The sequence below is a fragment of the Anoplolepis gracilipes genome, chromosome 3 (assembly GCF_047496725.1).
Source record: "Anoplolepis gracilipes chromosome 3, ASM4749672v1, whole genome shotgun sequence".
NCBI lineage: Eukaryota > Metazoa > Arthropoda > Insecta > Hymenoptera > Formicidae > Anoplolepis > Anoplolepis gracilipes.
This window is the reverse complement of record NC_132972.1, coordinates 10,733,284-11,138,180: the sequence shown is the minus strand read 5'-3', so window position 1 is coordinate 11,138,180 and position 404,897 is coordinate 10,733,284. Positions and strand designations below refer to the sequence as shown.

At 31.0% G+C, this 404,897-nt stretch overlaps 9 protein-coding genes and 1 long non-coding RNA gene across 26 annotated transcripts in view; 5 read left to right on the top strand and 5 right to left on the bottom strand.

Annotated features, from left to right (window-relative positions):
- Window positions 1–9,433: 9,433 nt before the first annotated feature.
- Window positions 9,434–30,553, top strand: Dhc1 (dynein axonemal heavy chain 1). The gene is made up of 34 exons (XM_072887796.1): window positions 9,434–9,622; window positions 10,053–10,286; window positions 10,356–10,510; window positions 10,652–10,875; window positions 11,077–11,354; window positions 11,586–11,759; window positions 11,879–12,108; window positions 12,355–12,554; window positions 12,951–13,174; window positions 13,287–13,462; window positions 13,579–13,761; window positions 13,864–14,262; window positions 14,511–14,761; window positions 15,014–15,259; window positions 15,456–15,619; window positions 15,681–15,941; window positions 16,023–16,251; window positions 16,601–17,274; window positions 17,535–18,340; window positions 18,707–18,914; window positions 19,201–19,587; window positions 19,698–19,870; window positions 19,944–20,310; window positions 20,690–20,884; window positions 20,975–21,113; window positions 21,200–21,476; window positions 21,680–22,121; window positions 22,504–23,861; window positions 23,953–27,530; window positions 27,712–27,938; window positions 28,336–28,647; window positions 28,737–29,188; window positions 29,383–29,677; window positions 30,167–30,553. Exons 1-34 carry the CDS (start codon window positions 9,533–9,535, stop codon window positions 30,551–30,553), a joined length of 13,995 nt encoding a protein of 4,664 aa, XP_072743897.1. The 5' UTR covers window positions 9,434–9,532.
- A 709-nt stretch (window positions 30,554–31,262) lies between these two features.
- LOC140663554 (protein Loquacious) lies at window positions 31,263–34,624 on the bottom strand. Of its 2 annotated transcripts, none has more exons than XM_072887792.1 (3): window positions 34,249–34,624; window positions 32,132–32,588; window positions 31,263–32,035 (listed from the first exon to the last, which is right to left on the bottom strand). In XM_072887792.1, the coding sequence occupies exons 2-3, from the start codon at window positions 32,477–32,479 to the stop codon at window positions 31,349–31,351; spliced, it is 1,035 nt and encodes a 344-aa protein (XP_072743893.1). In that variant the 5' UTR covers window positions 32,480–32,588; window positions 34,249–34,624; the 3' UTR covers window positions 31,263–31,348. The 2 variants fall into 2 exon arrangements, with proteins under 2 accessions (XP_072743893.1, XP_072743894.1); XM_072887793.1 differs by lacking the exon at window positions 34,249–34,624 and adding an exon at window positions 33,554–33,697.
- A 4,885-nt stretch (window positions 34,625–39,509) lies between these two features.
- On the top strand, window positions 39,510–41,747 carry Mrrf1 (mitochondrial ribosome recycling factor 1). 2 transcript variants are annotated; one of them, XM_072887794.1, is made up of 3 exons: window positions 39,510–39,769; window positions 39,873–40,662; window positions 40,898–41,746. In XM_072887794.1, the coding sequence occupies exons 2-3, from the start codon at window positions 40,025–40,027 to the stop codon at window positions 41,139–41,141; spliced, it is 882 nt and encodes a 293-aa protein (XP_072743895.1). In that variant the 5' UTR covers window positions 39,510–39,769; window positions 39,873–40,024; the 3' UTR covers window positions 41,142–41,746. The 2 variants fall into 2 exon arrangements, with proteins under 2 accessions (XP_072743895.1, XP_072743896.1); XM_072887795.1 differs by lacking the exon at window positions 39,510–39,769 and having other exon boundaries at window positions 40,019–40,662; window positions 40,898–41,747.
- Window positions 41,748–41,823: 76 nt separating this feature from the next.
- On the bottom strand, window positions 41,824–46,075 carry LOC140663553 (2-aminoadipate transaminase). Its single transcript, XM_072887791.1, has 8 exons — window positions 45,903–46,075; window positions 45,085–45,278; window positions 44,077–44,353; window positions 43,625–43,786; window positions 43,227–43,479; window positions 42,826–42,940; window positions 42,466–42,571; window positions 41,824–42,259 (listed from the first exon to the last, which is right to left on the bottom strand). The coding sequence occupies exons 1-8, from the start codon at window positions 45,976–45,978 to the stop codon at window positions 42,018–42,020; spliced, it is 1,425 nt and encodes a 474-aa protein (XP_072743892.1). The 5' UTR covers window positions 45,979–46,075; the 3' UTR covers window positions 41,824–42,017.
- A 1,472-nt stretch (window positions 46,076–47,547) lies between these two features.
- Egfr (epidermal growth factor receptor) lies at window positions 47,548–200,545 on the bottom strand. 3 transcript variants are annotated; one of them, XM_072888684.1, is made up of 13 exons: window positions 133,326–134,427; window positions 132,543–132,776; window positions 74,700–75,037; window positions 57,307–57,642; window positions 56,646–57,030; window positions 55,764–56,440; window positions 55,340–55,469; window positions 54,544–54,854; window positions 53,872–54,173; window positions 52,456–53,667; window positions 51,542–51,947; window positions 51,209–51,388; window positions 47,548–50,943 (listed from the first exon to the last, which is right to left on the bottom strand). In XM_072888684.1, exons 3-13 carry the CDS (start codon window positions 74,830–74,832, stop codon window positions 50,627–50,629), a joined length of 4,389 nt encoding a protein of 1,462 aa, XP_072744785.1. In that variant the 5' UTR covers window positions 74,833–75,037; window positions 132,543–132,776; window positions 133,326–134,427; the 3' UTR covers window positions 47,548–50,626. The 3 variants fall into 3 exon arrangements, with proteins under 3 accessions (XP_072744785.1, XP_072744784.1, XP_072744787.1); XM_072888683.1 differs by lacking the exons at window positions 132,543–132,776; window positions 133,326–134,427 and adding an exon at window positions 111,653–112,669; XM_072888686.1 differs by lacking the exons at window positions 74,700–75,037; window positions 132,543–132,776; window positions 133,326–134,427 and adding an exon at window positions 199,832–200,545.
- LOC140663523 (uncharacterized) lies at window positions 83,115–87,971 on the top strand. Its single transcript, XM_072887753.1, has 4 exons — window positions 83,115–83,169; window positions 83,794–85,793; window positions 85,860–86,750; window positions 87,132–87,971. Exons 1-4 carry the CDS (start codon window positions 83,115–83,117, stop codon window positions 87,969–87,971), a joined length of 3,786 nt encoding a protein of 1,261 aa, XP_072743854.1.
- LOC140664014 (uncharacterized) lies at window positions 200,515–272,406 on the top strand. Of its 2 annotated transcripts, none has more exons than XR_012046372.1 (3): window positions 200,515–200,724; window positions 201,154–201,344; window positions 272,321–272,406. It is a non-coding gene; the product is annotated as an uncharacterized lncRNA (long non-coding RNA). The 2 variants fall into 2 exon arrangements; XR_012046373.1 differs by lacking the exon at window positions 272,321–272,406 and adding an exon at window positions 258,615–258,991.
- Mesk2 (misexpression suppressor of KSR 2) lies at window positions 203,669–238,734 on the bottom strand. 7 transcript variants are annotated; one of them, XM_072888687.1, is made up of 10 exons: window positions 238,399–238,733; window positions 232,517–232,893; window positions 228,673–228,726; window positions 216,351–216,550; window positions 216,056–216,176; window positions 213,297–213,585; window positions 210,948–211,217; window positions 210,546–210,630; window positions 208,154–208,198; window positions 203,669–207,130 (listed from the first exon to the last, which is right to left on the bottom strand). In XM_072888687.1, exons 2-10 carry the CDS (start codon window positions 232,729–232,731, stop codon window positions 206,985–206,987), a joined length of 1,425 nt encoding a protein of 474 aa, XP_072744788.1. In that variant the 5' UTR covers window positions 232,732–232,893; window positions 238,399–238,733; the 3' UTR covers window positions 203,669–206,984. The 7 variants fall into 7 exon arrangements, 6 of the variants coding, with proteins under 6 accessions (XP_072744788.1, XP_072744789.1, XP_072744790.1 ...); XM_072888688.1 differs by having other exon boundaries at window positions 232,517–232,890; XR_012046371.1 differs by having other exon boundaries at window positions 206,993–207,130; window positions 208,076–208,198; window positions 238,399–238,734.
- A 40,709-nt stretch (window positions 272,407–313,115) lies between the features above and the next one.
- On the top strand, window positions 313,116–376,050 carry Fkbp14 (peptidyl-prolyl cis-trans isomerase Fkb14). 2 transcript variants are annotated; one of them, XM_072887580.1, is made up of 4 exons: window positions 313,116–313,394; window positions 368,575–368,738; window positions 373,456–373,580; window positions 374,165–376,050. In XM_072887580.1, exons 1-4 carry the CDS (start codon window positions 313,159–313,161, stop codon window positions 374,351–374,353), a joined length of 714 nt encoding a protein of 237 aa, XP_072743681.1. In that variant the 5' UTR covers window positions 313,116–313,158; the 3' UTR covers window positions 374,354–376,050. The 2 variants fall into 2 exon arrangements, with proteins under 2 accessions (XP_072743681.1, XP_072743682.1); XM_072887581.1 differs by having other exon boundaries at window positions 313,120–313,394; window positions 373,456–373,568.
- A 742-nt stretch (window positions 376,051–376,792) lies between these two features.
- The window catches only part of LOC140664241 (FH1/FH2 domain-containing protein 3-like), a 162,719-nt gene continuing 134,614 nt past the window's right edge, over window positions 376,793–404,897 (bottom strand). For 2 of the 5 annotated variants that reach the window (XM_072889184.1, XM_072889188.1), the window contains 13 exons: window positions 404,837–404,897; window positions 403,492–403,623; window positions 402,781–403,117; window positions 400,899–401,523; window positions 396,102–396,260; window positions 395,382–395,564; window positions 394,076–394,195; window positions 392,715–392,849; window positions 391,733–391,875; window positions 390,953–391,220; window positions 390,354–390,477; window positions 386,176–386,346; window positions 376,793–378,736 (listed from right to left, as the gene is read on the bottom strand). The exon at window positions 404,837–404,897 is cut by the window's right edge and continues 202 nt beyond it. In XM_072889184.1, coding sequence (XP_072745285.1) covers window positions 378,663–378,736; window positions 386,176–386,346; window positions 390,354–390,477; window positions 390,953–391,220; window positions 391,733–391,875; window positions 392,715–392,849; window positions 394,076–394,195; window positions 395,382–395,564; window positions 396,102–396,260; window positions 400,899–401,523; window positions 402,781–403,117; window positions 403,492–403,623; window positions 404,837–404,897 — 2,532 coding nt within the window. In that variant the 3' untranslated portion in view covers window positions 376,793–378,662. Of the gene's footprint in view, window positions 378,737–383,792; window positions 383,880–386,175; window positions 386,347–390,353; window positions 390,478–390,952; window positions 391,221–391,732; window positions 391,876–392,714; window positions 392,850–394,075; window positions 394,196–395,381; window positions 395,565–396,101; window positions 396,264–400,898; window positions 401,524–402,780; window positions 403,118–403,491; window positions 403,624–404,836 lie in introns of those variants that run through there. The other 3 variants (XM_072889186.1, XM_072889185.1, XM_072889187.1) reach the window with 3 other exon arrangements.

The following is a 404,897-nucleotide window of genomic DNA, read 5'->3' as shown; positions in this document are numbered from 1 at the left end:
CTTTTCTTCAGGATCATGCTGGGCTCTCATTAGCTTTTTGAACACTTATTGGGTTTATGAAATACCCTTCCTGCGGAAATCAAAATGTCGTTATATAATCTAATTCTTATTTCAGATCACGTAAGTTTTACGGGCATCGCCCGCTATAAGCTTTATTATAAATCTTATACAAGATGCTGTAGTCGGCTAGTGGCAACTTTTTTGCATAAAAGCGTAAACTATTGCGTCCAATTTTCGCACGTCTACGTGAACCATGACGACTCAAGGCGCAATTTTGAATGTAATATTTGGACAGCCTACGTACAATCTACAACTGAAACTGAAATTGTGTGGAACCGAATACTCTTTAGGAGACGGCAGATGAGAGGAGCATGTATGTTAGAGATATAGAAAAATGCGGTTGTGCAAAGTAATCTCATATGCGAAGAAAAGCGGATTTTTCGACTGCTTAAATTTATGCGAGTGCAAGAGAGATGCAGATTTTTATTGATTTAATATTTTATTTCATTTTATTTTTTTTATTTATATTTTTTGCTTCTAGACTTTTCAATATTTTTATTAATTGCAGTTTGTTTAATCAAAGATTATAAAAAAAATGTATAAACATTTTTTTTAGATTTATAGAACCTGTTTGTGTATAGGTATCGCTGACATCCAAAGGTGACAAAAAAAGAAAAACAAAAAAAAAACGAAATGCTCGTATAAGAACGCAAATGCACAAGTTGATATCAAAAAGAGTCGTTACTAAATAAAAAAAGATGTTTATATATTTATTTAATTTAATATAATTTTTATAGATATGAAACAAGTTTAAAACTATAAATACACATAAGAAACTCAGAAAAAAAATATATATATGTATATAAAAGTATCTAAAGTTTTTTTTAAGTAAAATATTAAGTAAAATATATCATCTATGTTTCGCGAGAAATCAAAGATTTCGACACAAGAAGAATTTAGCGAACGTGAATATTATTATTATTTAACGTGAGTAGATTTGTGGCGCCTATTACGAATAGCATAAAATTCTAGAATTAGGCATAGCTAAACTTCCACGTAATGTCGTTGAAATGGAAAGAGAGCAATGTAATTCGTCAATGTTTCTTCGCTGTGCTCCTGGAGTAGTGCTCGCGTGGATATGTGGGCGCGCCTTGATGTTTTTGACAAACGTTAATTATGTAAATGAGAATTAATATGCGAGCCGATGTCTAGAAAATCTTAGCTTCTATTTTTTACTCTAAACTCTATATTAACACACATTTCATTCAAACATAACACTTTTCTCTAAAAAGAATGGACAAAAGATAAGAACACTTAATCGTCGTCTAATTCGTGGCATTTAAAATATTGGAAAAAAAATATAAAGATGCTTTCTCTCTTATGAATAAAGAAAAGCAATCCGAAACATCTGCTCATTATTTTAAATATTCAAGTTAAAAGATAATGATAATTTTAACTTGTTAGGCTTTCGTAGACATAATTTGTGCAATATTAAATAAATTACAGAGAAATATTAAAATTCAAGTAAAATTGAAATTATAAATTGTTCTTGCATTTCAACCTATAAGCATAAGTTTTGTGCTTGATATATTATGACAAATACTTATAATGTACTTGATATTTATAACAAATACTTTTAAGGACATTGGACGTGGACAAATCATAGATTTTTCTGGCGATTTTGTCAAAGTAATTATTTAATATAATGAGAAGATGTAAAAGATACTATTTCTCTCTACGTGGTATTATGGTGTCTTATTCGGTTTATTAATATAATGAAAAAGACGTGAAAGATGCTCTCTCTCTACGTGGTATTTTATGATGTCTTAACTGTACAACGGAATCAAACAAAACTATCGACTATCTTCTAGTTCCGAACGTTAGCTATATAAGTCGGTTAAAAACCCGGTTAAAAAGTAACGCAAGTTCGACTGCAATTTAAGGACAATTTTAAAAGACGTTAAGGGAAAAGATCTCACAGAGAGAGATCTCCAAATGTAACTAATTATCGCATGTTTTCGTATATTATCGGTTATTGTTAAATGGATTATTGTCAGTATATAAGTAATGATGATAATCACAGATAATGAACTAATTTAGTTCCACGATGGAGAACCACAATATTGCACAGCGGCATTATTTATTGCGCTGAGAATAATAATGCAAATAAAAACCATTAAAAGCAAGTAAAATTTGTGTTATTATCGCATACGCTTCCGGTCCCAAAAATATTTCTGCGACAAGTTTACACGTTCTCGAACTGCGACAATTTTTAGCCGGGTTCATTTTATGACGCCATTAACATTTTATTGCGAATATCTCTTTATACGTATAGAATCGCTCGTGATCCGGTTTTTTCGTCCAGATCCGAATACCATAAGCTTTACTCCTGTAATTTAACGTCGCCACTGCGCAGTGGTTCGAGATAGTTATATAACATCGAAGAGGCCCTCTTTCCCCAGATGAAGTGCATATTTACCTCTCTTTTATTCTTTAATTCGTCTATCTACATATAATTAACTCTAGAATCGCAGTGAATTTTCACGACCGCTAGATTGCAGAAATTCTCGTCTTTTAAATCTGTCTAAAACACGTCTCAATGATTGTCAGATACCGATTCAATTTTTTGCTCAGTGTTTTGAGAATAAAGATATTGCTAAGATATTATAAAAGATTCTCATCGGTGATATATATCAAGTAAGATTAGGTATGTGGTTTATTTTGGACGTAAAAGACAGCGATGACAGAGCTTCAATACTGAACCCCAATCATAAGATTTTTGTAAATAAATATTTATTAAGCGAGACATACACACGATTACTTTAAACAGGATAATTTGCGAATTACATACTTTTGTTTACAATAAAGCACACATATGTGCTTTATAAAAATATTTTATACAACAATTTCTGTTTAGTGCGAGGCCATTACAATGATATAATGTTATGATTTTAATGTATATATATATATATACAATTTAAATATTTTTACAAAATATAATTATCATAACTTATTCTTCTTTGCATATAATTGTTTTACAGTTATTGAGTTATACGCGATAAAAAAAATCTCACACCACTCCGCACTCGCGAATTCGCCAAAATCGAGCAGTATTAAATTTCTCAGCAATTTTACGACATTCTAAACACGTGAAAGTCGCTCAAGAAAAAAGTGAGTGATTGTATGAAGAAGCAAAAGATCGTAGGACCGAAAAGAAAGGTAGAATCCGATCGTCCAAGTGAACTTGATTATTGCGGCATATATGCCGACAGAATTGAATTTATCAATAACAAAAAAGAAGCTAGACGACAAGAAAAATAAGAGAGAAAATGTGAAAGAAGTTGAAGAGCAGAGTTTTGGTCCCTGGCAGTTTCCCGGGCGGCCTCCATTATTAACGATTAATTACATTTTTGTACCTAGCTGCTAGTTTTGTACTAGTTTTGTAACGTATCTCACCACGAGCGTGCTGTTATTACATGTTTTAACTGATTGTTCGCAAATGGATCGTTTTGATCAATCGCATATATGTATATGTATTTTTGCGATCGCCCTGGCACCACGATTGACGATTTTCGCACAGGATCAAGTTATATGCTTGGTGTGGTAATTGTAAAAGTCGCATCACAAAAAATATCTGCGCTTATAAACCCTCCAAAAATCGTGGCACGTGCATAAAAAAGATCAAAGAATATTTTATTTAATAGCTCAGGTATATATATTAAAATATTATGATTATAAATACATATAATTTTAACTGCAATTTATAATTTAAATTTAAATATAATTTCTTTTCAGGAAAAATAAAAAATATATAAAGGTTGAATAATTAATTACAATTACAAAAAAAATAATAAAATGAGAATTTACTTGCAACTTACTTACGTGATTCATACATGACATTTAATAGACTTAATAGATATTACGAAGGATTAAATTTATAGCACTTCTATTGCGTTTATTTTTCTACAAGCATAGTATATTTATGTTGCCTGACGGTATTTTTTCGATATATGCAGCGAATTTATTCTAGAAACAAGTGTTACGTTCGATGATTTGTATTCAACATGCGTATATCAGCGATTAAGATTACCACATTTAGTATATGTATAAGGTAGAAAAAGTGATGTTTTGAGAAATTATAGATCAGGAATGCTTCGCGGTTTTGTCCAGGGCAAAATCAACACAAAATATATCGCAAGTTGTAATTTCTTCGATCATATAAGACGGTTTACAGACAAACTAATTTTTTTATTATCTAATAATTTTGTTATATGTGAAATGATAATTGTATATAATTATGCAAAAGGTATTTTTCCATAATTTTATAAAAATTCACAATGAATTTATATCTCAATAGCACAAAACGGTTCAAAAATTATTACTAATATTATTATTACTGCAGGACAATCTAAGAATATGTATGTAATAATAATGACAATATATACATATAAGACATCAGCAGTTTCTGAAAAGTAATAAAAAAATTAGAATAATTTAATAGTAAATTAAATTTGTAATAAGATTTTATTTTACAAATAATCTCAAAAAGAAAATTGAACTTTAAATTAAGCTATTTTAATTTTATACTTTAGTAAAAAATTGTCATAATTTTCCAATTTAAAGATCTAATCTTTACAATGAGGTTTGTGAACTGTTTTACTTGGCCGATGAAATGTTGACTCGCATATAGGCAATCAAAATAGATTTAATAAGTAACATTTTTTAGGACGGGTGCATTGTTAAAACGAAATTAGTCTTGTTAATCGGTTTCAATATATACGCAGAATATTATCTTAATATATATCTTAAAATTAAATTCTGTTAACAATGGTACGTTAATGTAACATGCAAAATATGTATTTATGCATCCGTCTTAAAAGTATTAATTTGTGATAAGAAAATAAAGATAAAGATAAAGAGATAAAGAAAGGGTGCGTACGCGAATCACCGTGGAAGCAATCCCGATCGGAGAGTAACAATGAGTGTACTAGCTATGTCATGACGATAACTTGATATGACTTTGATGATAATGGTACAATATTAACAATTATTGTCCTAGAAATTAGTCTAGTGAAAGATATTCCAAAAATAAACAGAGAGGGCGTAGATGCCACATATTTCACTCGATATAAGATTAGACAGTGTCTTATTTCTTTGTGATTCCATTTTTTTATCTCCTCTCATTTTAATTCAATCGTATATATTTATGGAAAAGTATAAAAATTAAGTAAAAAATAAAGTAAATAACTTTCGAAATATCTTTTATTTAAATGTAATATAAAAATATATCAATTTCGTTAAAAAAGCATACTAATTATAATACAATATACAATTATGCTGTATTTTTTTACATGTCTCATAGTTTCTCAAGTTTCAAGCATTATTAATTATTTTACATTTTATTTAAATTATTACAGCATTTTTTATGTTAAAAGGAGAATAAATTATATTTAAAATAATTTCGTAAGATACATTTTTTTTCATGCTAGCATTATATACTTATATATAGAAAACATTTTTTTTCTGTTATAAATATTTTTTTCTTTCACATCTTGCATGATTTTTGTTTATTATTTTATTTATTAGTTTATTTAATTTATTTAAAGAATTAATTAGCAATTTATACTATCTTTGTGTAAATCTATCTTAAATTTTCTCTACACATAAACGTGGGACGCAACACATACGAGTGTGTCTGACCTGATACGAACTGGTACTACTTGCTGAATATGGCGGTATACCAACGGAGAGGTTAGTATTAATCAATACTAAATGTTAATCAATACAACTTGACAATATATCTTCATTCATCAAAATAATTTAAGAAAGTTCACGTAATAGCAAAATTTACATAACAAAATTTTATAATTATTAATGATTAACAATTACATATAAAATATCTTCTTTTATGAATCAAAATCAATTTTTTTTAAAAGAAATTTCTATGACACAATTTTCTCTACACATGAAAGGCATAATCTGTTTCAAGAGAATTTTTATATTATAATTTTATATTATAAATGTAGAATTATAAATAATCTAAAATAAAATAGAATTACATTCTTAAAAAAAAGAAAAACTAGAAAAAAAGAGACAGAAAATTTAAATAAATGTTTGTTATTTAATAATAGATAAAATATTTAATTAATTAGAAAAAACTGAATTTTTATTCTCTTTACTAATATTTTTACACTTTACAGAAAAATTAGATTCACATTCAAAACGTATTCATAAATGTGTAATAGAGATGTTTAATTAAATTGGATGTTTAATAAGAAGAATAGATACTTTAAAAGCATCAGAAATTATTAATAACCTTTAAATAAAACTTTGAGCTTTGATCAACTTTCATCAATAAACATTTTATTCATTTTGGCATCAATTACAGCAAAATTATTTATTTATTTTATTTAAATAATAAAAAAGTTTTATCTATATAATACATATAATTACAATATATTAGAAATTTTAATATTTTAATTGTATCATGTTTGCTTAGATTTATACATATAAATATTGTATCAATTATTTAATATCTAATATATACAATATAGAAACAATGTTTAATTATTTAACAATGATGTACTTGAAAGACAGCATTTATATGTAAGTAATAATCAATGATGGTTTAATCAATAATCCTTTACATTATTTTGTATCAGTTGCTTCTTTAATAACGAATAATATCGGACTCTTCAAGTCAGTTTGTTATACTTTGAAATTCTTAATGCAAATTACCGTACTTTGTTATTTAACAAAATAAATATTACAAAATAAACGATTTGTCTATTTTTAGAGACACCTTACTTCACTTTGCGATATTTAGAGTGGTGGAAGAAAGCAGACAAGTGACAGAACGAAAGAAGGAGTATCGGCTAAAAGACGGGGAAACGCAGTTAATGTCGCATTACGGCACAGACTGCATAAGAACGTGCATCGATTCGCAGGGAGTCCCGTTGCAAAAGAAGATTCGTGAAAATTGGCGACATGACGGAAACCAACGATGAAGCCAGAGTAAGCAAATCGAGACCGAAACTATTGATAATACTTTACATATGTCTACTTATGAGGGAATATCTTTGACGAGTGTTATCGATTTATTCAGGCAACACGCTCGGTTCCTATCGGTACCAGGATAAGACAATGATCATTGCGAAACGTCACGCTTTTAAATTATGTCTTTGTGCCTTGTGCACATAAATAGTGTGAAATGCTGTACAGAATATATTTTTTAAATTTCTTAAACAGCAATCTTAAAAAGTTGAACACTGCTTGCCCTTTCGCGCGAATTTACGCGAAAGAGCCTGTCAAGAAGATTTATTTTCCAAACTTTGCAAAAGTTTCTTTTATCTACTTGCAACTTTATCTGTTAAAATTACCTCGCATGTACCGAAATGGGTTAAAATATATGCTCGCACGCAAACAACACTTCTCTGCTGCGTAGATGTAGAAAAGGCAATTTCGTGTATTAGTTGCTTTAAGGAAATTTGTGTGATTCTATTTGTGTATTCTATTTATGTAGAATGTGATTAGCCGGTTGTTTTGCGATATGTGTGTTATATTTAGATTTATGTATGTACACGAGATTTAGGTACCCACATCAGTGCGTCGCGTGCCTATACGATTTGATTTTCGTGATTAATAATTTGCTAATTGGCATTATATTTTTTCATTATTATTAATTTATTAAAAATTTTAATTAAACATTTTTATAGAATTTTTACAAATTTTTATTACAAATAACATTGACAAAAGAGTATGTACAAAACATTTTATTACAAATTTATATTTTATTTACAAAATTTCACAGAATGCATATGAGTAATTTAATAAATCAATTAGAAGGCAAGTAAAACAACATTTGACAATAAAATTTAACTATGTTAAGTACGTTTTTATAAACTTCTTTAAATAGATTAAATAATTAAATAATATTTTTTAAATAGATTAAATAGGATAAACTCGGGTAAGATGGCCATAGTTTTTTAAAATGCAAAAAACATACTTTTATTTTTGTTATTTTTTAATAGTGCTTGGCATATTATCTTCACTAAAGCTTAAATTACGTAATATTATCGAAATTAAAAGGCATTTAATAGAAATTTTATATTATCAAAATAGTACAACGTAAGCATTGACCATCTTACTCAACTTTTCAGAAAAAGATGACCATAGTGACGGAAAGATGGCCATAATATTTATAAAAAAATAGTGAAAACGAAAATAAAAATTATAGGTCATATAACAATTTACATATCTTTATAATATATCTAACGTCGATTACGATAGCTTAACTGTAATTTATTCGACGTTATAACAGTTTTTAGTGGACAAATGAAAAACTTTGCAGGTAATCAAAAGTCAAAATATGATATAAGATTCACAATATCGTTATTTCGTGTAATAATGTACGCACATGAACTACTGTAAATATCGATTATCTTTGATAATTACTAAAAAAAGCGCACTATGTAGCGATTATTGAAAAAAATTACAGCCTATGGCCATCTTTTCCGTATGGCCATCATACCCTAGTTTACCCTAATATTTCTTCAAATAGATTATTGGACTATAAGATCTTTATTCTAATTATATAATTACGAATTTAATGAAAAATACCTAGATCAATAGCTATTTTTATTCCACAAATTGTTTCCATACTTTGAATATCTATACATATATGATTTTACTGTGTTATTAGTACACACACATACGCACACACACACACATACACACACACAAAAACACACACATACATATATATATATATAAATGTTAATTCTCTCTGTAGACTATAGGGCTTAGTTTAATTCTATTTATATACATTTTTAATAAACAGTACAGCAATAAACAATTTTCAATATCCTAATTCTAAAAGATTTTTAAATAAAATTAAACTATATAGCGTGATTTTATATATATATATATATATATATATATATATATATATATATATATATACACATACATATATTCATACATACATATACAGAGTGTTCGACAACAGGTGGAATAAAATTTAGAAAGTTATTCTACATGATAAAATACTACAAAATAAATATGTTAATTTTCTTATTTTATCATATAGAATTACTTTTTTGTTCCACCTGTTGTCAACCAACTTGTATATATTATATATATAAGTCTAATTCTATTATATTATATATATTATTAATAATAAAAAGATAGAAGAAAGTCTAAAAAATATAACTTACTTTTGTTTCTGCCCAACGATCTAACATTCGGTGTACGACTAACATTCGGCGGCTCCCAAAGAAAATGCTTACAATGTAATGATATTGACTAGTAACAGTCGAATCGCGTGGAAATCTCCACACGACACGAAATGCGTCGGAGGGCGGTACCAGACACGAAATCGTGGCACTGTGAGCCAACCCCTCACACCACCTTATGTGCTCGCAGAAATTCGCTGAGTTCGAGGGTAGCTTGCGGTGCGGTTTGCACTTCTCTGCTTTTGTTAGTGAGCTTTCAACGTGTCAGCAAGTCGCTTGCCGCTTAGCCCACTTAAATTATGTTTGTACAAGGACCACAAATTATTAAACAGAGATCTGGCAATTCCGAAGACGATAGCGACGAAGAAGGTCCTGAAGATGTGCTGCAGGTCAATCCTTCAACATGGAGCTGTCTTAATATGTGTTTTGTGCAATAATATATTGAAAATGAGAGAAGAAAAATATACTATAGATTTAATACGGATTTATAATTTATATGGATAACTGCAAAAATATTGTAAAATATGTATATTAGATATTGATATTATAAATTAATATCAAGTTTTAATCGTGTTCTTCAGTCATATTTAACTTATCATATACTTATGCTATTAACTAAAAATATGAATTCAAATGTAAACGTAAAATTAATAATTAAAAGTAATAAGGATAAATTTAATATATAAATTTAAAAATTATATAACAGTTCGGCAAATTTAGAAATTACGTAATTGAATATTATTAATCACACCTCGCTGACTTATGTTACATTACAATTATATTACAATTTTATCTAATAAAATTATGTTGCGCCTACAGAAACGGCGAGAAGAATGCGAGAGGAAAGCCAGACGGGGGGAGATGGACCCCCGTTTGGAATTTGCCTTTCAGCTCTTGATGGACGCAACGCAACTGTCCCGTCATGAAGTCATGGATAATGTGTTCGAGGGCGACATGCTGGATGAGATCAATCAACTATTCGTACCACATATGAGATCTACTCTCATGTGGTACTATCAGGAAGTTGAAGAGCCAGACCCGCCGACTGATACGGTACAAGAATATTTTTAGACGATATTTTTTAGACAAATGAAAGAGATAATAGCGAAAATCTTATTAAAGGTGCAGCCAAAGACTATAACTTCTAGAGGAGCCCCAAATGCAACAGTATCAAAAGTGAAGGAACAAAAGGAACCAAAGGAACCACCAAAGAAAAAGCTCTTTTTAACTGATGGCTGGCAAGTGCCTTGTACAGGCATTTGTATTTTTATGTTTAGGTAACAACATTACAATTTCACACAAATTAATATATTATATTATTAATAATGCTTGATATAGTGGTCATAATTGCAATATTTATAATAGACAGAAATATATTAGTTATTACTAATCTTTTTCTTTTTAAATTATTTATATAGAATTAGCACATCTAAACAATTACCAGAAGAAGGATTTCAAAAAGATCTCTACACGGGTGTGATAGATATTACGAAAGTGGGCTTATTAACCTCTGTCCAACGTGTTGTGGACCAAGTATTCATGGATGCGTTAGCGCATCCTGGTCCAGAAGGTGAAGATGATTGTTCGATGATTAAGAGTCTCCTGCTGCCAGGCTTGAGATCCTTTTGCAGTGCTCTTATAGGTATTTTTGCAAATTAAAATAAAGTTATAAATTTTATATTCTTATATCAAAATAACATTTTTAAATATTGCACTAATTATAAGACTTATAATAAAAATAGATAATTATATAATAAATGTGTTATAAAGATATATATATATATATCTTGTTAAAATTATGATTATAACTATTTATTTAAATACACGTAATATATTTATAAAGTTTGCGAGAAGGTAGCATTTGAGGGAAGCATATTCAGTGACGGCGAACAGATGATGATGGAAGTGCATAACTTTGAACAAGCGAAAGTTTTTGTTGCAAAAGAAAACTCCGTGGAACAAGTTGAAGAAAAAGTTAAGTACTGGATAAAGAAGTTAAAGGACTTTATGGCAGAAAGTAAGCAAGTTAAAAGAGAAAACGATAATTCCGGACCGCAGCAAGAACTCGAATATTGGAAACGGCGAGGCGCACAGTTTAGTCAGCTAGTCAATCATTTACAGGTTTCACTCTACATTGGTTTTTTATATAATTTTAATTTAACTTTATGTAATAAATTATATTTAATTTTTAGTATACACTTTTTTATTATTATTAATTATTTTATTTGCGTTCATAGATTAATCTAAGATAATGGATTGTGTCTTGAATTTTTTTGTATATGTGTATAAAGTTGCTCTTTCTCTTTCTCTCTTTATCAAATAGGAAATTTTAAAAATAGGAAAAAATTGTAGGATCACGAAGTCACTATGTCACTTCTCTGTCTGCAAGTCGCGCGTTCAAAACTAATTAAAGACTGGGTCGACACGGAAGCTGAAGTGACTTATTGTTACAATGAAGCGAAAGATAATGCAAAGTTTATCCAGGCACTAGAGAAGTGCTGTCATTGCCTTTATCTCGATGAACCTGTAAGATAATTTTTTCTTTATAAAAATATATTTTTCTTTTTCTTGCATATATGATACGCAAAATAATGTTTACAAATCTACATATTTCTTAATGTAATAAAAGGATTCCATTTTCGTAGGCAAAAATGCGAGATTCCCTCGTATCACTACTGCAAACTGTTCGATTGATATACAGTGTCTCGAGATATTACAACACTTCAGAAAGGACGAGTTCCTTAATGATTAAAATCACGAATCAGATGATCGCCGCCTGTCGAGATTATGTCACGAAAAGAGGTCGGGAAACAATTTGGAGCCAAGATCGAGTAGCCGCTCGCTCAAGACTAAAACATTGTCTGCGTCTAAACAAGTACTGAAATTTTGCATTAAACATTAATCTTCCGAATCACTAATCTTATTGTTAATTAATTAATAAACTTTGTTTTTTTTATTACCACAGTAACGTAGAATGTTATCTCTCTCTTGTAAACTTTTTTCAAAAATTTTAAGTCTGTGAAAATACATGATACAATTTCTGATAATATCAATTAAATCTAAAATTTATGTTTTTAATTAAAAAAAGAAATAAATATATAATAATTAATTTTGATTTAAGAGCATATAGAGAAACATACAGATTGGTTCGATGTTCGCCAGCAGTTACAGAACAAGAATTCTCTTTCTCAGAAACCCATGTTTTCGGTCGATTTGATGCTTTCTGTGCTAGAATTCGTAAGATTCTCACCATGTTTGATCTCATACAGGATTACCAAACTCTTTTTGAAAGACGAATGGAAGGATTACTTCTCGGAGAAGGTATAGAAATAGCTTCGAGATGTCTAATTTTTGTTTTACAGGAAAATTTATTAAATATAACAAAGTATATAAGTTAATGTATTATAATGACAGCATTAATTTTAAAATTATAATAACTAATTTTACTAAATTTTTAATTATATAATTAGTTTTCTTTAAATCATATTATCATTATATTGCATCAACTTATATCCACTGTTTATTTTTTTAAATATAGATGTTTGTTTGTGTGTTAAAAATTTAAAAATTATTAAGATTAATTTTATTGTTTATAATCTTGCTTAATCGATGCAAGAATGTTATTATTCTAAAAAACATATTTTGATTATATATTAATTAAGAATATGCATATCTTAAATATGTGAAATTAATTTTAAATTTCATGTTAAATTTTAGCGTTAGACGAGGCCATGAAAACCTTTGAAGAAGCTAAAAAGATCGCGACCAGCAAATCTTATGATTATTTAGATCCAAGGAATAGTGATTTTGATATCGACTATGATGACTTTATGACCAAGACGAACGCATTAAAAGAGAATATCGGTGAAATTATTGAAAATAATTATGCCGATGTATGGGAAACGCCGCAAGGTATACGGTTTCTAACACGATTTGAAAAGGTTAATAAATATATATCCAACTTTTTTAAATAAATTTGTAAGAGGTGTATTGCACAATATTTTGAAATCACCAGTTTTCTCATTACGGTGCTTCTTTTGATGTTTTTATAAGGTTAGCGCAAAAATACCGCTAACGAAATTGGAAGAGAAGTATAATATTGTCGTGAGATATTGCGATAAAGAGATAGATCGAATGTTAAAACTGTTCAAGCGACAAAGAGATGATCCGCCGTTGCCAAGACACATGCCACCTATAGCTGGACGATTGACTTGGGCACATTCCTTGAAGTAAGCAAAATAATTAATTATTTTTACAAATATTTACAGTATCAAACAACATTAAATGTTTCGTGAGATGTAAAACCTTAAAAACAATTTACTGAGTAATATTGAAATTTCATTAGAGTACATCTGGATGAGTTGACGGCATCCGTATCAAATCATCCTGTTCTAAAGACGTTACCATTAACTGTCGACTTAATGAAAAGATATAATCACGCTGTGGCTATTCTAAAACAGTATCAGGTCGACATTGCTGAGATTTGGACGCATCAAAATTCCTGGGTCATCGAGGATTGCTTGAAAAGGTCAGATTTTAAATAATAAAAAAATGTTTATATATATATTACAAATATTTTCATATAGAATGTGATTAATATTATAAAAAAAAAAAAAAAACAATTTTATAGACCGCTTTTGGTAGTTGATGAGAAATCGGCAAAAGTAAAAGTCAACTTGGAAAACCGAGTCGTTCTTTTATTTCGTGAGGCCGATTGCTTAGCGAAAATAAATTTGGAGATTCCAATCGTTGCACTAACAATATTAACGAAAAAAGATTATTTTACACTGATCACGGACTCTCTTCAACTTATGATCGAGGAGTTTGTTTGTACCGCCAAGCGCGTAAAATTGGAAGTTCGCCCATTATTGTTACCGCATTTAGTTTGCGTTGCATCTTTATTAGAACCTGGCTTAACAACTTTGACATGGACTAAGCCAGATTGGAAGGATTTTTGTCAGAATACAAAGGAGCAGATCAAAACCTTCGATATTCTTATCACAAGAGTTCATGATGTATACGATAATAGGTATGTGTGAACAAAATAAATAGTTCTTTCTTCTCTTTAGAAGCAAACTATTGCACAATTAGAGTATTAATTTAAAAAAAATCTTATATCAATTTCAAAATAATAACTATTATAAATAAAAAAAATAGATAATAATTATTCTGATACAATTTGAGAAAGAAAGAGAAATAATACTTAAAAAAAGAACTTAGAAAATTATATAAATTAATGTAATAATATAATGTGTGTATAATTTGTGTATAATTTAGGATTTTACAAGTGTTGGAAAGTATGCAAAAAGTAACCTTGCACGCTTTACCCGATTCCGATCAACCATGGATGATAGAGGAATTTATAGAGAAAAATAAAGAGATATGTAGGATGGCAGCGATAGATTTGCATCGTAAAAGTACGATGATCGAGGAAGCGGTGGAAGAAGTATTACAGCTCGTTAGAAAGGCCACGGATAGCTTCAAAAGCACCGCCAGTTCCAATCAATTTGATTTTCTTACGAATGAAAGTAATCCATTAATCCATTAAATTTTGATAAAAATTTTGATTAAAAATTGTATTTCTTAAACATTGTAAAAAATATTTGTCAATATAATATTATATAATATTAATATAATATTTAAAATAAATATATAATTTTAATACATTTGATAATTATAACAAGAATTGTTATAAAAGTAACAAAGAAATCTATATTTACTTTCAAAGCGTAATAAAAATATGGAAATAATTTTTATTTTATTGAAAAATAAAGGAAAAGAGGGAGAGGGAGCGACAGAACAAACTGTCCAGCAAGATTGGTCCGTGGTATGGAATTGCTTCGACGATCCTCATCAATTACTGATGACACCCGGTACTTTACCCAAAGGCATGCAAGAAATGGTTCGGAACGCGGTATCCGAGATGAGGCGATATTATTCTAGGAAGATCGTGGACGTATTAATAAAAGTCACCAGAGTATCTTTAGATGCAATCAGAAAACGATTCGTTCGGGAACTCGATTCTGGTAATGTTTTAAATAATTTTTGTTTTTATAACAATGTTTTTAATTTAGATAAAATTATTCAGATTTACCAATTTTGGCAATATTTTAATGAGTTAAATTAATAACTTTTTTATACTTAATATTTAAATTAAATTAAATTATGTAAATCTACACAGAAATTGTATAAAATATCGCAGGCCATTGATTATATTTATAGAAGCTGCTCCGAACCCGGTGTTTTTATTGCACGCGACATTAATGATTCCGGCAGTAACAGTTAAGCCAAGCCTGGATGACGTTCAAGAAGCATTGACATTAGTTGGAAAAACTATCACAGGCGTCGCGACAGGAGTGGCGCAATGGAATTCCAGAGGTAGCAAGGTAATTAAAAGATCAATTATAATTTTTAAATCAACATATCGTTATCTAGCTTTGTTATTAGAACTTGTGGAAAAATCTGCCCTATTCATCCAAACGAAATCTGGCCGAAGTCGTATTACGGGCGCAAAGTAACGTTGCGAAGCAAAAGCAGGAAGAACCGGAAGATTCGAAAACCAGAAGACGAAGACTTTATAAAATTCTTTCGGAGGAGAAGCCGGTATTTCCGGTTCAGGAGAGAAATTTCTATACGATGGTTATGGACAATAAAGAAATTATTAAATTACTCGGCATGTTGAGTACTTGCATCCTGGAGTTGCGACAAGTAAGTTACGTAGTAGTGTGAGATTCTCGCTAACACATTTACTTATCGAAAAAAATCAGTTGTCATATTAAACTTATGCAGGATTTAAAAGAATTTCTCGATCGTTGGAAGCCCTATAAATTTCTCTGGAAGAATGAGCGCAGTATGCGAGAATTGCTGCAAATTTCGTTGACAGAATTTGAAACTACTCTCCGCAAACACAGTGAACTCGAGGATCGTTTAGCTACCGAGCCGGATATGATTATATTTGGCACATCTATAGCTGTATCGACAGAAAAACTTAAATATGGTCTTTACACTGAAATTAAAGGTAAATAATATTAATGCATTGATATTTTATATCGACACATTATTTAAATATTATGATAATAAATTTAATTATTCCAATTATTTTAATTATTAATTTTTTTGTAGTTTTAAATAGAATTATTTGTATATAAGTAACATGTTTAAATATATACATAGCTATTTTAATTCTTCGGCAAGTGATTAAAAAATAACATAATAAGTAAAGAACGCACATGAAAATAGTAAGATATTTATTCATGAGTGAAATTGAAAATAATTATAAAAACAAGAAAAAAGTACAAATAACTATCTTTTTTCAACTTTACGTTAATACATCACTAACAAACTATTCGATTTGACAATCTCCATAGGTTGCACACATAAAATCGGTCAAGCAATGAAGAAAAAGTATCGTCGTGAAATGGAGTACGTTTATGCGCTGATAAACGAAATGGACCGCAAATTGGATCACCAGATTCGTGATCTAGATGACGTACGTCTTATTATGGACACTTTGAAGAAGATTCGCGAACAGGAGGTCGATATGGAACTTAAGATCGATCCCATCGAAGAAGCTTTCAACATAGTCACTAGATACGAAGTGCCCGTGGATCAGGAATGCCTGGAGCAGGTCGATAACTTGCGAGACACGTGGCAGAAGCTCTTGGCGCGAGCGCAAGAAAGTCACGTGTTGCTATTGACATTGCAACCGCAATTCGAAAATGATCTGCGGAACAATCTCGATAAATTCCGCGCGGATAACGAAATGTACTGCGAGGAGTACAGATCATCTGGACCGATGCAACCAGGTCTAAGCCCTCGAGACGCTTCCGATCGGCAGATACTGTTCCAGAATAAATTCGATGGTATGTGGCGAAAGCTGCAGACTTACCAGAGTGGCGAAGAGCTTTTTGGCTTGCCCACCACCGATTATCCAGAGCTTTCGCAAATCAGAAAGGAGCTGAATTTACTACAGAAGTTGTACAAACTATACAACGACGTCATCGACAGAGTCAGCAGCTATTACGATATTCCATGGGGCGAGGTAAAAAATCCACACTTGTTCAAAAAATACAAGATATATATTATGATATATTAATAACATAAATGCGGAAATTTTTCTTTTAACATATAAAACATTATAATTTATTATTTTTAATTTCAGACTTATTAATAATAACATATTAATCAATCAATGTACAATCAATCAATTCTCTTAATATTTATTATAAAATTATATGCAATATGTTATATAGTAAACAGTATATTATATAATAAACAACGTTATAATTATAAATGATTTAGGTTAATATCGAAGAGATAAACAATGAGCTGATGGAGTTTCAAAACCGCTGTCGCAAATTGCCAAAGGGCTTAAAGGAATGGCCGGCGTTCTTTGCCCTCAAGAAGACGATTGACGATTTCAACGATATGTGTCCTCTCCTTGAGCTGATGGCGAACAAAGCTATGAAACCACGTCACTGGCAAAGAATCGTAGAAGTCACGGGATATTCGTTTGATCTTGAGAGTGAAGGTTTTTGTCTTAAAAATATTCTTGAAGCGCCGCTGCTAAAGCATAAAGAAGATATCGAGGACATTTGTATATCGGCTATGAAGGAGAAGGATATCGAAGCCAAATTAAGGACGGTGGTGAACGAATGGTCATCGCACGAATTGACCTTCATGACATTTAACAACAGGGGAGAATTGTTACTGAGAGGAGATACAACAGCAGAAACCATTGGTCAACTGGAAGACAGTTTAATGGTCCTTGGTTCGCTCATGTCAAATCGCTATAACGCGCCCTTTAGAAAGCAGATACAACAGTGGTTCACCGATTTATCTAATACAAACGAAATCCTTGAAAGATGGTTGCTCGTGCAGAATATGTGGGTCTATCTTGAAGCAGTATTCGTGGGCGGCGATATCGCGAAACAATTACCAAAAGAAGCGAAAAGATTCAGCAAAATTGATAAAAGCTGGCAGAAGATTATGCAACGCGCCCACGAAACACCAGGGGTTGTACCTTGCTGTGTGGGGGATGATTTGCTGAAACAGCTTCTACCACATTTGCAGGAGCAATTGGAGCTTTGTCAAAAATCTCTGAGTGGGTAAGTGTGTCGTAATTTTCAATAATACACGCAATCTTCTTTTTTTCTTAGTAATTAAGCTTAAAAAGAAGAATTTTTTGTTTTAACTTTAAATATAGTAGGCCAGTTAAATACAAGGTGTATATAAAAAATTAAATAAAAATACAGCATTTCAAATGGGACATATAATAAATTTTAGTATAATTTAAAATCTAATTGGTATTGTATATTTGTTATACGTAAATCGAAAGTAAAACCCTGAAATATTTTTTTAAATTTATATATCATTACTTATATACATTTACTTATATAATACTACTAGAAAGAAAAATGTCTAATTAATTTTTTGTACAAGGAATTTTTTTTAATAAAAATGCATTGTTTTAGCTATTTGGAGAAGAAGCGCATGATGTTTCCAAGATTTTTCTTTGTTTCTGATCCTGCCCTCTTGGAGATACTTGGTCAAGCGTCCGATTCTCATACTATACAAAATCACTTACTCTCCATTTTCGATAATACACGCTATGTAAAGTTTCATGATATCGAGTATAATAAAATGACAGCCATAGTTTCATCAGAAGGTGAAAACATAGTGGTAGGTATGACATATTTAATCAAATAACATATACTAAAACTAAACTTATATAATATACTATTATTATCTTTTGTTTTATATGTGTTTATTATATACAAATTTTTAAATTGTATGATGTAGCCTAAACAATTTCAAGCAAACAGCGACACTTATTATATATTCTGTCCAAAAATTTTTCCATCTTTTATACAATTTATTTTTAATTTCTTTAATTTATATAATAATTTAAAATAAATAATATATTTTAAAAATAAAATACTAAATTTGTTTGTAATATTTTATACAGCTTGAGAAAGCAGTAAGAGCAGAAGGTTCTGTGGAAACATGGTTGATGCAATTATTACAAACATCGCAACTTTCTTTGCATTCTATTATCCGTCAGTGTTACAGTATGATCAACGATGCAAATTTTAATCTATTAAACTTCCTCGATAAAATGGCCGCTCAGATTGGTTTGTTAGGGATTCAAATGATTTGGACACGAGATGGCGAATTAGCTTTGGCTCAAGCTCGCGCGGATAAAAAAATTATGATGGAAACAAATAATAAGTTCCTTGATCTTTTAAATACTTTGATCGATCAAACTACCAGAGATCTTACTAAAATAGAACGAATTAAGTTTGAAACATTAATTACAATACATGTACATCAACGTGACATCTTCGATATATTGGTATGTTTTATTAAACTCTATTTTTTATATGCATTAATAGATGAAAACTTGAAAAATTATTAAATCTTAATGGAACAGAAAATTAATAATCGCATGTTTTATTTATTCAGTGTCGTTTAAATGTACGATCCGTGAATGACTTCGAATGGTTGAAACAGTGCAGATTTTATTTTAAGGAAGATCTAGACAAGACTTCAATATTGATCACAGATGTTAATTTTACATATCAAAATGAATACTTAGGATGCACCGATCGATTGGTTATTACGCCATTAACCGACAGGTAAATGCAATTATAAATTGTATTTTATGATATATATTATACAATTATTTTAATAATGCTTTTTGCATTGCAGATGTTACATAACATTAGCGCAAGCTCTTTCAATGTCAATGGGAGGAGCTCCATGTGGTCCGGCAGGAACCGGGAAAACTGAGACCGTAAAAGACATGGGAAAGACCTTAGCAAAGTATGTCGTGGTCTTCAATTGCTCAGATCAAATGGATTATCGAGGATTAGGTCGTATCTACAAAGGATTAGCGCAAAGTGGTTCGTGGGGCTGTTTCGATGAATTCAATAGGATTGAACTGCCAGTTTTATCCGTCGCCGCACAACAAGTCGCTGTAGTGCTTGCCGCAAAAAAAGAAAAAAAGAAGCAGTTTATTTTTACGGATGGAGATCAAATCGATATGTGCCCAGAATTTGGAATTTTCATTACTATGGTAACACTATTATTTAATAAAACAGAATAACTAAACTTGAAATAATAAATTAAAAAATATTTACTTATAAAGATATATTTTTTTTCTAAACAATTTTGTCAAAATCTTAAAAGAAAATTATACGATCAATGACTTTTATGTACAACTTTAACGAAAAACAAGGAAAGCCTTTATGAGTGATGTAATAGATAAATCTATGCAAATATGTATTATTTACATTTTTATTAAAAAATACAAATCTCTAAAATTATTTAATTTTATTACTTATAATACGAAAATTACAAAACATACATTATAAAAACACAAGTTACTTTATGTTAGTAAAATAATTAGCAACGTAACGAAAAATGTAAGCTATATTTTATATTGTAAATTGTAGAATCCTGGGTATGCGGGACGTAAAGAACTGCCTGAAAACTTAAAGATACAATTTCGCACAGTATCTATGATGGTGCCTGATCGTCAAATTATTATACGTGTAAAATTAGCCAGTTGTGGATTTCTGGAGAACATCACCCTTGCTCGTAAATTTTATACTCTTTATAAATTATGCGAGGAGCAATTGACCAAGCAGGTAACATTACTGATATGATAACTTACATGATTAAAAGAAAGGTGATTAAAATTTGTCTCATTATATTTTTCAATGTACTGATTGTAATAGGTTCATTACGACTTTGGTTTGCGAAATATATTGTCTGTATTAAGAACCTTAGGAGCAGCCAAAAGAGTAAATTCCAAGGACTCGGAAAGTACAATCGTTATGCGTGTTCTAAGAGACATGAATCTTTCGAAACTCATAGGTCATTACTTTAATTAATAAAGATAATGCTATAAAATCTTATTATATCTACAAATATATTAAAATATATAACACATTTTCTTACAGACGAAGACGAACCACTTTTCATATCGCTCGTAGCTGATTTGTTTCCAAATCAAATGCTGGAGAAAACATCGTACCCTGAATTGGAAGCAGCTATTAATGAACAAGCAGAGCAAGCTGGATTAATTTATCACTTGCCATGGGTGTTGAAATTAATACAACTTTATGAGACGCAGAGAGTAAGACACGGTATCATGACATTAGGTCCAACCGGCGCCGGCAAGACTGCTTGTATACATACGTTAATGAAAGCATTGACACAATGTGGCGATTATCATAGGTAAAATAATATGCATACTGTATATAAGTATATATAAAATTTTCAGATTATTTAAAATATCTTATTATTTAAATATCTTAGAATCACTCTTTTCGTCAGGCAATTTTTATTTAAAGTGCGATAATAATTCATAAAATAACTGTTTATTAAAATAATGCTTTATAAAGTAATTGTCAAATTTACAAGGTTATTTAATTTGACAGAGAAATGAGAATGAATCCTAAAAGTATAACAGCCGCTCAAATGTTCGGTCGTTTGGATGTGGCCACCAACGATTGGACAGACGGAATTTTCTCAGCTTTATGGCGGAAAACGTTGAAATTAAAAAAGGGCGAGCACGTATGGCTAGTGCTCGATGGTCCCGTTGATAGCATTTGGATAGAGAATTTAAATTCCGTTTTGGATGATAATAAAACTTTAACTTTGGCTAACGGCGATAGATTGTCAATGGCGCCAACATGTAAAATTATTTTCGAGCCGCACAATATTGACAATGCAAGTCCTGCGACTGTTTCGCGAAATGGCATGGTATACATGAGCTCTTCAGGTTTAGATTGGAATCCAGTTGTTACTGCTTGGGTGAAAACACGATCACCATTGGAACAAGAAGTTCTCGAGCAAATGTTTACAGATTCTTTCGCACAGGTAGATCGTGAATAATATTATCTTGATTTAACGTAATTTTTGTATATACTATATAATCATTTATAATTTATGATTATATATATATATATATATATATATATATATGTATATACAATTATTTAAAATACTTATATATTATATAACTTATTTCTGTTCCTTAACTTAAGAAATATCATAGATAAAGAGATTACCTATTAATTTATACATATATAAATATTTTATTATAATTGTAAATATTTAAGTTATACTTATTTGAAATAATAACATATACATATATTAATCATAATAAAGTGTAGATGCTGCATAATTATGTTAGCATAAAAATATATAACATTTTATAAGACAATTGTATAATATAAAAATAAGTAAATTTTTATTCTAGGTTTATTCATGGAGTACTCAAACACTAACACTCGCCATCAATGTCTTGCAATGTAATATAATAAGACAAATGCTTTGCTTGCTGGAAGGTTTAATACCTGCCGAAACAACATTAGAAGAAGAGGAAGATGAAGATTTAGAGAAAGATAAACCTCAACCTGTAACAGCGGAATATCTAAAACGTCTTTATGTGTTCACATTAGTATGGGGCATAGGAGCATTGCTGGAAACTGCCGATAGACAAAAGTATGACAGATATCTTCGAGAAAACTTTGACACCTTGGATCTTCCGACTTCCGATAGATATCTGGATGCCACAGTATTCGACTTTTTCGTTACTGATAAAGGCGTGTGGGACACGTGGACAAGTATGGTGACCAATTATGTCTATCCGGAATATGCAACGCCTGATTACAGTAATGTTTTGGTGCCTATACCGGATAATGCAAGAATTCAATACCTCGTAGACTTGATTGGTCGTCAGGATAAAGCTGTATTGCTAATAGGCGAGCAGGGATCTGCTAAAACTGTTATGATGAAGTCGTACATGAAGAAAGCAAATCCAGATACGACCTTGAGTCGTTCTTTCAATTTTAGTTCAGCGACCAGTCCGTATCAGTTCCAGAAAACCATCGAAAGCTATGTGGAAAAGCGTATGGGAAATACATTTGGACCACCAGGCGGCAAAAAGATGTTGATTTTTGTCGATGATGTGAATTTACCGCAAATTAATGAATGGGGCGATCAAATAACTAATGAAATCGTTCGACAAACTATGGATATGAAAGGATTTTATTCTCTGGAAAAACCGGGCGATTTCACCGCTATCGTAGATGTAATTTTCTTAGCAGCCATGTGCCAGCCCGGCGGTGGAAGAAACGATATTCCTTCGAGGCTCAAAAGACAGTTTTGCATTTTTAATTGTACATTACCCGACAATGTGGCAATCGATCGAATTTTTAGCGTTCTAGGCGAAGGACATTACAATGTTAAAAGAGGATTTTCGGCAGAGGTCCGTCAGCTCGTTAAAAAAATGATTCCCTTAACTAGAATACTTTGGGAAAAAACACGGATGAAGCTGTTGCCAACACCAGCAAAGTTTCATTATGTCTTTAGTCTCCGAGATCTCTCGAGAATCTGGCAGGGTATGGTCGGTACATTGTCAACGGTCATTGACAAGGAAAGCGTGCTGATGCTGCTTTGGAAGCACGAATGTACACGAGTGTTTAGCGATAGATTTACGATACAAGGCGATAAAGATTGGTTCGACGAAGAATTAATTCGCGTCGTGGACGAGATTTTAGGAAAAAAATATATAAACATGTTGGATCAAGATCCTGCATTTGTCGATTTTATGAGGTAATAATATTTTAATAATATTTTAATAATCTATGAAATATATCGATTTATCGTGACATTAAAAATATTAACAATATTTATTTGATTACAGAGATGCTCCAGAACCGACTGGTGAAGAAGGTGAGGACGCAGATGTAGAACTTCCCAAGGTATACGAGCCTGTTTATGACGCGCAAGTGCTACGAGACAGATTAGACATGTTTCTGGCACAGTTCAATGAAATGCAGAGAGGGGCTGGGATGGATCTAGTATTTTTCCCCGACGCCATGCTGCATTTAGTAAAAATATCTAGAGTCATCAGGCATCCGAAAGGCAATGTAATGTTAGTAGGCGTCGGCGGTTCTGGCAAACAAAGTCTTACAAGGCTGTCTTCTTTTATTGCCGGATACAAGACGTTCCAAATTACCTTGACTAGATCTTATAATGTAGCCAACTTTTTAGAAGATCTCAGATTTCTGTATCGCACTTGCGGTGCTCAAGGCAAAGGTACAACGTTTATCTTTACCGATCTCGACATCAAGGAGGAAGGCTTCCTTGAATATTTGAATAATATCCTGAGCTCCGGAGTTATCAGCAATTTATTCACACGCGACGAGCAATCGGAAATCATTTCCGAATTAACACCTATCTTGAGACGAGAAAATCCTAAAAGAACTCTCAATAATGAATTGGTGATGGATTTCTTTCTGCAAAGAACTTGCCAAAATTTGCACGTTGTTTTCTGCTTCTCTCCTGTGGGTGAAAAATTCCGGAACCGCGCACAGCGTTTTCCGGCTCTTATCTCAGGCTGTACTATAGATTGGTTTCAACCTTGGCCGAAGGATGCTCTGATTTTGGTTGCCAAGCATTTTCTTCATGATTTTGAAATTGCTTGCACTGACAATGTGAAGACTGCACTAGTAAACGCTTTAGGATCCATACAAGATATTGTTTCGGTAACTTCGGTCGAATATTTTCAAAGATTTCGGCGCGCTACTCACGTAACTCCGAAATCTTATTTGAATTTTATTGGTGGATATAAAAATATCTATCGGTCCAAGCAACATGAGCTTGGCGAAGGAGCTAAAAGAATGGACACAGGCTTAGCAAAACTTGAAGAAGCGTCAATATCTGTTGAGATCCTGAAGAGAGATTTAGCTGTAATGGAACAGGAATTGGTCCAGGCTTCCGAAAAAGCTGAGAGGGTACTTCTAGAAGTAACAGAGAGAGCCATGCAAGCTGAAGCTTTTAAGAATCAAGTACAAAAAGTGAAGGAAAAAGCGGAGCAATTAGTAGCCTGCATAGCTGATGAAAAAGCGTTGGCCGAACAAAAGTTAGAAGCTGCGAAACCAGCGTTAGAAGAAGCGGAAGCTGCTCTAAATACTATTAAACCTGCTCATATAGCGACAGTAAGAAAGCTAGGCAGGCCACCTCATCTTATAATGAGAATCATGGATTGTGTACTAATTTTATTTCAACGTAAAATTGGTTCCGTTGTGCCCGACACCGCCGCACCATGTCCTAAACCATCGTGGGCAGAATCGTTGAAACTTATGGCCAGTACGACGTTTCTGTTACAATTGCAAAATTATCCAAAAGACATAATCAATAACGAAATGGTCGAGCTATTGCAACCTTACTTCAAGATGGAAGATTATAATATGGAAACAGCTAGACGTGTATGCGGTGACGTTGCTGGTTTATTATCGTGGACCAAAGCTATGGCATTCTTCCATTCTGTCAACAAGGAAGTTCTCCCGTTAAAAGCTAATTTAGCATTGCAAGAAGCACGATTGAAACTCGCTATGGAGGATCTGGCGAATGCTGAACGAGAATTATCCGAAAGAGAAATGGCTTTACAAGCAGTTAAACAGCAATATGATACCGCGGTAGCGGAGAAGCAAAGATTGACAGAAGCTGCAAATGTGTGCCTGAGAAAAATGACAGCTGCGACTGCTTTAATAAATGGATTGGGCGGCGAGAAGATTCGTTGGACGGAACAAAGCAAAGAATTTAAGATTCAACTAGGCCGATTAGTCGGAGATGTTCTTCTAGCAACTGGATTTTTATCCTACTGCGGGCCTTACAATCAGCAGTATCGAGCAAGTTTAGTAACTGCGTGGATGAATATATTAACCACTAAATCTATACCTTTTACTCAAAATTTGAATATAACAAATATGCTTGTCGATACCGCAACAACATCGGAATGGACTCTTCAAGGATTGCCGAACGACGAATTATCTGTGCAGAATGCGCTTATCGTTACCAAATCTTCGTCTTACCCGCTTCTTGTCGATCCTCAAAATCAAGGAAAAATGTGGATAAAAAATAAGGAAAGCACAAACGAATTGCAGATTACTTCGCTGAATCATAAGTACTTCCGTACTCATCTCGAAGACAGTCTTTCGTTGGGTCGACCATTGTTAATTGAGGACGTTGCAGAGGAACTCGATCCAGTACTTGATAATGTACTCGAAAAAAACTTTATTAAATCAGGATCCATTGAAAAGGTCATTGTTGGAGATAAAGAATGCGACGTAATGCCAGGATTCATGTTATACATTACTACTAAATTACCAAATCCAGCGTACAGTCCAGAAATATCCGCGAAGACGTCAATCATTGATTTTACCGTGACAATGTTAGGCTTAGAAGATCAATTGTTAGGTCGAGTGATACTTATGGAAAAAGCTGATTTGGAAGCAGAAAGAGTCGCTCTATTTGAATCAGTGATGACTAATCAACGTTCGATGAAAGAACTTGAAGGCACGCTATTACACAGACTTACATCTTTGGAAGGTTCCCTGGTGGACGATGAAGAGCTGATAACTGTTCTTCGAGAAACCAAGACTACGGCCGAGTCGGTGAATGAAAAACTGCAAGTGTCTGCTCTTACTGAGAAAAAAATCACGTTGGCACGCGAAGAATTTCGTGCAGTTGCGTCGAGAGGATCCATCCTGTATTTCTTGATAGTTGAAATGAGTAATGTTAATGTAATGTACCAAAATTCTTTGAGACAATTCTTGACAATCTTTGATAATTCAATCACAAAATCTACAAAAAGTCCAATTACTTCCGAACGTATAAATATAATTCTCCGTCATCTTACGTATGAAGTTTGGGCATTTACTCTGAGAAGTCTTTACGAAAGGCATAAATCTTTATTTACACTGATGCTAGCCATGAAGATTGATTGTCATAGAGGCATTATTTCTCATGCAGAATTTAACGCTTTTATAAAAGGCGGAGCATCCTTAGATCTTAACGCAGTAACGCCGAAACCATTTAAATGGATACTTGATATAACATGGTTAAATTTAGTTGAAATAAGCAGACTAGAAGTATTTTCAGATATTTTAACTAAAATTGAGTTCTGTGAAAAAGAGTGGAAAATATGGTACGAAAAAGAGAAGCCGGAGGAGGAAGAATTGCCTTGCGGCTATCAAAAAAGTCTTGATGTATTTCGAAAATTACTTCTCATCAGATCATGGAGCCCCGACCGAACTTTATCTCAAGCGAGAAACTATATTATTGAATCGTTGGGTAAAGAATACGGAGAGGCTAAGATATTGGACTTAGAATCAACGTGGTTAGAATCTGAAACCAGAACGCCACTTATATGCTTATTATCTATAGGATCTGATCCGAGTCCTCAAATTGCAGCATTAGCTAAACAAAAAGCAATTCGTAAGTCTAATTAATTAATAGTCAATTTAATTAATAGTTTTTCTTAGAAGTTAAAAAAAGTTAAAATCTTTTTTAATACAATGTAAAAATATGTATAAACGTGTTTAGTATAACGATATCATTAATTTTAGCGTTATTATTTTTATTATTACTTACTTATTTTTAATATTAAATTCTTTAGCATTAAATTCTGTATCAATGGGACAAGGTCAAGAATTTCATGCTCGAAAAATGATTAATGAAGCTATGAGCACCGGCGGCTGGGTTCTTTTACAAAATATTCATTTATCATTACCCTTCTGTACAGAGGTAATGGATGCTCTTGTTGAAACAGAAACTGTTAACGATATATTCAGACTCTGGATGACAACTGAAGTACATTCTCAATTTCCCATCGGTTTACTGCAGGTTGTATTTTTTTATAGGATGTCTACTCAAATCTTGTAAAAAAATTCCCTAATAATTCTCTGATTTTCTAGATACTTTTATTCAAAATTTCAGATAAAAAGAATATTTTAGAAATTTTTTTAGTTTTTAAAATAATTTAATTATTGACCGATTTCTGACTGCTTATAATATAAGAACAAAATTATCAATAAGAATTTTTTAAAATATTCTTTAAATCCCAATAAAATTCCATGAGAATTTTCTGATTTTTCCGGATATAAAATAAATCTCTGAAAATTCCAGATTTCCCATATTTTTCTTTAAGTAGACACTCTGTCTTAACAATTTTTTATTAAAAAAGAGAAAAAAAAATTTACTAAAATAAATTCGAAGAACTATAGACTAACATGCGTTTTAGATGGCAATCAAATTTACTAATGAACCACCTCAAGGCATAAGAGCTAGTTTGAGAAGAACTTATCAAGCAGTGACACAAGACACGTTGGATTACAGTACTCAATCGCAATGGCCACTCTTATTGTACGCTGTTGCATTTTTACACACTGTAGTACAGGAGAGAAGAAAGTTTGGACCACTCGGTTGGAATGTACCTTACGAATTTAATCAAGCAGATTTTGCAGCATCGATTCAATTCATACAAAATCATTTAGACGATATGGACCCTAAAAAGGGCGTTTCCTGGCCGACAGTCTGCTACATGCTTGGAGAGGTTTCATATAATCTTGATTTTTTTATTTATTTTAGTATATTAAATAAACAAGCTTTAAGCGACATTGTATTTTTCATTCTTACGTATAGGTCAATTACGGCGGTAGAGTCACGGACGATTTTGACAAACGTTTATTGACTACTTTTACGCATGTCTGGTTTTGCGACGTTTTATTACGACCAGGGTTTGAATTTTATCGAGGATACAGAGTCCCCCAAACGAGAAATCTTCAAGGATATCTCGATTACATCGACAGTTTACCCGCCACCGACACACCGGAAGTTTTCGGATTACATTCAAATGCTGACATTACCTATCAGATTAATACAGCAAAGGGTATACTCGATACAATTCTTAGCGTACAACCAAAAGAGGGTGGTGCACAAGGAGGTGAGACTAGAGAAAACGTCGTGTACAAATTAGCCGATGACATGCTATCTAAATTACCGAAGCAATACAATTCCTTCGAAGTAAAGGAAGCGCTTCAAAGAATGGGACCATTAATGCCTATGAATATATTTTTAAGGCAAGAAGTAGACCGGTAAGTATTTATTCTCTTTTTCTATTTTATATGTATATCTTTAAATAATATCATTTTTTTAATCACTTGCTTTTTTTTTATATATGTTTAATACAAAGAAAGCATAACCCATTTAAATATAATTGGAATAAAAAAAGAATTTTAATAGAATAAAAATCTTCTCTTCCATTTTTTAATTAACACAACTTTTTCAGAATTTCGAGAGTCATCAAAGAAGTACGAAGCACTTTAACGGATTTAAAATTAGCTATTGACGGTACTATCGTAATGAGCCAAGGCTTACGAACATCATTGGACTCGATGTACGATGCGCGCATTCCAGACAAATGGTTGAAAATATCTTGGGAATCTGCAACTTTAGGTTTCTGGTATACAGAACTTTTAGAAAGAGATCATCAGTTCAGATTATGGTGCAATCACGGCCGTCCGCGAGTGTTTTGGATGACTGGATTTTTTAATCCACAGGGATTCTTAACAGCGATGAGGCAGGTGAGAATACAAATCGATAAAGAAATATTATATCAATTCGTATACATTATACACATACTAATAAAAACATATCCACCAAATATATACCTATTGTAATTATATAGCGTATAAGTTATATCTATATTAGATATATATGAAATATATATGTATCTAATAATAAAGAAATATATTTTTAATATTTAGATAATTCTATAAGTTTGCAAGAAACAATAAGTGTAAAATCATACAGAAATAATGAATGAATAAGTTATAATAATCATAAAAATTTCGTAACCATTACTTTCACAACATATATTTTTTATAAATCTTTTAATAAAATTTAAAACCATTATTTGGATGCTATAAAGTTCACTGCTGATTACAACATTTATCATAATACACTAAATCATAAAAGATTTGTGACTAGTAACTTACTATTATTATAATTAGAGCTGTATGTTTTAAGTTATACTTTATAATTTTTCAACTAAATTTAAATAAATTTTATAGGAAGTAACAAGAGCGCACAAGGGTTGGGCTTTAGACTCTGTAGTTTTGCAAAATGTGATTACGCGCTATAATAAGGAAGACATTAAAAGTCAGCCACAAGAAGGAGTTTACGTCCACGGTTTGTTTTTAGAAGGCGCATCGCTCGATCGAAAAGCTGGTAAACTCGTTGAAAGTAGACCAAAAGTTTTATATGAGCAAATGCCGGTTATTTATATTTTTGCAATAAATACCACCGCTGGTAAAGATCCGAAATTGTACGAATGTCCTATATATAGGAAGCCTCAAAGAACAGATGCAAAATATGTGGGTTCTATCGATTTTGAGACAGATTATAATCCCCGACATTGGACACTTCGTGGTGTAGCTCTGTTATGTGATATTAAATAAAGAAATAGATATTGTATAGTATAATTATATAAAGGTATATGTAAATAAATAATATAAATTTAAAAATTATATCTTTATAACAATACAGTATATTAAAATTTGGTTTTGTATTATTTCGTCTTAGATTAGATATTAAAAATGTGTTAATGTAATTGGATATTTATATCGTTGTTTCAAATATTTATTTTATATGCAGAGTACAAAGCTCTCATAATTGTTTTTTAAATAATTTCTTCTAAAACAAAACATACAAAAATATATTATTCAAAAAAAATAAAATAAAGATTGACAAGATAAGTGTATTGCAGTTTTCATAGATGGTTTCTATTACAATTACATTTATAAACAATATAAATCTCCTTCTTTTACAACTGCATATACAAATTGCAAAATAAAAAATTCTTTTTCTCTCTCAGTAAATAATAATTAATAATTAACTTTATATCATACACTTATCTTAAGCTACAATTAATATAAAAAAAAACCAAATTCTCTGAATAATAAAATTTTATACATAAAAAAATATAGCTGTAAAATTATATTCACCAAAAGAAAATGTTTTTTTTTCACATGTTTAAAAACTAATGTTTTTACACGTTTAACTTGCAGGTAATAAGAAAATATAGATATTTTATATGAGAGGCAAAAGTAACTACAAATTCAATACAAATCAACTGAAACCTTTTCTTGAAAAAATATGAGACTGATAAACTAAAAAAAATTTTTTTTATTAAAATACTTTAAATCAATGTTATTATCTCTTTGCATTCATTAAATTTATTTCAATCACATATTTTATGACAGCAGCAACTTTAAAGTTTCTATTATTTGAGATAAAGCATTCCAAGAAGCTTCTAGCTCAGTTTTTCCCATACCAATCTCTGTGAGAAGGGGACAAGTATTAACCTGTATTGTTTTCATAAAATAATTATCTTCCGCAACTATATCTTTTGTATAAACTGTTACATTAATCTCTGACAGTATGGTTTCTAATGTTGACAATATTTCCTTTATTAGTTTATTAAATTGCTCTTTGTCATTGCAAATTTCGTTTTCGTTGAAATTTATATAATGCAATTCTTCTAATATTCTTTTGCGTTTATTAATTTCCAAAGAATCTCTCCATTTAGTGTGATATTCAGCAAACTTAATACCTAAATTAAGTTTTCTCGTCGTTGTGACTAATTCCTTATAACGTTCTTCCGCGTTTTTACTCTTTTGATCCATTTCATCAGTTACTTGGGATGATTGTAGAAATGTTTCTTTATTCTCTATGTTATTTACCTGATCTAAAAGACCATTTATTCTTTCTACCATTTTTCTTGCAGCTTCATGTTTTGCTTGCTTTTTTGTGGATGCTACTCCTTCTTCTAGAAAACTAGATATCTTACATTGAATAGTAAAGACTCTAGCATGTGGTGGTCCAATATCCTTAGTAAGAATATATTCTGGGTCCAATAAGGAATGTTCCGCACATATATCCTGAAAAAATATGATGATAAATAATCTTACAGTAATAACACACACATGATTATATAATATTAATTCTACACAATTGTGAGAGAGAAAAACAATCACCTGTAATTCACCTATAGCATTGAAAAAAGGTGTATTTTTTTGTATTTTTGGTGGAAGAGGACAGGAATGGAACGGTGATTTTGAAGGAGATACTGCTGGTGTACTGGCAGCTGGCAACTGCGGATAGTTTTTATGTTTAACAATTTCCGTTAACATAGCTTTAGCAGCCTCATGTTTAGCTTCCTTTTTACAACGTCCTGTACCAGTTGCAGTGAGGCCATCACATTTAACTCGATATGTAAAAGTGTTCACATGACGTCCTCCACCGTCATGTATCAACTCGTAATCGGGTGCCATATTCTGTTTCGCCATTAGCTCTTGGAGAATAGAAACTGGTGTTTTATTCATAATCAATTAAAGTGAAGACTTCTTTCAACACTATACCTTACAACTAGTATAGTGATAATGTGATTCTTAAATCACAGTTTATTCTCCACTGCTCAGATAAAAAATAACTCTGGAATCACAACAGTTGAATAATTAGTAACTCTCAATAGTAAAAACTTGTGAACAAATTCACTAATAGAATAAATCAAGAAAATAAAAACAAATAGTTTCACAAACATAATTTCTTTTGAAAAATCATATCAATCACATCAAATCTATTATTTTAATTGCAAGTTTTATACACTTTATACTTTTTTTCTGTTTTGTTATGGTTTAGAAATATATATTTATTTAATTTTATTTTAAATGTAGAAAATAACAAACAAAATATATATAGTAGCTTTAAAAAATCCATGTAAACGAGAAATCCGCATAAGTATATTAAGAGGATGCTGGATTACTGATCGAATTCTAACAAAACAATATATTTGCTTAATATAAAAGTTGCAGTTTATACACATAAAATAAAATAGGTTCTCCCAGGACACAATTGCATGAAAGAATATTTGTGAACTTTTAGAAATGAGTTTACAAGCCTAGATAAAAAAAATTTCGTTGCAGAAAATGTTGCCATACAATAATAAGAATATTGTTTTGTTAGATTAGAACTCGGTCGATAGTCTAGTATCTCCTTAACACCACCTTTTTTTATTTAAAGAAGTATGTGTATAAATAATTATACTGTATATACTATATTTAGTAAACTCTATTATGGAATGCTTAATTCTTTGTTAAAAACAAGAAAGAGAGAAGATAAGTATCATCTTTATCTTTGTCTACCATTAAATAGAAAATTGGTCAAAATTTAAAAATTTCCTATCTTTGACCTTTTCTATCTAATAGTAGACAAAAATAAAGATGGTGTATATCTCCCCTCTCTCGTTTATTAATAAAAAATTGAGCATTCCAGAGCATTATAAAGTTCACTGATTGTATTTCATAAAATTTGAAAGAAAACATTATCGTTATTCTCTTAAACAGGGCTACGTTTTAAAACATCACTTGTGTAATATTACTTCACACACACTAACATACATCTATCCTTGTTCAATTTTCAGTAAATTACAAAGAATAACACTCTGAATGCACGAGCATGGTTCTTAACGCAGCCCAGTCTAATGTATTTACACATAGTTTAAATCTAAAATATATATATATTTATAAGCAGAAATACAACTTGAATTTGCTTTTGTATATTTTGACAGTTTTTTATATCAATATGTACATGTTCCTTTTTTTTCTTTTTGTAATATCAGTATTGTGAACTGTTTTGATCTCTCTTTGGATTATCATGTTTACAGTACCAGTATATATTTTTTGTATGTAATTGAAAACAATAGACTGAATCTTGAATGCAAAATTCTTTCCATATGTAAAATAAGAATACATTGCAGGATTAATTGTACAATTTTATTTCTATATAAACAGTCTGGAATATGTTTCGAAACTTTAATTACTCAAGCTTAAAAAAAATCAGTTTGTAAAAACCTGAGAAATGATGAAATAAGATTCAGAAATATTTGCAACAGAAAAGACACGTAAAAACGTGAGAGAATACTTTATTAAGTCTGAAATATATAAAGGTTATGAGTCAACTTTGAGTATGCATTTTTTTACAAACAAAAAAAAAATAAATAAATTAGATCTAAAATTTCTGAGTGCGTTTTATGTTTTCACACTTTGCACATTTAGGATTCTTTGTCATTTGATATTAAATTGTCTAAACTTACCTCGCCTTATCAGAGAGTTGATACATAACATAACCTTATATAACTGATAACAATATTTTGGAATGACTTTTATATACTGATAAATTCTGTTGCGCAGAAATCTTGAGGACAAGATTACATATCACGTGGAGTAAAACTCCGAAAGTGCCGTATATAGTTATAGACCCACACCAGACACTTAATTAAAACTAAGGGTTCCCTAAGAACATCCGATAAGCCGCATTATATTATTACTGGAAATAACGTAAACATTCAACACATACAAGCATAATCGATAATATGCATGTATATCAATATGTGCAATATATATATATATTATTTATTATATATAACTTATGTCCAGTCAAGAACTATATACTGTGGAACTGTGGTTACCACAATATGGTACATATAATTTGAAACCTGAGAGGGTGCCATGTGTCACACCACCGTTTCTCTTACGGCGCCACTATTCTTAGAACGGAAAACTACATGGCTAGATTTATGTTTTCGGTACCATGGTAAAACGACCGTGGTTTGGTTCATATCCGTGCTAAATCCATAATTGTGGACATAATGAGATCACGGACGACCCTATCTATCAGCACACATGTTCAAAAGATGTTTATAGGAGATCCATAGAATGTTAAAACATATTTTAATATCTTGTGAATCTCTTATGTACATCTTTTGAACATGTGTGCTGATAGAATAAGGACTTCTTCCTTAGTCCGTGGACGAAATGCGAGATTATCTCGTCAATGTGTGAATTTGAAAAGTATACGAAAAATATTATGAGTTTATTAATATATTTTATTACATATTATTTTAGCTATGTACCATCTTTATTTATAAATAACAATAGGTATATAAATTATTATTAAGATCATTTAATGGAATCTCGCTACATTATATAACAGTGTTTAAAGAAATAAAATAAAAGTAAAATAGAAGTAATTTCTCATGCAAATATAAATAGAAAGTGTAAAACAAATTTTTTTTAATAAAAATATGTTTTTGAGAAAATTGATGCTAAAGATATGCATGTAAAATTGAGTAATTTATAAAATAAATTTTAATAACAATAGATTATAATTAACAATATAATTAACAAATAATTTACATGGATTAAAAAATATTAAATTAAAGTATTAATAAATTAATGTTTTTAAGAATAATGATAGAATAAAAGAAAATATCTGTTTTTTTTCTCTCTGTCTCTCTTCTCTTTTTCTCTTTCTTTCTCTGATAAAGGAGAAAAAAACAAACACACGTACTTATGTTGGGAATAATATATGGAAATAATTAAATATTTACAACGAGACAGAATAATTTATTTAATATAAATATTAACAAATTTCTATAATAGCATAGAATTATATTCAGTAAATGTATTATACGCAGTAAATTTCTACATATTTTTCACTATCAATTTACACTTGCCACGTCTAATAAATATACTTATGAGTGTGTCTACATATGGACAATAATAGATAGATTTCTAATTTTCACAAATAATCATTAACAGAATTGACATAATAATTTTCATTGCAATATATTCATTACAATAAATATAATTAGAAAATAGAATCGTTATGCACAGTTATAAAGTCATAAGAATGCTTTTTGATAAATACTTTACGCATTATATTTCGTAATCGCGTTTCACGTACACGCTTTAAAGCACGTTAAATATATCTAATAATAATAATATCATTTTAAGGAATTTTACATGTATTTTAGAATCATTTGATATACATATTTATTTTAACGCGTTAAATTTTATCACGTAGTATAGCGCATATTTTTTATTGCTTAGCGCAAGAAGAGGGAGAGAGAGAGAAAGAGAGAGAGAGAGAGAGAAAAGAAAGAGAAAGAGCATACTCTCCTTTCTCTTTGACGTCATGCGTTGCGTGGTAAGAGAGGGGGAAACGCCGCGTACGAAACCCGTGAAAGCCGTGCGCCCCATGCGCCATTCATATATTCATTCGGAGTCCGGCGGGCGTAGTGACAGTACGCGCACGTGTTTTTACTCCGGCGCCGATGCCGGCGCCAGCACGTGCGTCTCGCGTTTACCTCGAGCGCGCCGTAAACGTTTCTCGCGACGATAATACGTACAATAATATTACGCAATAAATATTAACGTGTTAAAATACGTCTAAATGATTTCGAAAATACGTAAATAATATAATAACATAGTATTCGGCCTCGGTGACGTATAGCGCGCTGTCACTTATATTCATCTCAACTTCGTCTCGTAATCGCAATCGCGTTTTCGTTCATATAATTCTGATTTCGATCACGAAACTGTTGTCGGGGATCGTATTTGATGGGTTTCTCTCAGCGTTGCTTTCCAGTGAAACATGATTAATTGAAGATGTCGAATCGATGTCGTTTGTCGGCGTTTATTTGGCGTTTTTTCAATCATTATTTCTTACTGGGCAACAACGTTTACACGCCTCAGTATCGCGGCTGAGGTGAATGCCGACCGCGTAGGTAAACGTATGGTTCAGTATAGAAGAGAGATACATGAATGCGGTTAATATTAGGCTAACGCTCGATAATTGGTTGTTGAGAGCATGAGCTGCTTCGAGTTTTTGGTCCTAATCGATTAGAGGTTGGTCGATTGTTGGAATAAATTGTTGATGGGTCCCTTTTCTTGCACAGTCTATCAGTAATATGTATCGCATTGAGGACGTCGACTGGAGGATTTAGGTCATGATTACGCTCGGTAAAGAGGTCCGATCCATTTGATAAATGCTCAGATTGTTGAACATTCATGAAATGGGTGTTCTTTCTTGATCCGTCTACCAGCCCTATGACGTATCATGTGGACTGTCTGTATGATAGACACATATGCTCATCCAAAATCGTGCCTAATGAGTTTGAGTCGGTCTGAGATGCGGAGCTGCACGAACGAGAATCGAGCGAACCCTATTCGCGATCGATTCCCTCGATCTTTCGTCTTCTTCCGGTTCGGACTTAACTCTTGCTCGGAGTTTGGTCGTGCTCGACCTGTCGACTTCAAGTATGATTCTCGTGCGTGATAAAATGGGATTTTTGATCGTTCCGAAATTCGGGAGTGCCGCACAAACTATCGCACGTTTTTATTTTTGTACGGTTTAAAATATCGCGTAATTTTACTATTGTACAGTTTAAACAAATTAAAAAACCTATATCGCCCATGTAAAACAATAAATCCTGATGATCCTGACATCTGAGAGAAGGAGGAGGCCTAGGAGAGGTATCCTGCACCAGCGAAGCAACCCTAGGGTGTGTTATTATTATTATTATTATTTATATATTAATTATTATAAATCACGTATATGAATTAATTTGATTTATTTATTTGAATAATTTAAACAGACTCAGAAATAATTTTTACATAAATTTTATAAAAATTTTTATTTAAAAAATAGTTTTTTTTAATTTATAAAATTATTCTATATTTATATATTTGTTTATTATTGTACGAATATAAAATTTGAAGAGTACAATAATAATTTCTTGAGTATTAATTATTTGAAGCGCTGCTATAATTTAGACTTTATATTTTTTATGTTACAGACAACGTAGCTTCAATATCGTCAACTCCGCTGTTGCGCATCAGTGTCGGTTAGTGTTAAAAAACTTTTATTTTAAAGCAACGGATTTGTAGAGATTTGTAGATAGAGATGTAGATAAATCTGTTGCTTTAATTCTCGGACAGCGGGATAGCCGCGTGCATGGCGGACTCTAGGTCAATTTTAAATTATAAAAAAATTTCTTTTTGTACTTATATTTCAAAAGAAAATTTTATATTATATTTTTCACTTATTTCTTTTAACTTTTGTTAAAATAGATATATATTATTTGTATATAAAAATTAAAGGAAAGGAAAAAATATTTTTAAAATAAAAAAATATATTTACTGAAATTTATGCAATTTATACATATTTATATCAATTGTAAATTGTAAATTGAAATATTTATTTCAATTATATATATTATGAATTTTATAAAATAGTTTTAAAGATACAAATGTTGAATGATTCGCCGAACTGAGGGGTTAATGTATGTTAATATATTTTACGTACGCCGAAAAAATTATATTCTTATCAAAGAACATTTCACTTATTATAAAGATATCTTTTTTTTAAATAGGTGCCAAAAAGATCTTTTCTGTAAAGAGTAGAATAGTTTCAGATATTCTTAGCATGTAAGAATATGTACTGAATGGAATATTTTCTCATCATTATATTATTTAATATTTAAGATTATTAATCACAATATGATACAAAAACAATTTTACAAATGGACATTTGTTATTTATTAAAACTTTGATAAGTTAAATATATACATAGTTTTAATTTGATTTATAAAGTGTTTCAAAAAATATTACGTAAATATATACATATACTTACGCTTAGTTAAGAATATCTATTTAGAGGACTTAAAAAGCATACATTTAGAGTACAATTTTTTCAGTGTACATAAGTGCATTCGTCTTTGCAACTTTTAACGCTTGAATGACAGTACGTATCTACAAAAACGATTGTAATATCGTATGATTTTTATATGAATATAAGGCGTCTGATTTTCCGGTGATAATTATTAATCAGCAGAAGGAAGGAATTATTCTTCTTCCTCTCTGGCTCGTATACAATTTGAGTCAGAATAAATATAGCCTGGAGCAACAAAGGTAAGTTCAACTGGTTTGAAAATACGTGGTCAATACTGGCCACAATGCGTAAAAGATACATGTATGATCGCAAATTCCTAAATCTCGCGTTATCGCGAATTCCCAATTAGGATTCCCCAAATCACTAATCACGAATTTTTGCTGGCTATGCCAGCAAATAGAGTGGGATTTGCTAGGGCTGCTAGGGCTTATGATATTAAAAAAAAAGTAAAATTGAAAAAAAACATAAAATAAATATATATATATATATATATATATATATATATATATATATATATACATAAAACAATTTTAATAATTTTGATAATAATAATACATATACCTATTCTTACTCATAACATGTAGTAAATGAATAAAGATTACGTGCAGCTAAAATAATATGTAATGAAATATATTAATAAAGTCATAATATTTTTCATGCACTTTTCAAATCCTCAATTATATGGATCTAGCACAGACATGAACCAACCAGTTACCGTTTTACCGTGGCACCAAAAAATGTATCCGGTCTTGTAGTTTCGCCTGCTCTAAAATAGATCCAGTTGGCGCTAGCATACTGCAGGGAAAAAGCGTTGTGTCAAAAACACGTGGCTCCTTTCAAGCTTCTCTCTTTACAGGAGTTCGCTTTTACAGGAGAAAATAAATTGATAACCATGATTTAAAAAGAGATATCTAATGAATACATTCACATTTTTATATAATAACAAAATACATAACAAAAAATGTGAAGGAGGACGATAATTGGATAAAGGAATAAATAGTGGATTATTGCAATTATATAATCAAATTTTGATTAGATATGTATCTTCTTTCGGTAAATAAACCAATCGCGAGATATTTGTATTTTAATATATTTGAACAGTAAGTTTTTGGAAAATCCATAAAATGTATTATTTTACAATTAAAATTAAGAACTGATCTAATTTCCACATTATTTCTAATAAAATTTGTACCTTTTTTTAAGGTGAATAAAGAAGTTAGATATTGTAACCTATAATTTTGAGGTGATCGAAATGCGTGTATAATTATCTTGTAAATATCAAATAAATATCGAAATATTGAGTATATATCACAATATCTTAATTTTCTGCTATATTACAATTATATTGAACATTGATGATAACAAAAAAAATGGGAAGCATAATAGGTATACGACTTTGTGCTAATATTCAATCAAGAAATTATGCAATAGTCTCAACATTAAGACCAACAAAAAGCTGCATTTATCAGTGTTTATTAAATAAAGAGATATATCATCTTAAGAGCCAGCAAAGATTTCCACAGATCATTCAGCATTGTGATATCTTAAATTTTTCATTTATCAATTATGTCAAAGTGAATAATTCTAGAGATTTTTCTATGACCTGTGTATTGGCAAAAGGCAAAGACCGTGGCAAAGATAAAAAGAAGCAGAAGGTACAACATATTGATTATAATGAGCTGAAACAAGTTATTGATGTCAATAAGCTGACATCTCAATTGGAAAAGACGATTGAAATCTTGAAAAATGATTTCATCAAGTATTTGTCAATAAGATCAACTGTGGGTGTTATTGAGGAATTACCTGTTAAGTTTGAAGGAAAAGATTACACATTGCAAGAGCTTGCACAGATTAGTCGTAAACCCAAACTAATAGTACTCAATATATCTACTTTTCCACAAGCTATCCCAGATATTTTAACAAGCATCACAAAAAATCAGATGAAGCTAAATCCACAACAAGATGGGACTATAATTTATATTCCTATTCCCAAGTAAGTTTTAGAATCTTACTATTTTATTAAAAATGTTTTCAAACTTCAGAATTGTGATTTTCTGCATTTATTCTAACTTGCATTACATATAAGAAATAAATTGATATTTAATTTTATATTAAATATTATACAAAATTTAACATAAAAATATAATTAAAGATGTATTAAAGTATTATTTAATATAAGTGAATATAATTATCTTGACTAATATTTATATATGTTTTTATATCAACAGAGTAACAAAAGAACACAGAGAAAGTTTATCTAAAAATGCAAAGAGTTTTTATACAAAGTGTTGCGGCAGTATTAGAGAAATACGTAACAAGCACATTAAAGCGGTAAAGCAAGAAGAAGGATTATCTAAAGATTTAATGTTTAGGATAGAAAACTATATAGATATTTTCAGTAATCAATATGTAAGTAAAGCTGAACAATTGCTGGAAACCAAACAGAAAGAATTGTTAGGTGATTCTGAATAAACTTCTCTAGATTTAACTATTTGTACTTTTAAGAATAAATTATTATATTGTTACATGTATACAATTTTTAAATAATTAATTAAAAATATTTAATTATGTAATGAAAAGAAAAAACCACATACTCTCATTCTCATAATATTATTTTTTATTACTTTTTTAAATATATGTTGTATCTGTTGGAATATTATGAAATATAATGGCCTGATGGATTTGTAATGGTATAATTAAAAAAAATTTATATTGCTATTAAAAATATAAATGTAATTTGTTTTCAATAGACAATAGTATCTTATGAATTGTATCGTTACAGTCAATTTTTTTGTAAAAATGACAAGATTATGAAGCTCTACTTGAATTATAGAGATGACTGATATTCATTTAACTTATTATAATGTATATTCTAATTACGTATATTAAGAAGGATTGAAAATAGCAAATGAAGCACGTGCAAATAAAATTTAAATTTCTTAAAATTGCAGTGTTTTATTGCATTTTTTACTAGTTGTTAAAATATTGAATTTCTAACAAAATTCTTAAAAAGTTTACATTGTGTATACTACTTTCAGACTACACACACACACACACACACATATATATATATATATATATATATATCAGACTTATAACAATTGATGTTATAATATGTATAATATATAAAAACTTATATTTACAATACTGCATTCTTTTTGTATAATAAAATACTCTACCATATACATTATATATACAATGTTTTCATTGAATTGTGTGCCTAATTATTTTAAGCATAATATCTAAATTAGATAATAATTGTATTTTATGTAATATATAAATAAATAATTGTATTTTATGTAATATATGTATGGTATTGTATGTGTTTCCGATTAAAAATTGATATATTCATGTTTTTGAATCATTCGTATTTGCAATATCATTTTTGTCACCAACTTGACGTCTGATATATGTAAAAAGTGCCATGCACAAAGTTTGAGCTGCAGTCTCCAAAACTTCTTTCGTGTGAAAGCCTATGCTTATACGTATGAAATTCTTTGCTTCACTCGTATGTGAGAATCGAGAACCTGGTATCGCTGATACTTTGTATTCCTTTTGACACCATTTGATGAACTTGACACCGTCCGTACCTTTAAGGAAACATATATATCTTTATAATAGACTAAATTAATATATGGATTTATAATATAATAATACAATTGAAAAATACATAATACACAAATAGAATAATTTTAAAATTGCAATGTGTGATTATTTAAAAATTTTTAGTATTATTTTTCATACTTATTCATATATAATTTCATAGTAGAAAAATTCGCACGCGCATGCATTATACCTGGAGGAAGATGAACCCAAACAAAGTAACCACCTTTTGGTCGTCGATATGAACAACAGCTGGGCAGAAATCGATCCAGAGTTGTACAAAGCGCATCTAATCGTTCCTATAAATTGAATTTAAGCTAATGGGTATTAATTTTTTAATATTTCTTTTTTTTATTTGCTTCTATATTAAATAATAAAATAAAAAATACATAATAAGGGCAATTTTATATTAAAATAAATAATTATTGAATTGTATAAGTTATTTATATATAATATCTATTTTTACAGTTATATTAAAAATCTTGCGACATAATTATTAATGTCTTACAAAATATAGTTTTCAAAGTGTAAAAATATTTATAATAAAACGTACCCTATAGATTTTTATAATCTTATCAAGGTACTTCTCTTCAATGTTTTCATGAAGCATACTCGCCATTAATCCAGAAATATAATGATTAACTCCACCACCGCTACATAATGTGCCTCTATAAAAAATATATAACATTAAAAATCGGACAATTAAATAATTGCATAATTAATTTCAAGATTTTAGCCCATCATAATTTATATTATATTAGCCAATTATAATTTATATTACACGCCGAATAATATCTGTGGAATGTCGCAATAATTATTATATCTTTAATACTATAGAGTTTTAATGTTAATGTATAAATCGCAAAATTAACTTGATAGTTTTGCATTGTACTTGTCTTCAAACATTACTTAATTATATTTTCTAAATTGAAGAATGAAGTATGTGCGACTTACGATGTTTTTAGAATGTTGACAACACGTGGACTGCATTCGATCCATCCAAAACGGATCGCTGGCGCAAGAATTTTAGAAAACGAACAGTTTGACACAATGTTTCCTCCTTTGTAATTTGCATCTTTTGGATCGTCGTAAGAAAATAATCGTCGCGGCGGAAATCCTTCTCCATAATAAAGCAAATTGTACACATCATCGCACGCTACCACTATGGAATTATTTCGCGCGATCTCCACTAAACGCTTGCACTGATCTGTCGAGAAATAAAATTGACAAAATAATTTGCATTATTCATGCATGAAAAAAGTGCACTAGATATACATTTGTTTTAACTTTATTACTTTTCGTATTTCAATAAGCAAAATCTTTGTCACATGTAAGATGTTGCTTTAAATTACCAGGCGATAATGTCATTCCGGTTGGATTGTGAAAAACTGGTATCGTATAAAACATCGCCCAGAATATTTTCTGATCATTCAGAAAATAGTTGCCTTTCGTCTTCTCTTCAGCCACTATCTTTTCGAATGCATCTAGATCTACTACATCATCCTTCATTGGCACTGTGTATGGAATAATGATGATAATAATAATAAACATTTCTGTCAGCATATTTGTAGATAAATGTTTAAATAAATTTTTGCTATTAAATATCTTTAATTACTTTGAGTTTAGTTATACATATTGATTATCGATTTATTATGTATATCGATTTCTTATTTTACTTTAGTTTGTGATTAATATATATATTCTATAATAGAGATATATCTATATTTATTTTTATTACCTTAAAATATTTTTATTTTTATTGCTCGTTTTACGAATAAATAATTTATTCGTAACACATATCTACCTGTAACTATTCTTATTAATGGAAATTGCTTAAAAGCATCGAGAGCAATCATGTATGTAACTTCCTCTACGAAGATTACGCCATTTGGTGAAAGTACAGTGTTCAACAACATTTGAAGACCATGTGATGCTCCACACGTCAATATTAAGTGCTCTCTCATTACAGAGTTACCGTATCGTCTGCTCAAGAATTTAGCTAATTCATCACGACATTCCCAAAGACCCGCCGTTGTACCATATTGAAAAAGGTAGTATTTTCCTTCCTTTTCTTCTTCTTTCTAAAGTAATTGATTCTATTAACATCCATGATTGCAAAATATATTTTGATAAATATTATATTCTTGAATTATATTTATATCTATTCAGAAACTTTAAAATTGTTTATAAAATATTTCATAAAATGCAAGCAAAAAATATAGAAAAATAATTATTAATTAATTGAAATATATGATTATTGTAGATTTTAAAAATTAAAAAGAATATTATTTAAGAATCGTGTTATATTACACAGTTGCATAATTTTACTTTTATTAAAACATTAATAAATTATTTAGTTAAAATTAGTTTTATTATATTTATAAAATTTATTTACACTTTCAGTCTGAATTAATAAACTTGGACTAAAATTTACCAGCAAATTTCAAAAATTTGATATATACTTTAAGATATAAATTTTTCTTAATTTTATTTTAATTGATCTATTTTTTTATAAATTTACAATTACAATCTATAGATATAATCTATTGATTAAACTTTAAATTCAATTTACTTATCTACTGCAACAGACATAGAAAAATATAATATTATAAAGTACAAATAGAAATTATCCATAAGAGCTTAACTTTAGACCTCATTATTTAATAATAATTTGTTTCTAAATAATGTATTATAATAAATACATAATAAAGAAATTATATAATATTGAGAGCTTTTAATATAATAGATTTTTAAATATATTAATTATCTGATAAAGATACTAAAAAATACGATGTAGAATAATTGATCTTACCATTCGATGTTGCGTGGATTTATTCAACATTTCTACACAGTGTTTTAATAGATCAGGACCAGGTGCCCCTACAGACAAGTTCGTCGCTTCCTGGTGATAGACATTGAACACCGGGTCACCATCGAACAGATGTCTTAAATATGGATCATGAACGGTATCCATATCGGCTGCTCGAATTGTGTAATTTTTCACGCCTAATTTTTGCGAACAATTTACATTGTAGACATATATAATTAGATTACATTTTATTTTATAAATATAATAATAAAAATAAGTACATGGATAAAATACATTTATCAATTAATTTTTCAGAGTAATTTTAATTTTTGATTATATATATTACTATATTTTTAATTATTATTATTCTAAAGCATATTTGTTATTTTAGACATTCAAGATTTGCAAATATTATTAATAATATAAAACGACGAAACGTAAAACGTATTTAATAAATTCTAATGTTATGTGCCGTAAATTCTTAATGCAAATGAATGAGTAAATTCTTCTCTGAAAAGTCAATAAAACACTGTCTAATGTAAATTTCCTTTCTGTTTCATACATTCCACGATCATATTTATTATGCATACAAATAAATATATTCTATTTTTAACTTAAGCTATATCTTAATATTAAAATAATTCGTAATATTTCTTTTATATATATTTACTGATAACAGCAGCAGCTTTATGCTTTGTTTTTAGATTGATAAAAAGCAGACTATTTAAAAATTTCGAAATTGTAAAATAATATAGTCTTTAAAATTACACTGACAATGAGTGTGCACTTCTATATTTTGTATAGACGTTAAACTTTCTTACGTAATTTATTGAATTTGATCTGAATTCGCGTTCTCGATTGAAGAAACTGATGCGCAATGTGTTTTATCAGCCACATTTGAAGAAACGTTAAGGTTACGCAAAAATTTTCGCTAAAAATATCTCAGACGCAGATCCATGTCATATGATTACTCACGAGCGACTAACTGAATGCATGAAATGAATCGGAGTTGCAAATATGTCTGTCTCTTTCTCTCCTTCATTCTATAGACAAGATATGTTTCGTGTCATTCCGTAAGGTTTCGTGCAGTTCCGTGCATTTACACCAATCATTAAAGAACATTACATGGAATTATTTTTTCTTCATACATGAAAAATATTATGAATATTACGATATGAAATGCGTTTATCTCACTACATATATGTATATAATAAGTCTGGATAAGCTTTTTTTCACAATTAGAGATATCTACACTTGTAATATTATTATAAATGAACATAGAAATTTCTTTGCTTACGTTTCTTATCAATATTATCGTTTTATTTCTAATTAATATTATCATTGTCAATTATGATTGCTAACGCAGGTAACATAAATATAAATAATTGAGTTTTGTCTGTCAATGACTGAAAATGTCTTTTTTGTTTAACTTTTCTCAATAATTTTCCTATAAATTTTTTGAATAAACGCAATTAAATTTTTTCACTCAAATAATGTTATTGTTATATTTACTTATAAAAAAATAACTAAAAGTAATTTAAAAACGCCAATGCAGATCCTTATTGCTTCTATTTACTATAAGTTTATAATTACTTTTTACTGAGTTTTATTAGAAAAAAGATATCAATAATTTTAGTTAAATTTAATCATTTTTTGTTGAGTTTATACGGATTTATGAACATTTTAATATACAGATTTCTTTCTTGATTGAGTATGTTACGTAAATTTTATTTGATAAATAATATGTTCATAAAATAAAATATAGTAGTTTGTCCTAAAACATCTTAAAGCAAAATGCTGTCTCATTTGAATTTTTCTAGATAAACTGTAATGATAAGAGCTATATTTAGTATCTACCTAATATCTATCAATATTTCGGAGAATTGTCATGTATGCGTAGTTAAAAAAAGAAGAGAGAATTACATTTTCTATGTTTCTAACTTATAAAGTATTAATGAAGCATTTAAATGTATTGACTGCATTTTTTATATTTATTTTTAAATAATTAAACCCTAAGTTTATTATTGTTATATCGTTTTTTATTTCTTTAAACTTGTATTTCTTTGAGTACTTTTTACATATTTGACATTTTTTCTTATTTTTCTTATATTTTACACTTATTATTAAATACGAGAAAAGGATGAAAAAATGATAAAATAGAATGATACAGCATTTGATAAAGCAAAGAATTAATTTTTCAATAGATATAAAGTAAAATAATTATTTGTTATGTGTGTTGGATTGTATTTTATCGTATAAAAACAGGCGGATGTAAAAATAAAATTCTGAGAATTTACTAAGGAAAATATTCGATAAACACAATCTTCCTTCCTCATATATAAATTTTCTTTATGCAAATATGCATTGAGATATCGTATAATGTGCATCTAAAAATTATTGCTGAAAAATATCGTGTTTGTCTCTGTCTCTCTCACGCAATTAGTTAGGTTTAAGAAATATTACAAGTGATAAGAATGATTGTTCTTTATTACAATAAATTTTTACGATATATAATGATACAATAAAGATCTATAGGTTCTATGTCCACAACCGAATGGCAAATGCAACTCCTCGCAGTTACGTAACGTTAGATTGCAATGTACAATTCCTAATTAAAATGCTCAGTCGCAGTCCGATTTACATTTACAAGATCAAATATGCGAGGGGGGAGAAAAAATGGAAAGATGTTTTCTCTTGGTTCGCTTTACAGAAATCACGTATCTTTCCTCGTGCGGCGAATAACGTGTCGCAGTGAATGATATATTACAAAAAGAATCTGTTATAATAATAATAATAATAATTAGTAATACTTAACACAATGTACACGATACGTATTGGCTCACATCGTTATACGGATAAGATGCGGATAACTGCACGATGTGTGGCGAGATTGGAAATTTGATTTGAATTTTTTGCACGATATAAAAGTCGAGATATTTTTCGTAATTACTTTCAATTTCGATTATTATATAAAGCATGATTGCGACAATGTTATCAAAGAAGACGCTCAAATGCCTTGTGCTAAAAAAAGTAGCCAATGTCATTCTATATATTAAAAAAAAATGAAAAATATTAATTTTTTATATATATATATACTTTATATATATATCCTTATATATATATAAATTCTTTATATAATATCATAAAAAGATATTGGTATCATAAAATAATGTTAATCAATTTTATGATGAATTTGAAGATGAATAAACAAATTTAGTCTCAGAATAACTTTGATTGCTTTATAATGAGACGAAAATGAAAATTGGAGCTGTTAATGTAATGTGACTGATTAAAGAATATATAAAAAATAAAAACTATATATGTGATACATAGATGATCCGATATCGTTATCGCGCTTTCTCTTCAAGTCAAAATTACAATAATTTTATCCATTTTAACATCTTGATATTTCTCTCTTGGAAAAGATCGTTAATCTCGCGCACACCCATGCTCCTTTATGCAAGGCTCGTATAGGACAGATTTTCTGCGAAATTTATTAAAAATAGCGAAGATTCGTTTCGAGCTCATAAAAATTTGTTCATGTATTTTTCTCTTTTTTTCCTGTACAACATGGCACGTCCTATCGTACTATCATTCGATACGGCTACGTACCGTATTCTGGCGACGTATGATTATTATACTTATGCGTACAAATACTCTCCTTCCTTTTACGCTCGTGGAGGTTTCTGTTCGCTACATTACTCGTTAAACTATATACAAATCGCGTTTTTATATAAAAGTCGAAATAATTCCCGGCCCGGGAGCAGTTTTATTGGCCCCATTACAAAGACGATGGCATAAGAGCAGGAAAAAACGCTGCTTGAGTCTCCTCCATACTTAAGTAGAGTTCATATTTGCCCTCGTCGTGATAGATTTAAATCTCAACACGAGAGCGAATTTATCCTCGGCAGTAATATAGGACGATGCAGATTTCCCTGTCGTAGCTTACTGCAGGAAGAAAAGAAAGTGCTATCATTGCCGTATTCGAGTGTCTTTAAACGAAAGTAATAATTCATAAAATAATTCGTATCACAGTCAACGGCATATCGCACAAATGCTTTGACCTGGTTGCATTAACGTCTGACAGTTTGAGCGATGGATAGTTGAATTTTCCTTTTCCAAGATTTTTTATCACATTCTTAGGCAATGAAGCAGATTAAAACAAAAGAATCGTTAAATAGATTCGATTAAGGACATTATTGCAAGCTGGCGTTTGTGACGGGACCGCTTAACCTTCGTCATTCTAAGCGAAAGACCTCGTAAATGCTGTGCTAAAATACTTTTAAAAGCATTGATTGACCCTTCCAACGAGAACTCATCGAATATCGATAAAATGTTTTAGTTAATTATTGCCATTTCGAGTATATTCTATATGAATTATTTTGTTATATAAATTTAGAATTAATTTACATTTTTTTTTCTCAATATTATATAAATGCTTTTCGTTAATATATATTGATTTTACATTTTTCTTACAAAGAGATGTAAGGTTTGTTATTTAACAAAATAAAATGTTATTAGCAAATTTGTTTTGCGTTTATTAATAAAATAAGAAAATGGTAACAACTTCTAAAAAAGACGCATTGAGCGATCTCCTGGAATATTTCAAGTATTTCGCTCGATATAAAGGAAATGTCTAAAATAGTTTTTGCACCATTAAAGATTTAACAACGACCACGAATGTTTGTAAAACCCGCGCGTGATCGCTGTAGACAGCCTTAATTCTTCGACGTTTTCGCACTTGTTGCGCTATAAGCTTTTAATTGTAAAATTCAATCGCGTGAAAACTGTATTATCCCCTATTTTCGATCAGGTTCGTTGAAAGATAGATATCGTCATAGTGAATATTAATTTTCACGGTGCAGATATCTTTGTAAAGATAATAATGAGGAAAACAAGACTGGTTTAAGGCCAAAAAAAAAATCGTAAAAGCCATTCTCTTAAGACATTTTTTACATTTTTACATTTTAATTATTGAATATATATAGAGAAATGGAGAATTTTTTTTTTACAATAATAAAATTCAAAATACCTTAAACCAGTCCGAAAGGAAATTATTACGCAGAGACGATCTTGGGCGCTGTCGCTGCAAATTAAGTCCTATGATATTCCTTACATCTTCGAAAGAAACTAGTACGAAAAGTAATTTATTTACAAGCCACGGCAAATGGCACATTAAGAATATCTTTGCACTACTTGTTCGCGAGCATCGCTGTCGTACGATTCTCGTTTTCGGCGCGTCCTCGTATAGTCTCTTTTTCCTCGTCTTATATATATTTCATAATATATACGTACAAGAGTCTTTAGCTTACATCTAATCACAATCAAGCGCGGCACTTGAGCAAAGTGTCCTCTCTAAGTACAGTAGATCCTTCTTCAAAATTGAGTAACTTCAATGATGAGTTTATACATTTGTTTTCGCTACTTCTTTATGGATCGAGGTTTGATTTGCCTTTTTCCCGAATAAAGCAAAGGCTTTTTCAATATAACCTCTGGTCGCATAAAATTAGGAGCTTCTTTCACATTCTTGATTGCATCATTGGAATCACACCGTGGTCTCGTTCTTCCTGAATGGCTTCAATGGTTGCAATTCTCGTTCTAGCCGGTCAAAATCGTTGTAGTACTCGTGATCTGACTCCTCTTCAGAACTCCTCTGTCTAACTTGAGATCCAAAAGCGCCGTTCGTCAAGACTTTCTCCAAGTCTAGTGTTGGGATACCCAGAGTCTGCGGTGTGAGTGGACCTTCGTCCTGCGACATTAGGTACTCCGGATTGTCCAACGATGTTTTTCCTTGAATCGTCAGGAAATCTGGATATTTCCGAACGGTTAAGAGGCCGTTGTTCAAATGCTTCGGTTCGGATTCTAGAAACAAGATAAAAATAATGTTTACTTTGTAAGAAAAGCAATAAATAATAAGAAATAAGATAATGAATAATAAATTGTTAGTATAAAAATAATAAATAAGTAAACAATTATATACAAAATTAATTATACAGAAAAATACATGCAAATATAAAGTTTTTAAAAGGAAGAATTTATGTATCAAGTCTCAAAAATATATGTCACAGAATATAGATAAAGTTAAATTTATACAAAAATAGTAACAAATTTCGTCGCTTCTACTCACCTGTTGATTTAGACTCTCCGATGAGATCTATGTATTGCGTTTTATTAGCTGGCAGTTGCGGCGACGGCATAAGATAATCATCTTCATCTAATGGTAAATCCAGTTTCAAATCTCCTACTTGAGCCTGTTGATGCGCGCAGTTTGCTTTAATTTCGAAGCAATCATCCGTCACATCGCAATCTGAAATTAATCCATTATTTATGATTATTAAATAAATTCAACATATGATTAACGTATACAATGGAATCTAAAACTCTTCAAATAGTGCTGCATCTTTATGCAGAAATATCTCAATTTTTTTTAAATTTAAGACACTTATTTTAGTCTGCTTACCTCTAATGCCAACCATCTTCAACGGATCTGAGCAGTATCTCGAACTCGAACTGTCAGACCCTGCGACGATTCCGCAATGACCATTGGGATGTGCGTAATGCGCATGCTGACTTGAATTTCCGGCCTCATGCGATGCATTTCCGTTCCCGTGATTTCCACCGTACCTTAAAAGCTCCCTATCCCAGTTTTGTTGATTTTGCGGCGTCGGAGAATCAGCGGCGAGAGGCTTGCCGTTTGGCCAACATGATTTGACCGATGTATTCGGCAGTGAACCGGAAGTACTTGATGCGGAGATGGAAGGTGGAAGCGGTGCCCGTGACTTAGGCTGCAGATACTCTTCGGCATCCACCAGAGCTTCTGGACCATCCATTGCTGATGAGAGATTTCGTATCATCTCTTTTTCGTCCTGAAAAATTTACATTAACACTCAAGATAACGCGGAACTATGTATTTTTGTAGAATTTTCTTTTACAATTTTTTTCTTGCAATCATATTCAATAACTATAAAAAAATTCTATTAGAGTATTACATATGCTAATAATATGCTACAATAATTTTTATCGTATCAACAATTCTTATAAACTGATATCAATGGAGTCTATCTAATATTTAATATAATTTTAACTTTTTATAATTTTAATTTTAATGTTTAAAATACATTTTTTATATTTGATTTGTTTAAACCTACAGATAATGATGCAAAAATTTAAAGTATTATTGACAAAATTATACATAATTATTACAATTAATTATAGTTCTATTACAAATATTAAAACTCTTTTCCTTAATTCAAACATCTTTAACACTATCGACATAATCGCTCTAATAATTATTTTTTAAAAGCTTGAAATAATTATCTTTAAAGAATTTACCTAATAATTCAAGTTTTTTGTAAACAAATTAATATAAATTACCTGTAATGTATACGAAGGCAGCCTCATGTATTTGTCCCCTTTAATGGCAAGATATCGACCGGGATCTCTGGACATTTTTGCAAAGTCTTCAGCTAATTCCTTAAAGCTGGGTCTAGATTCGGCATCAAGCATCCAACATTTGATCATAATCATGTACACGTCGATTGTACAAATTGCGGGCTGCGATAGCCTTTCACCCTTCTCCAACAATTCAGGCACTTCTCGGGCAGCGACACGTTCGTATGGTTTACCGCCGTAAGTGAGAACTTCCCAGATAGTCACTCCAAAAGCCCACACATCCGATTTATGAGTAAACACTCGATGCTGAATGCATTCTAATGCTAACCATTTGATCGGCATCTTTCCGCCTGCAGCTTTATACTGTTCTTCGTTGATGTCCAACAGTTTAGCAAGACCAAAATCGGTGATCTTGACACAATTCGGAGTTTGCACGAGAACATTTCGCGCTGCTAAATCTCGGTGAACCAATCTCCTATCCTCCAGGTAAGCCATACCTCTTGCGATTTGCGTACACCAATTTAACAGCGGCTTTGAACCGATTTTGTCCTTGAATCTGCGTACGAAGTCCAGCAAACATCCTAAGGGCATTAGCTGGGTCACCAACATCATCTGCGACGTCATGCATACCGCAAGTAACTGTAGCAGATTCGGATGTTCGACGCTGGCCATGATATAAGCTTCGTCGAGAAATTCTTTGGATGTATTCGCACCCGTGCCGTCGTGGAGGACTTTTATAGCGACCGGGATCTTCACGTTCTCCCCTTCGGGTACCCAAACGCCTTTGTACACATTACCGAAAGCACCGAAACCCAGTATACCGCCCTTTCTCATCTCTTCCTCCTTGATTATCCGTAACTTGGCCAAATTTGGTTTTACGCCTGTCGGTCGAAGCGGTTCGTTGTCATCCAAACCTGTCAAAGCCATCGTCATCTTCATCGTATTCTCCTTGGCTTTCGTCTTTATCCGCCAGCAGTATATTATCGTAATAAGACCGGCGATTGCGATCACCATAAAGACCCCAACCCCAGTCAAAATAGCTGGTTGGATATCATTATCCATTTGAAAGCCTAGGCCTACCGTCTCTACGGAACAGTACGGTTCGCTATCTGGAGGGAAAATCTTGTGAGGATATTCCGGTGGACAAATCTCCGTGCAATTAAAAGACGTTGAATTATCGCCGGGATTGCCATCCTAAAATGTATGAATTATACATTTATTAATTTGCATTAAAATTTTTAACTCCTCTAATTTATATAAAATATATCATAAATACAGTAACAGACTTTAATATACCTGTACATTATTATTAGCTTATTTCTTATTATTTTATTTTATTATATATATGTATATATAATAAAATAATTTAAATTATATTTTTAATATTGCTTTACATACCACGTAAATTTTGTAGTTTCGACATTTGTAGCACTGATTAGGGCCTGGTCCAGAACACCCTCGACACTCCCCGAAGCACGGTATACATAGCTGCGTATCACCATCCGCGAAATGATCGGTAGGACATTCATCCTCACATTGCTCTCCTCTCTTGTACTTGGTGCACTGTTGACACACCTGCTCGTGGAAGCCGTATCCTGTGCACTTTTTGCAACGTGGGTGGCACTTGCGACAGACTGCCTTTCCAGCAAGAGGTTTTAAAGCACCTTGCTCCAGCGGACTCACCCACTCATAATAATGTCCTGCGAATTTGATAACAAAACACGGGCTTCGTTTATACGTGATATTATACATATGTATACAGAATGTTCGTTATTTATGTAGCACTTTATGAAGAATTATTATATAAATTTTTTATTATTTTATTATTATAAAAATGCAGAAATTTATTATATTGTAATTAATTAATTATTATGCAAGAATTAATTAAGAATTAAGTATTTTATTGCAACGATATCACCTATTACGTAATACGTATATTTGTAAAATTAATGATATATAATAATATGAGATAATTTTTTATAATATTAAATTAGTAACCAATTAAAAGATTTATGTGTTAATAGAAAAAGTGTCACGGAAAGTAAAGAGCGTATAAATCATATAACTTACCATCCGGACATGGCTCTCTCTTCTGCAAACATCCCTCTGGAACGTGCCCGTTCATAATTGCTTTTTCGCAACTATGACATCCGTTGGCGCCTATGTTGTTCTCTGGTCCCTCGCAGCCGCCTACGCAGTTCTCGTGGCAGTGTTTACATTGGCCGTTGTCGTTGTACTTTGAGGACGGGCACTCGGGCACACAGAACGGCCCATCTCGCACATGTTTGCACTTGATGCATTGGTCGGCATTAGGACCGGTGCAGGAGTCGTCGCACTCTTCGTGACACATCTTACAGGTCTTCTCGTCCGCTTGATAAATTCTGACAATATAATCATACTCAATCATTAAACGATATTGAGAAACGTCACAAAAGAAAAAAAGAAATATGTCAAATCAAAGATGACTTTAGAAATCGAAAACAAAAAAAAGCATAGGAAAATTAATAAAGATAAAAGATATGATAAAGAGAAATGACACAGGTAAAAAATTGCTTGAATATAATTAACGCTCAAATTGTTGTGTGCTTGTTAAATTCCATTTAAGATTTAATAAATGATTTAAAGCGGTTATGATGAGACATGTTGCATGATAATACATATATAACTTGCTTGCGAAATATGAATAAAAATAAAAAAAAAAAAAAAAGATCGTGAGAATTGTGGCTCAAATTTTCACTGAATAATTTCGATTTACCTTCAATCCACGAGCTAGGAAAGCAATTTTAATTGGAGAGAAATATCGTATGCGTTATTGCAAATTTTAACTTTGTATTATATAATATTTTTTATATGCTTGTCAACTTACCCTGGTGCAGTGCAATCTTGAAGACAATCATTTCCTAGGATAAAGTTCTTGCACGACAGACATTGCGCTGGTCCAGGTCCCCAGCATCCTTCGTCCGAACATTGTTCGTCACATACGAGACCATCTTTGACTGCAATTCAAAATTAATATTCTGTATAATTTTATATAGAAACTTGATAATTTATTTACATTAAAATAAATAAATATTATATGTTTAAATATTAATGTTACATGTAACAATATTATGTATAACGTAAATTCTATTTTTAACCTTAATTTAAAAAGCTTCCGCAGTAAACTTATTATGACAAATATTATATAGTTAAGATTCAATTTTTATATTCAGCAATATTTAAACTTTAAACAATTGTTTTGTTTCTATTTAGATTAAAGAGCTACACTTATATCTTTTTATTATACTTACCGCATTCGCTCTCGTTTCGATTGTTCGACAGAAGACTTTCGTGTTCGGATGATTTCTTGATCCTGCTCCAATTGATACTCTGTGCGTAACATAGATTCTTATTTTCTAAAATGGCAATCGAACCGGAGTAAATCTTTTTTAAGGAACTAAGCCCGAACGACACCAGAGAGGTCTTAACGATGTATAAGGACGCAAAGTATTCCGTGAGCGTTCTGCCCCCGATCACCTCGAGATTTCGAAAGTACGAAAGGTTCTTGAAATCCTTGTGATCTCCTTGGATATTAAGATAGCCGGTAATTTCCTTTAAAGTTCTGAAGACTTCTAACTTGTCGGGATGCATCTTCTCGTATCGTTTGCCGAACGTATAATTTGGATAAACGTGTTGGAAGCCCTCGAAGCTCTGATCCAAGATTGTGATTGATCCTTCGATGATGGTGCAATCCTTGAAGGTGTCAATGTTACCAGAGTGCACTTTCTCGACACCTTTGCAGGTTTTCGGGCAAGGACCGTCGCAGGGAACACACTCGCCGTTCATTGCTTTCTTTTTCGGTGGACAGGATCTCACACACGCGCCATTGTCTTTCAAGAGATGTTCCGGGCATCGTCTCACGCAAGTTGCTCCGTACGCGTACTTTCCATCAGGATTAGCTTCCCAGGAATATGTTGTTGGATTATATCTAAAAGCAACATTAATAATGTTTAGATATTAATACACTTTCTTATTAATTTTATAGCATATAAATAATTTACAAGTAAATTATATGGTTGTATATTAAATTATTATTATTTTAATTATTATTTTGTTGTGTATAAAGTATTTTTTGCAACACTTGACATCGGAATTTGTAGCGAAAATACAGATGCTTACGTGATGTTACTTACTTTTGCATGGGCGGACATTCTTGCGTGCACACGCCATCATCGAAGAAATTCTTGCAGGCAAGGCAGTCGCTCTGTTTGGGACCGGTACAACCACCGGCGCAAAAAAGATGACAACACTCGCGCGGATTAGGACCGAAACACCTGCCCTGCCAGCACTGGGGCGAACAGTTAGTCTTGGAGTACCTTTGACAGTTCTCTGGACCCTCACCCCAGCAGCCCTGTTCGCAGCTTTCGTCGCATTCCGGACAGACGCGTTCCGGCGATGTAAAATTGTATACGTAAAAGTATCGCCCTCCTTGACCGGTGATTATTTCCTCCCAATTGATCGTCTTGATATGGCAGAGATTGTAGTTGTTGTACATCCCCACGCTCCCGTTGAGTATATCTATGACGAAATCAATCGCGAGTTAGACATGAATGAAACGATAGCTCGTTAAATTTTTTTTCTTTAAAATTGCTCATTTTTCAATATTAAAAGATGATTTGTCAATTTTTATAAATGTTTAATTGTTAAAATATGTTTGTTTATTTGTGTGTATAAGACAATATTTATCACAACTTCAAATAAATTAATCAATTAATTATCAATGAATATTCAGTGATAGAAAAATATCTTTATTAGCCTGAACCTGAACAAGAGAATCAAGAAGTAAAGACATACCTCTAAGGGCCGGCATCTCCAGGTTGTGCATCTGACACATTGTGACGAAGAGGGCGAACTCGTGGTCGTGAATATTGAGCTTGAAGAGGGTTCTACCACGAATGATCTGCAATCTCGGGAGGACGATCCTCCGCACGTCCACGTGACTGATGAGGACGTAACCGGTGACCTCCCGTATGTACTGGAGGAAGCTGAGGTCGAAGGTTTTGTTCTGGAGCCATGTGATCTCCAGATTACCATCGACGTAAGTACAGTTGGTGTACCGGTCTCGAAGATTCCGGTAGTGATGTTGTTTGTTGGACGGCACGGAGAGACGGCCATTGGTACCGATGCAAACTGCAAGCAATAATAATTAACATTTATAAGTATAATTTATAAATCTGCGTGAATATATTAAATTATATATAGCACGAATATAAACGAAATGTAAAAAGATTATTGAAAGCGTGTTATATATTAATTCAGCTTTCGATATTCTCGGGTTTTCTCGAAATAAATTATAAAATTATGAAATTACAATCTTCATAAAGATTACTATAATAATATAATAGCAATTAAATTTCAGTCGCATCTTATTAATTTTTCAGAATTATTTATAAATAATTAATATATAAAATATACATTTATATGCAGCAATCTAATATAGTATTAATTAAAAAAGATTATTGTTGTTGGATTTTCACACTTATTCTTTCTCAAGATTATAAAATTATAAATAAATACTCCTTAGATAATCATAAATAATAGTGTTAATGGAAGTTATATTTTCATTTACATCAGCTAGTTAAAAAATAATGTAAATATATATTTATTATTATTCATTAATTTGATATCTGTTTTTAATATTTAATATCTGTTTAACCTTTCAATTTTGTTTTATATTAAAACATTAAAGCTGTGTGAATTTAACGATAATTGTTCCTCAATAAATTGCATACGACAATATCTTCCAAATACATACATATGTAGGTGTTTAATGTGGCACGATTATTGAGCAATTCGAGTAACGGTTCAGAGAATAAAACTAAATATCGAGATTGAGGATGCGTAATTTCCATGTGTAGAGGAAACCGCGTTATTCATTTCCGATTACGATAGTTTGTAGGTACCACCCACACTTAATAGTATATTCCCGCGATCTATAGATAGCGTTTTATCTACGAAACGTATATTGGTGGGCGAACTACCTCCATAAAGTACTGTACATACGCTGCCGTGATTTCGTTGTGCAATTAGAGTCTTATGTCGACTGTGCTTGAATGACAATGCATATATACACACATTCGAAGGCACAGTGTTTGTAAGATTCGTAAGTATAGTAAATGTTCATAATATTACAGAACGAGGTAAACCATTCCACGTATCTCTTGGCAAAATTGTCCATTGATACGTGTATATTTTCGAAAATTAATATTGTAATAATATTAACATTAAAATATTAATACAATATATTATTTATATATGTATATGTATATCCACACATTAGAGAGTTGTTTTTATATAAAATAGATTTACTATTCTTCTTTCAAAAGAACGCAAAGTTCTTCTCAGTTGTATAAAATAGAAATTTTATACAACTGAGAAGACAAAATTAAAGTTCGATCTACACAGAATATTATTTTCAGTTTATATGTTCTAGTAAAAGTATATGAATGTTTATGTAAATTTCGTACCTATTATTTATAATGCAATTAAGTATAATGTAAATTTTTTTATTAAGAATTTTATTACCATGAAAATTTCTTATTTTTTAAAATCTTCTATCATATTTTCTTTACTAGAAATAAACAAAAAGTTGGGGAGGAATGTGCTGTTTTTAAATATTCTTTTGCAATTTTTTTCTTGAGTCTCGGGTCAGTAGAAATCTGGAGAGTTCGCTATTTAATTTTTATTTGATACATAATACTTATTATTATAAAAAAGAGAAAGAAATAATAAATTTTGAAATATTTGACTGCACATAAACCTTGTTACGACTCAGTAATTATGTCTGACAAATAGAACCAAAAGCATCGTAAAGTATGTCAGAAATTAATCGAGCGGCCAATTTCTCCTGATAAAGCGGCCACATATAAAAGAAAGATTCATACTTTTATTAGATAGCTTCGCGCAAGCTCCTTACTCGCGGAGCAAAGAAGTAACTGCCACGACGGAGAGCATAGTCGCACGTTCACTCCCCCGGAATTTGGTTTTGCTCGCAGCTTAAATCTCGACTCGCATCATCGCAAACAGTTCGCAAACGAGCGGCGGCGGCGGCTACCTTTCTCTGCAATCGGCATGCGGTACCGAAAGAGCGGTCTTAATCTGATCGACGATCGGAATCATGCGAAAATAATTGCGCGGTAAGGACGTTCTTCTTGCGCGAGATCTCCGAGGAAGGTGTACTGCCACAGAAGAAGGCCCGTCGCCGTCGCCGTCGCCGTCGCCGGAGATTACGGAGGGGAAAAAGCGGCGGAGCAAACGTGTACTCGAGTATTTGCCGAGTATTTGTATCGACCAGATGCTACGGATGAGAGAGAGAGTCACCGATGAGATACCAAATACACGTACCAGGACATGGCGCCAGGACTCAAGAATGCGGATCGAGCGTGCATCTGCATCGGTCGCTGCAGGTTTTCTGCCGCTCGATCTCGCGAATCCGAGTCGCATTAAAGATATATGACTTGATCATCCAAATAAAGGTCAGAATTACTATTCCTAATGATTTTTCGTCCAAGAAAGAATATCGCTGTGAAATCGCAGACTTTGCTAGTTAGCAAATTTTTCGAATAAAACTTTCCTTTTACAAGAATTTACTACTCATCCTTAAGATCGATGATGAACATTAAATTAAGCCAGATTTTTTGCCTTTGCTAAAATATCTATAAAATGATCTGATGATTCTTCGAATAGAAAACAAGAAAGAATATGAAATAAAGGATAATGTATAAATTGATAAATCAAACTTTCTCCTTTAATGAAAAATTGAAGAACGATTTTTAATTAAATTAAAAGCATAAATGACTTTTCTTTTTAGTGATGACATTTTTCACTGTATTCTGTCTCGTCGATATCAAGTCATTTGCTATATTGTAATAAAAAATTTTCTGTTGCATTCTCATCTTGTCTCTCGGCATTGTCTTGCATTTTTTCTTGATGCAAACAATCGTGTCATAGAGATTCTATGAAAATAAAAATAATAAGCATTTGTCCAGAATTGTTTAACACATTTCTTCTTTTTCTCAATATTTCTTACGTTTATTTTGTGTGTTATAAAGTTTTACCACCAACACAAATCGATTCCTCATTCCAGAATTCATTGATAATCTTTTTATTATTTTCAAGACTGCACTTTTATTTGTAGTATAAATAGAAAGAATATAGTTAAAATTATTGTTTTCTTTTTCCTAAACTCGTAAAGTTTAGCCCTTTAATCATACCTCGATCTTCTTTCTCTTGTAACATAATTAAAACCACAAAGTAATAAATCATCACAAGCAAACTAAAATAAATTTTATTATAGTTCTTATTTTATTTTATTGCTTATATGTAATTATCATTGTTATAAAAATGAATTCAAGTCCTTGACATGTTTACAGCTAGTAAAATTTTAGTAGTTAGCAATCGATAGAATGCATCATCCGTGGCAAGCGAATTACGATCTAGACCGAAGGAAATAACGATTCAAACCGACACGTCAAGAGGAACTTATGTTCGCTTTGGCGTGCTCGCTGCAAGGTGGTTCGATAAAAAGGAACAGCACGAGCGTGATGACCGTACGGATAGACGTTTAGACAGAATGGAGGTTCGCTGAGAAGTGTCGGTTAAGGTCGGCGGGCCGACACGTTCCTCGTTTTCGTTTTCCAACCTCCGAGGCTTACTCTCTGGCTCGGCACGAAATTCATCATTAGGTCCTCGGGACCGGGGATACACCCTGGCAGAAACGTGGTGATTATCCCCGATGGCGAGGCTGCGAAAATTGCCCGGCTCTCGCCGCTCTCGCTCTCTCACGCGTAGAATTAACATTCTGCCAAATTTACGACGCCTGCACCATAGCCGCGAAGACAATAGCGGCGATATATTGATTACGAGCGTGGTACGAATATTACCTTCTTCATCATTATTTGCAAAATTTGTAGGAAATTCACTAAATTCAAACTACGAGCAATCATTAAAAATAATGCAGATAATGATTATAATTCTGCTCGCCACCCATCGAGGTGATTACTTCTTAGAATCGCTTAGGAAATGAATTTAATCAAAGTGGCCAATTATCCTTATAATTTTCTCCTTAGGAAGAACATGAAGAAAAGAAGAAACATGATTAATATTTAATTCATAATTCAAAGAAACCCTCGTATAAAATTATATACAGAAGCTTCTTCGAGTGTCGCAAAAAGACAATATTTATAGCTAACAGTTATACAATAAAAAAAGAATGGCAACCTGAAGGTTTACAGTCCCAGATATAGTCCCTTCAAATGCGTGAACGATAAATCTGACAAAAACCGCGAAATATAAGAGGCGCGGAAGACGTAGGATATGAAGAAACAAGCAACCGGCACAGGACGCCGAAATCCCGCGGTGAGAGATGAGGTGAGGTTTCTTTTGTGAAAGCAAAGAGCACGTCGCACAGAGCAACCATACGTGGTCCTCCGACCACCTTCTAGGAGGAGAGCATCGATTTTTATGCGGCACTTTAAAATGCCTTCTTCTCCTCCATTAAAGGCCCAAAGTAATATGAAATAACCACATGCTGATGGCGATGACGGCGACGACGGCGACGACGGTGCCGTTTATTTGAGCTCGTAAACATCGATACCGTCGAGCTCGCGCAATCCCCACCATCAAAATCGTTTCTCGGTTCTAAGGCTTCTCTTTTGCCTGCTTTCTCTTTCTCTCTCTTTCTCTCTTGAGCCCTCGGCTAAATGCCCGACGAAATAAAACCGAGGTATCGTAAACGCGCGAAATAACTATCGGTTTGAGTTTGCTAAAAAAAAAAAAAAATCAAGGTGAGAATGGATTTCAGAGAATGGCTAAGAGAAAGAAAAATTGAAACTGTGAGAGAAAGAAAAACAGAAAAAAAATTGTATTTTGAAACAAAACCATCCACTCTGATAAAAAAAAGTATAAGACAATAAATAAATAAATAACTGTTCAAAATATGCAGAAGAGAGTATTATAAGCAAAAATGTATTATAAAAAAATTAATTAATGCAAAATAAAAAAAATTAATAAATCATTAATTTTTATATTAATATAAAAAATATCGAAAAATAACAATAAAGTGTGTACACATAAAAATAAAATATTTTTCACTTTTTCGTAAAACGGATAAAGTATAAAACATATTATAAATATAAAAAAAAAACTGAAAAAAGGGAAAAACAAACTGAAAGCAAAAAAAGAATAATAAAATAATGGAAACTGGAAAAAGTTTAAAAATAAATATGCAGAAATGGAAGAAAGAATAATGGACTTCACTTCGTGAAAATAAATTTCGTAATACTATGTTAAATATCGGAACTTCTGCAATAAAAGTCACGATGTAAATATGAGTTCGGAGAAACATTTCGTAACATAATTCGCGATTAGAACGAAAACTTTAGCAGATTTAAATAGATATTGAATAAACGAAGAGATTTACTCGTAACTCTCGTCTAACGGTTTTCGCATTTCAACGAGCTTCAAAGTAAGTTTATGTAGACATTTATACCCCTTTTATATGCAGGTATTCCAATTTTTTCCTTCTCAAAATGAACATCGTTCTCTTACGACGTAAGGTCATACGAGTTTGAATAGATCAAACGTAGTAATCGACTTGCCGACGCAAATACTTTGACTGACGTTTCGTTCACCTGTTGCTTTATGTATTCTCTCATTTGAATTACTTGATTAATCTAGGAATTCTGGTTACGTCCTATAATATCATTTCTAAACATAAAGAACGATCTCATAACTCGTTCTTGTTCAAACTGGCCTTCTGAAATATTTCCAAAATTATCAGCTAATCAACTTGGTTCGCAGTTCGAGGCAATTTTCTCTTCCGAAGCGTCGTGTCATTGTGAGTTGAAAATATTCCAATTCATAGCTGGAGAGAGAATAAGAGAGGAGATATCAAGTTTTCGCCGAGATTCAAGACGAATCGCTTTGTCATCACGCGCGATCGTTCAACTACACCCTGACCAGCCTCCAGTATACATGAATCTACGACGCGGGAGTGGAGAGGGCGACAAGAAGGAGACGAGAGGGATACATCCGAGTCGGGGGGTTGTATAAGTCTCGCGTATACGTTATAACCGTGGCGTAACATTAATAGCTTTATGGTTTATTGCTTTCGAGTCTGCGGTTAAGCTCCTCCGCTCCCTGCGGCGTGGCCAGCCCGAAGGCTACGATGCGGTATGCGTCTCCGCTCCGTTCCGTTCGTGTAACTTCATTTTTCGATTTCATTATGTCGGCGGCGCGACGGCGTTTTATTCACGTCACTCCGTTCGATCATGGGCTCTTTCTCTTGCACCTCTCGTTCCATCTTCTCGCGCTTCGCGTTGCTTTATATTCGAGTTAACTCTGATGTACTTTGGTCTATAGTCTATAGGCATGCGATCGAAGAATCAAGGATAATGCAGACTTGATCTTTATAAAAAATAAATTTAGAGAAAAGAGAAAAAAATTAACATTTTTTTATTCAATTTTACAAAATAACTTACTAACTTGTCCATTGCAATGATGTGTGCATTACGTTTGTAATTTTAAAGCTGTTTGTTTACGGCGATTTTTATTTTATTTTTATTTTTAGGAAGCAGAATCGAGGGAAGAGTTTAAATAAATTACAAATTATTTGGACAACGTATGTGTTGATAATTGACTCTAATCGCTTTAGATTTTACATTTTACACGATTATTTTGTAATGTGATTATAAATTGCAAATAAATTATAAATTCGTTTTAATTATTGCTTTTGAAAAAATTTGCATAGTTTTATTGTATCTTCATAGAATAAAGTAAATAACTATCTCCATACAAATAACAATTATTTCGTATTTTATTTGAGATTACGAGTGAAAGTTAAAATGAATAACGAGTCATGCAAAAATAAATTTCTATTAAAAGTTCATTAAGATTTATTTTAGAGAGATATTTCTTATAAAGATATTTTTTAAATAAATAAATAAGATATATATATATATATATATATATATCTTTTATTTTAAAACAGGAAAGATTTAAAAATGCAACAGTGATGTGAGATATGATAGAGATTGAAAGGAGAAACAATCACATTAAAAATATCAAAAGTAAATTTGCAGAGAAAAAGTTTTTACAAGCTTACATTTTAGAGAATATGTATTCTTTAATTTTGCAACGCCATAAAAACATCTATTATAATAATTAATGGCTGCTACCTTTATATAGTAATAGTTGACACATGTCGATTTTTCAGGTCACAGGGCGATGTCATTAAGTCGCGGCGCGAAAGTGTTTTCGAGAAAATTGTCGGGCACACTATTTTCATTTTTTTTTTTAACTGTCGTTGTTAATAAAGCACAAGTGAGGTGAGGAAATAATAACGAATCAAAATGAAGTACCGAGGGCGGCATGGACAAGGAACAAATGACGTTGTGTGCGGAATGCGCTTTGTTCGTTTCTCTCTCTCCCGACAATACATTCTACATTTACTGCGTCTCTCTCTCTCTCTCTCTCTCTCTCTCTCTCTCTCTCTCTCTCTCTCTCTCTCTCTGTTCTATCTCCTTCTCTCGATCATCCGCAATGGCTCCTTATGCGTCTCTTTTTCTCTCTCTTTCTTTATCTCACCTCGCAACCTCAGCAGCCAGCGAGCTGGACCACGCGTGCACCGAGAGGGCACGCGATCTCACGTTTGCCTCCCGGATACAGAACACCGACTTTCGATCAGTGCTCTCTCATCGCAAGCATTATCTTCGTTAACTCCTCACTATCATATTATAAAAAAATAGCAAAATTAGTTTTTCTCTAAATCTTCTTTCCTCTAATCTTTTCATCTGACTGTAGGTCTAAGAAGTCAATGTCTTAAAAATTTTTTAAATATTTTCTAAGGTAATTAATATACAGATACCATCAATAAAATGTTCAAATTATATAAAATAATATAAGAAAGAGAAAAAATAAGCATAATATATAAAGTCTATACATTTGTACTATGTCTCTATTGAAAACAAGTTTGAGTATGTAAATTAAAATAATAACATTTTCACATTAAAATATAGAAATTTTCAAATTAATGATATGAATTCTTCAACAAATACTTTAAAATATTTGCAGTCTAAAATAAAAATTATTTCACGTAGAAACATCACTAAATAAATATAATAAATATAATAGCAGATTTTATTTGACTAAAAGTAATATCACAATGCAATGTAAGATGTGTTAAATATCGCAAGACAAGCGGGAGAAAACCATTACATTATGCCATAGGGCGTCGTAAAAATCGCTAAATAATGGAGAATTAATGCTTTTCACTGCGTTGTTCAACTAGATTGTACGCGATAAGGTTGATTCAGGATTCAATGCACGACTTTAGGCGAGGATTTATATGTTACATAGTTGAAAGAACTCTATATTGCTGTCGTCTGGGGAAAGATAAATTTCCTTCATCTAATATGCAAACTTTATATGTGAAAAAATAAAGCTTAACTTTTATATAATAGTGCTTTCTTCATCGAAAGATACTTGTTACAGTGACTTGCAGCATAATGTATGTACGTCGCATTTTCGTGATATGCGCATTATATCGTACATTACTTTGCTATTAAAATCATATTTAATAAGGCTGTTTCAATGAGCGCTCAATAAATTTTTTCACAATATTTAAATTCTTTTATATTCACAGATTTTAATAAATTCCTAGAATGTGAATAATTAAATTATTGTTTATTTTAGATTAGATACTTTAAATAATCCTAAAGACAATAAAGTGCATTATAAATTATGTTTAGTGTAGAGTGACATTTTTACAATTCATCGTCGTACTTACAGCCCATGCAAAGACCGTTGCAATTTTTATTTGTTAATACATACAACTTGCACAACAGATAGCAATCTAGCTTGAGTGCTTTTCACCGTCATTTGACAAAGATTTTGATATACGAGCGAGTTGCATTCATAATTACACCATAAAGTCGCCGCATAAAGTCTTGTCTCTCAAATCACTTAGCCGCAGAAAAACACTTGCACATTAAACATTGAATACCATAATGGTAAACCAGTGCATTTTCTTGCTATTTGTTCAGGTGTTATTTGTAATTTAATTTCGGCGTATGGTTAAAAATAAGTAAACGCAAAAATCGCGAGTAAAATTATGATAAAATAATATAAAAATATTTTTTTATATATTCTATAATTATAATTATATGTATACATGATTTAAACAGAATATTTAATTGATTTTAAAATTATAACAAATTAACATTGTCAAATTTTAGATACATTTCTCTATTATAATGATAATTTGAATACTGTTGCCCTTATTTTACAACGATTAGCTCTAATAATTGGCAACTATATGTACTAAGATTTTTTTAAATTGTGCAACATACTAGACTTTGAGGAAAAAAAACATACGAACAAAGACACATTTGTGAGTAAAATTCATCAGCTGATCGAGACAAAGACTCGAGGAACGGTAAGGAGGAGCATCGATTTATCTTGCGTGAATCTCGCGGCAGGCGTCGACCACCTCGGGAGAAATGTACGTCTTGCTCCAGCGCTGTCTCCACTAGTTGAAGAGGAAGAAGCCACAGACGTCAGTCAACGCGGTTGTCGCCTCGAGGAGTGTTAATGCGCGAGACAATAAGAGACGTCACCATAGTTGAACTACAACTCGATATATTACGCGAATAATATTCATAACTCGTAAATTTCATTGTGTATAATGGTGCATTTATTTTTCTAAATTTATGTTCCTAATTTCAGTTTTTCCGAGAGAATTATAGTATATATATATATATTATTTTTAATTTTCCCGCAAATGCGAGGAAGAAACGATAACGAAAATCGACGACAACAAAATGTATCTTTTTATTTGCTTTTCTTATAGTCAGTCTTTCTCAAATCAAAATTTTTTAATATATCTTAAAATATGTATATTGATTTTTAATATATAATATATTATAATACATATTAATAAATTAACAATATATTATAAGTATATTTATATATATTTATAATTAATATATTATACATAGATATACATATTTGTTAATACATCTAATTCGAAACTGTTTATATCTTAATAATTGTATAAACAGCGTAGGACAAACATTGACAGTTTCATTAAAGATGATACGTACTTATTTTGAGATCAGGTTAAAGATTGAGTAAATGTTCACCAAATTATATCGTTCATTTTACATATTAATTTTCAGAATCCGCACGAGATTCGAACTCGTATCTTGATCTCGAGATCCGAGGCCATCGAGAGGCCATCGTCACTTTCCTCAGCACAGCCACGATCGATCTGTGATCGCCCGATCCGATAACGTTCTTACGTGGGCGCGTACCTATATCACTCTCCTTCTCGGTGGATCGTGCAATAAGCTGCCCGATCCGCGGCGCAGATTCCGCGCAGATATGTTGACCTCGGGCCGGTATCGTTTAACATCCCTGATCCAGCATCTCGCGCGATACCGAGTACCTCGTCCTTTCGTAACGCGCGCTAAATTACCTGTCCCTTTTAACGTCGTGCGTGTAGCTTCAAGTGCTTGATGGGCGCCTCGCGGGCTTAACTCCTCCACTGTGGGAAAGATCGCGCGAAATCTTGGGAAAGCGTGCGATTTTAAAATAAATTCCACTTTCTGATATCGAAACAATGAAATAGATTAAATCGACACCGCTCCTCGATCATTAATTGCGTGACTTTCGTAGTTAAATTAAATGTGTTAAATGTGCAACAGGAAATATATCTAATCGGACATTTTACTAGATAATTTTTTATCTGCGATATGTATAATATATCAACATTATCTGTTTTTTTTAGTACCATATTTACGATTAAAACTCGACAAACCTTATAATCATAAATAAAACAGTCAAGGATCTTTCTACTTTTATCGATCAAAAATAAACATAAAATAAACAATAATAAAGCTTATTAATGTTTAAACAAACGTTCTACTTGTATGTGTATAAGTTTTATTTTTAAGTATTAGATTTTCAATGTAGATGGTAAAAGGAGAAAAAGGAATTCTCTGGAGAGAAACTTTGTTTCCACCGATAGAAATTTCTTCATAATCGGTACTGTACGTATGTACATTGGATCGAGTAATGCAAGCGGCCAACTAATGATCAATTAAAAATCAATTAAAATTCCAACACGCAAAAATATCGTCAGCAGAAAGGTCGAGTCGATAAAACACAAAATGCAAGAAATTAATTTAATTCGCCAACTTTTGACCCATAAATTTTACCTATATAATTTCTTTCTGAAAACTGTTTATTTTATGCAATACCTAACATGTAAAGAGGTATATTATTTTCTTTGTTTGCATTTCGTAACAATTGGACACACTTCCACATGTCAACCTTTTATTCTCCATAAAATTCTTCTTGATGTGCAATCACTAAAAAAAAGTCACCCACGTCTCTCATCCTCTTCGTCCACCCACATTTCTCTGCTAGACCTGTTGATGCTTATGCTTAATCTGATGTGTGCCATCAATCAAGCAGTCGTAGCGGAAGAGCTATACCTTTGACTAATTTCTTAAATGCCGTACTTTCTTGACTGCTTAACAACAAAATCTAATTTCTTTTCATTTTTATCATTTGATATTTATGATACGGAACAATGCGGACATCAGATTCAATTATGGATTAAAAGACTTGTTCCTTCCCTGGATTCTTCCTATCCATCTAATATATAGATAATTTTGTTCAGAAATTTTTGTTTTATCTCATGCTTTGTACATTAGCAAAAAATTAAATAAAAAAAAATTAAATATAATATAATTAATAATTAATAATATAATTAAAATATCTAAAATAAATTAAATAATATACAAAATCTGAATATCAAGAATTTCTAGGATATTAATATCAAGAAAAACAAATCAAAAGGTTAGACAACTCGGTATAATTGCATAATTGTGCAAGATGTGAATTGCATAACGATGCCAGAGAGATTGCGGGATAATTTTGCATAGATAAATATTCGAAATTATATATATATATATATATATATATATATATATATATATATATATATTCAATTTTGTATATCACTTAATTTATTTAGATATTTGAATTATATTTAATTTTTTGCTAATATGAGTACAAAGCGAATATGAATAAAAGACAAAAATTTCTGAACAAAATTATCTATATATTAAATGGAAAGAATCCAGAGAACAAGTCTTTTAATCCATAATTGAATCTGATATCCGCATATATATATATATTAAATATAATCAATCATGCACACAGAGAATATGCACATCACGTTTGTCGTATTAATCATATATTTTATTTTAGAAATATATCCCGAACAAATTAGATATATATACTTCGTTATCGAGCCGATATTCCCTTCTCATTCTGGATAATGACGCTACTACGTCATACATAAAATTCTAGACAATGCGCTTCGTCGACGCGTTTTCGCGCATCATCGCATCAATCGGCGTAGATTGCCATCGCGAGTCCTTCTGATTTGGGCATACAATGCCCAACTCAGGAAAAAACGTTGACAGCTCCATTTGTGCGGCCTTCAAATCTCTCCTCGATCACGCCGACGACGCCCATTGTCATCGCCCTCGCGATCGCGCGCGTCATCGCGCATCGAAAACCCCCTGATTGACCTTCGACAGGGCGCATTCGTATCACGATGCGATACGTGTTTAGCCTGGTCACGTTGTGAAACGAATGCGAGACCACCTGTTACCAATCTCACCTCGGGGCTGTCGCGTAAACTCGCAAAATGCCCGCCAGGCAGATTGCAAGAGACGTCAGATGGAAATGATTAATATAAGAATCGGCTCATCTGCTATACCGCATGTGCAATCTCTCTTTGGAATGTTGCCTCAATTGAATCGCGGTCATAAAGTCGCGTATTTGCACAATCCCCACGTGTTCATCGATTATTCCGAATGGATCAAATCATAGATTTAATGTTGTGGTTTGCTAGTAAGATTAGTAGTAACAACATCTTGAGCAAAATAGAATTTTGTTAATACGCAAGATAAATATTTAGTATAAAAACATGTTATATAAAAGAATCGACGAAGCATTTCGGAGAAGATATGTAGAAAATGAATTATCTACTTATATGTATACCATCAGTAACATAAGCTTCATAGCTGTCAAGTTTTTTATAATATCAAAAATTTAAAAAACGATTATGTCTAGTTAAGTTTCCCGCAAGAATAAATGAGCTTTGATTAAAAATCTTAAGCAAATAAAAAAAGAATAAGACGAATAGACGACTAAAAATATCGAGACGCTTCCAGAAAGTTACGGGAGGAATACTAGTAGGAAAGAAACGCGCGTGGATCCAGCGACGCAATCCTCATCATACATAAATAAATTCCATCGAGCATATTGAACGGTCATATTTCATGGCGGGCAAAAAATACGAATGTCCCTCGGAAATCTGACGTCTTAATCCGTCTCTGGGATCTCGTCGATATTCTGAGCGGTCAATTAAGGCATGCCTCCCAGATGTCCCTGTCTGGTCCTTACACATACATCGACGACGACGACGATGACGATAAGTCGTACGGGGAAACGGTATTACGTTGCGCTATATCTCGCTTTTGCCTTGATGGACGATGGTCTCTCATGCTCATGCCCCGATAATCTTTCTTCCTGCTTCATGTCTCGTTACTTACTCCTTACTTACCCGCTGGACACGCTGGAAGATATAATCTGTGTCAAAGGATCCGGCAAAGGTGAAGAAACTTGGGAGAAGCAATGGTGGAGAAAGCGAGATTCTTTAAAACCATCCAAGGACAAATGTCTAATAATTAATATCGTTAGTCGAGGAAATGAATATCGATGCCGGTATCGAAGGGCCCGATCGAAGAGACAAAAATTCTCCCAGATTTGAAGATTAGGTTGATACGCAAGTATGAGCAAAGTAGAACGTTGTCAGAGTAGCAGTCTCGTTGCCAGAGGATATAATGAATATAAAATTTCTCGCCTCTCGTCGATTATTCTTGAAGCCGGGGTTATAAATAAAGAGCTTCGGGCGATAACAGGCTAAAGCATATGAGCGAGAGTCTTGTCACTCTCTTGGCGTATGTTCATTTACAGATTCGATTACGGTGCCAATCAAACATTCTTTCGTTCTCTTTAGGAATAATGTATTAAGCGATGATTTCAAGAGCTACAAAAAGCAAATTATTAATAATTACAGTTTTTGTTATTTTTTGTCTGTCCAATTTGCTTACATTAAAATGCGAATAAAACCAAGTAAAAATTTTAGAAACTAAAAAAACACTTATAATAATAAATCATTATTTTAGTCTCATTTATTTTATTTTATATAACGCCTCGACAGTTATATTAAAATTAAAAACATGAACTTGTGAACAGAGACTTGTGAAAAAGTTTGTTAAATTTATTCTTCTGACATAAATTGAACAAAAATGTGTTAACAGTAAATATGTGTATGGTAATCGCGAAATTTCGGATGAAACAAGTCACACTGAATAATTATCGAGATCGAACAAAAATCGACAATTATATAATGAATGTCTCAGAAAAAAAAAATCTATTTTGTCGGCGAAAGTCGGCACACGATCAAAGCCGAGGCGCGTTAAAAGATAAATCTAGAAATTGCTGTATAAGAAAATAATTTTTCGAAAGAATTCGATTTTTAATAGGCGTCTGACCTCTGTTATTTTCTTGCGTAAATAATATCCTCGCAAAGGGATTATCGGGGGCTGCACTCGCCTCTTAATAGATACTTTATTCCAAAACGCGATACATCTTAAAAGCCGAGAACGATAAAGACGACCGATTAATTTACTGCGGCTCCGTAATCCTTCCAAGGTAAATCCTTCTGTCTCTCTATCTCTCTTTCTCTCTTAAATTGTCTCGTTCATCTCTTCGCTTTTTCTATATTTTTTTTTTTCGAACGACAAAATAGAAACTGTAGAGCACAACATGACGGAGGTTACTTCTGCCTAATGGGTAGAGAGAGAGATCGTCTCAGAGCTTATCATTTTAATGGAAACTTTTATGGAGGCCACTTTAGGCGGTATCTCTTCATGCCTGCAACGAATTCTGGGTGGTTGTTTGCATGCTGGATAAGCTGCACTTTTCAACTGCATAATGTGCAGCCTCCACGCACCGGTTATTGTGTTGATGAAAATACATTCTGGCAATATCTTTCCGCTGATCATACCAATTCGTTTCGAAACGCTATTCGAGTGGATTCCTAAAAACCAGTCGTGGAATTTTCGGCGAATCTGTTTCTCGTGAGAACTTCTGTTCTCACGCCTTATCTCTAAATATTTAAATAAAAATTGTTAATAATGTGTTATGCGAAAGTGTTTGGATTGATCTGCGCTGAGTACTTGTATATATTTTGATAAAATAAGAAAAGTTGATACTCTCTAACAGAGTTAATACTAAATTTTTCAGAGAGTCTGTATTTATTGGCCAAAATATCATCGAGAAGGATGATAATCAATTCTAGATGTCTGCATTTTTATAAAATATATAATATATCAGAAAAAAGATGAACTTGTATTATTCTGCTTTTTTGCATCTTATCCGACAAAGGAGTCCTGTGTCTGGAATAAGCACCTGCCTATGTTTGTGATTAACACAGCAAACATTTATTGCGATCATATAAATCTAGCTTGAAAATAGAAAAAATCATGAAAGAAATTATTTTAAATTGTGTCGTTTATAGATTATAAAAAATTTATGTAAATAATTAGAAAGATTTGTTTATTTAAAAGCTTTAAAATATTATTTTTCAAAAGATATGTCTTACATTATTGTGATATTAATTTGATTGTTTTACAGTTCATTTTTATATATTGTTAAGCATTCAAAATTTTGTTTTTAATATAGATAAAACATTGAAAAAATTATTATTCTTCTTATGCATAAAATACTTGTGATATAGTAAGGTATGATTATTAACGCTAATAATAACATATAATTTTTGGGTTTAAATTATTTTATTTCGGTTAATTTTTGTTTAAAAAATTATGAAAACATTTCTTTTTAATCTATTATTCTACTTGATGAAGCTTGTCGAGAAAATCATTAGCGGAACTGTAGCTTCCGTAAAAGCGCGTGCAGCCCATTCGAACCGCAAATGTCACGGCGGTTGAACGTGATAATAGTCGCAACGGCCATTGTCTCTCCGCGACATGTCATCAACACTGATATAAACACCTTATATGTGGGTCAAGCTCTTGTAAACCACGTGCCGGGAGCGCACTCCACATTCTCAATTATAGAAATACTTAAAATACACCTACATGATGCGATGCTAGATACTCTCGACTAGAGACGGAAGATAAGAGTCGAGCTTCTAAACGGCATGCGCTCTTTCTCTTTTCTCTATTTTCGTTCTTTCTCTTTAAGATAGCAGATAAACGGTACTTTCCAAAAGTACTTGAAGTAAAAGGGACTCTTCAGCTAAGCGACGCCCACGCCGAGCCAACGCACCGCTTCGCTTTCTACTTTTTCAGACAGTCCCGATGATCTACGATCGAGAGTTCTCTATTAAGAGAAGAACTTATATTCATAACAGTTAAAAAAACCAATATTCGCAATAAAGCGATATACGCACTCATATGCGCCGAAAATAAATTATGTTATTTCTCCAGGAAATCTTCTGTTCACCGATGTTTGCAAGATTTATTTTTTTATTACTAACATTTTCACGTTTCAGCAAAACTTTGTCTCTAAATTGAATAATTATGTTATTTTAATAAAGTAAAAATGTAATTTAAAAAAATATGCGTATATAATATGTATATATACATACATATATTTTTAAATTATATTTTTATATGTATTTTAATAATAACGTAATATTCATATACTTATATCACACATGTGGCATCTAAAACAATAATTAAAACTATTATAAAAGTGGGCTAAAATGCAGCAATATTTTCCGATAATAAAATTGCGTGATAATTATTATACTTAAAACTAACGATACTGTTATTTAAAAATTTACATATTTGTTTTGTTTCTAGAATTATACACACACATATATAATACATATTATATTTTAATAATAATTTTATTATTGGAAAATGCGATGCCGCATCTGTCCCAATTCTGTTTTGCACGAAAGTGAAGAATTACGATAGATTCTAATATATTGAATATTAATTAGGAATAAATTGCAAATCAGTTGTAATTCTGTTTTCGAGACTTCCAAATGAAAGTTTCGCAGTGAAACTCACTTTTTCCTTTGACGAACTCGGAATTGAGGTCCGCTGACACATCGTAGCTACCGGCGACGATCAGTAAAAGGAATGTTACGCCGAGGAGGTTGCAGGTCGACAGCGCTCGTGGCCCGTGTCGGTGGTTGAACATGATGAGCTATCATGCCCTTCACGAACCCGTAGGTCTTGCTAAGGTGACCTGAGTGAGGATTCCCTCTTTTGCTTCGCAGGCCCGTCGATTATCACGAACGAGGAGAAGACCGGAGGAACTTCGAGGAAGCGTTTCCGCTGCTGCCATCGCTCTCCTTTCTTCACCGTGCATGTCGCATGTCCGGCATTAAAATTGTCACGATTGTCTGAAAAGAAAAAAATTTAATTAGTGGAAAAGTAAAGAGCACTGCAATATTTATAGTGTATTTAGTGATAAACGCGACTATCATCTAATCTTCCAGCATATCTTTCGTCCTTGGTTTCTCTTTATACATACTAAAAAATGGAAAATTTTCCATGAACGTTTTATGTTTTCTTTTACTATAACTTAATTGTGTTCTTGAATTTTGCTATCTTAAAGAGATAAGATACTTTAGACTGAAGGAAGAGATTAGAGAACTTGAGGTAACAAAGATTTGAACAGTCACATTTGGAATTAAATGCTCACGATGGAAATACGATTATATTTTCTTATGCGAATGCTAGCGAGACGAAAGATGCAGGAGACAATCAGCATAAATCATCTCGCGTTGAAATCCCTGTTATTTTCATTAGGAACTCTTGAGAATTGTGTTTCACGAAAGAGTTACGTGTGTAAATCAATAACTATCAGCCACTAGAATGAATTACGCCGATTGGTCTGTTTCCAGCACGTGTTCCTAAACTATCACGGCAACGATATTCATTATACGCGCTTGAATTATGCTATGCACGCATCCTCGATCATATCATATGGCATTATGTGTTATGTGTTATGCTATAATGAATAGCGCAAATATATTCGCATCTCAAAACAAACTAACTTTAAGTGAGTTTGTTTTAACTACGAGTCTTAATCTTTAATTAATAAATTTAAACACACGATTTTTATTTTCGAAAAACAAATCTATGTTTATAAAGGTATTAAATATTATTTTTTCAGAAAAAATTATTTATTTAGAAAAAGGTAATAAATATTTTTTTTTTAAAAGAAAATTACTTTCTTCTGTGATAAAAGTAGAGAACATTTTACTTTTTATTGACGAGAGCAAAGAATTAAAAAAAGTATTTGTTGTAATTAAGAATTTAATTACATTTCATGTTTTTATTACGTAATTCGATTTTCTCATTGATTTAATCTGTAATAGAACCGACAAATGGATTTTATACTCGGTCTCTATATACCTTGAAAAAAGCGTGTAATCACAAAACATCACAAAAAACATCACTTGTCTTTCAGACGGGCAGTTGTTGTGTCATCGTCTCGTTTAAGAACTACTTTCAACGAGCTTCTGCGTATCACTAAAAAACAGTGTAAGGAAGAATAAGAGAGAACGAAAAAAAGAAGAACGAAAGAAGGAATGTAGAAAGAGCGAAAATCGAAAGAGAGAGGAAGACAATACAGCTAACAGCAGGTGTCTGCTCGCTTGTTCGTCCCATCTTTCTCTCGCATTTCCATTCTCTCTCCTTCCAGTCCCGATCTCATCCAGGGAGAGACCATTCCAGCACTCTCTCTACTCTTTCTCTTTGTTCTTTCACACTCTCTGCGAAGTGGTGAACACGAGTTGCCTTTTTCGGACGCGACATGCGAGGATCAACTTAAACAAATGACCTCGGCCGAATCACGGCACGCGGCGACATTCTAATTACGGTTGTCTCGTCAAGATTGCTTTTTTAGATCATCCTTATTAATTACGATCGATACTCAATAACGAGCTATTGACGACGAAGCACCATCCGACCCGTGATTGTCCTACGAGCTTCACTTCCCGACGCGATTCTCCTCGGTCGTCGCGGTACCACGCTGTCTGCCGACAAGAAAGACGTGGGAGATGTTTTAAGGGGGAGATCTCGGGGTGCAGCTCGAGTAACAGTGATTGTATAACGCATTACGTTCGCGTATTTCTGCAAATCGATGAGTGCAGGAAAAGGATAAAAATCCAATTATTTGTATTAGAATAGCAAATGACATTTAAAAATTCTCTATAATATTTTTGTAAATTATATCCGATAACAAGTTTAACATCTAGTTAACTTATACAGTTAGTGAATTCAACAGCTTCAAGATATCTCTTCACTTTATGTAGAATAATGAACATATCTTTGATATATTATATACATATGTGCAAATCAACGATAAGTGTTTGCATAGTGCTGGCGACTTCGTCAGAAATGCGAAGACACGACACGAATTACGAGCCTGCGAACCGGTTCCAGGCATACCGTTCGAATTGCGGAATTAACCCGAACTCAAAAGACTGGGGCGCCGTCGACACTTCGCTTAATTGCATGGACGGGACTTGTGCAAATTTTTATCGTTCGTCCATGGGACCTTAATCCTCTCTTTATAGCTGTCTCTAATCGTTGTGATGTAAAAAAAAACGCCGTGGCATGAAATACGTCTTAAAATCATCTCGTTGTTCGTCCTGCGCTTTTACAACAGGCTGTACAAAGTGCGAAAAACCCATATAAGCGTAAACTTTAATACGCGCATTCATCCTTAAAAGAAAAATTTAACATAAGTCTACCGAAAAATACATTCTATAGCCATTGTCAAAATAGCGATTGCTCAAGGTATGGTATTACAAAGGAGATACATTTATTTATTCGCTTATTACATGATATAAGAAAGAGAATTTCAGAGAGTTGGCGAGAAATAAAAATAATGACGGATGAATGGATATTTTCTCGGTACCAGATAAAATCTAACAAAGAATCTCACGAATCTCCAGCTTGCACAATAAAATCAATTGATATTTTCACACTGCAGGGAAAAAGAAATATTTCTTTCTCGACTTACGAAACACATCTTGACTCGCCGCGAGATGTTTCGGTACCTGCTGAAATTTCATCGTGATTAAGAAAGCCACGAAAGTCTAATAATTTATACTCGCGATAAGGAACAAAGCGGCATCAGCTCCGGTTACAAATGACTGTCCGCGCGGTTGTAACGTTATAACGTTATAAATAATATTGCCATGCGATTCTCATCGCCGTGTTTTCTACGCATCATCTCTGTCTTCGGTCAAAGACCTGGCCCGTTTCGAATTACGGCAACTACTTTGTTTCTGATTGAATAAAACATACTGCGTGTGGTCCACGACATCGATTTCAAAACAACGTATTTTATATTAATATTGTACACATTAACGATAACATAAATGTTATTATAATAATTTTTACAAGAAAAATTCTTAAAATAATTTTTATTTATAATAAAATATAATTAAATATATAAAAAGTTGCTTCTCAATCATCACTAACAATAGGCGAAACGCTTTTTTCATTGTTACATCAAACAGTACGGCATCTTTTCCGAGGATCCGTTAAAATTAAATATTTTTAATTTGTCGTCGAGCAATTGCTATTAAAAAAATTTATAGCTTGGCGCGTTTTGTGGATTGTACAAAAATTTTCAACGTTTATTTATTAAATATTTTTAGTAACTTAGGTGATATTATTTTCATTGTTCTTAGTTTTCGTGAAAAAATTCAGATTTATGCGCTCATATGAATAAACGCAGAAAATTTTATCATTAAAAATTATTAATTTTATGTAATATTTTTTATTTTATTAAGTAATAATTTCACACATTCCGATTTTAAGTACATAATAAAATGTAGCAATAACAGAGTATTGTCAATGAGCAAAAAAGTACTGCTGAAGAAATTTCACGATGGAGGAAGGAAGTCAACTTGGCCAACAAGAAATCCGGAATGTCTTCTCGTAGAGCAAGAAGAGAACCTTTCGAAGAGCAACGAATGCAGAGCCTCGTGGATGGCAAAGACTCCAAGAGACAATAAGAATAAGAGACTTTGCCATGCGACGACATCGATCGTATATATCGTCGCGAGAGGACCCACGTTCTTCGTCCTTCGTCTCTTTCCGGCCCCCGGAACCCTCCGTCTTCTCACATAGTCGGATTCTTGGGCACAAAAGCGGCGTCCTTTGAGGGAGGGTCCAAAACAAAAAGAGTGCCGACGAACACGGCGTGCAACCGTGTTAACTGCGCTGCTTATGCATTCATATCCTTGTTTCGCGACAACCTGCTGATTGTTTCCACAAAACGCGACAACCCCCTTGTAGACCGTCCGGGCCGGTTTTTCGGCAGTTGCGAGGGAGACGCGGCCGTAGGTGCCACGCAAAAAGGATCAATTTGTATGCGGGTGAACGCTCCCCCTTTTCTGTCGCCGTTCTTAACAACGTTGACTATGTAACGTCTGCACGACAATGGTGACGGCGAGATATAAGGGCGCTTGAGAAAATGCGCGTGTGCACCGGAAGACAAGCAATTGAAGAGCCTAAGGCAACAATGTTCTAAACTACATGAAGGAGAGTCGAACGAGGTTCTGAGATTACGTTTGTTTTTAAGTCCTGACGATGCTTCAGGATATTCAACAGCGTTTACATTTTTTTAGAAGTAGGTTTTTAGATGTAAAATAACAATGATGAACAAAGCCCGGAGTATGCAATATTCGAAGCACGCATTTTTATGCTCATTATTTTGAAAATATTTTGAAATAATTAGATAAATGCAATCTACTATGTAAATATGTCTACTAGCTAAAGTATTATATGTAACTTTAATACAAATGTCATCATCTGTCGATGGTTTCAAACAACTTGATATACAACTTGATGTATATAAGAAAGATATAAATTACTAGAGCTATATCTTCTCTACCATTTTTTTAACTTAAATTTTTATTTTATATAAGAGTAAAGTATAGAGTGAACAATTTGATAAAGAGATTGACGTAAAAGTATTTGTTAATAAAGGTATTATCATTATAAAAAATCTGTCAAAAAAACGAACATTTTCAATTTGTTGACAGTTTTCTTGATTAACAGTTATTTATCTATATATGTATATAAATATATGATATCTTTCGCTAAATAGTATACTCAATTTATATTATCGTCAAATAAATATTTACAAATAATATAAGCAAAGCTTAGTTACCCAAGCAGCGAGAAAAGACCAGACACGTAAAACATCAAAATGAAATGTAAGCTTGCTATCTTTTATATTAAGATATGAATCTCGTAAAGTATACTATATACGTGACCCATCCTGCTCTCTGATCTTCTCTCACTCTCACAATCAGAATTTTCTCAAGGTGTGCACATATGTATCGCGATGCCTCGTTATCGGCGACATATAAAACTCCGATTAAAAGATGATAAAGAGAGTTATATTCTTTTTAACGTTCGCGATATAAAGAATTGCAAAGGATATGTGTAGGATGAAACATAAAAAAACGTATGAAATATTATCAGAATGTCTCACTCTTGTACAGAAAATGTCAGATAAACAAAAATCTCTAAATTGAAATGTTAAGTAATAAATATAAATGATTAAAAAATTTTAATAAGAAAGATAAAAATATTTATAAATAAAATTGTAAATATTGGGTACTTATATTTCAATTATTATATTTATTATTCACTGTTACTACATTATTTTCATTTATATAAAATAGTTTCCGAAATTTAAATTTTCATAATTTTATTCATACTAATTATAAGATTTAATTAATTTTTCTCAAAATTCTAAATTAGATAAACATTTGCTTTTTTAGATTTTTTGACAATTTGATTTAATAAAAAATTAATTTGATTAAAGTACTTTGTTAATCTACTTTGGAATAGAGTTGGTCAAAACATTAGAAAGAAATAGTTCATCAATCAATCTTGTCGTAACGTTAATTGATCAAAGTTCTCAAAAAAAGAAAATTAAAAAAAATCTGAAACACACAGTTAATCGATGACAAGGAGTTTGGATAACGGTAATGTTGAACGTGAGCGCGATTTCTATGCTCGGAATTCGCTCACGAAGTTAAGATATCGCGTTTTTTGCGACAAAATACTTAAAAATATTTTCTCTTTTTCTTGTTTTCGCTTTTTAAAAATATTTTCTTATTTTTATAGAATTTATTATTCTTACTAATTAGTCTAATTCAATTCGAATCCTTAAGAAATATTGCGATCGAAGTAAAATAAATCTGTTCTCTCTCACTTTTTAATTTTTAAAAAATTTTTGTCTTTTGCATTTCCTTCCATTTCTATTATGGAAACATAAATTTAATAGAAAACTATCGTTCTCTGCTGGCCGACAAAAACATAGTCTCTGTTGAAACAACTAAACGAAACGCTGATCTCTGCGCTAGCTCACTTTCCCAGTAGACTTATATGGTTCAATTTTTTATTTTGTACAACCCTCGCAGCAACAGATTGCATGATCAGGCATCATAAAGCCAGCATTGTGTCTCAAACCTGTACGATAGGTAAAATTATTATTTGAGGCATCTTGTTTGAAGGAAAAAAGGATGCTCGCAATATCTGATTTAGTGGAAGATACTCCAATGAATTCGTTGGATTGTATTTTCCCACAAGCAATGTTTGCGAAGACAAATTATACAAGCTAACATTTTAGTTGTATACTTTGTACAATTTATAATCTTAAAGAAAAAAATGCAATCTGGAAAAATGTGAAAAGGAAAAATAAAAAGAAGGGAAAATGGTAGCAATTGTAGTTTGTGAAATATTCATGGCTTCTTGTGATTTGCGCAAATCATGTTCGCGGTTCGCTAATAATATTCGTGACTTCGTGATTGGAACTTCGTGGCTCCGACTTAAAGAAGAGATATCGTGGCCACGATGATGATATGAGTCAGAAAGCGCGCCACGAAATCCAGAATCTCCGCTCACGATCGTCTCGCTCGCGAGAATTCCAACCGGAATTTCGAGTTACGAATAGCTTCTGCCAGATCGATCTGCACGCTTCGTACATCTTCGCGGCATGACTAGGTCTACGTGAAAAGTTGCTTCTTGGAATATATATGCCTACTGAAGAGAATCTTGAACAAGTTTGCGAAAAAGAAAAAACAAGTACAATAGAGACATATCTGTATTACATGTTGCAGTGTTATATTGTTCTTTTTTTGGATTTTTTCTAGAAATAATAATGTTAACATACCATTATTATGATTTCAATAAAAATTTTCCGCTTTGGTGTACTATTTAATTATTTTAATAAATTTATCAAATATAAATATGAATAATAGTTAATCTAAAATGACATGTGTGTTTGGAGATACAATATTGTTACATGTATGTATATACATATAATATTTTAATTATAAATAAAAAGTATAATAATTTTGCATTTTTGTTACACGAATTCTTATCATCCAGTTTCTTTCGCGAAAGTTGATACCTCCTACAATTTTTCAGCATACTATATGCGCTCCTTCGTCGGTGTATTATCAGCATGACAAATCGCGTGTAGGTATTATTTTCCGAGCCGTTCTGACCAAGAACAAATTGCCGGTGGCGATGCGGGAAGATCAGCGAACGCCACGATGGACGTGCTCGTGGTTCCGTCGAGAGAGAGAGGAGATCGATCACGCGGTCGCCTTTATCCCGTAGGTAAGATTACACTGTGGGACTAATCAATGCTTCCACAAGCCGGGTGCGTTCCGCTTCGACCGAGCCTCGGCGGATCGCAAATTGACGGTTCCGTCGAGGAATCGAGCGAGGATAGCGGCAGGCAAGAGCCCGTCGAGAGAGTCGCGTCATGACGAAGAGCCGATGAATAAAGCGACTGGTAGGTAGTCGAAGAGGATAAACGGCAACGGTCCAAGCGGCATAGAAGCGGAGATCGCAAAGATAAACGCGTCCACCGTGGCATTGTGCCGTTGCAAGGATCCCGTGTTAAAGTCGCGCCAGATTCTTATCCCCGAGATCTATCCTCGCTGGACGACATACCTACGCCGTTTTCAGACTGATGCAGGTACATACAATTCTCGATTGCGCGAAAGCGTCGATAATGGCCTGCGGAGACGCAATGTCTCGCATTGAATTTAACGCATGGATTTAACGCGCAAGTTTGGAATTTATTTATGAAATTTAAATATTTTCATATTTTATAACTTTTATAATATAATGTCAATTTCTAATTAAAATTTCTTACAATTAGCGATAAACAAGTGAAATATATACATATATATAAAACATCTGTAAAGTGCAATTTGAAGTAATCTAATAAAGTATGTGATTCGTTTGTCTTGCATGACATTTTTGTGACAGGATCGTTAGAACTCATGTTTTTTCGTATGGAATAAAATCTTGTCCAAAATCGTCTAGTCAATTTATTATCTTCGGTGGCAGATCAAAATCAAACGAGTGTTCTTTGCGCCTGTAATGTATATACGGACGTGTATCTTTGGTTAAGATTGTAAAATGAATCGTCTAAAACATATTCGTGGTATAAATGTCTCTCGTCATATTCCATCCAGTAAGTTTCCTCAAAATAATATATTCACAAATTTTTCTGGAATTTCTCGCTGGATATTTGAAAAATATTATTTTTCATATAAATATTAAACATACATTATTCTCTTAAAAATAATCACACAATCTTACTTTATTACTTTAATAATTTAAGATATTTCCCAAAAGGTAAAGTATGCATGTGTGTGTATACGTAGTATAATAAAATATATAATAAATTAATAAAATTTATATAAATAAAAAAAAAATATATATATATATATATATATATATATATATATGTATGTAATACATTTTTCTGGAATTTCTCGCTGGATATTTGAAAAATATTATTTTTCATATAAATATTAAACATACATTATTCTCTTAAAAATAATCACACAATCTTACTTTATTACTTTAATAATTTAAGATATTTCCCAAAAAGTAAAGTATGCATGTGTGTGTATACGTAGGATAATAAAATATATAATAAATTAATAAAATTTATATAAATAAAAAAAAAAAATATATATATATATATATATATATATGTATGTAATACATTTTTTATTATCTGTTGTTAATATTATACATTAATAAAAAATTAGTTAAAAATGAATAATTAATTATTTTTATTATTGCGTAGATGTTGCCCTGCCATCGCGTAATGGACAGCATACTGATGTTTATTTCGAAAATGGTCAGTTCAGATCTCAAGTATCAAGATCAGACGGATTATCCGTAGCAACGAAAAATCATGACGTTGGTCTCAAATATTCAAAACAGTTTCGTCGAGGAGATCTGCGTCTCGTTTCTAAAGGGAGCAAAACAATTTGCAAACAACGCAGTAGAACCAAGTCTAGCGTGACTTCATTGAAAAAGAAATCATCGATGGATAAGAAGTTGCCATTAGAAAGTGTAGTAAAAACAGTGTGTCATTATTCTACATGCCAAAATGTCAAATTTAATAGCAGCGGATTTAACAAACAACATAAGTCTCAAATCGTTGCGATAATGAACGGTGCGAGAAACACAAATCATTATGGTAGTTTTGTCGCATCCATTGAAAAATATCCTCGATCGTATGCAGAGATGATAGCCGATTACAGCGAAGCCCTATATAAAGCATCCACCGTAGGTGTACGAAATGATAGTCTTTATTTCGACAATACAATACGTAAGAGTCCATTCAGTACTTTCTCGACACCATCTTCGACGAAGAAAATTGTAAACCTTACTGAATATAATGGAGTTCCAATTGAAGGGCAAGAAAATTATTCATCTCTTCCCGCTGATGCTATTGAGTCGTTTGGTCGATGCATCCAGCATGATAACATAAACACTGTCGAATGTCACGATTTTCAACATCATGACAGGCGCATTGCAAAAACGATAAATAAAGTTACCAATCAAGACTGCATTATTCCTAACGATTTGAAGAACGACGATCATTCTTACGCGAAATTGATTGCTGATTACAGCAAGTCTATGCATAATATTTCTCTTTCGAGTATTTCAAACGGTGGCTTAGTACTAAATAAAAATGTATTAGCAAGAAATTCTCTTCAATCCTTTGTCACTCCGAGGAAAGCTAACAGCACGAATACGCAAGAGACATTACGAAAAACATCTCTTACTGTTGCTACGATACCGCTCAAGAAGAATGTCAAAGAACAGCTGATTGTCCCAAAGAAACATAATTGGTTAAAAGAAATAGAAAGCGTGACGAACGACTTGAAAAGTGTCATCAAGAAAGGAACCGCAAGGGCCGTCAATATCTCTAACGATAAATTGAAAGAAAATGATACACCGCAATTCGCCGATACATTTGATAATTCACAGAATAAGGTTCACAGACTCACGAAGCTCATCGAAGCTCACAAACAAAAGGAGAAAGATACAATAGTTAAAAAACTGGACTGTCAATTTGACAAGACTGAGAGATTGGAAAAACGTAACAAAGATTTCGCGCTGCAAAAGCATAATTATTCGCAATTGAGTGATAAGGGCTCAACGACTTCACCTACGAAGGGTTCAACTCATGTATCAGATGGCGGTATTAGCAGTGTATTAAAACAACCGCAAGTGAAATTACGCATGGTGCCTTCTGAAAAGGAATCCGTCGTATCTATTAACGTGGATTCAGTTTCGACTGGATTACAAGATTCTCTGAATCCTGCCTCCAAACAGCTCTCTGTCGTAGTTCAGTCTGATCGAAAGGAAGATCTACAGTCGACGGAAAATCAATGGAACGTTTCGACACTTCGGCGAGATGCGAAAAGCGCGCCGCAACGCAACGGCTTCGGTCCGATGCGTATTTCGATTAGTGAGGACTCCGCCCCGATCAAACAGATTGAGTTTTCAATCAACGGCAAACCGGTTTCGGAGCTGAAGAGTATCACTGCGAGGACGGAAAGGCTAGATGTAGTGAGCTCGATAGACAAAATCGAGATCAGGATACCGTTCGCCAAGGACGACGCGAATGCGTCGAGCAAGATTAGAGAGACTGAGCTGTCGAGGGAAACTGATTCGAGCACGGGTCAGATATTGAACGTGCAGATATCCGCCAATTTTCAGAATGAATCCATGAGTAATGTCGACAAGTCGCGAGAAACGATGCGAAAAAAAAATCCTTTAACTGATAAAGCAATGACAGACATCTCGTTATTCGAAGAAAGAAATAATCCTGAAATTAGAAACTTGAATATTAAGAAAAACATACGATCTCCGACAAATAAGTCTGAAAATGAATCTTCTGACCCTCGCGTTCCTTCAAAAATGATCCCTTGGTGGTCTTCTTCAGATTCTTTTAACAAGATAAAAAAGAAAGAAGAACCCAAACCGCATACGCTTCCATTGAATCAAAATGAAAAGAAAGCAATCTCAAATTTGAATCACAATCTTGTTACCGGATCTTTACCTTCAAAAGGGAAAGAAACGTCAAATTCAACGACAATAACGAATAAAATACAATCGATAAATGACGCAACTATAAATAATTCAAGTAATTTGGCTTCGTACTCCAGTTCTGTAGAGAAATATGTAGAATCTAAGCCTCACTATTCGCATTCCTTCAGATTAAAACCGAATAAGGGAAACTCTAGTTTTATTCCTGATATTATGAAAAATGATTTAAAAACTAAATATAATCAAATGGCAACTATACAAGAAGATAAAAAAATTTTTGGGATTATACAAACAAAATCAATTCCTTTATCTACATCTGGTGCAACAAATATAGGCGAGCATGATGTAAGTACAAGAGAAAAAACATCTGTATTGCAAAAAAGAGTATTAAACAGTGCGCAAGATTTACTATCGAAAAGCAATCAAAAGAAGAAAGATAATTATTTCTTAAAGCAAACAAAGTCAATAGACGATGTATTTAGTACAAAAGCAAAAATAGAAGATATTTCAGATTCCATAAAATTGATTGAGAAAAGAAAAGGAACTTTAATCAATTATAACTTAAAACCAACAGTGAAATTAAATAACCAAGTGAAAGAAACTCAAAATCCATCAGCGGGCACAATAACGACAAAAAACTTAATGTCAAATATATCTGCGACAGAAATAAAAGAGGAGATTTCTAAGACAATACCAGTAAAGCAAATGAAATTGGATAAAACGAATAAATTAGAGATAAAGACGAATATTTTGAAACAAAATGAAAATTTAATAGTAAAAAACGTTCAAACATTAGATGTTAAACTGCAAAATAAGAATGTTAAAAATCTACAGCAAGTGCATCAAAATAATGTTATACCTACAAGTTCTTCGAATTTTAAAAATTCCTTGAAATCAATGCAAGCATTAAAGAAGCAGGAAAACTTGGCGGAAGACACCATCGTTTTTCAAGATAATCAGAAGAATAAAAAATCATTATTGGAATATAGCAAAGACAAACCTAGCTCTTCGTCAAATATAAAAATTTCTTCAGAAACCATTAAAAAGTCAGAAAAATTAGAAATGTCGTCAAAAGAATTAAAACAAAATAGATCGAAGAATTTATCAAATACAAAAAATACTTTAGAGACAATCCAAGAAATTGAAAAATTAAGAAACTTGACATTGTCAAAATTACAGAATAATCAATCTAAAGAATCTTCAGACAAAACAATGACAGATCAAAAGAAATCGTCGTTGGAAATCATTAATAAAATAGAAACAAAATACAATATAAATACAAATAAAATTGATAATATAGATAATCAATCACAAACAAAATTCAATTCAAAAATAATTACTAAAGCAGAAGATCGTACAATATCTAAAAATTTGAAGGCTGAAAATGCAAATGAAATGCCGGATAAATTTATAAAAAAGATGGATAAAAAGGATGATACAGAAAATAAAATAGCCAGGATCGTAACACAAAATCTCAAGAGCAAGGATTCATTATCGAAAAATTGCGAAAAAAATCTGGATAAGTCAAAGTCGGACAAGAAAGAAGATAAAAGAAATCCTTCGGCGTCGGCTAATTTTCTTTCGAAAAAGTCAAATGACTCAATCGTTTCTAAGTCAGCTAATTCAAAGACAAAATTCGTAGTAATGTCAAACGATAATTCTACATGTGACAGAAAATCAATGTTAATGGAATCATTGTACCCAAACTTCAATAGGCGGGACGATACTGTATTGAATTCGCAATCAGCCATAGTTCCGCGAAATCTGCACAACCATATGTTAGAGCATCGTGCGTCAAGAGTAATCAGAAATGCTGGACCATGGATTAATGCGGAAAGACCAGAGAAAAGCATGTTATATTCCGTGTGGTTGCAACGATCTACAAACGATATTAATAAGAATGAGAAATTATTTTAATCGTATTGAGAAATTTTGCAGAGAGATTTATTAAATGCACTTATTAAAATGCATCGGTATATTCAAATTATGGTAAATCATCCACTTTAATAGCATCCCTGTTATATTTCGTTACTTAACGCTTTCGTGAATAATATTCCTTATATGAAATTATGAAATGTAATAAATAATTTTAACAAAAGGACACATGCATAAATTATCTTATGTCGTAATTAAACTTTTTGATCGCTACAAAGACTGAAACGAGCACGAGATTTGGATGTAATTTGTGTAAAGGTAATCAGTTCTTGGATAGCTTTGCTTTTCGCCGGCTGATCTCAAGAAAGCGCCGGATTGGTTAATTAAAATTCTCATTAAAGCCATTGGCGGCATCTTGAAACGCATCGTCGACAATAGGTCCGAAATGAGGCCGTAAGGGTAGGATCGCGTCGAGGGGGCAGATGACGAAAGGAAACACGAATGGACCAGCCGACCATGAACAAGGAAGGAACATGCGTCAATTTCTTGTTTAATAATCGAAAATATCGATGTTTTTAAGTCTTCTCATCATTTATATCGATTTTATGATTGTCGACTATAAACTTTGCTCTTCTGTGATAAAAATTTGATGTGTATAACTCATGAAAAGATTTTTATTTATTTAAGTTAATATATGTAAAATTAATTGTAATTGGATTTTACTTTTTCCATCATATTTAAAATTAATCATAAAATGTCTTAATTATTTTTTGTATTATATAATACTCAACATTTAAATTATATCTAATATGTCATTTTTTAATTATATAACAAATATTTTTTTCTTATAATTATAATATTCATTATTGAATAGCTATCATAACTAATGAAATAACACTACATATTATATAATATTTTAATCTTTGAACTACTTGCATATAAAAAATTATTGATTTAAAATTAAATTAAATATAATTATAATAAAATCTATTAAAATAGAGAGAAAATTATTTTATCACAGTAAAATAAATCGATTTACAAAATAATAATATAGGTAAGGCTCTAATTTGAAAGTTTCTATTTTAAAGTAAATTATCGATTTTCCTCAGCATTATAGTAAATGATCGAAGCAACGGATATGCATGAACTCGATCCTTCGGGTCGTGCTATCGGTACAGTACGATACCTGTCATTATGCCAATTCGCGACAGGCACCAATTTGGGGCCCCCGACATGAGGGCCTTGGAACTCGTGGAAGATGGTGCTCCATCGTCGAAGGGCGCCGTGATTCGTGCCACGTCCCGTGCGCGTGAGCGAGAAACCCATCATTACACGCGCGTTTACCGCGCACATAGACCCGTTCTGGCAGCTCGCCAGTCATTCAAAGTAATGTATCCGGACAGTCAGGGTCAAGCAGAGCTTTATCGACAGCTGTACATGGAATATATTTCATCCGCGTGGTTGTATTACGCTTAGTCGTGCTTCATGATTCTGTCTCTCTTTTCAAGTAATTTTATCAAGCTTTAACGACCTCATTATGCTGATATAGAACAGTATTAATAATTAATAGTTTTCCGTCGTTTAATATTATAATTAGAACTATAATTTAATAGTTAAAAAGAAATAGATTAAATAACCACTTAAGAATAACAGAACATTGCACAATTAAAAATAAATTTGATACATATGTTTATTGATACATTTACATAAATTAATATTAAAATTCAAAATGAAATCCATGATCGTGTCAGCGCATGCTTTCTTCCTTTCTTTTTATTTTTCCTCTTTTTCATATTTTTTGCAGGTTCAATTAATATTTTTTATTATAAATAATAAAATCATATTAAAAAATATTTTAGAGATTTACAATTGCGTGATAAGAATCACTTGAGATAAGGTAATATATCCTTTCGTTAATTTATCGAAATAAAAAAAGGAAAAAAAAAAGACGCTGGTAGAAAGTATTATCGTGCTATGCAAAACTCAGGAGTTCTACTTAATGATAAGGTCGTTAATTATCGAGAGCAACGAACAGCATCCTTGATATAGCCAGGAATGCAGATGAGTTATTTTTTTGCGCTACTCGACATTCATCTTGAGATCTCGACAATCTCTCCTGCCGCCTTAGCTTTCCTCTGCGCGGCAACGAAAGTTGATCTGACCCCACGAGAGTCCGGTTCAACCCTACCTTCCTCCTCTTTCTCCACCGCTACCCTCCCATGCCCAACTGCTACGTCGGACCCCGGTTTGATTTATCACGGCGTTGCCGGCAGCCTCTTATAAATGTTCAGGAACAACTCCACTGCTACGTTCATCGCTCATCCTGGCGGAACGCGAGAGATTCCTCGGAATCTCCCGCTGACTTTTCCTAAGTGTCCTTGAACATCAGGTAAAAATCCTGAAGATTCTCTATTCCTTTTTAATATCGAGAGAAATTTTGGTCCGAGGATTATTTCAATTGCGATGTATCTTCTAGCAAATTATAGTTTGCAAAGATTATAATAATAAATTGTGTGAATTATTCTTATAAATATGTATGTACATTATAATTTATTCACATAGCATTGTACTTCACTATAGAAGTATTACAAGTTATAATATCATAAAGTTATTGAATAAAGTTATGTTTAAGGGGTTTTATATTTGAATAGATTTCATTAAAAACGCATCTTTGGAATATATGAATATTCAGTTATTTATTTTCGCAGAAGCGAAAAAAGTTTAATGAAGTTAATGCTTAGTGCAGTTTAACTTTCACTCTGTCTTTCGATTTTTCTTATGGTCGATCCTATAAATGGTAATGCCATTATATTTCTTGTGATCTATAAAAATAGTTGTTTCATGTATAATATACTTTCATTTCATTCGCATCAACGCGCTGAATATGGTATGAGAAGGTTCCGCTGTACTATAATCATAAAAGAATCAAAGTTACATTTATTGAATGTCTGGATATACTTGCATTCTTAACTAGATGGTCATCACAAATGGTTACTTAATTTTATCCTTTTGTTTAGAACAATCTATATGTCACCGTATGTAATGTATATTATTTTTTAAAATTGGATTAAAAATTAAATATAACTATCAAAGCAATGATTATTAAATAAATTTCAATAAAAGATTATTAAAAAGAAAATTATAAAGCAATTTTGCAATAGAAAATATTATTAAATATCAACAGAAGAAAATTTTGTTTGCAGAGTTGATGGCATATGTTGGTTTTTATGGTGCATATGTACGCGAGCTGCATTAAATCCAGGCTGCAAGGACAACGGGGGGCTACTTTAGACACTTCCAATTGTCCCTTGTTTGTTTTAATTATACAATGCGTCCTATATCAATCTTATTCTTGGCGCACCAGGTGATACTGCATCATGCATTTTTTGATACCATAACTACGCCGAGCAATATTAATTATCTTCAAGGTAAATTGCGTACGGCAAATCTTTTTGTGTTATGCTCATCGTCAAGAATTCATTTGCAACAGATGATTGAATTTATCATAATGCATTATTTAACGACCTTCGAGTAAAAAAAGCTGTTCCGCGCTTTAATTTCTGTTTCTTTCTCCAATTAAATATTAATGGTAACTAATGAGAACAGTTTTTATAGAGATAACTAATGAGAGTGTTTTTATTAGTATTTGATAAAGTATTTTAAACATATTTGTATAATAAAGTTTTATACTTTGTTTAAATCTTTTATTCTTTACTAAAAATGAGCAAGGAGTACACTTAGCATTTACGACTGAATATAAAATAACATGTCAGGCTATCAATTACATATGTATTTTATACGCGCAAGTGCTTTATTTAATGAAAGATTATAATTCTAGCAAGATTTCTCCGGAGAGAGTATTCAATCTTCTTCATTCTTCATTCTTTTACTATTTTTTTATTTTACTCAATATAATACTTTCTTTTTTTTTCATTCGCGTACAGAAATTATTAAATTTTCATTGACGTTTACGGCATCTATCTAATCCCTTCAAAATTCTTTAAGGAAAGAGTGAAACAAAAAGAAATAGATACATACAGAAATTGAGAGAGAGAAAAATGAAATTCATAAAAGATGCAATTTATTACGTACGCAATAAAAAGCATATAAAAGATACGTTAAAAATATGTATCTTATATGAAAAGATATCGCAAGTTAGGTTTAATCCGATTTTAATCCTAGTGTTATTTTGTACTACTCTATTTTCTGCTTTTTGCAATTCTCGTAAGTCTCTTGTAAGATTTCCACGTGTGTCTTGACAGGACGATGGAGTACTTTTTAATCCCTTAACGACGGAGATGAAAGTGCTCGCGGGAGAGAGACATCGAGAGGAGGCCGACGAAGTCGTATACAGATAAAGTCGCGAAATCGAGTCGAGCAAACTAATCCGCTTACGACGACGCCGCGGGTGAAGAAACGAGGAATGCACATTCGCGACGAAATCACAGCAGATTAGGGTTTTAAGTCGAGAAGTTATAGAAACATCAAGGTACGGGCGACACGTGTCTCTCGTGGGAGTGAGCTTAAATTGTTTGTAAGGCTTGAACGGTACAACGCGCTCGCGATGAACATCAAGGCAATATTAAGGAGAATTTGTTGCACATCGATTGGATTTAACAAGAGACACATGATTTCATTTTTACATGACAGCCATTTTTTGCGGTTCGTTGTTTATCGTTTACGATCTTGGCTATATAAGTGGATTAAATATGCGAGTTAAAGAAATATGTCGCGTATCATTCTCCCCGTTATCAATTAAGTTGATTCGTTTTTTAAGTTACAACTATACTTCGTAATAAACTTTTTCTTTCGCACTACATTTAAGTAAAACAGATATTTTTTATTATATGCTACTTAAAAAGAAATCTTGATTTTGTTTGAGACTATTAAAATTTGAAGCTTATCTATTTCCTTTAATTGTTTTATTTATTTCGCAAATTAAAATTCAGATGCATTTGCATTATCATAATTGCATAGACAATTTTACAATATTAAACTAAGATTTGCAATCATTCAATAGAGAGGAAAATTATTAATATAATTAAAAAAATTATTTTATAACATTTATTTACAATATTAATGATAGGATTTGATGTAAAAAAATTGAGGAAAAAATGAAAAATATGGCACTTTTTAACTAAACTTTTTTTTAACCACTTACTTAAACATTTAGAAGGGTATATTTGTCAAGAATACGCTTTGATGTACTCCTTAACAGGCATATATTTATGGCTCTAATTGAGTGTGCATTGATACGTCGCTCCGCTATAAATCGATTACTTTATTGAGATCAGCTTTGGAATGCGCGCCTCCTTCTGGACAACGACAACAGCTTTCAGTACGAAAGAATCTTGAGAGAAAGAGACGCGATAATGCGATAAAAGAGAGAAAGAAAGAGAGACACAAACAGAGAGTAACATAGTTGCTTTTCTTCTTCTTTTCTTCTTTAGTGAGATATCGCCGATACATTAGCGTAATTCGGCCGATTCTTCGCGAGATAATGGGATAATTGCTTTGTGAATCCCGACTTGTCTTATCCTGCTGGTCGTTTACGGATCGTCCTGTAGCCTGTTCACTACAAACTTGAAACCCGAGGTTTTACCGCCGATAGACATTCTCGCGGAATGGTTTACACTCGGCAGCGGCGATAAAGTGCGCTTTATCCCGATTTACCGCAATATGTTTGTAAGCTAACGAGATACATTAATTTCTAATGCGAGTATTTTTCAGTAATATCTTGCATATCTATATATAGTATATATTATCTATATATAGTATATTCTATCTGCTCGAGGGGTGTAAATATACTTTATATCACAGAATCTGCCATAGAAAGATGTAAGCAAAAGAGGATATTAAAATTTGATGAGTTGTGTATTAATTTAGAATTATTATATTTGTTATGTATTAAAAACCACATCGTACATACTATATAATATTAAATGTTTAAAAACATATAGTCGGTTAATATATATAATCAAAATATCAAAAGTCATTGGATTACAATTACTATCGTACAATCAGAAGTCATATGCAAAACTTTTTGATTTATTTTTAAGAAAATATTTTTGAGAATATATCGAATAAGCTTTTATCCATTAATCTTCTGTTTTTCTCTTCTTTTTCTCTCTTTCCTTTCATCTCCTCCCTTTTTCTCTCATCTCTTCAGATGGATGACGCAGCGTAAAGAACGCGATGATCGCAATCGTGCGGTTCGCTCGAGCTAATTGATGATTTCGCCTGCTCGGCAGGTTCTGCCGAAAGGATTCATAAAAGGGCAAGGATCACGAGTATCCCGAATAAAGACCATAGATCCGATTAACCGCAATCCAGGGGATGGCGAGCTCTCTTTGCGCGGAAGCAGTTTTCAGCAGTGACGCGATTTCCGCCGAGACGAATGCGGCGAGTATAGAGAGCGACTTCTTATCGCAAATCGTTACAGTACTTACTCCTGATTTATGCGCTTTTGCACGCCACTGCTTTTCGGTAGCAGATTCCAAGGAGGTAACAAATCGACCATTGTCGCGTCAGAAACGCGAGGCATGAAACTGCAACTATCGTCTATATACAGAAGAATTAGACAATTTTCGATCAGAATTTTATCTATTTGTTTTGGGATTTAAAACAGGTGGAGTTGCTTGAATAATTACTCTCCTCGAAAATTTTAATCAAGATTATATAAGAATTATGAAAATTACGTCATCCAAAAACAAATTTTAATTTGCATTACTAGATTGCAAGGTGTAACATTAATTTTGATTTATGTTTATAATGCAATGCTATTTGCATATATTGCATACGATTAAAAATATTCATTTCCAAATATGACAGTCAAGAATATAATCTTTGTTGTAGATTTCCTCCAAAAGATTAGTCTCTTGATCTGCTAAAATTTTGTCGAGATGATTAACAGGACTAAACAAAACTGTTAACGTTATTAAACACTTCTCGAGCTTTATATTATTTTCTTTAATCAAATCACAGTGTTCTCACAGTGTTGCACGACCACTTATCTAGGATTGTATCGGGCTGCGCGGCTCCCTGGGTTAACAGGTGCAATAATTATAATCAACTCTCTCGCCTTATGGCGATCGCGGGCACCGATCGGTCGCCACCTCTTTCTTATCCCTCTTTCTCCCTGTTGATCGACCACGCGCGTTTTTCCGCATCGGATATAATCGAATTGCCATTAAAGTTCCAATCGGCGAGACGCGAATCGTTTCGTTCGCCGAGACGTATCTGTAATGAGAATCGAAATCTTTGTGTCTCGCTTTTTCCTCTCTCTTCCTCCTTCCTTGCGTCGACGCACGTGACTTACAATCAATAGCATAGCTATGGGTTTATGAGTTATATCGTTTGCTGGCATTCTTTCTTTAATTTCTTCTTTTTTCCCTTCTAAAGTATTTCTCGCGATATACGTTTCGTTTTACATACCCTTGTTTTTTATGGACCTATTATATCTATCTATATGATATCGTGTGAATACATGTAGATATCTCTCGGCCATCAAACGAATTTAAAATAATTATTGATTAGAAAAAAATTATATAAAATTATAAAAAATTAATTTGACATTATTAGAAAACACAAAATTCAGAAACAAAATATTTTCTTTATTATATTTTGTATATATTTTGCATTTTGTAAAGATTTCAATATACATCTTTAGAAAGAGCTTTATTTAATTTTTAAAGTCATAAGAATATATATGTAAGAAGAGTTAATCTTGATTCTACGAGTTTGTCTGAAAATATTACTAGGAACGTTTATAAAATGCAAATTTGGATTGCGCAGTTTATAATTATTTTTGAAAACTTGTACTATATATGTATGTATATCTTTTATTTCTTAAAACTAAAGCTAATTTTAAAAAAATAATAAAAATATATATAAAAATTCGTATTTAGAAATCGCGAAGCTACAGGTAATTTATGCTTTCTCCTTCTTTTTTATAAGAGCGATACAAGACTCTGAAAGAGTCTACCTATTTTTAAAAAAAGTTTTATAATGTTATTTCTAGTTTTACAGCTTCTGTGCAGTAGAGGAAACACAGGTAAAAGAACAAATGAGATAGACAGCGATACTAAATTATAATCAGATATATCTGCGAATATTGGCATGGTACTTCATTACAATCAAGGTGTTCAAGGTGAATCGCTTTGGGATTCGCGTGAGAACACGCTGCTAATAACGATCTCTCGATTTAATATTCCTAATCGTCCATTTAATATACCATTCGGATCGACTGAGTCACCGCGAGCGAAAGGCAAAACGATGTCAGCTACTATTCTAGATTCTGAAATAACGCTACTCAGAGTCACCACGGAACTCAATTGCCAAATAAGATTAAGTTCCGGGTGCACGACTCTCGAATCGTAATTAACTCTCTTCTCTACATCTCCGTTTAAATTATACTTGCTTAATTAACTGTAATCATTGAGTCTCTCTATTCATTCTAGATTATACATTAGCTCTCTATATATTTTAATTGGGATTAACAATAAGAATTACATTAAGTTATAGAGTTTCTATTTACTTCTTCGTAATAATCTTAATGATCTTTGACCTAGTAACTAGATTTTGTGTAAATAACGAATTTTATTTTCTTCATAATATTCTAAATTTTCTATTTATACAATAATGAAAACAATAAATTTATGGTTTATTAGTTGTTTGACAAGTTGTCAATATTTTTATTCAATTATATTTATTATAATTTAAATAAAAGTACAAAATACCTTACTTTGTCAAAATATTAATTAAAATAATTAAACCGACATTTGCTATAACTGATCCATTTAAGAAACTCAACGTATGAAAGAAAGAAATAGAAACATCTGTGGATCTAATTTCTCAAATCTCTTTTTCAATGAGGTCATCGCGAATATGCAATTGGCAAGTAAACAGCTGCGCGTGCGTGCATGCCGGTCAACGAAATGCAATTTATTCGATTTAGGAATTACTCCCCGCGAAGATACAGTTCATCTGACGCATGGAACACCCAGGAGCGGTCGCTGAAAGGGAACGAGAAGGCGAACGGAGAGCGACGAGTGGAGTGCGCACGAGACACTGCTTCGAGAGCTCGTTATACGGCCGATGGGAATGCGACGTTGCAGCCTCGCGGTGGGACCACCCTGTTCGAAACCGGCACCGGGGAGAGGGATCGAGGGACAATGTCTCACTTGAATTTACTATCGGCCCCGTATTCCTCGTAGCCGTTTGGTCTTTCTTGCGATGACGACTCTTGCCGTAGGTCCATCGGATCGACGTGGAGAACGCGTTCATGGATGATCTCTCGAAGGATTCGACGGGACATACGCGGATGAAGAATAATCGCGTCTTTCTCTTACCCGACAAGAAAACATCCCGCCCTCATTATAGATTAATAAATAATAATAATTTAAGGAAATATAAACAATATATTATATAAAAATTAAACAATTTTAAGAAATTATCAAATATATATTAATAATGACATTAAAATTATGCAATAATTTAAAAAATAGATTGTTTTATATATTAAAATATTTAATATTTTTAAATATTAAAAAGTTGAATTAAAAGAAAAAAGAAAGAGAAGAAAAAGGAGAAAAATTTCTCTTTAAAAAAATTATCTTTAAAAATTTATATTCATTGATCTTGAAATATTCTATATCGACATGCGCTAAATTCATCAAAAATAGTTAAATTGTTGTGCATACGAATATTACATAAGTGGAGCCGTCCTCTATTTTACACCAACGCATTTTCGAACGACTGACAACCACATTCAGTCAGGGTTCTCGACCACTAGGTCGACATCCGTTCGGCGAGGTCGTTCCTAATGGATAATGACGATAATAATAATGAGAACGGCGACAGCGGTCGTAATTATGCGACGCACTTTTCTCCGTTCTTTCGCTCCATCTAAGTCGAGTCAGCTGACTACGCGGTCGATGATGTCACCGTTGCAACGTATTCTGCGTCCTCACGAAGAAGCTACACCCACTTAAAAGGCCAAACACCTACTACTCGCGTCGACGTCACGAAAACAGAATTCCTCCCTCGCGATTTGTTTTTCATCTCTTTTGCATTCAAACTCTTTGTATCTCTCTTATCGAAAATATTTCTTTTCATCTTGAATCTTAAATAACATAGTTAGGGTTGCTCTTTTTTCTATTATATAATAGTTTTTCTATTTAATTCAAGAGACCCTCTCTCTCCCCCCCCCCCCTCTCTTTCTCTCTCTCGCTCTCAAAATATAGATCGCATTGTTTTTTCATTCCTATTTTTATACGTTACAAAACTTTTTTATGAGTAATATCAAAAAATCATTTAATATTATTTTAATTTACGGCTTTATTATATGTACTTTCCTATTCAATAATCGTTAAATTATTTATTTTCTTTACTCTATATTGTCATATTTTTTTGTAAATTAAACAATCCAATATTTTAAATATTTTATATAATTATAATATATAATTCCGAATTTAACTTTTTGTATATAAGGTGTGCCGAAGAAACTTATGTCCTGTGGGACGTGAGGTAAATTTAATTCTATTCTCTGTCCATTTGTCTCTCTCTCTCTCTCTCTCTCCTCTCCTACTTCGGCTCTCACCCACGCGTTAAACGGTCGTGAGCCTCTCGCGCCGAGCGAGAGCTTATTAGAACACACGAATAGAATCTTTCGAGTAGCGCGCCTCCATAAACGGCAGGATTCGCCCACGTCCTGACAGGGTCCCGAAAGGTATACCTGTCGCTTTTGAGCGCACCTTTTTCCGATCATTAACGAGCTCCCTATCCGCGACGTACCGCAAAGTAAAGGAAAAGTCTCTTTGTTCATGGGACCTAGGCGGCTACGCTCCTCCCAGCGAATCAATTAAACGCAATTGTTCCTGGTACGTAGCTATATACGTACTATATTCACGATGACACTGATGAGGATTAAATTCGTATAATCATTTATAAAGCACAACCCGTGTTTCAAAACTCGTGTTATTTTGTTTATAAACTTAAAATCGGTATCTTTTATATATTCATTATTCCAAATTTATTAATAGTCTCAGATGTGCTTTTAAAATAATCTGTAAATTAAAATTATAATCTTGTATAAAAAATAGCTAGCATTAATTGTACTATTATCTAATTAGGCAAACTATAGGAAAATCCTCTTATATTTAACTATCTTTTATAAATAAATCAAGTTATATTTTATCTACTATGTAATATAGGTATTAAGTATATCTACTATGTTATATATGCCTATAAGTAGTTTGAAAATTAATTTACTTAAAATCTTTGATTTTAGTAAAAACTGATGAAAAATTAAGAACAATGACAAAACGATTATTTTAAATTCAACAAGTTGCGGTAAGATCGATGGAGAATGTCGGAAATATTCTGCGGGCATCCCGCATCACGTATTTTCGAGATGATATCCTTTTCTTCGGTGGTTTAGTGGCCTCTTTTTCTTACATGCAACCCGTCGCCGAGTATTTGCCGCGATCAGCCGAAATATCGGGGTGTCTAGCGTATAATAAGACACGGCAGAACGTTGCTTCGGACACCTCGGACACATGTCAGCACCGCCGCCGCTCGTTCTACAGCATAGTGTATACCGTAGGTCCCGCCACTCGTCAATTAGACGCGATATCCTTTCCGTGACGAAAAACCTGACTGGACTAGTACCTCGAATCGGGAAGACGAGGGGTTTTAGAAGAATGACATTAACATACCGAGCGACGTGGGGCGGCGGAAAGGAAAAAGGAAGAGAAACGCAAAAGAGAAAGAGAGAGGAAGAAGGGCACAGACTGACACACCGAAATGGCAAGAAACCCGGCGACTTCTAAGCCTCCAGTCGACCAGCTTTCGAGAAATCGGCGAATTCCACGCATTTCCTTAGAATCGTCGATCGAACTTCGCGCCTACTGGAACACGATCGAACTCGGATAATTAAGACCACTTGATTCTGCCATCTTCATTAAGCACTGATCTTTTGTAAGACATTGCTGATATAGAAAACTTGACCCGCGATTTTCCATTTAAATTACGAAATTCCTTGAAAAAATAATGTGTCACGAATTGATTGATAAAAATGACGTGGAAAAAATTATTACGTAAATTACATAATATTATATTAATACAATAGAAATTTATTGTCGCAAAATTCTATTTTTAGAACAAAAATTTCAAATTGCGAAGTATTTTTATTTGCGTGATCTCCCATTAAAAAATTAAGATGCATTCCAAGATAATCGATAGGCCGCTTCTATAATTCCCAACCCTTCGAATACGCTAATCGGCAGGCGGCCGATCGATACGGTCGAGTGCAGAAGCACCCGTTACTTCCGGTGTGAGCGAGCCGACGACCTTCGCTCCCACCGACAAGCGTCTCCAAGTTGGGAAGATGAAACCCGGACAATGAGGTCCAGCGCAGTCTGGGAGACAGACTGGCTGAGGGTGAAAAGCCTCCGGGCGTCGTTCAATTATGTAAGGCGCCGCGAGGGCTTCCCCGTACAATGCCCGTACCCTGGACGGGGGGATCTTCGTGTTAACGCGTCGTGGGATACGTCGTGGAACACCGTATACACAGGGTGGGCGTCAAGGACTCTCGGTTGCGGGACAGGATAGACGACGGTTCGGTGTGACTGCCATATCTGGACACCGTGTAGACGGCGGCGACACGCTCGAAGCTAACCGGAGCTCGTAACTCGTGCCGGACTTGTATATGCGTAACATGTATGGGAGTGTCTCGAACGCATACTGACACACGTGCTCGTCCAGAAATGTCGTCCTGTCTATACGAGCAGATACCGTAAAGAATATCCGTAAAGAACAATGTACAAAATAAGTAAACACGATTTAGCAACTGTTTGTTGAACTTTTTTTATAAACTCTTCTTATTGAAAAGTAAAAAAATTTGATGAATGATTAGAAATAGAATTAATTAATTTAAATAAACACACGCAAAGATTATGTTGTAATTTAATTAGGATTCTGCGCCTCACTAACTGCGCTTCACTCTTACTCTTGCCTTATTATTAATTAAATATTTATAGAGTCTTTAACTTATATATGTAAATTATCGAGAGTTAATTAAGACAGTTGAGATTAATAAAATCAACTCAAAAATACATGTATTTAGGAGAATTTAATTAGAGTAATTATAAAAAATACAGTATTACGTTATTCGTATATGTGTATATCTTTTAAAAATTATTTAAGAAGATTTCAAGTAACATATTTATTAATTGTGTGACAACTCATTATATAGATCAATATTATCTGTGATTTTTCGATCAATTTTCATTAACTTAACTCCAGTAATGACTTATAGTAATGACTCTTCTCTTGTGGCATGTCAAATCGTGAGCTATTGATAATAGCTTCTTCATAAAGAATTATTCTTTAAATTAGACATGTTAATGTTTATATGCCGTTTATAAGGATATCTGGCCAGTTACTGAATAGCATGTGCCCTTATTCATCATCTATAACTTAGGCTGTACACGTCTTAAATGAGTTCACTCTCGTCCGGTAGCGCGTGCTGATGTAAGCGATCGTTTTACGACATCAATCGTTGAGCTTTTCAGAATCTAGATGCAAACTGGTTTTGCAAGAACGTATTTACGTTAATGGGGCACTTGTGTACCAAATCTGTAACGCGAAATGACACGAATCAGGCTGAGGGAATGCTATTAGCGATGACGGAAAAGAATGAAACCAGACGTGTCTCTTCTCCGTCAACCTTCTCTTCTCGTCTTCTATTTTTTTATAACATGGACTTATAAGCGGTCTCTTTTAGCGTTTAGCTTTATATTCACTTGCACGTTAATGTCCATCGAGATCAAGTGATCGTCCTATAATGATTATTAAACCATGTAATTATTATCCACGAGCCAATCGAACGATGACGCAAACTATATAACGTTAAGTAATATCCTCGTTAATGTATTCCCTGCCATCGATGATTGCAATGAACGGCCTGAATGAACGTCGCCATTAATGACGCTCGAGATCATTGATCGATAACCAGTGATTTGCATCTTGTGTTCATCGAAAGTGTGACAACGAGTCGAACATCGAGTAACGTTCTTTTCCGCTGATAAAAAAAAAAGCGTCTTTCTCTTTTAGCCTTACCTTATTCGTACGTACGAGTCCTACGGAATCTGACACGTAGGCCTGAAGCTTGCGATGCGGTTGTAAAAACCATTCGGTATAATCGACGAAATTATGAACCGATGCCTGGATAATTCTAGGTGGGATATCTATCTACCCGCTGGCCGGTTCGCCTTTCATTTCGCGCGCGGCCCACGTAATAAATGCGTACGATATATGCAGCGAACATTGAGCAGAAGAGAAGCGAAGGATCCGAGCACATCGACAGGTGCACGAGAAAGAAAAATCAATCCCTCAACGGAAAGATGATTGGCCGAGCGTCACGAAATCGCATGCTTACGTATCCTTAAGACGAACAGTGGTATTAAGAACGCGTTACAAGGTTGTTGCTGGGTACCAAACTTGGGAACTGAAATGCTCATTCGGAATGCAGGTTTCCTTGATCGAATGGAAACCTTAAATTTTTGTAAATCATGCTTCTTGTCGATATCACGAGCGTAAATTTGAGTATACTATCTTCGTGTTTTGTATAATTTCGTGTTATCAATTAATGTCATGTTTCCTCGTAAAAAATAATTCAAATAAAATATCATAAAAACATATACATATATAATATATAATATATAATATCGATTTATTGTCTTTAAATTTTTGTCAACTTTGTGATTGACAAAGATAAGAGAGTTTTAATAAAAAGCTGGTGAAAATAGCAACCATATAGCGATCTGAGATCTTTTTTCTAGCCTTATTACGTGCAATATATTTCTTAACATCCGCATGTGAATCGATACGCTCGACAGGAGAAGATCAATCGTTTTTTACATTCCCATTAATCATCAAATAAATGAGGAAACATTACAGCAGTAAACGAAACATCGATAAAGCGTTTCTTTGTTCTGTTCGCGGAAAAAGATATATCCACAGAAAAGTACGCGGTCATAAGATTTCTTCGTATTCGATTGCTCTCGAGTATCCGAGCTACGTTTATACCGCAATCTACCCAAGGTAGAATACGCGAAGGATACTCGTATACACGTTTCAGCGAAGGTTGAATTCTAGCCGTGGCGAGCTCTCGTAATCTTTAGCCCTCGAGGTCAGCACGAGTTCGTCCGCACGAACGGAGATCCCTCGCAGATAGAGAGAAGCTCCGACTGAGAAACCCGTGTTAGTACCGTGTATGTACCGGGTACACGATGCTAACTCGTATTGGTAGATAGGTTACCTACCTACCGACCTGGCTCTTCTTCGAGGGCCCCCTGCATATTATGCGGCCAAAGTCGTGCCCCTAAGACAAAGGGATGCCACGTTGAGATAGCAACAGTAACGACGGCGACTGTGAGAGGTGAGAGAGCAGCTCTAATTTTTAAAAGTGAATAAGTTAGTGATAAATTTTATCTGATGGTGTGTTTGATGAGAGATAGTTGTCTGTGTTTGATAAAAAAGAATTTAATAGAAGTGATTGTAAGTTAGAGTTTGTGTAATAAATAATAACTCTTAAAAAACGAAAGAGAATTTCTTTTATGAGTAGTATAAAGAAAAACTTATTTAATATTACTGACTTGATTAAAATAACATTCAAGTAAAATAGGTTTACATTAAATATTAAATTACTTTGTATTTTTATTAAATAAGTAAGTATGTTAAAAAAAAGGAGTTATATGTTTGTGAATAGACTTTTAATATTCAGTAGATATTACATTGTATTTGTATATGTATAATAATATCATTACTATCAATTAAATATTAAATAAATACTAAAAATATTTTTGATAAGATTAATTCATTTATATTTTAGACAGGTTCATTGTACTCGATATAAATTTCTTACAGCCTCATCAATCATAACACATGTTACCCGCAGCTTGCAAATTGAAAGGATGCTTGCTTGAGGCGTGCAAGACAAAAATGATAGAGAACTGCATCACAAAAAAGAGCTCCCTATTCTGTCTCTTTTTTTTTTCTTTCTGCCTTATTTCTCAAACTAATTTACTGTAATAATTTATAACTTTAGACAGTGTTTTGCACATGTAGGATTCTTGATTATCTTATGTACGCAACGAGTAATTAAATACGTCTAAACCATATAAATTCTGTGAGCAACGCTCCCGATAATAATAGATAACAATGCTGCTTAACACTGTGTACGATATATTAATTTTATCGTATATAAACATAGTAATCACTTCTAATTATGTCTTATGTTAAATGTTCTTCGGTAGAATTATAGCTAATATACACAGCATAATAATTTAAAGAATTTACAAATTTAATATTCTAAAGAATAAATAATTTCTTTTTAGTTAAAAATGCACCTTTATAAAAAAAATCTCTTCGCTTAGAATACATTTATATATTTAGAATTAATCTTAAGATGTCCCTTTCCCAATTTTTCTTTAAATTGGCAAAAAAACTTAGAAAATAAGGAGGAAACCTGAATTCTATAGCTAAATAATTTTCTATGTATATATCGGAAGTATTCTAAGTTTTGCCTGAAATTTGCCTCAAAAATACATTATTAATTAATTTATTACAATCAGTCGTGTAATAAATAATAAAGGAAAATTGTATACGATCAAAGATTATTTATCTTTGATCAGACGGGAATTGCAATTTTACTTGATTCTTAAATATAAAAGAAAGAATCATATCGGCCACGTAATCATTGAATAATTCTTTTGAAGATCCCGCATTCTCCTAACGCCGCATTATCGATGCATCGACTATGCGCCGCCAATAGCCGATGCATATCTCTAACGAGAAAGAGCAGCGTTCGAAGCAACATTAATAATTTAGGAAATTCGCAATCGCAATCTTGAGATCAAGCGAAAGGATAAAACGGCGATCGAGCGTAAATCTCAACGAGCAGAAGAGATCGAGTGGCGGCCGCGAGATATATCGTGACGCAATCGCGGATCTATGATCTTAGCTCGCGCTCGCGGGAAATTTCTCGACCTCCCGAGGATCTCGTTCAAAGTCCTCGCAGGATCTCGTCTTGCCTTCTGCACCGAGTTGAATGCGCTATAGCATCGGTTTAACCTCATTCCAGGTAGAGTGACGTCAGTTCTCTCGCCTTTCCCTCGACTCGCTGGACCCTCCAGCATCTTCCGAGATGTGCAGACAACCACCTATATCGACTATTATAGACGAACGATTATGCGCGCCGGTTGTTATACTGCGTTCAACTATGGGTGACGTCGTCGAAAATAACGGATAATCACGATAACCGACGATGATAACGATCGACGAGCAAATCTTGGACTTGTCACCCGTTGTTTGCTCTAACGATAGACAAAATGTATTACTACGCAGCTGCAAATTGCGTCTGATTTCTGTAATTATCTCTAGTGATGCGAAAATGGAGAGAAAAGGGGAAAGAAGAAAAAAAATAGAGAAGATATACACGCGTTAATAATTGGGCGTTATATTGTGCGGAGCAATAATTCGACGAATTGCCAAGAAGAGAGAAACATGTGTTTATCGCGTCGATTGCGACTTACATTATGTAATAGCGCATCTAATCGTGGCAAATTCACATTGGCAATCATATGATGCCGCAATAAGTACATACTATATTAAGTACTAATCCTATATAAAATAAGTACCACATTAACAGAGTTCGCGATGCACTGTTATAAAAGTTTTGCAACCCGGCAATCGCGATCGTGATATCCGTTGCTGTTGGTCAACTACTTTTGATCAACTCTCTCTTTCTAAATTATATAGTTCAGTTGTAATATACACAGATAAGAAAGAAGCTTTAATAAATTATGTATTCAAAATTAATTACACTATATTACACTATATTAAAACTATATTATATTTATCGAATAAAAAAAAATCAATAACACAAGATAAGTTTTATCGACGAGAGATATTACGCGGTGAAGATAAAGGTTATTGAAAACCTCTTTTTTTTTATCGATTTACTGCCTCTTCAAGATTATCTATAATCATACAATCATCGAAACAAATTACAGCGAACGTGTGTGCGCGCCGCGTAATACGTCGTGGATATCGATTAAATCTGCGGATGGAAATAGCGCGAATGGTGTTTCCGTTTCGCGTCCTTGGCGTGGAAAAGCGCAGTATCCGTGCAGCAGCGCATACTATATATATTGAGATTATAATTACCGTCAAACGGCGTCTCGCGTCTCAAAACTTTTACCGCCAAGCAGTTATGAATCATGATGCTCTCGTGTTCTCTCCCTCCTTTATTGGAGGCTGCAGTTGAATAGTTCAACGTCTTACACTATGCTGCAAGCTCTCGTCATGCTACGACAAGCCGTCTATTATAGGCAGATGATTATCGATATTGGCTAACGCTGTGCCTTTCACAAGCGGGTATTCTTCGCGCGAGGATCGCGCGCTTTTCGCTGCCTTTCGTCTAAAATGAACGCGAGAAGCGAGCGCTTTGTCCGACGAGATACACGCGTGACATTTATAAATGATTTATATCGAAAAGAAACACCACGACTAATTACGTTATTAGCGACAGCTGCGAACACAAACTCGTAATTCCCGTCGAAGGATTACGTTTTTAGGAAACTGCGTTATTGCTATGCATAATGTGCGATCTGTATATAAATCACGATTTAAATTAAAGAATTTATGTTGTTAATTTTAAAATTAAAAAAATCGTATTTATTATCTTTTTTATATAATCGCGATTTAAGCTTTCTATATAATTCCTTATTACAAGATCGATGAGAAATATCTGTTTATTACGTAAGCTGTGAGATCTGTGCTTTCGGAGAGAGACAAAAAGTTTTAGTATTATTGGTTTTTAAATATTATTATATAAAAGTTGTTTTGTTATATCATTATATAAAAATATTGAGAGATTCTTGTTTAGAAAAAATACTTCATAACTACGAAAGTCTTTTGCATTTTAACAATACGTAGGCACTTAAAAGAAGCGTAGTAACGATCGTAAAAGGAATTGCCGAGCCGCATCGAGAATGTATGCGTAAATTGTGCATTATCTGTGATTGTCTACATGTATCCTTTTCCTGTGCATGTATTCTCCTTTTTGAGTTGCATCGTAGCAGGTGAGATTGAACAGAGAAACACGAGGATCTGGCGCCAATACCTTTTTAACCAACAATAAGATGGGTTATAAAGGTCTACGCAAACCCTTAGGAAGAACCCTCAGGAGGAAGAATTCACGGTCGAGCGTACGAAAGGACATTCAGGAATGCGCCAAAAAAAAACCATGCTCTCGACTTTGGAAAATGTATCTAAAACTGCGAATATTTGTTTCAATATTTTTTCATCAGAGAAGTTATATAAGTTATACATTTTCTGCGATTGATATGTCAAAATTCTTATAGTGAGATCACATTATTTCGTATTGAGAAAATAGGTAGGCTTATCTCAGTTGAGTCAATTCAAGGTGTTAAATTGATCGGCATATAAAACGTTCGCGAAATTTATGTCGCACCGCCCGCAGGCACTTCGGCAATCATTACAGAGTGTATCACGTATCATTGGGAGATAAGTCGCGATATACAAACTGGATTGGTCTCGGCGTTCGCGTACACGGTAGTATTTTGTGCCCGTGGTTGACGTTTGTCTGAGACCGGTCGAAGTGACAAATCGCGCGTAGTCGATAGATGGAAGTCGGTCCAGAGTCGCGTATTGCGCAAGCTATGTATTTATTACCGGGAATTACGCGCGAATTGTTCTCATTCGAGAAGTCCGTGAATGGCAGCACCCGATTGCTGTCGATAGTCATCACTTTGCAATTGCGACGAAATGATAAATAGAAACGATAGAAGAGCATCAGAGAAGATCGTATAAGGATCTTACATAAGTTATTTATACATTTGCGTCATCGGTCCAATCGATGAATTCGTGCCGTCAAAGAACATAAAGCATCGCGTGTTTTCTTCTTCTAAAATAATTATAGTAATCATATATCTATGATATATGATGTCTTTGTTACATGGTTGTACTGTTTTTATTTACTTGTGCTTTTTCTTTAATAAACTTAATTTATTATAAAAAATTTCTTGGTGTATATATATTATATATATATGTATATATATAATATATATATATAATTTATATATATATATAATTTATATATATATATAATATATAAATATATAATATATATATAAAATATTTATATTTAATATTATTAATATTAAATAATATATTTAAATATAATAAATATTTAAAAATTAATTATTAAATAATATTATATAACATTATTAATAATATTATATGCTAAAAAATATTATAGATAATGTGCATAAGATTCAGAAAATATACAATATTTTTATTCATTCGCCGAATTTAATAATTATTAATGGTTCGAATATTTAAATAATAATAATTATTTTTTTTATGTTGAATATTATTATTATGTCTCTTTGATTGTCAATAAATTTGAAATATTTTGAAGATAAAAAGAAAAATCTATATAATTAATCTTAAATTCACAATGTAAGCTAATCATTGACTTGAATGATATTGAAATGCTAACCACATTGTAAATTCAAGATTGTGCTTAGCGCGTAATCAATGGTACAATCTGATTTTCAGCATTAATTTTGTGGTGGCGCCTAAGTTATCGTTAATCTTGATACTTTTTCTAGAAAGGGGAAATCGTATTCCGATGATCTCGTGCGTAGGTTTTCGGTTTTATTTTAATGAGATTAATGGTATTCCAATGACATTCACAACACTCTCTTTATACTTCCAAAATAACCAGGCGGCTCTCACAGGAATTAATGCCTCTCTGTTTTAAAGTAGGCGCGTCTCTAGAAGAGCTGGAATACATTTTTTAAACGAGTTGCGAGAAGATGCTGTACGGATTTTGTGTGACTGTACCATCAGATTATGTATGCATAATCATAAGACAACATTTCAAAAGTGACCTATGTCCCCCACTATGATGTGGTGAATTAGAAGCTGTCATTGTTATAACTAATGTTGCATACAATCGGCTATATATCACTATATTCTTTTGCTGTATTCTCGATCAAAACAAAAAAATTAATTTAAAAAATATACGAATGTGTTTACTGTTTATATTATATATTGTATCATGAGCAATCAATCGTATCAATGTTATCAATTGATAAAATTTTATTTATGGACTACGATTTAGCTGGTTGCAATAAAAAAACTAATATTATGTATATGTATGTATAGTAAAATTAAATAGTACATCTTGAAATAATTAAAAGAAAATTTTCATACATTTTCTCATGTATCTTTCTTATTTTATACGCGATACCTTTTCCAAAATACTCTCAACTTATCCAGTTTAACTTCGAAGAATTTGTTGAAGTGACTGTGAAAAATACGTTGCTTAAATCAGCGCGACGAGTCGGCTTTTGATGTCGATCAGCTGGAAAGCGGTGAGAAAAAAAAAGAAAAGCCTCTCGCAAGAAAGAAGCAGGCAAACGAAGAGACTTGAAAGACACCTAATGGTCCACACCAGCAGATGTCACATGGTCACCAGTCAATGTTTTCCAAACGGGCGTTTGCCGCCAACGCAAGCTTCTTACCCCGGCGTTCAACTCACCAGCGGATACTAACGATCCTGCGAACGTTAGGCCGCGGAGGTCCCGCAGGGGCCCCGAGGAAGAAATTCCAGACTCGTACGTTCCTCGTGTTCAGGCCCCGCGTGAACTTTCATTTTCAAAAGTGACGAAGAGAAAGAGAGAGAGGGAAAGAGACAGAGAGATCTTTCAGTCGCGTATCTACGAGTGGTATGTACACTCGAAAGTCTTACTAAAGTCACTCTCAAAAGGAATTCATCACTTATTGAAGATAAACTTCGATTAAGGAAGCCAACGAAAGGATTATAAATTTATTTTTACAAAAAATCAATATGCTAAATTTTATTTAATTAACAAAATATTTTATATGTAAAATGTTTAATTACAATAAATACGTATACATAATAGTTTAATAAATTAATGTTTATTTTTATATCGTTGTATAAAACTTCTTTAAATGTATTTGTATTAATTATACATGTATGTATATATATATATTTGTATTCGTTAATATATTCTAAAATATTTTGTAATTGAATGTAAAATTAATTTTCTCAAACTGAACATAATCACAATTATATGATTTTCTAAAAAGTTACTTCATTTAATATATTATTTAATATATTATAAATTTAGCTAACTTATATAATAAATTTTTTGTGTGTATTATTTTATTTCAAGATTAATTATGTAGAAATTTCAAAGAACATGACTGAAAAATATTGATTATAGATTAAAGTCTTTCGGTTAAAGTCTTAGATTAAAGTCTTTCGGTTTTGATATTGAATATGTGTCAACGATTTGTGATCAAGCTTGAATAATAAAGGTATATGTACTCGATTGTATATATTCGATTACAATGTCATCGAGATAAGTTGCTATAGATATAATTTATATATATGGCAATACGACATATATATTATAGCTTATTCAATTGTGATGTATACGTCAGCTGAGAGTAGTCATATGTTTTTCTGTATATAAAATAAATTAATAATATTTTACTTATTTAATTCATGCTTATGTTTAAAATTGATATATATTTGATAATATTGATATAAAAACAGAGAAAAAGAAAAAAATTGAGACTAAATATATTTAAAACTATATATATATATATATAATACATACACATGAACTTTACTCGTTACATATGTCTCTCTCATATCTATAAATAAACTGCTTAGTATGCAAAACATTAACTTCTCTCTCTCTCTCTCTCTCTTTCTCTATTTGTGTCTCTATGTAAAACACTAATTAAAATAACTAAAAATACTAGTGTGTGTGTGTGTAAACAATGTTATTATAGTTATGTATATATATATATATGCTAGAACTGTTATTTTATGTAGCTCATGTAATGTTACGTAGGATTTCTTAGTAATGCATTAAAGAAAAAGGAAATATTTCAGGTACTAAAAAAATGAGCGTGTTTCAGTTGTAAAAGATTACGTTCATATCTTTACGAATTTACTATTAAATAACGAAGTGTTAACTCTGAAAACAACACGGAACTGACATTCAAATCGTAATAACGAAAGCTGTTGATTTATGTATAAGATGGTTCTCGTACGAGAAAAGGATACACGCAAGAAAAGTTGAAACGCAGAAACGATCTCGGCTTATCTGTTCAGAGTTTATTCAGAACTTTCGCCGAGTAAGTGAAAGAATTTGTCGAGAAAAATTAGAGCAGAGGTTTATGTATTCGGAAATAATATTTGACAGATGTCATTTTGATGTCAAAAAAGTAATAAATATTAATATATTCAACAATATGTTGTTAGAGTTAGAGAGTCAATGTGGAATTGTAATCTTTTAAAAAGTATGATTCTTAAAAAAATCTTTCTTTAAAAAAATCGCATTTAATAAAAGAAATAAGAATCATCTATTGACAGTAATGTGCATGGCAAGAATATCAGATTAAAATATTCTATCACTTGCAATCTCGAAGCATATCGAATATGTGAAAGAATGTACGAGCCGATGTTATGATCGCTGCAGCGAGATCATATCACGCAGCTAAATCTCTCACGTTTGCGTTGCAATTTGGCGCGCAAAGATGGCAGGTAATATCGACCACGCAAACTCACACATAAAAGTCTCACTCACCTCAGTTTAACATGCATGCAGCCTACAAGGTATATCCAAGACGAGACGAACGGCGAGATTGCACGGTCTTGGCAAAGATTCCGAAAGGAAATTCCAACGTTTACTTTCGAGACGAGCCTTCCGAGAAACACTTACGCGCACCAGGCATTCGAATTTATCGTCGATTTAACGCCACGGAGAAAACATCACTGTTCACCTCCCTCGAAGAGGGACGCAATTTGAAAAACTGCCCCGAGACGCACCGTTTCATAAACTATTATTTCAGTGATTCTTCAATTGACTTTGTGAAGCGAGACAACTGACATATTTGCTGATCGTAGTCGCCAGGCGCTTGATATGATATGAACGGACTCTTCTGGTGAAATAGTACGAGGGATCAAATTCTCACGCACTTTGATAAGAAAAGATGCACACGTGAACACACGTTATCATTGTCAAATGTGTCGATTTCGCACTTTGCGTCCTAACATTGCTACCACGAAAATGTTTATTAATAAATTTCTTTCCAAGGTCTCTTTCAAAACTTTAATAAACCGGACTATAAATGCATTTTTAATTCTGTCCAATGTATGAGAACATTATGTATCCACTGATAATCTTGTCTCGCTTCGGTCGACGTTTGCGTCGAACTAGGACGTTGTCTAAGCGGATCTGTACCAGAGCACTTCGTGGAAAGTCAGGAGATTCCGCGCGATAAAAAATACGGATCACTCACTCGATTTCCTTGGTACACGAAAAAAAGAAGCTGAAATCAACGCGACAGATAGGAAGAGAAAGACCGACCGAGGGAGAGCGCGCGCGATTGCGAGCATACGAGAGAGGAAGAGTCCGGCTTTCACGAGAATTCCTGCCGATCCTTCGAGGCTTCCTCTTTGGTCCGCGCGTCTCACCTTGCGGAGAGCGAGTCTCCAGGTCGACCATGCAACGACGCACAGGTCCACGCTGGGCAGGACTCTCCCTTCACCTCTCTTGCGTCTCGTCCTCTATTTCTCTCTCTCTGTTTCTCCCTTTCCACCTTCTGCTACCACCGCCACCACCATTACCACCACCGTCGTCATCATCATCGGCACAGCGCTCGGCAAGCACCTTCTCCTTCGTCGTCGAGCTTCCTTAGACCCCTCGCCCCACCTCGCCATCCTCCCCACTTTCCCCCTAGAACGCCACGAAGCAGAAGACAGCACCTAACTTCCCCGCCTCGCACACCTTCGCCTCCATCCAGCTTTCCACTATCCTTCTCCTTCTCCTGCGTCGTTTCCTTCTCCGTCTCTTCGTCTTAACTCGTAGAATGCTCGGTTCCCCTACTTTTCTCTTCTAGCCAGGTACGAGACACGCAGGTATACATACGTACGCACGCACACTAGTCGTCGAAGCTCCCAACTCCCGACTCTCGCCGTAGTAGGTGTGGGATACATTCGTGCGTTTGTGCGATGCTGCGCGCATAAGACCCCTCGAAGTTACACACACCTGAGGGGTTGCGTGTGATGCATCTGGACCAAAGAAAAAAAGACGGGCGTTTTGCTTGCGGAGAAGATACGAAGTCTCTGAAGAGACCGCGGGGATGGAAAGGTCGAGGGTGCAGATGCTGTTTCGGCGAAGAAAGTGTTTAATTTAGTAATGAATCCGTATGTTCCGTATATGTGTTCCAACTAATATTTTATTGAATCGGCAGAAGTCTCCTTTTGCTCTTTTATAATTTACTATTTTTTAAAATGTCATAATATTCTCTAATTTAAAAAATCAATAATTGTTTGGCAAGATTTTGTTTTTATGACAATTAATTTGTAAAATATATTTTAATCTCAAGCGATAAAAAAATAATTGCAGCAATTTTTAATATAATATCAACATAAATAAAATATAGCAAGACCTAACACAATTCACATAATTCTTATTGTTAGAAAAAAGATAAGTTAAGAGAATAAAGTATCTTAGCTGGCTATTCTTAGTTTCTTTTTCTAATAGATAAATACATAGATAAATTAGAAAATATATATCTACTTTTGAAAAATAAAGATAGCATGTTAATGTTCAGTTAATTGTTGTTGCTTTTACATAATACTGAAACATTTGTGAATAAAATAAAAATTAAATAATCTATAAATAGTAATATTATAATTGTGTAGTGTGTCAAATTAAATAGCAAGAAGTGAATCAATAAGAATCTGTAATCGAGTTATGTAAAAGCTATGTGAGATAGGCGTGAAAATACATCGTGGTACGGTTTCCAAGAAGAACCCATTCTTGCGGAATTGCTTCGAGGAAGGAACTCTCGTTGTTGCATTTCAAAAATTGCAGCTACACGAAGACTGTTTGCCCTTTGCACGATGTGCACGCTTGTTTTATTGCAAATATTTCTTGCCAAAAGATATATATCTATTCTATTCGAAACAATAAGCAATGCAATTATCGATTTTTTTACTTGCTTTATAAATTAACGCAAATAATATTGACATTGTTCTATGAAACTATGCAACAAATTGCATATTTGAAAAATATAGAACTTTAAAAATATATGCCTTAGGTTGTATTGTTAGATAACATTCGTTCATATTTTTAAAATTTTTTATAAATTTTCATATTATTAATAAAAAATACAATTAAAAATTAATACCCTTATATTAACATAACTACATTTTGTTACATAATATTGTTTTAATTAATTATATTTATGTAATATTTTATCATGAACAAATCTCACTCTATTTTTATACCTAAAACTACAAAATATATATGTACAGTAAGAAACATTTTTCTATGATATCTTAAAAAGATACAAGATATGCAATTAACACTTCTTGTAAATGATAAATGATGCACGCCGAATTCACAATCGTGTAAATTTAATCGAAGGAATCCGAACTGTATCCAACTCGGCTATACAATACAAGGACACACATGATAGATTTCCATTTGGTTCAATGAGGGATGCTGGTTTTCAACAGGTGCCAGACCGTGCCCTTTCGATAGCTTTGTAACGTGGAGCGATCCTCGAGTGCAGCCATCTCGAGAGTTAACCCTCAGTGGCCTGTCGACGGGATTCATTGTTCTCTTCAAGTGGCTTGACTAGCCTTACAATATTGTTTAGCACCGGCTATATTTTCGCGAAAAACTTATTTTTGTGAGCATGACTCCAACTGTTAATATTTCTAACAAATCAGGAACAATAGATGAAAATTTTGATACCTGAGAGGCTAAATTTTTTCTTTAGAAATGGAAGTTAAAATATCGTTAGAGGATCATAGTCGCTCCCTACTGGGAGGATGGATGAAATACTGGTATTTATTTCTAAACTCTGTAGGTGGTTCAACTATAAAAGATCCTATCTCTCTTTTGCATTCATTTCTGTATACTTCCAAATTTTTGAAAAAAAGTAATGTAAATAAAAATTAAACAATTTTCTAAATTACTCATAAAATATAATAATATAAAAGAATTAAGTATTTATTATGTAACTTCTAATTTTGGTTTTTTTCCGCAAAGGTTTTATTTTTTTAAATTCAGTTATTAAATTATATTTTTTTTTCATTTTAAGAAACAAAAATTACATCTAAAAAATTAATTCAAATTTTAAACACTGCTTAGTTGATAATTGACATTTCTATGCGTAAAAACATTTATCATAAAATGTTACGGAAGAGCAATTACCTGGTTACGTGTGCGGAGAATCAACAAGTGGTTATATGAGCGGAGAATCAATAGGCAGATACGTGAAATAGATTCAGTCATTTACTCTTTTACTCATGTTCATCATTATTTATTTTGTTCCATTCCTCACATTCTTTTTTTATAATCCTCTTTTGTTTAGACTTAGTTTTTTGTTTCTTTTATGTCATCACTTTTTCGCAGAATTACTTTGTCCGTTGTTTAATAACGTCGCAAGGTTTCTGTTGAAGTTTTACCTGACTAATTAAATATATCTGTGTTTCCCTATGTAATAAAGATTGTGCGTAATATAATGTGAAAGTAAGCCGTATCAAAAGCAATAAAATATTGAAACTTTATTTCTTTCATCCAACATAACACGTAAAATATAAGATAGCTATATAAAAAAATATAAAATTACAGTTATAATAGTTCTCTTTTTCATAATAATACTATGTAATATTATATAATTTTATATAATATTTAATTTATAGAAAATAAAGATAAAACTCTAGTTTGCCATTATTATAATTTTCAAAAAATGACGATGGCGCTAACCCTGTCGAGACGTCCAGACATCCCTATTGTTCCTTTCAAGTGATTTCGTTATGCGATATTGTTCAGCGCAGATCGACCATACCTTTACAGAAACTGATCCTTACTAAATGTAGGAATGGTTTCACATTCCGATATCGACAAAATCAAACTTCTCTTTTAGTGTGCCGAAAGTTAGAAAATTATTAGAACATTTGGCGGTTTCCACTTTGAAGATCAAGGAAATATTAAAAGAATCCATTCCTAATGATTCTACCGTGAAAAAAAAGGGAATTTTTTTTTAATAGGATTAGCTAGACCTAACCCGCAAAGTAGGTCTCAGCTTGTATCTCGCACTTGACATGTGATTTATAGACGGCCTTATTTCAACCTATTCTGTTTTGCAAAACTCAACAAAGAAACGCCATACTCTCGCATTCCTATTATAACCGTAAGGAATTTCGCATCGTTGTGCACGAATTAGATAAAAGCGGCATGATTGTTCTTTTCTAGACATTTTCTTAAAAGGTGATAATTAATGGAAAGCAGTTACAAGTTACACACACACAGATTTGGTTCTAGATTCTCAAAGAATATACAAGAATTTAGAAATAATTGAAAATATGATTTTAGACGTTTTATAAAATATATGTAGCGAGAATTTGCAATGGAAAAAAAAAATAAAATTATTTAAAAAAATATTTTATAATTGAATTATATAATAATATATAATTAATTTTTATCTTATAATACTCATGACAGTTTGCAAAAATCTTATATCTTTATACATGACGAGACAGGAGGGACATTATAAAGTATATCGATTGGGCGCTTTGTTTCAAGAACGATAGATAGAGCTTATCCTTTATGAACCCAGTCTGTGGTATCTCTCATGCTGATCCATTGTTAAACCAGGAGAACGTGGCACGAGAACACGAAGAGTGGCAAAAGTGCCCTCGAGGCATCTCGCACCACGGCTCTCTCATCTGCCTGATGCAGGTAACTTTCCCTATGGGACTTAGGCGCTGGGTACACCATGGACACATAGAGCGACTGAAATACTGCCCAGAAGAGAATACCGGTTCAGAGAGCAGTGGCGCCGCTACCTGAGGGCACCGTTCGGAAAAAAACTCCCTGCGCTATTGAGTTTAGAACCTGGATTAGTACTTTGTTGCTTTTAGGCACAGCAAAAAGTAAAGAATTTATGAGGCAACGTCTCATTACATTTAAGTGTTTGCACAATAATGTCAGTGCAGTTGTTGCACGAATCGTATGAAATACTCTCCGATTTTATTTTGGTATAAAGTGTATTTTTTTGGTGTAAATGTATTTTTAATTATTCATGTAAAGTCATTAATATTTGCTTTTGCACGATATTCTCATGTTATTAAAAAATAATTAAATTCTATTAAAGTACAAGCTTAATTTTTGAGAAAAAACAGAGTTCAAAATTAATTTCGAATTAAAACTTCATAAAAAGTCTCCCATTTCTTTCAATTTTCGAAAAAGAGAATTGTCGTTTTATTATTAAGTGTATTATAATTTTAAATAACGAAAATTTTTTCGAAAATTTGTCAATATACATTAGTCAGATCCTAAGTAAAATTATTTATTTAGTTTATTTACACTTTTGGACTTGTCTGAAAAAGAGAAAATGAGAGCCTTCCCCCCTCTTTTTCTCTCTCTTTGCATGTGGCTCCTGAGATAATGAATCCCTCGTATACATTCGTGAGTTACAAGTCTTCGACCAAATATATCGAGTCAGCAGCTACAGGCTTGTGCAAAAGATGCGCCACGAGGATAACGCGGTTCATCGCCTGCTCTCCCCTTTCCATCCTTCTTGTAGACTTTCTTTCCTTTTTCCACCCTTGTTTCTTTCCATTATTACTAGCCTTCTTCTTCTTTCTTCGCTGACTACAAACACCCTTTGTCTGTCGTACTTCACGAGCCTGCAGCAAGCACTATTCGCCAGGTAAAAGATCATGAATATGAAAGCGAAACTCAATCGTGATTGACAAGGTGCAGCGTTATCGAAAATCATTTTGTAGAATTAATTATCGAGAGATATTAGATGTATCGCCAAGCAATCTACAACTTTTTCTTTAATCTATTCTACTAAAAATATCTTCAAATTTAACAGTCTCCTACGATTGTAGAGCTATATTTTAAGCTAATTATTATAATTTAAAATATTATTAAATGTAAATTATTACAATATAAATTATTATTATTTATAAATTGTTTAACTTTTGTATATATAAAAAAGTTAACATTTAAAAAAAATATAATTTAAAAAATATAATTTTTTAAATTGATATTAGTGGAATAATTTTTTAATGGAAAGAGAAACAGATGAGATATATAGTGTATACAAGAAAATCGGTTCAATGTGTGATTTAATAGATAGTCTGTGGAATAGTTAGTGACATAAAACTTGAACCTTTTCTGGGTGTTCTCTCTAACATAACGACTTTTCATGAGACAACCCATGAATGACTAATGTAAAATTTGTGGAAAGAAAACGAAACGATAAACATATTAGCACTTATTCCTACAAAATACACCGATACAAGAGATAAAAAATATCTAGAAAATATCTTTACAGAAGTATCGAGTAAGATATTGCATCGAACATTATTTGAGTTCGTATAGAAAAATGCTAGTTTTTTTAAAATTAATATTTATTAAGAAATACTTTTTGTTTATATAGAAAACGAGAGAAATATTTCCGGTTCGGATTCAATTAACGCTTAATTGATGTTAAAGTTACCCGATTATTAATATGAATATTGAAAACATGTTTAAAAACATAATTCCATTTTACGCCAGTTTGTCACAAAACGCATTTTTTTTAAGGAAGTTATAGTTTTAAGTGAAAGATTTTAGCAATATTACACGAGATAAAAATTTCATTACAATTCGGACAAGTCTAATATTCCTCTCGAAATTAATTCGATTTCACCAACAAATTAATTAGAAATCAGTACCTGTAGATACTTTCTTTAATTAATAAATTCAAAATTTTAATCAAGAATATCTTTTTCAATTATAACTTTAATAAAATAAATAAATACATAAATTGTTACCGCTCGTATTTTAATCTACAAATAATTATTAACTAATACGGCCAATAAACGAGCAAATTAAATTATGTGTTTAAGAAATAATATTTATTGTTCTAAATTATAACGTGGACGTTTCGGCTACGCAGTCTTTTTCAATATATTCTGAACGTATGTACAAAGATAGATATTTGTATGACGTAAACTATAAGCAATGTTGGAAAGCATGTAGATAAAATTATTTTTGAGTATCTTTTCATATACAAATAATTTGTAATTTGACAAACGTCTACGTTATAATTTAGAACAATAAATATTATTATTTCTTGAACACATACACTGCCGACCAAAAGTTTGGATACATCATTAAAAGATCAGGAATTATAAGGAAAATATGTTTTTATTATTATTAGCTTTATATTTAAATAATTATTTTATGTTATAAAAACTTAAATAATATATAGTCAACTTAAATAAAACAAAAATAATTTAACTTTTTAAATATTTCTGATATAAAAGTACCAAACGCTTTTTTCGTCGAAAAATGCTTCCCTTTTTTGTGACCATTTCCACAAGACACGGCATTCTTTCAATCAGTTTATTGATAGTATTTTGTTGTAGAGATGTCCACGCATGTTCTAACTGTTTTCATAGCTTAGCAGCGGATGATGAGCAGGTTGTACGAATTTTTCTATCTTATATATATAAAATTTTTTTCATTGCGTTTTAGACCAGCACCTCTTAATCGTCTCTTCAAAATAAGCAGTGATTCTGGTTCTTTTTGGTTCTATTGATATCTGCACATATTTCTGATGCTGAATTCTGAAGCTTTTACTCAAAATCAAGTTCATCTATAGAATTAGACGTAAGGTGTTCTAAACTATTATTTAGTAACAAAAGAAAACTGTTGTTCAAAAACTGTTTAGTAACAAAAGAAAAATGTATCGTCGATATTTACAGTAATTATAGTACAAATTCCAAAAGTTAACAGATGTATCCAAACTTGTGACCGGCAGTAATTTAATTTGCTCGTTTATTGGCCGTATTAGTTAATAACTTTAATAAAAATGACAATTATTCTTATTCTCCTATGTATAAAAATTTTAATTACTAGTTTCTTTAAAATGTTGTTAATAAATATTAAGTAGACACAAATGAATTTGTAATATTGTGTTTAAAATAAAAATGAGTTAAATAAAAATGTCAGCGCCGATATATTTTAATTAATTGAAAAATTTATATACACATATATATATATATATATATTTATATATATAAGGAGCTTTTTAACGTTATCTTCTTTAAAGAAGATTGCCGAAACCGCTATCGATCTTTTTTGCAACATCAGGCCAATTTCTTGACACATGCTCGGACATATGATACGGCATTATGGGGCGCAGATTTTTTGTCAAAGTCCGCGCGGCTTTAAAGTCAGCGAGGAAGCTACTTTCAATCGACAACTATGTTAAAGAAACGAGCCGACTTTGAAATTTTTTGGATATTAACCAGAATGAAAGTCAAGATGCGATTACCAGTATAAGAGATCACTATCAGGAGATTTATCCTCTTCAACTAAAGGATATTAACTTTTTATTTGGCGTTATCAACAAGTTGATAAATTTACCAGCAAAATCGTAAATTTATGGCAATTATTTTGAAAACTAATTATGCTCAGGAATACAAATATTCAGAAACAATATGAAAAAATTTATAACAAATTCAACTATTTCAAAATTACAAGCAAAAGATACAAAAATTTTATTTTTTTAAGAAGCCTTAATTTTTGCTTACAGCATCTACTATTTTTATCATATTCTTTTAGAGTTTAGAGATAATACAAGTAATTTTATGCATGACAGATAATTAAGATATTTAATTTTTATCGTAAATAATAATTATTCTAAATAATAAACCAATTAAATAACTTGAGTATCAAATAATAATTGTTTTTCAGATATAAACTATTTATAGATTCATATGTCAATACATAAACGTTATTTAGGGGGTTGCTGTTTTTAACCCATGCATCTTATAAAAAGAAATGCCCTCGAAAGGAATGTTACAAATGATTTCTTTTTCCTGAAGATTCGACTAGATACGCCGAAGTTTGAGACAGGTGAATAACCCTGAAACATATATTTGTCCGAGAAGAGTTTTAGATCGCGCGTGCCACTACGTCCGCCATGTTTTCCCTCGTCGCAGCAGCTGACTTTTCAGGAACGTCACACTCCAGATCCTCGAAGACTCTCGGCACTTTGTACCGACGAAGAGAGGAACGGAGAGTAACATCACCTTCGCGTGTTTACTTCTTCTGTAACCGGTTTCTTCCCCCCCCCCCTTTCCTCTCTTCTTCGCCCCCGCCGGCCTGATGCGTTACCTCTCTCTTTTCCTTCAGTGTTGACTTCACGTGCTCGTATGGAAGGAATCTCTCTTTCTCGTTCTACACATTGCTCCTTTATCGTATCTTCCTTCTCGTCGGAGCTTACAATCTTTTCCCTTCTCCTCTTCACCGTCTTGTCTTTTTCTTATATCGTCTCGTCTCATTCTCCTCTCGGCACCGCGGTATTCAAATGACCTCGGATGATGAATATGGCCGTCTCTCTCGTGCCATCGGTCCGCTACGGTAATTGCTGCCATTTCTATCCTTATCTGCGCCCGCGGTGCGTATGGTTCTCCGAGGTGCACGCACGCACGCATGCACGTACTCACGGCATGCACGTATGCACATTCGCAGAGATTGACTGCCTCCCCTCGTTTCTCCCCGCCTTTCTTTCATCTTTCTGCGCGTGCGGTACGTATCTTGGTACCTCGTGGCTCTTATCTCTGGGAATTTTGTAAAGAGGGCATGGATAACTCGCGCGAGAACTACACGCAGGATTCTCCACGTCTGTCTGTTTCTGTTTTAATGCACTCCAGGGCTCTTTTCGGGTGCGAAGGTGGTGCGAAGAAACCGAGAAGTCGTACCTCGCAAATTATCTTTGTGCATTCGGGATACAGGCACGTTCAAAATTTGATTACAGCAAAACAGGGCATTCTTTGAAACTTCTTTCAACTATTTCTCAGTTAGCGCTATCGGTATGTCAGTTAATTTTTTTCGAAAATTAAAACGTGCGCGATAAATTTAAGTAAATAAAAATTATGTGTCAAGAAAATTTGTATTTATTTATCTGGAAAAAATATGGTTTAAATAAAAATTTGAGTTTTTTATGTCATTTCCATCATATAATTTTTGAAACAAAATTCTATAATGTTGATTTGTAACAGAAGAACCGGTTGATTAAATACCATACGTCATTCGGCTATTCTTCGCATCTCAAAGACCACACTGTAAATTGTCGGATTACGACGAGCGTCAATATCGTCAGCGATGTATCGGAATTTCTAACTTGCATTCCCACGCCGCGAATTGCACGAGTGCCATGAATGGCCCGCCAACTTGGCTCTGGCACTCACGATCGCGGTGTACCTTCGTATATTGTGCATGCTGGCGAACCGCGAGATTTCACGAGGTCTGCCTCGCGAATGAATTTCTAATCAGCAGTAACTCGCGTGTTCGTACGGGCTTGTTGCATTAAGCGAAACATGAAGGCATTCTTTGCCGACTTACCGCACAATATCAAGGAATTCTACGTTTAATTGATGGTAATTAAAATATCTCGAAGAAGATGCGATGTATTGTCAATTGTGTGACTTTATTTAAAGAAAGATTTTGTAATTAATATTATATTTTTTGTTGAAAGCTGTTTTCGTAATCTCTCCGTAATAATTATTACAAACATTGTAAATTTATTATATAATGATTAAATTTTTATAATGTAAATTAGTTTAATGTGATGGCATTTCTATTTTCATAGCGAGAATAAAAAATTTAATTATAATGATGTATGGATTTATATAAATAACATTAATGTATGCAAAGATATTTGGTTTATATCATATTTAACAGAATAAACATAAGGAAAGTATAGATAAAAGATACAAAAACAGTAAAATTACCATAATAAATCTTTGCGGATAACGCTCAATGAAATGATATGGTGTTTAATAGCGCTATATAAGTTTAGGATCAACCTGTACGTGCACGAGTAGCTACAGGGCGAACAGAGATCATACTCATAAAGTTCTCGTGATTCCTTCGTGCACGGCATGTTGAATAACGGCCACTATTAGTGCCCTGTCGGTCATTATATAAATTGTTTGTTGAATACGGGTTATATACAATATTTTAATATATTTGCAGACGTGAATGATCCAAATTTTGAACCAAGCTTTTTTCATATTTCTGGAGTAACAATTATCCTAGCAAGTTTCAAATATATGAACAATATAGTTTTAGCGCATAATTTAAAGAACAAGTTACACAGAGATAATATAAAAAAATATAATGGGTTTTTAGTAGCAGATTCTTTTTGATAAAAGCTAGACACGGATTTTCTCTCTAACAATTAGCTGTAAATTTCGCGATTATTTTTGTAAATAAACTTTCAAAAATGAACTCGAATCTTAGCGTCTTTCGTAATAGAATACTTTAATAAGATGTCAGCTTTAAACTCTAGAATTCAGACACGGTTGACTTTGTGCCAGTTTTTGGTGGATACGTGCCATTAAAGTAACTTCTGCGGCAGTCGGAACGCTTCCTATATTATGTCACGGCCGCGTGAATCTCGTCGTTGCTACCGTAGTTGCAGCAGGCTAACGGCGCTACCCGAGTGACAGACGTGGTGGAAGAGTTGCTGCGACGCGACAAGATTCGCTATTATGTCAGGAATCGCTGACTCAACGCGAGAGGTGCCCGGCCAGCCGAGCGGTGTCTGTCTAGTTGAGATCGCCCACACGGGTCTCGATTCTGTGGTCCCTGCATAGGCGTACAATCGCGACGGGAAAACGCGTCGGATTAGGCAACAACACTCTCGCCATTTTACAATTGTCCCTGCTGCATGTGGCACCCATTCTCACCGTGCGCGCGATTTCAACACGCTCTTTACGGCCGGCATTTTGCACGATTAATCAATAATGGGGAGGAGATGTAAAAAGGGGAGAGGGGGTTGTGAAATCGAAATTCGATTTTAATGAAACTGACAAATGTTCGTGATCCCGGCCAGTATATCAGACGAGCGTCGAATAAGATTTATGTATCGCTCGCAATTGCAGGAAAAATTTAGTAAAATGGGAGTGTCTAAGAATACGTTGCTGTGTTCTTTGTTTAATATGACCATGTGACCGTTATTTATTGCTACACTAATTGCTAATTTGATAATTTCAACTGTTGCATGTGAGCCGCACCCAACGTAATTAACCCACTCTGCCTTCATAAGATTGTGATAATTGAATAAGGTATGATTATACATCATAAATAGATATGACGCAATACTCTTAATATTTTTTTTATCGCCACGTATACATATATTTTATAATGTAATTGTGCGTAAATTATAATATATAAAAATAAAAAAAATTTTAAACTTTATTATATATTTTTTTAAAACAATAATATATGTCAATGTTCATACTGATAAAAGTATTATAACCGCTTCATCATATGCATTGAAATTAATAGGTTTTGACGCAAGTACATTCGACAAACTCGCGACTGCTTTATCTCGACTATCTCTAACTTCCAATTTATCGTTCGCATTATTTCATCGTATGCTCGCAACTATCTTCCACATGCGGAGTGATCTGTGCCACATGTAACAATATGATCGTCGACAATAATCCTCTCTTGAATATATCGGCCGCGAGAATAAAATTCCTGACGGGGCGACTCTCGTAAAGATCGACCTCTCAGAATCAGCGACACCATAAAGCAGGGGCACGCCATGCCGTGTCGATATCGGTTTCCCTCCCCTTCCTCTTCCCCCCCCCCTCCCTCCCGGTGTTTACGTTTTACACACCCGTGCACATATCCCAGGCGAAAGTGTGCACACCCATACGACCGCAGGGACATGTCATGTGTGTAAATGTGTGAAATAAGTGACGACGACGATGGCGTTGCACGCACGTGGAACGGGCAAATATATATGGAGAACGATAGGTGATATAAAGTGGTAATGTCGCGAGCACCGTGAAACATAGCTGATTGGGCGGGTTTAGCCGTGCCTTATCGCCGGTTGCTTGCCGTATATCCACCGAATAAAACACGTCGCATATATAGGGTGATCAAGGCGACGGTCGTGTGTCCCGTATAATATGTATATTACTCTTTTGATTGCGATTCTTCCTGACTCGTATGTAAAATATTATGTGAAATGCTCAAAGGATTTTATGTGGCGGAAAAATATCGCGCTAGTCTCTGTCCACATATCTTTTATACAGTATGTATGTTTGCAGGATAAGATGAAGCATATGCTACATATTTTGTAAATGAAAAAAATAATCTGTCAAATAATTTAGTTAACAATGAAAATTGTACTACATTATATTATATTATATTTTCGATTTTCGAATTTCATAAAATTTCAATTTCGAAGAATAAAATAAGAACATATGATAACAGCTGATTCAATATATAAAGAAAATTAGCGATTTAATAACATTTCTAGAAATACGTAACATTAAAAGACGCTTCAGTTTTATAAAATTTTTAAATTGAAAAAAATCGTCTTACGATGTTAAATTGCTGAGCATTTTGATATTAATTAGTCTGTAGTTCATCTACTATAATAAATCTCACATTTTAAGTTATTTATCACAATATCGTTCATCAACATTTTATTAACTGCGAAGGAACGTTTTGCTACAGACCTTAGATCACCCGATATATACGCTCGTGCACGACCGTATATACGCGATTACACGACATACATCCTCTTCATCATTCTTGCAGCGGTTTTTTCCTTCGTCGTTTTCCCTCGCGAGTCTGCACAGTTGGCCTGCATGCGACTTCATCGCCGTTGCAGTTCATGAAACGAATATCTCGCACGCGCTATCTTGCAAAGAAGAAGAAATGGATTGTAGAAGCTGACCATAGGCGTCACCAGAATTCTCCCTTCAGACATTCTTTACAACTAAAGTCTTATTTTAATAATGATCTGATAATAATTTTGAATATTATACAAAATTGTGTTAATAATAAAAACTAGACAAGTCTAAAAATTCAATTTTTTATTTGAAATTTATAGAAACAAATACGCTCCGTTAAATATATTATCCTCTCACGATGTCTATGTAGCCGCCCATGGTCCATCGTGGATGCATTATGGGCTCACGCGAGGAAACGTCTATCGTGAGTGCGAGCGGCACGAAACAAAATTGAAGGATGAGTAGGAGAACACAAAGATGCGGAGAACTCTCCGCGCTATGGTTTATGGGCATGGTGAAATTATAGGGAGATGACAAATGTTCAATACTCTGTTTTTCTTCGACTCGACGACGTTCGTGCAGTGCGTATCAATATTTGATCGTGATAAAATGCTTCGTCGAGATAACGTGACGACGGAGTTGGTTTAATCACAGACGCAATACTCTTTAACTTGGTGACACTTAAATACAGATCGAACGATTTCTTTTGCGGCGATGAGACGATTTATTTCGGCTGCCCCTCCCGTAAAACGATATCGAATCTTGGCTTGCGTTTGATTAATGTTTAACTTATAATCAGACATTTCGTATGGTATGAAGAGCATAAAAGTTTACAATATATGTATATGTGACTTTTAAAAGAGATTTAAAACGGTTTTAAAAAGTTTTTTTTTTAAAGATTTTAAGATAAAATTTTTAAAATACTTTTGTCGTGTGTTTAAAATATGTATATAAGAGATCAAAATCCTAATTTTCTAAATTAAATAATGGTAAATAAAACGCTTTCTCTATCTAAATATTACAGAATTTATGTAACGTATATATTTAATAATGTTTACTTATAATTTATTATCACTAAGATACCGACATTTATAAAGTTTTATGACGAGATTTTGTTCGATATTAATACGCGAGCCATTACTTTTATTTTTTTTTTTTTTTGCGTGTTATCGCTTAATCTCATTAAACAACGATTTAATTCCTTTTATTCTATTATTTGCATTATTAGAGAAAAAAGGCATTTTGCAAGATTTTGAAAAAGAATCATAAAATCTCACGAACTTCTGTATTCTAATTGCATTATTAATTCTACTTTATAAATTAAAATAAAATGCGCTACAACTAATCATAATGAGATTTATTTTGCTTTGTTGAAATTGTTAATTTAATACCATGTATTTTTCATAAATTTTTCTTAATTATGACAATGATTTAGAAAAACTATTATATTTGTTTGATAGTTACAAATATGTATATTATGTATAATATTATGTGTATATTATATATATAACACGACTGCACTTTGAATAATGTTGTAGTATATCTGACGATAACACAACTGCGTGCAATTCGATTATCTGCAACGGGTATTGCATTCGTATCGAATAGATTGCGCCAATCGCGGTTCTTGTTGGACCAGGTTTTATCTCGCGAATGTTATCAATATTTCCAGCCATATGTTCAAATCAAATATTGCGAATCGTTGTTCCTTCCTGATAGCGTGAGCCTGCTCCCGTTTGCCATTGGTGCTATACTTTTCTACGTTTAGTAAACTGAATACTATAAACAAACTTGATCAAACACTGCTCGGATGCGATTAAACAAATATGGAATTATACGGATTTTTTCCTCGAGACTTGCATTGCCTACTGTTAGACCAATTATATAATACAAATATTATATTACGAAATTTTCAAATATTTTATATATTTCAATAATTTTTCAACACTATTTAATTGTTCATTTATATTCAATATCAATCAATTTAACTAATAAATGAATTGTATTTCGATTTGCATGTAGCATTCATAGCATTCTTTCAACTATATAATTCTTTGGATATTTATGTATATTTGATAATTAATAAGCATAACGCATACTGCTGACATAGAGGTATTTCATGTGTGATTGCAGATTAAATTATTAGTAATGTCGAGTATTTTACGAGTAGTACGTCAAAGTTACCATGATAAAAGACTCCGGCAAATGGTATTCGACACGAAGGAGGAATTCGAAAAATACGGATGCCACGGCGCCGGCCATAACCACAGAAATGGAATGTCAATATAACGCAACTACCGTCATACCGCCATAGGAATAATACCGATTGCTTTACAACTCTCGTACGGCGTATCAGGACCACGTATATAGCCCAATCCCTAACAGTGAAGGTTGTCATGCGCGAGAAAATGACTGCGTCACACGTCGAATGTATGTGTATATATATGTATATATATATATATATATATATATATATATATATATATATATACATATATATATATATATATGCATATGCATATCTATGTGCCGTGCCAGATGGAAAAAACAAACATACCGTGATCGCTTAACCATGGCTGTCCACGATGACTTTCGTTGGGTCTCCGTCGCGAGAGAGAGAGAGAGAGAGAGAGAGAGAAAGAGAGAGAGAGTCACGTGTTCAAATATTATATAAGTCTTCTCGTAAACATGGAGGGTGGTGTATATGCGCGACAAATTGGACCGAAGAACGATATATCTTAAATATACTTCCAACTTTGATCTCGATGCTAATATCCCGATGTCGCTCTCTAACGAGATACCTCATGTATTTTAATGTAATTATAGATCGTTGATAACGCTTATAGATATAATGATAGTCGTCACTTGCGTTCGTGTTGGAATTAAAACGGAGGACGAAAGATGTGTCACACGATCGAACGGCTTTCATTTAACGGGAGTTGGTTTCAGTATCATTAATATTATCTTAATGAAGCGCCTTTAATTACAGTTTATTTATCTTGCTAATAGTAACCGCGCGTATAATGAGGAAAAAAATTAGCACACGCAAAGCGTGTGTAATCTACTACTGTTACGGCGACAAGGGCGATACGTGAGACTCATGTGAGCGCGATGTTGGACCTTTCGTAGATTTCGTAGAATTTGTAACGTAAACTGCCCTATATATGTTGTTTCTTTGAAATATTAAATATGTGTCAACTAAGCCCAGAAAGGGTTCAAAATATCGCTGGAATTTTTCGTGCAGCTACTCATACATTTAATTCATGTAATATGCAATCTTTCAATTAGAAATTAGATACAATTTACATTTCTGTGAATGACAAAATGAATGAAAGATAAAAACAGAAGAAGTTAATTTAAAATTATATAATATAATTATATAACAATTTAATAATAATGTAATTTAATAATAATTAAATAAAGTTTACATATAGTAATCAATATGCACAATCGACACTGCTTTTAATTCATTTAATTACTGTAATTGCTAATTGCCCTTAATGTTTTATTACGTTTTAATAAAATCTGGAAATTAAGAACGCACGTGTGTTAGTTTTTAATCGTTTACCTCTCACGTCTATTTTTCATATTTTATTGCCATCTACGTAACATATCGTATGCACATCCTATGTAATCTGTTTAGTTGCGTTATCATTTTATTCGTACTCGAGACTTGCGCGTGCCGTCTCCTTCATTCGTCGCAAGATTTGTAGCACGGGATCCGGTGTCTTTTGAATGCTGATTTGCATGACTGCATCGGTCTCGCGTTATTATCCTATCGAGTTACGTATCTTTGCACACCGAAGTTACCTCCGCCATGCGCGACATAGAGATCTCTGACCAGACATTAAAATTGCAAATTCTGTACAAGAGTGATGAGAGATCGTGTCAGGTTCACATTGCTCATCTTACTTTACTTTACTTATCATTTGTTATGAAGAAGTTGAATGTGTGCAAAATAATGAAATGTGACACGTTTAATGTTCACGATTGAAAACCAGCACCAGAAGTGAGCAAATATAATGTTTTCCATTTGGATAATGTAGCTAAACTGTTTTTCACACAGTATTTGTTATATAGTATTGTTTATAGAATATATTTTAAATTATACGTAAAAATTTTGTAACTGATCAATTTTGTAAATACATATATAGATGCTGTATCATCTTATTTTTATTATATTAAATCTTTATTATATTAAATAAGATTTTTGAAAAATAAACTTATTTTCGTCAAAGTTATATAGAAACTTTTCATTTTTCACAACCTTTCATAATTTTTCGTATTAATAATAATAACAATAAAATTTTAAAAAATTTTATTTGAAATTCAACGAAACTTTATTTTTATTTTATTGGAGAGATTTTATTAATAAAATATACTTATGTTTAATGCTTTTGTTCTTAATGTAATCTATACAACATAATTTTACTCATTTTTCGCAATTTTTTGATTTTTAATATTTACGTATATTTTTAAAATTAAATCTTAAATAAATAAAAATTTTATAAAAGTAAAAATCTGTTTTCAAAGTTAATTAAATTTAAACAAATTGAATTTAAATTGTCCAAGAAAATATAAGCGTTATTATAACTGTTAATACGGCACTAAGATAACTCCAACAGTGTTCTCAAAGTAGCGTGCGAACGCGAGTCGCACAAAGATTTACGTCGACGAGTGTATTGTGTACTGCGGAAGTCAAAATCACGGGATATTTCGCGCTCGACGTCTCGTTCCGTTCGCAACAAGGACGTCTCTCTCTCTCTTTCTCTCTCTCTCTTTCTCTTCTTTTTCTTTCGAGGAAACGCAATGCGTGCTCGAACTATCCGCGCTTTCGCACGTCGCGTCGGGCAGAGAGGTCTGTTTCCAAGCGACCGCCTTTTAGCGGTCGACGGCTAATCTTCGCGCTTCGTGAGCCGCGGGGACTTCGACAGTCAGCAGCATTGTTAGCTCTCGGGCACGACGATAATTACCGAGCTCTCCGTAACGGTTCGCGGTAAGAGAGCCTATCACACCAAGGCAAGGATTTCAGCGTCTTTCTTCTCTTCCGTCGAGCCAATCTCGCGCACTGCCGTTCTCGGTAAACGTTCCTCTTGTCTTTTAGCGATTCTCCTTCCTTCTCCTCCCCCCCCCACGTCCCTTCACGTTTCATCTATTTTAAGTGTCTAACGTCTGTAGTTTGCCTGTCGATTCGCACCTTCGTCGACAACATTCCCAGAAAGTGGCGAAACCATCGGTCCCAAGCCGGTACCAAGCTGGACAAGGACATTGGCCAGGAAGAGGAATGGCATCGATTTATTATACTCAGCATTTGATTTTATATTCTTAAGTAGTTTCCAGGTAGCCAGGAACTAATACTTGGAGGTGAAATCGATCGTTTATGACGATATTTAAAACGTGGATATTTAAATAAAGAAAGGAGATGCCTCTTAATTTTAAAATGCAAAGATAATGCTATGATAATTAACGTGCTAATAAAATGTGCTGTTATAGCAGAGAATGTAACTGAGAGATTGCTGTTAATGTACGTTGATAGTGTGCATTTAAAATTAAATACGAATCTCTCAAGAGCCAAATGTGATGAATTCTACTTATTAAAAAATATTCCTCTACGAAAAACTCGTATGATTTTCATTTGTAGGTATTTGTTTGAAATAAATACCATCTTTAATTAATAACATTGAATTAATTTAATGTGTTATTTTCAATCAAATATACATGTGTATAAGAAATAAAATTAAAAGAGTGTTATATTGTAATGTATCTAAAATAATAATTTGTATTACAGTAGCAATAAACAAATTATCTACACGTGAAATTATATTGTAAATAATTATTTCAAACGCATCAAGAATTTGTATTATATTTCTCACATTTAATAGTTTTAAGAATGTTGAAAATGTCAAGATTGAGTAAACGATCATAAGACGTGTATTACACGTTTGTAAATTATTATATAACCTGAATAGGAATACGCAACAAGACAGGTTAGCGGGAGCGCACCAGTGTCCCCTCGAGCTAGATCGAGATCTAGCTTAAATTATCGGTGCACTCGAAGCTTATCGAGTAACCGCACGCCGGCGCAATAAATTATCATTCGTTATTATAGGCCGTTAATTACGAGACTGCTGCGGGTGCTGCGGTTTCGCTTTCTTGGCGCGCGTCGAAGGGAAGATGCGATAGAGTGCGAATTAGAGGACGAAAGATCTCTCGTAGCCCGTAGGGGTGCGCGTTTCGAAAGGGAAGTCTGACGGGGTTTCGGACCGGACTTGATCTCTCTCGCGGATAATAACGATTATTCCCAGTCGAGACTATCATTCCGCGACCCGCCCTATCGAACAACAACGAGACAAGAAGATGGAGGTGCCTGAAGGAACGAGAAGTAACGAAGCTTGCAACAACTGGCCATTACTGTTTGTCTGAGTGATTAGCCTGAGCGAGCTTTTGAACCATCGCGTTGAACGATAATAAAATATCACTTGATTGATATTTATTATTATTATTCGCCACGAGATATGTTAACACGAATATGTAGATATTTGCGCAGTCACTAAGATATATTATATACATTTAATTTTTAGTAATATAAATATCAAAATGTAATTTAAAATAATTACTTTGTTTAATACAAATCAAAATGAATTCTTTGTGCCTGTCTAAAATGAGATTTCATCGGAAAATCTTTTTTTTCCATTACTTATAATCTTCAATAAATGCACAAGCATGCAAGATATAAAATTACGCAATCAAGCTAAAAATATCTTATATCTCTTTTTAAAATTAATTCTGAGAATTTCCACATTTAATTATGGCGTCATACTTTTTGATAAATATTAGAACATATTACTCACCAGCTGGCTATTTATTTATGGCTGCGTGCAATTCAGTCAATGTTGAGCACCAATCATGTAACTCGAACGTGTCTCCTGTCCGCTGTCTGCGGCACCAATCCTGAGAATAAATTACATCTCTGCCACGCATGACATACACAGGACCCACAGGCGGCGAACGTGTGTCGCGAGTAAAGTGCTCCAAATTGTTCCTCCAGGACATTACGCTCGTCAAAGGCGATAGCGAGATATCGGCTGTAACGTATGCCATGCAATCTTTATGACAGATCTCGCAACGCGACAGACGTAACAAACGAGAAATACGACAGAAAATTGCAATCATTCGAGTACTTCGCAATCTAATAGATACAACATTGAGAGATATAAACATATTTTAAAATAATTTGACTATTCTCGCAAGATAACATCACACAAACATTTGTGTCTCAAACTTGAAATTTGAAATTCTATATTGCAAATTTTCTCTACTTTTAAGAATATATAAATTATATTATATTTTTTTTATAATACAAGATAATATAAAATTGTAATGTAAGATAAATAATATAATTATTATGCATTATATGTTGTTATAGTAATGTCATATGATCACAGCTAATATGTTAATAAATGCTAAAGCAATGAAATATCAAACTCGAATAGAAGCCTTATCCTTGTAATAAATATAATATTTTAGGATGATTAAAAATTATAAACAACGAGAAATATATAAAATAAGGTATTAAAGAAACACTAATTTATATCTAATTACTGTGGTAAATATACATAAGTATATTGATTTACATGCACTCATGCGTGGCAGAGATCTTCGTCCTTTTTTCCAGAAAAAAATCTGTAAACAATCTAAAATATAATACATTCGCAAATATATCGCTTCTGGCTGTAAAGTCGCCGCATTGAATTCACTGAAGAGGACGTTTTTGCATTAAAAGACGGTATAAAAAAATTGATTTATAATATTCATGGTTATAGTCCGATTGATCCTCCCTCAAAGAGCATGCTTAGTGTGTTATAATATTTATTTCGCGCTCGTTCAGTCGGAAATTATTATTTCATCCGCGGTTTTAACGTATTCTTGTTAATCGTTGTTACGTCGGCACAATATAAAAATTACTGTTGCCTTAATTAAGACAAGAACTCGTTGTGGGTAGAACGCAGAATTCTCATTGCCGAGTATGCATAACAAGCCGATATATTTCCTTCTATTATTTTTTTTCCATTCCGAAGAATCTTGGATATTTCTGTGCGTGCAGCCGGTATGCGGTCCCGGAGATATAAACAGGATTCTCGGATAAAACGAAAATTTCTCTTCGTAGCTTCTATCTTGCCTTTCTCCTTCTTCGTTTTCTCCTTGGAAAAGAAGAGAGAGAAGAGGAGGAACAGAAAGGAGAACTCCTGCAGCATCTGCTAAGCTCCACGATAATTATTTACATCAGATAGAATCTCGACTGGGGCTCTGCGGTGGGAAACAAAAGAATCCGCCATTGGCAAGGATGCTAACTAGGCAACAGAAGGAAGATTCTGAAAGGGATGCAGCGCATCCCTGTATATTCTATTCCTTTTACCGACGATAGCCATATCTTAGCGGAGAATATCTTGGGCGAAGGGTCGAGATAGGATCCTGAGAATTCGTCCTTTTAGTAGACGGACTCTTTATCAATAATTTGAGGAAGGATCGTAAAACGCACACTTTAGGATTCATTCTCTCTTCGATATCCTCTTCAGGAGTGAACTCAATCGTATCTTAAGTTATTTGACTTAACCTTGGATGAATGATGTTTCAAGATATAATATCTTAAGATATATCTTAAGATTGTAATATCTTACATAATATAGATATAATCAAATTAGTTTAATATTTGAGATATTCGAATATAATACATAAAGTAAAAACATACATACTTATCATTATAATACTTATACTATATTTCGAAATTGTATAAAAGAACTTGAAAAATTTATTCATCCATGATTAAATATTAAATATAATTATTGCAATTATATAAATTATACAATTAAATAAAATATTTTCTTGCAAACATCGGTGAGTATTATTGGTGTTCCTTCGTGAAAAGAATCTTGCTCCGAGGATTAATGAAGAATTATTCTCCGAGTAGAACGAACGCTTTGTGCACGTTGCGTCGTGCGTAAACTTTGTTCGCAGGCTCGTCGTGTGCGTGAACCAGCTATAAAGCCGTCGCCGGATAGACCCGTAGATAAATAAAATACTTACGGGTCTGAGTCGTTGTAAACAATGTTGCTACGAGTGAGCTTGATAATTGAGGCGGTTGTTCGCTGAATCGTAAATCCCAAATGGGTCCTACGAAGGACCTACGTTATAGAAATGGCGTCTGGTATAAATGATCTCGAAGTTGCGTATGTATTCATGCCATAACATTTCGTCACGTTTATAGTGGCGTACAAAAGTTTTAAGCCAAACAATTTTTAACACATATTCATTATACGATAATCATTAAAATAACTCATATATATAAACAAAATATATTTATTTGCATTTCAATCATGTAAGCTTTATAAATTTGTAAGTATTATCTTTGAAAATCCTATCATATTTTTTTGAATAGTTGTTTGGTATCTTGTCACATCTTCTTATAAGAGATAACAGGTTATAACATAACCAATTTCTACCATAAAACAGGGTGGTATTGTCGCAATGGTTTGGAGATGATTTTCTTATAATAAAACATTGTGAAAAAAATAAAGTACCTAAGATTATTAAAAATTTGTAAAGCTTATATACTTGAAGTACAAATAAATACATGTTTGTTCATATATATGAATTTTTTTAGCCATTATTATAATGAATATAAACTAAAAACTATTTGGCTCAAAACTTTTGCGCGCTACTGTATATCACGTTTATGTTGACGTCGCGCAACGTAATAACGAAAGTGTCGTGAAATCGCGTGTTTTCTGCACAAAATCCATAAATCAATCAAATTAATGATCAATATTAATTATTTTCTTGAAGGATTTCTTTCAAAATTTTTTGAAATATTTTTTCTCTTTTTATTGACAATATAAATTTAGTAATTTAAATATAATAAATATGATAAGTTTTATTAATATTAAATTATAAATATTTCTGATTTTTTTCTTTAATATATCATCACATTAATATAACATAAGAGAAAAACACGAATAATCCGCTTTTATGAATATTTAATGTTATACATGGCTTCTGAAAAATCCCATGATACACGCATGCATAGCCAGATTATAATATTCTAGAAAATCCAGTATTACCAGTAGCACTGGTCCGGCATTCGATTATAAATATCAAAGTTGGTACCGACATTTATGTAACACGTGTAATCTGTTAATTGCTGTAACACTAATGATCTGATCGCATGAAATGGTTTATTTAGCTCGAGAAAAAAAAAGAGTAAAATTGAAAGTTACCATAAATAATAAAAAGAAAATGATAAAAAACATTAAAAGTATACTTTTAATTCAACACAATTTTACTATTTCTCGCTCTATGAATTATTTATATTAGAAAAAGTAAACTAATACTTTATTTTTAAATAAGATGAATATTTATGGAATAAAATATTAAATCTCAAGAGCTTTTATATATCATAGAAATATATTTTTAAATCAATGTATATGTATATGTATAATAACATTTTTTTTTTTTTTTATTTATATTAAAAATAAAAGATGTTTTCATAATTAACGGCGCGTAAAATAAAAATATGTTTAATCTTTTCAAAGTTAAAACGTGCAGATTGTCTTCAAAAGCACTTTAAAAAATCGTGAAAACAATACATTAATAGCCATGAAGATCAAAGAAAGCAACTCTTCATTCTTTGAACAAAGAACGGTAGTTCTGCGGCGAGAGAGAAAGAGAGAGTCCTGAGTTGTAAAACAACTTGTAAAACGCGCGGCCAAGATGCATCCTGTCAACCCGGGTTTTGCGACCTGAGTCCTAATCTGTTCGGTAAATCTATTGGCTTGCCCGGAAAAAAAGGACAACAAATTATACTTCGCGGCGGGAACAATAAATAAACGCGTGCCTGCCGGACAATTTTGCATTTGCATAAGCGCCAATCGTTGCATTACAAAGCATATATGTATTATCGTATACTGTTGGACATATTATACATATATACTGTATATGTTAGATACTGTGTTAGATTTACCAGACGCCATTCTAAAGAATAATCTGACCCAGAATTCGTATTGAGATAAATATACACACGAGACGTCAATTACGTCGGTTAAACGAAAAGATTGATGACAATGAGCATTTTCATTGTGACAAACTTTATATGTACAGTGTTATTTAAATACCATTAAAAATCAGTACATAAAATAAAATATGAATCTAAAAATAGATTCATATTTTATTTTATGTACTGATTTTTAATGGTATTTAAATCGCTTTGTTTTCAAAAAATGTTTTTACTATAATTTATTTAATCTTGCTGTCTGAGACAATTAAAAAATTATTACTATTTTAATGTAATTATTTCGTTAAAAATATAGATTTCAATTATTATCATAAAAGCTATTTAAAATATATACATATATATATATATATATATATATATATATATATATTTTAAATACATGAATTACGTAAAGTGTTATCAAAATAATTGTATAGTTATGTAAGTCAGTATAATATTTCCTGTATCATGACGAAGAGGGAGATTTTTCCTAGAAAATAATATTCATCAGCAACAGACAAATTATATCGGAATATTTCTAGAGTATGAGGTTTCTCTATTCTCGGTAGACACCGTTAAGATAATTCAACTCGTGTCAATCTCAGTCCGACACGTGTATTCGTTAATCTACCCTCTCGATCTAACAACCTCTCAGCACACCGAAGAAAATGATTGTGCTTGCATTCGCTCGTATCGTTATGTGGAACTGAGTTTGTAACATGTAGAGTGTGGTTACTACCCTCTTCCTCGAAAACTGACCACCGACTGTTATATTTTTAGATATCTTTCGGCCCTCGACCGCCCTTTCAACCGCTAACAAACCCTCTGATGGTTATCTATTGAGCCGACTGCATTATTGTCCCTGAAGTCGACCCAGGTAGAACTTGACCCACGAACTTACCTGAAATAAAGAAGAGGAAAAAATTAGTATGGATAATTCACGCGCATGTTAAATTTAATCTAATTAATTATTAAAGATGGAATAAAGTAGTTGAGAAGAAAAGAGAGTGAATTCGATGATATGTAAAAATAAAATGCTAACGACATCTGCACATTCAGATTATTTTTAGACGATAGAATTATTTTTAGACATAGTTTTGGTCTGAATTCTATTTATGTATACACACATATATGTAATATATATAAATAGAGTATTAACGTATACAAATATATAAATAGAATCAATAATTTCTTATTATTTCAGTAGGTCAACTACATGAAAGTAATATCACATTTTTAATCATTGTCCGATCGTAATTGTCAGGTTTATTATTCACTATCTTAACGAGATCGGAAGGCAGTCAAAAACGCGATTGAACATTCATATTAGCCGTTTATTATCGCAGCAAGTTCGGTCACATTAGTTCCCGTCAGAAAGGCCAGTCATCTTCTCAGATTAATAAAATAATTTATTGCACTTTCTCTCTCCCATGCCACCTACACTCGCGTCGATGCAAGAATACGTCGTGCTCTTTCGACGATTCAAGAAGTGCGAGGCGCATTTGCATTCGCCGCTCATGGCGTGCATTTTTCATTAAACGGTGCTGCTTCTTAGCTGCTTCTCCGCTTTAGCACGTGAATTACGTCGTAGGATACATCTCTGAGTCACAGAATCATATTTCTAAGTGTTTAGGGAGATTTTAAAAGTACCCTGAAGGCATGTAGATTGGACATTAACGGTAATCGGTGGTCACAAGGACCTCCGGCGGTGCGCCTTTATCTCTCTTTTTCTTCTATAGCCGAAAATAAAATATTCCATTAGGCTTGTTTCGGTCAGTGCCTCCTTCAACGTCCTTGCTATCTCTTCCCGCTAATAGATCCTGTCGATTTCTCGTATACGAGACATATTTGCGCTCTCGTACACTATCATTAATTGTATATACAAAGTGTTCAATAAATAGTATAAAAAAAATTATAAAATTAAAGGATAATTTTTTTATCCATAATTTGAAATCAATTTTTCTTTTTGACAGAAATTTTATTTAAATTTATTCCTCTCTTGAAAAGCAAAGACACACAAAAATGATTTTGTAGCTCAATTTCTTATTTCGGAAAGTTTTTAAAAAAATTTTATATATAGAGATAAGAAAATAATTAAACTACAATTGAAAAATATCAACAACATCGTTAGACGATTCTCGTTTGGCAGCTTTATTTTTGTCCGATTTTTTGAGCCGTTCGATATCAGAATCAATATCGATTGACAACCATCACAATTGCCGAGAATATCGAGCATCTCTCGTCTTTTTTGTAAAGAGCATCGCCGAGATGCATTCTTTCTCGGAAAGGGGGGTTGGTTTTCAAGATGTGGATTTATAATTGCCTACTCGACAAGTCTAACATTCCACACGCATTAAAGTTATCGCGGTTGAATCGCCGCATGCGCCATGACGTTGCTTTCTCTTATTCTTCTCTTCATTTTTTTATCCTTTTCCTCTTCTTCTTCGATAATGCCCTATTGCGATGCTGACTTCGGTGAAAAAGAAAGATATCAGGGAGATCTCAGAGCATTATCGACATGGTTATTCTGCACGAGTTTCAGTTCGAAACCACTTAACATCCTTTACACATTCGTGGAATTCAATTATGCATTATACAATACAATAGCCATTCTGTAGATTTGCGAAAGGACTCGTGGAGAAAATATTTTTGTTATTGCTGCGTATTATATAACTTTACTAAAATACATTTATTTATTAAAGGTATTGCGTGAAATTATAAACAAAATTAAAATTTTTATAATTAAAATTTTAAAACAAAAATGTAATTTTGTAAAATATTATAAAAATTATATGATAATTATATATAATATTATAATCTTAATATCTCTGTTAATTCATAAAAAATGTACTTATTTTGTGCATTAACATAATTTAATTATTTAATTAGCTATGTGATGTCTTCTTATACTCTGCGATTTTTAATAATACATTTAAATATATATATATATATATATATATATATATATATAATACATAATTATATATATAATGCATAAAACATAAAAAAATGCATTTATTGTAATAAAGATCAAAGGTGATTAAAGCAATAAGTATCGAGATATTGTATTTGCCGACTTTTTTTCTTCGCGTTCAATCGATCGCCTACGTGTAGGCATTACCGATGTTTACATGGATCATTTAGAGGCCACGTCGGTTCGCCTCTAATTAGAATAATTAACGAAGGTGCCTGGCTACAGATGATTATTTCTCGTCCATTATTCCACATCATTATATCATGTCATAATCCCCACTTTCGCGTAAACGCATGCGTTATCTTCTTTCGGATCAAAGGAAGACAAAAACGGCTTTAAAAAGGTGCCCTCCGCAGGAGGGCGAGAGCAAAAGGGAATCGAGAGATGTCGAGAGACGATCGGTGCCGCATTCTGCGGTCATGTCACATGCAAATATGCCTCGAGAACTGTTGGTCCCAGGTGGTAGGACGTTTCCCGTGCCATTTTATTCCGATATTCCGGATCGTTTCTCTAGTCTACGAAGTAATTAATTTGAAATGCAAACCGTTGCTTTTTGTGTATTATTCGCGGAAGAAACGTCACAGACCCGCCACAACGACCATTTTTATTGATTATCGATGTTCATCTTCGAAATACTGTATATATAATATATGTTAGGAGTCAACATTTACATAATGCGTGCGTGATAATCGTGAGAATATTATTTTTTTTACTCGTATAATATAGAAAACATCAAAACATATTATCATTTACTATATAAAAACATTTTATGTTATACTGTTTTTAAATAATTTATCTTATCTTTTCTGCCACCTTTAAAAACTTCTACACAAGCATTGAGTTAAATTTTTATGAAAATGATGGTATGTTTTACATGGAATATAGAAAAAGTTACTTTGTCAACAATTTTTAATCCTTCTTATTATCATAATTTAGTGAAATTAATGTATTTGTATGAAATAATAATTAATATTTAATCATTAATTAAAATACGTCATAAAGATAAAATAAATGTAAAGATAACTTATTACAAGATTACGGAAATATTTGTTAAATATTATCATTGCCGTATAAATACCTACACTACTCTTATCTTTTAGTTTTGATAAAACTAAAATCATGTCGCGTGAATAAATGTCGTTCAAATTGATTGACGTCGAGGACAATCTAACAAGTAAACATGGGCAATCGGTGATAAACGATTTAAATCGTCCGAATAAACTCACGACTGTCTACTATTTGACAAAATTTCTATCGCCAAAAATTGCTACGATACAACATGACAATTTTGTGATTCGTTTTTTTTTTTCGGCTTTCTTATGATAATTCTTTTCCGTTCAACTAAACAATTATATATAAATGGCGAATATATACGCAAATACGTTGAAGTAAACCAGCGATCGTTACATGCACTCGCGAGTGAATCGACGTTTGATCGCGATAATAGTCCTGCAGTTAATATTCCCCGTGGACCATGCATCAGGTAGATACAATATCGGATGAGTCAGCCATTGTTGTCCTGAAAAGTACCGATCGACCTGCCCTTACTTGCGTTGGACCACCATCGGCCTTCGAAGATCGAACGAGAGATCGAACTTGAAGAAACGGCGCAGTAAAAGCCAATCTGGCACGGGGCGTGATAGTGATTTCTTCGCAGATCTCGTCTTAGGACCATAATCGATCCTACGAAGAGATACGATTGATGTATCGAAGCGATGACCTGGCTGAAATCTCTTAATGAATATGCGAAGCGCATGTAATTAAAGCGGCCGCGTATTTAATCTCGTTCATTCTCTCCGCTGAACATACTCGTAATGATCGACAGATTATTAATCAAATTATTCATTAAAAAAATTAATAGTACAAAAACGTGGCATTTAATCACACTTTTTTTTTCCTTATATATGTATAGTTTATTAAGAAACGGTTAATTTAATTTTGCCAATTAATATATACGAGTTAGATTGAAAGTACTGTAAGATAAACCTTGAACATTTACATCCTTGTTAAAGAAAAATCAAATTTTATTTCCAACAAGAAAAATCTATCAACAAGTGACGTGATGAATACCGCATACCCACTAATGTAAGCGTGTTTTTTATGAAAATAATATGAAATTATGATAAATATGATAAATTGATGAACGTTGATGCATACATAAAAAAATCAAATGCCACGAGATAAACGTAATCACAGAAAATACAGGTTTATTGCTGTTGCATTTACACCCCCGATAGCCTTAAGGTTTCGTGCACGAACGATTAATGCTCGAGAGGTGTGTATAGGGGAGTGCATAAATAAGTCGCTATACACACGTAATATGGGATAGGCAGGTTACGTGACCTAGTAGCAATGTATCAATAGTCGGAGGACATACTGTGAGTTACTTCATCGCACGATACGACAGTTGTTTCTCCTCTTGAGATCCTTTCTCCTTTCCTCTCTTTTTCCTCTCGCATTCAACGTAGCAACTTAACAATGAATCTAAACGCGTTCGCACATGTGACATTCTACATATGCGTATATCATGCATGATACATGCTGCGAATAACGTGCGTGTTGCTCAGAATTATTTTGTAATAATCAGATGATTTTTATTAAATGGCATAATTAAAATATTATAGTTGCATTTTTTTTTTATATTAATTAAATTTACATTACCATGTTTTTTTAGGAATTGTAACTATTTTAATATGTCATATATGTGTGTATCAATATAGGATTTACATATTTGCTCTGCAGAATACTTTCGTTACTTGTTTAACTTTCTCATTTCAATAAGAGCGAATGCGCGGTTTTATATTGTACTCCCGTAAAGCAATCGCATCCGCGAAGGAACAATGAATCGAGAAGCCATTTCGAACCGCGGTTCGACGTCTTCGAGTTCCCTTTCTCTTTCTCTCTCTTTCTTCCCGCGGAAGATGTAGTTCTGAGAACAACAATGGAGCCGGCTCACCCGGTATAGCAGCTGCGGCTCGTGAGCGTCTCGGGGCAGCCTTGGAGCCGCGGTTATGATGTTCTTGTTATTAATTTGTTTTGCGCGCTACCCGCAACACGTCGTGCGGAAACCAGTTTCTTAAGACGTATAGGATTACCGCGCGGCACGACCTGAAGAACCTACCGACAGCTTTCGGACGAGTAACGCTACTACGGCGAAAGCTCAGACGGTTCTCGAGGCGGCTCGAAAATCTCGCTTATCCCTCTCAATCTGGAAACCAGTTTTGGATTTTGGAAGGGAAGCCTTTGCCCACAAGGAGGATCTTCTTAAAATATAGTTTCCTTCGAGAAAAAAAATTTTATATTACGATTAAAGGAGTAAGTATGTGAAGATTGGATGATATATATATCACGGTTGTAATATCGTTACATTCAAGGCTCTACTTGCGTCAATAATTCCCGAGAGATTGGCGAGTGGAGTAAGCAGACTTTATAATTGAAATGTTATTTACAAATAGTGAAACAAGACATATTTATGTTTACTGCGAGAAAACACGATTAGCTTTTATAGATTCTATGTATTTACTATAATATTTTTTGAAATGTAAGAGTATTCTTTTTATAAAGTATTTTATAAAGTAATGCTCTTATACAGTAATATAATTAAACATTAAATTATGGTCTAAACTTTTAATAACAAATTGCTGATAAGTTAAAATATTTTCACGTTTTGCAACAATTTAAATATCATTTTTCTCTCAAGTTTTTACCTGCACCATTTATAATACTTATGTAAAAGATTTATTATAATTACAGTTATATATAAAAGATTTATTATATTTATTTCAAAATTGCCTATAAATATAACACAACAAAAAATAATTCATACAAACGCAGATAATCTCTCTCTCTCTCTCTCTTCTCTGTCTTCAGTTTTTATGTAAATGCATATTTTTTTCACATATTCATCTGTAACCTAAATCTTCTTTTTTAATCAACAAAATCTCTTCAAAAGTAGCGCTTAGAAAATGTCACATGAATCGCGCTTGAAAAAATACCATGCAAATCGAAGAGGAACGTCGTGGATTAGGTTTCGCTTTATGCCAATGACTTTTGGTTCCTTAAAATAATGCGCCGACGCGATATTTCAAGCGCGACTCATTGAGCTGGACCGAAACGAATCGACGAATGCGAGCGCCTAGAGAAAAAAATGGGCAAATTGTATAGCGTGCGCATGAATGTGGACAGTTTTTGAAGCTGGAATTCTCGAGACGATATAATGCACGTGAAAAGAGTGCGGAAGAGATTGTCCTGACATAACGCTCGCATGCACAATAGAATATGGAATGTGTCACGAGAAAACGCGCAAGACCGATCATGTTTGTAAGAGGCTATCCTTGAAAGAAATAGCTATCATCTGTGTCGGCCGCTGTTCCCGTTATCTTTACTTATTCTACTTGTTCTTGACGACCGGGTTGAGACAGGAAAAAAAAGACGAGGCTCTGACACTGCCAGAACTATGAAGAATATAAACGTAGCGGCGACAAATACACGGTACTGGAAAGTCAAACATATGGCTAGAATTTCAATGAGAATAAGAATCGTAACCTTTAAAATAGAGGTCGTCACGGAGAGTACATTTAACAACGTTATATTAAGTCACGTAAGTTATGTACAAGATTATGTAATAAATTGCAAATTTTCTCGAAAGAGTGATCTAAAAGAAATGTATTTGTTTAAATAAAGAATTTTTCAACATGAAAATATAGCAAGGACTTACAGACATCTAATCTCGCATATGACCGCTAGACTGATACTGATCACAGCTGTGTGAGATGTATTTGAATATATATTAAGATTGTATTACCATTCTATTCAATACGAATCAATGTCCCATGATTTATTTGTAAGTATTTACTCAAGTCACTTATAGTTGTTTGGATAAATGACTGATGGAATCGCACGATTAAGCCTTTTTATGAAAACGAGTTCAAGCTAAAGAATGCTTCAAGTCTCGAGTGTTGACGCAGGTGTCAGAACAAGCGTTAAAATGTGTTTCAGGATACGTGTTTTCGCGACACTGCTGATCGATCGTGTATACCAAATACTTTTCGTCTTCGAGGAAGACTCGCGGCGATTATAAAGACAAGACCTGGAACGCGCTCGCGCGCGCAAAAACCTTAAAAGGTTTAAAGACTAAAAATCCGGGTCGTGATGCACGAGGTTGTCCTGTGTGTACCGGTCTTTAGCCATTATTTATGAATTTGGTGCGCCGAAAAAGGCTACGGTCGTCGTCGAATCGCGGCGAGCCAAGTGCGCTCTACGGATTTCAAATCGATCCGCGAATCGGATAAAATATTTTATGGAGAACGGGCTCTTTAATGGCCCTCGCGTCAGACAGACCCCCTTCACGTCTGCGTTGATTTGTAGTCAACGTGAACGGCGGACCTTATCGATTGGTCCCGGAGTCCAGCTCTCGGCTGGACCTTAACAGATCGCGATATCGGTTCCGTCTCTCGGCCCTTCGGATTATTTGATGTATCAGAGATCAACTGCTATATGTATTCGAAGGATTATCAGCAGCTATTAAGAAAAATCTTGAGCCAACAAAAAGAATGTAAATTAAATATAATCGAGCACAAAGATATTTAAACTAACTAGTCATTTAATGCCATTTTTTACTACTTGACAGAGTGAGATATAAAACCATTTTTATAAAAATAACATAAAAGTCCAAGTCGGATTTCTCTCTCCAAACGCTTTCGAATCTAATTAACTAGAGAAAATTAAGTTTATCGATTTATTGAATAAAGAAACATGATGTTAAAACGGGATATATTTCGCGCATTCGTGACGAAATGCGACAAGTCATTCAGGGAAACGTTGAGCACAATTTAACCGGAAGCTCCTCCCGTTTCTCGTTTCTCGTTTCGAGATTACTTTGTCGATCGCGATAATAGTTTACGAGACATTATAAAAGGTATTGCGCCACCGTATTGCCACAGGGTCTCGATTTAATTTAAGGTGCACTATAATGTTCCCTCCTTCCCACGTGGGCGTTTGCGTGTGTGCTATGACCGAAGCTGATGGCAACCATAGACGTCATTATACTTTCAAACTCGTTTACCAAAAAGAAATCTCAGTATTTCTTCTTTCGAGTAAAGCTCAGCTTGTGATGTTAATTTGACTGGCCGTTCGTGGCCGTCAAAGTGATTTTATCTGAACTTAATTAATGCACAACTAAATTGTCTTTCGAGAAGATTGAAATTTGAATATTGCATAAATTTAGTAACGTTGTTATACAAATATTATATATTATACAATTTGCAAATGATAAGAAAATATCAAGAAAGATGGAACGTGTTTGATTTTTATTAAATCATTTATTAGATTAAATCATTATTCTTCACTTTTAAGATGCTTAATTGTGTATATTAATAAAAATTGAAAATTTATAGGATGATTGAGAGTATTGACTAAGTTAATGCAGTTATTAATAAAATTTTGTAAAATATTAGATTGAAGAGTTGTGTGTTATTGTTATTAATTTGATTGAATTTCAAAGCAATCGACATATCAATACATGGTATAGTAAACATTCAATATAATAAAATTAGCTACAGAAATTTGTTTTGAACAAAGTTGCGTTGCATTTATATCTTCTTCTCAATATTAATTTAATTCAAAATTTAATTTCGAACATCTGAGTGAAAGAATAATACTACTATCGATAATTAGTTAATATTCACAGAAAAGTGAAATAAAACTATGTAAAACTAAACTACTAAACGCCAATAAATAAGATTTAAAAAAAAATACATTTTATTAGAATAGAAACCGATAAAGTAAAATTAAGTATCTTATATATATATCGTAAGTAAAAAAGTTATTAAAACTCACGGTATACGTTACTTGTAATATAACTACAAAATTGTATAAAGTGGCAATTCAACTTTATGATCAGAATTCACGCGCTTGCAAGTTATAGTGCATCAAACCAATTAATTATTATCCCATGTACCCTCGGCTGTCGATAACTTTCTTTATATATTTTCTTTTTTATGATCAAACAGGCTGCGTATCGTGGAGTCTGTTGATTGTGATAGAGAAGATGTGGCGATTGTGCGGCGCGTTTCACGAAGCTGCTATCTATCTGAGAATCCGTTCTGGCGGCGTTGTAGCCGATCAATATTAATTACTTTCATAATTTAGACTGAGCATATAAATATTAACGCAGCAGTGTTTCTCGCCGCGTTGCAATTCGCCCGACAGCGATCAAGACGCTTCGCTCGTGCTCGAATTAATGAACAATATCTGCATCAAATGTAGTCGTAAAAAAAATCTCTTTTAATATCGTAGACGTGATAATTTATGCGATAATATTGTAAATTCAGACAAGAAAACTGTTTGCGTCAAATTGTAAATTTCAACTTATATATACAATGATATGATTGTATTGAATTATTTCTAAAAAGATTATTAACATATTTCTGTTCATCGTTTTCATTCATTTTTCTCGCTTATAATGTGGCACAATATAATATCAACCGAACATTAAAAATATTTCTTTAAAAAGAAAAACATATTTTAATTATATGATATATAGATACTTAATCTTTCTCTCTTCTTTCTATCATACAGTATTATTGAAATATTAATAATATCTAAATCAAGGAGTAATTCTCAATTTCATGTGCACATACATCGTAGTTCGTCCCCGTCTTATGTAGCACATGTCATAGAGTATAACGGGAATACGGATATAAATCAAGATACATTCTATTTTAAACTCGACATTAAAAGATAATGCATAAGATTTTCCTGTTCGCAATTAAACCAGAGCAAAATAATAGAACGAAAAAATCAATTAAAAATCAAAATAAAAAATATGACAAAGTGTACGTTTTAACCCTTTATAGCAAATTTTCAATATTATTTTTCCTATTAATAATCAAATAATTGTTATGTTTATTATATTAAAAAAAGAAATCAATTAAGTTTTCTTATCAAAAATTACCTCAGTTTTACCTTTTGAATTAAAATTATTTAGTTAAAGAAATAAAAATAATTTATTATAAAATTTATTATAAAAGGGAGTAAAGATTTAAAAATATTTGATAAAAATGGAGTACTCAAATGTTCCTTTGAATAAATAGACTATATAATATTCTCTGTAAAATTAATAAATTCTCACATATATGATTCAAGACTGATAAAATATTATCTGCGAAACTTGTATCGCAGATAATATTTTTATCTGAACATATACATGTATATTCTTTATTTAGCTTGTTAGGAAATTAGATTTGTAGAAAGTAAATTTATCGCGTTTAAAAAAAGCAGTTATTATTCATCCCGGAATATGCTCAACACATGATTGGAATTGACATTTATTTTCAACTATCTCTGCGTAAGAAAATTTTATAATTTATTAAAAATGTATTATTTCTCATCTTTGTTACTTGCTTTTTTTCTTTAATGTCCGATTTGTCTATAATTATTAAATATAAAATCGTCTAATGTGTATGTACACATATGCACATTGTAAGCAATATATTAGGAGAGGGAAGGAATCTCTTTGCACAATTACAACTTGACTTTTGTATCTTGTAACATGTAAACAACGAGGCAACTTCAAATCTCATAAGATTACGATTTCATAGCTATCTTCCAGCGAGAGTGGAGGTGTCTGCCAAATATTAGCACAGCCGGTGCAGCTGCTGTTGACGAATACGCTAGCTTCCACTCCTTTGATTTGTTACAGTTTTGTATATTCAGCTACTTCCAAATAAAAAGAGAATTGCTAAAAATAATGCAACAGTTTTGTCTCATAAAATAGTTGTATGTTTCAAAAAATATCGTGTTGATATTTTGATTATTAATAAAATAGAGATATCGAGTCAAGATTAGATAGATTTTGTCTTACATAATCTGCTGAGTAAATAGTTGCTTTAATAATTCCTTGTCAAAACAGATAAACCTAGATAAATTTTAACTAATTTTTTTGGTATCTTAATAAAATAAAGAGAATTATTTGTTTTCCTAAAAAAATCTAAATGAGTTTATTTAGTCAATACGATTCTTTAAGCACTGATATTTATGCAATAACATATTTAAAGTACATCAGTTTTCGTAATTTCAAGCATTGTTTTCAACAGCAAAATTAATTTCGATATTTACTCAGGTACTGTTTAATCAAAATTTGATTAAAATATTTGAGTGATCTCTAGTAAAGACCTTTGATTGAGAAAGACCTGACTAAAGTTCGAAACTACTTCCTGTTGAAAGTGGATTTTACGATTACGGAGAATGATGTATTTAAAGACTCATATTAGACTAAAGATTTAAACACTTAGTTAAATATTTTAATACTTATTTTATTTTCTTATTACATATTTTATTCTCGTTCTTAATACTCTGTACATTATATTATATTATTTAATTTGTAATAAGTAGTTTATAATAAAATTGCAAAATTACTTAAAATTGTTTTTCTAAAATCGAAATTTTAATTACTTCTTATTTCTCCGTTGCCAGAATTAAAATCATCATAAAATTATTTTTATTTTAAAAGCGATCAATGTACTTTCCACAAATCTAGTTTGCAAAATTGTTTGTTTTCTATTAGATCATATAGATTGTATAAATGGAGTATCGTCTGCGAATAATATCGTATAATAATTCTCAGCAGTAAATCAATCATTCGCGGTTCTCGACTGCTTCTAATTGCCATGTATCATTCATCATCGATGCTAGCAACTGGAACACGTCGATTTTTTTGACGAGGAGAAACGATAGCACATCAGTCAAATCCAACCTGACGGAAACAATTTTCCAATATGCGCAACTGGCGCATAATTATTAAGTGAAAAGCCGCAAGCACCGATAAACGGTCTATAACTAGAATAGATCATACATACATATAGAGAGTGTCCCAAAAGTCTATATAATTATAGAAAAATAGTCAAATTTTAAGATAATTTATTTTTTACTAAAATTAAAATCTAATCACAACATTATTTAAATATTAAAAAACTTTTCGTGTATCTTAGGTGAGCTATTAACAAAACTGTATTCGTTGTTTTGTTTCAAATAACGAATACATTGGATTTAATTTTGTCATTGAAATTTTCATGTAAAAATTATCAAAATATATTTAATACAGTATATTTAAAAGTAATAAAAACAAATATTATTCTACTAAATTTTCCTGAAAAAAAAGTCATTTTTAAATTTAAATTTTCGGTTTTGAAATTGAGAACTATTATGTTAAAATAAAAAAGTATTATAATTTACTATTACAAATACAGATTTTCTAGGACGCTTTATATGTAATGACTTTCGAAAGAACGGTATGCTCATTTGCTGGTGAAATTGATTAGAGTTAAGAAATCAGTGCTACAGGAGCGTCAATCAAACCAGGCACGCTTTTATTACCTCACTGAACCCACGCATTCGTTTTCTTCTTCTACTTCTTATTCTTCGTTACGAGCTGCACGGACATCAAAACACCGAGGAGAGTTTCGTGTTTCGACGAAACGTTATTACGTTTTTACGATTCGGACGACCGCTCTTCGAGATCTTCGAAAAAGATTGTTCACCTACAACCTTAAACTTCGACTACATACATGGTTATGCAAAATTAGTGACATTTGTAAATGCAATAAATTGTTAATTCTTGTTGGTGTAAAATTTATATCTCCAATTAATGAATGAGTAAGTCATTTGTCTTGTTATTGCTTCGTTCTTCTATCTTGATGATATTGATTTTAAAGATAATCTTAATATTTTAAATCTTAATATCTTAAAGATAAATATTACAAGTAGTATAGACTTTAAAAAAACATGTCAAAATTTATTAAAAAGTCATACAGTATTATATTTAGAAACAGAGAAATTGTATTGAAAATATTAATGTATATATTGATCAATACTCATCTTTATAAAAAAATCATCATATTTCTGAAATTTTTTTAAAAAATTTGAAATATATTTGTTTTTTTTTTCATTTTTATAAATATTAATAAATTCAGGATAGTATTAATTGTAAAGTATTGAAACTCTCAACGCTTTGTAAAAAACATGGAAAAAAATCAAAATTATGTAATGTTCAAAAAAGAAATGAGAAGTACATAAATATATGCGCACTTTATCTCTCAATTTGAGAGACACAGAAGAAGGATGATCATGAAAAAAAACCGCAACAATTTCTGTCTGTCGACTGTGAAACGAGATACTTAGTCAATCAGTTCCCTCTGTTATACCATTTCGATTCTTGATGGGTATTGTCAAAGAAACGAGAACCAATCGAACCCAGTCACGTTTTCAGAGGCTAATAAAGAGCAGTGAAGCACCGCAGAAGAAGTGCAGGACAATAATGCACAAGACCACACTTGACCCACACGTAGGTATAATTTTATCGAATAATCGGTCCAGTTTTGTAGCTACTTCAGAATTATAATTAACGCTTTTTCAGCCCACTTGATCTAATGGGCACGTGTCCAGGAGACTAGAATTACATGCTTAATTTTCAAAAAAAATATTGTAACGATCAAAGATATGTATCATCATATCATTCGATATTTTTTAAATTATTATTTCTGCCTAACTTATATATATATATATATATATTTTGTTCTATGTTATTAATTGTTATAAACATATAATTATATAAAAATTGTTGAAATAAATTACAATTATAAATGAGATACAAAATGTATAAGTATTAAAATTATAATTATTAAAATTGTCAAAAGTTCTTGATAAGATATATAATTTAGATTAAATAAATTATTATCAATTTTTAAATGGAATTATTTACATTATATAAATTATAATATTAATATTGAAATGTACAATTATACAGTTATTATTATTTTATAATATGAAAAAATATGAAGAATACATTAAAAACAATTATAGACTCGTTCGTGAAAGGTGATACGTTTTAATTGTGCGGATTTAAGGTCGTTTACCTTTCAAAGGATTCTCTAAATCAAAGCAAGAAAAAGAGGACGTAATTCAAACAAATATATTATCTACTTTGAAATCTATTAGAAATTTAAAATTTTGCTGAATATATTCAAAATAGATCTCCAAAAATTCCTATTGTTTTCTACATCATAGAGTATCACATTAATTTGACTAAGTTCGGAGCAGTCTATGCAATACGATGATTTCATGATTTCGCTTTCCTACTGCGATATATAATAAGAAGTAGATCTTTCAGTTTTTGCTATCGCTTTTTTTTTAATTTACATTACTGTTATTTGTCGATACTGAGACGTATCACAATAATCAACAAAACGTGAGATTATTCGTTGCGTAGAAAAACTCGCGCCGGAACATTTCATTTTTACGGTTGAGTTAAGAATGAAAATACGACGTATAAAAAAGCAACACCGGTCGAAAGGTTTCTGCGAAAGTCTCTCTTCGGTCAGGTTAGGTTTGTCAAGTAAAGATCCAGTGAACAAGTTCCATTGTCGAATGAATTTTTAAAAGATTCACGATAAGATACTGTCTCTATATAAGAATCGACTGCCTTTATATAAGTCTCATTGAATTATGAAACAATAACATGCACTGACTTAATCCGAAATGATTATATATTTATGTCTGAATAAATTATGCCAACCAATAGATTCACATATACTTATTTTACATGTGAAAACTGTCTGCAATTCCATGTATTTAAAAAAAATATAAAAAATTATTTAGAAAAATTTTAAACAGTTGTTTTGAATTTTTTTCTACGATTACTTTTTCTTCTACGGAAACTTCGACGGAACCAAATATTAATTGAACATTAGATGAATATTACACTAATTATGTATTATCGTTGTTAAATTAAATAGTCGAACTTTCTCTTCTTTCCGTTATAACGCAATTATCACTGCGAAAATAAATGAATGTTAAAGTAACCTAATCTCATTAGATATACACGTTTAATTTCATTAACAACTTTCTCTCAGCTGTCATATTAAATGCTCTATAAACGTGTGCTATTACTGAGGTCTCCGATGGATAAAACGAGCATCTCTCATCTTCTAGTACATTTTTGTACAATATGCCATTTAAAACTGAGATAAAAAAGAAAAGAGGATTCGGTTGAACTGTTCGGATAAGTAATGACTTCAATTCGTTCACTTTTGCGCCGTAAATGTAACCTTGCCTAATCATCAAGAGACCGCTTTCGAAAACCGGCTATTAGAGGTAATTAGACATGCATCATAAACAGCGGAGCTGGACACTTAACGGTCAGAAGTTATTGGCCATCCTTCAAGTTACACGCTGCCGCTTCATCGTCCGACGACGATTCATGACGTTGGCACGGGGTCTCCTTGTCGATGACAGTTTTATAGGAAGTACCTCGCGCGCGCTCTCGTGCGTCTTCTCTTTCTTCTTCTTCTTCTTCGACTCTTCCTTCTTTTATCTTCTTTTTGAGCATCAGCGAACGTCCCATTAGGACGTATCGACGTTACGCGCTCGGCATTTAATGCCATGCTCGAGCGCGACTCGAAGTGAAAGCTCGCGTGTAGTATCTTGCTTCGATTCGTGTTTTCCTTGCGTTCCCTATTGCAAAGGTCTATATATTTCTCATGTTGCCGAAAGGAGACAAGATAGTTCAGTTGGCAAAATTACGCCAGACAATCTTATTTTGTTTGTTCGAAGCACTCTCTTCCGCAAAACTGTTCACTTCTCAATTATAGGTCAAATATTTACTTTGTTTGACATATTAAAATTCATGGAAAATCAATTTTTCATTAAATAAGAACAATTTAATCCCAGTTAAGATTTTCTTACACGTATAACTATAATCTCTTTGTTATATTAATAACAGCTTAAGTTTGAATACCTATAAGACTTTCTAAAGTTGATAATTGAATTACTTATTTTAGAAGAAATATCAATCAAATAATTTAAAAAGCGATAAATTAAAAATAAGATGCACGAATTGATATATATAGCTATTTTTTAAAAAACTTGAAAATTTACTCTTTTATCCTCTTTTTTCAATTTTATCAAATAAATATTCTCTCTTCATACAAGCTTATTGTCTTAGCCGCGTGATGCAAATTCAAATGAATACGCGCAAGATTTGCTCTTTTTTCATAGTGAACTAGTTTGAACTATCTTCCGTAACGCTATTACGTAATCTCGTTTTTTTTCATAAAAAGGAAGTAGATGACCTTGAAGCGAAACATCAAGAACTTCGCCGCACTTTCACTCGTTCTCTGTTTCCCATCCGGTACCATAATGCAATTTTAACTTTGCATAGATTCCAATACTGATACTGTCAATGTCACTGATAAATGTATATTTTGTCTTGGGAAATTCAGTTTTCAAGAATTCAGAAGAAGGTACCTACGAATTTCTTAATACTTTGTCATATTGACCCTGCAGATAACTATTATGGCACTCGTATATAAAAAAGAGAGAAAAGCCAAGAATATATTTGAAATTTATAAAATGGTTAGTTTTTTAGTTAATAATTTCCCGACAATACTAAATCATATAACATTTTTTATAAATATTATATTGTAATATGCAGTAATAATTTTTCAGTTCATACATTCATTATGTATTTTTAAATATTTCCAAGATTATCAATGTTTTAAAGTATAATTTTTTTAGAAAAATTTCTTTAAGAAGCAAAAAAAAAAAAAATAAATATTAAAAATAATTTTATATATATATTAGAAAACACAATAAAAAGCGTGCAATATATATTTTTATCTTCTCTTTTATATATTTTAGAAATATATTGAGAAAAATTTTTAAATTTCTATATATGTATATACATATCTAAATTTAAAAAATAAAAATTTATATATATATAAATAAAATAAAATCTCAATATGCAATAATATGGAAAATAAAGGATAAGTATGAAAATGGCATCGAAACTAAGCAAAAGAGAAACGGATTAAACATGCAAACAATACGCATGTTTGTTGGAAATTATTTGTGACAAATATTATTTTCGGGGAAATGTTGCTTAACAATTTCGTCATTACAAAGTAGTAGGTCTTAGTAACTGACCTCTCTCCTCTCATAGAATGCCGATTATGAGGCAAGTTTCGCTCTCTGTCCGATAGGTGATGCTGGACATGGAGCTCTATCCTTATGAAGGCCGTCGACCTCGCGTATACAGGCGCATATATACGTACTCAAACACGTCAGAATATCTACGTGCATGCAAAGAGTGGAAAGATTCTTCTTTCTCTTCTCCTCACACATTCTCTACTCACAGGCGTAGATGTTAGAAATCTCTGTTGTACTCATGTCAAGAATTGTTAAACTCGGTGAAAGATTATAATTTTCAGTTGTTCTACTTTATTTCACAAAAATACTGTTTTCTAGTGATATGCTATTTAAATTTTCCTTCATCTAATGCAAATTAATGCAATTTTTATTTTATTTTTAGCAATATATAAAAATATTTTTTACTTTATTTATATATGGAAAAAACAAAATTTAAAAAATTGAAAATATCACTTTTTTCTTTCACACGAAAGAGTGTCTCAACTATTTAAGTTTTAAAATAATTTATTGTTTTCATAATATATTGTAAAAAATTCCTTCTCGTATTCGTTAAAATTAAAAAATGCATTCATATAAAACATAGTGCATGTACGTAGTATTACAATCACTTAGCTCGTGGCATTTTCCATCCTCTAGGCACTTCAATATTTACTTGACCAAGACGAGCTTTAAGCCGAAGGTAAACTGACCGGCCCTCCATTAACGTGCTTAGACGTCGAGTGTCCGCTCATGGACAGGTATTCTACAAAAAAACGCTCCATTCGCTAACTAAAGTAAGGATTACCGAGAGTCTTCCTCTTCTCTTCGAAAATTTATTAAATATTTGGTGAGCGTTCAGGGTTGAAAAATATACTTGAATAATATACATATATAGAAAGGAGAAAGCGCAGAAATTGTCGTGGTATAATGCTATAAAAAAAATAAAATATTTCGGTACTCTTTCCCAGAGATATCTATAAAAGCTCTTTATTTATTTTGTATTTAAAAATATTTCTATATTTATATATTTCTTTAAAATAAGTAGTTACCATATTTTTTGCATTTTATAATAAATTCAAATAACTTTATCGAAAAACACTCATTTATTGATTTATTTAAAATTACTATGTATCAAGTCTCGTGAATTCTTTCATATGACAATTAATTAATTAAATAAAATTGACAAGATATTGAAAGCTCTAACAACGCAATGCCTTATAATTATTTTAAGCGAATTTATAGCAATTATTAAATTAATCTAACATAAACAGTTGTAATCATGCTGTGCAATGGCTGTTTCAAACTATATGTATTCAAGCGCGAAGAAAAGATTAAACATTTATTACATGCAAGATATGTATAACCAGATTCTTTTTTTCTCCAAAACAACTCACTTTCTCCGCGTACTGCTGGTCATAGTTGCTTTCAAGTCTTTATGAAATATCGCGTATTATTCGACACGGATAATAAAGCGAACATTTCCGTCGCCTACTTTTTTTACGAAACAAAATGATTTTAATTGCTAGATTACGCCAGGGCACCCGGAAAATGGGCTAACGTTTCCAACGAACTCATGCGTGAAAAGTAAAATTATGGCGGAGGCGTTTAACGGCGCAACACTCGGTTAAGGTTCATTTCATATCTTTCTATAGAATAGCTTTATATCCACCAACACAGTCGATAATTTCAAGCAAAGTACAAATTACAGATTGCCCGTAAACAAATGTGATTGTATGTACCGATCATATAATGCAATCAAAAGATTACTGGATGTCCTATTATAGAAATTTATGCGGACTGTCTTTAAAAGATTTGTAATATTTTATTTTACAATCGATTCTCAATTAATTTTATATGTAGAAAATATTATATTTCACGCAAATATATATATATATATATATATATATATATATATATATATATAGGATATTTCGTAAAATAATTTTTAGCAGTATACCATTTGACAAATTTGAGAACTTTTTACTTCAAGTTGTACAGAAAAAAAAGAGATGACGTTAAATCAAAATTTTGTTAAAGTACTATTTGTGTTATCAAAAAATATAATAAAATATAATATCTTGTGTAAAGATTTATTTGTATATTTTAATTATAATAATAAATTTTTAAAATTATATTTCAAAAATTACTTTTCAATTATAGTTTAAAAAAAATTAATGATTGTGTTTAAAATATGTAAGGAAAAATCGAAACATATATATATTTTGCAACTTTATTATATTATTAAAAAAGAACGTTAATGTAACCATATAAATATAAAAATATATTTTAAAACAACTTTAAAAAAGTAAAAAATTTAAAAAAAAAATAAAAAGTACGAGATCAACGAATCAGAGTTTAAATTTAAATACTCTGTAACACGTGGTAAAAAGTTGAACTATATTGTAAGCATCTGTCGATATAATAAAGTTCTTTAAACCGACTACTGGAGAAGAATTCTCAAGATTCGATTTTTCTGTCTTACCGACTGCTCACAAATCTGTATAAATGGATCTGTATAAACGATCCAAGGATAATCTACAATCTGTTTTATCGACACAAGATTGCATTACCTGTAATGAAGTATAGTGATTTAGAAATAAGTGAAAGCGGGAATATATTTACGCACCGTCTAGTTATATCAATTTCCAATCATGAAATAAATCTTTGAAATGTAAATAAAAATTTAATATTTATCGTAAAAATGTAAAAAAATATATTTTCTTGAAAAAAAGCAAATTAAGAACTCTAAAATTTTTAATTTAATGTAGTATTTTTTCAGCATTTATAGCAATAGATGCGAGATTCATAAAGATTAACATAAAGATATTTTCATATAAATTAAATTCACATTATTAAAATTAAAAGCACGTCGTCGTGACGTTTTAATCATAAATCTTAAATACGTACAATAAAATTTATGCTTAAATTTTCATGCAAATATTTCTTTGTGCTATTTTTATAACAGAAGGTAATTAGATTTTCAAATGTCTATTTAAAGAATTCAAATGAGATTATTTTTGAGACAGTATTTTTTTCCCTAATCGCGATTATTCGTATCGCGCTCATTATTCTTCGCGCGACTGTTCACTGAATATCACTATATATTAATATCACGTTTAATCGCAGCGTGAAGTTAATTGTTGCTTATAAATCACCCGTCTAAGTACAAGTCACCGTAGGTTCCGTGTCTTACATTTATACCAGCGAAGGTAGGGCGTCATGGATGGCAGCGCCCATGTAGAAGGAAGCAAGACGGTAGACTTATAGGGGGTTCCACAGCCGTTTCGGTCGTTATGCGAGGACACAAGAAAAACATGGCGACCTCATTGTCTTAGGCTCGTAACGCGACCGTCATGCCGTGGATAAGATATGAGTACGCCAAGGCGAGTTAAGTTCCTATCATCCGTTGTCTGTCGAAAAGAAAGTATGGCATGTTCGCAATAGTTAATCAAATCACAACACGTGTGCAGAAAATGCGTCAGATTTACCCACAATCAATTCATTATAATCTATAAAAATTGCGTGACATAAAGTTTTTTTTCTACTTTAATTGTGAATCTTTAAAAACTTATTAAATCCGTAATTGGTTTAAATTAGTGATTGAAAAAGTTGTGTTTCTCATATAATAAAATCTGATCGCTACAATAATTCTCGAGTTAAAATTGAAATGTAAAACTCTAAGATTATGCTTGCGAGTTTCAGTATACTGTTATACAAGATACTACATGACGAAGAAATCATAAAATTCAATTCTAGCATTGTAAAGAAACGAAGGCGCAAATTCATCGCTAGGTAGAAAGATAACTACTATACTTAATTAACACCTTGAGGCGCGCGCTCTTATTGTTACGTAATAATACAGTGCAATAAGATTCAACTATCACAGTTTGCGTGCAAGTATACACGCACAACTATGTTAATGCTATGTTAATGTTCGCCCGACAAATCCGAGTGAAATTTTCGGTACAACGAACCCAAACGCGATATTCTTCGATGCATCTATGTATTGTATCGACACCTATAGTTGGTCTACTACATAGTGATGATGCACACGGAGAATCTTATTCATCTAAGGTCTCACAGACCTCAATAGAAGAGTCTTTTCCACGGGCGCCTGGCACGAAGAGTTGTTCTTCTGCCTGTTTCCACGTCGTAGTCGGCTCGTTTCGTTCGCGACCCCGCTTTCGAGAGCGAGCCTCGTTCTCGCCATTGTTCCGACAAATTATGCATATTAATTCCCTGTTTCTTGTCGTGCATCTATGCGAGCTTGTGCAGAAGCGCGAAGCGTTCTCAAGACCGACCCACATGCTCCGGTAGATGATAAACCGTTAAATCCAGTTTCTTTGGAAGCATTTGCCGAAATCATCGTGTACTGACCTGACTTTACGTGACATTAATTTTTATAAATTTATATTGTTTAATTATATTGCTTAATTATAATATAACTCATATCTCTTTCTTTATTATGTTTATGTAGATATATGTATATATACATTTTAAAAACTGTTTCAATTTTAAAATGATTTTATAAAATTTATCATTAAACTATATACAAACTAGATAGTATATGTATAAACTAGATATTAAATGATATACTTGAAATATCAAGTATACTATTTGTGCTTCGTCATTCGCTATGAAAAATGACAGTGTTAATCAGATGGTGACATCATGATAGTAGCACCACTACTTAATGATACAAACAAAATGTCATGGAAAAATGCCGAGATATGCAAACGATGACCGAGGATATTAAATGATATCGATAATACTTGAATGTCATCATTAAATATAAATGTCTCCTGTCATATATTATGTGGTATCGTATATTTCTTTCAATTATCAAGCAAACTAGAACAGGTTGCTATCATCCGTGGTAATGAGAGCACTAGCTGAAGAAGGGATCCGGTATATTTAAAGCCGTTGCGATTGATATAAATAATACAGAGATAATGATCCGTAAAGTTGAGATCAAGCCAAAGACGATAAGACTTACAATTAATTGTTCAAAATTTTTGACGAAAAATGTGCAAAATTACACATTTGCAATTGCAAGTGTTAACAAAACCTGTGTTACATATCTCAAATTTATCAAACATGAAGGAAAAAGGTAAAAAAATCACAAAAGATTATATAATAAATTGTGTCAAAATATAAAGTTTTAAAAGGCAACAATTTATGTGTAATATATTAAAATAAAAAGTTAATATATTGATATAAAAAATATAATCATTTAATATAATTATTTTATTAAATATCTTGTCAAATAATTTTTTTTATCAACTAAATATTAATGTATTTTCAAAAATTAGCGTTTTAAAATTATCTGCACGTCTTCAAAATTTTTATTGATCGATTTAAAAGCACTGTATCACTCGCATGTTCTGTCTCCTCTCTTGCATGATGGAATCTGCTCATCAAAAAGTTCCCCGTATTCGACGACCATCTGCTCATGTCATACTGGTTACTTGCCCTTGAAAGTGGGCGTGATACTTCTTCATTTCTCCTTAAGAGTAACGAAAAAAGATTGCGCGTTGCCGATGGGGCTTGCGCGAAAAGCATCCCCCTGAAGAACATATCAGGTGACATTCTATTCCCAGACAACTCGTTGATGAGCAGATGAGTGTCATCGGAAGCAGGATGCACTCGAGCAGTTCTGTTCATCCTGAATAATCCTTTTTTCTCTCGTCCTCCTTTCTGATCGGAAGTGACGATAAAATTTCCGCTCGCGTGCGATCTCGATTGTCATTAAACGAAGCTGTAATCGAGCGATCGGCTACCGCTCTTGCTTTAAAGAAATCGATGTGTTGCGTGACATGAGAAAATGACTCGCGACGGAAATCTTGATCATGATAAGTCTTGATAGAATCACTGTTAAAATGTGTTGTTTAGTTGCGTCATATAATACTTCTCCTTACGTGCGATAATAATTTTACAACTTTTGAAAATGCTGTTAAACGGTAATAAAAATACCATGATTAATTGATCCTCAATAATCGCATATTCGGAGAAACAATGATTTCGCGCCGTGAAAAGGATGTTCGGTAAATAAGTAAATGAATAAATGCAGCAGTTCATGGGTAAGTTTGCATGCATGTGAAATTTTCCCGCGCGTGTTTTTGTGAATATAAAAACGTCTAAAGTCCAAATAATTAACATGTCGTATGTGAGAAATTAAGTGATCAAAATTCTGTAAAGTAATCCACACATACATTCAAAATAAGAATATTATTTTTAATATATAAATGATTTATAAAATGATTTTATTTTAAAAATAGTAAAAAGGAACAAAAAGATTTTATTTGATAAAAATTTTGTCTCTTTTATTTATTTTTTTGTGATATAATTCTAAGAATCTTCTTTAACTTATTTTAATAAAATTGTTATTAACTATATTCACATAAATTCTATTTAAAAATTAAGGACAATCTTTTATCTGTTTAATGGATGTAGAAAGATTAAATAACAGTGACAAATTAAATATGTCAGAATTAATTTATTAGAAGTTATTATATATATATCAGTATGAAAAATATTTTTAAACATAATATGTACTTGCAAAGACGCTTAAAATATTTTACCATTGTAATCGAGTTAAATTTTTACAATTCTAATAACGAATAAAAATAAATTTAAATTGAATAAAATCGTAATTCCACGGAAGCATCATTATTCAAATGTCAAAGGTGATGAGTTAATGTTTATTAATAATAGGATTTTATATGCTGACAAACAACAAAATGCCGTATATTTTTCACTTTGTAGCTCTTGTTCAACATCGGCCATCTTTTTATCGATTGATCACTGTGTCGAGTACGATCGTTGCGTGCGTCGAGCAAACATCTTTTATTTTTCAAATAGTATGACCAACTTCGTTTCTAAATCACTCTATTCATCCTGCTTCATAAATGATTCTAGAACGCTAATTAGAATTATTAATTTAATTCAAGCGCGTTTAGTGTAATAATATAATATAGTTTTTCTAAGTTGAGTTTATTTTTTAAACATATATAGAGAAAGCAATACTTGAATATTTGTTTATTAAGTTATTAAATAATCTGCTTTTTTCTAATAAAAAGTACTTTTGTAATTCACCATATTAGGTATCGACAAATAATAAATACTTAATATCAATATTCCATGAACTTTTCCTTATTTGATAAATATTATTTGTCCAATTAATAAAACGTATTTAATAATGCCAACAAAAAGATTATGCATATATATTCGCTCAAAAATTGAATTACACGACGTTTGCAATTATTCGCGGATCTTATATTCACTGGAGACACTTGATATCTGCTGCACTGTGCAGTAACTGCTTATGTAGCTTATACAGGAGGCTCCCACTATTCTGATAAACGTGATGGAATTTGCACAGCATATCATTTCTGTTCTTTTGCAATTTTGCTGACTACTTTTGTCATGCAAGTTAATAAGGTGTATTAATAAGTCAAGTATAACAAATTCTAATACGTGTCAAAAGAAAATAGTATGATATACATTAATATACTTGATTTATAATTTTATCAATAATATCAATATATTTAATAGTGTAAAAAAATGTATCTATTTAACAAATAAAAAGCAAAATACAAAGAACATAAATTTATATACTTATATTTGTTACTTGTACTTATGATATTGCAAATTTAGCTTTCTTCCATTCTTCCAAATTTTATATTAAAATTATACTTGATTATGTCACAATATTTTCATGAATAATTATGCGTATATTATTTGTAAAAAGAGCTTTTATCAATCAAAATATAGCAAATTCACAATTTATATATATATATATATATATATATATATATATATATATATATATATATATATATGTAACTGTATATAACATAAATTAGAACTATTCTCTTTCATATAATATCAATAAATATAGCTAGTAAAGTATTTCTTTTAATTTGTAAATTAAAATAAACAATTAGCAAAGACTTCTATTCTTTTGTTTTAAATGTTTAAGGCATAACAATAATAAATCGAGAAATTTTATACGATTCAATATTTCACAGATGCTAATTAATTAAAATGCCTAAAAATCAACTCTTCCGTTTTCTTTTTCATTCTTTTCATTGCGTTTTAGCTGCTATATAACATCTCCTTTTATGTAGCATCTGGCTTGAATTACGTTCTATGCGGATCGTGCTTTTTGCGTGCTTGCATCGACCGCGATTTCTCTTTAACGTCGCGAGCACAACTTGTTAGAGCACCGGAAAGTTTGTTACTCGTCGGAATATATATCGCTTAGACACTAGTGATTAAAAACAAGTACACTATAAAGCTTCGTTCTAATAAGATCACTGGACCCGACCGAGTATAATCATTAATCAAGCGCATATGATGTTCGATGACTCAGAATGATTAATATAGAATCTCGAGACGTGACTACAAAGTACGACTGATATGTTTAATACGGTCATCATATCACAAATTTAGCATGTCGTACTCGATAAGAATAAATAAGAAATTAAAGTTTTATGCACGTGACGAAAAAAATAAGCAGAGATGCGCACTTTGAAAAGAACTACATTATAGATCAAAATTACACACATATTGACAGAATTATATAATATTACGCACAGATATTTGTTACTGCAATAAATTCTAGTCCCATCAAAATTTTTAAATTTAATTTGTCTGTTTAAACTTTATATTTAAAAAAAATTTTTTTATGTAACAAAATAAATTTTTACATTTAAATATAAATAAATAAATAAATTTTTAATTAATTGTTAATATAAAAATTACTTATTTACTACATGTGTGTATTTATAATGTATGTAAAAAGAGAGATAATTCTATAGCTTACAAGCCAAACAAGAAATATTGTTATAAATAAATCAATTAACGCGCGATACAAGAGAAATAAATTATGTCACTTTATAATGTGCTATTTATCGCTATAATTATAAAATAGAATCCGGAATAGAACTGCGGAAACTAAAGCAACAATGGCGTTTAAACTAAAGCTTTTAAAGTGTCAATATTAATTAACTCCTCAATAAAATCTCAACTTAAAGGATTACCAGCGCAAGTTCGTCAAGACTGTTAAAACTGTCGGAAAGTTTGATATAAAAAGTCAATCACAGTGTACAGGTCTAAACGTGGCACGAGAGGTCCTACCGAATCTTTAGAATTCTTTGTCGGCACTCTGGGAACAAGACTGGAAGGCTATCGAGTCGGCTTTGTGGGCCACAGAGGAAGGCCGAAAATGTGGCAAGGTATAAAGATGGGGATAAAGAGAGCACAGAGATAATGTGTGCTGTAACGCGAGCTGACGTGAGAACGTCTTCTCGAAGAAGAATACTGACAGAACGAAATGATCGAAAAATGTCGGTTTCGTCTTTCGCAAACCTAAATTGCTGCTATTTTCGGTAGATTTACTTACGTGTGATTACTCCATAGTGGCCAAAATATTTCGTGCGTTACTCACCTGAAACAGAAATAATTTGTTGTTATTATACAGAACAATTTAGTCTTTGCTTTTTTTTTTCTTTTATTATTTTAATGTATATATTTCATTGTGATATTATAGTGTTTTTTTTTTTGAAAACTTTTCGCATGAAAAATGACAATGAATAAAAAAAATAATCAAACCCTGTTTATTTTAAAAAATTAATATAACTAATGTTTTACTAAACACACATAATATCACTCTGTATAAATCTAAGAAATAAAGGATGAATAATTATTTTAACAGATTTAATGTGTGCGAAAATTATAGTAATTACGTTTAAGCAAAGAAAGCAAAGAATCTTACAAACTTTTACAAGTACATAAATTAAAAGTTAATATTGAAACGAAAGAAACATTTCCTTGAGTCTTTTATTTGTATTCGAAATGGTAGTGAGCGGAATAATTGTGGCTGCTGACTTATTGCAAAAAAAAAGCGAGAAAAACAAAAGCGTGAGAGACACAAAGAGTGAGAATATAGTGTTAGTAAAATGATCAGGATGTCGACCCTTGCATTTATGCTAATTGTACAAGTCTGAGAACGGACAATGCACCGAGCATAAATACGATTGCGTAATGGTCTTCGATTGATTCAAATGTTCTCGGCCAATGTACCCATTTCGGAGTTTTAACACGTTCTGACGCATGAGTACTTATGTTCTTTAAGAGCTTGTATACTACTGACTGACACATTAAATCACATGGTACAAACAACAAGCTAATCCTTGATTGCGGAAGAAATTATAAAATCGTTAGCTGAATAGTCAAAGAATTATAAACACGTGTGTGATGCTCTTTGTCTCATTATTAATATAAAGACGCACATAGTGATAAACAATAAAGATAAAACTCATTAAAATCGATTTAATTTTGATAAATACAGATTTCAGTTCACAATATATATGACGTTAGAAGTATAACAGAAGATGCAGTAATTGCTGCATTATATGAAAATTAAATTAAATAATCAAAATTGTATCAGTTTAAATTTTTATATTAAAAGTAGAATAATTATATATAAAGATATATATTACAAAAATATTAGGACATTAGAGAATACGATTTTATCATTAGAATCAGTGCAACAAGAATAATATTTTTAAAATATACTAAAAAGTGCTTTAACATATATAAGAAAATAATTCTCGGAAAAATATTATTCTCCACTTGGAAATAAAGGTTTTTAAAGTATTCACTGTCGCTCAATTGAAAGGCGAGCCGTACAAATTGATTAAATATGTGCTGCATCATCCAGTTTATTAGTGAAATAAAATCATGCAAAGATCTATCGATCTTTGAACGCGATTTCCGACTTAGTCGCGCGAAAACTGGTGAAAGAAAGTCGCGGGGAACAGTTCAAAAGTACGCGCAAAATCACATTAGGTATTAGAAGTGAATTCCGTTCACAGGAATACTACGAATAGGTATAATCTAAGACGGCGGTTGAGTATATCGCAATAGAGGATGTCGTTACGTAAGGATCGGCACAAGGGAAACTCATGTCTTGAAAATTTTTTGTATATGTGGCAAAAGGAATATATGAGCCTAATGACATCTTATTTATTTATTAACGGAATCTGATGATTCTTTTATATAAACGCGATCGTGTTTAAATTTTTGTCTTCCTTTATTCGCAAATGCGTCGAAATTATTTTTTACAATATTAAGTAAAGTAAAAGTATATATTAAATATTAAAAAAAATTATTTTAATTTTATATTAAAAAATTATTTCTATAATTTATAATATGTATTGTGATGTATTTGTAATATATTTTTAAATACATTCGTATTTTAAAATAAATCAAAAAGAAATTGAGAATTATTATAGAATCTTATTAAAAATTTTTGTATTATTTTGTAATAATTTTGCTTAAAAAAGACATTTTTTAGCAAAATTATGATAAATCAAAATATTAGAAATCATATAAGACACTTATTAAGGAATATACAATCGAGAGAAATTTGATAATATATACCTATGTAAAAAACTTTGTTCAACGATACTTAACCAGTGACCTTCATATTACGACAGTTTCATAAATTGATCGATAATTTGATCAATTGATCGATTTCACAAATCGATGTCAATTGCTAATATATTACGACAGTTAAGAATTTAACTATAGTTCCGTTAACTACACGAACGGTAATTAAATTTATGTGTCGATTTCACGCGTTTCTCTTAGACAGTTAAAAGTCGATCAATAGGTTTCCGTTTCACTGACAGTGCATTACACAAAGTCTAAACTTTGCTTATTATTAGACTTGTAATCTATTTTTAAGTGTAGTTAAAGTACAAGATACGATGAGAAAACGCAAATAATAAGGAATCATAAATAAGCCGTTTCCGCGTATCATATGTTTTATTTGACTTTTAGAACTTGCATTAATTATATATGTGTCAATAATTATATTAACAAGGCTAAAAATTTTTTAAAGGAAAATCTTTCTTTCTTCCTCCTTTTAAAAAAAAGCAAATCTCTCATTAATTATTATTTATATTATATATTTGTATTATATTATATTATATATATATATAATTTTTATAAATTTAAAATTGTGTATAACAGCATATAATGAATCAGACATATAGACAAAGTAATAATATTGATAATATTTTAAAAAGTAATTTCTGGAATCTTTTATATATTTTAGATTATATATTCTTAATTAAAAAAAGATTAATATTGTTAATATTATTATTCTTCGAGAGGGATATTACATTTGTTGTTGTATTTTTCAAACACGCTGAAGTTTTCTGCCGCGCAATTATCTCGATGATCATTAATACGAGGTCGACACATAGTGAACACAATCATTACGTACGCGTGATGGCATCATGTTAAGATTGTGCGCTGACAATTAAATATCACGAGCGATAATCGTATACAACATAAAGAAGCTTTGCTTGTTTTATGTAAAACGCACAGTCTTTTAAATAGTTATGATATAACTATATATAATTTTTCTTGTGTGTTCGTGTAGCCAGGAAAATACATTATGGAAATAACTTTTGAATACAATGTTTGTTGAAATATTTTTAAAGAGTTTCGTTGACTTTGTTAGCACTTAGCGCATAATTAAAATAATTCTCTCTAACTGTAAAATTATTAAACAAATCTTACAAATCTGTATTTTTTTATTTTTAAATTAAATAATGTGTAAAAATTTATAAACAATCCAATACTATTTAAAATTGAGAAGGTTGAAAGAGGAAGAAAAAAAGGGGAAATTAAAGAGAAAGCATTTAGCATATTTGTTGCATTTAGTATAAAATATTTATGATTATTAAAAAAATTATATTAAATTCTATAAAAAAAAGATAAACAATAAGTACGGAAAAAGATTTTTGTAATTTAAAAACTGATGATCCATCCAGAATCATATTTCAAAAACAAAATATGCAATAAAAGCCAGAATACAGAAATTGTAGAAACATTATTGTTTTATTAAATAATAGAATGTGTATTTCTTTCTTTCTGTTATAGGGTTAAAAAATTATACTTGAAATGTGTGATTTATATAAATTACTGTAAAAAGCTAGCAAATATTTAACAGCAAAGGATGTACATATATAGATACAACAGTGCTTCTCTCATTGAAGCATCTCCGTGCGCTTTACAAGGAAGGATCTCAAACATCTGCATCCTGTAGGAGACTGCAAATGATCTGAGAACCGCCTTGAAGACTTTCACTTCGATTCTTTTCTAAGTGGAGCGGACGTGGCAAGTGTGGTTTCGTGAGTATAGATATCTGCGAATCCCCATATTGGCACTTTATTGTCAGAGTTGGAAACATTTCCTGTCGTACGTGTCAAACGTATGTACACATTCGATCATGGTGCAAGAAAGTCATCAAATACATCACATTTATTTTACGTATACATGATTATTTTTTATATTTAGATTTTCTCTAAAAATTCATATAAAACGCTGACGTAGAATTATTACATTTTTTAATTTAATTTATATTAATAACAAAGAATGTTTTTACTTCTGTAATCTTTACAGCTTCATATTTTGTATAATAGTACATTAAAATATTTTCTTATTATATATTATGTTTACATAATATTTAAATATAGGAGAATTGTTAAATTATTTATTATTTATGCGAATAATAAGTTTCTTGATATTTTACTCTCGTCTAAAATTATTTTTGTATAATTTAGACTTAAATTTAGATTTTTGTATATCTTAAATTGATATCATTATAACGCTTGATATACGTATATGTATTTAGAGTTCTGTATATTTTATATAAAATATAATTCTTTAATTTTGAAATTTAGCTCTTTAAGAGAAGGCAATTATTTGTAAACGATTGATCTTCCATCATTAATATAATTTACGATAAAGAATCTCAAATGAAATATTTACCAAAGCAAGATTTATGGATCCTATTCTGAAGCTGTAGCGTCGTGATTAACCGGTTAGTTTACATGTGTACAGGTTATTCGATGCGTGGGCGAACAGGAATATATGTATGTGTGTGTAAGCGGTAGCATGAGAAAAGAACCAAAAACTACAAAGCCGAGACAGAAGATATCAATCGCCAGAAGTCTGACGAGAAGCTAATAATCAGATTGAATTTATTAAATTTATAATAATTTAAATAATTATTAAGGTTATAAATTTAATTAATCTTTTTAAATCACATTTTTTTTCTATAATAATCATTTTTCTGAATTTACATTCAACAATTACATTTAAGCTTGTTTTATGTAATATCTGATTTTACAGAAAGCATTTAATTTTTAAAATTTAATAAGGAATTCATAATTTATAAATAACAAGAGTATATTCCAACGAATAATTAAATAGATGTTATTATACTGGTTTATTCAAGCGAACAAGAAAACGCTAATGTAGATTAGTTTCTGGAAATTCCTCTAACGCATGTTGCCACGGAATCGCACTTGTATCAGCACGGTTACTTTCCTGTACTTGGGAATAGTAACATGTTTTCACAACCGTGTCCGGGAATACTAAGCACTTCTCATTAAGTATTCCTGATATGGACACGGAATGTGCGTAAAACGTGTGTCGCAAGTGTCATATCCTTTTCGAAAAAAACGAAATGTTTGTCGGATCCTCCTCTCTTTCTCTCTTCTCTCACATAATTTCCTTTATAAATACATGTACAGTAAGTCCGCCTAAGTATCGTTTCCTATTTTGAAGGTGACGTTATATTACAGCAAATAACAAAGAAAATGTTTCAAATTGATTAGCACTAACCTAATTTTTTTATATTGGAATTAAAAAGTTACGAAGCATTGATATTTATTTTTCTTACACAACGCATGGAAAATATGGAATCCATATGTTCGATTAAACCCTGACAAAGAATAATAATCGATGTAATCATTGGAATACCAAGAAGCGCAGTTATTATTATGTTATACTACATGGACATAACAGATTATGCGTATATAAATAAACATTTTGGTACCTATCTATATGGTATTTTATGAAAGTTATAACAATATACATATGTTCTTAAATGTAAAAAAAATTTAATAATTTTATTCTAGCAATATTTCTTCTTTGCTCGAAATTTCGTTTCATAAATATCATTTTACAAACAATATAGTATTTGTAAGTTTGTTCTCATTAAATTTAATAACTTTTTTGCAATTGAATAATATGTGTGATACAAAACCGTACATTATTTGTCATATTTACACAATATTGAATGTAACATTTTTGTAAATTATTAACTTTTAATGCAATTATTAATTATTCGTTAACAGTTACATAGAGACCAAGTGTAGGGAAAGACGTTACGAAAGGGAAAAATAGCTCTATGACTTACAAGCATTGTGCTTTTAATCTGAATGAAGTATTCAGTGAGAAAATATTGAAGGACATGATGATCTTAGAAGGGGAATCTTACGGAACATCATTGAGGAAACAAACGTTTTTATCTTCTTTCATTTGTCTGAACAGAATGTATGTAATCTGTGCCACGTGTCTTGTATCATCAATGGGGAACAATTAATAGTGAGAAGATCTAGCAAGAATCACTTGTCCATCTGGTTATATTTCAGTTTTAGCTTTCATAAGAGAGAATTTGCGTCATTCTTAAAGAATTTCGATAATTCTAGTTGTAAAAAATATCACGCGCATAATTCAACTTATTATCATAGTATAGTTATAATATTATTATAATATTCAAATAATTAGTAGTGATCTTATTATTTAATTCTCATAAAGTATTTTATCATGATTTTTTGAATGCTAAAATCCAAATTACAAATAAAAATATCTGTTTTAAAATAGTGATACCAATAATTTATAAATTATAAGACTATAGTTGTGTGTGTGTATGTGCACAAAGTGCAATAATTTTAACTAATTTATATAAATAGAATTTTATGTGTGTGTTGATTTTATTTGTATATATCGACATAATTTCAATTTCATCATTGTTCTAAAATTTTTGCAAAATACCGAGCAACAGTTTATTTTTCTCCAAAATACTGCTAAATGTGACGCATCATAAAATGACAATCTGTTTGATTTGATGATTTATCGATTTCAATATTGAAAAGTTATTAATTCTCGAAATTAAATGTATGTGATTTGTCTGATTTATCGCGTACAAAGTAAATTTAAACAACTCAATGACGAATTACCTACCGTGTTTTCTAGTGAATTTCCTGCTCTTACCATCAACCCGCATCATCGTCGAGAAGAGCACTATATGTAATATAGGCCACTTATAAAAATTCTGAACGGTAATTAAGATGTTTTCTTAATTAATAGTTGGCATTATCGTAGCCTGTTGCTCAACATAAAGAATGACAATTGAATTAGTACCGCTGCTCGGTTATGCTCCATAAAATATAACATCGAGAGAATTTCAGACGGTAGTACGTGTATGTATGGCTGAGAGAAGGGTAAGTTACATACAACACGTTTAGTTTTACAAATGTACAACCAAATTAATTAGTTGATTATGTAATATTAATAAAATTGACATTATGTTCTAGTAGAGAATTTAAAGGAAAAATATTTTTAACATAATATAGATTAAGTCTTGTATTTATTAGAGTCAATTTATTTTCTAAAATAACACGATTGTGTTATGTGCACCGTCCGTCGACTAATTCTGACAAATATCCGCCATGTTTATTCCCCATAATGCGCTTTACGGAGCGCGTATTCAATACAATATCTAATTCGATAGATCAATGTATTCTTGCAGGAATTAATAAATAATACGCTGATACACTTGCAATGGTATATTCCAGTAATTAAGAAATCAACTTCTGCGTCGTTTAAAAATTGTGAAATTTTTCCTGAAATTATATATATTTTCTAATAAACAGACAACGTTATCAACTTTATCATTTACACGAAGAAGTTCTGTACATGACACAGATATGTAATCATCAATCGTTATTCGAGTAAGCACTTTCGTAGTTGTGTTACTAGGCCATAATAAATCATAAAGGGCGACAAATTATACTTCAATCTCCGAGATATCAAAGCGAGTTACGATGCAGATCTGCATATTATATTGTGCAGTTTTGTTTTAGCGTTGATGAAATGGTAAAATGCAATGTTAAAATTATAGAAACTGTTGTATGTGAGTATAACATGCTCTTTATGCAATGCTAAAGCAAAAATGTAAAGACATCGCTCTTGGTATTTTATGGGCTATATCATGAAATAAAAAAACTAGAAACTTTTTTATCTAGTTAATTATGTAAAAATCTTTGTATTGAGTATAGACTTGTATTTGAGTATAGACTTTACCGATTATGTATAAACAATGATAAAGTCTTTTCCAAAAGTATTAATATCCGATAAGATAAGCTTGCTAAAAATTAATCATTCTTAATCAATATAATCAATGATAAGAATCCATGTTTATAAGAAGACTCCGCGTACAATTTTTAATAAAACTATAAGAACGATCGATTAAGAAATGCTTGACGATACTATTAGTGATTCTATCAAAAATTCCATTAGTAATCGTCTTAAATCGTTGATTTTATTAATTTGTTAATAATACGTAATCCATATAAAAAAGTGGTTCTGATGTTTGAGTCGTAAAAAATATCTATAAAAATAAGTTCAAAAGAATATTTAATAATTATAAATAAATATTAGATTTATGTTTATATAAAATATCCAGTATCTATATATTTTAATAGATAGATTTAATATATTCTTTAATTTATTAAAGAACATTTTAATTTATATACATATATATGTATATATATTAAGTTATAAAAGCTAAACCAAATTTAAATTAAATATTTAATTAAATTACATTAAATTATATTTAGTTAAATTTAATAATTTGATATTAATAATAATTTAAATATACTTATCACTTTTGATGGATTATAAATTAAAATTAATCGGTCACATTTGCCATAATAAAATAATGAATACATTTTATTTAAATAATATATAGAAAACATTATTCATATATATTAGCATATACGCTGGACTATGGATTACATTGCGCAAACAAAACGTGTAATATGTGAACCAGATATGCTAAAAGAGCGATACCCCACTTTGTAAAAAATTGTCTTGGAAAGGCGAACTACGCCTTGGGACGAATTACAGTAGTCGTCGTGTGAACAACGTCTAAGGTGAAGAGAGCGGTGGCCAGTTCTCAACCAGGGAGAAATTCCGTTATAGGATTGTATACATCGCAAGAGATCGTTCGGAACAACGTACAAAAATGGGGTGTTCTGCATCAGTATTTAAAATAACAGGACAATTGTTTCCGTTGTATTCAATCATAACTCGCGTTATTCTGTTATGATAATTATCTGCACGAAACTTCCTTGTCCTTAAAATTATCCTCGTCTTTTGCTCTTTATATTTTTATTTATAACATTAAATTTGTTAATATTAGAGCATGTTATGAACGTTTTTCTTTTGTAGTTTGTTAGCACGTATCTCTAAAAAAAAAAAAAATAAAAAGTTATTAAAATGACTACAAGAACTATAAAAATTATAAATGATTAACCATAAATTTTTTATAAAATATGGCACATTTTTAAAAATTTATGTCTGATTTTAATATTTGCAAATATCCTTTTTTTTAAGTTTTTTATATTCAGACTTTTGCGCTTATTCCGTCTAACTTTAAATGTCAGATACGGTTCGACGAGCACGAGCCACTTGTCGTAAGCTTCTAGTGTTCCTCGTGGGCAGTGATACCTTCTGTTTTCCCAGAAGCTTCGAGACGTGGGAAGCAAAAGGCAGAGGTCCCAAAGTATGCTGCACATGTGCCAAGAAATGGGTGGCGCCTGATCATGTGACAAGAAAAGCAATGGTTGAGAAAGAAAGAACTAGTAGAAAGTTTTTCCATCTGGAAAATGTATTTTGTCCGGTGCCATTACGTGGGAAATATAGATATAATAATTTAGTATACACACGATAAATATTTAATAGGCAAACGTACGTTCTATCTAAATATAAGCATTAAAGGAGAATTACTTTTTTCAATATTTCTTGAGATAAAATTATCTTGTATATCATATATCATATAGCTTATATGTAATATAAAATACATTAATAAATAGAGATAGATTAAAGAAAACTTTCAATGTAATTATAAAAATTATATATTATTTTCATAATCTGATATATTTTCTTTTTCTAGCATTTGTATGTAAATCAATTAAAATTAAATCCATTGTCAAATTTTTTATAATTTTGTTATTTTTTTTATTTTTGTAACATTCGCATTTCTATCATATATGCTTTCTTGCTTCAAGCATCTTCCAATTCTAACTCCGACAGCCTGTTGCTTCGCTTCTCTCTTTGGCTTCCTTCCCACATCAGATACATGCACGCACGCACGTACGCACCTGCCTATGTTACAATAAAAATGTGAGATGTGTAAACGAGCAGTACAATGTGCATTCCGTTTTTTCAATAAATGTCTTTTTATTTTAATAAATACGTACGATTTGTTAATCAAAATTTTCAAGTTGTTATTTTTTCAATAACACTGTAACTATTTTACACGTAAAAGTTTAAAAATGTTTTTTTTAGAAAAAGGAAAAAAAAATAAATAAAAGAAGTAAAAGAAAATATGTTTAACTAAAATATAATTGCTTTTCTAAAAAAGCTTTCTTCTGAAAAAAAAGCTAATAATAAGCTTAATGCAACCAATAATAATTTATGTAATTAACTTAACATGGTGTCCATACTTGAAGTGGACATTAACTTTGTACTTTATTCAAATAAAGCTTTTGCGACATATAAAGAAATTGTAGTATTTTCTTACATTTCTCAGGAACGCTTTGCATAAAAGGTAACAGATATTCATTCCGGAAAAATGCCTTTCCGCCTTAGTTGACAACTGAATATACTAATTAGATGCCTCAGAATGGGATAATAATGCTCACTTTTCATGATAATGCGTTTAATTACATTTTCCGTAAACAGAAGAAACTTACTCGCGATCGTTCAAGGCTTTTCCTAATACATTTTTACAGATATTTTCTCTTTTCTCGATATATATCAAAATATAATTTACTTGTCACAATAATTTTAATGATTAAACTATAACTTTGAAATTATGTAAATAATTAGAAAACTATAATTATATAATTTTAATGCATATGTTTAAAACTAGATTACCAGCAGCTTTAGCTATAGAACTAAATGTCATTGATTTAAAAATATTTCCTTTCTTTTCTTTATATATTTTTTATTATTACTAGATTAATAATAAAAAAAACCATATTATACTGTAAATTTATCTATTAGTCAAGATCAATTATTATTTACAACCAATTATCTACATAATTTTTATTTTATATTAATATAAAAATAATAATATTTTTTTACGTTTAATTGTATAATTAATCAGTTAGTTTTTTTAATGTTATCACAATACAACATCGCAAAAAAGTAGTTAATAAGATTTTAAAGAAGTAAGTTTTACTTTTATACATATATACTTTTCGTTTTTATTCTCGTTTGCAGATTATTAAATATAAATAATTCATATTGATATTACTAAAGCACAAGTAGTCATATTTTATATTGAATAATCATTGTCTCAAAATAAATATATAATCCGAGGTTGCCGCTATTAGTATGTCTTTTTTCTTGATTGTCACAAAGATGTAGAACTTTGTACTTGATTGTAGTCGCGCATGGTTACTTGCGGCATACTATCTACGATAGCTATACACTTATGATTATATGCTAGATCCCTGCTTGCCCTCGCGATAGAAACTGTCTCCTTCTCGAGGCAAACTAACGGTACCCTTCTCTAACGCGATTTCGCAAGAGAGGTGAACTCCGTGCAGAAAACTCGACGCTCGACTGCGGCAAGGGAATGTTCGAGTACGTGCATTCCACTGTGAAAAGCGACCAAAGACTAAGGAGATATCGTGTGTTTTAACTAAAATTTATAAATCTAAGATTTAATCATACTATATTAATTTGTGTATAAATTATAGAAAATTAAAAAAATTTTGATATGCAAAGAAAATAATTGTTTAAGAAAAACTGTAATTTTATTGCTTTTTAAGTCTAAAATTATATATAATTATAAGAAATAGCTCTTTTATTCTAATTTAATTTTTGCCCCATTATATAATGCATATTTATAAGACAAGAAATCATACAACAATTTTCACAAAATAAAGTTAAAAGTAATAGTTTCACTTTTACAACTTATATATTTTATAAAATTATGTGTATATTAGTTCAAAAATATTTAAACTGTAAAAAATAAAATATGTTTATATTATCTTTTTATATTAATAAAAACAAATTGATAGAAAATTAATTCTATTGCGAATCAAAACCCAAGAGATTCCAAGATCTAAATTGACTATTACAAAGAAGTCTATTATATTTTCATTCAGAGTTAAGTAAATGAAGGACTGTATTCTGTGTAGATATATAATTTGAAAAGGTATAGCAAAGGCGGGGAGGGGGAAGGAGTCTCTAATGGCGAAAAGGAGACAGAGACTGAAGAAAAAGAAGGAACGTCGAAGGTCAGGATCGTCCTACAAGCTCAGGTAAGGGTACGAAGGTGCAAATTTCCGCAAAGTCTCACGAGGTAAAATACTGCCGCCGTTCGCTTGAGGTAGTCTCGCTTGGCAGAGCGCAAAACAACCACGACGCTCGTCTAACCATCTCACTCGGCTAACGGAAAACGGTACCGCAGAGTCAGTACTGGAATTATTGTCGATATCGTCGTTGTCGCGGTTAAAAAAAAAAAAGCTACCAAAGCGTTTCTCGATGTCCATAAACTCGCGGATAATGAACGATTGTTTTGCGACAAGAACGCGAATGCGTTTGCTTTGCTGCACCTCATCGCGATTATCCGCTTCTGAGTACTCGAAGTCGAGTGAAATCGGTTTTGCACGCAAAACTCTCTCATCGTTAGAATCACATAAAGACCGGATGCAAAGTGATGCTCGCGGCCGTTAATAATAGAATGATAGTTCTGGTGAATTTGACTTTCCTATGATTAGAGATTTTTAGCAGCTTTTGTTTCAAGAAAATAAGACGAAAAAGAAATTAAGTAATGTGTTATGTTGTGTATGTGACTTTATTGTACATTTATATTATATAAGGCTTAGAAACTTTATTATTTTTTGCTGAGGCATTTATCATATTTTAATTTGTTTCTTCCCGAGGAAAATAATGACAGCTTAAAAACAATTTGATTATTTATATTATGTTTTTTACAATTCCAGTAATTTTTATAATATACATGATTTATTGTGCACTCGAATATTCGTAATAACTATATCGAAATAAATTCACCTGTCACCCGTATAAATTTAATTCATCTTTGTAGCATTGTAGCATTGTAGATGAGAAACTAGAAATAGTTTTCATTTATTTATTTATTAGTTGCTCGGAAATTAGGTGTTTGAAAAGCAAATGTCTTCAAAATATATATCATTTAAAGGAAAATATGAACAATTAAATATGCGCTGTTTATTTTGCAATTTCATTTCGTGATTTCGCGATTTGACTCATTGCATATGTGTCGCGATATACATATCAGCGGAAAAATTTATCGTTTGTGAGTGAACATAAGTGATTACGAATAGTAGTCACAAATTGAATGATTAATGCATTGCGAATAAAGAAACGAGCAAAGAAAAAAGTCATTATTGTATTTGTTGTTAACCGACGATGAAAAATACTCGACCACCCGCCGTCTTTCATTTGCTATCGCGCAGGGTTATCGCACGAAAATAATTCTTGAATCATGGGTGGTCGTAGAAGATGAGAAACAGATATTTATAATTAGTCTATATCTGGGTAAAAATAGAACAGCATAATACGTTCCATAATAAACACTGACACTCTTATCTGCCAACATATTAAAGTTATGCAATTATTTGCAATAATAAATACATGGAAAATTTAAACAACGGTAAATTTAAACAATGGTAAATTTAACTTTTGATATAACTTTTATATATAATTTTTGTATTATACATTACAATAAAAAGAAAGTATTATATTATTTTTTATAATAAAAATTCAATGAAGCGTACAATAGATTTAGTATAAAATACACATTCCATTTATTCTTTTATCAGTGGCAGTCATTTGTTAAATGAATATCGAGATTTTGATTTCTTTTGATTTTTAATTCATTTTTTTTGGCTTATAACAAACGAATTAAAGCAAATGATTATTTCTAACTTTTAGATTTAAGATTTAATTCATATTTATATTATGTATATATTTATTTTAATTGACCTGTTTTTTGATTATGTAATTTATTTTAATTGACCTGTTCGAGATCGGCAGATGCTACGGTAAAATCGACAGTCGCAATATGACACGTAGAATTATGACTTGGACCAACCGAAGATCTTCGGAAATATAATCTGTGAAGGTTTCGATTTCGAGATGGGTCGGTGAAGGTTCATCACCTGCTCATCATTGAGCGTGGGATGATGTCGGTGGTCCAGGTAAGAAAATCTCGTAAAAAGGTGAGAGAAAAGAAGGACTGAAGCACACATCGGGCATATCGCTGGTGTGCTCTATTATTAATGTGCTACGCAGATGTAAAGATCGAAGATCACAATGAATCTATTGGATGATCTATCGTTCATAGCACATGTTCACCTTATGGACTCCTCCATTCCTCAAACTTTCGCACGACTCCGTTTTTGTATACGTAATTTAATATCTCTTACTTCACAAATAATGTCTAGTTATCTCTAAGGATATAAAATAATCTGATGTCTAAGTAACGTAAGAATTTTATAAGCATATAGCTCAGTTGAGATTAGTTATCATCCGCGTCAGGTGACAATCTCGTATTTAGCAGTTTTATATTTAGATATATTTCTGAATATCTACTATCACTTTTGTTAGATGAGATGCTTTAATACATATTTACAGAGATTTTATATATTTCTAAATTAAAATAGCAATTACTTAGTTTATAACAATATTTATAATAAACCTACTTTGAATATTTCCTGCTATTAAAATGTTCAATTTACTATATATATATCATAAGTATTTTTTAAATAAAATTATGATTATATAATTACGAGAATATGATACATTTGGTGAATTCGAGAGGTAATTTTAAAGTTGGAAAAATTTCCCATCACACCCACAGATCTACCTACAATTCCTTAGGGGAAAATGCTTTCCTTCTTTTTTAATCGTAGAAAAGGAAGTGGGTGGATATCCTGGCAAGCTGGTTGCTGGATTTTTTTCTCAGACTCATGGATGAGGGAGAAAACGGGATATAAATTTCCTTAAAACACCAGAAGGACGAACTTGGCTGTCCATACCGGCAGCTGCCGGTGCCCACGAGGGACATCACGAGGCGAGGATCACGTGAAAGGAGAGACGAAGTCCTTAGAACAGGACGTGCACCTCTCGTCTCGCTTCCGGGTTTGCCTGTATATTAGATATTCATGCCCGTTTCCTACGGTGCACCTGGCACTTTTTCCTCTTTGCCGCGACGCGCGGAAAGCGATAAACAGGGACTAATTTTAAAACCATCGCGCACACTTGTACGAATGCTCGCTAATGTAATGACCTATAAAATGAATGTGAATTTTTTTTCGCCATTCGTTCGCAGCAGATTTGTATACATATGTCGTGTGCGTTGTCAGCGAAAGTAACGAGGTATATTTAATGGCAGCGGAAGGACTATGTACCTTGACAACGGTTCGTGGGAAATTTCACGTTCGCTCCGACACTCGAGTACTTTCGTTCGCGACAACTATGGGATCGTTGAAAAAAAGAGGAAAGCCTGAGAAAAAAATTGATCCTTAAAAATCCTTTGTCGATTCGAAAGATGCTTGTTTGCTTCGCTTCGTGTTATAAATAAATGCAAAATCAATCTCACCTGTTTTTTAATTAATTTCGTACGCGATAACCTATGCTATTATCAATGTGGAATATATCTTTTTCAATAATAAATATTTTTAATTTTTTTGTTAAATATATAAACTTATATAGCATTTAATTACATTTAATCATAATTGTCTTATCTCTTTTGCAAAATAAAAAAAAACCGATTATTGAATCAAAACGATTATAGACTCATGATACGAGAATTCGAATTCAAAGGCCGTTGCGAACGTTGTTTAATACGCACGAGCGAGAATTGATAAGAAAAATTGCAGATATTATATTTCGATATGCAACTTATCGACGCAACATAGAGTCATGTTAAATCAGGTAAATTGATACATAAATGAACATCGATGGTAAAAGACAATTATGAATGAAAGTGCAGTAGAGAATATTTATAAAATATATTTGTAGTCTTATTTCATAAACTTGATAATTTACTCATTCGTTAAAAATATCTATTGATCAAATAATATAAGTTATAAATATTTGATGAATATCAAATATTATTATATATCTCCTGCAGAAGAATATTTAATATTCAAAAATATTTATAACTTATATTATTTTAAATATTGTATAATTATTATAATTATTAGCTTATCATATGTTATATATTTCTTTTATGTGAAATACTATTTCAAATACATATATTTTTTTATTATGTGGAGAGATTATATTATACGTTCCATTAAATTTATCATTTATTTCTTGTAAGAAGTATATGTACATGTATATAGGTATTTTTTGATAGGTACGTTCATGTACTAGGTTCAATAGCATTTGAAAAGGCCAAATATTTTGAATTACTCAGAGAAATTGGTTTTGCAATCTAGTGAGCCTACTGTAAGAGGCTGCTTCCGTAAAGGATGCCGTGTATTTTCTTTTACGAAGCTAGATTACCTAAGCAAACCTGTCCTAATATTTACGGAATTGAAGCGTCCCTTCATTCTACTCGTCGTCTTTTCCCAAGAAGGATACCGCAAAGTAGCTGAGGACCTTTTGACTGTGTATGCATCCTTTGTGTGCTTCGTGCATCACAAGATGAGCACTTAGCTCATAAGAAGCTGCACAATTTGTGACACTTTTATAACTATGAGGAAATATCGCACTTGAGAATGTCATAGATCATTCTAAAGTATCCGGAAGTAAAATACTAATGCTCTTTTACAGCTAATAAAAATATTTTTACTAAACTTTCCATTAGAATTTCCTTCGAGAATACTTCTCATTTGCAACAACATTATGGTAGTAATATACGGAATTCTTTCAAAATTGTACACTTGTAATCACAATTTTGTTGTATAAAATAATTATTTAAGAGTAAAATTTTGTTTTACACTTTTTTTCAAAACAAATATTATTCACACATCTGTCAAATATTGTACATATATATATATGTAAATGTATATTATGTATCTAATAATTATATGTATATCTTATAATTAATATATATTTATATAGCACGAGTTCAATAGACTAACACTTTTTAAGCGAGAGTATGTCTGCATATTTGTTGTCCTATTAATTTAACCTTCTTATTTATTTTAAAATAAAATTTCACACATATACAAGTAGATATGTTTATGAGAACTATATATATAGTTTCTCAATCTGTATAAAATATAATTCGAAATATCATTTATATAATGCTTAAATTTTTATAATAGGAAAAATTCACCAATGTAGATAACATCGAATTGTCAAAAGATATATCTTTGCGTCACATGAATCAACTTGAGCCTAAGAGCGTGTAAATAACACTGATAAAATGAGCAACGAGACAAGCTTTAGTTTAGCCAGCAGAATACATGAATACGTTATTTTCTACGTGCTGATTTTTTAATTTATCCTTCTTCTTTCTCAACACGAACAAACGATTCGTCACTTCCTGGAACTCTTCGTTCTATGAGCGAAAGGCAAGCCAATATCACGAATATTTCATGAAGCGAGCAGCATTGAAAGAAGGCGCGAGATGAATCGCGAAGGATCAGAGCAAAGAAGCAACTCGCGTATTTCGCTGTGAATTATAGGTATTCCAACAAATCGTAAATTGCACCTGCAAAAAATAGCTACTGCAAAAACATCAACTGCGTACCACATTGTGCCATCGTGTATCACTATTTCGTGTTTCTTTTATTCAAAAGAAGAACGATTACTTATTTCTAACTATTTTATCGTTTTTATCTTCTTTTCAAACGTTATTATACAAAGTTACAGTAAACTAAATATTTATCATATAAATATATATATATATATATATATCGATTTTCTTATATATTTTTTTGCAATTTATTTCTGTATAAAATATTAATTTTTTTAATAATATTTTGATAATATTTTTTTTTAAATAAAGTTAATTCTTCTTTTATTTAATAGCAAGTAATTTGTGACAAATTATTAACTTTAAATAACAAAATATATTTTTACACTAATGTTTCAAATTAGTATGTTAAATAATAATTTGCTAAAAATTTTCCAAACACTAACGTAATGTTTTTAGATACATACATAAAAATGGAGATTTATAAAATATACATTATAAGCACTACATTAAAACATATCTTCTTTGTGTGATACTTTTTAATGTTTATGTGTCCATATTTTCTTGAAGCTAATATGATAATGAAATAATTATGATTACAGCTTTTACTCGCTACTGCCTTCTCATTATACACGGCATGTAAGTTGGAAAAGATTATTTACGTGAACCGGCAAATAACTCGTTTGATCATCAGTATTCGCTGCCGCGACTACGGCTTGAAGTGGTCCGTCCGGGTCTTTTCTAAGAGCTCGAGACGCAGGGACCCATTTGCCGCTCGTTATTCGTCCTGCGTACAAAGCATCCTTGATACCACGGAGATTGCATTGACCAGGGATCTGGCAAACAGAAACGGAGCAGTCTCTGTTCGCCAGAGGAATTTCATGTCGTCGCGCGGAGAAGAAAAGCAAAAAAAAAGAAAGGAACGTAAGGCCAAGGAACAGAGAAGCGATCTAGGCGTCGACCTCTCATTCACCTTCGCCCTTTTTTACCCTGGTTGACCAAAGAGTGCACTCGACCAGACCTGCAGTCAGTATTCGTCGTGACTCTTGTCAATCTGACACAAGATGGGTAGGCAAATTGTCCCCAAAAGAGAATCCCTTCCTACTCGCTGCATCATCACGACCGACTGTAACTACAATGCTTATATAGTTTAAACTTGAATTCTATCCACCCGCCAGGTGTACGACTTCATTTCTATAATCAGCTGATACGTCGTAATTGTTCTCATTGTTATATCTTACGTGCGTGCATGTATTGTATTATTCAATGGACAACAGTCGTCATCCGGCTGGCGAGTGGAATTTATTCGCTACAAATGTGATATTTAATTTTTTATATCGCGACACTTAAAATGCTTATAAAAAAATATGGGAATATTTATGAAAGTTAAAGGAATATTAATAAAATTTAAAAATAAATATAATACAATAAAAAATTAACTAAAGCTGTATTCATAAATCTTCCTATTTAATGAGATATTATTATATATATATATATATATATATATATATATATATACATATATATTATATTATTATATGCATATTATATTATTATATATTATTATATATTATTATGTGTATGACCGCTAGAATTTAACTTCATTAAAATAAAGATTGTTATCATTTATAGAAGTCCAAAACTTATAGTAAACGTAAGTCATTTAAAAAATATTTACAATAATGTGAGTATAGATATGATAAGTTATTATTACTTTTTTTATTTGCGCAGTTTCTATTAACATGTTAAATGTCATATCGGTTACTAGTAAACTGAAATTTTATTTGTTAATGGCGCCATACCAATCATCGACGGAAAGATAAATGTCTATAATAATTTCTTAGCATTTAATTATATCATATCGGAATCTAAACGGAAAAATAAGCAAATTAGGTACTAAGCACTTTATTTCACGGTTACGTAAACCGGACTAGCACGTGGAAGAGATTGACTTTTAAAATCGCGGACAGGTAATTAAAATTTTCTTCGAAGACAGCTATCCGAAAAATTGAGGTCATTTCATGAATTAAGAAATGTAATCACGCAAGAAAAAAAGATATAAATCGCCGGAGATGGAGAAGTATGATGGAGAAGAAAAGAGCCTAAGCGCGGGAAGACACAGACTGCCAGTGTGTCTTTCTTTTCACATAACGGGATTAGTACGGGAACCTTGGATTGATTTACGTCGAGTAATCCAGGTTTCAATGGCACACATTACGCGTGTTGGCCATTCCGCTAATTGCAATATCTTATCTATATATAATTTGTAAAACAATTTCTAGATTTCGCAAACAAAAAGAGAAGCATACACGATATTTATCGCGCCAAAATACATATAAAATAATATATACAAAAATACATGTTTCTCTGATTAATTAAATATCAAATGTAATTATATTGTTGGAAAGTATATATATTATTTATTGTGTCTTAGAAATGTATTAATGGTTTGAAAAATTATTAAAGCAAAGCGTTATCGAATTATAGTTTGGCTAAATCATTAATAACAATATAAAAATATATTTGTAATAATACAACATAAAAAAATAATAATAAAATATAAAATAATTTCATGCGCATTTGCAGAATATTTAACGGGCTTAACGAAGGACAAGGCAAGAGGCGTTTCTCGACATTAGCGTGACGAAAAATAAAACGCTCGATAAAAAGTGCGACATATGCTTCTACATGGTGTTGCCAAGTGTGCTCTCGATGTACCCACATGGCTGGCAAACTTGAACTTTTTTTTATTTTACACATAATGTACTCTCCTGCCGCGTATAGACCAAACTTCGCGTGCGGCTGTGCTTTCGCAAGGTTGCGTCAACGCTTAGAAAAAAATGTCACAAAACGGATTCGTTATATATATATGACGTACAATCTCGCGGTGCTCCAAGGAGTTCTTACGATAAATATCGAGTCTGTTCTGTTTCGGTCATCAAACTGAAAAAATTGTATTCACGCGATGGTATAATATGTAAGGAACATAAAATTCTGAAAAAAGTTTAATAACTTTACAGTTACGTGCTATTTTTCTTCAGTAAGAAATATCACAATTATGTTCAATTTTTGAGATGATATATCAGCATTTAAAACTCATGTTTTTATAAAAAAATAATTAAAATGAGAAAAAATTTTAATAATCCAATTTTCTAATTCCTAATTTCTTCTTTTCTCTCTGTTGCTACTCTGTTAGAGAATATTATTAAGTACATATTATATTAAATGAAAACGTGTAGAATTTTATTAAATATGAATTATGTTAAACAAAAATGTGTCAATTCCTTTTTCTGTAATTAATATGCGAAAATCTCGTGACCTCTTTATTTGTTATTTAGATCCGCTACAGCATTCGCACTGTGTAATCAGTGCAACAGCAGATTTATTATTAAGCCCTGATTAAGTTACCCGTTGATTTCAACATGTTCATGACGAAGGTACTTTTAAGACATGAGATCAAGGGATATCGTATTCCTTAGGCCTGTGCTTTAAATCAGCTACGGTATTCCTTAACCGCGATTGTGTACGAGCAGAACGCGTATATTACTCTTCTTCTCTTGCACTCTTCCATCCCGGCGGTGTTCCCATACCAAGTGTACTGCTACCAGAGTGTAACGTTATATTCTTGCCATGGTGGTTGTTTCGCCATGGTGACGAACTCGCACACGACGCATTTCAGTACACTCTGCATGGGTGGTCGTATTCCAAGCAACAGCAAGAACCAGATATACCGTCCGAAACAGTAAATTTGGCCTCCGATATATTTTTTATTTGTGCTTTTTTTAATAATTAATACTTAAAATAAATATATATATTTTAGAATACATATATATATATATATTGAATACTAATATGAGTCACAGATTGCAAGATTTTATTTCTTTCTTATTAAATTATTTCTTTTTAATTTTAAGTCTGCCTTTTTATAATTTTTATTTGTAAATTTAATTTTTAACGATGACCATTTAGAATATATGCCTACTCTATAATATTCGCGATCATTTATATACAAATATATAAATAAAACCGGTGTCTCTAGAGATTTTAACATAGATTATAGTATTTGAAAATTTTATTTTCAATCTGCTTAAAGCCTTATCCAGTCTCCTTTGTTTCAATTTCCTATTCTTTTCAGTCTGCGTATTTCATCAATTTATTTTTCGTAAAAAAAAGCTTAGATGCTACTCCGGTGCAAGGTGCATGCAAACCAACTGTGTGTCACACAACACATCTCAGTTCCTTTTTTTTACGTTCCATGAAGGTGAGTTTTCCTGTCTCAAGTTCAGTGCCACCTCGCAGATTAGCCTCGACTTGCCCGTTGCACAGCCTTGCTGGCGATCACTATGAAACCATGGTGGTTCGTATCCCGGCGACAACGGAACAATGCAGTATCTGAGTATCGCGGCCCCGCAGGTAACCGAACCCTCCTGCACCGGCGCCTTTCATCCCTCTTTAGCCTCTCCCCTCCCCTTCCTTCGTCTGTCTTGCCCGCCAACGCCAGAAGATCCTCGACAGGCGGGGCAACAATACTCGTCTGGATTCCCCATCACGTTCTTTTCGACCAGGACGCACCGGTTTTCTAAATGCATACGATCAAGTCGCATCGAGCGCGTGTGTGCATCGAGCAGTTGCAGCGAGAAGAATTGTCTGAATTCGAATGTGCATATGCAAAAGAGAAATGCGGGATGTGCGAAATAAGGGTGACTAGGATTGAATGAAAATTTCAGAGATTCAGATGTGTATTGTATCTTGTTACTTTTTTACCGAATGAAATTAAAGTACTTTATTTTTTCGTGAAATTTATAATGATCTAATATAATAAATGTAATAAGCGTTATATTAAGTTTTTAGTAAAAATATATTAAAAATAAAATATTAAAAGATAATTACACATATATTCAATAAAGCATTGAGTCTCACGCAATAACTGTTTCCTCGTTTCATAGATAAGTTGCACATCTCTTTCTCCCACTCTTTTATAGATTGCAAATAACTTTCATAGATTGTAATTAACTCTGGCGTCATTTTAGTCTCTGGAAAAATATCTGCGATGTTGACTAATGAATAAATATAATTATTTATAATATTTATTTATAATATTATTATTAATGTTTTGTGTTCTCTTTCTTTTTAATATTTGAATATATCTTTACTAATTATATATAGATTGCGTATAATTTTTTAATTCAGACAGGATAGAAACAGATTAATCAGAATTGCAAATCGCTGTTTATAATAATTTTAGAAGCAACTTTATCATATTTTATTTGCATCGACTTATATTTTATATTTTATTTTTATCATATATACATATAGTCATTTGAATTACATTAATATATATATATTTTTTTGTCAATTTAACAAGGTACTGCAGTTGCTTTGAATTAAAAATACATTTTAATCAAGTTGTGCTGAAAAGCTATTTCTAACGTTGACGCAATGTCACCGTGTTCTTGCGCAGCAGATTCAAGCAAAAAATTATAATATCAAATTGAATCGATATATTATTTACTAAGATAGCAATTTTCAAATTTTTATTTCAAACAATATTTAAATATAAAAAAGGTAAAAAAGATTTAATTGCAATTTATTTCAAAATATATTGATATTTTTTATTCAAAAATTTTCTTTTCTTATTCCCGCATGGCTAAAATTTTAGAGAATTGCTTAGTCAAACTAATCCAGGGGACATTAAATAAATAAAAAATCGATACCGATACGTGAATTTATAGAAATGAGAGCTCAAGTTCACTTGTTCGTCCAGTCTGACCATCAAGTGGCGTGGACATTCACCTCGGCCCTGGAGAAAATGCATCGCTCGCAAGTTCACGACATCGAGTCCCGGTTTGGATGAACGCTTGACTCCCTGGAGACATATCTGGACTGTTTTCTTTGGAACTGGTTACTTTATTTGGTCAACTTGAAGGAGCCTGTTCATGACCCTCTGGTTCCGTCGCTCATCAACGGATGCGCCTCGTTCTTCATCCTTTTAATACGTGCACGAGTATTTCGCAATTTTTACGCGTAAATATTGCAATGCAGGAAAATTTATCTTTACATAGAAGAATTATACAATTCTTCTGAATACTAAAAATGAACGTATAACTCATAATTCATTTTGCGTAACAAGTATATATTATATAAATTCGTAGGAGCTGTCGAGTAAACTGCTATAAACTTTCAGCGCGTTAACTTAGAGAAATGTTATCAGAAATTATTATGTGTTATTGTGAACAGAGTATTATTAAGTAATATCAATCTTTAGTATATTAATCAGACAAAAAATTTTAAAATCTTTAATAGACAGTCTCTGTTAAAGTTGAAAAGATTTTGAAAAAAGCGAGTTCTTTTTGCATGAACTTGTTTCCAGTAAATTTACGAGATAAGATAACGAACCGTAACAGAAAGGAAAACGAGAAAATATATGGAAAGGTTGCATTCCAGACTACCATAATGGTTCGTACCTTTGCGCTGGGAATAGGACGTCTTTAGATTCGCGTGACGGTAGACGCAATATACACGTGAGAAAAAGACAAGTCTCGCGATATTTTCTCATATGCTACACATCGTATACTCTCATAATGTTACTCCAAAGTATATCTCGTATTCATGACTTCACAGAGAAAGAGATAAATTTATGTAAGTCTGTGATTCGTATACATTTAACGTAAATTATTATATTTTAAATAGGATATATAATAGACATTTTTACTAAATAAATTGTCGGATCAATATTTTATTTATTATATATATATGATATACCGCAGATATGTTAAAGATTAAAAAAAATATCAAGATAACAGCAAACATCTTATTAATGATAACTTAGACATATATACAAATCACGTTTCTACAAAAAATACATGTTTAAATAATTAATTATTAATTTTAAACTCTAAATTTCTACATTAAAATCTGACTTCTACATTTTTTACTAGCTGTTTTCTTTTAAAAATTGTAACGTATCTCCTTGTATTTGAGTATCAAAAACTTATTAGATTATTATTTACCATTTATAGAAATATAAAAAGCGCCTATACATATATGCATTGATCCATTCAGCGTGATTCTGCAAAACTCGGGAGAGGAAATAAAATTATTTTCCCGTGTTCGCGGAGGACATGACCGTCGCGAGTCTCTACGAGAATGGCGAACGGGCAAGCATCACGACAGAAGAGAGAAAGAGGCAAAAACTTGAAGACACGAAGGGAAGAGATGCGGGAAGAAGACGAAGAAAGACTCGATCAGAGAAGTGAGTGAGGGAAATAGAGAAAGAAAGAGTAAGAGAGAAAGAGAGAGAGATAGAGAAAGAGAGAAAGAGAGAAAGAAAAAAAAGAGAAAGAGCAGGAGGATAGGAGCGATGCGGTGAGGAGGAGGACGAAGAGGACTGGCCCGTAGCATGCAATCTTCGCCCATTGAAGACGCGCTGGGAAACTGCATGGTTATTATGCCTGAATGGAACAGGGGACGGGGTGTGCGGGGTCGGGAAGAATGTCGAAGGTAGCAGCGGAGGATGAACGCGAAACGTGCACGTTCCTCCCGGCGAGGGGGAGGTTCTTGCTCTGTAACCGCGGCACGCAACTTGGGACCATGTGCTGGTTGCGCGCGTCGTTAGAACCCGGTTTCACGACGAAAACCCGTGAACGTCCTCCACGTCCGGGAGAAAAAGAGAGAGATAAAAAGAAGAAGAGAGGGAGAGAGAGAGAGAGAGAGAGAGAGAGAGAGAGAGAGATTTTACCGCGGTCTTTTTGCGCTATTTGACGCCGTTGCGATTTTATGGCATGCATGGTGCACAGCCTGCCCGTTTTACGAAGTCACGAAGCAGGTTCATGCTCGAGGAGAGACTCGAATGTGGAATCTCGTTAAAGGCTCGTCTGAATGGGATTACCATCGTTAGAAAATATCGTTGGATAAAAAATTAGCGAATTAGTTCATCCGTTGTGTTACTGGAACACGTGTATTCTAAATATAAATGTTTTTATAGCTGTTACTTTTATAACTTTTACACTTTTATAGCATATTTCTATGGGTGAGTCTATCTGGTATCAGCTACTTTCTAAATAGCTTGAATGAAACAAATAGTACTGATTGTGAAATGCCTAATTGAACATTTTATAGCTTGAAACAATAACGAGTATAATATTTGTAAAAGAATATTTTCAGTTAAGTAAAAAATATTAGATTCTAGATTCGAAATATTAGATGTTTATATGTAATTCAAGAATATTAGTCTATTGTAATATTATTTTCTGTAAAGTTTGTCGTATTTATTTTTGTTTTTATTAATTATATTTTTCTCAAGAAATGTTTTAATCAGGAAGATATTTTGCAACTTCCTTGTTACACATATATAAATAGATACGTAGCTTGAGACAGGATGCTGACAACTCGATTGTCGAAGCGGTTGGAACGCCTCCATTCAAAGGCTGAGTGTCGTACGAGGCTCGTACAAAACGCGCTTGATAAGAAGTACCTATAGGTACCGTAAGGCGAGCATTTAAATTACTGTGGAATGTCACGTCATGACAAACACCTTATCCGATAACCGATATAATATTATTTGTTGCATCTTTAAACAGGTAAAAAACTTTATAAAATATGAAAGATGTTGTTAAATTTATACATATAGGAAGAAAATGTATGAATCTCGTAGAATAAAAACATTTAAAAAATGACGATTATGTTTTGTGAAAAAAAAATTTATTGAAGATGATATATATCAATAAAAAATACAAAGCGTTTTTTTTAATTAATATACATTTAATTAAAATTTGTAATATCTACCTTTTCTTAACAATGTATAAATCATTCACCTTTTCTTTAAATCATTCAAAATATTATTTTTATTTATACGTATGATGCAAAACTTATCGATGTAACAACGAACAGTATATATATTTTTCTGAAAATAACGCATCGAAGCTGCATTTATGTTTTTCATCATGAGATAAAATTTTCTTTTATCCTTTCATCTTATAATATTGTTGATTCGAATATAATTAGATTTATTGATGACGGAAGGTTACGTCATAGCGAGTTCTTAACGTGCAATGATTCAGTGATTCTTTCATCAAAGCAGTAATCTCTGCTACCTGCATATCTCGATGAACAGACGTTTCATCGATTTTCCCGAAACATTCCGTTCAAGACGTTGTCTCGCTACGAGCAAGAAACATCATCGCGGCATTGAATTCCGGGCCAATACGAACGCCCCCCTCATCAACCTCAATTAAACTCCACCGTCTCGCAGTTATGCTCACTTCGCACCCGAGGCGCACCGAGTGCTACTGGTGTTAAGTCACTACATATTATTGGTTGAGTTCACTCGTCTCAAGGAGGCTCTCATGCTGCCGTCAAACGAGTCGTTTCTTCTCTGTATTTTCTTTATTGCGGCAGAAATTTTATTCGCAGCTTATAATCGAAAACATTTAAAAATGATAAATGCGTTTTACGAAACGTTTTATCGAATATAACGCTGATTATAAAATAATAAAATGTTAGATTTGTTTAAGGTTTTAGAATAAAATTACAGAGTCTATATTTGTCTATGTTTGCAATCTATATTTTGTTTTTTTTTTGTAATTATCTCAGATCACATATTAATATTAATTAAATATATTCTATGATACGTTTTTGTGGAGAAAAGATTAAAGCATATTTTTGCGACAATTGTAAAATAAAATAAAAAAACCGTAATAAATTTTTAACAAAGCCAAAATAATAAACGGCTCAGAATTTTATAGAGCTCCATTAAGAAAAGATCGTCGTCTATTGAAAATAAGCAAGTAGCTGTTGCAATGCAACTGTGTATTCTTACGAGCTCTAAAAGCGCTTTCTGTTTTGTAATGACGCCGATGTTACGCCAAGTTTCAACGAGAGGCTACAAATCCTTTCCTGCTAGTGACCCTCGAGCTGTGGCCGTGTTCCTTGAGACTCGCTCCTTGAGATTCGCGCTGGACATGTTGCTGAATGTGGTCTTTGGGATTACGTATCGGGGGCAGTGTCGTTGAACTTCAATACTCGATATATAATAAAAGGGGAATCCTCGTAGTCTCAGGATCCGCCGCACTCTTTCAGCCCAATGAATACCGCGAGTCTTTGAACTTCATCGCTGACTGGCACGACTCGGCGCATGCACGCGTCCCGATTTCCGCTGTGATCAGATGCAATAGCCTCGATATTTACTCACATTTTGAACGTTCGCGAGATATAACGTACCATACGATAATGTCATAAAATATTTTGCAATTAACATTAATGTGTGATGAATTTAAAAAACAAAAAAATATAGACTAAACTTATATAATATAATAAAATATATTAATATATTTTATAATTATATAATAATTATAAAAGTTGAATAAGCTTAATATTCAAACATCATAATTTAACGTCAATTCGCATTGATTCATAAAATGTATTTATCATTTTTATATGTTTTTGATTATAAATTTCTTGATTAAACTTCTCTCAAATAATTAGCCAATAAAAATCATAAAATAAATCATAAAATACAAAAAAGTAATTTTTCAACGATTTTGTGCAATACTTAATGCCAGCGGATATTATATATAATTAAAATATGATGTTCTTATTTGTATATAAAATACTTTAGTCATAATGGAGCGTTTTGGAATCTTTCAACTCAATTTTTACTTTTACGTTTATTTTTTAATTACTAATTAATAATCAAAATATGTCTTTATAAAACATTTATAGCTAATAAAGATTCAAAGTATAATCTAAAAGTAATAATGTTTCTAAAATCGAGTGTACATTTAATAATTTTAATATTGTCAATATTATTGCAGTTTAAAATACAAACTCTATAGGTTACATTAAGATTATTGATAGATGATTTTAACGATAACGCTCTCACTAATAATATTTTTACTGATAACAAATTTGATTGGCAATATATATAATATATATTCATAAAAAATTTATATATATACATATATATATACATATATACAGTCTCTGAAAAAGAGAAAGAGAGAGAGAATTCTATATTTGTTATCATTTACTTTAACAAGCAATAAATTCGTTTTAATATTATGTTTACATTAAAATTATTCCATTTGTTTTCTGTCAAATTTGTTTTAATTTTCTAAATATATAAGTAATCTAAATTTCCAGATATTTCTTTTAGATCAAAATATCTTGAAAGAGATCAAGTTTATATAAAATCTTTAAATTGTAATATATTTTATTATTTAGTATTTTCGATAATAACATAAATACGAGTAAAAAAATATCACATGATATTTTGCTACTTGATTGTCAGCGGATACGGAACTGGCTAAGCACGTGCTTTGAGAATCCGTAGAATGCCACGCATTCTTTCGCAAGGGTGTGGACGACGAGCAGGAAAAAAACGCGATTTAACGATAGATTGATCTCAGATCCAGTTTTACACATACGTATATACATACATATATACGTACTCATGTACAGAATTTACTGAGTAATACGTATATATGGAAAATATATTCTACAAAAAAAATATGTCTCCTTCGTTTCGCACAAAATCTAATATTTAAAAATACATATTTTAAAGAGCTGTTGATAAAATTATAAGGTACTCAAGAAAATTAAAATAATAAAGTATGACAAAAAGACTATATAAATAGAATATAATAAAAATAAACAGAATATTATAAAAAGAATAGAATATAATAAAAAAGATAATACGCACACTAAAGAAAGCTTCAGTTATTATAACAATATTTCTAGTATAATATATTTCGAGTATTTGCAAATAGGTATTGCATATAACTAAGACAAAAAGGTAATAAAAAAATTCGAATATAATTTAAAAAAAAAATTCGAAAATATAAATCGAGTGAGATTAATACTATAATATATTTTATCATTTTGCACTACCGTTTATATAAAACCATAAAAACGCTAAAGCAAGGAAGTGAAAGATTTTCATTGCATTATTTCCTTTTTCATGCGTATACGAATCTGCTGATTCAATCGTGTTATAGTTGCAATAGTCAAGTTGCCTTGAGATATTTTTCGAAGATCGAAAGAGACGTATAGAAAGGTGGATCATCCCTTCGCAGCTGGATATTTTTTTCTCTCTAAACGAACAGAATTCTATGCAGAATTCCTGTACTACATTGCCACTTCTTCTTCCTTGCATTTGTATAAAACGCATGAGCATTCGATATCGGTATGAATATTGTTATAATTTTATTATTTAAAGGATATATTATTATACTATATTGTAATATAGTGTAATAATATACCTATAAAAATTTTATGAAAAAATAAGTATTAAAGTAAGATATATATTTATTACATATAAGATGTAATATTTATTAAAGTTTTTTAAGAAATAACAAATTAAAAATATATTTCTCTTTCTTTATATTTTGATGAAAAATAATTTTAAAAAAATGATTTTTTTGTTTGATTAAAATTTATAGCATTATATGGGAAAACGGCACAATTTTTCAAGCATAACGTTGTCAAGTAAAAAATGATTTTAGTTATTGTTAGACAACAATATAAATAGAAGTGTTTCTTTTATTTATCGACTTAATCATAATATCACTGTCGTAGCTTTCTCATCAATAGAACACAACACATGGGCGCAAGAAAAGTGTTACTTCTCACATCAGGCGAGAGCACTTCCCATGTGCATAATTTCGCACAAAGTATTAAATTATGTGCGTGTGAAGCATCCTCTGGTGTACCCATCACGTCGCGATATTACACAAAATTGAGCCAATCGTGGAATGCCGGTGGTGTACAAGTGGCTTTTTGTGCGCGCTTAGATTCGGCGGGTGTATCATTTCATTAGCCCATTAAACAATTACGCACGCTTAGACTCGCGTCTACACGCGGCTGTGAATGCGTTCCTTGTAATTGGGCGTAAGTTACTCTTCGAGCTCCTCTTTCGTTCGCTGGACACGTGGGTCCGGAAGATCGCGGCTATAAATCTCTCTAGTAACTGCAACCGCAATTATCTTGTATTCCACTGCTATATTATAGCAATACATATACATTATACATTTACTATGTCGACAATTAATATATAATAATAAAATGCAATTTAAATTATCAGTCTATTGGCTAGATTTTTATGTGACAGATACTTTTGAGTATAATATAGTTGATACTTTTCAACTATGAATTTTTTTGTAAAGTGCGATTTATAAAGATGACATTAAACGCGTTTAATATTTACGCACCACATTTTATAATTGCTGAAAATATCTTTAATTAAAATAGATTTTAATTAAATTAAATTAGATCTTTTGTCTCAAAGAAAACAAAAAAGAAATAAAAACGAGAATTAACGAGGAGACAGCGACAATGCGAGACAATGTACGAAGTAAAATGCATTCAAAGCACGAGGTGAATGCATTGTCGCTCGACCCTGATTGCTTCTGCTGTTGCATCAGCAGAGATAGCTCAATTGCTGAACATCCAGTGCTACTCAAGTTCCTTCGTGATAAATCACGCTCATGATAATTTTCTATGCCTGGTTAAATATCGTATTGCAAATTCTAGAAATAAAAATTGATAGAATTATTTGATACATATGTATAAATATCAGGGCTACGACAATATAATAATATTCAAATCTCAACCTCTCTTTCTCTCTCTCTCTCTCTCTCTCTCTCTCTCTCTATCTCTCTCTCTCTTTCTTTTTCTCTTTTTATATTTTTAGGTATTAAAAATATTCAAAAGAAAAACTATCTTTTTTCTTAGCTCTACATAAATGTTTAGTAAATTAACGAGTAATAAGGGAAATAAGGTGGAAAGAGAACAATCAAGTATATGGAACGGTGTTTAAATTGTTCACTACATTAATATCGCGCAAGATGATCCGCGGACCGATGCGTCATTCGTTCGTCGTGATCGACATTAGTTCAAGTAGTGTTGACCCGAGCTTGTTCCCTTACATCCTTGCGACTCGTTATCGATTCGTGGGAATCTATTCTGATCCCATACCAAAATCTATTATAATAATGCGAAAAAAATAAAAAAGTTTGTAATTGCATAGGTAAGTCAAAATAAATTAATAAATAGCGAATTGGACGAATAAATAAATTTTAGATGCAAACTCATGCGCGCGCGAATGTTTCATCATAAACATATCGCTTTCGGAGATTGAAACTATTGTACATATATCCATATCCGGAGATTAAATAATAGCGTGCTTTTATGAGAGAAAAATTAGTTACTTATTGCACTTAATTACAAAGCACATTTCTAAGTTTTTTAACAAATAATAACAAATTTATAATACCGCATTATTTAGTTTTTATTAAATAAATTTTATTAATTTCATAAATCTTTTATTTTTTATTTAGAGAATATTAACATCTTGATGCTTTGTTTCTTCTTATAGAATTTCAGTTAAACATGAATAATATTTGCGTGTTAAGAAAATAACGTTTGCATTGAACCGTGCCTTGAAAGTCTTAATTTTAAAGTAACGATATGTTTTACAATTTTCGAAGTATTTTATAATTTTCTCTCTGTTTCTTTATATTTTTTTACAACTTTTTTACAAGTTTTTAAGAATTTTTTAATAACTCTAGTTTTTCTTTATAATTTTTATACGGTTTTGCTTTTTCAAATGTGTTTTTTGCGTCTTCTACATTCAATATACAACCAAAATAGAATGATCACCTGTATATTTGTTGGATATGTCTGAATTGTTCCTACGCCACGCAAGGCTGCGGAGTTCGATTCGAGGCTCTGCTTTATGCTTGGCTGGCTACCGCTCCTCTATGTCTTTCCTCTGTGCAGTGAAGGCAGAGGAGAGGACAGACGTTGCTTCAAGAACGCGGGGGAAACGCGTTCTTGCTTCCATCGCAGTCTGCTTTTTCAGCCAAGCGATACTTCGTCGAAGAATTCAATAAAGAATTACCGCATAATCTTCAACTCCGACATCTAGCTTCCTTATTTAGCCATACATTTTTATGAACTTTTATCATCTCGTCTTTATATCAAAGGATTCGACGTCGTAAGTTGGGGCCTGTTGGAACGCTGTTCGCGTATTTTAAGAGCAATAATGCCTTAAAGGAACTTGAAGGGTTTGACAATGACACGTTTGTTCAAAAGAAGTTTGATACACAATGGAAACAAAATCGAAAAATTCCCAATATTATTAAGAAAAGAAAGTATTCTTGTTCTATGTTCAATATAATAAACAAATATACAACTGGATAAACAAACCTATTCCTGGAATAGCACCCATTTCGAAACACTCCGATTTTTCTCGTGTTAACATGATGTTCTTTCTAAAGTGGACGACAAAGAGCATCATAAGCTCTTTTTTGTTCACTCAAAAATTCGATATTATGTAACGGTTGGCACGAGAAAAATCAGATTATTCTGAAAAAGGTGCTGTTCCAGAATGAGTTTACTTACCCTATTGTTTTTATATAATATTTACTTTATATTTTTTAATTACTAAATAAATATTTGCTTATGTTGTTTAATACTCTCTATTTATTATACTATTTATAAAAATATAAATTAAATATTTTCTGTTTGATGCTGTAATGCAGCATTATATAAAAAATTTACATGAATCCATAACCATATATGCATATTATTTCAATAAATTAGAAATAAAATAAAATAGAAGGAAATGCTACTTGTGCAAGTGGAGCAATATCGCTATGTCACACTGCAAAAATGTGAATTTTATTTTAAAACTAATCGCGTGTAAGTAGAACTGGGTCGTATTTTATTACTCGACATTCTATGTCAGTACCTAACATGATTTTCTATCTGATTATTTGTATATAATAAATCATATCAAAGAAGTAAGTTTTCAATATTATAAGCTTTTAGATTTATAATTCTTTCTATCTTTTCATGCAATTCACCATATGATAGTTTACTCAGAATCGATATAAAAAGAAAAAAAAAACAATTATAATAATTATTTAGAAAAATAAAGAAATTTAATAAAACAGACACAACACACATATATGAGTGCTGCTTACTTCGTATATGATTTAAAAATTTTAAAAATTTATAAAATTATCATTTAAACATCTATTATTTAAATACTTAAGAATTTAAATAAATCACGTTCTTTTATAATTTTTTTTAAAATCTTAAATTAATTAAATTAAAAAAATTATATTTTATATATTTCAGCAAAAATTTTTTTTAACGTAATAAATATTTTTTTAAGTTGATTATTTAATATATTAATAATATAAAAAAAATACATTTAAAAAAATATTTAAGAACAAATCATATATCTTTCAATATTCTTAAATCAATGTTGCTAAAATCAGAATTTAGCAGTATATATTTTAAAATAAAAAAAATGATTTTGTTTAATTGTTTAATAAATTCGAATTAAAATCGGATTCCCAGAAAAGTGTGCTTGCAATATCTTATCACTTTACTTCTTTTGTATGATACTGCCGCTTTAACGAAAGTTCCAGCAAACAGCGTTATATCATTGGCCTCGTTCTTGTCCTGACACTTTGGATGAACCGAACTGATTAAAGCTTAATTAGTCGTTTAACAAGTTATATTTAACTCATGGTATTTCTCTTTCTTCGTACTGTACTTGACAGTAAGAAAAAGACAGGAAAAAAGAAAGAGACCAAAATTGAGAAACGTCGCCGCGTTTGTGACACAATAAATCGTATATTCCTTCTTTACTTTTTTTTTTCTTTGTGTCTTATCCTATCCTTTTAGAAGTTTATGGTATTATCGATACTTCATCAATTACAAGCAAAAATAAAAATGGCATTTTTTGACATGAAAATAAAATACGCTGCTTATCTTTTCATTTAATCTGACGTTCTCGTCAGAGAAAGTATTATACTTCTTTATCTTTCGCTTACGAAAACAAAAGTGCAAGGATTTTAATCGAGCTTTGTCGGCAGTTCCTAATATGATTTGCTTATTGTAAGAGCAGTCGGTTTCTCTTATCGTAGTGCCAAGATACGCAATTTCTTATCTACCGAGCGATAATTGCGCCGTAGTAAACGACGCAGGTGTAAAAAATAGTCATATGATTATATAAGTCAGATCTAAGAGACTGACATTATTTTATAATAAATATTTATATACTTAATTATATTAGTTTCCTATTAATTTTTATATAGTTTTCAAAATTTAATTTCAAGATTTTAAGAGAGAGAAATACACACAAAATTATAAATTTCAATTAATATTCAAAAATATATTGTTTTTCCAAAAATACTTATATATTCAAATAAAAGATGTATGCATATCATATTTCATATTAAAAACATTTCTTTGCCATAAGTAGTTATAATATACTGTGTTGCAAAAATTGCGAGCTTGGGAGCGCGACGGACATTCAGCGAGTTGAATCGAGAGTGAGTCGAGAAAGCGCGATTCATAAAAGCATTAAAGTTTGCGTAACTAAAATGTTCGTTCAGCTAAGCGGAACAGGTAAATTTGCTCTATGGATAATAAATCTCTAAATTGAGATCACACACACATACATACGGACACAAACACAGTGCAAATTATATTAAAATATTTATATTAAAACATTTTAAAAATATAATTGTTATTTAAAAAATTTCACAGATATATTTAATATATTAAAGATTTGTATTAATTAAAGAAAAAATATGTAAATGTTTACACTTCTTTCTCTAAAATTTAAAATTTTTTATTAATTGAATTTATGCAAAAACGCATATACAAATATGTTCTGTAATTTTATTTATTAATAAGGCTTTTTCAATTAAAAATTCTTTAATTATATATTTTTACATATATTATAATTAATATAAAAAAAATATTACAGCTAATCAATTTACATATTTTTACTGCACCGAGATTAAATATTTTTCTTTTTTTAAATAATTAAGTTGAATATTATATAATATTGCAGTTTTAATAGTTCTCGGATTATATAAATTATTAATTAAAAAAAATTTACAAAAAATTACTTTGCACAAGATATCGCAATAAAAAGCGTATCAAAATGTACACGTTGTGAGATAAAACATGTGGTAAAGTTTACCATGTAAACAATGGAAAATCAAAATTCCACGCATAATTAAATTGTTTTAAATGTTACTAAAAAAGATTTAAATAATCCAAATAAAAGATATATAAGTTCATATATATGGGTGTAAAATATTCTGGCTCAAACTACCTGTTAATTCGTAAGCATTTCGCTCGAATATCACTGATTCACTTAACTGATAATAAAGTTTGACATACACTTGCAAGTTTCATTTTCTGAGAATACCTCTCAGTAATCAATAGCAGGAATTTCAATTTGAGAAAAGCAAAATTTACGAACCTCTTTCTTCAATGACGTCCGCTCCGTCGGCGTAAATCACCATAAAGAGCAGGTAAATTCCAAAAATCTTGGCAGGCGCCATCCTGAGTCCTCGTGATCCAAAGATGTCGAGGAAACTCTAGGGCACCCTCACAATAACCGGCGACGCATATCCACTGCACCACCACTACACATTCGTCACCGTCGATCGCGCAAACTTCTTAAACTCCGCGTCTTCTCGACGACGATGCACGTTAGTTTCACATTTAGCGATCGCGACACGACAACAGTCTCGTACTTTTAAATTTACGTTTTGCACGCGAAATAATCAAAGTTTCAAACTCCACTTACGATCGAAACATCGCTGAATCATTCGTATCGTGAATAACTGATAAGATGCTTCTTAATTATCAATCTTCCGAGCTTATATATCAGACCACGTGGAGCAGCGTATCAACACACCTGATATTTGTTTTGAATATGGTTCCCAAACTTTCGCCGGAAGCCTTTCCCGACGATGACAACTCTCGCGGAGCACCGTGCTCCGAAAGCGCGAACACGCACTCGCGTTATCGATTAAGACGAAGGGCGTGTGATCAATGTTTTTCGCGACGTAAGATTTACACGAATCGGAATTGCGCGAGGGATTTTTCTCTCAGGCCGTTCTGCCGAGTGTTTACAACGCGCGCGCGGACCTACTCCCACGCCGGTCGCGTCGAGAATACGCACGTTCGATCTAAGACGACCCGCGTGCCACTAGTTGGCGCGGCGCGTCACGTAGACTCCCGAACTCGACCGAAGATTGCCGACAGCTGCGCGGGCCGCGTCGCAGTGTTGTTTGTAAACGGCGGGTCTCGGTACGCGCGGTAAAGTTTTATTATCACAGCAGTGATAGACGGAAAATTAAATACACGGTAAGTAGATAATTTTACAGAATTTGAACGAAAGTCTTTTACACTGGGTTCGCGTGATCGACATCTGTATCGACCGTAGCTGAATCTAAGCGGATAGTTATTTCGAATTCAAGTGCACGCACTACAGATTAGATTAGATGCGAATTGAATATATATTTTTGCAGAATGCGTTAGAGTGTCTCGCATACATTCGAGAGACAAATATAAAAATAATTTGATATAAATATCAATATCTGACAATGATAGACTTGAAAACTATAAATTTCGGATTATTATATTCTTCGCGAATTTTTTCTATATAGGATGATTTTAGATTTGAAGATATAAATTGTTGAATATTTATACTTCTTTTTTGAATATGCTTAAATAATCTGAAACATGTAAATATTTAGAAAAACAATAATTTGTTATATTTTGTTTTCTTTATAGTAAAAATGCGAAAAATCGAAGGCACGATACAAATGCGTAGTGATAGTGCAGTGAATATGCGTCGTGGGTTATTTATCTGGACAGTTTGAAATTCCTTGATCTCTGCATCACCAAGATTTAAGATGACGCTGGCCAAGATTCTCGGAATTTTCATGTTGATAATTGATCGGCGAACGTCACTCTAGAAAAAGGTATGTACATTTTGCTTTAATAAGATGTTCTGGAATAACATTTATAATTCTACAATTTTTGTAATATTTTCATATTAATTTTCTACTTACCGGATCAGTAAATATATAAAAGTTGTTAAAAGTTGACAATTAATATAATATACATGCGCGACGGAAAGGTTAAAAAGAGTATGCGGAAGATATTTTTCTCCCGATGAAAAGAGAGAACGGATGTGCGTGTACAGCCCTGTCGATTCCAAGAAGACGTTAGTCGTTTTATAGTTGCAAAAATTGTCGAGAAGACTGGTTTCTTGTCGCCAATGCACGCACGTACAATGTATACATGTGACATATACGTGCGATCGCGTTCCGAAGAAATCTGTAAAAGAGAAAACAGTGCACACACAAGGAGTAAACTATATAAATGTCGCACTATATTCTGTTTTTTTATTTGCAAAAGTTTCTCATTACAATTTTTTTTAAATTTTTTAATCCATTTCTTTTTCTCTCTTACGTATATTTCTATTATTGTTTATAGTAAAAGTATTTTGCAATCTAAAAAAAGTAAAACAATTGAAATTATTCTCTTAATTATATAATATTGCATTTTGTAATAACGTCCAATTTATTAAATTATTTATGCAATTTTTTAGAACCTTTATAATAATAATTTTGTTATAGTGTGATATATTATGACCGCTCTGCCTTCAATTAAATTGATAATATATTTATACTATTTGAGAGAATTTATCTGTTATGTCAAAATATAAAAATTTATATGTCAAAATAAATCAAAATATTTTATTTTATAATTTTTTTATATATTATTTTACTAAAGTTGAAGTTTTATAAAGCAATAATATATTTTTAAAAAATTATTGTGCTTTGAAATTATTATAAATAATTATAATTGCACTGCAAAATTTCTCAATAGAAAATGCTATAAACTATTATAGTCTGTCAAAGATAACAAGCAGATTTATTACATTGCATTATCGTGCAGTATATGATTGAAACCTAAGTCACATGCATTTCTAATAAATTTATCATTATGTATATTATTTATTAGAATTTTATTTTTTTATATTTTAAGCGAACTGTTTGTATCCATGTTAAAGTAATCAAGCAGATAAATGAAGCGTTTCACACATGTGCGTATCATGTTTCGTCATTTAGATGATTAATTGTCTTTGTTCAGAATTGCACATCATTGATTAAAACAATATTGTGTCTACATCGCAATATCTACACATTTTTATGAAAATAGCATCTAATTTAGTAATAAATGAATTAAAATGTACTATTTCAAGATTTTAGAAATTTTATCACAGCAAAGATATTATAATTAAGATGATTTTCTCTGATTTCTAACGAAGCGCCGTCACATGCGTATCTAGAATTAATAACAGTCTTCATAAAAATGCAGATGGCTTCATCGTGCGTTTGCCGTTCTCTTTTCTTCCTCTCTTTTCGAATCGTTATTCTCCCTGAAGCAACGGTTCCCAAGCGGGATCCGGAAGACACGACCAGTATTTTTCTCTCTTTTTCTTGTCCCAGCTTTTTTTCACCCGCATGTAAAAGAACCAAATGTGAATTTCGTAATGAATCTTATATGTAAAGATGACAGACATGTCTAAATAATTTGCTATAGATCGTTGAAATATATTGCATCTTAACATGAGAACAAAATACATTATTTTTTTAAATTGTTTTTTCCAAAGAGTATCATCTTTTAACGCATGAAATAAAATTTAAACCGATAACGAGTTTTTATAAAGATATAACAGTTTTAATTAATTTTTGTTTGAAATACTTTGCACATAACTTAAAAGATTACATTTTTTAACAATTAATTTTAACAGTTACTTAATTTTTATCTTATTTTACTCTCATTCTACTCTTTTTCTGATTTTTATACAATAAATTTTTTTTTCAGTATTTAATTTAAAATAAGTATTCTAAATGATTCAAGATGCATATCGTATTTTTTATAACATTAAAATAAATATTTAGCACGTGTTGTTTAATTATTATAAATTTTGTATAAAAGTATAAAAAGATATATCATATAGATTCGGTACCAATTTTTCATTGATTAAAAAATGTAAGATTTATGCATTTCATAATTTTTGTTATTGATATGTATAATATCTTATATCGAAGCAGGTGGAATAAAAGAACAAAGGTGTTAAACAATTTTATTATTTTTACTTTCTGTTTATTATAAATAACAAGATGCATATTCGGTGCGCACGTGTCATTTAACTCTTGTATAATATATTTATATATATTTATATGTTAATCAAGCTCCAGAGCTAGTTTTATTTCGCTTACTGTATTATGTCTTATTTATGCAGAGTGAGATTTACACCTCGCTACAATCTGTATTTCGCGATATCGCGTGGAAAATTAGAAATTTCATCGCGGATGAACTTTGCGCGTTATGCGGCGAAGGAAAACCGTATTATCTTCGCGCGAGGTAGAAGTGGATGTTGAAAATCTATCTGCTCCCTCGATCATGCTGTATAATTTTTTAAGCCCTTCAAGACCAGCGGCATTACCGCATTTTTATCTGAATGATATTTTTTAACATTGATGCGCCAATTAAAATGTAGATACAAATCCGGATAGGTTTCTTTTGTCGTTGAAAAATTGTTTAAAAATTTATCGTACTGATATGCGCGTATCTCACGAGTAACTTTGATGAATACGAGGATTAAAATCGTGAATTAAGATCGATCAGTTGACGAACAATTTGATGATATCGCTTATTGTGGACTCGGCCGATATGTCTAATTAAATTCAACAATACAGTCGATGTACAGAGAATCAACAAATTCGTTGTCTTGAGCGTCGAGATAATTCGTGCCACGTGTTCGTAGGGAAATTTCTCTATCTGGAAACGAAGAAATTAACGGCAGAGTGTCCTTAAAATCTACATTATATATTTATAGCATCCGCATTAGCAACGTTTAATGCGTGCGTTCCCTTAATTATCTTGTATCGAGCTCCACGATTCTAATACTATGCTCTCGACTATCATTGCCTTAATTTGCAGTCTAAATAATGCGATCTGTGTGTATGTGTGTGTGTGTGTGTGTGTGTGTGTGTGTGTGTGTGTGTGTATATGTGTATGTGTGTAGTTACATATATGTATAATACCTATTGTATATTTTTATAAATTCTCTTTATATGAAATGATTAAATCTTCTGTCTCTCGAGATGTTCACTGTTTTGACTTCCTTCGTTCTCGCGCATTTTTTTATCATATTACTTGCCCCGAAATAAAAAAACAAAGAATTTGTAAAATTCACTGTTTCGATATGCACGTTATGTAATGATATCTACACATGTTTCAAATTTCGAAACGAATCTCTAAATATTTTTATAGAGACTCTGCTTGACGTAATGCTGCATGTATATAAAAACAGATTTAGTTTGACATGATTTTATCAAATTTATTTTATCATCAAATTTTTTTCTTATTTATTTCTTTTTCGATTTAAAATATGTTTGATAGTTTGTGTGGTGATTACTCTTAATTAAAGCAATCATTTAAAAGTTGAGTTGAGAAAAAATATGACGATGCCGATTATTATGAACGTGATGTTTTGAGAAAAGACGCGCGAAAAGTGAAGAATTTCGGAGGATGCGCTAGAATCATATATACAGAAAATTAAAGGCGATCAAATTTTCGAAAGCTATGTACGACATCTTATAACAGGCACGTCTTATTATATCACGCTACAGGCTCAAGCAAGCTCAGTAAAAATACCGAACTTGACGCTTTCTTACTTCTTTATATTACAGTTATTTATTTCCCCTTTCTTTTTACATCACTTTTAACCATATGCATATTCGTACATATGCGTACTCAATTCTCATACGAACAGTCTCTATTTTTATTAATTAATGAAAGAATGCAACAGTGCGTATACGCAAATGAACGAATAATATCTCATTTATTTTAAAAAGAAATTGTGTAAAAATTATCGGATATATGTATATATTCTTTTAAAGATAATCCGCGATAGAAGCATTGAATCTTGTGACAAAAGCTGCCATCTCTTGTAAAGAAATTGCTGAAAATCGACTTTTTAAATTAGACTTCATCGATTTCTCTATATTAGACTCAGAAGAACTTATAAGCAATTTAATCGAAAATATCTGACCCGTTTAGTAATACCAATCCCATAATCGATTAACTTGATTTTGTATTTATTATCCATTTGATCTTTGTTATTTCAAAATCTTAAATAACTGTAATTAAATTTATTTGTGTGTAAAATAGCGAAAAAATATTGCAATTATAAATGCAATTATATATTGCAATTATAATATTCAAAATTGGTTGTTTCTTTACGAATCATATTGAATAGATAAAGCGCATAAGCTGCTTAAAACTAGTTTTCTCAAAAGGTGTAACAAAAAATTTTATCATTATTTTATCGTTATTTTTACATATTATCAGCAAACAAGACTATCTTTTGCAAATTAGCTTTTAATATATGGAGAATAGATTTATATTTTTATTAATTTAATTTAATCCGCAATATGCGGGTATTCTTTAACATTATATACTGCCCGACAGATATAGACATAATTTATTCGACGTTATTTCATTAAGAAGCTATTTGCAACTTGTTAAAAGTTGCTGCCAGTTACACTTAATATAAGTTTCTGTTGTTATAAACACGAAAAGCGAAAGTGCGCGTTCTTCTATAATGTCAGTCACACACACATGTTCGATATCTTGTGACGTTATTTAATACTTTTCCGATTTTTATTTAGAATTTACGAAATTAACTGTTTTCTTTAAAATTAATCTTTACATGAGTTTTTTGCACACATCTTACGTTAAGGGCAATTTTATTCTTTATATTTTAAATGTTTAGTCACTGTATTTAGTTACGTATTTAATTTACATTTTTGGAAATAATATATGGATTATAATCGCGACTCTGTTTGTGTTAACGGTTAACGTATACTCATGTATATAGAAATATATCTCGAAATGTCGAACAATTTCAAATTTAGGCAACAGTATTAAAATATCAAAATATCTATAGAAAAAGAAAAGGGGCAAATTCTTTAAAACTTTTAAAAATACCTTCTCATCATGAAAATTTAAATGAAGATTTACATAAACAATAATTATGAATCCGTTAAAAAAATCGCGAAACATAATTTTATACGACAAAAAGTGAACGATGTTAAAAAGTTGCTCTGCTATCGTTCATTAATTTTCTTAAAAATAAAATTCAATGTATGTCTGACAATAATAACATTATTTTCTTATTTAGCTTTAATAAATCGATACTCCTAACGTCGCACAAATATAATATTGATAAAACATCTAAATGTCTCTTAAATATAGTAAATCCCTTCGTTAAAGCTTTTAACTTATAATTATTTAGAATTAAACATTTATTACGAACGCGTATGGTCGATCCAGCGCAAATCGCGATTAAAATAAAATGTCGTGCCGACGTAAGCTCCCGAAAAAGGAATCAGCGATTAGTACCGCGAAGGATCGTTGCTCGACGAAACCTTTCTAAGTTATCGATATCAATTGAGTTGCGTATTATTTTCTGATTGTGCCGATTTGCGTTGCGTAACGAAAATCATGGTGATGATGAAATTCGGCGATTAACAAACATTTTAACAAACGACTGCCTCCGATATCGGATTCTCCGTAATGTGTATGGTCGCGGTAGGCCAGTCGATCTTCTTGCTGCAAACATGATTCAATCCTTCTAACGAAGCCAGTCGGTAATCGGCCATTTTTAACGGTGACAGCGGGGCCACTGTAAAAGAAAATAAGGGAAAAATAATATCCTCGACTTCGTATTGTCATCGTTAATTTCGCCTTGAAGAGGTTGTAACGCGCATGTATTTCGCTCAAATTTTGTCACATAGAAAATCGCCGAACGAAGGATATAAATAAAAGGAAGCATGCATGCAAAATAAAAAAGGAAAACCAGATATACTGTTGTGTGCGTATAGCGAGACGTTGTGAATTGGCATGAACTGTCTACTATTCTATATTGCCCAGGTGCGAGATTGCTTCGTTCTGTCTTTTAATTATTTTTAAAAAAATTTAGAAAAAAAATGCTTTAACATGAGTGTGTGCTGTTATAATAAATGATTGTTGTTCTCTTTTTCTTTTTTATTTATGTAAAGTGAATACTTTAATTTGGATCACCTGTATCACGGAATGTAGCGCAACAGGTAGGTCCCTGTTAATATTGTAAACCGTATAGTACGTTGCTACCGACTAGCGAGGACTATAAAACAGAAGAACTCAGTCGATAAGACCGATTCAGTATGAATTATTTCACCGGGCATTTGAAAATATCGTTGTGCATTTAAACCTTTTCGTCTGAAATTCTTTAAATTATTTTTAAAAAAATTTATATGAATGTTTACATAAAACAAAATACAGAAAGTCTAAAATAGATGCGAAATAAGTATGGGAATAAAATAACATTTTATATATATATACATATATGTTGATATATATACGAAAAAGTTTAACAAGGCGATTGTTAAATAAATTCTCTTCATTCTTGTCGTCATCAATATCGACAAGATCAGTACAATGTTAGGAGAATTATTAGAGTGGTCAGTTTAAGTTATTCTTTCTCTCGGCGCGCGCGCGCGAGAATCTCCGGGGTCCAAGGTAGCCCAGGATGTATTTTCTCAGTTAGTATCTCTCATACCTTCCGAAAAAAGTTTAAATTCCGACTTACTTAACATATAGACGTGGCCTAATTGACCAACTGCGCGCTCGACTCTCCTTGCGGCCTTCAATTCCTAATTACAATTACCTTCGGGTGTTGTCGGCTTCACGGGCTTCCGCGGGGATCTCACCACTAAAACGTATAAAGAAAACGAATTCTCTTTAAAAGTTGTGAACGTCGTCAAAGTGTAACATCGTTACATGGCGCACTGAATTCTCAATTGCTACTATTAAAGCATTTTTTGTGAGCAATATTGGTAGATCAATCGTTTTTTTTTTTTTTTAATTACGAGTGAAGTATAGCAAAAAATCAACAGTGCAACCATCGATTTATTAAATATTGTTGCAAAACTGTGTTTACTGTAATATGCAAAAACTAATTTAACATGTTTATCTTTCGACTCAGATTTATATATTAATATCGAATACAATTAATAATTACATATAATTTTCACGATTCACAAATAATCTAACTAATAAATAATAATAAATATTTTGTATATATTAAAAATATTTGTACTAGTACACAAAATAAATCTGAGTCGTTTTTTAGATATAACTAATTAAATAAGGAATACTCATTAGTTTTAATTGTACAATGCGACATTTTATTCTATATTGCCTTAAACGCAGACCTTAGCATTTGAAATTGTTCAAAAATAAAACAAAAAAAGAAATAAGCCGAAACTAATCACGCTACTGTTCAGCTGAGAGAAATTGTTGTAATATATACATACCACTCGATCGATCCGAGACGCGTGGGAAATAAAGGCGCAAGTCGATGAACATGTATAATACTTTTTTTTCTTATTTTGCCTCATTTCTTTTCTTTTCTAGCAATTTAAGAGTATGTTAACGAAATTCACAAACGAATTTATAGTGCAACCTTTTTTTATTTTTTATTTATCAAGTCGAGCCAGTGGCTTTTCAACGAATAGAGGTACATGTTCGAACACGTATTTGAACCTCGGTGTAATCAGGTAGCTTCCACTATTCGTTTTTTTAGCACAGAGATAAAGCGGTTTATTTATCAGGCTTATCATAGATTAACATTTCGACAATTGAGAACACACACAGTATCGAGAGACCCTGTTACACCACAATTCAATTACGTAAATATTACGCCACTTGTACAACATGGAAATTCTACTTGTAGAATAGCGACGATTTGCGATAACAATAGTTAACAATGATGACGATGCTAGAAACAACAGATTTTATTCAACGCGACAACTTGAAATCGTAATTATTCGCTATAAATTACTGTAACTTTGTATCGATCACAGTTAAAGAAAATTAAAAGTAAAGATATATGACATAGAATTAATTGCAAAATGTATAAGATCTTAAAATACATATTTTATCTGTATCGAGTTGTGAGAAAGCATAGTGTTCTGTGATTGGTTCTATAGTGTTCTTGTGATTAAAAAGCTGAACAAAATGACAGACCTGATTCAATTGAAAAGAACATTATTTAGTCATTAAATTACGCGTAAATTTATAATTTTAATATTTATATAAATATATAAGCACAACATTGTATTCTATAGCAGAAAGATACAATTCTATAACTTAACACATGTGTGCAATATTGTTATAAAAAAAAAACTTGAAATCTTAAAATTCTAAAACGTTAACTTGTAACAGCAACTATTTTATAAAGTTCGATTTAATATATTTATTCATTGTCAGAGAAAACATGCACTTAGATATTATGCGAATACACGAATTAATTTCCTAATATATTTTAAATTATTAAATTATTTAAACAATTAATTTATAAGCATAATTTTGTATTTAAACTTGATATTCAAATAAAATCAGATTATAATTTATAATAATTTGTAATTGATAGAAATATTTAACATTTAGATTATTTATACAGTATATATTATTGGAAAAAAGTATAGTCGGCTCAAGAACACCTATCTAAAGAATATTTTAGAATATAAAGTATTTGCAATATAGGCCAAATTTTTAAATGGATAGTGACAGAATGCAGCAGTCGATAAGAGTGAACTTAATGTTCGAAATGATCGCACAATCAGAATTTCTCATTTTTCCATTTCAACATTTAGTCATGCGAAAGATGACGTGACCACCTGCAAAGTCTTGGAAGTTTGTCCTTTTTTCCGAGCATAATTATTTACAATCATTGTTTGTGAATAAATTGGCCGCGATTCTTCCTTTTTCTGTTCCACATTATGTCTATATATAATTTATTACGAAAAAATATACTTTCTATATTCATTTTTATCGAAATATCTTGCGTCACTTACTGACACAAATATTTTACCTGGTTGGCAGTAATTACCGACATGTTTCACACTTCCGCTTGCAAGCGATCACGAGATATTTTCTTATGAAACTCGACGACGCGTGCGCGAATTGTTTATATCAATAAAGATCAATGAAAATTGTCGATTGCTAGTTTGGTGATTAATTTCGAAAATGTAGTTCGCGCGAAAACGCTCACTTACCATATCCTTCCCCCTGAAGAAACAGTCGGAACGCCTCGCTAACTTTACCCGGCTGTTCTTCCAATACCATACCGCAATCTGATATCTAAAAGACAGGATATAATCAATCACTTGTCATTCGCGAGAGAAAGATTAATCTGCAAAGTGCGGAAATTTTCATTTGCTATTAAATTCTGGAGTTTATCATTTATAGTTATATATGGCATACTTGTGGAATTTCATTCGAATTTAATAAAAATTGTCTATCTAATGTGCTAGACAGTAATTACATAATTGCTTCCTGCATGCTAAACATTTATCCATCACAGGTCTCGCTTGTGTACTAAATGAAATAATCTATAAAATACACACACACACACACACACACACATCTCCTCTTATGTATTTAATGAAGACGCTTACCTTCATCCAGGAGCTATTTGTTGGATCCAAGCGCCCATTTAACGTTACAGTGTCGTCGACATGAGGGCTTAGAGCACCCGTGATATTCATCACCGGTACACTAAGCGTCAATCCCTCCTTCTTGCGCGTTGGGTCCAATTCCCTTGTTATATTCAGATCCGTGCGACGAACATAACTATCGATAAATAATGCGAGATTCGTTGGGTTCACGCGACGCTCAAAGTAGTTCTTATACACTTGAACCAAATCATGATTCCGTTCTTCAGTCCCCTGTAAAATTATATCGGTTTTAATATATGCTACTGCAGATTTTTCAAAGTTGTGCTATTTAATCTGTAATATGACTACTATGAGTACTAAAATTTGTTTTTTATCATAATTATGCTAATGCATATTCATGTGTAACATAAAAAAATAAATTAAAGTTATGATATTTTTAAATTTATATTTTATCCTCTTTGTAAAACATTACAACTCAAAAAATAATAAATAAAGAGATTAATTCTTCTAAAAACTTTTCCCTTAAATAACACAAACGAATTATTATAAATAATTATCTGTTTAACTACAATAAATATATAATATATAATTACAGTAAATATTCCATATAAATACCAATTCAATATCTTTTTAAAAAGATTTTCTTTGTACGTTTTTAATTTTATTGACATTTGAATTCTTTATTAAATTTTATATATCCTATATTTTGCATATATGCATAAATTAACTTGTATGTCCGGAGGGACAGTAAAATCTGAGATCCTTTTTTTATAAAATAAACCGCATTTTTTATATTACACGTGACGTAATTAAATTTGTCAATAATATATGAAATCAATATTATATATTCGGCTTGCTAATGACATACATAGATGAATTTTTTTTATCATTATATCATCAGCTATTATATCAGACATTATATTAATCTTGCGATTGCATGCGAATTTGTAATCAAAGTAATCCATCTTTTATCCTTCCATCTGCCGATTGAATGAGTCAAAGTCTCAGTGGATCGAAGAGCGCATTGTACACTCACAATCCGGTTTCTTCGCGAAGCAGTACAGTGTGGTAAAAACAACCGACAAAACCTATCATTAGTGTCGGATGGGAGGGAAAGCAGTGGAACAAAATGATAGGGCGAAGCCAGGAAGGAGCGCGACGTCCGACCAGCTTTGTTTAAAAATTATGTTTCCTTATACCTTTTCGAATAATGTTGGCCAAGTTTCATAACGATCCGACCCGCTAATGTACAATTACTTTATTAAACTTCAAACCTTTAATCTCATGCATCAGAGATTATTTTTTTATTTTTCTTATAACAAGGTGATAAAAATCAACATGAAATGATTGACTTATATCAAATATTATAGTCACAATTATCTGAGTTAAATAAAAAGTGCACTTTTTGCAAATTAATACTTAATAATATCATAAAAAAACTCGTTCAATGTATTAATTCGAAATTATCATCTTTTCATTCCTTATTATTTAAAAATTTAAGTATAATTAAAAAATACATTTTGTTCTGCTGTACGTATTTCTTCGCAAAAAAAAATCAATATTTTTTTTTATTATATTTTTATATTTGCTTCTTTAAAGGTTAGAGGTCGTCTTTGGACGCAATAATCTTCTCACGTTGTATAATAGCGACAGCAAAACTGTCAGTTTAATCTCTGTAGTTTCCATGGAGATCAAGCCTTTGGAAGCTTAAGGTTCGTCGTCGATAATTCATCTTGCGCTCGCGCTTGAACGCTAACTGGGTTGACATTATTTTGCGCCTCATAAGAGCCTGGCGGTTTATTAGTTCCATAAAATATAATCCGGAACACAATTAAGTTTCACAAAAAAAGTTGAAAAACCATTCACGAAAGATGTTTATATTATATTATAATCAAATATTAATGTAACCTGAATATTTAATATAACAAAATATTTTATAGTAATGTAAATACGTAGTTTAAATTAAATTAAAAAATATATACATATATATATATATATATATATATATATATAATAATTAAAGAAAATTTTATAATTTTCATTAGTTGTAAACCATATATATAATATCAGATATATAATATCAGATATATATATATAAATATCGTGAGAACTGCAATTATGAATTGAAGTATAAATCAATATTGACACTATATCGCTATTTTAATTTGTGATAAATTGATTTATTAAAAAATCACTTACTTTGATAGAATTAATTGTATCAAATTATTTTAAATTATAATTATATTATAATTTTAGTAAATCTTTCATAATTGCAATTGATATATTGCTTACTATTAAACTGTAATCTAGAATCGTTGCAAATTTAAATTTATAATATCATATTCTTACCCTGCCGAAATGATGCCACATCAGATAATCGAGAACACCCTGCGTCATGCCCTGCGATCTCAGGTGACGCACGTTCAATTTTTGATAGCCCCATTCGATCCATCCTGCCTGCGTGGAGACGCAGTTTATCAGGCACAGTGCATTTACTTTCTCCGGATGGGCGAGTGCAAATCTTGCCAGAATATTTGCGCCTGCACCGACCCCGAAACCAATTACGGATTTTATGCCAAAATGGCCGAGGATGAAGAGCAGCTGTTCAGCGAGCTCTTCCATGGACGGATAAGTGTAACTAAAATGTATATAATTCTGCTGTTTAAAAATTATTCATGACATTTCACTTTGATAATGATTGACATTTAAACAGAGTACGCGAAATAATTATTTGAATTGCAGATTTAACTTCCGCGAAGAGACGTTATTGAAAATGTTGAATAAATTAGCAAATATTGACAAATCTTGTCTATTTAAATATACTTCTCTTGTTATATTTGTTACTCGGAGAGTTACAAATAAACCAAGAATTAAAGCTTTTAAAATCTATTAATGTTTCTGCAAATGTGTGCAGACATTGTAAAAATATATATTTTTATTATAACATTGTCTTTATGAAGATTATTACAATCAATATAATATCATAATAAATTACATTGATTGAAATTTTAAATGATAAATATTAAAATAAAATTTTGTATTTATTTTTCTTAAATATTGATATTAATATTAATATTGATCATATAATGTATGAATATATGTAATGTATAAATTTTACATATACATATTTATAATACCTATTTTGGTAAAACTATAATAATGTAAATTCAGTCATATTCAGTAATATTTATCACAACAATATGCAGGGTGTCCGGTCGCGACCGCCCCATAGCTCAAGGGCAGATAGAGCAGGCCAAACTGAACATAAAAGTCCTCTACCATTTTGCGACTTGCGTAATAATTATTAAACTATTAATTAAAAACGCTCAGGGAACAATATTACATATATATACAAAGTGTCCGGTGATAATCGCTCCACCTCTCTAGGGCTGATAGAGCAAGTCAAACTGAACATAAAAGTCCTCTACCATTTTGCGATTTCCGCAATAATTATTAAAATATTAATTAAAAATGCTCAGCATATGCTGAATGCTATATACGGCGCGCGCTCACACGCTGAGCGTTTTTAATTAATATTTTAATAATTATTGCGTAAATCGCAAAATGATAGAGGACTTTTATGTTCAGTTTGACTTGCTCTATCAGCCCTAGAGAGGTGGAGCGATTATTACCGGACACTTTATATATATATATATATATATATAGATATAAAATATCGTTCGCTGAGCGTTTTTAATTAATAGTTTAATAATTATTGCGCAAATCGCAAAATGGTAGAGGACTTTTATGTTCAGTTTGACCTGCTCTATCTGCCCTTGAGCTATGGGGCAGTCGCGACCGGATACCCTGTATAACTAAAGATTGATTTAATACAATATAACATAATACCTATTATTAATCAGTAATAGTCAATATTACCACATTTTCAGATACATAAATATTATACAAAGAAAAAGAATCAATAACTGATATATCGATATTTAAAGCTGATCCTTCAAAGAGATTTGGCACGCAAACAAAACCCATTGACAAAACTTTTGCATGCAAATCTGCATTGCGGTTTAAATTATTTTATAACTCAATGCTTACAATTAGTTAAATGTATGTCTCTTTGAGATATAAGATTACTTTATAATAACATCAACATAATTAATCATATTAAAAAAGATAATTTCTTAATCTAGTAATGTTAAATTACTCATGGTCCACTTTTATGAATTATCATACATTACTCTCAAAAGTATTTTATATTCCTAATTAAATAAATTGATATAATGATTTTATTTATAATTATAAATAAGTATAACTTATTATTTTATTTAAATTTTAAATATATTAATATATTATTTTTTATACACTTTACACATTTGTTTAATTTACATAAATGTAATAATATGATTGCAAAATTATAGAGTTTTGTACGTGTATTTCAATTATATTTTGGTTTTATTATAAATAATAGATTAGAAGCAAGAATTATGTAACAACCGATAAGTTTGAACTCGTATAAATGCTCGGTTATCGATATTACGATAAAGAGTATATGCATTTATATTATATTATATAAGAGGAGATATAAAATAATAAAACTATTCCTTTAATCAAATCACATAATTTTACAGAATTTTACGTGCGGAGTAAATAAATTGTCAATGCAATTGAATTGATTATGAGATTGATTGAGATAGTAATAAGGTCATTGAGTCAATTCTCGTTAATTGAATTAACGTATTATAAAATGATATGCGCGTATATATCTAGAAGAGATCAAGGCTTAATTAGAAGCATATAAGTAAAATGCATCAAATTTTTTAAAATTATTAATAAACGTACTCTTTACACTGCAAATCCAAGTGCGTTAATTTAACACATTTTTTTTGTGTAATTTTAAGATTACACGTTTATCTGTGTTATTTAAACACACATAAGTGTGTAATCGTTTTATTTTATACGGATCATGTGTTTTACAAAGTAACAAATATTTAAAAAGAATTCTCGTTTTAATTATTGTTTGATGAAAACTGAAAATCTTTTTGACTATCAATACTGGCATTGTATAAGCCTATTGTAAAATACTCTGATTTGATATTCATCATTCGATAAATAACTAATTTTTCTCGTGTTTATTATTTGAAAAATCAACTTACTCTTCAGGTAGCGTCGGCGCTCCTTCCTCTTGTCCGGGTGCATTTACGTGATATACGCAAAAGTTTTCGAGTAAAACACGCATGTCAATGTAATTAAAGAATGCCTGGAAGCTCGAAATGTCTGAAAGAATAATGTTTATATTAAAAAAAAAACAGATATATTAATATACTATACATATGTTTACTTTGGGAAGAGAATATGGTAATAATAATATTAATTAATTTAAAGAAATGTATTATAACTAGGATTAAAACATTGCATAGCTCTACATTATTTTAATTATAAATTGCTCACAATTAAGGCCTAGATCGTGATAAGTGAGAATAGCTGGTTTCGCTCGATTTCCTTGCACTGCTACCAGCAAATTTCCCTTGTCGGTCTCCACCCTTTCTTCCCGCACAGAACCGTCATCTCTGGAGAGGTATCTCAGTGCCGGAAATTGCAATTGAATGTTCTTCAACTCAATGTCATCCATGCTATCGGAAGGCATCGTGCTGCGCATAAAAAGGAATCGTTTAATTATTAGAGGCGTGATCAAAAAGATGAAAAACGATCCGATATTCCTGACGTGAATGACAATTGATGACGACTGCAGTAATATAAATTCCCGAAGAAATTTAACTCTGGCAAGGTTTCTTTTCATATTGTATAAAGTTATAACTAGTTAAATTTACATTATAAAATACCTATCTTTTCCTCTATTTTTAAGTTGAATATTCTTGTCTGTTAAAAAATCAGGCTCTGCGTTCAATATATTAATAGATAAAATGCAAATATGTATATTTACTTATGTAGCATTTTTAGATTCTATCTCTTAATATAGCACTTTTGTATCAGTATCGTGATGTTTTTCAAATAATGCTTTCTAATGCATAAAGTTTTTTTTTTCTTACACTGTTATCATATTAACATTTTAATACAATTATAAATCAGCACGAGACTGTATTGCGGCTCATGTATCATATAGAAAATGTCTTTTTCCATCTACAGTTTTATTTGCAAGAAGTTTATTAGGGCAAAATGTACGCAAAATAATGCACAGTAACATAATTACTGCTACAAACTTCAATGAGGGTAACAATTTTTTTACAATTTACTTTATCAATTTTTATATACAAATATGTGTAAATAATACTAATAATAGAAAATAATACTTTTTTTAGTAATAAGTTTTAAACAACAATTTTTCATTGAACTCTAATTCTCGTTTCACATGTTTCCAAAGTTAATGTCTGGTTCTAACATGATTTACGATGCAAAGAGAGCAGCTTGTAGCAATTAGCGCTGATCCAAGTTGCTAACTATTATTACTGTTTTACATAATAGATCGCAGCGAAATTATTTAATAGTAAGTCACTTTTCATTATCTGTTATTACAAAAAAAGTAATAGATAAAAACAAACAGATGATATAGTGCTTTGTTGACTGTAGACTATAGTCAAGTAGACTTAAGTCTCCTTGACCAACGATCGCATCTCCAATTTCGCCGATGAATAAGAGTTACAAAGGTTGACTCAAGACGATATGTATTTTCGTGCCAATAATTGCGTTGCAAGAAATGTTGGAATGTTTTGCATATTAACTTTGCTTCTTCTGGCATAGTATCTTAGCCTTGAAAAAAAATATTTTGAGATCATGTTTGCAAATACTTTTAAAATATTTTAAATATATTTTTAATAATTTTTTACTATATACTTAATAAATACTTTGTGATAAAGTAACGTATGAAATTAATCAATTTTACGGAGTACAATTGGCAATATTATTTATTAATTCGGAAGAGTTAAAGAAAAAATTGATCCTACGCAGTTTGTGAATTTTTCATTTCGTCATACTCGTCTGTTACAACTTGTGTTACGTCAAAACAGATGTATTCTCGAGAGCGAATGTAATATCTTCGCGGGATATTACGCAAAATTAGTTTCTTCGTATGAAACATATGCATACAAAATGTCAGTCGAGATGTGAAACGTGACTTTTTTACCAATTTGTGTGTCATATTCAGCAGTCGAAGTAAATGACTAAACAGATCTCTCAAAAATTGCTCTCATCAGTCGTTTTCACATGCTTTACTTACATATATGCGCAGATATTTATTAAAGCAATTAACTTCAGTGGATATGAGTTAATTAAACTTCTAATTCAGCAACTCGGAAAATTGGTCGAAGCGTGTTTGCTCGGCAAAGCTAGTTAAAAAGTATATATCCTTGATTCCTATCCTAGATTTAAACGCTACTTGAAGAATTATCTCACTGCACGTGCAATTTATTCCTAAATTGGCAATAACAATTATGATGAAACTTTAAAGTACAAGATTTATAAGCAACTCTGCGCACTTGAATTTTGCAGCAAATACAAAAGATTACGCTCGTTACACGCGTGATTATCAACCTTGTTATTATAATCATTATTAATTAATCAGTACATAAATCTGAATACTGAAATTTAGTCTAGTAGATATGTATATCTTCTTGATCTCATTTTACTTTATACATGTAGATCAAAGATAACAATTTTATTTAACATATAATCTTAGTGCAAAAATTCTCTATATGATATACTTTAATAATGAAATCCAGATTAATTTTTTTATATATTATAAAAAAATTAGCTACATTAATCATCGGAGTAAAACCTAAATTACAACTAATGGTATGAATAGTTAAGGAGATGTCAAGAATAGTTAATGGCTCTCCTGGTAATCAATTAGTAGTTCTATATCAGTTTAAAGCAAATACGAGCTAAATGCATTTAGGATCAGCCTAGGATAAGTAATATCTCCACGTTATTCTAAACGTATAATAGCAGTAATAACTTTAATCATCTGCGGAGTTACATCAATGTCCAACTAGTTGTGAACTCGCTTAATGTTCGAAAGACTTACTTCGTCTTGTATCCCAGAGGATTTACGGCACCAATCCAATTTTAGTAAAACGATAAAGTGTCAAGAATCTCATTTGACTTCTGTACGCGCAAAAGATTCTTTGAAAGAAACGTCACCCTAAAGTAAACAGTCCTGTAATCTTTTCAAGCAGATACGCTTCTGTTCTTCCTGAGTTCTTTACAGCTGTTATCCGAAATTTTTTCCTTCTACGTAATCTGAGCAAACGCAACATGTATGTATTACGTTACTCAGCCGAAGCATGAATAGAAAATGCGTTTATAAATTCACGCTCTTTCTTTCTCTCTCTTCTCTCCTTTCATGATGCGAACTATCGTGATCTGCACAGCGTACACAGTGTTTGCATTAATAAATTCTTTATCTATTAATCGCTGCTTACGAGGCAGATTGTATTTTTGCATAATATCTAAATTAATACAGGGATTACTTATATTCCAAATTATTACTGCGTTGTGTAACAATTTATTATTAACCTTATGCGTTTGTATTTAATAAGATATTTTAATTTTATTATGCTTTTAGATTTAGTTTCCATATGAAATATACTATTTAATGTCGTTAGGATAAAAAAAGATTTAAAACTAAAATATTAACATGTAATTTATGTAAATAAATAAATATAAACAAATAAATAAATATATATATATATATATATATATATATATATAATATAACTGCAGAAATAAAATATTCTATAATTTAAATTATTCTGTAATTTAGCAAATTATACACAATCCTTTACTTATGTGTTTATCATTATTTATGTCGTTGATAAATGTGAAGAAATTGTGTTTTCCTTTGATTTACTATCTCTATTCGTAATAAGTGCTAGGTGCAAAATGGCAATAAAGGAAAGTATTTGTTTGTTTTTGCGAATGGGATGTAAAGCGAAAGACATCGTTTCCACAAATTTATGATGCGTATCGTAGACGGCAGTCATTGCGACGCCGTCTACGATCGATAAACGGAAATGTGATGTCACAAATGCGCCATGAAATCAATTGCAAAACACTTTAGGACTCTTGATTGATAGAGCTCTCGAGAATTAATTATCAATCATCGAAATGATAAACGATAATGCAGTGGTTTGGACATCGACCTTAACAAATCGCGTATATCTTCCATATTATTCGAAAATAGATGACACACTTCTTGTTAATACGTAATATACATTCTAAAATAATTAAAGTATAACAGAGATATATAACACATTTAAAAAATTATTACAGCAATAGTGAAAATTAAACGCTTATATAAATATATAATTTTTTTATATATATGTATACAAAGAAAGATGGAACAAATATTGCATTTTACTTATTATTAGCACTCAATTAAATTAATTTAGAACTAATAAATAATTGTGATTAAGATGAGAATATTACGTGAAAACATGCATAACTAGCTCTTTCACGTTATTATTAGAATATATATTTTCCCATATCACATATAATTAATCTTACTCAATAAAATTCTATAATACTGTCTTAATTCAAAATTTATCAATTAAAAGAAAAAAAAGTTTTGCTTAAAAGATATATATTAAAATCAAGATATTTTGTGATAATATCGCAAATTTAGATTACGGTACTATTTATATGTATATATGGACATAATGTCACAAAAAGTATTATTCCAAATTTCTTCGCTACTTTGAATTCTACTATAACTCAAACTAATAACTTTAACAAAAAGTTAATATTTTTAATTGAAAGAATGCTTAAATAAGAAATAAAAAATATAATACAACAAAACATGAAACGCCGAAATAGAATTTATAAATAAAAACAGATACAATATCCGAATGGGCACATAGACAATTTGTTTCAAATTATTTTTTTCTCGGACATATGTAAATAAACAAATATCTTTTATTGTATTCTGTTACAAGATTGTAACTACAGTATATACTCTGTAATAAACTTGTGCTTAGATCAAACTGTTCCTGTTGTGAAAAATTGAACGTATTTCTTTTTGTATTTTTAAAAGTAGACTGACAATGAGTCAAATTCATGTGTCGTATAAAAGTCAAAATGTTTTCTTGCAAAAAAAAAACCAATTTGCTGGTATATACATATACATATAAAGAGAGAGTTATTGAGTAAATAAACAAAAATAAAAACACAATGTTATGCAAAATGTAAATATAGATACTGAAAAAGATCAAAAATTATAGGCAAAAATGGATCACAATTTAGATAAATTAATGAATTTAGTGTTATCTTTATCATCGTTTAAAAATTAATGAGTTTAAAACAGAAAATAAATAACAGGTATCATCGAACAAAATTTCATAGTGACATTTGATAACTGCAAAGAATAGAATTTTTAGCTAAAAGCGAAATATCATTTGTCTATTTTGGAACGAAAGATCGATTATCCTTGGCGAGATACTTAATTGCGAAGGGAATTACAGAGTCTAAAGTTCTTAAAGCAAAAACTTATTTTTTAAATGTTTGTTTAAAATTGAAAATTTCTGATATTATTTATATTTATATTTATGTAAAAACTGATGTTCTATTAATGTAGAATATAAATATAAACCCTTTTAATATATTATGTTCCTTTTTTATTGTTATAAGAAAACTTTAATAGCAAAGAAAAATAATATAAGTATATAAAAGTATATATATTATATTTTTTTATATTTTAATACTCTCTCTCTCTCTCTCTCTCTTTCTCTGTCTGTCTTTCTCTTTTTCTCAATACTTAAAAAAGTATTGAGAATTGATTTCTTTAAATGTCACATACAATATGTATGTATTATATATGTTTTTAGATATTTTATATTTACTTTAAATATTTATTTAAGAAGAGAATGTTTTTTTTTTGTTTTCACTCTTTGTAAAAATTTTTTTTAATGTAGTTTTTTTTATCTTCACATGCGTAGCAGGAAAAGAATTGTGTTAGTTTATGGGCTATTTCGTTTTACGTGCTATGAAGTTTACCAGAGCTCTGTCATATCCACAAGAATATTCTACATTTTATCATTCTTTACTGGCAGTGAAATGCTCTATCATTTCCGCGAACATTGTAAAATACTGCAACCAGTCGACGTATAATGTATATTCTTCTCTACTCTATAGGTGTATTCTATACTTTCATTAATATATGTGAATTTTATAACGTTTTATTTACAACTTGCTAAAAACCCTTTGAATATACACAATACGTCTCTCTCGCTCTATATTTACTCTTGAATCTATAAATACTTCAAGCGTAAACATATGTATAAGCAAAGCGCACGTTGAAAGAAATTTGAATAGAGTCAATAAATATCAAAGTTTGATTACCTAATTATTATTAAAATTTGTCAAATAAATAGGTATAGGACATACTTTTAGCAAAGACTCTAAATATTGTTTATGAAAATATTTACCATTTTAATCCAGCTTCTAATATAAAAAATTTTTGAGCTTTGAAACACTCTGCTGTTATTAGTTACATTAATTGTATTACATTACAACTTTAATTTAATTTTATTTAATAAAAATACTTTTTTTATACGAGAAACAGAAATAGAAAAATTTTAATTGTTTACTTTTGCTAAAGTTAGATAGACGAATACATATTTTATTTGACGTTTCGTTCAATAATAATGCTTTTGTCAGAACAACGGTATCAGTAGTGATATTCGTAGTGCTACTTGAATTTCCAAGCACAGCTAATTTGCGTGTGCGAGAGGTTTCCCGGCACGTCACTCAGTCGTTTCCGGCCAGAGTTAAGTCCGACTATTCTCTTCCTACTTTATCGCAACGATAAAGCGTGAGGTTTCAGAGACTGTCTACATAAGTCAGAATAGTATTATACACTTTATGTGTAATTAAAAATTTTGCAATAAAAATTTATTCCTTTCTAAACTGGAGCAGCGATTGTACGAATGCATCGAGTAATTCAAAATATAATAAAGTTTTTTGAAAATAAGTTCATATAAAATAAAAAAAAAAATTGTTCTTTGATCAATTTGATCTACTGAATAAAATGACATATTCGTGATAAATAATATAAAATAGAATAAAATAGTAATCTATGTTTAACTTTTCTTTATAATTTATATTTTATCAATTTTTCAGATGTCGGAGTTTTATTTGGAACGGAGTTAGATTTGTCAATTTTTATTTTTAAATAATTTTCACATTTTAAATAACAAAAATAAAAGAATAAATTAAAAAAACTACAAAAACTACATTGTTTATTTACATTCTTAAAATACGAGAGACTCATATATATTTCTCATGTAAATTATGATGCTTAAAGTGATTGCATCATCATATTATAGTTTAGAAGCATAGTACATGTAGAAATTCAAATAAATTATATAAATTATACAATTGTTTTAATCATTTGTCATAAATTTAATAAAAAATTAAAATTAAAAAAACATTTTTCTATTATTACTATTTACAATTTGATCTGAGATATTTTATAAAAGACTATATGCAAAATATACCTTCAAAATTTTGCAAATTACATTATATTCGCGTATGTGACTAGATAATCTAAAACAGAAAGAAAATATTTTTCTATTTTATTTTTCATTTTGAAGCATTCTCGCATTATTTAGAGATATTCAACAAAAAAGATAAATTATTGAAACTATAAAATATATATTAAAACTATAAAGACTTTATTATATTCGAATTAATATCTATGTATTTTATATATTTTTGGCAGTCATTTCTCTCATAGTAAATCAAACATAAACGTATATATTTTTAACTGATTGCGAGAAGTTGTACCACCTTTAGTAATAGAATTCGTAGAACAAAGAACTGCTTAATCCTGGATCAACCTGAAATCCTACTTTCGAATTTCCAGAGATATCTCGCGTTACGAATATTCAACTGGCTCGTTGAAAGCGCCCACCTAAATGGAAAAGTGGTGCAATATTTCTTCAGGCTGGATTTTGTTCTCATATTTTCCAACTTTAAAACTCTGAAAACTCTCACGCTTAAATTAACTGCGAAATAACTTTATAAAATGCGAGCTTGATCGAAAAGATTCGTAGCATCATCAAACATAAATTTATTAGAAGAAAGAAATTGAATACGAATTTAAAAAGTACAAAGATAATAATTTACTTCTACTTCTTTTATAAAAGTTAATTCAATTTATTTTAATGTTTTTTAGATCAAATTAAAACAAATTGTATAAATATTTAATGTCGACAATTCAAAATTTATGTTGAATGCAGTTAAAATAAGCTTTGCATATATGTATAATCTTTTCTTTAATAGGCAAGATAAAATGTGTTTAAATGGCAATTAACGTCTCTAAAATTTTTTAAAGCTTTTCAAAGTGATTAACCACAATCTGCAGCCAAATAACTGACATCGAGCGGCATTGAATATTCGATATCTTGTATAATAATATTTTTATCGATCGATTAACCAAAGTGCGCAGATAAATTCTTTGTGATCACTTGCCTGTAAGACGAAGCCGCACAATAAGGATCGATTTACGTTATTCCACTACCAATTCCTTGCGAACTAAAGCAAGCTAATAAATCTTTATCTATCACAAACACAAGTATGATGCAGAGCACGTTGTAAACAGAGCCAGCGATTATTTGAGTTAGACAGACTTCGCATTTCTAGCAAAAGAATAGATCACAGATCTAAGAATAATAATAGTTTGTTTAAGTAAACGTATCTTCTCTCCTTTATTATTGCAATTTGCAAATTTACTATTGCTTTAGACTTTGTGTTTAGATTATACATTTTCTCATACATAATTCTCAAATCAATTTTTACATTTTGTTACTTCGATCGAATCATATTAATTATTTATTTTACGCATTACTTGTAGTAAAAAAATTTGATATGGTTGATATGTTACCTTTGATGTTCCAATATAAATTTTCCTTATATAAAATGCTGTTAATCAATTTTTATTTTAAAAATAATTTCTGTCAATGAACAAACAGTAATATATGATGTGCTAATTTATTAATTACTGCATTCTTTTTATTAGAATATAAAGCTGTTTTATAAAGTCGATATTCGATCAAAGGGGAACTGGCGCAATGCCAAGTTGCATTAAACGAATTTCTAGCGAAAGTAGAGCAAACACTGACGTACTGTCGCGTCATAGAATTGTTACGTTTCAACCTCCTATCAGAGTAATTTATCATCATTTTACGTAACAAACGGCAAAAATGTTGAATCGAGATAAATAAATTCTAATTTCTAACAAAAAAAAGAAACAAAATTAACGTCACCCGAGAAATAAATGCATTTAACAAACGGCTAAATGCTCTTTTAGTTGACAAAGAACATTGTATTACTGACTCAGATTACACTTCGATCGATATATGTTCGCCTTCTTCATGGCACAAAGAACAATGGCCTGTTTAAAGCGATATTTCATCTTTTATCTGCATAAGATAGATCATTAACAAATGATTTGTATAGAGATTGGAAAGAACAACATGTGAGATAAATTTTAATTAGTTTATGACATTTTTTACATTCTTTATAAATTTGTCATGGAACTCAATCACATGTAATTCATATGAACAACATATTAGGTAGTATCAATATCTATTATAAACGATTTAAAAAGATAATATTTATATAAAAATTTAATAGAATTCATAAAAATTTTTAAAATTTATATGTATTAAGTCAAATTATGAAGCAAATTATTACAGAATAACATTTAAAGAGATTTAAAATCTCTATTATAATATCTATTAAAATTAACAAGAAATTAATAAATAAATAGAATAGAATGTGATAGTTTAAAAAATTCCTACGGAATCAAGATTGTTCAAAATTACTCTCTTCTGGAATAATGTTTTAAATTAATACTAAACAATAAATTAATAATAAATGAGCTAAGTTAATTCTCTTTTAAAATTATAGTAGATTTATAACCAAATTTACAATATTATAAAATAATATATTGTTGGATAGCATATTTGCACACAATGTTCTAAGTGCTATATTTTATTACAAGAGGCTATTAATATAAATTTTTTTAAAATAAAATATGCACATATACCTATATTTGTACCCATTGCACAACATATATTTGCAATCAGACCTTTATAATATCTTGTTTGCATAGTCAAAAAGATAAAATACATACGTACCAGAACAAAACAATTTTAAAAGAGATGTTTTTGAACTGATGTTGCAAGACATGACAACAAGACGTTTATACATATATAACGGTCTTAATGGTTCCTAATTAGTTCTAATTTTGACGTTAATTACTTCGCTGTGAGAACTAGTCAAGAGAGATATGGCCTCGTCCTTTATCCTAACAAGAAGAGCGTCTTTGTCCAAAGACTAGTACGAACAAAGAGTGACATAGTGAAATTACATCGTTTACCTCAGGGAGCTCCTAAGCTCGCTATTACGTAGAATGTTACATTCTGTTAAAGACCCTTCCATATTTGCTCGTTTAGCATATTAACACATTTTCGAAGGATAACATTCCTCATAAATTTAAACGTCCTAATTATTGTTATTTATTATTATAATCATTCTTTATGTTTTAAAAATACAAAAATTTTAATATAGTTTTAAAGAAGTAATACATGTGTTTAAAATTTGCTTAAAATTGAAATGGTTTTAAAATAAATTCAAAGAAAAGAAAGAAAAACCGCGTAAATCATCTAAATAAAAAAAGGATAATAATTAAATAAAGATGAGTGATATTACATGATTAAATTCATTACACAATATTTTTAAGTTGATTTCTTTAAAATGTGAATTATCTGGTAACGATTCGTTAATTTTCTTGAATTATAGTTTCATTATTATATCTATCAATCAATTTCATGTCAAATGCTATATCCCCTAAATAATTAAAAGCACGAAAAAGTACGTGGTTATATGCCAACGTGTAGAAATAGAAATCATAATAATGAAACGCGTCAGCTGAGACTTTAATTTTTTATCGAAGTTTAATTGACTCTGCGTCGATTATGCTAAATTATTTAAAACATTGTGCGACGCAAGCATCACCGTTTTAGCATGTAAAGTTCTTTCTATTGACGATATAAGTTTATTATTTATTATTATTATAGAATTAAAACAACTGATATTAGATATTTACTAAAAATAAAATGTGCTCTATATTTAAATAATATAGATTCTTAATATCAACATAAAATCAAATACATAAACTAAATCAATAACATAGGAAATGATATTAATTTCTAATATTTATAATATTCTATTGATTTTATCAAATTAGTGAAAATAAAAATAAAAGATAACCAAAAGGAAAATTTTATTTTTAAGACGGTTTTGTAAAGGATTAATTTCTTGTCAGATTTTTAAAAATTTGTAGTAAGATAAGTATACATGATTCATAGTACGAGGAAAAACTTTGACAAAACTTGATAATTTTAAAGCGAAATTTGTGACTTTAACTTTACATTTATATTTAAATTACAAAGTGGCACCAACAACGACCTCAAGGCGAATTTATAAGAATCATGAAGAAGTTCTATTCAACAGCTTAAATATCAAAAGTTTAAGAACTTCCGTTAAATTGTCTCAAACAATTAAGTTTCATAAGCCTTTCGAATTTAGGTCATAGTTCTAAATAGCAGCTGGGTCACTCATTAAGTGACGTTGTTCAACCAATATTGTATATAAAAGAACCATATAGCTACCGTCGTGTATTATACTACGGCTTTGTTTCTTGTCAGCTTAGAGTAATGTAACGTTCGTTGCTTTTATACATATAATGTGCAATGCAATTACTGCGACAAAATCTAGAACCATGTTCATCTTCAGATACAGTGTTTTTATAATTGTTCCTATCTCAATCAATTTTATATGTATCTCAAAGCATCCATAATCTTCTTAGGTTTCCATATTTTTGTCGTTGACTATTATACAGTAGTACCATTAAATAAACACATAACTTTTAATAACGCAATTGCGAGTTATGATCTGGTTACTCGGCGCTATAGATACAAATTAAGGTCAATGCCAATTGCTCATATCAATTGAAAAGCCCATTAAGTTAACAACAAATATCTCATTCTCAATACTTGGAAATAAATTCTAATTTTATATATTCTAATGTATTCTAATTCAAAGAAACTTATATTTTATTCTTTTTGCAAATAAAATTAACAGATATTATTTTTATTTATTCTCGTTATATACCACATATTAAAAATGAAATATAGTATTCAAATTTATATATTATAGCTGGTTTTTTTTTTGTTAGTTACAACAAAATCGTATTGATTTAGTTCGTTATGTCAGGCAGAATTTCAACATATAAGAATAAATTTGCAATTTTATTCCCCTACCTGTTCTGCATCAAACGAGTCAAATTTTTAGGCTATTGGAATAAAACGATTCAGATATAGATGAATGTGAATGAGTAATATAAAAATGGCTATATTCTCAATGCGTAGGCTTGTTAATATCAACTATCAGTAGCGTAGCCAGGGGGGGGGGCTAAGGGGCTCGAGCCCCCCCTCCAAAGATTTCAAGTCTCAGTGACTTTTCTTGAGAAAAGTCTATGAATTTCAGCCATAGAAATATTTTTAGCCCTCCCCCCAAAATCTAAGTCTGGCTATGCCACTGTCAACTATATATATCGTACTCCTACTACGTATCTACGCATCAGCATAATTTGCATCTACGATTTTATGCGATACTTGCCGAAAGATAGAAAATTGTACCGATTACACGACAGTCTCTTTCTAAGTTCTCTTCTCTCTTACTCCAAACTTACCCCAATAGAGCAGATTCCTCGGCAGTGGCTGCTGTCGGCATTCTGTTTCTCTCCCTAAAACAAAATGGCGGCGAATAATCATAGGGCCCGGCCCTACCGGCATATGTCGTGCCTTTATCCCGTCACAACACATAGACAATTTGTAACAACATAAAAGCAATTAGCACATTAAGCAAGCAGCAGAGTCGTATTAGCGTCAATCTACTTTTGCCAGCATTCTAAATTGATTGCGTTAAGAATCGGCTTCTTTTTGTTCTACGATTTGATAATTTCCGGCATTTAGCACATGATCTATTTGAATGTAAAATTACCAGAAAAGATTACCATTTTTTACAGCCAATTAAACCGAGGGCCGTAAATCTCATATTCAGATTGCACTTGAATAAATAGCTCTCTAAGAGAAATCGGGTTAAACTTCGGACTAAAATTAAAGGATAGTACTTTAGTTTTAATGACCTTATGATAAAAAATATCACCTGTTGTTTTAACTAAAGATACGGAATTTTTTTAAATTAACGTTCAATATTGCACACAAGATATTTCAATCTTCGTATTATTTTTAAATTGTCATAAGTAATTAGTAAATACGTTTTACAGTAATTCTAAATTTACTCATATATTACATGCAAAAGTTTTAAACAAAATGTATATTGAAATTCGAAAATTTTGAGACAAATATGTACGAGTTAATGCTTCACATATTCTATTACTTTAAAATCAGAATTTTATTGCAAGTAAAACAATGTTGAGTTATGACGGTTTGATTTTCTGAACTGACATCCGACAGACTCGGATGATGGCACTCGGACCCCTCGATTACTCGCATTTAATCGCCCTTGATCACTCGAGTCAAGAAGCCGGTTCCGCAACGCGCGCGTTTCCGTCGCGCGCCGCGAAGCGACGCGGACGGTCGCAACTCGGGCGTTGCAAGGACAAAGGAAGACAGCCGATTGCATGCATGCAACAGAAATGGTGATAATAATAACATGATAGAAACAACGATAAACCAAGCGGCGATGATGACGATGATTGCAGTCACGCGCAAGACAAAGGGATGCGAGAAGCTAGTTGTTAGTGCGTGCGTGCGAGGTTTTGAAGGGTGCGAGAGGGGAGGGAGGAAATGATTTTTTTTTCAGGTGCCACACAATGTGACTTACCTTTGGTTCGCTTGCCTTCAGCACGAACTGATTAATAGCAGCGCCTTTAACGTCCAATCCTGAAGTTTGTCCGTACTTACTAATCTACTAATCTACTAATCTAAAACAAGATGTTGGCTTTATAGCCGGTTCAATTTATGTACAAGGCAAATTTAAATATTTTCAAACAAAATATTCTACAAAATATTTTACGAAATTATATCTCTCTTTTTTCTTTCAATCTATATATTTATACGTTCAGTTAATTTTTATCTGTATAAATCTGAGATACTCGATATATATCTTTAATGGAAAAATTCAGTAAAATATTTTTGATTATTTACTCGTTTTATATTGGTGTATCATACATGTAGTGCAAACAGCTCGCGTAATCATTGATTTCCGTGAAGAAAACGAACCGTATTTAATAACAGCAGAGGTTGCTAAAGCTGCCGAGGAGTTTGTATCATGCGCGCAAAATTGCGGATAACCTTTTGGTTTGTGGCAGAGTTTAAAGTTGTTAGTTTTCGAAAATGTTAGTTTCAACAAATATACATTAAGTACTTTTGAGCAATATTAAAGCGAACAATCATCGTTAATTATTAAGTAATATTGAATAAAGATGATTAAAATGCAAGCATTTTATGTAGTTATATGACATTGGCAAGTATATTTTTTATTTTTGTTTTGTTTTTTTTTTTTGAATAAAAATATTTTTGACTATTCCATTTCGACACAGTTATCACTTTCGTTGTTAAAGACGGCTATTTTTAATAAATGTATATAATACATATGATGCTGTCAAACATTTGTTTGAGAGAAACGAACGTAATTACATTAATTACGTGTGTCTGAATGTCAAAATGTATAATTTCAAAAGAGAGAAAATGATGTTATATTAAACTATAAAGTTTCACACATATTAAATTTATAAAACACTTTATAAAGTAGAGTCTAAAAATATAAAAAAAGCAGAATTATTATAGAAAATGCGTCTCCGTAAATATTACTTTCAGAGTACATGAGTTTATGTAATGTTCTGAAAAAGAACAGGATCTTGAAAATGGAAGTAGGAAATCAACTTGAGAAGTTGCTGGTCAACGTTCTGGAATAATGCGAATCGTATGGTTCTATTTTTCATGCGAGTAACGACTGGAGAAAGCTATATTTTGCGTATTTGTGGAAGATATTATGATATTCGAATAAAGCATCTTCAAGTCATCATTCTACCTTCAGATTCATAAATCTATAATTTTGCATGTCCTGAAGAGAATTTCTTTTATTCTTACTAAGATTTTAGTATCATCATATGTACTACTCTTATTTTTATTATAACATACGTAATCGTATTGTATAACATTATTATGACTAAAAAGAATATAAAAATATTATTTAATATTTTATCTAGCATTTTATATAACCATACTTTCTATTCTTTATATGTTTCCTCTAATAGATAACTCAATATATTACAATAGAGATGCTTTTAACCAGCTTATAAACATACAACGAAAGTTATGAAACTGCATCGATAGTATTACAATTGATTTCATGAAACCTGTTCGCCATAGTAGCTAACAACAAAAGCACTATAATCATGCCCTGATGTGTCTTCGACCTCGAAGTGCTTGTTGCCCAACTCATTAACAACTTGCGTAAATTACGTATTTTAATAACTTGCATCACTTATTCTATTGTTGATGCATTCACTTTTTAAGTTCAATATCTTTAATATACAATTGAGGCTAACGTATAAACGAGATGAAAAGTTGAATCTTTTTTATATTATTCAAAATAAATTCTTCCACGAATAAATTATAATATGGTCCTTTCATTTGTAAAATTCCAACGTGTTTCCCGCGATTAAAATAAACCAGTAAAACAAGTTGTAAGAATATGCAACTTCTTCCGAGAACGCAATCTTTTTATGAAAATTAAGTTAATAAACTCTACGCAATTCATAATTTGCATAATTTTTCATAAAAGTATGCTAAGTCAGAAGTTACTAATTATCATTGTGATTTTTCTGGAACTGTTACAGAAAAAAGCATTAACTTAATAAACATATTTCATAAGCAATGTGTTTTTCTAAAGTATATTTCTCTTTTCTTTTATAAATTTTATTTTTTATTGTTTATAATGGAATTCTATTTTATTTTGTAACATTAAACATAACATTATTTAATAATTATTGTAATTAATTTTCTGATACAATTGATAAATACCGCAAGATTAAATTGTGCATAATTTAATTCAATGTAATTGAATTTAAAGTTGAAACTTGTATTAAACTGAAGTCGGTAAAATGACAGAATAATTTAACCAAACATATAGATTTGCAAATTAATTCTCATTTTATAAGAAATGACGTATATATAAAATAAAGAAAAAATATATACATAAGTCTTACTTATAAAGAAAATTCAATCTAATGTTTTAATTATAATTGCAAAATTATGTATTCTTAATTTTTTTACATTTTATACACAGATATAAGATAGGTGTAATAAACGATATAATCCAGCAAAAATGTCAGAAATTTTTGACGTTTTTAAATAAACTATATTAGATTCGTAATAAATTATCAGTATTCGAAGGGGCAACTAGATTCGAGATTAAAGAACAGCGACACGATATTCCGCGACCGTATTCCTACCTGCTGACCGGTTTCCCCCATTATTTCCGAACTATGTCACTTAAGGCATTACCTTGAAACAATCGAGATGCTTTCGCGACGGTCCTCGATCAGCGGGTCCTTCTTCCGAATCTCAACCTTTGGCGAAGCGAAGCTAAAAGCCTTCTTGACAGACTCGAGGACGCTCTGGCCGGTAGTCTGTGTCTGCTCGACGATGGTCGTGCTTTTGTAAACGTCTTCGCCCAGGTCACCTAACGACCTGTACGAAGCGCCAATACCTGCCGGCATGGCGTGACCTTTCGTTGTCCTGTCTCGTTCGCGATGTCTCTCACCCGACACGATCTAGTTGATCGTCGTGCTGGTCGAGGATGATGATTCCCGCCGTCCAGGTAGTTGCCCTCTCGGCGAAGAATCGCCTCGAAGGCGCCTGGAGCTGAGGCGTTGCTGCTGCTGATGATAGGCGTGCCCGAAGCCGATATGCCAATATCGCACGTCAAAAAGGCAAACGAACGGCAAAGGAACAAAAGAAAGAAAAAACAAAGATAAGGAGATCCTGTGACGGCGACCGCAGCGCGATTCGAGGCATCGGCAGTCGTTCGATCATGAATGATTATACCGATTTATTTGAGAAATGTTTTAATGAACGATTGCATTAATATCCGAGATTAATTAATAGCAATCAGCATTTTTTTCTTCTTTGATTATAAACAATAATAAGAACTAATCAAAGTGCAATTGATAATTAGATTTTGCAGATAAAAATATGTCGTGTTTGTTCTATCATAATTCCCATTTTTATTAGCAACTAAACTAAGATCAGAGTTTATCACATATAAGAGATAATAAAGTTTTTCCGAAGAAATTTTTTCCTGATAAGTTCTGCAGAGTCAAAGAAATGTAAAGTTAGATATTGTTTATTGACAGATACACAATTTGTTTTTAATTATGTCGCATCCAAAATACTAAATAATCATATATTTTAGTAATAATTTTTAGCAACTTCTCTATAAATTGTAATTAATTAAATTTTGGAGTTTCATAAAATATTTATTTTCTTTATTATTGTAATAGAATATATTTAGCACACGCATATGATACTTTAATAACTCTCCAATTGTATTATTGATTCTCAATTAAAACTACAACTGCAATAAAATTTTATTAGGCACTACAGCAAATGATTATATAAGTTATACGATTCTGTATTTCGAGAAAAGCTTTCAGCTTTCATTATTGTATTTACATTATCGTTTTAATTATATATTGATTGAATTTTTCTATTTATTCTCTCTCTCTCTCTCTCTCTCTCTTTCTCTTGCGTTCTTTTCAACAATTTAATCTTTTTTGCAAGTTTCCACTTTGTGCACAGACACACATATAATTACATGTTATTTTTACAAAAATGTTCGCAACGTATTGCTCGATAATTGCATATAAAATCGTCTGAAAAAAAATTAATTATACAAATGGAATAAATAAAAATAATAGCGCAGCTGCATTAGTTGATTAAATAATTTTTTTATATTATAACTATCTGCAAAATAACAACCTGCATATAACTTTTCTTCTTATCGTATATTTAATACCATGGTATACTGTCTAGTGTAAACAGTTGCAGTCATGTCTCAATTTAAACGTATTCAGAATCTGTGCAAGTATAAAGGAAAAATACAAAGACGCTCCTCTAAACTCAATTTTTAGCATGGATTTTTAGGTACACACAATCGTATTCTGTTTATAAAACTGCATATAAAAACAAATAATTCTGTCGTTCTACCGAAATGAGCAAGCTGCTACTGTTTTCATTGTCACTTTTGCAATATTTGTCAAATCAATGCAGTTTTAATTTACATTTTATAATTTAATTTATTTTCTCGCTCACATGTAATGATATACACGATAATGAACGTACATGTTAATTAATAATTGTAACAGAAATCAATTTAATGTATTTTGAAATATTTTTCTAACAATATATTCAAACGCACAAGAATATGAAAACTCTATTAAATTAGCTTATTTAAAAAAAAAAAAAAATCATTTTTTTAAAAAAGAAACATCTTTCCAATAACTTTTGCTAATAATATAATATTCGATGAAATATATTCATGAAACTGTATTCCAAGTTATATTACGTTTGTGTGTAGAGAAATAGATCAATCGAGAAATATCTAAGCAGAACACGTAGAAGTTCTATGGCGCGTCTGATGTTTTATAATTAGACTTATCTTATTGCACGACTTGATCGAAAAGGTTATTGCCGATGCCTCGCAGAATCGTCCTCGCTAAAATTTAAGAAATGAAGATGGGTGTCACGTAATATGATGATCGACATGAAAATCCATCAATTTCATTGAAAAAAATCATGCATGACGACATGCTACTTAAAACTATTTAATTATGCATTTTCGTGAAACATATTCATAAACAGGAAACGTGCGAACAAGAAACAATATAAACAATGTGTCATGTTTACTTTTAGTGAACTATGTCTAACAGTTAACCAAGCGCGTGCGAATAAAATAAAAGTCAACAAAATAATTTGATTGGTTCTTCGAACCAATATCAGTTGCTGATTGCGAGACTGACGTGAAACGTGACGTAAATTTGTAAGAGAAATAGACAGATACATGCAAAAAAGGGGATTGTATTTGGTAAACAAATTGATATGTATATAAATTCATCTGCGATTAACATCACTTCGTCGATCCATCGATCAAAAGAGACGCGCATTTATATTATATTTTTCTTTTCCTCAATTTTCCGTCGACATCGTTGATAATGATCGATAAGTATACAAGAATTTAGTTTGTTACGCACGAACGTATATCGAATCAATATGGGTGTAACCACTGGGTGTAGCTATTGATCTATATGACGTCCGATAAATTGCAATTCGAAAAAAAACTGATTTAAGCTGGGTTTATATTTAAAGGTTTTTTTATATAACAAATTGCTTCGAAAAAACTTTTGAATAATCACTTTTGGAAACATCGAATTAAACTATTAGTTAGAAAAACAAAATTGTAATTCGCTTTTAAAGAAAATTTTATTTATAAAATGAAAAAGAAAATACGAATATGTCTGTATGTCGCATTAATCTGATATTACGCTCGCGGTCTTCCTGTCAATTATGATTTCCGCTAGTAAAAGAAAAATTATTTCATAACGTGCTACGTGCTACGGGATTATTGTTATGATCATTATTACTGAACGCCACGATTATTGCGCGTTTTATTTAGTAAGCAAAATATTGCAAAGAATTTTTATACGTGAACAATTATTTTAGGATCAAATTTTACAAAAATTTTGTTTCTTTGAAAAATTTATTATTTAATATATTTTAATAATATTATTCAATAATAACTGTGTCTTAAATAGAACAGTATTTATAAAAATTTTCAAAAATTTGGATTCGCATGTATATACTTGTCCGTAAATATCCAAATTTGTCTAATCTGATAATAACATTGACGACATATATAGCTCTTATGTCATTATTAAATTATATTGATAATTATCTGAAACAAAACAAATCGTCAATTTCTTTGCAAAGTAAAAAATATGAAAAAAAGAATATGATGGATGAGTATATGTTCGAGAAAACCTTTTGTTTCAATTTGTCTTATTTTAAGTCAAGCGCGTATCACTTTAGAGCCAAATTCTTCAAATATCGATGGCGCCGAATGCAACTGGATCAGCTGGGAGCTCGACTTGCTTACGGCCTCGCGCCAGCAGACGGGAAATCGATCAGACCAGGACCTTTCCGGGCAAAATATGTATGCATGTCACTGTTGGGGTTCACGCAGTGATCACCAGTCCACCGATGGACTTCCGCGCGCGTGTTGTAAAGCGGGTCCCAGGAGAGACGCGTATTGATTTTTCGCGTAGATACTCGCGTGTAACGTCGGGGTTAACCCCGTTTCTCGACATCTAATTTTTCGTCCGACACTGCCCGACTTGACATCGATTCGAATCGTCCAACTAATTTATTTCATTAAGAAAATTTTAGCATTTATAACATAATATAAACAATATAAATAATTACTCACATTATTCTCAATATTTCTTTTCAATATCTTTGTTATTGATTCTCGGCTGATCCAGACGATTAAGAGTTCTGATTATCAAAAATTATGCCAGTCCTTGATCGTAGCACGATCGAGCGTTTGAGAACATCGATAATATCAGAGGTATAATATTTATTAAAAAGTGTATGTAAAAAAATATATTTGTTAAAAATATTTTATAAAAAATTTAAGAGTATCAATCAATATTAAAGAATGTATTATATAATTGTTTCAAAATGTGCGATTGAAAATTTTATTTAATATATTTTTCTGAGATCATTTAATCTGTCAGATTAATTTACTAGACGGTTGTTAGTAATTGCATAAAGAAATATATTTTTAAATACAAAATTTTCGATTATCGGATTTTTAAAGATTATCACGTTAGACTTGTTAATTCAATTTGTTCTGAAAGCATGCATTTATAAAATAGTAACTGAAAATCATTGATCTGTTCCTTTTCATTATTATGCTCTAATGTGGCTTGAAAGTAAAGCTTGAAACGACAAAGTAAACCTTTATAACGTGCATGCGTTCTTAAGGGGAAGAACTTCTATACTTTAGCGTGTGATATTTTCCATCCAAGATAATAATAAAGACTCAACGGTCAAAGCTGAATTTAACACGAAGCTTTGAAAATAAAGATTAGATAGCTAATCCGATGAGAAATCTTATCCCATCTGACAGTTTATTTTTGTATCTTGTGACTTTTTTCCATCCTGCAACTCACACGTAGCATCGATCCAGACGCTTCGAGCGTCATCAAAGCAGCTGCAAGCTGTTATGTCTGCGATCAGATAACTGTTAAGATAATTGTTGGACGGTGATGGGAATTAAGACGTGTAAGACGGTTTTTGTTTACTTCCCTCTTTTAAGAACAGATGTAAAAGTTCTTTTGAGAATACTAAGAAAAGATTATATCCATTCGATGAAGCAATTTTTATTCTTTTCTAACATTCTAACAATTTGAAACCTTAGGAGACGGAAAATTATGAAACACGTTAAGCATTTAAAAATATTTAAAAGTTATCAATCAATATTTTGTAGATACTAGACTTAAAATGGTCAATACCAACAATGATTGATCCGTGAAAGTTGTCGTTACGTAAATATGATCTATAGATACCGAGTACCCAAGAAGTTTAGGAGTAGGCAGTAATCTTATTCACATGTATCATTCAGACGTTTTTTTTCTGTATATGTAAAACTATGTGTAAAATAGCATCTATTGAATATTTAAATTTATATTTTTTATATATTATATGTTTAAAATTATATTTTTTAAAGAAAATATGAGAACTGATAAAAGACAGAAAGGATTGATCCCTCTACGGATATACATCGCGCTACGTAACAGCGTTATGCTCGATCGAAGACTGGCATCGACCACGTATTATTCCGCGACGTCTAGTTTTTTCTGGGAACGATCGATCGTCCGGTCTAACCCCATTTCCCGTCAGTCGACCGTTTCGCGCCCCGAGGGGACGAATCCGCCTAGGAGGCGACGTTAGCGCGAGATCGTTTCCACGACGTCGTTCACGCGCGATCGATTTAGCGCGTCAGGTTCGACCTTCGTGGTTGCAGCGCCGCATGACTCAACCAAGTTATCACCGACGTCACCGACCGTTCGCAGCTTCTGTCAACGGACGACGACGGCGACGACGGCGACGACGATGAGGTCCGCGTGCGAGAGCGGAACATCGATGCGCGTGACAAGACGCGTGATTACCAACACGATTTCGCGAGCGCGCACAGAAAGATTATCACAGCGCAGCATTCTGATCGATAGGTCGAAGTGATGGAGAGATTTCCGAGGCAGAATGGCAGACAAAGAGAGCCAGGAGGGTGCAGGCGCGTGAAGAGGGTAGGTTCGTCCGGGACTCACCTCTTCCTACGCGAGTTCCGCTGCGGGATCCGAGTGCCGAAGAAGAGTTGCAGCTTTCGCGCGGCCTTTAAACGCGTTCACCACGAGAACCACGGCCTCGCCTTACGATCGCGATAGAGATTGTTCCGTCTTACAGGGAATACGTGCGTAATCGGAACAATCGTAATCCTTATGCGATTTGACAATCGATCCGCGCAGATCGTTCTGCTCGATACGCGCCGACCTTTCGACGTGACGTTACGAGACGTGCCAAGACGAAGCACCACGACGAGACTGGCGTTAAGAAGCGCACGGTGTGCTCAACGATGTTGTACGGTTACTATTGGCCCAAGTGCACGGCTCCAACTACTGGTCAATGGAAATGCGCGTTGCTTTATGCGCGGTATACACCGGATCAAACCAGTTACGGACGGACTGTCGACATCTGGTCATTAGAAAGCGCACCCGCTCTGTTATCCATGTTCAGAATTCTCACTGCGCACGAGAAGCATGAAGCTGACTTTGGCTTACTCGGTCGGTCGATTACCGGGTGAATTTCGAGATAGCATTTCTGAAGATGGTGCCTATAACGCGAGGAACAGCGATTCTCTTGGTTTCAACGACATGACGGAAAACCGAGATATCTAGTGTTGGTATGATATAATTTAAGTGCGCGTTTATGTTAGAAGATGGTGTCAATATGAATTTTTGTATACTACAATTGAACATTTTATTTTAAAGGGGAACTGATCACTATATGAAGCAATTACATCTGCATTCAATCCGTAATAATATAATGTTAATATATATGTATGCTAATAAAATGAATCTTATTATCGGTATTTCTCGTATTTTAAATATTTACTTCTCATTAACTTTTTAATTAAATTTTTACGTCTGTAAATAAACACCATTGCAAGAGATGCTTGATACTCACAGATTATGAATTTTCCAAGAAGATTAAATTTAAATGCAATCGCATTCCTACCTAGCATATTGAATGATGCATTTACAAGAAATTAATCTTATTTAAGTGACTGAACAAACAAGAAAGAATAAATAAATAAAAAATATACATCATTTTCCTATTCGGAAATATATATTCACATCAGTGTACATATGTGCGAATTATTTGTTTGATACTTTGCAATTATTTCGTAACGCTAAATGCATTTCCAGAAATTTAATTCTAAAGTATCATTTTCCATCGTTCATCCCCATCTAAAACTTCCGATTGGCTCTCGTTTACTCTGTTGTTCAAATTAGCCCGCAAGAACTGAAGAGCTGTCTAAGCGATTGTCTCTCGTAATCGAACCGAGTTGAGTAGCAGAAGAATGGAACAAACCGGACCGGAAGAGCTCTCGAGAGAGTTTAAGAGGCGCTACATTTTATGGAATTCACTCGGTGCCGAGCGAGAGAGATTAAATGAGAGGCGGAGGGAGCTACGATGAGATCTTCACGGATGGAATCGGTGCTCTGGAATTGCGGAACGTGCGCCGAGAAGAGAGGGGATTTAAAATCGCGAACCTCTCTATTATCTCTTCCTCTCGACTCTTCTTGACGACACCGCGGAGTAAACGAAGACCTCTTCCATTACGTCCATCTCGGCGACTGTATAATCCGCTTTGTGGATTATTCTAGCGAATCTGTTTTATTTATGTTCGGGGTTAAAAGGATTTTTTTCACGATACACGCGATAATTCAAAGATATGATCACTGTATATCGTTCTGTTATCATTGACATTGTTAAAAAGTTATAATCGATAAATATAAAAATAGCAGGCTTCTCAGAAATTAAATATTCTGTGACATTTGTCTTTTCTTTATTTCTGGATCAAAACGATTTTCTATATTCGCCAGTAACGATAATAGCTATTCTCGATAAAAATTTGACATTTGAAGCATTAGATTCTGTCACCGTTTTATTTAATAACAAGAAATATTATATATAACTCTCTTCATTCTTGTAAATTCAATTATAAATAGTAGATACGATTTAATATTTTAATATCGTTTGTTATTCAATCTTTGACTCATTCATTCTTCACAAATATTTTTACTTTGAAACAGACATTGATTTCGTGTAGATTCATGTTTTAAAAATTTAATGTAAAATATCTAGACTTTGAGTACTCAAAAGAGAACTCGCGATGAAAAGATAACATTACATGTTATGCCAAAACAAGAATACAGATATTCTCCATCTTATAATAACATATAATTCAATAGCGGATTGAATTTTAATTCACATAAAATTATCTCTTGTTAAAGCGACGATTGAAATTCCCTGATTTTTAGGAAACCGTACAATAATTATCTTTGACATATCAAGCTAAGTCAAGAAAGGTATGGAAAAGAGGAGGACAGGAATATCCGGTGCGATCTGACGTATCTTCCGACGATATCCCATACGAATCCCACCGATGTGATATATCGCACCTGAACGCCCATTCTAAACTACCCCTCCTTACCTCACGACCACCACCTTCGAGCTCTAACCTTCGGAATTCTCTCTCTCCACCGGATGATATATATTTTCCCGAGTATATTCATCATGAAAATGTATATTTATGTATATACTTCCGCTAACCCGTCGCTCGGTTATACATACCATATATATTGTTACCACACGTCACCCCCGCGGGTTTTCGTCGGACTTACCGCTGCCCCGTATACGACCGCAAAAGGTGCTTTATAATGCGCACGGAACGTAGCAGACGTATTTTTCCCGTCTATGTCCGCCCGGTATGTTGTATCCCTTCACGACAGAAGAGACCGATCCTTTGTAGAAAAAAACTCGTCGGGCACGGTATTTAGTCTGTCAACCGCTATGACGAATCGTCACAAGGAAGGCCGGCTTTAAAGCTATATGGAACGTACGGTTGTATTCCGTATTTTATAATATTTAGATGCACAGAAAGAGACGCATAAATATAGCTCATGTATAACAAAATTATATTCACTGCACGAACTCTTGCTGATCCACAGCAGAGCTTCTCAAGTTAACAATAGATGACTGGCTAAGGAATATGTAATATTTCAAATTAAAGACAATCGGGTTAAGAAAATACATTACGCGCTTACAATGAAAATATTTACATAAACGTGATAGTAAGGCATATTCCCTTTACTTGTTATTACGACCCACCCATGGGATTTTCACCCTAGAGAAACAGGTGCACAACCGGTCTGAGATACAACGTGCAACGTGTTACGATGCTTTCCCCGTGGGCGCTCTTCGATAAATTCGCCCACAGGATCTTCCTTACGGGACACGAGAGGCGTGCTAGTATGCCATATCAACTGAAGTTCGTTTAAAGTGAAATTTTAGTGAAAATGCAACACCACGAGATATGTACTAAAAAGATGTTCTATCCTCAGGAGCATAATTATAATTCTACAAGATATAGAATGTGTAGCTAATCGTAGATATCAAATTATCGATCAGTAGAGTTTTAATTATTTAATTTATATGTATATATAATTTATGATATTAATATATATATTAATGTTTTATTATCTTTAAGTGATGAGATTACCCGAGAAAAAAATGGTATGATATAGTCAAATATAAATATATATAATTGGTATTGGTATGGTTATGAAAAGATAATATGTCATTTTATATATATGTATATATATATGATAATTATCTTATATGTATAATTAATATCCGAAATTTGACGTGATATGATCTTATCTTTATATAATCATATTCGATTAGATCTATTTTCATATATAATCAGATCTAATCAAAATGATTCGCTCTTAATAAATAATAAAATTAATTAATGTCAATGATAGTGATGATTATATGATGAGAACGATTATGATAATATCGCGCCAAATTTCAGAATTAATTATATATGTATGTTCTAATCTAATATTACTTCAGTTTATTTTTTCTCGAGTACTTATTACTATTGTTTATACTATTGTTAGATAAGTTTTTTATAATTATTCTAATATACAATGCATTTTTTATTTTGTATATGATTGATATTGATGTATTTTTTTTTAATTTGAATTGAGTTAATCTTTTTTATGTCAATCATGTAAAAATTTATTTCAAATTATTGTCAAATTTATATTTCGCAAATAAAAACCGTTGTCAAAAGAATATTGCAAAATGCAAGAATTTAAATAGTTATGGCAAAACGTTGCAGTATCTAACCGAGCTATCGGTCGCGACGTCGTTTCAAACTTTCGTGGAAATTTAATATTAATACGCAATTTTGTTCGCTGTCTTGTACGGGTGCACACGTGTCTCCTAGAATCTAATATTTATATAGATATAACAGGGAGATACAAATGACGATAACGTGCTTCTTTCTCGCCTTCTTAAAGTGTAAAAGATATAGTACTGTTGAGACTTTTCCAGGTTTTTCTTATTTATTACTTCCAATTTTTTTAACTTAACACATATATGATCAAATATTTGTAACTATTAAGTTTTCAAGTTTAAATTAATATATTCAAAAAAATATTTATATATATATATATATATATATATATATATATATATATATATACATATATAAAACATATATACACGCGAATAAAGGAATTAACAGCGTATATTTTATTTATTTATTTATTAATCTGTGCCTTTTTTTTCGGCTTGAGATGGCTTTTTAAGTTCAATGAAGAAATCTTTATTTCTTGCTGGAACAATAGAAATTCGTATATAAATTATTATTCAAACAAAGCTATAGAACATATATTAATAATTACTCATATATATAAATTATATAAAAATATTAAATTTTTTAATTAAATGGTAATAGTATGAGAAAAAAGGGAGAAAAAGAGATATTAGTTTAAATTATTGTTATTATTAAATAAAATTGCAACTTTACACTATAATATAAAATTATATGTATATACATATAATTTTAATCCATTTCTTAATTTCTAAAGCTTTCTTCGTGACAATTTATAATTCACGACAAAAACTTTAAAACAGAAAGTTATTTTATATCGCTTGTCTTAACACATTGCAATATATTTGATGAGAAATATATATAAATATTTTATATAAAACATTATATTTCATGTACAGTCTGTCTAATAAGAGCATGAGCGATAAAACTTTTATCTGAAAACTGTTAAATTAAAATTCTTGAATAATCAGATAATAGGATCCTTCTTGCAAAGCATCCTTCCTATAACCCATTATGGATAAAGATTCAGTTACTCTAACTGGCTTCGTGAAAAAATGTATTTAAATATGTACATAGCATATTTAAATACATTAAACGATAAATTGCCTGTTAGTATCACTCGACGCAAAATCAATTAAAAACGTTCGAGGAAATATGAAACTAAAACTTCATAGGAAAAGATATAAAAAGGATAGAAATAATTAATTGAAAAAAATGAATTCAGCAGATTCTTTTGACATAGAAAATTCTTACCTTGAGAAGATTTATAATACGTCAATTTCTTAAAAATCTATCTAAGAAATTATAAAGAAATACCACAATTATTGATAACAATAGAAACTAGACTTATCAATATAAATTTTCAATATATGAGAGCGTCGTAATACTAATTGAGTTTAAATTTAATATATATGTAATTTTTTTATTTTATAATGAGCTTCGAAATTATGTCGATTACGCTTTTATTAGATAGATTGTCTTTTACATAAATGTATTTTTTTACTTTACTTTTTTACAATATATATGCAATTATAAATAAAATATCCTAAGTTTTGTTGCACATTATAGTTTGAATGTTAATTTTAGGCTTTAAAAAAAATTAAAAGCAGTGACACTCATGAAAATCAAATTATGTGTTTCATAATTATATTATGAAACAGATTATGAACAAAGCTTCAGCCATCGCACGCTCACCGGCAAAAAGATACGCCGCATTTTCTTATTCTATATTTCCTTTCATTTTCTCTGCAAATCGTTATTCAATAATCAATCAAATGTTTGGAAAAAGAATAAATTTTTTTCTATATGAACATTTTTAAGAGTTTCTTATATAAATTATTCACTTTATTACATTATTATATTTCTGTTACATATATGATATTTCAAACGGATATTAATTAAACATAATATTATTATACCTTTTTATTTAGTAAAATTTTTAGAATCTGTAAATGTTTAAAGACTTTATAGATAGTTGAATCCATGAAAGGCGGTCGTTACTGATACATTTACAACTGAATTTTTTAGATAATTACAATTCAAAATTTCTTTATATCATTATATATAAATCGTTAATAAATCGTTTATTCTTGAAAATCACTAAAGTAATTTGTTTAGAGCATCTCTATATATATATACGGGTTATATGTCATAGCTGTGGAATAATGTATGAGTGCATTGAATTATCTTCAGCTATACCGCTGCCATATATATCCCGTTAAAAATTCATAAATGATAATGTATTCTGTGTTTTATGCATTACACGGAAGGAAAAAGGAATTAACGGAAAATCGTCTATATCAATGAAATATGTTCGTTATTTATTAGATGTTGCGATATATTACTTTTGCCGTTCTATTGTATATTGTTAATATTTCTAACCAAATATATTTGCAACTAAATCAAGTTAATTTTTTTAGTTTTCAAATAACTGAGTAAAGTGTATAATTTGTAGTATCATTATAAGCAAAATCTTATTTTGACATAAACAAGTAAAAAAAAATAATCACCATATCAAGAGAATAAATTTGCAAATAGAATGACGTGAGCTTAAATTTTCAAAAAAATTTTTAATACACAGTTAATTTTTCATCTTACTTTATAACGTAATATAATCCCACAAAATAATAATTATACAGTTATTTGGCATTTTATTGTATTGTAATAATATATTTTGAAGACTGAATAATCTAATAAGTATTGTGTAAATTATGTAAACCTGTAATACAATAAATTCACAACAAATATTATTATGTTAATCTATTCATTTTACAGTATATATGCGCGATATTTTTATTATTATTAATTGTTTTATGATTCTATTAAAAATATAGGTATACACACATACATTTATTACTTTTAAATTTGATATCAAATTATAATGACTGAAAATTTGTGGTGAATATTTAATGTTTAAACACGATATAGATAATATATATTTTAAATAATTAACTAAAATATTTCTCCTTAAACTCTAAATTAAATACGATAGTACTGAAAAGATTAACAGACATCTCGGAAAACCTCGTATGGGCGGTTGCGTTAAAGGTCATGATACATTTTACGTGCATTTTGTAAATCTTTTGAAGTAGGCACGCCTCACGGTTGTTTCTTGTGATTTGTTTGACAAGTAAAACGTACTCTCGTAATATAAAGTATTCGTTCGATCAGAACGCATTCGTGACTGCAAGAAAGGTCTCGTGCAAGTATGCGGTATATCGTGCGGATATCGTGAAGGGTAGATTTTAATGAAGATAAATACCGCTGGTGCGACCTTCTCTTCCACGCTCGTTGCCTAGAATTATACGTAATCATTTCATGTTTTTAATCAAAATGTCTGACCAAAAATATTTCCAACGATTTAAAACGTGTTTCATAAAAAAATTGCATGAAGAATTTCGCGCTAATCGTATCAAAGTATATCTTTCAAATCTATTAGTTTCTTGAAAATATTTCACACGAAAATTCTTTTCCACAAGAAATCGATGAGGTGCTTTTCTCCACTTATTAATGCAAGAAGTAGTTTGTAAATAATCTATGTGTCGATAATCAGAAGTAAAACAGCTAATTCTCATAAAAGTATCAATACCTTTCTCTTAGCATCGAAATTTAATATAGTATAATTAAATAAGATATGTTAATTTTATGTTTGTTCTTGGAAATCGCGCGGCATTAATTAAACCATTTATTATATTATATTTACATATTATTTACTTGGATTTTCGCGAAAAAATATCTACTTGCAATAACACATAAATCTATAAATTCAACAATTTTAATAATATTTAAATAATAATAAAACTTTGAACTCTATAAATATATTTCAAACATTTTTTTAAAATTTACTATAGTAATTAATAATTAAATAAATTACAAAAAATAAATAAATTATTGCTAAATCGTTCGATACTTTTACAATATTTCTTTTTATTCTATCTCTTCCTGTATGTATTGAATATGTCACATTTTATTTTTAGAAATTTTTATTTTAGAAATAGAATAATAAATTATGTAAATCAGTAATCTTTCTAATTTGATTGACACTTCCTGTAGTATTTTAGCTTCCTGTAAAAGATATATGTAAAACCTATTTGTCTCAGACATTTTTAAATGATTCGGCAATTTCCTGTGTCGCGGTATTGCATTGATTGTTAATATGGTTGTTTTTAGGTATTTTTGCGATCAAAATTTGCAAAACGCGTATCAACATCACTTCTTAAGTTACTCTTCAAAATTAATAGATTTGTTCGTGAAACGTTACTTATGCTTCTCTGCCTGGTACAACCAGACAAACCGACATTGCGAGGGAATTACGACGGCTTTTAAAAGGACGTACATTCGCATAAATAATTCATTGGATACGATTTTCTCTCTCCGCTAGACTTCGCGCTCGCCGCGATGCGACGGTAGCGTCATGCGCGGCAAATCCTTCTCAGGCGAAGTTCGGAATTTGTACGCACAATTATGTAAATACATCCTCAGTCCGGGGCTCACCTACGTGCTGAACTGCGGACCCGTCTAAACCTGCACGAAAGCTCCGTTTTCCGTGATACCGAAGGTTCTGCTATAACGGCCGACTCGATTTCGCGCAAACTTGATAAATCGAGCGCTTGTCGTTTTAAGAATAAATAAATAATCATTCACATCCGAATTTTCTTTAAAAACTAAAGACGCGGATCAAATAATAGGAGTTATCAAAAAGAAAAAGAAATAAAATAAAAAAACCAATTGATTTTTAATCTATCACATTTTATTAAATAGGCTTGATATATTATATTTAATATTTATATTGCTGATAAATTCATGCTAATATTACGTACCACGGCGTAATAGCTATTATTCATATACATATACAGTTATACATGTATACATGTGTTGTTATACATGTGTGATTTAACTTGCTTGATAGTAACAGCTTTATATTTTTTATATTTTTTGATAATAATTTTTCTTGAGAAAATTATATATATATATATATATATATATATATAATGAAATATCTACTGATATGTCAATACATATCTGACTAAAGTAATCTCTGATAATAATTTAACACTATACACAATGTAAAATCGCTATAAAATAGCTTCTATATACATTATTTTTTAACAAATTTTATCTACAATGTCTTCAAAACATGTATAATCGTGATATGTTGATAAGAGATTTTTATTAAAAAATACTTCATCTTGTTAAGAAAAATATCTCAATATTTTTTTAACCTTCTTTAGAATGTCCTCCTTCAATTAAAATTATTTGATATGCAACGCAAATTTTTACTTCTCTACAATTACTGCAATTTATTTATTTTTTATTATGCGTAATCTTATGTGTACACTAGTAATCTTCCATTATAAATTTTGTTTGTAATATATTTAAATATTCGTACATAATTGTATATAATTGTCTATTTATTCATTAATATTAATATGCAACAAACGTAAGAAGAAGAATGTGTCTTATAAAAATGCATAAATAGTTGACAAAAATTGAAAATACTTTTAAAAAATATTTAATACAATTTTATGTATCGTCGATTACACAACCAAGCTCACTTTTAAGTTTTGTATATTTTAGTATAATTTAATAATATGTTAAATTGTAATATAATAGAAATATTAATTAATGTCTTAATTTTCTTAATAAAAAATTATATACATATATAATCTATAATATTCAATAAATAATATTTTTAATAAAAATATTAATACTGGCTTATGGAGATTAAGTTACGTTTTCAAACGATTACTATTTTAATTTATTCAATATACTATTTAATTTTCGCACACAATATTATTATGAATTAAGAACAAAAAACATAAAAATTTATTATACAGTAAAAGGTTTGCAAAATATTGTTAAATAAATCATTAATCATATGAGAAACCAATTGCGTTTTTTGAGTACGATCATACAGAGTCATTTATAGCGTGACGCAAAGCCATGAGCGCAACGGTTTTACCCGGGCTTCCTGTTCAAGGTAAATATTTAATAGCGAAACCGATGGGATTTGCTGATCAATGTAAACCCTCTTTCGCTCGTCCAGCTTCTGAAGTAAGAACCACATGATATCTTTTGCTCCTTTTGCTGTTACGTAGGGGTAGTGGCGAGTAGGGAACTTCGGAAAAGCGAATTCACCGTCCAATTTATTTTCGTCCAAATGGAAAGAGCTTTGCCACCAAGAATCGCCGTTGCGATGCTTTTTCAAAGTTCGAAAGACGGAAGTTTATATATTTCACAAAAGAAACCGTTACTGATTTGACGTTTTTTGATATGTTAACTTGACTTCAATTTAAATTTATTATCTTTTTGACAGAAATTTCACAAATCTCGCTTCTCCTAATCAATATATAATAATTATAATATATATGTATATATAGTTGACAATATATATTTTGTAATAATGAATTTTGAAAGACTTTAAGTATTGCATTAATTACGCAAAAATATATTGTAAATATATAACAATATACGGTCTGTTAGAAAACTGTCTTAACTATGCTGAATAAATAAATTGGATTTTAGCTAGTTGGATTTAACAAAAAATTATTTCTCTACAAAGTAAAATAATTAAATAATTATTTAAAGAACTATATATATATATATATATATATATATATATATATATATATATATATATATAAATTGTTTAATATAAAAAAATCCGAATTAAAAATTTTTGACAATTTATGTTCAAGCAAAAAGCGAACAACGCGCTTGAAAAAGCATTACATGTATTGTTGGCGAAATATGTGAGCAAAATCACTCGGTTGGAATATACACTCGATTCGGCGATCAAAAATGTCGGGACGATCTAGGGTATATATTTCTTGAGAGGACCAGACGTGACTCTCGTCCCCCAACCGCCGCCGCGTCTGGACCACACGCGCTGAAAGAATATATGAGCCCCGTCGTCGCAGTTGCGGCTCGTAACTGCAGTCTCCTCTTGACTTCGCATCCGTGCTGCATCTCTGCGCAGACACTGATCCGAACAAATGGCACGCGCGTGCATGCGTTGAGGAATACCGAGCGAGGAATTCTCCGCGAAAATGCACATGAACAACGTCCAGAACGAGATCCGGGTACCGACACGTTTTATCCGAAGGTGTTCCTTTTTAAGCATGCTGTTTCATTAGAGTCGCACGCCATATTTTCATTTTACACGAATCGGTTGGACTTTCATTTTAATTGTTACATTTGTTTCAATTTTTTATTTAATGGAAAAACGATAACTGTTTAGAAATTTTCAGCTTTTAAATTTTAAATAGAGATTATTTGTATTTGTATGGATATTGTTTTTTTAACACTATAACTTTTTCTTTAATATAATTAATAATATTTATTTATAATGCTTTAATTTACAATCTCTACAAATATTTCATATTGCGCAAATATTTGTAAATTAAATTTTTTTTAGTAATTTAGAACATATAAATGATTTTATACAACTAAAATGAAAATGTATTAAAAATATGAATCAATAATTTTTTTCTAATATTTTTAATATTAATATTATATTTTATTTTTTTTGTTATATTTATATAGAAGAAAGTAGCTTGTTTTTACTAAAACTATAAGAATAAATTATATTTCCTTATTTAAATAATGAACATGTTGATTTATGCATAAAAATTTGAAATTTAAATGGCAAAGCATGTATAAAATGATTAAAATTACATATTATAATTACATATTATAATATTTTATTTTCAAAGGAAAATAAACTTTTGCAGTTATCTAAATCACAAAAATACGTATTAATTTCTTTTTTGTTTATCAGTGGATTTTTTTTATTTTGTTTTAATTATTATTACAATCTCAGTTTGTAGATCTATATAGATAAAGAACGAATTTTTATTGCAAACCGAAAATTATTACAAAGATAGTGACATTTTTAAGATGTATAAATGTTCTTGTTAAACATATTAAAAATATAAATCATTCTAAATTAATAATTCTTTATCTTCTGCTTAAACAAACAAAATATTTATGAATACACATACAAATAATACATTATGAGAAAACTAAAAATATAAAAAATGTCAAGGATCCAGTAAATATATGTATACTTTTTTAAATATATTTTTTTATATTATGTAGTAGTTCAGTTTATGCATATAAACTGCATATTGTGAACCATATTGCTTTTACGATTAGTTAATCAGTTGATCAAGCAGAATAACAGCTTAGCACTAAATTATTCAATATTTCCGGTCGATCAAATCCGCTAATCGGTGGCCTGCTATAAAGCGACATGAAACGATGGTGAATTCAAATACACTCCTGTCAATTAATCTATCGGAAATTACAACATATTTGTGACAAATGGAAAACGTGTCTATATCTTGTCGATTTAGTCTCGATATCGGGTAAAGTGTTTATTATAAATCGATATAGTTCGATATCCAGTGAAACATTTATTATAATTATATTATTATGAAATGTACATATATAACTATTAATTTATATTGCATGGAAACTTTTAAAAAATTCCATAAAGTAATTACTGTTAATGGACAGTTAACACTGCGCACTAAACACTTGTTTATGAACAGTTCTTTTATGGTTTGAGTGGTGACATAAAAAAAAGTTATGTAATTTCACGTAAAACCTTTTACATGTAAAAACTTATTAAATTAAAATTCTGAGTAATGTGATTATAATTTTGCATTTAATAACAATAATACATATATACTGATACGTTTAATATATATATATATATGTATTTATCTTATTTTAATATTTTTTCATCTATGAATTTTATTTAAAATGTAAACAAAATCTTTTTTCACTTAGAAGGTCATACAAACTCGCACAACGAATAAAAAAGATAAAGAAAAGTATTAAAATTGTCAAACTTTAATATGTTATATCTTTTAAATCAATGTTATCCCCCACTTAAGTTTTGTGGGGAATTACTCAGAACACTTCTCTTTACAACATAAGTAGCGACCAACCTCGGTGAGATTGTTTTCTATATATTTATCGATAAAGGTAATCTACTTATCTATGTACATTTAAAATACATTTAATTATGAATTATTAATTAAAATATAATTAAATTATTAATTACCTGTGACACTCCGCGTCGATCACGATTGTTTTGAAGGGCTCCAGGACAAAAGATCCATCTTTACGCGTCACTCTAGTGCTGTGATAAATTGCAATTTTGCTTTTTTCATTGGTCGGATTTGGAAAGGCAGATGCGATAGACATGGAAATACCATCCTCAGGCAAGTAGTAATCCTCTTGCGGACACCAAACCTTTGGTCCGGCGCACTTTAGTGTCCTCTTAATCATTCTTCTTTCCATTTTATTCGTTTCACCTTCTTGCATTGTACGTTTTTCCTTCCTCGCGTCTTTCTCTATCGCACTTTTACAAATGAGTTGAGACGTAATATCTCGATCGTATCATCGATCTATGCTCGAAATCAACGAATCGCCTACGATCCACCACATCCGATCAACCGATACACACTGGCTACGATTGAATGCTCACCTTTCATATGGAATCACCAACTAAACACATCGTCAGGTTGGTAAACGGTACAATTACGTTAACGATGAGAGGGCCGCGGTGTAACAATTTCGTTACGCCGGACTGAGCAGACAAATAAGCGAATACCCTCCCTTCGCTATTATCGGCACTCGATCCACCTTGAAATCCAATTGAAAAGACCGACGGAATACGCGACAAAGAGATGGCAGTGATGAAGAAGGAAAAATTTCTCAGAAAAGCGCACGTTATCCGAGCTTTCGTAGCGCACTAAAACGATTCACGGCTCTATACAAAAGGAAATTCTCGATTCAAGGAGAAACCCCCTCTTGCTCTATTCCGACGAAGCGAAGACTATGATCGAGAATGATCGGTGAAAGGAAAATCACGAGGACGCACCTTGAGTTCTTGATGTTTACTACTAGTATGCTTGAAAGCTCTTCTTATCTGTTAAAATGATAAATAATTAGCCCCATATTTTTTAAGCAATTGTCATTAGAATTCGAATAACTTTTTAAATTTTATTTAGAATTTTATAAACCCTTGTGATTTCCACATTAAATGGAAATTTCGTAGTTTCAATATTTATCGTAACTTTTCTATCCGTCAAAGCGAAATTATTAGATGCAATATTTTCTTTTTTATAAATAGTTGCAAATCAAGTCTATTGTTAAGAAAATGATCAAATTTAACCGTCAAAACTAAAAATAGAACAGCACTTCGTCGCCTTCTGGAACATTCTTAACTTAATAAATAGAGAAAGACAATTCCCTTCACAATAAAATCATAACAATCGGACGTTATCGAAGCAAACTACTCACTGTTCTATTTTCTGATATAGGCATCGATCTTGTACCTGTGCTACGTGCCTTATTGATTTTCAGGCTAAACGATCGAACAAGCCGCAGAAAATACATACTAAAAAATAAAATAAAAATATAGTACCTTGAGCCTCTTGTGCGAAAATAAAGTATACTGGAAAGAGACAGTTGAATCGACAACATGGGACGAGTCAGATGACAAGAGTCTATTGTAAACGCGAGCCATCAAGAAAACGTGGAAATTTATCAGATAAAAACTGGTTTGTTCAACTTTCCTCATACAGTTTATCTGGAAAGGCGCTAGACAAAATCTAACTCGCATAAATATATTTCATTATCTCATTGTCAGTAGATTCCGGATAATTTCATTCTTTAGTATCGTAATTTCCAGAATGATCAATAATTATCTTAATAGTTTTCTAAACAATATATTTGAAATTGCGCGAATATTCATATACAGTATAACTTCTTGGATTTCATATTGCGTTATTATTTGCAAATGTCAACGTGGTAATATGGAGGATAAAAAAGGCGATTTTTAATTGGAAAAAGAGTTGCAAAGCATTGTGTTAAACGAGCTGATGTCGAAGCTCTAATGGCAAAACGACATCACCTTCGTATCGGTAAGCCAATTTTCTTTAGGCGCGCCTAATAAACTCACATTCAGTTAAATAAAGTTGTTATTTTTATTGCTTTTTTTATTAATTGTGCATCGCCGATACTTCCGAGCACGGTGAGAACAAAGAAGTCGGACGCTAATTAAAAACCTTCTCTTTTTCATGTTGATGTAAAATGATCGAAAGCACGTTAACATCTATTATATATTTTTATATAAAATATGCCTAATTTTTATCGTTTCAGGATTTTCATTGTAGTTATATACAAGTTATTTCTTGTAAAAAATTTTGAATAATTTCTTATACACGAGCAGACCACATGCGGAGCAAAGTCAAATCCGCGTGTCAAGTTTGCGCTTTTACTTTTCTTATTCGTTGCTCTTATCCGGCTCCAAGATAAGCCCTCTTCAAGTTTACTTCTCGCAACATGTACAAGTTCGTAAACTGCTCCTCCGAGAATCCATCGTGGCGGCGTTATCGGTCACGTTATTCTTCCTCGACAGTATATGTGGCCTTTTTTTCTTCGCGTCGAATTCAAAGAAAGATGTCTGGCAGAAGTGGAAATATGAACATGCACGCGCCTCAGTTTTGGTCTTACACGCGTGGGAATTGCAAATTTTAGCGGGAGGAAGAGACGCATGTTCTTGTCTGCGAAAGCGGAACCGAACGCATCGAAGTAACCAATTGAAATGCTCTCTACGTTTTCTCACGATCCTTACGAATGCCTTCTCCCTCATGGCAGACGCAAAGATATAGTAGTCGGGGGGGGGGGGGGGGGTGAGCATAAAGTACGCGACGATATATGCGGCGAGGTGGGTGCGAATTTATATCCTTATCCCGGCAATGCTGCCGGGTCTCAAACCACTACGAGTACGAGAACACCGGCGAAAACTCATCGTTAAATGCCGGATACTTGGTAGAAACTTTATGGCATATCGTGAATATACACAGCTGCTGAATTCTTTGATATTCGTGACGCAAAGTGGACTTCTTTTCTCTTAAGTTTCTGAGAAAAGTCATTATAAATTCATAAATGTAGATAAGAAATTATAAAAGAATTTGTTTAATTTATGTTTTTCTTTATATTTAAGATAAAGATAAAACACTAGACAACAATTCAAAAGTGAAAGTTAATGAATATTATCTTACCGTATTATAAATTAATGTTACTTTAAATACAATTTAATTTTGAACAAAAAACATGACAGAAAAAAAGAATAATATACAATAAAGAAATTTAAAGATATTCTCTCTTTTAATGAAACTCAGCGATCCATCATCGTCAATTTTCATTTAAATCTCTGACCGCACTCGTATTTCACGGCTGCAGCTGCGAACTGTCACGGATACGTATCACAAATAAATAAATCATTGGTGAACCGCGGATGAATTAAAAACTGTGACATCTAGCAGATTATAAACATCGCCAGACTTTTCTATCAGCAGAATTAAAACAAATTTCTTATATTAACAAACAAAGTAATAGAAGTTTTAATAAATAGCAATAATACATAATATATTATATACTTTGCAGAAAATAACTTATTTTTAATTTATTTATTTATATATTATGTAGTAATTTATTTAGTAATTATATAATAATTTAATTTTCATTTATTTTAAAAAATATATTACAATTAAGATATTGTATAAGATATTGTTAAAATAATTATCAAATTTAACTAGTAATAAATAGTAATATGAAAAAAATATTTTTGTTTATTTCTTCAAACTGTTAAGAATTATATAAACGACATAACTGTACATATTATAATCAAAAATGTAAAAAATTATGTAGTATTATTTTTTTATTTATACATTTATAAAATGCCAATTTTATGTATATATTTTATTTTCATAAAATATATTAAGGTATGCAAAAGCATTTACATATATTGCATTGTAAAACTGCATAAATATTGATATAGTCTTCACAACATATTATGCTGTAGTTATATATGCACTTGTGATATTTATATAAAATTACAGTTGTGCATTAAATAAAATTATACATTATTCACAAATTATTCTATAATTTGTGAATGATGTGTTTTTATATTAATTAAATATCACATTATTTACTAGTTTAATAATCTAAAATATTGATCAAAATATATGTATTCATGCTGCAGTCTCTATAATGAGTTTAAATGTAAATATGTTAATGCGATATTAAAGTGCAAAATCATGTATATTTTAAAACATACCTCATTTAAATTGTAACGTATTATAAATGCAAGTATTACTATAGCGTATTACTGTATATTAGTATAATTTTATTATTATATATATATAGTAATTATTAAAAATATAATTAAAACATATAATTGAAATAACAGTTTTTATTTTTGTAATTTTTATTTGTTGCATACAAGTTTATATACTTTGCTTTTTTTCTTCCTTTAAAAAAAATTAAGATCAATATAGTCGCAATATCTTTAGTTTTCTTTATTTTACTCGTCGACAAATTTCCGCAACATTCTCGCGAAGATGGAAACAAATTCTTTCGCAGATGCTCGGTCATCTCGATGTAGAGCAAACACAGAACATAGAGATGCACGAGTTTTACCAGTACGAACTAACTCGTCGGTCTGGACCCGCAGCTACGTATCTAATTATGTGTATCCCTTCGCGTAAATATGCGAGTGTTTGCGTAGACAAACGTGGTACTCGAGTTAACGCGACGCGAAGCGGGCAGGGTGGTGGTGTGTTGGAAATTCATGAGCTTTCTAGTGAACCTAGGGATGGGAAACAGCGAGATCACCAAAGAAGAGACAGAGAAAGAGAGAGAGGGAGAGAGAAAGAGAAGGAATCTGGATAAGAGGTGAGAGGGCTCACAGAGAGGGCTTCCCGAGTTTAGGGAATACCGAGAGGAAACACAGGGTGCGCACATTACACTTCCTACTTCACCTAACGTACTCTGTCTATAATACGTGTGCCAGACCTAACACAGACCAGTCAGATTAGAGACGCGAATATACAAACAAGACGCAAATCTTGAAAGACGTAAAACAGGTACGAAGAAATTTGTATATCCAATTTGCATCATTGTTATCTACCTTTCTTGCGTATATTATCATTTTTTTAAATTATTGAGATTCACTTAAAAACGCATAAGATTATATATATAAGTAAAAGTTGCAGTTCTAGAAGCATATCAGGAATAAGTGTCGCAGACACTTTCGAAGGATAGAGCGTTCCTTCCAGTTACAATGTACTTCTACATGGCGTAGTATTGTTCTTAAAAATTAATTCGCAGCACTTCAGGGACGTGTGGGAAATTCAGGAGAACCGAGCTGCTGCGGTTGATCTAAATCTCTCTGATGCCTTGGCGAAAGTCATTCTCTATGCAGGATTGCACATAGGTCGCTTTCATTTATACGCGCTCTCTCTCTTTGTGTGTGTATTGATTATTCACTAGTTTAATATTAAAGCAATTAAATTAGCACGAATAAGTTTTTTAAATTTTATCTTAATAAACAGGCATACGAACTTCAACTTTTTTACACTGTAGTTACTTTAATGTTTAAAAAAAATTACATAGTAAAGAAGATTGGAAATTTTACTTAAAGAGAACCGCAAACTAAATGTAACCTAACCGAAAGTAATATACGTAGTAAACTTTTTATTACTATATCTTGACAAAATTGTGAAGAATCTATTATAAATAATTATAAGCTTTTAAATACTCTACAAAAAACCTTTTATATTATTTTTGGGCTTTATATAGTTTTTATTCGTCCGCGAGCTACATATGATTGCTAACGTAAAACACGATTTAGCACTTAAATCTTACAATTAGCTAATATGTAAACTAGAACAGATAAAATTTGCTATATATGCATATAAAGAAAAATAATACTTTGATAAAACTAACAAGAAGATATTCGAAAATATCTTTCATAAATTTTTTTAAACTCTTTGATAAATATGTCAAGAGTTTTAATATTTAAAATTTTTTATAATTATAAAACGACTTTTTTTATAGTATAATATACATATTTTAATTTACAATAAAGTACTAGTTCTAAAACTATTCATTAGCTTTTAGAAAGAGACAAAAGTAAATGTCATATATTATGTAAAAATTCTCAGATGAAATATTTCTCAGACTTCGTTGGTTTAACATGAAATTAGAAAGAGGAAACATGCGTAATAATATAATATACATCGATGAATGGGTAGTTGATATGATTATAACTTGATTTAAATTTTGTCATTCGCAGAAATCTGTGAGCGAATGCAAGTATGTAACACTACAATCCCATTCAACCTGCACATTCGAAACTCTATATATACATACGTAATATACGTATATATATATATATATATATATATATATATATATATATATATATATATATTACGCCGTTTCTAGATATCGTTATTAATTAGAGCAGAGGGTTGAGTCGAATTGTCTTCATCTACGACGGTAGGTTTCTCAAAGATGACTAATTACCACGAAGTTACATCTCCCGGATCTGACACTCTCTTACTTCCGATTATTAAGACATCACGATCCCGCCCAACAGCCGTTGCAGCTGTTACTAATATTACTCTTGCTATGACGGCTTTTGCAAAGGACTCGTGACGATCCTTTACACCCTGTAAGAGATATTTCAATTATTTCAGGAAAGCACTCTCTTGTTCTGCCAGGTTTCCATCTAACAAAAGTAAGAAGCTTTTCTTTCTTACACAATCTAGGTTTGCATAATTTCTTTCTGCGACAATTTCTTTGACAGATTTATGCTTTTGTCATTTGTCATGACATTGTCATTTTCATTCTACTTCACTTTTATTTTTGTACCTACTTAAATAAATTACATATATATGTACATATATATATATATATATATATATATATATATATATATATATATATATATATATGTGTAGTATATATATAATTCTATATTATTTTTTATTTATATAAATAGAGAAAAAAAGAGAAGAAGAGAGAGAGAGAGAGACAGGGAGAGAGAGGGAAAGAGATAAATAAAGCGAGTTAATTTTGTTCGTGTCTAATCGCACTTAGAATATAAAGATTTAAATAAATACTTTTGCGTTATATATAATATATGCTTAACTGCGCCAATAAAATCTATTATTATATCTACGAGTCACAACGGACTTGTTACAGGTTAAAAGGTTGGTGCAGGAAATTCATTCGCGGTCGCGCAGTGATGAATACTTCGCTGTAGAAGGTCAAGTACCGGCGGCTTAACACGAATCAATGTAACAGTACCATAAATACCGATCCCTTTACGTACGCGGCGTGGCTACGAGATGTAAAGGGTGAGACGGACAGACGGGGCTATCGCACCGCCACCAGTCCACGAGGTACACTTCTCAGCCCCACTATCATCCCCTGGAATTTCTACCGCCCTACCGACGTAGACCCCACCAACGATGGGAAATCTTTATGACGGTCGTGCGATCGCCGCATTTTACGAGTGCGCGGCCAGTTTACTGGCCACCACACGTAACTGTGTATGTACAAGCATACATTTTTATCTGTCTGCCTACTATTTATCCTCTCGTACAGTGTGCTGCAATAATGACATGGTGTGAATGCACTCACGCAAATCAACAATTTCTCTGCATGCTTTGCCTGTCACATTTGTCTCGTTGGTTATTCTTGTTTTGCTGCTCCGAGAATATTAAAAATCTTTGCTGCATTTATTGGGTTGCCAATACTTATTCGATTTTTCTCAGCTTTATAATTGCCTGATTATAGATAGAAAGTAATTGTATCTTTTAGATTATTGTATTATGTACAAATAGATATTGTTAAACAATTAAATTTCTATTTATGATTAATTATTAATTAATTGTTATCAATATTAAATATTTGCTAATAATTTGAAATTGTACGTTTATAATGGAATCGAATTTTTTAATTAAAATTTACTAACTGTCAGATTCTTAAATATCTCTTTTAGAGAGAAAGAGTAAAAGAAAAAGAGAGAAAAAATTATCATCTTTATAAAAAAATATATTTCTCTTTTGTAAATTCTATCTAAAAATCTTTTTCAAAAAAAAAGAAAAATATTATGCAATATATATAAATACATATATATATATACAATCGGGATCAAACTGTTATACGCGTCACTAGAATAAGAGAAATGTGTAGAAATGTAGAAATGTAGAAATAGCGGATCGCATAATACGGAGAAAAAATATGGGAATCACCAAGACGTCGTCGTAAATATTCGTGTATACGAATGAGCTTGGTTCACTGTAAATATTCACTGTAACGCATAGAGTAGTATGGCCAGAAACATCAACCTAAAGTTTAACATGACTATCGTTCTACGAGAACATTGGATGGAAGATGAAAGGTGCAAGATGGACGAAGATCCTTATTTATTACTCATATTCGTTTGGTGCGCGCGAGATATTTACGAGAGAGTAGTACTAGTTTATATTTTCTTTGCCTTATCACGTCAGTATACAGTGTTTCGCAGTGCTTGCTCCGCAAACGTTAATTGAAACATTAATTAGAACATCGCGTAAAGTTTTTTTAGAGATTCTTTGACAAATTTTGACCTGATTTTTATCAACAAGAATTTGATCTTTTCATTTTATGAAGTAACGTATGTTTGTATGTGTGTGTGTGAAACATTCTAGACTAAGAACTTTTTAATAAATACAGTTAAATATAAAGATAATTATCATGAAATGTTGACACTTTATATCCAATGTCTAATAAAAAACAATAAACAAGTTTTATTGAGATATTATTATGTGACTTAAATCAGAACATATTGCCAAGTATTTTTGCTCGGCTACGCGTAATCCTGCTCCGACAGAAATAGAAAATTACGGCTAGAACGGATAGTAAAGAAAACACATGGAAGTTCTCGGTTGAAATCACAACGAAGCGTGGAAAAGCCCGCTGTTAAATCGCTTTCTGTGTTTACGGCGGAAAATCTACGGGTGGTTAAAAGGTCGGGGCCAAACAATCTTGTTGGTACTTAATAGGTGAAATTACATTTTCTTGTGCGGTCTACAAGATGTAACAACGGTCTTTCTTCCTCACTTTAATCCCCGAGGCGTGAGTGTCCTCTTCGTGTACGCGCACAACCTTGATCAAGAAGGTTAAGCTTCTTAAGCTTAAGAATTTCTAAGAATAACGAAACTTCCGGCCTCTGGAACGAAAATCGCCAGCAGGAAAGAAATTTCGTTCTTTAATTTCAACCTGGCGGCGTTATTATTATTTCTTGTGAACGAACTAGGAAATAAAAAAAATCACATTTATATTTATATATTACTACAAAGTACAGTAACTTTTTGTGCATGAATAATGCACAATATACAGCATGAAATATATGCATCTTTTTTTATATGATGCCTGAAAACTGAAATCACTGATAGCCTATTATACATCTATGTACGTATGTATTTTTTGTAAGAACTCATTGATCGAAAACATTTCTTGTTTTTAAGACTTAAAAAATATTAAATTGTAGCTTTTTCTCTACTCAGTTTACTTTAATAAATTTATATATTAATTTTTAATTAAATTTAGATGACTAAAATTAATTATATATATATATTAATAATTTTAAATCATATGCATTTATATTTTTTTTAACATTGAAAAGTAACTGTAATTGACAACCAATTCTTCATGTTAATTAAGCGCGTTGATAAAATGATATGTATACATGTATATGTATTAGACATGCTGACGCAACAGCTGCATCTAATTATCATTATTTATCCTTGCAGCTATTTATTACTTCTCGCGACAGCTATTTCTGTAGCTCCTTATTTTCTCAGTACGATAAATTTAAATAAAAATATTTTATTAGAGAAGAAAGATTCACGTAAGATAGATTTGTTAAATTTTTGCAATAATTCCACACGTGGCTATCTTAAATATTGTATAACAAATCTTTAAAAGCTCGATACATTAGTAGTGTTCGGAGATGTACACCGATTTAACAGTAACTACATGAGCGTGTGTATGTTGATGCAACATTAATGCATCACGTACACTTTAATCCATTATCCCGCTTTCCGTTACAACCTACTTGATCTTGCTCTTGTCCGTTATCTGGATCCTTAAGTGCGCTCCGGAAATCTTCCTTCGCTGATGGCTCTTCGATGTAGCTAATTTTCTGTGTAATTAACGTTTGAGTAATCATCTTTAGTACGTTGACAGCAAATTAAGAAACAGAGTTCTACATGATAAACATATAATATTTATGTAAGTATATATATATATATATATATATATATATATATATATATATATATATTCTAATTGTGCTTTTTAAAAAAAATTGAAATATGTATACAATTAATAGCCATTTGCATTAAATTTAAATAATGCTAATATATTATTGGTTTTAAAAGATTATCGATACAATAATAATCCCTTTCGAAACAAGTGTCTACAAACAGACAATAAATTTTCACCATATAAGATTTACGAGAAATCTGACATCTGAAATTTGAGATAGCGTGCAAGAAAGTTTACTCTGCAATTTCGCGCTTGCAAGTTTGCGAGTTTGAAATGTTAAGTCGTAAGATCCACCAAATTAATCATCTACCGTTTCTTCCGATAATATTAATTATTAGGCGAATTTACTGTAGCATCAACGCGAAAAACAACAGTAGCTACAACAAACATAAACTTTGTTGCATAATTTAGTTATGTACTTGATCCAAATCGTAGTGTTTTTTAAAAATAAGTTGACTGCACTCATATTTAAATAATTTATAATTATTACAAAAAAATATCTATAAAAAATATCTTCATGAAATAATCGATATCCTTATTATCGATATAAAATATATATAGATATAGAACAAAGGAACATATTTATTCTCAATTGTAAATTGATGTTTTACTGCATTTTAATTTCATCATTTCAATTTATGATATATAACAGCAAATAGAATTTCTTTTATTTTTCATCTTTGCAATAGTCTGCTATTTATTGTCGAAATCATCTTAAAATCAATACGTCTAGATCCATTTTTTATAACTTCAGATTCAAGTTTTGCAGTATAAGAGATATCAGTTAAAGACATGTTCTATATTATACATATAATCTAAGAATGTTTCAATATAGCTATTCTATATGAAATATCATTTCCCCACAATATAAATTTTTTATCTTTTGTTTCACAAACATTATCTAAAATCGTTGCACCAGTAGATACGATTTCTGTAAAATTCTCCGTCGTCAAAAACGTTGATCTTTGATTCCATTGCATATTACGGCTCTTTATCATAAATACTTAAAGAATAACGGGAAGAGGATGCTGTAGGTCGCAGGTGGCCGCGCTTTTGCAATGGCCGTTTCAGTGATGAACTAATACATAAATAAAATCGTTCTCCAGCCTCGTAAAGCAACAGATATAGCAAAGAGTTTTCTATTCGTGTAGAATTGTATCCATTTCAATCTAGACTAGACCATTCTCTCATACTCCAGAAAAATCGCCATTTGTTTTAATGTTCTCTTTCCGCAATTTTCCTTGCCTCTTCTGTCGGCTGAAATAATCTTAAATAAAATTTTCAAATATCCGGTTATGAAAAAATTGGCTAATTTAATTATAACTTTATTATATCTGTCAAAATAATGTGTGATAATAATATATCGTTTTTCCTTTCTATTTTTATAACATATAAGCCTGCCTAGTTATATTTTTTTTAATGTCTATTATTTAATTAGAAAGTAAATTTTATGTAAATCGTAAGATTCAACAATTTAAATCACTTTTTAGAAATTTACAAATTAAACAATATTTAACAACTTAGATAAGAAAAGATTTATATTTTTTTTTGTTTCATTAATTACAAAAAAATTTTTTAAAAAACAGCTCTCAAATGTTACACAATTGCATGAATGTTGATTGCATGTAGCTTTCAGATGTTAGATATGTATCTTCTATGCACCGATATACTACATTTGGGAGTATATTAAAGCAGAACGGCACGTGCTACAACTCGCCAAAGATAATGGACGTTACAGCGCGTTATACAATAGGACCCACAGTGCATGCAAATTTGGTACACCCAGTGTCATGGCGAGTAGATAAGCTAGCCATGGTAAGCGTGATATTACGGGACGTACAGGTTGCATTAAAAATAGTGCTTATTGGTAAAATTATACAGATGTAAAAATATCGTGGCAAAATTATACACATGCGTATAAGATTACCGCGTGATATCGAAATATTCCACAAAGGCGAGTTTTCTCATTCTCTATGAATTTTCTACCAACAACGCAATACTTTTATCTGCCATACACACTTCTTTTTTTTACCAAATAAAAGTTATGTAATAATGATCTTATGAAATAATGATTTTAGTTACAATGGTCGCTTTTAGGAGGATCAGCAAAAATACAGAATTTAATATTATTTCTTTTTATTCTCACATTTATTATTATTAAATATTTATTCATATTTGTTACAAGATAATTCAGTGTATTATCAGCTTTTTCCCCGAGATAATTGTACAAAATTTAATAACAAAAATTAATGCTGTAACTAACATTTTTTTTTACAAATAACAGAACATTAATTATTTAAATTAATTATAATGGATTTTTAAAATTTTTATTTATCGGGAATAAGATTTGCACAGTTCTATATATATATACATATATAGACTTGACAGATACATACATGCAAATAATCTTTTAATTTTTTAATTATATTAAAAAATATGTATCTCTAATTGTTGTTCTTTTTATATGTTAAATTTTTTATGTTAAATAAATTTTACATAGGAATTACATTATGATTTTAACATAAAATTATTATATTTAAAATTTGTTCACTGATGTGATAGTTGTTTACTATAGAATTTGTTATTGATATTGCAATGGCTACTTCGAACTTTAACTATTGAACAACTTTCTGCTAAATCCCTTGCATACTAAACCTGTTTGTGATGTCTGTTTATTTATTTACACAGCTTATTAGCTTTGTCTACGAGAGGAAACACATTGTCAATGAAAGACGGTTTATTGAACGGACGAACGGACAGTGAATTACTAGTCCGGAAAATTCATAGTTTTCAATATATATGTATATACCAATATATATATAAGCGTTGGTCATTATGTAAATAATTCTAGTCACGGTAGCGCCATAATTTTACGTACTCTCTGACATCGCGCGTTTCTCGTAAATTCGTACATAAACATTTACTGCATCCTCGAACGATTTTAACGGCCGTAAAATATGCGGTAGAGATGGAGAAGCTACTTCCGTCGGCTATAGGGAAATTGCCATCTAGCAACTGAAGAAAGCGATTACGATGAGTTACTGCTTGTATAAACCTGATTCTTCTTCCTGCTCGTATACGTAGGATATGAGAAAAACAAGATGATATCGCGCAAGAAGATGACCCACTCGGTATCTCTCAAGAGGCCAATTCAATCGTTCGTGATTGTTGGCCTACACCCCCAATCCCGACTAAAACTCCTTCCCCGATCACTATCCTTCGTTCATTCCTCTCGTAATCCTTCCCAATCCGTCCGCCTGCGATCAAACGATGATTGCATCTTGGGACTAGAACGCGGAATCAAGTCACGTTTCAAAATCCTCTATCAGTTTGTGGAAGCTTTTGAGAGACGGAACATGATTCAAAGACACTGAGTCCGTTTCGTGTCGGTAGATTACTTGGTATTTGTAACCAGTATTTGTAACCGATCTAATAGATGCTTGAAATTATACGAGTAATCGAACGTAAAATAAAACGTATCAAAAAATTCAAGCCAAAGAATATGATTGCAATTTAATTTGAAAAATAAATTTCTTTAGCATTTATAATTTAAGATTTTATCTTCTGTAATCTTTTTTATTTTTATTATAATAAAAAATTGTATAAAAAGAATTTAGTTAAACGCTTTTAATATCAATGGAATTTTATTCTAAGAGAAAAATAATGTATGCATTTTTCTTTTTTAGTCGAAATATGTTTTTCGATAGAATTTCATCGAGCGGCAACCGAAAATTCTGTTGTCGTTTCTGAGGCATAAAATTCCGAAAATGTATCAGCTCTCGTGATCCTGGGAATCCTTTCAGGATACTTAGGTCGCCTCTCTCGCAAGGCACGTACCACACTTTGCACTCTTCATCGAAACGAGCTAGGTATCAGGGTTTAAGCCGATTTCTGATTCTCCCTGCAAAAATCCGCCGGCTTGAATCAATCTTATCCGATTTCACGGGAAGCCCATCCTCTGAATTTCATTCGACTGTTTTCCATTTTTACCGCGGATCGTATATCGAGAATATTTCAGAGAAATTTTTCATTCTTTCATGTGTGTGACCTCGGGCAAGTATCTCTATCCTTTAGCCGATAAAAATAAATGAAATTTTTTCGTTATGTATTAGCTTTGCTATCGGTTATGATAAAATAATCGCACATTTATATAAAATAAATATTAAATTGCCATAATATTATATTTTATGACACTGAGATTGCACAATTACAAAAATTTTTACCAATAGTACAAATACCTTTAAAATATATTGGGTTAACATTAATTCATTTAATTATATAATAAATATAACAGAGTGATTAATATAATATAATATTTTTAACAGATTATTATGTGCTTCTTATTATGTAAATATTAACTTTTTTTTATTTTCTGCAATTTATTAAAGGTACTGTAAATAATTAGCTTATTATAATAGCTTATTATAACAGTTATTATAATAACAAGTATCAACGTATCTTTTAATAAAAGTCTTAAGATAAATCTTTTTATATTTCAGATACATTTAAACATAATAATATGAAAATTAATATAATAAAATATTCAAATATTCAAAATAATCCGAAAGAAATATGCGGTGAAGTTAACAGTGCAGTTCCAATATGTTACTACAAAGCACAAAAACGATATCGTAAGAAGTAATCATTGAAAAAAATACAAAAGCGTTTTTTGATAAAATGGAATTATGTAATTGTTTTGATATTTCGACACGCGCGAACATGCGGATTACCATTTAGCGTTTATACAGTCACTAAAATTTTTCTTTTTTTCATAATCGGTGCTTTTTTCACTGATATTTTAAAGTTAAAACATTAGTGAAAAAATGAATATTACACTTTATAAAATAAAACAAACTCATTTGTACAATATTAGCGCTCGTGAAAAGGTTCTAGAATGTAATTCTTGTTTCTGCGACTGTATAATTTATATACATTGGAAAGAAATTTTATGTATGAGGCAACTACATTAAACTTCTAAATAGAAATTTATTTTGTGTTTGTATTTGTATACTCTTTTATTTTCTCGATCGCAGCGAGATAATTCTGATCCAGTAATGGTATGGCTCTTAAAATATTAACGACAGTAAATAACAATTACAACCGATAAAAATGTAATAGCGGTTGACGATGTTAAAGAATGAAATATGAATTAAAAGAATCTTATAATTGAATATCATGTGTTTTTTTATTTTTAATATTATATAATATATTTTAATGTAATATATACTATTTTTCTATTTTTAATATTTTTAAGTAATAATTATGCAACGAATGTCTGCTACAAGCGTACAATAAATTTTCACAGTTTTCTGGAAAACATTTAATTACTTCGCCTTCTCAATCGCAATTAAGCTTTGATTGGTTATAATTAAGATAAACATATTTTGCCTCTAAACGTATAAGTAAGTAATTAATCATTAACGGCGAAGAGATCTCTTACAGTAATAAATCGTAATATACTGTTTGTTATTATATACTTATACTAATTAGTTATTATTACTTAATCACAAACACAAATTTTGCAGAAGTTTGTGCGTTTTAAACGTCGGTAGAAATTATAAAAAAATAAACTCAGAAATAAAAATCTATCAGTTATCAGCAATTATGAAAAGATCTTAATGTGTAATCACTTTCATCGATAATTGAACTTAATAAATACTTTGTGTGTTTTTCATGTTATGATCGTATATCGCGACTCGCATATTGAGACAAAGAGATCTGTAAAAATGTTTACTTTATCCGCATCGTTGTTCCCATTTGACGTCGACAGACATTTTTGCGCGCAGAATACTTTTGCCTTCCGTTTGAGAATGAACCCTAAAAAACAACGGCAAGGGAATTATGCATCTTTAATACCAACGGCTCCCCCGGGATCGACACTATAAAAGAGATCGTGTTGTGAATTTTGTACTCGACCATTCTCCCATCCTCTGGGGAGGAAACGGGACGATCCGATACAAATTGTGTTGAGTGTCACGTATCTCTCGACGTTGCTATTTCATTCGGGATTCAAAGACATTGCTCTGTCTTAGATACAATTGCAGCGCAAGATATTGAAGGATTGAGAAATTTCGTTACCTACGACTATAAACGCATACGGCTTCGTATGTAATGCAAGAAACAAAGATATCAAAATCCATGCAAAACGTAAAACTTTTCTTCAATAGACAAATAAAAAATATATAAAATAATCTCAAGTTTCTTGTATATTTCGTTTCCGAATATGTATATATTATATTTAAGTTATTTTTTTACAGTAAAAAACATCAGATACTTTTTAGCTTTAAATGATTAAAAATAAATTTTTAAAAATTAAATTGCAAAGCTTTTGATAAAAATTGATATGTTACTTTTTATTTTAAATTTTGTTATTTCACATAAATACATTTTAATAAAATCTAAAGAAATTAACTTCAAGAATTAAAATTGAAAAGAAATCAAATAGTTTAAAAATTCTATAATACTATAAGTAATAACTATGTAGAATTTTTAGAATATTAGAAACAATATTTAATAATAATTTTTAGAATATTTAGAAACAATTCAAAACAATATCTTAACTAGGTTATTATTTGCATATATGTGTAGCTTTAAATATAAAAATATTTTGTATCGTCAAGTTGTGTAATTTTAAATTTAAAACATGTGAATCAAGAATTCTGAATTATATTTATAACAATATTTTTTCTCGTCGTAAAATTTTATTTCGATCCTTGTTGCAGTTATCTCTCGGTGCTTCTTTTTCTTTCACACAATGACCTAATACTGCAGTGAACAATTACGCTTCCGTTAACCTCGCCCTTTTCATTAGTAAAGGTTTGCAGCGAAGTGACCGGCTAATTGATGCTATTATCCGCATCATTGTTACGCTCTTCAGTCCACCTGTTCAATTTGTATTTCATTGTTGACAAAGCTATTCAGTTTATCAAACTAAAACTATGAAAATTTAATCTCTTTTTAAACGACGAATAATGACAAATATTATACTAATTTGAAATAGAGAGTGTAAAAAATTTTATAGGTATATGTATACACGTACAATAAAACAATATATCTGAAATCTTATAAGGATACTTCAATTGTTAAATATTTCTGTGTGAATTTTAATATATAAAAAAACTTCACATTCTTTTGTATTTCTCTAAAATTTTAGCTCTTTGTTATTTCTATATATGTAATTCTGAATTAAACTTTAGATTTCTATAATCTTTATGTATTTTTATAATTTTATGTTTTTTTTTAGTTTCAGAGTGTTTTTTATAAAGATATAATCAAGATTCATAAATATTCTTTTTAATTTGATATTTTTTTCGTAATATTGTGCATATTAAACTGAGCATTTATTTGCATTCTTCGATATTGCCATGATTAGATCTCTTTTTATTCTGCTCTTTTAATATAATAATAATGAATACTGTTGGTGCAAATTATTTTACTGATCAAAAGTTGTGAAAACGTACTACCTTTTCAATCAGTATAACACGATAACGTGACATATACGCATTGCTATTTGCTCATCTGTCGAGTGCAGTGCCGTTCTTTGAATGCGTACGACAGTGCGTGCATCTGCACGTCACATCGAAGCACGTTGCGAACATTTCACGATCGAGTCGTTAACTCGCTGTTACGCCATGTTGTTTCAACTGACATACGGATGAAACAGCTTTTTTGTTACTACGTTTTGTTATATGCGCTTAAACGAAACGTGCATTGAAGAGGGATGTAAACCGCGTCAGTTTTCAAATTTTTTTTAAAACTGAAATTGGCACGGGATGTGTGTTTATAGCATACTATAGTGATAGCAACGTTCCATATACCGGATATATCTCAACGTTTCGATTCAGTAACGAGATTAAAACGCGTTAAAAGTATTCGTCAGTATTAAAGTATTAGTCAGAGAAAATAGTACACTACCTCGACTTTGAACAAAACGTTTACCAAATTGTTTGGCGAATATAGAAAAATATTGTACATATATACATATAGGTAATTTCTCTGTTTTTTACAAAAACTGTCTGTGTAAAAGCTTCCAGTTTATTTATTAACATGTTATCATGTATAATATTTAGGATTCTGTTTGTCTTTTTAAATTATTTTTTTTAACTGACTGATTCACATTATATAACAAACCTGAAAAAATACCTATGATTAATCGAACAAGTTTCTATTAAAAAATACATCAATTTTGATATCAATGCATTCTTAATTAAAATTGATCTCAAATTCGTGTGACTAGCAGAATAGTTACATCTTATTTCTTCTGTGTCTAACACTAGAATTTAATATATTAATACCGACTACCTGAACTGTAACAATAATACCTTTTTGCTAATATTATTTTAATTTGATCATCTGAAAAATTTAGAATTAGGGAAGTATACGTATATATATAGGCGAGCTAAAATATTGCCTAAAAAAAGAAAATTTTTACCGAGTCATATTTCCAAAAAATTATAAATTTCAATTAAAAAAATATATAATATATTTATAAATTATAAATATCTTCTCTCAGTAAGTTTTAATAGATATATGCATATTCTATATATTAAGCTTCTATACATATAGATATATATCTAGTATTGCTTGCAAATGTAGAAATAAATAAACGAATAAAATCAATTAATATACTACTACTAATAATAAACTACAAAATTTAAGTAAAAATTAACAAACTGCAAAAAGCATTGCAAATATATTATCGTACATTATACGTGTGACATATGGTTAATGCACATGTCAACGATATAAAAATATATTTATACATAGAAAAATACAAGCAGAGAATATTGAAACATAAAAAATAAAGTCATATACATACACATATGCTTGCATATGATAAAATTCGAAACTCTGAAAGAATCTTCCCGGAGAAATTAATTGTCCCTAAGTGAAAGAATGATGCTTTTCTCATTTTCTCGTTAAAACACTCATGTCTCGCCGAAGGCGCATATATTCCTGAATTTGTCAAATTCAAGTTTCTTTAATATGTATGGTGTGATCAAGTTCGCTTTATCATATTATCATAATACATGTTTCTGCATTATTTTAATTTAATAAATTTATATTTTTATATTTTTCATGTCATAACTCGAATAATATCGAGCATTTATTGATTCTAATTTAAATAATTAATATTCTCATTATTTATTGATAAATAGTTACAATATTAAAGAATCTTTTTCTCGCATAGAAATGAGAAATTAAATATATTACGTGATCAAATTTCGCATCTCTATATGTAATTGAAATTTTTACGACTGCGTTCAAGTTGTAAATGTTTTGGCGTTGATAAAAATGTTACAAGTGTGATCGGTTAATTAAGACGAAAAAATCCTTGCTCCTTTTATTTTGATTAAGCTTTCAAATACATGTGTATATAGCGCCAAATCTAACACAAACCATATCACGCGGTAATATTTTGTATCATGATTTTTGAAAGAAAATATCGCGATAAATATGATTATAAATATGATTAATTTATAATTTTGCTGTAATTAATTCTCTTTTAACACATATAATGATAAAGCATCGCTAAGAAATCTTTAAGCGTTAGCAAAAATATATTTACGAATAGGTAGGTAGACAATTTCCGCCGCGTAGCGGCGTGAATTGGATGAATCGGCGTGATCATAAATTTCTTAACCGCCCACCAATTCGCGTCTAGCGTCCGCGATCGCCCCGCGTCGTTTACGTCGATTTTGGTCGATTTTGGGCAAATATCGCGTATAAGATCACGTTAGAAGTGGCTTCGACCCGTAAGCTCGAAACAAACTTTATCTATACGCATTTATCGCAATCGGTGGCGGTTAGCGAGCTTCGAGATCGTTCTATTCCGCTTCGTCGTTTCGTCGTCATGTTCCGATACTGCCATGACTCGCGTGTATTTCGACGCTATTTGCTCGATCGACGATCATCCCGAGCATTTTATAGCGTTACGAGAAGTACCGGGGATTGACGGGCGACCTGTAAATCTCGAAGGAAATCTCAAAAATCGCGAATTCATCAAAGACAGCGTCTCTGATAAGGCAGGGGCGTGGGACATAAGGGAGGGATGACGTCATTGCTTGAGATGTTTATGTAACAGTCGGTGCTCGAGCGTCACATTTCGTCATGATTTTGAGATTCTGACGCTATCGAAAAAACGTGACACGTTTAACGAACTGGAAGTGAATCAATTTCTGACGGGTTACTTAATTTGCTTGATCGCGATAATACATGAGTTTTTTTTATATTCGTAAATGGGCGATCGCGTTAGATCGGCATCGGTCGAAAGAGTATATTTTTTAACGCGTTTCGTGCTATTCACGAGTGTGACCGAGTCTGATCGGAAGTGTCGAAAGTATTTACGGATGATTTTCCTATTTTTTTGTACTGTCCATTCGTTCGCAGTACATCATGTCGCATTGAAGTGTGTAAATAATCATCGCAAGCATAAAATAGTGGACAAAAAATAGTAGTCGGATATAGAATAAAACAGAAAATGAACAGTAGTGCCGTATCGAATCTGGTGAGAGTCTTTATTATACAGTATGTTACAAATAATGCGTGACTATTATTTTTACGAAAATAATTTTTTTGTATTGTTTGTTTAGAGTGCCTCATCGGAGTACGATAAATAATCATCGCGAACATAAAATAGTTAACAGCAATCGGATACAGATTAAAGCAGATGTTAGGAAACAAACGCAGTAGCAACAGTACAGTGGCGGTGCATCAAGAATCCGTGAGTTTTTTTAATCACAGTTACAAATTATTCGGAAAATAATGACTGGTTATTATTTTTATAAAAATAATAAGAAACTATTATATTACGTTTGTGTATATTATAATTGAAATATAAAAAAAATTTTTAAGATATTAAAAAAGTAAAACTATAAAATTATGTAATTAAAATGATAGAATTGAAATTATTTTACTAATAATTAAAATAATAAATAAATAAAATAATTTTAAAGTATGAATTAAAGTAAATAAAGTAATTTTAAATGAATATAAAATTAATAAATTAATAATTTAAAAATTAATAAATTAATAATTAAATAAAATTTGAAAAAAAGAAATTTTTGAACAATGCAAATTAAATATATGAAAAATATTGCCACAATAATAGAGTTTATTAATTAATGTATAATATAATTGTATTAATTAAAAAATTTAATGTTTATCTTATGATAAATAATGAAAAGAACAATTAGATTAAACTAAAACAAATTAATTTTCTCCATTATTTCCCGAACAATCAAATTAACGTCTTCTAATTAAATTTTGTCCATGTCTAAAATTACATTAAATTTTTGCCCTCTTTCGAATTTATATAACATATTTATATGTGCGACTATATATATATTGTATTTATTTAAAGAGTGAATAGAAATAAGTGTTTCCATTGAAAGTTTTTAAAAAAATAATGTTTCTATGTTGAATTAATTTTTAATACATTAAAAATAAAAATTAACGTAAATGAATATTACAATAAAAATAAAAAACTTATATGCGCATATCAAATCCTTGTTCTTATCATTGATTTTGGCATTTTATGTATTTTAAATGTTTTATTGATATTTTATAATGCATGCAATATTATTTATTATTCTTTATTAAAAAAACTTATAATCCCTTTTTTATAGAACTATTTTTTTAATTAATATATAATCAATTTGAATATAAAAATTAGAAATTTAACTTACAAACATTATATTTTATTAAACAATCCTACTTTTGTGAACTGAATTCTAACTTTTAAATTCTGTCAATTAACAAAATGGCTCTTTGAATTTTATATTTGTAAAGATATGCACATTAAAACTGAAAAATACAGTGTAATCACTTAAAAGCGTAGATTATATATATTTCAACAATTTTCAAAAAAGTGTAGAGAGTAATTTCGTCGCAATCGTCCAAGTTCTCTAAGAGTATCGGATAGCGACAATCGAAACGTTGCAATCGGCTAATCTAGTTTAATCACAGTAATGGCTATACTAGCGTACTATGAACTACGACACGTAAAAAGAGGACAAGAGCAATTGTGTATCTCTTGTGCGAAATCACATTGAAAGAAATCCTGTGATCGAATAAAGTTATAGAGAATTTCGATTCATTCATTTCCTGAAATCTTTTTTAAAATGCTCTTAATGAGAGGTTCCGATAAAAAACTGTTTCTTTTTTCTATTTTCAGTTACTATGTCTAACATAGTTAAACTGTAATGTTAAATGTTAAATTTAAATCATGTATAATTACAATTGTGTTTTTTTATTGAATATACACAATTAGTTTTACAAGGAAAGAGAACATTTATATATATATATATAAAACAATAAATAATAAAGTCAGTGCTCTCTCTCTATATATATATATATATATATATATAGAGAGAGAGAGAGAGAGAGAGAGAGGGAGAGAGAGAGAAAATAATCTTAAATCTAATTAAAATTGCTGTCTTTTCAGTAAACATTAATAATAATTCAATATAAAAATTTTTAAATGAAATATAATGTATCTTGCTACAAGAAAATACATAATAATAATTAATCTCCGCAAATAAAAATTAATAAAAATAAAAATTTACAATAAGCTGTCATATAAATGATAAACTGCGCATGCGAAATAAAATCGCAAACGACCAAGGTATGTCTGGTGATATTGCGCTTCTTATTAAGAGATCTTTTATCAGTAATTCTGGCTCTCACGTTCTTATGTCCCGAGACGAAAAGTTTAACGATATTCATACAAAAGCCGGACGATAACGCCGGACGCGGGGTCGAAAGCGATGAGATCCGCAAATGAGCACTTTTTCCACGCAATTCTAGCAGCGCCCTGTTATTTCTCAGACGAAATAGAAAGAATAGACGGCGGCAATGAGGGGCGTGCTAAGGTATAGAGATATTAAGGGAAATATTCTCCTTTTCTGCTGCTGTTTCACTTTACCTTTGTGGCGAGTTTGTCGAAACGCGACGAACCATGAAAGACTCGTCATATCTTTCGCTATATTCTCAGCAGAAATGGCGAATTTCTCTTTCTTTCCATTTTTCGTGATCGCCCTCACTTCACTTAAACATTCTTCTCCTGTCTCTCATTCAACGAGGTCTTGGCGTTGACACGAGGAGATAACTTTTATTTTCTCGTTGACTTAACGCTATTATCGTAGTTCTGCAGCTCGCAAGCCAAGTCGGAAAAGCACAAAATAATACACAGTAAATAATAAGATACATAAGTTTTTGTATTTCTCAAGTATACGCGAGTAATATTAATTATCACCTCTCTCTCTCTCTCTCTCTCTCTCTTTCTTTGTGTAAATAATATCTCGCGAAGACGTTACGGAACCACTCGTGGGCAAAGCTTATTATAAGCCTAATGGAATGAATCATAGACACGAATTAAATGCGGAACGTTTACGATTATACTTTGGTATTTTTTTCGCCTACCGAACAATACGAATAAAACATTTAATTTTTAGAACCAGAAACATAAATTGAAATATTTCTCCGCAACGTTATGTTTATGAGTAATGTTTCGAAAAAAGTCACGTACGATATTCCACGGTGTTATATCAACGTATTAATTCCGAAAAGGGTCAAGACACATGGCCGGTACAAATCAACTTTTCGCGCGCGCGTTTTCCCAACAACAGCGTCTTCTTAAGACACGTTTCTTATCCCGGGCAGCGTCTCGCGCAATTTTCTTCGAAGCTTTCCCGGTGGATTTGGAGACCCATACCTCGCTACGCGTTAGACTGCCAGACAGTTAAATACGTGGTGAAACCTAAAAGTTAGAGTCAGTCTCGGTGAATAGACATTTGCAGCAAACTTGGACTTTTAACGTAATCACTAATGGATGTCGAAATGAATACAAACATTTCCGTTCATCTTCTTTGGGAATTCTACGACGCGATCTGCGCCGCCGCAGATGTGGGAATTCGTTATTTCGGTTCTGTTGTTTGCCGTCGACGAACAAGCGAAAGTACAAAAGTACTCACTGAGCATCTTCTACTGTAATTAAGTCCATCAGGGAATAAAGTAGTAGACGCGATGATCTGATAAGATTGCATCATGAGAACGAAACAAGTATGCGAAAGCGGGATTGGTTTAATTACGCTTCTGCTCCTTTCAGTCGCTACTCGTCGCTACACTTTCCTACATCATTTCCTTTTTCTATTATCGTTTAACCGCGAAGACATTTATCTCGAATAGATAAAGATGGATTAAATTGCTTACATTGGATAAATGCAAATATTTGAAAAACTGAAATATATGTATGTGTATATTCTCTCGTGATTTCCGAGTATTTTAAAAATGAGCGTCACACCCTTGCTTTTTACTTCTTTCCCGAATATATTTTTTAAATATCTATATAACAGATACAATTTCTTTTATTTTTTTATAAAAAATTTTCATCGATTAGTTTTATATAAAATGTGCGCTATTTCTTATCAAAAAAAAAAAAAATTTATTGTATTTATTGTATACTAGGAGAATATATTTCTAAAGGTAAGAAAAGATGAAATGTCAGTTTTTCGCAATCTTCGAATAATCGCAAAAATTGTCAGAATAATATATAATATGATCTGGCTTTATAAGCAATTAAGCAATTTAAAATATTGAAATCAAGATTATATAAGAATATATAAGAATATATTTTGATGAAATTAATTGGGTGTTATTATTGATCGACCAAACTGGTTAAAATAAGCTTTATTGAGTGTTTAATAGGCTTAACATCCGACAAAAAAGTGTAGTAAAGTGGTAAAGAAAGTATTTCCTACTTTCTCTTGATGTTCTGTTACCAATGTCTTGAAATAATTATAATACCAATTTACGACACTTTTTTGTCGAATGTTAAACCTATTAAACACTCAATAAAGCTTATTTTATTGTGAAGTTATTTTAATTGTTAAAGATTGCACGGAATTCGGAGATTGGCGATCCCTCTAGCATATTACTGCAGAGTGCGTCTTATCTGCAGTCATATGGGACCTACCTAATTTAATGCCGGTTCCGAACGGCCTAGATAGAGAAAATTTTGTGGCAAGATACTCTCGGTGGGTTGCCTTCCGAGAGGTGGCGATCAAATAAAATCGAACAAATTCGATGTTTCTGATCGGATTTGAACCCGAGATTTTAGGCACAGAGAGACGCACAACTCACTGCGCCAGAATCGCGCACAGAATATATTTTGATAAGAAGTAATCAAAATCGAAATACGTCCTTTTTGAGATGTTTTTTTATGACAATCGTTCGTAAAATATACATATTTATATACATATGTACAATCTAAAGTCTAAAGAATTAATTTTATTAAATTTAAAGAATACTTTAATTAAATTTAAAAATTTTTTTTAACTAAAATGAACTTTCTTTTTTATATATAATATTTCTTTTTCATTGAAATAATTATAACTTTTTTCCAACGAATATAATTGTAAAGACATTGGATGATAATGAAACACTAAATGTGCTCATCAGTGAACGACGAGATTAACATGACAATTTAATCCAAAAAACAATAACTATTACAGTTTTTTGAGCTGTTCCGCTTGTGAATGCGAGCGAATCTCGATACGCTCGTCGCAAAATACGATCGCGCTGTCGTGTACATTGGTGAGAGTTTGCATTGCCTTTTTTTCTTTTTCGGAGATTTCGATTGGCCCGACCAGTGGTGAACGCGACCGATACCCGCGGAAGTTGGAGCAAGGGTTACGTGGGGTTTGGTGTGGGATTTGGCGTTGTTCCAGCGTGACTAACATTTAAAACAAAACCTAACGGATGTTCTCAAGCACCGTGTACAGGATGCAGGCGCATAGGTAGATATTCATTACAGCCGAAAATATGACCGACCGTGTATTATTCGCATTCGCTGATTTTCTTCTCAACAGGGGTACGACGACGGGGTGCATTTCGTTCGCAAATACACTCATACCTAGAAATTATATCTCCCGACTGACATTGGCGTACCTCAAAAACTATCCAGTTTTCCCCGACATGAAATGAAGATTACGTACTTTCCAAAAGTCATGTTTTCATCATACTTCTGTCTGCATCCAAAGATTACACACACATTTTCACACGACAAAATTATACCTTCAATAAGTAATGACATCTTTATATCATTAGCTCAAAATGTTACTTATTAGTTAACAATTTTTAAATTACTTGTTGGCGAGATTCTGTAATATTTTAAATCAACATATGAATTCACATACATTCTGTAATATTTTAAATAAACAATACAAATTTAATTTAATATAACACATTTTGTAAAGTAACCTAAAAATTCAACAAACAATAATACTATTTCATTATTAAAATTTTTAATTTCAATTTATTAATTAAATTTAACTCTCCATGAGATAAAAAAAATATATGTAACAATTAGTAATGAGAATAATTCAATGTATAATAATTAACAATTCTTATTGAAAGTTATAAAATCTTTATATATTTTTTATGTAAAGAGAAGACAAAAACAATTCTAGTATTTTATTATCTGTCGGTATATAATCTTTTTGTTTTAATTACATATTATATTTTTAATATATTATAAATATTTCAATTTATTTTTATCTATTTTCCAGCGCTTCTGTCAATTATTTTGATATTTGTAAAAGTAGGAATAACAGTTTATTTTTTCTTTTGTATAGATTACATTAAATTTGAAAAAATATTAACTAAAATAGAACAATAATTTTTGAAATATGATAAAATGCGTGCATACATATATGCAAATAAGTAATATAAATAATTATTTTGAAAATAATAATTTAAAAAATTGTATTGAATTATTACGTAATGAATTAGTATGCGTATAAATTTGTACATTAAATCATCTAATTAAAGTTGATTAAGCCAGCAGAAACTTTACAATCACTTAAAATTTGAGGAATATGCCCTAATTGCAATTCCTTAACTGCGTGTTTTAATCGAATATATTGTAGTATCATGACATTGTGAATGAAATAAAAAAATTTGGGAAGAAATATGCTTTCAAAGATATCTCTTATGTATTTTTCGCTATGTATTTCGGTCAGTATTGATCGCCTATTTTGCATTATATCCATTCTTTGGGTCAATATTGGATTATATATTTTTTGACTATATTCTTACTCGACCTTTAGCTAGAGATCAAAAAAGGAAAAAAAAATTATTTTACCGGTTGATTGTTGCCGACAAGTAGCGCAAACATTTTACTTGCCCTTGTTTACATTGACGATTTGTTAGACATTTAAAACATGCAAGCTACACGTCTTTATGTAAAATATTAATTATAAAATCTTTTCTGCGTAATTTTTTGATCTAAAATTATATGTAATATAATATCATATCAAAATTATATAAAAGTTTAGAAAAAATGAAATATTGTACAGAAAATTAAAATTACTCTAATCAGAAAATGCTTTGATTGTATTTCGCGAATGTCCAGAGTTAAATTATTCATTGAATATATAAAAAATAAATAAAGTTTATTAGCGCAAACAAATCCTAAAACTGTATATGCGTGCAAAATCTGTATTTGAGTATCCGTAATTCTTGCTATACATATACGTATAATCTCACCACGCTCAAAAGCACATCAAAGAGTGAGACATTCATAATAAATGAGATGTGTTAAGATATAAAATTTTATAAAGGTGATTATAATAAATGATATGAGATCCAAAAGAGATAAATTTTCTTGCACAATCAGTGCAAGAATATTGGAAATTATAAATTTGTCATGTTTTCACACTCTACTTATAATCGCTTTACGAAATTTTATATCTTAACATATCTCGTTATTACAATAATCTACATCTATAATCTTTATATGTTACCTCAAAATAAAATAAAAATTTGATACTCACCGATTGATGCGCAGCAGTGGAGTTGGTGATATTAAATGACATTGATCTGTAACATATAAATATAAAATCTAAATTATATATAATAGAACTTAAAATAATATTTTCAAAAATTATTGCACGCAACGAGTTTCATATTTGATGCGTAATAATAAACAAATTATATAAAGAAATAATTCCTGAAAAAATTTTTCTCAAATAGAAACTTTTAAAGGATTTATATAAAAGTATTTCTCTCTAATTTTCTCTTGTTTAATATAAATTAAATTTTTTAAATAAGCGAATCAAATTAATGTGCATACGCTATTTATACATATAATAATTAATATACAAATAATAAATATTTACCCTAACGTTGCTCCACCGACGCCCGATGCCTCCTAGGCCTGTTCCTTCTCTCAGGTCGTAAGGGTTATTAGGATCCGTTGATTAACGCGCGACACTTTGAATGGCACTCTCACACTTGAACGCACGACACTTTGCACGACACTCCCGGATTTCGCGATTACAAAGCAATATACGTCATTTCGCGCTTTTGCGTAAGATGTGTTTAAGGTACTTAGCTTCTCTTTCAGGATAAACCTTCTAAGTACTAAGCCTTCTCACCAACTTCAAAGTGTATCCGTTGGGAGGATTATATAATTTTGTAATATAAGAAAATTGATATTTATTTCTTAATTGGCAAATTATTCCTATATTGCATTCTAATATAAATAAATTAATACAAATTACAATAAACAAATTAAAATTAAAGATAAATATTTGCGGATCATATTCAAAAATAGAATTAAATTTGTTGACTGTTATAACTAGGGATGTGCCGAATAGAGAATTTGATGGATAATCGGATAATTCAGTACTTATTATTGCCGAATAACCGGATAGCCGGATATTATCCAACAATTAACGAATCACCGGATGATCGGATATATTATCCGGCAAAAAAAAAAACATTAATCGAATAGGCCAGATATCGGATAATTGCAGGATATCTGACATATCTCTAGTCATAATTTTATGTGACAAATCTCGATCAAATAAATCCCACGATACACAACAGAATATAAAAAATGAGCGCTACTGTCTAAAGTAAATTAATTTACTGTTGTTGTGCGAAATGTTGTGCAAAACACAAGATAAATATAAAATAAATATATATATATAAATATAAAATTATGCAGAATATTTGGTTTTTTGAATTTTAAATTATTAATTAAAAAGTTAATCAAGTTTCTATTAAAAAATTAATATATTAATGCTTTTTATTATTTCAATGTTTAGTTTAACTCAATTACTTTAATCTATAATTTTGTAATTTGTGTCTTATTACACATTCTCATTTTAAATGACAAATTACATCTTTGATCGACGAAAAATTTACAGTATCGAAATATGTATAATATATAACTCTAAGCATCATTAAAGAAATAATTATTGTCTCATATCACAACGTATTGCTCGAATGTGTATCGCTGAACGATAAATGAAATAATAACAAGAAAAATTACTACTCTATCTTCTGTAAGATATTTATATTTCTAATTTTCTTTTATTTTACGCGTAAACATTATTTTAATATTTATAAAAAATTTATTTAAATATAATATTTATTCAAATTTTTAAGCAGGATAAATGCATTATGATCTATTTTTCTGTTGAAAAAAATATTCTTTATAATATTGATATTTAATAGTATCTAAATCTTGATTGAAATTTTGTAGCCTTGTTCTTATTCTATTTGGTTTGTTCTAAATAAACCGTACTCAAATCTAAGAGAAAAAAGAGATAAAAGGAAAAAAAAGAAAAGAAGAAAGAGAGAAAAACTGGCGATAAATTTAACTCGCCGCCAGTAATTCAATGGAATAGTAAAATAACTATCTTTTATGCAGATAGATAATTTAATTCTTTAGAAATTGATCTCTCCTTGTATTTAAAATCGAATAAATCTCTGATCGTGTAAATATTTAAATATTTAATAAGAAAAGTAAGATAAATAAGTTGTTTCTAAAATATTGCATTAAATAAAAGAATTGATAGTTGATTAAATTAACCAATCAAGCAAAATAATTAACAATCAATATTGTTACACATGAACTGTTAAATTGTGATTACTTTGTTATATGTTCAATACGAGTAAAATAACTCGCTACGTTTATAATAAATACGTTTTGATACTATTAATAAAATATTTCGATTATGTCCAACTCCACAATTGATATTAAGTATGATTCTTTTTAATTATTTTCAAAAATTACATAACAGTCATAATATAAATAATTTTCTACATATGTAGAACATTATTATACAATATTGTATTCCGAGTTTTCATTGATAAATGAATGTGTGGTAATAAATACAACGCATACGCAGTGCAGTAACAACTTTTTTGATTTTTTGATTATTCGCCAAAGTTCGTGTAGCGCCTATTCGCGTTGCGTTCAACATGAGTTGAAAATACGTGAAAAGCTATCGACATCAAAAAACGCGATACATTCAATTAAAATCGTGTTTTACTATTACCGGGAGCGGTATGGCAACGATGAGGAGAAAAGAGAAAGAAAGATAGAGATATGAATCAATAAATGAACCGACCGGTGTAAGCAAATTAAAAAAGGAGAGAAAAAGAGAGTGAAAGAGCAGTATATGAAAGCCACTAGTAAAAAGCAATTACGCTTTGTCGTACCATTCCGAAACACGTCGCGAAACGTCATTTCCATATCCCTGCCCCTCATTCCAGATACTGATCGTATTCCCGTCGGGGGTAATTAAGCGGGCGGGTGCAACGAATGGGGCGGAAAGTGGTGCACGCGGCCGATCAAGCGTGGGGTTGGGACGTGTTCCCAAAAAACAGCGGTCAATAATTGATACGGGAATTATGGCACACCCAGAGAGAAGTCCACTATTTCGAGTGCATTTTGTAACGGAAGTGAACTGGTGATATATGCGGCTTGCTAGCCTACTGTAATTGAATGCCTCGGCCGACGATAAACGAGACCATTTCACCCCTGTCCTCGATATTCTGGTATAGAAGAATTATTTGTACTCATTAATGGAAACGCCATTACACTTTAATTTCCATGCTTTAAAAGAAATCATATGTTTGTATATCTTTGTAAAATGATCATTGTCATTATATACATATTTATTATGTACCTATATTTTATTTTATTATATTTATTATATTATCATATTTTTTTATTATTATTAACAACACGGTCAAATCCTGTCATTTTTTCTTTGCACTTTAGACATAATCCCTTATTTCAATTCAGCAAGCGATATGTTGAACATTATAATATATTAAAATGATAAAAGTTTCAAAATTTAAAACATTGTGAAAGGAATATCTGATTTCTATTCAATTCTTTGTTGCGATAGAATGAAGATTGAAGAATTATAATTGTGTAAACGCACTAGTAGTTTGATAAAATATACTGTGACAAGTCACAGAAGAGAATAAAGTGCTTCTGCCAAATTCGAATATCAGGAAAAATATTATTCAACATAAATATAAATGTTGGCTGATTATGCAGGCAAATGCAAATGATTCAAAGCAGTTGTCCACTATCTTAATATTATATATAGACCGATATTTATATTTTTATTTAAAGTCATCTCAAGTCTTTTAAGTTGTCTTAAGATTGTTTTGCCAATCAAATGGCCGAGTTGAATATAAGAACGAACTATGAATACTGGCCATAATTATTTACCCGAGACGCATATTCAGATTACATATAAAATACAGCATTTTATTAAATATATGAAGTCTTTAAATTAAAATCTCTATAATATTTTGCATTATATGTGTATATTATATTACGCAATTATATAAAGCAAACCATACTCGCACTACATTTCGGTTTTCATACGTGCCTTTTACTCACTGAAATTTCTTCTAACTAGTAGTAATGGCGATCTACAAACAGAGTCGCAAAATCGCACTGCAACAATGAACAGGTTCATTTAGTCATGTGAATCGTTCAATGACACGGTCGTATGCTTCGTTTGTAGAAACTGACAATGTCTGTGAGTCTACGTTATCAGCTGTTCGTCATCGGGTCACGCGACTTGTATAACTCGCATGTCTACAAGACGCGATTGCGCGCTTTTGTCCGTAGATTAATATATCATTATTTTGTTAGTTTCATTGTTGCACCATTTACCTATTTTTCTATTGTGTTTTCCTATTTTCAACTGTTCTTTAGAAAATCACAGTAAGCGATCATTCTGAACTGCATTCCTTTTAATATTTAATATTGTCTCACATTTATGAATTTATATGAAAAAATCTTGTGACAAATTTGAAAGAAAAAATAATAAGAATCGTAGTTTTTATGTACATGTATATCGAAATTATAATAAAAAGAGAATCGATATCTACAGTTTTTTAATATCTATTCTATAATAATAATTTTTGAACTAAAATTCTTTGAATTTTTACTATTATTATATTTAATCAATAAAAAATAATTTTTATTTTGTAGATATGTTTAATATTTAATAATTTTTTATTTGTAAAACAGACATTTTTAGATAACAGACTTTTTGCATAAATAGCTACTTTATCCTTATTTTTCTTTGTAAGTTATATGAATTTTTTTCACGGATGCTGACAATAAGAGTTATATAAATTGGTAATGATAAAAATTACTTTTTTTAAAAATAAAATTAACTTTAAATAAATTATGCTAGTCGTGTAAAAATTTGTGTAAACAAAACTTATTTGTAAATGAGACTTTCACTAAAGAGATAAAATTTAACTTCAGAATATAACTTTATCCCTTTTGCTATCTCCGAAATTGTTACGATAATATTTTTGATTAACTATTTTTCTCTGAAAAATAATTATAAATTATTTGTTGACTAAGAAAAACATTGACATACCCGAGGGAGATCAGGAATCAAAGAAAAGACGTAGAAATAGACGCTTCCACTGTGGAAGGTGGTTTGCAAAGAAAACGAAGAAAAGTCTCTCCCTTCTGAACCGGGAAATTGGCTCGAGAAACCCGGGTACATGCCGACCATTGCCGATCTCCGAACGGAAATCGATGAATTAAGCTTCCATCCTATCCTGCAGACTCGAATGCTAGATCAGACGAAGGCAAGGTAGATTTACTGCCGTCTTTTCATTGTACCTTTACGAAATCAGTTTAAACTCGGATGGACGTTTGACCCGATAGATTGAATCATATCTAAATTATGAATCAATATTAAATATAATGGAAAGTGATGGAAACTTATTAATGTATTCTATTAATTCATGTTATTTTTATGGGATTTGTATATTTTGTTCGCGTTATTATGTGTTATATGGTTGCAGTTAGTTAATTTTATTGCAAGCTTCATATTTTTTTTATTTGAATGTTATTGTTATAAAATGCTTAAGGAATAACGAATTAGAAGGCTATTTAAAATCGGTGCAATAAATAAAAACCTTTATGTTTTATCTACTGGCTCGTTTTGATCAATCGCGTGGACGTAAAGAGAATTTAATTTATAAACTACTAAGGCTGATTGCAGTGGCATTATTTTTACATGGCGTCTAATTTCTCGGTTGGATACATAACTATTGTCTAAATATTTAAAAATTAAAAGAAGTATATGAATATAAGAAATTAATATGTACACTCGTTAAAATAATTAAGCCTAAAATTGTACTGCAAAAAATGGGCTAATTTTAGTAATAAATAGATTGATTATATTATTAAAAAATATTAGAAATAGATATACATAAATTAAACATTATTAAAATTATAATTATTAATATTAATAATTATAATATTTTTAATATATATATATATATATATATATATATATATATATAATTATAATTATTAATTATCATTATATATATATATATATATATATAATTATAATTATTAATTATCATATTATTAAGATAAACCTTTGACTTCCTTCTCATTAATTTTAAAGAGAGCTTTATTTGAACTGGATAATTAATACATATATATTTTAATATTATATATTATTAATCATAATTATAATAATTTTATCTTGCTATTTAAAATGAGCCACTCTGTATAACATATTAAATACGTTCAATTAAAACTAAGAATAAATTATTGTTTCATAAAAGTCTCAGTCTATGTTTTATTTGAACGTACCTAATTTATATATAATTTTGATAACTTATTTCAAAAATAGAGGCGCAAAGCGACGTTTTAAAAATCGATTACAAGATGTCAATGTGTGCACGACTTCTTTCGTTTCGCCGTGCTTCGACGGCGATAGCGTGGCATTTTGCTAGATTAATTCAATTGAAAGTTTGCGGAGGTATGGCGAACTTTATGCCACTCGGCGTAAAACTTGTTAGTCGTTTCTTTTCCTCCGAAACACATCGCCAAGTTTTTAATTTTTACAACGAGCCGTTTATGAAGCCAGCGTCGCGTTGGTGGGAAGAGCACCGACTTTCTGTGTCACAAACTCGACGTTCTCTCGCGCGGCAAGCCTGCAATATTAACAAATTTGCCACGGAAACTCGTCCTGGGTGTGCAATTCCTAAAGGATTAGCGGGCGCGATGAGGAAACGAAGAACGCACAGCGATCCTTAGCAAAGTTCAGCATCAGTGCCAGCATTTGAGCTGCAACTTTTAACGCGCTTTCAACTTATTGTTGTTAGTTGGGGCGAGGAAACGCAAGGGACGACAAAGAGAAAACGCGATATTTCCGACACAATATTGGTTATCGTTTAAATATATCTTAGAATCTTACTTTGTTATTGCTTTCGTACACAGCGTACAAAATATTACAGAAACTTAGAAATTGGTTAAAAATCAATTGTTCTTAATATGATAAGTTGTAAACAGCTATTAATCATTTTCTTGAAATTATATATAAACTTTTTATACAAAATAGTGAGGGAAAATTTTAAATATGTGTTTTTGCTTACAATATTTATAACTTTTAAAAGAAAAAAAATTATTTTGAGCAAAATTTACTACATTAACTACTTAATTATAGCTACGTAAAAAATTAATTAAATATTTAAATATTTTTAATAATAATTATAAAGATTTTTAATACCTTATTTTTATACGGGTAAAATAATTGAAAATGAGATGAATAATCAACTAAAGTTCTGAATATTAAATTAAGATTTTTACAATTATTGTGTGTCTGCGGCTAGCCTGAAGCTAGGTCAAAATTTTAATAAATTTGCCTAATAAGTTTTATTTATGTATTTCCGAATAATTAGGAGTTTTATTTATGTATTATTACTTTATTTATCTTGCTCTATTCTTAACTCAATTTTATTTGTCTTATGATAAATAAAACATTTTAGAATCTTTGAAAAAATCTTATAATTAAATCGATATATTTTCAATTTAGAAATATATATATATATATATTTTAAAGTAAAAATACAAAAATATATAATATAACATACGTATATAATATAAAATAGCAACTCTATGTGTGTGTGTTTTAAAAACTATTACTTAAAATATTCTGTTTCTATGCTTATTCATGCTTTTTTATGGCAATATTAAGAGATCTGATTTGACACGTTTTACACGCATGTATGACGTGAGCACATGCCCCTTGCGAAAACGCGTATAGGATGCAGGACCGAATGGAATTGCTTCTGTCTACTGGTACGCGTTTCCGGAGCGATTGGAAGATCCCGTTCGCCCCCGCGTTGGGAAAATTGATCGTGGCCGCGAGATTGCCTAGTAAGATGAGATTGTAACGTCCGGCTTTACGTACGTGCAATTCGTCGGGTTACAAATGTACCCGCGTGTCGCGGCGGCAGTGGCTGCGGCCGCAATTCCCCGCGCGTTTCACGGTACGGCCGGCACGTATACTGTTCGCCTCTCTACCTCTATCCCATCAGCGAGTTAAGCCGGTCCTTTGACTGAGGATCCGTTAATAGTTCAAATGTGTATAGTTGTTCGTTTTCCGCTGTCATCGTAGCGACATTGTCGGGAAGATGACAATGTTGCGTGACGGGACAATTTCGCGGTACGCTGAAAACCATTTCGCAAAATTTCCTTCCTTTATTGTCGAATCTTCAAGTGTACATGAAGTCTATCGATAACGAATTAATTTTTGATATGGTTTACTAATTGTAAGAGAAATGTTATTGTTGTATAAGTTGAATTTTTGTTCTCTGGATGTAAAATAATATGCTTCTTGAGCATGTTTTAATAATAAAAATATAAGTAAAATTAAACAATATTTACACACAATGCGAGGTAAATGTATACCTAAAAAATTATATTATGACAGAACTCGTAAAATTTTAGATCATGCGACACTGTTACGATTTTGAACTTATTCCGGCGTTCTTAGTGCCAATTACAGATGCTGTTGGGACGATAACGATAACAATAATCGTAAATTTCTATAATGGAGCGAATACGCCTCTCTCAGTCTGATCTCCTTTCCTTTTTCTCGTTAAGAATCAATGACCAAACGTACTAACCTACTCTCATTGCACGCGCACGTTTGTGTATGTACATCCTTTTTTGTTTCGAACAATAATAGAAATTGCATTCGCATGCATCTGTTCATAAATGGTTTAATCACTGTTATAATATAACAGAACTCTAACATAGATATTTTAAATGATATTTGCCTTCGTCAACTTTATCTGTGATTAATAAAAATGTACACACAATATCGCGTTTTTAGACAAATTTTCAAATTTTCTAGAAAAATTATTATTTATTATTAAACAATAATAAAAAGACGTTGAACAATTATAAAATTATTAAACGTACAAAATGTAGCAGAAAATTAATGTAAATAAAGCATTATATTCTTAATAATGTACTCAATACATTATTTATTTGAAAAAAATATATAAATTATTTTAAATTAAAAAGTTTAAATTATTTTTATTATAAAATTATTATAAAAATAATATTTATTTAATTTAAATATAGAAATATCTCTCAGCATGTAGAATGCTTCAAAATATGCATCATGTATATACATAAATATTATATATATATATATATATATATATATATATATATATATGTATAATAAAACGCGCTACTGAGAAATTAGTTAATAAAATGTTTTTATTGATATTATGAATTTAATTCGCGCACGATTGATATATTCAATTGCCGCCAATATATTATAAATCACACTTTATTTTTATATAAAACTTCAACATTTATGATATTAGTGTTTTAATTTGCATAATTATAATTATATGTGGTAAACTATATTTAATTCTAACGTGAATCGTTAGAATTAAATATAGTTTACTACATATAATTATAATTATGCAAATTAAAACACTAATATCATAAATGTTGAAGTTTTATATAAAAATAAAGTGTTAAAATTAGTATTCTAGATAATATTAGCACTGTTCCGGAACTATAATCAGAATTAAACATTAATATTTGTAGTTGGATTAAAAATGTTCAAGCTTCTATAATGCATATGTTAATCTGCGGCTGGATCAATGAGCCAACCGACGCGAATTTAGTGAATATTCGAAATAAACTTTGCAATATGGCCAGGTATATTTTAATCGAATCGTCCGCTTTTTCCCTCTTATCTTCTTTATCTTTATATGATCTTAGAACCCTAAATTCGCATTCTTGCACGAGAAAGTTTATGCACACATTTGCATAACGAATGATCATGGAAATTGCATTACTACGCCGAATACCTTAATTGACTGAATTAATAAAATTCTGAATAAAATAGAAAACGGAAGTATATGTTTTATACATACATATATATATATATATATATATATATATATATATATATATATATATATATGTACATACTACATTTGATTTAATTAAATAAATTTATTTTAGGTGTTTTCCTTATAATATATGTACATACATTTCTACAGAGCAAATCTTTAATTTACAGTTTTTAAGTTAATTATTAATTTTGTATTTTTAAATAGCTTAGCTAAAAAAAAGCTAATTAATAATTTATAATAATTTTTATAAATTAATAATTAATTTTTAATTTTATTAACTGAATAAAATAAAAAGCATGAAAGTATATTTTATGTGTAAACTACATTTGACTTGAATAAATTTAGCTTAGGTGTTTTCTTCACTGATATTACTACTAGTTTTAAGTTATAATTTAAATATTAAGAAGAAATTGCACGGATCAGTCATAAATTAATAAATTTAATACATTTCATTACATAAATTTAATACATTTTATTTAATTAATAATATAAAAGCTTCTAAAATGTTTTAATTTCTCAACAAAATTTCTCTTATTCTTTCAAACTTCTTAAGCAAAACTTTTTTTTACGTTCTTAAATCTTTATCAAGTTTATCTACAAGCGTCTCTAACAGAACTAATTTTATTTTTGAGAAATTGTTTATTATTAATTATAATATCAGTTTCATTCAAGTAGCATTTTAATTTTTTAAAAATGCTACTTATAATATTTTTACTTCAATAATCTTTATGTTTAATATTCTCTTGATGATAAAAGCAATGCTTGGCACGCGTTTGAAATTAAAAAAGCTATTAAAATAGATGACACTCTGCAATCGTAACCTTTCAATATATTGTTGTAAATTCGAGAGAAGTGCATTACAATTTTCTCTGTTTTTCAAAAGCAGTATCGAACTCGTATCAAACGAAATTACTCACATACTATTAACTTTTCCAACACTCGAAATGATAAATTGTACAGTCTTTGGTCAATGAGAAATTTTTATCGATATAAAGTAACACAAAGCGTTATTTTGTACATATTATATATTGAAATAATTAATTATCACAATGGAAAAGAGATAACTTTGATATTTTTAAGTAATCAATTTTACATGTTTTTTTTTAAGAGTAGATTCACATTTCAGTAAAAATTGTTTCTGTTTATTATGAGAAGACGAAACATTTTAGGCGCGATTTATTTTTTTCGATTAATTTATCCGATGGATTTGTTGTCTTATATTTATATATATACAACTATTACTATACTAGTACTATTTTATATTTAAAATCTCTGTGTTAGTTTTTTACACAGGTAGCATTTGACTAGTTTTAAAATAGCGAAAAATATTATTTCGCGTATAAAGGCAATAGAGAATAGTTGCGAAATGAAACAATCGTGAGATTCGTTCTGTTCGCAGACTTTCCGCTTTAAAAGAAGCTATTGTAAACACGCGGCCGACAAAATTACATATTTGAGTAACATCATTGCATTCACATATTTTCTACAATGCAAAGAAATTATATCAACAATAATCTGATATTAAAGCAACTCGTTACGTCGATTTTGACTCGATCTCTTCTTCTTTCCTTTTGTTTCTCTTGCTTTGATCGTGTGGATTCACATGGGGTACCAATTAGTCGCATAAATCTTCACACTTTCCAGTATCCTGAATTTATATGCTTTAAATCTTTAGCAATTAGAGGAACCAATTATAAACGGGAACATTTCCACCGCAATTGCATACGCGCGCGCGCATGTGCACGCGATATAATCATACAAATTGAAGTAACTTTACTCGTGAAGTTTTATATCGAATTTTGTGTCAACTCCTAGTTGACAAATAGTAGATGTCCATTACAAATTTTCAGCACCTAACGAATTCAAAATATAAATGTCAATGGACAAAATTTTATACAAATGCATAGATTAACTGTGAGAGAGTGTTACTTTAATTTATATTTTAATTTTACATGCAAAATGTAAATAAACGTTATAAGTTTTAGAATAGTGTAATTGTGCTGTCATTTTTATATTTTTTTGTTATTTTAACATATTTCTAGATTATTTAAAAATATTGTTCAATGATTCTAATAATAAGATTTTTTTTAACTCTAAAGTGTTCCATTGATCACATTCGATTCATTACCATTCATTGCGATATCCATAGTATTCACACAGGATTACATGTTTTACACATACAGTGAGTAATCTACTAATTACGAATGGTATTAATTAGCAGAATGCGCTGTTATCGGAAAACATACTCGGCGTTTAAGCAGATTAACGTTGATTGCCGATATTAAACATAGCGAATCAATTTACAAACGGATTATATTTGAACATATAATCGATGATCAAAAACATCGACATATCACTTGTTTGGCATTATTTATGGCAGAAAAGCAGATAGCAAACTTCCTCTGGCGATCGATGTACATAATATATAAATGAATAAGTTTTGCAAGAATGCGGTAAAATATTAATTTGTTAGTGCAGTAAGAGCTGGTATTTTTCAAACATCGATTAATTTCAACTTTAATTCAAATATTATATCTTCGTTATCTCTTTCTCTTGAACTTATCTGAAAGAGACGAAGATATAATTTAATAAACCAAAAATAATAAATCGAAGGTTAAAGTTAACTGACATAAAAAAAACGGGCCCTAAAAGAACTGAAATTACATCTTTATACATATACATATACATACATATGTGCTTACATATACATACATTACTGTAATTCTGATTGCTAAAATGGATTTTAGATTTTATCGACTTCCATTCTCTTGCATATTACGCAATTGAGTTTATTGCAGCATTCACAGAAATTCACCATTGATACGAATTCGATATATCTGAAATTCTAAGTAAAAAGAGAAAGAGTAAATATACTGATATAAATTAATTACATATATAATGCGAGATTTTTTTTATTTTAAAAAGATTTTTTCCACAGCTAAATTAAATTCAATAATTAATTTTACTACAATTTAAAAAAATTGTTTTAATTATTCTATTGTTGCCATTTAATCTTATATAAGCGACTGATTATTAATCCATGTAAAATATATCTAAATAATATAAAATTCATTTTTTCATTGTCAAATTTTATCTTAAAAAAGTTTTATTAATGACAATTAATGGATAAAATCACAATTTATTAATTGATAAAGATAGTTTCTGAGCAATTATTAATTAATGATTATATAAGCATATAAAATTTCTAAAAAAATTTTAAACAAAATATTTATGTTATAGACGTAACAATTACTGATCAAAATCGTAAAATATCAATCACAAAGTGATTAGTTTGTTCTAGCAAAACTTTTTTATTTTTATTCTAACAGAGTAGGCAAAAATTCAACATTATTGCAGCTTTTAATTGGCGTTATGTTTTCAATGATATATCCTAATTTAATGATCGAGTTGCTTCTTGTCCATCGTCATAAAAGATCAGCTTTCGCTCCTTAGGATCATTTATCATTGATCAGTGTTTCTTGCACCTTCACGAAGCGCCAGCGATCGTCTGTACCCGCGGCAGCGATTGAAAGTGCCTCAACGTCACTTGAGGAAGCTTTCAAACTTTTGCGCTCGGCTTTCACCGCTGCTCTCACCGTGTTGGAGTAAGAGAGGGAGATAGAAAAACAGAGCAAAGGAGAGAGAAGAGGAGACGTGAAAGCGATTAACGATTTAATGACACTCGACCTCGTGATGCATGCTTGACTTCCTGGACAAGGCAAACTTGGCGAGAGTGCGAGGAGTAGCATGCGCAATGTTTCACATTTACGATTATATATTTCTACGGCGGACATGAAATAACCAAAGAGAATGAAAGGAATCGAAGTCTAGGAGGACTTTCTTTGCGGTACATTTTGTCGGCATAATACTTCCGCGCTGTGACAAATGTCTTCCGTTTTAGATGTACAACTTCCTGAACAAAGTTTTTTATACACCATTGCATCTTCCCGTGTCTATATTCTGTGTGCGTTTTTATCCATGTATGATTCAAATGTAAACTGTATTCTTACTTATGTTGCTCACGTTTTACAATTTTATTATATTGACTGTTGAAAAATTTTATTCAAATCTTTTTTTTACCCATAAGAGATAAGGATAACTAAGCGAAGTATTAAGATCGTCTACAAACGCTCGGGAGATTTTAAAAGATTGTACACTACAACGACTTTTTGTTCTGCTATTTACCGAAATGTAGAGACGGATCAATGCGCGGTCGGTTATTCAAAAGACTTCTTCCTCTTTTTCCGGGGACGCATTGCATGGAGAATATAAATCTCGAATTTCCCGAAGCCCCTCGCGTTTCGGGGCTTAAAGCTTTCAATGCTTTCGATAATTCCGCAGCGAAATCGAGTCTCCACGTCGAACGTTGTGGATTAGCTCACTCATCGGATATATCTCGTCTCGTTCCCACCGGTTGCGATAGCACGAAATCTGTAGAAATTTTTGTCCCCGCGCCGGAGCGTCAGGAAGGTCAATATTGTCGGAAGAAAATTGGCCACGTGGCACACAGTGCTCTTTCTCGGTGCAGGCACGTATCCTGAAAGAGGTCGGCAATACGCTTCATAAAATTGTACGGAAAAAATTTAGATGACCACATAACGCGAAATGTCAGTGAATCTTTCAAATTCACGCGTAGCGTGTACAATATCGTTTGTTTTGTTACAGAAAATTTTAGTTCCAATTAATGTTATTAAACATTTTCAAAACACAAAATATTTCTAATGTACGTAAAAAAGGATAAAGTAAGGATCAAAAATTTTGCATTTATAATTGCAGGAAGAATAAATTAAAAAATTTTTTTGTGTATTAATAACTTATATATCGAGAAATATCACATTAGTTTTCATATCATAAACGAGTAAAAATAAACGAAAACTTTTTAGATTATAAACTATAAAAATGGACAATAAAATCTTATATCTTTCCTTCATTTTGTTGCATTATTTAGCATAGTGTGCAAGTTTGTCATTACTATTCTATCTCGTTCGCCTCTTTTGTTTGGATTCGATTTAAGACAATAGTCGAACGTAAGTTCTACAAATGAATTTTGCCTACGTGTGCTTCTGGTTTACCAAATAATGACAAATCAATCGGCTTTAAGTGACTAATTAATTACATAAATTGGCTAACTTTATTTACGATGCAGCGCAGTAATTAGCGTACATACAAGCGACATTAAGTTAATGCTGCGTTAATAACACCTTATTTCTCGATGTTTAGATTTAATGACCCGGTAAATGTTGACATATAATCAAATGCTGAGCAAAATGAAGAGTGTATTACATATTAAACACGATATTGATTATACTTTCTATGTGCATGAAAGCATAACATTTTAGTTACGGCACATAACTTACTAAAAAAAACATATATTTTGATGCTTTGTATTTAAAGGTACTTATCTGTATTATAGAATCTCTTTTATAATCTTTAATAATAATATTGCTTCTGTTTTCTTCATAAAAAGAAAAATCTTTATTTGTATAACATTGTGCTGAAGTTCTTAACAATTTTGTATTAACAATGATATACTACTTTAATATTATATTAAGATAAAAGAATGTTGAATTCTACGGAAAAAAGAGGGATAAAAAGAGGGACTAAAATTACTTTCTAAATATCATAAAAAATGCAGTTGGAGACAAAGTAATTTCAAAAGACTAATCAACATGAGGTGGATTTTTTTGTCTGTCTTCTAGCTTACGATTCAAGCAAGCCATGTATGCATGTCTCCATGAATGAATTATCCTTGTTTACATTTAAGTGCACTGACTCTGAAAGTACTCTGAAAGGTAGAAAAATTTTATTGCTGTACATATGCTGTACATAACTGTGCGTAAGAAATTCTCATGGCAATCTAATATCATGAAGGTACCTAGTTGGTGTTAATTAATGCTTGCTATATTATTTATTATAATCTCGTAGTTCTATTGCACATATTCTAGCACATTACAACTAAATGAACTACTGCAAAATGTGTAATCATTTAAATATTTACACATGATGCATGCTCATGTATAAATTGTACGCAAATGAAGAAGTTGAATGAGAGCTTTGATTTTGTCATGAATAATGAGATTTCTTCGAATATTATACGCTACTTTATTCTACGCTTTCACGCGAGTTCCTTACGAAGTACTTTTGCTGTCATTAAAGACGGCTTCGAAGCCTTTCGCAAATGCAGAAAATTGCATTTTTGCATCTTCAGGAAGTATCCGATGAATGTAATGTGTGAATATAGCGCACACTGTATGTAAAAGTTAAGAACTTTATATTCACGTTTGTTGACGAATCTAATATTCGCTAATTTAATGCTCTTAGTACAATAGTATAACTGCACAATTTTTAATTTTATTTATTATACTATCGCATATATTTAGTGATAATATAAATTGTGATAAAAAAAAAGACAGTTGATCGCAATCTGACAGAAATGACTGATGTGCGAACGTTCACAATCATAATTTCTCTCGTTAACGTTTTGCTTTTGCAATAAATACGAGTCACGACTATTTTTTTAAGTAACCACCATGTTGAGTCCATTGGAAATTTGCATTTCATATTGCGCGTAAATATTTTCGTTCTAAAGCGCGCGTTCAAAAATATTATTTGCCCGACTAATATTTGAAAGTTTCTTTCCTACGTTTTTCACCTTCATATAATCAACTATTTGTATTATCTTTTTAGTTTAGCAAATGTTTATTATTATATATTTATATAAGAATGGAAAATAATACCAAATAAAATTGCAATGAAAAATTGATTTGACACTAGTAATGATTAATTAATGCAAATTTTTCTCTACATAAATCGTATTAATATTTTATTTATTTCAGATACGGATTAAAATGTTTTCAATTTTTTATTATAAATATTTTATTTTATATAGATATCAGTAATACTTATATCTTTCAGAAATTATAACGCAATATATAAAATTCAATATTAACCGCATTTAACTCTTACTAATCTGAAAAATGTAAATTTTTTTACATGTGAGAGTTTTACTAATTTTTTAATTGTCATATAATTTAATTTATATAAAATTATAAATATATATTGAATTAAAAAAATTATTTCTGTAATTTATTAATCCACAAAATAATCTGTTTTATTTTTTTAATTTAATTTTATTTTTTGTTATAGAATTGTAAATTTAAAATCGCTTTTATATATTTAAAAATACTTTTTTTTTACTTTTTTATTTTTAAATATAACAGCAACATTTGCTTCAGAATATAATATATAAATTGTATTTATTTCTCATTTTATGCTTAAAATATGCATGCAGCTTACGTTACATTTGTCTCACGTAATTTAAATATATGTAGCAGGATCTACGAACTGCCAAGCAAAAAAAAGAAATAAAAATAAAAAATCTCTGCTTAGAGAGATCACTTTTTATTGAATATGCTGAAGACACGCGAGAGAAATTTCCTCAGTGGAATGCATCGCGAGTAGAGTAAATAAAAAATAAATGATGAAATGCAGAGGACGTACATAAACATATGCACGTATGTGTGATGCCAAGTGTTTTCCGAATAAATTATAATAGGGAAATTTCATATGTAGTCGTCGCTAATTAAATGCATTAATTCCCTGCCCGATCAATCTCTTCCCGATGGACGTTAATTAATAAAATGCGATGAATAGAAGTACTAATTGACATTGCACGAAAAGTTCGATCATTTCTATGATTTTGTATAATTTTTCACATCGATCTTTTTACTGATGATGAAAAGAACTTTGAAATCTACCGCATATTTGTGCTTTTTTTCGTATGCAGTATAATTAATCTTTCAGTGAATATACAGATATTTGCAGCTATGCTATAATAAATTTTATTAATAAATATATAATAATGTTTGTAAGCATATTTACTATTTTTATTAGCATTTTAACGGAAAATATTTTATTTTTGTGAGCATTGCGCTTCCTCTATAAGAGAGACTCGTGGGTAAATTTGAAATATATATGACTTTTCTACGAACTTTTCATATGTAATCGTCGCTACCCAATCAGTTTCTTCCGTTAATGGATGTTAATTGATAAAATGCGATGAATAAAAGTAGGGCAGAAAATTAATTATAATCTTTTTATAATATAGAAAGAAAGTTAAGTCAAGAAACGAAATTTTTAAGTTTAAAATAACTTAACTATAAACTAATTAAATTAACTTACTATCTTTTGGCATTAACAAACTGTGCACTGATAAAATCAAAACAGGATAAGACTATATTAAATACAATATAATAATTATATTTAAAATATTTGTTGTGTGTAAAAATGTATAATCGAATCTTTGATGTGTTTTAAAATATCTCTATCTATAATTTGTGAAACAATCTTTATCTTTTTTTATAAAAAATTTTTCTATACATATATATTTTTCTATACGTATTTCTATACATTACTTTTCTTATTTTTATAAAAATTTTTCCTGCACATTTTTTCTATACACTTTTTTTCTATACATTTTTTTTCTATACGTTTATTTTCTATACATTTGATGTGTATTTGAAATTTTACCAGATATCAAACTTTGATTTTTATCGACTTTGCTGGGTTTAGCCTCATATATTTTCATTAGGAATTGATGCAAAAATTTGAATGAGAAAACCATTACGGTAGCATTGCTACTTGTCGTACAATTTTATTGTTGAAGAATCTTGGATCGGAGAAAGTTGACCTCAACGAAACTTTCTCTATACGGCGCATCCCCGAAGCTTATAATCTGCTTGTCTTAAAGCAGGTTTACAATTTTTTTTGTCCGCTTTCGTATTTTCTGCCGTTAGCTTTATTGATTTAATTTTCAACCGAACGTACGTTTCGCGAAATGATAGATGCAAAATGTAATATTGACGCGAAATGCGAAAGTTCTATCGAGCTTTATGCTACATGCAATTTACATATATCTTTCGCGCGCTTTCATTATGTACACATGAACATCCGAAATTTTCATAAAGAGACAATTTTCAGACCTTTGATGTACCACTAGGGCATACGGTTGGATATTAATGTGAGAGCAAATTGCACGGCAATTTAACATGCTATGTCGGATTACGAGGTAGAAAAGTGTAGATAATTATGAAAATTTTCGTAACATTTTGAAAGTCATATGGCGCAAAGAAAATTCCAATTTCGATATTATTATGAATTTATTTATATGTTAAAATAATAGAAATATAATATAATATATAAATCTATTGAATATTGATTCATGTCCAAGAAATTTTTAAGAAAGAAACGAATCTGGACAAATTGAAGAGTGTTGTTGTCATCATAAACAAACAACAAATACATTACAAAAGATATTTTAGTACACTTTTAGTTATTTACATTATATTTATGTCTCCCTCTCTCTACTTATTACTCTAAATTATTTAATACACTTGAAAAATGTGCTATGAAAAAAGCTGTAACATGTAGTTATAAAACCTGTGTAATTTACGTATTTTACGCGTTGAATTATTATTTCTGTTATTTTTATGCTTAATTTAACCAGCTAGTTTTTCGATAATCTCTACCACGTAAATTAGAGATTAATTACCCGCATCAAATGAGCGTGATTGCACATTTCTGACAAATAAAGTTGCTGTTACAGTATTGTACGTACCACATTGACAGTTTGCAAACTGTACTGTGTGTAATGACATACTTTAATAGCGTAAATTTTTTCGAGAAATAATTGTATACAGAAATTAATTCAGATTTAGATTGTCATTCCAAAAACTGTAATTATTAAATTATTAAATCTGTTTATATATAATATACAGAATTATTATAAAAATATTACTTTTCTCAAATTACATGTAAACATTTTATTATTAGTTTTAATAGCACAATATTTTTCTATTACGTTCTAATAATTAAATGAACTTATTATTTCCTGTAATTTGTTCTGCACTATTCCGATTTTTCATATATATATATTGTATATTTGATATGATGGTCAAAAATTTAATTACGATTATTTTATACTTAATTTGACATTAATTTTATATAAAATATGAAATATCTTGTAATATATTATTATATATATGTATGTATATACAAACCTGCGCTTTTTGTGTCAACGAATTTTTTTCTGTATATATACTTTCAATACAAACTTTTATTTCCACAAAGCTATAACCACAAAATTTTAAATTTAAATTTAAGATTTGATTGAGAAAAATTGTTGCTTAGTGCTTTTATTTTATATAAAAAAATGTAGTTTAATAATTCTATGTCAAGGTTCCAATATTGCGAAGTTAAACATCAATTAATTTTACATAGATTGCAAGTAATAAACTAAATAATAGAAAGTTATAAATTTCGTGCACCTCACAATTTCTTCATCTTGTTTTTTTTTTTTTTTTTTTTTTTATTCTCTTTTCCTCTCGTGCGTAATTTCTTTGCAGCATTTATATATACTCGCAAGAACATAGCTATTTACGATCGCTTATGCACTAATCAGAATATAATCGCGTAGTATTTTGCATTCCCAATATTATCACGCGCGTCATGCATTTTATTATATTGCAATGACAGAACACTCGTTGCAACAATGTTGTTTTTGTTGCAAATAAATACGCTCGCATTTAGGAATAATTTTATTATTTCATAAGTAAATAAATGTATAAGTCAGAATTAAAGATAAATATTTATGAATCACAATTTTCGAAAATATAAGATTTATTCGCATGATAAATTTCGATCTCAAATTAATCTCGCGAAGTACGCGTTTTGACAAATTATAACGAGGAATCTAAACGTGAGATTTATATAATATCTAGTTGACAAATCTCGAGGTACAAGTTTTATAACGATATTATTTAAGGATTGTATTTTATAATTAAATATGTCACGACGTCTCTTCATTTGAAGTCGATCGGTACTATACTTAATGTTTTGTTAATGATTGAAAAATACAAAAATAACGTTGGCTTCACTTGTGTGATCAGAATCTAGTTAATGTTTAATTAACACGTGATAGATTGTCAGAAAATATAATCAAAATTTAATTAATATATTGCAAATATAATAGATCTTCAATGCAAAATTATACGGAACATATATATTATTATTAATGCAGTTGATTGATATGTCCTTTCGTTACTTGAATAACCATCACCGCACTCACGGATAGTATTACGTGTCTCTTATCGAGAGAATTGATCAATTACATGAATCGATAATCGCTAATTAAAATAATTACGATGAGTGATCATGTTTTGAAGAGTAATCTACGGGGTAGTCGCGTTGCTGCCTACTTACTCGGCTCTCGTCGCATGAATAACAAGACTACGTATCAAGATCATGTTACGATATAGCGTGCTGTGTTGCCATGACCTTGTCATTTGTGCGACGAGATTTGAGCGAACAGGCAGCGAAGTCGCTTCGTATAGTTACATTAAGTATTTCACCTTGCTAATATATGAATGTTGACAGAAGAATAATAATAACCTTTTCGTCTCTCGACGCGTCGATCTTTGTCCTTTTCCCCTTCTTCGATGCTCCTCGTTATAGTGGGGGACGCCCCACTCTTCACACTGGCATACTATCAAGTATGTAAACAAAATTCCATCGCTATTTCTTACATATGTCAGTTTTGTACTTTTCAGTCATGTATCAAATGTTGCGAGTATAAAATACCGATTGATTTCGAGCAGTATCACAATGTGTTTAACTTATATAAAATACAGTCGTTATATATACTGTTATTGTGAATTTCGTATTTAGATATTTATCAATCGCATATTACAAATTTTGTGTTTATATATCGTTGTAATTTGTCCATTTTGTGTATTTCGCGAGATTTATTTAATCAAAATTTGTCGTGTGAAGAATATATCTAACTATATTCTCGAATATTGCAATTCGTAAATTTATCTTTAATTTTAATTTGTATATTTATTCACATATAATGCGTAATAATAAAATTAGTTTAAAACATGAATGCGTTATTTGAAAATCCGTTAGCAATAGCTATACATAGCATTACTATACAATAAATGTTTATTGCACATTGTGCCTGATAACATCAAGAGTCGTGTAAAGTGCCACGCACTCGTCGTATTCTGTTGATTATCACGCGATCATAATTAACCGTGTTCTCATAAGTGTCATAAAGAAATAACAAAGAATTAATATCGGAGCAGAAGGAAACTTGGGGAGACAACAGAGTGACAGCAGAGCAATTATTAGGAGTACGCGATTTATATTTATATAGATATATATTTATATCTTCTTCTTTAATTATTTGCTACTTGTATACAATTAATTCCTTGTTTAACTTTACAGTAGAATAATTCATAATTTTATAAAATATTTTTTATTTTGTTTTAAAATATTTAACAAGATATTTTTAAAATAATTATATAAGATTTATATGTATATAGATTTTATATATATATATATATATATATATATATAATATTATGTAATTATTTAAATTATTTATATATTGGTGAGTGTTAAATTATTTTAATCTAATTTGTTGATTATATATTAACTAAATAATAGTACAAAATAGATTCAATTAAATAAAAAAAGGTAATTGAGAAAGCAATTTAAATTTCTTTATGCTGCACATTATATAATAATTACAATGATGAATATTTAAAAAAATAAAATTAGTAAAAGAATATACATACATTTTCAAAGTAAATTTTTGCTTTTTTTATATGTTGACTATTAGCAAATTATTTTTTTCTTTTTTATAGAAACGTTAAAGAGTGTTACAGTATTTAGGTATATTTTTGACAGAAAACGCAGGCATGATTAGGAAATTTTAATAGTATAATTACATATAATATGCACGTACAAGCAAGAATATCAAAGTTTATTATGAGGTTATTTTTTTTCTTATCACAAAATAGTATAGTTTTCTGTATATTCTCTAAAAGATATTATTTACAATTTGCTATCTGCTTGTCAAAATTTTTTTATTATATTGCTTTGATAATATACTGAAAATGTAAGGTACAACAAACAGCGATATAATATTATATATTTTTTTAATTTGCACTTTAAGAATACTCTAAATTAGAAAAAAGGATTAAAAAGACCTATACCGGACTTCCCTCGGGATTAGCCAGGGTGTTTTTAAGGTACACCAACCCCTTTCAATCTTTTTTCTACACCTCCTTCCGCAGCCCATTCTAGAATACTCTAAATATCAATGATATGATAGACTTTATATTTGTTTGAACAAGAATGGCTACTGGATCGGTTTATCCAAGAAAACAATTTATTCTCAGCATATATTGCCGAACCGCAACGAGAGAAGCGTAATGTTCTCTCTCTGTACTCGTTCATCCTAAGACCGCAGAATAATCGCAGAATAGCACGTTTGGTTCGTCGTTTCGTCAGTGATATTTCGTTTCGCGGTGCGTCGAAGCCACTGCTCGTGCTGCACATCAGCTGTCTGTACGAGAGATCGGTAGGCTGCCTCCACCACAAACTTCATTACGCGGCCTGGTCAAACCCAACAAAATTGAGTGCCAATCTACGTGGTCCAGAAGGATTTTAATCGTGTAGATTTATCGTATATCGTCGACGCATACGTCTACGTTTTGATAGTACATTCGAGGGTTTGCGGGAGTTCAACGTCTGATCGAGACATTCGCTTGTATCTTAATCTTGGTTTTATTACCTTGCTGATATATGTATATGTATTTGATTCTTGTATAAAATTGTAAGAATATAATATCCATATAGAAAGAAGAACCGAGATTTGCAATAAGATTTTGCAAATTATTAATAAATTCGATGATAAATAAGATATTTTATAGAACAACATGGAAAAGAGTTATTGCTTTCGATTTAGACACATTCTATTAGAAAGAAAACTCTTAGACGTATTGTTAATATAAAATTTCCTAAATTAAATTTGCAATAAAGTAATATTAGTTTATTCAATATATAATTATGTAAAAAGTTATATGTGTGATTAATTTTATGAAATTGTTTTATATGGCATTTCGTTAGAAAGAGATATTTAAAACTGGAATCTTAATAATAATAATTGATTCAAATAATAATGATAAAAATAAATTGGTTCTTAATAATAATTTGTAATAGATAACATTGAAAAGTTTTTACGGTATCTTTATTACAATAATCTAAACAAAAAATTTAACTTTATTACAATAAAACTTTATTATAATACAATAATTGAATTAACATTTTTTAAACAATATTTAAAAGTGTACATTTTTAAATTTATTATACAAATATAAAATTTAATGTACATTTTTATACTTATTATATAGATTACAAACGTTTCTAGATTTGATATATATATATATCTTATATATATATATATATATATATATATATATATATATATATAACCATTTGCTTTGATATTTGCTTTAGTATTTAATGATATGCCATTAACAGATATTTAAATGTGCAGTGAAAGCATTTTATTTTATTCTTCTATTATTTAAAAAAAATGTAGGATAAAATATTAAATTAAAATGCATATTGCATATATAGATGGTCTATATTGAAACTTTTGTAGCATGTAAAAGATATCTTACGTTAAATTCCGTATCTTTATGTCAAATTAAATAGATCCTGTTTATTAATTAAAACAACTTATAGGACTTGTTGAAAACCAAAGAGAAATCGTGATAAAAGTTATGATGACAATCTTGTTCACAGCTATTGGATATTTAATAATTATAATTTAATTTACATAGATAACAAGGGAATTTATATATAAAATTTAAAAGGTTATTAAAATATTGCAAACAATTTTATTTGATAATACCGCGTGACGAAAGTTGAAAATTAATAGCCACGGCGTTGTGAGTACCACAATTGCATAAACAATGCGAGAGCTTGAGAAAGTTCGCGAAACCCGGGGCGACCGCAAACCTGGGCGAGCAAATGAAAGATCAAGTTCGGCGTTTCGAGGAGATGCTTGGCGCAGTTCAGCTCTTTCCCCTCCGAAATTTCAAACGTGCTCCCGATACACAAGCAACCTCTCACATCCGGTATACAGCCGCACCGTCGACATTATCGATAACGAGAAGCTTGTTCCACGCCGCAAACCCCATTACTGCCGGTTGGGCTTCCTAAAATTAACTGCCGAAATTAGTGATCGAAATAGATTAGCGCGGAGAACCACGCGAGAGTGTTTCGAGGCTTCGCACTCTCAAGATTCGCCGATACAATGAACATTGAATGTAATTTCCGTCACATAATTACGCCGCGAATATGGATGCCCGATTATTGCTAGAATAAAGTAGAGACGATTCAATCACAGTTCGGTCCTCGAGACGATACGACGAGACGGATAAAGAGAACGAGCGCGAGATAATGGATTTGGTGAGGACTCCTTCCTCAAGTTGGACTAATCCATCGCAGGTAGAATATCGATAGCACCTTCGCTCAGTAACTAGCTAGCACAGCTATGTAGCATTCATATTACAAATTCAATTTCCATGAATACCCAGGCATCTCTGTGGAATTGAAATGAGGATGTATCAAGACACGCTAACGTAGAAATTTCTCCTCCATGGTAATTATCTCGCGATTTGCTTCAACGTTAAGTAATTCACATGGAAGTGAAAAAACACGTGACTTACAAGATTAATTAATATGGATAATGTTTCAATTTAGTAAAAAAAAATTTAATATCATCAATAAAAAACACGTTTGAGTAATTTTATATAATAATTTTAATAAAACAGCTAATTGATCTAACTTATCTTCTTAAAAATTCTTATTTTCCTTATAAAATGCACGAAATAGTTTTTGATAAAAGCAATAAATCAGGCGTAATTCGAGTTAAATTGAGAGTATACGGAATATCAAACTGCATCGATTCTAAAAGTATGTATATCAGTGTTACATAATATTAATATCTCCAGATGTTCGCGATTTAAAAATAGCCACTATTTCAAACAGTAATTACATCATATGTTACGAACAAATGACAAACATTAGTAGACTTGAGTCAAGCGATATTTATCCACGTTACACGCAAAATTGCAAAAATATGAGAGAATAATAGTTTTATAAATAAATATTTATTTTCGTTCTCGCAAATAGTTTGACGAAAATTTTTGTTTGATTAAAATTTTTTATAAAACTCAATTTTATTTTGAAAATATAATAATTAAAATTGTGCACAAAACATGGCAACACAGCTGAAAAATATTTTTATATTCAATTTTTATTCTGCAAGTAAATTAAATTACAGAATATAGAATTTGAAATAGGAAACTTTTTTACTTGCATTTAATTACGTAATTATTAGAAATTTTAGATACAAATTATAATTATGTAATGTAATTATGACTATTACATAAATAAACACAATTATGATATTAAAAATATCTGTTTGATATGTCATATAGAATCGACAAATATTTTCCGAAGCTCGATTTTATGGAATGTTAAAATACATGACAGGGGGATTATAAAGAAATATATAAAGATATCATGAGAAGAATCTGAAATTAAGAATCTTTTTACTGAGATAAAAAACATATCATGATGCAAAGTAAAGAAGATTTTGTAAAAATTTAAAATTTAAATACGTGAAACCGAGAATCTACGAAATCAAAGATCTGTCTGAACAAATATCTATAAAAGTAAAAGATTAGAATAAGGTTTGTTTAGGAGCAGGAATCTTTCTGGAGAAACGAGAATGTACGATGGCGAAAATATATGAAATGGATTCTTGAAAGTTACAATCGCTGGCAAAGCGAAACTCTATTTGAGGAATACGAGATTGCTCAAGTGATCGATCATATATCGATAGATACTAACGGTAGAGATCAGCATGCATGATATTTCTGGAACCAACATTTTAGATCAAATCAATTTTTCTCCGACAGGAGAATAATTTCTGTATAAATAAATAGAATAGAAGAATAACTTTTGTATAAAATGAACTCTTTTCCGATAAGAGAAACATTTTATTTTATCCGTTGTTAAAGTTAGAGAAAGAACAATAAACGAGACTCTAAGAAATCGTGATTAATCTGTTTTCAAACTGTCATTGACGGAGAACTGCTTCCTTCGACGTGGCAATGGCGCGACGTGTGAGTCGTGTAACTATCTCACGGGAATACCATGGTCGGCCGTGTTTCCCTTAACCCGAACCGGCCTATGAGCCTGGGAAACAGTTTAGCTATCTCCGGCATCCAAACTGGCTGAAGCTCGCGTTACGTGCGCGCTCGTGCTTTCGGTCTTGCCTGTCGAAACTGCACGTGTTTAACTGGCTACCCGCTTTCCCGATGGAAACAAGCCGCTATTAAGCTCTCGACCCGTTTAAATGTTTCGTGCCGTGAGATCCGAATTCCGTTGCAGTTTCTCCTTTCGGAAGACGCGACCGCTCTCTGCCGGAAATCAATTGTCAGAAATGACAGATGCTCTTTTACAGTGAAATGTAACTCTAGCGAAGACGTTTATGAATATTATTACTGGAATGATATCTCATCAAAGATTTAGAAGAATTTATTACTCTTTAGGTAATTGAGAAAACAAATAAGAATTTTTTAATACTTATCGTTCTATTTAAAAAAAAACCTTTATTCGCGTGTGTTAATATTTTATAAAATATGCAAATTAATATTATTCTTATACAAACACTATAATTCTATAAATATATTTGTTTTACACATACATATATATAATTATCAATGGTTCTTTTATATACGTAATTATTTTACATATAAAATATCACAAAAAATAATGTTGCTCAAAATAATACAAGTAGCACAATGTGCTACTTTAATAAGTTTTTCAAGTGAAAAATGCAATATGTGAAACGTCAAGTTGGTGAAAGATATATTGCCGTACATTTCAACTACTTTCGCAAGTATCACACATATTATATCTGTATGTGCATAAAAAATATGAAATTTGAGAATATTGGCAAGCAAAGAAGAAATGGTTTTGCGATTCTCTCGAGAGGTTCGACCATCGATTCCTAAGTAAATCGCATGCCATTGTCGTACTATCGCAACGCCGACGTGACGCGAATACGAAGACTTTGGAGTGAGAATTCGTGCCGCGTTACGGGTTGTTTAAACTACGTTTCGGCTCAAGTAACTAGGCACGATAGCTTGCGAACAATTACTATTCGCCGATGACCGTGTCGCCAAACGTCTACAGGAATAAACTGCCGAAACAGCCACGCGAGAAATTGTGCACGTACAGAAAGAAAGAGCGTGCAATAAATTTCGGGTTACTGTATTAGTTACGGAGCATGCAAATGTGGAACGAGAACCGTCTCGACAATTTTATTAAAAAAAAGGCGTAAGGATTTGTACATCGCTGTTAAATAAAAGAATAGTTAACGTATTCAAATTATACATTTTGCTTGCAATACAATTTGAATGTATTGCATATTTACAATATTTTGCATGCAGGATAATATAAATAATAAAAATAAATTTTATTTCTAATAAAATATTATTTAAAAAATTATAAAATATAAAATATTATTTAAAAATAATAGTGTTTTACAAAGATAACCATAGTAACAGAATTATAAATAAACATAAAATATTTTAATGAATTATTATTTAAAAAATTTTTTTTACATATTGAAGATTGAATGAGTCTTTAAGTAACACATTTCAAAAGAGAGACCACTTTCGATTATTTTGAGAATAGACAGCTGTTACGATCGTGGATTAAATGAATCCGCCGATTCTATGTTTGTTCCTCTATCGTTCGTTCAATTTGAGCTGGTGGCTGCGCGTCGCTGCATAATCCACATGGAGTTACGTAGATCCGGGGCTTATCGTTCCAGGATTTCCATTCTGTCTCATTATTAATTTCCATGCGTTAAACAGCCAGAGCGTAGATTAGTTGGAAGCGTCGATGTACGGAACTGTTGGAACTTTCTACCACATTCACGCCCCAAGTCTATTGATATTTTGAAGAAAACAATTGTTTTTTGTAAAAAATGTATACATGTATATGTATACTTTACAAAGAATTATTGTAAAACGTATCGAAATTTTGCTTTGATAAATTTTTAATAAAATTTCAAAAATTTTGAATTGAAAATTTACTAAATGTTACTATTCTTTTATTAAAAATCTATAAAATAAATTTTATTTTTGTTTTGTGTAATAAATATAAAAAGGATACATTTTGTGCATTTTGAAAATAATAGAACATGATAATGACTTGAAAATAAAATTTATATATAAACATTTAAACATTCAAAAGAATTAATAAAAAATCTTATAAAATTAGATTGAAATATTTTATATATTTTAACATTCAGTCGTCTAATCACTCCCTTATCTTATGAAGCGTTTCAATTATCATTTAAACGTGTTTATTATACGACGATACTTTTGTGAAAGTAATATCGTTTAAAGCTTAACATTTCTTATCCACGTCGCGCAAGTCAGTGCCGTTACAAATCTCGTTATTTGTATGCATGAAGAGACGTAATTCGAACCATTGCGTCATGGCGAGGTCGGGGTCAGAGAGCTCACTGCAATTTCTGCGAGCATTTCTCAAGATGTAAACTTGGTCTGAGTGGTCCGTCGCGCTCGATGTAACGAGTGTGTACGCAGGGCGCTCGACTTTTCGCTTTTCGCTACAGACTACGACATCGTCGTCGTCGACGTTGTGAAACGAACGTACGGATTTGCTCTCTTCCGTCAAAGCGTAAAAAAAGCACATACAAATATATTTTCGCAGCTAACGTCTCGTCTTATCTTCAAAACCGAGATCTACAAAATCAAGATAAAATACTTTCGCAGATTTTCGAAAAAAGCACGATTTTTCAAAATGATAAAGTTAACTCTATGATACTTTTGATAAAATCGGTGTTATTAAAATAAATATATATCCTATCTGTGATTTCTTCTCTTCTTTTTCCTTTTTTTTTATAATTTGTGTTTGATAAAATAAGCTTACATAAACGTACGTGAAGGGTGTATTCGTACTCTTTCAAATTTATAAAAATCTGTGTAAGAACTTTTAATATATATTTTATGCATATGAGATATAAGAATACCGTGTGAAAGCAGCAAAGTGCGAAGAGGATGAGGAAAGCGCAGAAATTTTAGAAAATAAAAATGCTAATTTTCTCTTCTCAGTGACATATAAATCACAAATCTTTTACAGATAAAACAATTATTGAAAGCTCCGATTAAAATATTTTATTTTTAATTATTTATAAGAAATCAGTCATTTGTGGAATCAAGAATTTACATACACCAGACTTTATAATATTACGATTCAAAAGCTCAACCATTGCTGAGAAATTAAAATAGCGTAGAAAAAAGACTTATATATATATATATATATATATATATATATAAATAAATAATTTAAAGCTTTATCACCTTGAATCAAAACATTTATTAATATCACAGTATATACAATATGACAATAAATAAAGGAGATTTTAATAAAAATTAAATAAAAATATAATTTCTTAAAATTAATGAATATTTTTTTTTATTCTAACTAGCCAATTGTCAATCTCTAAAAAATTATAACGCAGATTTTTGTAGAAGTGAAAAATTTGTAGACTTAAAAAATTATTTGTTCGAAGATTGTAATAGAAATAAAAATTTTTTATAAAACATGTGATCTGATCATCAAATTGATATATGTATATATATATATATATATATATTGTACATATGAGAGAGAGAGAAAGAGAAAGAGAGAGAGAGAGACACAACAAGCGAGTGAGTGAGTATTTAACAATTTATAACAGAGAATGGCTTCTTTTAAAAAGTCTATAAATCTAATATTATCTGAATGCATTTGCTTATATTGAATATTTTTAGTTTTATGAAATAAATGTATACAAGACTTTACAAAATTAAATAATGAATAATTTACAATTACAAATAAACTGAGAAGAATAAAAGAACTCTATAAAAAAATTAATATTCTAAAAAATTACTTTGAGATTGTTTCGCTAAACGAGACTCTGTGCAACAAAATTCTACTTTGTTTGAAACTTTTGCTTGTCGATCAATGTGAGTATTTTAGAGGCAAATAAAAGCGTTTAATACATCAAGTTTAAAACAGTTTGCTACTAGCTAAAAAGTAAAGCTTTTTAAAATACTATTTAAAATATTATTATTAAAAAGCTATACTCATGACATCATACGCTATCATTTACTCAACAGCGAACAATTCGATATGACTCGCGATAAACCGGGTTTGCGTTTCTTTTTTGTGCCGTGGTATTGTGTTTACTCACAACTGACCGAATTTTAAAATAAAAGAGAAAGAGAAAACACTTAAAAATTTTTCCTATGCATATGAATTCGTTCAGAATACATGCTTTAATAGTAAATAGGTCGGATTCTTTGGATTAAATTTTTAAAAACTATCATTGTCGAAAGTATATCTTCTATCTGTATCTATAGTATAAAATACTAAAAAATTAAAAACTTTTGCATTTGCATACAAAATCATTTTAACAATTATAGTGTACATATGTTAGTTATCATTTTTACTCATATACATCACTCATATACGTATTTCTGTTGTCTAAAAACCAAATGTTTTTTTATTTATTTATATTTTCTATAGATATGGATTATATCATTTTATGTACATGTTAATCATTCCGAGGAAAAAATGATATAATATGGTCAGTTGTATAAATTACATAATTTTAGTTATGTGAAAAGCTCTGATAACATATGTTATTTTATATAATTATATATAAATTACATATATTATTAGATCTTTTCATAGCTAACAATGTATATTTATATTTGATCATATTATACTATTTTTTTTTTCAGAATAATATATAAATCATAATTAATTATTATTTTGACATAACTGTTCATTTATAATTTTGAAAACTATTGTAGCTCAATTTTGTACATGTATGAGACTTATGACATAATTTATTCGCATCTTAATACATAGTATAGAGCATTGCATTTATATAGTGTTACATTTATGTAATTTGATAATGCAATAATTATCTTATTTTGTCGTCAATTCATCTTTATAATATCTATATTGACAGCATAAATTTTATTCTGCAAATTTCTATTGCAAAAGCAATCTTTGATCGATCTCTCGTATCGCCGTTCAAACGCGCATGCTTTCCGAAAATTTAGCTGTAACAGTTAGCGAATTCGATGTACATATCTCAGCGAATCGCATTTACATACTAGTACGCGAAACCTCCCATAAATAATTCATCGAGAGATGAATTTTGTTAGCGCGTAGAGTAAATGGAAGTTTTTTTTTTTTTTTTATTGAACCGATTGAAAACTCGTAGCTTAATATTCCAACCTCGAGCAAAATATTAAGCCAGAGATTTTGTCGCAAAAAAAGGAATATAACGGCTGTTCAGTTGGACTACCGCAACATTCATGTATTTCGCAAAACAGCCACGAAATTCTCCGCGTAGGAAGGAAGCGCATTGCAACGCTCGGATGCGCTTTATAGCAGCGGTGCGATGACATCAGTGATAAACGACGAGATCAGGATGACATGTAACGCGAGGTGCGGCGGTTGAGAGACGGCGAACGAAATTAAAGAGCGATAGATAGATACGCGGAACGATCTGTATGAGACAAGGATTGTGCCGAAGAAGCGCGAAGAAAATAAACATAAAGAGAAAAAGTCCAGGACAACTCCGCTTGACAAAGTGGACCAAATTGAATGGAATCCTGAGGGAAACGAATCAAATGCATTTTCATATACGTTTCTTTTATCATCGTGTTGACCTACATACATTCATATTTCGTAGTTTTTCTCCAATATTTACATTTCATGTTTTACTAAATGTTTTATAAGAATTTTTAATTTAATCATCAGCTCAGGTAATAGTCTCTCGATATTAATATTCTATAACTGAACACTGAATATCACGCAATTGTATTGTATTATAAATACAATACATCAAGGATATTAATTATCATGTAACTAATAAATACATCTAACAAATTTCTATTTGAATATGAAAGAAATCTTTATATAAATAGCGCTTACATCGAAAAAGAACAGTTATTTGGCATAAAGAAAATTTCAGCCATGTTTTCAATATATTTTTAAGGCTCCGATGGGTTTAACATTTCTCTTGAATAAAGCTTATTTCTTAATTTCATTCACTGTTGACATGAATGGTACGTTTCCTGAACATTCTCTTACACGATGAACCTGTGGAATCTCGTCAAAATCAGAGCGCAAGTCGTATTCCTTGTATTGGTAATCGTGCGAGAAAGGCTGAAGGGAGAAAACCGAAGAGAAACGAAAGACGGAAGGTGCGGGAGGCAGAGGACTGAAGGGATGAAAGGGAATGCCCGAACTGATGGGCTAGCGAGGAGGGTAAAGCGAGCAGAGGGGCAAGCCGCAGACTCTGTGATATACATACACCAGACGAACGGACGGAAGAAAGACAAAGACAATAATTTGAACGATAAGCGCGAGTAGGACGGAGCGGTGCAACGTGGCGGCGAGTGGGAAAGCAGGAAGAAAATCAGGTCGGAGCGAGACGCACCACTCCGGACTCCGGGATACAACCATGAAAGGGACGGAGATGTGGAGCAGCACGCGGCTGAGAGAAAAGAGACGGCAGAGCGCGAGATGAAACGGACGAGGAAAGAAGATCGAGTGGGAGCTCTCTCCGAGCGAGAAGTCGCGAGCGGTACCCAAAGGCGCGGAGAGAGAGAGAAAAGGACTTTCCCGAGAGGTAGAGGTAGAGACCTACATATTCCGCGAGGCCATTGAGACGGCGCAATGTGACGGCACGGGCTCTCCGTCCTCTTCTGATCCCACTAGTCTCCTCTCCGTCCCGTCCACGACGCCAGCGCTCTGTGAACGGTAGGACGTGGGACGTGGGACGTGGGAGGGGAGAGGGGAACCCGAAGGCGACTCGCCGGCGTACAGCGCTGCGAGAATTCAGTTGCTCACGAGCATCCGTCGACTGATGAACATGGCCTCTTACACATCGAACAGCGCGAGTGTCGTGCTCGCGATGTGCCGTACCGCTTTCCTCATCGTGATGGCGATTATGGCTCTTAGCAGGGCCGACAATGCGGAGAATGGCCTGAAGGTAGACAAGTTGTACATGCCTGAGGTATGCGACGTTAGATCGAAGAAAGGCGACCAGCTGACCATGCACTACACCGGTACGCTGCAGGACGGCAGCAAGTTCGACTCAAGGTCAGTGATAACTCGCAAAAACACGAGCGAATACTTGGTGAGGCGAGCGGAGAATTCTAATAGATTGGTGATTGTGTGTAAGAGATTTGTGCGAAATAAAACAATTCTGTCGATTACGAGATTTTTTTCTTAACAAAATGCGTTAGTAGTGGACACCTGTTTAGCAAGATTTAGTGAGAACCGTGAATATTTGTACTTGGAGAACACAACGACGATGACGTTAGTGATTAACTGAGTTAAAGTCGTTAACAGCTATGCGATAAGCCTTTTCCGTGTTAATGTAATATTCTGCGTGTAATACTTTTAATATTTTTTTATTATCTTTCTTTTGGTAAATTATTTTTGCATATCCAATTAACCAGTTTCTAATTGAAATAATTTGTTTATTATGGCTTGAGTTAAAAGTAGAATGAATGCAAATAGAAACTGACGGTCATAAGTTAAAATAAACTGATTAATTCTATATACTGAAAGTTGGGAGATTTAGTACCGAGTACTCTTCTATTACAGCTAATATTTAAATTTCAAATCTAGTTGTTGAAAGAGAAAAGTAAATACAAAACTCTTAAATAAACATTTGATATATTTAGCATTTATGGAAAAAAATATTGTAGCTTTGTGCTATGTATAATCAAGTTAATAAAAAAAATTAGATGGAGTAATAATAAAAAATATTATACATTTGAGATATTAAAAATAATCCAGCAATTTTATATAAAGTCATTTCATAGTGATATTACTTTGATAAAACTACTATACATATATATGTATATTCTATCGAATGTGCTTTTTTTTTATCTAATTGTATCTTTTGATCTGGTTTAAAAAAAAACTGATTTTTTTTTTTGAAGAGTTCATCGTACGTAATTGTTTAAAATAGTTCATGAAAAGATCAAACTCACTGTTGCAGAATTAAATAATTTAATTAAAGAAAATTAATTTTAAAAACTCACTATTGCACAATTAAAAAATCTAATTAAAGAAAATTAATTAAAAAAAGACTTTCCATCATCTTTTAATACAATTCATATATTTCTGATTATTTAAATCTAATAACAATTATATTATAAAGTTGAAAAAGAGAGAGAGAAAATATAAAAATATGTTAAGTATTAAAATATTTAACAAGACAAATTTATTTTTGGCAAAAAATACATGTTAAATGAGACCAATTAAAAAGTATTCTCGATCACACAAAATAGCGTGTTCTTGATGACGTCAACGGAAAGAGAAAGAAAGAAAGGAAAGAGAAACAGTATGCGAGTCATCTTTAGATTTCCAACGTGGACAAGTCTCATTGGAGAACAGAATGGTGACGTGTACCATTTCAAGTGTGCGAATGACACTCTCTCGTCGCGCGAAAGTAACTTCTTAGCATGTAATAAGAAGATGTTGGGCTTGCTTCCAGTTGCCCTGAAGTCATTGCTTTCACGTGGAAACATGCATGACCGATATAACAACGCGGCGAAATAATGTTCGCACGGCACGTAACGCGGATCGAAATGCGGATAATTGGAAGTATATCATGCTTTATTCGCGGTTAAACAAAGAGGATCATCATATGAATTTATTAGAATAAAATTTCATAAAGTATTTCTCTCATGATTTTTGAGAAACAAATATTTGAGATTAAGATACATGCGTATTTAATTTTAAATATAGAATTTTTTTCTGTGAAAAAGAGAAAAAAAAGTCATTTTTGACTCGAAGAGCTAACGCGAGCATGTAAGAAGAAACAACACGATAATCCAGTTTGAAAGTAATTTGTCAATAGTGCGATAACTCTCAGCGATAACCTTCTTCTTCAACTTTTTTTAGCCACGTTATACTTCAGAATTGAATTTAGCTGCTTAGGTTTTATACGATAAGTATCTCGCAAGCTCCTTTTTATGATTAACTACTTATATATCTTGAAGTAACTCCCTTTAATATATTGTATTAATCGATCGGATCGCTTCTGATGTCACAATACGATAAATATTCGCTGTTGCTTTCTGATAGCGTTGGCGCGGATGAATAATTCACTTGAAGAATTTCAAAAGATAGATAAAGAGAATATTTGATGTAGCTGAATTTATCTCATGTTTAAATTTCTTATCTAAATTCTTATCTAAATAATTTTTGTAACACATATTTGGTCGTAAAATATCAAGTTTGGAATAATCTCGAAATATTAATCGATAAAGTATTTATTTATATATTGTACAAAAATATTAATTATAATAAACAGATCTTCTAAATTAATAGAATTTAATTAATCTTATCGTATATCTCTTGTATAAAAATTATTATAGACTCTTGCTGTCAAACAATTTTTTTGTTGTCAATTAAAATATAGACATTATAATATATCTTTCATAACTTCTGTAAGCAGATATTTGTCAGTTGATTAAACTTATTTATCCAAATTTATTTTTAGCATTAAGATATCGCAGGTCATTCTGAACTTGATGTCGCGTCGATGCCGATAGGACAATCTTTAACGATAATTCAGATAATTTTGAAACTGAATATAATGTTAATACATGCAGCAAAAAATATGATAAAAATTAAGCTGTTTTTTTTAAATTATTTCTTAAATTTTTATTTATTAAATTTTTTAAAAATTATTTTTATTAAATCTCGATGCAATTTAAAAAAGAGAAGATTATTATTAGAGAAGATGATTATTAGAAAATTATCTTTATGTACATATGGATGTACAATTAAATCAATTAATTATAGTTTTCGTTATACTGGTTTTGTCAATTAATCACTTTCAAGATATTTTAACCACAGAAAATACTTTCTTTTTTTCTCTTCCCTAATTTCTTTTCTTCTACAATGATGCATATTAATACTCCATTATCTGCGTTAACGATGCGCAACGATGTAGCAAAGCAATGAATAATGCTTTATTACACGTGGTTTGCGCGCGTATTGTACTTTTTTTTTAAATTACATTAAAACATTTAAACGTTTAAAAACATTCTCTGCTCCAAAGAATATTATTATAATTACAGTAAGCAAAACTTCATTAAATATTCTCGAATATTGATATTTTGGGTACCTCGTGTTTCCTATATTTTAAAATTAGTATGATATTTTATCCCGAAAGATAATACAATGGAAACATGTGTATGTTGTTTTAATCATTTTATCTTTATACGGTTTAATATGGCATAGTACTGCTCTGTTTTTAACAGTAAATGCAGCGTAATGTAACATAATGTATTATCGATCTATGCACCGACAGGATTCATTACCGATCTTGTACAAAGTCCATGTTAATGAAACTATGGGAGCTCGCAATATGATCAATTCTACAATACGTTTATTTTGAAATTAAAAGATTTTCTTGGTATCCATACATATTTACTTTTCAAGTAAAATTAAATATAGATATTTTTATGACATACTATATATATGTTATATCATAAAATTCTCCGTTTTTTTCAAAGAATTAAATACATATTTATTGTGAATTAAGCAAAAAAATTGGATATCTTATGGACAGAAAGATATGACCTCTTTGCAGCGTTTAAATTATTTCCTAACCCGTTACGGATACCGTTAATCGTGCATCTCGCGTCTACAGAAACTGTACTGTCGGCGATCATATAAAAGAGAGAGGAAGATGACAAAATAAAAAAAAAAAAAACAAAATTAATTTCTCTTTTTTATAATAATTTCCATTATTTTAGTTATACTACCAAATATTGAAAATATTTTTATTAGCAGCGGATTAATTGTTGTTTAATTCTATCGTATATTTTCAGAAACCTATAAAGTGATTTAATCTTAAAAATTATTAATTACTTTAATCTTTTCAACTGTGTTTGCTTAACATTGTTGTCACTCGAATATATATTGTATATATATATATATAATAAATTTGATTTGCCGACATATCATATAAAAAATGTAACGACGCAGGACGCTGAATTATATCGAACATACATCATGTTATTACACATTAATCTATATATATATAGTCGCAATATAATTCTGCGTCTTGTTGTTACCTTTTTTTTTTTATATTGATATTTTGACAAATCAAACTTTCGCCAGCAACGAGATATAAAAACATGGTCGAAGTTATATTGAACATTACGTTAACCGCCGGTTTATCGAGAATTACCTCTATCGTTTATCGGGATTCCACGTCGATTTAACTGTTTCTTATCGAAGAGCATCACGATCACCTGTTTATCGTTTCGCGTTCTATCCGATCCCATTATCATCTTCCTTACTCCGGAATGCGCCTGTATCGCGAGAAAGAGAAACATCGTTGGCGAAAACGTTGACTCCATTTGGCACAAGTCTAGTTTGTCCCCAAGGCGGATTCTGCGGCGCCGGAGTTTTCCATCGGATCCATTTCCACGGACGCGAATCGAGTCCTTGCTCGAGCGAGTTTTGCACCCAAAACCATTCCGACGAGACTTTAATGCACTTCGCGACATTCCTATACCAATTTTACTTACTTCGTCTCGTCGTATCATATTCTTTTTCCTTCACGATACGTGTCACATATTTTGAAAAAATTTTGTAGCCTTTGCCGTTGCGAACGATGAGTAAAGAGATTTCCATTAATCATTTAGGTAAATTGGAGTTAAATAATGTATCTTACATAATTAAATAAACTTGTTACGCATATGAAATTGAGAAATAAGAAAGTATTAATAGAAATTGTATAACAAATAAAGAATAATTATTTAAATAAAGAAATACTTAATTATTAAAAGATTGCGTTAAGATTAAAAATTTACTTGCATAATATATGAATACGTTAAATAATTTGTATTTATATTTTCTTAAAAATTGATTTTTCAATATGAATTGATCGATGTCAGCTTAATCTCAATTTAGCTGAGTCTTTAATTCTTTTGAAAAGTAAAAGTAAAAGACGTGATTTCTAGTAAGTTAATATTATTATAGGATACAATTACCGTCAGCACTAAATACAGAAAAAATTTTGTAAATAATTTTTTTTTTGTATTTTTTCGAAAATACTAGACTATAATATACGAGAATACACGCAGTTTTGTTAATATAAATATATTTTTCGCTGAACAGGCGTTTGACATAGTAACCTTGGACTCTTTTTGAAGTATAGTTCCACACGATGGAATGTTGCAATTGAGTTTTGTCGAGAGATTAAAATAAAAGTACACGTGTTGAAAATGCGAGGAAAAAAAAACGGAGCTGTATAGTACCATCAACTGCAGAGAATAGAAGCATTTAAACTCGTAGTGAATAATGCAAACAGCACAAAATGTAGAAATCGATATTTATTTATGACCCGCGCAGCTAGAGAGAGTGATGCTAAATAAAAATATTATGCCATCTTAAAAGGCACGAATGACATATGCGGGTTTTTCTCAGATTACGTTCTTTTGTACGCAACGAATACGGAAATTACATATACTTGTCGATCAATATTAAAGACATAACAATAAAGTTCTCTTTGCAGTTTATATTATTATTTTTATTTACTTTTGACCGATTTAAAGACATATTTGAAGTGCAGAGAAAAATATAGTTAATGCTCTTTATTAATTTATTTTTTTCTTTGTCTCTCGCATATTTTACTTATTTCTGAGTTATGAAGAAATTAATATAAAATTTTTAAAATTTATTCATATTTTTGTTATCATGATTTTAATTTTGCTACAGTAATTGCGTATAAGCTTGCACATGTTATTTATACATTTAAAAGAGATTGAAACTCATAAATGTATAATAATAATATTGAATGTTTTTTTATGTATCATGTATTGCGTCCCGTGAGAAAAAAAAATTGTAATAGAAAATATTTGATAGTTTTATTTATGTTTAAAAATAACAGCGGATTAGTTTTTGTAACTTCTCGTGGAATACACCATGCAAAGAAATTTCCTAATATATTTTGGTGTACATTAAAATTTTTGGAATTAAATAACTACTTGATTCGATGCGATTACTTTTAAAAAACTTGTGCAAATTTATACATCTCTAAAAACAGAACATGATAAACAATTTGTCTTTATTGTGCAATAAATTAAATATACGTTATCAAATATTAAGCATATCTCTATGGATTTTAAGAATTTTAGTTTGTTTGCTTTCAGTATTATATCAGTACTTTATGTAATTCGCGATAAGGTCTGTGCACGGCAAATTTAACATGGTAAAACACAGAGTACTACTAGCATATTTTATATTCCTTAAAAATATATTCTCTTAAATAGAATAAATATATTATTATTGATAAGCAACTATTGCAGTTATATACATATACATGTATAAGTACAGCACTCTGCATACAATGAAATCTCACTGAGAGGACGTCAGTTTGTAGTAGTGATTTCAGTGAAATGTTACTATTTGGTGAAATATAAGATGGAAAAGCATCTGTGAATATTATATTAATCTTAAAATCTTGTTACTGCCTTAATAGATGATATTTTTAATGATTAAATTTAAGAGAATTTTTGTCATTTTTAATTACGAAACATACAGGATTCTAATCTTGGAATTGATTAGATATATTGAAATTGATATCAACCTTTTTCCTCGATAGAAATTAGAATGCATCATAAGTCTTAAATTTCATGTTCCTTTAGTCCTTTTTATACTTTACTTACTCTTATTAAAGCTTCTTTTACACTTAAATTTTCTATTAATTCTCTTAAAATAATTCGTGTTAATTAACTTTTAAATAAAATTAAGACGAGATTAAAATAAGAATAAACCGTTGCTGATATACATGTTATATTTTTTCAAAGAACAATTTTTAAAACTCGCCTTTCATAGTCTACAAGTTGCTATACAAAGTGTGTATTTTTAATTAACTCTATTAATTAAAGTTTACTCGCACAAAATCAATTATCGAGAACTGACAAACAACAGCGTGACAAACGGTTTAGCTTTTTGATTGTCATTAATCTATTTCGATTATTAAAATATAATTATAAAATAATTATAAAATAATCTCGTACCATTCATTAGTCATTCGTGATAATGACGAAAGTTTAACACCTAATAAACAAACTTTCCGGGAGAACGAGTCTTTTGGTCTTACGATTCGATAACTTCGAGTATTGATCGGATATTACGACTCGTACAACACGTAGCGCTATGAAATACAGGCACTTGCTTGAGCGTTTCGTGAAGTCAACATTGTGATCAATGCAACTGATGAATGAGGATGCTTCAAATTGCTTTTACGTGACTTTCAGTCGCATTGAAGTCTCTGCTAGATTAACTTTAGAACAGAGGAAGAAAGACTTAAGTCGTGAATCTAAATGATTAGGAAATTTTCCTTCTATACTGGTTCTTTTATTATTATTTTTTTTTAACAAAAACACGGTGTAATCTTAACAAAAAGAATTTAATTGATATAAACTTATTTCTCTTAAAAATCATTTTTATGTAAATTAACTTTTATAAATAACTTTTTTAAAAATTTTTCAAATATATATTTTGAAATCGCATTTTCTATTTTTATTTGTTGAAGTAAGCAAATGGATTACGTCTACTTATTATAAGCATAAAATGGATAAAATTAACGACTCTAATGAGATGAACGATGTTTATTTGTGATCTTGATTTAATTTACATTTTGATCAAATCAAACGACTCAATTTTATTCAATTAAAATTTACACAAAGTTCATGGAAATTTATTTTGTAATCTCCGGTCGTGTGATATTTTAGCTGTGCACGGTATGATATCTTTACAACGTATTTTTAATATGCATACATGTGGTGTAAGCTATAATACATTCATATGCAGTTTCCATATACGAAGTAAATGCAAGTTACTTGCGATGTCGATGTCCGCATCCGCGATCTGCATTTATGCGCTTTCACCTGGCGAAATTAGAAACCCGTATATACTTTTTTCGTTACGACAATTTTTGCATTCTGTGATGGTTCTCACTAGGATCATGAGGTGGACATATCAATGATATGGTAAGTCATGCATATTGTATATAGCTATAGTGCACTATGTCTATTTCGACTCTCTATTTTTATTGCATTATTTGCATATATCAACACGTTAATAAATAACATTCTTTATGGTCGTGTATTGCACATATGAATTATGAAATTTGTCTGTAATTATTAATATCCTAAAATTATCTTGAATAGAATCCTGTTCTTTGGCGAAGCAGATTATAACATGTTTCAGATAGATATAAATACTGCAATTAAGGTTTTGCACTCTAATTGTGCAACGCGATGTGGACACCACATTTCGCAGAGAGATTAGCCGCTTAAATGAGCAAAGTTGCAATTGCAAAATGACCGTTATAATTACTCTGGACATCGGAGCAACGGCCGTCGAAGGGCTGCGTAGTAGTTAGCGTGCAGAACGAAAGCCTGCGAGAAGGTCGATTGCCTTAGAAGTTGGCTCGCGAGGGCAGCGCCTCCGGGGTGCGATAACGATGAAGCAAGGTACGATAACGTTATCGTTCTTAACGTCGCTTATATGACATGGACAGCTGGTCTATCGCCCGTTTGTCCGTTCGCGCGCACTTCTAATATGAGTCAAATGTCGAAGTGTCATATCGATATATGAAAGAACAATGTTTCGTTTTATCGATGGTTATTCCCTCATAATTATTTATCGATGATTTTTCTCTCAGCGATGATGTGAATAATCATAAGTACTTCTAAATGGATATCAAAATGAACATCAATGCTGAATATTAATATGACCTCGTGATGCCACAGATAAATGCAAATGTGACTAATTAATGTTTATTTAGAAAAAAAGCAAGTTCTGAGGTAAACTGTTATTTACAAGAAATTGTAAAAAAGAGACGACAAAGATAATCAAGTTTTTATTTTTTATAAAATTCTTTATAATATAGATATATCAAATGAGCTATTGAAACGAAATGTGCATTAATGAGGCATTCTGTAAAAAAATTAATCGTATTATTAGTAATGTTTCCGACATGAAGAATTTTTATTCTTTAATTGACAAAGTAATGTTAAAAAATAAAGTAAATTTTTAAGACATTCTATCAATAACAGATAATTAAAAGTTATTTAAACATCACAGATACAATGTGAACAAGATTATATATCAATCTATAAAGTACAATATATTGAAGTATCATATATAATTATAGCAGTTTATTATTTGTTATATTGAAGTGTAAATTGTAAGGTGCTATTATTGTTGCATTTTATCAACCTGCGATATTTAAATGGTCATAATGAATTCATTATTCAAGCTATAATAACTGGCTTAAAGAGGCAATTTAGTGGTCCGAAATGCAGATATAATATTATACATTTTCATTACTGTCATATCCATTTATCTATAGACCGTACGTTACATTGTATGTAATTTGGGATATTAACACATTTTTCTCTCTCTCTCTTTATTTCTTCAATTCTTTCCTTTTTTTTTTATATTTAACATTTTTCATTTTATTCTTCTCGCACTATATCATTTAATCGTAGATTTTTCGTGCTTTAGACCATTAGTTACTAATTATTAATTGCAATTTCCATTAAGTTATAATGATCATATAAATAATAGCTACAATAAAATAAAACATTTTATTACACTATAAAAATTTCGTATTATAAACAGTATTTTTTCTGTAAACGATGTAATTGAAAATTAAGATCCAATATTTGAAAATCATTATATAATATTTTTGGAAAAAATATATTTGTTTAAAACTATTGGTCAGCACAATGCAAAATTAATTAATAATTAGATGGAGTAATTATTATGTATGATAATAAACATATTATATTTTATAAATGTTTTTATATGCAAAATTTTACATTTTTTGAATATTCATGCATTAAAAATAAATATAACTTTATATTTTTATTAATATTATAAAAATTTATGTTGCTGCTTATTCAGTAAAAACTTAAAACAATTAAAAATTATTGCTGAAAAAATCAATTATTGCATATGTTGATGTAAATTTGTCACGAAAAGTACTGAAATAATACATCAAACGCACAGTGCGTATCGTTAAATTTTTAAGTATAACAGCATAATGTAATTGAACTATTTTAATTAATTATGTAACACTAATATATGAAAACAATCCTATACTATATTATATTAAATATTTTATTAAAATAATAAATATATATTATTCTGTATATCCTGACGGTTTAATAACGCATTTTTTTCGTAAGAACAGTAAGCCTCGGTCTACATATATGAAATGCAGGACTCGTACATAATTCAATACGCACAAAATGGGTCTCTCCTCGTGGCTGTCCAGCTATTACGCTTCCTCTAGCGAGCGTAAACGGGATTTGTAAATATATAATGCACAATTTGCCAGGGTGTGCCGGTGTCTCGCCCGTGACCGAGGTGCTTTTTTCGTTATTAACGGCGTCGGAAAATACTCGGTACGATTTCGATAGTGAATGTAAACTAGCGCAGTTCGTACAAACAGGTAGCTGTAAACAGGTAGCACCCACTCACAATGGCACATTGTGTATAATTAGTACGGTATTTCATCCGACAACCGCTCTTTATTAATGCATTTTTTTTTAACTGTCTTCTCTTCTTTAAGAAATTTTATCGTATATCTGTGAGAAATTGTTTTTATATTCCCGGATTTTATTTTATCACAAAAGTATTTCCATTTGCTAGAACAAAACAACGGTTGTTTTTCGCTCTTCTATTTTTTTATGTTAAATTAATTATTTGCATATAATTATACATATATGTACATTTATTTAATTATATTAAAGGTGTATACAATATTAATTCTGATTCATAAATATATTATAAATTATCCTTTATAAATGGATTGAAATTCTTACACAACTGAATTAAAAGAAAAGTAAAAACGTAATTGGAACATAAAAAAAATATATTGTTTGGTAAAATAATGATATTAACAATTTCCGAATGTGATGAACTTGATGAAAGATATCTGAAATAGAGTTCAGACCAAAACATAGAGAAGCAACAGCTTCCTTTAGTGTGAAAAATCAACGGATAATGTGCCACAATTTTTTCCTTTCAACATTGAATGATTTAGAGTATTTCGAATTCTTTTATTCACGATCTAGCATCCTTACTCTCGCCCATTTACTACATTTCTGTCGACTGATCGTATTTTTTATTGAAACTTTTATTCGGACATGTGACTCAATTTCGGTCCCACAGGAGTCAATTCTAGACTGGCTACGAGATGGCTTCCAAGACGATTGCTGAAGGGTGTCTGCCATCCTTCCGACAGAAGCAAACGAATATAGTCCTTAATAATTGATATACGATGGCGACCGATGTCACTAGTCAATCGTCGGGTTCTGACTCATTGAAAGAAAAATTTATGGGGAGTTACAAGAATGTGCTTGTTTAACTACGGTTTTGTGGGTTATGTGAAGTAAAAATTTATTGTTAAATATATGATTCCATTAAACAAATTGAAAAATGGAAACATGAACGTGTGCTAAGAAGCAATAATAAAGTTTATAATTCTTTATTAAAACATGGAAAAATTAGCGAATGAATGGACAAGATAGAGCTATCCTGTTTTTTTATACAGGATTTAATTAGCACCAACATCTCTTCGTTCTGTGAAATGAGTAGCGTGCGAACGTCGAGAGAAACCATAGGGAGATAGATGGAAAGGGCAGAAGGACACTGAGGTAATATGGTTGCCAGTAGTAAATGTTTCTTCCTTGCGGAAAAACTTGCCTAAAGGGGTAGTCTGATGTTTCTAGAAACCACAAAACGAGGGTGGACCGAGCGCGTTTTAGCAGGTCATGTATCTTTTCCATGTATATACAAAGGCCCTTGATGAAAGTTGTATAAAACGTAAATTAGCCAGTCGATGACGAGTGGACGACGTATTGCTTTAATATATAATACACATGAACTCAAACAGCAAGAACAGTTGTTTTCCTGAGAAAAACTTTTGTTTGCTTATCATGTATTAATGAATTATTAAATGTGCATAGAGCCGTGAATTAGTTTCATAAATTTGATCATTAATCTATTGTTTATTTATCAATTTGTAAATATTTGAATAAAAGGAAAAAATTATTTATTGTGCATTTTCTTAGCGCGGAAAATATAAAATAAGTTGTATACGCAACGTAATTAGATACTTAACTATAGATTTTTGAAAAATTCTTATTCCTTCTGCAAATTTTCTTAGGGAAACATTAATTATTCGAAAATAGTGAACGTATATTTCCTGTAAGAATTTTATATTACAAAGTATTACGTACTGCAAAAATTAGAAATATTTTACTTTTTTACTTTTTTTTATTCTTGTTTTTGTGTTATATACTTTCATTTTTATTTGAAATAAAGAAAATATAGAAGTTTTTTACTTTAAAAATAACGGTCTTAAGAATGTATTATATATTGTTTAAGACTAGACAAGAGAAAGAAAAAGAGAGATAGATATATAGATAGATAGAGATAAATAGATAGCTAGATAGAAGAAGAGAGGAAGAGAAGACGGGAGAGGAGCGAGAGAGAGAGAGAGAGAGAGAGAGAGAGAGAGAGAGAGAGAGAGAGAGAAATTTTCCTGCCACCAGATGGTTCGACGTTGTTTTCTTACTCAGTTCAATTTCGTATTCGATCTCGCGCATGTTTGCTTGTAATGATAAATTAAACTCACACACACACATATACACACAGTTTCTGAATACACAATATACACAAATTAATTAATATTTGAGTTAATTGAAATTTAACGTACAGCATTACTTCAAAGCGCAACACTGATGGTTTGCAAAGTCTAAATTTTTTTCTCTGGCATATACAATTTTCAGTGTGTGTGTGTATATAAATTATCAAATACAAGTTGTAACGTTTTATGAATCTCTGACATATTTTTGCACAGCAATCTTTAACCATATATTATGTATATACACTGAATAATATATCAAAGCTTTTGACAGTGAGAATACATAAAAAATAAAAAACTATTGTATTTAAATAAAATTATTATTATTTTAGAGCATTCCAAAATTTTACCTATAAACATATAAAACTCTCTGATGACCTAATAAAATAATGTTTAATGCACATTATTTCATTAGAACACGTGCACATCCAAATATCGTATATGTGATTATTAAGGTATATATTAGTTTTTGTATGTTTTTCTTACAAAAAAAAAAACAATTTGTAATGATATTATAGAAGGGTATATCTTGAGATATTAATAACTAATGATTATAAAAACTGTATAATATAATCGCTTTAAATCTAAAAAAAAGTATGTCGAGTTTCGCAGAACGCTTTGTATTAAAGCTACTTCAGAATACATCATAACATTTTTAATTATCGCGACTTGTTTTCCAGAATATACCGTTTCTCCTGTTTTATGCAACATTCATTTGCCATCCATGATATACGGGCTTATGTTTTTAGACATCCAATATCGTTTGTCGCATAAACCGCAACAGCGACTTTGATTAATTACGCACGTTGATTAATTAATGTACACTTGACGCCGCGGCGTAAGTCAATTAATTAAGTTAACGGGAACATAATAAACCGGCTGTGTTTGGGGGATGTTTTCGATTAGAACACCTTGTACTGTGCGACAATTGAACGCACGATTAGCATAATGCATGGTACATTCGCTTTTGCATAGTGAAATTTCAATGAGCTACAAGGAATAAGTAAACACGAAATTGTGTTCTAATAAAATTAAAATTTAGTTTATTGTTAATAAAATATTTTTTTTTATGTTTGTATAATTTTAATGTATAAGCATAGTATATGCGCGTTAAAATATTATATTATTTAAAAGATAAAAAAAATGTACATTATATAAAAATGTTTTTTTTTACAAGTGTAGAAAGAGATACAAATTTTTGTTCCAACAAAATTATTTACAATTTTTACTTCCTTTAATACATTTTTTATTTGCGTATATTTGTTGAAATATAATTTAAAAAAGAAATTACGTAGTATTGCTCGCAAAATAAAAAAATCGGTAAAGTCTTATATACAATATTTATGTAGGGTAAAGTAGGGTATGATGGTCATAGGATAGGCTGTAATTTTTCTAATAATCGTTACATAATGTGCTTTTTTAGTTAATCGATATTTACAATATCGATTATCTTTTATAATGACTAAAAAAGCTCACTATCTAACGATTATATATAAAATATATATAAAATATACAGTCTATAACCATCTTTTCTATATGGCCATCATATTCTAGTTTACCCTATATCTCCCCTCGCCTCATAAATCTTGTGAAAAAAAGAGAGAGAAAAATTAGCAAGTTTCTGATAACTTGATTTTGAAATGTAAAATTCTTAATTAACGTTTAATTTAATCTGATATAAAAACTGTAAAAAATTATACAAAAAGATAGAAACACATTTTTATTTATTTTTATAATTTTACCCTTATGTCTTAAGCACATTTTTATTTTTATTTTTACGTTGTAGTATTATTCTTTTTCGACTTTTCTTGTACTCTTGTTTTTTCTACAATCAATATTGATATTAATAATTTCTATGCAGACACATGTTCTATTTTATAGAGTTAGTTCTCGCGAACCTTTTAACCGCAACGTGCAAAAAAAATAGAAAGATACAGTATACCTTAAGCGAAATTTCAGCGAAGGAGTCGATGTAAATCCTCCAACACGCTTAAGTGATTCGTGCAATTTTAAAACACTTTTCCCAGGTTGGGACAACGGAAATATGTCTTAATACCTTGGCAGTGCGGCGGTAGGGTTCCGAAGGCGTCTCACAAATCACTTGACCCTTCGCGTGGTCGCGCGTATATCGCACCGGCGGAATCGCATAAATTTTAAGCGCGCTCCTAGGAAGAGGCACACACGAGGAAATACGGAGGATGCCTGGGAAGGAACCAGCCGAGGTGCGCGCGTACGAGGGATACGGCTTTCAATTAAGCCGCATTGTTCCTTATAAACCTAACCGCAGTTTCCGCTATTCAACAAGTTGGCTACCGTATCTTGAAATGGCTGGGCATATTTCCATCGTCTCGAGACGCCGAGTTACATCCTCTACGATCTTCTCATCTCGAGTTACGCTCGTCTAACGAAAACCTATGCAAATCCAGCTAGTTTGCTTGAACAAGGCAATATATACTGACTTCGTCTAAAAACAATTGTATCTTCAGCTTAATTTATCTATTGTAGTGTCACACGTCTTATCGAGAAAATGTGCACTGTTAACAATTTTTTAATGTCTTTGAACAAGGGATGATCTGTCTTCATTAGCACGCAAAGCATTCAGATTGCATGTAAACGTAACGTAACCATCATCCGAGAAGGAGAATTCTCTGTACAATATTTATTAATCAGTGAAAAATATCAAAAATTAATTTTTTAAAAATACTATTGGACAATGTTCACACATATTGTCTTGAATGTATTTCAATCGACAAGTTATTTCTCTAGAAAAATGTTAAAAAATTACTTAACGATCCATTTATATCTATTTAATGAGAATTATATCATTTTTAATTGTAAAATGCAATAATAATCTTAGAAATTAAAATTTTCAATAAAAAAATTATTTAATATTTAAATATTGTATAAATAATTGTTATTTCTTTTGAATGGAAATTTACAATCCTAGTTTAATTATAATTGCTGTCTCTTCCTGTTACATCTCTTTTTTAAAGACTAACAACACTAAAATGTACGAAAATATTCCCAGAATAAACGGAAGATAAGTACTATAATGCGCGTGAGAATAACCAGAATTCATCGCAATTCTCAAGCACTTACAATGCTCAAGTAATAGTAGTACCTAACAATAGCATGCGAAATTATACCGCAAAATTTACAATAGACACATAAAGAAACATGGAGGTGCGAAAGGCAGTATTCCTGTAAGATATAGCTCGAGATCCTTGATATGCAGCACGTGAACCAGACCCGAGGTACAACGTGACCTCATCACCCTGCAACTTCCTCCACCGTGCCCAAGAAGCTTTTTCAGTCACAGGGCTGATTACGTGAGAGATACGGACATTCCTCTCCGCACTCTAAAAACAATCCATTTCCTTTCCGAATACAACACCGTGTGTCTATTAAGTCCCTTGAGGATCTATAATTGTAATTCGCATCACATATGTTATATTCTACGTGTGTCGACTAGTTCCGAAAATAAATAGAAAAAGATATTTCTCAATATTCTTTAATTATATATTGAAAAAGATTAATTGAAATCAAAATAAATCGCTCTAATAATGTTTTAGCGATCTTTCTATTCATATATATGTAATTACAATTACAGCTTTATTAAGCAAGCAATATTCTTAAATGCTTATTATGTTTTAAGCGAGCATGTATCAAAAAAAGATTTAAATTAATATAAAATATTACGTCGAAAAATTATATATTTATATGTTAATAATTAATCACAATTACATTTGTGTTATAATTATAAAATATTTATATAGAGAGTTTTTTCTATAATTTTCATGCTTTTATGATCAATAGACTATACTTTAATTTTAGTAATTTAAAAATAAGTCCAATTAGAGAGATTTTTAATTGAAACAATAAATTCTTACATTATAATTATAATTAGCAGCTGTAAATATCTCGACTTATATTATTTACTTATCAATTAGCATCTTTTTATTGTGTTTATATATGTATAATTATCTGGGATTTAATAGATATAAAATAGACTTACTGTTATCGCAGAAAATTGAGTAATGCAATTACTGATTTGATCGGGCGCGTTCTGTAAGGATTATCTTGAAATGAAAGAAGGTCGACGATTTAGTTTTACAATCAGCACGAGATGAGAGGATAATTCCTCTGGTTTGATCAAGTCGTCTTCTCCATGCCGTTTCTCAGGAGGATCCGTTCTCCTTCACTTACTTCTCTAGTTAAATCGTGGTCGCGCGAGTTCTTCGATAATCGATTGCAACGAGTCGGATGGAATAACCATCGAGCCGATTAAGCAGCCTACCCGTACATCGGAAGAGAGATTCTCTTCTTCGACGTTTGGAATGCGTGTTGAGTGAAATAGTTGTAGGAACGAAGGGAATCAGTTTTCATTCCCGTTAGGATCAGCCTTTGTCGTATTGCGAAAGCTCGCGGATTGTAAAGAGTTAGGTTCAAGTTGTGAGAGTACTTCTGTTTATATAAAGTACACGCCATGTCGGTTTTCCAAACACGACGTGATTAAACTTTAAGGCTTTCGTGGTTGAACCAACTGAAAGACTCTTCCGATTTCTGAAGAAAGCACGTTAACATAATTTGAAATGCATTGCGATGTCATACGTGTATATCATAGATATGACAATAAAAAACGCGAGAATTGAGTAGAAAGAAAAGTAATTTAAATACCATGAAGATTATGTTTTTGATTAAATGAAGTGCTAATTAGTTATTAATTTACTGTCTGTGTTCTTTTATACTGTATTGATTTATAAAACTACTAGAGTGAAAAAGTTTATTGATTGCTAAACAATAAAATTGCATTAATTATTTTTTATAGTTTTGATTGATTATATATACGGGATAAGAGATAAGCGTAGCAATTAAAAATCGCGTAATTTAATTATAGGTTTGAATTACATATACAAATTAAATTATATATATATATATATATATATATATATATATATATATATAAAATTGTTTTTCTCAACTTTCTTAATTTAAAGGTGACAGATATTTAATCAAATATCTAATTGCAAATTATATATGACATTTTATTTCTTCTATTTTTTGAGTTACACGACTGATATTAATTGTCTGTCTTATAGTGATATTTATCTTAAATTTGCAATTTCAATATTATAATACTTTATTTTCTTTTTCCTTATTATGAAGGAACAACTTGCCTTAAATTAAAATTTAATCTTGAGCAATTATTTAATTTTAATTAAGATATAACAATTTCGACCATCTTGCTTTATCTGTGAAATACATACGTGCGCTCTGCAAAAGACACGCGTTATGAAAAAATTTGGAATATTCTTCATTTCGTTGAGCTTGGCAGTTTTTCTCGCTCGCGGTGAGGAACAATGAACGGACAAGTGGGAATTAGGAGAAAGATTCGGGATGCAAGGGCAGCAGGAAGTAGAGAGTAGGGAGTGGATATAGATCGATGCGACGATAGGGGCAAGGGGTCGACGTCAGAATAACGCTAGTGCAAGCAACGGGAGGAAAAATAGCTCGGACCCGCTGAGTTTGCTCCCACGAGATATCAGCCTCTCGACCTAGCCTATAACGCAATTTTCTGCAACTCATCGATCCTTTGGTGTCTTGTCTAAGTATGTCTAATATATGTCGATGATATATGCGAAATTTGCGGAAGGATTTATTAATCCCTAGTGTGACGAGGTAACACAGCACAGCGACGGCTAAAATGAAGAATTATTCTCTCGGTATTGTCAATGATGCAGGAAGCATCTAAAACTAAAGTATTCTTACGATTATTACATGAATTTATTATTATAAACAATAATGCATTCTATATCTTATTTAGAGTAAATAATATTGATCCTAAAATTCTCCCTGATGTTGCAATAAGCTTTTCTTAGCACGTACTTAAAATATTCTATTTCTCAATTGTAATGAAAAAACAATTTTCTTTTTTTTAGATGTATTTTAAAAATTATATTTCTTTATTTAATAAATTATCTATATTATTTTCGAATATATATATATATATATATATATATATATATATATATATATATATATATATAAATTAATATTATACATTTCTTGATTTCTTTGATATAAGTTTGTTATAGTTTATTTTATTTAATCATATTTTTGTAATATTCTCTGCCACCTTTATAATTCGACCAAAAGCCACTGAGCTCACCGCGGAATAGGTATCTCCAGGTGACTTCAGAACTCGCACGAAATAATTAACGAGCCTTGCAAAGAGGCAGCCCGACCCTTCTCTTTAAGCCGCTCTCAAAATTTAAGCCCGGCACAGCGAACACTTCAAATATTTACCCTCGACGATTTTCGACAGTCTCGTGCGAGCCGTCTGGCGAAGCGGAAACGTAAACGACAAGCTGATTCTGCGGCTGTCTGCAAATGCGGTTTAAATGTTGTTCGAAAATTCCGAGGAGTTTTATTCGGATTATGTATGTAATGTATGTAGAACGTGATACTCGTGTCGTTTAATTTAGCTTCTACATATAGGTTATTTTTGGTTCGCGTTTTCGCGTATATTCGTGAAACGATACCAGTAATTGCTGGATTAGTGATAATATCAAAACACGAAATTTTTTACAAAACATTGAAAAAAATCCGATTGCCATTACATTAGAGAGAAAAATATCCAAAGTATTCTAGATGCAAATTCGATAAAAAAGACAAAAGTTTTTATTACGAAAAAAAATTTTATTTCCGATACAGAAAGAGTATAAAGTGTCGGAAAATTTATTTATCACTCACAGAATCTGACCTATACTACATAAAAGCAATTATTTTCTTAAAAATTTCTTAAGAATTAATGTAATACAGAACATTATTTAACAATATAAAGAATATACCGTTTAAAAATGATTATACTGTTATATAATCATATTTTTATTAATTATGAGACAGTTGTAAAACTGACATAATTTTCCTGAATAGAAATTTCGCAGTTTCATTTTCGAGGAGAGATAATTCTGTATCAGCAAAACAAATATAGAACATCAACATGATAAATTAAGCGAAACGTATGTACATAGAAAGAACATAATCTGTCCTTTTCATTCGGAGATAATAGAGGAATGCTCAACATGACCCAAAACGTGAATATCTCATTGTCTTTGTAGCATTAATCTGTGATTTCTCTCTCTCTCTCTCTCTCTCTTTCTCTCCTCATTCTCTTTCCGTTATTTTATCTATAAATATTAATCAACGTATTGCATTTTGTTTTACTACGACTTTAATAATTCCTTTTATTCTTATGTATTATAATTTGTCGCTGAATTTCACACTTACAATTAGATATCTAGTGTTAAAATACTCTCATGAAAATTTTTTGCACAGAAAAGGTGAGCGACTCATTTTACAGACTTTTGTTCTTTTCCTGCCCCATATACTGCAACTGTCCGTATGATTCTATATAAAAAGCGAGAATGTGTTGTTTTAATGTAGTTTCGAAAAATTTCATATAGGTTTGCGAGAATAAAAATTTTTATTTTTAAACAACGATACAAAAGCATTTAATGGTTGATTAAATTTATATGTCAATATAAATTTTATTATTTAAGTTAATATTTTTAATTATAAATTTACGTGCTTTATTTCCATAGAAAAAAAGTATAGAAATTATGTGATTTAATTCAATATTGCTTTTATCTATTAATAAGTGTAATACTCAAAAATATCTTACGATTGCTATTTGAAATTGATGACGTTACGACAACATTCGTAACATAACGAAATGTCTGCATAGAATAATTGCTCGTGAAATAGACACATCAAACTTCCCTCGTATCACTTTAAGGGCTTTGCACTTTCACGTACCTTGTAATTTACGTTACATTCACCTTCGTTTATTCCCCACCCTCCTCTCGATGTTCTCGCACGTGCGTGCGAAAAGCACACTCGTCGATGTCTACCTGCAAACTCGGCGATGTCGCGCACCTGTCATGTCACCGTGTTTACACGCTCGCTTATTCGGAAGTGCCGGAAGTCAGTCGGTTTACAGTTGGCAAACACGACCATCTTGTCATCCCCCGTTATCTTACCAGCGCGAGGACTTTCCCCTCACGGTCCGGATGTGTCGTCGAGGACGACGACGACGACGACGACGACGACGACGACAACGACCCTCCCACTCTCGCGGATCGAGCCGTAACTCTTGTGATTCTATCTGCGAGGAAACTTTGAGCTTCCGGTGAGATCGGAATTCCTGATGAATCGGGAAAAACGAAAGTGCAGGCAGACAGTGGATCGAGTGAACTCGTTATTGCGTCTGACTGTCGTTCGACGGCGCTATTTAATTAAAAAATGTAGCGCCTTGGGAATTGGTGCGCGAAAATTAGAGTCTCTCTTTGGTCTCGTGTCATCTTGCCATCCGAACTTTCTGTCTGAGAAAGAGAGAATGTAAAAGAAACTTCCTTTACTTGGTAAAGAAGGCGGAAAATATTTGTACTGAAAATTATTACATTAAAATAGATTGAGAGAACTAAAGTACGCTCTCTTCATATAATCATTTGATTAATTACGTGTTATAATATCTTTCATTTTATTTATAACATATCGTAAGCTTTTCTAGGAAGTTTATTTCGATTACTCGTTTCTAGGAAGTATTCTAAGATAATATTACTTTCAAGAGAGAAAGTATGCTCATTTATTTGTAACAATCTTCATACAGATCTTCTTAAATGACTGATTAGTCCTGTTTTCCTGAAGACTGTCATGCCTTGAGTCTTTTACAATGTCGAATTTCTATGATGAGAGATGTTGGATACTTTTTATCCGCATTCCCGTGAATACACTTTCACATTTCTTATACTCAAGGCCTCAAGCCGGTCCCGGATTTGGTGACGTCATACGCAAAGTAAAATTAAGGTCAAATGAGTTATAAAAGAAATTAACAAACTGCTTTCTTTAATCTTATTTCTCTTTTATATATATATATATATATATATATATATATATATACTATTTTTTAGATAATTAATATATTTTAAAGAGAACATTTCTAATGAATATATTTTAAATAATTAATATATTTTAAAGAGAACATTCCTAATGAATTATAATAATTACTTTCTAATATTATTACTACAATGATAGCTCAGATAGATATTTACAAAAATACATTACAGAAATATATACTCATTTTACAATATATTGTACAATAAAATTACAAAATTTTCGAGCGATCTCACGTCTTTTTGATGTATCCGGTAATAAAATTTCCATGCATTTGCTTTCGCCGTAGATCCCGTCCCGGCATCGTTTCATCCGGTTGCCGTAACGGTGGCTATCTTGATTCGTATTCCAGACCGAAATTCGTACAGTCTCGACAGATCTATTGCTGCTCGCGCACTCGCACTCGAATACGCCGCATCTCGATGGGCGAGCGTGTGCGCGCACATCGGTCCGAGCTGCATATTATATTATCTGGGTCCGGTTCTCGCGCCGATTCGCTTACTATAGTATACGACGGTACGTGAACCACCCACACGCGGCTCCATATATCTCGCCTAAGCTGCAACGAATGCATCGGCGAGCAAAGCGCAGCTACGCCACCGCCGCCATCGGCCAACGATGCAGTTGGTCGAGGAGAAATGCTGTTGCCGATAAAAAGAATTACCCTGGATTAATCTGGATTACTGGCCGTAATTCTTTGCGCCAGCGCCCACGGTTGCTGTATTATTGCGAAAACTCATCCGTCTGATGGATGTTACAAAATTGCCACGCGAAGACTCTTGCGATAGTTTATATATAATTGATCAATTTTTATATGAAAGAAATAGAAGTACTTTTCGTTCGGATTTAAATCATTTGTGAAGAAGCTAATTTAAAAATACATATTATTAAAAAAAAATTCAATATTATTTTGGGCAATAATCTCCTTGAAACTGATAAATTATATTGTCGATATCTCGTTTACTGTTACACAAAATATATTTTTCCTCGGGAAAAATTTTAGAACACGCCGTACATATCCATCAATTTTAATATTTCACTTCAACGCAAGTTTTTAGCATAATTAATACAATAAAGTATAAAAGTCAAGGATATGTTTGATGTCGTTTGAAGGATTACTTTCATGTTTCACGCGAGGTAAAGTCGATCTCGGACGAGGTATTATCTGCTCGTGACGGGCATAATGTACACGTTCTACGGGTTCTTCTCTTTTCTTGACCGGATTTCACGATCGAATGCGAGGAAGTGGAGGGAAGAAGAGCACAGGATTCCAGCCGCGAGACGTCCCGAATCACGTCGTGAGACGGGTTAAATTGACGGGATAACAGGCGATCGCGTCTGAAAGCTTAAAGTCTGCCACGAAAGTGATTATAGGTCGGTTATATTCCGATCCTGCTGCCTTCGTTAATAACTCGATCGAAGTTTAGAGCGCGAGGTAAAAGGTCGCGTTAACGAAGCTGTAATCCTTAACGAATATCAAGCTAGTTAATTTAGTAAACGGATAGATACGGATAGAAATCGGAAGATTATATTTTACTTAAAACTAATTTTATTTGATAAAGTTGTAAACACAAAAATAACTCTAAAAATAGCTCTAAGAAAGAGAAATAAATGTATAAAAATTGTAGAAATTTAGAATTGCATATTCTGCAGAAAGAGAGAATTATTATTAATTATATTAAAGAAATGTTTTGAGAGAGAGAGAGAGAGAGAGAGAGAGAGAGAGAGAGAGAGAGAGAAAAGTATTATATAATATATATAAAAAAAAAATTATTTTTATAAATATTAAAGCACCAAAAGAAAAATATCAAGTTTTCTGAATATTTTTATTCGTAATGTACGTGCAAGTCATTTTTCCGAGATTTTGGATTATTTTTTTTTATGTAATTTATTTTTGCGGCAAACTGTAAGTGATCCAGTTTCTGATATTATTTTTAATTAAACTTTTGTCTATACACATCTTTTGTTGTAAAAGAAGCCATATCATTTTTTTTAAGTATGTTAATTATTTTTGTCTCTTTTTTTCTTTCTTTCTTTTCTCTCTTTCTCTCTCCAAGATATTCTAAAGTTTGAAACTCATTTAGCTCTAAGATTTAATTTCTATAATATAAATTTGTACAATTAAATTGTTTGAAATTTTATATATATATATATATATATATATATATATATATATATATATATATTGACACATTAGAGAGTTTATAATTATATTTTATTTAATAAAATAAATAAATAAATAATTAAATAAGTAAATAAATAAATTAATATTTCTTTATTAATTATTCTCTATTAAATATTTTATGTATGCATCACACATACATACATATTGTTTTAGAAATAAAGTTTTAACTTAAACAATTTTGACAATGAAAATTAATTTTTATTTATAATTAAATTATATTTAATACATGAAATAAATTATAAGTACAGCAATAAAAATATTTTTACTTTAGGAAAATAAATCTTTCTATTCTATCTTTTTTGGTTGTGCTTTAGAAGTGCCTGCGTTTCAGAAAAAAATTGAAAATATATAACAAAAAATATGCAGTATAAAACATAAACATCTTGTGCATTTTATATTATCGAAGATTCGCATCTCTCTCACTATATTTTATATTTTCCCACACACTAATACGTGCAATACAAATGCAGTTAGTGAAATGGCACATCTCTGCGACCAGCCAGTCATTGCCTCCGAGAAATCCTTGTCATCGATACGCTTCGCTGCGAAATATGTCCTCACATATGCGGCATTAAGTGTGCCATTGTTATCAACAACGCGATATATTCGTATCATCCACCTTTCCTCGCAATGCTACATCATGCGTGCGACAGATACGCACGATTTAATATGTGATTTAATGCGCGCCAAACTCGTAACAAGTTTGATCGTTCCGTACGGTTATTGCATTCATAATATCCATATTAGGCGAATATTACTACCGTTGTTGATGGCGTGAAACGATGATATGAAACGATGGACATAAACCATAACGGCGTAGCCATTTTTTGTTCCGATCTGCAAAACGAGCGACTAATATTTCCAAGTGAAGTGTAATGCAGAATGACATATATGTTTTTCACCTCGACATTATAATAAATAATTTATTACTGCCAATGTATAATATTTACAGGATTAAGTCGTGTATTACAACTCATGATGTATTTGTAACTTGTTTAATTTGTGAGCCTTTTAGTCTTTATTATTTGTATTTGTAACTGTCGCATTAGTTTTTACAATTTGTGTGCATAAAATATATGTATTGGAAGTTACGAAATCGCTTTTGACTATTTTGTTTCAGCGATTTTAAAATGTTGCCTTTAAAAATGTAGTTAAATATTAAATCTTTTTTATGTGATGATATTATATTTTGCTGTAACGTTTGAAATTTTATTTTTAAGGTTCAAGAAAATATTCAAGAAAAAAAATGCATAATAAAATTTGTTAATATGTATATTGTTATAATATAAGATTTATTATTTTTTTTTAATAAAATGCGCAATTTTTATTAAACATTTTATACAAAAATTTTAATCCAATTTTTAAAAAGTATATATTAATCTAATAATTTCTATCGTTTTTATTTGCAGGTAAGCACTCCGTAGTTTCAGTTATGTTTGAGCCAAAAACTGCTGCGCGAATATATACGTATGTATGTTGAACATTTTAATTCTATATGCTTAGCAAAGTAGAAGAACTAATGAAATTGGTATCATTAATATCAACGATATCTGATATTTTGTACTATCATATCATATACATATTGCACACCTGGCTACTTTATGATTTGAATATATAATGTTTATTATATTATCGCACATATATAGTTTTGTTAGAGATTTGTAGGATTTAATCGCGTTATATCATTTAACGCACAGTTTAATGCACGTGCATCTGTTACTTGTTCATACAAAACATTATGCTCGTATATTTTATTCTGAGACATTTTTTATATTTTCTTTTAATTTTGAACAAAAACTAGTTTATAAAATATGTATATTTCTAGTCTTCAATGTTGAGACTTATAATTATCTAATTACCGTCAACAGTTATTTATATTAGCTATTACAGCTATTTTACAATGTATATTTATATATACATATTTTCTTTAATGAATTATTTACTTATAATGCTCGTATAAAACATAATTTTTTTCGTTTTGCCAAGTTTTAAACATAAAGACTTCGTATTTTTTTTTAATTAACGATATTTTACGTACTTTATACGCTATTTTTATATCAAATTCTACAGAGAAAGATTAATTGATTCTCATGTGCGATCATCGAAATGTCATAGAAGGCTTTTACTGTATGGAAACATACGCGATATATTTTGTGTCCATTGACGTTTGTCTAAATGGTGTAATACTTCATCCTAGCTATGCGTAGATGCGAGATGAAATGGTGCGAGACATATATCGATCAGTAGAAGAGGTATACCTATATTAGACGATAAACTTCCGTAATAGCATCCGCGCATACGGCGTTAACTCGAACTTGTTACATCTGTGTATCGTACACCATAGTTGCATCGAAATCTGCAATAGTCAGATACGGAAATAACCCTTCAAACTGGAAACCGAGTTTAGATTCATATGTATAAATCTTCTGTTATGACGAATAAGGAATATTTAGTTAATTCTGAGAAAAGTAACATTATTGCATATTATTTAATTTTACATTGTCGTGGACTATTTAATTTTTATTTGATTTTATTAGTTTGAAAATATCTTTTCTGGTTGAGAATATTTAATTTAATATGAAACCATTGTTAACTTTTAACTTATTATAATAACGATCTTTTTAATTTAATAATTTCAATAGAATTTGAAAATCATATTTAAGTTGCTTCAGTCAAAGAACATTATATAATTTTTAACAGCGTTAATTAATATAATTATTTCCAATTATTTTGACACATACATTAATTGAGAAATAACGAATAAAAGATAAAGCGAAAGAAACAGTTATTGAATGTAATTATACATATATTAACGACAAAAAGGGCGTTTATGGTCACAAACAAAAGCCGCGATTGCGAATGACAAACTCCGCGATGGCATCGCCTTCGGCGAAGTTTTCGAGAGCGGCAAAAGATGTAAATGGGATTATTATAGGGTGGAGAAAAGCCACGAGAAAAGCGAGGATCGACGAACCGTGTATAAAAGCTTTCTGTCATAAATTTTTCTTCCATATTATCGCCCACACTTTCGATGGCTGTCAGTTACGAGAGCTCGTATTCGTAATGTTTAGCTTTCGAATATATGGTTTTGTTCACAATAGTATCGACAATTCAACGAAGTGTGATCGAACGGATCGCTTAACTGTCAAAATTATGATAATTTTTACTCTGCCTGATAATGATAAATTAAAAAAAACATTTTTTTAACACTATATAATATCTTAATTAAAATCAATAGTCTGTTATAATAGTGTTTTAGAATGAATCTACTTTTTAACGAAAGCATACGTTACATAATATGAAATTACGTGATAATTTGTGATAAAATAAAGTGAATTATTCTAACATTTCTAACAATATTTACTAATATTCAAGAACAAGATATAGTTTTTCTATAGATTAAATTGAAAATTATACTTTGATACAGACTAAACTAATCTTATTTGAACTCATCAGAATCGCAGGTACCCGCAGAAACAAAACTGAATTGGCTATTCAACCGTATGGAGTTGTTCTATGCTCGGTCGAACGAATTATACTATAGAATAAAACGCCCCAAGTCCTGCGTACATCGGCGTGACGTGCTGCACGTTTTAGTTTTACGTTTCGCAACAAGATAGACGATTGCGTGGCGGAAGTAACTCGTTACGCTCAGCTGATTTCTTAGGTCGGCCTTTGGTCTCAAAGGAGGATCGATTGATCTTCATCATCCCGCTAGTAGATGAGCTCAGCCAACGATTAATCTCGCGATGAGAAAACTCTTTTCTCAAAGGATATACGCGAACGGGGGCGAATGGATCGAGGGGGTTTCTCCGGGGCTTTAAAGGATGTGGGGTAGAAGTTATAAGAAAGAAGTTGCGAAAATGGATGCATGGTGACGAAAGAGGAAGTCTGGGAAGGAGCCAACGAGTCGTGGAGAGGTTCGCAAATTGTTTTATGAACGCGTCGACAAGTCTGGATTACTGCCCTCAGGCTCGTGCCATTGCAAAAATGTCGGTTATTGGACGCTGATAGGAATAAATTGGAAGAAAATGTTATTATATGTTCGCAACCGGACTTCGCGATTGCATGGCTGCCGATAACTTTGCTTGTTTGCTGTGATTGGAGTCAATCTCGATGTCATCACGCCAGGAAATTGTAGTGTAGATTTGATAACATGCATTTTTTTTTTGTGGAAAGGTTTGCTATAGCACTATATTTTGATTTTAAAAAATGTTACAAGTAATCTCAATTTTTTGGTACTTCAGGAACATATTTCACATTTGTTACAAATTATATAATTAATTTCATATCAATTTTTTTTTCTTAGAAAGACATAAGAAATAGAATGTCATTTTTCAAAATATTTTTTTAATAATTAATTTTAAAGATATTTATGAAAAACTAATTAACTTAGAGAAAATTGAAGTAATCTATCCAAAATTAAATGATCCAGCATTATTATCTTTGGCTAAAGTGAAAAATTTGCATATTGGCTAAAACATAATTTAATGAAAAATTAATATCTCAATTTTTTCCGTCATACATTACAATCACGAGCTATATTTATATCGTGTCATATATACTATACATGTATATGTATAGACGCATATATTATTGAGAGGCAAGTTCTTTCGCTATTTTATATATAAATGGATAAATAAATAACTGACTAAAAAAAAATATATATATATATATATATATATATATATCAAACTATAAAAAAAAATTATTAAGATTAAGAAATAAAAGTTTACAATTTTTCTATTGCAGTGTAGAAGATTAAAAAGGTAAATGTCAGCATGGAAAATTCTCTATCTCTCTTATTCTCAAATTTTGAAAGATTATAAAAGTGTTCTTTAATTTAATTATTTCAAATGTGCGCATTTTTTATTGTACAGAAAAACGCTGTCGTTACAGTTGATTCGATTCCGGCTTTGTAATTGAATGCGCGTTGAATTTGAAACAAAATATCACTGTTCTCGTATATTATTCATTATTGCGTCGACGTCAGCACTATTTCTTGCAAACACGAAGCATTTTATTACATATCTGTCTTTTTAGTTGCCTGTTTATCGATTAATAAAAAAAGAAAAATTTATTAGTCACTTATGCATTGTTTCGGAAATAAAGTGACTTTTATCCTCACATTAAAACGAATATGTTATTCTTTTTTTGTAAGTAAAAATACGAGAGGGATTGACTTTTTGTCATATTACATATCTCTTTTTGATAGACGCGATAGCTGTTACTGTCACAATCTGTCTCTGTCACCATCTCTTATTCTTCATCAACGATCTATAAATGTTAAAAACCATTTCCACTATTTAAGATTTAATAATAATAGGTTAATAACTGCATTATTTTTAGAAAAATGGTCCTAATTATTTAATTAAATGACAATTAACGTTTGGTTAATAAATAATTGCTATTATTAGCTAATACTGTATAATATATAATTATAGAAACTTTTAAATAATTAAATATGTGTAACTTTTAATAATAATATTAAATGGTTGATTATTTAATTTAATTACATTAATAATTACAACAGACGAACTTTACGTTTAATAATTAATGACTGTTTACACGATTATTTTATAACTTACAATTAGAGTGCAGATACAGAAAGAAACTTTAGTTCTATAGCATTAATCAATGTTAGTACAATTTGTTCTGAGGTTTGAATCTTATTTGCGATAAAAAATCAATTACGATTAGAATACATGCACCGTGAAACACAAACTCATTACTTCTGATATAAAAGGTCCCGACCGTGTAATGAGAATCTTGTTAAATGTTTCTTTAATTTAAGAAGCCTCAATTTTACTATTCTTTTCTTTTCAAGTACACCGTTGTTTGATCACATAAATATTGCTATTATAAAGGGAAAAGCAATCGATATGTTGCAATTTAGCTGATAGACCAATTACAATCTTATGACAGATAAAGAAAATATGACATGTATGAGATGGCGGAATAAATTTGGAGCTAAAGCGGATGTCTTTCTCTTTATTTCTCTCTCTTTGTCAGCATGAATCGAATCACATCGACGAGAAAGCGCGAGAGAAAGTCACAACCTCGACATCGAAGGGCAAGTTGAATCGACACCCTGACACCAATATTACGCGAAGCATATCAAACGTGATATTGTCTTGAAGCATACTTTTAATTTCTATATATATTTTTTTGTGGGAATTGCAAATGCATGTATTTATCATGAAAATTTATATTCTCTAGTTGAATATTCTTTAATTGACAAAGCTGATGATAAACTTAGTTATTTACATATTTATTATAGAATAAAAAAATATGTTTTTAATATTATAATAAAAATAGAATAATTATAAGTTTGTAGGTAATCAAATATGATATCAATTCTTTAGAATAATAATATTAATTCTTTAGTTACAAATATATATATATATATATATATATATATATATATATATATATATACATATGTATATAAAACTGACTTATCATATGGATACTACTTCCATCATAATATCTAACTAAATTATCATTTTCTTTTCAATTTCTATTAAGGTTTGATTTTTTTTCGTTTCTTTGCTATACGGAAAATTTAGATTTAATATTAGCACAACTTTATTTGCTGTATTGAAAGAATTTTGTTTGAATCTATATCATCAAAGTTTATTTAGTTTTATAACTTACGCATAAAATACTTGTAGATTTTAAATATTTTTTGATTAATTTATTCATAATTTATTCATAATGTTTATTTAATAAAGTTTAATCAAATTTAAATATTTTTTTTGCAATGTTCCATTATTTTTATCATTGATCACATGCTTTATTCGATAAATAATTTTAACTCTCTGCTCTGAGCTCAATTGTCTCAAAGTTTTAATATACAATAGTTTTTATCATGATAAAAAATAATAGTTTATAATTAAAATATGTATATACAAATCATAAAATATTAAAATTACTTTGCTTATACATGTAAAACTGTAGTAGATATAGATTTAGTTTAGCTGTTTCTCTAATTGTTACATAATTGTAGAAATTAGTTCGAGAGTAACGATTCTTGTCCGACGGTTGCTAGCCTCGAGCGATATACTAACCGCCATCGAATCGAAATTAATTGTGCGAACACGGCAATCCGATATTCACTAGCAAATATAATCGATTTGCTGTGAGACCGCAATGTTCTGACTTGCAGTTTATCGCATCGCAATGTCTAGAGTTGGCATGTGGCGTAGCTAGCTATTTTGCGTTTAATCACCGGCAACTTCTCGTCCCTTATACAATTACTATACGTTACGAACTACGTATGCGTACGCTGTTTAATTAAATACTTTAGGTTTAATCAAAGGACATTGTGTCGCGCCCGATAAATGAAAGAGCTCCGGCTTGTTCGCGAGCGTGACCACGCGCACTCGCGACACAATAAACTCTATCGCTGGACCTATCTTACATCACATATGCCTATTTATTACGTTTATCGCTTAATTATCTACTGCGCGTTCATCGATAAAGTCATTATTGGTATTGGTTCCTATTGCGCCAACATATTTCGTAAACTACAATATACTGTAACTTTACAAAACATGATTTTGCCACGATACGCATAGTTCTTGCTAGAATGAAATGACGATAATGAAATAAAGCAGCGTTGATAGTGCAGTTTATTTGATTCTTGTACTATGTAAGATAGATACAATAGAAATATTTTTTGGAAAGCAATTATTTTTTTAAAGCTTGTAAATTTAAATAAGATAAGCTCTTATAAGGAATATATAAATTATAAATAATATATTCAATTATTGAAAATTGACGAGTATGTATAATTTATAACATAGCCAACAAAAATGATTTCTTTTCAAATTTAAAAAAGAGAATAATCATATTTCCCGTAATTTTTTAGCGCCAAAACCAATTCCGGCTTCTAAATGCTTTATCACAATTTTGAGAAATTTAAACTAAAAGTTCTAATAACGTATTTTGTTTTGTGTAATTGTAAAAAAATTTCTTTAAATTTCTTTCGTTACATATACCTACCGTTACAATATGATAAAATACATTAAAATAGCATTTTTGCAACTTTAATTATGAATTTCTCAAAATTGTGATGCTATTTGTATTAGAGCCGGAATTAGATTTGCAATTAGTATAAAAAACCTATGAGAAATAATTATTATTTTTTCTTTCTCTCTCCCTCTTTCTCTTTTCTTTTTTTCTTTTTTAACTATAAATTTATAAAGAATAGGATCATAGCATTTTAAATAGAATACGATTAAAAATTTTAAGCTGTAATTATTGGGGAAATTTAAACCTATATTTTAACATTACATATCTCTCTCGCGTTATTATTTTGAAGAAATTTACATCAATTAAGGGTCACTGCAAGAAATGATGATTACAAATGCATAAAAACAACTTCAAGAGAGAGAGAGAGAGACAGAGAGAGAATAGTAGTCAAAAGCGATTAATGGACACTCCATTGATTCTTTGATACATCAATTGTCCGTGAAAAACCCAACAAGAAAATAACTTTCAATGCATTTTTCGATTATTTTTCAAATTTTTTATCTCGTATTTTTTAATTAGAATTTAAACCGTGTCGTTAATAAACATACAAAAAGAGAAGTTAAACAAAAAGTTAAATTACTTTAGCAAACAGCTGTTGTTTAAAAGATTAATATTTTTGTTATAGGGCAGTATATACCAAATATGAATATAAATGGTTAAGAAATGAAAAATGTCTTGAAATGTATTCCTTGAGGAGGCATCAGCAGGATTCTCTAATGTCCTTCTCTCCCTCAACCTTTTTCTGCTGCAGTTATGGGGTATGCAATTCTCGTAGGATAGAAGAAAAGTAGGTGAGAGAAGTATACTGGTCCCGATGCAACTTCTTTCTCAAACTCTTTCAAAATTGTTCGCTCCTGGGATTTGCAAAGTTTAATCAAATTGACTAAGTAATCGAAGTTAAGTACAATTGGTGCAGGGTTCTGGATATGATAAAAATTATTCGTCGCGAAAATTCAACTATTATTAAATATATAAACTGTGTAAACTATTGTAGTAAAACCTATTACGAGGGTATATAAAAATATTTTTATAAAATTTTAATTATTATGATTAAATCAGATTGCAACTGATAAAGTAATAAGTAATACATTTCGATATTATTATAGTGTTACTGCATTAATTTGAAAAAATTGTTTTTAATTCATTAATTAATGATATTTCGTTTTTGGTAAGAAAGAACATCTTCGGACGAGAACATCTCCTGTTTATCAAATATATCAATAAACGAATATATCGTGGCGTGTAAATAAAATGATATTAAGAGAAATCGATTTACCTTGAGATCATTATAGTCGTATCGTCATGTATCAGACTGAATGATGTGCGCGTCCATTGTCTTCACGCAGATAATCCACGGTCTCGCACCTTCTTTTGCATGGAAATGGCGGCAGGTTGGTTAATGACCGAGAAATTATTTCCTTGCTAATTAACGGAGCTGTGAGACTCTCCGGTCTCTCTCCTTCACTGTTTTATTCCTCAGTAGATGGTAGAACCGGTAATCATAATTAAGGCGCGGTAATGCGATAATTTTCGGTTCACCAACTTTTAAATACTATTTGGTCGTCGATGCACAAAATCGACGACACTATGAAAATTAATTGTAAGTTTGATTACACATATTATATTGCGCACCATTTTCTTTTTCCTTCCATTACTGCCATCAATTTTAGGAAAGTTTATTTAATTGATTTTACATATATTAATATAGATTTTAAATAACATAATCGTAAGTTAATTATATTAATTAGTTAGTTGTCAAATTTCTATATATAATTTATCTTTTAATAATAATTAATAAAGACTTTAATTATTCAAGATAGAATTATTATTATAATTATCTTTATATTTTTTATAATTTCTTTTTTATTATTATATCTTTTTTTCTAGTCTGAAAATTGATTTGTAAGCAAAATTCTATCTAATGTAATTAACAGAATATTATTTTTATATTGAATATCATAAAAGGAAATTTTAAATTGTAATTCTGAAAGAAAATGATTAATTTAATTTATTTCTTAAATGATCTGGCATCGACAGGTGACTATTATCAGATCTGCTATTTGAGATGTGAGGATGATAAATTGACAAGTAGAAAAATTAAATTAAGAAGGGAGATAAAAATAATTTTTAAAGAAATATCGGAACATCATCTGAAAACATCAGCTGCGATTAGCAGCAATAAATATTGGCAGCATCGCGAACACAATTGTTGGCAGCTTGTAATTCCAGTATTTGCGAGAATTACAAACAAATGCTATTCCGGAGTGACTCATTAGCAGGTATTAACGTAGTATTCGTCGAGAAGGTGTTGGAAACAAACAAAATCCCTTGAACGTCGAGTTCTCCGTTAATGCGTTCAACCGCACGCATTAACGGAGAATTCACGTCTTAGATAGTTGTAACATTCTCTTTTCAAAAGCTGTTTTTGTAGTTTTATTTATATTGTGAGTTTAGTTTGTTATTTATGTTACTTGCAATAATATTTCGATTTAATTACGTTTATGAAGATTTTAAATGTTTTAACTTAAAAATATTTGTTTATAAAAAAATGCATTATGATCATTATTTCTGTGTCAAATATTATTTGTAATAATCGGAATTAAATAATTATTCTTATTGCTACTATTTTGTATCATGTATTTTGTAAAATGTAATTTGTGCGAGAACCAGATTTATTTGGTCTAAACTTACTAATCTACGCAGAATAATTGCATTAAAAAATATTTCTTGAGCTGCAAATAATGCACAATATATGTATACATACACGGTAAAAAAATTTTTGTATTTTTGTCAAATTTTTAACATACTTTTATGTTAATATAACATACTGTCGTTATGTTATTTTAACTTTTCTGCATTGAGTTAATATTCACCGTTTCTAAGAGTTAAAACAACACAATTAACAAGTAAATCTTACACTAATTCACACTTTTGTGTTAATTTTTTACATATTATTTGTGTTATTTGTTTACATATTTGCCTTCTGTTAAGTTCACATTAAAATTAGAGTGGATAAATTGGGACGCGAGAAATGTGTTAAATTTAACACAAAATTTTTTACCGTGTATGTTGGTGGTAAAGTTAATATTTATAATCTTACCCGACTTATTTTCATAACAAAAATAAGATTAATTTAATTCAAAGTGAGTTTGAAACAGAAGAGAAGATAATAATATATGTATTTTCTATCTAATTTATATATGGACAAAAATTTATGTATTCTTATTTAACATTTGTTTATCTCGAAAATAAATATTATTTACATTAATTGCGATAAAACTAATCGATATGTTACATTTGCTTTTATAATATCAGGTACTAGTCGATAAATGTGTTCCGATGCGCTTACATTTTTCGATATACCACATTTACTGAAACGATAGTATGATAAAAAAATAAATGATATTTATGGTTCTCGATTAATGTTCTAAACGAATAAATACAAAAACATAAAAAAGTATCAATAAAAAAGTATCGTATATATATATATAATATTGTAAATATTGTAGCAATTCGTAACGATTGTCAATTAATTACTGTATGTACATTCTATTTAATTAATCATCTCTAGCTATATCGATTAAATGTCAAGGCACACATTTTGACATTTTAGTTGCGAAAATTAAGCTTGTTATGACTGACATTGCAATAAAAATGCAAAAAATAATGAATATACCGTTTAATAATTGTAAAAAATATTTTGAAAATAGCATAAACATTTTTTTATGTATATGTAAATTGTTTTTAATTTTATATCAGTTGACACGATAATATTGTTTCATAAAAATTAAAAAAGAAAGAAAAGAGAGACGGAAAGACTAAATATTTTCTGATACTGTTATATTAATTTTTTAAATTAATTCTTTTTATTAAAATATATACGATAAAAAAATATTCAATGTAAAATATATCGAAATATGTATGTCAATACATATGTAAAATCCTAAGATTATATTTATTATGATAAAAACAGATAATTCTAGCGTCAAGTGCTACTGGGTTTTTTTTTACATGACAATTTTCTGATCTCTCTGTTATTTTGTGTAAAATATAGCAAATAATTCAGTATCATCAGAAAGCCAGTCGGTAACTTAAGAGTCGTTTCTCAAAGCCCGTCGGTATCTCGAGGGACATATGAAATCTTAATATCCCTTATTACCGTGCTCTTAATTAACGGTCCTTGCAAGCTCTCGGATAACATACTTCTCGTTTCAACGGACGAAGATACGGTTACCGTATAATGAGGCTCTAGACCCAAGTACTTGAACTTCCATGAAGACCGTGGATGATATTTTGATGTCTAATAGTCCGAGATAATATATGCAAATTATTACATGTTCCGCGTGCGTAATGTTAATTTCAATTCATTAGCGAAAAGCTTCTCGTTATCACGCATTAATTTACACGTGGGAGGTCTATTTAATAAAGCGCGATTTATTATTAGTTCTTAGCTGAGTAAATGTTGATCAAAGAAAGTACATAATTAATAATATTTTTATAACCTGTTTTTAATAATGCAAAAATGAAAAATTCGATTCACATATATTATTGATTAATTCATTAGCGAAAAGCTTCCCTTTTATTATGCTTCATATTAATGTACACGTAAAAAGTTCACTTAATAAAGCAATTCATTATTAGTGCTATTAGTCCATATTAATTATATTAATTGTTCCAGAGTACAATTTAATTTCTATATGACACACTTGTTAGTAGTTCAAAAATATATAACGTTATTATTCATATTGTTAAAATTTTAATTAAATAATAAAAAAATACTTTATTTGCTTAATCTATTAATTCGATAAGAAAGTCACTCAAGTTTATTACAGAACTGCAGCTGTATAAAGTCGAGAGATGTACTAAACATAATATACACAATTAATCGTTCAATGCATGTACGAGAAAAGAAAACGAGAGGGAAAGAATATCGATGGAAGTCAGATTTCCATGTGATTATTGCGATCGCGGAAACTGCAGTAGATACAGCTGCGCGACAGTCTTATACATCCGCGAGCGAGACACTGGGATTTCATAGGGTTGCGTCACGCCCGTCGCCTGTTCCGTAGGATATTCCTCGTGAATATCCTCGGGAATTGCAAATGTTTCGCTATCGCTCGTTTCACTCCTTTGAGAACGAAGCAATGCCACTTTTCGTGGAGCTCAAATATGGAAATTTCATATGCGTCAGCTGCACCGTTTCGCGACCGAGGCAAGAACCGTGCCTTCTTCTTTCCGTAGGATAATTTTTTTTCTCGAGTTATACCGCGCATATGTACTTTTCAATCGGTCGTGATTCTCTATAGAACGATTATTTCATTAACTCGACTCTCACAGATTTATTAACGATTTTTTTCTTTGATTTCTAACGTTTTAAAAAAATTATTATAAAATAAATAGATAAAAGTACAAGATGGAATTATATATTTTATTGCCGCTTATTTGTTTTGTCTTTTTATTTTAATTTGTTATTATTTTAATAATATTAATTTGTTGCTGATTATATGAAAATCAATAACACGTGTGTACGTCTCTGTATAATAAAAAAAATCATTTTGATATGAATGCATTTTACAAATCTATTTTACATATAACTTTTGTTTATTTAGAAAAAACTATAGATTTATAAACTTACTATTTTTAAATATTTGATATAAAATTTTTATATAAAATCCACTCGTATTCTACTCGTATTTTAGGACTATCGTGATGAAACCATTATAACCGCATAGCATAGCGGGAATCGACTGCATTGCATGAGCATTTATATCAGAACGTCTTTAAGGATGTGGAGATCTCATGCGCAGATGGAGGGAGTTTCCATAAAGCGATTTACGAGCGTTGCAGATTTACCGCATGAAATTACGCCCGGCGTTTTCCGTGGTTTACGTTGACTTACGGTGTCTGTGGAATATCATTTTTCCAGCTTAAATTATGTCCCACTATTGTTCCAGACGTACGTGTGCGAAAAATCATGGAGAAACATCAGCCATATTACAAAAATAATATTTTTGACACGCGTCACACACAAAACGACTAAAACCAATTAATAAGTTTTTATAAATTTCGTTGTATAACAAAGTTGGAATCTATAATTGTGTCTTTGGTGTGTCTATTTTCTATATTTTGTTTATTGTATACTTTATGTTCCATATTTCACATTTCAATTTATACATATTTTTCAACAAATATTTTTTTAAGTATAAATTGTATTTTTTTTTCTCTGAACGAAAGAGATAATTTGTAACGTAAAGTTACATTTATGCATAGTTAGACAAAATTATAGTTAAAATATATCTCCAAATATCAATACTAAATTCTTTGAATGAGCCATAAAGTTATTATTAATGTGATTTATCAAGATTAAAATTGATAGTTTAAGATACATTATATCTTATCAACAATAAGCGATTTAATCCAATTGTCTTTTATAATTGTAAACTTATGTAAATAAAAGTTGACAGGATAAAGGTAAAACGAAACTTTTTTTCACATATGCTACGTTATTACGAGTCATGGAGTATTCGACGTATATGCACGCATAAATTTCACTTTTCATTGGGCGCACGGGAGCGTAACGGCGTCGTTTTCCGGATTATAAATAGCAGCGTCTGCCAACGCGAGCTGTGGATACTACGAGCTGGAAAAATGAGAAACGGGAAACGTGGACTTTTGTCGAACAGGTAATAATAATGCACCTAATGGAAACTTTACGTGCTAGCGTTAAAAACAGGTACTGGCCAACCGAGGCTTTTTTTATCCACTTTTTTCACAACGGCGTCTCGCAACGGTGTACTTTGTAATGAATGCGGCTGTACAATGCACCGTCCGAAAGGAAATCCGATAGGGTTTGATGGTAGCTTTCATAACCGTGGAAAAATATAAAAGCTAACGATATATATAGTCTACGATAATTTATTTTACTAAAGGATAGGGTCCAATATTCTGCGATATAAATTTTATTAATCCGTAAGACTTTTTTTTTACAAACGATTTACAAAGTATTGATGAGAAATTTATTATTAACTATTATATATTAAATTATCAAACATATATAAATGTAACAATGAAATTAAAACTCTATTTCATTGTTTTGACAATATCTTTTTATTTATTTTTATTTTTTGTTTTTATTTATTTTTTATTTATTTATTTTATTTATTTTTTGTTTTTATTTATTTTTTATTTATTTATTTTATTTATTTGTATACAAATCAATAAATTTATTTAATCTTTGTAATTTATATTTTGCTATAAACAAATAAAATTTTTTTTATGATTCTTTTTCTATTAATATTTTATCAGTCTGTAATATTTGTTATAAAAAAAAAGTTCAGGAGTTTCGAATTCATTAACTTCTGCAACTCGCAAATGCGCTATATAAAAACTAGATTTTCGCTGGAAGATAATAATATGCAAAAAAGGCCACATAATGCGAATCTCTGCAGTTTTATTCGGTAAAATTAGCAACAGACTAAAAATTCTTTGTTTTTTCTATCATATTCATGGCGAGTTCCAAGCAAATTGCATTATTTTAATTATATATATACATATTTTTATGCACAGAAGATATTTTATGTGTTTCTTGAAACCTGAAAGGATACTTCAAGTTAATTTATGTTATTTGAAAAATATTTACATTATTCGCTATTTAATAAAATCTAGACTTTTATGATAAATTTTACCTGATTTAAAGCAGAAAATAATTCATGCAATAGAAAAAACAAAATCAATATAAGACATTGCCGAAATAAAAAAATAGTTTCTATGTTTTTAGTTTACTAATATATTTTATATATATATATATATATATATATATATATATATATATGTGTACAAAATTACATATATATATATATATTTTTTTTTAATAATTATTTATTACTTTATATTTAATCTTTGCAATTTAATGTATTTTACATTAGCCTTACTTGACTGAAAATAATGCAGATTGATAATAATGATTAATTTAACTTTAATCTTTAACACGTAGGTGACATGCGTCAGGTGAAAAAAAAAAATATTTTCGCAAGAGATAGCGAAGGCAAGTGGGGTTGTTCGATATGATTCTCTGTGGTTTTATGCGGCCACATTGCGGCTTTCGAACGAGCGAAGCGGTAATGTCCACCACACGAGACAAACTGATTCCGTCTCCCTCTGTCGTTTTATTCGCGAAAACGACGGTCGTTTACCGTCTGTTCGTGCCTCGCCCCGGTCAATCCGAGCAAATATAAATTTAATGACGAGATGGTGGCGGCAAAGAGAAAATCATGATGGGCAGCGAACGTTGAAATTGCGCGCTCCGTTAACTCCGTAAAATTGCACCTCTATGTCATTGGGTGGCGAAAAATCGCCGGGACTAGTCCGATATTCGTTGACGATCGTAAAAGTTTAAAAAAATGCAGCTGGTACTATGGAAATTTGTACAAAATTCAACAATCAGTTTGGTGAAACGTGATATTTCGTTTTTCTTAAGACTGTTAAACTCTTATTAAACATTGGATCTAGCGCTAAAAAATATATAATATTAATAAATATTGATAAATATTATAATCAATATTTCTTTATGTAATGAATTCTTTATTATATATAATTTATAAATATACATATATTTATGTCGCGTAAATGCTTTGTAAATTTATTTTCTTTTATCAATACTCAGTTTTTATAAAATGTTATTCTATAAAAAAAATTATTATTTTATAAAAGTATTTCTCTTGGTTGAATATATAAGGTTTATAATTTGTACAACATAGTAGAAGTATAACATGTTTCTAAATCGTAATCTATGTTTCCAAGAAAAAAATGGAATAGCAAATTATTTTTCTCAGACTATATATTAAATATCAAACTTAATATATCTAATCATATATTATGTATGCTCCTATGTATTGTTTATATCAGTTTTTGCAAATAATTAAAAAATAGTTTAAAATAATTTCGAATTTAAAAGTGTCAATCGCATTTGAACAACATATAACGTTTTTAAATACATATCTGTTAATCAAAATACTATTTTACAGCTTTATTTTAGATCAATTATTTAAAGAATTCTGAAGAATAAACTAAATTTAATCGGACGTAACCGAAAGCGAAAGAATAACAATACAGGGTTAAATACGTAGGAGTTACGGGATATATGCAAACGTACTTACACAAACGCGCAATGCGCGCGCTATTGTATACAAATTAATTTTCCGCCTTTATACCCAGATGTGTCAGATACAGTGCCTGTGGCTGTATCAATAAAAATACTCATGCTTTCAGTAATTAGCCTGTCACTGGCAGTCGTTGGATATAGAATAGACTTGACCCGTTTACTATCTAGTAAAATACCTTCCGCGACATTGTGAAATAACAATCTAGTCGATTTTTCACCGACCGAACAATCGCTGCCATTGTCATCCATGCGGAGATTTTTCTCGTTTCACAGTGACCCATGTAACCTGTCTTTTTTTCCCTTCTTTTTTTAATAGACAGCTATGCGTGCATTTTTCATCGACAATTTTTCGTTTATTTTTCCTGCTTTATCCTATCATATTTTACGAATAAGAGTGATATACTCTCTGTACATCACACTCAACCTGTATTTAGTTATAAATGGCAAATATTCTGAATTTCCTGCATCGCTGGCGAAATTTTTGTGACAGCAGTATTCGTTAAAAACATTGTAGCATTTAATGCAATATTTAGAATAATAGTATTTTATCACATGTATAATTTTAAAATTTCTTTTTTCCGAGAATTTTATGTTCTAATTATTTATTATGTATCAAGCGGTATAAGGAACGTAGAATAGTTCAATCAATGTTTTTAATTATAATCTTTTTTTTTTTGATAAAATAAAAACACGAAAATACTTAAGAAGAATTTTAAGTCTTAATAAATAATAGAAATGACGTATTTTACAACCGTGTTTTATCGCACTATCATAATATTTGCAAATTTCTATCCTGTCTTAATTTGTGACTCGCAATATGCGTAAAAACTTTCGGTCGGTTTCACCAACTCTTTTCCTGAGTTCTTCTTAAGTCTCGGTTCAGCCAAGTAAGGAGGAAACTTCTTTTGTCCATTAGAACAGAAAACTTTCGGTAGTCTTATGCGAGCCTTTCAGTGAGACCTATTAGAGACCCGCTAATTCCGTGATTCGAAACTTCATATTCCCTAGCGGATACAAAGTCCGCCTCTTTCCTTATCCCTAAAGAGATAAAGTTTTCAGAAATCCATTACCTTTCCTTACCTAACGCTGATCTGATGTTAGATATGTCTTCTTGGATGATGTTCCCGATACCATAAAATGGGATTGCGCCTTCCTGTTTTCAGAAAGATCTCGTTGGAACTCGGACTTCACTCTTACGTGAATTCTTGAACTTTATAATATTAAATATCCACTGAAATCATATTTAATCGAATTAAACGTCAGTATACATGTGATATAAATTTGAAATGTTTTAAAACGTTTATAGTGCCTGTCGAACTTTCAATAATGCGAGCAATAAGAAAAGTTATATTCAAGGATCATTTTTCACATCTTGCTGCTATGCTCGGTAAAGTAAGTAGAGTTTCTTTTTCAATTGCCTTACTTTTTTATTTCTGCGAAAATTTTGTTCTAAAGTCAGTAATTAGACTGATGAAAAAATTAAAAAGTAAACTTGAAGGAAAAATACGTGAAGAATTACACAGGCATTCCAGTCGATTTAACAACAATGAATTTTGTAGTTCCGTGACCAAGATTGAAACCTATTAATCTTCAATATTAAATTAAACTTCATTAAGCTTATTTTAGGATAACTTTTAAAAAGTAATACTTTTTAGCTAACTCGTCTAAATGAAATTTGACAAAATTCCATTTCACATAGGATCTTTAATAATTATTTAATTTTCTAATTAAATATATTATGTGAATAAAGAGTGACAAAATTAATATTACAGTTTATTAATGCAAATTAAGATTGTAATATATACTTCATTATACAAAAGTTAGTCATAAGTATTTTCATAGTTCTTATTTCGACCGAGCAACGTGATATGATTGTGACAAGTTTATTTTAAAATTGAATTTGGTTTAGGACATCATAACAAGACGTCGTTTAAATCTGACGGTTTTAATAAGTTGCGGCAGTTAGATAGAAATAGATTAAACGATTAATGTAACAGGATTATACCCCGTCATCCTGACGCGGAAGAAAATGGATCAACACGGGGAGGGAAAATGGATCAACATGCTGCGAGATGAATTTGTCTCGGTTCCGTGACACCGTTTTCCATGGATGAGCCCTAGTTTACACGATGCGGAACTCGGACATACGGTCGCGTTAGGATTTCCCATGCGGGGTCTACATCGCGTTACGTATAGTGCAGTATGAAATATGCAATGCTATCTGCTGTTATCTCTACCGCAACCTATCTGCACTCTGTTTTCGAGGCCACGATCACCAACGGACACTTCAATCGACTTGTGCAAATCTTAGTTTATTATACTTGTGTATATATATATCAAGAATGTGTGTGACATAATAATAAATAATTTATTTCAACGATTTATTTATGCGATCACTGCAACTCGTGTAAGCATTATAAATATTATAAAAATTGTAGTGATTGTTTTATATTTCAATTAACTCGTGCTTGTAGATTAATAAGTATTCCTATAATAAAAGTAACGAGCAATAATTTAATTTGTACTTTGCATATAGCTTAAGCGATTTAACTTTATTACTGATCGAGGAATATTTTGCACGTGAGACGCTTACTTTGGAATGGTTGAAAAATTTCTCATTTCTCATATTTGATTTTTATCCATCGATTTTTCCCCTTCTACAACAGATCAGCGAGATAGACTAAATTCCATGAAAAACATCCAGGCACACATTGCCAATTAAAAAGCCAATTTCCATCAGTGGCCATCTGCCGACCTTTTCGCCGCCAACCATAATGCATTCGTATAAAAGCTTTCGTGGCCACTAGCCTGAATACTCAGTTTATCTACAATTCTATTTTACACAAGGATTTTCCGGGAAAATTTGATTGATTTCTATTTTGTATACATAGCGTCACACACTCGTACAAAGGTGATACGTGTACTGTCGTCTCGTCGCTTCTCACCGGTCTCATAGTCGATTCTGCCTGCGCTGGCAAGCCAAGCGATAAACTAAATCGGTGCGTGCGCTGGCGCGATGCAATTAACAGCGTTCACAGGGTGCTCGAGTGATCTAACGAGCTCCAGCACCTACGCTCCGCGGCACCGACATCGTCGACGACAGCGTCAGCATTGGTGCACGATGACGCACCGATGCATCTCGAATCGCCAAATGATTTTTACTTTTTTTATTTTTTATTTTTATTTTTATTTTTTGATTAGCGATCGAGAGTCGCGGCATGAAATGCACGAAAGCTTTTTTTTTTTTTTTTTAATACATCATAGAGAGGATGCCATTTATTTCGATGACCCATGATAACTACTTCGTATATCAATAAAAAATCGTTTATCGATAAACGAATATTTATTGTTTCCTTTATCATGATTGTTTTATTTTAAATGAAAAATTTGATTTGCACGACTTTTTTACATTGTTTACATTTCATTGATGTTTTGATGCAGTTGCCACTTTCTAAATTAAATCGATGATTAAACAAATATGTAACGGATAAATAGAAGAAATCATATATCACTTCTTTTTAGCGTTTAAAATTTTCTTCTGATTACTCTAAATATACTCTCATCAAAGCACATTAAATAAAAATAATATAAGCGTTTATTTCTTACAATTAGAATACGCGAAAGCGTTTATATATTTTGCAGGAAAAAAAAAATAACTATATGTTATTTAAAATACACATATATAATCTATTTAATATATAATTTATTTATGAAGAAGTATTTCTCCATCTTCGAGCATAAAGTTTACAGCATCGAACATTAACAAACTAATCATCTCAATAAGACTATTTTGAATCTCAAGTGAGAGAACTAGATGGCTGCTCAAACTGGACCGCATGAAAGTCATTTGTGATTCCCAGACGCGCGAAGCGACTCCCTTCTCGTATAACTTTCAGTCGAAGTCTGGTAGGAGATTTCGGGTAGACGAAGGAGGAAGAACACGTTATCGCCACGGATCTACGGTAACTGGGTTCCCTTAGGTTGGCGCACTTAGGGCGCAACTCGCTGCCGACCACTACCCGACAGTAGTAGCTGCATAGTAGGCGCCAGCAACAGATAAGGGCGCAGTCTATAAATTAATTAGCCTGAGTCTACGGGACCTGAAAGCCGCATGCGCGCACTAGGAACCTACCTAAATTTGCATTAAGCCACCCCATCGAGCGAACACACAGAATTTACAGCGAAGCACGACGTCGTGCCTGTGCTGCTGTCTTGTAGACGTAGCGGGTGAAACGTTAAAAAGACATGCTTTCTGTTTGGCTTGTCAAGAAACCATCTAGAGCTCACCCTAAAGATTAGAATTTATAGCCATTGAAGCTAAAATGTATACATTCTTTTTGTTTGGAACAGTTTATGAACATATAATACATAAGAAAAAGGATGGCAATGTTCGTTTGAATGTCTTAGACTTTAACAGAAAGTTAATCTTTTAACGAGAGAATAACAATTTTTATTCTTTACTTTAAAAATAAAGAGTAGAAATTGATGTATTTTTATCTCATTCTTTTTTCAGCATTGATATAATTTTGAAAAATTTGTGAGAAATCAAATATAAAATATTTTATGTTTATTATATTTTAATAAAATAATTTACATAAGTATTCTCGCTAAAATAACAAATAACAGAAAAATTAAACACTTATTGAATAATCAAACAATTAAAATATTATAAGTCTCGCAGGTTTAATATGAACATTGCAAAACAGTCAATTGGCTTTAAATTAAATTATAATGATATAACAAGTATAACTTTTTTAAAAATTTCTCTGTAAAAGGAAAAAAATTATCTAACTTTATTACTTTATAGTTACTGTAGGCTATAAAAGCTTAAGTTTTTGTAGAATTTTTTTCTCGCTTTATAAGCTATTAAGAAGCATAAAGCGGAGGAAAGCTGAAAGCATAATAGCATAATAAGAAGATTAACTACGAATAATACCACAAATTTTAACGCATTATACTTTTATATTATATGAAATACTGTGCGGGGTGTGATAATAATGTCGAGAAAGAAACTTTGCAACAAGACGCCCCAACTAAGACAATTTTACGCCGTCTCGAGGGATGCCGTTGTCGTGTGATGGCTCCAAAGACACTTAATGAAAACGAGGAAAATAAACCAGCCAGGAAGTCGCGGCGAGAAGTTGGAGATAAGGATCATCCATTGTTTTTGTGCAAAAAAAAATATTTTCATAAAAAGAAATTTTTTTTTCAATACTTACAAAATAATCTTAATAGTACAGTCGGACCTCTTATCCTACGACATTTTCGGTCCGGAATCTTCCCCTTAAACCTCTGATCCTACGACAAAAATTTGAGAGTGGGGGTATAATTCCCCCTTCGCGGTCGTAGCATGAGAGGATTTTTTGTCGTAGGATAAGAGGTTTCGTAGCATAAGAGGGTCGTAGGATAAGAGGCCCGATTGTAAATACTTTATCGGTAACTTATAGAGAAAATAGTATTCGATTTGATGTAACTTCTGTGTTCCCGCAAATGGTGAAAATAGGGAGAAAAGTTCCAACGAGACGGTTTTCCCAACATGCCGTGTGGAAGACGCGAGCGTCGCGTTTTAACAATCGAAACACTTTTCGAAAAACTTTTTCAATCTGTACGAAAGTTCATAGTAATTTCCGGAGACGCGCAGTTCGCGAAACTTGGACTGCGGTTTTAAGGAAGCGCGACCAGGACGCAACGACGTATAGAGAAAACGGCGGAGGCGGCGGCATCGTACAACTACCGATTCTTTATGCGAGGGCCAAGGATGGCCGTCGAGCCGCCCTTTTGTCGCCCGCGAGAATTGAAGCGCGGGGAGAGGTCTTATGAATATCTTATGAATGCATATAAGCCGTCGCGCCACACGGTATTACACGGTGTCGCCGTGTTCCGGATAAAGCGGCGCCACTGAAAAATAGCCCTTCTTACTTATCCCACAAGCCCTTGATGGGGATCCCGCGATCGTTGTCCTGGGGCAACGTTTTCACTTTTTCGCGCATTACACGCCCACGAGCAGGAGGTAGGGGACTAATCTGCATTTAACGCTGCGACGCTTTTTATCAGGCTGTTTATGCGAAATTCCCTCGTATTACGCGAGCAATCAGGAGCTATGAGAAAGATGATGAATCGGCGGCTTTCCGGTTCTCAACCGGTCTTCAAATTCAATGACAATTGTTGTAATAAATGTCACAAACAAGATATTACTCTTCGTTTCAAAAGATTCGTCGAAACTATCTGTTGATGAAATTATAAGAGACATCATCAAATGCAGTCGGACATGGAATGAAAACTTTGCAATATTTAATATGATTAGAATGTGAAAAACATGTGTATATCTCTGAATTGAATTAAAAGATGGAATTTTTTTATGTTTCTTAACATTATCAGCATGAAGCGAGTAATCAACAGAAGAAGATGCGAAAAAATTGTTTCATGTAAAAGAATTTAAACACATTTTCTAATTTATTAAAGTACATCATTTATATGCGATATATGAATAAACATTTGAACAATTTTAATATATGTATAAAACACAGCTGTTTGACGAGGTTTCCTCTTTGAATAAATATGTATATATTAACTTGATTTTAATACGCATAAGAAGATATATTATAAATTCTGTTATGATGCGAACGAAAATTTACAACGATGTTTCGCAGAAGCACTTCCGAATATCAGGCCGAGAGCCAGCCAGTGTCGACACTTAATGGCGTAATAAATTCTTACGTTGTTGCTCCTTTCTTCACGCGACACTTGAGGCAAGTCGCATGAGTGGCCGTTAAAAGTGATGTAACTAAAACACAAGGGCTTGTAAATGAGATATTACACGTAATATCTCATGCATGAGTTATTTGCGATACTTTATAACATTCTGTGATGTGCCTCTTTTTAAGGGCATCTTATTTAGACGTCCATGAAAATAATTTAAAAATACTTTTTACTATATTTTTATTATCTTGTTAAATAAAAGATCAAAAATAAATAATAAATTTTTTTTTTAGCCTTACTTTTTTCTTACTTTCTCAATTATCTAATCTTAATTACTAAAATATTTAATGTTGAAAATTAAAAGATTATTATAAAAAATATAACATTTAAATAAACTTTTGCCAAGAAGAGAACAGTTCTAAAAAGACATTAAGATATTTACAATATTTAATATATGATTGTATATAAATACATATTTATTGTACATCAATATTATTATATTTAATCATTAAGGTTTATTTCATACATTATTAAAAAATACCACAACACAATAAGTAGGTGTAATCATCCCTGTGAAAGAAATAACATCTTAAGAAACAATCGGGAGTCTTGCTACCGTCTTAAAAAAATAAACCCTCTTTACGTGTACTATATTGGTGGACAATGGGGAGCCATATCGATGGAAAGCATTTCGGGATCACGGAAACAGGGATAAGAATAGATTTCACGAGAGAAACGAGCTTTTTCATCCGACTACGAGCGACCTTTATGAAAAGCTCAAAGAGAGGACTATCTCTCTCTCTCTCTTTCTCTCTCTTCTTCCGTTTCCCGCGAATCTACGGTGCGGAGCTCGCACAACGCACGGTCTCGATACGTAAAACCGCGCAAAGGTGCTACTAAGGGAGGAATAAATTTAAATATCGCTGCGGCCCTTTGATATGTTAACGAGAGCCATGGCAGTGGCAGTGTAAAGGGCGATATTCTTTGATAGCGATTCTTTCCGCCGGTCCTTTTTCCCTCCCTTCTCTTCCGGGTAGTCTTGTCCCTCTTGTCTATACATTATTTCTGGCTCTCTCTCTCTCTCTCTCTCTCTCTCTCTCTCTCTCTCTCTCTCGCCTTGTGTTTATCTCTTTATCGTTTTTCTTTCATCCTTGGTTGGAATCTCCGTGTATGTATAGCACGATTTATGTTTTCAGAGAATGCCTCGCTCCAGCATGAGTATATGCAGATACCATCACGAAGGAGAGCTAACTAGTTTTTCACACCCTTGTCTTTGCCTCTTTTTTTCGTCATATCTTTAAGATAAATTCTGTTTCCATCCCTGTCATTGCTTCTTCCTGCTTTTTTATCTCTAATTTTTTTCTTTTAAAGTTCTTTAGTTCTTTTGTAATTAGTCAGTTCCTTCACAGCAAAATATTAATAAACACTTAATAAACATTTAATAGAATATTAATAAACGTATATCATGTTTTGTGTACGCAATTGCTATTTATGACAGTTATAAAAAGTATCTCTTAGCTAAATCAAAATACAATAGAATAACAACTAATTTGTAATAAGTAATTTAATTAAATCCTCTACTTAATCTGTTATACTTATCATTAGTTTTCAATTTAAAAATTAATAAAATAAATATACGTTTAAAAATATCTTCTATAACTTTGAAAAAGATTTTAATTATATTTAGCTTTAAAAACTTTGTACTAAGCTGTTAAAAATATTTTAGATATTCATCATAATATATGTATTAAAAATATAAATTTTTAGAGTTAAAAAAAATTTATGATAGCTTAATATCACATAAATGCAGTTAAAAAATATTTCAGTAATAATTATATCTTAATTAAAATTTTTTTAGCTAAAAATTTCATTTTTCTGGATTAGATTAAATCATGCTGGCACTTACTTTTTGATATATATCTTATTTATTTCTCGTTATACGTATTAACGTACATAGACAGGCGCGGCTCTCGGAAAAAAGTTGTTTGAATATTTAAATATCTCATCACGATATACATATACATGTACACGAAAAACTCATGCACAAAGCACGCGCACCAAGCTGTTGGGAAAAAGATGACGAGACTCGGTCCTTCGAAATTTTTTATTGGCCAAAAGTCTCAGAACAATTGTTTCGCCTTCTTCTCCGTTCTAGCATCTTGTCTCATCCTTTCTGATTCCGTTGTTTCTCTTCCTCGTTATTCCTCGCTTGTGACATTTCACGACGACGTCTATTCGCGCTGTACGTCCGAAACTCGGACGTGCTCGGCCTTTTTTCGGTTTCCTCTTATCCCCAAGGTCCTTGCCTCTGATGTAATTTGAACCCATGTAATTCGTAATTCTCTTGACACACCAATGTGTCGCCCACAGCGGCTATTTAACTACTTGACGGGAGACATACTTGAAAATCTGAAGATGAAATATCAATTTACACACACACACACACACACACACACACACATAGAAAGATCTATTCCAGAAATGAATTGGATTCAATTTGGAATTGAGCTTATTTCAACTGTGTACTTTTCGACAAATCTTCTGAATCGAATATTTGGAACAGTTGAAGAATTGTATAATATAATATACATTGTCTAAAATATTTAAATATCTCTATAAACAATTTTAAATACAAAAATAAACAAATATACATATTAGAAAAATAAATTTGCTTGTTAACATATCCAGATTTTAGTTGAATTGCAAAGTTTTTTTTCATTGTTGCTTTTCATAGTTATATTATTAGTTTTATTAAAATGGATGTATAAGATATTTTGCACATTTTCTTAAGTCCTATATTTTTCAACACATTGTATTAAATAAAATATAACTTTTCTTCTCTGTAAAGATACTGTTGTCATATAATTATACAATATTTAATGAACATACACAAATGGTAATCAAAGTAATTTACCTTTGAAAAAAATTTATTTACATTGCACATAATATATATTAATATATATATATAATTTTATAAAAATTATATATATGTATATTGGATGTTATTGAAATTAATGACAAAGATCATTAAAAAGCTATTAAAATACATTCGCATAATATATTCTACAGCTTTTACAATATTTTTATCTACTATTTTAGTTTGTCTACGCAAAAAACCTAAATACGTCAATATTTTAAAACGCATTTAATATATATTTCGAAGCTTTTCGATCCAACGGGTTTTCCTCTATCGAACCTGTCGAAATGCATTTCGCCGATGCACCCATTTTGCGAATTAACTTGTGAAATGCAAAAACCGTCATATTGCTATTCCATCATCGTTACATCGTCGAGAATATGAGCTACCTCGTATTTATGCGGAAATATGATATGCAATACTAGATCTCTAGTTACAGAATCTTCGTTAATACAACAATGTATGTATGAGAAATAAATTAACTCAGAGACATAAGTGGCATCATAAAGCTCCTATTAATGAAGTAATTAATGAAATAATAAACGACACCGCGTGATGTTTATTACACCAAAGAACTAAGTAAATGAACGTCGAGATTGTGATATCAGTCTTGAAGACTATCTCCACACGCAATATGTATTTTATTTATAAAATTCTCCGCAACAGCTTTATTCAATATTATTATTTTGAGAAATTGTAGAGAGAAAATCAGACAGCTTTGAATTTGTTTCTGACAACTTTGATTAATTTGGCTTCATTAGATTTATTCTATTCCTAATATATTCATTGTAAATATTTTACAGATAAATGACTTACGAGGATATATTTTTATCGAATAAAACTATATTTGAATTAGAAGTTTTAATGATATATATAACGAAATAATATAAAATAATTTATTTTTCGTTGAGATAAATTTCATAAAGAGTTTGACAGTTATTTAAACTCTATTTGCTGAAGAATAACATTTATATTTTTGTCAAATGTATTTTTAAATGGCTTCGCTTATTCATATATAGCCAATATACAGAACATTCAATTTAATCGCTTGGAAAATGAAAACTACCTCGAAACAGTTAAATAAGCAATATTTCTGCCTGACTGAGAGTAATGCTCGATTTTCAGTTGTATGCAATTTAAACGCTTTATCATCGATACATCGTTATATTAACAATCTGTCGGCTAAAAGACATTGAAACGAAGCAGATGATTATGTTTTCTCTTCGATGTTTGTGCTTTTTACTCAATAGTACGGTATAATATAAATTTATATATTTTGGCGTTAATATTAATATAATAATATATATTAACACCGTATGAGCTATCTAATTATAATTATAATATAATTAGATAGCTGTTGTTTATTGACGAGATTAGCATGAGATATCTATAGCCTGTACCGTTATGCTTGGAAACGTTTTCAGAAGTTAGGAGAAAGTTTAAGGGGAAATGGACCCTGCGCGTGAACACGGAGAAATTCTCGAGTATCTGGAAAGTACTTACCGCACCTTATGAAGGAAAAGCATGTGCTGTACAAAGATGCAATTAGCCGTAATCGACTCTAATACGCCATTAAAATTATTTAGCAGAATAGAATATAAAATGGTTTAAAACAATCAATATTATTTTTTAATATAATTAATAAAGATATATAAAAGATATATATTATAAATACTATATACATATATTATAAATACTATATAAATACTATATACATATTTATAATACTATGTATATATTCTTTGTTATAGAACATGATTTTGTAATAAATGAGATATATATAGGAGAGCTCAGGAATGTTATGGATGTCAGTTAGAAAATATTTCTATATTAATCTTAATCTTTAATTTTTTTCAGAGATAAAATACATAAATATACGCAGTGTCTATATCGTACTTTATTCAAAAATTCTAAATGTTTTAAATATATTATGTTTTATTCCCAAGATTGATCTCGAACTATTGGCTATTATTGTAATTTCTAAAAAATATTTACTAAAACAAATTATTAGCAATAAAATAATAAAATATTTAACATTCTCTTTTTTAAAAAATCATATGAGCTACTTTCATCTCAAAATATTGATGTTTTCTCTTGAAAAAGGTATACCATCCGTAAACCGATAATATCAGGCTGGTACATCGTTTACGTTTATGCTCGCTAAAAAAAACTACTAAATTGTCCTGATAACAAAAGATATTTTTTTTGATAGAGTCAATGCGAAACGTTGTGGAATAATAATATTTAATTATAATAATAATAATTAATAATAATAATGATAATAATAATAATATTTAATAATAATATATAATCGTATTCATGTGTATGTATATATAATAAAATATATTGATCAGATTTGATTGAAATGAAAAGCAGGGTAAATCGGTTTTCTCATAAATATTAATCATTATAGTTGATCACTTTAGATAGATTATTTACGTATTGTAAATTGAGAAATATAGAGAAATAATATTATTAATAAATTACAATTAATGTACACATTTGCGTTATAAAAGAAGTTGCAGGAGTTAAAAATTATAAAAAAGTATGTTATATGTATGTATGTATATATATATATATATATATATTAATATGCCGAATCACACTGAAAAAGTAATCTACTTTCATGGTGAAGACTTGCCTTCGCAGCAAGATAGTCGAAAACCAATAACGCTGAAAATTGACTATATCATCTGCGCTCCAGAATGGTAGGAAAAATGATCGATCCGATGATATTGCGTTCGAGATACTCAATATCGTTTTCCCCACTCGTAGTTAACATATATCTTGATAAAGTTAAATTGATCTATACGAAAGAGAGTTCAAGAATAAAGCCGAATAAAAAAGATTGTTTTTAAGTATATTGTTAGTAATGATCGATGAAATGATGAAAATTACTAGTGCTCCTGATTACATTTTAGTGAAAGAGAAAGAGAGAGAGAGAAAGATTTTAGATACAATTATTTTTTTCGCATTTTACTCTGAAATTTTTAACGACAGAAAAAAACGAAATAAAAAAAAGCTACATTACATAATGTACGATTTATTCAGAAAATATAATGCTTCTCTTCCATTCTTTATGTTCATCCCGAAATGAGAATATTGCATATAAAAAAAAGGAATAAAAGGAAAATATTGTCTGTTATACCTTTCTTTTTCAGTATAATTTTCACACATTGTGCGAGCTTATTGTGCAAGCTTATTTTGCCTCAAGTACAAGTGGATGGAGATTATACTAAAAGAGAATGTTTATAGGTTTAGAGAATCTTCCTTAACTATAATTTTTATATTTTCTATACAAAAGAGAAAGAATATTGCCTGAGAAACAAGATATTTATAATTTATACATATTATATTTACATGAATAAGAATAAATTAATGAGGGACTTTTTTTTCTTTATTTTCTATATTTCTGTGTATACAATTTTGCAAACACAAATATATAGGAAACTTTCCGTGACTTCTTCCTCTTTCTATTTCGACATTGCTTATAAAATTATTTAGATCATCCAATTTTGCATTTTATCTCATCTTTTTCATTTCTGAACATATATATTACGTATATATTTTCACTTCCCTTAAACTTAATATATTATTACTCTAAACCTGTATTGCTTTGCGTATGAGTTTACATTTGCACTCATGCACAAAACTCTTCACCTGACTGCATTTAGCAGCACATTGCCTGGCGTTACATCCAGCTCGTGTGTGCGCCGGATGTCGCGTCGCCCTTAGACATTTACGTCGAGGTATCTTGAATGAGGCTCAGAGAAGGATGCGCAGCGTCGACTTTGCTTTGCTGGTTTCGCAATATTCTACTGATAGTAGAAATTGTTGATTTTCGACAAGAACGATCGTTTAAATGTGCACTCTCTCTCTCTCTCTCTCTCTCTCTCTCTCTCTCTCTCTCTCTCTCTCTCTCTCTCTCTCTCTCTCTCTGCCTCTCTTTCTGTTTCTCTCTTCATTATAGACTTCGACAAATTGACACCTCTAATAACGACTTAAGTCTCTCGACTTAGCACGAAATATCGAGTGCAGTCATGCGAGTTGCATTCGGCGCTGGCACAATGGCAAATTCTTGGCGAAAGTTCGCGGTACTGCGAAATGGGACTCGATTGTTCCGCACGTTTTCCAATTAGTCCGCTGTGACAGTCGTGCCTCTTCTCGCGCCGTGTTGCCTTTAACTCTTGACGTGAATAAGTCATCATGAAATTCGTCTCGACGAACATTTTGGTTCTTCGCTTTGAAATTAGAGATTTTACTATAGTTGGTCCGATGTAATTCGAGGTGAAGATTAAATACATTATTCTATTATACTTAAAAAGTAATTGTTTTCATTGCATTTCCTAACAATAAATGTAAATAATAATGGTTACACAATCGTACAAAGTATGTACTTTCTAGTGTATCGAGTATATGTAAATTTTCTCACAATTTAATTTACTAAATAATATTCCATGAGCAATATTTCTGTAATTAATTTTTCTTTTAATTTGAAATATAAGAGATTATAATTAATACATTTATGTACAGGAAAAAATAATATGGTAACTTTTGTATATATGTGTGTGGATTTTCAATGTAAATCTAAATGAATTGTTTTTTTTCTTTTTGTCGTAGCTTGGACAGAGATCAACCATTCACCTTCCAGCTAGGTGTAGGACAAGTGATTAAAGGTTGGGATCAAGGACTCTTAGACATGTGCGTAGGTGAGAAGAGAAAGTTGACAATACCACCTGAACTTGGATATGGCGAGAAAGGTGCCGGAAATGTTATTCCTGGTGGTATGTGTGATACTTTCTGCTATTTAATTTAATATTTACTTATTTTAATTTAATATTTGTATAGACACACGTGTATTTGCACTAAACTCTTGGTCATACGTATATAAAGTTCTATGCTCAATATTACAAGATATACATATAATGTAATACATATAACATATAATCATATTGTTGCCGAGGAGTGTGTAGTAGCCACAGTTCGCACCATGCTTTCAAACTCTCAGTGAAATATGAAACATCAAGATTTTTTAAACAAAAAAAAAATATATATATATATATATATACATTAAAAATGACGTTTTTAAAAAATTAAAATGCTATTTGTGAATCATACAAACTAGTATTTGGATTATTAATGAACAATCAAAAATAAAGTAAAATCTATTACATGCTCTTAAACGAAAACTTACTAAAGATTTGAAAAAAAAGATTTCAGAAATAATGTAACAAGTTTTTTACATACATTTAATTATATAAAAATTAGATTTAAAAAATAATATTTATAAAAACTGAGTCATAATAAATATTTGAATGTTTATATAACATAAAGAATAAAATAATTTTTAATTAATAAAACTATATATAGTTAGTAAAATAATATAGTAATAATAATAAACAATAATAGAATTAATACATAAATGACGTGCATGTAACGTGTATTGTGTGTTGAGACATATAAAAAGTATATTTTAATTGCTTAATTACATTGAATAATACAAACATCAATATCCATGTATTATATAAATTTTATCAATATGAAAGTTGAACAGTTTTAAATTAGTTCCTATGCTTAATGAAATGAATATGGATACAAAGAGAACATAAAAGTTTTGTTATTTATTCTATATTATTTATTCTCGATAAAATTTATTTCATAAATTATTTTATAGTAAAATTTTAATTTAATGTGTATATGAATTTTAATTATAATTTTATTAAATTTTTTTTCAATTATTTTTCTGTCATATGAATAAACTTAGCGAGTTTTTAATTATTTTTGTAATTAAAAAAATTTACGAAGGAAAAAGTTGACATAATATTTATTTATATATATTGAAACAGGTATATAAGACTAAAGTTATTTGACAATTTATTAAGAAATAAAATTTTTTTATATATTTTCTTTATATATATATATATATATGTATATATATTATTTCTACAATACTATATATTATTACAAAATTTCTTTGTTTTTAAAGTATGACACAAACGTACAGATAATTAAAACAATAAAAATATAATCTAGCAATTTATATCTTTTTTATGGATTAAGCAATTTTTTCTTATTTATAAATCTCTAATTATTTCTAGACAAACAAATTATTTTAGACATAAAGAATTATAACAATTGTTTCTTTTTAATTAAAAATATTTCCAATTTACTATAAATATCCACGAATTAATAGCGAGTGCTGTAATTTCTTCACTTTTTTATATTTGTGACGCAGCCGTTTGCCTCTCTAATTGTACCGAGCTCTTCTATCAATCGTCGATACGCGCCAATAGGTGTATATTCGCCAATCAACTGGACTGCAACGGTGTACATTGCGATTAAAAGGCGTCACGCTGACATGGGCATTTTTCAAATTACGCGAGGGATCGTTTTTACGTGCGCGATGTGGGGATTAGGGGAAAACAGAGAACCGATAGGGGAAAGAGGAAGAAGGAGAATATGCTGAACAATATCGAGCAGGTCGATACAAGGGTAGTCGTTAGTAGCGGAATCGAAGTCAAAAATGCAATTGCACGGAAATCCAATAAAGCATCAACCATTAAATTGAGCCCTGTTACACGGCTCTCTACAACCGGCGGAATCAACAGTGATGAACGATTCGTTTCTTTCGCAGCGTACATAAATCGCCTGTTACGCATCAGTTTCCCTGCTTATTTATATTATGTTTTAAATACAGAATCTGCAAATTTATTTAAAATCGATACGAAACTTGACTAGCTGAATTGTAAATTCGTATTTTTACTGATTATCACTATCTGATCATTTTTATCTTAACACAAGTGCAACACAAGAGAAAATATGCATATATATGTATAAACATTTTATATAAACATTAAATATATATATATATATATATAATAATAACAATTAAAATATATAATTAACATCTAAATAAATTTACTTCTTGTATATAAATATAATGTAAAAGTGTGGAAAAAAATATCTGCATATAAACGTCCTATATAGGAAACATATACAATCACATAAATTTCACTTTGTAATCTATAATCCTTTTACATTTTAAACATATGTCAAATGCTAACTTCATTTGCGTTTGCCGTATCCATTATTACCATTGAGATATTTTTTTTTTCGTAGAAGATAATATGATAAAAGATTTAAAAAATATACGGAGACCAAAATAATTCCATCATTTAAATGCTATCATCCCTCTTTATTTCTCACGTTCAATTTCAACAGCGACAGCGGCCGTTACACCAGTCGGTGCATTATTATTCGCCGTATTAATTTCACTCGTTTAAATAGTGAATAATTAAGCGCCATATTTCATTAGGGCCAGCTTAATCGCGACGGGACCATCCATAATTAATGGCTGGACGTGCCGGGCGCGCGTATGCATTCTCTCTCGTGCCGAACACTTCGTTAGCCCTCCTCTCCCTTTCCCCAGACGAATTTGCTGGTCATTGTTATTTCAGATATCTATAGACGCCGTTATTGGCGATCAAATTTCTGTATGCGACGTTATTAGCGATCGACCAAATGTGTACACGCGATTAATTTTCAGTCGCATCGTATAAACTTAATCTTAACAATAATTTTTATAACTTTCTTTCCTACTATTGTGATATTTTTATGACAATGTCAAACAGTCAAGTGTAATTATTAACATCAGTGATAATAAAATATATAAAGACATTTGTTTAAAAAGAATAATTACTTTTTAATCTATTACTTTATATCTTTAGAATCATCTCTTTTTTTTTTTAATAAAGTGAAAATTTGTATATAAAGCGAAAATTTTAATATATAAAATATTCTTTAACATTTCGTGCGTACAATTTGTAAGATATTATTTAAAAAGTTAATTTTACACACGTTCAACAATTAATTTTCTATTTTTAAATTTTATTATCAAAATTCTTTCATTTAAAATGTGACTCTTTATTTTGAAATTGCCTATTATTTAATTAAAAATGTAACTATTATTATTTCTACGAATTGTATCCAAGAGATATTGAAATTACTCGTATTACTTTTGACTTATAATTGATTAAAAATATCATTTAGAAATGTGTATATATATATATATATATATATATATATATATATATATATATAAAAGTGAAAAAATAAATTAACTTTGAAATTATTTATATTTTGCTATTAATACTAAAATGAAAATAAAATATTCTTTGAAATTTTTTTATTCTAAATATAGCAGTTATTTACAACAGTTATTTCTATCGATAAAAACAAAGGTCACTATTGGAGAAACAAATTAATGCTCGAATAATGAATTATCGATAGTAGAGTGTATATTTTGTGAATATACATATAAGAAATACGTTGAAATGTATCTTTGTGGAAAATTAAAATTTTCAAAATAGAATTAAGTATTTACTATTTCTGGAAAAAGATTGATTTATTAAGTCGATAATGAAGAAACAGACTAAAACTGTGACATAGAGTAAAATTAAAGCACTAGAGTGGTTAAATTAACTTTAGAGAGAATGAATATAATGCAATGACTGATATTTAAGGAAGATTAAAGAAGCTACATCAAAAGTTGACATAGAGATTTATTATTCTGTCATTCATGAATCTCGAAATGTGTTAAATTTATTAACTTTTGATATAATTAATCCGTGTGACTCTTGTTTAAATTTATGACGTGTAAATTTGCACAATATTATCCATTCTTTTACAATTGGATTTCGTTTCTGGTACACTTTTTATAAGTTTACTTACAATATTATTTCCTTTTCCTTTTGATTTCTATTGTTCTTTTAATTAGAAGAAAAAGCTGCAGCTTTTCTTCTCTCAATTAGAGGGAGATATTTTCACTCATCTTATATATATTTTGCACATGTGTCTTGTACACGTCGATTTGTTCGATTTGTCGTTATATTGTGTTGTTGGTATTCTTCATGTATATCACAAAATGCGTGAAAAGCTTTATCGCTCGACAGTAGATCGATGCGCTCTAAAAATGATTAACGAGTGCTTGTCAGATCAAGATTAATAGTGTTTCAAAAATGGATAAATCTTTTGACTGACGAAATAGGGATCTTGTCGCATTTGTATCAAAAAGGATTTTCCGAGTATATTATCCATGATATTAAAAAATGTGTTTTAATTTTAGCAAAGTGTGAATAAATAAAATTTAAAAGAGGATTTTTCTCATATATGTGTAAATTTTGAAGAAACAAATATTTTTTTAAACTTGTGATTTTATTTTGAATCATGCTAATAATATCATACATATACATGACAGCGCTTAATAAAATATTTTATTGTTAGATAAATATTATATAATGAAAACACAGATCAAAATATAAGTACAAAAAAACTGAAAAAATTTAAAGAACTTAATGATTTAACTGACGAATATGAGTTTTTTATTATTTAAAAATATCAATAATCATTATTTATCATCAATAAGAAAGTAGGTTTCTTACTGCATTTTCATAATTTGCTTACATCATGCAAGCTATTAACATGAAAAGATATTGATTTCAGGTGCTACGCTTACATTTGAGGTTGAACTCATGAACATTAGCGACTCGCCACCAACCGCTAACGTTTTCAAAGAGATCGATGCCGACAAAGACAACCAGCTGTCCCGCGAGGAGGTGAGAGCAATGGCAAGATCACTTTAAGTTTTTTCATTTGGGCCATTTGTGGTGCTGGTCGTAGAGCTAAACAAATATTTTATTTCATAAATTGTTTGTTTTTATAAGCTTGACTAAAGTAATATGTGTAATATGTAAAATATGAATGCAATTTATTTATATTTTAATTACTTCTGTATGGAGAGAGATAGAATTTAATATTATTGAACAATTCATATTTTTGTATTTGCATATTATATAATAAAACACCACAGAAGCTTCATATCATATGGATCCTGTTACAATCCTGTTACAATGATTAAAAATCACAAATAATTATGTAGAAATTGAGAAATAAATTGTTTTTAGATGTAAATCGAGAAATAAATTCGAGTTTTTTTTTTTCAACAAACAAAATATTTCGTGTTGTAAGAATAATTCATAACATATTAATTGTGCATACATCACGATTCGCTTTAATTTATCGCTTAATTTAAAATCTAACAATTAATATAATTAATTTATATTAATCTGTATATGTTGTTGTATACAAAACTGCATTCTGTTTTTAATGTCATTTTAGTTAATTCGTACGTGGTGAATCTTTTCATTTATAGGTGAGCGATTATCTACGAAAACAGGTGATAGAAGCGGAGCAAGCCGGTGCTGGTGAAAACGAAGACGTGAAGAAAATGCTGGCTGATCATGATAAACTTGTCGAGGAGATCTTCCAGCACGAAGACAAGGACAAGAATGGCTTCATTTCCCACGATGAGTTCAGTGGGCCGAAGCATGATGAGCTCTGAAGTCTTTGTCCCGCATCATCGCGTCTCCGAGCGCCCGTTGTCGGCGTCCTCGTCGTTCCTACCATCGACGACGCCGTCGCGCCCCGCGCCACCACGTGTTCACCTCTGTATAAAATCACCTCTTTGAGTCCCCTCTCGGGGATTCCTAAAGGATCCATTGATCGCCCCAGGCACACGCGTGTTCGAGCTCGCAAGACCAACCGAATTTACCAACAAACTTTTCCAGCTCAGCATCACTGACACTCGCAACGCAAGAGGGATGCGACCTTCGGGAATCTCCAGTTTGTAGAGTCCTACTCGTGTCCTTGATTGCAGGAAAACCTCCGGACGTAGATGGACGAGATCAACAACAAAGCTCGAAAATCCGTAACTAGTTTTTAAAGCTTTGAAAGAGATTTGGAGAAATCTTTTAAAGCTTGTCGAAGGCTACCCGACAGCCTTAAATTCATAATTTGAAAATTTTTTTGTTTTTTTAAATCCTCCAGATGTGTAATCTTGAATGGAGGATACAGTTGCACTCGTTCGGAACAATGACATCCCGCGAGTCTCACTTTATACGCACAGCATTGCTCGGGAATTCACAGAGGGAATTTTGACCGACTCCTGGCATATAATCGCCAACTGAATCTCTCTAATTCTGGCATAACTTACTAGGAACATCTGCAAGTCTTTCATTGTTGCTTAATGGTATTTATCATAAGAGATGAAATTTTAATTTGGTAGTCATATAAAATTTTGTTATAATTGTTGCAAATAATATTATTTTAGGTATCTAATTTATTTTTAGCAAAGTTTTATCGCATTTTTAAATTATTTAAAATGACAAAGCTTAATAAAAAACTATATGACTATTAATTTTTATTAAATAAAATTGCTATATCGGGGGAAATAAATTACTCGCCATCCAAGTAAATTCCGCTATCGTAAAAAATACGTATATATAATACGTATCAAAACAATAAAACAATCTTTTAAACATCTTTGTTTTCGTTATGTTCAATTGTTCATAACATAAAAAACTTACAACGCTTCATGAACATGGTAAAATTTTCACGGATATTCCTAGATAGACGACATTCCGGCGCAATGACGCTACTGTACATTTTAATACAATATTACAACAAAATAAAGGAAAAAATGCACGAATGTCTGCTCGAGTGATTGCACTGTCGTAGTGTGAAGTGAAAGGCTGTGTGTGTTCCGCGCTATATGTATTATATATAAATATAAAGAGAGAAAGAGAGAGATTGTGATGACAAAGCGAGAAAAGGTATGACGGAGAAACTGTTTTTTCTACATGATTATAAATGTTAGCGTAACTCAAAGGCATCGACATATGGTGCTAAAAATCACATACATTCTATCCTACTCTCTCAAAGCTTCCACCAATTTCCTCCCCTTTCCCGCCCCACAATCTCCCTTAATCCAGTCAAAACGATTCCTTGCTCGAAAATCGCTCGCGCGATATTCACGTTAGGAGGCGAGAAGAGGATAACGAAAAGAACAGGAGGAGGAAATATCCCGAGGATGCACAGTGGAGATAAATGTGGCCGCTCTTACGCGAGCCCTCCCCTATCGTCGCTATCATTATTACATTTTAACTGATGCGTTTTTATTACTACATTATATTGTATGTTGTTAAAGTTGGACGAAGGTTAATAATAAATCATGTGTCTCGAGCACAGTTTGTTATATAACCACCTCTTTAAATTTCTGCATCCCCCGCCTGAATGTTTAATCCTAATTATGATTTTTTCCGTAGATAAAAATATTTTATATTACACATACTTCGCACAATAATATTCTACACAAATAAACATTTCTATACATATAAGATTATTTTAAAAATATATATTTCATAGTAAATTTTGCTGTGCATCTATCTGTAGCAATTAGATTCCGTATTATAACTTTGATTATTTCAAATTGTCCGATATCTGTGCTGTATAATTCTTAATCATTGATTACACACAATTGATAAGAAATTTCTTTCTCTCTTTCAGATTTGTCTATACTTGTTCTTTTAAATCTTATTTTAAAAAATTTTAGATATTTGGATAATTAATAATAATTAGTTTTATTGATTATTTAAGATATTTGAAAATACAAAAATAGAATATAGAACTTATTGCATTAAAATTAATATCTTTAATTATTTTTCATTTAATTACTTATTTAAAATAAAAATAGAAATTAGAAGGCCAAGTTTAACCTGTGAAGTCTGAAAAATTCTATTTTTCTATAATAATTCTATAATATTGATTTATAACAATTATTTAATAATTATCCATTTGTTTTATATTTATTATTAATAATTGATTAATTCAAACATTTAATATCAATTAAAACACTTACCTTCTTACAGGAGTCCAACAAATTCGGAGATTTTTAAACGAATAAATTATATCAGGAAAGAAAAGAAAGAATCAAAATTGCATAAATTCTTATTCATTTATAATGATTTCACGTTTTATTTCAAGAAATATTTCCACAGAAAGATTACAATGATTGCGATTATGCGTTTCTATGAAACGCAATAATAACATGATGATTAAGATATCTAAGTTGCTAAGCATGTCATGCTGCTAGAATTTTACGTTGTTCAACATATGTTGGTATAATCGCTATTTAACAGGAATCATTCTAGAATATAGTTATTTCGCAAAATAGCAGTTTCTTTGTTGTAAATCGATGAACAAAAGCGTCGATTATTCCAATAATTGATCTTAAAAATCGATCATAAAAATTTGTCGAGGCACGTGGTCTTATATATAATTGTCGAGTCGACCCTGTCGTCCGCGAGTAAATCTTTACAATGATATTTAGTTGTCGCACGAATAAAACGCACCTCAACTCCGTGAGTATCGCTGTCGAAATTGGAAGTGATAGATGAATCTCTGACAGTTGGGATGCTGAGTTGTTATCCGCGATCTATTTCAAGCCTTGGTCTTTTGTAGACTTATAATATCTTAAAAGAGAAACTAGCCAATTCAATCGCTATTTCGCTAAAAATATTAATAATAAAAAAGATTTTTTCAGGTTTCTACTTTTTTGTAAAGTAAAAATTTTTATACGTAAAGAATGATTCCGTTTTGAATCTTTGCATCAAGAAAGGTAACTTTATCGGAGAGAGAGAAGAATATGTGCCAGTACATAGTCTACGGAAAAACTTCTGTGTAAATCTACACATCATGCTAAATTCGTCAAATTACCTGAATTGATAAATTCAGAAGATGCTATTAAAAACGTATAGTTTCCTCTTATATCTTATATATGTTTGAACTTACCTTTAAACAATTTTTAAATTCCTTCTATAGCAATTATCCTCAATAATAATCTATTGCATAGCCAGATGCAATACTTTAACTTAAATTTATGCATGGTGCATACACTATTATTTAAAAGCATTCTTTTATTGTTTTTTATTAGATATGCTCTATGCAACAATAATATTATGTTTTCTTTTACGAAAAACAATGAAATTATTTTTTCTTCATTCTCAATTATTCCTATCACAATGAGTAATATTCCTATTCAAACTTTTTCTAATTTACTTCTATGCGAGGTGACAAGGCCGGAATCAAATTCAAATCTACCGATTATCAGGCGACTGATCTATCACTGAACAACCCAGCACCTCATTTTCTTATTTACTCATTTCTATCACCTCCGATCGAGTATAATATCTAAACTATATATATATAAGCAACGCGCGTATAACTTTCAAACAAAAAAAAAATAAGATAACATAAAGAAAATCCTACGAAACCACCGTTGTTAAATTTTTCAGAAATTTTTACGCGGAATAAAGAAAATTTATCGTAAAACGAAGAAATTTCTCTACAAAACAGAAACGTGACTAAAAAATCTATAGAAAGTAAAGAAATTCTTATAGAACCTCTAATACGTAAGAGATATTTTTCTTCGCACGCAAACAACGCGTTAAGAGGAACCCGTTCACTTGATCATTCTTAAGTCTAAATAATCGATTAATATTTATCTAATTCACGATACAAAGCATTTTTTAATTTTTCCTTATTCCATCTTGATAAATCGAACGACAGGTGCACGAAATGCGCGGAGCTTAACGAAGCTTAACGCGGGTGTCAAACTCGACGACATGTCACGGAGTCGTGTCGTTCGATTACTTTGGAGCATCCTGATAACGGCGAACAGGATCCTATAGCCTAGATCTCGACGGGGGTCGCGATGTTTTCACCGAGCTTCCGCCTTTTTGCGATATCGACGTCCCGCTCTCCTCTCGTCACGTTCCATGAGAGCATGTCGTGGCCTTCGAGTATTATCACAGTCAGTAGCCCTTGATGTAGGCGGCGATGTGCTTTTTCTCCTCTTCTGAGAGACCGTTCTTTAGCGTTCTACGCACTGAAAGAGAAGGTAACATAGTGGCAGGCGCCAAAAACATTTTCCACGTTATATAAGCAAATGTGACGTAAGTCAATTTTTTTGTCCTTTTGAATTACACATCTCATATGTGTCTCATAATAATATAAACTGTTTTTTTTATTGTATCTTTTTGTGTATGTCAAAATATATCTCATTAATTTACTTATTAAAACAGAAAAATATTTTAGCATCTTGATTTTTCAAAAGGTTAAAATATTCGACAAATAACTGCACTTGACATCACTTCTGCTTAAAATCTTTCAAATCATCTATCTTGAAAATTTTAAAATTAAATAAAAAATTTCTCGAGCTGAGATAGCACATAAAAAGTCATTAACGCATTTGTATTGCGTTTTGGACTTGACATCTTTCATATTATCTACATATTTACAATATTTATAAATTAGCTTCAATACCAAATAAAAAACTTATTAAGAGCGCATTATTATCAGAGTGCATGAAATATTTAATAAATAAAAGCCAACAGATATGAATATAACTATGATTTATATTATTGCGACAGAAGCATGCTGCGAAAGTTAGAGATAAAAATAGCTGTTATAATTGCGTTCATCATCATGAGCGTTTTTACGTGTCGATCCATCGCGTATGAAGTATCGAAATAACATTTTTCCGCGCTAACAGCTTTTCATTTATCTGATCGTATTAAACTCAATGACGTTCAATCAACGAGCTGTAATGTTTGTTATACCCTTACTCCTCGTGACCTTTAGATCCGTCATAAAATTCTTAATTCTCAATAATTGATTTATTATTGCGTGCAATAGTATAGCAATTCTTACATGAATCCTGTAAAAATATATAACGATTCAGTTTCGAATCGTATGTACGACCTGACAACTCTTAATACATGTATATTTGCTTATCATGCATATTTGAAATCAGCAATAATATAATCGATGATAAAATGTATAATATTATATTATATTATTATAATTTTATAAACTGTTCTAATGTATACATGTTAATATTATGACTCCTACAATTACGTAAGAAAAGAACATGTATTAATTAAGTTTGACAGTTCAAAATTTGCGAATTTTGTTGAGCTTAATTAAAATACAATTTCATAAAAAAATTAATTGACATTTAAAACATATCAATTATTGATTTCACTGTTTCAAATATACTGAATAGACTGAATACACTACTGATTATAATATACTAAATATATATGTAAATGAAAATATAGTAGCATAATCAATTGAGGTATTAATAGGTATATTGATATGTATTGAAATTCTGTTTATTTGTTACGCTATTTTGATTATGTAAATAATTAACCAGAAGTTAATTTGCCACTTTATGCAGATTAGTCGACATGACGATTTGCTCATACCGATAGTAAACAAACCATTTGGAAAACCGGTATTGCTAGATCTAAGAAATTACATTTGTATCCAACGTAAAATTTCAAAAATAATACTGATCGCATAATAACAAAATACTTTGTATATAAAATTTCGTTTTTATAAATAATTCAAAATTAAAATAAATATATAAAATAAAATATATTTATTAAAAATTTTTCAAAGCGATAAAAATACGAAATTACATGCAAATTTATTTTAATAAAAAATATGACTTTAAAATATTTTAAAAATATTGTTTTAAACTCATAAAAGGAAGGAGAGTAGAAATATATTTTATTTTGTTCTGTAAAATAAACTTCTATATAATATTGTTTTTAATTTTATACATAATTTAAACGCACTGTGCTTCAATTTAAAAAATTAATTGTAATAATCTTTTAAATTCATTACTTATTATAATTATAGTGTCAGATTTCACATTTTAAAAGATTATAGAGATACATGAGATGGTAGAAATTAAACATAAAGAAAAAATACGTGAAAGATGAACACTTTTAACTTCGTATTTGATTTTCACTACAATTAATTCTGCTTGTTAAAGACGGCAATCTATTAGCGCATTATCCGATGATTGTGGTTTTATTATGATTCGCAAATATGGAATCGATAACACCAACAGCCGCAACGAACGCGAACGTGTTCCGAAAGTACCTACTCGGAAATAATGATACTATCACCGCGGACCCTCGATATCAATAATACCAACGTCTTTGATCTGGTATCGTGTAACAAAGAACTCTTTCGACACGATCACCAACTACCTGAATTGGATGTATATTTTCTTCCTGCAACAATTATCTGCTATCCCTTTGATCCTTCTCGTTATCCTTACAACAGACAAATTCGCAATTTTCATAGAGAAAATCGATGTATATATATATCGTATTATAACTTTTTTTTATATTTTTTGAAAACTTGATTCTCTTCTTTTCACTGTAAGGCTGAGAATGATATTTCAACTCAAAATATTTATATCTGTTCGTCGTAAATCAGAGAATAAAATTAATGTAATTAAAATAAATACTTTTATATGAAATTTTAATATTTATAAATCAACCAGCATATTTCTCGTAAAAGATTGCAGACAAGTTATAAATGAAATAAATGTTGCCCCAGAATATTCACATAAATACTTTTTACAATTAGTGTGGCAAACAATAATTGATGTGTAAATTACTAAAATATTACCAGCGATATTTTGACCTTTCTACCGACCGTTATTCCGCTGTCGTAAATTTTAATTTTTCCATAAAAGCGACCATATATAATGCGTAATAATTCTCTCTCCCCCTTCCTTTTTATTGTCCGTCGTTAGAATCGATGGAGCTTCGTGCCATGTGGCGTTCCAATTTAATGTTGCTCAGTTAAATCGCTCGTGCTCCAGCGACTTTACAAATACAAAGTCCGAGAGCTGATTATTTGGCGTGTTATGTGGCGCACGGGGGTGTCACGTATGCACGTAAATGCACGCACTCTGTATGCGTCGCGCCGTGAACATGTCGTTAATGAAATGTAAACCGATTTCACTCAGCTCCAACCAAATATCTTTCCTAGCTTTTACGTAAATTTGATAATAACGGACAAATTCTCATTGTACGAACAAATGTGATTATTATACTAATTAATACGATAGCATCATTACAGATTGTCCACTGTATTGGCAATTTAGTCATTGAAAATGATGTACGTATTCTAAATAATTGTAACTGTGGATGTATCTTATAATTGATTTCTTTTTAAAGTACTTTATAAATACGCGTGTAATAATTATTTACAATGATATTAATCGTCGTACTGTCTGAATTATGGTGACTTTTAATCACCATAATAGTAATGGTAAATTAACAAATATTAATAAATATATTAAATTATCTATTATAAGCTTTGCTAAATCCACAGATTGTCTCGATTGAGTATTAAATATTAAATTTTAATAAATACAGAAAAATAATTTGATTTTTATAGAAGATATTATATTTTAGAAATATTAGAATAAAAATAATATATAATTTTTAATGACTCTATTTTTTGCATAGGAAAGTAGTAATATAATTACAGTTTTTATTTTCCGATTTTATGCTCCTGGTAACACGGACAATTGCTATAATGTATAAAATATTATAGATTGAGTACTAGTTTATATTGAACATAATGTTAGCGTGGTAATAAAAATCATAGTTTATGCTCAGACGATTGCACATCGATAAATCATTTTGCGCCAATCCAAGCATAGTACATCAATAATTTCGCTAGCAAACTACTGTATTGCATGGATCGATGCGAACACTCTGCAAAAGCAGGCACCTTCTACAGGTCAGACGTTGATGTTCTTCAACTAACGCCAAGAAAATCCAACGTCTTAAGATTGTTAAAAATAGATTCATTCGTCGACCGCTTTCAATAAACTTATCTTAAGCATTCTGCAGCACATTCAAGAGCATCATTTTTCATTCAAAAAGATTTTATCTATCTAGAATCCTTCCGCAGTCATTCTAATATTTTCTTGGTATATATAATTGTATTATAATAATCTTCTAACTACAAATAATCTTTAGCTGTATTTTTTTAAAAAACGAAATTAAATATAATCTTCTTTACTTTACACATATCGAGATAATAAGTTTCTGTATGAAGGCTATCAAATATAAGAAGAATTGAAATTACACATAATTTCCATAGAAATATTTCGATAAGAGATAATGAAAATACAATCTTGCTAAGGATTATATTTATAAATATGCATCTATGTATACGTTCACATATATATATATATGAGTACGGCAAGACATTCGTATCGAGCTTTAAATGCAAATAGATGAAAAGCGTTGTGGGTTTATACCAGACGTCGCAAGTTTGCATGCAAGAGGGACATTCGCATTGCGTAAGTCTCTATTAAGTCAAGAAACTTAGACACCACCGGCTCCGTTTAGGAAGCGAACTTTTTACTTATCTTCTCCCTGCTCCTGCCGACGAATGCAATTTAGCCCTCACTTATGCATATTATAGGAAACTCAAATTGCATAAAGTTCAAGGCGTATGATCTTACCGTATTCGGTTATCCAAAAGCAAAGTCTCAAAGTTTCCAAATAGCTTCTAGCTTTTCGCGAGAAGTATAAATATTCATCCTATTATAATCCGATTTATCCGATGATCCAAATAATCAAAGTATATTTTCATGAAATTTGAGATGTATTTTATACTAATGTACATAAATTCTTATTAATAATATCATAATTTCATTGAGCTTCACTAAGTTTTTTTTAATTCTCTCTAATTATTATGAATTGAAAAAGATTGGTATCGTCGTGTTAAGCAACATGATTACGCAATTTTAATTGCTTATAAACTGCACAATTTTCAATTAGGATTTTCTGAATAAAGTAAAACATTCGTGCATTTTTAAATCAAATCTAAAATTCCTAAAAAATTAATTTAGAAAGAATAAATGCGAGTCCATTAAAAATATCACTGCTAATCGCGTGTTAATAGTCGACAATAATTTGATTAATAACTCAAGAAATTGATATATTAATAAATCTTGAATGTTAGAAGAAAATGCGGATGAAAGTCATGCGAATAATGCATGTCATGCTGGATAAAAAAGAAGGCCATAAAAGCGAAACCTTAAAAAAGCACTAAACCTTAATCGCAGAGATCACGAAACCTGGCCCATCAGGGTTGATACCCCTCCGGTGTAGTGTTGTTCTCCCGAGTGCGCGATCGCTTCACTGTCGGACAGAAAAAAGAGAGACGCAAGAACGCTAGGCCACCCTGTTAGCAAGCTGATGTCGCTAATCTTAACTGAAGTAAAGTTATCGGAGCGTATCTAATTTTGTGTCAGAATAGTGATTGGATCCACCGGATTAGTTCGAGGATGAAAGTGAATTGAGACCATCACCGCAGATTCCGTGACAGTTCGATCAGAAAGGATAATCGGGCGAATCGGAATCGAAGGGAAAAAGCAGGATAGACTCTCCACCCCCGAGAAATATCTTTGGAAAGTCGTTTACAGGCCGAACATGCTGTCGTAGCGACCAATGTTATCTTTTACAGTTAGTTCTTCAGTTCCGTCAACAATATTACTGTATTTAGACTAATTTTATTTCAATCTCGTAAATGTTTTCACAATCTTTACTATTACTCGAAGCTCCATTCCCTTTTCGAGATTTTTAACAACGATAGAAATATCTTTATTTTTTTCGAAAATATTTATAACTTTTCTCTTTTTGATTTATTATATATGTTAAAAATCTAATAATATATTTGTATTTATATGAAGTGCATTGTGTAAATACCAAGAAATTTGAAACTTCCATACAAAATCGAGCAGAAAATTTCGTTTCCAATTACCGAAATATGAATCGCTTCTATTGAAATTAAATATTAAATACGCCATTTTTCCTCTCAACAATAGTGAAACGAAATACGTGCTCGATTCGCCCAGGCGCGTATTGAACTCGGGCTTATCATAAGTATCGCGGGAGGGACAGATCGATCAACGCACGAGGCGATCGGATTATGCCCAGATTTACGCGCCATCGGCTCGGCGGCAAGGATTATACCGACTTCCTGCGTACCGAGAGATCGATCAACGTCCCGGCAAAACAGAAACGTGGAAACGACATAATCTACAGGCATTGTGCGCTGTTACGTTATCTCCAGACCAGACTGCTGGATTTTTCGTTGTCAGATTTTTGCATGCTTGTGTATAAATTTTTGCTTCCTCAGTAACTATGAATACAATTACCAACGAAATTTCTTTCTGATTGACGAATAAAGTCTAAGGCGCGTTGTTTATACACTTTATACGATGTTTTACAAGTTAATGTCAAACTTCACAGAAGCATTTATATAAGGAATGTTTTTATAAAATATTAAATTAAATTTTTTTTTCAGATAAGATTTGACGCTTAATTATCAAGATGCCTAATATTAAGAATTTAAAAGCTTTAACTAATTTAATTATTTTATTTAATCTAATTGATAACATACTTTTGTAGATCAATTCCAAATGTATCCGAACAGATTTAATTATCAAAATGTTTCATAAAAAATTTAAATTTTTTAGTAAATTCCTTTTATCATGTTCCTCTTTTTTATTTAATTATTATGAATTATAGGAAATTGTTTTAAAATTGAAAAAAAACAATTATAAAAAAATATATTTGAAATTTTTTTAAATTTATGTAAAACATTTATATTCACTTTATGTATATATATATATATATATATATATCTGTATAATTATGGCTTATTATTTATAATTTTATACTATATATTATCACAGTACTCTGAAAACACTGCCCAAGTCGTTTTATGCAAAATTTCCAAATTGGACAATGCATATATCTTACTAGGATTTCTATCAATTGCAGCAGTACGTAAAGATAGATAAATGAGCACGAATATTGAGACAGAGACAGAGATATCGGTGCTAATAAAGTGCATAAAAAGTATAAGAAAGATCGAATCGATGACACGCGTACGATCGCATGTTCGATCTAGGGCGTCGACGCCGACATCTCCAAACTTCTCGCTTATCGATCGGTTCCGGTGACCTCACAACTCTATTCGTGGACCAACCGTTTTCAATAATGTATACTGCATACGGATAATTCAAAGCTCTTGTGGCACCAAAAGTTATTGGAAAATTTTACGGTTAGCACCATATTTCAGCGTTTCCTGTTGCCAATGAAACTTCAACGGCAAATTTTCACGGTGCTTGTTTTCCCATTTGTTTTATAAATTAAACTACACATGTATTGTATTATTTTAATTAATAATTTGTTGTTTTTTTCTTAAATTATTATTTTCTTAAATTATTATATTTATCTTGATATTTAAAAAATTATTTTATCATTGTACGATATGCATATATAATTTTACGATAAAATATCTATATCGTTGCATCCACAAATACGCTGTCGTATAGGAATCCGCTACCGATTGATAGATCGATTCCTCGATCAGAGATCGTTCGATAAAGAGGAGAATCTTGGTGCATGGTGCTGGGATCACACTTACAAGACTTACGATCGGCGTGTCTGGTCCTCTTGCGCTCGCGCGGCGTAGTTCTCGTGGCAGGTGTTTTCGTCGCGGTTTTCACCAGAGATTCCAACAGTTCGTCAACGCCATCAGCCAAGTTGCCGTTAGTGCTTTCATCCCTGAGCACTGGACCCAATGGAATTATACGTCCTAAAACAAAATTTTTTTCTGTTTTCTAATATTCTACAACATTTGTTTTTTTGGTAATAACTTCGTCTTCTTAAGTTGTAACAATGTCCCGACTTTTCTGCGTTATTCATGTAATATTAATGTAATTCATATACTTTGCAAATGTTAATAATATTTACTCGGGAGAAATATGAATTTATTTATTATTGAAGTCCATTGGTTTTGAATAAATTTTTTTTTTTTATAAATCCTCGTTAAAATTTTTATATATTTTCAAGGCTTTATTTTTAACAAAACAAAATTTCGCTAACAATATAAGCTATTGTTATGTGTATTGCGTCATGTTATTGGTTTCAGGTGTTATTTTCAGTTATTCTCACATTTGAACGCTATTCGAAGATAGATTTTCTCGTTTATTCATGTAAAATAATGCTCAAAAAGAAAAAGATGTTTAACAAAGACACTCTATCTCAAAATCCCGTATCTACAGAATTCGTCACCACATCTTCCACATCGTCTCACTATCTTATTTTCTACAGTCATCCCGTTCAGTCCGCAGGGCAGTAACTTTGAAACTGTCAAATGCACAGAATTTCTTTTACAGAGTTTCTTTCAAACTCGTCTCAGAAAAGCTATCATAGCGGTAGTTCCACTCTCGATACAAGGGTTGTGGAAAAGAAGATGAGATAGAAAAAGGGTGAGAGGGTGGTAATAGAATTTTCATGGACAAAGCAAAAAGTGGAAGGAAAAGTCCTTAAGTCTCGCTTATTACGCGTTCTTTGATGATCGTAGGTCAATTTAGACAATTCATTTCCGTACTTATTCTACCGTAAGGAATGTTAAACGCTTTCAAATGACTTTCTGTTCACTGGTCTGATATATGGATTTTGATAACGCTATATTTTACTTTATGCATTCATAAAATTGGAATGAATAATATAAGAGGATTACAAAAAACAATTTGAGAAAATATTATATAAACACGATTTTACTTAAGATTCTTTGACGAAACTTGGTTCAAAGTAACGTAAAATCATAAAGTCAAATATCCATAAAGTCGTATATCTAATATTGAATTCAATTGAATTAAATAAAATATCACTATCTCATATAAAAAAGAAACATTAATTTATTACATTTATAACTGTGATAACATTTCGATTTTAATATTAGTGTATTGTTAAAAAATTAATATATTAAATAAATTTATTAATTTATTAAAATTTATTAACAATATTATATTATTATTAATATTATTCGAAAAATTTTTATTTGTATACTTGATTCTTTTTTCTACGTTTTTTAGTAGCACATAAAAATTGATCTTTAAAAAAATATTGCAAATAACGCGATGACGCGTTCGCGAATTTTCAAAATAATTTCAAATTCCTCCTAACTATTATCGAAATTTCATCCAGTAGAAATAAAATCCTATATACAAAATAGTACGAAAGCAGGAATATATTATAATACAAAAGCAAAAATAAAATCGTTAACAGCAGTATGTAATGGTTGTCGTTGCGTATAAACAGGCAATTTGTTTTTAATATTGTCACATTAGCTAGCAAACCATCGACAATTTGTCGTCGCATAATTCAAGAGGTTTTTATATCTATTAAGACTGCTGAAGAACCGTCACATCCACAGCTGGAAATTCTAGCGCGACTTAAGACGGGACGTTTAGATATTTTATGTCGGATCATGCACGGAAATAAAGGGGAGAAAAGTTATGATGGCCACAGCCTCGGTAATGCACATGAGTGGTTAAGTTTACGAGCCGTACAGGACTAGGGGATGGGCACCGACCCTTGTTCCTTGAGTCGGTCCAATCCTCCACGTATCCACCTCTCCTCTGTGAGAGCAGAAATAAAAATTCCACGTTTCCTCAAGAAAGTGGTGATCCGCGGTTACAACGGTAATATAGTCTTACGAGATCCAGGCGTGTCAGTCGTTTCTGTTGGATCTTCTTCTCGGGATGGCTTTTACAGGGTTTTGCTCATAAGTAATAGAGATAGATCTTTGTATAGGTCCTCAATCTTCAATTCAATACTCAATATCTGACTCCTATATTTATCACGATAAGATAGACTGACAATATTTCAAATATTTAATTTTAAAAAATCTAAAAAGTAATAGAAATAAAACATCTTTGTAATTCAATTAAAGCAAAAGTAGATAAAAGTTTTATACTCTAATTACTCTAATTAAATCTATATAATTCTGTAATTATATAATCAATCTCTAACAATGCCTTGATTTTAATTTTCAGATTATTATGTTTTTTGAAAATGATTAAATTCATAAAGATCTAAATTCCGATCCCTATGGAAGTAGACAAACTTTAGAAGTAGACTAATTTATAATATTGTTCTTAATGTGAAAAATATTTATTTGCTAATCATGTTCAATGAATAAATTTATTTACGATACATATGCTAACAGCTGATCGAGAGAATAGTAAAAAATCGAGAAAAAAAGGTGAAAAATATATAAGTTTGCGAAGAACATTACAATAAAACCTGTAACAATGAGTCTAACAAAATTCTTTTCAACAAATTCTAGAAATAAAATTCTTAGAAGCTATTGTTATATACGTCTCTTCGTGGCGACTTGAATAACATGTACGCTGTCTCGAATATTCCCCCTGGAAGTTAACTACTTTTACATGCTGCTCTCCCGAGGCGATGTTATCATCTTATGTAACGACGTATAAAGCGCGATAAAGAATGAAAGTGAAACAAAATTCTACTCAAGTCAAAATTGTTCTCTCAAGAATATGGAATTTATAAAGCAACGCTCGCGACCGTCGAAGACATCCCATCTTGACGCTTCTCGCAATGATAATGCTACTTACAGCCGAGCTTACATTTACGGTTTAACGGCGCGACGGATATAAGCAGCCTCGAACATTTTCGCAGTCGCGAATTTCGAGCGAGAAAATTCAAATCGCATAAAAGGGAAACTCGCCCCGAGGACAAGTCCCTGTGCTATGAAGATAACGAACGGGACTTATGCGCGCCGCTAAGTTTCACGTTCCGCTAAACACGAGGGAGGAAGAGGGAGAGGATCTGGAGCCGCGAACGCGCCGTATAATCACGAGGACGGCGACGCATTTACTTCTCGTTTTCCGGTAATGTCGTCAAATGACCCGGCGCTATCCTTAAATCTTGCCTGCAAGAGCTGCTGCTTAAGGGGGCGACATTTATCTCGCGCGCGCCGCCACCACCGCCGAGCTGGAACATTACGGAGATGAAGAGAAATCCTCGCACTTTGTTCTTATCCGCGGCGGAATAGCCGACGCGGCCACCGCCATTTAGAGTGCGTTATTTTCGTGCGAGTTAAAAGCGACGTCAAATAGAGGGTGGAACACCGTCATATCGCCCATCATCTTACGTCGTGATAAAATCTCTCTCGTTCATCTGATCACGAAAACGAAACCTCTGCTTTTCGCTTGATTCGTAAATACGTATATATTTTCTTTAATATATATTTATAAATAAATAAATACTTGCTTTGTTATACCTCTTATGTATTTAACATAAAAAATGTCATTTATTCCTGACACAAAAATCATGCATAAATTTTGCGATAAATTTTTTTTTACTAAAACAAATAAATATAATGCACGTACGGATGGCATAATATTATAGTAACATTGATTATTCGATTATTAATTAAAAGATAAATAGGTAGGTATATAGGTATCATACATTATACACATTTATATAGATATTAAAATTCAAAATATCTTTTTGGTCACATATTGGAATGCGTTCATTATATTATAATGAAATATAATGGATTGTTAAATATTTTAATTTAAAATAACTGTTACATTTGAAATAACATTGTTCACTTCAATTTTAATTGTATCTTAAATTGTTCATTCCTATTAATAATGTAGAAGAATATTAATTATTGCATATTTACTAGGCAAAATTCAGGAAAGACGCAAAGAAAGAGAAAAATAAGTCAACATAAAAATATACATATATAAAATAAAAGGAAGAAAATCTGACAGAACTCACCGTCTTTCCTTTGTCTTCGCCATGGTAAAGTACCGTGGATACTCTCGACATCTGAAATGTCACTGCCAAGTAGTTGTCTGAGTTCCGCATCCGCCCGATCCTCTTTTGTACGAAACTTGCCGACCTGTAACAAAAACAAGAGATTTATAACTGGAAAAAATCGTGTATAAAATTTTATGAGAGAATATATATTTAACAATATAAAAATTATAATTTAGATACATAACTTCCAGATATTAAAAAATAGTATTAAAGAATTTCTTTACGTTTTATGTTTATATCTATCGTCAGATACAAATACACAATCGCACAAATAAATGTAAAAACCAGAACAAAATCTAATTATCTCTCTCTCTCTCTCTCTCTCTTCTCTCTTTCTTTTCTCTTTCTCCATATGTTTAAATTAATGTCACTTAATATTGAAAGATAATATTTAACCGATATATTCAACAAGATTAAAATCGATATATTCAACGAGATATTCAACATCAGAAATATAAGATACAGTATCAGAGATACAAGAACAATAAATCTAGCCGATGAAATTCACCATAGAGGTTTTTCGACAAAAAACACGGTACGAAACAAAAATGTTTTACCTCCGTTATCATCTTTCCTCTGGTCTTATTGCGTTCCCGATGATTGGCTTTCTTCTCGAGCTGTTGTATCACTCGCTCCCTGGTGGTCCTGTACTCCAGAGCAAATTCGGATACAATCCTGCAGAACTCGTTCGGCTTCGTGTCTTGTATTCTATGCAACGGTATACCCAGCCACAGAATGAATTTGCGGAAACGATTTATGATACGTCTGTGTACGATGTTTAAGACGATTATCCTCTCGGCGCAATCAGCAAGGAAATCAGACATTCTGCGGCACAAAAAAAGAAGCAATGTATTTTTCAAAGAATATATATTTTTTAATAAGCAATTTTGTGGAATGTATATTAAGAATAAAACCATTAATATATAATCATAATAAATTGAGTGTCTTTTAACTACTGCGATCAAATATAAACTGGAAATGTTTTAATTAATTATTCTGAATATTCTGACACATAAAAAAGATAAAGTACTTGACAAAAACGTAATTAAAAATATTACGAAAGATACAAGTCTATTGGGAGGTTGAAAGTACAACGCGAATGATATAACCGGTGGAAAATACGAGTGGAAAGTCTCAAAGGAAAAGAAAATGTCCTTTCGATAATTAATGGAAGTTCCACTTGGATGGTGGCCAGTTTCACTGAAAAAAAAAATTCTTTTCCGAATTTATTGTTTTCGAAACTTGTTAAACGCGAGAGCGTTCAGGAAGATTCTCAGGAAGAGGGAATCTCGGAAATTGGTTCGCAGACAGCAAAACTCGACGAGAATTATACTCACTTGACCTTCATCATTGTGGAACCATCGTGCTTCGCAATGAGCTTGAGATGGTCCCAAGACGCTTTACACTCGCTCTCGAGTTTCGCAATGTTCGCCGCCAGCTCGTCGAAATCGATTTTAGAGGCTCTCGTTACCGCGCCAATCTGAAAGCAGAACCACATTGGCGATACCGAAAAAGCTATTCCAATTTAAGAAATATGCGAGAGATGGTGTAAAACTGATCTAAAGTAATTGCCTTTCGCTTTATTCATAATAAAAGTAATTTTATCATGCAAAGGAATAATCAATCGTTCATAATCAAGATATATTCACGTAAATTATGATGAATTATAATAAGATACTATGAAAGCTCGTTTCTATTATATCTTATTTTGATTTTTATTTTCAAATATGTTCTTCCTTCTCCAAGCTCTATATCATTAATCTCTCTGATATGATTTAATCAAATATTATATATTATTTAAAAAATAGCATGCATATTTAAATTATTTATTATAAAAAAGTGCAGGTTAAGATGTTGAGAGTTTTATTAGAATTATCTGAAGCTCTATATTACTTTATATATATATAAAATTTTTCATATATGAAAATATAATTATAAAAAAATAAATAGTTGTAGAAATGATTTAAAATTATAAGTAAGACAAACAAATTTATTTGATATTAATTTGTGTTGCCGCTAGAAGAAATTAAGGAAATGTAAAAGAAATCGAAACTCTTAGAAATTTTAACACAGGATCAATAGAGGTCAATAGAATTCTGAAAGCGATTTAAGAAAAGGTAATTCCGCATAGATTTGAAACTCGTGCGATGTAGATAATCGGACAGAATGAAATCACGACAACGCCTTTCGAAAAAAGTTGCGCGGACACGAGCGAACAAACTTTGTCACGATTTCGTAAATACGGTCGCGTTATCGCGACATCTCGGCGAAATGTATAAAGTTTTCCTCAGCTTTTTTTCAACTAAAACAGTCTCTCACCTCGGAATAAAGATCCGTAGAATCCGGGAACTTCTCCATCACCATGTGGCAGAGATGATGAAGCAGTGAATGCTTGTGAACCGTATCCTTCACTTCAGGTACTTTGACGAGGTATTCTAGTTGAAAGCCCTTCACCTGAAAAAGGATGAACCCCTCGTGACACGACACATCACCGGGAAAATCGTTTGTCTCGGTTCGACGCACGTAAATTTCGACATTTTTTGTACGCAAAAAAGTGGAGCTCTCTTAAAATAACTATAATGATATAATTATGAACGAAATTAAGAATAATTAATTACCATCAAATTTATCGAGTTTATATTTACTAGTTCCTGATAAAAAAAGACAAACAAATGAACACCGATGTTGTAAAATTATTCGACAAAGTTAAAGTAATATAATATTACAGTGCTTTAGTATAAAAGAATATTTTATTATTAACACGTGTATATTAAATAAAGAAATAAAACTCTGAAATTTTATACTATAGAAATATATATATATATATATATATATATATATACATACATACACATATATAGATATATATATATATATATATATATATATATATATATATATATATATATATAAAGCAACGCAATTTATTATTGAATTTAAAATTATTGAATTAAAAAAAATACATACATATATATATATATATGTATTTTTTTTAATTTAATAATTTTAAATTCAATAATAAATTGCGTTGCTTTAAATAGGATTTTTATATATTTTTATATATTTTATTTGTATTCATTTTTATATTTAAAATTAAAAACGCGGTGATATATTTAAGACGATAAATAGAATTAAAGACGACATATTTATAATGAATGTAAAATATATACATATTAATTTTGTATAATATGTTGTATAATATTTATATAAATTTTGTACATGTTTATAATACATATATGTGATAGAAAAATTATATAGTAAGTTGCAACTTATCAACATACAATTTTTCTATTACATATTGATAAAAATTTCATTCCTCTATAATGCGTATATATTTATATTAATTCACTGCATCGCTCGGAAATTAATTCGATGCAAATGTAGCCATCGGAAAATGCGATAAACTTTTTTAATACAGTGAATATCTCGTCATAACTCTTGAAAATTCCAGCGCCGTTCCAGGAATAAATAGCGAGCCGTAATTGCAATAAAACTTCGTATTAAACCGAGATTGTTTTCGAAAAAATGTGGCAGTCAGCCAAGTGGCACGTGAGGCACCTCGGCCAGGAGTTAGAACGAAATTATCGATATCGCCGAGCTACGGACTGCTACGATTCTGCCAGATTACAGGGACAGACGGATTAAGCGCGGATATCATTTGGCTGGCATTCAATACCCACCTCATTTCCGTTGAGAAATATCCCGATCGAAAGGAGCGTGCTCAGAATCCCACGGAACGTTTTATTCACACGCAGAGTCTCCATACCCTGCTTCAGATCCATCAAAGGGTCCGCGATTTCCTGAAAGTCACAAAAACCACCCCGTTTATTTCTTCGTCTCGTATATCCGCTCGTTATCGCATCGATTTTCATAATTGTGCACACATTGTTGCACACTGGAATTTGTGAGATCATTAATTCACGAATTCCAGAGTAGCGAATTTCAAGCATTCTAACCAGAAGTGAGAAAAAAAATTGAATTATAAAGAGAAAATCAGTCTTCATATGAAGTGGCATTCTCGTACCGTACATTTATGAATAAAAAATTTTTAAATTTACATATGCTGAATTTTTTTACAACTTAAATTTATAATACTTTTCAGGAGTATTTTTATTAACTCTGTCATTATCAATTTTTTAGCAATGCATTTTTGAAATAATCGGTTTAATTAAGAAATAGTGTATCTCATACATTTCGAGAATATGCAAATAGATACAAGAAGTCGAAGTTTCCGATGAGAGGTATCTCGCGCTATGGCTATACGGTCGAGCGACACCGAGGAAGCCAGGTCGTCAAGTGACCTTTCTTAGTTCCTGTACAATATCGGAATTCGCGATTTTGTCGTTGAAGAAACGCGCGGAGAACGCTCTTCTAGCTACCGACGTCCTCTGACTGCATTGCTAGCATTCCTTCCCATCGTCTTCACGCTCGCGATGAAATCCGTGTGCAAAATCGAGAAAAGGAGAGAGAAAAAGAGGAGAAAGGAAAAAAGCCAATTCATGCACATCAGTTAAACGAGCGAATATAATATCCATTTCAAATTAAAAACCATTAGCATATCAATAATATTGTTTGCTCAAGCATATCAATAAATTGTTATGCTTCGTAAATAATGAATCAAAGAAAGAAAAAAAAGAAAATTATGATTTATTCTTAAAACTTAAAGTTTAAATTATTGTATTACATATTTCTATTGATAAGCTGCTATATCCCAATCATATATAGAATTATTTAATTAAATAATATTTGAACAAACAACAATGTATCATACATTCAGAAAAGAATACTAATTACAAAGTTATTGACATACGTTATATAAATGGCAAGTTATAGAATTTAGAATTTCCACAATCGCAAATTTACAAAAAATGCACTTTTACACAATCGATAATTTGCGAAATCAACAGAAATTTATTGTTAAATTGTAATTATCCACTAAAAAAAATATGAAAAGGTATGCACAATGTTAAGATTTTGTTTACTTACTTTCTCAGAGTTTTCGAAATCTAGTTTGAACGCCCACAGTTTCAGCCTCGCTGGCAATTCCGAGATGGAGGTCAAAGTCAGAAGGAATTGCTCAGCCGATCCTAAAGGAAGATCAGGATTGGCGGCCTGCGCTTCTTGTATCCTGGACTTTTCTTCCTTAGTGGGTAGCATCGTCAAAAGTTTCTGTCGAGAGGATTTCGTGGCAGGAAGGGAATGAACGAAGAAAAAAAGCCAATTGAAAATTAGAGAAATTATAATAAATTCGAAAATTAAGATATACAAGAGTGCTTTTCAACTGAATTGTGAGATCGATCGTAAACAGAAGTTGATAAATTTGCAAAATGCTCTTTCGGTCGTAAATTAAAGAAGGATCGGTGTGATTCATTTGGATAAACGTTCAATACGCAAAGAAAAATCGAAAAATAGATTAAGAATATATGTGAGATCAAACTGCGATATTGAATCAAAGAATAAAAACTAACAATTATCCCAATTTCGTGTAAAAGTTGTTTGGAATAATTTTTATTTCATCAAAAAATATAAAACGGTCAAAATATTGCATGCATACATATATATGATTTTGTAATGTTACATATACATATATATTTACACATATATTTTTTAGTTTTATGTAAGATTTTAATAGCTGTCGCGAGTAATTATTATAAAACGAAAACTCGAAGATAAAAAATAAAAAAGATATATATGCAATATTCTCACCTCGATGCCCTCTCTATTCATGATTGTGGCGTCCATTTTTAAGATTGCAGTTTTAATGGATCTTGGTGGCGGCAGCTTTGTCATACCAATGTTGATAGCGTTGGACCTTTTGTGATTCAGCACGATAATTTCCTTATTTTTGTTCATTTCTTGCTGCTTCTACTTGTCAAGAACAATAGACAAAATCTTCATTTATATCGAAATTTTTGTGCATGATATATAACTTTTAACATTTTTATTATTCGTAATATTTGAGATTATTAAAATCAATTAGTATTTGTATTACCGTGCATTAACAAATACCTACATACGAACATACGGAAAGCTATAAAATATTGGAACACATCACACAAATTCATGAATAAACTTTATACATATGTGAAATGTACAGAGAATGCTATTAAACGGGATAAATGTAACTTTTCTATTAAAAGTCAGGATATGTATGTATATTTGTGTGTGTTTATGTGTAGATGTGCTCGAGCATGTGTCTGAATAACTTTGAATGCTTACATAAAAAATTGTTTAGCTGCATAGATGAGCTATTGGGACGGTTTTATGCATCCAATAGATATCCATTCAATAACCATCATGCAACGATAAGATCATTAAATTATTTTCTTTATAGAAAATTATTCTCCTATAGAGAGAGATCCATACTTCACTTGTTACAGAAAATAATCTCATTATGTATGAAAATGAAAATTATGTGAATGTTCATATAAATTAAATAAAATCAAAGTAGCGAAAAATCAAATATAGATACTTTAAAATAATATCTTAATTAAAACAAAAAAATATTCGATAAAAAATTTAAAGTGTTATATAAATAATATACATAATGTCTTAAATATTAATAATAAGTTAAACTAAAAGCTACATTTTTTATTGCATCAGTCATTTTTTAAATATAAGTTAGTTAATAATATATGTGAGAAAATAAAAAATAAAATTGAAAAATACAAGTCAGAAAATACTTGCGTAGTTTTTAAAATAAAACAAAGTGTTATGTATAAACAAAACATATATAAACATCGTTTCATCGATTGACACGGTGTCATTACATGCTTCGATGAAAACCTGATGCGTGTGAAACAAAAGCAAAAATTATAATTGCCAATCACCCATACCGTCACGGCAACGTTAAAAGTAACATCTCCCCATTAATTGATCCTTAGTAGGTTGATCAATTACGATGAGGAATGTGCACGGAATAACAAACGCAAGAGAGATTTACACTGGTGAAAGTACGTGTTGTAGTCTCTTCGAGGAGTGTGAAATATTATCTCCCGCGAAATATTATCTCCATTAATTAATGCATTATTATCGGCATGAGATCGATCGCGCCAGACAGCAAAATATACTCGTGAGAAGATCCACTCGAAACACATGCACGTATATCAACAGAATCGCGGAAAGTTAAGGAATTAAGACTCACCTCCTGTAAAATTCCGCATGCCATTTCGTTCATTTTTTTTTTCGTGCGAGCACCAACAACATTGCCAAGAATATAAGAAGAAGATTAGTCGTATTGCAGTAAACCATCATCACCATCACTAACCCGCTATTATTTGACCATCGTAATAATCGTTATTCAAGTCCGTTATCATAACCGTTATCCTCACGCGATATAGTTACGGTTAACCGCTACTATTAAATTAGCAGATGTTATTGTACAATCCTAATTTGATAATAATACCTTTGTGGGCAAATATAAAACTAAAAGCGAAAGTTAAAATGAATAAAAATTTACTTAATTCACTTTTAATATACATCTCTCTTTACGGAAGTATAAAAAAATACAGATATATTTTAGAAAATATCTAATACAGTAAAATAGACAAATATAAAATCATATTTCAACAAAATGGCATGATTGAAATGTTGACATTTTGTTCTCATATAAAAAGATAAAATATTTGATAAAAATATCATTATTATTGAACTTATTGCGCTCATATTATATTAAATATAATATTTTTTGATATTTAATTTTAATATTAAAAATATCAGAAAGAAGAACAAGAGAAAGAGAGAGAAAAATCATATACTAAGAATTAAATTATATAAATTTTTAGTAGCGCATCCTAAAAAATCTTGTAACTTTTATTTTCTTAAAGATATTTATATATCTCGCGTTATTTTAAAAAATAATTCTGTACTTTGTCTATAAATAACACTCAAGAATAATAGTTATCCTTCTAATGTTATAATCCCTTCATATAATCTCAAGCTTTTCTACAACAACCATTACTTTGTGACGCACTTGATGCGCTGATTTTTCCAAGCTTTCTCCCTATTAGTTTGAAACATGCGTCATTTGTGGTCCTGATTTACGACGTCACGGGACGAGTAACAGTGTACAACATCATTATTCGCGTCGAAGATGAGTTTTCCTTTTATACCCTTTGTTCCTTCTTACACCCTTCGTCACCGACAAAACTCGCGATTTTCTTGGCGCACCGCCATTTTTTCGCTCTTTTTTACGAGCGCAGGTCGACTGTAATTATCGGTGTGCTAAGGTAAGTTCAAAGGGCGAGGAACAGTGACGTCGGAAACAGCCGGAACGAAGGAATAAGGCGGCAGCTTTTATGCTCAAAAAATAAATATAAAATATATAACCCGGTCGCACTCATTACCGTACGATATCACTTGCTGCGATTTAGTTGCGCGCACGTACGAATTATACAAGTGAGAGGAAATATAATCGCGCCGTATAATTACTGCGGTAATTAATGACGCTATTTTCTACTCAATTGCGATGCCAATCGGCGAAAAATTTTTATACTTCTCTAACATAAGAGAGAGAGAGAGAAAAAAATTGTTTTTAATTATATTATATATGTTGTGTATGTGTGTATATATATATATATATATATATATATATATGTATATATAATTGTTATAATGTTGTGTTGATTCTTGTGCTAAATTTTATTGATTTTCTCTTTGATCAAAAACAAATTTCTAAGATTGAAGTGTTCATTTAAAAAATTGTTTAAGTTTAGTTGTGAAAACTCTGTACTAAAATCGATACCCTATTAAATACTCTAACTTGAAATATTAACTTATATTTATAGTTTAATTAAAATTTATTGGGTTTCAAAGCTGGTATACATTAGTCAAATAATCACCGCATTTAATTACTTTCTTCAATTTTACGGTTAGAAGATGTAAAAGATGAATCATGAATATGTATATAAATGAATCAAGAAGCTCGTTGCGTCGTTCTTAGTTGAGGCATGCATAATTACAGTTAAAGTGGTTTCTTTTACGGTAGAAATAAATGCAGCAGTTGCTGCATAAACAAAAGATGAAGAACGTAATTTGCGACACCAACCGTGACGAAAAAGGTTAAAAACCAACGTACTACATTTCAGAAGCTGTTTTCTTTGATATCCTCGCTACTCATTTACTGATTAACATAATTACAAACACTTGGGATCTATTAAGCTTAAATAAAAAGGGTGACAGTTGGAATATTGTTATTATTTGCAATTGAAAAAATATAATTTAAAAAAAAACTTTATTTATTAACTATAGATAGTTCTAATATTACTTAGCAAAAATTAATCTAATTAACAAAAAAAAAGATTGAATAAAATGTGAAAATTCAGAGAAAATTTAATATATAAAGAGAAATAATACCTTCCACAACAAATAATTCATTAATACTATCATAAATATTTCATCGATTACAAATAGATAAAACATTAACAAAAATTTAAATAAATCAAATCTGATGAAATAAATCAATAATTGATCCGATTACTTTCGCTGAATATATAATAATTATGAAAAAAAGTGATTAACTTTGCAATATAAAATAAACTAAATAACTACTTTAAAGCTTTAATAATATTTACTGTTTATTTTCACCTTTCTCTCTAAATTAATATAAAATTTTATTTTGGAAAATCGGGAAATTGTAAATGTAATTGTTTCATAATTATGCTCAATTAAAACAAATCATAAATTTAACTTCTGTTCATTATTGTAACTATGTCCAATTATTATTACGATCTCACGCAGCAATGTATAATAATTAATTTCAATTTTGAATATAATTAAAATTATAAACGATACGATGCATCAAATTAATGGAAACATAATGGATAAAAATATCATCCTCTTTAAATGCATGCAACCTCAAATTGTTGAATCAACAAACATATAAAGTTTGTGTGCACAGAATTGTTGATATGTGCTTTATGCACGTCGAAATTTTAGTGTCAGAAAGATTCTTTTCTGCCAACCTTGCTTGAATAAAGATCAAACATCTGCTTTTCTTACAAAAACTAATGACTAATCACAAAATAACTAACATTGGAAGCAAATCAATATGAAGCAAGATAAAAAATGAATTGTGAAGTTAGTACCTCAATTTTTAAATTAAAATTTGATACCGTTAATCAACGGAACTCCTTTTATTTCTTATAAAGAACTCTTAAACTCTTTAAGAAGAAGCTAGGACTCTAATCAGAACTATAAAAATTGCATTTCGAGGTGCTAACTTCACACCCATGTGTGACTAGGTGAATATCGCGATTTTTTCATCAAAATAAACTAACACTGCCATTATTCTTGGAACAATAAATAATGACATCGTTAAAAAAAATTGAAACGTACAAAACTACAATGTGTAACATATATTGAGAAGCTGAGGAACTAGACATTGTTTAACGAGAGTCGTTCTTTATGTCATTCTCCTCAGCTGTTCGCTCAACGATGAAACTCACGGTTCGTATGACGAAAACTACGCAGTCGCAACGGAAGTCGGATATGAAGATTACTCACCTTTGTGATGAGATCCTTGGCGCGACTCTCGAAAAGGTGCTCGAGTTTCTGCGTGTCGACGGCCACGGGTGACAACTCGTCCCAAATCATCTTGTGTTTGTCGAGCCGCGCAAGAATATTGGGATCGTCCCGTACCTCCTTCCAGAACAGCTTTACAGTCTTTTTGCTCTTCTTCGCGAGCAACAACGGTGGACTCTTCGGCGCCTCGTTGGTCGGCGGCGACGGTCTCGATATCTTCAGGTTGACGCCGAAAGGCGGTGGCGGACCCTGAGGAAGTGGCGGTGGTAGTCTCGCACCCAACGGCGGTGGCGGGGGTGCCAGAGTGTCTCCAGCCGGAGGCACCATCGGCGGTGGCGGGGGTGGTATTCCGTTCGTCACATTAGCGGATCCCAGCACGTCAATTTCGTCGTCGGAATTCAGATCGGTGAAGTCCAGGTCGCAGAGCGCGAGCGGTCTCTTTAGCTTCTTCACCAGCTCCTCCCAGTGCAGTTCGTTCTCGGATTTCTTCGTCTCCTGCAGCTTGGGCAGATTGTCACCGGTCGGTGACTTCAAAACGTCCGCCTTTGACTTTGACTTTGCCAGGCCCTCCTTTGCCTTCGAAATTAGCCCGCTCATGTCTCCTATTCTAAAGATACGCGTAAAAAATGCTGGATCGTAAAATCGCATGATACATTTTATGACACATGCTACAAGTACACATATTTTTCAAATTAGCATGAAATGGTGAGTAAAACATCATAAAACAACAAACAGTTAAAATCAAATAGTATCAATATATATTCATTTAATTTTACCTGACAATATTGATTCATTGAATTATTACGCAAATTAAATTATCTATATATGCAGAATTAAAACTGGTATGATTATAAATAAATTGAAATTTTAATGTTAAACATATAAATAATCTCTAGTTTAATTCTGACGATTAATAAAGTAATGTTTTTTATAACATGGAAATCACCGTAATAATCAAATTATCTGCCATATTCAATCTTTTAAAAAATATTTCAACCGATTTTCTTCATAATTTGCTTGTACAATCAGTATCACCGAACCAACACTGTAATATATTTAAAGTACATAAATTGTAATAATATATTAATCAATTGTATTAAGTAGATATTTTTAGAGGACGACAAAACTTATTCAAGATATAGGGCTGCTTATCGATTTTGTTGAAAGTTTCGCATCCGGCGGCGACGAAGAACTAACTTTTATACGAACCGCGCTACTTTTGCAATATCCTGCGTAAAATTAACTCGGTGGAACTTCCGGCTCGAGTACGACAAAGTTTGTGCAACTCTTCCAGCCATCAAGTACTATTGCTGTTGTCAATACCTCGCGTTATCCTAATACGCTATTTTCCACTTCCACTTGTCATGAAAGTTGAACAAACTTTTACGTTCAAAAATATTTCGCGTTTAATAAGAAAACTTTTAGGGGTACATACAATTGTTGATATAAATAAATATCAAAATGAAAATTAAAATAACATCATGTGTTCATAAGAGCAACATCTAGTAGTGAAAATTTATATAGAAAATATCTTTTTCAAGTTATGCAAATATCATAAATATAATAAAATGCAAAATATATATATATATATATATATATATATATATATATATATATATAAAATAAATTATATCAGTAAGGATAATTTTTAGAAGAATTATTTCTTAATTTTAATGTTTAAGTTTAAATGATCTTTTGTTCTCTTATGTAATTATTTTCTTAAATATTGATTAGGCTTACATGTATTTAAAGTTTTTATGCCGCAACAAAATTCACATTAAAGCTTAAACACATAAAGCTGCAAAGGATAAATTAATCGAGCAACATGCATCTGAAATGAAGACTGTGCCTTTGTCGAAATTACCTGGAAACTTTCTCCTCCACAGGGCTGCTAGGTATAAGATTCTGTGCCGCCAACTTCTGCGTGAGATCCTTGACGGTACCTTCCCTCTTAAGTTGTAGAACCACTCGACGATCCCCATCTTCGTCAGTGTGATTACTCTCGTCGTACTCGACACCTTCGTTGGGACTTTTGCCGTACCATGGTTTCTTCTCCTCCGAGTCGAGCTTGTTCGCCGCATTCATCAAGGGCGTCAAGTCCTTCCTGCTGTTCGTTCTAGACAACTTGTTCGAGGGAGAATCAGCGTTTCTCTCGTAAGAGGTGCCGTTCGTGTATCGCAGACTGTTCGATGCAAATTGACCTTTAATAACACACACGATAGAACGTTCTTATTATCATTGTAATGACATCTTCTTGTGCATCTAATTTTAAAGAACATACGTGCATAAGAATTCCAATAATATGTTTCATTCAATTTGCCTAATAATTTTGAGATAAAAATTTAATTTAAGAAGCGCGAATACATTTCACAAGAAATCTGCATATACAATTTTATTTTCTAACATATTTACTTTTAAATCGTGCGAATAAATGTGTAAAAAATAAAATTAAACAAGCTTTCTCTTCTGCGAGAACGAGAATTTTATTATCAATAATAATCGGAGATATAATTGAAAAAATAAAATAAATTAAAGCAATAAAAATGTAGCAATTAAATGGTTTATAAGTATTCACTTTCTTGTTCATCGGTGTGACCAAGAGAAGCTCTCATGTTTGCAGTAGCCTCTTGTTGCTCTCTAATAAAGCTTCTCTGTCTTTCCGCACGTTCTCTCCGCCGTCTCAGCGCTGGTGTAACACCAACATCCACTGAAACATGCCATATATTTTCCATTTTTCATTAAAACAAATCGCATTATATACACCTTAATATATAGTTAAAAAATCAAATTAACTTTAATATGAATTAAATATAGAAGCAAATTTTTTCAAAATCTAAATTAAGTTTTACTCCGCAAGTTTAGCGAATAAAAATTGGAGAAATAATAATTCATTGTAGTACTATAAACGTATAATACATTATTTAAAAATATATCGAACATATGCATTTTTTGTATAAAGATAAATCGCAAGACATTCAACTTATAATGTTGTATTTGATCTGACGTATATTTGATATCTTTAGAAATCTAATGGAACATTTATGCTGACTGCGTATCGCGTCTCCGATGAAATGCGCAAAAGAACTGAAAACCGCAAGGCCTTGGTAGGCAATTCACTGATGCGGGAATCGTACCCCGTAGGCATCCAAGTTCGTATTCATCATGCAATCGAATTGCTAACGAATCAATTTACAATGTACTTCGATTGAGATTGTCTAAAGAATTTGGAAAATTAATCTTCAGACTTTTATATTTTTACTTCTATATTTTTATTACTTATATATTATAATTTCAATCTGCGACGGTTATAATTTATTTAATATATAGTCAGCTCAGTTTTTGATAAAAATATGCAAAATATTATTAAAAAATAATGAAAAAAAAGATGTAAAAAATAACTATGATAATTAAAACACAATTTAAAAAAGGCTAAAAATGATTGATTTTAAATGTATAATCTTTAGTCAAGAAAAAATGTTTAAATTAATCAATTTTGTTAAAAAATAAAGTAGAAACATATTTCTGCAAAAGTATAAAGTAAGTTTATTTCTTTATTTTATCTATTTAAAAATTTTGATATATTCAGACGTTACACTGCTACTCACTGCAACAATGCGGTTATACTATACATAAAGCCGATAATTTAGCCATAGTGATAAACAAGCAAAACGTAAATAAAGTTTTTCATGAAGCTTATAACCGAGACAAATCTAAATAATTCAAAACTTATGCTACAAAGTATGCCTACTTTATTACTGCGAAAGTAAAATTCATTAAATAGTTTATCTACAATAAGTTTAATCTCGAAACTTTGTTTCGTAGATAATTATATTGTATTTATAATTAGTATATACATTTATATATTATAACAAAAGAAAGAGAAAGAGAAAGTGAGAGACAGACAGAGAAAGAATTATTACCTTTATTCTCTTTATAACTGCCGTTAAGCTGAACTTCACCCAGATGACCGTGGGAACTTTG

Excerpts from the sequence above, each read along its gene's own strand:
- Fkbp14 (XM_072887580.1), top strand. The coding sequence starts at position 313,159 with ATGAACATGGCCTCTTACACATCGAACAGCGCGAGTGTCGTGCTCGCG. Across the intron at positions 313,395-368,574 it reads GGCAGCAAGTTCGACTCAAG|CTTGGACAGAGATCAACCAT; the intron begins GTCAGTGATAAC and ends TTTTTGTCGTAG. Across the intron at positions 373,581-374,164 it reads GCGAGGAGGTGAGAGCAATG|GTGAGCGATTATCTACGAAA; the intron begins GCAAGATCACTT and ends TTTCATTTATAG.
- Egfr (XM_072888684.1), bottom strand. The coding sequence starts at position 74,832 with ATGTTCAACCACCGACACGGGCCACGAGCGCTGTCGACCTGCAACCTC. Across the intron at positions 54,855-55,339 it reads CAAGATTGCACTGCACCAGG|AATTTATCAAGCGGACGAGA; the intron begins GTAAGTTGACAA and ends TTATATTGTCAG. Across the intron at positions 50,944-51,208 it reads CGGAGAGTCTAAATCAACAG|AATCCGAACCGAAGCATTTG; the intron begins GTGAGTAGAAGC and ends TCTTGTTTCTAG.
- Mrrf1 (XM_072887795.1), top strand. The coding sequence starts at position 40,025 with ATGATAACAAAAAAAATGGGAAGCATAATAGGTATACGACTTTGTGCT. Across the intron at positions 40,663-40,897 it reads ATTTATATTCCTATTCCCAA|AGTAACAAAAGAACACAGAG; the intron begins GTAAGTTTTAGA and ends TTATATCAACAG.
- Dhc1 (XM_072887796.1), top strand. The coding sequence starts at position 9,533 with ATGTTTGTACAAGGACCACAAATTATTAAACAGAGATCTGGCAATTCC. Across the intron at positions 9,623-10,052 it reads GTCCTGAAGATGTGCTGCAG|AAACGGCGAGAAGAATGCGA; the intron begins GTCAATCCTTCA and ends TTGCGCCTACAG. Across the intron at positions 18,915-19,200 it reads CAGAAGGTGAAAACATAGTG|CTTGAGAAAGCAGTAAGAGC; the intron begins GTAGGTATGACA and ends TATTTTATACAG.
- LOC140663553 (XM_072887791.1), bottom strand. The coding sequence starts at position 45,978 with ATGTGGCTGATAAAACACATTGCGCATCAGTTTCTTCAATCGAGAACG. Across the intron at positions 44,354-45,084 it reads AATCCACGCAACATCGAATG|AAAGAAGAAGAAAAGGAAGG; the intron begins GTAAGATCAATT and ends CAATTACTTTAG. Across the intron at positions 42,260-42,465 it reads TTGGGTTCATCTTCCTCCAG|GTACGGACGGTGTCAAGTTC; the intron begins GTATAATGCATG and ends GTTTCCTTAAAG.
- LOC140663523 (XM_072887753.1), top strand. The coding sequence starts at position 83,115 with ATGAATCGTCTAAAACATATTCGTGGTATAAATGTCTCTCGTCATATT. Across the intron at positions 83,170-83,793 it reads CTCTCGTCATATTCCATCCA|ATGTTGCCCTGCCATCGCGT; the intron begins GTAAGTTTCCTC and ends ATTATTGCGTAG. Across the intron at positions 86,751-87,131 it reads AGATTTCTAAGACAATACCA|TTAAAACAAAATAGATCGAA; the intron begins GTAAAGCAAATG and ends TCGTCAAAAGAA.
- LOC140663554 (XM_072887792.1), bottom strand. The coding sequence starts at position 32,479 with ATGAATAAAACACCAGTTTCTATTCTCCAAGAGCTAATGGCGAAACAG. Across the intron at positions 32,036-32,131 it reads ATGCTATAGGTGAATTACAG|GATATATGTGCGGAACATTC; the intron begins GTGATTGTTTTT and ends ATATTTTTTCAG.
- Mesk2 (XM_072888687.1), bottom strand. The coding sequence starts at position 232,731 with ATGCCGGCAGGTATTGGCGCTTCGTACAGGTCGTTAGGTGACCTGGGC. Across the intron at positions 208,199-210,545 it reads TCTTCAGGGGGAAGGATATG|TGGTGAGATCCCCGCGGAAG; the intron begins GTAAGTGAGCGT and ends TATACGTTTTAG. Across the intron at positions 207,131-208,153 it reads GAAGCCGACAACACCCGAAG|TGGCCCCGCTGTCACCGTTA; the intron begins GTAATTGTAATT and ends TTTCTTTTACAG.